The sequence below is a fragment of the Schistocerca cancellata genome, chromosome 4, assembly GCF_023864275.1.
Source record: "Schistocerca cancellata isolate TAMUIC-IGC-003103 chromosome 4, iqSchCanc2.1, whole genome shotgun sequence".
NCBI lineage: Eukaryota > Metazoa > Arthropoda > Insecta > Orthoptera > Acrididae > Schistocerca > Schistocerca cancellata.
The window spans coordinates 344,556,900-345,133,615 of NC_064629.1; the positions used below are offsets into that span (position 1 = coordinate 344,556,900).

At 41.3% G+C, this 576,716-nt stretch overlaps 1 protein-coding gene and 1 long non-coding RNA gene across 2 annotated transcripts; one reads left to right on the top strand and one right to left on the bottom strand.

Moving 5' to 3' along the window:
* The first annotated feature begins 102,690 nt into the window (after positions 1 to 102,690).
* Positions 102,691 to 357,827, top strand: LOC126184643 (synaptic vesicle glycoprotein 2B-like). Its single transcript, XM_049927121.1, has 12 exons — positions 102,691 to 102,884; positions 188,766 to 188,985; positions 214,574 to 214,721; positions 241,415 to 241,595; positions 256,660 to 256,811; positions 264,240 to 264,409; positions 264,619 to 264,780; positions 287,979 to 288,067; positions 307,247 to 307,531; positions 327,647 to 327,864; positions 330,229 to 330,388; positions 352,704 to 357,827. The coding sequence occupies exons 2-12, from the start codon at positions 188,776 to 188,778 to the stop codon at positions 352,882 to 352,884; spliced, it is 1,956 nt and encodes a 651-aa protein (XP_049783078.1). The 5' UTR covers positions 102,691 to 102,884; positions 188,766 to 188,775; the 3' UTR covers positions 352,885 to 357,827.
* Positions 357,828 to 532,595: 174,768 nt separating this feature from the next.
* On the bottom strand, positions 532,596 to 557,894 carry LOC126184820 (uncharacterized). Its single transcript, XR_007536888.1, has 2 exons — positions 557,726 to 557,894; positions 532,596 to 533,018 (listed from the first exon to the last, which is right to left on the bottom strand). It is a non-coding gene; the product is annotated as an uncharacterized LOC126184820 (long non-coding RNA).
* Positions 557,895 to 576,716: the final 18,822 nt, after the last annotated feature.

Below are 576,716 nucleotides of genomic sequence, written 5' to 3' on the forward strand. Positions count from 1 at the left end.
CTCACCAGAGGCCCCCAAAACCAGATACATAGCGAGGCCGAGGCAGCGAAGAATGCGCCCTTCGAGCCAACGCCGTGAACGTCGATAGTTGCGATAGTATACAACGTCACCTGGGACAAAAGCAGGTATCTGCCGCTGCACAGGAACCTGATGCGGCGGATGTAGCAAAGACATCAAGGTGCATTGTGGGCGACCATGAAGCAACTCAGCCGGCGAGCGACCATCTCGGGGATGAGAGCGATACGAGGACAAAAAGAGCAATAACGCGTCTTCCCGAGAATGCGACTCTTTCAACTTCAACATCTGTGACTTGAAAGTCCGGACCATACGTTCAGCGGCACCGTTTGACTGAGGCGAAAACGGCGCGGTCAGATGTTGAATACCATTGGCCGTGCAGAATGACTGAAATTCTGCAGACATGAATTGTGGGCCATTGTCGGAAACAAAAGTCTGTGGTAGACCTTCAATGCAAAAGATAGCAGATAACGCTTGGATGGTGGCAGAAGACGTCGTGGAAGACTTCCTGACAACAAAAGGAAAATTACTGAAGGAATCGACCAGTATCGAGCATTCCAGAATGGACCAGCAAAATCGATGTGTAAGCGTTGCCAAGGGGAAGTGGCTTTTGGCCATGCAAAGAATTTCCGCGGTGGTGCGGATTGTTGTTCGGCACACACCATGCAAGAAGAGCACATATTCGTAATCGCAGCATCGATTCCGGAACAAGTACAGTGCTGACGAGCAAGTTCTTTCGTTCTCACTATACCCCAATGTCCTTGGTGGAGAAGCTGTAAGACAGATGACTGTAACGAACGTGGGACCACGACCCTGGACTGATCATTATCAGAACGCAACAGCAAAACACCACGTCGTACAAAAAGTCTCTCCTTGTGAGCAAAAAATCGGCGAACCAACGGATCCTCGATCCGTGACTTTGACAAGGGCCATTGCGTAGCAACAAAGCGCAAAACGTTAGCAAGGACAGGGTCAGCAGCTGTGGCTGTAGCTACACGACGAAAAGCAATCGGAAACGATTCGACCACTTCATCGGTTTCCGAATCAATGAACATGCAAGCAAGTTCGGAGGAATTAAATGCTCTATCCTCAGCAACAGGCAAACGGGACAACGCATCGGCGTTTCCGTGCTTAGCAGTGGACCGATACAAGATATCGTAGCGGTACTGCGAGAGGAAAATAGACCAGCGAATGAATTTCTGCGCTGTACGTGGAGGTACAGGATTGTTTGGATGAAAAAGCGATGTCAAAGGTTTGTGGTCTGTGATGATGGTAAAGTGACGACCATACAAGAAATCATGAAACTTTGTAACACCAAATACGAGAGCCAAAGCTTCTTTCTCGATCTGTGAATAATTTCTTTGCGCAGACGAGAGCAATTTGGACGCAAAGGCAATAGGGCGATCGTGCGAACCATCTTTGTGCGCAAGCACAGCACCGATCCCGAAATCTGATGCATCCACCATCAACAAAAGGTGTTTCTGGGGATCGAATGGCGTAAGGCAAGTATTGGAAAGCAATGCCGATTTCAACTGGCGAAAGGCGCGTTCGCATTCCGTCGTTCAGATGAATGGAACACCTTTACGGCGTAAGCGATGAAGCGGAGCTGAAATGGAAGAGGCATGTGGAACATATCAGTGATAATAGTTAATTTTTCCCAGCACACTCTGTAGCTGCTTCAAATTCTGCGGCGAAGGCAAGTCTTGTATGGCACGGAGGTGCTCGGGACTGGGATGTATGCCTTGGGCATTGAGTACATGTCCCAGATATGGCAATTCACGAGCAAAAAACACACATTTGTCCTTCCGCAAGCGAAGACCATTTTGTCGCAAGACCTGAAATAATGTTCTGAGATTGGCTAAATGTTCTTCTTCCGTCTTTCCGGATATCACAATATCGTCCAGATAGTTTGCTGCAGTAGGGACCGAAGCACAAACAGTTTGTAGATATTGCTGAAACAATGCAGGGGCAGATGCACACCCGAATGGCAGTCGTTTGAATCGGTACAAACCAAGATGCGTGTGAACCACCAAGACGCGCTGGGATTCTTCGTCCACCGGTATTTGCAAGTACGCATCTGCTAGGTCCAACTTCGAAAAATATTTACCCGGGCACAGTTTGTCAAAAAGATCTTCCGGGCGGGGTAAAGGAAAAGTTGCAATCACTAGTTGTGGATTCACCGTAGCTTTGAAGTCCATACAAAGTCTCAATTTTCCGGAAGGTTTTTGCAAAATTACTAAGGGTGATGCCCAGAGAGAAGCCTGCACACGTTCAATTACACCTTGTGATTCAAAATCGTGTATTGTTCTTGCGACCTCATCACGCAATGCGTGGGGAACATTGCATGCTTTGAAAAATTTCGGTTGCGCGTTGACTTTCAGTTCCAAATGTGCTTTATAGTTCTTAGCGCAACCAAGGCCCGGTGCAAAAATGTCTGCAAACTCTTCACATAGACGAGAAACACTGGCTGAAGGCACAGTCTGGTTCACTGATAGGACCTGGTTTACTATAGACAAGTGAAACAACTGAAATAAATCCAAACCAAACAAGTTCACTGCAGAAGAAGAACGAAGGACGTAAAATGACACAACTTGTGTTTGTCCCTTGTATATTGCAAGAAGGCTGCACTGTCCTAACACAAGGATAGCTTGGTCTGAATAACTATTTACCTTAACATTTGCGGCACGCAACGGAGGTGTGCCCAGTCGTTTGTATGTGTCTTTATTGATCAATGAAACTGCAGCTCCGGTATCAAGCTGGAATGGGATCACTTTGCCGTGAATGTCCAAATCAACAAAAAGTTTATTGTCCTGCTGACGACAAGAGCGACCGTCTCGTGCAACGTGAACAGACACCGGTACAGAATCACTTGCGACTTGACGGGATTTCCGTCGACGTCGACGCACACTATTTGTGGGACGAACACAGTCACTGTTAGAGAGAGGGGCACTGGGCGGAGTGGAATTTACTACATGAATTTCCATAGGCGAAGGTTCACGAGCCTGAGTATTCTTGGTTCGATTCCGATTCCGGCGTGGAGCAAAGGGCCTGGAATGGTTGTGAGTGTCCGTTCTGAACTGTTTCGGGTAAACACTTTGAACATGGCCTTTTTTATTACAGAAAAAGCAAATAGCCTGGCGTGACGGGCAATTCTCACGCGAATGTTTAGTAGCACACCGCGGGCATGATTTCACTGCATTTGCATGCTGGCGCGGGACACGTGGATGAGAGCTAGGCGGCAGCTGCGTGGACGAGCGCGAGGGCTGTTTACTGTTCCGTGCAGTTCGCCCTGCGGGCCGGTTAATGTGACACATGGCCGGCAAAGTTTCAAATGATTCCTGAGCAAAGTCAAGTGTGTCCTGCCGATCCAATATGTCCAGCACTTGTTGAAGGGAGGGATTGACTAGTTTCAAAATCTGTTCCCTTATACGAATATCAGAAACGTTCTGTGCAATTGCATCACATACCATAGTATCTGAATAAGGGAGTGAGCCGGCCGGAGTGGCCGTGTGGTTCTGGGCGCTACAGTCTGGAACCGAGCGACCGCTACAGTCACAGGTTCGAATCCTGCCTCGGGGATGGATGTGTGTGAAGTCCTTAGGTTAGTTAGGTTTAATTAGTTCTAAGTTCTAGGCGACTGATGACCTCAGAAGTTAAGTCGCATAGTGCTCAGAACCATTTGAATAAGGGAGTCCACATTCACACTCAAAAGCACAATCCCTAGTAAATCCTTGCAAAGTTGCAGGGAGTCCACATTCACACTCAAAAGCACAATCCCTAGTAAGGCCTTGCAAAGTTGCAACCTACTCCCTATTAGTCTGACCGGCTGTACGTTTTGTACGAAAGAATGTATACCTTTTTGCAAACACATTGACTGATTCTTTGAAATATGCATCTAATGCAGACAAAATTTCTTCGTAGGACAGAGTTGCTACGTCGCGTCGGGGAAATAATTTCACTATCACACGGTACGTCTGCACCCCTACACAAGAAAGCAAAAAAGGCTGCCGCTCAATACCTTGAATTCTGTAGGCGGCGAGATGGAATCCAAATTGGCGTGACAACTCCGTCCAGCTTTCCAGTGCAGCATCAAAAGGACGAAAAGGTGGTGCAACTGCGTGTTGTGGCTGCGGTAGCGGTGAAGCGGCGGCGGCCGCATCGTTTTGCATCGCACGTTGACCCTGGACGAGCTGTCCAAGGGCATCCAATAAGGCCTGCGTCTGCTGATTCTGCAAGCGATAAAATTCGGACAGTACATCTGGAGATTGTGGCGAAGCCATGACACAAGTAATTTAAGCAAGTATAAAGAAGAAGACCGTTTGTACACTCGTCGCCAACTGTAGTGGACCGACCCGACAGCCAATCCACTATGACTTGTAGCCGAATAACACGCGTTTAAGCTCACGCAGACTGGCGTGAGGTCTGGAACAGGTTAAAGGAGTTGAGTCTAATAAATAAAGTACGGAGTTGATGTAATACTTAACTTTAATCCATAATTGGAGAACATCGCTCTTGTTGATACATTATATAATCTCAATATAAACTGGTCATGGCGCCTTGCTAGGACGTAGCAAATGACGTAGCTGAAGGCTATGCTAACTATCGTCTCGGCAAATGAGAGCGTATTTGTCAGTGTGGCTTCGCTAGCAAAGTCGTCTGTACAACTGGGGCGAGTGCTAGGACGTCTCTCTAGACCTGCCGTGTGGCGGCGCTCGGTCTGCAATCAGTGACTGTGGCGACACGCGGGTCCGACGTATACTAGCGGACCGCGGCCGATTTAAAGGCTACTACCTAGCAAGTGTGGTGTCTGGCGGTGACACCACAATTTAGGTTCAGGTAATTGATACTTTTGTCTTGTTCATGTTCCACTGTGTATGTAATTTTCTCATGTAGATTACTGAAGCAGTTTAGAATGTATTTTATGTCTTTGGCAGCCTCTTTCACTAACAGCATGTGTCATATACGTATGCCCTATAACATTTATTTCCTTTAGGCAGAGTTCTTGGCTGCTAAATAACTTTTGTTCCAAGTGATTTATGTATATGTCAGCTATTTACCTAATACTCATGATTCCATTGCTAGGCCATCTGGTTGCTTATAAATGTTACCATTAAAGGTAAAGTAGTTGTAACATAAAATTAGCTGAAATAGTTCCACAAATTCAATAATCACTGTGTATGCAAGTTCCTAATGTTTCGTAAGGTTCTTTTGTATTACTTTTATAGCTTCATGTATGGGCATATTTGAGCAAAGGTTGTTAATGTCAAGTGATAAGAACTGATCATCTTGTGGGGAGTTTTTTGCCTTTCATTTCTACCGTTAGTATAATGGTGTCGTGTCATTTGAATAATTTTTTATCCGTATGTCACACAAACTGAATAACATACTGATAAAAAATTGTACATATGAAACAACATATTCTATAAAAAAAAGCATGATACTAACTGAAGAACTTTTTCGGAATAGTTGCGCCAGTCTCTGAGAAGCAGGTCTGATGACAAGTTGAAGTGCATGCTTCCTGCATCACATATTCCTCTCCTCTGCCAAAATCTGACGAGAATTTTTAGGCACAGTTGGATTATGGTGTGAAATTGAAAATGATGTCTCATTTGTATCGCTGTTAAGTAATGGTTAGAGATTATATAAATATTTTTCTTTTAGAATTTTACTCACGGATCCTCTTGGGAAGTTTAAATACTAGCATCTTCTTCTTCTCTGACAAAACCTGATGAGATTTTTTGTATTGGACAGGAAGCACAGCTGGATTAGGCCTGGAATTGAGAGTAATAGTAGAGAGTGCTTTACCAATCTTGAACACTATGTTCTTTTGAAGTGTATGATAGGTGCAAGTGTATTTACTACATAAAACTGTTTCTGTTCCCATATAAGAAGCAGGTTGATCACAACGTTAAAGATATATGATTCATTTCGCCCGCTCAATGCTATTCAGTGCTGTTTCAATTTCATTAATGCAGATACAGCACTGAAATCTTGGCTGTGTGATGTAGTTGTTTCATATTATTACAAGAAACTATTGTTTCCAAGAGACAACACCGTAAAAAAATTGTGGAGTTGATGTAGAATGTGCATTAAATTCGTACACATATTTCCACACTATATACTGTAATAGTTGCTTGTGAAAATTTTTATGTAGTTAAGTTATGATAGTAAATATATTATTTGTTTTTTCTTTTATTCGTCAAGAATATATAAATCCAATAACGTAATTTTTATTCAGCTCTGTGTGTGAGACAAGGAATGATTACTAGGTACCACAGTCTGCACAGTATTTTTTAGTATAAGAAGTAAGGGAGATACATCTGCGCGTATATGATGCATAACTTTGATCGTTGAGTCATTTTTTAATATTATGCCAGCGATATGATTATATACACAATCATCTTTGACTTTCACGAAATAATCAATTTTCGTACGTATCTGTAATTATATTTGTATATTGCAATAGCATTAAGCGTTTGCCGTTTACCATTTAGGGTTTAGTATTTCTGTTTACCATTTCCCATTTAACATTTACTGTTCCGCATTTAACGTTTACCGTTTAGCGTTTATCGTTATGCGTTTGGTGTTTACCATTTAGAATTTACCGTTACGCATTTAGTGTTTATTGTTTAGCCTTTACCATTTAGCATTTATCATTTAGCATTTACTGTATAGCATTTACCATTCAGGATTTAGCATTTGCTGTTTAGCATTTAGTGTTTACCACTTAGTGTTTACCGTTTAACTTTTACTAGAGGCAGTGCGGGGTGTACAATGCACAATTGGTCTATTTACATCACCTTGTACTTTTAATACAGCGCTGGAAAGAGGAGAAAGTAGGATTATAAAGCACACAATTAGTCTGAACGTAAATAATGTAACCTAAAACCATTCTTACACTTCAATCTGATCGGTTGGCGGTAGAATGGAGGGACACGGGGTATAGCACACACAATTGGTCTACCTCCACCATATTTAATTTTTAATATTGTGCTATGTGATTGGTTGGAAAAAAGAGGAGGGGCCTATAAAGCACTCATTAAGCCTTTACATAAGTAATGTAACTTGACACTATTTTTACACTACGTTCTAATTGGTTGGAAACAGAGAGGAGGGGAAGTGCAGTAAGACTTGGACTTTAAATACTGAACTATGTTTGACTGGAGATGAGGAAGGACTGGAGGGGCAGAGGGACTTAAATTTTCAACTTTTAGAATTGGGTTGTTTCCGCAACGTTGGATTTTTAATACTGTGCTATCACTGGCTGGAGATAAGGAGGGAGCACAGTTTCCCAGTGACAAGGATGATGACATCACAGATAAGGATGATTATATGATGAGTTCAAAGTCATTGATGACACCATACATGACCTCCATGGTCACGTGACAGTCATGTGAGCTCGCATCTCGTGGTCGTGCGGTAGCGTTCTCGCTTCCCACGCCCGGGTTCCCGGGTTCGATTCCCGGCGGGGTCAGGGATTTTCTCTGCCTCGTGATGGCTGGGTGTTGTGTGCTGTCGTTAGGTTAGTTAGGTTTAAGTAGTTCTAAGTTCTAGGGGACTGATGACCGTAGCAGTTAAGTCCCATAGTGCTCAGAGCCATTTGAACAGTCGTGTGATGTCAGTTAACGTCAAGACCAAAGGTCAAAGGTCACTAACATCTGCCCCTAAATGTAGGCAACCCAAAGGTGAAAGGTCTACTTCTGCCCAGATTGCCCATAGTAATGCTAATGGCAGAGATTATTTTATTTTTCTATTTTTTGTGTTAGACTTGGAGAGGTTCTGGAGACTGTGGCGGATACCTTAACTTTTTGATTACAAAGTAATGTACAACCCATTAATTAAATATGCATTTAGCCAACCGCAAAAACACTTTTCCTAAAAGCTTGCAACTAACCAACTGACCGCAGGAGTGGGGTTAATTGGCATAATCCTAGGAGTGAGTTTGCATGAGATAATATTTACGGATATGTGTAGGCAGAAGACAGCAGTTTTCGAGGAAAACATTTTATCTTTTTAAAACTTAAGCTGATTTCCTTTTCAATGAATAAATTCTTCAAAAAATAAACTCCTTGTGACGAAATAGTAATTGAAGCAAATAAAATTTGCTTCAATGTATAAACAGCAGTAAGAAATTAAATGTATGAACAAACAATGAATTCTTAAAGAAGAAACAAGCTCAGCTTATTCTTATAGCTACCTGAAGTTATTAAAATATAATTAATTCTACGTTTTAAATCAACCACGAATGTAGGGGATTGGTGCTCGTTTATTTGGACAGGTAAGGTCAGTTCTGCCTTGGTCGAACCAGATTGAATCATCATCGTTTGGCCATCTCCAAAGTTTCCCTTTTTTGACCGTGGTGGACACGAGAACCTTGTTGCCATCGGTTTCAGTAATCTTCCCAGGGTAATGACGGGCATGATACTTTACCAAAAAAAGTCATTTAAGTATATTCAGTGTGATCTGTAGGGTCATCCCTTGCTGGTCTTGTTCGATGTTACCTGATGGTATAGCTACGCCAGTTGACCCCATATATAACTATGCCTGTTGGCTCCAAAGTGATATAAGAAAATTAAATGTACAAAAGAAAATCCCATACATCAGAAATAAAAAAACATAATACATGTATGCATTCACAGTTAACCACTATTTCGAAAATCGCCATCAGCAGCGCCCCAATTCGATCTACAGGTTCACGAGAAGAAAAAAAATAACGACCAAAAGATACACTCATCAATCAGATAAACGATGAAACAGGTGTCGTTACTTCGTGACGTTGCCAAGCATACTGAAGTTTGGGTGGATGGTGCTCATTCACCTAGACTCGCCTCTAGCACGACGGCAGTTCTCTAGCCCCACAGTGGTACGAAATGATGCTGTGTGTCTACTAGCCAGCCCCTTATGCCAACTAACCACGGTCTCTACTAACGTTTTTTTCTGAAGGATTCCGTCTAACTTAGGCCACACGTTGGTTACGTATGGAAGGAACGCCCTGGCCTTGAAGAAGTCCTTATCTTCTTTACATTGCGACTAGTCAAGTTCCTCGGTAAAACTGTGCTGATCTGATGTAAGGAATATCCATTTTGCTTGAGCACAGATTGTAAATCTTCAACCTCTTTGACATGGCTGTGGCTGTCAGGCACAACACGTGCCCGTTGCACCATCATTCGAACGACGCCCATAGTTTGTGAACAGAGGTAACAACTCGAAGCAGATATTCTTGTACCTTGACTTTAAATATTCTAAAACTCGTGACAGCTCTTTTCCAGCAGGGGGCTCCACCGCAAAAGTATCACTTACAAATCGCCAGAAGATTTTTAGTTTAAGTTCCTATAGCTCGAATACACTCTCCAGAAAATCTTCTGTACAAAAAATTTACTACGAGAAGGGACATGAGATTATCCATGACAACAATGACGATGCGTTCAAAGTGTTCACTATTGAACAGAAAATAAGTTGAGGGTAGGGCATGGCGGACAAGCTCTGTATTACCGGTTTTAATATTACTATCGATGAGTGAGAACTAATCCATCAGAAGAATCCTTTTGAAGAGTTAGACGACAACAAAACTTACTAATACGTCTGACTGATTCAGTTTTAAAATTTAATGAAGTCAGCAGAATTATGTAAGTGTAGGAAGGTAATGAGGATTCTGGGATAAATTTGACATTTGACGTTTTGATTGCCTACATTCAGGTACAGGAGTCAGTGACCTTTAACTTTGATATTGACCTTGATCTTGAACTTTAAGACATTATGTAAATTTTCCTGACCCCAATCCCTCCCCTCCACTTCCCATTCCCTCCGCCTTATCTCCAACCAACCATGGTGAAGTATTGAAAATGAAACCGCCGATCCAAAACTACTACAAGACAGCGGACCTAACTCAATTGTGTTAATGTGAAATTAAAAACCCTCGCCCCTTCCCTCCCCAGAACTATCTAAAAAATCGAGGATGGGTGAACTAGGTCATTTGTGCTTTATGCTCCACCTTTCTCCACCTTTTCCCAACCAATCACCGCAAGGTATTAAAAATGAGCGAACTAGTTCTGTAGTTCTTTATACCTCGCCCCACTCCCTATCTCCAATGAATCACATCGAAGTATTAAAAATGAAGCAGCCAGTAAGAAATAGAAGACAGGGTGAGCTAGCTAAAATGTGCTTTATAACCACACACACACAGTGCAGTATTAAAATGGTACACAAAAATGGCACTAAGTTGCATTATATCCAGGATATTTGCCTAAAAGTGCATCAACACAAACTGCATAATGTACCACCTCCCTCCTCTCTCGACCAATTGAAACCTAGTATGGTGGCTGTAATTAAAATAAAAGAGCCAATTCAGTGTAGCCCAATCTTGGCTGTTATCAAAACTATCCGAACGACCTGAATTATTCGTCTAAAACAAAAATACGTCACATTCTTTAAAAAAGTACCTAGATTGCGTAAGAGGACGAAAATGTTTTGAACCATGTTTTCGTTACTCACTCCTAAAAGCCATTTATGGACTGGCCCTCCAGTCACACAGGTAAATTTCGTCAGAAAATTTATATCATTCGGTGTGGAATATTGACGCCAGTATATAACACTCTCTCTGTGAATAATTAAAAACCAACATTAGTTTATACAGTTCAACTAAATTAGCAAGACATAGTTGCTGAAGATGAGTTTTACTTTAAATATTATTCCGCGAACACCAAAAACGCGAAATAAAATCATCTGCTTATTTATGCGCAGTTGCTACTCTCACCAACAGATGTCTGAACTGGTAAAAGCATTCAGAGTTTGATTTGTGGACTGCACTTGATGTAAGACAACAGATCATTAAATTAATTGGTTCAAATGGCTCTGAGCACTATGGGACTTAACTTCTAAGGTCATCAGTCCCCTAGAACTTAGAACTACTTAAACCTAACTAACCTAAGGACATCACACACATCCATACCCGAGGCAGCATTCCAACCTGCGACCGCACCGGTCGCGCGGCTCCAGACTGCAGCGCCTAGAACCGCTCGGCCACCCCAACCGGCTTAAATTAACTGGTTTTCGTACCAATGATGCTTCTCGAATGTCACAAGAGTTTAAAATGTCTGGAAAATACATCAGTAATGCAAAAAGTGCAATTTCTATGTGATGTATCACAATGTTCCTGTAAAGTATCCTAATGTTATTTTCCACACATACATGTCAAACACGTGTTTATAAAATCTCATTGTGATTCCTGAAGTATGTATGTGCCAGGGGAGGCTCTGCAAATGCCACATTACAAAGTGTCCACAAAAATGTGTCAGCGATGCAGAGAAGTATAGCGTAGACATTTCAACAGTATCTAAATACACAAAATGTGTTCGGTCTAATGATTTGTACTGTCAGAACCTAATGCTTTTATCAAAACTTTAGGGGGGGAATGAAGACATTGCAACACTAGAAAAATAACAGTAATGTTAAGTATTACAAATGACTGGACCAACTGCTGCTACCGGAACTATCTCAGTTTCGTACCCTAATCCAGCTGTGCCTAATGCTGAATATGAATATGTCACCAGGTTTTGTCAGAGGAGAAGAAGAAGATGCTATTCAGCAAGCATGCACTTCAACTTTCCATCTGACCTGTTCCTGTGAGTGGAATGACAAAGACGTTAAAAACAACGTGTTTATGAAAGCAAAGGACGGAGAAGATGAAGAAGAAGAAGAAGAAGAAGAAGAAGGAGAAGGAGAAGGAGAAGGAGAAGGAGTGGGTGATTATGATAAATAAGATGATATTTATTATTAAGATTTTATTAAATACAATTTGTACAAGACATTGATTAGTTAAAGAAGGTTACCACTATGGAATGCATGACATGCAAAATAATTTGGAAAAATATTATCTGTATTTCGGATTACAGACAATGGCACAAAGTCGTTCGTTCGCGTAAGTCCAAAAATCGAGAATACTCTTCTCGCACGAGGCAAAAAAAATTGAATTGCGAGGCCACAGAACCAATTAAAATAGTGAGTCTTCGTCTGCGGGTTGTACACGTCATCTGGGAGTAACATCATGCGCATTGTTATGCGGTCAGGAGTGGCACAGGGAAGGCCAGAATTCGCTGGACCAAGCACCAGACGTATACTGCCGCGCTACAAACGAAACTATGATCGTCCGTATCTGGCACCTCACACGCGACGCGAAGTGGAGAGTCGGTGAGATAAACTTGGTGGAGATCAGAATGATTTAACAGTTTCATGTTTACAGCGACATACCACGCGGAGCATGCAGCAGTGCGAAGAAAAGGGGTGCTCACCGCCCGCCATATATTGCGTCACCTGTAGTGCATGTACTTCTGTTCTGTCACATGGGGGCATGGACCAGTTATATCTAAGTGTAGATTACCTTTGGCGACAACAAGCGCACAAGTGGCAAAAAGGCAGAAGGATAGCTGTGCTTCAGAAAAAAAGAGTCCAATGTGGTAAAGGGCGCTGGGATGTCCGACAACGTCACCAGAGTGGCCAACAAGACCGGGACATATGCATCAAGCAGTAAGCTGGTAAGGCACGTCGAGCAACACTGCCACATCATCGACTGTGAGATGGCAAAGGAGCCCGAGTTCTATCCAGAACATGGTAAAGACCAACACCCCTCGAGCCTGGAGAAGGGTAAGAGACTCATAGTGGACTTTGAAGATCATCCCCTGTCTAACAAAGGAACACATCGAAGCTAACAAGCATTGACCCAGGGTATGCGGGACCAGAAGAGTTTGCACCATGTGAGGGATCCATGAACGCTACGTGGGTGTCGACAGATGGTGTACGTGGCAGGATGTAAAAGGAACAATGGCGACGTTAAACGAGTGCAAACCTGATGTGCTGCAGCAGTCGTCTGCAGTTGAGGGCCACAGAGGTCCGCCATAAAATTGAAGCCAAGGCAGCTTAAGGTATCACTCGCACTGAGCGGGTCAACTCTCGCCTAAGATGGGCCTACATAGCTCATGATTTATGTACATTAATCGAGCTGCCCGGGTATCATTAGCACTTTGAAGGCAAAGGACCAAATCGTCCACATCGGTGGTGCAACAAAATCGGTGTCCACCTTGTGAGATACTCATCAGTTTTTATCGTAGACCATACGACAATGGTTACTGGGTGAAGGTGTACTCTAGCGCACTTCTGTTGGACGAAGCGCCTGATTGGATCTGTTATGTGAGCCTACTACCATTATACAGCACCTGGGTTATCAGATCATACAAGAGAAATATGAGCATTTCGACAAAAGTTCCTGGGTATCCCATATCGTGGAGCACAGTAATAAGAAAATAATGCTCAACCTAATGAAACGCCTGGCTGAAGGCTAAGAACGACTAAGCTGCAGGCAAATGTTGAGCTTGAGCGAGGGCAATCATATTCCTATAGCGGCAGAGCGCTGTCTGGATGTTGTACTCTCTACCTAGCGATGCCTGATCATAGGACACAATATGATGGGCCATCCTCTTAAGTCATGTTTTGTTACTGGTGGCTCCAATTCCAATGAAGCATCCTCTTGTATCATGCCGAACGTGAACTAAGAGACTTCTTCAATGACAGCCAGTGAATAAAGGTGGTCAGTACACAACCTAGCATAATGGGAGTGAAGGACGCATCAAAAATTGCATTGGGTGTCATGTTGCCCACGTTTGTCATCACTGATAGTGCGAATCAGGGCCCGACGACATTGTCACCTGTCTGCTAGAAGGTGGTACATTGATAGAGCTTCCAAAGCCATATGGTCACAAGTTCGTGGTCGCAGCACCATCTCTTGAAGGTAGTGGTGCGTGAGGGCTGTGATCATTTCACTATTGTACATTGTTCAGGCAAAAACAGCATCATAGAGCAGTTCCTCAATATTTGGTAATAAAAGTCCAGGGATTGCCTCCTCCAGACTCCTGTGTCTCTGTCATATGCTATGACGACGACAGGTTTTGTGTAGGACAGCCACCACGACAATGCAGATGTGGAAGCACCATGGTGGCGGCGACATAAATCCCAAGTCATCCCAGTACGCTGCTGACAGTCGGAAGACGCTGCTAAGACGACTTTCAGCTTCCAAACACTTTTTTAGTGCCACACGCTCTGGCGGTTGAGGATGACGGTGCAGATATATGCCGCATGGTAAGAAAAAGCGACAGGTCAAATCTTAGCCAGTCAGGTTCCTTCCACCAGCGAGCACGATTTATAAAAACAATCAAGGTGACTGGAAGATTGTGTGATGTAATGCATGAAACCAGGGGAGTCACCATGAATGTGTTCCCATGCGTCCACAAGATGGAGATGGTGAACAATTGTCGCAAGCTCTATGCACGGTGAATGATGTGATAGGCGATCTTTGGGATGGAGGGTGGAATTAAAATCACCTCCCAGTATCCGTGCATCCTGCTGTCCCACGAATAGAGGAAAGGCCACCTCTGTAAAGAAGGCAGAGTGTTCCCTTCGCCTCTCCAGTCCTGAAGGACTTAGATGTTAATAATTCAGACACTGAAGAAAGTGAGAGCCATGCCTATCGCATTTGGAAGATATTGGACGTCGTTGACGGGTAACCCTTCACTGATGAGGATCGCCAAACCACTACCGGTGTCTGACACGTGGGAGACGAAAGAAATATACCAAATCAGGTCAGGCATTTCCTGTATGAGGGCCACGTCTAAGTACGCCACACGAAGTGTATCATGAAGCATCGTCAGTTTATGTGGGGCACGGATAGCGTTAACATTGTTATTAGTTAGGCAATATGTCTGTTCCCGCACTCCTGCTGTCGAGACATGGGATCTACCACTGGCATCCGGCTGAGGCAGATCGCACAAGACAGTCGAAGCTGTGGTGTTGACTATGATGAGGTATCAGGGGCATAACTGGTGGAACGTGCCCGCCCACAGTATTAACAGGCCACTCTGATTGATCATCTATGTCGTCCGCACAAGAAACAGAAAGAGCACCAGTGAATTGTCTAAGTGTGAAATCATCAGACCGCTACCGAATGTCAGCGACCTCCAGAGACGGCTTGCCAACAGTGGGCGAAGGCGACAGAATGGAAGGCGTCACAGGCTGTGGAGGAAAAACCGCTGAGGTAGGTGAGGAAGGAGTGACGTTCAACAGCAGGCCTTCCGAGACCGATGCGTCGTCCGACGTCGGTTCGCCTTCTGGTGGGGCCAGCCTGGCGAAACAATCGCTAGATGGCGTATGACTACGTGTCTTGCACTTCCTCAGTGACCTGTGCTTCCGAACGTGTTGTTCCGTATCGGATTGGGGTCGACCGCCATCCAACACTGCCGCAACTGAAAGGAAAGTGGAGGCTGATACAGAGCCCGAGTCATCATATGTCGCTATTGTAACGTCGCTTTTCAGGTTCCGACGGGCTTCCGAGGGCGTCGGTTCCATCGGAGATGACAGAGAGGGACTCTGAAGGCTCGCCATCAGTGTTCAACAGCGATGACAGATCAGTGGGAATCGTGGCCAGTGCACCTTCGCAACAGCTGTGTTGGTGACAGAGAGCACTATAGGTATCATGCATGGTGCGACATCTCCTACCAGCATCTGAATTTGGCTTCTCGGTGCCACAGCCTCCTAACCACAGCCTGCACAAGTTCGCGGCTGACCATCATACATCATGGTCACCAATAATCAAATAAGAGGGCACATGTTCATCAGTTAAAATTGGATCCGACACACGCCATTTAGGGCGTGATAGATCTCAAAGGTCTGCCATTTTTCTGCTATACGGCTGATGAAGTTTCCGTAAGGTCTAAAGGGAGATACGACCACGTCTTGCGGTACTTTAAAAAAAATTTGAAAACACACAGGGCGTGTTGGCAAACATCTTCATGATCCACCGAAACAGCTCCAACGTGGGCACCAGGGTACACTCCTGGAAATGGAAAAAAGAACACATTGACACCGGTGTGTCAGACCCACCATACTTGCTCCGGACACTGCGAGAGGGCTGTACAAGCAATGATCACACGCACGGCACAGCGGACACACCAGGAACCGCGGTGTTGGCCGTCGAATGGCGCTAGCTGCGCAGCATTTGTGCACCGCCGCCGTCAGTGTCAGCCAGTTTGCCGTGGCATACGGAGCTCCATCGCAGTCTTTAACACTGGTAGCAAGCCGCGACAGCGTGGACGTGAACCGTATGTGCAGTTGACGGACTTTGAGCGAGGGCGTATAGTGGGCATGCGGGAGGCCGGGTGGACGTACCGCCGAATTGCTCAACACGTGGGGCGTGAGGTCTCCACAGTACATCGATGTTGTCGCCAGTGGTCGGCGGAAGGTGCACGTGCCCGTCGACCTGGGACCGGACCGCAGCGACGCACGGATGCACGCCAAGACCGTAGGATCCTACGCAGTGCCGTAGGGGACCGCACCGCCACTTCCCAGCAAATTAAGGACATTGTTGCTCCTGGGGTATCGGCGAGGACCATTCGCAACCGTCTCCATGAAGCTGGGCTACGGTCCCGCACACCGTTAGGCCGTCTTCCGCTCACGCCCCAACATAGTGCAGCCCGCCTCCAGTGGTGTCGCGACAGGCGTGAATGGAGGGTCGAATGGAGACGTGTCGTCTTCAGCGATGAGAGTCGCTTCTGCCTTGGTGCCAATGATGGTCGTATGCGTGTTTGGCGCCGTGCAGGTGAGCGCCACAATCAGGACTGCATACGACCGAGGCACACAGGGCCAACACCCGGCATCATGGTGTGGGGAGCGATCTCCTACACTGGCCGTACACCACTGGTGATCGTCGAGGGGACACTGAATAGTGCACGGTACATCCAAACCGTCATCGAACCCATCGTTCTACCATTCCTAGACCGGCAAGGGAACTTGCTGTTCCAACAGGACAATGCACGTCCGCATGTATCCCGTGCCACCCAACGTGCTCTAGAAGGTGTAAGTCAACTACCCTGGCCAGCAAGATCTCCGGATCTGTCCCCCATTGAGCATGTTTGGGACTGGATGAAGCGTCGTCTCACGCGGTCTGCACGTCCAGCACGAACGCTGGTCCAACTGAGGCGCCAGGTGGAAATGGCATGGCAAGCCGTTCCACAGGACTACATCCAGCATCTCTACGATAGTCTCCATGGGAGAATAGCAGCCTGCATTGCTGCGAAAGGTGGATATACACTGTAATAGTGCCGACATTGTGCATGCTCTGTTGCCTTTGTCTATGTGCCTGTGGTTCTGTCAGTGTGATCATGTGATGTATCTGACCCCAGGAATGTGTCAATAAAGTTTCCCCTTCCTGGGACAATGAATTCACGGTGTTCTTATTTCAATTTCCAGGAGTGTATTTGAATTTCAGTCCCTGGGTGAAGCGTCGCACAACATCAACACAAATTTCTTCAGTCGGCAGTATGAGGTACACGACGTTGCTCGTGAAGGGGAAGTGAATACCTGCAACATCTTGAAGTGCAAGATGAAGTTCGTCATGTATGAAAATTTGGAAATTTGTGGTAAGTTGCTATGGGACAAAACTGCTGAGGTCATCGCTCCCTAGGCTCACACACTACTTAATCTAACTTAAACTAACTTACGCTAAGGACAACACACACGTCCATGCCCGAGAGAGGACTTGAACCTTCGATGGGGCAAGCCGCGCGATCCGTGGCAAGGTGCCAGAGACCGCGCGGCGTCCACTTCATGCGCTCGAGGTCGTGCATGTTCCGCTGAAAAGTGATCTCCATAGCCGCACGGTGGTAAGTTAACGCCTCGTGGCACGGCTATGAACCGGCAGCTTTTGGCTATCCATACATGATTCACAGTCAGATCCAATCTTCCATATATCGTCGTTCCTGTGTGACAACCTGTACTCGTACACACATTAAGTATTTGCCATATAAGGAATGACAGTTTTAATTGAAAGTCACTTCCTGGTATCGGAGATTAAATACGATATTGCAATGCCTACGTTGTTAAAAATGGTTCAAATGGCTCTGAGCACTATGGGACTTAACATCTGAGGTCATCAGCCCCCTAGACTTAGAAGTACTTAAACCTAACTAATCTAAGGACACCAGACCCATCCATGCCCGAGGCAGGATTCGAACCTGCGACTGTAGCAGCAGCGTTGTGCCGGACTGAAGCGCCTAGAACCGCTCGGTCACAACGGCCGGCTGCGTTGTTAAAAAGTATGATGCAGTTTTCCTTGTGACATGTATGCTTGCTTATCCGAAGGAACATTGTATCATTCTTTTTAACAACGCAGGCTCTGCAGTATCGTATTAAAGTTACCGACATTTACCTAGTGAGAGAGAGGAGGCCGAGGTGGCTGAGCGGTTCTAGCCGCTACAGTCTGGAACCGCGCGACCGCTACGGTCTCAGTTTCGAATCCTGCCTCGGGCGTGGATGTGTGTGATGTCCTTAGGTTAGTTAGGGTTAAGTAGTTCTAAGTTCTAGGGACTGATGACCTCAGAAGTTACGTCCCATAGTGCTCAGAGCCATTTGAACCAACCTAGTGAGAGAGTGACAAAGTTCTTTCTTTACACTCAGTGATATGATATGTATGACAAGGTCATCCACATACGTCGCACTGGCAGCTGTCTGTGGAGTTGTTACATCCGTTGGTTGAGCACATTCGGTGATGTAGTCCGCGCGTTGCCACCCTCGTGTGCAGGTGGCACAGATGGAAGTTGACTTCCTTCCATTCATTGCTTGTCATCACTGGGGAGATGAAGTGTCCGTGATCTACACGGTCCAGTCACTTAATGTGACCGCCGCCTATATTCGATGTCAACGTGCATTAATCCTTTACAGACGGTAGGTGGCAGCAATAGCAGTGGAGGGCATACAAAGCGTGTCGGGGAGACGTGGAAGAACAGTGCAGTCGTTATCGTAATGCGGAAACGGAACTATTTGTCTAACATCCGAAAGGTCATGATCATTGGCTTTTGGGCCAAGAGTGGAAGTATTTTCGAAATGGCTAAGATTGTAAACTGTTCGAGTGCTGCCACGGTTAAAGTATACCGTGCATTGCAAAATGGAGCAATCCGAAACTGGCGCCGAGGCAGTTGTGGTGCACCACAGGCCATCAACGACAGGGATGAATAATGGCTGAGGAGATGTGTGTGGGCGAATGAACGTGCAACAGTTGGGCAGATGACCGCCCTGAGAAACCAAGGGGCTATCAACAGTGTCTCCTCAAAGGCCTTTCAACGAATGTTCCAGCAATGGACCTCTGCAGCAGGCGTCTGGTTCATGCACCCATGCTGACTGCTGCTAACCGGAGACAAAGGCTGGAATTTACATGCCAGTACCGCAACTGGACGTCCACTGAGTGGCGACAGGTGGCGATGAATATATGCTCCATCGCATAGATGACAGTTGGCGTATACGGCGCGAAACGTCTGAAAGCAAACATCCTGCATCATGGTCTGGGAAATGTTTTCGTGGCATTCCCTGGGTGGTTTCCTCACTATGAGAGGCAGAATGGATCGACACATATATGCATCCATACTTGGTGACCCTGTCCACTCCTGCATGCAGTTTATTTTTCCTCAGCACGATGGCATCTACCAACAGGACAACGCAACATGTCTCACAGCTCGCAGTGTACGTGCGTTGTTCGAAGAGCACAAGGATGAGCTTTATGTACTCCCCTTTCCACAAAAATCTCCGAGTTTAAACCCAATCGAGAATCTGTGAGACCACCTCCATCGGGCTGTTGGCACCATGGATCCTCAAGCAGCCGGCCGCGGTGGTCTAGCGGTTCTGGCGCTGCAGTCCGGAACCGCGGGGCTGCTACGGTCGCAGGTTCGAATCCTGCCTCGGGCATGGGTGTGTGTGATATCCTTAGGTTAGTTAGGTTTAAGTAGTTCTAAGTTCTAGGGGACTTATGACCTAAGATGTTGAGTCCCATAGTGCTCAGAGCCATTTGAACCATTTGATCCTCAAGCGAGAAAGCTAGCGCAGCTGGCCACAGTAATGGAGTCGTCATGGCTCCATATCCCTGTTAGTATCTTCCTGAACCTCACTGACTCTCTTCTTGCAGGTATAGCGCTACAAAACATGGTTTTTCAGGCTTTTGACAGGTGGTCACATTAATATTTGATTGGACAGTGCATATATCTTACTTTTTGTTGACTGTCTTCCAGGAGTCTGGTGCTTTGTAGAGTTGATATCAGGTTATGAATTGCCATCAAGTCTTGAATGAAGTAGGTTGTGTCCGTCAATATGTAGACTATATTTTGAATGTATTTTGAGATCCACATAATTCTTTTCACATATGCTGACTTCATTCTCTGTAGTCTTTTGAGAACTGAATATGTGAGGCACAACCTTTATGTTGAATAGCTTCAGAGCTGTTCTTACAGACAGTAGAATGTTTCTTTACCTCATCACGCTTACTAACTTGTCTTCAAAGTGCTTGAAAAGGTGTAATGTCAAGACAATTGTAGTTTTTTACAGTTCTTGTTCCCCACAAGAGAAATCTCTCATTGTTTGCCAGTGTTCTCCTTTCCTGGATTTGATTGCTTTTATTTTATCCTTATTTATGATGTGGTCGTTTTCCAGTCTTTGTTGACAATAAACAAGCTTTCGACGGGGTAAATAGGAGTAGAATATGGAAAAAACCATACCCAATACTAGGAGCAGAATGTCAGATCCTCAAGTTCACAGCAAGAACCGTCCGAAAAACCACAATAAGAATTCACGATGGTTTAACACAGTCCGAAGGAATCCTGCAAACGAATGCAGTACTACAGGGAGACCCTGTAGGTCCTACTATATTCAGATTACTTACACACGGCATGATCTAAAGGATACAAGCATAAGACGTGATAATGTAGCTGCATGTCGATGATAGAGTCCATCCATCAAAAAGAATAGAGCTCGTGCAAGATGGCATTAAGAAATTGGAAAAATGGTCCCCGGAAGTTGATGAATATTATGAGGATGAAAAACAGGATTGTTATGATGACGTTGACGATGGAAGACGTTCTCTAATAAATCGCCAGCGGAAATCGACCACAATAAATTGGTAGAGCAATTAGTTTCCTAGCTGGCTATTAAAGCAATAGTCAGTAATTCTTATGATAATGAAGTATCATCTACTGAGGAAGAACTTCGAGAAGTGTGAATTAGTGTTAGAAGTTGCAGAAAATAAAGTGAATTGCTGGTATGTTGCACATTGCAGACCTCTGTTGGTGACAGTAAGCAGCTGGGGCATAAGTCAGCAGTTGGGTTTATTTCGCGTTTTTTAGGGCTTGTGGAATAATATATAAATTAAAACCCTTCTTCAGAAAATATGTATTACTAATTAGTTAATTGCGTTGTATAAGCAGACTTTGGTTTTTAAATTTTTATAAAGTGTATGTTATATACTGGTTCCAGTATTTCATAGCAAATGATGTATAGCTTCTGATGAAATGTACTTATGGGACTGGAAAATAGCTTTATGAATGAAGTAATGAAAACATTCTCAACATTTTCGTCATCTTACACAACACAGGCACATTCTTAAGAATGTGACATATTTTTCTTTTAGGCAAATAATTTCGGCCTTGCGGATACTTTTGAGCATAGGCAAGACGGGGCTGCACCGCAAGTGGCTCTTTTATTTTAATGGCACCTAAAATATTAATCTCTGATTGGAGGAGAGGGGGAGGAAGGTGGTACATTATGTAGTATGTATTTACACAATTTTACATAAATTACATATCATGGAACTAATGCAGCCTGGTGACATTTTTGTGCACCATTTTAATACTGCACTCTGATTACCTGCAGAGAAGAGGAAGGACGTGTGTTGTTATAAAGCACAATTGAACTAGGTCCCCATCTTCGATTTCCGATTAGCTGTTTCATTTCTAATACTTCACCCTGTTTAATTGAAGTCAGGGAGAGCAGGGAGGAATAAAATACAATTGAACTAGTTCCCCCATCTTGAATTTTTGATTGGGTGTCTCATTTTTAATACTTTGCTGTAATTTCTTGGAAAGAGAAGGAGGAGGCAGGGTTTAAAGCACAACTGATCTGGTCCACTTATCTAGGATTTTCTGATTAGGTGGAGATAGCAGTAGGGGAAGGGAAAGGAGGGGAGGGGCTTTTTAATTTCCCACAACCAATATAGGGTTAGATCCGCTATCTTGGATTTTTGATTGGCTGTTTTACTTTTAATACTTCACTGTGAGCCGTTGGAGATAAGGAGGGGAGGGAAAGGAGATGGCAGAGGCTTGATTACATGGAGCGTTCAAGACCAAGGTCAAGATTAAGATCGAAATTCATTGACCGCTGCCACTGAATGTAGGCAGCCCATCAGCCCATATGTCAAAGCTCAAATTTGTCCCAGAATCACCATTACCTTCATACTAATATATGATGAGAGCATTTCCTCGAGAAGGTCTCAGTAACAAAGGAAAATGTTAGCTAAGTCTTGTGTCAGTGGGCCAGTTTTGTTCACAATTGGCAGTGTGATAAAGCTCCCAGTTGGGTTTTTGGAAGACCATATAACCTGGATGGAATAGAGCTGTGTTGGCTTAATCTTTACACAGCGTCGGGAAGAAGAATTTAATAATTCAGATGTTTTTGTTTAACTCTGCCTGCGGGGTATTTATCATTCATACACTACTTGGGTTCACCTATTAGTCTATAAGTATTCTGCCAGTAGAGCTGATGTGGCAACAACATAGTGGCATCTGCTGGAAGGACGACCGTGTGAATATCTCCTCGTAGCTTGCATAGTGCTTCCCTTTCTATCGAGGAAATCCCCTCACCAACCTTCTCCCTCCAACGACGAAAGCCTGCACCCCCCCCCCCTCCCCCATCGCCGTTCTGCACTGCACAGGGCAGCATTATGAATTAGTGACCTATCACGAGCTCCAGCCACAACCTCTACCTCCTCCGTGATGTGACCTTTTGTTTACATGTATGCCGTGTGTCTGACAGCCTTAGCTGTGTGCTATTCTTGCACCCTGCCGCGCTGCATATCAGCAACAGGGAACCACGGTCAATATCTCAGTTCCGGTTACCATCTTTGCAATACTAGCTGCACTTCCACTGCAAGTCGATATGATGTGTAACTGATAAATGTCTTTGAATTAAAGAACACATTTTCATAGTTATCCTATTACAAGTATTTCGCCCATGCAGACTTCATTCCTTATTCTTTAGTGTTGAAGATAATTAAAGGTGATTGTTAGTCACACTTGTTCAGTTTTATGTTTTCGAATGTTCTTATAACTGCTGACCTACATTATACGTTTTGCATTACGTTTCTTACTACTGTTTCATAGGTACCGCTTTTTTCTGTAATAGTAAAGAGAGTTCACCCCTTTGTGCTGCTCATCATCATTCAGTTGTTTTTACGTATTTAGCTTTATGCTTTGTGTTACTTTCAACTTTCATTAATTATATTTACTTTAATTTAACGAAATGGTTTCTATCTTGTAACAATTCCGACTGCAAAGAATAATTAACTGCCATCGGTCAAGGATGAGTCACAATACTCTGAGTGCATGTATTCAGAACAAAAGCGTCATAATGACATTACCAATGGAGTGCTCCTGTTCTTGTATAAACGTTTTGCTGTTTCACGGTTACTGTTTATGCTGTCTATGGGTTTTGCGTTTTACCATTAAGCGACCAAAGAGCACATTGTATCACAGTGTCTTAGGATTTGCCGAATTCTGTTAGGCATATTTTGCAGCATTGATTTCATGAAGAATGAGGAAGAAGTTACATGTTTCACGATTTTATCACGTAAGCTAGGTTTTGCTTGTAACAAATTTATTTGTTTAATTGATAATCATTTGGTTTCCAAATTCATGTTCAAATTTTATTATAAAAAATTCTAGGATCTCATAATAATTATATCCATGTTGTCGAAAGACCACGCTTAAACCCTTTGCAAGACTGCAGCTACTCATAGTACTGCTGTGGATAATTAGCTTCATTACCGTCACATCTCATTTCCACCATCTACAGCCAATGTTAAGGAGACTGAAAAGTAAATCAATATTTGAAAGTCACAATTAAGACACATTCTGGAAGATTTTACCCGTAGCAATAAGCCTACAGTCTACTCCTACTCAATGCGTAAACTTTATTGAAGGGCTATGGATGTACAAGTCCCTAGCCAGTCGAAGTATACTGTTATATTTATATGATCACAGTAAATCGATTGTCGCCTATGTTTTATGGCAGCAGAGGTTGTTTGTTGCCCTAAATTGCTGGAAATAAATATCCCCTAAGCAGTTCCTGTGTACAGCCAATAGGGAATTTATGAGAGGAATCATTTTAGAAATTTGAAATTTGTGGTAAGTTCTATGGGACCAAACTCCTGATGTCATCGATCCCTAGGCTTACACACTACTTAATATAACTTATACTAATTTACGCTAAGGACAACACACACACCCATGCCCGAGGGAGGACTCGAACCTCCGAAGGGGGTAACCGCGCGAACCGTGGCAAGACGCAGTAGACCGCACGGATACCCCGCGCGGCAGGTATCGTTTTATATCTACTGGTCACCACCGAAGAGTGAAAGCCCAAGTCGCGAATTTTCTTGTACCTGACGCCCAGCTGGATAGGATGACTTTCCTTCCTGACTCCTGTTTGATCCTAGGTACTACACTGCCGGAGCTACATTCCTTCACTGCTGCCCTCCATGAGACTGGTTGGCTGCCTGGCAGGCCACCTGATGGAGACTGATGACAGTCCTCAAGGGAATAAACGTGCGTTTTAGCAAAAGCGTATTTTACCTGCCGTCCTCAAGGGAATAAACGTGCGTTTTCGCAAAAGCGTATTTTACCTGCCTCTGTAACGCTCCATAATTATGTCCATAATGTATCTATACACTTGTAAACTTCTATTCATTCCCAGTCAGTGTAGTTCTAGTGTTTCAATGGTGGTAAGTGTTTTCACAGGGTTGATTTATCAGACTCATATATACCGCTCTCTTTAGATGCCCTATCACAAGAATATTTCATTTGGAAGACCCCATTCGGACTATACCAATTCCTTGATTTTCCTTTTGGTAGTTCTAGTAACTCTTCCATACTTCAAATGCACGTAGAGCAACGAATTTCCAGAATCTCCGCTTGTTAAAACTACACTGTGAATTAAACGAGGAAGTACCCAAAAGGCCGGGCGGAGTGGCCGAGCGGTTCTAGGCGCTACAGTCTGGAACCGCGCGACCGTTACGGTCGCAGGTTCGAATCCTGCCTTAAGCATGGATGTGTGTGATGTCCTTAGGTTAGTTAGGTTTAAGTAGTTCTAAGTTCTAGGGGACTGATGATCTGAGAAGTTAAGTCCCATAGTGCTCAGAGCCATTTGAACCAAGTACCCAAAAGGGGGGAACGGAATCTAAATGAATCGTCAGAGAATATATTACGTTATTTCAGTGCTTAATCAATCGAGCCAAAGTTACATAGAACTTGGCAGTATGAGCCTACTCATCAGCATAAGTTGCACCCCCTCTAGCCTGGATGCATGTACTGATTCGGTTGGTAATGGTTTCATAAAGCCGTTGTATTCTCTCCTGAGGCATGCTAGCCCACAACTGTTGTGACTTCTCCGTTATATCCTGGGTACTGACAGTGGGTCGGCGTTGACGTCCGAGCTAGTCCCACATATGTTGTATCGGGGATAGATCTGAAGATACTACTGACGACGGGAATACCTCAAAAGCACACAGACAGTTCAGAGAGATACTTGCCATGAGTGGAAGAGCATTGTTCTGCTGAAAACTGGCATCATAATACTGTTACATGAGAGGTAAAACTGGAGATGCAAGACGTCCCTGACGTACCTATGCGTCGTCAGCGTTTCTTCAAACACAATTAGACGTGATCTGAAGCCATACGTGATGGTTCCCAACACCATGACTCCAGGACTAACACCGTTGTGATCTCTAGAACACACGGAAAATGATACCTCTCGACGTATTCGCCGCGATTCATCGCTGAACACAATAAGACGCCTTTCATCAGCAACCCGTTCCTTCCGGTCATGGCACCACTCCAGACGCATCCATTTGTGTTGTAGTGTTTACAGTAGCCTACGTATGGCACCGTTGTTCCTATTCTGGCTGCTGCTAGTCTCCGTCCAATAGCGCGGAATGACAAAGATATGGCAGGGTTCCTTTACTTCTACATGATGGCTGGTGCCGATTTGAAGACGACGACCATCCCTTGTTGTGGTCAGACGTGACAGGTCGGGACCTCGACGACGAGTATGCTTACCCTCATGTTCCCATTCTGTCCAACATCGGGCCGCTGTCACATCTGAATGCTCCACAAATCTGGATATTGCTTGATTCAGACACCAAGCCAAAAAGAGACCAATAAAACAGTCACTTTCAAACACTGTAGTCGCTGATAACGCTGTCTCACACGATTACACACCATTTCCGTGTCCTTCACAATTATCAGTTGCATCTTCCGCTGTTCACGCCCCTTATATACCACACCAGAGCTAGTAACAACGCCAAACATGAACAACACTAAGGCACTCTGGTGACCATCCTACCTGCCACAAAGAACTGCGACCCTAATCATTTACATACTCGCCGGTGGTGTTTACATACAAAATTACATTGATATCATACGAAGTCTTCTGGGTGCTTCAGCTTTTTGGCAGGCAGTGTATATAGATGATATTATTGTTACTGGTGCTAACATCGAAGAGTTAACAGAAAAATCATAAAATTGGCTTGAAAGCTTGAAATCTACAGGACTTATGTGCAATTTAATGTCATGATAACTTTTTCAGTGATTGGTAAATGGCATAAAAAGTGACATACTACATACTGAGCTTCATTTGCCGTCCGCTTCGGTAGCTACGTGGTTAGCACGGCAGATTGCTAACAACAGGGTCGTGGGTTTGATTCCCGGCCGTGTCGGAGGTTTTCTCCGCTTGGGGACTGCATGTTGTGTTGTCCTTATGTTCGTATCGTCATAACTGACATTCCACTGTTGAGGTGGCTGTATAGACACCTACCGAAAGCCAATAAATTTAAAAAAACTTCATTTGCGGTCTATCAATGACATTCCACGACTACACAACTTGAAAGAGCCACAAGCAGTTATAGGCGAAAAAAATTGCTATGGTTGTTTTCTATTCAGTGCGTTGCTAGTCTCCAATCTCCTATACTTTTTTTACTGCATAAAAAAGATGACGTGCCTTTCAAATAGAGGCCTGAATGTGAAGAAACATTTCAATTTCCTAAATAGAAACTACGAAGAGCTCCATATCTTGTAAAATGCTCACACAGAAAACTGTTAGTTCTTGGTACAGATAGATCAGACTGTGGTACTGGTACAGTGACATCCCATCAGGATCAAAACCTGAATGATTGCGTTTCTACAATTTTGAATTTTGTTCAAGTCCATTGCTAGCAAACTGAGAAGATGGCACTCGCTATCATATATGCACTTTGCAAATTTCATACTCAACTTCACATAGCAAAATTACATTTAGTACCCGAATACAAACTTCTTTTGGTACTGTTTGGTCCTAGGCTGTCGTTGCCGTACCGCACCACGTGTAGCCTATAGAGATGGGCTTTATTTTTAAGTGAATAATCTTGTACTATTTACGATGGCGGGGTCATCAACAAGTATTAACACATTACACTGAAAGCTCGTTACATAAGTAGACGCGTACGTATACATTTAGTTGAACTGCCTACTGCAGCAGAGAGTGCTCCTATTTATGCATATACAGAATACTCTAGGATGCAAGATTTTTCAAAAAAAGGGGATTCCCTGAGATTTTTCTTGGTTTGATATCCAGCAGACTGCGCCACTGCACGTGGGTAGTCACATCAGTCGCGATCGGGTGCTGGATCCCCGCAACACTAAAAAATTAGTACAACGTAGTTGAATACTTATTCACTGCAACACACATTTAAACAGATTAGACACATATGAAGCTGTCCAGGCTGAGGCAGTCCGAAGTGGCCGTGCGGTTCTAGGCGCTGCAGTCTGGAACCGCGAGACCGCTACGGTCGCAGGATCGAATCCTGCCTCGGGCATGGATGTGTGTGATGTCCTTAGGTTAGTTAGGTTTAACTAGTTCTAAGTTCTAGGGGACTAATGACCTGGGAAGTTGAGTCCCATAGTGCTCAGAGCCATTTTTTTGTCCAGACTGAGAACTCAGTCCCAATACAAAATAGTAAATTTCAGAAGTAAACACCCGTTAAGAGTCTAAATCCGTTACCAAATGATAATCAGAGGCTGTCCGAGGCAGTGGTTCCTTTCCTCATTGGCTGTTTACTGTAGGCGGCTGATTCAAGACTGGCGTCTACTGTCTTCAGACTGCTGCTAAGTTTTCAGACTTTTTGGCGGATATACTCTCATTGAACTCTGTTACTGCCAAGCGAAGAACTGAAGAACTGCTCAGGAGGAGCTCTTGGCTCCGCTGGATGTTGAATTCTGCCTCTGACTCGTTGGGCAACGAGTTATCAATAGCGCGCGTCCTGTTCTATGTCTGCCCAAGCAGGGTGGTATCGTCGTCTTGCCCGATTGGTGCACGTGATGAGGCGTGCCAAAATTGAGCGGCTGCCGCTGGCAACCTCTATGGGTAATCGCCATAGTGCTATATGCTTTTGGCCTCTTCTAGATGGAGGCGTGCTGACATCCAGCGGTGATGAAATGGTGGACTACCAGTAGGAGTAGCGACTTGGAACACAATAATTGCAAGAGATGTGAGTTGAAACACTGACCTGTACATCACCAGCCAGTAACTATAACCACTACACCACGATGGGCGTCAAACAGGATGTGGTAATGCGGTATAAGCCATCACCTCACGATCTAAATGTTGTGTTATTGTCATATTTACTGGCTCATCCTGAATCAGAATTCAGAGTACAGGAAGTGGTCTGTTTCCAACTCTCTGAGGCAGTCTGGCATGCGATGGACAGACTCCTCATAATATCACCACATGCGACCGTAAAGCCTTCTAAAGATACAGTTTTAAGGAAGGTAAATGGTTGAATACAGAGAGGCTGGTCATACTATTTCCCTTCCTACACAGTGAATATTTATCGAAGTTATTTTTCAGAACGGCATTGATTGTCAGTGGTCCAGGACGTTCCACTGCTAGCTACAGAACTCCATTCCCAGCGGATGATCCACCTAATCGCAACAAATGCTTTGGCCTCATCACCATACAGGTCACTTACCCATTACACAAATGAGAGCCTTAGCACACTACCACATCTATTGGATGGCCATTGATTAAGAAATTGAAGTCGTTGTGAAATCATGTCCAGAATATGTTTCAAGCAGTCGGCTTCATCAAACATTTATTCTGTTCGATCACAAGTCTTAGAGGTATTGAACAGCTGCATGTACATCATGCAGTGCCATTATTTAAGTCAAAATGTTAAGTCGTGGTTGACTGATTTTCGAATATTCCATACGTTACCAGATTCTAGTTCGAATCAATGAACTCTGGCATTCTCGAATTTTCCAGTATTTTTGTCATTGAGGTCTGCACTATTTTCTTAGAGCCTCCACGATGATCAATGGCAATCAGTAGTCACCACTGTTGTGTGCACACAAAGGCATTCAGAAACTATTCACGTAACAAAAATGGTTCAAATGGCTCTGAGCACTATGGGACTTAACATCTGAGGTCATCAGTCCCATAGAACTTAGAACTAATTAAACCTAACTAACCTAAGGACATCACACACATCCATGCCCGAGGCAGGATTCGAACATGCGACCGTAGCGGTCGCGTGGTTCCAGACTGAAGCGCCTAGAACCGTATGGCCACTGCGGCCGGCTATTCACGTAACAGTTACACCCTCAGTCGAAATGGGAGGTGGAATTAATGGCACATACATTTTAAACACAGAATAAGAAAACAGTGCAGACCACCTCAACGCGGGAAGGTCTCACAGTTTTTCTGAACAGTTTTTGGTCAGCCTCCATTGTCAGAAAGAACCCAGCTGAAATGCTCCATGGACGATAGCCATAGACCCTGCTTCACCTTCTGACCCCTTGGCCACACCTGAAGGCTTCCTTCCAACAATATTACCCTCTGAGAGCAGTGGCATGGGCGTATCTCTTCAGCAGACACTTACACTGGCCGTCTGCAACTATCAGCAGATCCCTAGAGGCGTCACCTTTACAAAGTGGTATCTGATAGTTCCTGTTTCTCAACGGATATCATAACAATCTTTGTATCTCTCAACAGCAAGTGGATGCACCCACATATAATCTCCGCCACGGGCTGCAATCGCAGAAGTTCCTGGCCTATCGGTATATGTAACGGCAGTCGCCACAACATGCTTCGAGGTAGACCAAGTCGATGTAACCACATACGATCTCAGCCCTAGGCCACAACAACAGGGCCACATGCTCTCGGCGCCACAGAAACCACCTCCACAACACCTTCGGTCCCCTTCATTTCCCGTGGCTTGGCACGCAGCATATTAAAAGACACCAACTCTAGAAACGTCGCAGTATCTACTTTTTTCGGCCATGTCAGACCGAAAGACGGCGCTGCCTCCCGAAAAGAAGTCAGCCGCAACTTCCAGCAGCCCTCCGCCCTGTCGACAAAGTCAAAAGCCAGATTGTTACCTATGCTATTTGCCTATTTTAGGTTCAGTATGCTGTAATACCATTAGCGACACGTAGGTGAAGACTTTAGCTGTAGTAGTATCGGCGCCTTCAGATCTCGTTCACGCTAGGTATTAGTGGTGGGGACTCTAAGCACGCTCTCTGGCGATCCGGCAAAGGGAATTTACAAACATTAACTTTGTTTACATCCTCTAAAGCACAAGCTATCCGTTACCTGCGGCAACGTTTGTCTAGTTCCGTAATTAGCATAAATGGAAAACATAAACTGCTAGCAACCCGCTCCGGCTTCGGAAGGGTAGCAACAAGAATCTACGTCCAAAATTAACTAAATGAGTACAATCACCTTCGTATAACATACGCGATGTAAGCACTGCACGCTAGTAAAATTGTCTGGAGGCATGATTTTATTCCATATTGGATTGGCGTTTGGAGTCACATATCGTGGCATTGAAGGGAGCACATCATTATGTAATTACTTTGTTTACAATCAACGTAAATATTGTATGCGAATCATGGGTGTATGTGAGTGTGAGTAATTCAATATGAATAGGTGTAGGATCGTTGCTTGGTGTTTTACGCCCTAGGCGAGAAACGAAAAACAACGCCCCCTCTTTTTTACTACCATCGGTTCCCTCCCTCCCCCCTCCACAACTGCCAACATCCAACGACACGACCATGCAAGTCTCCTATTATGCTTATTATCTTTAGACTAAGGCGACCAGACGTCCTCATTTTCTGGGGACAGTACTCATGTTTCATTGTCTTTCCTCAATTCCGTTAAAACTGATTGAGGACAACAAATTTCCTCAGTTTCTTGTGTTTTGTCCTCAATTTTTGAAATTCCCCAAAGTAATTGAAGTAAGAAGAACGTGCTGAACGTTTTTAACTACAGCTCTATTGAATATACCAGCGCAACCAGATCTGGCATCAATTACTCATTTCCTTTAATTGTAAGAAAATGGACTAATAAACGTGTGGGATTATTTTCAGGTGTGAATGAATTTTTCCTTGAATTTCGAAATCAGAAGTAGTAGTAGGGTGATGGGGTTTGTATGACACTTTTGATATCAAATTGATATGCAAATTAGTTAAATTGATCAATTCTTCACCCTCACCCACGACCACGTCCTATCCCGCCCCCAGATGATATCACGTGTTTTCTCAACTGCACGTGTGCCCCTGCACCCTCCTCCCCCTCACCCAACCTACCCTATTGGCGGAAGTTTCGAATTTTGGCGGAAATTTCGTATTTTGGCGGGAATTTCGAACTTTCGTGGGAATTTCTTTGTCCCGTGGCTGTGCTGACTCCCACTCCACCACCACCAATCAGGAATCGGCGGGAAATTGAAACTAGCAGTACTCTTTCTGGGACTCGTACCCTAGTCTTCCAGCGCAGAAAGCCCAATTGCACCCCCCCCCCCCCCCAACACAATTAAACCACCACAATCACTTGGAATTGACAGGAAATTAAAATTTGTAGTACCATTTCCTGGAGTCGAACCTTGGTGCGCCTTGACGGAAAGCCCAAGTGTACCCCCCTAACACAATTAAACCACCAGAGGCACATGGAAAAGACGGGAAATTAAAAATGGTGGTGCCCTTTCTGATACTCGAAACCTGATTCCACTGGATGGAAAGCCTAAGCGCTCCCTCTAACACATGGAAACTGTCCATATGCGGGAGAGGAAGGTTACGCTAGTGTACTTTATTTAGTTTGGTCGGGAGAGTGACACAAAGATCGATCCTAATAACATAATTAATCACCGAGATTGGGCCTAATTACACAACTATATACATAGCGCTACACGAGAACGGCACAAAAGCACAATACCACTCAAAAATTGGCGACACCATACAATTGGTGTTATCCTGCTGGGAAAAATTTCACAATACCACTCGAAACTAGTGACAGACACACTCAGACTCGACCGTTCACCTATAAGGTGGCAGGGAAAAGGCAGGCGTGTAAGGTACTGTCTTTACTCTATTTTCAACTGACGAGATGCTGGTGTTGGACAGCGAGGAGTTTAAAAAGTGTATTACCTGAAAGCATACAGTATCTATCATTGTTTGACGTCAGAGTTTGCTACAAATGCCTGCTGAAAAACCATCCTGTAGTCCAGGTAATCGAAGCCAATACATGCTACCACAACTGATGGAAAAAAAAATTGTCACAGTTCTAATTACACTTCGAATTTGTCATGGAAAAACCAGCACTCATAATGAATGGGTCATAATGCAGCATTTCTACTGGGGAATATCGTCGTCCTAAAAAACTGCAGAGGGGGCGTCCACAAAGTGGCCTCTTCCTCCCTCTCTCCCTCCAACCATCCTCCCCCACACACCTGTATGGGCGGACAGGCTTCTTGAAATGGCCAGATCCTCCGCCGAGCGTCTCGCGCCCTCACTACCACCCTCTAAGGCTGCCCACACTTGGCCTTCCAACATCTGGCAGCCACCTTTGGGCGACAATACTATGCCACCACAATAGCGTGTATAGTCAACTAAACTACAGGGCTATTACAAATGATTGAAGCGATTTCATAAATTCACTGTAGCTCCATTCATTGATATATGGTCACGACACACTACAGATACGTAGAAAAACTCACAAAGTTTTGTTCGGCTGAAGCCGCACTTCAGGTTCCTGCCGCCAGAGCGCTCGAGAGCGCAGTGAGACAAAATGGCGACAGGAGCCGAGAAAGCGTATGTCGTGCTTGAAATGCACTCACATCAGTCAGTCATAACAGTGCAACGACACTTCAGGACGAAGTTCAACAAAGATCCACCAACTGCTAACTCCATTCGGCGATGGTATGCGCAGTTTAAAGCTTCTGGATGCCTCTGTAAGGGGAAATCAACGGGTCGGCCTGCAATGAGCGAAGAAACGGTTGAACGCGTGCGGGCAAGTTTCACACGTAGCCCGCGGAAGTCGACGAATAAAGCAAGCAGGGAGCTAAACGTACCACAGCCGACGGTTTGGAAAATCTTACGGAAAAGGCTAAAGCAGAAGCCTTACCGTTTACAATTGCTACAAGCCCTGACACCCGATGACAAAGTCAAACGCTTTGAATTTTCGGCGCGGTTGCAACAGCTCATGGAAGAGGATGCGTTCAGTGCGAAACTTGTTTTCAGTGATGAAGCAACATTTTTTCTTAATGGTGAAGTGAACAGACACAATGTGCGAATCTGGGCGGTTGAGAATCCTCACGCATTCGTGCAGCAAATTCACAATTCACCAAAAGTTAACGTGTTTTGTGCAATCTCACGGTTTAAAGTTTACGGCCCCTTTTTCTTCTGCGAAAAAAACGTTACAGGACACGTGTATCCGGACATGCTGGAAAATTGGCTCATGCCACAACTGGAGACCGACAGCGCCGACTTCATCTTTCAACAGAATGGTGCTCCACCACACTTCCATCATGATGTTCGGCATTTCTTAAACAGGAGATTGGAAAACCGATGGATCGGTCGTGGTGGAGATCATGATCAGCAATTCATGTCATGGCCTCCACGCTCTCCCGACTTAACCCCATGCGATTTCTTTCTGTGGGGTTATGTGAAAGATTCAGTGTTTAAACCTCCTCTACCAAGAAACGTGCCAGAACTGTGAGCTCGCACCAACGATCCTTTCGAACTCATTGATGGGGACATGCTGCGCCGTGGGAGGAACTTGATTATCGGCTTGATGTCTGCCGAATCACTAAAGGGGCACATATCGAACATTTGTGAATGCCTAAAAAAACTTTTTGAGTTTTTGTATGTGTGTGCAAAGCATTGTGAAAATATCTCAAATAATAATGTTATTGTAGAGCTGTGAAATCGCTTCAGTCATTTGTAATAACCCTGTATAAGAGATAAAAAGGACGACCGCCTCAAGTGCAGCCTGTTCGACTATAGTGACACAGCCGCCCCTAATGGTTATGGAGCGCACCTGTGGTGGCGACCTGACACAGAATAGGCAGGCCCCCAAAGGCTCCAATAGGCCTCTCGTTCTGCGATGCAAAACACTTTAACTTCGACTATTTTGCTGCGAAAATTACCGGTCACAGCAGAATGATTTCGTTATCTCGAAAACGTCATCGGAGTATAGAAAAAGGGAGAATACAAACTGTAAAGAAAAATCATCCGTATTAGGCAATTTCTTCTAGCTTGTTGAACAAATTATACGACCTGAGGCATGCACATGAAGTAACCTTAGTGAATACAATCTTTCATGCCATTGGCTCACGTGTCGGAAGAAACAATATCATTTTACATTCGACAACAAAAAGCTATAATTCAAGAGAACGTAGCCGTTTTGTACACTGTGACGGTCCCCTTTTACCAATGTGATGCTATATCATACTAGCGTTTACGAAACAAATCGTGAGAGCCTGTCTCGCCCTGGGTAGGTGGGAGATATAAATTTCGTTAAAAGATATTGCCACAACGAAAAAGAAAAAAGAAACGCTTGCCAAGAGTCATTCCATGGTGCCCTTGCCACGTCTTCCACCCGCCAGGCGGCATGTCATTGATGTCAATTTGAGAGGCTAATTAATTAAATTGGTCGTGAGAGTCACTTTGCATGGCAAATAATTTTTTTTTCAGAAGTCGGATTACACTCGGCAAGTAGGACAACTGGGAATCCATGGAGTGAACACAATGTTCTTTTCGAGGAACACTATTAAGAAATGACATCTGAAGCTGACCACAGAGGCATTCTACAGCCCACAACACACATTTCGCGTAAGAACTGCGCTATTAAAATATGTTACCATCACCCAGCATAAAAATGGGTCTAGAGTCTATAGAGGCACACATGGGACGCTGGTAGTGTTACGCTTTCAGGCAGAACTGCTGTCCGCAATTTGGAATCAAGTCTATCCACTCGACCACATATTTGCCTTGAAGACTGTAGAGACGTCTTTTAATGATTACAGCCACTGGTGAATCATATTCGTGCCACTCTCGTATCTTGAAACGAGTCACCTTTTTTTCTCGAACCTCTCTGCTAAGAATCCCGTACACCAAGAACTCCAGGGCTGTTTTCTAGACAGTCCCTCTCATCTTGTAACTGCTCCTAAGTCTGTGCCCCGCTCTCCCTGCAGCTTAGTCCATGTGATGGTTCCACTTCAAGTCTGACCTGTTCGGAAGTCAGAGAGCACTATATCTAAGACCTTCTGCATCCTGTGGGGAAACAGGATGAGCTGAGTTAATGCGATAGCAGCGCGTTTTGACCACTCGGTGGAAATGGGAACATGGTGTCATAGCTCAGCCAACATTCATGTTTATCACTGAAACATATGTGGCAATCCTATTAAATATACAGGTTTTGGTTCATTGCAGCAGGTGGTTCGTGATCGAAGTAGCTTGCACAGACCAGTGTAAAGTTTCATCACATGTACTGTAGGTTGACCATATCCAACAGACTATCAATCACACCGAGGGTTCCTGTATTGCTCATTCATAAGCAGTTTAATACATTTTTTTCGGTTGTAACACACCCAATCAGTGTACACCGCCATACACTTTGTTTTTTCTACCATGACTTAGAGATCTGTGTGAGCTGCTGCTAAACCGACATTTACACGTTTCGATCCTCTGGCTCCCACAGAAAACTGAACATCACATGGCATAAGCTATACAGCTACCGCAGCACAGGCTGGTAGAAATAAAACAAATACGCCATGTTTCTCATAGACAAAAATGTGGAAGACATCGCAACAAAACTGGAAGAGTTTGCGATATTGTAGAGCGTTTCCAACAGCTATTCGAAGGTGATTACCTGTACAGTTAATCTCATCCTCCCATCGAATGGGCAGCGGATGTACTTTTGCTCTGTTTCGAAAATCATTGTGCCTTCATTTTACAGTCATGTACATGATTACTGTTCCAGTGTGGACCATCACCGGAAGGTGCTGTTCACAATACATGTGAGGTAGCACAAATAAAAAGAGGTATTGTTATCTTTTTGGCGAAAAAAGAATATAAAAATAAAAATAAAAACATGTGTAGGCATCGCAGCATATGAAGATATGACGCGTCTGGAGCAATGAGGAACACTTCCAAACAACTGTATTAAGGTGATGACCTCTACATTTAATCCCATGTTACAAAAATGGTTCAAATGGCTCTGAGCACTATGGGACTTAACATCTATGGTCATCAGTTCCCTAGAACTTAGAACTACTTAAACCTAAGTAACCTAAGGACATCACACAACACCCAGTCATCACGAGGCAGAGAAAATCCCTGACCCCACCGGGAATCGAACCCGGGAGCGGGAAGCGAGAACGCTACCGCACGACCACGAGCTGCGGACCCCATGTTAAACAGCGAGAAGTAGCATGTATCCAGTGTTCCGACAAGGCTGCCTCCATCTCCCGGAGTGGTGTCAGTTAATCATTATGTGGTAATCAACTGTGTATCCAGTGGACAGTCAGGACGGGAAAGACACCATTGATATGGAATGATATGGAGCGATGTAATACAGACCACAGTTGATAGCGAGATCAATTTTATCCAGAAGTCAGAGAGAGCGATATCTACCACATTCTGCAACCTGTGTAGAGATAGAGTGAGCTAAGTTAATGCTATAAGAACATGTTTTGACCACTTGGTGGAAATGGGAACATACTGTCATTGCTCCTCCACCCGCGAACGATGTGTAAGGTCAGTGCCAAATGAAGCCTGCTCCTGCAACACGACGTAGTATAAACGACAGTCTGAACAGTTACGGCGGTGTTTCCTGTTGTGAAGATTAGGAAGAGTACACATCATACATGACATGGAGGAAGCACGAAGATTTTGCTACTACATTGCGACACATCTCAAAACCTCACACAGGTAATGTGAAGGAGATCTGTGTCTCTCAGGGTGCATTCACGTCTTTCACTCAAACATTCTATCATCGTTATTCTGTACGACACAACAGAGAAAAATTACGAACAATAAAAGCTCCGCTAACTTCATCCAATATATTTTTACCACAGCTCTCTCTTCTGATAGATCGAAAACGAATACTGTCTACGTGCCGGCTTCGAGCATATGCAGCTATCCTATTAAATATACATGTATTTGTCCATTGGAGCAGGTGGCCAGTGATCGATGTTGCTTACACAGACTGGTGTAAAGTTTCATCGCCTGTACTATACGAATACCTTCTCCCACAGGTTATCAGTTGGAGGACAGGGTCCCTCTTTCATTGTTTGATACACGGCCTTTTCTGTTGTAACATGCTTTTTACACTGTCACACATTTTGTTTTTTTCCTCCTCGATTTCGACGTCTGTGTCAGATTCTAAACTGACTTTGATACGTTTGGTCCATTGACTCGACCAGGAAACTCGGTGTAAATCACATTATGTGGTTCAAAAATGGTTCAAATGGCTCTGAGCACTATGGGACTTAACTTCTGAGGTCATCAGTCCCCTAGAACATAGAACTACTTAAACCTAACTAACCTAAGGACATCACACACATCCATGCCAGAGGCAGGATTCGAACCTGCGACCGTAGCGGTCGCGCGGTTCCAGACTGTAGCGCCTAGAACCGCTCGGCCACTCCGGCCGGCATATTATGTGGTAATCAATAGCATACCAGTAGACTGTTGCGATGGAAAAGACACCGTCGATGTACTGTAATAATAAGAATAATAGTTGATAGTGCGATCAATTTTAGCAATTTTATCGTATATTTCAACACTGACCAATGACGCAGCAGCATGCTTACCAATTTCTGTATCATCGCTAAATAGCCCCTCCCCTACTTTGCGAGTACTATCACGAATGTAAGCAGATGACTGTGCAGTACGTTCATTCATTGTTAATTCTCGAACATACACACAAAGTGTACCAGACAGTGACATACATATATCTAGCACTTAGATCATAGTGCGTAACTTACGATCTGTCTCTATGGGGATGGGATTCACAGGGCATTCTCGCATTCTTAGGATAAAGTTAGAGACCAAAATATCTCTTCGAATTGTCTTTGACCAACGCTCACTGCAGAAGCAGACCGCTACATTCCACGTCTTGTGTAGGAACAGTGCGAACCGAGGCTGTAACTGGTGTCCCGCACCCATCCAAGACCTCAAGCTTTCTCCAGATGCGCGAATGTCGAGGAGGTTAGCACCGCTTATCGGCGTACGGTAGAAATGATACTGTTATGATGATATAACAGACGGTTAAGAACAAGAAACGGGTTTTTTATGCAATATGGATCTCCAGGCGGACGGAGTTTGTTGAATTTTACCTAAATCAACTGCACTATCAATTCTAAAGTATTGTTCTAGTGTCTGAGGTCATTATCAAGAAGGCACTGGTAAGAGAGAACATAAACACGTGCACTTCTAAGGCTACAATGTTCTGCACTTAAAACACGCTATAATATTAGAACGTTGCGTTTTCCGACCTATTAGTCGTATGGAATGCAACACTTTTACTATCCCAATGTATGAAATATATTTCCAGCGCATGACATACTTTCTACTGGCAGCTTTGTCTACGGTAAACTATGGTGATGAACTGAAATATGAAAAACTACTTCCTTAAAACATCGATTTCTTGTGATACACGTACAAATAGCTTTCCAGAGGTGTATAGCTCCCCACTATTCACATTCGATGACAGTTCAGAAATTATACTATGCTCGCATCATTCCTACGTAAAATGATCTTTATTAAAGGAGAATGCCTCTTACAGGGAAAGAGACAAACCATAGCAGCGGTGTTTGACATGTGAAATTACACGTCGTGCCACCACTAACTCCATAAACAGGACATCAGTCAAGCAGATGTATATGCGGGGATTGTAGTACCTCACAAACACCTGTCGCTAATTTAGAATCACCGTAGTTATAAAACTGAAGACTCGATTTTATGCCCAAGATGGAGGGCGTCGCATACATCTTCGTTCGTCTAGAGGAATGTGTCGAAACACGATGGAAGTCCTCTAATGACCGAGAGGTTTGCTATTAACGTTCGCAAGTAGACAGCGCTCTAAATCACACACAGAACACGCAGTTGAATGCGAGTCGAATGCAGGTTATGACACACAACTGATGTATACTTACAGAACAACGGGAAAAATGGTCAAATGACCTACAGCGACATGCCCCTCTCTCTTGGGATGCATCATTAGTCTACCATTAAATCCTACCTCGTTACAACTCCATCTCACCCTATCACTCCAACCACTCTCTGTCATCCTTTAACGCATATGCAAGGAAGTTTAGTGGCAGATGATTTTCTTTTTTCCATCAAAGCATCAAAGACAGCAGTCAACTCGCCCCTGTCACTACTACCTCAATAGACATACAGTAGAATGTTGCCTCGCTGAAAAATGAAAGATTGTATTCCCCCTTTATGCTCAATGCGTGTTCCAAAATTGCTTGTAAATGTAGTACAGCTGCCAACACCTAGCGAAAATGCACTATTTTTCTGGTCGGGCGGCAAAGCTTTGTTCATTCTGAGACAGATGGGTAGTCTGACATGCCCAATGCCAGCTGCATCCCTCGAAATATATGTTGCTGTTTTCCTTAGGACAGAGCTGCGGAGGAGGACGCTACCTTTGCGTTCTTTTTCTTGTTGGTGCAGGCAGTTGCTGTGGGAGACAAAAAAAACTCTCTGAAACATGTACAGGTCCCTTCCCGAAAACATCCTGTGTTTGCTGGCAAGTGGATGGAAAAATTGGATGCAGCTACTAGCTTTAGAAAAACACTCTTTGCTTTCGATAAATCGGAAGAGAGAGATGTGGTAAAAATCTATCAGACGATGTTAGCGGAGCTTTTATAGTTCTTAGTTTCTCTATGTTGGATGCCACAGAATAACGATGATAAAATATTTGGGTGATGAATGTGAATGGACCCTGAGAGACACAGATCTCCCACCTGTATGTAGTTAGGAGATGTGTCGCAATGCAGTAGCCAAATCTTCATCCTTCCTCCATGCCATGTATGCTGTATAGTCTTCCTAATTTTCCCAACAAGAAACACCACCGTAACTGCTCTTCTGCTAGCTCGTGTTGCAGAGGAAAGCTTCGTTTGGCGCTGGCCTTACACACTGTACCCGCTTGGCTGAGCTATGTCCCCTCTACAGTTGTGTGGAGGGAGGATGGTTGGAGGGAGGGAGGGAGGAAGAGGGCCTCAATTTTCGCCGGTTTGTGCACACCTGTCGACGTGAACGCATGTTCAACTACCACCCACTATGCAGTCTTTTACGACGTTGATTTTCCCCAGTAGAAGTGCTGCATTATGACCCGTTCACTAGGAGTGCTGGTGTTTTCGCTACAATTTCGAAGTGTAATTATAACTGTGACGAATTTTTTTGCCATCAGTTGTGGTAGTGTGTATTGGCTTCGATTACCTGGGCTGCAGGAATTTTTTTGAGCAGGCTTCTGTAGAGAACTCGAACGTCAAATAATGATAGATAGTGAATGCTTTCAGGTAATACACTTTTTAAACTCCTCTCTGTATCACACCAGCATCTCGTCAGTTGAACTTATTTGCCGCCAAAAAGAATACAGTTAGTACCTTACACCCCAGCCTTTTTCCCACCAGCTTGTAGGTGAAGGGTCGAGTTTGAGTGTGTCTGTCACTAGTTTCGAGTGGTTCTGCGAATTTTTTTCCCAGCAGAATAACACCTGTTGTATGGTGTCGCCAATTTTTGAGTTGTGTTGCGCTTTTATGCTGCCCTTCTGTTGCACTATGCTTATAGTTATCTAATAAGGCACAATCCTTGTAATTAATTGCGTAATTAGGATCGATCTTTGCATCAGTTTCCTGACCAAAATAAATAAAGTACACTAACATAACCTTCCTTTCCCGCATCTGGACAGTTTCTGTGTGTAAGAGTGGGCACTTTGGCTTTCCATCCAGTAGAATCATTGCTCGGGTCCTGGAAATGGCACTGCCATTTTTAATTCCCCGTCATTTCCAAGCGCCTCTGCTGGTTTAACTATGTTCGGGGGTACACTTGGGCTTTCCATCCAGGAGTACCAGGGTTCCAGTCGCGGAAATGGTACTACCAATTTTAATTTCCTGTCAATTCCAAGTGCCTCTTTGGTTTAATTGTGTTAGCGGGATGCAATTGGGCTTTCTGCCCTAGAGGACCAGGGTTCGAGTCCCAGAAATGGTACAGCCATTTTTAATTTCCCGCCAATTCATGGGTGGGGGGGGGATGGGACGTCAGCACAGTCATGCGACAAAGAATTTTCCACGAATATCGAAATTCCCGCCAAAATTCGAAATTTCCGCCAAAATTGGAAACTTCTGCCAATAGGACAGTTTGGTGTAGGGAGGGGGTGGGGGAGGGGAGTGAGAGAGGGAGAAGGGGGCTGGGGCACACGTGCAGCTAAGAAAACAACTGACGACATCCGGGGTGGCGATGGGCGTGGCCGGGGGCGGGGTTGGGCTGGGGTGAGCGGGGGTGGCCTGGAGTGATTAATTGATCAATTTAATTAACTTGTATATCAACTTGATATCAAAAGTATCCTACAAACCCCATCTCCCTACTTCTAAAAGGATTTAGAAATTAGGCTATGTTGATGGGAAACATACCGAAGCATCAAGCTAGGTCATCTGGATAATCGTGGTGCTATTTCGTTTCTGTTGTAATTGAAATATTGTTAGAATGAGGAATAAATCTCATCTTTTACAGCATCGAACTTCTTGCGGTTAAATAAATAAACGACGCTTTGTTTGCATTTTCTATTGACAGACTTTTATAGCCATGGCTTCTGATCTTCCATTCGAGGCGGGTCCAGGCTCGAATCCCGGTGAGGCGTGATGCTGTGTTTGTCTAAATGCACTGGCTCTTTCGCTTCCCTAGAGTCAGTGGCCCGAAATTAACGACGGGCGACAGCTCATAGCCCCTTGAGTTGCTCACGGTGGTAGTTAAATCCTAAGTCAAAAGTCTCAGTAGCGCTTTCTTTGGTTTTGTGGTAGGTGGGGCAATGTGTTCTCTTTCGTCAAAGAAAGTAAAGACTTACTAAGAAACTGTTCCGTTTCTTTTGAAAATAATTCGGTGTTTTAATTTTTCCTCTTTTTTATTTTTTCTCCCAATTTCCTCAAATTAATTTTTTCCGCCATTTGCCGCTTCAAAAATTTTGCCGCCTTAGGCAGCCGCCTAGTCTTACCTAATGATAGAAACGCCCCTGCATCGGAGGCTAGCTGAGGTGACACAAATAAAAGAAAAATAAGAAAAAACACGCATGATCTACATGTTTAGTTCGTGTTGCTGTAATTTTTTGTCGTGCATGCTTTGTGGCGGACTTTTTTGTCGTAACACACAAATAAGCGTGTCCACATCTAGGTATGATTCAAGAAAAGAAGAAAACTAAAAGTGAAGTTGTCAGTTGCGCCGCTGAAAGAACGTACTGTATGCAACCGAAAAAAAAGTTGCTGAAGTCGTTTTTCGGAAAACGTTTTATATGTAACATAAAAAATAAAACACCACATACTCGTATTTTAGATCATGTTTTTTCGCTATGCAGTTGCTCTCAAACGACTGCAAGGAAACTACTGGTTAAAATTTCTGACTCACTGTCAGTTGTTTGAAGTACTTGCAACGAATTATGAGTGTGAATTTCGATTGCTAATCTGAAGGAATCAGAAACTAACGGTCTGAAGTTGTCATAATATTTCGAAATGCGTCACTTAACCATCTGTAGATTTCTAAATATTTTGTATTTAACCACAAGAAGTTTCTGAATCCCATTAAAGAAGATCGTGCCCATGTCTTTATGATCTTCAAAATGCCTAGATCTCTTTCTCGCCAGTGGGGATTCGTTTATCAGTGTTATGTACATGGGCGTACCCAGCGACGGGCAGGGGGGGGGGGTAGCTGCCCCCCCTAGAAGATATTCGCAGTTTTTCACTAGCTTACTGTTTTATTTAATAGGAAATGCTGCATGTTTTCTCGGATTGTACAAGTGCATTCTTGTATTTAAAATGTTTATTAAAAGCAGTTTTTCACTGGTTTACTGTTTTATTTAATGAGAAGTGCTGTATGTTGTCTCAAGTCCTTGTTTCCTGAGACTAGTATGACCTGCCCCCCCCCCCCCCCCCCAGTTCAGATCCTGGGTACGCCCTTGGTTATGTATAATTTGGAAGAGTACAAACAAATACTATCAGAATACGTTAATGCTCGCGTATTCTGCGCGCCTGAGCTAAATGAAGAGTCGTACCCCGCAGAGCTGTGGCTCCAAGGAGTTGCGCCAGTCACTGCTAGATGGCAGTGGCATCATTTTCACAGCGGCGGTTAACTATTACCCGGCAAGGCGAAGTGGTAATGCGGCCGTAGCAGTAACTAATTTAGTCATGTACAAGGATGTCAGGTTCCGATTAAAGTAGTCGCTTTGTTACGTCGCAGTGCAAGCATGGAAAAAGCCTTCGCAGGCAGGCGCGACGGCTAGCGGTTAACGTAATTAAATTTGTTGACGATGAGAAAGAGAGGAGACTTATCGTACTGGCAGAGAAGGCGGCGGAACGTGCAGCAGAAATGTCAAAATTGTGCAACAGGATAGTTTGCAAATTGCGGTAGGAAGAACACGAAGCTGAGCAGAGATGAATATTCAAGTTAATAATCCAAAGAAGGAAAAGCGAGGCGCTCACAGTAAGTATTCTACTGACGATATAGAGAAATGTATCATCAGGTAGCAATTTCTAGGCTATTACAAACATCAGAAAGAAATCCAACGATGCGCAAACTGCACAGCTTTTGTCGCACAAGGCTAGCAATGAAACTTAGAAAAATTATTCTTCCTGTGGGATTCAGTCTTAACAGGTGCCAAAATAAACGTGTTGTCGTGTTTGAACAAGAGGACATAGTTGCAAAAACGATACACTACGCTAGGTTTATACGCAAGAGTGAGGCATCAGAATCAAAGCAGCTAGTGGTTTATTTGGATGAAACATGGATTCACACACATTACATCGTGAATGGATGTTGACAAAGTGACAATGTCGGTCAGGTATTAATTTTTGTGCATGCTGGCCGTGACATGACTTTCATTCCGGTTGTACTTCTCCTATACGACTCAAAAACCAAAACACTGGACTTTCACTCAGAAATGGACAGCAAAAATTTTCAAAATTACGTACAGTCCCAGCCTATACCAGGCTTACCTCCAAGAAGTATTGTCGTTTATGACAAAGCCCTACCAGATTACAATTACCAGGAGAATAAACCACCGTCCACAAGTTCTCTTAATAGTGAAATACATTTCTGGCTGGCCAATAATAACATACGTATATTATAAGCTAGCTCTATGGAAAACTGAGCTGTTGTCATTAGTTAAGAAGCACCGACCTTCTCCGGTTTGTTCCATAACCAAACTTTTAGAAGAAAATAGATTTGTTTCCTCCGCTCCCACCATACCATCCAGACCTAAATTTCATCGCACTGATTTTGAATATTGCAAAAAATGAAATGCGCAGTCGCAATATCTCAAGTGTCTTGCTCTAGGAGTTGAAAAAGAAAGTAAATAAAAGTTGGTGCTTTTGCCGCTGTGACATTAGAACAGTGGAGAAAGGCGGATGTCACGTAAAAAAGTGAGTGATAAATATGCTTTGATGGACGAAGAAACAAAAAATATAATTATATCAATTGGCATTGATTCAAGTGAAGAATTATTATCGTTAGCTACCGTATCGGCAGACGACGAATGGACAGAGACTAGGAAGACGACGAGAGCAGCGTGGAAGGTAGTTCTACTGATACTGCCAGCGAAGTTCCGTGAGCCGCTAAGATAAGATGAAGATATTTTTCGTTCACCTTCTGTTCTTAACATGCACTTGAACAGCGCGTGCAGCAGGGTCATACATTGTGCTGGCCTATTGCGATGTTGACTGTGCGATATGTAGTATTTATACCTTGGCTCAGGCTACTGGGAGTACAAATTTTACTGCTAAAAAAATAGATGGTGATAGGCAGTGTGGAGTAGACAAATGTGCTTACAATCACCTGCAAGACGAGCGGCTGCCATCCCCTGGTACGCAAATTCACTTGGGCGCAGGTGCCCGCCGACTGTTCGCAAATGTATAGCAGACATTTACGGGGCTTCTACTTTGATTTTAAACTGTTGATTACTTGAACGAAGTGGTTTTGTGTGGAGTAAAGGAAAAGAACTGTATTCTGCTGACTACGAAGTCTCTGTTTATTTGAGGAGACCCACGTATTATCTTCCTTTGACGAAGCAAGGTACACAAATGCTGAAATATTTTCTGAATTAACAAAAACAAAATGAATTAACGACGACCGTCTTATCGTATCGTAGCAGGCTAGCTTGTAATTTAATACTTCCACTTTTCTTACTGGCAAACCGCACCCGTCCGCAACCATTTGATTGTGACAAAACATTCGGAAAGTCACAAGGGGATGGGGGGGAGGGATCGATTTTTTGAAACCATATATAAGGTGGTACGGCAAATAAAATTTAATACCATGTTTAAAACGACACAGCAAAAGATTAGAAATACAACAAACGTAATTAATTTAATAACGATAATGAACGAAGTCAGTTTTATAAAGATTTAAAAGTAAAAGTTTCAGATCACCCAGAGTGATTCAAACCCATAACCTTCTACTTGTCCCGTACATATTTTAACCCGTATGCTAACCCTCTGTTCCAGGTACGTACATAAATAGTCTCTAGAGCATCACCCGGGATACTTCTTGTCAATTACTCGCTACCCAATTATAATACACTATATGATCAAAAGTATCCGGACATCTGACTGTAAAATAACTTACAATTCGTGGCGCCCTCCATTGGTAATGCTGAACTTCGATATGGTGTTTGTCTACCCTTAGCCTTGATGTCAGCTTCCACTCTCGCAGGCATACGTTCAATCAGATGCTGAAAGGTTTCTTGGGGAATGGCAGACCATTCTTCACGGAGTGCTGCACTGAGGAGAGGTATCGATGTCGATCGGTGAGGCCTGGCACCAAGTCGCAGTTTCAATACATCCCAAACGTGTTGTATAGGATTCAGGTCAGGGCTCTGTGCAGGCCAGTCCATTACAGTGATGTTATTGTCGTGTAACCACTCCGCCACAGGCCGTGCATTATGAACGGGTGCTCGATCGTGTTAAAAGATGTAGTCGCCATTCCCGAATTGCTCTTCGACAGCGGGAAGCAAGAAGCTGGTTAAAATATCAAGGTAAACCTGTGCTGTGATAGTGCCACGCAAAACAACAAGGGATGCAAGCCCCCTCAATGAAAAGCACGATCACACCATGACACCACCATCTCCGAATATTACTGTCGGCATTACACACGCTGGCAGATGATGTTCACCGGGCATTCGCCATACCCACATCCTGCCATTGGATCGCCACATTGTGTACCGTGATTCGTCAACCCCACACAACGTTTTTCGACTGTTCAATCGTCCTATGTTTACGCTCCTTACACTAAGCGAGGAGTCGTTTGGCATTTACCGGCATGATGAGTGGCTAATGAGCAGCAACTCGACCATGAAATCCAAGTTTTCTCACCTCTCGCCTAACTGTCATAGTACTTACAGTGGATCCTGATGCCGTTTGGAATCCCTGTGTGGTGGTCTGTATAGATGTCTGCCTATTACACATTACGACCTTCTTCAACTGTCGGCGGTCCCTGTCAGTCAACAGACGAAGTCGGCGTGTACGCTTTTGTGCTGTACGTGTCTCTTCACGTTTTCACTTCACTATCACATCGGAAACAGTGGACCTAGGGGTGTTTAGGAGTGTGGAAATCTCGCGTACAGACGTATGATACAAGTGAATACAAGTGACACCCAATCACATGACCACGTTCGAAGTCCGTGAGTTTCGCGGCGTGTCCCGTGCTGCCCTCTCACGATGTCTAATGACTGCTGAGGTCGCTGATATGGAGTACGGGGCAGTAGGTGGCAAAAAAATGCAAATAATATGAAAAAAGTATGTTTTTGGGGATGTCCGGATACTTTTGATCACATAGTGTATTTCTAGCCTTATAAGTGTGCGAAATGTCTGATTATAATAGTGGTCAACCAGTGATCATTTCGCAATTAATTTCCAAACAGCGTGTGATATGTTCTACGGAGACGCTGACTATCCCACTTCACAGAGTTGACTAAATCGGAACAGCAGATTTACACAATCATTTCGTGTTAGAGAAGTGACACTCGGAAAGCAGTATTTGATCGCGTTAGCGAAATAGATTCAGTCCTGACAAGTAAAAGCGACAGCGAACACCGCATTTAGATTTTCGTATTACAAATTGTTGTGACACAGCTCCACTTATAGGAATTATGGCGTGTACACCAGTCTGCTCTACTTCCTCTCCCTCTTTCTCAGGCATAAACACGACGGTGCTGCCACCGTGACGATACTACCACTTCTTCCTCGTAAGTTTAATAAAAACCGTATCAAATCTCTACAGCTGTTCCTGAGATTAGCCGGAATGTACAGAAAGAAGTTAGTAGAAAGCTTCAGTGTATATATATATAGAAAATATTTGTAGCATATCATGTATCAGATGCTGGCTCAGTGGATGATGTCCGAAGGCCTCAAAGAAAATAAAAAGAAAAAGTAAAGAAAAAACACGCTTGATGACGTGTCACCCATGATAGCATTCCTGTTCTAAAGCGTAGTACGAACAGCTTCATTGAAAAGACTCATTGCCGCAATTTTGTGTCGCAGACCTTGTGTGCAGAATTTTTCGCCCCACTACGCAATAAATCGTGTTCACATCTACGTTTGACTCAAGGAAAGCAGAAAGCAGAAAGCTGAAAGCTGAGTCAACTGTTGCATTGCTGCAAAACTTTTGTCATATAAACGAACCAAAGCTGCAACCCATACTGAAGTAGATTTTATGAATAACTTTTATTTTATACATGAGAAACTGAAAACCACAGGGTTTGGATTGTCATGTTTTTCGCTATAGAGTTGTTCTGAATCAACTGGATGTCACTTTGCCGACTTGCATGTCCGTACCTAGTTATCCACTGGCTAAGGGGCAGCAACGGTGTTACATAGAATCCGAACCATGTTTCGTTTCTGATGATTCTCCACATCATTGAGAGGTGACTGTCAGGTTCAAAGTCAGAATGAAAATTCGTGACCCATCCAAGATTGTTCTCGTCATTCGGTGTCGGCGGTCGTTACATGACACCCCTCTGGGTTCATGGTTGAATAACTCACTCAGTTATTTTCATTACAGAGAGCAGACAGCCACCTGAGTGAACACGCTAACCTACCGTGCCGGCTGCTGCTATACCACTACCCTCGGATAGGAATTTGTTCACCCTTACTGCTCTCTCAAGTCAGTTCTATTCTCGAGTTACGACCGATATTGGTACCGTTGGTACCGTTTTCACAGTGGCGACGGACATTAATTCATCATAATTCAGGCAATTTCTTCGAAATATTTGTAAACTACATACACAAACTTCCTCGTGAATCATTGTATCTATTAGTCAAAAAGCAGATCAAACTCCCTACAGCAGTTCCTAAAATTAGTCTGCGTAAACAGGCAGAAGAGAGCAGGCTACTTAGTTTAAATGTATATAGAGATGTTTTCCGAAAGTATTTGTGCACCAGTATTAATCCAATTGATGGATATAACTTCACACAACAACCCCTACAATGCTACAAAGAGACAATAAGAAATGTACACTATCTGATGTTGAATTCCTAGGCGACTTGAAACCGGCAGCGGTAAAATAAAAATAAAAAAAATGTTTACCATACCAAAGGCAGCTGGTTGCAGTACTTTCGAAAACTTAAAATAACACATTCTTTTCTAGTAGCACTTTAAACTCTTTAAAACGTGGTCCTCTCAACATGTTACAGTTATGAGCTGTGGATAAGCTCTAACATCCAGTTTTTCCTCAAACCAAATAAATTCCATAGTGACACCTCTTCCATTAGCCCCTTAGCCTCACCTCAGTGTTTAGGAACGTTTTAGAAGCCATATTTGCCTAAGATATCCTGAAACAACTGGATGAGCACCTATCCCTTCTCGTTAACTGATATGGGTTTCGTTCTAACTTATGTGCTGAAAAGTTCCTGCACCTTACCCATCTCCTATCTCATCAACTTATAACAGAAAATACAAACTTTTTGTCCCCTTGAACTCCAGAAAGACCATGACCATGTATGGTAATCCGATCTCCACTCCAAGAACCAGACATACGCACTTTCAGGAACTAGATTTTAAATTGTAAGACATTTCTAACCACAATTTATTGGTTATGAACTGTAGGTAAAAAACTTAAGAAATTGCAAAAAGGTAGGAAATTAAGGAGACGGGACCTGGATAAACTCAAAGAAACAGAGGTTGTTGAGAGTTTCAAATAGAGCGTTAGGGAACTATTGACAAGAACAGACCAAAGAAATACCTTAGAAGAAGAATGAGTAGTTTTGAGAGATGAAATAGTAAAGGCAACAGAGGATCAAATAAGTAAAAATGAGGAGGTCTAGCAGAAATCCTTGGGTAATACAAGAGATACTGAATTTAACTGACGAGAGGAGAAAATATTTAAAAAAAATATACAGCAAATGAAGCAGGCGAAAGTGAATACAAGCGCTAAAGGTGAGACTGGCAGAAAGTGCAAAATATCTAAATAGGAATGGCCAGAGGACAAATGTAAGGATTTAGAAGCATATTTCACTAGGGAAAGTATAGATACTGCCTACAGGAAAATTAAACAGGCCTTCGCAGAAAAGAGAAGCAGCTTTATAAATATCAAGAGCTCAGATGGAAAACCAGTCTTAAGCAAAGAAGGGAAAGTTGAAAAATGGGAGGAGTATTTACAAGGTCTATAAAAGGGAGATGTACTTGAGTGAAATATTACAGAAATGTCTGAGGACGTAGATGAAGATGAGGTTGGAGACACGATACCGTAAGAAGAATTTGACGGAGCGCTTAAAAACCTAAGTCGCAGAGTAGACAACACTTCGTTAAAACTACTGATAGCCTAGGGAGAGATGGCCATGACAAAACTCTTCCGTCTGGTGAGTAAGAGATGTATGAGACAAGCGAAATATCCTCCGACTTCAAGAAGAATATAATAACTCCTATTCCAAAGAAAGCAGGTGCCGACAGGTACGAATATTATCGAACTATCAGTTTAATAACTCAAGGTTGCAAAATGTTAACATGAATTCTGTACAGAAGAGTGGAGAAAGTGGTAGGAGTAGACTTCGGGGAAGACCAGTTTGGGTTCCGGAGAAACGTAGGAACACGCGAGGAAATACTGACCCTACAACTTCTCTTAAAAGATAGTTTAAGGAAAGACAAACCTAGGTTTATAGCATTTGTAGACTTAGAGAAAGGTTTGACAACGCCGACTGGAATACTCTTCTTAAAATTCTGAGGGTACCAGGGATAAAGTACAGGGAGCAAAAGGCTACTTACAACTTGTACAGAAACAAGACGGCAGTTATGAGTCGAAGGGCATGAAATGGATGCAGTGGCTGAGAAGGGAGTGAGACCGGGTAGTAGCCTACCACCTATGTTATTCAATCAGGACACTGAGCAAGCAGAGAAGGTAACAAACGAAAAATTTAGAGTAGGAATTAAAGTTCAGGGAAAGAAAAAGAAACTTTGAGGTTTGCGATGATATTGCAATTCTGTCAGAGACAGCAAAGAAAGAACTTGGAAGAGCAGCTGAACGGAATGGACAGTGTCTTGAAAGGAGGATAGAAGATGATCATCAAAAAAGTAAAACGAGGATAATGGAATGTAGCCGAATGAAATCAAGTGGTGCTGATGCAATTAGATTAGGAAACTAGACACTTAAAGTAGTTGATGAGTTTTGCTATTTTGGCAGCAAAATAACTGATGATGGCCGAAGTAAAAATGGCTCTGAGCACTATGGGACTTAACAGCAATGGTCATCAGTCCCCTAGAACTTAGAACTACTTAAACCTAACTAACCTAAGGACATCACACAACACCCAGTCATCACGAGGCAGAGAAAATCCCTGACCCCGCCGGGAATCGAACCCGGGAACCCGCGCGTGGGAAGCGAGAACGCTACCGCACGACCACGAGCTGCGGACTGGCCGAAGTAGAGACTATATAAAATGTAGGCTGGCAATGGAAAGAAACGCGTTTCTAAAGAAGAGATATCTGTTAACGTCGAGTATAGATTTAAGTGCTAGGAAGTCTTTTTTGAAAGCATTTGTATGGAGTGTAGCCATGAATGGAAATGAAACAAAGTCGATAAACAGTTTAGACAAGAAGAGAACAGAAACTTTCGAGATGTGGTGCTACCGAAAATGCCGAAGATTAGATGGGAAGATCATGTAACTAATAAGGAGGCAATGAATACGATTGAAGAGCAAAGAAATTTGTGGCACAATCTGACTAGAAGAAGGGATTTGTTGGTAGGACACATTCTGAGACATTAAGGAATCACCAGTTAAGTACTGGATGGAAGTGTGGAGGATAACACTGTAGAGGGGGACGAAGAGATGAATGCAGTTACCAGGTTCAAATGGATGCTGGTTGCAATAGTTATTCAGAGATGAAAAGGCTTGCACAGAGGAGAGTAGCATGGAGAGCTGCATCAAACCAGTCTTATGACTGAAGACCACAACAACAACAACAACAACAACGACAATAACAATGAACTTGTTCGATGATAGATTATCATTCTCCATTGACGACCACTATACACTGCCCTCATAAATAACACGATCCCATACAATTACTCATATTGTGACTATTTTGCATCTGTGTTAAGAATGTGGATATTATTAACTTGATATTCTCACATGTATCAATGTAAAATGAGCACTTAAATGATGTTTACACACAAGAGAAATTCGTTCAAAACTTTCCATGCATATTTAATGTTTATTTATAAAACTAGTTGCATTGGCGAATATTACTATAGTTATTATTAGTGGTAGTATTAAAACTGATTATTGAAAAGTTTGGAAATAATTGGGAAATAATAAATTAAACATGTATTGTAAGTGAGATTATTTTCCATTGAAATGTTGACGTTGAAACCACTGGAGTAACTTTAAATGTAACATCTTTGAGGTCATATAGTTGGCGTGAAAAAGTGTTAGTACGTCAGATATCTGCTTGTAAATGTCGTAAGCCTGACCTCGTGACAATTGGTTGATCAATGAGAAATATTGTAGGACTGAATAAAGCATTTAAAATGAGAGAAATTAAAGAACAAAGCCTGTAGCGTTTGGTTTAAATGATGTACGTAAACAGTCCTATAACCGGAAATTATTTTGTTAATAGGAACAACATTCCATTAAATTGGAACTATGCCAACAATCACATAAGGATTAAATGACCAACGAACGTAAATTAAGTACAGAAATACGTTATTCATAACGTCAGTTCTAAAAAATACATTGATATTTTTACCAGTTTTCTTATATGTTAAGGCTTGATCAAATATGCTGCAAACAGATTCGCGGAAGGTGCTTTTGGGGTTTGTTTTAAAAAATAATTTCACTGTATCGTGATTTTTGTCTCAGTAAAAGAGTAATTTGGGTAGAACTTCCAATTACCTGTATCTGCATTACAGCATCATGTGTATGTAATCTCATATTATTTGTCGCTACAAACGTTAATAATTTCCGCATCTTCCATCCTGCTGCGGGTGTTACCCAAAGCTCTATCCTCTCTCTTGTCCTTTATATCGACTATACTACAGATATCTAAGCTACACCTACGTCTAAATCTACATTTACATACATACACTGCAAGCCACCGTACGGGGAGTGGCAGACAGTACCCTGTATCACTACTAATCGTTTCCTTTCCTGTTCCACTCGCTAACAGAGCGAGTGAAAAACAATTGTCTACATGCCTCCGTAAGATCCCTAGTTTGTCTTGCATGATGTTCGAATCTACCCGCCGAATCACGTCGATGTCTTCCTTTAATCCGGTCTGGTGCGGATCCCAAACACTCGAGCAGAACTCAAGAGTGGGTCGCACTAGTGTGCTATATACGGTCTCCTTTACAGATGAACCACACTTCCCTAAAATTCTCCCAATCAAACAGAGTCGAGCAGTTGTCTGCCATACTACTATCCATACATGCCCCCTCAATTTCATATCGCTTTGCAACGTTACGTCTAGATATTTAAGGACTTGACTGTGCCAAGCGGCACTCTGCTAATGCTCTATTCGAACATTACTGGCTTGTTTCTCCTATTCATCTGCATAAACTTATATTTTTTTCTACGATTAGAGCTACTTACCATTCATCACATCAAGCAGAAATTTTATCTAAGTTACATTGTATCTTCTTACAGTCACTCAACGATGACAACTTCCCGTACACCACAGCATCATCAGCAAACTGCTGGAGATTGCTGTTCATCCTCCCCACCAGATCATTTATGTATATAAAAAATAACAGTGGTCCTATAGCAATTCTCTGGAGCACACCTCACGATACCCTTGTCTCTGATAAGCACTCGCCGTCAAGGACAACGTACTGGGTTCTGTTACTTAGAATTCTTCAAGCCACGCAGATATCTGGGAATGCTTTTCGGAAGCCTAGGAATGTGTGATCTGCCTGTTGCCCTTCATCCATGGTTCGCAGGATACCATATGAGAAAATGGCAAACTGAGTTTCGCACAAACGATGCTTTCTAAAACCGTGCTGATTGGTGGACAGAATCAGAGAAATTTATTATATTCGAAATGATAATATGTTCAAAAAATATGCAGCAAATCTATGTTACGGATATTGGTCTGTAATTTTGTGGGTACGTTCTTTTATCCTTCTTATATAAAGGAGTCCCCCGCGCTTTTTTCCAGTCGCTTGAGACTTCACGCTTGGCGAGAGATTCACGAAAAATGAAAGCTAAATGAGGTACCAGTCCCGTAGCGCAAACTTCGTAAAATCGAGTTATGATTTCATCAGAACCTAGTGACTCATGTGTTTTCAACTCTTTCAGCTGTTTCTCTACGCCGGGGATGCTTATTACTACGTTCTCCATACGGAAGTCTGCGCGATGGTCAAACGCCAGTATGTTTGTACATTCTCCTGCGCGAACAATTTCCTAAATGCGAAATTTAAAACTTCGGCTTTTCTTTTGCTGTCTTTTACTGCCATACGAGACTGTACAAAGAGTGATTGGATAGATGACTTAGACCCGCTTATCGATTTTACGTAGGGTCAGATTTTTTTCCAGTTCTCGGCAAGATCTTTTGCTAATGTGTGACGGTCTTAGCTGTATGCTTTGCAATTCGATCTTTTTTAAGGCGCTCGGATTTATACAAACTTTTGTCTGTCGTCATTTGCGCGTTCTCTTTTGAACCGGGAGTGCAACAGCCTTTGCTTCCTCAGTATTTTACGAATTTCTTTGTTAAGCCACCGTGAGTCTTTCCCGCCCTTAATCATCTTACTCAGCATATATATCTCCAGAGCACAATTTACAGTCCGCATAAACTGTGCCCGTAAACCGTCTGCGTCCATCATACCGGAACCAAATGCTATCAATTCATTGTCCAAGTGGAATGTTAACAGCTGATTATCTAACCTTCTTGAATGATTTATTAACTTTGTTAACGATAGTCGCTATTATGACGCCATGGTCACTAATCCCTGTCTCTGTACTGACACCGTCGATAAGGTCCGGCCTGTCTTTAGCCACAAGGTCCAAAATATTACCATCGCCTGTGGGCTGTCTATCTGCTCAAGACAGTTTTCGGGAAACGTGTTCTGAAGTACTTCGCGAGAGTGTCTGTCAGTACCCTCTGCAATGAATCCATAGACCTCCCAGTCTATATGCGGGAGGTTAAAGTCGCCTCTAACTAATATTGCATGATCTGGTTATTTCCACGTTAGTGACCGTAGACTTTCTTTGAATGACTCCAGAATTGTCACAGCCGAACCGGGTGGGCAGCGATTTTACGTCGACCTGTTATACGCGACCAGATAACATCACTGTCACACTCAGTAGACACAAAACTTTTTTCAGCTACAATGAACTCTTCCCCTCTAATGGCGTCTAATCTATCTTTTTCATATACGTTCCATGAATCGCGAAATATCTCAGAGCTTTCTGCTTCGGGTTTAAGCCAGTTTTCGTTCCCGAGAATAATTTGAGCGCTAGAAAGTTCCAGTTGGGCAGTAAATTCGGGAACTTTGCTATAAATACTTCGACAATTTACTGATAAGATTTTGATTGGCGAAGTGACATTACTCTGATTTCGTTGTCTGCGTGTGGTCTGGCGAGTGTTCACCAGAGTACTTAGCCTAAAAAAATCCATGTGCTCTCCACAACTACTTGTAACGGAACTGAAATGATGGTGGACTGACAGTAATTTGGAGCCCGCGCATCGGAAATGAGCGCGCTTGTGTGAGACTGCCAGGGAGTGCACCCTGATGCCATCTATTGGCGAAACTGGGAATTAGCGCTACCTGTCAGACAACGCACTAAGCTCTCGGAGTCAAATGTATTCTTTTTCTTGGTAATTATAAGTAATTACTGTTTAATTCAATGTTGTAAAGCGCTAGTAGTAAATCATTATGACTGGTATAAACTCCAGGGTAATAAATATAAATATTCTTAAATACTAAATGATTTCGGTAAAAAGGTGGTAGGGGAACGCCCCCACCCTTGGTGATACGAGCGTAGCTAGGAGTAGCTGGAGACACAGGAACTGAACAATGGAATGGCCTGGGGAGTGTTGACGTGATCGGACGTGCGTAACTATGCTCACGCAAAAGTGATTGTGCAACAGAGAAGAGGCGACTATCGTCGCCGTTTTTGGAGTAAAACGCGACGAATGGTTGTTGAAGCCGCCTCTATGCCACTGGGGCTGATTGTAAGAGTTCCTGCGCCCAGATTTTATGGCGGACGTGCAGTAGCTTATACGAGTGCTACGGCTCATAGTTCCAGCCGCCATTAAGGGCATGAGGCGTGAAGAGCTGCGTTAGCCACATGCATCTCACCACCAGCACCGACACGTCTACCCAAGGCAAGACTGCTTGCAATTGTTAAGTCGAACTTTGTATACATGTAAAAGGAGAATACCAGTTTTCTTTTATGCAAGTGCAGAGGACAGCATATAGTATTGAGTAAAATTACGACGCATGTTGTTCATTGTAAAGTGTAGTAACCTCAAACATAGTATAGTGAAATCAGACTGAGGCCACCATCGCCTCTTTCATTTACAATTCTTTTGGTTGTAGAATACTTTAGCGTATAAGAATGTTGAAAAGAGCAATGGTCACACCAGAATGAGTCGCCTATTTATAGTTACTTAAATTTTTCTGAGTAACCTTTCAAGTAAAGTCACTTAACTAATTCTATATCAATTGTCCAAAGAGTAATATCCAAAATCATTAAATAAGTTGAAGGATAGAATTTTGTTAACCTAAGTTGCACAAATTGTCTTGGTAGTAATTACCAAGCCAACTCACAGAAATTGAGAGAGTATTTGCTTTGTAGAATCACCTAGAATGACCAGAAATAGTAATATTCAGAATTAAGTTTAAATTCAAGTCAAGCCATATCACTTTGAAACGAGCCAAAAATTGATTTATTCTTTTGCTACTTCAGAGCTGGCGACCGTAGTTATAAGTATTTTCAGGAGGATTCGACGGTAAGTCTGCTGCTCTCGTCGTGCTGATAGGATTATCCACTGCTGCTAGCAGTGGTGATTGGATACATAAGCTCACTACCAAGTTAAGTGGGTCAGGTAGGCAGTGTTACCGTGTGAACTGTAGGCCACTGTAGGCCGTGGATCGAACCTGTTCAATCATCACAGCTCTTAGGGAAATAGTCCGGTTAGGAGTGTACTAATCATTAGGTAAATACTGGCGAGTAACGGTCAAAAATGTATACGCAAGTGAATTTAGCAAGGTCCACGTAGCACCTAGTTAATGTGGTGCAATGGCGAGGGTAGGAGTGGAGTAAAAGTGAGCTGAGCTTGTGGCAGCTGTGCTGTATTCTAATATTAACAACGTGAATTCACTACTACCTCTTACCATTAGGACTGAGCTATTTACAGTTAAAATACGTAGCAGTAAGCGCAAAGGCGTGACAGCTACAAGTCCGTATTGGTTTTATACATACGGAATTAGGAAGCGGATCATTCCGTCAGTGGAGGGGGTTAAAACAACCGAGTCAGTTGAGAACATACCCCATTTACTGATGGAAAGATTCGGCGATTCGGTCGCATGTGGCGACCGTGACAGGACTTACCAAGTTTGTAGAATAATGGCTGCAATAAAAGTGTTTTATATAAACTTGTAGTTTCAAGAAAATTTTTAATTTAAAATTCTATTGTAGACAAATATACCACAATTGGTAAGTTCAAGACGACAACCTGCAAAGCAGCAAAAGAAAGTACAATAGTAGGAGTTAAAAAAGTAATACTTGGTTTAATAAACATTTCTATTAGGCACGAAATACAGCAGCATAAAATGGAGTCGAATAGTAACAAGCAAGACGAAAACATTACAAGGTCAGACCAAGAATTAGGGACCATAGATACTGTTATAGGGTTGGAAAATCTTATAGATGAATCCACACCCATAAGACAGGAGGAACGGGAAGTGAAACCAAAGGTAGTGAAAAGTGAACCCAATGTATCTGTGGATGCAAGTCACAATGGAGTGGATATGGAATTAACAAGTTTGTTAAATAGGATGATGGCGCAAATTCGAGAAGGGAATGCTAGTTTGAAAGCAGAAATGGCTAGTCATATATCCCAATTGGATGAAAACCTATCTGGTAAAATAAAAGCCAATTTAGATATTTTGAATACGCAAAGCCAACGTATCACAGAGGTAAACAAATCAGTAAATAGCATTAGGGCTGAAATAACAAATTTTCAGAGAAAAGTCACAGAAATAGAGAAAAGATTTGATACCGAAATTCAGAGAATAGAGAAATCAGTGGAACCTTTGGTTAGTGAAAAATTAGAACCGATAATTGAAAGTAAATTACAGGTGATAGTGCCAGTTGTAAAGAAAGAGATTGTTAAAGAAATGGCAGCTGATATTGAAACACTGCGCAATACCATGTTGAGTTTTGATGCATGTGTGCAGGAGCAGGAAAATACACTGCATAATGAGATAAAATTGTTAAGTCAGCAAGTTCAGAATCAGACGTTTCTTAACTGTAGTGGTATCCCATTGGTAATGCAAAAATAGGAAATACTGAGTAGGGAGGAAAAATACGATCCTCAAAAGAAACAAGGTGGATGGCATCCAATGGATTTTATAAAAAATTGTGAACGTGTCTTACCAACAGACATGTCGGATAAAGAAAAAATTAATTTAGTAATAGACGCTTTAGCAAGGTCCACGTAGCACCTAGTTAATGTGGTGCAATGGCGAGGGTAGGACTGGAGTAAAAGTGAGCTGAGCTTGTGGCAGCTGTGCTGTATTCAAATATTAACAACGTGAATTCACTACTACCTCTTACCATTAGGACTGAGCTATTTACAGTTAAAATACGTAGCAGTAAGCGCAAAGGCGTGAAGTGAATATGGAATTAACAAGTTTGTTAAATAGGATGATGGCGCAAATTCGAGAAGGGAATGCTAGTTTGAAAGCACCTAGTTAATGTGGTGCAATGGCGAGGGTAGGAGTGGAGTAAAAGTGAGCTGAGCTTGTTGCAGCTGTGCTGTATTCAAATATTAACAACGTGGATTCACTACTACCTCTTACCATTAGGACTGAGCAGAATCGGAGATAGTGTGGGAGTTGTGGGAAAAGCTACCTGACGATTCAAAGCGTTATGTAGGAGGCACTCATCAAACATTCGATGAATTTTTAGAAAAAATCGAGAATGAAGATAGGTGGCGTGAAACTAGAGAGTTTCGAGGTTTCAGAAATCAGAATGGAATAGTAAAAGGTGGTAGGAATGAACCGCAAATTAACATGATGAGAGGAAGAGGTCAAGGAGGTAACTCTCAGCGAGGGAGAGGACACTATCAGGGAAACAGGATGCATTATCAAAATCAGGAAAACTAAATACCGCGCAGGTCAAGGGCCTAACGCGCGCGGAAAGAAAGAAATGGCCCAAATATAGGGAAGATCGGAGTAGTCAGTACTATAGTAGGATAGTGCGTCGTTCGCCTGAAGAGCAGTTACATAAACGAAACTTTGCGAAGTATAATGCAGGGATACAAACAGAGGAGAGAGAGCAGGGAGGAATTATTCAGGGAAATGAAGTAGGAAAAGAATATCGGTCGGATGTGAAGGCTCACGTGAATGAAATAAGTACAATTCGAGGTCAGAGTGACGAATTGATGAAGGAAGCGTCAGAGAAGGCGTTGTTTGTCGGTAGGGATGGCAACTGTGCAGAGAGGCAGGGGCAAGGGAGGAGTGATGTGACTTATGGTTCAAGGTTCGTACGAATAGTCGACGAATCGCATCGAGAAGTAATTAAAGAGGAAAGGGTGGATAAGAAAAAGGGGCATAGTGCAGAGACGCATGCCGATTCAGAAATTACCTCGTATGCAGAATATGTACATCAGCTCAAAAGCCAGCCAGCACAATTAGAAAGATCTTCCACTCAAGTGATTAATTTGGACCCGAATATAACAGTGTTAGAGAGCCATACCGATTATGATGTGTACCTAGTGATAGCAAGAGTACATGACTGTGATGAAGATTCTTTTAAAGAAATTAGGGAAAGTGTATCTAACCAAGAGAAAGAGTGTTGTGATCCCTGTAGTACTGAAGCAAATGAGTTGAGTGAGACTGGAATTCCATTAGTAGGGGAAAATGATGAAAGTAAGAGTGGCGAATGCACTACCCAACAAAGGGAAAGTAGAGAAATGGATTATAATTTGCGAGAATTATTTGAACCCGAAGAAGGTCATATTTCTAAGGAGGAGGAATCATCGTCAGAATCATCAGAAAGCATCCAGGGAGAAAAAGAAGTAGAGGAAGTTTCCGATTCCGCAACCGAGAGTTCAGGCATGACAGATTCGAATGAGAACGAGATGGCATTAAAGAGCCTAGACGAAGGACTATTGGAAAAAGTGGTGAAAGAATTTCGGATGAAAAGGAGAAAGAAACCTCCAAATGGAATGGTCAGTATAAAAACCGGAAAAATAATATGGCATTTGGCGGTGGAAAAGGATTTATTATGGGAAGATAAAGAAAGTATGAAAGAGGACAATAGGATGCAAACAATCCTACCCATTAACGTATGTGGGTACGATTTATATGTATTGTTGGATACGGGTGCTCAAATAAGTGCTATTTCGCAGGCATTTTTTGAGATGATCAAAGAGCAACGAGGAGTAGTCATGATGCCAGTAACAGGTGTTAAAGTGATAGGGGCGACAGGGAAATGTAGTAAACCTATTAAACATCAAGTGATGATGGAATTTAAGATAAAAAACAAGCTATTTTCGAATGCATTTTTAGTAGTTCCAGAGCTCAGTGCCGAGATAATTTTAGGCATTGACTGGTTAATAAAACAGAAAGTAATTATAGATTGTGACAAAGGGATAATAGTGTGTAAAGTTGATAGTGCGGTATTAGAAATACCATTTGAATCATCTAGAGTAATGGAAGAGAACCAGCTGAGATGGGTAGAATTTAGAGATGATCATGATTCAGGAATAGGTCAAAAATTCGATTGGTTTCTGGTGAGGCAGATAGTTGAAGATGGAAATAAGGAGACACTCCTTCGAAATGTAGTGGATAAAACGGAAGGACTATCTGATGCCCAAAGGGAGGATCTATGGCAAATTCTGAAAGAAAATCAGGAGGTATTTTCGGACAAACCGGGACGAGTGATAAATTATGAGTACTGCATGGAGGTAGAGGAGCATGGACCTTTCTTTAAACCACCATATAATGTACCCTTGTCTAAGAAAGAAGCAGTTCAAAAAGAAATAGATGAAATGGTTTCATTTGGGGACATTGAACGGAGTTCTAGCCCATATAATAACCCATTGGTGATAGTAGGTAAGAAGGATGGAAGTGTACGAATAGTGATAGATGCTCGTACTCTGAATAAAGTAGTGAAGAGGGAGTTGGATCGTCCAGAGAACATAGATAATTTATTGCAGAAGTTTAATGGTGTAAAGTACATGACTAGTTTAGACCTAACTGCAGGATACTGGCAAATCCCATTAAGTGAGGAGTCTAGGAAGTACACGGCATTTTTATTCAATGGCAAATGCTACCATTACACAGTGGTACCATTTGGCCTAAATACTTCCGTTTCAGTGTTCATTCGGGCTTTAGACAAAATTTTAGGGAGTGAACTTAGTTCGCTAATCACGGTTTATGTAGATGATCTGTTAATTGCTACAAGGACATGGGAAGAACACATGGAGTTATGCGACAGGTTGTTCAAAGCTTTAATTAAAGGAGGAATGACCCTGAACCTGAAAAAATGCGAGTTTGTGAAGAAAGAAATAAAGTTTTTAGGTCACATAGTAACACCAGAGGGAATTGAAAAGGATCCCAATAAAGTCAAAGCGATAAGAAATTGTCCGGCTCCCAAGAATAAAAAACAACTAAAGTCGTTTATAGGACTTTGTTCCTTTTATCGTAAGTATGTGGATGATCAGGTGTTCAATAGCCCACATCTGAACAACCTAATTAAGAAGAACAGTGTGTATATATGGACTGAGGAATGTGAAACAGCATTCAACCGGCTAAAAGACAATTTGGCTAAAAACATAAAGTTATGGCACCCTGACCTGTGTGAACCATTCCACATGGCAACAGATAGTTCAGATTATGGATTGGGAGTATCCATATTTCAGGAGGTAATGATAGATGGGGAAAAAACTCATAGACAAATAGCATTTGCGAGTAGAACCATGTCTAAGTATGAAAGAAACTATACAGTTTCAGAGAAGGAGGCTTTAGCTATAATATGGGGTTTTAGGAAATTTCAACTTTTCTTATGGGGACATAAGACTGTGGTCCATACAGACCACAAAGCTTTAATATTTTTGAAGGACTGCAGATTGTTACATAACAGGTTGACCAGATGGGTGCTGTTTTTACAACAATTTGATATAGAGATCAAGTATGTTAAAGGGAAAGAACATGCAGTACCGGATGCTTTGTCAAGATTACCGGAAGGATGTGAGACACTAGAAAGTGTAAAGAATAGGGAAGATGTTTTTGAGGTGAATTACTTCAAAAAAGCGGAAGGAAGAGAAAAAATTAGGGAAATATGTCGGAATATGCGAAGATATCAAAGTGATGATGATGCACTCAAGTCGGTAAAGGTCAAGTTTGACAATCCGGACGCAACTAACATAAGGGCTTCATATAAAATACATAAAGGTGTACTGTATCTTCAAAGATTAAATAATCCAGGGAAGTGGAGAGTATGTTGGCCGGAACAACACACTGAAGTGCTGATAGATTATGTACACTTGGCATATGGCCATTGTGGTGCACGGAAGTGTACCAGTAAGTTAGATGAATGCATTACCTTTAACAACATGGCACGAAGGGTAGCACAGAGGATAAGATCTTGTGATCTATGCCAAAAGGCGAAAGTAACAAATGCAACTAATCAAGGGCCCATGCAATCAATAAAACCTGATGAAGTATTAGAAATAGTAGCAGTAGATATCTTTGGACCATTACCGAAAACCATGGGGGGTTTTGTGTACATATTTGTAGCAGTTGAACTTTTCTCAATGTACAATCCTGGAAATGGAAAAAAGAACACATTGACACCGGTGTGTCAGACCCACCATACTTGCTCCGGACACTGCGAGAGGGCTGTACAAGCAATGATCACACGCACGGCACAGCGGACACACCAGGAACCGCGGTGTTGGCCGTCGAATGGCGCTAGCTGCGCAGCATTTGTGCACCGCCGCCGTCAGTGTCAGCCAGTTTGCCGTGGCATACGGAGCTCCATCGCAGTCTTTAACACTGGTAGCATGCCGCGACAGCGTGGACGTGAACCGTATGTGCAGTTGACGGACTTTGAGCGAGGGCGTATAGTGGGCATGCGGGAGGCCGGGTGGATGTACCACCGAATTGCTCAACACGTGGGGCGTGAGGTCTCCACAGTACATCGATGTTGTCGCCAGTGGTCGGCGGAAGGTGCACGTGCCCGTCGACCTGGGACCGGACCGCAGCGACGCACGGATGCACGCCAAGACCGTAGGATCCTACGCAGTGCCGTAGGGGACCGCACCGCCACTTCCCAGCAAATTAGGGACACTGTTGCTCCTGGGGTATCGGCGAGGACCATTCGCAACCGTCTCCATGAAGCTGGGCTACGGTCCCGCACACCGTTAGGCCGTCTTCCGCTCACGCCCCAACATCGTGCAGCCCGCCTCCAGTGGTGTCGCGACAGGCGTGAATGGAGGGACGAATGGAGACGTGTCGTCTTCAGCGATGAGAGTCGCTTCTGCCTTGGTGCCACTGATGGTCGTATGCGTGTTTGGCGCCGTGCAGGTGAGCGCCACAATTAGGACTGCATACGACCGAGGCACACAGGGCCAACACCCGGCATCATGGTGTGGGGAGCGATCTCCTACACTGGCCGTACACCACTGGTGATCGTCGAGGGGACACTGAATAGTGCACGGTACATCCAAACCGTCATCGAACCCATCGTTCTACCATTCCTAGACCGGCAAGGGAACTTGCTGTTCCAACAGGACAATGCACGTCCGCATGTATCCCGTGCCACCCAACGTGCTCTAGAAGGTGTAAGTCAACTACCCTGGCCAGCAAGATCTCCGGATCTGTCCCCCATTGAGCATGTTTGGGACTGGATGAAGCGTCGTCTCACGCGGTCTGCACGTCCAGTACGAACGCTGGTCCAACTGAGGCGCCAGGTGGAAATGGCATGGCAAGCCGTTCCACAGGACTACATCCAGCATCTCTACGATCGTCTCCATGGGAGAATAGCAGCCTGCATTGCTGCGAAAGGTGGATATACACTGTACTAGTGCCGACATTGTGCATGCTCTGTTGCCTGTGTCTATGTGCCTGTCGTTCTGTCAGTGTGATCATGTGATGTATCGGACCCCAGGAATGTGTCAATAAAGTTTCCCCTTCCTGGGACAATGAATTCACGGTGTTCTTATTTCAATTTCCAGGAGTGTATATAAAGCTATATCCCTTGAGAAAAGCTACTGCCAGAGCTGTGTATGATAAAATGGTGTGTGATTATTTTGTGAAAGTAGGGAAGCCAAAGAGAATACTATCAGATAATGGTGTTCAGTTTTGCTAAAAAATGTGGAAGGATGGGATAACTGAGAAACAGGTAGAAGTGGTACATATCTCAGCTTATCACCCATCAAGCAATCCGGCAGAAAGATATATGCGTGAGATAGGTCGGTTATTTAGGACGTACTGCCATAGTAACCACAAGAAGTGGGGCATGTATGTGAGTGAATTCGAAGAAATCATGAATTCATTAACAAACGAGAGCACTGGATTTACTCCAGAAGAAATCCTGAAAAAGACAAGAAGTAAAAGTCTAGTAGAAGACCTACTAGAATTTCCAGATAGAGTTGAATTAGAACTTAGTAAAAGACAAGATGAGAAACCAAGCAGATGCGAGAGTTCGTCGTCACGACGAAAAAGTACGGAATCCTAAATTCAAAACAGGTGTTCTCGTTCTTGTAAAAACACATGAAAAGTCAAGTGAAATTAATAACGAGATCAGCAAATTTAAATATATATATAATGGACCATTTAAAATAGTGTCCATACCCAATGTGAATGCTTATTATTTAGAGTACCCATTAACAGGCAAACGCCTGGGTGTAAGAAACATAGTGGATCTCAAAAGGTATGAACCACGAATTCTACCAGATTGAAAATAAATATATAAATAAATATTAAAGTAAACCAATATGTAAATAGTTTTGTTTCTTTTGTTCTATGTGAAAGGTAAATGCTCACTAAAATATATTGCAGTATTCTAATGAAACTTCTAGTTTAAGTAGAGACTAAACAGACTGGGAAAGACTGAGCTTCTAAGAAAGCCTTAATCGATGTGTAAATAAGTGTTGTGGAAGAGGTAGAAAAGTGAGGAGGTAAAGTGAAAAGGATGGGCTACAAAGTAATAGGCGCATAACGTGGGTTTTACTTGCCTGAGATAAAAGAAGTGTATTTAAAACTTTGTAAAAAGGATGTTTAAAGTGTACTGTGTTTAGAAGTAAGAAAATTGGAAACAATAAATGTAAATCATTTATGTAATGTTTAGCAGGAAAGAGAGAAAGAATTGGTGTTTAATTTTAAATATGTAATATAAGTATTGAGGTGTATCAGTAAGCAAGGGAAAACCCTTGGTAAAAAGCTTAACGAACATTTCAGATTCATTATAGGAGAGACTTCTTATTGAATTATCACTGTAAGATACTTAAATAAGAAGTGGGGCATGTGTAACGGAACTGAAATGATGGTGGGCTGACAGTAATTTGGAGCCCGCGCGTCGGAAACGGGCGCGCTTGTGTGAGACTGCCAGGGATTGCACCCTGATGCCATCTATTGGCGAAACTGGGAATTAGCGCTACCTGTCAGACAACGCACTAAGCTCTCGGAGTCAAATGTATTCTTTTTCTTGGTAATTATAAGTTATTACTGTTTAATTTAATGTTGTAAAGCGCTAGTAGTAAATCATTATGACTGGTATGAACTCCAGGGTAATAAATATAAATATTCTTAAATACTAAATGATTTCGGTAAAAAGGTGGTAGGGGAACGCCCCACTCTTGGTGATATGAGCGTAGCTAGGGGTAGCTGGAGACACAGGGACTGATCAATGGAATGGCCTGGGGAGTGTTGACGTGATCGGACGTGCATAACTGTGCTCACGCAAAAGTGATTGTGCAACAGAGAAGAGGCGAATATCGTCGCCGGTTTTTGAGTAAAACGCGACGAATGGTTGTTGAAGCCGCCTCTATGCCACTGGGGCTGATTGTAAGAGTTCCTGCGCCCAGATTTTATGGCGGACGTGCAGTAGCTTATACGAGTGCTACGGCTCATAGTTCCAGCCGCCATTAAGGGCATGAGGCGTGAAGAGCTGCGTTAGCCACATGCATCTCACCACCAGCACCGACACGTCTACCCAAGGCAAGACTGCTTGCAATTGTTAAGTCGAACTTTGTATACATGTAAAAGGAGAATACCAGTTTTCTTTTATGCAAGTGCAGAGGACAGCATATAGTATTGAGTAAAATTACGACGCATGTTGTTCATTGTAAAGTGTAGTAACCTCAAACATAGTATAGTGAAATCAGACTGAGGCCACCATCGCCTCTTTCATTTACAATTCTTTTGGTTGTAGAATACTTTAGCGTATAAGAATGTTGAAAAGAGCAATGGTCACACCAGAATGAGTCGCCTATTTATAGTTACTTAAATTTTTCTGAGTAACCTTTCAAGTAAAGTCACTTAACTAATTCTATATCAATTGTCCAAAGAGTAATATCCAAAATCATTAAATAAGTTGAAGGATAGAATTTTGTTAACCTAAGTTGCACAAATTGTCTTGGTAGTAATTACCAAGCCAACTCACAGAAATTGAGAGAGTATTTGCTTTGTAGAATCACCTAGAATGACCAGAAATAGTAATATTCAGAATTAAGTTTAAATTCAAGTCAAGCCATATCACTTTGAAACGAGCCAAAAATTGATTTATTCTTTTGCTACTTCAGAGCTGGCGACCGTAGTTATAAGTATTTTCAGGAGGATTCGACGGTAAGTCTGCTGCTCTCGTCGTGCTGATAGGATTATCCACTGCTGCTAGCAGTGGTGATTGGATACATAAGCTCACTACCAAGTTAAGTGGGTCAGGTAGGCAGTGTTACCGTGTGAACTGTAGGCCACTGTAGGCCGTGGATCGAACCTGTTCAATCATCACAGCTCTTAGGGAAATAGTCCGGTTAGGAGTGTACTAATCATTAGGTAAATACTGGCGAGTAACGGTCAAAAATGTATACGCAAGTGAATTTAGCAAGGTCCACGTAGCACCTAGTTAATGTGGTGCAATGGCGAGGGTAGGAGTGGAGTAAAAGTGAGCTGAGCTTGTGGCAGCTGTGCTGTATTCTAATATTAACAACGTGAATTCACTACTACCTCTTACCATTAGGACTGAGCTATTTACAGTTAAAATACGTAGCAGTAAGCGCAAAGGCGTGACAGCTACAAGTCCGTATTGGTTTTATACATACGGAATTAGGAAGCGGATCATTCCGTCAGTGGAGGGGGTTAAAACAACCGAGTCAGTTGAGAACATACCCCATTTACTGATGGAAAGATTCGGCGGTTCGGTCGCATACTCTGCTACCGAAGTAACAGCTTCCTTTGGGTAGAGCACCCCAGACTTATCAGTGGGGGTCCTACAATTCCCCCCCCCTTCCCCCCCCCCCGCCCCCCGATAATACAGGTCCAGAGATCTGCCGCCAACACCGTCAAAGAGTTGACGAAGCCTTAATCACCTCCATCAGTTCCTAGTCTTCTACCCTATACTCCAGATATCCGAAGGACCCCTCAAACTCAATATTAACAAGTTTTCTTCCTCGTTTAAAAAAATGCTCCACTAGATGAACCCTTATAAAGCCTAGGCAATAATTTTTCGTCGAGCCAGTTGTAATTTCCCTGTCCATGTCCGTTACTTAATCATTAACGACCATCCTCTCCAATTAATGAACATTGTAAAACACCCAAGACCTTTGTTCTACCAGCAGATAATTTGGAATCCACACCTACTAATCGTCCAATAGAAACCCCGCAACAGATTAAGGTTACTAGTATTCTCAACCAGTCAAGCATGAACTCATACAATGTCCTCAACGCCTATAAAATGTTGATCTGATGTCTCCTCTCCTACTCCAATGTTGCCTGTATTGTATTACTCACTCCAACTCCTGGAACGTCATGCACACCGCGTTGGTTTGCACATCAATCCAACTCATCAAGACTTTCATCCCTTCTCGTCCACACTGAAAATCTGCAGAGATATGCTGCAGCATCCCAAAACTCGATTCCTAGAAACATTATGTTACCCCTCTGGTTTTCAATCGTACTATGTTGCCGCTCCTATACCAATAAATATAACCAAGCCTACGCCCATGCAGACTCCATAATTTCCTCCAAAGAAACCTCAAAGGTATCCCTCACCCGGCCAATGAAATCCTACCTCATATTTATCCATACCATCAGCTCTAATTTTCCGCTCCTTTTACTACCCCTCATCAGGGTCTCTTTCTTCCTCTCTATCTTTCCCTATTCCTTTCCTCTTCACACCACACTCTGGATTAAACCTCAGTCCCCATACTTTTCTGTCTGCTACCACCCAACCTTCTAGACACCTCGCCTCCAGATTAGTGGCCATTTGATATCTTTGTTTATACCGTCACCCTGCCTTGCAGTTCCTTTAAGTTTCCATCTCCTGACACAACTTCTAACCTGTTCTATCTATATATCTTCCTATACCAGGGAATGTTTAGTGCATCCATTTCTGGTCTTACACATCAATATTTCATCATTTTTATTGCACTGTATTGATTCAATATATTTCAAAACCACTAGGCTCAAGAGCGGAATGTTTGTACCGCTGACAGCCCACCCTACATCCATATGGGGCGATGGGTCATGAAACAACGACACTGGAAATAAAATTCTTGAGATGAACCCTCGTACATCCAATGCATTTATCCTCAAACGAGGTACAATGCAGTGCTATTACATCCACGTCCCAACTTTCATACACCTTGTAACATGGGTGGTACTAACCGCATCACGATTCTGTATAGGTTCGATTGCATGTATTTCTTAAATTAAAGTGGACCATGCAGATTGTTTGGGTGCTGGCTGAAAGGTTCTCTCGTAAAGTAACGGTTTCTGGAAATACCAGTGGTTGCAGAGGTGTATGATAGAAAAGTTTTGCTGAAGAACTGGGTGGCGCCCTAGAGTGGTTGCTACGGCCTGCTCGCGTATTTTGAAGTTGAGGTTTCCGGGATCAAACACTGACGCGCGGCTGCAGTGGTGCCTTAGAAACCCAAGTGCCCACTTGAGATGGTTCAAATGGCTCTGAGCACTAGGGGACTTAACTTCTGAGGTCATCAGTCCCCTAGAACTTAGAACTACTTAAACCTAACTAACCTAAGGACATCATACACTTCCATGCCCGAGGCAGGATTCGAATCTGCGACCGCAGCGGTCGCAAGGTTCCAGGCTGTAGCGCCTAGAAACGCTTGGCCACCCCGGCCGGCGCTTAAGATGTAACGAGTATCTATTCAACACGGATGTCAGCAAGAAATCTACCTTTCCGTTCCCAGGAAACGTGAGAAATTTCGCATCATGTCAATGATACTTCTGTTCATCCAATCCTTGGAATTGCCTTCTCTTCTATACAATGCGTATGCTTCGTCGGCCAGTAGTAAAAGACCATTAAAACCCAGTACCAACTTCGGAAATAGTTTATGCGTATTTGTAAGCCATATCAGTGAAAGTTTTCATCGTTACCCTCTATTTTAATGTTTCGAGACAATTTCGTTCGGTCACATTGGCTACAAGCACTGCCGTCGTGTCTCCGAAGAGAGTTCAGGTGAGAACCGAGAACATGGTCTTCTTATCATTAGCTTCCTGGCGTTCTGATGATTTGCTTCCTGGCCTTCATTCCGTGTTGACTGTGCAGTTTGAAGACGTAAGTGTAGCTTTTTACTACAGCATGAGGTGTCAGTTACATGTCTCAGAGTCCATACTCTGAGCAGATCGCATTTATTTAGTTGTCTGTGCATCTTGAATTAAGAGATCACTGGACTATTTCTCAAGTTATTTTCAAAATGTGAGTAGCATAGATGAAGAACTCTGATTCTTCCTTTCTGTCTTCCTAAGGATGTCAATTAGAGGTTCACATAATTAAATTAACCGTTTCGTACTAGTTTTCTATGTTTTTGTTTTTCAAGAGCCACATTGCAATAAAGTTCCATGTTGGTTTTTGTTTTCACGGCATTTTCCGAATTTTGTATTAAAGCAGGGTTGGTCTTTTCCACACTTAATCCATTTACTCGGCCCACACTTCTCCAGAGTGCGATTAGAACCTGTTTAAACTTTGTCCATAATTCCTCTACGTCCGTCCATCATATGGAACTAAATGATGTCAATTCATTATTTAAATAGGATGCTAACAACTCCTTATTTATTCTTTCCAGAATAAAAACTCTCTTAGCTATGCGAATTTACACACTGCAGCACAATTAAAGGATCACTACTTTGAAATCCCGTATTGGTCTCCCTTTCCGACGTAGAAGTTTGAAATTGGACTCAAAGGTGCCTACAATCTTCCTCTGTAATGGTGCACAGTAGGACGGGAAACAGGAGGGATGAAAATCGTGAAAACTCTTTGCTACTTCGGATCACATTTAAATCTAGTCGAATGGTTTTTAACGACCCGTAGTGGTTCCACCCTGTACACCATAGTAAAAACTGTAGTCGTGGTTCACTCCAAAGAGTGTGATCGAATTCAGTGGGATTGCAGGTCTACGATGTCTTTAGAAAAGGGTTGAATCGTCCAGGGAGTGTCAGCAGTCTCAAAGGTTGCCTACAACGTTATCTTTTTTCCCATCGCACTGCGAACTGCGGTTTTCGGCTGCAAAATGTGTGGGAATGACTGTCCCAAATGAAGGGGTGGTTTCATTGACGCTTTTTATGCCATCTTCTGAGGCTTTTCTGTGTCGATTATGTACGGCGGTGTGCCTGAAATGTTTTCTTCGGCCAACCCAGAAGAAAACCGCGTGATTTGAACTCTGTGCTTCGCAGTTCTGACCTCGATCGCACAGGCGTCAAGTAAAGGGGTGAAATGTGAGTAAGAAGGGGTGTGGCGACCTTCCTATCGTGTGAAACGTCCCCGGTGGCACTGAGCAAAATTGTGGTGAAATTTGGTGCCAATGTAATATCATTAACCACCTCACATCTCACATGAACTTCTACATCTACTACATCTACATCTACATCCATACTCCGCAAGCCACCTGAGGGTGTGTGGCGGAGGGTACCTTCAGTACCCTCTATCGGTTCTCCCTTCTATTCCAGTCTCGTATTGCTCGTGGAAAGAAAGATTGTCGGTACGCCTCCGTGTGGGCTCTAATCTCTCTGATTTTATCGTCATGGTCTCTTCGCGAGATATACGTAGCAGAGAGTAATATACTGCTTGACTCCTCGGTGAAGGTATGTTCTCGAAACTTCAACAAAAGCTCGTACCGAGCTACTAAGCGTCTCTACTGCAGAGTCTTCCACTGGAGTTTATCTATCATCTCCGTAAGTTAAGGTGCTAAATTTTTCACGTTCCATGGGAATGAAAAGGAAGGATTCCTGTTGATATCCATGCTGAAAAGCTTACTATATCACGAATGGGCATTTGACGTTAAGGCACCGTTGTGGCAATGCGTCAGGGATTAACTCCCGGAATCCGTTTTCTTGCGTGAGTACTTCTCAGCCACGGCCCAACAATCTGCACTGCACTCTTAAATCCGACAAATAAATGTAACTGGAATGATAAAGAACAATGAAACGATTTGTACCAGTCATGTTACAAATTCTAAAACCATTTTTCAAGAACTGTCTTGAGCAGGTAGTTCGACAACTCAGATGAAATGGAGATATTTTGACCTTGTAGCTACATACAGGTACCATCATATCGATAGTGTCAGAGTAGAGATAAGGATCAGTGATGATGATGTCATAGCGACGATGGCTACTAAAGTTAATAAACTTTGCAACACAATTAAAGGGTCACATTTTCGAAATGTCACATTTGTTTCCCATTGCGACGAAGAAGTTTGAAATTTGACTCAAAGGGCCTAAGAACCTTCCTTCGTAATGGCGCAAAACTATGGCACCCCGCGACGTAATCCTTGGGTTCGGCCATGCTTCACACAGCAGATTGTCGACACACGGGAAAATAGCCAAAGGTCTTATGTCAAAGCGGTAGGTGGATCAAATCAAAATGTCCAGACACTCTGTGACCAAAATGGTACTGAAACAGACGATGACAGACTAAAGGCCGAAATACTAACTGCCTTTTTACAAAGCTGTTTCACAGAGGAAGACCGCGCTGTAGTTCCTTCTCCAGATTGTCGCACAGATGACAAAATAGTAGATATCGAAATAGATGACAGAGGGATAGAAAAACAATTAAAATCGCTCAGAAGAGGAAAGGCCGCTGGACCTGATGAGATACCAGTTCGATTTTACACAGAGGACGCGAAGGAACTTGCCCCCTTCTTGCAGCGGTGTGCCGCAGGTCTCTAGAAGAGCGCAGCGTTCCAAAGGATTGGAAAAGGGCACAGGTCATCCCCGTTTTCAAGAAGGGACGTCGAACAGATCTGCAGAACTATACACATATATCTCTAACGTCGACCAGTTGTAGAATTTTGGAACACGTATTACGTTCGAATATAATGACTTTTCTGGAGACTAGAAATCTACTCTGTAGGAATCAGCATGGGTTTCGAAAAAGACGATCGTGTGAAACCCAGCTCGCGCTATTCGTCCACCAGACTAAGAGGGCCATAGACACGGGTTCCCAGGTAGATGCCGTGTTTCTTGACTTCCGCAAGACGTTTGATACAGTTCCCCACAGTCGTTTAATGAACAGAGTAAGAGCATATGGACTATCAGTCCAATTGTATGATTGGATTGAAGAATTCCAAGATAACAGAACGCAGCATGTTATTCTCAATGGAGAGAAAAATGGCTCTGAGCACTATGGGACTTAACTTCTAAGATCATCAGTCCCCTAGAACTTAGAACTACTTAAACCTAACTAACCTAAGGACGTCACACACATCCATGCCCGAGGCAGGATTCGAACCTGCGACCGTAGCGGTCGCGCGGTTCCAAACTGTAGCGCCTAGAACCGCTCGGCCACCACGGCCGGCTCAATGGAGAGAAGTCTTCCGAAGTAAGAGTAATTTCAGGTGTGCCGCAGGGGAGTGTCGTAGGACCGTTGCTATTCACAATATACATAAATGACCTTGTGGATAACATCGGAAGTTCACTGAGGATTTTTGTGGATGATGTTGTGGTGTATCGAGAGGTTGTAGCAATGTAAAATTGTACTGAAATGCAGGAGGATCTGCAGCGAATTTACGCATGGTGCAGGGAGTGGCAATTGAATCTCAATGTAGAGAAGTGTAATATGCTGCGAATAGATAGAAAGAAAGATCCTTTATCATTTAGCAACAATATAGCAGGTCAGCAACTGGAAGCAGTTAATTCCAAAAATTTTCTGGGAGTAGGCATTAGGAGTGACTTAAAATGGAATGACCATATAAAATTAATCGTCGGTAAAGCAGATGCCAGACTGAGATTCATTGGAAGAATCCTAAGGAAATGCAATCCGAAAACAAGGGAAGTAGGTTACAGTGCACTTGTTCACCCACTGCTTGAATACTGCTCACTGGTGTGGGATCCATACCAGATAGGTTTGATAGAAGAGATAGAGTAGATCCAACGGAGAGCAGCGCGCTTCGCTACAGGAATCCTTCCTTTTCATTCCCATGGAACGTGAAAAATTTAGCACCTTCTCAACAGTATTTTTTGTTCAGCCAATCGTATGTGTTGCTTATCGTTCTACACAATGTATGTGCCTCGTCAACCACTATCATACTTGGTACGACCTCGTAAATTGTATATGCACGTTTGTCAAGGAAACTTTACCAGCGTTTCCCTTTATTTTCACGCTTCGAGTCACTTTCTCATTCGCTCACTGGCTAAAAGCTTGGTACCCCCACTCCAAAAAGAGTTGGAGCTGACAGGTAACTTTGAATTCCTGTCATTCGTTTCCTGGGGGTCGTCCCGTGTCGACTATGAATCGCATCCTGGCTGTCGTCCCATGATGACTGTGCAGTTTGAAGATGTAAATGTCGCTTTTTGTTATAGCATGAGGTGTTAGTTACATATCGCAGAGTCTGTATTCTGAACAGCTCGCATGTTTGTGTGTCTTAAAAGTGGAATTCATGGGATTATTTCTCTCGTTATCTGAAAATGTGTGTAGCACAGATGAGGAACTCTGATTGTGTTCTTTTTTCAGTCTTCCTACCGATGTCAATTAAAGTAGTACATGAATAATTTCAGTACTTCATGTTAGTGTTCTGTGTTTTTGTTTTTCACTTTGCAATAACGTTCCATGTTAGTTTTAATTTTTAATGAATGTTTAATATTGGCATATCGGCGTCCATTTATGAACCACACTTCCTACAACTTCTCCCACTATTACGCAGCCTCGATATATTGACATCTTACTCTATTACTTTCAGTAAATGGAAAAAAAAGAAGGTCTTATTAACATGTTGTAACTAAGTTCTGCAAAACTTGTACTTGCACATAGTGAATTTTGTCTAGATATAAGTGTATGCTTCCATCCTTTTTAATCTGATGCATGTTAACATATACGTGATAGGTAAATCTGCTTTCCCAGTATTTGTATGTAACTTAAAGACCTTTGGACTAGCACAGATAATTTGTTGGATCTTAAGCCATTTGTTAATTTCCTTGTTATACCAAACCTCAACTCTCAAAGCAGGTACGACAATAACTTACTTTTATTCGAGCTTTATGGGGGACTGAGTTCTTAATTCATCTTACAGTTACTTTGTTTCTCTCATTTACATAAATACAAGATATGGCTTACTGAAATTTTCTTTCTTTATTTCCTTGTAAAAATCACCTTACTTATAACATGTCTTCCCAGTATCACTTCTCAGCAGGAAGACTGTAAGGTTTCTTTTTCTCTTATAATTGTAGAATCTTCAACTCCAAATCCCAGGTATGAACAAATGTGGCAAAAAAAGAGGTTAGCATCAATTTTTTTAGAAGGGGTGAGGAGGTGATGTAATAATTCTGGTACAGATCACTTCACAATCCTGTATCAGTTCCATTACATTTATTTCTTGTATTAAAGTGGGCTGTGGAGACTGTTTGGTGGTGGCTGAAAGTTCTTACACAAGGAAGTGGATTCCGGAAGTTAATCCCTGTAACAAGGCTGCAGCCTTCCGTTCCCATAAAATGGGAGAAATTTAGCACTTTCTGAACAGTACATATGTTCAGTCAATCCATAATATGCCTAATGAACTAATAGTTAAAGATCGTTCAAACTCGGTATCAACTTAGTAAATTGTTTATGCATATTTGTACATCATGTCAGGAAAATGTTTGCTACGTTCCCCCCTATTGTCATACTTAGAGACACTTTCTCGATCGTCATATTGGCTACAAAGTTGCTGCTGTCCCTCCAGAGAGACTCTGGACTGAGAACAAAGAACTTTGAATTCTTGTCATTACTTTCCCGAGAGTCATCCCGTGCAGACTGTGCAGTTTCAAGCTGTAAGCGTGCTACAGAATGAGGTGTTAGTTTCATATTTCAGAGTTTGCATCGCATTTATCTGGCTGTTTGTGTGCGTTGGATGTGGAGTTCATGGGGTTATTTCTCATGGTTGTTTGAAAATGTGAGTTGCACGCATGAGGAAATTTGATTTGTTCTTTTTCCAGTGTTCTTAACAATGACAATCAACGTCCTACATCATTAGCTTCACTTTTTCGTATTATTTTGCTATCTTTTATTTTCCGAAGAATGATATTAGAGTATGGTCTCGTGTGATTTTTAGAAAATCTGAATAAAAGTTAAGTAACTTGTGAAATCGACTTCCGTTTCTGAAAAATAATTGCTGCAGCTATTGCCATGACTAGGCGACCCTTTTTTTGACAGATATAATAAAGAATACATTAAGGTGTTGTTTCATTGTGATGGTGGTCTATCGTGCGCAGTCGAAAAATAATTAATGGAATGTTGCATGAAATGCAACGTATTTTATTGTAGTAACTAGTGCATAGCGCTCACAGGTTTTTATTTCGGAGCTGAAACATTTACTAATGCAGACTAGTGTAAAGCTACTTCACAAGACTGTCTCTACCACCTGCAACGAATCAAATGGTTCTGAGCACTATGGGACTCAACTGCTGTGGTCATAAGTCCCCTAGAACTTAGAACTACTTAAACCTAACTAACCTAAGGACAGCACACAACACCCGGCCATCACGAGGCAGAGAAAATCCCTGACCCCGCCGGGAATCGAACCCGGGAACCCGGGCGTGGGAAGCGAGAACGCTACCGCACGACCACGAGATGCGGGCTGCAACGAATCCATGGACGTCATACTCTATACTAGGTAGGTTAAAGTAGCCTCCAACTAGTAGTGCATGATCGGAGCTTCCACGCTGCTGGGCATAAACATTCTTTGAATGGCTCTACAACTGTTACATCAGAACTGGTGGTGTGGTGTCACCGCCAGACACCACACTTGCTAGGTGGTAGCTTTTAAATAGGCCGCGGTCCGCTAGTATACGACGGACCCGCGTGTCGCCACTGTCAGTAATTGCAGACCGAGCGCCACCACACGGCAGGTCTAGAGAGACGTACTAGCACTCGCCCCAGTTGTACAGCCGACGTTGCTAGCCATGGTTCACTGAGAATTACGCTCTCATTTGCCGAGACGATAGTTAGCATAGCCTTCAGCTACATTTGCTACGACCTAGCAAGGCGCCGTATTCAATTGCTATAATACTTCTGTATCATCAAGAGCAATGTTCTACAAATGTGGATTAAAGTTAAGTATTCCAGAAGCTACGTACTTTTCTTTATAGCATTCATTACGTATCCTGTTTCAGACCTCACGCCAGCCTGCGTGAGCTTATAGCGTGCATTTCGGTCTCCTCCAACAAAACAGTGTTGGCACGTCTGCCGACACTTCAGGTGGCCGATAAAAACATCCCATGATTTATCTGAGTTCACCTAGACTTGTTACTGGAGTCCAAACAGCTTCACAGTCAGACTCAACTGCGACCTAGACAGACACAATATTTTTGTCGATTGGAATGAACACTTCCCTTCCTAGGACGTCTAACCTGTCTTTTCAAGATAGGTTCCAGCCCTCGTTAATTGTTTCGGAGCTTTCTACTTCAGATTGCATCCAGCTCTGGGTTCCGAGTATAATTTGAGCGCGACAGCTTTTCTGGAGGACAGAAAATTCGGTAAATTTGTTACGAATGCTTCGGAAATTTACCGTTACAATTTAGGCCGTCCTAGTGCCTCTGTACACGATCTGATGAAGAACTCTGCTATACGAGTATCTGTTTCCTCTGTGAAGTGCATTCTTGAAAGGGGGTCCTATAATGCTCCACGCCATAATGCAGGTCGAGAAATCTGCAGCCACTACCATCACAGAATTGATAGAGCCTTTGGTTGAGACCCTCCACTTGACTCCAGACCGTAGGACGCCAATCTGTTGTGGATACTATACTACAAATTACGAACTCTGTTTGCACCCCACAAGCGACGCTAGCAGCCTTCACCACTTCCGCCAGCTGACCATTGGGCGCGTTGTTAGTACCGACATGAGCCACAGCTTGAAGATGCTGTGACGATACCTAACGGTTGCTGCTAGTATAGTCACTCTTCTACACAGCAATCCTACGAGCATATCAGTTGCGTCTTGCCTGTGATTACTCGTACTTTAGGTACTACGGCTATGCACGAATCTGTTTAAAAGGACTCGATCTATGTAGTATTAGGGTCGAGCTGCGCACATCTGCGTTCATGCCCTGCAGCTAATTCGCTGCAAATCATAGCCTGTAGCTGTGATCATGCAGGCAAATAGTCTATGCATTGGCTAGAATTGCGAGTTAATAAAATACACAGACATTCTAAATAAAAGTTAAATGTATAAGCTAATAAAAATGGTTCTATTCTACGTCTGTAACTGCGTAGACGACAAATAATTGTGTTGAAAAAAAATTTGTTTTTTCAAGAAAGGACATTTCAGAGAAACTTGAAGTTGTCCTGTGATATTCAATTAAAATACAGACGGATATTACCCTTATCAAACACAGTTAAGTTGAGAGAATTACGAGAATGGTAGAAATATAAAAAAAATGGTTCAAATGGCTCTGAGCGCTATGGGACTTAACTTCTGAGGTCATCAGAACTACTTAAACCTAACTAACCTAAGGACATCACACACATCCATGCCCGAGGCAGGATTCGAACCTGCGACCACAGCGATCGCGCGGTTCCAGACTGTAGCGCCTAGAACCGCTTGGCCAACCGGGCCGGCGTAGAAATATCGCCAGACAATTTGTCATCAAGATACATTCAGACGATGTCCATTTCGTAATCACAACACGAGGAACTATTCACCAGCTCAAAACAGTTCAGTGATCAACATGATGATTTACAAATTAACACACGAGATACAAGGAACAGTAGCTTATACTCTGTCTATCCCCACTACCGTAACACAAGCAAAAGAAACTTAGAGTCCTACTCGAACACATTCAGACCTTTCGAAATATAAAGTCTCTTCAAAAGGTTTGCAACGGCTGTTCACTGGCCATAATCAATTACCTATATGACTGAATCACGTACGTTACCATAGGCAGGTCTGTCTTCTTCCAGCTCTCGACATAAAATCTCCAGAACTGCTCCCCTGAGCTCTTCACGCAAAAAGACCAAGTCTTTACTTGGCTTCCATAGTGTTCTGCTACTGTCTGCTTTTCCATTGGTTGAAAGCCGTCTCCACCAAAAATGCATCGTTGTTAAGCTCTACAGACATCATTTGACTCCACATTACCACTTTCTGGACTACCTTAATATATTACAACAATATTTAAATAAAAAAGTTATAAGTATTCGGTCACACTCAGATCACTCATAATAATTATAAATAAAGGTTCATAAATAAAGAAGCTACTATTATTGCGCTTATGTTAAATGGCAAAGATCTGTGGCTAAATTTTGTTTACACAGTTATTATGCCTTCTTGCTAGATGCGACTTTTCATTCTTATTTCAATTGTAGTGTCCGCTAGTACATGCGGCTGACCACTTTTAAATTAGTCCAGTTTTTTATCAGCATTTTCAGTCAACATTTAAATAAAGTTACTGGCAAAATGTAAGCTCTTCATTAACACATGTATGACAAAATGAGAGGTATTCATGCTGCATTCATTTGCATTGTGTTATTGTGGAGAATTAAATGTTCTGACAAACATTTGCATAACGAAAAGGATATAAAATAGTCTTAAATCAATAAATAAAATAGATAGGTATACGTAGCTTCCAGGGATAGTGCAATGCTATCATCTGAGACACCGTTTGTTGAAATCGCATGAAGCGTTTAAAAGTTGTTAATTCAGAGGTTCATTATGAAAATGTTTAGTCACTGTGGAATATTAACGTCTGTAGTTTTGAAGACACTGAAATATTGTTGTGTCATAGCATGCACCTCATTTATCTGAGATAACAGATGTATTCAATTTTGTCTCGATACTTGACTGTAAATTGCAGATTCTCAAAGGACTGGAAGAAGCCGTCTTTCAGATTGTGTCAAAGTCCGCCAATGCTGGCCATTCCGCATTCTGCTGAGCGAGCGACCATTGTCCGGCTACCCTCTTTTGGTGTTTGCCCACATCCGGCTAAAGCTGCTCGTCTTCTGTCCTGTAGCGGCCGCTGCGGCCCGTCCTGAGCCCCGAACCCGCTAACGTTCAGCCATACATTAAATTCACCTTCCCTCGTAGCAATTCTGGGCGGCTGACTAGCTCGCCTCCATATGCGTTACAACGCCCTGCATCCTCAACAGCCGCACTCAGGGTCTCCTCCACTTCTCAGATGAGGCTCCCTAGTAGGGATGATGGTTGTCGCCGAAACAATCGGTTTTCGGTTATATCGTTTGTTTTTTCCACGCCAGTTCAAGTTGACTGTTAAAACTGATCAAAATAACCGGTTTCTGAAGTAACAGATTTCCTCTCTTTTCCTACTATTTGCCGTAATAATCGAAGAAATTAAATAAAGATTGAAAGATGTTGACTCTCTCAGTTTCAAGGTAATCAAAATATTACGTTAAACAGACAAGTATAAGAAAACTTAGTCAGTCCACTATTTGCTGCTTTTCTCAGAAAGTGACAAGTGGTTGAACACTACAAAAAATCACTTCTATTCTTCTACATATTCTAATTTCTTTACACTCTGCTCAAAACTCGTATTGTAATCGAGGATCATACAACTATTTGGGCATTAGGAATGGTTAGTGCTAAAGGGTGAAAACTGAGGTGGAAGAATATTGTTTTTCGTGTTAATTTGTCCGTTTTCAAGGGTTATAAGCATATAAAGGCATATTATGTAGACAGAAGCAGCAGGTCAGCTGCTTTCTATTTTTATAGCATACTACAAACGAATAAGTTTTTAATTTATACTGTTACCATATTTTCCTTCCTCTTTTATTACTTCATGTAAACAGCAGACAAATCTTTAATCTTATAAAGCAATTGAAGCTTTGCAGTTCATTGCTACGTCACTTCGTAAAAATATTTCCAGAGTAGGGTTGGTGCCGTTTTACAATACAACGGATATCGGGCGACGACAACGAGGAACTACCTGGTGGGAGCAGGTCTTGCACACTGCTCGTACATGCGTGCCATAAGCAACGACACACGGCAATAGGGATATTATTGTCTCAGCAGAGCTGTACCAGTTGTTATGCCACGTGTTTGTTCTCGTTTCTGTTGGCATTGTTTTTCTTCCGATATCTAGCAAACCCCTCCGCCTTGTACCTGCTCGGGTCCTGCTGAAGGAGTGGCACTTGTTCATTCGTAACGCAAATGGGCGAGGTCGGACAGCCAGCCCCCACATTGATCCTCTGCCTCGAGAGGCGTGAACGTGTTACTACCTGCTGCTTATTCTGCGGTGGGCGCGGCTCTCCGCGTCGAATACGTCGGAATGTATCCCAGTAGCAGAGCCCGTGGGCGAAACAAACGATACCTTAAGGAAGTGTGACGTGCCACTTTCTTCGCCACCTCAACACCCCGACGCAGCAGTCTGCAGATGGCTGATCAAGTGATCAACAGCGTCTTCAGCTGTTCGAGAACAGCGGCCAGCTCCTCCCTGCGTTCTCATACAGCAAGCCTACTTGCTATCCGTCCAACTACTAAAATTCGGATATAAACAACAGGTAAAAAATATTGGTGAAAACGAGCCCGTTTGTCTTTTAGACAAGGATTTACAATGCAAAACTTGTTAAAAACACAACGCAGGGTACTAGAAAACATTGCCGGCCGGTGTGGCCGTGCGGTTCTAGGCGCTTCAGTCTGGAACCGCATGACCGCTACTGTCGCAGGCTCGAATCCTGTCTCGGGCATGGTTGTGTATGATGTCCTTAGGTTAGTTAGGTTTAAGTAGTTCTAAGTTCTAGGGGACTGATGACCTCAGATGTTCCGTCTCATAGTGCTCAGAGCTATTTGAACTAGAAAACATTACAGACACTTTTAAAACGCAACCCTAGAATACGTTGAACAGTTTCAACAGCTCCGTGCTATCATAATTTGTGCTATGTCCTTTGGAGATACAGTGCTCTGTGACTTCGTTGATTATTCCTTGTGGTGTACCCTCGTGCTTCACGCATCTCTCCCGTACTGTATAGGAGGACTAATCTACGTAAATATTCTCACACTTGCACAGGATGTGATATACTCCTGGTTTCCAGAGTTATGGTCGTCCTTAACAGACCCCCAACAAGGTTTTCATACTGGACGGCGTGAAAATACACATTTGAAGTTATGTTAACAGAGTAGTCTTCCATTTTTCGTGCATGTGTTCAAGACGTAAGGGCTAAACGTCCTCACACCAGGTTCGTCTTCTTTCGCTACAAGCTGTGCTCTAGGCACTTTCGATATTATGACACGCTTCACCTGGCAATTGCTGTAACCGTTTTTCGGGATTCTGAGGACACCTTCTCTTTGTGAATGGGCACGGCAGCTGGAAGCATGAAAGTATAAAGCTGCATGCGTTGGTTTACGGTAAACTCAGGGTCTTCGAGTGCGATCTTGTCTTCGCTTGACGAGCACGTCCAGGAGAGGGAGCCGATTGTTCTCTTATATCTCCACTACTATCCAACACATCACAAATCCATTAAATGCAAAGAAACGCCGGCATTGGCACATTACGTGTATCAACCTAAACATCACACCATCCTTAAACTCATCTAAGTGTTGGGAAACTTTCCATTGTCTCACTGGCAAAATTCTTGTTCCTCACTCCCCACTCCTGCACAGTAATCGCCCTGTATATGATAAACTAAGGAAAACAAACCACTCTGCATCCTACTTAACAGGTATTTTTTGTATTCCTGATGACACTCCAACTTTATAACTCCGTATTCCAATAGTCCGCGAAGGCAACCACACGTCCGTCGTACCGTTTGCTCCCAGATTCCTGTACCTAATCAAATAACGGACATAATATTTCATAAAAAGTAAACACTGCTCCTTGTCAAGCCTGCATTATCTATACGTGCCTGAACGAAATCCTTCCCTTACTTCTTAGAAAACTTTCTCTCCCTTCACAACGTCATCTATCAAACAAGCAACTATCCGGAGCTCTGAAATATCTCTGAGTCCTGTTTTACTTAAACACATTATACCACAAAGTGGCACCTCCTCTTACCGACCCATCAGCCCCATCTCGGTGTTCAGTTAGGCGTTAGAGTCCCTCAGCTCTCGCTAAAGGTCAATACGTCGCCAGCAACGAGTTCCTTCCGGAGAAATATCTTTAAAAGCAGAATAGGGTAGCACCTACATAGGTCAAAAGTCATACCAGAATCAAACAACATCGAGATTCCACAGAAATAATGGCAATTTATTAATTTTAATTAAGCTTCGCCAACTGTGATATGTGTGGTATGCTATGTCACGAACTTACTCCTCTCATGCAGTTAACAAGAATAACGAAGCATTTCACTAGACTGGAATCTGAATACATTTCCACGATATATGGTTTGTATATGCTTCTGTTTTACAGGACGAAATCCTGGCATTCATCATCAGTCGCATTCTGTCCCCCTCTTACATTGAAGCGCTAAAGAAACTGGTATAGTTATGCGTATTCAAATACAGAGGTATGTAAACTGGCAGAAGACGGCGCTGCAGACGGCAACACGTATAAGAGACAATAAGTGTCTGATGCAGTTGTTAAATCGGTTATTGCTCCTACAATTGCAGGTTATCAAGATTTAAGTGAATTTGAATGTTTTGTTATAGTCGGCGCACGAGTGATCGGACACGGCATCACCGAGGTAGCAATGATCGGGGATTTTCTCATACGACCATTTCACGAGGGCACAGTGAATATCAGGAATCCGATAAAAAATCAAATCTCCGACATCACTGCGACCGGAAAAAGATCCTACAAGAACGGGACCAACGACGACTGAAGAGAATCGTTCAACATGACAGAAGTGCAATCCTTCCACAAAGTGCTACAGATTTCAATGCTGGGCCATCAACAAGTGTTATCGTGCGAATCGTTCAACGATATACCTTCGAACCATCGATATGGGCTTTCGGAGCAGAGGGCCCACTCGAGTACCCTTTATGACTGCACGACAGAAAGTTTTACGCCTCGTCTGGGCCCGTCAACACCGACATTGGGCTGTTGATGACTGGAAACATTATGCCTGACCCGACGAGTCTCTTTTCAAATTGTTTCGAGTGGATGGACGTTTACGGTTATGGAGACAACCTCATGAATCCATGGACCCTGCATGTCAGCAGTGGACTATTCAAGCTGGTGGAAGCCCTGTAATGGTGTGGGGCGTGTGCAGTTGGAGTGATATGGTACTCCTGATACGTCTAGATACGACTCTGACAGATGACACGTACGTAAGCATCCTGTCTGATCACCTGCATCCATTCATGTCCATTGTGCATTCAGACGGACTTGCTCAGTTCCAACAGCACAATGAGACACCCCACATGTCTAGGATTGCTACATGGTGGCTCCAGGCACACTCTTCTGAGTTAAAATACTTCCGCTGACCACCAAACTCCCCAGACATGAACATTATTGAGCACATTTGGGATGTCTTGCGACGTGCTTTTCAGAAGAGATCTCCGCCCCCTCGTACTCTTACGGATTTATGAACAGCCCTGCAGGATTCATCGTGTCATTTCCCTCCAGCACTACTTCAGACATTAGTCGAGTCCACGTCACGTCGTGCTGCTGCATTTCTGCGTGTTCGCGGGGGCCCTGCACGATATTAGGCAGGTGTACCAGTTTCTTTGGCTCTTCATTGTATTTTCACCACTAAAAAGGCCCACCAGTATTCCTCTAAGCAAGTCTCCAACTGATAGAACGGTGAGACATCCAGAATACGTGAACAGCATCGAGCGTAGCCAACGGCACAAGACAACACAGAACAAGACGTAGAGAGTAGACGAAATATCAAAATCCGACTAATATCCCGGCGAGGGTCTTCTCGTATCCAAACTCCTCCCACGTGACCTGGACGAAGTAAAGAATGTGAATTCATTAGAAAAAGCCGGTGAATTTCTCTGACACCAAAAGTACTTTCGGGAGTGTGCCCAGAACAGTATTGTTCAAATGTGCAAATGTGTGTGAAATCTTATGGGACTTAAGTGCTAAGGTCGTCAGTCCCTAAGCTTACACACTACTTAACCTAAATTATCCTAAGGACAAACACACACACATGCATGCCCGAGGGAGGACTCTAACCTCCACCGGGATCAGCCGCACAGTCCATGATTGCAGCGCCTGAGACCGCTCGGCTAGTCCCGCGCGGAATGGAATTTGAAATTTTTTGTTAATTTGTGGTAAGGTCTTATGAGACCAAACTGATAAGGTCATCGGTCCCTAAGCTTACACACTACTTACTCTAACTTAGACTAACTTACGCTAAGGACGACACACACACCCGTGCCCGAGGGAGACTCGAACATGCGAAGGGGGGAGCCGTGCGGGCCATGACAAGACGTCTGAGACCGCGCAGCTACCCCGTATGGCGTGTAATCTGACATAGCATTAGAAAATTCCTCTGCGCGAATAGCTGGAAATTTATGTTGTATACCTCCTCAACCCATTGAAATTCCTACTGCGTGATAGTTAACCGTTTATTAACGCCAGAGTTATAGTTATTTGTTATAACGTACGGAGAGCTGGTGGGAAATATGCTAAAGACAGACGGAACAAGTTTTCGAAAGTATGCCATGCTGCAGTGGCTGACAACCAGGTATGCTGTAAATATACATTTATTCATTACAGAGAAAGTACACAACAAGAAGCTATTGCACTCTCCTTCAGTTTTTCAGCATCAACTGAAATTGCTTAACCGTGTAGACGCTGAAGTCGGATCTGTTGCCCATTCAGCCATCCATAAAGACAATTATCATAGTCATACTGTTCGTCTAGACAGTCTTGTGAAGAACTATTGAAAATGTTTTCTGAAAACTGTCTTGGTAATTAGACAGCCCACACGGTATGGAAATATTTCAGACCTTGTAGTTAGAAACAGGCCCAACCTTATCGACGGTGTCAGTATAGAGACATGGGTTAGTGACCATGATGTCACCATAGCGACTATGGTAACTAAAGTTAATAAATCTATCAAGAAGGCTTGGAGAGTATTTCTGCTAGAAAGAGCAGATAAGCAGTTGTTAGCATCCCACTTAGATAATGAACTGACATCATGCAGTTTCAGTCTGATGGACGGAGAGGAATTATATGCAAAGTTTAAACGGTCTTTAAATTGAGCTCTGAAGAAATATGTGCGGAGTAAGTGTATTAAATACGGAAAAGAACGTTGGTTTAACAACGAAATTCAGAAAATGCTGAGGAAGCAAAGGCTGTTGCACTCGTGGTTCAGAAAGCAACGCACAGACGACGACAGGCAAAAGTTCGTATAAATTCGTGCGGCATTAAAAACATCGGTGCGCGAAGGGTACAACAACCAGCACCGTCATACCTTAGGAAAAGATCTTTCCGAGAACCAGAGAAAATTCTGGTCCTACGTAAAATCTCTAAGTTGGTTTAAGGCTGGCGGGGCCACGATTTCGGCTGGAGGTTCATGAACGAGCCGTAGTGCCTAAAAGCTCAGCCTCGCTTCCCACACCGCCACGCCACGCTGCCCGAGCGCGAGGAGGAGGAAGAGGGGAAAACTGCGAACACCCTGCATTTAACTGGCAGTACAGTCGCACTGCATACTACTCGTTTTTATATTTCACATTTCTCAACAATACAGGCCACGAAAAAAATAAATTTTCAATATTATTTAATTATTTTTAGTTCGCTGAAGACATAATATGATTTTTATCTGGTACAAACCTGTCAGCATACAGACAGATGCAGGCAATTTCACAGAGTTTTGCACTGAAGTTGCCACTTGATCGTGACTTATTTAGTTTCATAATCAAAAAAGGTCTTTCACACAAATATTTCGATTGAAATATTGCAACACTTTTGCAATCTCGTTATGGACTTGGAAACTCTATGCGCGGAAAGCAATATAGACATCCTGGACAGTTTTAACATAAAAATAGTTGTCATTAAAATTGGAACTACCCTGTAGGTCACTCACGTACATCTGCACACGCACAGCACCGCTTTCAACTGAAAGGGCAAGTTGTATCGAAAACAGCTCGGAAACAGATGTCAGATTAACAGCGTCCTCAAAATCTTTATAAAACTATCCTTTTAGTTCTTCCAAGTCCACAATGAATTCTTCAGTCCGTATGTTTTTTCTAACGCCAGTGAGCTTATGGGATTGGACTATCTTTGCAGAATGTGTCCATTCTACAACGCAATTTTCTTGTTAAATACATCCCCGTCACATCAGAAAGAAGTTTGCGATGTCTTACTATGAACAGTGTGCAGTCAAGTCTACGTTCCATTCCGGATGTTCTAATTTCCATTCTTGCATCCCTTTACAAACGAACACCGCCCGACAGGCCTTGAAGGCCCAAAGGTTGTCATCCTCAGCCCTTAGGCGTCACCGAGTGCGGATACGGAGGGGCATGTGGTCAGAATTCCGTTCTCCCGGCCGTTGTCCGTTTTCGTGGCCAGTACCGCTACTTCTCAATCAAGTAGCTCTTCAATTCGCCTCACAAGTCCTGAGTGCACCCCGCTTGCCAAAAGTGTTCGGTAGATCTGGACGGTGACACATCCAAGAGCTAGCCAAGCCCGACGGTACTTAACTTTGGTGATCCGTCGGGAACCGGTATTGCCACGACAGCAATGCCGTTGGCTCTAGCACCTTTCGTCCTTTATAAATTCCACAATAGTGAGTTTTAAATCGATCTGTATGGTGACCCATCCAAGTGCTAGCCAAGCCCGACGGTCCTTAACTTCGGTGATCTGACGAGAACCGGCATTACCACTGCAGCAAGGCCGTTGGCTCTTGCACCCTCTGTCCTTTATAAACTCCACAACAGTGGGTTTTAAATCGAAAAATCGATCCAGGCGTGCCCCATGAATTAACCAACATGCTCTGCAGTAATATATGAAGTACCCATCGCTTCGTTGGCCCGCCCGGTTAGCCGTGCGGTCTAACGCACTGCTTTCCGGGCGGGAAGGCACGCCGTTCCCCGGCACGAATCCGCCCCGCCGGATTAGTGTCAAGGTCCCGTGTGCAGGCCAATCTGTGGATGGTTTTTAGGCGGTTTTCCATCTGCCTCAGCTAATGCGGGCTGGCTCCCCATTCTTCCACCTCAGTTGCACTATGTCGGCGACTGCCGAGCAAACACTTCCTCCACGTACACTCACACACGCCATTACCCTACCACGTAAACATTGGGGTTACACTCGTCTGGTGTGAGACTTTCCCGGAGGGGAGAGGGGTGGGGGTGGGGGTGGGGCGGTCCACTGGGGCCGAACCGCACAATAAAACTAAATTCGATGTGGGGCGGCGGAGGGGTGAGTGGACTGCTGTAGCCTGTTGTGGACTTGTGTACCACTGAGGCTACGGCGGCTACGAAGCCTCTCCGTCTTTTCTAGCCCCCAATTCAATACAATACAATATAATACTCTTCGTTCAGTTCCATTGAAAGCTGTTGCAACTGACAATGTAATTATGCGTGCGATTTCAGAAATTTTACTGTTAGTGACGCCAATTTCATAACGTACTCCAGGCCTGCATATTTAACACAAAGTGCTTTTTGATGTGCAGAACAATGAATATTGTCTGTCAATTATTGTAATTTTTTGCTCTTCCATTGTCAACTATGTGGTGTCACCGCCAGACACCACACTTGCTAGGTGATAGCCTTTCAATCGGCCGCGGTCTGTTAGTATACAACGGACCCGCATGTCGCCACTATCAGTGATTACAGACCGAGCGCCGCCACACGGCAGGTCTAGAGAGACTTCCTAGCACTCGCCCCAGTTGTACAACCGACTTTGCTAGCGATGGTTCACTGACAAAATACGCTCTCATTTGCCGAGACGATAGTTAGCATAGCCTTCAGCTACGTCATTTGCTACGACCTAGCAAGGCGCCATTACCAGTTAATATTGATACTGAATCATGTACAGTCAAGAGCGACGCTCATCATTTATGGATTAAAGTTAAGTATTCCACCAGCTACGTCCGTTTTTCTGGTCTAATTTCCTTGTCCTGTTCCAGACCTCACGCTACCCTGCGTGAGCTAAAACGCGTGCCTTTCGGCTTCCTCTAATAATACGGTGTTGGCTCTCCTGCCAACCCACAACAAACTACATCTTTAAATTCATTCTGCATGGTATTGTACTGCCGTTTCATTGCAAATATGTAGTACCTGTCGTTTATGCGAATTGAGAATTTTCATCCCCTTCTTGCGTCACACCCATTCATTTAAAAGGATTGCGAAGACAGATCGCTAGACTGCCTCTTTTTGTGCATACAGCCGCTGGACCTGTTAACGTCCTTTCCATCACGAACAAACAGGGAAGGCTAAACAGAGCTGATTTACGATTCTGCCGAACTCGAGATAGTTGTACCGACCAAAAAATGCCGCACCGCAATGCTTAAATGAGACGTCGCGCTGTTCCGGGTACTTCGGAGAAGGACTGAGCAAAGCCGAGTGATAGTCCGGGCCTGGGCCCGCCCGCGGATCGCTCACGCTACACGCGTGAAGTCTGGCACATCGTCGTGACTAGTGACCGCACGTACTAGGAAACCTGTGGAGCTTGGGATACTGTCTCAACTATCTCGGATGTGAACTGGAGTGCCCTGGACTTGAGTAATCGCTATGGATTGTGAAGTGCTATTGTGAACCAGTACCGTTGTGAGTGAATCATTTAAGTATTTTGGATTGTTCCTGTGTTATTCTCATATAACAGTTTCTATCCATTCACTCTTTGACTAGTCTGGTCTGGCAGTAAAAAATAACAAACAGAAAACCAATGTTTTAAACTTCGCATTTAAGAAATCGTTCATACAGTAGGCTCGTACAAACTTACCATCGCTTGACCATCGCACAGACTCCCGTACGGAGGACATAGTAATAAGTACTCCTAGCGTAGAGAAACATTTAAAGGAGTTGAAAGCAAGTAAGTCGCCATGTCCTGGTGGAATCCCAGTTCGGTTTTACAAAGTGTACTCTATGGCATTAGCCGCTTACTTAGCGTGCATGTGTTCCGAATCTCTCGCCCATCGCAAAGACCCAAGCGACTAGAAAAAACCGTAAATGACTCCTGTATGTAAGAAAGGTAAAGCAACGGACCCGCAGAATTACAGACGAATATCATTACCATCGGTTTGCTGCAGATTTCTTGAACATGTTCTCAATTCGAATACAATAAATTTCATTGAGACGGAAAGTCTTCTGTCCACGAATCAGCACCAATTACAGCGTTTGGTGTGAAACTCAGCTTGCCCTCTTCTCGTATGATACCCTGTGAACCATGTATGGAGAGCAACAGGCAGACTCCATATTCTTAGATTTCCAAAAAGCGTTTGACATGGTGTCCCACTGCAGACTGTTAACGGAGGTACGAGCATTCAAAACAGTTTCCTATGTATGTGAGTGGCTTGAAGACATATTAAGTAACAGAACCCAGTACGTTCTCCTCGACGGCAAGTGTTCATCAGAGACAAGAATAACGCGGGAGTGCTCCAGAGAAGTGTCATAGGACCGCTGTTTGTTCTATTCGCATAAATGGTCATCGAACAGGGTGATCAGCGTTCTGCGACGGTTAGCTGATGATGCTCTGGTGCACGGGAAGTTGTCGTTGAGTGACTGCAGGTAGATACAAGATGACTTAGCCAAAATTTCTAGTTGGTGTAGTGAATGGTAGATAGCTCTAAATCTAGAAAAATGTATGTCGATGGAAATGAGTAGGAAGAACAAATTCATGATGTTCGGATTGGATTGATTTGGGGAAAGAGACCAAACAGCGAGATCATCGGTGTCCGTGGATTAGGGAAGGATGGGGAAGGAAGTCGGCCGTGTCCTGTCAAAGGAACTATCCCGGCATTTGCCTGAAGCAATTTAGGGAAATCACGGAAAACCTAAATCAGGATGGCCGGACGTGGGATTGAATCGTCATCCTCCCGAATGCGAGTCCAGTGTGCTAACCACTGCGCCACCTCGCTCGGTATATGATGTTCGAATATAGCATTAGTAGCGTGCTGTTTGACACAGTCAAGTCGATTAAATGTCTAGGCGTAATATTTCAAAGGGACATGAAAGAGAACGAACATGTGAGGACTGTAACAGGAAGCCGAATGGTCAATTTCCGTTCATTGAGAGAATTTTAGGAAGGTGTGGTTCATCTGCAAAGAATACCGCAAATAGAACACTAGTGCGACCCATTCTTGAATCTTGCTCGACTGGCTGGGATCCGCACCAGGTCGGATTAAAGAAAGACGTGGAAGCAATCCAGAGGCGGGCTGCTGGATTTGTTACCCTAAGGTTTCAACAACACGCTAGTATTAAGGAGATGCGTCGCGAACGCAAATGGGAATCCCTGGAGGGAAGGCGACGTTTTTTTCGAGCAGAACTCTCTAGTAAATTCAGAGAACCGTCATCTGAAGCTGACTGCAGAGCAATTCTACCGCCATCAACATACATTTCGCGTAAGGTCCACGAAGAAACGATATGAAACGTTAGAACTCGTACGGAGGCATATAGATAGCCGTTTTCCCCCCTCTCTGTTTGCCAGTGGAACAGGAAAGGAAATAACTAGCACTGGTAGAGGGTACGCACCGTACGGATTTTATTTTGAGGTATCTTATTCCGTTCTTCAGTGACAGCCAGTGAAGTGTCTTGAAGAATCTTTCTTGGAACTGGGCGATCAGGACCACGTCCTGTGTGGGCGCGTGTTCGAAATGTTCTACACGATTCTTGCTCCATCACATTAAAGTCCAATCTCTGAAAAACATCCCTGGTGATGGGTACTACACGTAACCAGCCATGAAGCGGATTTGAGCGTGCAGCGGGCGCCATACGTTTTAATAGAATATGCTCGATGTATACACGAGAGGTAGAGTAACTACTGAGAACGGCGTGACGTTTAGCCGACAGTGTTGATGCCACCTCGCGCGACCGCAGAACCTTTCCCGTTTCTACTGACCTGTTAGACAGCGTCTAGCACGTATCGCTCACATCGGAACGTCTATTCCTGTATACGCCTATCAACCTGCACCAAAAGAAATCTTTACTGGGCTGATTTATTGTGGTGCAGTATCCAGTTAATATGGATACGGCTGAACACAACGACAGACAGCTGTGTTACGGAGAAGGAGCGTTTGGTTGCTCAACGGCAAGGTTATCAGAGAGCTGCGTTACGTTGCCGCCTTAATCATGGCCTTCTAAAAGGACATATGGGTCGTAAGTTCGTTTCTCGAAACTTCTTCATTGCGTGTAGTAACACATTGTAGCTTCAGTGGCACTTACGAGATTTTGTTACAGTTCTTTGACAGTTTCAATTCGAGGGTGCAACGCAGAAATGGCCAAATACTTGCCATAGCATTGGGCTGTCAGAGAATCGATGGCCTTTTCCGTTTCGTCGTATGGTCACAGAGTATAGACTACAACGATCGGGCGTACCCGGGGCAACGTTAGGCCTGTGCCTAACGGCCAATCCTTTCAACACCAAGACACCACAAAAAAGCTTTTAGCAAAGCCAGCGCTAAATATAATGACTGCTTCTCTCGCGTTGTAATATAATTTTTTTTTGTAAAATGGTGATGTCTTGGATACGATAAATAAATAAATAAAGAGTATAGATGCGCTACATGCGTATGGCATGTCCTCTGCGACATAACGAAATGCCCAGCTCCCAGATCAAAATGAATGAACTTGCGATTTATTCGCCCTTAAAATTTTTTGAATTCTTCAAACATGCCAACGCACTGCAAAACCATGACACACCGATGTTTACTTTGTCTAATACATTTGTTTATGGAATTATTTAACCTCGTAACTTGCACCTAAAACGGATTGTCCATGTTTTACCAGTGAGTTCGTCATATTTGAGACTGAATGACAACAATAAAACAAAATGATGATATAACAATAATTGTTGAAAATATTTATATGTATGGAGAAAAAGTACAAAATTTAGAAGTCGCGTAGAGAGTTATAAAAAAGCTAAGCTGATAGAATTTTATAGAGGCTTTGGAAAAGATCTGGTGACAAACGTTGGTTGTCCGTAGCGATGAGATGCACGTCTCGTTCAAAAAAAATGGTTCAAATGGCTCTGAGCACTATGGGACGTAACATCTGAGGTCATCAGTCCCCTAGAACTTAGAACTACTTAAACCTAACTAACCTAAAGACATCACACACATCCATGCCCGAGGCAGGATTCGAACCTGCGACCGTAGCAGTCGCGCGGTTCCGGACTGTAGCGCCTATAACCGCTCGGCCACTGCGGCCGGCCGTCTCGTTCAACATCAAGGAGAGATATTAGTGTTCGTTTAGCAGGTAGGCCCTTACATGGCTTTTGAAGGTAGAGTTGCAAGTCAGTTCTCTGATGTTGCAAGAGAAATCATTGCAGACTTGGGTTCCTGCCTCGGAAAATAATTTAGGGAAGGTACTTCTGTGATATGAAAAAAAAAAAAAGAAAGGAAGGAAGGTTCTGTTTAATATCCCGTCGACATCGCGGTCATTAGAGAAAGAGCACATGCTCGGATGGTGTCGAAGATGGGGATGGAAGTCGGCCGTGCCCTTTCAAAGGAACGATCGTTGCATTTTCCTGGAGTGATTTTCGGAAATCACGGAAGATCTAAACCTGGATGGCCGGACGCGTTTGAACCGTCGTCCCGCCAAATACGAGTCCTGTGTGCTAATCTGAGCGCCACATGGCTCGGTCCAATTGATATTAATAGACGGGAAAGGTTCTGTTCCATGGGAGCGTATGTTTCTGATGTGTGGTTATTGTTAATTGTGTTAAGAGTGAAGAGAGAGAAAAAGAGCTGTGAACGTTGGTAACACGATAAAGCGTGGAGAGTGTATAGGCATCTCTAAACTTGTCGGCACGCAGCCAGCGCAAATGCGAATGTTGTTCTTCCGTCGTATGTTGCATGGCTCACCAGAGTTAGATCCGTCATGAATACTCGTAAACACGTTCGGATTCTACTTGCGTATGCGAACATGTTTATGGCCTTATGATGTTCCGACATTTATCCAGAGCCACTTTTGCGCTACACAATCGGTACTCGCGAGTTGTTCATCTGATTTCAATATACTGAGCTATCGTATTGTCCCGAACATGTGCCGCTCCCTTAATTTTAAACGGAAGAACGAGTGAAACCCAGTGAACAAACATTTGTCACATTACCCATTCAGAGAAACTGATCGAAATATAGTCACTATGGACCACATGTTTTGTATTTTAACATAGATAAATTGCTCCGAAGTACAATCCTTCTAATCCCAGTCTTCTCTGATGTCACTTTTTAATTTAACTTCTGGTATTCCTTTCATCACTGTAAGCATTTTCCTCAGTCTCCTCCCCAAGTAAGTTGTTCCCGCTACCATCCACGGCACTGGACATGCAGCACCTCTTGAAAAAATGGTTCAAAAGGCTCTGAGCACTATGCGACTTAAAATCTATGGTCATCAGTCCCCTAGAACTTAGAACTACTTAAACCTAACTAACCTAAGGACATCACACAACACACAGTCATCAAGAGGCAGAGAAAATTCCTGACCCCGGCGGGAATCGAACCCGGGAACCCGGGTGTGGGAAGCAAAAACGCTACCGCACGACCACGAGCTGCGGACCACCTCGTGAACCCTTTCATGACAGAATCTGGTGATACTATGCACCATGACGAGAGAGTACCCTCTATATTTGGCTGACTGAAGGATTTTTAAATTTTCCACTTTGGGTGAACTCATGATCCCATTCTCAAACCCAATCAGAATAATATTTTCTGAGAGGTTATTGAAGCGTCTTGTTTAGGACGGCATCAAGACATGCAATTTTGAAATTATATTTCAAGATGTAACGACTAAGTCTGTCTTCAGTGCATCACCTTTATTCTTTACTTCAGATATTTGGTGACATTTAAAGGCATTCAAAACTAGCGTAACTCTCTTAGTGAGCAGCACACTGGGTTCGCAATTAATAACAGTAGTTAGCCACTGCATCATTAATTCTGTTATTGTCCAGCCTTTTTCTTTGCAGTGAATCACAATTCTTTTAGAAAGGTCTTATATGGGCCAAGGTTTATGCTTCAGAATCACAAGAGGCAACTTCCCTCCCTCTGCGTGAAAACGTCTGTTTGCCCGTCATTCTTCCTTGTGTGACAAAATATTGTCAGATTGGAATCATTAGTAAGTACGAGACTAATTATGCTTAAGGAATTGCTGGGCTCACAACGGATAGATCTTGTCTGTACGTGTTTGTCGGGCAGTATTTGCTTTTAATGTGACATCATCGTGCCGGTGTAGGCGCATACACGTGGTTGTTAATAATTAGCTTAGAGTGAAGTTGTAAATTGGTGTAGTATGGAAACGCGTTTAGGTAGGATATTGCTTCGAGTGTCATTGTGAAAAGCTCTCGGGGCACTACTAGAGTCCAAAGTGAGTCAAAAAATATTCGCCGGAATATAAGTTAAAATCGATAATAAACTAAAAATTACAAAATAATGGATGATACTGTCTCATATGACTCGCAAATATGCTCAGAATTATAGAAAACGCAAGTCAGGCGAAATCTCGCGTCGATAGGAATCCAAAAAATCAAACTTTCTTGTGCCGAGCGAATTCGAGGGACACGGAAGCGTCGATAAGGAAATGGGCCAGTGACAGTCCAAACGACTACAGGCCATGTGCAGGCGTCGGTAGAAGGCAATACAGACATTCATGTTAATGCCGATAGCGATAGAACAGTACTGAATTACTGACCAGTGGCGATTCCTGCCGCTACAACACTCGACAATACCAGCGCGGACATGACTTTCACTGGGAACTTGAATTCGATGCAGTGTGATGTGTGCGTGTGTTACTTGCGATAAACTTGTGATTTATCTATTCTGTGATCATCATACTTCTATATACAACCGTTGCGTTAAAGCGATTGATAGTTAAATTACATACTAAAACTAAACTCTTGTTACGATTTTATCCTGACGTTTTCACGTATCTAAGGCACAGAACCGAACTGCGCTCTCAGAATTATTAATTAGGTACTTTTCGCCCCACTACAGTCCACTGTCGTATTGCTCGGCATATGCCGACTTGGTGTGAAAGGTGGAAGAGCCGCTGTAGCATTTGGATTACGTGCTTGTTATCTCGTATAAAGAAATGAATTCTAGCTTCAATTTCGGGATATTACTCAGCTCTTGGATCTCTGTGGAATTTTCTTCATGAAACGGCGTTTTGCATCTTACTCTAGAATGTGATCTGACGACGCACATTACAGTCGTCCAAGCCATAATATTTTCCATCTTTTCTGTCTGATACATGTTTTTGCGTAAATAATAGCTACGAAGTTGAAGTTTTCAACACAAATGCGCCTAATTCCGGAGTTTGCGGATTTTTCCATTGGACGTTACCACTCATTAGCGGAGATTAGAGTTTACTCTTTACTTAGAGAAAAAATATTGCCTGACGTGCTATGTAAAATAACGGAGCTGTAAGTAGGATAAGCCACAACCTAAGTGAAACGTCAATAATACTAGCGATATTGTTGTTCCATTTACCACTAAGGAACGACCACTACTGCTAAAGTTTCTAAGATGCAAAAATATCCCGATATTTGTACGGACACGCAGATACGTCGCATCCATTTCTTCAGTTTTGAAGGAAGAGTGTGGCTTATATTTGGGATAATGCGGTATATTGCAAAACCGTGGTTTAATCTGATAGTAGAAAGAGCACTGAGAAAATGATAATAAACTGTCATGGAAAGCCCATGTTCAGGATCTTGTTCGAAGACTTGATGGTGTCATTTTTACTATTAGAACAGTATCTGAAGTTAGTAACACTTCGACACGAAATGTACTCTACTTAGATTATTTTCATTTAGTTATGACTTATGGTATTATATTTTGGGGAAACTCTTCTCATTCTCAAAGAATTTTTGGCTCAGAAACGCGCTGTTCGTGCAATAAGTAGTGAAAGTTCGCGAACCTCTTGTCGAGCCCTGTTCATTAGTCTGGGTATTCTGACATTAGCCCCTCAATATATATGTTCTTTAATGTCGTTTCTTCTTAACAGTTTCAGCTTATTACCAAGAGTTAGCAGCTTTCACTTAATACTAGACAGAATCAAGCGACCCTTGTGCAGAACGGCGTGCATTATTCTGCTGCAACCATTTTCAATCAGCTCCCACAGGAATTTAAAAATCTTAGCAGTAATCCTCCCACTATCAAATCTAAACTGAAGAGTTTCCTCATGGCTCACTCCTTGTACTCCGTCGAGGAGTTTCTTGAAAAATTAAGCTAATTCCAGAGTTACATTGTTGATTGCATTTATATAAACTTATAGCTTGTCGTCTGTTTACGATTCATAACCGTCTTACTTTATCTATTATTACTTTTATGTTGCAAGTTCATGTACTGCCATGTTCCATAAGTATGGAGATTTGGTCCTCAATTTGGTCCTACAACTATACTTATACAAAAAAACAAAAAAGAAATCTAAGCCTAGAGACAGGGATTCAGCTGGCTTATGGGGATTCTGTAATGATGTAGTCTTAACAGCACGGGCAAGATATGGTTCAGATGGCAAGTGTGATAATGGAATAGGCAGGCTTAAAAATGAATACGGATAAGACTAAATACCTTGTAGTGAGTAGAGAAAACAACAACAAATCTGTATATGTGGATAGCAACGTCTTTGAGAGGGTAAAAGAGTGCAAGTATCTTGGGACAGTATTCATTGAAAGAAAGGAGGCTGACCAGGAAATAATAACAAGAATTCAAGCAGGTTACAGGTCAAGGTTTGCACTCGGAAAGCTGCTCAAGTTCCGGCTTCTCTAGGTCCATGGAGATCAATATCCACAAGACTATAGAAAAACCTCTGAAAGTTCCATCGAAAATGGTAATCGGATGCTTTTATAAACCGCATGTGTCAGGCGATGTAATGGTAGAGCACTTCAGAGAGAACTTGCAAAATATCGCTAGTAATTTTCATGATTATGCTATGGTAATTGGGGGGGGGGTGACTTCAACTTACTAGGCATAGATTGAGAGAGTCATTCTATCAAATATGATGCCAGAGACAGGCATTCGTGTGACATTATTCTGAATACCTTGTCCAAAAATTACTTCGAAGAGATAAAGAACCAACTCGTGAAGATAAAGTCTTAGATCTCCTTGCAACAAAGAGACCTTAAATTATCGAATTACTTAACGTAGACGAAGTTATCAATGATCGTAAAGCTGTGATAGTATCTCCGACTAAGGGCTTTATAAGACAAGGAATGTTAAGAAATATAGGAAGATATTTTTGTTTAGCAAGAGTGACAGGATACAAACTGCTGAGTATCTGAGTAGTCAATATCAAATATTCAGTGCTGAGGATGAAGGTGTGGAACTCAAATGAAAAAAAAATTCAAAACTATCGTTCGATTTGCCTTAAACAAGTATGTTTCGAGAAAGGCCTTAAGGAATGGGAAAGACGCACCGTGTTCGATAGCGGAGTTAGAAAACTGCTACGCAAACGAAGAGAGCTTCATCAGACTCCAGAGAAGCTGACAAACAGAAGCTGAACGAAGCGAAAATATGTGTACGGAGAGCAATGAGGGAAGCGTACAATAACTTTGAAAGTAAACTTTTATCAACCGATATGAGTAAAACCACTAAGAGATCAAGGTCTTATGTAAAATCAGTAAGCGATTCGAAATCCTCTGTTCCTTCTCTCAGTGACCATACTGGCACCTAAACGGAAGATGACAGAGAATTCCGAAGTACTGAATTCTGCCTCCCGAAATTGTTTCACCGCGGAAGATCGTAGCACGATCCCTCCTTCCAATCATCATACAAATATCGTAATGGAAGATATTGAGATAACCGACCGTGGAATAGAAAAGCAACTGCAATCGTTTAGTTGTGGAACGGCATCAGGACCATATGAGATACCTATAAGATTCTACAAACATTATGCGAAAGAACTTGCTTTTCTTCTAGCAGCAGTTTATTATTAATCGCTGGGTCAACGGAGGGTACATAGCGACTGGCAAAAAGCATAGGTCATTCCCGTTTTCAAGAACGGCCATAGGACAGATGTACATAATTATAGGCCTATATCGTTGACGCCAATGTATTGTAAAATTATGGAATGTATTTTACACTCAAGAATTAAGAAGTTTCTGGAGAAGGAAAATCTCCTCTACAAACATCAACATGGATTTCGCAAAAAGAGATCTTGAGAAACTCAGCTCGCTATATTCCTCCTTCAGGTCCATAGCGCTGTAAACAACGGCGCTCTAGTTCATGCCGTGTTCCTTAATTTCAGTCAGGGCTTTGACACTGCCCCGAACTGCTAATTAGTGAAAAAAATTCGAGCTTCTCAAGTGTCAGATAAGATTTGCGACTAGATTCAAAACTTCCACGTCGCCCTTAACGGAAAAAAATCAAAAGGTGTAAAGGAATTTCCAGAGTACAACAGTAAAATGTGATAGGACCGTTACTGTTTACAATGTACATGGATGATCTAGTAGAAAACGCCGGATACTCTTTAAGACAATTTGTAGACGATGCGGTTGTCTATAAGGAAGTAGCGACGCCAGGAGACAATATCGATTTGCAAAAAATGGTTCAAATGGCTCTGAGCACTATGGGACTTAAATTCTGAGGTCATCAGTCCCCTAGAACTTAGAACTACTTAAACCTAACTCACCTAAGGACAGCACACACATCCATGCCCGAGGCAGGATTCGAACCTGCGACCGTAGCGGTCGCGCGGTTCGAGACTGTAGCGGCGGCCACCCCGGCCGCCATCGATTTGCAGAATGACCGGCAGAGGATTAATGAATGGTATAGGCTCTGGCAGTTTACCCTGAACGTGATTAAATGTAATATATTGCGCATACATAGAAAAAGATATCCACTACCGTACAATTACTCTATTGATGACAAACTGCTCGAAAGAGGAGCCACCGTAAAATATCTAGGAGTAAAAATTTAGAGCGACCTTAAGTGGAATTACCACATAAAAGAAACTGTAGGAAAAGCAGGTGCCAGACTAAGATTCATAGGAAGAATTTTAAGGAAATGTAAGGCACTTTTTCGACCGATTCCTGAGTACTATTCAGCAACATGGGATCCACACCAGGTAGGACTGACTGAATAGATAGAGAATATCCAACGAAGAGCAGCGCGTTTCTTCACGGGATCGTTTAGTTGGTGGGAGAGCGTTACAGAGATGCTCAATAAACTCTAGTAGCAGGCGTTACAAGAGAGGCGTTGTCCATCACGGAGAAGTTTCTATTGAAATTTCGAAAGAACTCTTTCCAAGAAGAGTTGGAAAACATCTCGTGAAATGACCACGAAGAAATTCGAGAAATTAGAGCTAATACAGAGGCTTACCGATAATCATTTTTCTCACGCGTCATTCGCGAGTGGAACAGGAAAAGGGACATCAGTTAGTGCTACCGGAAGTACCCTCCACCACACACCATTATGTGGCTTGTGGAATAACATTTAGATGTACACAGACGGGATCGAGACCTGGACTCGGAGGTAAAAGATGAAAAAAAAAGTCCTTACATTTAGAATACTGTTTTGAGACATATTTGGACCAGTGACAGATGGAGACGACTGGTGCAAACGAAAAAGTCGCGATCTGCAGGTGTTGTACAAATTTCTGGACATTGTGGCGATTTTTAAAGAGAGACGGGAGTGGTATGGGCATGTAAAATACGATGGGACCTGCTGGAGAAGAATGTATCTTCATCTACACGATTACTCTGCAATGTACAATCAAGTGCCTGGCAGATGGTTCATCGAACCACCTTCAAGCTGTTTCTCTACAGTTCCACTCTCGAACAGTGAGAGGCGAAAACGAACACTTAAATCTTTCCGTGCGAGCTCTGATTTCTCTTATTTTATTATAACTATCATTTCCTCCTGTGTAGGTGGGCACGAACAACATAATTACACAGTCTGAGAAGGAATTTGGGGATTGAAATTTCATGAGATGATGCAGCCGCAGCGAAGAAGCCTTCAGTTGTGCGACTGGATTCGTGATTTCCTATAAGGATGGTCGCAGTTCGTAGTAATAGACGGCAAGTCATCGAATAAAACTGAAGTGATATTAGGTGTTCCCCAGGGAAGCGTCCTGGGACCTCTGCTGTTCCTGATCTATATAAATGACCTGGCTGACAATCTGAGCAGTTCTCTTAGGTTGTAATTTACCGTCTAGTAAGGTCATCCGAAGACCAGTATCAGTTGCAAAGCGATTTAGAAAAGATTGCTGTATGGTGTGGCAGGTGGCAGTTAACGCTAAATAACGAAAAGTGTGAGGTGATCCACATGAGCTCCAAAAGAAATCAGTTGGAATTCGATTACTCGATAAATAGTACAATTCTCAAGGCTGTCAATTCAACTAAGTACCTGGGTGTTAAAATTACGAACAACTTCATTTGGAAAGACCACATAGATAATATTGTGGGGAAGGCGAGCCAAAGGTTGCGTTTCATCGGCAGGGCACTTAGAAGATGCAACAAGTCCACTAAAGAGACAGCTTACACTACACTCGTTCGTCCTCTGTTAGAATACTGCTGCGCGGTGTGGGATCCTTACCAGGTGGGATTGACGGAGGATATCGAAAGGGTGCAAAAAAGGGCAGCTCGTTTTGTATCATCACGTAGTAGGGGAGAGCGTGTGGCAGATATGATACGCGAGTTGGAATGGAAGTCATTAAAGCGAAGACGTTTTTCGTCATGGCGAGATCTATTTACGAAATTTCAGTCACCTACTTTCTCTTCCGAATGCGAAAATATTTTGTTGAGCCCAACCTACATAGGCAGGAATGATCATCAAAATAAAATAAGAGAAATCAGAGCCCGAACAGAAAGGTTTAGGTGTTCGTTTTTCCCGCGCGCTGTTCGGGAGTGGAATGGTAGAGAGATAGTATGATCGTGGTTCGATGAACTCTCTGCCAAGTACTTAAACGTGAATTGCAGAGTAATCATGTAGATGTAGATATTTTAATAATAGCCGCCTCAATTCGCGTATCATATCCGTGGCACCCTCTCCCCTGTTCCGCGATAATACAAAACGAGCTGCCCTTCTTTGAACTTTTTCGATGGCTTCCGTCTGTCCTGTCTGACGCGGATCCCCACCACACAGGGCGGACAAGCGTAGTGTAAGGGGTCTTTTTAGTAGACCTGTTGCATTCTGTACGTGTTCTGCCAATAAATAGCAGTCTTTGGTTCGCTTTCCCCACAACGTTATCTACGTGATCGTTCCAAAGCCAAAGACCGACTACGGTTTGTGTGGCCAACCTAGTAAATAAGTATAATATTTTTTGGTGTCTTTCAGATGTCTTTAATAATACATTTCACTGATACTGTACGCGTAGCTCGTTACCGCGTGGACAGTGTAGCGTCGAAAATCTGTTGACTTTGCTAACGACGATTTTCGGGTGGGGAGTGAAGCTGAGAGGATCCCGCGAACGAGCATAATTCGCGGCCGCCGCTCGATGCGAGCGATCGCCAGGGGCGGCTGCCGCTGGCGGAACACCTGGTTGGCCGGCCGAGGTAATCCTCGGGGGCCCCGGGTGCGGCGCGGGGCTGGGGCGTGGGTGGTGGCGGCGGCGGCGGCGGCAGCGGCGCTGCTTCCGGCAGCCGCTATCTGCTCGGCCGGCGGCTCGCCCGCGCAGGCGCCGACGCGTCCCCTGGCGTAGCAGCCGGTGCGATGCCGGCCGCGCATGCGTGCCGCGCCTCTCGCCTAGGGCTCGGGCGTCCGATCAATGTTCGCTGTTCCACGCCACCGCTCGCCGCATCCACCGACACACACACAGACACACCCACACACCGCCGCAGACTCACACACCTGCACCGCCGACGCGCACACACACACCGGTGTCCGACGCACGCCGAACGCTGCATGCATGAAGTGGCAACTGTTACTGCCGTGTAGACGCGGTCAGCGACGGTCCACTCCTGCGAGGAACTGTCATTGCCAGGTAAGACGTGCGGCGCTCTCGTTCTGCCTTTGCGACGCGCTCTTCGCAGTCGCGACGCGGCGACATAATGTCGCAGATAGAGCTTTCGTTCGTTTCTTTTCCGGTCGTGTCTCCTTGCAGGTTAGAAGGAATGACTCGCTATGCAGCCAGCGCGCTACGTGCTGCGCGTCCTAATAACGCGAGTAGAGAGCAGCAAATCTTTTTGAAAATTGTGCGAGTCGGGTCCGTGTTGAATACGTAATGGGAACTGTCGTGTGCATTGTGTCCGGAAGTTTATCGATAGCCGGCCGAGACGGCGTCGCTGCGTGGCGGCGGCCGCAGACAGCTTGGCTCTGGCGCGTCCTCGCTCTCAGCGCCCCCACCACACACGATCCCGCCCTCACACCAGACCCATTTCTACCCAACATTTGCCAGTAGAATTTTAGTCCACTTCTCACTCTTTCTGTATATGCCTAAGATTGTTGTCACAGATGACGAGATGAGAATGTGGAGAACATCATTCCTCTACGGAATAGTACTCTTAACGTTTCCGCATTTTACACCCAAAAAAATATACATACGATACGCGCTGGTCTTGGTGTAGTATGAATTTTTATTTCCAACTCTTGAGCTGCCTGTTGGGCTGTTCTGTGTCCAAATCAGTGTCTCTTACATACCACAAACATATAGAATTGTGATATAAGAACCTTAAGAATTCGCTATTTATAGCAATAATTTCCATCGTGACAGTTGCCCAGCTTCGAAACCCACAAGTAGGTAAGACACTAAAAATTAAATTTCGCTCATCTGGCGACACTCCGTGCAGGCCCTGCGGTGAATGTCAGCACGGAAAAGGTTACCGCAAAATAAACAACACGAAAGGTCTTCGCAGTTGAGGCAACCTATCTTCCGTTCCACTGCACTCTTCCACTGAAGAGGTCTGCGTCTTTCATTTACAGCTTTTTCCACGAACTGTCTGTGATAACTGGTGTGGATCGCGTGTGGGGCACCAAAAAATAAAAAGATGCATCGTATAAGAATTTTCTGCGCTTCCGGCAATTGGTGTGCTGATGTGAATCGAAAGCATACGCTTGAAGCCACTCATCTTCCATTAGCCTATGTATTCTATTAAAACCTATGAAAATATACTTACAAAGCTACTGAAATTTCTCTTAAAATTGTTGTGTAATTGGTTGAAGTCAGTAACTGTATTATAAATTTATCAAATAATTTTTACCACTTCAATCACTTCTTACTAATATCTACTAGTACGACGCGTTTGAGCAGGATGCTGATATCATCAGATACATCACGGATGCACATACATTTAACTGTAATACACCTGACGAGAGCAGCATGCTGCCGAAACGGGACGTGCTAACAAATATTAATAAAAAGTAACTGAAGCAATAAAACTTATTCCATAAAAATTAAATTACAGTACTCCGTGCACAACGTATCTGGTAATGAAACTGATGTTCCCTCATATCCACAATTCGGTGTGCGTCAAAGTTCCGATGACCACACCCAATTTGCATAGTGATAATTATTGTACCTACATAATTATCCTACTTAACCAAACTTGTAATTAGGTTCTAGCAGTATGAGTTGTGTAAGTACAAATGATTTTGTGTATAACAGATTCGAAGTTAATATTTCCTTCAGTAGGCTGTTAAGTCCACACAGTCTGCACAGAACCAAGTGCGGGTAATTCTTTAGGGAACCTAAGTATTGCGTGATCGCTTTGACCGTTGTAACAACAGTTCCCTGAAAAGGTTAAACTTTTTCTTCTACGAGAAACAGATCAACACAAATAGCCTGTCAGCTGGTATTACTGAAAAGATTCCCAGGTTTCTGCAGATATCGAGCGCTTGCATAATTAACATTTCCCAGTGAAGGCGGCTTTTGTGCAGCGACGAGAAAGAACATTGATTATGAGTGTCTGAGCCTGAACGAGGATGTTTATTCCTCCACATTTAATTTTCCACAGAAACAATTTTTTCACCCTATCTCTTTCACTTTTGCAGTATTTTCCGGTAATATCGATGAAACTTCACGTTATTTTTATTGTAGAAATTCTTTCTATCAGAAAAAAGAGAATATTTTTAACTGTAACACTTTATGATTTTGACATGATGCCGGCCGCGGTGGCCGAGCGGTTCTAGGCGCTTCAGTCCGGAACCGTGCTACCGCTACGGTCGCAGGTTCGAATCCTGCCTCGGGCATGGATGTGTGTGATGTCCTTAGGTTAGTTAGGTTTAACCGGTTCTAAGATCTAGGGGACTGATGACCTCAGATGTTAAGTCCCATAGCGCTCCGAGCCAATTGAACCTTTTTTTTTTTAATCAACTAAACAATTTTCTTGACCAGTAACTAAAAATTATTCAAAAATGGTTCAAATGACTCTGAGCACTATGGGACTTAACTTCTAAAGTCATCAGTCCCCTAGAACTTAGAACTACTTAAACCTAACTAACCTAAGGACATCACACACATCCATGCCCGAGGCAGGATTCGAACCTGCGACCGTATCGGTCTCGCGGTTCCAGACTGTAGCGCCCAGAACCGCACGGCCACCCCGGCCGGTCCTAAAAATTGTAAAATACTTTCTGTTTACATACCCTCTAAGGAAAAAAAGGAAAGAAACGACACATTAGGAAGGAATTATTCGAATGGGACGGAAATCGGTAGATATGACGTACATGTACACATAGACAAATGATTACGATTTCAGAAAAATTATACGATTTATTCAAGAGAAGAGCTTCACAAGTTGAATAAGTCAATAACGTGTTGAATCACTTCTGGTCCTTATGAAAGCAGTTATTCGGCTGAGCATTGATAAACAGAGTTTTTGGATCTCCCCCTAAGGAACACCGTGCTAAATTCTGTACCACTGCTGCGTTAGATCGTCAAAATTCCGAAATGGTTGGAGAGCTATGCCCATAATGCTGCAATTGGGGAGAGATACTGCGACCTTGCTGGCCAAGGTACAGTTTGGTAAGCACGAAGACGAGCAGTAGAAACTCTCCTCGTGTGCGGGCGGGCATTACCTTGCTGAAAGGTAAGCCCAGGAGTGCTTCCCGTGAAGGGCAACAAAACGGGGCGTAGACTATATTCGACGTACCGTTGTGCTGTAAGGAAGCTGCGGATGACAACCAGCAGGGTCCTGGTGTGAAAAGAAACGGCACCCGAGACCATCACTCCCGCCAGCTGGGCCGAATTGCGAGCGAAAGACAGGTTGGTATCCCACCACTGTCCGTGGCGTCTCCAGACACGTCTTCGGTCTGAAATATCATTGACTGCAGCAGACTTGTCTTCAGTGATGAGTCCCTATTCGAACTGATCTCCGATGACCAATGAAGACGTGTGTGGAGATGCGCCGAACACCAGTGAGATACCAACCTGACTGTCGCCTGTCATACCTCCCGACAACATCTTTGGTTGTTCATCTGCGGCACTCTTACACTATGCCGGTACGTCGACTATATTCTACGCCCCATTTTGCTGCCCGTCGTGGTAAGCCATCCTGGGTTTACATTTGAGTAAGATAATGACCACCCGCTCACGACGAGAGTTTCTACTGCGTGTCTTCATGCTTGCCAAGCCGTACCTTGGCCAACATGTTTGCCGGATTTCTACCAAACTGAGAACGTTTGGAGCGTTATTGGCGGGGCCCTCGCACTAGCTTAGGATTTTGACGATCTACGTGCCAGTTGGATAGAATTTCGCACGATCTACCTCAGGAGGACATCGACAACTCTATCGATCAATGCCAAGCCGAATAACTGCTTGCATGAGGGCCAGAGGTGGACCAACACATCATTAACTTGTTCAATTTGGGAAGCTCTTTCTTTTGAATAAACCATCCAATTTTTAAAAAATTACAATCAATTGTATGTCTGTACACGTACTATCATGCTCAAAAGTATCCGAACGACCAGAATACCTTTCCTCCTGGCTTGCATGCAGCCCACATAACGTAGCTGTCTTGCAGGTACCCTAAACTCTTTGCGTTATAGTCGTTTGAGTACAGAGTATGGATACTGCGAGAGACCACTAGAGAACACAGTTCCTTATGGCAATCGGTCCAACTACAAAATAACTCCACAATATTGCAACTACCAGGAAACATGTCATTAGAGATGTGACAGTCCTTAAGGGGGGTAGGACGTCAAACGGGATGACTTGGAGCAGGAGAGACACCACAGGACATTTTAATTTCCATTGTCTATACTTTTAAAAATAAATTCATAAAACTTTGTCAGAATGACCAGAAAGGATTCAGGATTTACACTTATAGTGGTGGGAGTTCAAAAATATACGAAAATAATTTATTTTTTTACATTTGTGTTCCACCTTCTTTCACTTACCATTGGTTGCATTTGTTGCTATAGGTACACTTTTCTTCATAAGTAATGGACATTCTTCGATGAATTTTGCACAGCATACAAACCATACTTATAGGTGTATGAAGGTCTAGAATTTTCCAAATCTATTAAAAACTGTGGTAAAAATTGAGACAATTAACTATAAAATTTGAGGTTTTTCTAAATATGAAGTTTAAAATATAACAGCACATTAATTTTTTCATAAATTAAATAATTTCTAGAGTTTCATACACCTGTAAGTATGGTTTGTATGCTGTACAAAATTCATCGAAGAATCTCTCTTACTTATGAAGATATGTGTACCTATAGCAACAAACGCAGCCAATAGGAGTGAAAAAATTATGAACTTTCACACGTAGAAAAATTATTTTATTATGATTTTGAACTTCTACTGCTATGATTGTGAAACCTGAATCCTTCCTGGTCATGCTGACAAAGTTTTATGAATTTATTCGTAAAAGTATAGACAGTGGAAATTAAAATGTCCTGTGGTGTCTCCCCTGCTCCAAGACGGCCCGTTTGATGTCCTACCCCCCTTAACGCTTGTAAGCATAACTTTATGACAATATGTGACATTTCAAAAGGGTTACCACACTCATTGGAATCTGAAACAACTGACTCCGTCACATAAATCATACGGTAATCATTAGGCAAAATTTAATATTTTTATGAACAGGAGAATTTGGGATAATCTCTGGCCTTTCTACAACAATTTGAAGTATTTTCTCTCTCTAAACCTTGTTCCTACGGCGAGTGGTTTCGCGTAAGCTGGTTGTTCAACTACCAATTAATAAAAAAATAAAATGAAGGCGAGCGCTACAGACAGCCGCTGTTTTATACATTCATCAGTATTGGCGTCCTGCCTGCATTATAAATAAAGAGAACACAAATTAATATTAAGCCTTCTTCTTGGCCTAAAACACTAAACGGTGTCTCTTTTACGCTTCCATCAGGAAGAAAAACTTTTCATGTCGGTCTTGGTCTTCTTGATCGATGGTGGATGGTGATAAAATAATTTAAAATCAAGAATCTATCGAGCGAATGAGGAATGTGAAATGGAGTGACTGATTTATATGTATATCCTGCTCCTCTTTTTTAAATTAAATATCTTAGCCTTTGTTGCACAAACATTTGTGATATAGTTATATGACACCATTATTAAAAAATATTACCACAAACAAAACGTTCATTTTTCATAAACAAAATTTTCTCCCTAATAACACTACAGATTCAGTACTGTGTCCAATTTCCATCCTCCTCTACAACAGCATATAGCTGATGAGGAACAGATACAACAAGTATTCGCATGAAGCTGTTATTCTGAGAGATTTATTCCTACTCATCATCAACTGCATCGGACAGTGCTGCCTTGGTTGTTGGTGCAGGTCTACTAAACCTAATAATTTTTTCCATTTCTGTCCATACATTTGTATATATAGCTTCCAGTGCTCGCTGGAGGAAGGCAAGGACAAGCAATCTCCACTAGCTTCCGTATTATAAAGACGCATGAGGTTGAGGATTAATTCATCTGGCTGGTTGGTTGATTTGGGGGAGGGGACCAAACAGCGAGGTCTTTGGTCTCATCGGACTAGGGAAGGATGGGGAAGGAAGTTGGCTGTGCCGTTTCAAATGAACCATCCAGCCATTTCCCTGAAGCGATTTAGAGCAATCATGGAAAACCTAAATCAGGATGGCCGAACGCGGATTGGACCGTCGTCCTCCAGAATGCGAGTCCGATATACTAACCACTGCGCCACCTCGCTGGGTGTGAATTCAGTCTTCGGTTGATAATCGTATTTTTAGCAGTACCATACCCTCATGTGGCAACTAATGATTTCCACAGCTACAGGACCACAACTTGTGATATCTCTTAAGCAAAATACTTACGCATACGAAAAGATGGCCTGGCCCAGACTGTGCGGACTTCGTTTTTTAACTTCTTCCTAGGTGACAATGACCAATGTTGTTGCTTAAGTCGTTTTAAGTGGAAACTATATTGCTTCAATTATGACAAAGTTTAAAGAAATCTTCTTAACAATACTAAAAGGAAAGGAGGAACGAAATAAAACCTCTCGGGTAATTGGCGACTGAATGGCAGGTCGCTGAGTCGGATGTGAGTTTTGCAGCTGCGCAATATTTTTCCTCATTGTTGAAATGGATGTTAGATTTATACTAAATTAAACTAAATTCCGTCCAAACGGGCCTCGGAAGCTCCAACAGTACCGACCGACCCCGTGTTGTCCTCAGCCGATAGGTGTCACTGGATGCGGATAGGGAGGGGCATGTGCTCAGCATATCTTCCGGCCGTTGACGATTTTCGTGACCAGAGCCGCTACTTTTCATACAAGTAGCTCCTCAATTGGCCTCATAACGGCTGACTGTACCCTGCTTGCCAACAGCTCTCGGCAGACCTCTAGGGTCACCCGTCCAAGCGCTAGCCAAGCTTGACTGCGCTTAACTTCAGTGATCTGACGGGAACCGATGTTACCAATGTGGCAAGGCCTTTGGCACTAAATTTACACTAATTCTGCGAACATATGGACCACTTCAAATGCTCAAATATGAGTTCATTGCAACAGCTGATCTGCAATATTTTTCCCCTTAACACTACTTGAAACAGGTGACGTCAACCACGTCATCTGGAAAGAATGACCGTGGCATTTAACGGACTACATGAACAGCCTCTGGCCTCTGCATTGGAATTTCCCGCCAGTTTTAGCATTTAAAAGCGTCATTTCTAAGAGCATGTAAATGATTTAATGCAACGCGATTTATGTTATCAAGTAACATCTTAATTTATTTGTAATGAAATCATCGAATAATTGGAAATGTCCGATATAACTTGAAAAGTATTCCGTAGATGTCAAAGAAGAACTAAAGAATTACCTATTTCTGAGCAATAGCTTTAAAAAATTACCAAAAAGTACTAAACGCTTCCTTCAAGCACACGTGTAGCAGCAGTGGAATGAAGAATATAATAGCAATAATGACAGCAATAATCAAAATTTCTGGTAACTTCATACTCTGCGGTGGTATTTCTCGAACTAAGAAACTTGTTGAAATAATGAACATTTTAAAATGGCCTCGAATCGGGGCTGTGATGGTTAGAAGCATCTTTACATTCCACTGGCGTGAGACCAGTATAATTCCAGTGTCAGAAGCTTGCTAATAATTAACCAGTTAATAAAGAGATCTACTTCACCTCTGGTAACGCGAAGTGAAGAACGTCAGGTTGCACCGTATTTCATAATCTTGTGTCATACCCCTTCCCTGGCAACTGGTGCAGAGCCGGGTTTGGCTGGGCCGTTACAGAGGCGGAAGCGCCGCAAACAAATAGTCACCGCTAGGCTTGCTTAAACTAGATATTTTATTTTATTTAATGAATCAATGGTCCTTTAAATTTGTAAATTTAGGATTAGGGTCAAAAAAGTTTAAGCCAAAAAATCACATATGTCATCATTACTTAAATAATGGCTACGTCTCACATGTAGAACATGTCATGAATTCCAGAATACCACACAGGACTTTTAAAGGCAAACATACTAATGACATGCGAAACAAAGCAGTACTTACGCTAATGTAAATTAAGTCATCTGTTTTTCAGAACATCATTATTCCATAAGTTTATAGTCGTTTGTTGTAAAGGTAAAGGTACATCTATTCATCCTTAGTGAACCTGTGGAGAAGATCTCTGAGGTCTAATCTTATCAAAAGAATACATAAATAAAGTCTTTGTAAGACTTGGCATTTGGGCATTTTTACTAATGATTTCAGTCTAAATCATAAATATTTGATTTCTTAAACTTCACACGTTACTGGTTTCGGCGTTTGCCTCCATCAGATCATTACGACGTCAAACAAATTATAAAATGTTTCTCGTCACAGAACTGTGACTTCTTGAAGTACTGTATTCAAGCTAAAATATTATATGTACTTAAGGATTATACACGACTGGCTTCGACACAGACAGGCTTTTGTTTCCTCTGCGTTGATTAAGAGGTAGTTAATTCAATAAATCATTATCAAACCATTTCTTTTTTGTTCATGAAAACCAATAAGAAACCTTTAACTGGATTCACTCTCAAATAAAAGTATGTATATTCTTTACTATCTATTCATCTGGATTGCCGTCAGATGGTTGTCTGATACTACTAAAAGGCCATGTTTTACAGCTACGTGTTCTTTTCAAAGCGATGTTACGACATTTCTTTCCTTAAAATTTCAGCAAAACCAATGTAAGACATGCTCTGCTCTGTTTCCACCGAGTAAAAGAAATACTGACGGTGTCAGCAGGAATGAAAGAAGTCGCCGAATTCATGGGGCATGTGTGAGTTTGCGGCACCTCACTGTCCCACTTCAGCTAGCTTTGGAGGACACTAAAATTAATAAAGATAAAACAGTTTAGTTATTAAATCACAGATTTTATTTGTGAGTGTGGTTATCTTACAAAGGAGACATGTGGACAACTTTTGAGTACTTCTTTGCGCTTGTTTTATCTCAGAAACATTTTCGGAAATACAGATGTACAAGTTCCAATTTCTCAGCTAACAAGCAGGCCGAATAACGACAGATTATAGAGAAAATTACTAGCAGCGCACGGGGCGCGCCCTGCCGGGGCCGTATTGACGCATGCAAGCCCTTTCTGTGAGGGCCTTTGAGAGATGCTACGGCATCTTCCCCCTAGCCCACCCTTACTGGCTCAGACGTCACTACTTCTGAGCTTCAGACACCAAAGCCTAGCGTTACGGCTGGGTAGGAACAAGAGGAAAAAGAAATGCACGCAAAAGAGCCTTAACGAGAGGATTATTGTTATTTTGCTCTTTAAGAAAGGACTATTAGAGTGAAGATCTCGTCGAATGTAGATGTATTGTTAAAATAACAGGATAATGAATCTGTCTTCGCTATGCTTATTGATCGAGGAACCCTCCTAGAAGTCACATGGTGTATTTTAGAGAGACTACAGAAAACCTAAATCAAGATAATTGAACAGGGATTTGGCGCCTGTTACTCTAGAAAACATATCCTGTGTCTTAACAACTATGCCATCTCCACTGCTATATTTCATTCTCTTTCACTGTCACGAGCTACATCAGTTTCGTATTCGCTATCATAGACATTTATTTATTTGTTAATAGGGAAGTGAGGTGGACATCTCATGCATTCTTTTAATCAGAAATTGGCATTAAAAACGAACAGTTATAGTTGAATTTCATATCACTCTTCGTGAAGTACATCGCTCAGTTGGTCCAGAGAAAGGAAGGGAGAAATTTGCTTCATAAAAAAAAAAAAATAAAAAAAAAAATTGTTGAAATGAGTGTGAAATCTTATGGGACGTAACTGCTAAGGACATCAGTCCCTAAGTTTACACACTACTTAACCTAAATTATCCTAAGGACAAACACACACACTCATGCCCGAGGGAGTACTCGAACCTCCGCCGGGACCAGCCGCACAGTCCATGACTGCAGCGCCTGAGACCGCTCGGCTAATCCCGCGCGGCTGCTTCATACACATCCGAAGAGTGGATACTAGTCATTCACTGACGTTAAGGTCGGGCAAGAGAAGGCAAGTGTTCAGTGTCACTGTCACGTTTATCAAAACATGACAACTCTGGATCACAGTAATCTTGAAACACAATGCTGTAATTCTAGGCAGAAACAAATTTAGACGGTGCATCCACTACCATTCTACATTCACCTAATGACTGAAAGTAATTTACTGTGCACTTAACAGATTTTATAGAAGATGGAAAATTAAAGTCTAATGTACTGTCGACAACTAAGTCGTTAGAAAATGTACATAAGCTTGCATTCTGGGAGGATGGGGAAATCGCCCATGTCGTTTTCAAAGTACCAATTCCAGGAGCTGCCTTAGGTGGGGAAATCGACCGTGTCCTTTTCAAAGCAACAATTCCAGGAGCTGCATTAATCGGTTTTGAGGAATCATGGAACAGCTAACTCGGAACTGCCGTTCTCCAGAATGCCAGCCGTGCTTCTTAGCACTGCGCCACCTCGCTCCCTTTCGACAGAAGCTTACCACTGCATTTCATTCCAAGGCTTCATAGATTTCGCTTCCAAGTTTCATGCGAAGACTCAGGCAGTCCTCCTTTGAGAATCATTTATAATGAAATTCGACCTGTTGCCGAAAGTAATGAAAAACAGAGTGGTCGAACCATACAATAAATTTCAAGATATGAGCGGTTCAAATTTTACCCTTTATTCTCCCTCTTTTCCGCAGCTGGCTGACTTCGGTATCTGTTGATTTAAAAGTCGCACTTTTAAATTTGTGTGCTTTTCCTGGGACTGTTTTTGTGGTTCAAATGGCTCTGAGCACTATGGGACTTAACATCTGAGGTCATCAGTCCCCTAGAAATTAGAACTACTTAAACGTAACTAACCTAAGGACATCACACACATCCATGCCCGAGGCAGGATTCGAACCTGCGACCGTAGCGGTAGCGCGGTTCCAGACTGAAGCGCCTAGAACCGGTCGGGCACACCGGCCGGCACTGTCTCTGTGGTTATGAGTTCTTTGTGACGTAAATGGACTATTGTGGAATGTTATGTCGCTATTGATAGACAATTATATCATTCAGGACTTCCTTGTCTGCTAGAAATGACGCTCTTTCAGGATCATCACAACTTTAGGCACTATTCCCATGTGCGTACATAATAACTTATCAGTCTTGTAATACATGCTTCAGAAGTACAACGTAGCTAGGTTATCAGATGTCGGCAAAAGTAATGTACTAATGAAATACTGTTAAAGAGTGCCCTTTTTTCTCACAATCACTGTGTTTGCATTTATTTACTTTCAGTTTAGTCGGGACTCGGGGTAGTATTTTGATCCTGTGGAATATACTTGGAAGTAGATAGTTTTTTTCCATTTCTGTATGGATGTTCGGTCTTATTTTCAGGTTCCACCACAAAACCGATTACCGGAAACAAAGAAAACATGTACCTCTCACACTGTCAAGTTGCATAGAAGGGAAAACATACAAACACACAGTGAAGATCCACAAATATTACTGGCGCGATTTGCAAAGATCTATCTTATCTTCGATGTTTTGCAGGGACTCGGTGGACGATCGTGTGGAATATTAACGCAAAGGATACCAGAAAATAAGAACGATATGCGAGAGGAATGTCTCATTACGTGGGAGTAAAAGTTGAGGCTGAAAAATGCAAGCGGAAAAGTACTTTATATCTTCAGCATACGAAGAACTATGCTCAGGACATTTAAGATATTTTCTTTGTGTATTGTGTATTGGGGACGGGATAGGTGAGTAGTGCTGGCAGCGATCGTCACGTTTGTAACATTCCTTAAGGCACACGTGTATCTTGGGTGTTGCTGAATGGCGAACACCTCAAGGAGCTCAGTCTTCGGTGAAGGAGTTCGCTTAGGTAATCCAGAGGCTCCCGAACTAAAATCTTGTCAGCGCTGCAAATCACTGTTAGCTGGACATACATCAATGACCACCGTGGGTTGGTATGGTGGAAAATAGTGTGTTGCATGGAGCAGGGATATTAGGTTAAATACGGTGATTGCGAGGACTGTACTGACCTCATTTAAAAATTAAAACTCAAGAAACCCAGTCTCATGTATTCTGCCTTATGATGATGTGAATGACTCTGGGACGAAACAGTCGTTATCAAGTAACCTCCAGGGCACCTGCCGCAACCCATTTGTTTCAGGCCATGCCTACGTCAACCTAGCGTTTTATGTGTCAATCACCCCGAAGTGCCAACAACCACGAACTTAAAAGGACCTGAGTCTCAAGTTCTCAAAAATGGTTCAAATGGCTCTGAGCACTATGGGACTTAACATCTGAGGTCATTAGTCCCCTAGACTTAGAACTGCTTAAACATAAGGACATCACACACATCCATGCCCAAGGCAGGATTCGAACCTGCGACCGTAGCGGCAGTGTGGTTCCGGATTGAAGCGCCTAGAACCGCTCGGCCACAACGGCCGGCCTCAAGTTCTCCCGTTGGATCGTTATCACCAGTATTACAGAAGAAAAGTAAAAGAACACGATTATTTCAGATCGCGTTTATTGTAATGAAAATGGTGGTAGATATCTCTGATGAACTCTCCAATTTCACATTTCAAACTGCGCTTTCACATAAGCTACATAATTTAAAACCTGTTCAAAAGGTTCTCAGTGGTACTCTGTTGACTGAAACAGAGTGACTGTGCTGTTCAATGTGGCACGTAGAACTCGCGGAATTAAAGAAGGGATGTTTCCCTTGACGTAATGACAGTTGAAATTAAAGGACTGAGAGAATAATGTGAAAATATAAGATTAATGGATGTTATGAATGTAATGAAGAAAGTGAAATGAGTACTTGGAAGAGTAGCCTCCTTCGTACTCGTATTCAGTTCTCCTTTGTTGCTGGAATATTTCAAGGTCGCATCCTCTCGCGTGAAAGTACACTACCAGCCATTAAAACTGTAACACCACGAAGGAAAGCCCTAAACGTCAAATTAACATGAAATTTACTACATTCTGGGATATGCAGATGATAAGCATACGCCAATGTCTTCTGGCCAAGGTAATGGTATTTATAGCCACGTAGCGGGTTAGGAACGTAGGTATACACTGATGCGATAAAAGTAACGGGATAGCGACGTGCACATACACAGGTGGCGGTAGTATCGCGTACACAAGGTATAAAAGGGCAGAGCATTGGCGGAGCTGTCATTTGTAGTCAGGTGATTCATGTGAAAAGGTTTACGACGTGATTATGGCGGCACGACGCGAATTAACAGACACTGAACGCGGAATAGTAGCTGGAGCTAGACGCATGGGGCATTCCATTTCGAAAATCGTTAAGGAATGCAATGTTACGAGATCCACAGTGTCAAGAAATTACCTAGAATACAAAATTGCAGGCATTAGCTTTCACCACGGACAACGCAGTGGCCGACGACCTTCACTTAACGACCGAGAGCAGTGGAGTTTGCATACAGTTGTCAGTGCTAACAGACAAGCAACACTGCGTGAAATAGCCACAGAAATCAATGTGGGACATACGACGAATGTGTCCGTTAGGACAATGTGGTGGAGTTTGGCGTTAATGGACTACGGTAGCAGACAACCGACGCGACTGCCTTTACTAACAGCACGACATCGCTTGTAGAGCCTCTCTTGAGCTCGTGACATCGGCTGCACGCTAGACGACTGGAAAACCGTGGGCTCGTCAGGTGCGCCCTGATTTTAGTTGGCAAGAACTGATGGTAGGGTACGAGTGAGGCGCAGACCCCGCGAAAACGTGGACCCAAGTTGTCAACAAGGCACAACGCAAACTGCTGGTGGCTCCATAACGGTGTGGACTGTTTTTACATGGAATGAACTGGGCCCTCTGGTCCAGTTGAACCATTCGTTGAATGTAAATGGTAATTTTCGGCTACTTGGAGACCATTTGCAGCAATTCATGGACTTCATGTTCCCAAACAACGGTGGAATTTTCATGGATGACGATGCACCATGTCACCAAGCCACAGTTCTCTGCTGTTGGTTTGAACACTCTGGATAATTCGAACGAATTATTTGGCCACCCATCGAACATTTGAGGGACATAATCGAGTGGTCAGTTCGTGCACAAAATCCTGCAGCGGCAACACTTTTGCAACATTCTAGACGTTCTGGATCTCGTAATACTGTACTCCTTAACGATTTTCGAAATGCAATGCCCCATGCGTCTCGATCCAAGTACTATTCCGCATTCAAAGTTTGTTAATTCCCATCGTGCGGCCATAATCACGTCGTAAACCTTTTCACATGAATGACCTGACTACAAATGGCAGCTCTGCCAATGCTCTGCCCTTTTATACCTTGTGTCGGCGATACTACCGCCACATGTGTATATGCACGTCGCTGTCCCGCTACTTTTGTCGCATCAGTGTATACCTACATTCCTAACCCGCTACGTGGCTATAAATACCATTACTTTGGCCAGAAGACATTGGCATATACTGGCAAGGAAATTTGTGTGAAGTATGGTAAATTTGCACGTGAACTTTTAACGGAAGGTAGCTCACCTGTGTAATGTATCAAATGCTGACATGATCATCCAGAATAACATACTCTACCTGTCGCCCTCAACAAAGACTTACAAACAGTTGCAGTCACAAAATATACCCAGAGGAAATTGACAGCATGTTCCTTGTATCTTTGTACATTCAACGTACTGAGTCTATAGAGAGTGAAACTCTGGAGACTCTCACTGATTAGTTCTGAGAACTATTATCTGTTCTGGAAGATTTTAATGCTTATATTACGCTGTGGGCCTCTTCTCTGATACTGGGTGGGAATAATTGACAGTTTTGTGAAACTTGAGGACTTACGTACGAATCTTCAGTGTCTGGTACATGACTCACTTCTGAATTGCATCATGATCATTCTCCACTAATGAATTGTCTGCACCATCCACCTTAGATGACGTTCAGATGGAAATAGATGACAATTTTCATTCAAGAATATTTCCCTGTCTGTATTCAGTTCCAGAAGAGAGTAGTCCATAGAAGAAAGCTGCCGAAATGGTGGCTCAGCGGGCCAAATTGGACTCTGTAGAGCCAGCTCGCTTTGTTTCAAAACTGTAATGGGGACTTCGATTAGTGGATCATATCACAAATACCGTCTATCGGGCAGCTTACTCAGCCTTACCGAAGTCTGCAGGCCGATCCAGAAGGCAATATGTCCCTTGGAGGAACTATCGTTGCTGCCCTGTGCTCGGGGACAGGCTGGTTGTACTGTGGAAGTTCTTAAATACAGATCAACAGCAAAGAACATTGCAGCACCTTCCGTTGTGAAGGTAAAACGAGGAAGAATAACTAAGGAGAGCAGGAAAATGTCATAATAGGAATTCCTGGACTCAATCAACCCAACAACGAGACCCACTGTGAGAGTGGCCAGGAAGATATCCAGCACACATTTCAGGTCGCTAGTACTAGCTTACTCTACCAAAGAAGCCTGTGCACAAGCCCTACAGACCACGCCCGAACATTTTCAGGAAATTTGGCTTAACTCCAGCCACCGGATACAGCTTGACCAGCGTTCAACAGCGAAGATCGAAAAGCTGCCGTCAGCGCTGATTGAAAGCCATAGACGCCTCGAGTTTCAGAAACGCTGAGGCGTTGCCATATGAACATAGAGAAAATCGCATTACGTATTTGATATTTACAGAGGCGCGAGGAAGCTGAGTTAAGCCCACTTCAACTGTAACGCTACTACCATGGCTATCATGGATCCATTGTTTCGTGACCAAAATGAAATCGTGGAGAGTGGCAGCCTAATTTTCACTCCTCAACAATAAAGAAGCGTACAACTGGCCTTTCTCCATGTGGGACCAGGTGTTGACATTGCTCCTGGTAGTGGTCAGATTCAATATAGCGTTACAGCTTAATACCCAAAGAATCTTTGAATATTCAACTGCGTTTGCCAGAAAGAAAAGTTTCTACATTCTTTGATGTAGGCAATACTATACCTCATCCTGAAACAAGGGAAACACTAGACTTGTTCCACTGGTTATGGTAGTGTCGCCCTTACTGGCCACAAACCGCAATTGGTAGTTCATCGTCAAGGACTTGGAGAAGTAGGTATATAGCAATGGTTTCAAGTTCTCGTGATAGAAAATATTTTGAGTTGATTTACAACGTTCTTTTCAAGTTTTTAATCAAACTCAACTCTAAATAACGAGCACTACCCTTATTTTTGAAAATTCGATTATGTATGTGGAGCTCACTTCAAATTTTACACTTACGTGGTTGCCGCATCTGAGGGACCTAAATGCAATAGGCCCAAGAGCGATGGCCAGTCTTAATTGCGTTGGCCAGAGGTCACTGGGAGCAGACAGAGTTTTGAGTTCTACAAGGCTTTTGTTTCGTCCCAGCACGATTATGGTTGTACATTTTATACATTGATAAGTTTGTCATACCTTAAAGCCATTAAAATTGTTAGGCTGGCAAGGCTATTTAACACCAGTCCTTCCTGTCATCTGCACCGAAGTTGTAGAGACGCCAATTGCCTCCCGGAAGTAATTCTCTACGGTGGATCTGCCATACGAGCTACAGGCCACCTTATCATCACTGTAATTTCATACTGTTTCTCGTCCTAAAATTGTGCATCCCTTCACAAATCGACCACTAGCAATGAGACCATTTAGGATATGTGAAGTATCAGGACATTTTGAGAGACCTAGATTTCTGTTTTAAGCCTATTGTGGAGTAAGTCACTGTCCTAGCTATTGAAGAGGCCCCGATTAATTTTAAAATTATTGAGCTGTTGAAAGAACTCTTCCCCTCACTACTTTTAAAATCAGTGTTTACTAAATATTTTAGCTGATCATCACACCTGTGTTGTAGTAAATAACGATGGTTTTAAATAATTTTATTCCATCGACTTCTCTGTGGTGGTCCCTGAATGTGTTCCCAAGATTTGAATATCAAATAAATTTATAGTTTATGTACCCAGCAGACATTTGACTACAGAATATTTCACCTACAGAGGCAAGGGAAGCATGTATCTCTCTGATGGGTAAGCAGGCCACGTGGGAACTCAAGGAAACAACTAGCAGTTGTGAAGCCAGTCAAGCCAACAACTTAGCCTAGGCTTTCCTCTTTCAACTGTTCATTAGAGAAGAAGTAACGTTAATGCGCTTCCGGGTAGGCCTCTGTCCTACGACGCATGGATTTCTGCTCTGGCGAGAGAACTCACCAGAGTGCAGTGCTTGTGATGCATGTATTTCTGTACGCTGCATTTTATTTCAGTGTGTTCCATATCATAATAAGATGACATCAGTCCGTTTACCAGCACAACTGCCTTCTACTTCAGGCGACGATAAGACGAATGTGGTACGTTTTTCAAGAGTGTGTATTTTTTCTGATCTGCTGCTTAAATAGTGTGTATTCGGGGTACCTCCTTTATTCATTATTTTTGTAGTTATTAGCAACAATATTTTGACCTGATTTTTAACATTATTCTCTGTGTGTATTTGTATTTCAACAGGATGTCGCTGCGCCTTCTGATTTGCACGGACAGGCCGGTCGACACTTACCTCACTATGATTGGGAAACAGAGGCGGGGTTGTGAATCTCTGAGTGGAAAGCGGGAGGCGACCGCACGGCGGTCTGCTTACGCCTCTATAACAGGTTTTCAGGTATTGCCCACTGCTGAAAATACATACGGGATGCCTCACTTCCTGTGAGATCCGAGACAGAGCAGAGAGTGAGATTGCTTGTCATTGAGAGCTCCAGTGTCAAGCGGGTGATGGAGCCCCTCATGGAAATAGAGGGTACAACGGCAAAAGACGAAAGGTGAAGACGGCTCACCCAGCAGCGACTGAGAGCTCTGGGTGCATCCGGCTGCAAATTGTGGCTCATGTTGGCACGAATGATGCGTGCCGGCGTGGTTCAGCGGCCATCCTCTGTTCTTACAGGCGTCTGGCTGATCTAGTGTGGAGAGCAAGCCTCACTCGCATGATGGAAACAGAACGATAATTTTTTAGCTTCTTTCCCAAAACTGACAGCGATCCTCTGCTTTGAAGCCGAGTAGAGGGCTTAAATCATAGACTCAGACGATTCTATGAGGATTTAGAATGCAGGTTTCTCGACCTCCACTGTCGGGCGGAGAAACGTAGCACCCCTCTTCATACCTAAGGCGTGCACTACACGCAGGAAGTGGCTACTAGGGCAATGGCGTACGTGTGGAGTGCACATGTTGGTTTTTTAAAGTAGAGGTCACAACAGATCGGAGACAGACAATGTTAATATAGCATTAGTTAACTGCAGGAGCATCTATGGAAATATCCCAGTACTAGTCTTGCTTATAAATGGGAACAAAAACCACAGGGTACTAGGGGCAGAAAACTGGTTGGAACCAGATGTTAACAGGACTGAAATTCTAAACCCCAACTGGAATGTAAATATATCACAAAGATAGATTGAACACATGCAGGCGTGTTTGTGGCAATAGAAAATGTGATAATATCTACTGAGATTAGGACAGATTCAGAATGCGAAATAATTTGGGTGAAGATAAGTGTTAAAGCTGGAGCAAACATGGCAATCGGATGCTTTTATAGACCCCCTCGCCTCAGCCCTGTCTCAACAGCAGTAGCGGCGGAAAATTTGACGCGTAAGTTGGAGAATGTTTCATGTAAATTTCCGGTTCATGTTATAGTTTTAGGTGGAGATTTCAACTTTAATGGCTATAGACTGGTAGACGCATGTGATTATGATGGGTAGTAGGGACGGGAATCTTGTAAAGTTTTCTAAGTGCCTTATCCGAAAATTACCTTCAGCAGTCAACTAGGGAACCGACTCGCGAAGGTAGCATCTTAGACACGTTAGTGACAGGTGAGTAAGCGTAGAACAGGGAGTAAGTGATCATAAGGACCTTACAGCATCGTCGAATAGGAACACAAGTATGAATACAGAGAATGGTAGGAAGACGTTCCTTTTTTGTAAAAGCGACGAGAAGCAGATTTCTGATTACCTGACAGGTCTTCACAAAAAAGAGTGACATGAAACCGATTTCAGATGACCTGCTAGGTCAACAAGAAAACTTCATGTCCAGCACTGACAACGTTGAGCGCCAATGGACGAAACTTCAGAGCAATGCACAATACGCTTTAGGCAGATATGTGGTGAGCAATGTTGCGAGGGACGGAAAAGACCAACGATGGCTCGGCTACCAAGTTAGAAAGCTGCTACGAAAGTGAAGAGTGCTTCACTGCAAATTTAAACGTAGGCAAAGCCTAACAGACAAATAAAAACCAAACGGAGCCAGAAGTAGCGTAAGGAGGGCCATGCATGAAGCGTTCACCGAATTCGAAAGCAAAATTCTATCTACCAGCTTGGCAGAAAATGTTAGGAACGTTTGGTCTGATGTTAAATTAATAAACGGATAGAAGCCATCTGCCTAGACGCCCCGTGACCATAATAGCGTTAAACGGAGGATGACACAGAAAATATCGAAATACTAAACGTCTTTATCCAAAACTGTTTCACTGAGAAATATTGTAAAATAGTTCCTCCATTAAACCGTTGCACGAACGACAAAAGTCACATACTGAAATAAGGTAGAAAAGCAACTAAAATCGTTCGGCAGAAGAAAGGCCACTGGATATAACGGGACACCAATTCGATTCAAAATAGACTATGCGAAAGTACTCGCCCCTCTTCTATCAGTAGCGTACCGTAGGTCCTTGGAGCAGCGAAGCGTTCCAAATAATTGTAAAAAATCACAAGTCATTCCCGTTCGCAAGAAGAATGTGGGAACAGACGCATAAAGCTATAGGCTTATATCTCTAACATTGGTCTGTTGCAGAATTTTGGAACACGTTTCATGCTCGCGTATAGTGATATTTCTGGAGACAGAAAATCTTATCTGTAGGAATCTGCATGCGTTCCGAAAACAACAATCGTGTGAAACCGAGCTTGCTCTGTTCGCGTCCCCGAGACCCAGAAAGCAGCAGAAAAGAGGCGCCAAGATACATGCCGTGTTCGTAGACTTCCGGAAGGCGTTCCGCACTATCGCCTAGTGAACAAAATACGAGTGTGCGGAATATCGGATCAGCTGTATGACTAGATTGAAGAGCATGTCATTCTGAACGGAGAGAAGTCTTCGGACGTAGTAACTTCGAGCGTGCCTCAAGGAGTGTATAGGACCATTGCTTTTCACACTATATATAAATGACTTAATACATCATGTTGGAAGTTCCATGAGGCTTTTTGCCGATTATGCTGTCGTTAATTCATATGTTCTATATGTTTTCGTAAATTGCACTGTAAAAAATACTGCAACCAGCCACAAGTTTGTTTCGGACTTGAGCCCATCGTCAAAGGGCAGTGTTCATATCTTGGCTAGTTTTACATTTGTGTCCTAAAATACAACAAATTTTTGTGATTACATAGTTTAAAAAGCGTTTTACGTTGTGTATAAGCTCTATATATTGACCTTACTTCATGAAAAGATCTTCTTTACATATAATAAGAGAGAGGTTTGATTCTTTTCCGATCCATGCTGATCCATGAGCTAAACTAAATACAAGATAGCGGATGCTGTTCTGATGTGCCAAAGACTATGATATGTGTACAGATATGGCATAATTCTGGAACTACTGCAAAGATAATTATCCATAGTCCACATCATTTTAAAGCTATACATTTAATTATTTATGTCTGAAATCTGCTAGCAATGGCTAATGATTAACATACTCTCTGCCAATTAATTGTTATTTTTATTATGTTAAGATCCTTACAGTTGCATGAAATTTTGGAGGTACATTTGGTTTCTTAGTTGTCGTTGATCATTCAGGATGCGGTCACGTTTTCTGTGAATGTGCTTGTATATTTCTAATATTTCTTATTCATTTGTACTCCTTTTTCCCTAAATGTTACATTTCTAAGTTTTCTTCGATGCTTATCTCTGTGTTTCCGTGTTGGGCCAAGTGAGCAGCGAAATTTAGTTTTTTTTGGGTTGTGAGCCTGAGAGCATCAGTATGTTCTCGGTATCTTACGTTGAAACTCCTTCCACTTCGGCCAATGTAAAATTTGAGACACACAGAACAATTTAGTTTAATGCTGCCAGACTTGTGGTGTACTTAAGTCTTTATATTTAATTTACGAACAATTTCGTCTTTCATAATACTGTTTGTGGAAAAACTGATATTGATATTTTTAGCACGGAATGAGTTTGCAGTCTGATATGACACCTTACCAGTAAATGATAGGAAGGAATACTTCACAGAATTTTGAGGAAATGTTTGTGCTAAAGGTCTGTTTGATGGGGACGTTGATCGCTCTTTGTTCCAGCATTTGTTTTTAATTCTATTGTTTAATTTATTGATGGTTTAAGAACTGTAACAATTATGGAGGCCATCAGTTTGATTGTTTTTAGTTCTTGTAGTTTATCTTTAGTATACAACGTGATTTTTTTTTCCATTCTATTGAGCAGTCTCCTAGAAAAGTTGGAAGGTTAGAAAATTGTAGCGAAACGCAAAAAACAAGCAGAAGATCGACGCTTGGTGCAGGGATTGGCAATATAAACAATTGTAACGTATTGCGAATACAAAGACAGGAAGACCTTTTATTGTATGATTACATGATTGCACAACAATCACTGGAAACAATTACTTCATAAAGTATTTGGGAGTATGCGTACAGAGTGATATGGAGTGGAACAACTACATAAACTTAATCGCAGGTAAGACGAATGCCAGGCTGAAACTCATTAAAAGAATCCTCAGGAAATGAGGCCCATCAACAAACGAAGCACCTTAAAAAAATCTCGTTTGACCAATACTTGAACACTGCTGGCAGTTTGGGATCCATACTAGATGGGACTAATAAAGGAAATAGAAAAGATCCAAAGAAAAGCAGCACGGTTTCTTAGAGGGTCATTTAGTACGTGCAAAGGCGCCATGCGGATGCTCATCCAACTCCAGTGCCAGACTCTGCAAGAGACCCGTTATTCGTCATGGCAGTAGTGGGTGAAGGCGGGTTCTGGTCTAATGGAGGACATAGTTCTCTAAAGTAAACAAACCAGCCACTTGCGCTAGCCTAATTTTACGGCCCTTATGAAAATAAACTGTTCAACTGGGTACATATTTTGTTTATTTAGGTCATAATTAATGGTCAATAACTGTCATGATAATGGCAATTAATGGTCAATGACTGTCATGAGAATTACCCTAATTTATGGGAAAGTTGGCAGCATGTTACTCAGGTGTTCAATTCTTTTATCTTAAAGAGATAATTGTCATTTTTAATTATGGTAATTTGTGACCCAAAACAATGATGCCCCCACCACTATCACCACCCCCACTCCTCCTTAATGTCCTTCCAGCATCCTGAGACAGTCATTTTTATCTGAACTTCGTTGGAGCAGCAACAGCAGCAGCAGCAACAACATATGATATTGGAATCTTCCAGCATAGCATAGTACCGACCGGTTTTGGCCAATTTTTTGCAAACGTTTGGCAGCCACGCTATTTACGATTACGTATCTAACTTTTACCGTTTTTTTTTTTTTTTTTTTTTTTTTTTTTTTTTTTTTTTTTTTTTTTTGAGAAGACGCCCATTTCATTGCTGTTTTACTGATTTCCCCAACTGTTTTAAGAAAAAGATACACGTAAATTTGCGTTTCGCTGTTATTTTCCCCCACTCTTTAGGATGTTACACAAAATACTTGTTTCGTGACTATTTTTTTTTTTTTTTTTTGAGACGACACACATAGATAAGAATTTCGCTTTTATTTTATCTGTTTTTGGGAAACACATATAAAATCCTAGGCTTTAAATGATTAATAACTATTATCATATGAGGCTATTTGTAATTTTTTGTGATATGTCAAAATTTTATCATTTTCCCATCAGTATTCTCCAAATACCTGCTTTTTCAAAGAGCACCACTTAAATGCGGAGATTTAAATGAATAACCACTAACAACACAGCGTATCCCTGCAAGGTCACAACACATATAACACTATTTACAGATATTAAAATTTTATCAATTTTCTCCTCAAATAACTACTTTTTTCAGGAAGTCATACCACAATGAGGAAAACGCAACAGGCCCACGTTTCGCTTAAAACGAACCTACTCCATGCGCATTTAGTGTGTGACGTAATTGTTAGCTCCTATAACGCTACATGACTATATCGGACTTGTAAGAAGTAAGAGCTGGAACACTTCTAAAGAGAAAGGTATGTCTTCCATTCGCAAAGCCCGCACTTGGTTTCTGTACTCTGCACAGTGATTCCCACCGCACCATGGGAGACTTCGTCTTCGCTGCACCATAGCGTATCTGAGTATGAGAGATTCATCGTCGGCCAAGGGCTGCCCCCTGCATGAAATAACTCCCCCCCCCCCCTCCTCCGCCGGCACGGTACGGCGTACAGACCTGTCGCCGTGGCTACTGCTACCGGAAAGATCGTGGACGTTAATACACAGTGTTCACCCCACACATCCACGTGATGCAAACACTGTTGTAATCACATTATTTAATCTCATTTTTTGTGTCTTTAGAAGACGACAGATGTTGAGCAATGTCGAGGAGGAGGGAGGGGAGTGGTGTTTAGCGTTTAGTCGGCAACGAGGTCATTAGAGAAGGAACCATACCGGCATTTGCCTTAAGCGATGTATGGAAACGAAGTGTCAAACTTGACAATCGTGATTCTTACTTATCTTTTTTTTAAAATATGGCGTGCGATTTTACCAGTAGACGGATCTCGCATTGATGTCTGTATAGTTTTGATTAGATAGCACATAGTTCAAATGAGTGTAAAGTCTCGAGGACATTTTGGTAAGCTGAGTATTAACGTCCACGATCTCTCCAGAAGGCCGGCCTCGGTGGCCGAGCGGTTCTAGGCACTTCAGTCCGGAACCGCGCGACTGCTACGGTCGCAGGTTCGAATCCTGCCTTGGGCATGGATGTGTATGATGTCCTTAGGTTAGTTAGGACTGATGACCTCATATGTGATGTCCCATAGTGTTCAGAGCCATTTGAACCATTTGAATTTGATCTCACCAGTAGCAGTAGCCGGCGGCGACAGGTCCTGGTGGGTTTTATACAATGATCTTCTGTCCGTACGCCGTGCCGAGAGGAGAGGGGTTGGGGGCTATTTCATACAGGAACAGCCCTTGGCCGAGGACGCATCTCTCATACTGAGATACGCTATGGCGCAGCGAAGACTGAGTCTTCCTCGTTGCGTTGGAAACCATTGTGCAGGGTACGGAAACCTAGTACGGGATTTGCGAGTAGAAGACTTACCTTTTTCTCTGTAGAAGCGTTCCAGCCGTTCTTTCTTACTAGTCCTGTATAGTCATATAGCATTATGGGAGCTAACAGTTACGTCATACACTAAATGCGCATGGAGTAAGTTCATTTTAAGCGTAACATGGCCTGCTGCGTGTTTCTCAGTGTAGTGTGACTTCCTGAAAAAAAAGTAGCGATTTGTGGAGTAAGTCGATAAAATTTTTAAGATCTGTAAATACTGTTATACACTCCTGGAAATGGAAAAAAGAACACATTGACACCGGTGTGTCAGACCCACCATACTTGCTCCGGACACTGCGAGAGGGCTGTACAAGCAATGATCACACGCACGGCACAGCGGACACACCAGGAACCGCGGTGTTGGCCGTCGAATGGCGCTAGCTGCGCACCATTTGTGCACCGCCGCCGTCAGTGTCAGCAAGTTTGCCGTGGCATACGGAGCTCCATCGCAGTCTTTAACACTGGTAGCATGCCGCGACAGCTTGGACGTGAACCGTATGTGCAGTTGACGGACTTTGAGCGAGGGCGTATAGTGGGCATGCGGGAGGCCGGGTGGACGTACCGCCGAATTGCTCAACACGTGGGGCGTGAGGTCTCCACAGTACATCGATGTTGTCGCCAGTGGTCGGCGGAAGGTGCACGTGCCCGTCGACCTGGGACCGGACCGTAGCGACGCACGGATGCACGCCAAGACCGTAGGATCCTACGCAGTGCCGTAGGGGACCGCACCGCCACTTCCCAGCAAATTAGGGACACTGTTGCTCCTGGGGTATCAGCGAGGACCATTCGCAACCGTCTCCATGAAGCTGGGCTACGGTCCCGCACACCGTTAGGCCGTCTTCCGCTCACGCCCCAACATCGTGCAGCCCGCCTCCAGTGGTGTCGCGACAGGCGTGAATGGAGGGACGAATGGAGACGTGTCGTCTTCAGCGATGAGAGTCGCTTCTGCCTTGGTGCCAATGATGGTCGTATGCGTGTTTGGCGCCGTGCAGGTGAGCGCCACAATCAGGACTGCATACGACCGAGGCACACAGGGCCAACACCCGGCATCATGGTGTGGGGAGCGATCTCCTACACTGGCCGTACACCACTGGTGATCGTCGAGGGGACACTGAATAGTGCACGGTACATCCAAACCGTCATCGAACCCATCGTTCTACCATTCCTAGACCGGCAACGGAACTTGCTGTTCCAACAGGACAATGCACGTCCGCATGTATCCCGTGCCACCCAACGTGATCTAGAAGGTGTAAGTCAACTACCCTGGCCAGCAAGATCTCCGGATCTGTCCCCCATTGAGCATGTTTGGGACTGGATGAAGCGTCGTCTCACGCGGTCTGCACGTCCAGCACGAACGCTGGTCCAACTGAGGCGCCAGGTGGAAATGGCATGGCAAGCCGTTCCACAGGACTACATCCAGCATCTCTACGATCGTCTCCATGGGAGAATAGCAGCCTGCATTGCTGCGAAAGGTGGATATACACTGTACTAGTGCCGACATTGTGCATGCTCTGTTGCCTGTGTCTATGTGCCTGTGGTTCTGTCAGTGTGGTCATGTGATGTATCTGACCCCAGGAATGTGTCAATAAAGTTTCCCCTTCCTGGGACAATGAATTCACGGTGTTCTTATTTCAATTTCCAGGAGTGTATGTCGTGAGCTTGCAGGGTATGCGCTGTGGTGTTAGTGGTTACCCATTTAAATCTCCGCTTTTAAGTGCTGCTCTTTGAAAAAGTAGGTATTTGGAGAATACTGACGGGAAAATCGATAAAATTTTAACAAATTGCCAAAAATTACTAATAGGGCCATATGAAGTAGGTAGTTATTAATCATTTAAAGCCACGTATTTTACGTGTGTTTCCCAGAAATAGATAAAATAGCAACGAAAATCCATATGCATATATCGTCTTACAAAAATCGGTAAAATTGGTCAAGAAACCGTTACTTACGCGTATCACCCTACAAAGTGGAGGGAAAGTAACAGCGAAACCCAAATTTACGTGGATCTTCTTCTTATAAAAGTGAGGGCAAGCAGTAAGGCGGCAATGAAATGTGTATTTTCTTCACAAAAAAAAATCGGTAAAAGTTAACCACGAAACCGTAAATAGCGTCGTATGTTGCAGAAAGCAGTGTTGATGCCGAACATTCGCAAAAAGTTGGCCAAAACTGCTCGCTACTGTGCTATGCTGGAAATTTACAATATCAGCTGCTGCTGCTACTGCTCCAACGAAGTTCAGATTAAAAATGACCGTCTTGGGATGCTGGGAGGACAGTATGGAGGAGGGAAGGAAGAATGACCAATAGCATCACGTTGGGGACTTCATTTTTTGGGTCACAATTACTGTAATAAAAAATGACATTTATCACTTAAAGCTAAAGAAATTGAACACCTGAGTAAACATGTCACCATATTTCCCACAAATTAGGGTAATTCTCATGACAGTTATTGACCATTAACTACCATTATCATGACAGTTAGTACCCATTAATTTTGACCTAAATAAACAAAACGTGCACCCTAGTGAATAGTTTGTTTGCAAAAGGGCCGCTAAATTAGGCTAGCGCAAATGGCTGGCTCGTTTACTTAAGAGAACATTGCTCCCCATTGGCCCTGAACCCACCTTCCGCCTCTACCACTGTGATGCAGAACGCCTCTCTTACAGCGTCTGGCATTGGAGCTGGGTGAGTAACTCCATGACGCTTTTGCGCTTATTGAATGAACGTGTGACAAAACGTGCTGCTCTTCTTTGGATCTTCTCTATTTCCTCTATTAGTCCTTTCTGGTATTGATCCCAGACTGACGCGCAATATTCAAGTATTTGTCGGACGAGTGTTTTTTAAGCTGCTTCTTATGCTGATGGACTACATTTCCATTTTTCTTTCACTGAGTCTCAGTCTGGCATTCACCTTACCCAGGATTAATTTTAGGTGGTTTTTCCTCTCCAGATTGCTCCGTTTGCATACTCCCAGATATTTTATGGAAGTGACTGTTATCACTGTTTGTTTTGCAATCGTGTAATCATGCAGTACCGGTTACGAAATTTGGCAACGGCCGGGAGAGCGGTGTGCTGACCACATGCCCCTCTGTATTCGCATCCGGTGACGCCTAAGGGCTGACGATGACATGGCGGCCGGGCGGTACCTTTGGGCCTTCAAGACCGGTTTGAAGAGTATTTGTTTGTTTTTAATCATGCAGTAATGGGTCTTTCTGTCTTTGTGTTTGCAATATGCTATGTTTGTTTATGTTGACGGTCAATTCCCACTCCCTGGACCAAGAGTCGATCCGCTGTATCTCTTCTTGCGTTTCGCTACAATTTGCAATTGTTGCGACTTTTCTGTGTACAACACCATCATTCGCGAAAAGTCTCATGAAACCTACGACGTTATCTGCTATATCTTTTGTACATATTATGAAAAGTAATTGTCTTATAATAGTCCATGAGGCAAACCCGAAGTTACAACGTCAGTAGACATGTCTTCGTTCAGAATGACATGCTCTTCATTCCAGTCACACAGCTGATCCAGTATTCTGTACATTCGTATTTTGACCATTAGGCGGCAGTGTGGAACTGTACTGAACGCCGTCCAGATGTCAAGGAACACGACATCCATCTCGGCGTCTGTATCCACTGCGTTCTGGGTCTCGTGAACGCGAACAGAACTAGCTAGGTTTCACGTGATTGTTGTTTTGGGAACCCATGTTGATTCCTACAGATGAGATTTTTGGTCTCCAGAAATGTTACAATATGCGAGCATAAAACATGTTCCAAAATTCTGCAACAGACCAACGTCTGAGGCATAAGCCTATAGTTTTGTGAGTCTTTTCCACAACCCTTCTTGAAAACAGTAATGAATTGAGGCTATTCCCAGTCATTACGGTCGCTTCGCTCCTCTGGACACCTACGGTGCATTGCTGCTAGAAGAGGGGCAAGTACTTTCGCATACTGTGAGAAGAATCGAACTGCTATTCTCCAGGTCCACTGTTCTGTCCTCTGTTGAGTGATTTCAGTTCCTTTTCTATTCCTTGTTCACTTATTTTGATCTCTGTCATTTTGTTATTCGTACGATGATCTAATTACTCGTAGGAGCTAGAGTGCGATCTTCCTCTGTGAAACAGTTTTGGAAAAAAACGTTTAGTATATCACCCTTTTCTGTGTCGTACTCTGTTTCTCTGACAATGTGGTCACGGAGTTTCTGGACAGATGGTTTCTATCCGTTTCCTGATTCAACATAGTACCAAAACTTCTTAGGATTTTCTGTCAGGTCGGTAGACAGTATCTTACTTTCGAATTCGTTGAATATTTCACTCATAGTCCTCCTTACCATACTTGTGACTTCGTTTGCTTTTGTCTGTCTGTGAGGATCTGGCTACGTTTAAATTTAAAGTGAAGCTCTTTTTACTTTCGTAGCACCTTTCTAACATGGATGTCAAACCACAGTGGCTCGTTTCCATCCCTCACAATTTTGCTCAGCACGTACCTGGCTGAAGCGTATTTTGCGATTATCTTGAATGCTCATCATTGTCAGCGGTGGAGATGAAATCTTCTTGTTGAACTGTCAGGTAATCTGAAATCGATCTATTGTCGCTCTTGCTGATTACAGCCGTTTTCAGCAATGTTGTAACGCTCTTACTATCACTGATACCCTATCCTACGCTAACTGGTTTTCCAACCACCTATAACATTCGTTGGTTTCACGAATTGCTTTGTATAAACTGATTAATGAATCAGTTAGCTGTAGAAACCACTGTTAGCGTCAACCGCTCTATGCCAACGTCCCTACCAACAACCTATCACCGCTAACTTTGATGGTACACGAATCTATGTCCTGTTCGAAAGTTCGTTGTCACCCATGTTATCTAACACAAATTGACGTTAAATATCTAAGCTATTCATGAGCAGCTACTTATGCATATTCGTGAACTTCAAATGGAGTGACAAACTAATTTGTTGCGGATATGAATTCAAACCCATCATCTGCAACCAATGCTAGGCAGGTAAAGCTGTCCTCCCTGACCGCGACTCGAGCACAGCAATTATCGAACTGCTGACAAGGCATAAAGAGACGTGAAATATCTCATTTTTAGCCAGTATCCGGTAGCAAATCTGAACATGAAATTGCATGACGATAATTTTAGTACTGACCGGGATTGGTATTCAGATAACGATTGCCCCTGATAACTAAACACGAAATATCTTAAATATGGTTTCATACAAAAGTAACAAACTTGAAAGGATGGGACTTAAGTTTCTGAGTTGTATGGGCATTCGAACCCAGCACCTAATCGGATTCGTAACTAAATACAATCGATGCTTAGTTATCGAATTTTTTCAGCAACACCAGCGAGATGTTTGAACCTGAAATGATGAGACGGAGGAATAGTTATTTCCTTCTCAGTATTGTAACCTGGCACCTGTCACCATTGTTTCCTAGCAACGAACGGACGTTTTATATAGATCTGATTTCCCTGCAGTGAAATGTGCGCATGTTTGTACTACAGCTAATGTGACAAAGGGTTGGGTGCTGAATGGCAGTCGAAAGCTGCACATACTGTCGTTGACTACACACGACCCGACGTTAACTATTGAATTATTTTTCACTAGCTGACACCTTTTAACTTGGAGTATGTGACGAAAAGTACTGTGTCTGCCTGAGAGTCTCACCAATCACCTCTTGTTAATGTTGACAATGCAAGAAGAGACGTTAAAACTGAAAATGATTTTGTACCAGCATTTAGGTGTGCACGTGTTAGAGATTTAAAAGATATGATGAACATTTTTCAGCCTACCAGAATTCGAATCGAGACACGCGCTTTATGTGGCGATTTTGAAGAGTTTAGAATCTTGAGTGAACAACGACTTGATTGAACGCTATCATCACGAAGGAATCAACTTCGCGAAAGGGATAAATACGAATCCGAAACCTATTCCATCACCAATAATTTCAACATCTCAAGTTGAAATAAAAGAGAGAATAGTCGCGCAGTTACCTTATATGCCGATTTGTTCATTAACTAAAATCGAAATTGCTAGTGTAATAGAGCTTACGAGGAGAACACGGCAAGTGCCATAACTTGATTTTCCAGACACTTCGCCAAGTGGAAGAGGGTACAGATTAAGCGAAGACTTGTTTCGGCTTATACATGGATATTCTATCGTTTCCTAGAAAACAATTGTCAAAGTTTTCGTGGTTATTTGTGGGCCTTTTGGGGAGCAACTACACTGAAGAGCCAAAGAAACTGGTACCCCTGCCTAATATTGTGTAGGGCCCCACGACCATGCAGAAGTGCGGCAACATGACGTGGCATGGACTCGACTAATGTCTGAAGTAGTGCTGGACGAAACTGACATGAATCCTGCAGGGCTGTCCATAAATCCATAGGAGTACGAGGGGGTGGGAGATCTCGTCTGAACATCAGGTTGCAATGCATCCCAGATATGTTCAATAATGTTCATGTCTGGGGAGTTTGGTGGCCAACGGAAGTGATTAAACTGAGAAGAGTGTTCCTGGAATCTTTCTGTAGCAATTCTGGACGTGTGGAGTGTCGTATTCTCCTGCCGGAAGTGCCCAAGTCCGTCGGAATGGACAATGGACATGAATGGAAGCAGGTGGTGAGACAGAAAGCTTACGTACGAGTCACCTGTCAGAGTCGTATCTAGACATATCAGGGGTCCCACATCACTCCAACTGCACACGCCCCACACCATTACAGTGCCTCTACCAGCCTGAACAGTCCCCTGCTGACATGCACGCCCATGGATTCATGAGGTTGTCTCCATACCCGTACACGTCCCTCCAGTCGATACAATTTGAAACAACACTCGTCAGACCAGGCAATTTGTTTCCAGTCATCAACAGTCCAAAGCTGGTGTTGAGGGGCCCAGACGAGACGCAAAGCCTTGTGTCGCGCAGTCGTCAAGGGTACACGAGGGGCGCTTCAGCTCCGAAAGCCCATATCGATTATGTATCCTTGAATGGTTTGTACGCTGACACTTGTTGATGGCTCAGCATTGAAATCTGCAGCAATCTGCGGTAGGGTTGCACTTTTGCCACGTAGTCGTCAGTCATCGTTGGTCCCGTTCTTGCAGAATCTTTTTCCGGCTGCAACGATGTCTGAGATTTGATGTTTTACCGGTTTCCTGATATTCACGGTACACTCGTGTAATGGTCGTACGGGAAAATCCCCACTTCATTGCTACCTCGGAGATGTTGTGTCTTATCGCTAGCGCGCCGACTATAAAACCACGTTCAAAATCACTTAAATCTCGATAACCTGCCATTGTAGCAGCAGTATACGATCTAATAACTGCGCCAGACACTTGTTATCTTACATAGGAGTTTCCGGCAGCAGCGCCGTATTCTGCCTGTTTACATATCCCTCTATCTAAATGTGCATGCCATACCAGTTTCTTTGGCGCTTCAATGTGGTTCAACCGAAGCAGTGGGACTGTCTAGCGTCGGGCTTCACATTTCTGCGCCCCGTGTTCGAAACCCGATTATAATCTTTGTTTTTCATTTTTCTACCCTTGTCCGTAGAAGATTACTACATGAGCGTTTTCCAATGTATATTAAAATAATTTTGTTCTTATTCTTGAACTAATTGCACGTATGGATGAATAGAAAAAACAGTTACTGATGAGAAATTTATTTTAAATTGTCTTCGGTGAAATTCCTTTAAGGTATCTCGATATATAATCAATTTCAAGTTCCAGTATTGGTAAAGTGATCCATTATGTGTGGTTTGCTGGGAAAATATTGCCAACGCGTGAAATCTCAAGCAGAGTTATGGACGTTTCTTTCCCCTCAAGAGATTCATACGAAGAAATGTCACTGGAAAAGTTGCCTCACTGAATGTTTCTACGATCAGAATCACCCAAGTGAATCCATCAAAGGTTCCTGAAAAATAAACGTGAGAATAAAATATAAGAACTATTATAATAATTGATATAAATGTGAAATATAGGAATATGAGAATTCAAAATGATTGGAACCCCTAAAAATACCATACACAAATATATTAGATAATAAATGTATGGCACCTATTGTAACACGAAGTTGTAATTTTACAACTGACATAATGCCCTTGTATCCCCTAACTCTCTAAGAAACATTCGTGTGGGGTAACCATCTACGGCCGTGAGTAGATAAATGAAAAAAAAATAAAAACAAAATAAATAAAAACAACAATCGAGCCTGGAACACGGCGCAGAAAAGTGAGGCGCCGCGACGTTAGCCACTGTGGCACCATTACCGCTCGCTAAAGATAATCTAAATTACGTTGGAAACATCGACCGTCCTTTCCTCATAAGCGGCTGACTATCAACTAAGCCGAGACACGTGTTCATTTATTTGACTCCCCATCCATTGAACGAGGCTTCTGGGAAATCGTGTTACGGCACTTGCTGTGTTCTCCTAGTTAGTGGTGATAGCTGCTAGACGCGTCGACTTGGTATCGTTAGTAACTGATACCTGTATTCCATGCATCATTTACGCACATTATGGACAATAAACACGTCTCAAGCATGTTTGCGCACTACGTCGCTAATGACATAGAGGTATAAGGCAGGCTGGCGAGAGTCGGTATAAGTTTATGAAACACCCTGTAAGTGCTTGTTGGGATGTAGTGGCGTAGATAAGAGGGGGAATCGCCTGCTCGCTCCTCGGCTTAAAGACCTATAAAGAAGGCAATTGCATGACTGCAATTCGGGACCTACCTTGCCTCACACTTCTACCTTCCCCACCCTCCCCCCCTCCCTACCGCGTAGACGTTGTACACACATATAATATTTGTTCTTAACTTACTCCATTCAACAATATACATTAATTTGATACCATTGAAACACAATTTTTAATAATCTGCGATTTTTCGATCCCCTGCAACGCAGCATCTATAAGTCGAATAGAAAAAAATGGATACCATCTTTTTTGTTGGAAATTTAATTTAGTTCAGTTTTGTACTGAGAAACATTTTCGTCAGAAGCTGCGGTTTTTGAGTTACTCAAGAAAAACATAAAATAGTGATCACTCCCGCCACCCTCACCCCTACGGTCACACCCCACAATTGAGGATTTTTAGTATGTTGTTCATGTAACTCCCTCCTACCACTGCACAAAAATTAACAACTACACATTTTTTCCTCTAATTTTTGTTCGTTGACCGGATTACAAATGATCCACTCACTTGTGGACGTAAGAGGACGAAGGGTGCGTCTGGTGAGGTTAGGTTTACCATGAGTTTAGTGATATTTTGCAAAAAAGTGTCACCAACTGATTGAAAATGAAAGTTGAAGACCTTGGGGGTCAAATCAGCACATTGGCTCGCAAGGGTCTTACTCCGTCTGAAATAGGTGTATTTCTCAGGAATACACATGGTTTTGTGGAAGTGCGATTTGTGTCGCAAAATAAAATCATGCGCATTATGAAAGTCATGTCCTTGGCTTCAAATTTGTGGGAGAACATGTATTACCTTATTAAGAAAGCTTTAACAATCAGGAGGCATTTGGAAGGAAACAGGAAGGACAAGAATTCAAAATTCTCCTAATTTTAGTGGAATCGAGACATCGGCTTGCTCCTACGAGACGAAGACTACTCTTCCACCTAACTGGAATTAGGAATCGAGAATAGTATCTGATGTTATGTCATAAGAAAATATGAACACAGAACTGACACGTGATTCCAAATAATCACCAGTACTGAAAATTTTTAGTTTAGGATATTTTTCACTTTCCTATCTAAGCAATTAAAAATGATTAATGTGAAAATAAAATTTAGTTGTACGCTATATGAACTGACAGAAGTAAATTTGACTTAATTGTCATTGAAAGAAAAGGTGATGTGGTGGACTGATGATACGTTAGTATGTCTCAGGTATGGGCTACAACCCTACTTCAAGCGACTGTTTTAATAGGTACTAAAACACCTTACTCACCTCTGACGATGCAAGCGAAGAATGTAGGATTGCACAGTGGGTCCAGATTCACATTAAACGGAATGTCCGTTTGATACCGACTAGCGGTTAGGTTGGGCCATGACTGACACGAAAATTACAACGTGTCGAAAGTCACCAGTCGGCTTTATTACATAAGAAATTTTATTTCAGTTAATAAGGAAATCCACATAATTGGTCACTGGACACTTATTCCATCTTTCATTCGAATCTGAAATGTTGAAAATATTTGCTCTTGTCTGACTTTCGGACTCTGATATTCCCTTTCGTGGGATTTGGTCCCTTCGGGATGGTATCATTCGATCAATTCGTTGTTTGCCCAAGATTGCAAACTCTTCAAGATCCCCACCTAAGCCGTGTTTCTAGATTCGATTTCTGGTTGGGTCAAAAATGTTCATAATCTCTTTTCTTTCATGTGAACAACTCACTATTGATGCAAAATAATTTTCAGTTTTAACGTCTCTTCGTACGTTGTCAACAATAAAAATAGGGGATGGTTGTGACTCCCAGGCAGACACAAAACTTTTTCATATCATTCCAAGTTCAAAGGTGTCACTCTTAGCTGCTAGTGAAAAATAATTCAATAGTTAACGTCTCGTCGTGTGCAGTTAACGACATTATGTGCAGCTTTCGACTGCCATTCAGCACCGAACCCTTTGTCACATTATCTTTAGTACAAACATGCGCACATTTCGCTACTGGGAAATGAAATCTATATTTGACGTCCGTTCGTTGCTAGGAAACAATGGCGATAGGTGCCGGGTTCCAATACCGAGAAGGAAATAACTATTCCTCTGTCTCATCATTTCAGGTTCAAACATCTCGCTGGTGTTCTGAAAAAATTCGATAACTAAGCATCGATTGTGTTTAGTTACGAATCCGATTAGGTGCTGGGTTCGAATGCGCATCCAACTCGAAAACTTAAGTCCCATCCTTTCAAGTTTGTTACTTTTGTATGAAACCATATTTAAGATGTTTCGTGTTTAGTTATCAGGGGCAATAGTTTGCTGAATACCAGTCCCGGCCAGTACTAAAATTTTCGTCGTGTAATTTCATGTTCAGATTTGCTACCGGATACTGGCTAAAAATGAGATATTTCACGTTTCTTTATGCCTAGTCAGCAATCACGATCTGTGCTGTGCTCGAGTCTCAGTCTGGCAGGACAGCTTTATTTGCTTAGTATTGATCACTTTCAATCCATAGCCAAAGCAAATTAGTTCGTCATGCCATTTATAGCTCAAAAATATGCAAAACTAACTGCTCATGAAGCACTTAGATTCTTAGCACCACGCTGTGTTATATCACACCGGTGATGGTGACTTTCGAAGTGCAGATAGCAGCATGTTCCATTGTAAGTACAGAAAGTTGCTAGTGACACGCTGTTGATGAGGAAGTTCCCACAGAGCGCTTGACGATGGTAATCACCGTTTTTCAAACTGGTTAGTTCCTCGACCAGTTTATTCATAACCATTCGTCAGGTGAAAGGCGGTTAATAGATGGTTGAGAAACCTTTTACAGAGGAAAAATACTTTGAGCTACAAACGAAATTTGGGAGTACAGATATTCTTGCTGAATACTCTATCCGGAGAAACATTAGTTTTGAGTAAGGATTACGGTATGATTTATTTGGTAGAGTCACGGGTATTAGTTGTCTCATATAGTAATCAGACTGGTAACACTTCAGAAATGTAATTTATTGTAATAAATTTGATTTTACAAGCGTTAAGATCTGTCTCATCTCCAATAACGTGTTTCGTGATATTTACAGTGTCGTGGTATTAAGTTACATCTGTTCTTATTGAGATACACACAGTGTTTTCTGGTTATCATTAATTGGTGTAACCATTTTGAATAGTCAAACGACTGTACAGAAGTGAAGTTATATAACGTGCAATGTCAACTGCTTACAAATCTCTAGTCACGCGCGCCATCGTCTGAACTGAGGCGAAAATGTAGTGTTTCACCTTTCAGATGTTGGGACACGGCACTGCAAATGGCTGTGAGCACTATGGGACTCAACATCGTAGGTCATCAGTCCCCTAGACGTAGAACTACTTAAACCTAAGGACATCACCCACATCCATGCCCGAGGCAGGATTCGAACCTGCGACCGTAGCAGCAGCGCGGTTCCCGACTGCAGCGCCTAGAACCGCTTAGCCACCGCGGCGACACGGCACTGCAATCACGTCGTCGACGTAAGAAAGAGGAAGCAAGCCTGAGAGAGAGAGAGGAATATTTACAGACAAGAACAGAGACAGACGTGGCCCGGCCATATGAAACACGAGGTGCATTCAAGTTCTAAGGCCTCCGATTTTTTTCTCCGGACTGGAGACAGATAGAAACATGCGCATTGTTTTAAAATGAGGCCGCGTTCATTGTCAATACGTCCCAGAGATGGCAGCACCGTACGGCAGATGGAATTTTACCGCCAGCGACGAGAATGAGAACTGTTTTAAATACTTAAAATGGTGACGTTTTCCTTACTTGAACAGCATGCAATCATTCGTTTTCTGAATTTGCGTGGTGTGAAACCAATTGAAATTTATCGACAGTTGAAGGAGACATGTGGTGATGGAGTTATGGATGTGTCGAAAGTGCGTTCGTGGGTGCGACAGTTTAATGAAGGCAGAACATCGTGTGACAACAAACCGAAACAACCTTGGGCTCGCACAAGCCGATCTGACGACATGATCGAGAAAGTGGAGAGAATTGTTTAGGGGGATCGCCAAATGACTGTTGGCTCTGAGCACTATGGGACTCAACTGCTGAGGTCATTAGTCCCCTAGAACTTAGAACTAGTTAAACCTAACTAACCTAAGGACATCACAAACATCCAAGCCCGAGGCAGGATTCGAACCTGCGACAGTAGCGGTCTTGCGGTTCCAGACTGCAGCGCTTTTAACCACACGGCCACTTCGGCCGGCCGAATGACTGTTGAACAGATCGCCTCCAGAGTTGGCATTTCTGTGGTTTCTGTGCACACAATCCTGTATGACGACCTGAAAATGCGAAAAGTGTCATCCAGGTGGGTGCCACGAATGCTTACAGACGACCACACGGCTGCCTGTGTGCCATGTTGCCAAGCAATGTTGACACGCAACGACAGCATGAATGGGACTTTCTTTTCGTCGGTTGTGACAATGGATGAGACGTGGATGCCATTTTTCAATCCAGAAACAAATCGCCACTCAGCTCAATGGAAGCACACAGATTTACCGCCACCAAAAAAAATTCGGGTAACCGCCAGTGCTGAAAAAATTATGGTGTCCATGTTCTGGGACAGCGAGTGCGTAATCCTTAGCCACTGCGCTCCAAAGGGCACTACGGTAACAGGTGCATCCTACTGCAACAAAAACGTCTGGGAAGGGCTGCGTGTGTGCTGTTTCACCAAGACAACGCACCCGCACATCGAGCTAACGTTACGCAACAGTTTCTTCGCGATAACAACTTTGAAGTGATTCCTCATGCTCCCTACTCACCTGACCTGGCTCCTAGTGACGTTTGGCTTTTTCCAACAATGAAAGACACTCTCCGTGGCCGCACATTCACCAGCCGTGCTGCTATTGCCTCAGCGATTTTCCAGTGGTCAAAACAGACTCTTAAAGAAGCCTTCGCCGCTGCCATGGAATCATGGCGTCAGCGTTGTGAAAAATGTGTACGGCTGCAGGGCGATTAGTTCGAGAAGTAACGCCAGTTTCATCGATTTCGGGTGAGTAGTTAATTAGAAAAAAAATCGAAGGCCTTAGAACTTGAATGCACCTCGTATTCTCCGCGCCTGGTAGACACATCGACAATACTCCGACCGATAAGTATCTACAACAGCTAGCTCCATCTTAAATAATGCCGGCCTATACCTCAACAGTACCGGGTAATGCAGCAATATTGACGGCAATACTATTGCTGCCACACACTGCCGTAAATTACGGCTCGTGTAAACGCAGCTTTTAGAAGTAGCCTTGTGACTGCGCAGATGAGGTGTGGAGAGGGGACCAGGTGGCTGGTTCCCACGCCATGCAGTGCGTCATCTACCGCGCTACAGCGCGTGAGCACATGGCAAGGCACAAACTCATTGCCAACCTGTGATTCCACCTTCATACGTTTCAACGAAGCTATATTAATGAAACTTACTACAGTTATGTTACATATAAATATTAGTTCCCCATACAAATTAGAAGACAATATCTTTCATTATTTTTGTGAGTAGAAATTATCTAAAAACATAAAAATTTTAGTAGTTAAAAACAAATTACATTTCGCATTTTACTAGGATGTGTGTGGAGTGAACGGTAGTGCCACACTGAAGAATGTCTGAGGAGGTGACGTAATGTTGTTCATTAGTTGAATGGGTGATGTACACTGAGTGAAAGGGAAAGTGTGAAAGCAGTCGGTAATTGTAACGGACAAGTAACACCTTTACGAGTTAAGATTTCTCGATTTGGGATTCTTCGGGCATTTTGGAACAAAAATATTCGGGTAATTAACATAAATTCCATTAATGGGTTATGGTTGACGTATTACGGAATTGTTTTGTTTATATGACAATATGTTCTCCTCTCATTGCCCATCTCTGGAATAAGCCAGTCAGTGAAGAGGAGAGGTACTACTCAGGCTACAGTAGCTTGGTTCAAATGGCTCTGAACACTATGGGACTTAACTTCTGAGGTCATCAGTCCCCTAGAACTTAGGACCCAATTAAAACACACATCCATGCCCGAGGCAGGATTCGAACCTGCGACCGTAGCGATCGCGCGGTTCCAGACTGTAGCGCCTAGAACCGCTCGGCCATTTCGGCCGGCCGCTACAGTAGCAATCTGGACAAAAGTACGTCAGTATGTCTCTGTAGTGGCTGCGATGACTTTGTTAAAATGTTGCAAAAATGTGTTTTGATGAGAACAAAAGTATTTTTGATAGTCAAAAGTGAACATGTACGGTACTATCCGATATTAATGACAGATTTGATAAGTTATTTTGAGGAAGTGAAGTATGTCTTTCTCACTACATATCTTGACTCCACGTGGCATATGACGCAGAAATCTGCTTTCCTTGGCGAGAATAACGAGATATTGAACATTGGTTAACAAATAGACTACATCGAAATTTAATACTCAAAGGTCGCGAGTTTTATATAACTACTGACTGTTGTCATGAATGTCTCATGTACATTTATTAATTATGCAAGAAACGGCCGAACCTTCGTCAAATTCTTGTCTAATCAGAGCAAGCACTCTGATCTTGATGATGCCTCCAGTTACATTCTGACAAAATTCACTGACGGTTTTCTGATGAAAGCTGATTCTGTCTCAGTGTCAGTGATTCGCGTGTTGGTTAGAAGGAGGCCAGTGGAGGGCCTGCAGTCAACCTGTCTGCGTGATAGACACAATGAACCTGCACTTAGCGTTATGGTCTGGAGTGCGATTTCGTGTTACAGCAGGAGCGCTCTCGTGGTTATCCTAGCACCCTGACTGCGAGTTTGTACGTCAGTCTGGTGATTCGACCATTTGTGCTACCATTCATAAACAGCATTCCATGGGCTAATTTTCAACAGCATAACTCTCGCCCATATGCCGTTATTGTAACCCAAAATGCTCTACGGAGTGTCGACATGTTGCCTTGGCCTGCTTGATTACCAGATCTGTCTCCAATGAAGCACATGTGGGACATCATTGGGCGACATCTCGCAGCGTCCTGCACGAACAGCATTAACCGTCCCTGTATAGACCGACCAGTTGCAATAGGCATGGAACTCCTCCACACAAACTGACATCCGACACACATACAACACAAAGCATGCACGGCTGCATGCTTGCATTCAAAATTCTGGTACCGGTTATTAATGTGCTCGAACTTCATATTTTCAATGGCTTATCTCGCGCTTACATTAACCTCTGATCCTACCACGTGAATCACTTAAATATCTTACCCACACATTAATTATTTTCTGGTGTTGCTATTTTTTTCGTCAGTGTACATTATTTTACTTTGCAATTTACTCATTTCTTTCCCAGGCTATATTTGAGATTTAGTCTGAGTAAAGACCCAGTCTTCGTACAGCAATTCCATCAGCACCTGGCACTCGCCGAACGGAGTGATGGCGAAATTCATTAACTGAAAGGGTTGGGGAGAGCATCAAAGAGGAATCTGCTGCCGGCTTTCTTCTGCCGTATGTGACGTGGAAGGCACTAAACCGACTGAGGACAAGAGTGTCGCTCTGCAAGGTGCATTCGGGACTGAAGATGAGTCCTGTGAGAGTGGCGGTCTGCACGACCCACAACATCTCCTGGTCTGCAGATATGTGTCGGATCATTGCGCCGCGGAAGATCTATGTGCAGCAAGTGATATGGCCACCAAGGCAGCGAAATTCTGGAGCTTACGGTCCATCTAATAGAAAATCAGCAGTGCCTGGCAGTATTTTGTTAATATTTTTGTTTTTTTAAATTATTAAAGATGTGAACACTTAAAATAAATGAATAAATAAATAATAAAATTCCCTTCGTCACTTCAGAGAAAGATCATACACTTATGGAATAAAGAAAATGATGTATCATGCGAACCTTCTGGCAACTGGTGTTTCAGAGTTGTACGGCTTGGAGGTTAGTGTGACGTCGGTCAAGAGAAGCCATATTGAAAGTATGAGACTTGTCATGTACAATAGTATCACAAACCCCTCAACATCGTGATGTGGAACGTGTGTTCATGCCAGGGGAAAAGCCGAGAAACGCCTTAAGAACGAATGACGACCGCTTGGAAGGTAATGATCAGTGCAGTACAGAGGTAGTAATAAATAAACTATTCGGACAGACCTGAACACGATCAGAACCTCAAACACAGCATTGCCATCCGTATGCCACATTGATGAAGTATGTCACAAACTGCTCACATTCTGATTTTCACATGCTTCTTAAATCAAACGGACGTCGTAAGAACATACACTGTCGAAAAAAAGTTGGTGCACTTAGAAATATGTCGTCGATTTTGATACGATGACTAATACCTGGGAATATTAGATGTACTGATAATGGTTTCAACAGCCTTCGCCAGCAGATACCAGCTACCAGAGCGTCATCTGAGTCTACCCTTTAATAGGGAGCGCTCACAGCCAGAAGGCTCAGTGTGGTGCAAACGTGTAAGCAAGCAGGCAACCTTACCACGGAGAGGCACTCCTACTTCACAAGGCCAACTGAGTAAGCTTGGAAGGAGTGAAATTGTGGCCTTCCGAGTGGCGGGATGGTCCTTTCGGAGAAGTGCCACACGAGTAGGAGATCCGGCGTTAGTTGTGCAACGGTGCTTGTATCTGTGGTCACGTGGACATTTTCACAACTGTAGACAAGGTTCTGGTCGTCCACGCAGCACAGACGTCCACGAGGATCGTCGTACTGTAAGGGTAGCAGTAGCAGATCGTACAGCTACCACAACAGGGATAAGTGGGCTTGTGATCCCAGACGTATCAACACTAACTGTTGCGATCCAGTTATTAGTAGTGTAGCTATGGGCAAGCACACGTGTGGCCCGTCTTCCACTCACACCACATCATCGACATGCATTGCTCGACTGGTACCATCAGAGCATCACTTGAAACATCGAACGGCGTGTCGTGGTCTTCAGCGATGAAATCAGATTCTGCCTGTACGCAAGTGATGATCGTTTGCGCGTAAGACGTAGATCTGGTCAGCCCTGATCGTAGAGTGCATTCGTCGAAGACGCCCTGGCTCCAACCGGGCCTTAAGATCTAAGGCGCGGTAATCGACAACTCTTGTTCACCTTTAGAGTGTCTGGAGGGGACGCTGGCCAGTCCTCGGTATGTGCAGAATGTTGTTAGAAACATCTTATGCCGTTTTTGCAACAGGAAGGTGGTATATTGTTCCATCAGACTAATGCTCACCCAAAAACCGCCTGTGAAACTCAATGTGCTCTGCAAGACAGTGCAGAAACTTTCCTGGTAGGCACAATCTCCGGACTTGTCTCTAGTCAGACATGTGTGGAATGTGATCGGACGAGAAATCATTCGTGTGACTCGTAGCCCAACAACTCTTACAGAACTAATTGAACGGGTCGAGCAGGCGTGTAATAACGTATTCCAGGACAGTATTCGCCATCTGTACGATCGATACCAGAGTCAGCGCCTGCATTGCTGCCCATGCAGGCTACACCATGTAGTATGGGTGTCTCAGCATGAGTCGACACCTTGTACCTCAGAAGCGCTTGTACTATTGATCTGTAAATGTATTCATTTCATGAACTCCATATGCACTGTTGCAACAATAAATCTTGAGTGAATTGGAAACCTTTCAAAGGGTCAACTATTTTTTTTTTCAGCAGTGTAATATTGTTTCAGGAATATACAACAGCCTCTGGTATGTGTCCAGGAACACGTGGAGGTGTTTTTCGGAAAAAGACAAGATCTGACGTAGAAGCTGAAATATCGTGATATTAACGTTGTTATGGGAGATAGCAATACAAAAATCTGCAAAAGAATGGTTATTAAATTATGACTTGGTCAGAGAAGTGATAGCTCAACCAGGAAAATGAGTTATTTGTTCTTAAAATATATTTCAAACTACCATGGTGTAACGTTACACGTACGTAGTCGAGTGATTTAGCCGCCTGGATATGGTATGACGGCAGGTGAAATTGTTGTAAAGGTCAACGTTAGTGGGCCCAGGGCTCAGCATACACCACGGCAGTTCCGGCTAGGCGATCGGTATGCGATCCGGTACAAAGACGAGAAGCGTCGTCAGAAATTGGTAAATCCCAAAGCTTGGAATTTGGATGGCTATTGATCGCATGGCCTTTGTGCAAGAGACGCACTATAAATGGCGGGGTGTCAGACAAGCTGAAGGAAGGCCTCTTATAGCTCTTTGAGAATCTGTAATAATTTACAGTCAAATATTAAAGCAAATCTGAATACCTTTCTGCGCTAAGAAAAATGAGACGCATCCAATTTCACAACAATATTTTCGATGTCTTTAAAACTAAAGAAGTTAATTTTTCACATTGAATAAATATCTTAACAATGAATCTTTGAATTAACGACTTATAAACGCTTTATTGCAATTTCAACAAATGACACCTCATATGATACCATTGTACGACAGCTATCATCCCTGAAAGTCACTCATCTGTATCTATTTTATTCATCGATTTATGACATCTTTTATATCTTTTTTATTACGGAAATATTTGTAAGAACATTGTATTCTCCGCAGTTACTCAGCAAATAAATACAGCATGAATACCTCACATTTTGTCATACTTGTGAAGTTATTTAATGAACAGTTTACTATTTTGCCAATAACTTTATTTAAATTTTGACTGCAAATGCTATTAGAAATCTCTACACTTTTAAAAGTATTCAGTCGCCTGTGTTAGCGGACACCACATTGAAAAGGAAACCAAAAGACGCTTCTGTCAAGGAAGCATACATAGTTATTTTAAACAATATTTAACCTAATTGGCTGTTATTTAACGTGAGCGCACTTGTGCAAGAATACTATCATATTATTTATGAACAAACCTTTATTTGTAATTATTGTGAATGATCTGAGTGTCAACAAATGCTTTTAACACTTCTCTATTTAAATGTTGTTGTAATATATTGATTTAGTCTGGGAAATGGTCAATATGAGTCAAATCATGTCTGTAGAGCTTAAGAACGATGTGTTTTTGCTAGGGACGGCTTTCAGTCAATGGAAAAGTAGACAGTAGCGGAACACTACGGGAATCAAATGGAGACTGGGAGTTTCCGAATAACGAGCTCAAGGGAGTGATTCGAGACACTTTATGTAGAGATCCAGTGGAAGGCAGACCTGTCTGTGGTAATGTGCGATACTGGGTCATGTCTGGGCTGTGAAGGTCATCTGCCGCATTTTAATTTCTGAAGGGACTTTATATTTCGAGAAGTCTGAATAAGCTCCAGTGTAGGACGCTAACTTTTGCTTCTTGATTTACGGAACTAAGACTAGACGGAATATGAGTTACTGTTCTTTGTAGCAAGTGTGTTAATTTGTGAATTATCATGTTAAACTCTGTTGAGCTGGTGAATCTTTCCTTTATTACGATCACGAAATGGACTTGGCTTTCGCTATTCTTTGATGGCTATTTACTTTGGGGATTTTGATAACGTTCTTGTAATGCTCTCATCGTAACTTCACTGCATTGGACAAGGTTAGCTTCTGTCTGTATTTTAACTGAATATGGGTGGACCACTTTCCATTTATTTGATGTGTCCTTTCTTGAATAAACATTATTCAGCATAATTCTCTGTCTTCTACATCAGTTACAGACGTTATAATAGAATCCTAGCCAATACGTGGACTATTTGACTGCAATATCACAGCTACAGGTTACTATTTGAAGTGAATTGGCTGCGGGGCAAAGCAGTCACGCACAACTCGACCCTTTAACTACATCGAGCTATTGTTCTTGAACAGTGCCGTGCACAGCCCAAGTACCAAAAGTACGAGTAACTGCAGGTGAAGACGCAGCTGGTTTACTCATATTGAATGCTGTTTGGAAGAGCAACTACACTAGCAGTAACCGGTAGGTAACATCGCAGTTGCGGTTATCTCGTCCGGGATATGAATTTTCTAACACCTTACCACAGTCTATGATCCAGGTCCCAAATCTTTTGCGTGATTGGCAGTTTGCGTGGTGGTTGCGAGCATAAGATTTTGCAACAAAAGTTAGGTGTGGAGAAGTTAGGCGTAGAAATTGTAGAAAGAAGAAGAAGGCTACGCAAACGCCTCTGAGCTCCAGACTGCAGCGGCTAGCAGCGCCGGCAACGACAGCTTGGGCCACCGGCAACGACTCCGTTGAAACCAGAGTCGATACAGCGGAAAAAGATTTGAGGGACAAGTTGGAAAAGATTCAGGGCGTCCTTGGTGGCGACGTTAAGAATTGTATACTGAGTTAAACACACTTGAAGAAATGATCACTAAACCTGTTAATTTGTCAGGTGAGTAGTAGAATGTGAAAAGGGGGTGCTAAAAATAGAGAACATAGTGAATCGGGATTAAATGAAGAAGCTGTGCAGAGTGAATAGAAGATTAAAAATGTACGTGTAGAATTAAATTGTTTAGGAGCGAATAAGGCTACTACAGTGATAGGTGTTCCAAGAGTTAATTCATGGACGATAAATTATTTTGCAAATGATGGAAAATACCATACAATTGATTTTCTTGCTGCATATAGAGATGGTTCTCAGCGAGGAATCTAGGAAGATGTAAAATTTAAGTTCGCTAAAAGACATCTTGAGGGCAATGCCCAATCAAGGGCAAATTTAATGAGTGCTTCATTTAGTGTCTATGAGGTGTCTGAGAATTGTTTCCTGGGCTAATTCTGGAGTGAATCGAAACATACGCAACTTCAGAATAAGTTCCTAAAAGGACCAAGTTTCAAAAAACGGTAGTCAATCATTTCAGGATTTTTGTATGCATGAATTGGCTAAGCTGACTCACATAAATCGTCCACTGGGAGTGTTGACGGAGATTATGATGGTCTTAAGACGAGTACCAGAATTTTCACAATGGGATATTTTCCACGGTCCGACATATTCCATTGACGAGTTTTTAGATTTTCTTGAGAAACTTGAGCAGGTGTTGAACTTCAAAACATAACTGAAACAGTAGACAGGGAAATGGGTACCAGAATGGGAACAATAATAAGATTCACAATAATCACCAAAATAATTATTACCGCAGTTGTAACAATAATTTTCAAAGGTGAAATGGACATGGGAATTCACACAACGGAAATCAAAACCGGGATCGAAGATTTGGGAAGAAGTATCCTCTCGAAATGCAACGCCAGAATACTATGTCGGGCAATTACAAATCGCCCCATCTCAGGTCCGGAGATGGCGAAATAAACAGGCGTTGAAAAGGACCCGTTATTTTAAAAATTGTCTGAATGTCTAAAATTCCGCAAAGAAACTATAAATGTTGGAGATGTGTGTTACAAAAAATAAAAATAAAATTGGGAATAATTTTAAGGAGTGCAACCATAAAGATGGTGCAAGAAATATGGTAAAGTGTGTTGAAAGATTCGATAATGATGATATGGGGCTGGAGAATTTATTCTGTGAAAGGGAAGCGAATGATGGAATGAATGTATGTTTGCTGAAGGATTCTGTGATCAAAAGAGAAACGGAGGTGGATCTGAATTTGATGGAGATGGAACGTACGACGAATTCTGATGAAGCACTAGTCAGCTTCAGCATTTATAGTAATGTAGATGAAACTAATGAAAGTGGTTTGTATCGGAGAAATTAGGTGAAGCTACTTGTGAAATCGGCGAAGCTGCAGTCTCGTAAACTGGAGATGAATTTTGTGGTGTATCGACGGAAGTATGTGACGGTAGTTTTGAAGGTGGTGCAATGGTCTCGTCAGCTGGAGATGAATTTGGTTATGTATCGGTAGAAGTGTGTAATTTATTGTTAAAAGGAAGTAAAGTTGATATTTGAGGTGCTGAAGTTGTGAAGGTTGACGCTTCTGGTTCAGATATCTCGAAGGAAGAAATTGTGCATTTATTTCTATTGACGGAAGTGAATCGCTGGCTCTTTATGAAAGCATGAATTATCAGTGGATGTTGAAGCATGAATATTAAACTGTGTTAGATGGTATTTTACAGCATAAACTGTCGGAGGCGTCTGAGTGTAGAGAAAATGTAATGGAGACAGAGGTAGTTCGAAAGTAATGTGAATTCGATTGTGGCAATTTATGTGGTGGATCGGCGGAGGTTATCTTAGTTATTGGTGGAGATTACCATTAAGTATCGTCGTCGAATGTAATGGATGTTTTAAGTAAAGAAGTTTTATAAGTTATCGGTGGATATTCATGGAGTTAATTGTGATGAAGTTTTTAGTGGTATGTCGCAAAGAAGTGTGGATCTGTTTAAGAGAGACGAAGTTTTAAGTTGTGTGGTTAATGGTGAGAATGCTGCAGCTACTGATATCGTCAGTTCAGAGGACGGGAATAGTATATTTGATGCTAACGAGGACGAATAAACGATACATTTAGCAGATGATTTAAATGCTGCCGATGATATGGAGATTTATTCGGAGAATATAGGTATGTGTAATGGAAAAATATTTGTTTAAGGGATGAGGTTAGTACAGAATGGTACGGTAAGGAGGCCGGCCGATGTGGCCGAGCGGTTCTAGGCGCTTCAGTCTGGAACCGCGCGACCGCTACGGTCGCAAGTTCGAATCCATCCTCGGGCATGGACGTGTGTGATATCCTTAGGTTAGTTAGGTTTAAGTAGTTCTAGGGGACTGACGACCTCAGAAGTTAAGTCACATAGTGCTGAGAGCCATTTGAATCATTTTTTGGTACGGTAAGGAAGAAAGTAAATATTGTAGTAATGATTGGAAATTGTGTGGAAAAATATTGAAGTCATTACTGTCTCACTACGGGTACAGGAGAAATATAAAGTCGCAAGAGGTCTTGAACGGAAGAAAGACGAAACCAGGGCAAAGGAAGTGTTTAATTAATTGCTTGATCGTGATAATGAGATTGAGGGTCGGTCCGAAGTTGTAATGTGTACCATAAATATGGAAGAAAAACGAAGTGACGTAGCAAATGACCTTTTGAGGGAGCAGTGTATAGAGAGGGATGAAAATAAAAATGTGCAGCTTATAAGCGAAATGTTAAATGCTGATGAAGAAAGAAAGTGTGCGTTCCTCGTATCTAAAATTGCTGATTCAGCGGTAGTCAAAAATTTTGTCTGTAAACGTACTCACACAGGCGAAAACAATTTTATAAGGGGCAACTGTGGCAGAGTTTCACCTTGTGAATGAAGAATGGGGTGTGTATAAATATAAGTACGTACATAATTGTATTTTCATGTGCAGATAATAAGAATTTTGGAGGCTGCCTTTGTTTGGTGCGAAGGGTAAACTTGGTGAATTTAAGATGCATGTAAGATATATTGAGGTACAATTTAGTGCAAGGGGAGTATCGACTTTGGCCGCACGACTCTTGGTACGCGGAGGTCGACAGCACGTAATTTCGTTATTTACGAAAGAGAGGAATGACGTGTACTGTACGTAAGATTTGAGCGGAAATTCCAAGCGGTTATTTCAATCTATTACTCGTAGTATAATCGATGAGTTTCTCGAGTAATATGTGTAGTTTATTTGCAATTGTTGTTTGCACAAAATTATGTGTATAGAGGTCATCAGACCTCATCAAAATTTTAATTTCTTGTGGGAGTAGAGCATGGGGTTACGTGCAAGGTATAAGCTAAATTTTGGGAGGGTATATTACATAGATTAGTTACATAATGTTTGTTATTTTGGAAGGGCTTTGCATATATCTATGTATGTAAAATTATGGGGATAAGTTCTTAATATATTTATGAGAATAAAGTCTAGGGACAAACAGTTTTTTAGTGCAAATACGAGTGAAAATTTGCTGAATTTATGATCACGCTATCCTCTGAGCTATAAATGAAAGTTAATTAATTATTTTTTCAGAAGGTAGTATTAGTTTTAAAGGTTCTAACTAGACGCGTTAAAACTGTGGAGAAATGAGAAAATGTTAGTTGATTTATGGTGTCGAAGAAATTTCATAGCACGAAAGACGTGTCCTCTGACAGGAACATGGACATGAGCACTGTTTAGAATATGTCCAGCGTATGTAAACAGTTGTGCTATTGTGTACAGTGTTTGTATGATGCAACAAGCAACACTTATAATGTTTTTTTTTTTCTACTTGACATCTTGCGCGTGAGGTCAACGTAAAATTAACATGTTTTACAGCAAAAGGTTTTAAGACATGAAGATAACAGCACAGTCTGTTGAAACCGATGGTTTAAGTAAAAAAAAATTATGCGATGTTGGTTGTTGAATGGTTTTTAACGATTATTGGTAACTACATCACAATCGTATTTCGACAGCTATCGCTCTTCAGCACTGATGGTGAGAATGCGGATTGACGCATTTTCGACACAGTACATGGCCAGGGGGGGGGGGGGGCATGAAATTCTAGAGAGGTGGCTGAACAGCGAACGATCTGATTTCGATGCCAGAACACCAATCATGTACTGTGTTTGTGTTGGCGAAGTGCTATGAGGAAATTCTCAAAGTAAAATATGATTTCAGATGAACAATAGTCGAGTTGTCTGGAACTTTTCCATAACTTGATGTGATTTATATTTACTTGAACATTTAATTAACATGTCATAACTTTTATAATTTTTGTCAAATTTAGTAAATTAATGCTAGGAGGTACATGCACTATGATATTTGCTCTATCGGTCTGACATGAAAGTAGGGTATTCTATTTATTATGTTTTGTAATTAAATAAAATTTGGTGCGACTTAATGGCTCAAGTCAGCGAGCTAATGTGTCACATCAGGTGGAGGTGTGTAACGTTACGTATATTTAGGCGAGTGGTTTGGCCGCCAGGAGGTGGTGGTCCATGGCTCAGGCCGCGCCGCAGCAGGTCCGGCTAGGAGATCGTTACGGGCGTGTCCAGGTGCAGAGACGAGTAACGTCACCGGAAAGCTGGGAATTCGGACGGCTATTGATAGCATGGCCTTTGTTCAAGAAATGCACCAAAAATGATGGAGTGTCAGACAAGATGAACGGCGGCTCCTTACAGCTCTTTGAGAATCTATAATAATTTACAGTTAAGTATTAAAGCTATCCTGAATACATTTATTATCTCAGAAAAATGAGACGCATCCAATTACACAACTGTGTTTTCGATATCTTTAAAACTATAGATGTTAATACTTCTCAGTGTATAAACATTTTCATAATGAACCTCTAGATTAACAACTTTTAAACGCTTCATTGACGTCTCAACAAACGATATTTCAGATAACAGCATTACATGACAGTTATCATCGCTGAAAGCTGCTCATCTGTATCTATTTTATCTGTTGATTTATGATGTCTTTTTCACCCTTTTTGTCCAAACGTCGTATTCTCCACACCTACACAGCAAATGAATACAGCATGAATACCTTATTATTATATTTAACGACAATTCGTTGTCATTTAACGTGAGTGCACTTGTGCATGGCCGGCCGCGGTGGTCTAGCGGTTCTAGGCGCGCAGTCCGGAACCGCGCGACTGCTACGGTCGCAGGTCCGAATCCTGCCTCGGGCATGGATGTGTGTGCTGTCCTTAGGTTAGTTAGGTTTAAGTAGTTCTAAGTTCTAGGGGACTGATGACCACAGTAGTTAAGTCCCATAGTGCTCAGAGCCATTTGAACCAACTTGTGCATGAATACTAGCTTCTTTATTTACGGAGAAACCTTTATTTGAAATTACTGTGAATGATCCGAGTGTGATCGAATATTTATAACACTTCTCTGTTTAAACCTTGTTGTAATATAATGATTTAGTCCGGGAAGTGGTCAAGATAAGTCGAATAATGTGTGTAGAACTTAAGAACAATGTGTTTTTGGTGGGGACGGCCTGCAGCTAATGGAAAAGCAGGTAGTAGTGGAACACTAAGGAAATGAAGTGGAGACTGGGACTTTTCGAATGACGAGCTCAAGGGAGCGATTTGGGACACTTTATGCTGGCCTGCCCGTGGTAACTTGTGATGTTCGGTCATGTCGGTGATTGGTTATGTGCTGTGAAGGAGCGCTATCATACTTTAACTTCTGAAGGACTTTATACTTCGAAATGTCTGAATGTGATCCAGTGTAGGACTCTAACTTTTGCCACTTGATTTACGAACTAAGAACATACAGAGCATTAGTTACTATTTGTTAATCATCATGTTGAACTATGAACTATTTTGAGCTAGTGAATATTTCGTGTATTGTGATCACGAAATGGACTTAGTTTTCGCAAGTCTTAGATGACTGTTCAGTTTGGGGATTCTTATAACATTCTCGTAACGCTCTCAACGTAACTCTACTGCATTTGATAAGGTTATTTTCTGTCTGTATTGTAACTGAATATTGTAGGACCACTTCCTGTTCATTTGAGATGTCCTTTCTTGAATGAACATTATTCAACATAGTTCTCTGTCTTCTAAATCAATTATAAAGGTTAGAATAGAACCCTTGTTATTAAATTATTCATTTAACTTTTAGTTTGTATTTCTGTGTATTTTATTAACTCGCAATTCTAGCCAACGTGTGGACCATTTGACAGCAGGATAAAAGCTACAGCTTATTCTTTGCAGCGAATTAACTGCATGCTGTGATAGTATACGTGTGCGGCTGAACTCTGTGGCTACATCGAGCTATTCTTTTTAAGCCGAGCTGTGCATAGTACAACTACCTGAAGTATGAGTAACCGCTGGTAAAAACGTAACTAGATTCCTCATATGGGATGCTGTCTGGAAGAGCAAGTAAACTACCAGCAACCGTTAGATGTCATCGCATTCTATCCATTTATACACATGGCTATTATCAATGAAACATATGTAATCTATCGTTCGAATCAGCACGATTTCATTCATCATCACCATCATCATCATCATCATCATCATTTAAGACTGATTATGCCTTTCAGCGTTCAGTCTGGAGCATAGCCCCCCTTATACAGTTCCTCCATGATCCCCTATTCAGTGCTAACATTGGTGCCTCTTCTGATGTTAAACCTATTACTTCAAAATCATTCTTAACCGAATCCAGGTACCTTCTCCTCGGTCTGCCCCGACTCCTCCTACCCTCTACTGCTGAATCCATGAGTCTCTTGGGTAACTTTGCTTCTCCCATGCGTGTAACATGACCCCACCATCTAAGCCTGTTCGCCCTGACTGCTACATCTATAGAGTTCATTCCCAGTTTTTCTTTGATTTCCTCATTGTGGACACCCTCCTGCCATTGTTCCCATCTACTAGTACCTGCAATCATCCTAGCTACTTTCATATCCGTAACCTCAACCTTGTTGATAAGGTAACCTGAATCCACCCAGCTTTCGCTCCCATACAACAAAGTTGGTCGAAAGATTGAACGGTGCACAAATAACTTAGTCTTGGTACTGACTTCCTTCTTGCAGAAGAGAGTAGATCGTAGCTGAGCGCTCACTGCATTAGCTTTGCTACACCTCGCTTCCAGTTCTTTCACTATGTTGCCATCCTGTGAGAATATGCATCCTAAGTACTTGAAACCGTCCACCTGTTCTAACTTTGTTCCTCCTATTTGGCACTCAATCCGTTTATATTTCTTTCCCACTGACATTACTTTCGTTTTGGAGATGCTAATCTTCATACCATAGTCCTTACATTTCTGATCTAGCTCTGAAATATTACTTTGCAAACTTTCAATCGAATCTGCCATCACAACTAAGTCATCCGCATATGCAAGACTGCTTATTTTGTGTTCACATATCTTTATCTCACCCAGCCAGTCTATTGTTTTCAACATATGATCCATAAATAATATGAACAACAGTGGAGACAGGTTGCAGCCTTGTCTTACCCCTGAAACTACTCTGAACCATGAACTCAAATTACCGTCAACTCTAACTGCTGCCTGACTATCCATGTAAAGACCTTTAATTGCTTGCAAAAGTTTGCCTCCTATTCCATAATCTTGTAGAACAGACAATAACTTCCTCCTAGGAACCCGGTCATATGCCTTTTCTAGATCTATAAAGCATAGATACAATTCCCTGTTCCACTCATAACACTTCTCCATTATTTGCCGTAAGCTAAAGATCTGGTCCTGACAACCTCTAAGAGGCCTAAACCCACACTGATTTTCATCCAACTGGTTCTCAACTAATACTCGCACTTTCCTTTCAACAATACCTGAGAAGATTTTACTCACAACGCTGATTAAAGAGATACCTCTGTAGTTGTTACAATCTTTTCTGTTTCCATGTTTAAAGATTGGTGTGATTACTGCTTTTGTCCAGTCTGATGGAACCTGTCCCGACTCCCAGGCCATTTCAATTATCCTGTGTAGCCATTTAAGACCTGACATTCCACTGTATTTGATGAGTTCCGACTTAATTTCATCCACCCCAGCCGCTTTATTGCACTGCAATCTATTGACCATTTTTTCCAGTTCCTCAAATGTGATCCTATTTCCATCATCATTCCTATCCCATTCTACCTCGAAATCTGAAACATTACTGATCGCATTTTCACCTACATTGAGCAACTCTTCAAAATATTCCCTCCATCTGCCCAAGGCATCCACAGGATTCACCAGCAGTGTTCCTGACCTGTCCAAAATACTTGTCATTTCCTTCTTACCTCCCTTTCGAAGACTGCTAATTACACTCCAGAATGGTTTTCCAGCAGCTTGACCCATAGTCTCCAACCTGTTTCCAAAGTCTTCCCACGATTTCTTCTTGGATGCTGCAATAATTTGTTTGGCTTTGTTTCTTTCTTCAACATAACTTTCTCTGTCTACCTGGATTCTGGTATGTAGCCATTTTTGATACGCCTTCTTTTTCCTTTTACAGGCTGCCTTGACTGTATCATTCCACCAAGCTGTTTGCTTCATCCTACTTTTACACACTACTGTTCCAAGACATTCTTTAGCCACTTCTAGTACTGTGTCCCTGTACCTTGTCCATTCCTTTTCCAATGACTGTAATTGACTACATTCAACTAACTGGTACCTTTCTGAGATCGCTGTTATGTACTTGTGCCTGATTTCCTTATCCTGAAGTTTCTCCACTCTTATCCTCCTACATATGGACCTGACCTCCTGCACTTTCGGCCTCACAATCCCAATTTCACTGCAGATTAAATAATGATCAGTGTCATCAAAGAATCCCCTGAATACACGTGTGTCCCTCACAGCCTTCCTGAATTCCTGATCTGTTATTATATAGTCAATGACAGACCTGGTTCCCCTGCCTTCCCAAGTATACCGGTGAATGTTCTTATGTTAAAAAAGGAGTTTGTGATTACTAAGCTCATACTGGCACAGAAATCCAAGAGTTGTTTCCCGTTCCTGTTGGCCTCCATATCCTCTCCAAATTTACCCATAACCTTTTCATACCCTTCTGTTCGATTCCCAATCCTGGCGTTAAAATCACCCATGAGCAGAACACTGTCCTTGTCCTTTACTCTAACAACTACATCACTGAGTGCCTCATAGAAACTATCCATCTTATCTTGATCTGTCCCTTCACAATGCGAATATACTGACACAATCCTAATTTTCTTGCTAGACACTGTCAAATCTATCCACATCAGTCGTTCGTTTACATACCTTATTGCAACTACGCTGGGTTCCATTTCTTTCCTGATGTAAAGCCCTACACCCCATTGTGCTATTCCTGCTTTGACTCCTGACAGGTAGACCTTGTATTCTCCCACTTCCTCATCTTTCTCACCCCTTACCCGAATGTCACTAACAGCTAAAACGTCCAGCCCCATCTTACTTGCAGCCTCGGCCAGCTCTACCTTCTTCCCATAGTAGCCCCCATTGATATTAATAGCTCCCCATCTCATTACCATTTGTTTGCCAAGTCGTATCTTAGGAGTCCCTGGTTTGTCAGTTAGAGGTGGGACTCCGTCACCTCCAAAGTTCCGAGGCATTTTGCTCTGATTGTTGCCAGCATCATATTTAACGCACCAGGGAAGCAGGTTGCTAGCCTTACTTGCCCCGAGTCCCATTGGGTTTTACCCCTAACGGCTGAGGGACTAACCGGTGGATTTGGTAGTCTTTGCCGTATGAGCACAAAGGTGACCACGACTCTGAATATGTCCGAGATGCCCAGCCTTATTCCAAAGTTACTGGTATCCCGACTGTCGGGACCACTTACTTGGCCACTCATACGTTGTCCGTGGTTCATGAACTAGGACATGACTACAGGAACCCACACCATGAACCACCACGATTTCATTGTGATGAATATTTGCGTTCGAAATTGTGTAAATGCGATTCATTTTTTGATATTAATTTGGACGACAATCTAGATGCTATGCAGAAACAATTGAATATATAGACTTTTCTAAACAGGCAGTAGAATAAGCGAACTAGAATACTGAAACTGGAGAATGTTGATTTCAAAAACACCTTCTTAGCTGGTCTCAGCAACAGGACTGAAAGTATAAACATAGGACCTTTCCAGGTATAGACTAAACTTGAAAACAGAAAATCATAAAACTAGGGAAAAATCAACTAGTTTACCAAATTTCTGAAAGAAAAAGAACGGATGCCCAGTGATGTTCTAGATGTGATAGAAGACAGAACACTTAATAAAAATCGACATGTCACAGCGTTCAAAGAATCATCAAGCAAAAAGTAATGTAGGCGAAGAATACGTCGATAAATGAAAAGTTATAAGCCTATAAGAGCTTCAGGTTGAAAATAACAGCTCTAGTCTACACTAGATGATTATCGTAGCCATGATCGGCGATCAGCGTGGACTTCTGCCGCCAATTGGGAGCCATAAATTTTCCGTCCCCATTTTTTCACAGTTGAGCAAACAATAGTTGAGAGCTTTGACAATACATAGCAATATTTGGTTAATACTCATAAGCAGAAGACAGGAACGTCAGAATTTATTTTCCGTGCATATATTTTGTGTCTTCTATTCTTTCCATTATGCTGAACAGTTCGTTTTCGAAGATTATTTATATGACTTGAGAGAGTTGTCTGTAACAGCAAAGAAAAACATATGTTTAAGACAGTTTTACCTGAGAAAATATATACATTTATGCAATGTGAAGAAAATAATTTACTACGTCTGAACCTTCAGGAAATGGGCTTTCACAGTAACAAATAAATCTGTTCTGATTTAATTTTGGGGAGTACTTTTTGGAATATAAAGTCTATATTAATTCTTTGTCTTTAGGACCTTAGTATTCATTTACACCGCCCATTGCACTAGAGGCATCCAGTCTGTGTATAGAAGGAACTTCGTTACACTTTGGATTCGTTAGCCTCTAATGTCCTAGGTGTCTTGTCCAACAGGGAACAATGAAATGAAATAAAGTTGTACTATTGACATAAAAATCATGAACTTTGTATGTGTAAGTACCTAATGCCCTTGTTTTATTATTCGGAACATCCTTCTTCTGCTGTGACCACACACACACTCCAGTATTATTTCCTGCAATCGATCGCTTTCCTTGATCCTATCACACACGGGCCATTCAACAAGCACTTTCAGCCATTATTTCCAACGTCCTTATGTCTTTAAGTACTGCCTTGGAAAGTAAATTGCCGTGTTTAGAAGCAGTGGCATTGATCTTCGTATGGTAATTAATACCCGAAAGAAGTAATAATAAACGGAATGACATTTTTAAACCCGTTTCGGGACGCTTTCACAGGGAACTGTAGGCTATCTTACAAAATACAGTACATTTTTCATTGACAGCAAGTGTGATGTATACATTTCTCTAGTCTGTGTTTCACAAATACATTTTAACGTCTGAAAGACTTCGAGTCCTTTTTGAACTGAACTGAGTTCATAACTGATATGATCTCAGTCAAAATGCCCTGAAAATGTTTCCCTTTTTATACCAAATTTTGACCCAAGGATTACCTGATCTGACTTCGATCTGACTGATATATTCAAAAGTAGGAAGTGTTTTCATAGAGCATCCAAAATTATAAGGGAAGCTTGAACATATATTTAACAGAATGGGACGTTGTAATCACAAATTTTTAATTTCCTTGCAAATTTATAAGTGTCTTTGTGGTCTCCCTTATAGAAAGGACACGTTACACGAGCATGTAAGAGATGAACCTGAAATGTAAGAGTCACAGCAAACTTATTCAGTATCAGCAAGAAGTCTCATAGTTCACGGAAGTACTAACTTACATTATATTGACTGTAAAACGCATCCTAAGAACTGGAAATAAAAATAAAAACCTGTGATACTCAGTCACTATTTCAAAGGGGTTCTAAATACAACGTTTTTCTTAAATTAAAATTTTGTTCTGTGCCTTTTTTACAATGCAAACTCTCTAATACAGTACATTCATCGGTGTCGATTTGTACTTCTAGTGCGAATGCCAAAATAGCTATATTTGTTAACCTTAACGTGGACATTGTAGATCTTAAATAATTTTTAATCAGTTTCAATTTACAAAATCTTTTTTCATAACTAGCATTACTTACAGCAGCTGTGAGGAATATTCTCAGCGTTGTAACTACACTCCTGGAAATGGAAAAAAGAACACATTGACACCGGTGTGTCAGACCCACCATACTTGCTCCGGATACTGCGAGAGGGCTGTACAAGCAATGATCACACGCACGGCACAGCGGACACACCAGGAACCGCGGTGTTGGCCGTCGAATGGCGCTAGCTGCGCAGCATTTGTGCACCGCCGCCGTCAGTGTCAGCCAGTTTGCCGTGGCATACGGAGCTCCATCGCAGTCTTTAACACTGGTAGCATGCCGCGACAGCGTGGACGTGAACCCTATGTGCAGTTGACGGACTTTGAGCGAGGGCGTATAGTGGGCATGCGGGAGGCCGGGTGGACGTACCGCCGAATTGCTCAACACGTGGGGCGTGAGGTCTCCACAGTACATCGATGTTGTCGCCAGTGGTCGGCGGAAGGTGCACGTGCCCGTCGACCTGGGACCGGACCGCAGCGACGCACGGATGCACGCCAAGACCGTAGGATCCTACGCAGTGCCGTAGGGGACCGCACTGCCACTTCCCAGCAAATTAGGGACACTGTTGCTCCTGGGGTATCGGCGAAGACCATTCGCAACCGTCTCCATGAAGCTGGGCTACGGTCCCGCACACCGTTAGGCCGTCTTCCGCTCACGCCCCAACATCGTGCAGCCCGCCTCCAGTGGTGTCGCGACAGGCGTGAATGGAGGGACGAATGGAGACGTGTCGTCTTCAGCGATGAGAGTCGCTTCTGCCTTGGTACCAGTGATGGTCGTATGCGTGTTTGGCGCCGTGCAGGTGAGCGCCACAATCAGGACTGCATACGACCGAGGCACACAGGGCCAACACCCGGCATCATGGTGTGGGGAGCGATCTCCTACACTGGCCGTACACCACTGGTGATCGTCGAGGGGACACTGAATAGTGCACGGTACATCCAAACCGTCATCGAAACCATCGTTCTACCATTCCTAGACCGGCAAGGGAACTTGCTGTTCCAACAGGACAATGCACGCCCGCATGTATCCCGTGCCACCCAACGTGCTCTAGAAGGTGTAGGTCAACTACCCTGGCCAGCAAGATCTCCGGATCTTTCCCCCATTGAGCATGTTTGGGACTGGATGAAGCGTCGTCTCACGCGGTCTGCACGTCCAGCGCGAACGCTGGTCCAACTGAGGCGCCAGGTGGAAATGGCATGGCAAGCCGTTCCACAGGACTACATCCAGTATCTCTACGATCGTCTCCATGGGAGAATAGCAGCCTGCATTGCTGCGAAAGGTGGATATACACTGTACTAGTGCCGACATTGTGCATGCTCTGTTGCCTGTGTCTATGTGCCTGTGGTTCTGTCAGTGTGATCATGTGATGTATCTGACCCCTGGAATGTGTCAATAAAGTTTCCCCTTCCTGGGACAATGAATTCACGGTGTTCTTATTTCAATTTCGAGGAGTGTATATTACCTGCACCTTCTTCAAAATTAGACTCACACTAAACTTTAAGAAATCCAGTGGGCCGGAATCAATAAGTTCTTCCTGACAGTCTGTTGTAGCTACGAAAGCTAGTAGACGCACGCATTCAGGCTTAAGCTCTTCGCTGTCCATATCATGAGAAACTTGGTAGAGGTTGAATTCCTCATCATCAGTATTCAGTATTATTGCAGGCCTTAAGGAAGACATATTTTTCCGCCAAATTCTGGAGCTGCTGGAACCTTTCTTGAATGTGAGCAGTTTCACTATCTAATGAAGAAAACATTTTTCGTTTTAAATGGTCTTCATGCGACAAGCCATCACCTTTACTTCCGTCGCCAGAAATGGAGCACCTCCTAATTCGTCTTGGAAATTCAACAGAAATGACAAGTTTTTCACTCAAGCTTTTAGTATAACGTAAAGCCTTTTCAGCGAATTCCAATCACTGCTCTTCCAGCACCATCTGTAAGGTGCTTCTTATCTGAGCACACTGATCTAGCCGAAGTCCCAGTGTTCGCAAATAATTTTGGGCGTCAGAATGAAATTTTCACTTTGCAGCGGAGTGTGGGCTCATAGGAAACTTCCTTTCTTCGAGGTGTGCTAGTATTGCAAATTTCGCAGGAGAGCTTCTGTGAAGTTTGGAAGATAGGAGAGGAGGTACTGGCGGAAGAAAAGCTGTGAGTATGGCTTGCGAGTCGTGCATGGAAAGTCGCCCATCGAGCAGATACCAGGCGGTTTTCCAGACAGTCTCCTCTTTCCTATTTACAAGCCTGAGGGTACATCACGGATATGCGATTATCGACCCTTCCCGTTACCAGCGACACGAAGATCTTTATCCAGCTGTTGCCCTCACGGCTTAAATAGACGGCCCAGTACATGGTTTCCCGTCATCAAACCTCTTTGGGAGGTACCAATAACATCTGCACTGCCCTCTGTCGCTACTGAGACATAAGCGCTCTTGCTCACGCTCTTTGTGTGCCTGGACTTTCGGGCACGGTTGACTTCAGCTAGGCGACCAAGACTGCCTGGAAGGGGTGCTCTGCAGTATGGGATACCCTGATACTACAGTCGACGTCGTAATGCGTCTTCTTCGCGCAGCGTCGTCCCGTGTACAGTGAGCGTCTCACTGCTCGCATCTTGATCCGTCGTTCGGTGCATCAGGCTGCCCGCTCTCTGCACTGTTGTGTTTTTGCCATGGAACCGTTGCCCTGCAGCCTCTGTCAACGCCTGTCTGGGATGTCTCTCGGTGGCCATGCATTTTGCTGCCCTGCTTATGCAGATGATCTCATCCTCGTTCTTCGGATCGGTGCTGAGGTCAGGGAGTCGTTGGCAAGGGTTACCACCTACGGTGAAGCTTCTGGTAGCTGCCTTAACGTCCACAAGTCGAGCGGTATGGCTATAGGTGCAGGGCTTCCTGAGGACGGTGCTGCTCCATTGTGTGTAGCTCCGATAATTAGGACTCTATTTTGCGAGTGATCTGCGGCGCACAATTGACCTAAACTGCCGGCGCCTACCGTTCTGATTACTAACTGGACTCCTAGATCATCATTTACGAGTTCTTGATCTTCTGCAACGGATACAATATTTAAATATATTTGGGGACACATATCCCCCTCAAGGCACGGACACTCTACATTCCGTCATCCATGACCCGACGTATGCTAGCGGCATTGGGTTCATACGTTTGCTACGGCTTGCTGTTCGAGGTAAGATATGAAATTCTCACCCTCCCGCGGTGCAGGGGCGGTTTAGGCCTGTAACAGGTCGAGCAGTAGCCCTTTTCGCCAGTCCTCGAATGGTGCTGTGGCACTGCTGTCCCACGTCCCCTACCAGACTGTCGCTGGAGGCGCTTTCACCACGCTCTCTCTCAGCCCATATCAAACTTTTGGACGTCCCGCCACCCTTCTTTTACTTCCACCATTTTTTCCTCGAACTCGCACTTTATGTCGACAAAGGCGATCTATGGCTTTCTTCAACAGAACAGGTCTCTGAATGTGATTGAAGAGAGGCATCCTCACGTCGACTGGAGTGCGTTCTGGCGATCGGTGTGCGCTCCTTATCTTGTCACTGAAATGAGTCTGCATGGATCCTTATGGTCAATGGGAAGCAAGTATGGCAGTCACACCTTCACGGGATTCACCTTGCAGACACCCGTCGTGTGTCACCTGTGATGTTCTGCACACGGATGAGCCTCGCTTGGCGTGCGGATCAGTGATAGGTTTCTGGTCCTTGGTGCGACAGATGCTGGTCTTAATTATCCGCATGACTCCTCATTAGACACCTCCTCACTTGCCCCTCTTCCCTGACTCGTGATACTTCCGACAAACGAAGTCGAACTCCGTGAAGTGGATTTGTGGACGCGTAGTTCACTAGCTGTTTTCTGAGGGCGAGAAATATATTTTCTTTTACTTTGGAACTTCCTTAATTAACGCCATTGTGCAGTTGTCCGTAATCCCAAATACAGACAATTATTTTCTAATTTCTTTATTGATGTCTTTCTTAACCCTCCCCGGAGTTCGGGTGTTACTGCGATGAGTAGTTGATGCACGCATTTTCCACTCTTATTCTCCGGTCATTGTAATGTTCTTCTCCGATAACCTATTCGTCGATAGTACCACCGAGTGTGGCAAATTGCCGCTGCCTTCTCCTCGCTACGTCGGCTTCCTGCTCCGCACTGTGATGTAATTAAAAAATAATAATAAATAAAAACAGAAAAAATCTTTTCTGTTGTGCCTTGTACGTCTACTCCACGTTCGCTACGCTTTCCTTGGTTCCTGGTGGAAAGAACGAAACATGATGACCAGGCCTCGGGTTGCGGCATCTACTCACCTTGCCCTCATTCGTCCATTTGGACGCTAGAAGGGTTCCACTGAAAAAAAGGCGGTCAAAGAAAAAGAAGTTGATAGAACACTTGCAGCGAAAGGCAAAGGTCCCGAGTTCGAGTCTCGGCCCGGCACACAGTTTCAATGTGCCAGGAAGTATGAATTTTGGGCATCATTCACTTCATGCAGCACCGGTTGCCAGGGACCCAGGATATATAGAAACGAAAATGATTGCATTCCGACTAGCAACTTTTCTACGTCCTTTCGTGTTTAAGCTTCCATCTGTTTCTGTTATTTCTCCAACGCTGTCGAAATTTCTTTTAAAATCATTTTACATGCACAGATGTTGTAGGGTTGCTATATTCCTCTGTATAACTGATTATTGTTATTGTTATTTTGCACGGTAATTATTGACTTATTATTTTACTATTTATTACAATAGAGAATATATCGTATAACTTAAAGCCAAGTGTACAAAGTATGTTTTGAAAATGGGTACATATTTTTATATAAATCTTGCATCTAAAATCGTTAAAAAAATCACCTGAGAGCATTACCACTTAATGAAAAGTTTTCCTTCTTCCAGAAAAAAATTCATATCTGAAAGGGTTAAAACATGTGGGGTAAAGTTTTGAAAGGCATGAAATTTGAAAAAAGAATCACTTTCCAATAATGCGTATCCCTTGATGGTGCCTGCAGAAGCGAAAGTTTTATTTCATTTATTTAATCCGATCTGACTAGGGCACTCATGATTTCTCTTAGGTTGGACCACAGTTTCACACATACAGTTCAATTTTTACATCATAGTTTCCCAAAAAAAATAACAATTTTAATATGAAAAATAGTATTAAACTGATTTTAGTGTCTGAAGTGGGAATGTGAGTAAATAATTATGACTATGAGCTAATAAAGTTAATACTGGTATTACTTGTAGCACAGTAGCTGCTGGTGTTAATAGTGTTAAAAGTAATAATAATAATGATAATGACAATAACAGTGACAGTAATAACAGTGATGATAGTGACAGGTATAAAAAGAATTTGTCACTGTACAAGGCAGATGTATTTTGATATAGCGAGTTCTGGGGAAAGAAAATTTAAGGAGACTGCACCAGCTAAGAATAGTGGGAAAAATGGAAAATCTGGTTGGATAAAAGGACGTATAAAGGAGAAGGATGTACAAAGGTAACGAGTGCGTACAGAGATAATGGTAATCCTTGTTGTTGCTTTAGTAGATATGTCATTAAGTGTCTTCTGAAACCTGAGAAGTTACTCAGTTCATTAATATAATGCGGGAAGTTATTCTAGAGTCTAGTTCCTGCTATTGAGAAGGACTTCAAGAATGTGGCTGAATGACGTGGTGGGGCAGGAAGGATTTTGCTGTGATGAGAAAGAGTGTTCATGACATGTTGTTCAGATAAGAGAATTAAGGTCTAGAAGAGATACGAGGGACAGTGTCCGTAGATTAGACAGTGGAGTAGACAGATGGTATTGAAATATCTGCACTTGTCTGTACGCAGCCAGCGTAGTTGTGCGTATGATGGTGAAATATGATCAAAGAGTCGGGCGTCACAGACGTAACGAACACAGGCATGCATAACCAGATCCAGGTGGCGTGAGATTTCCTGAGAAAGACCTTGTTGGAGAACATCGCTATAATCAGTAATTGGAGGTATAAGTGTTGCGGAGTGAACGAAACAATTTTTCACTGTGACAAAGGACCTAGACCGAAGCCTCAGGTGGTCAGTATATGAACTAACAAATCTATCCGTACGAAAGACACTACTGCTACCTGTAGGAAAATCATAGTTCCAGCACTCCTATCACTATTGAAAGATACTGATACATATTTCCTCTTTGAGTTGAAGATAACATTGAGGCACCAAGTAACCTTTGTTTATTATTGTTTACGTTAAATCTTACAGCTCAATTTTGAACTAATTTTATTTGTCCAATTACCTTCAGATTATGCGTAAATAGCTATTTAGTCCCGATGGAAATGTATTAACTGATGTAATGAGCATGCAGACTGGATTATCGAGATTGGCCGCCAAGTGCTACCCACGCATTTATGCGACCCTGAGCCATGCGTCCCCTCCCCCCCCCCCCCTCCCCCTAAATCACAAGCTACGCCATTGGCTATGACAGACACAAGCACATGACCACATGACCCACCACTGTAGTAAAAGTATATAAACGCCTATAAGCTCCGCAAATGATGAAGAGGTTTATGTACATATATGATGAAATAAAAGAAATGGTTCAGTATGTTAACTACGACGGAAATTGAATTACGATGAGGAACTGTAATTTGATAGTTGGAAAAGAAAGAAGTAAAATAGTAGTAGAACGCGGATTGCGGGACTCGAATGAAAGCGAAAGCCGCCTGGTAGTATCATGAAATAACATTGTATTCGTGTAAGAACTCTAAATAAAATTCAGAAGACAGATTCATAAATCATATTTAAAACTGAAAAACATTTTCAAGAGCAGCTGTCGGCTCTTACCCATCATGTAATAGTTATGAAAGGCAGATTTAAGATGATGACATTCCAGAAAGCTGGGAAAAAAGCAGATAGGAGCTAAAGAAGTTGAAACAAAGAGAGGTTGCTGAGTATTTTGGAGTGGACTGGTAAAATAGGTGACAGAAAAACAACAGAAGCTGAATGGGCACTTTTGAAAGATGTAATAGTGAAGGAAGCAGTGAAACAACTGCGGAAAAGGCAAGGCCCCTAAGGAAACCTTCGATAACGCGATAGACACGAAGTTCAATTACTGAAATGATAAAAATAGAAAAAGGCATCAAATCATGCAGCGGAAAAGGAATACAGATATCTGGAAAATAAGACTGACAGATGATGCGATATGACAAACAATAAATTGCTAGAGCAGAAATTGAAAGCTGTAGAAGAATACATGAATATAGAAAATTTAGATATATTTACGGAAATAAGGGAAAGCCTTGACCAAACACAAATTCGTCACCTTTAACAGATGCCGCTTATAGGAAAACTATAGGAACCTTTTGAGAAAGCAGAAACAGCTCTATGACTATCAAAAGCTCAGATGGAAACTCAGTGGGAAGGTGGAAGGAATACATAGCAGGGATATAATGGGGAAAAGAAACCTGAAGACAATATCCAGGAAACGACAGAGGAACTGGATGAAGGCGAGGTGAGGGATGCATTACTCAGAAAACAATTGGACACTGCACTGAAAGACCAAAGTCTAAACAAAACATAGGGAGTAGAAGACAATACGTCATAATTATAAAGAACCTTAAGAGAACCAGCCGTGATAAAACTGTTTCACATGCTATGCGAGATATATACACTGAAGCGCCAAAGAAGCTGTTATAGACATGCGTATTCTAATACAGAGATATGTAAACAGGCAGAATACGGCGATGCGGTCGGCAACGCCTACGTAAGACAAGTGTCTGGCGCAGTTGTCAGATCGGTTACTGCTGCTACAATGGCAGGTTATCAACATTTAAGTGAGTTTGAACGTGGTGTTATAGTCGGTGCATGAGTGATGGGACATTGCATCTCCGAGGTAGCGATGAAGTGGGGATTTTCAGGGACAACCATTTCACGAGTGTACCGTGAATATCAGGAATCCGGTAAAACATCAGTCTCCGACGTCGTTGCGACCGGAAAAAGATTCTGCAAAAACGGGACCAACGACGACTGAAGAGAATCGTTCAAAGTGACAGAAGTGCAACCCTTCGACAAAACGCTGCAGATTTTAATGCTGGGCCATCAGCAAGTGTTAGCGTGTGTATCATTTAAGGGATATAAGAATTATTCTTCAGGCTATGCGCTTACTCTGTACAAATCCGTAACCTTACCGAAAGTAAAAAACGTAAGTTCACATAAATGTTACAGACAGTTAAGCAATAGTGTACTCCTATCTGAAACATTTTAAGGATAACAGTAAGTTGTACAGAGCTCGTCAGACTGTACTTAGCTCACAGAGAAACAGTTAAAATGGCTTGTTATAGCATCCAGTAATGAACACAGAGTAGCAGTAATATTTGAAACGATTTCTTTCGTTTTTGTGTTAACTTCTAATGTTGTAGACGCTGCACCGTTACGTGCAGTATTTGTGTCATCAACCATCGATTTCCTTCATATGATAAATAGAATTCTACAACAGGCCAGTGTTAGAAACAATCGCCACAAAGTTTCACTGGCGCATGCGCCCTGCAGGAGCGTGTTATGAACTGAGATATAAGCATGCATAAACTGTACACGTGTTAATTAAATATCTATAATACAACACAGAGAAGGCGGATACCACTTAACGGTTTAAATCAGGTAAATGCGTCTGTATGAAAATGTGTACATGAAAGTGTTGAGTCCCTACAGCTCACTAGCACATGAAATATATACGAACAGTTTTGTGAGCAAGTAACAGTACAACATAAGAATAGTAAATGATGAAATGACGACATAACCATCAGCACCCAGTACTTGAGGGAAGTCACTGTGATGACACAGAATTGCTACGCGTCCTACATATTCACATTTCATAACTGCACAGTGCGGTCGTGTCACACATACACAATGACAGTCCTCACTGCGACAGACCACGGTCTCTTCCGCTTAGGCACAGCCAAGTAGACACACCGTCTATCCGTATCGGGCGTTCCTTCGCAGTCAGCGGAAACTTCCTGCTTATTCGCAGCAGTGAATCCAACACCCCGATGCTGTGACCACCTCTTTCAGCGCTGCGCTCGCCTAGATAAACCCTTCTCTCTGTCAGAGAGGTGACCAGTAGTGTCTAAAGGGTGTGTGGCCAACCCAGAATAACAGTCTGCGTGTTGCCAACTTAGGCCACAGTGCTGAACACGACACAGCACGAAGGCAGTAACCGAGAAGAGGGTGAAACAGGATTGCATCCTATACTCGCTACTCAGTTTCTACATAGAACAAGCAGGAAAGGAAAACAAAGAGGAATTTGAAAAATGAATTAAAGTTAAAGGAAATGAAATAAAAACTTTGTTTTTTGTCAATGACATTGTAATTTGTCAGAGGCGTCAAAGAGATGGAAGAGACTGAAAGATGAACACCAACAAATATAAAGCAAGAGTCGTCGAATAAACTAAGGTCATGCAGGGAAAGTTGGACCAGAAAATGTGACACCAAAAGTACTTTCGGGAGTGTGCCCAGAACAGTATTGTTCAAATGTTCAAATGTGTATGAAATCTTATGGGACTTAACTGCTAAGGTCATCAGTCCCTAAGTTTACACACAACTTAACCTAAATTATCCTAAGGACAAACACACACACCCATGCCCGAGGGAGGACTCGAACCTCCGCCGGGACCAGCCGCACAGCCAGAACATTATTACTTCCGCAGTTTCATACTATCAAAACCTGCACTATCAACTGTATTGTCTAAAATACAAAAGCCTCCGTATTAGGGCAGTGCTGAAGCAATATGAAAGAAATGCAGGAAAAAAGCGTCATCACTTTACGTTTGACGTTAAATACATAAAGACTACTCTTCGGATCTGTCATATATGTATCTGACTTCAGTGATTTTATAAGACATTCTGAGGAAAGCAAATAAGTTGAATCCATTGTGTGATACCCTCTTTACTTTATTTTCTTTGCCCAAATTTCTGAAATAAATAAAAGAAGGACTTGGTTGTAGTAAATATCACTATATCGAGTTATACAGGTAGTTTCAATATAATTACGCGGTGTCCACACTATAGAACAAAATAATAAACTAATGCACTGCACTATATTATGATACAAATTGGAACTTCATACTTTGTTGGAGCGTACGGATAGTTTTTTCGCTACTTCACTACGATGGAAAGGAAAAAAAGGAGTACTTTATGCGTAGTATATGTGTGTTGAGAGCTACTAGACATACTTTCGTAATGCACGTTAAAAATCACGCAAACGTTAAAGGAATGTAATGGCGTATCTCAGAAACGTGACGGGCATATTATTTTCCAATTAATTAGTTTTGTCAACCTAATACTGTTAACCTCCTGTAAGTGTGTTACTTTCTAACGATCGTAGTAGGTAGCATACTATTACTAGTTTGACTCTGCTCCTTTCAGGTCTTTTTTTTTTAGTTTACATGTGATTTTTTTCTATGTGCAAGTTGGTACAGCAAGTTTGTTTCCTATTCCATTTGAGTAATGGTTGATGGCAAAATAAATGTATGTATTTCTGTATGTGCCATAATAGTTGTTATTGTATTTTCATCACCCCTACACGATATACACAATGGAAGCATCATAAATCCAGCACAGTACTTGTCGAACTCCAGCTTTCTAAATTTATCCAGCGCAGTTTCTCGAGGACAACGTAATCTTTCTTCCGTAGATTCCCATTTACTTTTCCTGTGAAATTCCGTTACACTTCCATATATGCTGTACTGTAATTATCCTGGCAACAAAACTTTGAATTCATTTGATATATGGTATGATAGATGCCTACTTGCTAATCAGTTCAAATGCTGGAACATTGCTCTAGAATTTGTCACAATAACGTGTTGTATGCCATTTTCTTTACAGAAGCACAGAACGTTCTGAGGCTTTGTCAACATATCTAAATTTTTGATTCGCCTTGCATGACACTGAGTTAAGAAGTTCTTCACATTTTATATCACTGTCAGATATTTAAACGACCTAAGAGGCTCTAAGATTGTACTATTAATCTTTTAAACTTATAATATCGAACTCCTTTCTTTGTTATCCATATCTCGCATTAACCCACATCTAACGATTAGTGTCATCAGCAATCAATATGAGTAAACTGCTCACATTATCTCATAAATCGTTTACGATTATTGAGAACATTATTTTGGTTATAGCTGCACAAGCTTTATAGCAGTGTTCTACATATACGTAAACTATGTGTTTACAGAGTGACCTCATGATGAACACAAATGGAAAATTTTAGATTCATCTCTCTACATTCGTAAAAATATGGAACATGAGAGGAAGCAAGACCGTCTACATTTTTTGGTGTGCTTGAGCGACGTACGTCTGATGAGTCTTCTATCATCTATCGCAGACACTTAGTGTCCCTAAAAAATCACCACCTACGATGAAGGGGACAAGAAAATAAAGTCAATGGCGTTGTCAGATTTGCAGTTTTCCTTCTGTATATGACATGTGCTTCTTTTAAAGGGCGCGAATCATGGGAAAAGGATCTAGTGGAAACGATTTTTCTCTCTCCGACCAAGACGGTACCTCCCCTAGCAAGCATTTAACACAATATGCTGCTTCGAAGTGCAGAATTTATAAAATTCCGTGTCACTGCGGCAAATTGTACGCAAGACAAACCACATTTGTGCTGTTGTACTTTTCACTCAGTAGAATGGTTTGACGCAGCCCTCCAAATTATCTAGTATCTTTCATCTTTGATTCACCATACATCTATCAGAACGAGCATACTTTAGTCATCAGGCCTTGCTTTCCCTGTACAGTTATCCCCCACCCCCCGCCCCCTCCATTACCAAACTGTCTATACTTTGACGCTTTAGAATGTGTCATATCAATCGATCCCCTCTTTTAGTCGAGTTGTGCCATAAATTGCTTTTCTCCTCAATTAGATTCAGGATCCGTTCATTAGTTGTCCTCTCCACCCATCCAATCTTTAGCATTCTTCTGCAGCATATCATTTCAGAAGATTCAATTCTCTTCATAACTCGACTGTTTATCACCCACGTTTCATTTCGGTAGAAGTTTACATTCCATGTAAAAACTTTCAGAAAAGTTTACCTAACACTTAAATTTATATTAGGTGTTAACGAACTCCTCTTTTTCGCTAATTATTTTCTTGCTCTTGCCAGTCCCCATTTTATGTCGCTCCATAAGGCGATCGCCAGTTATTTTGCTGCCCAAATCACAAAACCGATCTGCTACTCTTTGAGTCTAATTTCCTAATTTTATTTCCTTTGGATATTATTCTATTTACATTGACGGAAAAGCATCGAAGCACCTAGAAGGAGTTGTACGACATAAAAGAAAGTCGACAGGCGTGTTTATACGCCTGAAAGATGATGTCTATTCAAATTTCGCTCCAGTCTCATAAGAGTGGCGCAAGTAGTGCCACTGTGAGGAAGCAAATCAGGTTTGGTTGAAATTCACGCTGTTAAGGTCGTGAGCGATAGTTACCTTTGAAAATGAACTTGGTGCGTTGATGTTAGTCAGGAATACTTTTAAGGTGACAAAGACGCCATTATCATCACCTCACTGAGTGTGAATGAGGTTGTTCAAAAATGGCTCTTAGCACTATGGGACTTAACTTCTGAGGTCATCAGTCCCCTAGAACTTAGAACTACTTAAACCTAACTAACCTAAAGACATCACACACACCCATGCCCGAGGCAGGATTCGAACCTGCGACCGTAGCAGTCCCGCGGTTCCGGACTGCAGCGCCAGAACCGCTAGACCACCGCGGCCGGCAATGAGGTTGTGTATTAGGACTACAAGAAGCTGTATGTTCCTTCTGCGATACTGCAGAGAGACATGACACGAATGCAGCCACTGTACATGGTTGTAGGCAGCGGTGGTCACGAGAATGTACTGTCGCAACGTGACCGGGCTCAGGACAGCCACGTGGCACTACCGAGAGGGAATACGTCGTGTTCGGCGTATGGCTCTGGCGCACCGTACTGCATCTACGGCAGCAAATGGTTCAAATGGTTCTAAGCACTATGGGACTTAACATCTGAGGTCATCAGTCCCCTAAACTTAGGACTACGTAAAACTAACTAACCCAAGGACATTCCACATATCCATACCCGAGGCAGGATTCGAGCATGCGACCATAGCAGCCGTGTGGTTCCGGACTGAAGCGCCTAGAACCGCTCGACCACAGCGGCCGGCTCTACAGCAGCAATTTGTGAAGCAGTTAGCGCCACAGTGACACAACGAACCATTACAAAACGGGTCTGGCTCCGAGCCAGACGCCCGTTAGCGTATATTTTACTGTCCCCAAACCACTGCTATTTGCTATTCAATGGTGTCAGGCGAGAGCTCATTGGAGGGCAGGGTGCAGGGTGGAGTTCTTCTGTGTTTTCTGATGAAAGCTGGTTCTGCCTCAGTGCCAGTGGTGGCCGTGTGTTGGTCAGAAGGAGACCAGTTGAGTACCTGTACCCAACCTGTCTGCGTACTAGACACACTGGACGTGCATCTGGAGTTACGGCCTGGGGTGCGATTTCGTGTGATAGCAGGAGCACTCTCCTCGTTGTCGCACGCACCGTGACTGCAAATTTGTGCGCATTTCTGGTGATTCAACCTGTTGTGCTGCAGTTCACGAACAGCATTCAAATGTGTATTTTCCTACAGGATAACGCTCGTCACATAACGCTGTTGCAACCCAACATGTTCTACCGAATGTCTACACGTTGCCTTGGCCTGCTTGCTCACAAGATGCATCTGCAATCGAGCGCATATCGGACATTATCCGACGACAAATCCAGCGACATCCACAAACAGCAATAACCGTCCCTGTTCTGAACGACCAGGTGCAACAAGTATGGAACTCCATCCTACAAACTGACATCCGGCACCAGTACAACGCAGTGAATGCACGTCTGCATTCTTGTATTCAACATTCTGGCTGTTACACCTGTCATTATTGTACCAGCATTTCACATTAGCAGTGACTTATCTCACACTTACATTAAAATTTAATCCCTTAATTATGTTACCTACACAGATGTATTCCCAAAATTTCATTACTTTTCATTAATTATTTTTTGGTGTTGGAATGTTTTTCTGTCAGTGTATTTATTTGTTGATCAAGTTCCGTGGGAATATGCAAACCAAAGCTACTTACTTAGTCATGGAACGAATAAGTACATAGTCTATAGAATGCTGATTAGAAAATTTATAAACAAATAATTAAGTAATAAAATACAAAAAAGAGGATATGGGGATAAATAACACGTTACAGAGAAACGTTGTCAACTATCGTGAGTCACTCCTGTACAGAATAGATGGAGTGTCCTACAAGTAAACTTTTCAACTTGGATTTGAATACTTGAGGTTTACCACTCGATTTTTCCAGTTCTGCTGGATACCAGTTGACAATGAAATCTGATGAATAGTGCATATGTTTATGTACAATACTACTGCGGCACGAATAAGTACAGGCGTGGATTTGGGCAATTCTTGTAAATTTCGTGTAGCTATAGCTGGAAGGCAGTAGTTACGCGAGCGATTGGCACATCGGATGGCAGACGCGGGCGATGTTTATCTTTTGCAAAAGATTCTGTAGGTCAGGTTTACGATGCCGCTCGCAGGCTAGAAGGCACGACCCGGCGGGCACTGTATACAAATGTGAAGTAATCAGGACAGCACAGGGCACGGACGTGCTATAGAGAACCCATACACTGCAGTCAAAACAGCGCCTAGTGACCTGTGTGTAGGGGCCAAAGTGTTCTGAGGAAAGCTGACGTTGTAATTATAAAAGAGCACTCCACTTATCCCCTCCAAAGGAACTACGTCTTAGGCGTAAGAAAAAGACGTATAAACAAGCAAGCCCGGAGACTCAGAGCGGGCACTCGTGTCGCCAGTTTGTCCACGTCTAGAACTGGAGAGAAACGCTATTGCTCAAGCTGCCGGCCAACCATGACAACCTTTTGATGATGGATATCGGCACACTGAAGCTACCTCCAGCCTCCGCTGCACGGACGCGTCATTGCTATGGCGGGACGCGCTGTCAGTCGTCTGCTGCTATAGCCTATGAAAGCCAAATTTCGCTGCACTGTCCTAACGGATAAATTCGTCGTACGTCACATAATGATTTCTGCGGTTATTTTAAACAGTGTTGCTTCTCTGTTAGCACTGACAACTCTACACAAACGCCGTTGCTTTCGGTCGTTAAGTGGAGGCCGTCAGTCACTGCATTGTCCGTGGTGAGAGGTAATGCTTGATCCTTTAATTCTCGTCGTACGGCCATAATCATGTCGCAAACCTTTTCACACCTTGGTGGCCAAGCGGTTCTAGGCACTTCCGTCTGGAACCGCGCGATCGCTACGGTCGCAGGTTCGAATCCTGCCTCGAGCATGGATGTGTGTGATGTCCTTAGGTTAGTTAGGTTTAAATGGTTCTAAGTTCTATGGGACTGATGACCTCAGCTGTTAAGACCCATAGTGCCCACCTCTTCACATGAATCACATGAGTACAAGTGACAGCTCCACCAATACACTGCCCTCTTATACCTTGTGTACGCGATACTACCGCCATCTGCATATGCGCATATCGCTACCCCATGACTTTCGTCAGCTCCTTGTATGAGTTATAACAACGGTCAAATACCTGCCCAAGCCACATCTCTTTGGGACTTTCCTGTTTACAGAAAAGGGAAGAATTGCCAGCCTAGTCAGTTGGAGATTTTTAATTTAGACAATGTATCGATTCCGTTCATGTCCTTTATAAGCACTCATAACTATTTCATTCTTAGTCTCCACAGTCTGAAATTTGAATGATGAACCACCGGTCGCAAAATCATTATGTGATTGCATATTCCACCTTACGATTCTATGTTTTAAAAGAAGTTTATAGCACAGTATCTGAGGCTTCTAAGTCTGATCACGTTAATGTCTCACGGAAACAACAGGCACAATAACGCGATCGGAAATCAGAAATGTACACTGCTTGACAAAAGGCTTTTGTATTTTCGATAGCTACAGAAGATTTTAGCGATATGTTCAAAAGAGTTTCAAGTCTAAAATATGTTAGGCTCAGGTCCGGCAGCTGTGAGAGAATAAATGTGAAAATTAGTTCCAGTTTATTCCATCCTCGAATTTGAAGCTACGAACTACAGCACAAGCTAGCTACCTTTGATCTTTCGTAATTAGCTGCGGTGGGACGCTAAATGTCAGGCACGAGTGGAACAGCCGCATAGGGAAATATTTTTCAGCGCAGTCATTTTTAGGCGTCGTTTGACCACAAATCATTAATTTTATGGCGTTATTAACATATTCCTCATACAAAGGAATGACAGGTTAAATGAAGATACGTTTCCAGTCTTATCCCGTTGAAACAATCACTTCTTACACAACACATTTTTTTGAATACTATACTTAACCGAACAGTTGGCTTTCAGAACACCGTCCACCAAGAAATAAGAATGAGAGGTAAGTCAGTCGTAGGACGTTACTACGGGTTATCCAAATGTGTGCTCGACACAGCTTTTACAATTTTAATGATAAATGTAATAAAAGCGTCATCTAGATAGATTATTTCGGTTTTCGTATCAAACTGAATGGCTGAGTACACAATATAAAGTTTTATGGATCATCCCTAACTACGTTCTTAATAGAGCCACTCCACACTAGCTGCACTGCACAATACGAGTAAACACATGTCAACTACAAACTATGATCAAAAGCATACGGACACCCATATGTGATGGGGAATTGATACTAGACGTGACGAGTGGCGCACACATCAGTTTAAAAGGAGGCGGGCAGTCGTGTCAGTAGAGAAGTCAGCAGAGAAGTCAGTAGAGAAATCAGTAGAGGAGGAGTAACAACAGAATGTGTCAGTCAGGAGAACTCAGTGACTTCGAACGTGGACTAGTGAGGTATGTCACTTCAGTAACAAATCCACCAGGGACATTAAACCATTTTACAGTTGCAAGTCGAGTATCAGTGATGCATCTGTGAAGTGTAAACGCGAAGGAACAACCACAGCTAAACCAGGCCAGTCAGACCTCGTGTACTGCCGGGGGGGGGGGGGGGGGGGGGGGGGGGGGAGTCGAGCATTGCGGACGGTTGTTGTAAGAAGTTGCGTGATATCAGCGGAAGAGATCACTCATGAATTCCAAAGTGCTACTAACAGTCCAGCCAGCGCAATTACTGTGCGTTGGACGCTAATAAGATTTGGTACAGCGGTCGAGCGGCTCCTCAAAAACCACACATTTCTGTAGTCAGTGCTAGGCGACAGTTGAGGTGTTGTAAAGGAACAATGAATGACTGGAAACGAGTGATTTGTAGAGATGAACCGTGGTAATCAGATTGAAGCGTTTTGATTTGACGAATGCGTAGAAATCGTTACCTGCCATTATGTGTAGTTTCAACAGAGAATTACAGAGGAGGTGATGTTGCGGTATGGGGGGGGAGGGTTCCTTGGATAGGATCCACCCCTTTCTGCGCATAAGAAAACGTTAAATACGGAAGGATATGAACTCAGTTTACAGCAATGTTCATTGCGTACAGTAGAGTAACAGTTCAGAGACGATAATAATAATAATTTGTACCAGCATGACAAAGCGCCCTGACGTAAACCAGTATCTGTCGGGCAATGTTTCGTGGACGATAACAATCCTGAAACGGACTGGCCAGCCCAGAGACCCTACCTGAACCCAATGGAACACGTTTGGGGTGGGTTAGAACGTCGATTTCGCTAATAATCCAAGCGCCCCACATCACTACCTTCTCTGGTTTCAGTTTATGAGGAAGTAAGGGCTGTCATTCCTTCAGAGATATTCAGAAACCTCAGTGAAATTTTTCCCAGCAGAGTTGAAACCGTCATAATGGCGAAGGGTGGACACATCCAATAGTAATGTCTGCTAAAGGGTGTCAGGATACTTTTGCTCAGATAGTGTACATTTCAGAACGATAGAATGAAACTTGAGAACAATTACATTCATATAACCTCCACATTCAACAGCTTCCAACATACACTTACTACCGTCCTCTGGCATTATCAGTAAGTCTAAGAAGATGGGTTGTCATAAATGAAGTAAAACCACAATCATTCTGTCCAGCGTTATAAAACTTAAGCAAGCAAGCACTCCGTCTTCAGGCCACAAGTGGCCCATCGGGACCATCCGACCGCCGTGTCATCCTCAGTTGAGGGTGTAAATAGAAGAAGCGTGTGGTCAGTACATTGCTCTCCCGGTCGTTAGGATGGTTTTCTTTGACTGGAGCCGCTACTATTCGGTCGAGTAGCTCCTCAATGGCGTCACGAGGCTGAGTGCACCCCGAAAAATGGCAACAGCGCATGGCGGCTGGATTATCACCCATCCAAGTGCCAGCCACGCCCGACAGCGCTTAACTTCGGTGATCTTACGGGAACCGGTGTATCCACTGCGGCAAGGCCGTTGCCGTTATATAACTTAGCTTAGGTAAAAATATAACATACAGCTTTTTTTAAACTCGTATAAACTGTTCAGAAACAAAAACGATGTACATAGAAAAAGCTTATAATTTACAGAATAGATATGGCAGTTTTGTAGAAAAGTAACATCAGTCCAGTGTATAATTAGCTGTGACAGCAAAACTGTGTGTATAGAGGTTTATGACACTGTCGAAAATGGTGCCTATAAGCTCCAGGAGAAATAATACCGTTCTTCGACCACAGCTGGTTTCAGCACAGCAAGGCTCTGCGAAGGAGGACTACGAACATCAACAAGGCTACTGAGAGCTTTCCATACATGCTCTATGCAGTTTACTTCGGGGAATGAAGCCGAACCACTACATCCACAACTTGTTTGCTGATGAAAATATTAATTCACAGACAAACTGTGTGTGGTCAAAAGTTTTATTGCGAGATGAAATAATCACTTGCTAGTGACGGCAAGGATGCCATCTCTGCAAAGCCGCTAAGTCATTGTTCGTCATAGAAATACTTGATTATACTACCAAAAATTACACCACAAGACACACAGAGACTGCCTGGTGTGAAGGCAAATCATTTTTGAATATATTATGAATAATGACGGATTACCGCTTTTCATTAAATCATGATCCGTCTGCTGACAGTTTGAAATCTAAACCATGGCCCACCGGTAACTACACTAGGTACCCTTGATCTGTAATCCAGTGTACATGTTGACCTCCCCATAGCATTCGCTCCCTCCAGTGACCTATATAAACGTGACTCGATGTCCTGGTTACATTTTACCCGTATGAAACATTCAGCCCATAGTAGTCTACTTGAAGATGTTATCCCTTCTCTGCCTGCCAGATGGCACACCATAGTTGGCGCTGAGTGGAGTTTCTACTCCTACGAATGCATCTCAGCACATATCGATCACCGTGCTCCTCACAGACATTACTCGTTTGGCTGAACCAACAGCATACCGACTCTTCGGCTAGAAATGGTGTGGTATCGACAACAGGAGCTTGTATATATAGCTACCACACCACCTTTGTGTGCTCTTGACCATTCATCAATCGACTAATGACTATTCATAGAGCATCGTCTGAGAATGGCTTATGGATAATATTGATTATCGTAGCTTTCACCAAGCTTCCTCACAGCACCAGTCGCCGTCCTCTTCTCAGATATGAAATTACCTGTCATTTACAGGCATTGCGTTACGGCTGTGTCGAAATACTATGCCACATTACTGTCGCAATAACACATTCAAACCTCATGTGAAATATTTTATGGTTTTCGAGCTGTTACTATTTGTGTGGCAACTCTCTCATTCATGTAAGCTATTTTATTATTTCCGGTATCGACAATTACCCAGTAAGGCCAAAAAGCTTCGAACTGGACTAACAAAAAAAATTGAGAAAAGTTAAGATGATGGTTTTAATGCTACATGTGTTCTACATAGTCTCTTCGCACTTGTACACAACGCACAGGAAGTTCATACAACCACGTGAAACTTCCAGAAAAGTCTTTCTTTGATATTTTATTCAATTCGCGCGTCACATTGTCTTGAATGTCGATTATGTCGTCAAAGCGTTGATCCTTCATGTAAATTCCTGCACTCTGTCGTTTTGGGGTAGGTTCTTATTGATAACACAAACTGTCGTCACATGTGATGATTTTTCCCAGATAAAAGTCTGTCCGTGTTTTGCATTTCAATTAAGTCGTGGCAGACGTCCACGTGTCGTCGTTTTTGTTCAGGAGTCAAGAAGTGCAGGACAAACTTTATATGCATTACCTCTTCTTTCTAGTTTTATCGAGAATGTCTTGAATACTTGATTCAGAGATGTTGCTCCATATCGATTTGTGATACAACAACGTTGACTCATTACTACCGCACGCCCATTACTTAACACTGCCATGCGCATCTGTTGTTTACAGTTGTTAGTTCAAACTGCTACCGTAGTTGCTGCGATGACGCTCTTCTACAGGAAGAAAACGTCAGGCTCGGAACTTTTTGGCTGGGCGGTGTAGCTTAAGTATTCTGTGAGGTCCCTCGACCTTACTTCAATAAAAGTTTTACTTGGCTGTAACATTAAAAACAGCGAAAGGAAGGACGAACGAAAGATTCTAAATGGCGGAACTGTGAATTTGCGGAAGAAAATGCTTGCTACAACTTTATAGAGGACTTCTTACTGAAGACATAATGTTCGAGTGTGGAACATCACAAGTATAACATTTGATCGTAGAGAAGTGTTTCGGTCAAGACTGGTGTTCAGATACAATTTCACAATGGAACTTTTCGAAAGGACTTTGTATATATTTTAAACGACTTGCAATAAGGTAGAGCATTTACTTTGTGTTGCTATAATCATGATATTATCTTGCTTATCCTACCTGCATTTCAGGCTAGAATCCAATACTTCCCAAGAATATATTGTAAATATCCAGCATTGCCCTCGAAAACACTCGCAATGAGATAATTGCGTGACTGATACTGATATAAAATTTTACATAAAGCTCTGACGAACTTTATCAGTCCCCGTTTAGTAGTTTATATTTGCATAAAAGGAGTTTATTTTTCCCGATGATAATACGCAAGACACGTACCGCGTGGATTCCTGTTAATGCCCGCAGGGTGTGCCCTGTAGCCATCGATATCAGCTCCAGTAACGGAGTAGAATTCACTGACTCTAGTATAATGTGTAAGCTTTTAAGATACTGATTTACGTTTACTACTAAGCAGTATATGATTCTTCAGGATAACTTGTATTACTAACAAAACACACTGGCCTCTATGAGAGTAAATAAATACTTCATTTGTGTGTCTTGTGCATACTTGGTGTACAAAGGTATCCGTTTCCCCGATATGTTTTTCTTTTGTTCATCCTTAAAATAAAAAAAAACTTTAAACTTTTTTAACCGTTTTGACAGGGCATTGCTTACATTCATGCTAGGTGTAATAATAAACGGAAAACTGATGAGCGGATGTGGCAACATGCTGATTTCATTACTTTGTACTACGAGTCGCGTTCTAACACAATATATGTGCGATAAACGGGGTTGTGTGTCTTTCATGACTCGAATCATACACTGTTAGCAGTGAGGTTAAGAGTGGAATCAGTTCTTTGCTCAGTGTCCGGCGAATAGCAATAGGCATGTATTGTAAATGTCTTTATTAATTACAACGTACAGAATAACTCGCTTCATCAGAAGTTAAACATCTCTAGGAGGCGCCATTACAATGTACTCACACGTGCATCAGTTCTACCGGTGCAGGTTTTTATTCGAGAAATATATCCGTTACTGTTTCTTCAGCAAATTATCTAAATTTTAATGTAACAATCAGTGTTTTCTTTCATAATAAGACTTTCTAGGTTCTCCTCATCTAGCTTTTTCTAAATCCATTTAAGGCACAGAATCACAGACTGCGCATCACTGTTAAAACACGGAGTTCATTGATCCTTTGATTTTTATCACCATTGATTATACGGTGTCCCCTTTCGTCTCCTGCTCTTTCGGGCCATATTTGAGATAGGACAAGACATTTAACATCCAGTCGACGTCGAGTTTATTCAACATCAAGCACTGGCTCGGTGGGGAAGGGTGGCAGAACAAAACCGGTTACACGGTCGTTGAAGGAACCATTCTTGTGTACATCTAAATTTACTTCTGGGAGGACCAAGGAATATGTTTCGTAGAGAGGTATTTGAACGGCACATCACATGAACATGTGTCCAGTAAGGTGCTGTTTGGCGAAGTGACCGCGAGCGAGAGATTGTAAACTGAGAAGTTAAAGTTTATTGTTTTGTTATGAGCAATGTACGTACCCTTTTAACGTCTTGGGCTATTGTTTGCCGTTTCTAAGTGGAACAGCTATTCATTTTACGCCTGCTGACCTATGAACAGTATTCCTTCAAGGATAAAGTCGCACGATCGGTTTCTCAGCAATCACTTACTCGTTGATAACACCTATCATTCCTATAATTATCTGTTGTTCCTTGCTCAGCACAGCTCCACAGAAAGTAAAGCAGCAAGTTATTGGGCATAATTACGTCTTTCAGTATTAATTACTGATGTGATATTATTGTATTCTGTTGCATCTACTACAAGGATACGTTACATAAACGTGGGAATGTGATAATACATTTGCCAAACCAGTATCTTTGCGCGTTTGTTGAGGTAACGTATATAATAAGCTAAGTAGTGAAATTTGTCATCACTGATAAAGAATTCCACAATTTACTTCTATATTAATGTACACAGGCGTTCGGAGGGCAGTTAACATACAGGGTAACCCAAAAGTCCGTTGGAATAATGTAGCCAGAGAGGTTGTACTTGACACACAGGCTTCAAATGTCATGAGGTTTTATTGGAACCAAAAACGAGTGCAAAAACCGGCCCACAGACGGCGTTGGACAGCAACATGTCATTGACACCGCATGGGAATCGTATATTAAAAGAGCTGTAGTGAGAGAGGAAGTTATCCAACCCGTCCTCTGCTACGTAAATTTTACGTGGATCCTCCCCCAAAGTCCTGTAAGTCCGTCCAAATCGTTTACCTTCCCCATAAGGATTCCCTACCATCTCATCAAATTCCCACTCCTCCTCACCCACATCGAACACCTCCTCATCTCTTACACTATCCGCAAACTAGATTCCAATAACCCTGTTGTCTCCACTCTGATCACCAACCTTGGCATGCTCCCGCGCCTTCACAAACACATCTCTTCGTCCCTATACCTACACATACACCATATCCCATCTCAACTTGAACCAACTCTCTCTCCCAGACACTGAGAATCGACCAGACATTTATCCCTCTTACTAACTTTAACTCTTCCCCATCTGTCCCACTCCAGATCAGCGCTTCTCTCTCCTTTTCCCTCTCCATCTATCCCTAGTGTAACCACTACCATACCCACACACAACACTTTTCCTCACCCTTTGTCTTTCCAACGTCTCTATGTCCACTATCTGCCTCAGCTCCTACCTATCATCTCCATGCTTTCCCTACCAAACAGATGCCTATTTTTTTACCCAGACTCCTCAACTCTATGGAACATTTTCTCTGCTCCCACAGTACTTCTCAACCAGTGAAGGTCCTTCAGATTTTAAGTGAAAGTGCAGCGCTCCAGTGCTATTCCATAGAAGACTATCACTACATTGCAACTGCGTTTTTTAATTGTATATATTTTTCGTCCTTTTAGTATCCATCATTGACCTTTATCATTTAAAACGAAAACATTCCTCATATTCCTTTTTCTCTAATCTTTGTTATATTTTTTAGAATGCTCTTTGCTGAAGAGCGGAGTATTGTACCGCTGACGGCCCACAACCCGCCCATATGAGGCGAGGGGTATGAAATAATAATTAAAGAGAGTGGAGAGAGGGAGAGAGAGAGAGTCAGAATCAGATGCTCCAGCAATCGCAGCATGTTGACTTTACCATAAAAGGCAATGTTAGTGAAGCTTTATTATCAAAATGGAGAAACTCTTTCACTCACAATATCGTGCTGAGCCGCCACTTACGTCATGCTTGGTCTCCCAGGTCCATAGACCGCAATCCGTGTGATTATTGGTTGTGGGGTTACGTGAAGCCGCAAGTCTACCGCGATCGTCCGATCCCATTAGGGATGCTAAAAGACAACATCCGACGGCAATTTCTAACCATACCTACTGGTATGTTGTACAGTGATGTTTGCAGCATTATCCCTCGACTATGGGTCTTGTTGACTAATGACAGCCGACATATTGAGTATGTGTTATAAAGAACATCATCTTTGCTATAAAATCAAGTGTTATGCTAATTATTGCTTTTGTAACGCACGAAGCCACATCGCTTGGTCATTTTGTGCACTTTTTTGGTTTCAATATAAGCCCACGTCTTTTCAAGCATGTGTGTCAATTTTTACCTCTGTGCCTACGTTATTCCGTGAAGTATTGCATTTTCAAATGTTAACGGACTTGCGGGTCACACTACATTTTGGTAGTAACAGCACTGACAGTCTGAGCAAAAGAAGCCATACAATACCTGAACAGAGTTCTGTTCGTAATAACTGTCAATATTCTGGTTACAGATTACAGCGTGCACTTCTCTTCAACAGAAATAATAAAACATAAACGCAGATATTTAAACAACTTGTCAATATATTGTTGTGGAACTTTTAGTCGTTCTGCTAATAATTTACTATCTCAGGCGCTAACTGGCTTCCGTTTAGAAAGGGTCTGGGCAAGAGCCGTACTAGAACCGTCTTAGTCGCTGACGTTTGGTTGTTTATTTTTAATTATTGTGTGTGTGGTATTACGAGGATGGGGAATCAAGATGTACTGACCATGTAATTAAATGAGGTACGAGTATGTTGATTAATTACTGGTAGTATTATGCCGATGCTCTGGCAGAATAAGTGTGCGTATTCCTGCTAGCAATTGCAGAACAGACAACCCCCTGTGTCGTCTTAATACTAGATGAAGGATGCAATGACCGCACAAAACGCAAAGATTACTCATCACGTAGATATCGATACTCTTAGAAGACTGATTTTCATCGGGAAGAAACTGTCCCTAAGATTGTCTTCGTCGGGCAAAGATTCAGCACGACTGCTCAGCTAAAATCCTACTGTCTCATGACTGCCATGATTCGCGACACCTCAAATAATTCGCGGCTCCATAGCCCAACAGCCTTTATTCTCTGTCAGTTCTGAATGCTATCGCTTAACTGCCGTCAGTACCCGTCTGAGAGTAGCCATTAGGCTGACGGCAGTTGTTCACATTTCCAAATCCTTTACATCAATAGAAGTAAAGGGACGCCAACACACTGAAGATGAGTGGCTTAACAGTCCAGTCTAGTCTGTCTTTTTGTTTGACGACGAGCAAATCAATTCGGTTTCGTACGTACTGTAGGGGTACAACAAAATAAAATATGTAAGTGTTTACGGTGTCGCCGTAGCATCCATACAGGGAGTGTAGAACAGGGGTGACGTAAATATTAACTCCGTTCACGTGCCCCTGGCGGCCCATCGGTACCGATCGACCGCTGTGTCATCCTCTGCCAATGGCGTCATTGGATGCGGACTGGGGCCCACGAGAAAGACATGCCGTAGCGCTCCGTCGCAGCACGTGACACTGCAGGCGTTACGCGTGCCAGCAGCCGTCTCCGGCTGGGAGCCAGCAGCTAATTCAGATGAGATTAATAGTTTTTGACTGCGTGTTTAAATGCATGTAAGCTCTCGACAGCACATGAGAAAGTTAACACCTTTAGTGGGTACCTTTTCCATTACAATTACATCAGGTGACGCTAAGGGAATCAAATTAGGAAACGAGTAGTAGTAGGTGAGATTTGCTATTTGGGCAACAAAATAACTGATGATGGCCGAAGTAGAGAGGATATAAAATGTAGACTGACAATGCCAAGAAAAGCGTTTCTGAGGGAGAGTATAGAGTATGGATTTAAGTGTCAGAAAGTCTTTTCTCAGAGTATATGTATGGAGTGTAGCCATGCATGGAAATCAAACACGGACGATAAACAGTCTACATAAGAAGAGAATAGAAGCTTTTTAAATGCGGTGCTACAGAAGAATGCTGAAGATCAGATGGGTAGATCACGTAACTAATGAGGAGGTACTGAACAGATTCGGAGAGAAAAGAAATTTGTGGCAAAACCCGACTAGAAGAAGGGATCGGGAGGTAGGACATATCCTGAAACGTCAAAGGATCACCAATTTAATACTGAAAGGAAGTGTGGAGAGTAAAAATCGTATAGGGAGACCAAGAGATGGATCCGGTTAGCAGATTCAGAAGGATGTAGGTTGCAGTAGTTACCTGGAGATGAAGAGGACTGTACAGGATAGAGTAGCATGGAAAACTGCATTAAATCAGTCCTTAGACTGAAGACCGCAACAAAAACAACACTGGTATTCCGTGGACCCTGTACGAGGCCGAGCGTACGCGAAGTTTGGCGGACAAGCCGGGTAGTGCGAAGTCATAGGTTCGTCGCTGGGCCCGTATTTCTCGCGGACTCCGATGCAGTATGGAAGAGCATGGGTTCAGCACGCCACTCTCCCAGCCGTTGTCATGTTTCGTGAGCCGGAGCCGTTCCTCAAATGGCATCATGAAGCTGAGCGTAACCCGTTCCAGTCCTCCCATCATGGAAACAGACCTGGCAGTCCCAGAAATCTAAACCAGTTCCTCCCCATGGCATTTAGCCGGCTGACCTCTCAGCTACGGAGGCGGACGTAAAATAAGGGTACAGCAATATAACACACGTAACTGTTTAAAGTGACAAATTTCGCTAAGATAGCGCCGAAATATCCTAATAAGGAAGCCCGAAGCTGCCACCATAGTACAGTCTCACCGAATTTTCCACGTAATCTACACTCTACTGACAGCCTTTTCCGTCACTTCTGAAGTTTTTTCTTCTCGTTCTTGGGAAGAGCAGCACTGAAAACAATGTCAAACCCTATAACTGTGTAATACTCTTCCAGAAGTTCTTGAATACCGTTAAGAAAGTGTATTGGCCTGTTTGAAGGAAAGCATAGTTGCTTCAGAGTCCCAGTAGACACAGAAAGACTGGAGCTTTACCCTGACTCAAAACTATTCGGTCTCTTACGTTATATGATATGTCTGCCACCTACTTTTAGTGATGTGAACTGCTACGAATATGTCCGGAGGACATCAGACATGCTTGGAAATTACTATAGACTAGACTAGAGTCTAGTCTATCCCACCCCATCTACCCACCATCTCTTCCGCTTTTACCCCTAATAAGAGTCAACTTCCATTGAAAAACAATATTTAAAACTAAAAAAAACAGCCACCGTCTCCAAACTGTGATTTCTGAATACTTCTGTACGATCTCAGAAGCGTTCATAACTACACACATCAAAAAAAGTTTTGCATCACCTCGGTTCCAAGAGTTCCGAAACCTGTACAGAAAATTGGAACAGAGATCAACATAAATATCATTTCTGCCCTTTTTATTGCTCATGAAAACCACACATTGCATGTTGTACTACCATGCAGCGAAACTTTCAGAGGTGGTGATCCAGATTGCTGTACAGACCGGTGCCTCTAATACCCAGTAGCACGTCGTCTTGCATTGATGCATGCCTGTATTCGTCGTGGCATACTATCCACAATTGCATCAAGGCACTATTGGTCCAGATTGTCCCACTCGTCAACGGCGATTCGGCGTAGATCCCTCAGAGTGGTTGGTGGGTCACGTCATCCACAAACAGCCCTTTTAAATCTATCTCAGGCATGTTCGACAGGGTTCATGTCTGGAGAACATGCTCGCCATTCTAGTCGAGCAATGTCGTTATCCTGAAGGAAGTCATTCACAAGATGTGCACGATGGGGGCGCTAATTGTCGTCCGTGAAGGCGGATGCCTCGCCAATATGATGCCGATATGATTGCACTATCGGTTGGAGGATGGCATTCACGTATCGTACAGCCGTTATGGCGCCTTCCATGACCACCAGCGGCGTACGTCGGCCTCATATAATGCCACCCCAAAACATGAAGGAACCTCCACCTTGCTGCACTCGCTGGACAGTGTGTCTAAGGCGTTCAGCCTGACCAGGTTGCCTCCAAACACGTCTCCGACGATTGTCTGGCTGAAGGCATATGTGACACTCATCGATGAAGAGAACGTGATACCAGTTCTGAGCGGTCCATTCGGCATCTTGTTGGGCATGGTGTCGTGGTTGCAAAAATGGACCTCGCCATGGACGTCGGGAGTGAAGCAGGGCATCATGCAGCCCATTGCGCACAGTTTGAGTCATAACACGACGTCTTGCGGCTGTGCAAAAAGCGTTATTCAACATTGTGGCGTTGCTGTCAGGGTTCCTCCGAGCCATAATCCGTAGGTAGCGGTTATCCATTGAAGTAGTAGCCCTTGAGCGGCCTGAACGAGTCATGTCATCCACAGTTCCTGTCTCTCTGCATTCTCTCTGTATGTACTCCATGTCCGAACAACATCACTGTGGTTCACTCCGAGACGCATGGACACTTTCCTTGTTGAGAGCCCTTCCTGGCGCAAAGTAACAAAGCGGACGCGATCAAACCGCGGTATTGACCGTCTAGGCATGGTTGAACTACAGACAACACGAGCCGTGTACCTCCTTCCTGGTGGAATGACTGGAACTGATCGGCTGTCGGACCTCCTTCGTCTAATAGGCGCTGCTCATGCATGGTTGTTTACATCTTTGGGCGCTTTTAGTGTCATCTCTCAACAGTCAAAGGTACTGTGTCTGTGATACAGTATCCACAGTCAACGTCTACCTTCAGAGTTCGGCAACTGGGGTGACGCAAAATTTTTTTTATGTGTGCATTTGCGTGTAGCTTCTCGACGGAATGTTTGCGCCTTAGCTGACTTGCTCTTTTGTTAATGTACTTGCAGATGACCCAGGATGCCAGGCCGGAGATCGACCGGTGTGCTGTCTGAGTCTGCGGCGCTGGTGCGCAGTACAGAAGGCATGTCGTACACCGAGGAGGGCGGCTCGATGCTCGCCACCGCGCCGCACGACGAGGCCGCGCTCGACGTCGAAGAGGAGCTCATGGATTACGTCGATTCCGATATCTCTGTGCTTGCCCAGTTCCACGAAGATGCCATTCGCCAGGTATGTGAGCTGCCGTACCTTCCCCGTACGTCTTCATCACGCAAGCCACCTTACAGCGTGCGCCGGGTGATACTTCAGGTACCACTATTATTTCCTCCTCTCCAGTTTCGTTCGCGAATATTTCGCGGGGAGAAATACTGCCGGTAAGCTTCCGAATGAGTTCGAATTTCATCAACTAGATATAACACTTGATCACTTACAAGCGATGGACAGAAATATTGAAACACGAAAAACACAACACATTACCATGCCTAATACGGCGTAGTAAACCAGTTGGCATTCAAAAACAGCTCCCAGTCATCTCGGAAAGAATAAATATGGGTCATGTATCGCTTTTAAGAGGATCGTATACCGTTCTTCCTGCAAAGTAGTGACAAGTTCAGGTAACGGTGATGGAGGTGGGTAGCGATCACAAAGACTAAATAACACTGAGATCTTGTGACCTTGATGGCGAGGGAAGGTGCAGGAAGTCATCCTCGTGCTCACAAAGCCAGTCCTGGACGACGTGAACTGTGTGAGCAGTGGCCCTGTCATCGTAGAACACAGCATCATTATTGGGGAACAAACATTGTGCCATGGGATGGACCTGATCAGCCAAAATGGTACATAATCGTAGACCGTAATGCGACCTCGAAGAGTAACGGTGGGTTCCATGGAATACCACGATATGGCTGCCCAAATAATCACTGACCCCCCTCCCTCCCCCTCCCCCTCCCCCTCTCCCTCCCCTTCCCCCTCCCCCTCCCCCTCCACCTTCCCCCTCCTATGTTTCATTGTTGGGATGTAAACTCGGTCAGGAGCTGAAAACAGTGTGCAGCAAGACTCCACTAACCAAATGACTCTCTTCCATTGCTCCACAGTCCAGGTTTCATGGTTTCGTCATCAAGTTTAACTGTTACGGCTATCAGCCCGCCCTCCAATTCCCTTCTTATGGAAAGCCCTACGTGTTGTTTTTGTGCTGACGAGTTTCGCGAGTGCGACATTCATTTCTGCAGTGAATTTTGCAGCTGTTGTTCTCTTATTTTTCATCACAATCCTCTTCAATCACCGTCTATCGCCATCACTCAATAGACACTTTCGTCCGCGTTGTGACTGAGCGGATGATGTTTTCCCGCTTTCCCCCGTGCGCGGTACAAGCCTTTGATACGGTGCCTCTTGAAATACCGAAAACTACGGCTACCATACGAACATCAACAATTTGCCCACGTTCGAATTTATTTAGCTCCGACATAATACACTCACAACTACACAGAAAACTGTTGTGACCACGATTGCCGCTTGAAACTTATTGAGGACATTGCACCTGTGCCGTTCATTGTCAAACAGCTCAACCTGTCGGCTCAGCTAGCATCTGTATTTGTGTTCAGATATGCGTTTCTCGATATGTTTCATATCTTTGTGCAACCCCTGCGCTTCAGGTACAGCTATTATTTTCCCTTCCATTCGGGAATATTGCATAGGGAGGACAACTGTCAGTAAGCTTCCGTATGAGCCGAATTCCATTAACCGTGTAACCCCCGCCCCTCCAGACATATGTCATTTCAGTCTTTTATAGCGTTCATCCTGTCGTTACGAGTCCGCTATTTTTACATGATTCGGCAAACTTACTTTTGGTATTAGTTTCATGGCTGGATGCCCGTTCTTTAGGTAGAGGGAAGACGTGTGCGTCATTTTTCTGCGAATGATATAAATTTTATTCTGTTTGTTATTGTATTTTAACTGTTTATATATCGCATTTTCTGAAACTTACATTGGGGACCAGTCCATTATTAGCCTAAATGAGCGTGTAAAACCGAATAAAATCCACACTCACGCTCTACACTGTACTAGACCTTCTTTTATTCTCAATCCATGAACTGGTCGGCAGCGCTTCTCGTTCTCCATTTTCTCTGTGTTCTGCAAGTGTCTTCAGTACCGAGTATGTTGACAGTTTAAGATCATATTTTATCTGTCTGGTGTACTGAAGTTTTGGTCTTTTTCGTGCATTCTTCGAAGGAATTTTTCCTGCTTTTAATTTCAGAGTGAATGGACAATATCTGTGTATGTGTCCAACCCATCGGTCTCTCTCTTCTTTGATAGTCGCCCACAACGATCTTTTCTCTCCTACGTTATTTAAGGGTTTTTCTTCTAAAATCCTCAGATCTCTTCTTCAACACCACGCCTCAAAAGCTTGCAATCTTTTCCGTTCTGGCTCCCCTACTGACTCCGAGCCATATAGGGCAACGTTCGAGACAAAAGGTTTATGTACTGTCCCTGGTATGTATACTACGATTTTTCGATGTTACTAACTTCTCCTTCTTGTTAAATTCCGTTTTAGCTTTTAAATTTCTATAGCTATATCTTGGCATGATCTACAGCATGTTATTCAACTGCCCAAGTACTTAAAGCTCGTGACGTGCTTTAGATTCTCTTCATCTTGACTTAGGTTTGTTTACACTTAAGCTTTGCTATATAGACGTATTTCGGCTTTTTCTGATTTGTTTTGACATTTTATCTTCCTGAAAATACCTTTTTTATACCTTATATGCTCTTTTGGAAACTACTGGCAGATCCGGCTCAGATAGCTATATCATTTGCAAATCTTACCATTTTCATAGTTTCTCCATGTACAGGTCTTCCCTCAACATATGTATCTATCTGTTCATTTATTGCATACTCATTGTATATGTTGAAGAGTAATGAGGAAACGCTGCATACCCGCTGAACACCTATATTTACTTTTGCATATTTATCATCACTGTCTTTCATTTTTATTCCTGCTGGCTGATTCCTCTAAAGCTGCTGGATTATTTCCTTATCTCTGTGGATTCAGTTTAATGCGCATTAAAATTTTCATCAATCTGGACCATTCTACCGTGCTGAAAGTCTTATCGGAATCAATAACGTCTACAAACAGTAATTTATTAATTATGAGTATTTTTCACACAGTATTCTTAAGATAATTACTGCTTCTCTAGTTCCTCTATCTCTCCTAAATCCAAATTGATCTTCGGCTATCTTTTGATTATTTTTGTTTGATATTCTGTTGCGTACCATCTTTGTCAGTATCTTGGAGGCATGGGTTGTCTGATGTGATTTCCTTATCTTGGGATTTTTAGGGATTTTTCTTTTTTCATGCATTTCATTGATGAGCTCATATAGAAAACTTTTTGTTTTGTTATCAAATGTTGCTATATTTTGCAGTTATTTTTGGATTTAGTTCCTTATTTGCTTTCTCGAATCCTTATCTGAGTATTTTTGGTCCAAGTTCATTTTGCAAAACATCTGTTGCATTTTCACTTAACTTATCCTTTTCATCTCGGGTCCGTGATATGATTACTCTATATATTCGTCACAGTGTTCTGATGAATCAGTATTATCTATGGCACACTCCGTTTTTATTATTGATTGCGGCTCTTTGTGCCTTGTAGGTGTAGCTGATTAAGGGTGTCCTAGATGTTCTTTTGGGTGCAAGTACAGCATGGACTGCACTGAGCTTAGGTAATCGAAGCAGATGGGAATTTTATTTCTCTGGGCAATCTCATTTACTCTAGTGCCGTCTGAATTTCACGAACGAAGGAATGATCGCACAGCGAGCGCTATTCCTGTGTTATAAAGTCATAGACCCCTTTTAAAATCTCGTAAAGTTGGAGTATAAAAATATAATTTGTGGTACGATTTTTACCGTACTCTATCAAATTTGAAATGTCCTTTGACTTTCTAATAACCAGAGCGGATACTTACTCCAGATATTTGTTTCATTATTGGACCACCAGGCAGGACACAATCTGAAAATAATAGAAACATAACGGTGCTTGGAGGAGGGTACCTTGTACCACTAAAAGTCATTTCCTTTCTCGTTCCACTCGCTAAAGAGGCGAGCGAAAAGCGACTGTCCATATGCCTCCGTACGAGCCCATATTTCTGTTATCTTGATTTCACAGTCCTTACAGTCAGTTGCAAATGCCAGTTCTCTAAATTTTTTCAGTATGGTTTTGTGAAAATAACGTCATCGTCAGTCCAGGGATTCCCATTTGATGTTACTGAAGAATCTCCGTCATACTGGCTGTTGATCGAACCTACTGATAATCAACCTAGCAAGACGCCTTGGGATTGCTTCTATGTCTTCCTTTAAACTGACCTGGTGGGGATCCAAAACACTCGAGCAGTATTCAAGATTGGATCGCACTAGTGGTCTAAACGCAGTCTCCTTTATAGATGAGTTACACTTCCCTAAAATTCTCCCAGTAAACTCTAGTCGGCCGTTCGCCTTCCCTCCTACCGTCGTTACATGCTCGTAAACCATATCATATGGTTTTGCAACGCTAAACTCGTACCTTGACTCTGTCAAACAGCGGACCACTGATGCTGTATTTGAATGTTACAGGATTGTTTCCCCTACTCATCTGCTTTAACTAACTTTTTTTTTACATTTAGCGCATGTTGCCATTCGTCACACCAAATAGAAATTCATTCTAAGACATCCATTATCCGTGTCTAGTTGAACCTTCTTCATATAATGTTTTTTTTTACTTAAACTGAAATAAATAAGAAGGTGAAACTTCTACGTTATTACTTAAATTGCTTAATGCAACTGAACCTTCTAAAACTGCTGATTGAAACTGACGTACTGTCACTTTGCTTGTCTTTATCGTTTGAACACAGATCTACAGAATTTTCGCTGATAAATGCAGCTCAAACTTATTCTATTCTTTTATGACACACAATATACCAGGATAACGCAATCGGACTATTAATTAACACAAAAGAATGGCCCTGAATTAGAAGAAATCCTAACAATAATCCAAACATTTCATATGTCACTTACCTCACAGAAAATCTTCATGACACGAACTACAGCAAGTATACAGCCAGCTAAATAAAAAGATTCTAAATACTGCAGGCTCTAACTACTAATAGGCATGTGGTTAGCAAAGGAAAGATTTTGTTGCAGTGAAAACAATGTATTTATCAGATTTTACCTTAATCATGTGACATCTGGTTCGAAAAATTATTTAATCGTTAGTGACGCCTAGTTCCAAATATTATATAAGCGTCAATAATTCCATTACCCACATTTTACAATCCATGTCCAATCAATCTTAAATCTCCTGCTTCTAACCTCCATCACTGCTAACGATTAACTTCAAACTGCGAGTCCGACCAGCCAGCGAGTCTCTTACAGAGGGCGCACAGCGCTGCTAGTGATATTAATGCAGTCTACAGCGCTACCAACATATAAACAGGCTAATTACATAGCACTCATCGATGAAATGATGGTACCTTCCCGTATACTAAAGCGTCATCAGCAAACACCTGAAGACTGCTGATCACCCTATCAGTCAGATTATTTATGTCTACAGAGAACAAGACAGGTCCTGGCATACTTCGCTGGGGCGCTGCTGACGATACTCATGTCTCTGACGAACACTCATCCTCGAGAACAACGTACTGGGGTCTACACCGTTCAGCCACATCAATGTGACCACCATCTACGTCCGACGTCAGTTTGCAATAACTACTGACAGACGGCAGGTGGCAGTACTAGCAGTGGAGGGTATATAAAGCGTGGTGGGGAGACGCGGAAAACGATGTAGTCGTCGTCGTATTGCTGGAAGGGAGCGATTTATCTGACGTCCTAAAGGACATGATTGTTGACTTCTGGAACAAGGGCGGAAGCACTTCCGAAACGGCTAAATTCGCAAACTGTTAGCGTGCCGCCGTGGTTAAGGTATACCATGGATGGCAAAATGGCGTTATCCAAAACCGGCCCCGAGGTAGTTATGGTGTACCACAAAGCATAGATGACAGGGGTGAACGACGATTGCAGAGATGTGTGCGAGCGAATAGATTTGCAACTGTCGAGCAACTGACCGGCCAGATGAACCAAAGTGCTACCTACCAACAGTGTCTCCTCAACGACCTTTCGGCGAACATTGCTGCCCATGGGCCTGTTTCGTGCTAACTGCTGTTCATCGGCGACGAAGGTTGGAATTTGCACGCCAATACCACAACTGGACGTCCACTGAATTCCGACAGGTGACCTTTACAGATGAATCGCTTTTTATGCACCATTGGACAGACGGCTGTTGGCGCGTACGGCGTGAAACGTCTGAAAGCAAACTCCGTGCAATCAATGTCGGAATGGTCCAGGCCGGAGGACGGTGAGTTATGGTCTGGAGAATCTTTTCGTGCAATTACTTGGGTGATCTCGTCGTTCTCGAAGGCACAATGGGTCGACACAAGTACGCTTCTATCCATGGGGACATTGTCCACACCTACATACAGTTTGTGTCTTCTCGGCTCAATGGCATCTTCCAGCAGGACAATGCAACGTGTTACACAGCTCACAATGTCGTGTTGTTTCGGAGAGCACCAGAATGAGTGTACCGTGCACCGCTAGCCACCAGTCTCCCCGGATTTAAACCCACTCGAAGATACGTGGAAGCAGCCCGACCAGGCTATTCGCGCCATGGATCTTCAGCGGAGGAACCTAGCGCAGCTGGCCACGACACTAGAGTCGGCGTGGCTCCAAACTTCTGCCGGTACCTTCTAGAGCCTCATTGGCTCCCTTCCTGCACGTCTCGCAGCGGTTCGCTCTGCAAAATGTAGATGTTCAGGGTTTTGACAGGTGGTCACATTAATGTGACTGCACAGTGTATAAGAAGCCTTACATACGGATGAAGGGAGCATGTTCTTCTTCGCCCTCCCAGTGTTGCAATGTAGGCGTTTCAGCGCATCTTTCGCTTGGGTTTTTTTAATCTGACATCCAAGGAAGACTTATATCGAGCGTAAGGCCCAGGAACCTCACAGAATATTTAGAAAAATGTGTGTGAAATCCCTAAGCTTACACACTACTTAACCTAAATTATCCTAAGGACAAGCACACACACCCATGCCCGGGGGAGGACTCGAACCTCCGCCGGGACCAGCCGCACAGTCCATGACTGCAGCGCCTTAGACCGCAGGCTAATCCCGCACCGCAGAATATTTAGAAGTTACGCCATCCGTCCAGAAAGACCAGAGACTGATTTTATTCCTAGCATATTTCCGATGTCAGCGCAGTAATTACGGCGACAGCATGAAATAAGAACTATAAACAACAGATACGCATTTTTCAAGTCAATTTTGAGCAGGCAGTATTAGGTAGAGGAAGTGCGATCGTCGTGTGTCAATGTTGTTCTGTCACAAATCGCAATGGAGCAACATATCAAAATCTAGTGCTCAAGAAATTGTGCAGAATGTTTTGAAAAAGAGAAAAGTGTATGCAAAGTTTGTCCCGCACATCTTGACTTCTGAACAGAAACAACGAGGCGTAGACGCCTGCTGCGACTTGATTGAAACGCATAGCGCGAACAGTTATTTGCTGGAAAAAATCTCGACAGGCGACAGGACTTCGTGTCATCAGTACGAACCCACCACAAAACAACAAAGTGCAGAAATTCATTTGAAGTGTCAACACTTCGACAGTATACCGATATTCAAGCCAATGTGACGCGCAAGTCGACTAACATCCCAAAGGAGAACTTTCCTGACAGTTTCACGTGGATGTATGAACGTTCTGACCGTTGTATTCATGTGTGGAGAGACTATGTAGAACTCCTGAAGCATTAAAACTGCCATCTTAACTTTTCGCAAGACTTTATTGATCTTGTCTGGAGACTGACGAGGCTGATGGTTGCCCCTCATATGCATCTTACCTATGAGACACAAAATTTTGTCTGCGTTTTCGCCGTCGATTTCTGTGTGCTCAGGAGCGACTGCTGATGCTGATTAAATGTGGCTGCAAGACTAGAGGACGAACAGAAATTAGAAAATTCATTAACTTACAAAGAATAGTTAGAAGGACTCTGTTGTGAACGAAATACAATTCTGAGAAAAAACACAAATTGTAACACTTAAAATGCTTCCCTAATAGACAATGCTGTCAATATTATAAAACGATATGAAAATGTACTTGAAAGCCAATATCTAAAATATCGATCATTGATGATGGATTGCAATAAATTGGGTGACGTGCACGGAATTCCCAGTAATAGAGTAGACGAAGGTTATTGTATCTGCAAGTGGTATAATTTCCTTCTTTAAAGCAAAGAGTATTCTTATGAGGCGTTTCTTTCGAAGGAAAACTCATATGTAGTCTCATAAATTTGAATAAGATTTTCCGGGAGTATAATGACACCTTCAGAAGACAAGCTAGACGATGTAACACAATATGTTACGAATCCTCCCAAGAACTGAACGTGGAGTGATGAAAGCGCGGGCGGTGGCTCAAGACCAGAAACAAAGGATGAATCGAGAGGTAACTAATGAATATGAAATAAAGTGACAGGTTCGGGACCTTTTGACGAGAAACAAACCGCTACTCTATCCATAATTTACATATAAATTTTATTTCGAAGTATATAAAGATTCAACAGTGAACTGAAGCAGCTAAATAATTACAGAGACGGGGGATACCTTGTAACAATAATTCACTACATACAGAGGAATGGAAATCTGTAAACAGATCTCGACTGCCGTCATTTAGAGAGGAATTAATAAATTGTTCAGAACGGCGGCGGTGTTAAAAAGATTCAAGTTAAAACGAAGCGTCTTCTTTGTCTTGAGGCGCGCACGAACACAGAACATCCCGCCGTCTCAACGGCAGAGACTGCGCCTTGTTAGGAAACGTCTGGGGCAAAAAGGAAGCGTCCAGATCTATGGACCAGCAGGTGACAGCTAACCTCTTGACCACCTAGCAAACTGGCACCGGAACTACTTTCTTCAACTGTAGATGAATTTGTATGAGATGCAGACCAGCTAACAAAAGCCCTAAGCAACGCCGCTCCCGCCCATTCTGGAACGTCTTCTTGAAAAGTCCACTGGCTGCCGTCTCGCCCGTGACAGCCTGTTGTCCATGGGTATGCTCCGCCGTGCGACGATAAACCTTAACGATTCGTGACTTCGGCCACTGTCTAAAAATGAAGCTCGGATTCGGTCGTTTGGCGATCGAGAATATTTCGCAATACAACGAGAGAGCAGCAGCGGCAGCCATGCGGTGAGGTCGACCGAATTCTGCCACCATCTTCTCCGCACGGCCCCCCTTTCGCTGCCGAAATCTAGTTCTCATGATTCCGTATTCTCTCTCAAAAAGTGCTCTCAGTTAAACTGTGTAGCTATAGATGAATGGTATCTCGGTATGTCAATCTGTGAATGTATCTATGCCAGTGGAGGTTGCCCTCGGTTAAGAGTACGTTGTTCTCTGCTCATTTCAGAATACTCCTCTTAGTACTACTTTCGAAATCTTTTATATTGTGTTGCGATTTCTACCACATCCCCTCCCTCCCACCTGCTTATTCAAATCAGTGGCTCTCTGCAAGTAGAATCGCAGTCCATGCCTTCCCACGGTCTAATACTGGGTAGAATAATAACATGAGATCCCGATGGCCTATCAGTATTTATTTCGCCCACTAACAGAAGCAAGCTCTTTTCATTCAGTCCACCTGGGATGCGAAAACTGTGGTAGTCAGTTTAGATATGGCAGCGCAGGGAGACGTAAAATTTTTATTCAATGCACACGAGACGGCAGCTGATCGCCTGCACAAGTGTCTCTCTCATGCTGGTGATAAGAGCCATATTGTGATAGCTATTTGGAGAAGTGTGATTTCGTAAGAAGAAAGGAAGAAAGATTAAGGTTTAACGACCTTTCGATCACGAGGTCATTAAAATAACTGAGCACAATCTTAGATATGACTAGGATGGCTAAGGAAAAATTAACGTGTTATTTTGAAGGAAACCAACTATGAAAATCTTCATAGACCTATGGAACCTTCCGAAAAACCTAAATATTGATATCTGCACGGATACTTGATACACACTTATCTGACACGATGATCTAGGGATTTAACCAAATCACCACCTAGCTTGGTTGTTTCAAGACAGGTAAGGCCTGTGTCAAAAGTGTACCCCCAGCGAGGATATGGCCTCATCGGATTGTCTGTACTCTCGTGACAGAAATGTGTGTATGTGCTGGTAAACGGAGGAATGAAGTGATTCGAAATGCAGATGTTTCAGTTTCTGGGTGATATGGTTCCAGCCACTGGTGTAGGGACTGTGTACGATTCCGTCCATAACATCAGGTCGTGTGGAAGCAATACGTACCTCTACGGCAAGAGGAAGTCTTCCTGCCGGCCGGTGTGGCCAAGCGGTTAAAGGCGCTACAGTCTGGAACCGCGTGACCGCTACGGTCGCAGGTTCGAATCCTGCCTCGGGCATGGATGTGTGTGATGTCCTTAGGTTCGTTAGATTTAAGTAGTTCTAAGTTCTAGGGGACTGATGACCTTAGAAGTTAAGTCCCATAGTGCTCAGAGCCATTTGAACCATTTTTTGAAGTCTTCCTGGAAACGGCCCATTAGCTGTTTGCTTCACTAGCCTCCACTGCTTTGAGATGGTAGCCTTGCCAATGTCTGCCACTTCTGCCTCGTCCACAGCAAGGGTCTTCCATCGCGAAGACTCGGGATGGATCGCACCGACCTGAAGGCCCGAGGCACACAGACGGTCCTGGTCACCGCTTCTGAGTCGCAGGTGCACCTAGAATCCGCCGCTACCTGCCTCTGTACGGCGTGCTTCGAGCCGACGCAGGAATACGAAACTTCTGACTTTGCGTAAGCCTTATCCTCCTGCAAAACAGAACCTGCAATCCGTATAACATGGATCTCTGTTGTTACCCACGCAACAGGCTCCGAGAGAATTTTGCTCTCTGAACAGCCAATCAAGACTGGTTTCTTCTCGATCAGTCTCTCAAGTAAATTTTTGTCTTACTATTTGAGCTTATTTTAAGTACTTCAGTTCATTTACATTTTAATGTATCACTCCCTGATACCCCACCTCTTTCAAGTCTGCGCAATATAGCATGTTGTAACTGGCTTTCAGTAACCAGCCGGACGCCCAGATCATTAAATTGACTGAAACCCTTAAGCATAAACTAAGTCCAGATGAACCGATTACCCTAGAAATTTAATCATCAATCTTTATTTTATTAAGACGTAATATATTCGTCTGTATAGAAGACGCCTGAGCAGTTACCAGATCCCCATCTCAGAAATTTTAGGCATAACGAAATTTATTGAAAAATTCCAGGAAACTTCTACATCTACATCTACGTACATACTCTAAAAGCCACCGTATCGTGCATGGCGGAGGGTACCTTTCCTTTCTTGCGCCACTCTCAAATAGAGCGAGGGAAAAGCGACTGTCTATACGCCTTCGTACGAGCACTGATTTCTCTTATCTTATCTTCGTGGTCTTTATGCGAAATGTATGTTGGCGGCAACAGTATCGTTCTGTGGTCAGCTTCAAATGCCTGTTCTCTAAATTTTCTCAATAGTGTTCCGCGAAAAGAGCATTGTCTTCCCTTCAGGGATTACCATTTGAGTTCACGAAGCATCTCTGTAACGCTCGCGTGATGCTCGATGAACTGGTAATAAATCTAGCAGCACGTTTCTTAATTGAAGATTTCTTTTGGACCAGGAATTAGTTGCAGCAGACAAGGAAAATTCTAACTCACATATGAAAAGCAGATATCTATGCGTGTATACTGGATTCGAAGTCCAGTATTTTCATTCCCATGGCTTCTTGATGTTGAATGGGATCTCTTGTCCCACACTATAAGTAATGGCGTAAAAACATTCCGGAATTTTTTGTGCTATCACGTGGGCAGATGAGGTAAGAACACATCATCATCAACAGAAAAATACTGGAGCTGTACCGAACCTTTCCGAAATACTTGTAATTACTGACACTAGTGTTCCGTGAAACTCCGTAAATCTTGGTTGTATGCCTGTTACTCTTGCTAGCTGAATGACTTCCAGATTCACTCATGACAGTCTGGTTTTGAACTTTCTCAGGGCTCTGATTTTAGAGTTAAATTCGCCATTCCACTGGGGAAAAAACTACCTCTTCTATTTTCATGAGGTCTTTAGGACGGATGCGTCAACTATGTGGTGGTTAACGTTTGTTATGCGGTTCATTCTCTTGTATTTGGCCACTAGCTGGCTACTTTGGCTACCGGCACGACATCCACGGTCAGCCGGTATTCTTGCTCCGCTGCCGTAGGTGCTTCTCCACTGGACACAGTACATGCGCCGAGCACGAGCAATGCAAGAACACCGCGTGTTAGGTAACCTAAAAAAAAAAAAAAAAAAAAAAAAAAAAAAAAAAAACTCTGAGCACTATGGGACTTAACTTCTGTGGTCATCAGTCCCCTAGAACTTAGAATTACTTAAACCTAACTAACCTAAGGACATCACACACATCCATGTCCGAGGCAGGATTCGAACCTGCGACCGCAGCGATCACGCGGTTCCAGACTGTAGCGCCTAGAACCGCTCGGCCACTCCGGCCGGCAGCGGTGCTACAGTCGCGGAATTATGTTACATCCATGGGTCATGTGCTCACCAAGTGCCGCGCGTATATTCTTCCACTTTCTGCCTGTTTAAGACGATACTCGACCACTAGCAGGTAGCGCCAGTCATTTTAGTAGACACGATTCCAATTCGAGCACGAAGTGTTGAGCGTGATGGATGCTTCTATTGCAATCACGGACTCGTCCTCGGCCGAGAACGCTCGGAGGTCGGCCGGTTGGCAACCTTCGTACTCTAGCCAATCGGAAACCGCAACCAATCACTTCACTAAACGACCCAAGCTAAGGACGAGGCCTCCAAGAGTATTATGGGCATTGATACGTCATCGGGTGCCGCAGTGGATAATGATTTGGATCTCTCCCAGCAAGTGCTTGCTTCTCCGCTCGTCCTTATCAGTCACGTCGACCACACTAATGTCAGCTATGCTACCGCCGCGGATGCATCCTCATGCAAGCACCATCGCGAGAACCCACCTCCAATAATGAGACGCCCACCGATGCACAACACTTCCAAACGAACCGTTAAAGCACGTCACCTGCAGGCCGCTGAGGCGCTACAAGCGAATAAGTCTTTCGAAACGGTGGTTGAAGAGGACGCAACAGCAGGTCATGAAACAGTAGAACAGCAAAACACTGTCGTCGAACCGAAAATTAAAAAAAAAAAAATCGGTTGCTTGTGATGTAGTACTCTGACGAGTACCTCGCCCTGTACCTTAAGCTGAAGGACGTCATCGGCGGTCATGTCTTCGAAGTCAACCTGCTGGAAAAGATCTTTTCAAGATTCGCTCACGAAAGACTGAAGTTCACCGGAATGTCACCGAATTTTGTTCACAGAACAAATTTCCATTCTACACCTAAGCTACTGTACCAACCAAACCGTTGAAACTCGTTCTCCGGAATCTGCCTTTCAAACTGGATCAGAAGAACATCCAGAACATCCTCGTTGAGACGGTAATTCTCCTCAAATCTCCGAAAACTCGCCCTGTTACCCCGCTGTTCCTGGTGGTGGTCCCAGACACCGTGTTCAATAGGAGCGCTGACTGCAGACTGAAGAAATTCGTCGCTCAGCCGAAATGTGTCAGCTGTGAAGACCCGCTTGTCGCCTGTTACAGGGACTGTAACGCCTTCAAGAGAGCCGCCCTTCGGCAAAAATGTATCACCTCTACCTCCTGCAAAAAGGGTTCCGCTACACTGGTGTGTACAGGGGCATGCTTCGCATCAGTCCTCTCAGGACGCACGACTGCCCCACTGCAGCCACAACCGCGGCCTGTACAGTAACCATCCACCTCTTCATCTTCAGAAGCCTCTCTGGGCCAGGGCTCTTCCATTTCACCATGCCCTCCAGACAACCAGTAAGTGCCGCCAAGATGCCAACGCCGTGCGTCCAACAATAGAACTGCAACCAACATCGGCAGTCTTCGCACTGCCAGCAATGACACTTCAGTTCCTTCAGCACCACCTGGTCCTGTGGTCATGGGCACCTCATCATCCAACGCCCTCACCAGCTTGCTCATGACAGTTAACACAATAATGACCACTCCCCTGGACCGAGTCCGAGAGGTGATGCAACTACTGCAGCAAGTTACTGCAGCACTAGAGCAAGCCATAGAGTCAGCCATCAGGACTTCTCAGACGCCTGCCTATGGCCCTTAAATGCCGAGGACCTGTCGCCTGCATGTGGAATGCCAATGACGTATGCACACAACGAGATGAATTACGTTGGTTTCTCCATATCAGTTTGATAACAGAAAACCACCTCACACAGAGAGTCAACTTCCACATCGCCAATTTCTCCTGCACTCGCAGAGATTGCCTAATGTCAGCCGGTGGTATGGTAGTTTACGTGCGATCAACCATTCGTCGTCACCTGCTGGAACTACCATCCCCTTCAGTCGCGGGAGGCTACTGGGGTCGCCGATGTTTGGCTGATGGTCGCATGAACTTTATTGCTGCCTACTGCGTTTAAATCTAGACCCACCTGATTTCATCATACTACTCTCGCTCCATGGCAGGATTTTCCTCAGGGGAGATTTTAATGCCAAACACACAGTACGGTAAGCTCGAACCACGAATACCAGCGACAGGTGCTTGCTATACGTAGTTGAGCGGGATCAAGCAACTATCGGTCTATATACACCAACCATTTTTCCTCCAGAATCAGGATGACAAACGAACATTCTTGATTTCGCCATCAGTGAGGGTCTTCCATACATGGTGTCCACTAACACGAGAGACATGCTGGCTTAGGATCACGTTCCTGTTGTGTTTGAACTTTCCACCAACGTTGCCCCCTTATGCCAGCAAGGTATTAGCACCCGCAGTAACAAATGAGGTGACTATTACACACGACTAGATACCATTATGCAACGGACGCTGCATACTGCAGTGCAGGGTGCAGATGTGACACTTCTCCATGTCACGTCCTATGTCCTCCAGCATGTCATCGATTTTACAATCAGCGGAGGTGATGATCAGTCACAGGACAAACTGTGGACGCTGCTGCATGCAACTTCTCCATGCCATTGCAGAGAAAAAGCGTGTCTTCCGTTTCTGGTGGTGCACACGGAACCCTGAGACGAAATGCTTACTCAAGGTTGCTATGGCGCTTCATCGAAACCAAACGGGGCTCACCGAGTTGTCCCACTTTGCGTCGAATATGGCAGTGGGTGGAGGGAATTCGGCACTCCTCCTCAACAAACAGGGCAGCCAACCGCTGCAGGTAGGCGACGTCGTCATCAGCGAGCTCAATGCTAAGGCTGACGCTCTGGCTGATGTCTCCGCTACCAATTTAACTGCAGTGGAGCATCCCGTTATTCTCACTATTGTTACTCAACGGCTTCCATTGTTCCTGGAAGGCGTGACGCGAACAACCACATCCCACCCATAACATCAGACGAGGTCCAAGGCCTGTTGAGGAGGCTCAATGTGAGGAAGCCTGAAGGGTCCGATCTCCTCACCAATCAAATGCTTTGGCAGTTGTCACCATTGACTCTGTTAAGAAAACTGTCATCTTTAATGCTATTCTGCTGAAGGGTATATACTCTGAAGCACGGAAAAATGCGCAGATCGTGCCTATCCCAAGCAGGACAAGGATCCTCGATCTCTTGCTAGTTACAGCTCGATTAATCTTCTTCCTTCGCCCTTTGAGGTTTTCGAGCAATTATATCTGAAGAGGCTGCAACCTCACACTCAAGACAAACGACTCTTCCTTGATAAACAATTTTGACTTTGGTGCAGCCATTCAATAACCGCCATTTGATATGGATGGTGAAAAAAGTAATGGTAGTTGTGGAATGCCAGGAATACTTCCGGGTATTGTTCCGTGACGTTTCCCATGCTTTCGATCCTGGGTGGTACGAGGGCTTGCTCTTCATATTATTGGTGCTTGGGGTCCCTGTGTGCCACGTCAGGCTTCTTCCCTCCTACTTACAAGCGGACATTCCACATACGTGCCATTTCAGGAGAATTGTCTCGCTGCCACATCCGTGCTGGAGTACCAAAAGATTCCATACTGGGGCTGTACTGTACTTAATATTCGCTAGTGACATGCCAACGATGAGGAACGTCCTACTGGCGTTATATGTGGATGGTACCGCGCTCCTCAGGAAAAGCAGAGGCCCATATATGTTGCAGTACCAGTTTCAACACGGCCTCGAAGTTGTTGCCAGGATCGTCATTAGTCGTCTTGGCTGCAATTCGCAAAAGACGCAAACCACCATCCTCACTTGGTGAGCTGTACGTAACTCTCTCCCACATCTCGAGGTCAAAGAGTCCTGTGGTTGAAACACATAAATTATTTAAGCATCACTATCGTCATGAGACTCACATAGTGCTTCCACAATGAGGATGTAAGCTGCTGGGCTATGGGCGTCCGTGCCAGCTTTACCTGGTCCTCAAATCGCGTCATACGTCAGGCTGACCATCTACAGGTAGCATGTGTGGCCACCCAGCGAGTATCTGGCGGTCTTCTGGGAGAATGCAGCTGAACAACATACAAAGCGTCTTCAACATATCCAGGACCGAGCTCTAGAGCTGGCTCTCCTTCTTCTCCCATACTATCCAACGGAACTGGTCCATCAGTTGGCAGACATCCTGTATACTTTCGGAAGAGGTCACAGGCAGGAGGTTCGCTCAACAGGCACATTCAGGCGCTTGTAGACAAGCAGCACAGGCACACCAGCACTCGCTTGCCTAACTTAATACGCATCTAAAGTGATAGCAGATCAGTACTGCCTCCAAGATATTTCCTAGAAGAGCGCAGCACTGAGAGTCATCTACATTTGTACTACATTCTCACGGGTTGACTGGAGGAACAACCTTCCACAATAACCTAAACCACTTCTGCAAGATATTTCCTAGAAGAGCACAGCACTGAGAGTCATCTACATTTGTACTACATTCTCACGGGTTGACTGGAGGAACAATCTTCCACAATAACCTAAACCACATTCTGGCCAATTGTTTCCAGCATGTCATCTCAGCAGCTACAGGCATCTTACGCTCACGTTCCACGTTTACGCCGGGCACACCCAACAGCCAACCTGACGGAGCATTCGCCAGCCGCACCAGCGGTTCGCTTCTCTGGTGTTCACGCCGGTCGCGCCCAGCGGCTCCATTTCTCTGAGCTCCTCAGTTCCATCCAGCCGAGTCCTGCATCTCGATCCGCACTTCAATGACACGCCTCTCCAGCTGCTACAGGGGAGGATACTCCACAGTAACCTCGCCGAGGTTACTGTGGAGTAACCACTCTCAGAGCCTTCGCCTCTTCCGACACTGGTCTTTCTCTTACTCAGTGTTCCAGGACTTGTATTCTTCTGCAGAACTTGGACTGTGAACCTGTACTTTGTAGTTACCATCACGACCTACGTCACGGCAGAGTCTGAACTCGTCATATTTCTATCAGATCAGGAGAATCTTCCAGTTCTAGTCCATCAGAATATACATTATGTTAAACAGTTATCTTTGTGTTGTGATAGTGAAGCACACTTATATACTACATGGAAATCATCAGTTATGAAGTGGTCGCTCGAACTGAGATCGGTACCGACATCTCTGCTCATTAAAATTTGCTACTGCTATTTAAATGCTTTCTGGGAGAAAAAAAATCAGATTATAAATTAGTTGCTCGGTCTGAGATGGTACCAACACCGATAACCCACTGGCTAATATCTTTGAGGGCGGTAGAGCAAGCGAAAATGTCTATCGAAGGAAAAGACGTTGCTGTTTGTTCTCTGTTTTGAATATAAATGACCCACAAAAGAATGAGCTTCTCGAATTCTTGAGGTCTGGGTGGTGGGGTATTTGTGGAGCCCCATAGAGAATTTTTTAAATCTTCGTGGAGAAAAAGACAACTGAGGAACTTCCTTACTTAACTTTCTGAGAGCGTCTCTGTCAAAAGGCTCTTTCGTGTACGATGTAATGAACATGAAACGATATTAATGACTTATCATGAATGATCACAACATTTGTTTGTAACTCGTGATGTTTCAGACGCACTCTCACCACCAAGACATTCCCCCTTCACCAACAATGCCTTTCTCTTCTGTACACGACAAAGCCTATAAACGTCAACGTTAAACGCAAAAGTTTTAAGCACTCTATGACTAATAGTCTGATCCGTGTTAAGAACTTTATGTGAGTTTTGTATTGTACGATGGGAAGCCTATTATCGGTGAGAACTTGTCTTAACTTTCCTCTCTGCCTCGATGAAGTGTACTGGATTCTTAAACGCCGTTGTGGGGGGCTTTTCGGTTCGTCCACACAAGCATACAGGACTTCACAGTTCTTTTTACTGTCGAACAACTGCGGTCCGAACGATTTAAAAGTAACTGTCTTTTCCCACTATTAGCCTTTCCTGTTGCTTCCCCTTGCACTCGACTAAATAGACAGTGATACTTTTACGATATAATTTTACAAAGCTAAAGCAATATTCGCTGACTTCCTGGTTCACCAACTACCAGTTTCGGATTAGTTTTTGGTAGTGTATCATTTATTCCCCTGCAAATGCAGGTATCTGTGCCGACTTCAGCAGCCTCCGTCTCCGTAACGGTATTTGTTGTGGATTGGCAAGACAGCCAACCCACTATGACAGGAAGCCGAAAGGCATGCGTTTTAGCTCACGCAGGCTGGCATGAGGTCTGTAACAGTTAAAGGAATTGAGACTAGTAACAAATGTACGTAGCTGCTGGAATACTTAACTTTAATCCATAATTGGTGAACATCGCTCTTGACGGTACATGTCTTACAGCATCAATAGTAACTGGTAATGGCGCCTTGCTAGGTCGTAGCAAATGACATAGCTGAAGGCTATGCTAACTATCGTCTCGGCAAATGAGAGCGTAATTTGTCAGTGAACCATCGCTAGCAAAGTCGGCTGTACAACTGGGCTAGTGCTAGAAAGTCTCTAGACCTGCCGTGTGGCGGCGCTCGGTCTGCAATCACTGATAGTGGCGACACGCGGGTCCGACGTATACTAACGGACCGCGGCCGATTTAAAGGCTACCACCTAGCAAGTGTGGTGTCTGGCGGTGACACCACATTCCTCCCCCGCAAATCGGCGGACGGTTGTGGCATAAGGCTTCCGCCCGCCGTGGAGAGGACCCCATGTTGGCGTATGCGACGAGGTGGGGAGCCTAACAACAGGCGAGGCTGTGCCACCCGCACACTTCCATTCGGACCGAGGGGAGCTAGGAAACGCCTGAAAACCTGCTTCAGGGTGCACGCCAACATGCGGTGTATTCACCCGTAGAGAGACAGGAGGGGCCGAAGGGTCGACCTCCATCGGGCCGGGGCACCCGACGGGCGAAGACGACATATGGTCCGGAGCGGGCAAGAGTTCCATGGCGGAGGACAACTGGTCACGGGAAGCGATCGGTGGCGCGTGACCCAGGGAGGCGCCCGGCGGTTGCAGCGACGCGTCCACTGCGGGCGTCGCCGGTGGGTGAACAGGCGGCGGCGGCGGTGGCGGCGCGTCGCCATGGGGCAAAATGGAAGGCAGCGTCGGTAACACCTGGGGCTGAGGCGAGCCAGTACATGGGTCCCCAGGGCGCTGACCGGCTGGCACCGTCGCTGAAAGCAGACGGGGAGCGGCAGATCCCGTGCGACGACAGAGGCGCAGCTGATTGAGATGCCGACGCACCTCACCAGAGGCCCCCAAAACCAGATACATAGCGCGGCCGAGGCAGCGAAGTATGCGCCCTGCGAGCCAACGCCGTGAACCTCGATAGGTGCGGTAGTAGACAACGTCACCTGGGGCAAAAGCAGGTGTCGGCCGCTGCACAGGTACTTGATGCGGCGGATGTAGCAAAGTCATCAAGGTGCGATGAGGGCGACCGTGGAGCAACTCAGCCGGCGAGCGACCATCTCGGGGCTGAGAGCGATACGAGGACAAAAAGAGCAATAACGCGTCCTCCCGAGAATGCGACTCTCAACTTCAACATCTGTGACTTGAAAGTCCTGACCAATCGTTCAGCGGCACCGTTTGACTGTGGCGAAAACGGCGCGGACGTCAGATGTTGAATACCATTGGCCTCGCAGAATGACTGAAATTCTGCGGACATGAATTGTGGGCCATTGTTGGTAACAATAGTCTGTGGAAGACCTTCAATGCAAAAGATAGCGGATAACGCTTGGATGGTGGCAGATGACGTCGTGGAAGACATCCGGACAACAAAAGGAAAATTACTGAATGAATCTACCACAACCAACCATCGAGCATTCCAGAATAGACCAGCAAAACCGATGTGTAAGCGTTGCCAATGGGAAGTGGCTTTTGGCCATGCAAAGAATTTCTGCGGTGGTGCTGATTGTTGTTCGGCACACACTATGCAAGAAGAGCACATATTCGTAATCGCGGCATCGATTCCGAACCAAGTACAGTGCTGACGAGCAAGTTGTTTCGTTCTCACTATACCCCAATGTCCTTGGTGGAGAAGCTGTAAGACAGAGGACTGTAACGAACGTGGGACCACGACCCTGGACTGATCATTATCAGAATGCAACAGCAAAACACCACGTCATACAAAAAGTCTCTCCTTGTGAGCAAAAAATCGGCGAACCAACGGATCCCCGATCCGTGACTTTGACAAGGGCCATTGAGTAGCAACGAAACGCAGAACGGTAGCCAGGACAGGGTCGGCACCTGTGGCTGTAGCTACACGACGAAAATCAATCGGAAACGATTCGACCACGTCATCGGTTTCCGAATCAATGAACATGCAAGCAAGTTCGGAGGAATCGAATGCTCTATCCTCAGCAACGGGCAAACTGGACAACGCATCGGCGTTTCCGTGCTTAGCAGTGGACCGATACAAGATATCGTAGCGGTACTGCGAGAGGAAAATAGACCAGCGAATGAATTTCTGCCCTGTACGTGGAGGTACAGGCTTGGTCGGATGAAAAAGCGATGTCAAAGGTTTGTGGTCTGTGATGATGGTAAAGTGACGACCATACAAGAAATCATGAAACTTTGTAACACCAAATACGAGAGCCAAAGCTTCTTTCTCGATCTGTGAATAATTTCGTTGCGCAGGCGAGAGCAATTTGGACGCAAAGGCAATAGGGCGATCGTGCGAACCATCTTTGTGCGCAAGCACAGCACCGATCCCGAAATCCGATGCATCCACCATCAACAAAAGGGGCTTCCGGGGATCGAATGGCGTAAGGCAAGTATTGGAAACCAACGCCGATTTCAACTGGCGAAAGGCGCGTTCGCATTCCGTCGTCCAGACGAACGGAACACCTTTACGGCGTAAGCGATGAAGCGGAGCTGAAATGGAAGAGGCGTGGCGCACATAGCGATGATAATAATTAATTTTTCCCAGGACACTCTGTAGCTGCTTCAAATTCTGCGGCGAAGGCAAGTCTTGTATGGCACGGAGGTGCTCTGGACTGGGATGTATGCCTTGAGCATTGAGTACATGTCCCAGATAGGGTAAGTCACGAGCAAAAAACACACATTTGTCCTTCCGCAAGCGAAAACCATTTTGTCGCAAGACCTGAAATAATGTTCTAAGATTGGCTAAATGTTCTTCTTCCGTCTTTCCGGAGATCACAATATCGTCCAGATAGTTTGCTGCAGTAGGGACCGACGCACAAACAGTTGGTAGATATTGCTGAAACAATGCAGGGGCGGATGCACACCCGAATGGCAGTCGTTTGAATCGATACAAACCAAGATGCGTGTTAACCCGCTCTGGGATTCTTCGTCCACCGGTATTTGCAAGTACGCATCTGCTAGGTCCAACTTCGAAAAATATTTACCCGGGCACAGTTTGTCAAAAAGATCTTCCGGGCGGGGTAAAGGAAAAGTTGCAGTCACTAGTTGTGGATTCACTGGTGCCTTGAAGTCCACACAAAGTCTCAATTTTCCGGAAGGTTTTTGCAAAATTACTAAGGGTGATGCCCAGAGAGAAGCCTGCACACGTTCAATTACACCTTGTGATGCCAAATCGTGTAATGTTTTTGAGACCTCATCACGCAATGCATGGGGAACATTGCGCGCTCTGAAAAACTTCGGTTACGCGTTTACTTTCAGTTCCAAATGTGCTTTATAGTTCTTAGCGCAACCGAGGCCCGGTGCAAAAATGTCTGCAAATTCTTCACATAGACGAGAAACACTGTCTGAAGGCACAGTCTGGTTCACTGACAGGACCTGATTTACTATAGACAAGTTAAACAACTGAAATAAATCGAAACCAAACAAGTTCACTGCATAAGAAGAACGAAGGACGGAAAATGACACAAGTTTTGTTTGTCCCTTGTATGTTGCAAGAAGGCTGCACTGTCCTAACACAGGGATCGCTTGTCCTGAATAACTACTTAACTTAACATTTGCAGCACGCAACGGAGGTGTGCCCAGCTGTTTGTATGTGTCGTGATCACTGAAACTGCAGCTCCGGTATCGAGCTGGAATGGTATCACTTTGCCATTAATGGCCAAATCTACAAAAAGTTTATTGTCCTGCTGACGACAAGAGCGACTGTCTCGTGCAACGTGAACGGACACTGGTACAGAATCACTTGCGACTTGACGGGATTTCCGGCGATGTCGACGCACACTATTTGTGGGATGAACACAGTCACTGTTAGAGAGAGTGGCACTGGGAGGAGTGGCATGAACTATATGAATTTCCATAGGCGAAGTTTCACGAGCCTGAGTATCCTTGGTTCGATTCCGATTCCTGCGCGAAGCAAAGGGCCTGGAATGGTTTTGAGCTTCCGATCGGAGCTTTTTCTGGCAAACACTTTGAACATGTCCTTTTTTATTACAGAAAAAGCAAATAGCCTGGCGTGACGGGCAATTCTCACGCAAATGTCTAGTAGTACACCGCGGGCATGATTTCACTGCATTTTCTTGCTGGCGTGGCACACATGGCTGAGAGCCAGGCAGCTTTGGTGTGGCCGGGCGCGAGGACTGTTTACTGTTCCGTGCAGCTCGCCCGGCGGGCCGGTAAACCTGACACACGGGTGGTGAAGTTTCAAATGATTCCTGAGCAAAGTCAAGTGTGTCCTGCCGATCCAACATGTCCATCACTTGTTGAAGGGAGGGATTGACTAGTTTCAAAATCTGTTCCGAACATCAGAAACGTTCTGTGCAATTGCATCACGTACCATAGTATCTGAATAAGGGAGTCCACATTCACACTCAAAAGCACAATCCCTAGTAAGGCCTTGCAAGGTTACAACCCACTCCCGATTAGTCTGACCGGCCGTACGTTTTGTACGAAAGAAGGTATACCTTTTCGCAACGACATTGACTGATTCTTTGAAATATGCATCTAATGCAGACAAAATTTCGTCGTAGGACAGAGTTGCTACGTCGCGTCGGGAAAATAATTTGACTATTTGGACAGCGACGGATGCTAACAAAAAAGGCTGCCGCTCGTTACCTTGAATTCTGTAGGCGGCGAGATGGAATCCAAATTGGCGGGACCACTCCGTCCAGCTTTCCAGTACAGCATCAAAAGGACGAAAAGTTGGTGGAACTGCGTGTTGTAGCTGCGTGAGCGGTGGAGCGGCGGCTGCCGCATCGTTTTGCATTGCACGTTGACCCTGGACGAGCTGTCCAAGGGCATCCAGTAAGACCTGCGTCTGCTGATTCTGTAAGCGATAAAATTCGGACAGTACATCTGGAGATTGTGGCGAAGCCATTACACAAGTAAATCAGGGCAGTATAGTTACGAACGCGAATTGGCCTCGTCGCCAACTGTTGTAGATTGGCAAGACAGCCAACCCACTATGACAGGAAGCCGAAAGGCACGCGTTTTAGCTCACGCAGGCTGGCGTGAGGTCTGGTACAGTTAAAGGAATTGAGACTAGTAGCGAAAGTACGTAGCTGCTGGAATACTTAGCTTTAATCCATAATTGGTGAACATCGCTCTTGACAGTACATGTTTTACAGCATCAATAGTAACTGGTAATGGCGCCTTGTTAGGCCGTAGCAAATGACGTAGCTGAAGGCTATGCTAACTATCGTCTCGGCAAATGAGAGCGCAATTTGTCAGTGAACCATCGCTAGCAAAGTCGGCTGTACAACTGGGCGAGTGCTAGGAAGTCTCTAGGCCTGCCGTGTGGCGGCGCTCGGTCTGCAATCACTGATAGTGGCGACACGCGGGTCCGACGTATACTAACGGACCGCGGCCGATTTAAAGGCTACCACCTAGCAAGTGTGGTGTCTGGCGGTGACACCACAGTATTAGTTTTGCGTCCTAATACCTTCAGGAACGTGGCAAAGGATGATTTAGAACGGAGAGATATCATATATTCCACAAGAGGATATTTTCCTGGTTACTTTCAGTTCCTGGATTTTCCGTCCATCGTCACAAACAAAGCAGACTCTGTTACACACTCTATGATTGCCGCAATGCCCTTTGCGGCTAGAAGTCATTATTTCCTCCCTATCTCTTTCCCATCCAGTTTCCATTCATTTCGCCCCATAATTTTCATGTATGCCCTAGCTGCTTCATCTCGAGTGGTGTCTGTTCTGTCGGACATGTCCGACGTAAAGGACACCAATCATATTTATAATCACTTGAGACAAAGACCAGGATGGATCCTTTGGAGAGGACACTACCTGTTTCCTTCTCTATGATTTCCCAATCGAAGGCTGTGTCCCGTCGTAAGTGATGTCATGGTCGACGTGTCGTTAAACCCAAATCTTTTTTTTTTTCATTTCAAGCTGAATCCATATGCCAAAAGTTACAGAGCCTTATTTGCTCTTTGACACACTTGAACTCTGTAGTCAGCATCTACCAATATTGTCACGTAGAATCCTAAATCAAGTATGAATTACAAGAGTAGGGTCGTCAGCAAGAACTAACACTTCGCACCAGCAGTACGCTTTTAAGCACATACAAAAGTACACACGGAGCTGAAACGCTTGTCGCACCAGAGAATGTTACGTGTTCATGGAATGTTTTAGTAAATTCCAATATTTCATAAACAAGTAAGTCCCAATACCATCCAGAAAATACAAATCTGAAATGGAAGACGCCACAACACAGGTGTTGCACATCGTGAACAGTCTTCCTCTCAAAATTCCAAAAGACCACATTCTATTACAGGTAAACAAGCATGATACTTTCCCTATTCTGCTCAAAAGCCACAGAGATAATGTAAATGGCTACCAGTTCTAATTCTTCCCATGTAGCATATTTGAATTGGATACGAAACTGCAAAAAGTGGTTGTGGTATAGTATGTAATCTCTGTCATGAACCGTAAGCTGGCTTGTTTAGTACACATGAAGATGTAAGTGTAACTGATTACAACAGTACCTGTTTTTTCTGCGCAAACAGAATATTATCATGTGGATATTCATCTAACAGTGACTTATTCATAACTATCTTAATTAATAAAAAATGTAGTAGCCTTTCATAACCATCTTAATTAATAAAAAATGTAGTAGGCTGTAACTAAAATGTGAATCACTTATTTCTCTATCTCAGTTTTATTCCCTGTGTAGAAATTAATAACCGACAAACTTATACAGCAGCCGCAGATTCTTAAATGTATTTTTCCTACTGCCTCTAAGAGTGTCGGTAAGATCAGCTCATTGAGATGCATAAAATGTACTAATAACTATAAAGTTATAATTTATATCACTGACCTGATTTTCGTGTATGCACCCAGTACTCCAGTCTGTAGTTCTGTACTGTAAGCAAAACTGAACACCCGCTACACTCGATCAGTATAAAAATTATATTTCAGGCTGGTTCTGGATACTTCCAATGGATGCTGCTCTTTGTTGTTGGTCTTGGCATGGCTGCTGATACGGTGGAATTGTTTGTTGTACCATACATCTTGCCCAGTGCTGAAGTGGAGATGTGTCTTGGCAGCAGGGAGAAAATCTGGTTAAGTATGTACTTACTACTATTTGACTATACTTTAAATTTTTAATTTATAATTATTGCAATGTTAATTATAATTAGATTTGTAAGTTTTAAGACACGTTTTACTGGAAACACCAACAGTAAAATAATATGTAGATTACAGTTATGATTTGATATAGAGACTTTATAAACACAATTCTTCTTGAATGAGACCAACTTACTATCAACTCACATGTGTCTCAAGTTAACCATGCAGGAAAGACAGTAATATGACAACCGGACCAAAGTTTGGAGTTAACAAATAATGAATGTTAAGCAAAAGCAGTTTAACAGAAAAGTTCACTTTCTTCTATCATAAAACATGGAAGGAAATATTCATCTATACGTATCACAGCCAGTAATAGCAACTTTCTGTGCCAACCGTTTTTTTTTTTTTTTTTTTTTTTTAAAGACTTGATGTGGAGCTCGTAAACATACTTTCAAGTGTTTTGCGGTTTTAATTTTCCCACTGCATTTTAAGCTCTTTACAGTTGACTCATTCTCTCATTCTTTTCTACATCTCTGTCGTCGTAGATTCAGTGAATGAAGCCAAAACTAAGACTTTGAGATGATGCAGTTCAGACACATTAAACAGATATACTGCAGACATGAGCAAAACTCATCACTGTCATGGGTTGTCTTCTCTTCTTGGCAACCTGTTTCTCACTGCAGTTCCTTTCATTATTGCAGACTGAATGGCAGGTTTTTGCTTACGGAAAACAATTCTAGACAGTACTCTCAGTTGTTCCTTTTTACATGTTCTAATGACAACTTCATGTTAGCAGAGGCTGGAATCGAATCTGCACAGGACACACTGATAGATTTTATATTTTCACAGGCATCTGGAGCAACGTTCAATGGTCATTATACCTGGTTTCTCCACAAAGTACCCTTATTAATTTGAGACACTACGTTATTCATAGATTTTGGGATGTCACAATGAGAGCATTCTTAAGGAAAACTGTTTCTCAGTTTATAATAACTAAAAGAACAAAAAGTGTTTTCTATTCATAATGTCTACAGTATAACGACTGGAAACAATGGAAAATACAAGAAGAAATCGAATCGTCTGTGTCGAATGAGCTTGTCAGTTTGCAGTGTGCTTAAGACAGAAAATCGGAAACAATTACGACAGCTACTGACGAGAAGGGCTGCTCCCGGCTGTTAATTTATAGTGTTCAGGCTGCAGTCGCATTACCAACTGCTTATCTGAGCATTAGCTACGATGCCTAGTGACGGGAATGGGAATAAAGCTCACTGACTTTTTTTTTTGTATTTTGCCCAATAGTGAAGCAAATGTTCATTGGACAGAAATTCGTATACTGGTCGAATGTTTTCTTGAACTAACTCACCGAGAGCCTACACCTGCCTTTACTTCATTCAGCGCACGGTTCCATTCAATACGCTACAACTTCTAAAGTACTTTCACAATTGAAATATGCTTTTGCAGACAGAACTTACATACTTTAGAAATGCAGATGATGTAAAAAAACATTTTTTCATCAGTCTCGACCACCCTACCCTTAACCGACTGTACGGAACTTCCACAAGTAAAGCAACGCGGCATCAACCTGAGCGCAGATATCTACTGCTCCCTGGGTCTCTTGGACGAACAGAGCGAGCTGCTTCACGTGATCTTTTTTTTTTTTTTTAAAAAAAAAGGAACTAAAGTTAATCCATGTTACATAATTCTACAACAGACCGACATCAGCTTTGTGCGTGTGTTCAACGATCCTCCAAGAAAACGGTAGTAAAGTGTGCATTTTTCCAGTCGCTTTGAACATTTCACTCCTCCAGCGATCTACGTTAAGTTGCTAATGGTAAAGGAGGAAATTATTTCGCATGCTATATGTAGAATCGTACTGGTAATCACGTCTGGTGCGTCTTTCCTCTGTTGAGCGATTTCAGTGGTTTTTATATCCCGTGTTCATTTATTTCGTTATCCGTCATACTGACGTTCGTTCGATGATTTAAACGAGGAACCACAGTGCGATCTTCCTCAGTGAAACAGTTTTGAAGGAGACGTTTAGTTTTCTGGCCTTCTTTCTGTCGTGCTCTTTTTCGATGCCATTATGGCCACAGAATTTCTGGACAGATGTTTACTGGTTGAACACAAGAGTAAAACTTTTAGGAACTTCTGGTAAGTCTGCAGATAGAATTTTACTTTCTATTTCGTTGAATGCTGCGCGTGTGCCTCGCTTTTCTTTCGTAGCAACTTTCTAATGCGGCTATGGAACTATGTCGGGTCTTTCCTATTCCTCACAGCTTTGCTCGGCGCATGCCGGTCTAAGGCGTATTGTACAGTACTTCTGCACTTTGTCACAGATGCTCAACATTTTCGGTACGGGAGATGAATTTTTCATGTTGACAGCTAAGTAAGCCGATTTTTTAATTTTTTTTTTTTTGCTGCTCTTTCTAAATAGAAATATTTTCCTAACTTTCTCTATATTCATGTTTACAGCCGTTTTCAGTGTTGCTGTAACGGCTTTATTATCACTGACTACCTAGTCTATTATAACTGATTCGAAGAGTTTGGGTCTGTTGGTGACGAGGAGATGTACGTTGTTACCTTCACGATATGGTTCTCCGGCTAACTGTTCAAGGCAGTTTTCGCATAAGCCATACATAACAATTTCACACAAATTCATGTACCTAATACCCATCCTAATCATTTGAGTCTACCAGTCTATACCTTGTGTGTTGAAATCTATCTCTAATACTACGAGGGTCAAATCAGATCGCTCTAAGCACTACGGGATTTAACATCTGAGGTCATCAGTCCCCTAGACTTAGAGCTACATAAACCTAACTAACCTAAAGACATCACACACATCCATGCCCGAGGCGGGATTCGAAACTGCGACCGTAGCAGCTGCGCGGTTCCGGACTGAAGCGCCTAGAATCGCTCGGACACACCGGTCGGCCGAAGAGGAGAGCTTCTGCAAAGTTTGGAAGGTAGGAGACGAGGTACTGGCAGAAGTAAAGCTGTGAGGATGGGGCGTGAGTCGTGCTTGGGTAGCTCATATGGTAGAGCACTTGCCCGCGAAAGGCAAAGGTCTCGAGTTCGAGTCTCGGTCCGGCACACAGTTTTAATCTGCCAGGAAGTTTTGACCCCGACGAAGATTGCTCGGGCCGGCCCTCAGTGGTGACTGACGTACTCAAAGCAAGGACTGAAACAAACATCCAAAAAGACAGGCGTTTCAAAATTAATGGACTGCAGCGGCCAACTGTCAGGCCCTTCAACGACTTCGCCGCGCCATTAAAAACAAGCGCCTCGGAATGCTAACCAGTGAAGGAAACCTCCTTCACGATAATGCACGTCCGCATGAAATGGGAGTGACACAGAACTTGCTTCAGCGGTTTCAGTCAGAAACGTTTTAACATCCGCCAACGAGTACGAACTTAGCCCCAAGCTATTACCACTTATTCCACAAACTGAAAGATGTTTTGAATGGAAAACGCTACGAAGGTCACGATTAGCTTAAAGAAGCTGTTAATCAGTGGTTCAATGACTTTGCAACAAGTGAGTATGCAGAAGGCATAGAAATGTGGTAAAACGGTATGACAAGTACATAAATTTGAGCGGTGACTACGACGAAAAGTAGCTAGGGTGTCACATTGTATGTAAAATACAGTTTAGTTTAATTATATCAAATAAAAATTTCTGTAGGAATACCTTCTCCATGTTTTCGCTGAAATTTTCCATCAAATACTACAGAATGATCGGGAATTCACTCAAAATTTTCAAACTTTGTCTCAAAATTTTTGCTGCTGCAGGGGTCTACAAAAGAATATAATTCCCGTGTTTGATCCACCTTTAAGACTTTTATTCACATAAATTATCTCACATCCAGAATCTGGACTAACCTCCACAGATACAGTTGTATTATTTACGGCTATAAACGTGCCTCCTCCACCGGCGTTTAATCTATCTTTGAGATACCCAAATCAGAATTCAAAATTTCATTGCTGTTAAAATTTCACTTCAGCCAGCTTACTGTCCCTAGTACTGCATGGGCATTATTACCATTTATAACTGAGACCCGTGCTGGTACCTTTCGAGCTATGCTCCTGCAGTTAACTATTGCTGCATTAACGTTTTCTTTCTCTAATCTGTCATAACAAATACTACTGCCTTTGGTTAATGAAGATAGTATTCTTCCCTGTCTGAAATCAAAACTTATCTTATTTCTCCTGTGGATTTATCTCTTTATCTTAAAAAACCCACATGTGCACTCCACACGTACTCCGCTACCCCATTACCCGCTTCCTGCATATAGTGTACGCCTGGGGGTCCCACAATTCTCCACCCAGTAGCAGGGTTCGAGAAATTCCCATTCTAGATCTTCACAGAATCGTGTAAGCCTTTGATTTAAGCCTTCCACTCGGCTGCAAACAATAGGTGTGTGATTAGTTCTGAGAACGGTGTTGCAAAACGTTCTGCTTCCACCCTACAAGCGAGGCTAGCTGTCTTCACTAAAGCACCAACATACCTATAGGAACTGATGACGGCCTCTGATTCCAACCTGCAAGCGTCATTCATGCTGACAGGAGCCACGATAGGCAGCCGGGAGCACCCAGTGCTCTTAGCCGCTGACGGCAAACCCTCCTCCAACATGTCGGACGTGACCTCCCGGCAAGCAAACAGAGCGGACACTCACGTTCTTCCCCGACATGCCCGCAATTTTCCCAAGGGGTTCTATCACTCACCTACTAACGTTGGAGCTCCCAGTAACAAATTATCCCACCCTTTTCACTTGTCCGGACCTTTCAAGAAGATTGACTCCGTCCCAACAGATGAGGTGTTCTGTACTGCCTTGCGTATGCTTTCAGTAGTGGGCAACATCTAAAATCCATTTCTGAGACGTAGGGGCACAGCTGTTTGCCCATTACCCACTTTTGCCTTCTGTCCAGAGATCTGCGACCCCGCCACTGTTTGCTATTCACAATCAGGTAAATGTCGACCGACCAGGACAAGCGAATCGCAAGGTGCAGCGATATCAGGCATTTCAAGCGATGTTATAGGCACCAGAGGTGCCAAGGCATTCAGGTCAGGTGCCCCAACGCCAGTGCAGTCCAGGGCAACAGACTGCGGCCAACACAGCTTCCAACTTTTTACCAAGGTTGGCCAACTATCGAATTACAAATGCTGGATCCGTGTAAACAGAAATTTAATGTGGATGATTTGGTACGTATCTTAAAACACAAGACAGCATTTGAGATGTCATAGGTCCTAAACTGGCCGAGTGAGATGTTCACAGTTACCAAAGTGCAGAGAACAAATCCCACAACTTACATCTTGGAGGATAGCAGTGACACTACAATTTCAAGCTTTAACACGGAGGAAATGCAGAAGAGCTCAGAACCACACATGTTTCGCACAGTGTGTCGTAACACGTAGAGGGAATAGACCACTAGTTAAATGGCTTGATTTTTCTGCAACACAAAACATCTGAATTGACGCTGACGATTTGCTATACAACGGGATGCACAGAGCGCAAGTGGCACAGTAGCATAAAATGCGTGATAGGAGATGCATTAAAGGAGGCGGTGATGTTATCGACAATCTCTCCGTCGAATTATACATTCCGGTGTCTAATACCTGTGGACCTGGTACAAAGCTTCAAAGACGTTTGCCTCGTGATGGTAAGTGGTTTAACCTGCTTGACGAGGCTTGCATACGAAACGTAAATATCTCCTAGGACGTCACGCTGCAGATCGAATTTTAGCTGATAAAGCCAAGGCAATACGTACGAGAAAGGATATTGGCATAGGACAGCGCATTGCAAAATTTCTGGTTGATAAAACCATGCGTGGTAAAATTAAGTTGGGCTTGGGTGTGAATTTCACGCAAGTTGTGAACGCGGCACGTCGTGCACTCAAGAAGAAGAAGGCAACGATGAAGGGGTGTTTAAAAAACTGTATCCTGACAGCGATGCATGCAGCTAAAAAATCCCTAAAGCATAAAGGACCTGTTAAAACACCCAGGGATCTGCCGATACCCAAGTCATCAGGTGGATGTTATCGACAATCCCAACAGATTCCCCATTCGTGCCCTCGCAGGTCTCTCAGCGATGGGTTCACCAGCTGGTGGTGCTGCGGCTATTCCCAGAACAGTGAAAAACGCACAGAAGTCACAGGAGCAGATAGAGGTAGCAAGAAGACATACCCGTGTGATGAAAGTAGCAGCCATCAGAAAAGGACTATACCGGTACCTGAAAGGGTTAAGTCTCTTCATAAATAAAAAAAAAGGCCTTGGCTATCCTAAATGGTAGACTGCTTATAAATACAGATTTCCTCAAGTTTGTCACGAAAATATTCAGCATTCCAAGATTCCGTGGTGTGTTTATGCGGGATACTTTACCGAAGACTATGTGGAAATCCGGAGACTGTGGAATTGTGGATTCAGATGTTGCTGGGGGACCAGGAACCCATTGGGTGTAGTACGTTAAGAAAAATACAAATGACGTCTACTATTTCGACTCATCTGGAGACTTGCTACCGCCAGAAGAGTTACAAAGATACTTCACTGACAGAAGACGGGTGTTCTACAATTTTCATTGCTAGCATGACTTTAATGCCTACTTATGCGGGCATCTGTGCATCATGTTCCTTCTAAAGTTTACGAAGAAACATACATTTAAGGAAATACATTAAGCATCCACCCGTCGGTCGAGGTTCATATGCAGTGTCATATACTCTAACTTCAAAAGAACGATCGTCGCCATTACTGGCGAACTACTTCCCACCAGGTGATTTTAACAACGGGAAGTGGAGTATTGCGCTGATTGGACTGCAGACGTACAACAGCATTCTGAATATCACTGAGGCTAACAATAAGCTTCATCTTTAAATTAAAGGTTGAAAAGAAAATGCGGAAATAGAATCTGGTGCATACGATATTGACGATTTAAACGAAGTTTTAAAACGGTCTGGAAAAGAGATTGCACTATGTGCAAACATCAAAACGCTTAAATCTGAAATAAAGACAACTCAAGAAGAAGACAACTCAAGAAGAAGATGTGAGAAAATAGTGCTGTTGTATCTGCTAATGAAAATGTAAAATTACTTTTAAATTGGATGAGAAATAAATGAATTTTTACCTCATAATGTCTGTACATTTTTTTTTCTGATTTCACCCTGTTCCCCCTTTGATAGTATATAGTTTTGCCCAGTTACTATGTCTGTAGTTTTCTTCAAGTATAGAAGACATAATTTTAGACGTGTTTGCTGTGTCTTTGGAAGCAGGCGCTCCCATAATCCAATACAAGCAGCACAATACTTGAAATCTCATGCAACCATTCCATACATTTTGCTATCTTCCATATTAAACTTCACCTTAATGTTTAAAACTAATGTCATTCGAATCCCGCACGCCTTTTACATACTCATTGCAATAAGGGATAGGGTTCTTGAGATAGAATTCAGTTCTTAAGATACAATTTGACTGATATTTCAATGCAGAGATACTTTTGACTTACACACTATTACTAATAATTAGGGGAAAAAAACAACCTTCCAACAGTAACACTGTTTGAGAATATCTTTACAATTTTTTACAGTAGCACTGGATGAGAATATTTATAATTTTTTTTGTAAATGTATGCTAAGAACTAATGTGGAGACACTTATTTTTTACTACAACTAAATTCCACAGTCCCAATAGCGTAGGTTTTACAATAATTCTAATGGACTCTGAACTACATACACATAAAAATTAATCAGTCTTGGACAGATAGCGGCAGGTGAAACTTAAAAGCTATTCTATTTACGTGACGCACATGGTATATAGATATATTCACTTGTGTAGACACAGTACACATACACCATGTATGAATAAATAAATATTTCGATGACATCATTTGTTTATGCTTTTTTACATTAATATAACTTTTTTTCACAGTACTCTCTCCCTCCCTCTCTCTCTCTCTATCTCACACACACACACACACACACACACACACACACACATACACAATCCCTCCCTCTCACTCAATCAGAGTGCCCCAGTCCTTCTCTCTCTACAAGTGAATAGTGTGGGTATGGTAGAGTTTCAATCCTGTCATCGCAAAAGACCCTTTTATCGTCATGAGGCGACAGGTCGATCTTAGACTGCAGCACAGCTTTTGTACACCCCATGTCCTCTTGATCGAATATTGGTTTGCTGTACCTTATGTGGCGACTGTAGTGCAGTACTGCGAAAAATGGTTAAAATGGCTCTGAGCACTATGCGACTTAACTTCTAAGGTCATCAGTCGCCTAGAACTTAGAACTAATTGAACCTAACTAACCTAAGGACATCACACACATCCATGCCCGAGGCAGGATTCGAACCTGCGACCGTAGCGGTCGCTCGGTTCCAGACTGTAGCGCCTAGAACCGCAGAGCCACTCCGGCCGGCGCAGCACTGCGAAAACCGCTGTATAGGCACTGCAGATAGTCTTCGATAGAGAGGGCTCTCGATGGCACGTGACACACACCCTTAGCCAGCTTCTAGGTGGCACCTTCCAATGTGTGATACACATACATTATTGGTCCACAATCAGCAATCCATTCGCCTCGTCTTTCATATGGCCGATAACCTTCTTGTTCTGTGGAACACTATTATAAGGATTATCAGCCGTGTATGAAGACGTGTCGAATTCATTACCATGGTATCTCATTACTTCATATGGATCGCAGTTCTTCACCCAATAGATGAAGCTATCTGTGTCCATTTAAAGTAATTTAGGATCTGCAAAATGAATTTTCTCAAAATCATAGTGAAAGTGGTAGATACGGAGTTTTGATACGTCTAATGTGCACATCCCCATATAAATAGGCTTCCTAAACTCCACTGCAGTCTTTGCTGTCGCCACAGCAACAAAGTTCTCGTTCAATATTGTGATTAATTTAAAATTTGGTCTGGTGATGCATTTCCTTGCGGCATAACGCCCATATCATTCGGTTCTAATCAAAATTTCACGCCGTTCTCTCAAATTTTCATTGTTTTGCCGAAAACTGAATTGTTCATTAATTTATAGAAATCTTTCTCAAAGTCACACATCGTGGAAACTCTGTCTCATATTCAAATCAATATACTCCATCAACCAGAGGGACTACTTGAAGGACATAGAACGGCTGATTCTAACCAGCTCGATCCCCAAGCTGAGACACTGCTGGAGATTACGATAATGAATAAGTTATCTCCACTTACTCTCCAGCGTTGTCATCAGTTTTGGGGTTGAGCCTCCTCGTAGAACTAGTTGCTCCAGACACAGCGGAAAATCGTCGTGCACATCATGCAAACTAATAGGGTATGTGAGTTCTGCCTCTACCATATACCCCACATCATAATCATCCGCTATAGGCCCCTTAATTTTTCCACCTAATTCCTTGCTTCATTTTCGGGCATCCATCAAAACTCATCAATCGGCAGTGATTGTTTCATGGCATGCCCGTGTAAGTTATTTACATTCAGGAATACGGTGTAACTCGAATCAATGGATGCACTGAACCTGCCACCCATCTGTGGGTTATTTTGCCTTGGTGTGATTATGGACACATTCGCGAAGTCCATCACAGACGTCTCGCTCAAAGAAAAGAAGCATGTCAACATTGTTCAATAGTTCGATGCTGCGCTTCGTTTTCTTGAGCATAGCGTCCCAAGACAACCCAGGTACTGTGTACTAAAAGGCGGGATCCAGAGAATATATGCTTTTGCATAGACTTTGGGATCTCTCGAAAGTGCCGCAAACAAGAACACGTCTGTCTCCATGTAAAGCCGTGTGTAATCCCCTAAAGTGGAGATGATGAATTCCCGCCAGACATTCACAGCATGCTCATACTCTGCATCCGTTATGGCATCGCCTGTAAGGTTACTGGAAAATGCAGTTTTGCCGGCTAGTCAGGTTTTGGTATACCATCCAGATACTAGTATGAGAAGACTCCCTTCCTCTTCACAAGCTGGAACTTTTCCTCGTCAGGAAATGCAGCTCGAGGGATGTGCATATCCTCCCGAGGTAGAGTTTGAAAGAGTTTCTGGAGTGGTGCCTGCATAAAACGTAGCGAGTCAAGGAAGCAGAGCGTAATTCTCGGTGCCATTCATGTGGAGAATGAAATATATTTCTCGACGCTCTCAGGTAGGACACAGCCAACTGTTCAACAAGAAAGTGAGCATCTTACCCTCTTAAATTATTGAAGAAAACGGGTTTGTGGCTAGGTAACTGGTGCTTCAAATTGCATGTATTTTGAGCTGCGCCACGGAACTTCGCGTAAGATAACAGTGGTCCCTACAAGGAGTTTCCACTTTTCTGTCTAAAGGCAGCCCACAAATATGACATTCAACCGCTTTATTGTACAAATCTTCACTCTCCTTCGATTTGGTCATGGGGACGTTGTCGCTGAAAAGCTTATCAACCTCCCATGAAAGTTTTTCGAACTCAGTGTGAAGCCAAACCGCAGGATTATCCCTGACATAAGATTTTTACAGTTAAGACATGAATCATAGGACGATGTAATTTGATACACTGCCACATATGGTACGTGTTTTTCTGTGATGGTAGTATGTGACATTGTGGGGTCACCTTCACAGTAGGTCACAGGAGCGAGGAGGCATTCAATGTTGGCGTACACAACAAACGGGCATCGCTCCTGATGGTGAGTATTTTTAAAATTTATGAATTCGTTTTCCTCAGTAGGCATAATAACATGTACTGGGTCCTGGGAAACGCAGTCTACTAGACGCTTTTCTAATAACTTGTATGAGGAGAAATAATTCAGACATCTTAAGCAAATTGACAGTTGGGAGGAATGGAGTTGAGACATGTCTTTGATCCAAACATAATGATAATTGCCTTTCTTCTTTTTTTCTCATCTGAGAATAAGGGCATGTTTACATACAACTTATGCTTACCAGCAAATTTTGAGAAATGAAGGGGGTCGACTATATGCTTGTTCTGCTCGTCTGACTGGCGATTCTCCAGGCCATAAACATGAACTGATATTCTGTTATTATGAACCCCAAATTTAAGTATGTGCTGGATCTTGTCGGGGAACTTAATATCATCAAAGTTATAACACTTACAAACGTCAGTACCTATGCCGTATCGAGCTGTGGACTGAAGATTATCAAAATAATTGTAATTTCTTTCGCAAGCAAGGACTGACCGTGCAAAACAAGCCTGGGCGGTTTTAGTTTGGACATTAATGCACGCATTCTTATTTTTTATATCCTTAGGTTGCTTGATATAGCTGCACCCTCCATTTAATGAATCATAGACTTGTATATGGCTGTCCAGGTGTAGTATTCAGCTGAGTGTTTTAGCTGATCCCCTAACTTTCATCCCGGAAAACCAGGCCAGTATAGCTCTCAAGGTGGATCCACGAAACCGTGCGGTGACTGATGTGCTCCGCGTTATCACGCCATTTTCCCTCCAAAGATAATTAAAACTTATCTTTTCAATGCCAGAGGCAACTTTGGGGGGATGTGACAGTTCAATGCACAGCACTGCACTGCATTTAATGACAGCATACAATAGATCATTAACAACCTTGAGAAGCTGAGTTTCCACGACAGGAAGGCACGCTCTTAGAAATCCAACAGAGTTACGATACCCTCCTGCCACATTATCGATCCTAGTGAACGAGATTCGCTCCTCAGTGGCGTCCGCAATCACCGAGTATTCTAACGGTGGTATGGTGCCACTGACATGGTGTCCTTCACTAAAAGGACGGGAGAGGGAACGGCCACTAGACACAGGATCATCGCTATTACTAATACTATAACTATAACCAGCTGACGACGATGACAAACCTGCTTACAGTGAGATGTTGAGAGGTATGTGCCGTACCTTGAGCGATCGGCGAGGACGAGAAGGAGGGGGAGGAGGCAGAAACAAAAAATAAAAATAAAAAAAAACACTCCGTCTTCAGGCCACAAGTGGCCCATCGGGACCATCAGACCGCCGCGTCATCCTCAGCTGAGGATGCGGATAGGAGGGGCATGTGGTCAGCACACCGCTCTCCTGGTCGTTATGGTGGTTTTCTTTGACCGGAGCCGCTATTGTTCGGTCGAGCAGCTCCTTAATTGGCATCACGAGGCTTAGTGCACTCCGAAAAATGGCAACAGCGCATGGCGGCTTGGATGGTCACGCAACCAAGTGCCGGCCACGCCCGACAGTGCTTCACTTGGGTGATCTGATGAGAACCAGTGTATCCACTGCATTGCCCGGAGGAGGAGGAGTAGCTGCGATATCGGGCCAGTGAGAGCATCCTGGTTGCGGCTCCTACTGCAGCCCTGACCCGCTTGCCAGAGCGAGGATGTCCCATGGACGCCAGAGCAGTGCTGGGGCGGCAACAGTGGGGACGGCTTCCCGCGCAGAGACTAGTGGCGCCCTTGCCAGCCAGGCATACCTCACCATACTCCACTTTGGCAAAGTACGGTTCACCTCCAGCATGGCAGTTTGCATGGACAGTGGTGCTGTAGAGAAAGAATAACGAGAAGTATGTACTTCATTCCAGACATTGCCATCTGCTGCAGATGCAAGGAAAGAAAGAACACTGATTGTTATTATTATTTGTAAGTAGAATGATTACATGAATTTAAATTACCTATTTCACTGTAGCTCCTTGGTATCTCCCTCAGGGCATCCAGAATCTCCTTACACTGATGAATGTCTCTCTCCGTCTCTTCCACCCACTGTGGCATTTCGTCCTCACTTGAGTTGGGGAAGAGCCATCTGTTCATCTCGATGATATCACCTAAAACCACGTATTAATTTTTTAATAACGAAAACATATAACACGCAAGTAAGTACGAGAAAAAAAATATATTTTAGAACGTGCACTTACAGGAGAGCTGTGATGACTCCTGCTTACCCTCTCCACTCCCTGTTCCTCTTCTTCTGCCAGGAAATCGTCTACAACAACAACAACGAATATGCATCATATTACATATACGGTGAAACTTGTGTCAGACAGCAATCTATTACGACGATATATAAGAACAACTCTGCTGCAAAAATGAATTTAATAGACGTACAAAACAATTAATAAAAGGATCTTGGGGTTGGGAGGGGGCAATTTTACGGACCTTAGTTTGCAGGCAATTGATTTCTTCTGCTAGAACAGAAGTACCGTCCTAGGTTTGGGCCACTAGTTTGTTCTCCATATCATATTTCCGAAACACGCTACTTAGAACAGCGAATAAAGCAGCAGAAGTTCTAGCTTGGTTAACGCTCTTGGAGTCCACTAGCCTAACAACCTACAGCATTTTGACTTGTCTGAAATGTCTGTTGCTTCGTCCACAAATCAGGCATAAAATGAGGTTCTATCCAGATTTGAATGTATCTATTCACAAATGTTTACAATCAGTGCATTATGTATAGTTTTTGAAAATCCCTGGAAATAGCTCATTTTCTTCCAGTTTGCTTACAAATCTACGTTACTGTGTAGCACAGGTTTAAAAATGGCTGTGAAATTTCCGGTTCAAATGGTTCAAATGGCTCTGAGCACTATGGGACTTAACATCTGTGGTCATCAGTCCCCTAGAACTTAGAACTACTTAAACCTAACTAACCTAAGGACATCACACACATCCATGCCCGAGGCAGGATTCGAACCTGCGACCGTAGCAGTCCCGCGTTTCCGGACTGAGCGACTAGAACCGCTAGACCACCGCGGCCGGCGAAATTTCCGGGATTCAGGGAATTTTGTGTCTCGTCATGACCTCTGAAAGCTAGCTCCTGCTTACGCAAAAGTCTTTTGACGTCAGTTAGAATTTTCACAATATCTCTCTTAACCTTCACTTCATGATTACGTCTGATTTTAGTCAGTTTTTGATGTTCATTAAGTATCTCAGAAATACTAAACATGTGTTTGCATAGTTCTTTTTATGAAATAAAACTACTCGGAAGATCGTTAGAAGAAGCATGCCGTGTTAGATCTCTTGACAGATTCTTCAGATAGTCGAAACCTTGAACGGATCAAACAGTGTTTCTTGAGCTTAAGAGCAGACATGAGGAGCAGAATAATTTTCGTTTTGTAGGGCTAGCACATAACTACTTGTGCTGCTCATACTATGAGCTTTGGACTGCACATGTTTTGAACTTCTCTTTCTGAAGAAGGTGTAGCGCCGACGTTAGACGTCCTTTCTTCCATATTTCAAGTTGTTCAGTTTCCCGTCTCCTTAAAAACGGAAGCTCCTGCAAGGAAGTAATCGTGTTCTCACTCGAAAGCCTGACTTAAGTCCTTGTACAAGGTTGGCCTTCATCCATATTCATTGCACACAGGACAAATAACATAAGAGAAACCCAGAGAGGCGGCAACACGGATGCTGGTCTCCCGTGCCACTGAAGTGCACGGCCACACGGATAAGACAGCCAGTACCCCCTCATCTATTCCTAGTAGCGACGTCAGGTTACCACGGCAACCGAACGTATGCAAGAGGCCTGGCATGTGTCTGATCTCATCGCTATATGCTTCGCGCCTCCGTTTGCCTTAGGTTAGGGTAAGTTTTCGCACTCTCGCTGACAAAAGTGCACAAAGATTTATTGTAAAAACAATCATTGCTACTACTACTATTACTAGTACTACTTCCTTCACTGCTGCCACAGAAAATTGAGGAGGTCCGGCCTCTTTTGTCTCCTCTGATCAGCCACCACTGACCAAAACACAGGGCAGACCGCTGTGCGAGCAGGAGAGGCAAGACCCACTGTCTCTGTCTCATTATCATCAGGAGACAGTAAGTTTAAACCTATTCGTTAGAGGTATGGTGCTACCCTTTCGATCATCAGACACCGTCAGGCGTCCTCGTGAAATAGCTCCAGACTGAGCACGAGCCTCTAGTCACCTTCAGGTCATCTCTTGGTGCCAGACGGGGCACTCTTCCCACTACGTCGTCGTAAATCTAGTTGGCAAGCTCTGCGGTGCCTTCATACCGGGGCACCGCCCTGCCACTCCCTCTTCGACGCAATTTGCAGCGCTCATATGAGGCCGGTAAATAGCGGCTAAAGCAGCAGCCAGCAAAATATAACTCCTTCATCACGAACTCGCTACGGGACGGTCCCTCGTCATCTCAGTACGTCAATGTAGCTGATTCAAAGGTAAAAAGAAGTAGAGATATTTAGTGCAAGACTATATCATGCTTATGCAAAAACGAACCCAGAACCCATGCACATACTTAACGCCCCGGCTATTGCAAGAGTCATTTTACCTAGTGCCGATACCACAGCATCTGAGGCACCACTGAACGATATTAAAGATTTCTGTCCCAAACTGATCCAGACGACTGTGGTGCTAATAGCTGCGTTCGAATACTCTGCTATGTCAAATAGGCGAGAGCGTAGCTCTGGTAAATATAAAAGCAAACACAGAAATTAAACACACACACACAATTATTTGCAGCTTCATTCCAAAAAGAAGCGCGTAAGGATAGCTAAACAAAGCACAGTCCACAAACTTAAGAGTCGTTGTTGCTATTGCTGATACCATATGATCAGAAGCACTATTAATGTTATTTAACGACCGGACTATACCGGTGAGGTTTTATCTGAGTAAGTTGCTTTAGTTTTTATTGTGTGTATTATGTTGCTCCACATATATTGTCGCGCAGTACTTACCACGAATAAGTGCACAGTGAACGAGGTAGCCTACATTCACATTGCTTGCCGAGCAGCGGGATGCAGGGCTCTCGGAATGAGAAGATTTTATGCTGAATATTTCCCAAATAGCAGGCCATCAGCAGTCAACGTCTTCGTTGCTGTCCACAAATGTCTACGTTTACACCCCAAATGGCCGATACAGGTCGGCGAAGAACAGTCAGAGCTACAGAGTTTGTGAGGAAATACTGCAGTGTTTCAAAACAACGCAGTCAATCTAACTGGAACAATAGCTTATAACCTCTAAATCATTCATCGATTTGTTTGATGGTCTGAAATGAATACGAGGAAATGATTAATTCTTTTCATTTAGTATATTATCCAAATGGGACAAAATTGTATCTCTGGGAGTGAAGGCAGAACCAACCTCAGAATAATGTGGATTTCTCTAAATCATTCTGCTTTTGGACCAGGCTCGTTTCATTAGCATTTAACGTTCACAACTGTCGTCAGTGGGCGTATGAAAATACCTGTTACATTCAAAAACCTTTGTCACGTGGAAAGCGTTTTAGTAATTTTCTGGGCAGGAATGTCGTAACACTTTCATATTTCGTCCTCCTTCCTCGATTAAAGGGACCGAAATAAATTAAATAACAAAAAAGTAAACAACTCAGAAGGGGAAGAGGAGACTAAACGAAATTTCGCCAGTTTAGAGGGTTCGTAATTTTATTTCAGTTATTACAACATTGACTCAAATTTATAAAGAACTTGTCAGTATGGCCCCACTTATCAGTGTGACGTTGTACATGTTGTGGCCAGGATGCATGCAGTGATTCGGTTGATAAGGGTTGCATAAAGCCATTGTATCCTTTCCTGAGGCAATAGAGCCCACTTATCTTTGATATTCTGGATACTTTGCTCTGGGACAGAGTTGCTGCCTTAGCTGATCCCACACATGTTCTGCCAGGGACAGATCTAGGGATCTCGGTGGCGATGGGGAAACCTCGGCATCATGCAAACAGTTGATGGATACACGTGCGATGCGTGGACGACCAATGTCCTGTTGAATGGAACCACGATACTGTCACTCGAGAGGAATCACATGAGGACGCTGATGTCCGTGAGATGCCTTCACACCTTTAGAGTAGAGTTCACTCAGTCACTACCGGTCGCGCCCTGAAGTCATACTGGATGCCCCTCGCCCCCCCCCCCTTCCCAACCAATACGCCAGGAGTAACATCGCCATATCTTTCCTAAATATTAGAAGAATGGCACGTCTTCCCAGATCGTCACCATAATCACAGACGATGGTCAACGCGATACTGCAGAACCGCAATTTATCGCTGAACGAAAAGTGACGCCATTCAACAGGAATCCATGCTTCCCAGTCACGGCATCACTGTGAACGCAGCCTTGATTTTTGTGGTGTTAATAGCAAAACATGCACGGAACGGAAATTCCGTAGTCCCGCTGCTGCTCGTCTCCGCCCAGTGGTGCGGGATGTCACAGAAAGATCTGGGGAGTCCATTACTCGTTCTCGGGTGGCAGGAGCAGATATGAAGGGGTTACGGTGTACTTGATACTCAATACGGTGTCCACCCTTGCGGCTGACCTTCACGACAAGTATGCCCGTCCTCACATTCCCATACCGCCCAACACTAAGACTCTACTACATCCGAATACCCTATCAGGCCTGCTAACAACACTAAACACGAGCAACACTAGTGCAGTCTACCTGTCACAGAGAATTGCAACTACAATCAACTACATACCCAACCCTGGTGCTTGTTGGTACTTCACCTGTTTTGTCAGGCAGGGTATTTACTGTTTCTGCAAGTGAACTCCTATATACGTCGAAATATATATTAAAAGGGTAGTGGTTTGGCGGATTGCCACTATCAGTTTCTGGTTTTAGCCAGAGCTTCCCTGCTTTTTAAGAGTGCTTCGAACTTTGGGAGATTTCGCTAATTATTTGGCAGTCGATCTCTAGGGTTTTAATACGAGAGCTGTCCAGAAAGTAAGTTACGATCGGTCGCGAAATGGAAACTACTATGAAAATCCGATAAAGCTTTGCAAAGATGTGTTGGGCAGTGTCTCTAGTATGACTCTAGGTAGAATTATGTCGCTCTTTTCATTCCTGAGCTCTTAGTGAGAGCGTAAAGATGTTATAGAAAATAGTGTCTCCCGCCAAGTACGAGGGCCTGGTGAGAATTTTCCCCTGAAGCTATGCAACCAACATTACATAACTGTCGTGCGGTTTCTTCTTCAAGACAATTCTCAGCCTCATTCTGCAGGGGCAATGAAGATCTTCCTTCATCGTTCCAATTGGAAATGTTTGGTTAACCACAATACAGCCCGTAATTGTCTCCCACTGAGTTTCATCTCTGCTCAAACGAACCGCTGGCTATGAAGACAACATTTTGGCACAGACAACGAGCTTTAGACCAGCGTAGAGAAATGGCGGAAAGCACTGGCGGCTGCCTTCTATGATGAGGGTATTGGAAAGTTGGTACAACGCTACGACGAATGTCTGAGTCAGAACGGCGACTACGTAGAGAAGTAGCTGAAAGGTGTAGCTAACTGTTACAAATGAAACGTTTCAGATTTTCACTGTGATTTTCATTTCGCTATCAATCGTAACTTACTTTCTGGACAGCCCTCGTAGTTCCATCTGTGGAAGGCATTTCTTTGATCTTGCACTAATAATTTGGGATCTCGTAGAGTGATCTATATATAGACTGGACAGAGATTTGAGTCAGTTACGTGGATAGAAGCCTCTTATGTGTAATGCAATTGTGATTCATTAAAAGGGAACCTTCAGTTCTCAACCATGTGATGAATGTGTAGGAAGTAACAGCCCCTCTTGTCACAGAACTTTCGAAGCTTTTAAGCCCTTCACCCGATGTAGAACCAGGGAACCAAGGTCAGTTCTAAGGCCAATGCTGCAGATTGTGAATTTCATTGAAATTACACGAACAACTCCGATGTTTCAAGTTCGTCTTCTAAGCTTTGGAATGACCCGATCAGAACATTGGTACACCGTACTCTTACATCGCTGTGTCGGCAACCTTGACCAGAAGGATTACTACAGGTACCTCCGGTTAAATTAATGTTTTGTCCCCAGTAACAACTCAGCTGAAAGCTGATTATTCGTGTAATGTCTCTGTAACTTCTACCTGAGGCACTACCGGCCTTAAAAGCTTTGAGTGTACAAAGCCACCTAGTTTCATCCATACACCCCAATGTGTCGACGACACTGCATCCCATCCCTCGCCCATCACATAACTCTCCAGACTTCAGAAGGTCTCCTCATATCCATCTCAATAGCTCCATGTCCTGCTGTAAGCTGTGGTACCTTAAGGTCTGTACCATCGGACCTCATAAATAATAATAGGGCCCACTATCCGTCACTTCTATCTTTCTGATTCCCACATTACCATCCACTGTTATCTCACCCATCTTACCAATTCTATAACGTATATAGGCCTAACTTTCGAACACAAATTATCGTGACGACCCCCTCAAACAACCATCAAACAGATAACCTTGAATTGAGAAAACTTCAAACCTTATTGACAGGTTGCACAAGGTGATTGTATCTTTCCATCATCAGCCCAAATTATTCTTGCAACTGACAAGTGGCTGAAACTCGGAGTAGAAAGTTCCGTTATCTAAATAGAAGTTTTATTTTTAGTCAGACCGAAATTCCGTGAAACTGGTAACGTACCTAGACGCAAGTAACCGACCTAGACGCACTCAGGTTAGTCGTCGCATGCTTGTGGCAGCCACTCTAACTGCACACGCCCCACACTATTACAGAGCCTCCACCAGTTTCAACAGTCCCCGGCTGACATGCAGGGTCCATGGATTCATGAGGTTGTCTCCATTCCCGTACACGTCCATCCGCTTGATACAATTTGAAACGAGACTCGTCCGACTAGGCATCAAGTTTTCAGTCATCAACAGTCCACTGTCGGTGTTGACGGGCCCAGGTGAGGCGTGAAGCTTTGTGTCGCGCAGTCATCAAGGGTACACGAGTGGGCCTTCGACTTCGAAAGCCCAAATCGATGATGTTATGTTGAATGGTTCGCACGCTGACATTTGTTGATGGCTCAGCATTGATATCTGCAGCAATTTGCGGAAGGGTTGAACTTCTGTCGCGTTGAACGAGTCTCTTCAGTCGTCGTTGGTCCCGTTCTTGCAGGATCTTTTTCCGGTCGCAACGATGTCGGAGATTTGATGTTTTACCGGATTCCTGATATTCACGGTACACTCGTGAAATGGTCGTACGGGAAAATCTGCACTTCATCCCTACCTAGGAGATGCAGTGTCCCATCGCTCGTACGCCGACTATAACACTACGTTCAAGCTTACTTAAATCTTGATAACATGCCATTGTAGCAGCAGTAACCTATCTAACAACTGCGCCAGACACTTGTCTTGTATAGGTGTTGCCGACCTCAGCGCCGTATTCTGCCTGTCTACACATTTCTGTATTTGCATACGCATGCCTATAACAGTTTCTTTGACGCTTCAGTGTAGATTACTCTATAGTCGTGCATCCTTTTTAAATGATGAGTAGCTCCATTAGCGCCGTGACATGAAAAATCCCCCTCAAGCTGTTACTGAAGTTAGGAAAACACTATCTGCTCCTGCTGATTGAAAATCTGCCTGTAATTCTGTTGTTTGGTTATAGAAAGCAAGATCCCGTAAGCAGATTTTCAAAACCTCAACTGCCATGGATAAACCGTACCAGTACTTCTCTTGTGGTCAATCGTTTGTGCAAGGTTGTCGGTCTATGGCTTCATTTTGTGTCTGAGGTGATTTTAAATTTATAAATAACACGAAATTTGTAGGCGTAAGGTATCTTTTTCATTCCATCCAGTACAAAACAAAGGCATGTTACTCTACTTACACCTCCGGTAGTCAGTTTTCTCACCGTACCGTAATGGAATTGAACCATCAAAGCGACTTCGGTAGTAACTAACCTAACTACTGTACTGAAGGCTCGCCAGAACTATCGACTAATTGCTCACGTTCAGTTGAGGCATTTCTTTTATTATGGCGAGCTGTGACGTCATTCCTATGGTGTCAAACAAGCCTTGCATCAAAAATGCTGTCGTAAGTTGCCTAATGAGTATTACCAAAATTCTAACGGCGTTGATGACAAATTTGTCGTAAGATGTAGTTGATCAAGACAGTATTCACTCACCCTCACAGACTGCCGATTCTGTTTGCACACAAATCATGTTTGTAATACATTGACTGAACTGGGGATAGAAGGGCTAAAGGATACAAAAAAGAAAATCACTATAAAAATATCAAAACCAAAATTTCCGGTGCACAGAATGCTGTTCATTTACTGGCCTACATCAAAAGATTACATTTTAATTATAGATTACAAATCTGGACTCGGATTTTTCCAAGTGCATAATCAATGCATTTGAGCTATTGTTTTAATTAATAAATGTTAATTAGAATATTGCTGTTCGGATATTACTTATCCATGCAAACCAAGTTGACACTCTGGTTCAGTGGCTGTTGGAAGCGAACTTAAATGGGAAATGCCTTTACAATTACTCTTATGAGCCACTGCACCAAATGTCATTTCGGTTTGCACAGATGATAAAACAAATTACCTGTATCGAGGTATTTCGACCTTGTACATAGACTGTGGCACTTCAGAGTTCAAAATTGTCGAGACTAGGTTGAACAGTATTAGGTTAATCCCCACAAAACCTATTATATCACTCAGAATAAGAGATGGTTTTGACTCCCAACACATGTCAGTAATGCTGAGGATATTTGCTAGAACAGAAAGCAAATACGAATACTTGAATAGCAGGGAAAAAACTGATAAGGTAAGTACAAGTAAAAAGATCGATATGGAAAGAGATGGGTAATTTCAGGCGCTAAGCAAAAATTTAGGTTTTGATTAAGGAACAGTATTCCTCCTGAATCTATTAGGGACAGACAGAGCAGTCACATTGGTCTTTCATCTCTGAGTAACGAAAAAGGTGGCGAAAATAAAATGACACTATAAGTTGTTGCAGATATGCTGAGAGAGATGAAGAGTATCCACAAATTAATAAGCATGCAATGGGCGACTTACTAAAAACTCTACAGGATGATTAGACTTGATCTTCACTCATGGTAGAGTAAAATACACTGATAAGCGAAAACGATATGACCACTGCCCACCGCGACGTTGGATGCCGCCTGGTGGCGTTGCGGGCACGTGACGCAGTAGCTAAAGTACACTACTGGCCATTAAAATTGCTGCACCAAGAAGAAATGCAGATGATAAACGGGTATTCATTGGACAAATATATTATACTACAACTGACATGTGATTACATTTTCACGCAATTTGGGTGCATAGATCCTAAGAAATCATTACCCAGAACAACCACCTCTGGCCGTAATAACGGCCTTGATACGCCTGGGCATTGAGTCAAACAGAGTTTGGATGCCGTGTACAGGTACAGCTGCCCATGCTGCTTTAACACGATACCACAGTTCATCAAGAGTAGTGACTGGCGTATTGTGACGAGCCAGTTGCTCGGCCACCACTGACCAGACGTTTTCAATTGGTGAGAGATCTGGAAAATGTGCTGGCCAGGGCAGCAGTCGAACATTTTCTGTATCCAGAAAGGCCCGTATAGGACCTGCAACATGCGGTCGTGTATTATCCTGCTGAAATGTAGGATTTTGCAGGGATCGAATGAAGGGTAGAGCCACGGGTCGTAACACATCTGAAATGTAACGTACACTGTTCAAATTGCCGTCAGTGCGAACAAGAGGTGACCGAGACGTGTAACCAATGGCACCCCATACCATCACGCCGGGTGGTACGCCAGTATGGCGTTGACGGATACACGCTTCCAATGTGCGTTCACCGCGATGTCGCCAAACACGGATGCGACCATCATGATGCTATAAACAGAACCTGGATTCATCCGAAAAAATGACGTTTTGCCATTCGTACACCCAGGTTCGTCGTTGAGTACACCATCGCAGGCGCTCCTGCCTGTGATGCAGCGTCAAGGGTAACCGCAGCCATGGTCTCCGAGCTGATAGTCCATGCTGCTCCAAACGTCGTCGAACTGTTCGTGCTGATGGTTGTTTTCTTGCAAACGTCCCCATCTGTTCACTCAGGGATCGAGACGTGGCTGCACGATCCGTTACAGCCATGCGGATAAGATGCCTGTCATCTCGACTGCTAGTGATACGAGGCCGTTGGGATCCAGCACGGCGTTCCATATTACACTCCTGAACCCACCGATTCCGTATTCTGCTAACAGTCATTGGATGTCGACCAACGCGAGCAGCAATGTCGCGATACGATAAACCGCAATCGCGATAGGCTACAATCCGACCTTTATCAAAGTCGGAAACATGATGGTACGCATTCCTTCTCCTTACACGAGGCATCACAACGACGTTTCACCAGGCAACGCCGGTCAGCTGCTGTTTGTGTATGAGAAATCGGTAGGAAACTTTCCTCATGTCAACACGTTGTAGGTGTCGCCACCGGCGCCAACCATGTGTGAATGCTCTGAAAAGCTAACCATTTGCATATCACAGCATCTTCTTCCTGTCGGTTAAATTTCGCGTCTGTAGCACGTCATCTTCGTGGTGTAGCAATTTAGCAATTTTAATGGCCAGTAGTGTATGTAAGCACAGCAGACACGGAAGGGAAACACTCTAGCGAAGAAGGGGAAATCCATGTAGATAAGTGGCTTTGACAAAGGGCGGATTATTATTACGCGGAGCCTGTGAACGAGTACCTCGAAAACGGCGAAGCTGGTGGAATATTCACGTGCTACCGTCGTGAGTATCTACGGAGAAAGGTAGAAGGACAGTGAAACTAGACTATGTGTTCAGAAGTATCCGGACACCTGGCCGAAAATGACTTACAAGTTTGTGGCGCCCTCCATCGGAAATGCTGGAATTCAATATGGTGTTGTCCCACCCTTAACCTTGATGACAGCTTCCGCTCTCGCAGGCATACATTCAAGCAGGTGCTGAAACGTTTCTTGGGGAATGGCACACCATTCTTCACGGAGTGCCGCACGGATGAGAGGTATCGATATCGGTCGGTGAGGCCTGCCACGGAGTCGGCGTTCCAAAACATTCCAACGGTGTTCTACAGGAGTCAGGTCAGGACTCTGTGCAGGCCACTCCATTAAAGGGATGTTTTTGTCGCGTAACCAATTCGCCACAGGCTGTCCATTATGAACAGGTGCTCGATCGTGTTGAAAGGTGCAATCGCCATCCCCGAATTGCTCTTCAACAGTGTGAAGCAAGAAGGTGCTTAAAACATCAATGTGGGCCTGTGATCTGATAGTGCCACGCAAAACAACAAGGTGTGCAAGCCCCCTCTATGAAAAACACGACCACACCGTAACACCACCGCCCCCGAATTTTACTGTTGGCACTACACACGCTGGCAGATGACGTTCGCTGGGCATTCGCCTTACACACACCCTGCCATCGGATCGCCACATTGTGTGCTGTGATTTGTCACTCCACACAACGTTTTTCCTGTGTTCAATCGTCCAATGTTTACGCTCCTTACACCAAGCGAGGCGCCGTTTGGCTCTTACCGGCGTGATGTGAGGCTTATGAGCAGCCGCTCGACCATGAAATCAAAATTTTCTTACCTCCCGCCTAACTATCGTAGTACTTGAAGTGGATCCTAATGCAGTTTGGAATTCCTATGTGATGGTCTGGATAGATGTCTGCCTATTACTCATTACGACCCTCTTCAAATGTCGGCGGTCTCTGTAAGTCAACAGACGAGGTCGGCCTGTATGCTTTTGTGCTGAACGTGTCCCTTCACGTTTCCACTTCACTATCACATCGGAAAAAGTGGATGTTTAGCAGTGTGGAAATCTCGAGTACAGACGTATGACACAGGTGACATCCAATCACCTGACCATGTTCGAAGTCCAAGAGTTCCGCGGAGCGCCCCATTCTGCTGTCTCACGATGTCTAATGACTACTGACTGATATGGAGTACCTGGCAGGAGGGGGCAGCACAATGCACCTAATATTGAAAACGAATGTTTTTGATGGTGTCCGGATACCTTTGATCCCATAGTATATTTCCATAAGGAATATATTAGTGGAAAACATTGTATTTTGCAGAAAGCGATGTACTGAACATCCGAATTTTATTCTCAAAGAAGGAAATGTGCCAACAGGTGCTATTATGGATGTTGCAGCTGGCATTCTGCCAGCTCACCAATCATTAGCTGTTGTGTTTCACCAAGCCCATTCACATATTTGGTTGCAGCAAACTTCCTCCCATTTTCAAATTCCAAAATCAGATTGAAAATGTATATTGCTCTAAAGAATAGGCAACATGAAATAAAATGCAATAGAATTTGATTCAGAAATTGATATAATGTTACAAATCATGAGTTCCCATACAAAGAGACTAGTCTGAAGGAGGTTGTCCAGGATGTCCAGCGATAGTGTTCCTAATTTCAAACTGAAATATATCGAAAGCTACGATCGATAGATGAGTTGTAAATACTGATGATTTTGCGTTTAAAAATTGGTTCAAATGGCTCAAAGCACTATGGGACTTAACATCTGAGGTCATCAGTCCCCTAGACTTAGAACTACGTAGACCTAACTAACCTAAGGAAATCACACACATCCATGCCCGAGGCAGGATTCGAACCTGCGACCGTAGCAGCAGCGCGTTTCCGGACTGAAGCGCCTAGAACCGCTCGGTCACAGCGGCCGGCGATCATTTTGGGGTTCCGAGAAATTCCCATTTGTGTGAAGTAAAATTACGGTATTCTCCCAAAGATAGGTCTACCATTCGCGCTGCGGCATTGAGAAGAGGCATTATTGACTAATGAACGTTACGTTGTAATTTTGGAACAATTTGTAGCCACACATCTAGTGTTCGAGGATCGCCAGACACCGAATGGTTTAAGCAACATGGGGCCAGGCCACATCGTACCGAACAGGTGTTTCACTCTCTTGATGAGTACTTCGGGAATCGTGTCATTGCGTTGAACTGTTGCAAATTTACTCCCGCAGGGGTGGATTGGCCCACACATTCGCACGATCTGACTTATCGTGAGTACTTTCTGTGGGGCACATTGAAAGGCACTATCTGCCGGAACCATTCCATCACGCTGGACGAGCTTGAACCGGCGATCTATATGGCGTCTGAGTCCACTTCCTTTCAGACACTACAGAATGTGACGGCAAACTTCATTGTTCGTTTGCGCCACCTTCGTATTGCGAGTGACGGACATTTCGAAAAGATTGTAATGTGATTGCGGAGACCGCTCGCAGAGGACGAGTTTAATTATTACGCAAGCTGATACTGCAGAAGCTGCACAGCGTACAGCGCCATCTGCTAGCAGGTTTCCGAACTGTTTCGCAACTTACGTATAAAATTGTTACAGCTTTCACGATAAACGTACGTTTTGTTGTTCTCGTCTGTCGATCTTAGTTTTAGAGATATTGACCTTTGAAATTGGGGACTCCTTCACTGGACACCCTGTATTGACAATTCTGTAAGCTAAATAGATATTTAGGACCTAGAGCACAAGCTTAGCATTTTTGAACACCCCTTGTATGTTGTCTGACATTTTGTACATTTAGGACACGTATGTGCTCTGAAGTGTTACACTGAAACACTTTAATAAAGTTACTTTACGAGAACCTAATTATAGAAAATAAAAACCTTTGTCAAATATCTATTTGGATGACAATAAATTCAAAGATTAAGTCACAAGATATATGGGACACCCTTAATTAGTATGTATGTCTTATGCTACAAATACTTAGGATAAACTATAAGCAGATATTTACCACTGTGTACTGTATAGTTTAATAAGAGGTACCAGTTTCTGTTTCTGATCTAGTGACTGCTACTGTGCTGTGTGTGTTACAAAAATTAGTGTCAGCAAAATTACAGTTGTGTAAGTGAGCTTCTCGTCGTTAGTTTCCAACTATATTTCTGATCAGAACATGAAATGTATGCAGGTCTCATAAAAAGTGTGTTAAAAATAATGCTGTTGAAATTTATTTGTTCAAACTGATTCTGCAGTGTCACTTTTGTGTTTCAGGTTTCATTACACTGATCGGTATGATGGTAGGAGGTGTTGTCTGGGGTAATTTAGCTGACCGAATGGGACGTCGAAGAACTCTGCTTTCAGCACTAAGTGTTAACGCAGTATTCAGTGTTATTGCTGCATTCATGCCAACATATGGAACTTTTATGACTGCACGCTTCTGTAGTGGTGTGGGGTAAGACATTTTCTTTTACTCTAATTTTGATTGACATTAAACAGGACAAATGTAAAAAGCTGCGGCTATTGTTTATTTCATGACTAAGAAATTATGAACAAAATACCGATATCTAAAACTATCTGTAATATGCAAAGTTCACTGAGATGATTTATAAAATAAATCAGGGAAGCAATCTAAACATATAAGTTTCATCATTCTAGCAGTAAAATGTATATTTATGAGTGGTCACTACGGAAACACTAATAATATGCAAGTATAAGCTACAGATACTTCTTTTAAGTGATTTAGAACAGCAACCAAAAATATCAATAGTGGAAGCTAGATCAATAATTGAAACTATCTCTTGTGATATGAATCCAGTCTTTAATAACTGTGCCCTGATTCTGGGTGTTTACCATATTTTACAAGAACGATGCAGTATGAACTCCTTTTATTGTTGCTTAAATACAGTGTTTCAAATTAGTATTGACCGTTTTGGTCATGTCATTCTTCAGTTTCTCCCGGCGTATATATAGACTGAACAGTGCTTGGGTGTACTGCCAGTTCATAGTGTCCAATGGACATAATATTTCGGCGATCAGACATGTCGCCTTCGTCAGGTATGCTGACGAACGGGAATCCTGCTGTTGCATTATGTGTATTATCATAGAAGCACCACAGCACTTTGCCCATCTGACATCCACCGTGGATGAATGACTGATTGAAGACGGTTTTGGTATCTAAATGATTGCATGCATGATTGTTTGCTTGTGTCTGTATTCCCTAAATTGTTTGGTTAGTGTGGAGATTGGTCTTTTATCTGAAGCGTCGAGGTATTGTGCACCTAACAGAATGGGTAAGATGGTTGGTCGAAGCTGCAGTCCTCTTGTAAAGAGTTTCTGACTTCTTTTTGATGTATGTGAGGGTCGATGTTTCGCCTAAAAAGTATTTAATGATCGTAATTGGGGTGTATCGCTCTGATGCAAGATCCTGTTTTGCAGTGTCTGAAGTTTGGGCAGATGGCTGTCTGCCTCCGTTGACCAAATTTCAGACCCTTATACACTGTATGCCAAGGAAACATGTACAGGCATGCGCATTCAAATACAAGAGATATCTAGAGAGGCAGAATACGGCGCTGCGGTCCGCAGCGCCTATAAAAGACAATTGTCTGGCGCACTTGTTAGATCGGTTACTGCTGCTACAATGTCAGGTTATCAACATTTAAGTGAGTTTGAACGTGGTGTTTTAGTTGGCGAACGAGCGATGGGACACAGCATCTCCGAGATAGCCATGAAGTGGAGATTTTCCCGTACGAGCATTCACGAGTGTACCGTGAATATCAGGAATGCGGTAAAACATCAAATCTCCGACATCGCTGCGACCGGAAAAAGATCCTGCAAGAACAGGACCAACGACGACTGGAGAAAATCGTTCAACTTGACAGAAGTACAATCCTTTCACAAATTGCTGCAAATTTCAATGCTGGGCCATCAACAAGTGTCAGAGTACGAACCATTTAACGAAACATCATCGATATGGGCTTTCGGAGCCAAAGGCCCACTCGTGTACCCTTGATGATTACACGACATACAGCTTTACGCATCGCCTGGGCCCGCCAACATCGACATTGGACTGTTGATTACCGCAAACATGTTGCCTGGTCGGACGAGTCTCGTTTCAAATTGTATCGAGTGGATGGACGTGTACGGGTATGGAAATAGCCTCATGAACCCGTGGACCCTGCATTTTGGCTGGTGGATGGCTCATTAATTGTGTGGGGAGTGTGCAGTTGGAGTGATATGGGTGCCTGATACTTCTAGATACGACTCTGACAGGTGACACGTACTAAAGCATCCTGCCTAATCACCTGTATCCATTCATGTCCATTGTGCATTGCGACTGACTTGGGCAATTCCAGTAGGACAATGCGAAACCCCACACGTCCAGAGTTGCTACAGATTGGCTCTAGGAACACTCTTCTGAGTTTAAACACTTCCGCTGGCCACTAAACTCCCCAGACATGAACATTTTTGAACATATCAGGGATGCCTTGCAACGTGCAGTTCAGAACAGATCTCCACCCCCTCGTACTCTTACGGATTCATGGACATCCCTGCAGGATTCATGTTGTCAGTTCCCTCCAGCACTACTTCAGACATTAGTCGAGTCCATGTCACGTCATGCTGCGGCACTTCTGCGTGCTCGCGGGGGCCCTACACGATACTAGGCAGGCGTACCAGTGTTTTTTTTTTTTTCAGTGTAATAACGAAGGGAGGATGACAGCACTGTCTGGTTTTAGTTTTGTTTCACTTCTCAGCTCCAAATGCTTGAGGGGTGGAGATATTGATTGTACGCAGCGCAGCCTCCACTATGGGCCCACTTTATCTGTTTGTCGAAAGTCAGTCGTTTTTCTAGCTGAAGGCCTAGGTAGACTACTGAGTCGCTCCACTCGCCGTTTCTGCCAGCTAAGGGAATCTGCCTTCTTGGATGAATTAGTTTTTTAGTGAACATTCATCCTACTTTTTTGTCTGCATTTATTTTAAGTTCCCAGATTTTGCACCAGTTACCGATTTCTTCTAAGTGCTGTTGCAGGTTCCTGACGATGAAGTTGACGCAGCTACTACTTTTAAATCGCTGTGCCGTCAGCATACAACGCTCGTCCGTATCCTGTTAGTTACGGCACATCATTTGAGTCATGTTGAGCTGGTACCCGACTTTCGAGAAATATAGACTTTTTCAGTGTTCTTCATATGTATGCCAAAGTGTTGCAGTTCTCTGTAAAAAAAATTTGAATAGCTCTGCAGAATTTGCGAATAAAACACTATTAATAGGGAACATTTTAATCTTCAAAAATTCAAATGGCTCTGAGCACTATGGGACTCAACTGCTGTGGTCATAAGCCCCCTAGGACTTAGAACTACTTAAACCTAACTAACCTAAGGACATCACACACATCCATGCCCGAGGCAGGATTCGAACCTGCGACCGTAGCGGTCGTGCGGTTCCAGACTGTAGCGCCTTTAACCGCTCGGTCACTACGGCCGGCGGCATTTTAATCTTGTACAAAAAGTTAATTGCAAATTTGAGAAACAAAATAATATTCACAATTTTGAATAGCTCCCCAAAAGTTCTACAGAAGACCCTAATGACATTTTTTGTGCAGATGGTAGTGTATGAGACAACTGCAATAATGAGGAACTCATTTTCAAAGTCATGTAAAGCTGGCACCCTATTTTCGAGAAATAAACATTTTTTCAGAGTACTTGGTAGATATGCTATAGTTCCAGTTTCTCTGTAAAAAATTTCAGTAGTTCTGTAGAACTTTACGAAAAAATATAATGACCACGATTGTGAATAGCTGAACAGCTGTGAAGGTGGCAACCGATTTTCGAGAAATGTACCTTTTTTTTTCAAAGTTCGTTACAGATATGCTACAGTTCTAGAGTCCTCTGTTCAAATTTTGAATAGTTCTGTAGAACTTCGCGAAAAAAATTATGATCACATTTCTGAATAGCTGACTACCTGTGAAGTTGGCACCGGACTCTCGAGAAACACACTATTTTTTTTTCAGAGTTCTTGGTGGATATTCTATAGTTCAAGAGTTCTCTGTACAGAATTTGAGTAGTTCTGCACGACTTCTCGAAGCAAACACTAGTAATCGGGGAAATTTTAATGTTGTAAAAGATTATTTGCCGATTTGTGAAAATTAAATTGTGTTCACAATTCTGAATAGCTCCCCAAGAGTTATACAGGAAACCTTAAAGAAATTTTTTGTGCAGGTAATAGTTTATGAGAACATTACAATAATGAGAGACCTATTTTCACTACAGAAAATATACGAAATCGCACTAGAGTTCTGATGACAGTTCCGATCACTGTTCTGAAGAGCACCCCCAAGTGTTTTATCGAAAAACTTAACGTAATTTCTTGCGAAGACAATCGTTTATAATTACAGTAATGTACGACCTCCTTTACGAACATATAGCTTTTCAATCGGAAGCTGAGCTGAGCTGCCCTAGTTCCCATCGGTGCATGTAGGTACAAGATGACACACATCGTGTCGACTGTCGTTATGTATCCGACTGCTGACAACATCAGAAATCTAGGTAGCTGTCTTATTTTCGTTTAGTTGTTGCGTTGTATCACAACAATTTTAATTTAATTTGATATTCTTTGCTATAATTACGTACTAGATTTAAAACAACTGTCTCTATAACGTTCTTTCACGAATTCCAGTTACTTCAGTGTTCGATACATACAGGTATTTTCCAACATTAAAAAGACATACGTCATTTTTTTCGCAGAGGAGTTCAGATGCGTCTTAGAACTCAAGCAACTTTGGTGCGTTCATACTTTTAGTGTCGGGTTTGGAAAACAGGGATAGGGGTAGGATCTCGTTCGCTTAGACTCACGCAGCTACATCAGTTAATTTACGTCAGTTCAAAACGAACACCCTGACTGGAACACCATACAACAGTAGTTGGTAATCGTCAATTCGATGAGAGGGTGAGTGCTGTAGCGGATCGCATTTATAATGCTACAGCTGCCAGACAGAGTCGTTTGGTGAAGATAGCTCTGGGCCAGATATTTGGAAGTGAAGAGTGAGAGAAAGAGATAGAGACAGAAATAGACAGACAGATAGAGAGAAAGAGCGAGAGAGGGAGGGGAGTGGGGGGGGGGGGGGGGGGGAGAGAGAGAGAGAGAGAGAGTTCGGAGCGAGATGGAGCACTGAGATCTTGGAACTTGGAGTTCTCTGTTCTTGAAGGAGCTTAATAGCCTAAAATATAAGCGTGTTTGTAGACTTAATTAACATTTTAAATTATTTCCTTAATGTATTTAAACAATATCTGTTATAGCATAGGATTCTTTTATCAGTGACGTTGTTTTACCTTGAGTTTATAAAACGTGTCATCACTCAGTTACAAAATGAGAATTTGACTAAATTTCAGGTATATAAATTGACTTAAATGTCAGTTTTAATATGATTTTAAATGTACAGATGCTTTTACGTTCTAGTTGTAAATTTAGGCTTTGAAATGAAAACAAATATCAACTAAAAATTCCAAATCAGTGACAACCAGAAATTTGATTCGGCATTTTTGTTGAAGTTAGTTACCATCTCGAAGGCTAAATTTAAAACTAAAAGGCAAAGTATCTGTCCATTTAAAATTATAAAATGAGAATATGAGTTAATTTCCAGACCTAAAAGAACAGAGTGAATGTGCTGCGGATAGCAACGATGTGACCAAATATAATGAAAAATGTAAATATTGCGAGAATCATTTGAAACTCGTTTTCATACGTTACAAACCTATTTTTAGTTAGAGAAAAATATAGAATGCAGGTTCCTAGTAACACAGAAATAGAGCTGATTAGTTTAAAAATCATTTCATTGTTGAAAATGAAATGTGATAAGCTTTATTCTTATCTAAATAACTCTGCCTTACGTAATTTCTGGCACTCAGTATACAGTGAACATTTCCAAGAACTAGTTACCGAGGACTAAGTCTCTCTCAATGCTTTTCATCCATAACATCTATTAAAGGCAAAGCAACGTCACGGATAAAATAATCAGATTAATGGTATGTATGGTTCCTGTGCTATAGCAGATATTGTGTAAATATATTAAAGAAATCATTTAAAAATGCTAATTAAGTCTACAATCATATTTTAGGCTATTTCTATCTCTATCTGTATGTCTCACTCTTCGCATCCAAAAATCTGGGCCAGAGCTATCTTCACCAAACGACACTCTGGCAGGTATAGGACCATAAGCGCGGTCAACAACAGAACTTACCCTCGCATCGAAGAGATGATTTCTGACTGTTGTTGAATGGCGCTCCAAGTGTGTTTAGAACTGACGTAAATTAATTGATTTCATTGCATTAGTCTAAGGGAACGAGATCCTGCCCCTATCCCTGTTTTCAAACCCCGACACTGAACGTATAAAAGTACAAAGGGTGCTTGAATTGTATGACACATCTGAACTCCTCTGCGAAAAAAATTACGTATGTCTTTTTAGTGTTGGAAAATACCAGTACGTATCGAACACTAAAGTACCCGGAATTCGTGAAAACACGTTGTAGAGACAGCCATCTTCAAATCCGGTATATAGTAGTACAAAAGAATATAAAGTTAAATTAAAGTTGTTGTAATACAACGCAATAACTAGACGAAAAACTGACACCTACCTAGTCTGCTAACGTTGACAGCAGTCGGATACATAACGGTAGTCCACACGATGTGAGTCGACTTATATCTATATACAACGATCACAACTAGGGCAGCTCAGCTAAAAAAAAAAATTAAAAAAATTGTTCAAATGGCTCTGAGCACTATGGGACTTAACTTCTAAGGTCATCAGTCCCCTAGAACTTAGAACTACTTAAACCTAACTAACCTAAGGACATCACACACATCCATGCCCGAGGCAGGATTCGAACCTGCCACCGTAGCGGTCGCGCGGTTCCAGACTGTAGCGCTTAGAACCGCTCGGCCAACCCGGCCGGCAGCTCAGCTCAGTTTCCGATTGAAAAGCTACATGTTCGTAATGTGGGTCCCACATTATTGCAGTTATAAACATCGTCTTCACTAGAAATTATATTAAGTTTTTCGATAAAACTCTTGGGATGCTTTTCAGAACAGTAATCGGAACTGTCATCAGAACTCCAGTGCGATTTCGTATATTTTCTGTAGCGAAAATAGGTCTCTCATTATTGTAATGTTCTCATTAACTATTACCTGCACAAAAAAGTTTCGTTAAGGTTTCCTGTAGAACTCTTGGGGAGCTATTCAGAATTGTGAACACAATTTAATTTTCGCAAATCGGCACATAATCTTTTACAACATTAAAATTTCCCCGATTACGAGTGTTTTCTTCGCGAAGTCGTGCAGAAGTATTCAAATTCTGTAGATTGAACTCTTGAACTATAGAATATCCACCAAGAACCCTGAAAAAATGTGTGTTTCTCGGAAGCCCGGTGCTAACTTCATAGGTAGTCAGATATTCAGAAATGTGATCATAATTTTTTTCGCGAAGTTCTACAGAAGTATTCAAAACTAGTACAGAGGACTCTAGAACTGTAGCATATGTGTAAAGAAATTGAAATATATATATATTTCCAAAATCAGTTGCCACCCTGCTCAGTTATTCAGAATTGTGATCTTCTTTTTTTTTTCGAAAAATTCTACAGAACTATTCAATTTTTTTTTACAGATAACTGTAGGACTATGGACTATGGAGTACCTATCAGGAACTCTGAAAAATGTACATTTCTCGAAATTCAGGTGCCAACTTCACCATGATTTGTATACAGCGAGTATAGTATGGGGCCCAGAACCGGAATGGGCGGGATCCCGGCCACGGAATGTGTGACCGTACTAACATGTTTGCCGCACCTCCCCGCCAGGAACGAGTCAGTGATGCGTATCATGTGTCCTGTAATATCTAACTAGGAAAACTTATAAATTAAGCCATCACGACGGACTTCATCGAATACTTTCTCGATGTCGAGAAATACCGCTCGCATGCTGCTTTTCCTATCCCTCTCCCTGCATACGTGTTCCACCAGACGCAGGGATTGATGGATGGTACTGTGTTCAGCACGGAAGCCAAACTGTTCAGGGCTGATAATGTTCTGGTCACTCAGGAATTTGGTAAGGTGTCTGTGGATAAGATACCCCAGTACTTATCCTAGGAAGCATAGGAGAGAAACTGGTCTGTAGCTTTGGGGAAGGATGGGGTTTTTATTGAGTTTGGGTAGGGTTACAAACTGAGCAGTTTTTCAGGCAGTTGGGAAGCACGTTAGGGAGAGGCATTAGTTGTGTATAGATGTGAGGTATGTGACTGCGGTAGGGGAAGGTGTTTTAGGTAAGGGACACGGACCCTGTCAGGGCTGGGAGATTTGTTGTTCCCCTGTCGTATGATGTAGGCGCACGTAAGGCGATCGGAAACTGATGTAAATTCTGTCTCTAGCCTCTCTTGCCTCAAATGAGTCACTTGTCTGACTCTTATTTCTTCCTGCCTATCACTCTCGCCATCTTCAATGACATGAGTTCGGAATTGCGGCTGTAGCGATGTCGCCAACACTTCTGCCTTCTCCTCATCTTCGTTTACTAATCCGTTTTCTCCTCGGAGTGGCCTGTCTACCCTGGGAGCAGCCTTCAGCGCTTTCGTGATCTTCCACACTTGGTTCATATCCTGCTCAGCCTCTCTGAGCTTTCCTTCCCAGCTGAGTCGTCTGTGCTCTTGTAACATTCTCTTTACCTGAGCTTCTAGCTGCCTTAGCGGACGACGATCGATGGGATAGTGAAATGTCGGCCAATCCCTCCTCACTTACCGCTTTACGAATATCAGCCTCCATGTTTGGAGTTCAGGTCCCCCTGCTGCTATAACTCGCTCGCTATTTCCGAAGAAAGCCTGAAGGTCCATTACGTTAATGTTAAATCGCGAGGGTTTATAAGCAGTAATTATTTTCGTTACCTGGTTTCCTGTTTTTAGTTGTATCCCGACCACCTCGACGGTGACCAAATTTGGTATATCGATTTTTCAGTGGCAGATTCTTGGCCTCAGAAAGACAGCAACTCCTCCGTCAGGGGGCTTTTGTCTTTCGATCCTGTGGGCAGAGTAATTACGCACCTTAAATCGATTGGTCGGCAACAGATGCGTCTCTGTGATGCAGGCGACATCTGTGGTATGTCGGTCTACAAAGGAGTGTAATTGAAGGGTTTTATCGACAATGCCGTTGGCATTCCAGTTTAAAATACAGAAGGTCCGCGTTGTATTAGGTCCATCGACAAATAGTGACGTCGTAGCTTTCACAATTATCATGACTTTTAAAAATCGATCTGTTTCTGCGCGGACTGCAGCTAGCGTCTCTCCAAATTTTTGCACTATTGTGCTCAGGTTTATCCCAATTAACAGCGGCTTAATCTCTCTTACTGCTGAAGTCACCGCCAGTGTTTGGCGCCGCCTCAGGTGCCTCTGATGCGGCTTCAGTCGCCGCGTGATGTGTGGTAAACGTCTCTTCAATTTTTTTCACTATTGCGCTCAGGTTTAACCCAATGAACAGCGATAACCTGACCTGATTGCTGAAGTCATCGCCAGTGTTTGGCGTCGCCTGAGGTGCAATAAGTGGTGTAAGTTCACGAACCTCTTGTCGACCCCTGTTCACGAGTCTGCATATTTTGACATTGGCCTCTCAATACATATGTATTCCATACTGTCATTTCTTGTTATCATTATTAGCTTATTCCCAAGAATAAGCAGCTTCCACTCAGTTAATACTCGGCAGAAATCAAACCTGCATTTTAATCGTACTTCCTTAATTCCTGTGCAGAAATGTGTGCAGTATACTGCTGCATCCATTTTCAATAAGCTACCACTCGAATTCAAAAATCTTGGCAGTAATCCACGTGCTTTCAAATCAAAACTGAAGAGTTTCCTCATGAGTCACTCCTTCTATTCTAATGAGTTCCTTGAAAAATTAGGCTGATTCTTGTTGTATTGTTGATTTGTTTACTTAAACTTGTGGTTTGACTGTTTTTGGCTTCATTAACATTCTATTTGTATCTGTTATTACTTTTATGTTGTAATTTCATGTACTTACATGTACCATTACCTTGGAGATTTGCTCCTCAATTTGGTCCTACGGAACTACACGTGTCAATAAAAATTAATAATAAACCTCTGAAACCAACGACATGACTGTGGCGTTCCTCCTTCCGGCCTCTGCGACAGGTGTAAGTACTTTTAGCACACTTCCGGATAGGACACTCTCCTCTGACACATGGATTCTTCCTTTGCCAGAAGACTCACTGGTATGCAGCGCTTGTATTGTACAGGTTACTTTATGCCACATTTTAACTGAATGCATTGTATACGAAGTCATGAGGGCCGCAACCCATTTACCTGTTGACATGGCATCTATTTTAGCGGATGATGAATCAAATGTGGTTCTTGTGTTAGGATGCTGTGTGATGTCTTGTCTTCTCAGTAGTGTGTTAGGTAAAAGTTTTTAATGTGTTTCTAGGTTGGCTGCTTCATCTTTCATTTTCCAATTGACTGTGCAGGCACAGTTCCTTATTCCACTATTTTAGATCTCGTGTGGTTGTAGTCTATGTATTTTACTTACACACTGCCCTGAGGCATCCATATTTTGCTATTTTGTGTGACAGTGTGAGTGTGAGAGTTCCAGAATGGCTGTGATTCCCATTTTTTAATTTACATTTTATTGCTGCCTTCTCACAACTGATAACCACATTTGTACTGTTTTAGTTCAGTATGGGCACTGATAACTTCGCTACTGAGCACCCTGTACGTACCACCACCACCATTACGGCGTACTGGCAGAAGTAAATATGTGGTGACGAGTCATGAGTCATGCTTTGATAGCCTGATTGAGCACTTGCCCACGAAAGATGAAGGTCCCGAGTTCAAGTCTTGGTCTGGCACACAGTTTTAATCTGCCAGGAAGTTTCATATCAGTGCACGCTCCACTACAGACTAAAAATTTCATTCTGGAAACTTCCCCTAGGCTGTGGCTAAGCCACGTCTTGGCAATATCCTTTCTTCCAGGAGTGCTTGTCTCCCAAGTTTTGCGGGAGAACTTCTATGAAGTTTGGAAGGTAGGAGACAAGGTACTGGTGGAAATCAAGCTGTGAGGATGGGCCATGAGTTGTGCTTAGGTAGCTCACTTGGTAGAGCACTTGCCTGTAAAATGCCAAGGTCTTGAGTTCAGGTGAACCTGGCACGAAATTTTAAGCTGTCAGAAGTTTCATGTCAGTGCACACTCCACTACAGAATGAAAATTTCATTCTGGAACCTCCACCATCTTTGTCAGGGACAAACAAATGTTGCCATGCTACCAGAAATAGTGACATTGTCTCTGATACTAGTGGTGCTGCTGAAATGTAAATAACTAGGGAATTGTTTTGTAGTCTGGAAGCATCAAGAGTCCTCTTGCTTATAGTTACCATCCTAGTTAGAGTTGTTGCTAGACATTCCGATCTCTAGATGAGATGGGTAAAGGAGAGCCAAATTTAGAGCATATTTCCCAAAATACTCATAAAGCTATGTTTGATGAAACAAAACTTGTTCACAGTAGAAACCTGCTTGGACCTTCTCGTCTAAACCCCTATGAAAATCAGAATATGATTCTTGCTGTACTCAATACACAGTTCTATGTAATTACAGCTCATAGCTTTTTGAACCCACATTTATTCTTAAGTAAACTGGTTAACATAACACAGAATCAGAGATACAGATTTCTCTGTTTAAAAAAGTCAAAGAGGACTGTCTACAAAATAGTCTCAGAACTAATGCCAGTTTTGTGCTTATACATAATAAATTGGAACTGTCACTACTGTAATAGTGTGGTTAGGAAATGGGCTCTTGATGTTGAGAGACTACAGAGAAATAGGCCACACTGTTTTAAGTCAAATGGGAACAACTAGCATTGGATATATTGACAAAATTTCTGGCAGAATGATGAAGTTAGTTGTTCATTGAACTGTTTGCAGTTATGTTGTTGTTGTTGTTGTTGTTGTTGTGGTCTTCAGTCCTGAGACTGGTTTGATGCAGCTCTCCATGCTACTCTATCCTGTGCAAGCTTCTTCATCTCCCAGTACCTACTGCAACCTACATCCTTCTGAATCTGCTTAGTGTATTCATCTCTTGGTCTCCCCCTACGATTTTTTCCCTCCACGCTGCCCTCCAATACTAAATTGATGATCCCTTGATGCCTCAGAACATGTCCTACCAACCGATCCCTTCTTCTGGTCAAGTTGTGCCACAAACTTCTCTTCTCCCCAATCCTATTCAATACTTCCTCATTAGTTACGTGATCTACCCATCTAATCTTCAGCATTCTTCTGTAGCACCACATTTCGAAAGCATCTATTCTCTTCTTGTCCAAACTATTTACCGTCCATGTTTCGCTTCCATACATGGCTACACTCCATACAAATACTTTCAGAAATGACTTCCAGACACTTAAATCTATACTCGATGTTAACAAATTTCTCTTCTTCAGAAACGCTTTCCTTGCCATTGCCAGTCTAAATTTTATATCCTCTCTACTTCGACCATCATCAGTTATTTTGCTCCCCAAATAGCAAAACTCCTTTACTACTTTAAGTGTCTGATTTCCTAATCTAATACCCTCAACATCACCCGACTTAATTCGACTACATTCCATTATCCTCGTTTTGCTTTTGTTGATGTTCATCTTATAACCTCCTTTCAAGACACTGTCCATTCCGTTCAACTGCTCTTCCAAGTCCTTTGCTGTCTCTGACAGAATTACAATGTCATCGGCGAACCTCAAAGTTTTTATTTCTTCTCCATGGATTTTAATACCTACTCCGAATTTTTCTTTTGTTTCCTTTACTGCTTGCTCAATATACAGATTGAATAACATCGGGGAGAGGCTACAACCCTGTCTTACTCCCTTCCCAACCACTGCTTCCCTTTCATGTCCCTCGACTCTTATAACTGCCATCTGGTTTCTGTACAAATTGTAAATAGCCTTTAGTTCCCTGTATTTTACCCCTGCCACCTTTAGAATTTGAAAGAGAATATTCCAGTCAACATTGTCAAAAGCTTTCTCTAAGTCTACAAATGCTAGAAACGTAGGTTTGCCTTTCCTTAATCTTTCTCCTAAGATAAGTCGTAAGGTCAGTATTGCCTCACGTGTTCCAGTATTTCTACGGAATCCAAACTGATCTTCCCCGAGGTCGGCTTCTACTAGTTTTTCCATTCGTCTGTAAAGAATTCGTGTTAGTATTTTGCAGCTGTGGCTTATTAAACTGATTGTTCGGTAATTTTCACATCTGTCAACACTTGCTTTCTTTGGGATTGGAATTATTATATTCTTCTTGAAGTCTGAGGGTATTTCGCCTGTTTCATACATCTTGCTCACCAGATGGTAGAGTTTTGTCAGGACTGGCTCTCCCAAGGCCGTCAGTAGTTCCAATGGAATGTTGTCTACTCCGGGGGCCTTGTTTCGACTCAGGTCTTTCAGTGCTCTGTCAAACTCTTCACGCAGTATCGTATCTCCCATTTCATCTTCATCTACATCCTCTTCCATTTCCATAATATTGTCCTCAAGTACATCGCCCTTGTATAGACCCTCTATATACTCCTTCCACCTTTCTGCCTTCCCTTCTTTGCTTAGAACTGGGTTTCCATCTGAGCTCTTGATGTTCATACAAGTGGTTCTCTTATCTCCAAAGGTCTCTTTAATTTTCCTGTAGGCAGTATCTATCTTACCCCTATTGAGATAAGCCTCTACATCCTTACATTTGTCCTCTAGCCATCCCTGCTTAGCCATTTTGCACTTCCTGTCGATCTCATTTTTGAGACGTTTGTATTCCTTTTTGCCTGCTTCATTTACTGCATTTTTATATTTTCTCCTTTCATCAATTAAATTCAATATTTCTTCTGTTACCCAAGGATTTCTACTAGCCCTCGTCTTTTTACCTACTTGATCCTCTGCTGCCTTCACTACTTCATCCCTCAAAGCTACCCATTCTTCTTCTACTGTATTTCTTTCCCCCATTCCTGTCAATTGTTCCCTTATGCTCTTCCTGAAACTCTGTACAACCTCTGGTTCTTTCAGTTTATCCAGGTCCCATCTCCTTAAATTCCCACCTTTTTGCAGTTTCTTCAGTTTTAATCTACAGGTCATAACCAATAGATTGTGGTCGGAGTCCACATCTGCCCCTGGAAATGTCTTACAATTTAAAACCTGGTTCCTAAATCTCTGTCTTACCATTATATAACCTATCTGATACCTTTTAGTATCTCCAGGGTCCTTCCATGTATAAAACCTTCTATCATGATTCTTAAACCAAGTGTTAGCTATGATTAAGTTGTGCTCTGTGCAAAATTCTACCACGTTTCCTTCTCTCCCTTTTCCTACACTTGAATTCCAGTCACCCATGACTATTAAATTTTCGTCTCCCATCACTATCTGAATAATTTCTTTTATTTCATCATACATTTCTTCAATTTCTTCGTCATCTGCAGAGCTAGTTGGCATATAAACTTGTACTACTGTAGTAGGTGTGGGCTTCGTATCTATCTTGGCCACAATAATGCGTTCACTATGCTGTTTGTAGTAGCTTACCCGCATTCCTATTTTCCTATTCATTATTAAACCTACTCCTGCATTACCCCTATTTGATTTTGTATTTATAACCCTGTATTCATCAGACCAAAAGTCTTGTTCCTTCTGCCACCGAACTTCACTAATTCCCACTATATCCAACTTTAACCTATTCATTTCCCTTTTTAAATTTTCTAACCTACCTGCCCGATTAAGGGATCTGACATTCCACGCTACGATCCGTAGAACGCCATTTTTCTTTCTCCTAATAACGATTCCTCTTGAGTAGTCCCCGCCCGGAGATCCGAATGGGGGACTATTTTACCTCCGGAATATTTTACCCAAGAGGACGCCATCATCATTCTATCATACAGTAAAGCTGCATGCCCTCGGGAAAAATTACGGCCGTAGTTTCCCCTTGCTTTCAGCCGTTCGCAGTACCAGCACAGCAAGGCCGTTTTGGTTATTGTTACAAGGCCAGATCAGTCAATCATCCAGACTGTTGCCCTTGCAACTACTGAAAAGGCTGCTGCCCCTGTTCAGGAACCACACGTTTGTCTGGCCTCTCAACAGATACCCCTCCGTTGTGGTTGTACCTACGGTACGGCTATCTGTATCGCTGAGGCACGCAAGCCTCCCCACCAACGGCAAGGTCCGTGGTTCATGGGGGGAAGGCAGTTATGTTAAAAGGCTTTTATGTTATGTTAAAAGGATTTTAGCAGTTATGTTAAAAGGCTAAAATCTTTATTCTAACCTGATATAACAACACTAACCAAAATGTTTTACATAAGAATCTCGACATAAGAAATCTTGTTGCCATACTTCCACACACTATCAGAGAAGCATATACATCACATAATGTAAGAAAATGCAGTCACACATGCTAATTCCTTATTTTTTACTTTTCATAATTAGTACATTATATTATCTTCTCAAGATACATTTCTAGCATGTTCATAACTTCTGTTTTTCAGGATTGGTGGTGCCATGCCCATAGTTTTTGCTTACTACAGTGAATTTTTACCAAAATCTGATCGAGGGAAGTGTCTCAGTTGGCTGTTAATTTTCTGGGCACTTGGAGGAATTTTTGTAGCTCTCATTGCCTGGATGAAGATGCCAAGAACAGGTATGAAATTAATTATGTTTCTCATAACTGCAATTCACTTAGTATTATATTACAAATACGGGAAAGGACATCCAGCTTACTCGTAACATCCTTGCTCTGCTGGAGCATATGGCTCCACTGACTGCAATGACTTCTGTGGCGTATTGACTAATAATAGTCTTTTGGGTCTGCAGAGAGATCATGTGATGACATGATACAGACAGTTGCCCATGCATCTCGCTGTTGGAACTGTTCTTAAAGGTATCAGTCAAAGTTTGGCTGGTAGACAGCATTAAAAGTAGAGATAATGGGCTAACCTTTAAGTAAAATATTTTAGATAAGAATCTTGTCATAAGAAATCTTGTTCCCATACTGCCACACACTATCAGAGAAGCATTTACATCACATAACGTAAGAAAATGCAGTCAAACATGCTAGTTCCTTATATTTTACTTTGTACAGTTGGCACATTATATTATCTTCACAAGTTACATTTGTAGCATGTTCATTATTGCAGAAACTTCAAGAGAGAACTAAAGGGCACAACATAAAGCACACGCATGATGTAGTTGCTATAACAAGACACATGTATTTTATTTTATGACACCAACCAAAGACATAGATGTAGTACACAGCATAGAGATTAATATAAACATTTCACTTCAACACTTCCCCTAAATGTTTATCTTGCTAAATGCAGTATTTAACACATTCCAATTAATGATCTTAAATATTTAAGCTGGACATGTGGCAATGGTTTGGTGAGAATATCTGCAGCTTGCTGATTGCCTGGTACGTGCTCAATGGCTAACTGGCCTTCATGAATCTTCTCACAGATGTAGTGCATGCGAACATCAATATGTTTTGACCTCTTGTGAAATTCTGGATTTTTGACCAGTTTAATAGCACTTGCGTTATCAACAAGAAGAACAGGAACACTCTCCAGTGGTGAAATTTCTTCATAGAGCTTAGATAGCCATATTCCTTCTCTTGCCCCTTCACTGGCAGCCATATACTCTGACTCTGTCGTTGACAGTGATATGCAATGTCGCCACCTACTAGCCCAGGTAACTGCTCCTCCACAAAATCTTGCAACCACTCCACTAACTGAGTGTCGGGTTGCTGGATCACTGGCATAATCCACATCAGTATATATCTCCAGTCTTCTGTTTGCATGGCTAGCATCATATTTTATACCCAATGACACTGAACCTTTTACATACTTCAGGAATTTTTTTGCCACAGACCAGTGATTTTCTTGAGGATTATCTAAAAGTTTTGACACATAGCTCACTTCAAATGCTATATCGGGCCTTGTACCAACTGCCAAATACATAAGACAGCCAACTGCTTCTCAATACGGAACATTATCACTGGTTAACTCATTTGGCTGCAGATACTGCTCAATTGGAGTTGACACAGGATTTGCCTCTGTCATGTAAAACCATCAACATCTATCTACATGATTTCTCTGCAATTCACATTTAAGTGTTTGAATATCTTTAGCATAACTTCCTTTGTAAATCTCTATTGATCCATTATCACGACATACAATATTAATATTTAAGAAATATCCTACTGGCTCAACAGTAATTTTAAACTCATCTTGAATTTCCTTTAGGAAAACTACAATATCCTTCTTCTTACTTGCAGATATTAATCCATCATCAACATACAGAACTGCAATCAACTTCTTTTAAGAAGCCATTCAAAAAAGCAGATTTTACATCGAATTGTGCTAACTGAAGTTGCTCACTAGCAGAAACACTCAAAATTGCTCTAATTGCATCGTATCTAGCAACAGGACTGAACGTTTGGTTATAGTCAATACCTTTTTTGTTGACAAAATCCACGAACCACTAGTCTTGCTTTATAGCGATCAGTTTTACCATCAGCCTTACGCTTAATTCTATAAACCCAACGGTTTGTAATGAACTTACGGTCTGGTGGCAGAGGTTCCAAAGTACACGTAGCATTTTCTTTCAATGAAGTCATTTCTTCCTCCATTCCTCTTCTCCAGTGTTCCTGGTCTACAGAATTAATAGCCTCTGTATAATTCTTTGGGTCATTTATTTCAGCCAGCATAGTGTCAATAAGGCGCTCTGGTTTCTTCAGTTGTTGCCTGTTTCTCAATTATCTTTCACTAGAACTTTCTTTTGTAGGTTCCTTAAACACACTTGCATCTTAATGATTCTTCAATTCTTAATTGCCTGTTTCACTTGGGAGTAACACCATTGTCCCAGCAGTTTTCTCAGGTTCAAAAACTACACCGTTACTCCAAATAATCCGTTTTTCTGATTCAATCCACACTCGAAAGCCACCAAAGCCATCAGGATAACCGACAAAGTCCTTTTGGATCCCACTTCTTTCGCTTTTCCTTCGGAATATGAACAAAACACTTCACCCCAAAAACATGAAGTTTATTTAGCTGTATCGTCTTTCCAGTGAACACCTCATAAGGTGTTTTGCCATCCACACGACTTGTACCAGTTCTGTTTAATACATAAACAGCTGCTTTTACTGCTTCTGCCCACAAAAACTTAGGCAGGCCCTAAGCTAGCAACATGGTTCGAGCTAGTTCCACAACTGTTCTGTTAGTGCGCTCAGCACATCCATTCTGGTCTGGAGTATAAGGATTTGTAATGACGAGTTGTATGCCATGTTCACCATTTATGCAATCTTCTCTGCAGTTTCAGACTTCTGCTTGAGAAAATATGTCTTGCATAATCTTGAAAAGTCACAAGTGAAGCAAAGAAAATATTCTGCTACTCCCAGCGATTTACACTCCATAGGTCCACACAGATCAGCACGAATCACTTCCCCAGGTTTTGTGACACGCTGTTGTCGTAACTGAAAACTGCTGCGAAGTTGCTTCCCCTTAACACATCCCTCACAAAGTTCATCGCCAAAGTCTTAAACTTCAACACCACGCTGCTTCAAGAATTGTTGGACATGACGTTTGTTTTGATAACCCAAGCATTCATGCCAAATTTGTAGAGACTCCTTTGACGCAAGATTTACTTCAGGATCACAAGGCTGAATTTGTTTTGTCACTGGAATCAACATCTTCAATAAGTTGCCACTAAGTGCGCCACACGCTTTTACAACGCCATTGTTTCGGAACTCACAGTTGTATTTCGATGAATAAAAGTCTGAGTCCTTGTCCATAGCAGATGGTACAAAAAGCAGATTTCTTCGACCTTCTGAAGTATACAAAACATTATCCGTATGGCATAAGTTCCATTTTCCATCTACAAAAGCTTCAAAATAAATAGTCCCTTTCCCTAGTGAGTTCATAGTCGAATCGTTGCCCATGCATATCTCAGTGGTGTTGCAAACTTAGTAAATGATGTATACCACTCAGTTTTCTTAGCTATGTAAATTATCGCTCTACAATCAGCAATCCACGAGTCCTCGTCCAATTCTGTACTTATCTCTTCACCAGTAAAAGCCTGGTGAGGAAAATCAGTTTTATTTTGGTTGTGGATGGTTTTTTGTTTGTGTTTCACGTTTGGACATATTTTTTTAATATGTAAGTAACATTCCTCATAGTGGTGCCATCTGCATTTTTAATGTTTGCTTTGGTAGCGAAAAGTGCAACTACGTCTTCTCGTTTCTACCTCCGACAAGCACAACGACTGTCATCAGAAGTTAACACGTCCATTAAATGTTTTAGTGTTTGTTGATCATCAGATCTCGCCCACGATTGTCGCAGACTTTCATAAACGTCAGGCAGTGTGTCAAGTAGTCGCACCATTAACGATGATTCATCAGGTTTCACATTTAGTTGCTGCTTTCCAAGAACCAAGTTTTCAAAATGAGCGAGATGTGTCACCATGTCATCGCCTGAACTCATGTAAAAATTGAAGAATTCTGACTGAACAGAATGTGCAGCTTGGTTTGTATTCTGTTCAAACACGGCATGTAGCTTGTCCCACATATCTCGTGCACTCTCACGTGCAACCAACAACGCCATGACTTTTGCTTCTACAGTTCTAACAATAATCTGACTCGCTGCACGATCAGCTTCGACCCATGTTTTTAGCACAGCATTAAACATATATATTTGTGCCGATGCTGCATCCGCTGGCATAGCTGCCGGTTTTTCTACGTCACCAATACACACTTCGTATGCGCCGCCTGCCGGCCGCGGTGGACGTGTGGTTCTAGGCGCTCCAGTCCGGAGCCGCGCTGCTGCTACGGTCGCAGGTTCGAATCCTGCCTCGGGCATGGGTGTATGTGATGTCCTTAGGTTAGTCAGGTTTAAGTAGTTCTAAGTTCTAGGGGACTGATGACCACAGTAGTTGAGTCCCATAGTGCTCAGAGCCATTTGAACCATTTTTTATGCGCCGTCTGACGCACGCAATAAATTTCGTACTGCGAACTTCCAAATAGTCCAATTTTCAGCCCCACACAGCTTCTCTATACCATGAAAATCCATTGCAGGCCCGTAAAACAGTTCAGATTTACAACCGCAAAAATTCCACAAGAGAAACGTGAAGCAATTGTTCATGTATATACAATATGAACCGCGCGTAGCACACAGCACACGCTAACGCGTTTCTGGCGTCACGAAATGTAAAACTGCGATACCCAATTCCTTTCTTGAATCGTGTACTGGGCCCATAACCTATTGCAGAAACTTCAATAAAGAACTAAAGGGCACAACATAAAGCATATGCACGACACAGTTGCTATAACAAGACACATGTATTTTATTTTATGACACCAACCAGAGACGTAGATATACCGTAAAATGGGCTAAAGCGGATCAAAAATCGATCTTTTTTTTTTTCTTAAGAAAAGGATGATAATCTGACAAAAAATGTCAGGTATTTTACATTTATCATCTTTCAGATTCCACTAACATTATATTTTTACAGAACATGGTTACCAAGAGAAAAATTATGAAAATCTGATCCGCTTTAGCCCACTTCTTGGGCTTTTCATAGTTAAACCACTTTACCACATTCAAGGTGAAAAGTGGATCACTGTATGTCTTTTTACATGAAACAATGGTGTACAGTAGTATATGTTTTTAAAAAGACATTTAATACCAAAATTATGACTGAAAATATAGTTAAATGAGTAATACTAAGAACTTGAACACAAAACCAACATCATAAAAATGTTTTCATATCACATATGGCAATTATATCTACTCCACACTGTTCACGTTAATGTCTGAGACTGCATACCGACCCCTCCTTAGATCTTTCACCTTTACCTTACAAATAATGTTTGATAAGGAAACTGTTTGAATGTCAGCAACATCAGGATACACAAAATGTGTCTGTTTTTTGCCACCTCTTTTCCTAAAAAGAAAACTGACCATAGCAGTGTCTTTATCTGCTTCCGTAATTTTTCCTACATAACATCCAGCTCCTTTTTCAGTATTGAAGGAAACGAAGACATGATCTCCTTTGTCGTAATGCATTTCAGAAAATCTGCTCCCTTGTGCTTCCATGACATCCCCCATATCAGCATCATTAACTGCTCTGTCTGCCTCATCTGTAACAATCAAATCTTTGCATTGGACACTTTTTCCTGGCAAAATGTTGAGTCATTTCCCAACTTTACAACAGCTTGCTGGTATTTCACTTTCACGAGTTTTCTTCGAGTGCTCAATAAGTGAGTCTGTCAAGACTTTTTCACACCTGCAATGTGTGTTCTACATGATTGAGGCAGTTTGCTCAGAACTTTCTGTGGATCTAGAGGGACTATGCCACAAGCTTTAAAACCCGATTTCACATTCTCTGCTGAAGTAGAATTTATGGCTTCAAATGCAGTTTTCAGCAATGTAGGAAATTCTGTTTTGGAAACTGGTCTCTGTTTTTCATCTTCCACACGCCAAGAACTTTTCGCCATGCTCTCTTTAAAGGACGAAAATATGCCATATCCAGAGGCTGGCATAGGTCAGTTGAGTTAGGTGGAAGTAAGACAAAATGAATGTTGTTTGCTTCACAATCTTGGAAAATTTGTAATGTTAAATGACTGGAGAGATTGTCAACAATAAGCACTTTTGGACGATCAAGCCTCCTGCAATATGGTATAATTATTGTGGACAACCACTGACAGAAAATAGATGCATAAAACCATCCACTGGAGTTTCAGTTGTATGCAGCACCATTAATAATCTGCCACAGGTTTCATTCAATTCTTTCCAGAATTCATAGATGTTATTTCCTACAGATTGGTGTTTGTAACTGAATTGGGTACAGCAGTCTTCCAGAAGTGCTATAGTGATAAAAATTTTGTACTGTTTGCAGAATGTGGACTTTTCAAGTTATATTTAAAACTGCATCACTTTCTGTTGTTGAAGGCATGTTTGTGTAGATGCTAATGTTGGGAATGTTGATGCGGCTTCTACTGATGAAGTTTCTGGCACTTTCTCTGCAGGTGCTGATGTTCCTCCTAATTCCACTCATATAACTGCAGTTGTTGTACCACTTCTGCTAGAAATATAGGAACTGGTAGAAAAATTAACTGTAAGGAAAACTAATTTTCACTAAATCATCTAAATGGAATATTTTGTGAGAAAAAGAGGATATTTGTACCACACTTGTATCGGTTTCTTTCTACGTGAATTAAGTTAGCTTTCAGATCTTCCTTGATATAGATAGTATAATGTGTAATGTGTTCTATGTGAAGAACAGCTACTACCATTAGTATTTTATTTTGATTAAGGTGAATTGCAAATCATGAGATACTTTTTTAAACTCATACCTGTATAGACCACTGCCTTAAAAGTTCAAAATTATTGTAGTTTCAATCCTGTAAAGTTTCCTGCAGGTAAAAATTTTGGTTCATGAACCAAGAGGTTCCAGGCTTTGCTGATGACATATAGGTTGTACACTTCCTCTTCCATGACTGTAAGCTTAGATGCTAACTTCATTTTATACACAAATTCAACACCTTAACCATTCAGTATTGAGTTTCATTCTAATGTTCACAATGCATTTTGGTGAGTACTCTTCTTCTTCAGGTGGCATATTCTTCACTATCCCATTTCTGATGTTTTCTGATACATCAATAGAATATAAATTCAAAACCAACTAAACAGATTTTCTATTACATCACTTTTATACAAAAATATTAACAAAATATTTACAAAGGTAAGTTTTATAAGCAACTGGCTTCACTTACTACATTCATTGGTACAGTGTCTATAGAATAACAGATAAGAAACTTATGTATTTATTTTGCAGTTGAATGTAAGTGTTAAAATATTTTTTTTCTTTGATCATATGTATCATGATTTCCTCAGATTTCTTTCTCAATGTGTACCTATTCAGCTTTGTGTTTTGGTTTTATTTTTCCTTTCTCAGCTTTTTACATAAAGGTTAGCATTTTACCTCTCTTCAAATCCTCCAAATTATGTTCACTCTCATATAGCAGTTTCTGTTATTAATCAACAAACAACATTTTTAATTTGTATTAATGTTTCAGGTGTTGATGTAGTCATGGAAAATAAGGAACATTTCAGTGCTTGGCACCAGTTTTTGTTGATTTGTGCCCTACCATCTCTAGCTGCTATAATAGGCCTGAGTTTTGTCCCAGAATCACCACGTTATCTTTTGGAAGCTGGGAGAGAAGTTGAAGCTATGATGGTGTATCAGGTACTTATTACAGTCTTAAAGAATTATACTGGCTCTGAGACTTATTCTAAGCAAAAAACAGAACAGTATGTAATCTGTACTGACATTTTGTTTCTAAAACTTCATTTGTATTCAGTCACATCACAAAATTTGGTTTCTTTTTCTCCTTAATATGATAGCAATGCTTGTTAAACTAGCTTGAATGCAGTTCTCATACTTTCTTGTTTCAGCGTATCTACAAAACAAACAATATGCACAACCCAGCAGCTCATGCTCAGTATCAGCTGTCAGAACTAGAACTCCCCAGCAAAAGGCCATCAGGACGAGGCCTGTCATCTCCTCCTTCACCTGGGAAATCTGTGTTAGCTGATATGACATACAGCATTGAAACAGTGAGTTCACTGAAAAAATTGAAAATACATATTTTTTTAATTTAAATAGTGTAATGTGTGATGATAACTATTGTGGAGTGATATTAGGCAGTAGATAGTTTGTAGATAGCTGCATCTATTCTCCAAAATCTATGTTATGGCGTGTGGTGGTAACTACTTTCTGGGCCACTGTTTTCCCTCCCACCCAGTTCTATTTACAAATGCTTGCATTTCCAAGAGAATTTAGCATTGTAATCAGAATAGCACAGGCACTGCAATGTTATATTTATCTACTGATGCCAAGTAAGTGACTGTGAAGAACAGTATCTGACCTGTAAGGGAATATACATAATGGATGTTGGAGTACAGGTCATAAATGTATGGTTGACGTCATATAGAACTTTGGGTCTGGCCATGCGTCATGCACGGATAGCCAAATGGTAAAGTGACCACTCGTGATATGCGGGAAATCCAGATTCGAATCCTGGTCCAGCATAAATTTTCATTGTTGTCGCTCCTTTCTACAGCTGACGGTAGTCCTTATTCGCAATTACGAATTAATTTATGTGTTTCATAATGGCTGTGGTTGCCACAGTGCCTGTTCCTGTGGACATGCTTGCATGTGCAAAGGAACTTTGCATCATTATTTGAATAACACAAGCACTGCAGTATTGTATGTCAGTAATGACCTCACACTGACTAATTAATCCCATAATGAAAGGCTCTACTCTTTGTTGGCTCTCCTCTGTTTCTTCTGTTAATCCAGTGAAGGGTTCCAGACTCAAAACTTGGCTAAGGCTGGAGGAAGTGGATGTGGATCAGGGACTAGTGGAAACTGATACAAGTGTGATTGAAGATTTAAAGTAAGTGCTGTAAAGACAGCTGGGCTGTTATCATCTAAAAAATTCAAAGGAAGTGGAATCAGTGGGATGATGGGGGGAAGAGAAGAAGGCTCAGTTGACATGGATTGCTACATGGTCATTGAAGGCAAACAACTTATGGTTATCAGCATACTCTGCATCTGGGTTATCAACTTTTTCTTGAGCAAAATTTTGTGTGCTTATATATTTGGGTACTGAGCTGGCTAGTGGTCATTCCCACATAAAAGTCTGTGTAGAAGTTTCAATGGAGCTCGTGTATGACATTACCACTTTCACAGGTGGGGCAGGATATGTTTTTCACAGGGATATGATCAATGTAGTTAGGAATAGTAGGACATGTATAAAGATGATTGGTGGTATTTTGTATATTGGGTGGGTGGTGTATTGCCACTCTGAAAGAGGTGGGAATGCTTCTGGAAAGAATGTTCCTCATTTTACAGTTCATTGGAATATAGTTGAAGCTTTGGGTAAGGATGTTGTTAAGCTATTCAACTTGAGTTACTACAAAATAATGTAGGGAAGATGAAGGTGTTCCTTTGTATTTGGTTAGAGGAGATGCTTGAAGAATTAGAAGAGTGTCTATGTGTGTGTGGCTGAGTGGGTGTGTGAGTGAGTGAGTGAGTGAGTGAGAGAGAGAGAGAGAGAGAGAGAGAGAGAGAGAGAGAGAGAGAGAGAGAGAGAGAGAGAGAGAATGCTGCTTGGAAAATACATTTGGGAGCTGTCTGTAAAGTGTGAAGAGCTTCAGTATACTGCACAAGCATTGCACTACTGCCGAACCACCCAAGCTTGAATACACTATACAGACGAGGCCCTTTAGTGTTTAAGGAACTAAAACTGTTGAAGCACAGTTATAGCTACCAGAGGAAGTAGATACTCAGGTACGTGAGTACATTTGGAGTGAAAGCTCATAGATTTTATTTTATTTTTTAGTCTAGGTAGTAGCCTGAGGTCCTCTAATAAATGCTCACTCGTGAACACACAGATAGAAATATGATTGTGTATAAAGTAAAGGCACTTTGAGTGTCATCATTACCAGAGCATTCATAACAAAATCCCTGCATTTACCGTCATATGCTGCATTTACCACCGAAGAAAGCTGTCTCATTTAAATTGTACTTGGAATCAAAAGCAGGGTTGAACCCTTAGAAAAAAGCTTCAAAATATTTAAAAAGACATGGAATGTACATCAAAAAGTGAGATAAGACATCATAGGAGAGAGAGTGTTTATTGCAGTCAACAAAAATATTATTTCTATTGAGGTTGAAATTGAGTCTGACTGTGAAGTTGTCTGGACACAAGTAAATGTTACAGTTGAACTCAAATTAAACATTGGAAGTTTCGTACCTGGTTCTACTGTAACAGTTGTAGAATCATTCAGATAACGCATGTTCTCTGCAGTGCAAAAGAACACTGATCATCTTGTATTAATTGGAGGCAGTTTTAACCTACCAGCTGTACACTGGTATGTCAATGGATCTATGTAGTCAGTGCAGCACAGAAGTTCTGAACACTTTCTCCAAAAACTGTCTTGAGCAACAATTTTAACAACCCACTCACAATGGAAATATTTTAGACCTTGTATCTACAAACAAGCCTGATCTTATTGACAATGTCAGTATAAAGGCAGAGATTACTGATCACAATTTCCTCATAGTCATGATGGTTACAAAATTTAATATATCAGTGAATAAGACTAGAAAAGTTTTTATGCTATAAAGCACAGATAAGCAGTTGTTAGCATCCTACTTAGACAATGAATGAACATCATTTAGTTCCAATATGATGGATGTAGGGGAGTTATGGGCAAAGTTTAAAGTAATTGTGAATTACACGCTTGAGAAGTACATTCATTATGGATGAAAAAACCTACTGTGATTTAATAATAATACTGTTAACTATTCTCAGTTTTAAAAAAAATGAAAAAAAGGGAGGTATGTCAACAGGCAAAAGTTAGAAGAAACTTGAGATCAATGTGAAAAGCATACAAAAACTTCCACTTTTATACCAAAATCTATGTAATAGTGTCCAGAAAATTAAAATTAGGCTGTTTCATCATAACATTAAGGGGCCAAAAACAAGATAGAAGAGTATGTTGCATGGATAGAAGATGTGGAAATTCTGAAATGATAGAGTTCTAGACTTGCAATGAAAAGGGGTGGAGAAGTTAAATATTAAGGACTATAGACTACCATCATTCTTCTGTAGATTTGACATGGGAAAAGTAGTTGCAACACTTATAAGAGTTACACACATAGTCAGAAATACTGAAACAAACAGTTTTTGTTGTTGAAGGCATTTGCTTGGGACTTGTCCCCTCTAGGTGAGCTACCTATAAGAAATCTAGATACGATACTGAGCTACTTCTCAGGCAAGAAGAAACAGATAATTTTAAAACAAGGGGAGTCACAGCTAAAATAGTTATACATAGTTGATTGACCAATTCATACAGCATATCAGGTGTATAGATACAGCTGTTAAAATTATTAAAATATAAAACTCAATGAAAAGTCAAGAGTACATAGTAGCTGTTTTCATTGAAGTCAATTAGAGACTCTCACAACCAGTTTCACAACTTTTAAGTTGCATCTTGTGATGTGTATAATGGTATGTCATATGGTATAGGGAGATGTTACAGAATGCTGTAAAGTAGCACTTGGCATGGCTAGGCAAATTTCTTGACCTTCAATTGCTGCAACCGTTATCAATGATGAATTTACAATCTGTGTTAAAATCATTAAATGTCTTTACATTACCAAATAAATATATCCCATGGGCTTATGTCAAGCAATGGATGATGCTGTTTGTAAATGTTACCCAAGAAATCCACAGTGCGTTGCCGGAGCATTTAGTTTTATATTTTAATAATTTTAACACCTGTGTATATAAACCCAGTATGCTGTATGAATTGGTCAATCAATGATGTATAAGAAGAAACAGTTAATAATTTGTGGAGATTTCAGTCAAGGTTTCTTCAAAGGTACAGACAGTAAACATGAACTGGAATCATTCTTTGAGTGTTTCAATCTAATTTCAATAGCTAATTTTCCAAATCACCTGCAGCGAGATAGCAGGACCCAGACTGATAACATGTTTATAGATATCACTCAAGCTGAAACAATTAATGTGTATGCAACTGTGAATGGACTATCTGATCATGGTGCACAATTAATGGAAATAATACCTTACAGCTCGGAGGCAGGCTCACACAAAGCAGTGAGGCTTATTAACAAGAACAGGATACAGTATTTTAAGAGTAAATTAAAAGAACAAGGGGAGGGAGGAGGACTAATTTCTTCCTTGCCACTGTGGCAGCACCGTCGTGTCTACACCAGAGGGACAGAGAGTGGGAAGCAATCTGGCGTACACACCAGTATTCTTATGAGTGGAGCGCTGTCAGCCTGTTACACGCCGTGCGTTTACTCACAACTAATTTAGCAGAAGATAATATAATTTGGAAATTCGAATGCAATGTTCGATACTGCGGTGGAAAAATAGATCCTGAAAGTACAGAAACTAGTGGAGCTACTGCAGCTAAATCTTTATCTTCAGGACATGACCAGAAAGTTGACAAACACAGTACTGCAACCACCGCATACAGTAGTAATGCTGATGGTGGGCCATCCACAACATGTTCAACAGACCTCGTCTGAACTCAAGACCTGCTTTGTGATGAAAGCTCCAAGATTGAAACATCAGGCAGAACTGAAATTAGGCAACTTGATTCGGAAAACACTGGCAGAACATCAGCCGAGGTACTCACCACCAGAGAAGGGACTGAAGGCGAGCCTAAACTGGAAGACATTGTTGACTCAGATTCCGGAAGATGGCTGGAAATTATTACCGACTGCATTTGAACAACTTTGGTCATGCAAGGTTCTCCCAAACGCATTAAGGAAGCTGAAGAATGTCCTAAAAATGCTGACACCCAGCGTTTCAGCCCTGTGCATTATTCTTTGAAGAATTAAGAAGAAGCAGATAGACATTGGTTGGTGTACTCAAAGAGCAAGGATGCTGTGTTCTGCTTTTGTTGCAAACTTTTTTCGTCATCTACAGAAAAAATTGCAAAGAATGGTATAAGCAACTGGCGGCGCCTTGCTTCATACCTCGAAAATCACGGGAAGGCTACCAAGCATTTGAATTCACATAAAAAGTGGATAGTGTTTTCTGAGGGACTGAAAAAGTCATGAACTATCGACACCCATCATCAAAGGCTTCTGAATACTAAAAGCGAATATTGGAAAAATGTTCTTGAGTGCTTAATAGCAATAATTTATTTCCTGGGTCAGCAATGTCTGCCTTTGAGAGGAAGTACAGATACACTCTTTCAGCCTGACAATGGAAACTTCTTGAAACTTGTTGAATTATTTGAAAAGTTCAACACTGGGATGATGGAGCACCTGCACAGAACAAAGCAAGGTGAGAACAAGGGTCATCATTATCTTGGAAAAGAAACACAGAATGAAATATGAAATAATTCATCTTATTGGATCATCTATAACCAACAACATTCTATTAATGATGAAATCTGCAAAGTATTACAGTATAATTCTGGACTGCACACCAGATATTTCAAAAGTTGAGCAGATGACAGTTGTGGTACATTTCAGCCAGGAGACAAGACCTGATGGGGTATACGATGTCCGAATTCGGGAGCATTTCTTCGGATTTCTTCCAGTGCCCGATTCTTCAAGCTCCACTTTGATGCAGGTGGTACTCAAGTTTTTGGAAGATAAAAAAGTCCTATTGTGTAATATGAGAGGGCAAGGATACGACAATGGAACAAACATGAAAGGAAAGAAGTCTGGTCTCCAGAAAAGAATTTCAGACATGAACACGCGAGCATTTTATGTACCAAGTAGGAGTCACTCATTGAATTTTGTTGTAAATGATGCCGTTATATCTTCTAAATATTCTGTTTCCATGTTTTCGACAGTGAAGATCTTGTATGACTTCTTCTTATCCTCTGTTCGATGTTGGGGTGTCTTGAAGAAGTAACTGCCTAACCTGTCGCTGAAGCCACTGAGCGATACTAGGTGGGAGTGTTGCATCGATGCACCTACTCCCCTGAGGTTTCAAATTGGAGGTGTTTATGACACACTGGTTCAGATATCAGAAGAATTCGATGGGATGACCACTCATGAAGCAATGTCACTTGCGAATCAAATAAAAAATTACACCTTTCTCACTTCTCTGGTAATCTGGTATGACATTCTGCTTCACATAAGTGTAGTCAGTAAGATGCTCCAGACCATTGACATAAATGTTTCTGAGGCCGTGGAAATGCTTGAAAAAATGAAAGCATATTTTTAGACCTGCAGCACAGAAGAAAAGTTTGTATATTTCTTGATGGATTCCAAAGAATTGGCTACAAAATTAGAGCTAGAAGATCTGATAAGTGTTTCCTGGTGACGAAGTAAGAAGCCATACACTTTACCTATGAAGGAAGGGATAAGACAATAGATGACCCAACAAAACGTTACAAGATTGAATTCTGCTATTATCTATTAGATATAGTAACCACATCTTTGAATGAGAGAGTCAATCAACAGAAAACTCATTGTGATTATTTTGATTTTCTCTATGACGTCGGCGAGCTGAAGAATGCACCTCCTGACAAAAAATGGTTCAAATGGCTCGGAGCACTATGGGACTTAACTTCTGAGGTCATCAGTCCCCTACAACTTAGAACTACTTAAACCTAACTAACCTAAGGACATCACACACATATATGCCGGAGGCAGGATTCGAACCTGGGACCGTAGCGGTCGCGCGGTTCCAGACTGTAGCGCCTAGAACCGCTCGGTCACTCCAGCCGGTGCACCTGGACACAAAGTGTAGAAACCTTGTAGCGACTTTGCAAGATCATGAGTCAAGCGACATTGAAGCACTGGTGTTGAGGGAAGAACTAAAAGTGCTTTCAACATTGTTGAAACCTGATATAGGTCCAAAAGAGACTCTGAAGTTTATAGATAGACATAATTTTTGCCCTAATGTTAACACTGCTCTGAGAATTCTCCTAACACTCCCAGTGACAGTTGCGAGTGGAGAAAGGAGTTTCCCAAAACTGAAATTGATAAAGACATACCTCCAATCAACTATGAGCCAAACTTGTTTGGATGAACTTACAACAATATCGATTGAGCATGAGCTTCCAGAGGACTTAAATTACGCAGATCATGTGAAAGAGTTTGCACTAGCAAAAGCCAGAAAGGTTTGATTTGTCTAGTATTTTTTTTTATTTTTTATATTATGATCAGTGTCTTGGTTAATTACAATGTTGTTTCTTATTTTGTTCAGCATTAAATAGTTATTGTAAATATTATTGTTCAAACTAAATTATCATTAAATTGTAAATATATTTTGTTTTCCATTGAATGCATTATCTGTTCACAACCATTGAAAAATGTTTATTTAAGTTAACTGTAAGTTCATGCCGCACGGGATTGGCCAAGTGGTCTAGGGCGCTGCAGTCATGGACTGTGCGGCTGGTCCCGGCAAAGGTTTGAGTCTTCCCTTAGGCGTGTGTGTGTGTGTGTGTGTGTGTGTGTGTGTGTGTGTGTGTGTGTGTGTGTGTGTGTGTGTGTCTGTTTTTGTCCTTAGGATAATTTAGGTTAAGTAGTGTGTATGCTTAGGGACTGATGACCTTAGCAGTTAAGTACCATTAGATTTCACACACATTTGTTCAAATGTGTGTAAATTCACAAGGCTTATTAAAATTAGCTAGATTTCTTCAGTCAAGTTTGACTCCATTTTTGAGCTGGTGCCCAGCGACTGTTTTGTACAAATCTGTAGAGAATGGCCGGTAGCGGTGGCCGAGTGGTTCTAGGCGCTACAGTCTGGAACCCGCGACAGCTACGGTAGCAGGTTCAAATCCTGCCTCAGGCATGGATGTGTGTGATGTCCTTACATTAGTTAGGTTTAAGTAGTTCTAAGTTCTAGGGGACTGATGACCTCAGAAGTTAAGTCCCATAGTGCTCAGAGCAATTTGAACCATTGTAGAGAATGTCACCAATCAGTCGCAATTTTTGTTTCTATTTTCCAGATCTACATACATTTCGAGCACAGTGTGGCTATTCTCAATGCTTTGAGTTATGTTTACATCTATATCGTCATGCTGAACATAACTGTCAACATGACGGTTTAGATGTAAGCACATATTAAAAGCTTAGAGACTGGCCAAACATAGGTAGATCTGAAAAGTAAAAACAAAAATTGCAATTGATTCCTGACATTTCCTACAGATTTGTTTAAATAAAATTTCACAAACATTTTGTAAAAAAAAAAAAAAAACAAAAAAAAAAACAAAAGAAACGGGGGTCGGCAATTTAGCAGCTCGCATGGGGTGGCACTTTGGCTTGCACCGGGCCTGATTGGATAGATAAAAAATCTACTCACCAAGCAGCAGCAAAAGATTCACATAAAAGATGGTTATAATTATGCAAGCTTTCAAAGCCAGTGACTCCTTCTTCTGGCAGAAGGGTTGAAGGAGAAGGGAGAGGGGTGAAGAAAAAGGATTGGAAAGGCCTAGAAAAAGGGGAAGATTTCAGAAAAGTCACCCAGAACTGCAGGTCAGGGGAGACTTACCAAACGGGATGAGAAGAAAAGAATTTGTTATCAATCAGGGGCCTGCTATCTTGCTGCAGGTAAGTTGGAAAATTAACTACAGAAATTAGATTGAAACATCCAAAGAATGTTTCCAGTTCATTTTTCCTTTATCTACCTTTTAAGAAATCAAGATCAAAATCTCCACTAACTATTAACTGTTTCTTCTTAAACATTATTGATTGACCAATTCATACAGTATACTGGGTGTATATATACAGGCATTAAAACTATTAAAATATGAAACTTCTCATCCCATCTGGCATGTCTTTTCTGACTCACAGTTCTGGGTGACTTTTCCAAAATCTACCCCTTTTCCTAGACCTCTCCAGTCATTTCCCTTCACCCCTCTTCCTTCCCCTTCAATCCTTCTGCCAGAAGAAGGAGCCACTGGCTTCTAAAGCTTGCAGTATTATGACGTTCTTTTATGTGTGTGTTCTGCCACTGCTTGGTGAATAGATTTTTTATCCATCCAATTACATTAGATGATAAGATTAAAACTATATGGGGTATTGTCTAATAAGAAAATGATAGCCAGTCATTGTACAAGATACTATAACAATTAAACTAAATAACAATGTTGGGACTGATAACTCACAAGTCATGAATGCTTTTAACAAACAGTATCTAAATGTAGCAGCAAAACTAAGATTTAATGGTTCACTTGAACAAGAAGGAGAATATATGAAAGTGTCTTTGCACAAAACTTTAAGCAACTAGAAGTTGCACCAACAGCTGTTACTGAAATTAATAGAATTACAAAAATTATAAAAAAGAAAGCTCATGCAATACTAATGGAGTTTCAAACTATTTTCTGAAAAGTTGTTCCAATTTAATAACTTAATAAGTAATGTCCAATGATTTATGTAATGCATCACTGGCACAGGGAATTTTTTTCAGACAGATTCAGATATGCAATTGGTAAACCACTTTATAAGAAAAGTGACCAGGAAGACTTAAATAGTTATCATCCAATTTCCTTACTGGTATCTTTTTTCCAAAATATTGAAAAAAAAAGTATTCAAGAGCAGTCTCAATTTAAGTAAAACCAATTTTGTAGCATATCACACTTTTGATTCCAGAAGTGTTGCTCGACTGAGAATGCTAGTTATACATGTACCCACCAAATATTACAAGCCTTTAATTTAAAATATCATCAGTTGGTATTTTTCCTGATCTTTCCAAGGCATTTGATTGTATGGATTATGTTACACTTTTAGAAAAACTTAAGTTTATGGAACTGATAGCTTTACACACAACTGGTTTGAATTATGCTTAACAAACAGGATGCAAAAATTTGTGCTGATTAACTAAAACAATTTTGAAAAATAGAAAATTTTAGTGACTTGGCGCGAAAAGCACAAAGGGGATCCCAAAGGTTTCAGTTTTGGGTTCACTTCTACTCCTTAAATATGTAAATGGCCTTCTGCTTAACTCCCAACATTCAGAACTTGTACTTTTTGCAGACGTTACTAGTGTTATAATGAATCCCATTAGAGACGAAACAACAAATAGATTGTTTATTACATTTTTCAGAGAATTATTAGTTGGTTATCTGAGAATGGACTCTCCCTTAATTTTGAGAAAATGCACCATATTCGCTTCTGTACAACAAATAGAGTTATACCAACAGTTGGTGTAGGACATGAACAAGAGTCAGTAAATAGGGTAGAATGGTCCCAATTTTTGGATGTAGATATTGATGAAAATTCAGACTGGAAGAAACACATCACTGATCATCTCAAACAGTTAAGTTCAGCTACTTTTGCTCTTGGTATAATTGCTATGCTTGGAAATAAATGAATCAACAAGCTGACATATTTTGCATATTTCCACATAATAAATGTCTTACAGAATAATGTCATGGAATAAAATGAGCACATAAGGTCAACTGTCAGGAAGACCAATTTTTACTATTATTTATTGGTAGAATTCTAGGAAAGTGTAGCTCATCTATAAATGAGACTGTATAGAGAACTCTTGTGTAAGCCATTCTTGAGTACTGCTCAAGTTTTCGTGTCCCCACCAGGTCATATTAAAGGTAGACATTGGAGCAAAACTTAGATGTGTGCTGCTACATTTATTACCAGTAGGTTTGATCCACTCATGAGTATTACAGAAACGTTCCATGAACTTAAATGGGAATCCCTACAATGAAGAAGACATTCCTTTTGTGAAACACTACTGAAAAAGTTTTGGGAACCAACATTTTTGACAGACTGTCACCAACCTATATCTTTAGTAAGGACCTTGAAGACAAAATAAGAGAAATCAGGGCTCATATAGAAGCATATAGACATTCTTCCCTCTGCCTATGAGTGAATCAGGAAAGGGAGTGACTAACAGTGGTACAAGGCATCTTGTGTTATGCATTGTAGGTTGGCTTGTGGAGTATGTATGAAGACCCCTTCAACACTAAAATGTTTCTCCTCCAAGTAATGGAGTGGAGGTATACCTGTTATCTATTTAGTGCAAGAAAGATAATTATATAAAGTACTTACTGTTATTAATTACTTTTTTCTTGGCAGGACCTTAGCTTTCTAGTTTCATGCAATGTGACATTGGTATTTGCAAGTATGGGTACAGAAAGTAAACTTTTTAAATGAATCATTCAGTAATTCAGAAAAACTGTAATTCTGGCCATACTGAATGAACAAACAACAAATTTTTAAGATCTTGCTATACTGTGAATTGTGTATGGCATGCTACATCCAGAATCATGGATGCAGGACTGGTTCAATAGTGTGTGGTGATAAATCTTCAATGTAGTTTATGTGTAGTTTGACATATAATTCATGGCATAGTGAAAACATATGAACATATATAACCAGTACAACAGGAATCCAGACAGTAATTTAATAGGTAAGAGTAAGCACAGTTACGTAATCTCAGGAAAACTGAAATGTAAGAGAGAGAAAGAAACAAGGAGAAAGAGAAACAGACAAGTATTGAAGAATATGTAATTGGACTGAAGATAGAAAAAGACAAAAAGAGTAATAATGAGCAAAAAATAATCACATACAAAGTTCAGAAAAAAGAGAGAAAGTGGAAAAGGGTTTAAAATTAATATGTGTGAACTTTTTGATAGATATACATTTATGAAAGGTGAGTGGTTGGAGAATGGTGGAGCTTTATGGTATTCAGCAGCATTCAGATGCCACACATTTCTTATTTCTGATGATCAACAGCTCAAATGTGAATGCCACCAAAAGTAAACACCCACAACATCATCCACAGCACTACACTGAGGTGCCCTAGAATCTTTGGATTGAGCATAGTGAAGAGCACTAACAGTGTCCATAATCACTTTCTAAATCTGTATTTGAAATATGTGTACAAAGATTTCTAATTCCAATTTATATCACAAAAATGATTTGTTAAAATTTGTTCAGTACATTAAAACACAAAATAAATGGCCCATGGTTCACAACCATTACTGATCTTGTGAACTGCCCATTGCTACAAATTAAAACAGTCTGTATTTGCACAGTATGCATGATGGTGGTGGAAACCACTCATACATGAGGTGGTATTTAATCATTTAGCTGGCTGATATTGCAATCTGACAAAGTAGAAGTTTCTAGTGGTAGGCAGATATCATTATAATCAAATCTCAAGCAAGCCAAGTCACACCATGAAACAGCCCATAGAATAACCAATGCATAGTAGAATCACCTTCGTTACTTCAGCTGGCCATAGACTGGGTCAGTGACTGCTTCGCCTTAAATTGGCTTGCTGGCAGGCTTAGGTGATTACAGGTAGAAGAAGTGTTGTTCCCCACTTGAAGCAACCCCATCAGACATAGGTGCAGTGTGGCATACAAAAATTAAGGCATCACCCATCAATCCTTGTGATGGGGTTACGAGGGCCCTGTTTCCTTGAATCAGTACTTAAAACAGCCTGGGCAGTGTGGCAGAGGACAGTATGGCAACAGCACACTAATGCTGGATGTGTTCCTGGTTGTCACCTTTGGAACATAGGTGCTCTGGTCCTTAAGAGGAGGTGTTGAGGCTGGAGCTCACTGCTTTCAATGGGGGGATGGGGTTGAAGTCGATGGGAACCTCTACCAGCAGGCACAAAGAAGATGGAAGAAGTAAACACCCATTGTTCCTGGTGACATGTTGGAGATTTTGGCTGGTTGACATGTGTGGTTTGGATGCTCTAACTAAAGCTCAATCTGATGCTCATGGAGCAACAACTATGCAGTGGTCACCAGAGCCACCTGAGAGGCTCATTACCAAAACCAACACTGTTTGTTTTTCAACTTGAGTAGACAGTGGTAATACTCAGTCAAGCAGTATTCAGGGGGGATACCCATACTGCAACTCTGCCAGACTGTGGGTGTTGATGGGCATCACTCTATAAGAAACTAGATTTGTATGCAGCTTTTCTCATAGCCTTTGAAAGTTGGGTCTTAAAGTAGTGGACAAAAATTTTCACCAGGCCATGAGAGATGGAATAAAAAGGAGAGTGATGATATGTTTAATGCCATTGCAGCTGGAGATTTGGTGAAAGACATCCACTGTAAAGTGCAGCCCTTTATAACTTACCTTTGTTTCCTCTAGTATGGAGTACCTTGGCTTTATCACACTATTTGTCATGATTCACCATACACACTGCTCTGGGGAAATTTTGTTCATAGTGAGGAATATATTTGACCTGTGCTAACAGATAACTGTACAGGAGTGCTGGCTGTGACTATTAATCCTATTCCAAAGGAGGAAGTCATGATGTATGGTATTTGTTTATTTATTACAGGGTTGCAATATTGTGTAATTATTTAAGAGGTATGAACATATGCTAAATGAGATACAGGCACTTGGAGTTAAGTTTCATTGATTAAATATTTATTTCAACACATTAATGAACAAATTAGATGAGGTGTATCCTTTTTTGCAACAAGTATTCTACAATAGTAACAGTTTTTCAGTATATTGCCTCAAAGGCAAGTAAATGATCATCACATTTAAAGTCACACACATGCTAATTATTTCTTCATAAGCAAGGCAGTTTAGGTCTATTTTGCAAACAAATATCTTCAGTTGAGTGAAAGCTGCAGGTTCATATTTAAATTGAACTGCACCATGAAAAGATGAATGTGCTTAACATTTATGATTTCAAGCTATTCATTCCTGAAACACTATATGTTTACTGCCAAAGGGAAACTAGGAAAACCACCATATTGCCTTACTTCTATGAGGACTGGAGTCAAGACTTGCTGATGGTCTCTCATCCACTCTCCTCAATGAACATTTACTGTTCTTGCACACTAACCTACAGAAATTGCTACTTTTTGAAGAACATTTACTCATGATTCCCCTCCAAACTTCTTTTGCAATGAAGACGTTAGCTTTTTCATTGGTCCCACTGCTCCCAACATCTGTGCAGTGTATGCCAGTACTTGTGTAGTGGGCACGTCTTCCTGGAATTGCATCCCCATGGCCCTGTTAATGATTGGGCAACCTTGTGTCAGTCACTAAAAAAGAAATAGTTCTCCTGTCTGCCAATAGAATACCAGACTCTATCTCCCATCATTTGACTGTTGCAAATATGAAATACGAAAATCTACCTACCCAATCCCTAAATCCACTTATCTGACAGACTAACCTAATATGCACTACTGGCCATTAAAATTGCTACACCAAGAAGAAATGCAGATGATAAACGGGTATTCATTGGACAAATATATTATACTACAACTAACATGTGATTACATTTACACGTAATTTGGGTGCATAGATCCTGAGAAATCAGTACCCAGAACAACCACCTCTGTCCGTAATAACGGTCTTGATACGCCTGGGCATTGAGTCAAACAGAGTTTAGATGCTATGTACAGGTACACCTGCCCATGCAGCTTCAGCACGATACCACAGTTCATCAAAAGTAGTGACTGGCATATTGTGATCAGCCAGTTGCTCGGCCACCATTGACCAGACGTTTTCAGTTGGTGAGACATCTGGAGAATGTGCTGGCCAGGGCAGCAGTCAAACATTTTCTGTATCCAGAAAGGCCCATACAGGACCTGCAACATGTGGTCGTGCATTATCCTGCTGGAATGTAGGGTTTCACATGGATCGAATGAAGGGTAGAGCCACAGGTCGTAACACATCTGAAATGTAACATCCACTGTTCAAAGTGCCGTCAATGCGAACAAGAGGTGACAGAGACATGTAACCAATGGCACCCCATACCATCACGCCAGGTGGTATGCCAGTATGGCGATGATGAATACATGCTTCCAATGTGCGTTCACCGCAATGTCGCCAAAAATGGATGCGACCATCATGGTACTGTAAACAGAACCTGGATTCATCCGAAAAAATGACGTTTTGCCATTCGTGCACCCAGGTTTATCGTTGAGTACACCATCACAGGCGCTCCTGTCTGTGATGCAGCATCAAGGGTAACTGCAGCCATGGTCTCCAAGCTGATAGTCCATGCTGCTGCAAACGTCATCAGACTGTTCATGCAGATGATTGTTGTCTTGCAAACGTCGAGACGTGGCTGCACGATCCGTTACAGCCATGCAGATAAAATGCCTGTCATCTCAACTGCTAGTGATATGAGGAAGTTGGGATCCAGCACGGCATTCCATATTACCCTCCCGAACCCACCGATTCCATATTCTACTAACAGTCATTGGATCTTGACCAACGTTAGCAGCAATGTCGCGATACGATAAACCATAATCGCGATAGGCTACAATCCGACCTTTATCAAAGTCGGAAATGTGATGGTATGCATTTCTCCTCCTTACACGAAGCATCACAACGTTTCTCCAGGCAACGCCGGTCAACTGCTGTTTGTGTATGAGAAATCGGTTGGAAACTTTCCTCATGTCAGCACGTTGTAGGTGTCGCCACCGGCGCCAACCTTGTGTAAATGCTCTGAAAAGCTAATCATTTGCATATCACAGCATCTTCTTCCTGTCGGTTAAATTTCACATCTGTAGCATGTGATCTTCATAGTGTAGCAATTTTAATGGCCAGTAGTGTAGTTGTGGCTGATCTAATACTAGATTAATTTAAAGCAGCAAGTCATCATTACTCCATTGCCCAAAAATTGAAAAAAGGGGGAGGCTGATGATTTGCATTTCAGAGTATTAGTTAGACCCAGTTTTATGTTATATGAACTGAAATGAGAAAATGCTTCAAAGTTGAAACGTATCATTCAAGTTATGGATATGCAAATTTGTTTGTGTTGATACATACCATGGATCACACATGTGGTATATAAGTATAATGTGTAAATTTTATGAGTAGAGACTGCATAGTAAAAACCACATATGAAACTAAAAGCTAGTACCAAACATGTGAAGCCTGCAAGGGTGGCCTTGCCTGTTGCGGCAATGGCTGGTCTTCCTGAGAGGTCCGGACAAGTACAGAGTGTGGGATTGCTTGTCATTGGGAGCTCCAGTGTTAGGCAGATGATGGAGCCCCTTAGGGATATGGTAGCTAAGGACAGGAAGAAAGCCAATGTGCACTCCATGTGTGTATCAGTGGGAGTCATCCAAGATGTGGAAAGGGTCCTTCCAGGTGCCATGGAGGGTACAGTGTGCAGCCAACTGCAGGTGGTTGCTCATGTCGGCACTAATGACATGTGTCGCTATGGATCGGAAGAGATTCTGTCTGGTTTCCGGCGGCTATCAGAGTTGGTGAAGACAGACAGTCTTGCTAGCAAGATGAAGGCAGAGCTCATGATGTGCAGCATCATCGATAGGACTGATTGCGGATCTTTGGTACAGACCCAAGTGGAGAGTCTGAATCAGAGGCTCAGATGGTTCTGCGACTGTGTAGGCTGCAGATTCCTTGACTTGTGCCATGGAGTGGTGGGATTTCGGGTTCTGCTAAATAGGTCTGGTGTCCACTACACACTGTAGGTGGCTACACGGGTAGCAGGGGCTGCTTGGTGTGGACTGGGCGGTTTTTTAGGTTAGACAGTCTCGAGAAAAATCAAAAAGGGCTCCAGTTTCAAAGGGTACAGGGCAAAGAAATGACAAGAATTGACCAAGCAACAGTTGGTATTGTAGTTGTAAATTGTTGTAGCTGTGTTAGAAAAGTACCAGAGCTTCAAGTGCTGATAGAAAGCACTGAAGCTGAAATTATTATAGGAACAGAAAGCTGGCTAAAGATATAGATAAATTCTGCCAAAATTTTTATAGAGGTGCAAACCGTGTTCAGAAAGGATAGATTAAATAATGTAGGTGGTGGTGTGTTTGTGTCTGTTGGTAGGAGTTTATCTTGTAGTGAAGTTGAAACACATAGTTCCTGCGAATTACTCTGGTATAGGTTATACTCAACAGCTGTACCAAAATAATAATTGGCTCCTTCTACTGACCCCCTGACTCAGATGATATAATAGCTGAACAGTTCAAAGAAAACTTGAATCTCATTACATATAAGTACTCCACTCATACAGTTATAATTGGTGGAGACTTCAATCTATCCTCGTTTTGTTGGCGAAAATGCATGTTCAAAGCCGGTGGTAGACAGAAAACATCTTTCGAAATTGTACTAATTGCTTTCTCTGAGAATTACTTTGAACAGTTAGTTCATGAGCCCACATGTATTGTAAATGGTTCCAAAAACACACTTGACCTCTTAGCCACAAATAATCCTGATCTAATAGAGAGCGTCATGATGGATACAGGGATTAGTGAACACAAGGTCATTGTAGCGAGGCTCAAAACCATATCAACCAAAACCACTAAAAATAAACACAAAATATATCTGTTTAAAACAGCAGATAAAAATTTGCTTGATGCGTTCCTAAGAGAGAGTCTCCATTCCTTCCAAGCTAATTATGTAAGTGTAGACCAGATATGGCTCAAATTCAAAGATACAGTATCGACAGCAATAGATAGATTAATACCACATAAGTTAATAGGAGATGGGACTGATCCACCATGGCACACTAAACATGTCAGAACATTGTTGCAGAAGCAACGAAAAAAGTATGCCAAATTCAGAAGAATGCAATTCCCAAGATTGGCTAAGTTTTTCCGGAAGCTCGAAATTTAATGTGGACATCAATACGAGATGCTTTTAATAGTTTCCACAATGAAACATTGTCTCAAAATATGGTAGGAAACCCAAAGAGATTCTGGTCATATGTAAAGTACACCAGTGGCAAAAAACAGTCAATACCATCACTGCACGATAGCAATGGAAATGTTACCAACGATGGCACCACTAAAGCGGAGTTACTAAATACAGTTTTCCGTAATTCCTTCACAAAAGAAGATGAAGTAAATATTCCAGAATTTGAAACCAGAACATCTGTTAGAATGAGTGACATAGAAGTAGATATCTTAGGTGTTGCGAAACAACTCAAATCACTTAAGAAAGGAAAGTCTTCTGGTCCAGATGGTATACCAATCAGGTTCCTTTCAGAGTATGCAGAAACAATAGCGCCCTTCTTAGCAATCATACACAACCGCTCTCTTGATGAAAGGTCTGTTCCTAAAGACTGGAAAGTAGCACAGGTCACACCAATATTCAAGAAAGGAAATAGGAGTAACCCATTGAATTACAGACGCATATCAGTGACCTCAATTTGCAGTAGGATTTTGGAGCATATACTGTACTTGAACATTATGAATCACCTTGAAGAAAATGACCTATTGATACATAACCAATATGGATTCAGAAAATATCATTCTTGTGCAACACAGCACAGCACAGCACATGAAGTAATAAGTGCTGTCGACAAGGGATCTCAGATCAATTCCATATTCCTAGATTTCCAGAAGGCTTTTGATACCATTCCTCACAAGTGACTATTAATCAAATTGCATGCATATGGAGTATCGTCTCAGTTGTGTGACTGGATCTGTGAGTTCCTCTCAGAGAGATCACAGTTCATAGTGATGGACGGTAAATCATCGAGTAGAAAAGAAGTGATATCTGGCATTCCACAAGGTAGTGTCATAGGCCCTCTGCTGTTCCTGATTTACATAAATGATCTAGGTGTTAATCTGAGCAGCCCCCTTAGATTGTTTGCAGATGACGCTGTAATTTACCGTCTAGTAAAATCATCAGACGATCAATTCCAATTACAAAATGATGTAGAGAGAATTTCTGTATGGTGCAAAAAGTGGCAATTGGCACTAAACAAAGAAAAGTGCGAGGTCATCCACATGGGTACTAAAAGAAATCTGATAAATTTTGGGTATACGATACATCACACAAATCTAAGGGCTGTCAATTCGACTAAATACCTAGGAATTACAATTACGAGCAACTTAAATTGGAAAGACCACATAGATAATATTGTGGGGGAGGTAAAACAAAGACTGCTCTTTGTTGGCATAAGACTTAGAAGATGTGACAAACCCACTAAGAGACAGCCTACATTACACTTGTCTGTCCTCTGCTGGAATATTGCTGCACAGTGTGGGATCCTTACCAGGTGTGGTTGACGGAGGACATCGAAAAAGTGCAAATAAGGGCGGCTCATTTTATGTTATCACGCAATAGGGGTGAGAGTGTCAATGACATGATACATGAGTTGGGGTGGCAGTCATTGAAACAAAGGCAGTTTTCTTTGTGGCTAGATCTATTTACGAAATTTCAGTCACCAACTTTCTTTTCCAAATGCGAAAATATTTTGTTGACATGCAGCCACATAGAGAGAAATGATCTTAATAATAAAATAAAAGAAATCAGAGCTCGAACAGAAAGATTTAGGTATTCCTTTTTCCTATGTGCCATTTGAGAGTGTCATGGTAGAGAAGTAGTATGAAAATGGTTCGATGAACCATCTGCCAGGCACTTAAGTGTGAACTGCAGAGTAACCATGTAGATGTAGATGTAGATGTAGATGAAGTTTCATTGTCTGGCACATGAATACAACTTATTTAAAATAAAAATGTCATTGACCTAATGCTAATGCTATTTCCTTTAGCAAAAATAATATAAATTGTTGCCATCTGTATATCAAGAGCTCATGATCCATCAAACATGATATATATAAACTCAAAATACTGGTATACCAACAAAAACCTACTACTAATTTTGTTGCAGTAAATGGGTTTAAAGCATAAATTTGTTTCCCTTATTTAGGGTAAGACGAATAGGGAATGTATATGTTCAAGTTTTTTTTTTTTCATTTTTTGCTGCAATACATGAAGCAAAATACAGAAAAATATAAGGTAAACATAATGCTTCAGTCTGTTGTCATTACTAATAAATGCATAAAATGCAGAAAAGAGAAAAAAATATAACATACTAGTGACATGTCAACAATTTCATGAGAGTGCGCATACACAAGGCTCTTACACTATTAGATTCTTAAGAATTACAGTGGATAATGAGCTACTATGGAAACAGCAACTTAACTCCATATGTAAGAAACTCTCCATCCAACCAGGCCTTGGAAGGTCCAACTGTATCAACTGTCCAACATATCATCCTCATCTGATAGGAGTCACTGATATGGAGGGGCATGTGGCCAGCACACTGATCTACTGGCCCTCGCCAGTTTTCATGATGACAGCCACTGCTTCTCAATCAAGTAGCTCCTCAGTTGTCCTCACAAGGGCTGAGTGCACCCGCTTGCCAACAGCGCTCAGCAGATCCTGACGGTCACTCATCCAAGAGCTAGCCAAGCCTGACAGAGTAAAACTTTAGTGATCTGAGAGAAACCAGTGTTACCACTGTGGCAGTGCTGTTGGCTGTAAGAAACTCAGCTCCATAATATTCATAATGAAGCAGCTACACAATATGCAGACAAATAGATTCTATGCACAGTATATCATGGACTCTTTGAAACAAACCAGCATTATGGGGTGACAGTTTCGGGAAACTCTAATAGTCAAGCAAGGAAGAGAGTGTTCACATTACAAAAGAAAGCAATTAGGATTATTTTAAGAAGAAAGGCTTCTGAAATATGTAGAAAGTGCCTCAAAAATCTAGGCGTTGTAACCTTTACATCTTTTTACATACATATTACAATAATATGCATGACAAAAGATTGACAATAATATACATGACAAAACATAGTTCAGAGTGGATTACAAATGCTAATGTACAGACCCACGACACACAGAGGAAGAACAGTATGCAATGCATATTCTTAAAATGCTTGAAAAAGGACCTCAGTACTTGGATCAAGCTACTAAGAAGACTGTTAAAAACCTACATTATAGTATATATGATCCTAACTTTCTAAAGAAGCTCAAAGACTATCTGATGAAAAATGAATTTTACATTGTTAAAGAGTATCTACTAAAATAAAGTTGTGTAGATTATATAAAGTTTGAGAGTTTAACCAGAATGCTTGCTCTTTAGAAATAAATGGTATTGAATGTTGTCTGTTTTTGATGTGACTTACATTACATGTACTTTTATTTACACATTTTAATCCTAAATGATCAAATAAAATTCATTTCATCAATACATTAACACCCTCCCTACACAAAATACAACTGCACCCTGGGTAAATATGAAACTGAATGTTGAATTTGTGTCATATCCACATTGATTGAAAATTTTGTTATAATATATCAGAGTTCAGTCATTGTAACTAGTACACTACAGCATGTTTGCTACAAGGGCTTGTATTTTTACAAAAATGTATATGACTCAGAATACATTGTGAGCCATATTGTTTTTAAAAAAATGTTCAAATGGGTGTGAAATCTTATGTGACTTAACTGCTAAGGTCATTAGTCCCTAAGCTTACACACTACATAACCTAAATTATCCTAAGGACAAACACACACACCCATGCCCGAGGGAGGACTCGAACCTCCACTGGAACCAGCCGCACAGTCCATGACTGCAGCGCCTTAGACCGCTCGGCTAATCTGCATGGCATATTGTTTCAAAACCATGCTCTTTAAAAATGTGTTCTTACCTGTAAATTCTGCAGAATTTCTACAGAAACAATTTTCAATACTCTACTACTTCTTAAAACTTTTCACCCTTTTCTGATATAGAATTAACATAGAAGTCCCATGTTCAGAAAAATTACAGGAATGCAGCCAGATGACATCTTTGACAACCATTGGTGGTTTGACAGATGCACATTCTGTCATTTTCAAGGCACAAAAACTGAAAGAAAATACTGTGCAACGGAGCTTAAAACATTGGTATGCAGAGCATTTATGGAAAGATGAAAAACACACACACACACACACACACACACACACACACACACACACACACACACTCTATGTAAACACTACTGCCAACACACAATGAAAGATGACTGACATCAGAAGTTATCAACAGTGAATATTAACAATCAATGGATGAGATAGCATTAAGTCTGTCACTCTGTATTTTGACAAGAGAGAAAGCAGAATTTCTCACAGAACTTAAGCAAAGGCTTCCATCTCTATTCATAAGGTTACTGGCTAATTTAATTTCAGCTGCTTTCTTAATAATAATATCCCTATACTTGAAGTGCTTGCCATAATCTCCATGTTGTATAGCATAGGATGACTAGTGCCAAGGCAATTTTCTGCAAAAGCATATTTGCTTACTTTTTGTAAGTGTATGTGATGCTTATGCTCAGTAATCAGTCCTCCATAGCACTGATGGTCTGACTAACATATAATATGCCACAACTGAAAGGATTATGAGAGATACCCACTTTACGCAAACCAAGATCATCCTTTATTGATCCTAACAGAACCCTAAATGGTGGTCAAAAAACACATCTGAGATTAGGCCCCTTTTAGAATCTATGAAGGGTAAAGAATGAAGGATGATTTTGGTTTGTGTAAGGCAAGTGTCTGTTTTATTCCTTGCAGTTGTGGCATGTCAGATATTGGTCAGACCATCAGGACTGTGGAGGACCAATGTACTGAGCATAAAGGTCACACATGTTTACAGCAGCTAAGAAAATCTGCTATTGCTCAACACTACCTTGGCACTGGTCATACTTCTGATGTCAGTTGTTTTTGGTAGTGTAGTGGTGCTTAGAGAGAGAGAGAGAGAGAGAGAGAGTTAGAGAGAGGGAGGGGGGAGTGTGTGTGTGTGTGTGTGTGTGTGTGTGTGTGTGTGTGTGTGTGTGTGTGTTACTTCTTGGAAGTGCTCTGCAATCCAAGGTTTTAAAGTCCTTTGCACAGTGTTTCCTTTCTGCTTTTGTGCATTGAAAATGACAGAGTGTGTACTTGTCCAAACTTCAGCAATTGTTGAAGACATCACCCAACTGCATTCCTCTAAGTTATCTTGACATAGTATATGCCAGGAGAAACTCAGGTTTCATAAAAGTGCCATATTTATTGCATAGCTACTACATCTGGGTTACATATACACTGAATAAAAAGAAATTCTGAGTAGCATAGTTATTTCCTGCACAGTGTGTTTTCAGTTCTGTAAGGTTATATAATTGTACTATTTTAAGGAAAATTGCTGCTCACCATATAGCAGAGGCTGAGTTGCAGATAGGCACAACAAAAAGAGTCTCACAAGTAAAGCTTTCAGCTGTTAAGGCCTTCGTCAACAATATGCAGACTGCGGTCTCAGCCTGAGACTGCAGTCATGTGTGTGTGTGTGTGTGTGTGTGTGTGTGTGTGTGTGTGTGTGTGTGTGTGTGTGCGTTAATATGTCTGTCTATTGTTGATGAAGGCCATAACCAGCAAAAACTATAATTGTGAGAGTCTTTTTGTTGTGCCTATCTGCGACTGAGCATCTATGGTGAGTAGCAACTTTCATTCTCATAATATTGTTACATTGCATCCTGTATTTTCCATTGTTTGATTGTACTATTTCTTTCTTTCAGTTTTGGAATTCCTTCCTTCAGTTGTTTGTGTACCCTCATCGTAGATTGACAGCAGTGCTTGTCATTTTGTGGTTTACTGTTTCATTTGGGTGAGTTCATAGTGTAACAGGAGTCTAAATTCTTATCATATTTTCTATGGATGAATTTCATATATATTTACTATATGATGTCCAAGAATTATACATTTTTCAGTTTGATGAACATATAAATCTGACTCAATGTTTTTGTACATTGTTGCTCATAACTTTGCTCTGCAGTGTTTCAAAAATATTAACATACACCTGGGTTACAACCTAAACAAACAAAAACTTGACATGGTAACTACCACAAATGGCAGTCAAAAAGATTAAAATACCTTGCTGTTATATTGATTTCCTTTGTTTTGATGGTTATCAGCGAAAAAGCTATGCCTTGTAAATGTTACTGTAAAAGTAAGATAATTGGTAAATCCTAGAATTAACCAATGAAACCTAAGATTTACCATTGCAGTGTGGTAAAAGTCCAAAATTTCTCATTATATTCATAGATTTCAAACTTTTACCAAGAGACATTGTTAAACCTATGGATTTACCAGTGCTAACTGGTACAAGCTGGGTCGAAGACTTCCACCTCTGTTGTGCAGGTTCAGACAAGTTTCATTGTTGCCAATTTTTCATTCAGATAAGTTTCTTTGTTGGCAATTATGAGGTCTCAGTCCACTCACTGCTATGTAGTTTCAGTCAGTGTTGAGCATCGTGTGTACGGTCATCTTTGCGACTCATTTTAGTGGTCTTTCTCCTGCAGCCTTGCATCAGAATGAGTTATGTTATGCGTAACAGATTTTATGAACTTTTATGTGAATCAGTGAATAAGAAGGACAACTATTTTTATGTAACTGCTGAGCAGTATAATATTCTGTTAAGTAAAGTGAAAAATGCAGAAATCATTTCTGATGAAAAATCTGTTCACTACAGATATGTGAATTGGAAGTGAAGAGAAACTCATAGCACTGGTGTCTACTGAAAAATAAGAAATTTGTTATTATGTTCATTTTGATGAACTGTTTAATGTACTATATGAAACCCACATTGCTATAGTCGACGGATGATTGTGGAACTGAGTCGTAAATACAAGAATGTGACTATTGAATGAATCATTTCTTATTTGAGATTATGTGAACCATGTCAGAAAAATGCTTATGTAAATCGTCTTCTATATTATGTAATTTGAAATGCCACAATAGTCAGCCTTGTTGTCACAAAAATTAATGTTCACAAGGTAACAGTTTTTACAAAATCTTTCACTAATATGGAATATTGCTTATTATAATCACATTGGAATGTAATAATGTTTAAAACACATAAATTTACAATAAATACAAACTGTTTCAATAAATTGCTGAGCTGATTTTTTTTAATGAATATGGTTTTACTAGTTGGTATGGGTATGTCCTAAGATTCACCAACGTCTCTTGGTAAAAGATTGAAATCTAGGCATATAATAAGAAACTTCAGACTTGTACCATATTGTGATTCTATGTCTTGGGTTTCACCAGTTAACTTTAAGATTTACCAATCATCTTACTTTTACAATGACATTAACACAAATAAAATGTATGTTGAATGACTTATTACATGATATGTTCTATTATCAGAAATTGTATATAGAAGTAATATATACAACCTGCACCAATTTCTGCAATTATTTGTTTCCATACAATGGTGACTACACCATTAGACATTAACTGTGGGGTTTTTACAATGTACAACTGATGACTAATTATGTCTCTTTATCCAGTAAGCATCTTCTTTTTGTGATGTATCCCCAGATAGTGCCTCACTCTTTACTAATATGTTATTTTCTGTCTAATTGCAAGGTTTTGCAATGACTGAATCTTTCCTAGATGTGTCACTGCTTTTGTTATAGCAAGAACAAATGTGATTTATGGAACATAGTGCTTTATGGAGAAACATGTAAGATATGCGAAGTATAGAATGTTCATAGTGCGCAAGACATTGACTGCACAACAGTAATACAATTTACAGAATAGTCCAAACACCCATTTGTGACTGCTTAAATAATACCGTTAGGCTCACCAGAGCACCCCAGGTGACCAACCCAGGTGGCCTCTATAAGCGAATCTGTGAACTGCATGGATGCACAGTCTCTCAAATGGCACACATCATGATTGAAGGCACACCACTCCTCCCTTCTACAGGGTGGGAAAACCACATACATATATAAACACACTATGCATAGAAAAATACATGGTACAGAAAAAAATACAGGTTACAGAAAAAAAGCACTTGGTACCATGAAAATAAGCACAGATTGCTTAAGACACTGAGATTTCATCCATTTCATTGCCTGCCTATGGTGGTTGCTGCAACATGTGTCGGGCAGGCTCTCGCAAGTAGGTGCGGAAGTGATCAGGGAGCAGTTGGACATGCTATCCCCCTTATTGTGAGGCAGTAGGACAGATCGGGGATGGTGTCTCCATAACAACATCCTTGTTGAGGTCAGCAGTTGGCACTGGAGATGTCAGCTGGGGCATCAGAGATAATGGCTGCATAGGGCCCAGCAATGGAGGCAGTGGTGGCTGTGGCATCAATTGCAGTGGGGACAGCACCAGCAATGACAATAGAGGAGTGGGGATGGAAGTAGGAACTGCAGAAAGTGATTACCAAGCAGTAACTGCAGCTGCCGTGTGAACCGGCCTTCTGTGACACAGGAACAGGTGTCAGGGATGGAGTAGGTAGTAGCTCCTCCAGAACAGGCTCTGTTGTGCATGGCCACAGTCGGTCAAAGTGACACGACATCTGCCTGACAGGAGTGCGGATGACTCACAGGCATTGGCCCCAGTGACACTTAATGAATCCAGGAACTCAGTTTGGCCAATGGCTCAAACCATGAGCCAAGACAGGTGCATTTGACCAGAGTTGATGTGGAGCCAATGATGCCAGTGGATGCAGCAGGTGAAGGAGGATCTGTGACTGGCATCCATGAAGCAGCTCTGCCACACTTGTCCCCCACCAGAGTGAAACGATATGAACACAAAAAAACTCTATAAAGTAGCTTCAGAGGACCTGGCAGATACATACTCCCACATTTGAGTCTCAAATGTCCAAACCAAGCATTTGGCCTCATCATTAGATTGAGGATGAAATAGGGTGGCTGTGGTAAACACTACTAGTCTGACAAAAAGATGAAAATTGGGGTCCGTAATCAGTAACCATGTTATATGGATGTTCCTCAATTGCAGCAATCTTAGACAGGGCCAAAATAGTGGCTGCCATGGATGTGGATGGACAATGTGCCTCATAGGGAACCATGGAATAGCCATCCACTACAATGAGTGAATACTGATTTAAGAAGGGCCAGCAATATTGACATGCAGACACTGCCATGGGGACTACAGCGTTAGGCAGGGGATAAAGACACCCACGGGGCCACCTGTTGCTGAATACAGTGAGTGGAACCGGCAGTAAGCCATGTAAATGTCCCAGTCTATGCCGGACCAATACACATGCCAACAGGCCATAGCTTTGATGCAATGACCAACATGTAGAAGTCACAGTACATTATGACATAAGTAAGCTGGAGTCACGATCTGGAGAACAACATCCACCGTAGCTAAGAAAAGAGCCTTGTTAAACACAGAAATGCAGTGCTGGAGGAAGAAGTAATTACACAAGAGATGCAAGGCACAGCCTGAGGGTTTTTCCAGCCAACTGTGCTGCACCAAAGAGAGGACGTGACAAAGCGCAGGGTCTGCAGTGACAGCCAATGCTATCATGGCACTAATGAAGGGGAAACCATTTACCACATTCTGGTCCTCAGTACATAAATAGAAACAAAGCAATTCATCCTTTTTAAAGGCTGGGTCTGTCCTGACTTGGAGGCAAGATAAGACCTCAGCTTTGGTGGGTTGTGCCATCGGCTGGTAATGGAGCTGATAATGATAACGGGAGTGGAAGAGAGCCCACCGCTGCAAACGATGCACTGCCTTACCTAGCACAGAAGCCAAAGGGTTGAAAAGAGCAACCAATAGCCTGTGATCCATGATTAAATGGAACTTAGAACCTTAGAACAAGACATGAAATTTCTTGATGGCTAAAGCTTCCTTTTCAATATGAAAATTCTGCTGCTGATTGCGAGTTAAAGTCTCAGAAGCATAAGCAACGTTTTGTTCAGACCCATTGACATATCTGTGCACCAAGACTGCACCATGACTGTACTGAGAGGCATCTGTAGCCAACACAAGATGCTGACTCCACTCAAAAGTGGTTGGAAATGGTGCAGATTGAAGCCTATATTTAAAGAAAGGGAACACTCGATCACAAGCTGGGGACCAGAAAAAAGGCATGTTTTTAGCCAAAAGTGCATACAGGAGTTGAGGAAGAGTGGATGCATCCAGCAAAAACTTATGGTGGTATGCCTCTTTACCTATAAAAGTTTGCTGGCCTTAACAGAGGTCATCTGTGGCAAAGCCGCAATCGAATCAACATGGTGATGCAACAGGTTGACTTCTGCATGAGAAATGTCAAAACCTAGGTATTCAATTGACAGCTGAAAAAATTGAGATTTGGCAAGATTTCTCTTGAGAACAACAGACTGCAAAACAGAAAACAATGCTAGGAGACTGCTAAGGTGGTCTTCAGTGGAAGAACGCTAAACAGTGCTATTGTCGAGGTAACTGATGCAGCTGGGCACAGAGGCTGTCAACTGTTCTAAAAGATGCTGAAAATTCTGGGCATTCTAGTGATGCCAAAAGGCAAGCATTGATACTGATATAGGTTGAAAGGTGTATTGACAATGGGAAGGTGCCTAGTGGCCTCATCCTAGGGGAGCTGGAGGTACACTTCTGACAAATCAGTCTCGGAAAAGTAATAGCCACTTGGTAATTTTGTGAGCAGCTTGTCAGAACAGAGCAAAGGATCTATCCTGGACTGTGAATTAATCATGACACTGAAGTCACCACAGAGGCATAGCTTACTTGTTGGCTTCTTAACGATGACCAGTGGTGTAGCTCTTCACAGGAAGAAATAGACGAAATGACATTGAGCGATGTCAAGTTGTGTAATTGAACCTTGACAGAGTCACTCAATATGACAGGTGACTGCCATGCCCAGACTCTTTCATGCCTGAAAACCAGCAGTAAAACCAAGCCAAGGGGAAAACAGAGATGAAAACTCAGAGCAGACGGACTCCAGTTGCTGATACAGAACTTGATCCGACAATAACATTGCCTCAGTGGTAATGGAGAAACCAAAAGCATTAAACACATCTAACCCAAAAAGGTCTGCAATATGGGAATGATCCACAACAAGGAAGGTGAGAGGGAGAACAGCACATTTTTAAAGACAGGAGTGGAGAACTTATGTAGGATCAAGATCTGCTGTTTATTGTAGCTAACCAACTTCTGTGGAACCTGCGTGAATGAAGGAGAGCCCAAGTCCACATATCTTTGTGCATTTACCAAAATCAGTTCAGGTGATTCAATGATAAGCTGGCTGGATCTTAAAAAGGAGCAAGTTGGCACAACAACTGATAAATGCACAGCAAAAGCCAGCAAAGAAAGAAAGCCCTATACAGGTTGGCATCACCTACACTAAAAATCTGGAAATGCTGGAGTAACCATGTCTTGTAGAAGTCCCAATCTTCAGCTGATTCATCATAAGCCACTTGCATTTTTAGCAGTTTATTAAACACACATAAGTCAATAACCAATTTGTTCAGGGAGACGGTCATTGTAGAGACTCTGTTTCTGTCCATCAGTACTGTTGTGTCTGCCACATTGAAGAGGGGCTACACACCAATGTGATGTGGCCTTTCATTCAACACTTGTTGCAAACTGGCCAATCTTAGGGCATAGAGCATGCTTATGTTGGACAAAGCAGTAGGGGTAAGATGGAAGGGGGGGGGGCACATGGCTGCTATTGTACCATGGCCTGTTGATGCTGTGGTGGTAACCAACTCTGTCCCATGCAACGAAGGCCATACTGCTGCAACAGCTACCCCATCATCCCAAACACTTGCAGTGTTCCTAACAAGGGTTGACTGAGCAACATCCGATATCCGATACCTCCCCTCCCCCCTCCCCCTCCCACCTGCCATGCAGCAAACTAGCAATCTGATTGCTTGCAGCCTGTGACACTTCAAAGGACTGTGCTATACTGAGCACATTCGTAAGTGTCAGATTCTCACACTGAAGTGCTTTTTTGTGGACTTCCCTATCCACGACCAGACGAATAAATAATAACATTACACACCATGTGATTGGTGTAGGGTTTGTGATGGGTACTAGCGATAAATTTACAACAATGGCTCAACCTGTTTAGTTCTACAGCCCACGCTGTGTAATATTGGACTGGATATTTCTGACAATGATAAAATTCTACACACATCACATTAATATGCATTCTGTCACAGTAATATGTTGAGAGAAGCTAGCACATTTCATCAGATGATAGGCTGTCTGGATCTTAAAAAGGAGAAAGTTCTCACAATAACTGATAAATGCACAGTAAAAGCCAGGAAAGAAAGAAAGCCCTATTCGGGTTGGCATTGCCCATGCCAAAAATCTGGAAATGCTGGAGTAACCATGTATTGTAGAAGTTCCAGTCTTCAGCTGATTCATCATATGCCAGAAAGGGCAATGTTGTACTGACAGGAGAATAACCTGTCACAAACGTGCTAAGGCCACCTGACTGAGAGTAGTGGTGAGAGACTGCCGTTGTTCTGCAAAAGCTTGCTGCTGGGAAATGATACATTTGAGTATTTCTTCCATAAAGATGTTTGTTGGGTCACTTAGCACTGATACTAACACATGGAGAAAATGTAAACCTCATTTATCACCAAGTTTATTACAGCAAGAACACATGCAATTTATGGAACATAGTACATTATAGAGAAACACATAAGATACAATGAAGTACAGGTGTGCATAGCACTGAATATGTTGACTTTACAACAGTAATACAAGTTCCAGAATAGGCTGAGCACTCATTTGTGATCACTTAAATAATACTATTTCCCTGCTAACTTACCAAAGCTTGCCAGGGGCCGATCCAGGTGGCCTCTAAAAGGCAGCCTGTGAACTGTATGGATAAGCAATCTCTAAAATCATGCACATCATGAGTGAAGGTGCATCAGTTTTTTAATCCTTTATTATTATTTCCTGTTTCTGTTTTTTATCTTGTAATATTGGAATGATATATTTGATTTCTGTGGGCCACATAGTATTATGTATGGTGTTTTACATTTGAGTACTGGTAATTCCTTGAAACACTTACCCATATACTTATATCTTGACTGATTGTTCCTTTCATACTTTCATTTGCTTTTTTTTTCTTTTTTTACCAAGAATTCTTTGAAATATTTGTTTTTTGGATCATAAATTCTGTTTTTATAATAAATTCAAATGCCATAATAGACATGTGGCCAGGCAAATTCTTTACCTTACATTTTCTATGTGAAAACCTCATCCTTGGTACAATGGCATGAAACACAACCTGTGTAGAAAATTTGTCATAATAAAAGTTTGGCGTTGTGTGTGCACTGCTACTGAGTAGATACACAGAATTATTTTGTATTTTTATTGCAATTTAATGCTCTAAACATACATTATACAACCAGATTTTAACTGACTTACTTTTAAAATTAAAAACCTTCAAAGTCAAAATATTACTCATTGCTGCATGGCCAGTATTCCTAAATGAGGGGAACACACTGGCTGACAAAAAAGTGTAGCACCCAGAAGACATGGATGAATTTCAATTAAATTTCATACACATACATGCCATTGGTGGGTATGTAAATGATTAGAGTTGCAATTCTCTGTGACAGGTAGAATGGCCACCAGAGTGCATTATTTTTTCATGTTTAGTGTTGTTACCAGGAATAGTAGGGTATATAAGGGGCATGGACAACAACAGATGCTGAGTGATCACTGTAAAGGAATGATTATATCACATACTCATGTGAGACTGCATTATCAGCAAGTGACAGAGGTTTTAAAGGGGACCCATTGAGGGTCTCCATGTGTCTGTCTCAACTAATCATGCAATTTCCAGATTTATGGGTCATTCAGATGTGAAAGTGCCATGATGTTGGACTGCATGGGAAGATATTGACAGGCATACTTTTCCTCAATGTCCCAGTCAAACTCATCTGATTGCCACAAGGTAGGTTTGTCTTACTGCATAGCAAATGTACTGTGACCCCTTCACATCTGCATCTACCATCCAAGAATAAGTAATGTAGTCCCTAAAACATTCCATGTCATCCTGCACCATTGCTTGGAGACAAGCAGCACCTGAACTATGGAATTACCATCCCATGCATAGGCTACCATTAACACCACAACACAAATGGCTGTGTTTGCAGTGGTTCCATGACTGGGAAGCATGGACTGCTGAAGAATAGCATTGCACTGTGTTGGGTGATAGCCACAGCTCTGCACTAACCTCAATGACCGCAGTTGGTGAGTATGATTTTGACTGTGGGGGAGAGCCCATTCTTCCAGTGTTTCAGAGAGTCACAGTGGCTTTACTCCTGATGTCATGGTGTTGACAGCCACTGGGCATGACTTCAAGTCATGGGTGGTACTGATTGAGGGAACTCTCACAGCACAATGATATGTTGTGGACATCCTGCATCCTTGTGTGTTACTTCTCATGTGACAATATCATGATGCCATTTTTCAAGAGGACAATACTAATCCACACATTGAATGTACCTCTGTGAATGCTATGCATGATGTTGAGATGCTTCCACAGCTATAAAGTTCCCCAAACTGTCCTGACAGAACATGGATGTGACCACCTCGGACATCAACGCTGTTCCATCACCAAGTATCGAGGATATCAATGGCCAGTTACAACAATAATGAGCCAGCTTGCCCCAGGAGAGGGTAGAATGGCTTTATGACAGCTTTCCCAACCAAATCCGTGCAGACATCCATCCACGTCAGAGGGGATGGCAATGTTATACTGATAAATGAGCTGATATTGCCAGTTGTTAGCAGCGTCCTACTTAGACAGTGAATGGACAATTCCACCATGGTTTGATATCAAAATTCAAAAAATGCTGGGGAAGCAGAAATTCTTTTACTCTCTGTTATAAAAGGTCTGTGGAAATCTCAACAGCCAAAACAGCAGAAATTCATGTGTCTATAAAAAGATCAGTGCAAGAAGCATACAACTTCCACCTTCATACCACAACAAATGGTCTCATCAAGAAACCATGAAAATTTTGGTCCTACACTATGTGGTTCAAAGGCTTCTATCCAGTCACTCATCAACCAGTTAGGTGCAGCAATAGAAGACAGCAAAGGGAAGATAAAGTTTTAAATTTCATGTTTAGAAAAATCATTCATGCAGTAGGACTAGACAGACATACCGTTGTTTGACCATCATACAGACTACCATATGGAGGATGTAGAAATAGGCATCCTTGGCACTGAGAAGCAACTGAAAGAGTTGAAAGGAAATATGTCATCAGATCTACATGGAATCCCAGTTTTACAGAGAGTGCTTAGTGTTGCTCCCTAACTTAGCCTGCATTCATCATGAATTTCTTGCCTAGTGCATAAGTCCCAAGTGACTAGAAAGAAACATAGATGCCTCCTGTACATAAGAAGCATAAAAGAACGGGCCCATTAAATTAGATACCAATATTGATAACATCAGTTTTCAATAGAATTTTTGGACATATTCTGTGTTCAGATATAATAAATTTTCTTGAGACAGAAAAGCAACTGTTCATAAATCAGCACATATTTATAAAGCATTCTGCTTGTCAAACTCAGCTTGCTCATCTCTCACACAGTATCTTGCAAGCAATAGATAAAAGGCGACAGGCACATTCCATATTCCTAGTTTTCCAGAAAGCATTTCACACAGTACCCAGCTACATATCGTTAATAGATGTCCAAACCTACAGAATAGTTTCCCTGGTATGTATGTTTCTCAAAGGTTTCTTAAGTAATAGAACCCAGTATCTCTTTCTGGATGATGAGAACTTATCAGAAATAAGAGTAACATCAGGAGTTACCTAGGGAAGTGTAATAGGACTGACCTTGTTGTCTATAAGGCCTTATGGATAAGCTGAGTAGCAATCAGCAACTGTTTGCTGGTTATGTCATTGTGAATGGGAAATCCACTGTAGGAGATCACAGGATGATTTAGAAAGAATTTCTATTTGGTGTGATGAATGGCTGCTTGCTTTAAATGTAGAAAACTGCAAGTTAATGGAGATGAGTAGGATAAATATTCCTGTACAGTATTTAGGATGCTGCTTGCCATAGTTACATCGATTATATATCTAAGTGTAACATTACAAAGCAGTAGTAGAATGAGCATATAAGTTTGGTAGTAGGGAAGGTGAATGGTTTACTTTGCTTTCTAGGGAGAATTCAAGAAATGTCTGTCTCATCAGAAAGATGACCATGTATAGTACTCTAGTGTGCCCGATCTTGAGTACTGCTCACATCTTTTGGATACCCACCACTTCAGATGAAAGGAAGACAATGAAGGAATTCAGAGGCCTGCTGCTAGATTTGTGACCATGGAGGAAAGACAACATTGTTCTGAGAAACACTGTTGAGAAAATTTACAGAACTGCTATTTGTGGCTAGGTGGAGAATGTTTCTACTACCAATGATGTACATTTTGCATAAGGACCATAAAGACAAGATAAGAGAAATTAGGGCTCACACAGTGGCACATATACAGTTTTTTTCCCCACATTCCACTTGCAATTGGACAGGAAAGGCAATAGTAGTGGTACAAGGTACCCTCTGCCATGCACCATATGGTGACTTGCAGAGTATGTATGTGGATGCAGAAGTTCTTTGTAAATTTGACTCAGTTTTATAATCACTGACATAACATCATACACCTCTCAGCACATGAAGTTTCATTTTGTTTCTTCCTCCCCTTCTGGGTGCTTCACTTTTCTTGTCAGCCACTGAAATTACATTAGCTACTGAATTTGTAACTAGCCAACATGGTTTTGTTTTACAGCTGTAAATGAAAACTAAAACCATATCTAATCAAAAGATAGGGCCTTAAGAACAATAATAAATTTATTTTTGCAGGTAATATGAGTTATTCAAAGCTTGAAAATTGTTAATACCTGTTACACTTCAATAAAAATGTAAAATTATGACTTTCAGAATATTGTACTAAGTAATTTGTAAATATCATTCATGGAGGTTTCCTAAACACATTTATCACTGAATTTATTATTTATCACACATTTTTGCTTCCTAGTTCTGGACTATACAACAATTTTACATTTGGCTTAACAAATCTGCCCTCATTCTTAATATTGGAATTTAAGTCACATAGTAGAAGGTACACTTGATTGATTAATTTTACATCGGAGACTCTGAAATCACCAGTGAAAGATTTTATTGGAATATACAAACACTCCATCTTTGATAGTGTATTGTACTGTGGGTTACAAACAACAGTACATCCACAATGCACCAAAGTCCATTCTTCATCCACATACAAGTCAACAATGGTTAAGAACATAAACATAAAAAAATGTTCAAATGTGTGCAAATCCCTAAGGGATCAAACTGCTGAGGTCATCGGTCCCTAAAGTTAAACACTACTTACGCTAAGAATAACACACACGCACACACCCACACACCCACACACACACACACACACACACACACACACACACACACACACACACACACACACAAACACAAACACACCCCCATGCCCGAGCGAGGACTCGAACCTCCAGCAGGAGGGACTGCACAATCTGTGACATGGCACCTCAAACCGCATGGCCACTCCACACAGCAAACATAAACATAGAAACAACTTGGGTGCTGATACAAGGAGTTGCTGACAATAAGTATGAACACAACATGAAAACAATTACCTGCTGCACTGTGCATATAAAGAGTAGGGCTCTGGTATATAGTATGATGGATGCTATGCCATTTGCACCAGTCATGTGACCCACCACAAGCAGCATCTGGTGGCTAGCCCACACAGATGCTGTTGGTGAAATATTCAAAATGCAGTGGGCCGGTGGCCTAGTATCACAGACATTTCCAAGTATTCGAACAGGCTTATAGTATCCCTCCCCACTTAGGGGAAGGATGTTCCACTGATGCAGGCATCGGGGTGAATTTTGAAACATGTGTCGTCTGCTTCAGATGCCATAGGCAATTGCAGCAGTGGCAGGAGTAGATAGTGAGCCTGAACAGTGAGTAGGAGAATAAGGAAGCTTGGAAAGTTGCTGACGGAGGAGGTGAGAGCAGTGGTGGTGGGCCGTTTGGGGGCCAAGAATCTGCATTTCATGATTGAGAAGTCTCTTCATCCTCAACAGGTCACTGTGTGTTGTGCAATGTCCAGTCACGGAATAATCAGTGTGATATTCCATGATGGCACAGTGACTAGTGAATGGTGTGTGAAAGTTTCAGAAGATGATTTCATCCCCAATTATCCAAAGTGCCCCCCCCCCCCCTCCCATGAACCATAGACCTTGCCACTGGCGGGGAGGCTTGCGTGCCTCAGCAATACAGATAGTCATACCATAGGTGCAACCATAACGGAGGGGTATCTGTTCAGAGGCCAGACAAACATGTGGTTCCTGAAGAGGGGCAGCAGCCTTTTCAGTAGTTGCAGGGGCTACAGTCTGGATGATTGACTGATCCAGCCTTGTAATACTAACCAAAACGGCCTTGCTGTGCTGGTACTGCGAACGGCTGAAAGCAAGGGGAAACTACGGCCGTAATTTTTCCCGAGGGCATGCAGCTTTACTGTATGGATAAATGATGATGGCGTCCTCTTGGGTAAAATATTCCGGAGGTAAAATAGTCCCCCCATTCGGATCTCCAGACAGGAACTACTCAGGATGACGTCGTTATCAGGAGAAAGAAAAATGGCGTTCTATGGATCGTAGCGTGGAATGTCAGATCCCTTAATCGGGCAGGTAGGTTAGAAAATTTAAAAGGGAAATGAATAGGTTAAAGTTGGATATAGTGGGAATTAGTGAAGTTCGGTGGCAGGAGGAACAAGACTTTTGGTCTGATGAATACAGGGTTATAAATACAAAATCAAATAGGGGTAACTGCAGGAGTAGGTTTAATAATGAATAAAACAATAGCAATGCAGGTAAGCTGCTACCAACAGCACAGCGAACGCATTGTTGTGGCCAAGATAGACACGAAGCCCACGCCTACTACAGTAGTACAAGTCTATATGCCTACTAGCTCTGCAGATGACGAAGAAATTGAAGAAATGTATGATGAAATAAAAGAAATTATTCAGATAGTGAAGGGAGACGAAAATTTAATAGTCATGGGTGACTGGAATTCTGTAGTAGGAAAAGGAAGAGAAGGAAATGTAGTAGAGTGGGGGTAAGAAATGAAAGAGGAAGCTACCTAGTGGAATTTTGCACAGACCACAACTTAATCATAAAAGAAGGTTGTATACATGGAAGAAGCCTGGAGATACTGACAGGTTTCAGATAGATTATATAATTGTAAGACAGAGATTTAGGAACCAGGTTTTAAATTGTAAGACATTTCCAGGGGCAGATGTGGACTCTGACCACAGTCTATTGGTTATGAACCATAGATTAAAACTGAAGAAACTGCAAAAAGGTGGGAATTTAAGGAGATGGGACCTGGATAAACTGACTAAACCAGAGGTTGTACAGAGTTTCAGGGAGAGCGTAAGGGAACAATTGACAAGAATGGGGGAAAGAAATTCAGTAGAAGACGAATGGGTATCTTTGAGGGATGAAGTAGTGAAGGCAGCAGAGGATCAAGTAGGTAAAAAGACGAGGGCTAGTAGAAATCATTGGGTGACAGAAAAAGTATTGAATTTAATTGACAAAAGGAGAAAATATAAAAATGCAGTAAATGAAGGAGGCAAAAAGGAATACAAACGTCTAAAAAATGAGATCAACAGGAAGTGCAAAATGGCTAAGCAGGCATGGCAGTGCGGCACTATGCTTTGTTAATTTTTTCAGATTGTTGCATCCTTGAGCCCCCGATTACCAGATGTACGACTAGCGGTTCTCGGCTAACGCCCGGTTACAGGATTCAAGGATAACAATTTATTAATAATTATAATACAAAGTAATATCACCATTTACAGTTACATCTTCAGCAAGTCCTATCATCCATATATGTATTTTCTCATCATTGGATACTTTTCTACATGAGCGGGTATACAAAGTAAAAGGCGTATTACTATAAACAAAACTAGGTCTAGATTGAGTCTCTGCATCAATCCCACAGTGCCAGGTCTAGTAAGCTATGACATCTTGGTCAGGAAATGATTCTAGTCCAGGTGGCGATGCGTTCTCACAGCGGACAATTGCGAGTGTAAACCACCCACTGCCAGCTGCTCCAGTTGCGACATTGAGGGAAAAATTATTTTTGATGCTGATTATGTGTTTATAAACTGGCATGCAGTGGCGACGATGACGATACACACGTCAACGAGGCATAGTGCTTCAATGCTGCTGCAGATAGAGCTCACAGCAGAATGGTTCCGCTGGTGTGCACTGCCCGCTTGTATAGGAAACGCGTGACCTTGGTTGCATAACATGCTGATAATGGACTTAGACTCTGCAGGCACCAGCAGGCGAGGGTTATCCCATATGCACGCTCTAGTCATACTCGGAGCGCGCGTACCCGCTGGTGCAGTGGCCTGGTGCCGAGCCAAGTGGTTTGCGTAAGCACCCAGCTAGGCACCCTGCTGGCAGTGCGGCACTATGCTTTGTTAATTTTTTCAAATTGTTGAACCTGCACAATCTGTTATTCTGAATGGACCTATTTTTTTCCGTGGATGTTGAGTTAATTTTTCACTCAATGTCACAACTGGAGCAGCTGGCAGTGGGTGGTTTACACTCGCAATTGTCCACTGTGAGAACGCATTGCTACCTGGACTAGAATCATTTGCCGACCGAGATGTCATAGCTTATAAGACCTGGCACTGTGGGATTGATGCAGAGACTCAATCTAGACCTAGTTTTGTTTGTAGAAATACGCCTTTTACTTTGTATACCTGCTCATGTAGAAAAGTATCCAATGATGAGAAAATACATATATAGATGAAAGGACCTGGTGTACTTACTGAAAATGTAACTGTAACTGGTGATATTACTTTGTATTATAATTATTAATGAAGTGTTATCCTTGACTCCTGTAACCGGGGGCGTCAGCCGAGAACCGCTAGTCGTACATCTGGTAATTGGGGGCTCAAGGATGCAACAATTTGAAAAAATTAACAAAGCATAGTGCCGCACTGCCCACTGGGTGCCTAGCTGGGTGGTTACGCAACCCGCTTGGCTCGACACCAGGCTGGCGCACCAGCGGGTACGTGCGCTACAAGTACGACTGTGAGAACGCATCGCTACCTAGACTAGAATCATTTGCCGACTGAGATGTCATAGCTTACAAGACCTGGCACTGTGGGATTGACCTGAAGACTCAATCGACCTAGTTTTGTTTATAGTAATATGCCTTTTACTTTGTATACCCGCTCATGTAGAAAAGTATCCAATGATGAGAAAAGAGATGTATGGATGAAAGGACTTGGTGTACTTGCTGAGCTTATCTCACTAGGGGTAAGATAGATACTGCCTACAGGAAAATTAAAGAGACCTTTGGAGAAAAGAGAACCACTTGTATCAATGTCAAGAGCTCAGATGGAAACCCAGTTTTAAGCAAAGAAGGGAAAGCAGAAAGGTGGAAGGAGTATATAGAGGGTCTATACAAGGGCGATGTACTTGAGGACAATGTTATAGAAATGGAAGAGGATGTAGATGAAGATGAAATGGGAGATATGATACTGCGTGAAGAGTTTGATAGAGAACTGAAAGACCTAAGTTGAAACAAGGCCCCGGGAGTAGGCAACATTCCATTAGAACTACTGATAGCCATGGGAGAGCCAGTCCTGACAAAACTATACCATCTGATGAGCAAAATGTGCGAGACAGGCGAAATTCCCTCAGACTTCAAGAAGAATATAATAATTCCAATCCCAAGGAAAGCAGGTGTTGACAGATGTGAAAATTACCGAACTATCAGTTTAATAAGTCACAGCTGCAAAATACTAACGCAAATTCTTTACAGACGAATGGAAAAACTGGTAGAAGCCAACCTCGGGGAAGATCAGTTCGGATTCCGTAGAAACGTTGGAACACGTGAGGAAATACTGACCCTACGACTTATCTTAGAAGAAAGATTAAGAAAAGGCAAACTTACGTTTCTAGCATCTGTAGACTTAGAGAAAGCTTTTGACAATGTTGACTGGAATACTCGCTTTCAAATTCTGAAGGTGGCAGGGGTAAAATACAGGGAGCGAAAAGCTATTTACAATTTGTACAGAAACCACATGGCAGTTACAAGAGTTGAGGGGCATGAAAGGGAAGCAGTGGTTGGGAAGGGAGTGAGACAGGGTTGTAGCCTCTCCCTGATGCTGTTCAATCTGTATATTGAGCAAGCACATAAGGAAACAAAAGAAAAATTCAGAGTAGGTATTAAAATCCATGGAGAAGAAATAAAAACTTTAAGGTTTGCTGATGACATTGTAATTCTGTCAGAGACAGCAAAGGACTTGGAAGAACAGTTGAACAGAATGGATAGTGTCTTCAAAGGAGGATATAAGATGAACATCAACAAAAGCAAAACGAGGATAATGGAATGTAGTCGAATTATGTCGGGTGATGCTGAGGGAATTAGATTAGGAAATGAGACACTTAAAGGATTTTTGTTATTTGGGGAGGAAAATAACTGATGATAGTTGAAGTAGAGAAATTTGTTAACATCGAGTATAGATTTAAGTGTCAGGAAGTCGTTTCTGAAAGTATTTGTATGAAGTGTAACCATGTATGGAAGTGAAACATGGACGATAAATAGTCTGGACAAGAAGAGAATAGATGCTTTTGAAATGCGGTGCTAAAGAAGAATGCTGAAGATTAGATGGGTAGATCACATAACTAATGAGGAGGTATTGAATAGGATTGGGGAGAAGAGGAATTTGTGGCACATCTTGCCTAGAAGAAGGGATCGGTTGATAGGACATGTTCTGAGGCATCAAGGGATCACCAATTTAGTATTGGACGGCAGCGTGGAGGGTAAAAATCATAGAGGGAGACCAAGAAATGAATATACTAAGCAGATTCAGAAGAATGTAGGCTGCAGTATGTACTGGGAGATGAAGAAGCTTGCACAGGATAGAGTAGCATGGAGAGCTGCATCAAACCAGTCTCAGGACTGAAGACCACAACAACAACAATATCCAAAGTGACCCTGATTTAAACAAGATGTGGTTCATGCAAGGCAGAGCTCAATGCCATCAAAACAGGAGAGTGTTTTATGTCTTGGAGGAGCAGTTTGGAGACAACATTCTGACTCTGGGATACCCAGAGATCACTGGTGTGGGCCTCTATTGGCCACCATATTCTCTGGATCTGAACACATGTGACTCCTTTTTGTGGGGCTATATTAAAGACAAGGTGTAGATCAATAACTCCAAAACCATTGCTGATCTGAAAACAGCCATTCAGAAGGTCATCGACAGCATCGATGTTCCGACACTTCAGCAGGTCATGCAGAATTTGGCTATTTGTCTGTGGCACATCATTGACAAGGATGGCAAGCATATCAAACATGTCATAACCTAAATCTGAATATCTGTAGTGACATTTACATGTTGAATAAAGTATTTGCACACTTTAGTTTGTAACTAATTTAGATTTTTTTCATATAGTTCAATAATTGTCACCCTGTATGTTTGCATCAGTGACACCAGAAGTGTGGAAGTGTTACTGAAGCCACTTCTTGTAAGTCTTCAGCCACATTATCATAAGGGGGAAAGGGTGGCTGGTACACCAACAGTGTGGAAACCTGCATAGTCAATGTGGTTGACAAGTTTTTGATAGAAACCATAAGAGGCCGCTGTCACTGGAGAAGAGATTGGAACACTGCCTCTATGGACAGAAGAACTGAAGGAACAGCCAGACAGACTGAGCACACAGAAGTGAACACCACAAGTGATGGCAATTGTATCTTCCTGTAAGACAGAAACAACAGCATGACCACAATGAACCAATGGCATGGAAGCCTGCATAGTCAATGTGGCTGACAAAGTCACAATAGCAACCATAAGAGCCTGCTACTGCTCAGTGAGAGGTTGGAGCACTTCCTCCATGCCTTCTTCAAACTCTGAAATTGACATTCATGAATTCTTCAATACAGTTATGGCACTTTCTTGCTAGAGGAGTAAAAAGATATATTTTCACTGAACCACTCTCCACACTGAATATATACCTGCCTTTATGTTTATTGTAAGCTTTTAACTAAATATACTCTGGTGTTTGAAACTGTGTGTAGGAAGATTAAAATTTTCTCTGTGACAAGTGCTGGAAAGGGAAAGTTTAATGCATATGCTTAAGAAAATCAAGAGCTCATAAATGTACAAGGAAGTATTTTAAATTTCTTAGGCCAGCATGACACCCTCTGTCTGGCAGTTCACATGCTCCTTACCATTTTTTTCATTCTAGTAGTTTCATGACATTTATTGAGTTCTGCCAGAAGATCGTGCCAAAACAAACAAGTGAATCAAAGTGACAGTGATAAATTATCTTTCTAGAAGCCATGTTTGTGGCACCTGACAAAATAAACATTTCTAATGCTAAGTTATTTAATTTATTTGCTAAGTAGTTTTTTCAAGATTTAGTCTTTACATGATCTACTTCTGTGACTTCCAGTCATCATCTTAGTTTTGGTGACATACAGCTGCTGCTCATTTTGATGGAAACATGATTAACATTTTTCTAAAGTATTTTCAACATTTTCTGGAAAATTTTCAGGCATCTCATTTTCAGTTAGAATATTAATGTATAATCTGCAACTAAAACTGAATGATTATCAACAGTAGGGTTAGGTCATTTACATGGGATGGAGAGAAATACTATGGAATTCAATGGAAAATTATTTTTCAGTCAGAGGAGTAATTACTTGAATTTAATGTCATAATTACTCTTTGCTTCCTATCTTCCAAGTATGAGGTTAACCACTCTAAACCACTATCCCTGATCTCATATATGTGTAATGTCGTAAAAGTCAGGAGACATTTACTGAACTGAATCCTTATGTCAGATAACAGCATCCTGTGATCATTTACCATTATTTAATGCAAAGGCCATCTTTTATGTTATTTCACTGATGACCCACACTTTCTATAAACATGTTTTTGCATTGATACATGATTGTACATACATTTTTCCTCTTCCAGGTATTACGGCTTGACTGCCTGGTTTCCAGAATACATAAAGTTAATGAAAAATGAGGAATATTCAAATAAAGCTCAATATACAACTGGTAAAAACTTTACAAATTATACTTTTAACAGCAGTATTGAAAATCAGGTGTTCCATGACTGCATTTTCAATAATGTTCAGTTTAGCCACTTGACTCTAAGTCATGTGATATTTGAAAACTGCACATTGGACAATGTTGAATTTACCAATATCAAATCAAGCAGGACATACTTCAAAAACTCCATAGTCAAATATTCCAGGTATATGTATGTTCCTATTGTATTTAATTTATATGGGTTTTGTGTGTGAGTGTGTGTGTGTGTGGGGGGGGGGGGGGGGGGGGGGGGAGATAGAGAGAGAGAGATCTCAGTAAAATTAATTTCTATAATTAGTGTACTTAGACGTTATTTATTATTGTAACTTCATTAGATTATAACACATGCCTTCCTCAGCTATGTCCAGTTGTTTTCATTCTCAGGTTCTAATGGCTTCATTGTTGACTCTTAGTCTAACCTACATTACTTCATGATACCAACATACAGTTTGCTTAGTTATTCCAATACCAAGATCAGTCACATCTTAACAGTAATGTACTATTCATAAAGCACAGATGATACTCCAAATAACTGACATAGCATGCTACACTGGTATCTATTGAGATTATAGGCATAACAGACTCTATTTACCACTAGTTTCATATAGGCAGGACTGCCAATGGGAGATTGGAGATATTTTGTGAGAGTTTAGGGGTTCCACAAGAATGAATTTGGAATTATACTGTAGGCAGTTTCAAGTAAGGATGCCACATGCTGAAGATGAGCTAATACTGACAAGTTTTGTTCCATACTGCATCAAAATGTCTAGCAAAACAGAGAATGTAATGCAGAGATGTGGATCAAGAATGGTACTTCAGCTCACTCTGAAGGTATTATTTATTTAGTCAATGTGATCTGATATTATACAGTGTGCTACAGATACTGAACAACACCAAAAAACAGTGACACAGCAAATAAGACTTCAAGGCTTTACACAGTTGTGTATTTTCTTCCATATATTTTAGACTTGAGATGAGGTTATTGAATAGCTGAAAGCCCTTGTGGAATGTTTCCTTTTGATACAATTGTGTGTTAGAATGTAACACATGCAGGTTGAAATTTGTTGTAGTGTTATACTTGTGAATTTCACTGTTTTTCTTAAGTCTGCACTTAGTTGACACTATGTGGTTTTCTAAGAATTTTACTATCTCAAGAATATTTAGGCAAGGCATTGTCAGCATCTGTAGGTTCTTAAAACTATATTTTCAAGAGTCTCTAGTTTTGCTTACATTATCATGGCAAGTGTGTTGTCTCATTAACATACACTCCTGGAAATGGAAAAAAGAACACATTGACACCGGTGTGTCAGACCCACCATACTTGCTCCGGACACTGCGAGAGGGCTGTACAAGCAATGATCACATGCACGGCACAGCGGACACACCAGGAACCGCGGTGTTGGCCATCGAATGGCGCTAGCTGCACAGCATCTGTGCACCGCCGCCGTCAGTGTCAGCCAGTTTGCCGTGGCATACGGAGCTCCATCGCAGTCTTTAACACTGGTAGCATGCCGCGACAGCGTGGACGTGAACCGTATGTGCAGTTGACGGACTATGAGCGAGGGCGTATAGTGGGCATGCGGGAGGCCGGGTGGACGTACCGCCGAATTGCTCAACACGTGGGGCGTGAGGTCTCCACAGTACATCGATGTTGTCGCCAGTGGTCGGCGGAAGGTGCACGTGCCCGTCGACCTGGGACCGGACCGCAGCGACGCACGGATGCACGCCAAGACCGTAGGATCCTACGCAGTGCCGTAGGGGACCGCACCGCCACTTGCCAGCAAATTAGGGACACTGTTGCTCCTGGGGTATCGGCGAGGACCATTCGCAACCGTCTCCATGAAGCTGGGCTACGGTCCCGCACACCGTTAGGCCGTCTTCCGCTCACGCCCCAACATCATGCAGCCCGCCTCCAGTGGTGTCGCGACAGGCGTGAATGGAGGGACGAATGGAGACGTGTCGTCTTCAGCGATGAGAGTCACTTCTGCCTTGGTGCCAATGATGGTCGTATGCGTGTTTGGCGCCGTGCAGGTGAGCGCCACAATCAGGACTGCATACGACCGAGGCACACAGGGCCAACACCCGGCATCATGGTGTGGGGAGTGATCTCCTACACTGGCCGTACACCACTGGTGATCATCGAGGGGACACTGAATAGTGCACGGTACATCCAAACCGTCATCGAACCCATCGTTCTACCATTCCTAGACCAGCAAAGGAACTTGCTGTTCCAACAGGACAATGCACGTCCGCATGTATCCCGTGCCACCCAACGTGCTCTAGAAGGTGTAAGTCAACTACCCTGGCCAGCAAGATCTCCGGATCTGTCCCCCATTGAGCATGTTTGGGACTGGATGAAGTGTCGTCTCACGCGGTCTGCACGTCCAGCACGAACGCTGGTCCAACTGAGGCGCCAGGTGGAAATGGCATGGCAAGCCGTTCCACAGGACTACATCCAGCATCTCTACGATCATCTCCATGGGAGAATAGCAGCCTGCATTGCTGCGAAAGGTGGATATACACTGTACTAGTGCCGACATTGTGCATGCTCTGTTGCCTGTGTCTATGTGCCTGTGGTTCTGTCAGTGTGATCATGTGATGTATCTGACCCCAGGAATGTGTCAATAAAGTTTCCCCTTCCTGGGACAATGAATTCACGGTGTTCTTATTTCAATTTCCAGGAGTGTATAATAGTTTCTACAGCTACTACTTCTATTAGTGTCATTACTTTAATTATAGATCTTTGGCTTCTAAATATCACATTTTTCTACATACACTGTGTTGCCAAACATTTCTCCACAGTCCATTGAATGTGCTCTGTAAGTCATCATGTCAGTCATCAAAAATTATGAGTGGAGGAACATCATCACAAGTATATTTTCTGTTGGAATGAGATGAGTCAATCGTAAGATGTTGTAGCAGGATCTAATAAAAATGTAATCAAATTATAAAAAAGAGTAATAAAGAGACATTATGTAACTATGTAAACGAAAGAGACATCTATATTTAAATGTATTGAATTACAAGTTGTAATACATGTGGATACAGTCCTACAATACCATCATTTAGTTCCCAATCACAGCATAATCAAACCAGCATCCTACAGAGCATTTTTTTCCAAAACTGTTCTCTATTGTTATAAGTTTTGCTAATCAGTTATGACAGTACCTTGTATCTCTTATTTTGCCTAAGAGGTGATGAGGTATGAACTTTTCATCAGATCCTGTGTAGAAGTTCAGTCGCCATGCACTTACATAGATTTCATTTCCATGTTGCAGAGTTCTTTTTCTGTAAGGCTCTTTGGAACACAACTTGAAATCATTTCTGATATGCATTTTTCTCTTCTGTAAGTCATATATTATTCACTTCATGGAAGTACATACTTTTAACATTAACTTCAAAATGGAATGTACAATTGCAATTATAGATAGTATGAGGCAACATTGCCTCCCAGCTCCATAGTGCCCTGGTAACTGACAACTCATGGCTGGCAGTCCGTGATATCTGCCTGGGCTCAAAAACCACAACAAGAAGAACTCAGCTCAGAGATGTACCTATCTTATTCAAAGACTACTCATGACTCATTCTTAATCTGAGACACTACAGTTTTCTCTGGCATCCTCACGCTCAAGTTGAATATATCTGTACACTATTTTAGATTATTTAATTTAATCACATTTCATTGAGAAAATAAGAGTAATGAGAGAAAGAATTGTGTATATAATTTGTCCTTCAGAACCAGATAATTATTTCTTGTCAATGCAACCTAAAGTCTCACTTCAATGTGGGTGAATCTGCATAGGGCACGATTGTAGAAATTTACAAGTATAGACATTTTACAGGATTATTTTACAGGAGTTTTACATACTCAAGTCCATTGTTCTTAATATTAATCCCAGTTATCACTTTGGTAAGCTTAGGAAATTAAATGAGTAGTGAATTTCATTGTTTTCATCAGCTATCAGAGATCCATATCAACTGCTACAGTGAATTTCAGTGTTACATCTGCTATAGATGTCAGTGGTAGAATTGTCTATTAAGAGGCAATAATACTCGCGTTTCATAGCCATGCTACCAGACAGGAGAAAATGATCATAAAATGTGCCAAATTGCTCAGAGTGGTGTAAATGCAGTTATAACTCTGTGGAGCATGGAAATAAGATATTATGAAGGGATAGGTTGAGCTACCTGATGTGTTACTTTGATGTGCTGTGTGTGTATGTATCTGGTGAATACATGCCAAATTGTGTTTATTAGTAAGTCCTGTCACAATTCAGTGTAGTTGGTGTGATGACTTTTTTGTACTGAATGTTTGTTTGGCGATGTGTGGAAGTACGTTTTTTCGAATACTTTATTTACAGTTAATACGGTCTTGAAAAATAACGTAGAGATTTTTCCAGATCTTCTTATTTTTTCCCTTCCATCAGCACTGTATGCTGAAGTCAGCTTACTTTGATTCTGTATTTGTAACACATAATTTGAGTCTTCTGTAAGTGTAACAAAAGGAAAGATAGCCTAGTGGTAGTATTGAGATATGTACTTATGAAAGAACTGCTTGGTGCTTCTTTTCGTTCCTTGTGTTTTATCTCTCTTATTGAAAGGGACTTCTAAGCAGACTTCAGTACACTCATTTGACAGATCTATCCCATCATAAAGCTCAGGCTGTCTTAGGTGAAATATATGATCCATGCTGTCAGAAATACTCATCATATCTGTGATTATTTTAAGAGCTCAATTTGAATGTAAATAACGTTTATTGTGCATATGAAACTTTTTGGAAAGTTTGCATGTTAATAAAAAAGAGGGAGGGATGCTTGTCATGTCCATGGCATATAATAAAGTTCACATACCTACTGAGTCATGCCATACAGTGAGCACATAAGCGAGATTAGCCTTTCTTGGTTGAGTTCAGTTTTGTTGAACCTTGAGTTAACTGAACTAAAGCTGCTAAGTACCATCTGTCCTCTGTAACCCAAGGCTCTGCTTCAGCAATAGCAAGGCAGTACATTGGTGAAATTTTGTGTGCCACAAGCAGTAGGAATCATGGCTTAACCAACTATACTACCACAATGTGGCAAACCTGTATGAAAAATACACCAGTTTCAGTGTATGCTATGTTCTAGTGGGTTGGGAAGAGCCTCTGGGTCATCTACCAAACCCCAGTGATATAAGACTTACCTAGGTAAATGGGACTCTGCTTTGATCGACCCTTATTTCCCTTGATGTGTGCAGAATGCATAATGGACTTTCAAATGAAAATTGAGACAGATGCAAAAAAGCAAGCTACTGTTTATTATTTAAAAAGTAATCATCATAATCATTAATACATTTATTCCATTGCGAGACAAGATGGCTAATGCCTTCATCAAAAAATGTCTGTGGCTGCCTATGGAACCATGATTGCACCCAGGTGAGCACCTCATTGTCCAATTCAAATTGATAACTGCAAATGTCTTTCCTCAGAGCTACAAAAATATGGAAAGTGAATGGTGATAGATGGGGACTCTATGGAGGATGTACAAGGGCTTCCCAACAAAACTTTCCACCCACATGTTTCTAAGGTGATTTTGAGTATGCTGCAAATGATTTACTGGAAGCCCTTACACATCCTCCATACAGTCCCACTCTTTTTCCATGTGATTCCAATATTTTTAGAGCCCTGAAGAAAGACATTTGTGGCTGCTGATTTGCTTCAGATGATGAAGTGCATGTCTGGATACAATCATGGTTCTGTAGGCAACTGCAAACATTTTTAAAAGACTGGCATTGACATTTCTAGTCCAACAGGGTAATAAATGCATTGTGATTCATTTGAAATAATGAACAGTTTACTTACTTTTTTCTGTCTGTCTTCTTTTCTTTGCCTGCCCTTTGTAAGTGGTTCCTGTATGTGTTATATACACTGTCACTTGTTTGGTTGGTCCTCTGGGCAGTATTAAGAGCCAAACAACAAAGGGACCTCATGTGGCTTGTCCACTGAAGAAGGCTATCAATACTAGAGAAAGCACTGCCAGTAACATACCACATCTTGGGGAAATAATGTTTTCACTGTTATCAAACACGTGGAAGCAACAAATGCATTGCAGCAGTACAACCTTCGACTCAGTGTCACACAGGGCAGCATTGGTTATGACCACAGCAGCAACAGGATGCATCACACCAGGATCCTTGTGCCACCATCCATCTTGCATGTACTGCTTTGTCCAATGTGAGCGTGCCGCATGCCCTAAGTGTTGGACAGCTTGCAACAAGTTTTGAAAGAAAGCCATCCCATGTTTGCATTACCCACATGAAAAACTTGCAAATGTTGGTATAACTATGTCTTGTAGGAGTCCCAATCTTGAGCTGATTCGTCATATACTGGAAAGGGTGATGGCCACACTGTCAGGAGAGAAACCTGCCATGAACATGCAGATGCCACTTGATTGAGAGCAGTGGTGAGAGCTTGCTGTTGTTCTGTGAAAGCTTGCTGCTGGGCAGTGAGACATTGGAGTATTTCTCCCATCAAGATGCTTGTCAGGTGACTTAGCCCTGACAAAGAATCAGCATTTGAGGCCATCTGCAGAACAATTCTACTACCATCAATGTGAATTTTGCACAGGGACCATGTAGATAAGATGCAAGAAATTAAGGCTCATACAGAGGCTTTTAGCCACTCATTTTTCCCTCACTGTATTCACAAGTGGAACAGGAGATGAAATGACTAATAGTGGTACAAGATACCCTCTGCTGTCCACCATATGGTGGTTTGCAGAGTATTTACATAGCTTTAGATGTAGATGTAGGTGTAAATGAACAATATTTTCTGAATCTGTGCTGACTGTGTGGCAATAGATCATTTTCTTCAAGGTAACTCATAATGTTTGAACATAGTATATGTTCCAAAATCCTACTGCAAACCAATGTCAGTAATATGGGTCTATAACTCAGTGAATTACTCCTATTTCCTTTCTTGAGTATTGTTGGGACCTGTGCAACTTTCCAGTCTTTAGGTATGCATCTTTTGTTGAAAAAGCAGTTGTACATTTTGCTAATTATGGAGCTACTATATCAGCATACTCTAAAAGGAACCTAATTTGTATACAATCTGGACCAGAAGACTTGCCTTGATTTAAGCTGCTTCACAACACAGGGTATCCACTTCTAAGTTTCTCATGTTTGCAGCTGTTCTTGATCTGAATTCTAGAATATTCACATCATCTTCTTCAGTGATGGAACATTGGAAGACCTTTTTTAGTAACTCTGCTTTCACAGTAATTGGTGACATTGCTGTTGCTGTTGTGCTGCAAAGGTACTGATTGTGTCTTACTACTGATGTACTTTACATATGACCAGAATCTCTTTGGCCTTTCTACAAGATTTTGAGACAAAGTTTTGCTGTGGAAACAATTAAAGGCATCTTGCATTAAAGTCTTTGTTAAATTTTGTGCTTCTGCAAAACATCCCCAATCTCAGAGATTATTTGTTCCTTTTTCGCTGTTTCTGCAACAGTGTTCTGACCTATTTTGTGTCCCATGTGGAATCATCTTAACTTTACATTCCAGTTCCACACAACCATCTTCAAAACAACCTCTTTGTGACTGTTTGCAATGATTGTAGTGTGCAGTCCATACAAACCTGAACTACTTTAATGAGTCATAATGTTTGAAACAATAATGGGACATATTTGCATATTTGGGAGATGTTAATACACATTAGGAGATTACATACCTACAAACACACAAAGTTCTCAGGGTATATGATGGAAGAATACACAACTGTATGCATTTCATCATATTCCACAACTTTCTGTGAAAACTATCCTCACCAGTGTTGTTTATTTCATGTGTCATGGCGTCATGGAGCTCTGCAGTTGTCCATAGTCTATTCTTGTACACTCAGCTTTTAAGATAACTGCCATGAAAAAATGTGAGGGGCCTATGTCACATGATTGAGAAGGGGGGGGGGCACAATTTTTCTGTGATTATTCTATCATCAAAGAAACTGGTTACAAGTTGTATGAAAGCATTAGACATGTGACACATTGCTCCATCTTTTTGGAAATAACAGTCTGTAAGTTTGACATCATCCAGGTGCTCAACAAATGTACTGAAGATGCCCAGATAAACTGTAGTGTCTCTGGTCATATCAAAGGAAATGGGGCCAACAATCCTGAAAGCTCACACTGCACGACACACTTCAACCTCCTCATCATGCAGTAATGTTTTGTGAATGATATGGGGGTTCACAGCAGCCCAGTATCTACTGTTTTATGTGGTGATGTAACCTGATAGATAAAACCATGCCTCATTTGTAAACCAAGTAAAGAAAATAATGCCTGGACATTGAATAAGAAACTCCTGATACTATTGACAGTAATGTATTCTTTTCTCATGATCTGTTTTTCTTGCAATGCTTGCACTCTGAAAGGTCACAGTGCCGATTTCTTCACAGCTATCTGACATGTGATGTGAAATGCCTGTCTTGTGGCTCAGTCAATACAGTTATTTCCTTGGAGAGTTCTCTAAGTGTCTTTGAACATTATTGGTAACCTCTGCACTCAATGATTTTCTATGTTTACCACCGTAACTTTTTAGTGCACCAGTTGCCTCCAGCTTCCTTACAATGAATAGAACTGCTCCTTTCTTAGAACATCATGCACATTGAATTCTCTCTAGAACACCCATTGCATTGCAACCAATGAGTCTGTTTTCTAGCATGTTTTCACAATAAAAACCCACACTCAAACTGTGTACTGCGTGTGTTTGCTAGCTAAAGACTGCAAGCAAAACACTATTTTGCTCATTATTGTAATGTGGCTGAACTGCACACTCATGAACTCCACAAACTGTGATCAATGAGGCTGTGAATGAACTAACATGAGCCAAGCAAACATGGCATTATACCAAACAAAGGACCTCATGTGCAGAAACAACAACTAGCTTGCCTATAACAGTTGGTACTTATAATTCTCTCAGCACTACTGAGTTCATTAAAACAACTTTCCCATTTCTACAAGCTTTTGGAGGGAAATTATGACCCACTGAAGTAGTTGAGGTTTGTATGGATTGCTCTGCAGTAATTTTCCAATTGCTGAAAATGCTGCTATGAGGAGTCTGGTTATAACATGCTCAATAAGTGTCAAAAATCTACATAGATCTCTTCAGTTAAGGTGAAATGCTATACTTCCAGTGGAAATTTCTTTATTAGAAATAGAGATAAATTATGAGGGGCTGAGAAAGTATGTATGTTGGGACAGTAGTTACATTGTTCTTTGATGAGAAGTGTGCTATAACAGATAAGGTTTGTGACAGAACATTGTCATGGTGGGGAAACCAAGATTTATCCTTATGTAATTTTTAACTCACATTTTCCCTTCATCTTTCCAAAATGTTAAGGTAAATCATTCCAGTGGCAGTCTCGTTGTACAGAAGAATGTTCCTTATGGATAGTTCCATGCTTATTAAAAAGCTATCAACACTACCTCAATGTTGGTTGAATTTTGAAAACTTCGTTTCATAGTGATGGAAATTGTATTTTTCTCTGAAAAGGCTGCTCCTTCATTTAATGATATAACCATACACCTGCAATTCATCAAAAATTATAAATCCACACAGTCAGTTTGGACCATACAGAATTACTCATTGTAGCTCAATGCACTGTCAAACTAAATTGTACAAATGATCATCTTTCAGAATTTAAGTTACAGACTTTACTGTCATGAGAGTGTTCTTATTTGGTCCAGTAAAATGTAATGCAAAGTTTTGTATGGCAGTCCAACAATATTAAAAATGTCATGAATTGTCTCCTTCTTGTCATCATCAGTCATTTCATGTTCTCATGTGGTTATTTTTGGAGAGTAGTTTTGGTCTTTAAAGAGCTCAGTGCAATTTTTTTGTTCAAGCCAGATATTTGAAACTTCAATGCTCTAGTCAAAAACAGTGTAATGAAATCAGTACAAAGTAAGGACTTGTTGCCCTCAGGGTATCAAATAACAAAGTGCTAGTTAAAATCTTTTTGTCTGTTCACTATATTTTAAACATAAATGAAGAATGTTTTTTTAAATTATGACAGCTGCTATGTTAATGATACCTTTTTTTCCTTACTAGTTTAGTTTTTGATGCCAGCATCTTTCAAAGTAGTTTAGGTGTTTGCATGTTCCATGGATCATGATTGCAATAATGCTTTGTTTTGTGGAGAGTGTCAGTAAGCTTCAAAATGTTGTACATTTTATTAGTGAAAGAAAGACTATAGGCTAATCATTTGCCTTACTAGATTTTAACTTGTGTTTTACTCTACAATTAAATTTAATAAATGTATTCCCACCAAACACAGTTACTATCTATTCAAAAATTAATTTATGGGATGGGAGTGGCCTTTGATTGATTGCTAAATTCATCTACTGTGTACCCTAAATCCTGTAATGAACAACAGCATTTAGTAATGTAGAATGAAAAAAACCTGCTCTTTTGCAAGCAGGAGCAGCAACTGCATGCTATTTGTGTAAAAATTTACTGGCAACCAATTAGAACTAGTGGTAATCTATTCTCATTATTATCTAGATAATTATTTCTTGATTACATTCTTCATCTGAGTTGTTGTGATGAAATGACTTAAGTAATAATATTTCTAGATTAAATATGATAATGTAAAGTCTTGAAGTGAAGGTAACATCTCACCAAACAATAGAAATGTGGAGTCATCAACAGGCACATAAACAAGACAAAAAACATTGGTAGCTTTCAGATGAATCATTTTTTTAGCTCTAAAACAAACACATGCACACACACATACCCACCCACCCACTCTCTCTCTCTCACACACACACACACACACAGACACACACACACAGACACACACACACACACACACACACACACACACACACACACACACACATACATACACACAAGTAACTGGAGGAAGGATTGGGAAAGGGGCTGACAGATGGGAAGGGGCAGCAGGTGCACAGGATGGGAATGTGGGAGGGAGATGTAACAGGTGCAATGCAGAATGTGGGATATGAATGCTACATGGGCATTGGCAACAGTGCATTTGTACAGCAAGTGATGACGATGAAAGGGAGGAGGGCATTGGGAGGGGGACCAGAACAGAGAAAGGAAACTGCAGGAAACAGGCATGGATCAAGGGGCATAGTGGTCATAGGGTCATAATTCCACAAAAGATATTTCATTAGAAATGTTTATATGTTTACAAATATAAATTTCTAAATTTTTCAACTAACTTTCAGGTAATTCAGTAACATGAAAACTAAGAGTCATCAAAATGACCAGAAGTTCTAGAAATCATATTCTTTGTTTACCATAGGACACTTTTCATTTTCTTGCCCATGTTGATGGTCTTGCATACTGAATGTCTGTGGAGAATATTCCAGCCGGTAAAGGCACAAGTTCATAGGCTGACCATATGTAGTGCCAGCAACAAATCCAGCGTAGTACAACAGTCCACAGGTAGAACTAGGCCACCAAACCTCAGGAAAATGAGAAAGCCAAGAGGGAAAGGCACACTTCCTGAAATTCAGAAGTGACTGAAAGAGACAGCATTCCCACCATTTGTGTGATCACATACTGTTGGTTTACAGACATGGGTTTACAGTCATAGTACCAAGTTAAATGTAATAGTGAATAAACACTTCACTCTTATACTCTATCACTTTTGGTATTGTGAAAGCTGTGAGAGTTTGTCATTATCATAGTTCTTAAATCAATTACATGACCCACATACTTTTCAAAGTTTTGGATGAATGCTTGAAAATGCTGTAGTTCCCTGAATTATAGTTTCTTAGGATTTATGTTAGAGATATGTACTAAGTACTGGTATCAACAAACTCTAATTATATTTATTATTATAAGCATATTTTCCTCATAAATTATGATATTTGTAACATACAAACTACTTCTTGTTTCATTCATGCAATATTTTCTAAATGTAACTCTTTTACAAATGTCAACCACTGACATAAAATGTGACAGTGTCCAGTTATATTGGTGTCGGATAATGGTGTTAAAATAATGTTGTATACTGTTTATTTTTTAGTTGCAGAGAATTAATTGAAATCAATTTTGATATTGATATCTTGTGTGAGACACTATGATGTTAGTGTATAAAATGAATATTCAGTCAAATGTTCCGTATAAATGCACTAGCATAGGAAATCTGTAAATATTTTGGTTAAGGTGCTAGGTACTGGTATCCACACTTATATAGGCTACCTTCATGGAATCTTTGTTCTTTCCTGTAATGTTTAGACTGAATTCACTTGCACATATATAAATGTAGAGGAGATATCACAGGAGTCTAATGGGGTACTTTAATGTAAGCTTCCCAAAACATATTGATGACAAGACTGCCTAAGATGTATGAATAACAACCTGTAGTTAATTTTCTTACAATTCTAACTCCAGTTTCAAGTATCCTAAAGGACAGTATTTTTGTAGAACAACACAAAATATGCAGTCTTTGCATGTGTTAAGTTCTGAGGCATCTCAGTGGCCATTAAATTACTATTAGCTTACCGTGAGCAAGATGAATATTTGCACATATACAACTGAACCATGTTGGAAATAAATTGATCGATAAATCTGAAAAAAACAATCAGGTCTTTAAATCCTGTCTCCAAAATGTAGACTGATGGCAAACTTAATGTGCAACAGATTTCAGCCCCAAATATGATTTATTTCAAAACCATATTACAAGAATATTCAGAAATACCTTTCCAAAAAGTGTTTTTTAATAACTAAACAAACAAATTAGAAAACAAATGAATAGTGGTGGGAGAAAAGATATCTTTCCAACAAAAGTGAGAACTGTAGTTTACATAAATAATTTCAATTATCCTGGTCAGCCAATAGAAAGTAGTACTATACAATATTAAGTAAAGTGATCAAGAAATTTAAAAGCTTTTGTCTTAGTTTCAAAAACAAATAAATATTGAAATAAATCAGAAAAGTGAAGAATATAAAGTAGTTGGCTGTGATTGACAATTGCACAAGCAAATGTTGTTTTAAACATTAGTTAAAAACAAATAAGCAACTAAGCAATGACAACAGAACTCTTCACTGACCACATATCGAGCATTGTTAGCAAATAAGTTGCAGTGTCTCCTTAAAATAAGCCATGGCAGTAGTGAAACACTATTTTCCAAATCCTCATAAGAAGAGAAGCATACCTCCCACAACCATAAATAAAATGAAAACAGTTAAGGTCTGCACCTATACTCCTCAGGCCACCTTATGGCATATTGTGTGCTATTATTGTTTTTCTCCTTTCCAGTTCTGTTCATCAATGATGCAAAGAAAAAATAACTCCCAGTGAATGTCAAAATTAGCTCAAATTTCTTTGGTTTTTACCATCATAGTTACCTCTTTAAAGAGAAATGAACACAGATGTAGATAACAATTCCAGTAAACTTCTAAAAGCTATACTAAAAAAAGCTTAGGACACATATTTAATGCTTCTGTAAATCAAGATGCTGTTCCTAACATGAAATTTTCCATGGTGAAGTCTCTCCACAAGAGAGGAGTTAAAACAGAAAACAGAAATGATACAATATATTATTTGACTACAGTTACTAAAGTCGTTGAGAAATAGTATGTGCAAGAATTGTGAAACATCTTGGTAACTTTGACATTATCGCAAAACACATATGGCATCTCATAAAGTAGTGTACGTGACTGAAGCCATATTCTTATTATCCAATGATTAGCTAAAAAGAAACTACCAATTAATAATTTTTTTTATTTTTGTAAGCCTTTAGACTGCATGACTCATAACTATACCATTGTTGCATCAGAGGGAAGGTAGGAAACTGGCTGAAGTCCTAACTCCAAAACAGAAAGCAGGACAAGGGTTTCTGCTGTTGGTTTAAATGTAGGTATTAGTTAAATGTCTTATCTGTGCTTTAAAATGTGTCCACATTTCACTATGTTTGTTGACGGTTCTAGTATTTTGTTAGATAGCAAATCTTCCACCAATTTATAGGCTGATTCATGAACATTGTTTTCAAAACTTCTGTGTTCAGGGTAAAGCCAATATCAATAAAGCTTTCCTCACAAAATTCCACAGAAGACTCATATTGCACATGACAGTGAGCAGGTAGAAAAGATATGCTGCATAAATTCATTTGCATCCATATGGTTAGAAGGCTTATCTGGGAACACTACATACTCTAAAATTTCAAAAGGTTATCATCAGTAGCATTTATCACTGTGAAAATTTCAAATATTTGAATCATCGTGGTCACAAAGGCTTGTTATCTTAAGTATTTGAACTCTGTATTGTGTTATGATATTATTATGTGTGGAAATGTACTTGATCAATAAAGTCTGTCATCTGTTCTATTATACGGTAGTTTTTTATCATAATAATTTAATGATCAAGATGAACATTTGTATGAATAAATTGCATGTTTTTCATGTTTTTGTCAATAAAATAAAAATTCTCATTTAATAAATATGTTTTTACATATTTCCTGATGACATGAAATTCATTTTTTTCTTTGACCTCTTGTGAAAGTCTAATGTATGATTTTATAACATTTTATGGGAAACTGTTTTGAGTGTCAGCTCTGTTTTTCTGATTCAGACATGAATGTTGACTGGATAAGATCGAATGTTTATGTACTGGTATGTTGGTTGGGTACTGATAACTGTTTTTCTTTATATATATTACTGCTACCTTTTATTATGATTTTATAGCCATTTTCTGTCATTTGAAGATCAATTGGATATTCTGCAAATTTGTTCTCCTGAAGCAGCTCATGCTGTAGGGCAACATATCTTGTGTATGATCTGATAGAGAAATGGGCATACCCAAGTTATGCTGCTCTTCGGCATGAGCTGCTACACATGTGAACAGCATCCTGCCAAGATTTGCTTTTGCAGTATTGCAATATGCTCAGCCTTTTTGTGTAATTTGAAGACCAATTGGATATTCTGCACATATCATCTCCTCAAGCACCTCACGCTGTAGGGCAACATACTTTGTGTATGTAACTGGTTGGGAAATGGACATACCCAATGTATGTTACTCTGCAGTATGAGCTGTCGCATATGAAAGCCATTGTTTGGAGTAAATATCATCCAGCTGAGATTTGCTTTTCCAGTACTGCCAAACGCTCAGTCCGCATTAGTTGTGAGTCAGCATGCTTTTCTAGAATTTTTTGTTTGATGTGTATTTATAAGCTTGTCTTTCACTTTTAGATTGTTATTATTGAGCATTCTGTTCATGTGGAACCTAATACTATTTTTGTATTATTTAGGCTTAATGTGTTGTTTCTGTTCACCTGGATACATACCTAACTATTTCTTAAGTTTTGTCCTATAGTATATCTGATGACATGTTTGTTCCTGTATTCTGGGTTCACAGTGTTGATGTATCTTGTTTGCAAAATCAGTCGAATATAAGCATATATACATAAATAATAAAATGTAGTATATAATTTTGATCTGTTGTGAATGGCAGACATCTCCTCACAATTTCCAAGTCTTAATAGATGCTACATTTATTAATTTTGTTTGTCTCCTCAAAATGATGTGCTGGCTTTTGTCTATAAAGGTAACTTTAATTTAATATTTCAGAATGTAACCTATAATCACTTCATTTTCTTATCACAAGACAGTTTGTAACTATCACAGAGGCTTCTGGAGACAAAGAAATATAATATTCACCAGAAAATTGCTCAGGTCTTCCGTGTGTTAAAATGGGAAAAAATCATCTGAATTTCTCTCAGGGACTGTTTATAACACCTACAATCACTTCTATAAAGATGTAGATCAGTCTTAACAAGAGTTTCTTCACTAGACTGAAAAATATGGCCAAGAATTGTGCACTTAATTGATGTGATATAGGTCTGTTGTTCAGATAATTCACTTTGCAGAACATCAGGTCAATAATAGATTATATTCTTAGTAATAAAAAAGTGGATAATGTGGTATTGGATGCAAGAGTGTTTGAAGTCCTGAAACTGAATCCAGGTGAGCCCCATATGGATAACACCAAGATGGCATACAAAGAACTACAAGTAACTGACAATGAATAAAGAATTTGCCTTTCATGTCACCCTTTTGAGAGATTCCAGTACACTTTGGTTATACCAAAATTGACGTGATGTGCTAGTGAAAGTATCATGTATAAAAAATAATGTTCAAAGGAAAATAGAAGGCTCCACCACACATTCTAAGAGAAGCTGCTGATCATAGCCTTGCCAGAAAATCAAAATAGTGTAGGAAGGAAGGACTGAGAAAATGTGACAATGATGCCAAAATGGTTGTAAAAGACATACAAGGAGCAATTGTGAAATATCTGTCAACAGCTGGAAGGTGGAATAGAATATCATAGGACGAGAACATTCATGAAAAGAGAAACACATAGAAAACTCAGAGAAATTTGCAAAGACTTCGTGGCCTCAATTTAGAACATAATACTTACAGATCCCAGCCACAAATGTTCAATATTGTTAAAAATCTGAACATTGAGATAAAAGAGGCTATAAAAGTAAATCCCATATCCTTACTTAAATGGTTGCAGTACTTTCGAAGTCTGTGGTCTAAGGCACCAGAGCCTCTTTACAATCCAACTCTGAGGGAACTGTTCAAAAGAAACCATCTCTAAGTGTAATTTTAAAGAAGTATTAAACAAACTAAAAAGTAATAAAGGCCCAGGAGAAGATTCAGTCAATCCTGAGCTGTTGAAATATGGAAGAAAATCATTTATAGACAAATTCCTTAACTTCTTACATATGATTTGATCAGGAGATGATATACCTGAGAGCTGGACTAAATCAACTGTAATTATTATCTTCAAAAAAGGAGAGCTGAAAACTGAGATAATTACAGAGGAATAAGCTTATTGAACTCTGCATATAAAATGTTTGCCAAGAATATCTAAAATAAATTATACAGACACTACAAACCTATCATGGTTTCCATTGAGCTGCAAACAGAAAAACATAGAGGACTCAATATAGAAACAAATATTCCCTTGACTGACTTTGAAAAAGCTTTTGATAAAGACAACAGAAACAAATTATTACAGATTCTACCAGATGTTCATGTTCCCCAGCAACTTATCTATACCATAATATACATAAAATTTTCAGAACAAATTAAATCTCTGTCAAGAAGGAGAACAAATTATAAGACTTGGCAGAATATATGCAGAAGTATGACAGGGATGCAGCCTTTCACCATGCTCATTTGTTATATACATGAATAAAGTTATCCAAGAGTGGAGATAAATGCCACATGGCTTCATTCAAATCAACAGAAACACAAAACCAGATGCTTTACTTTTTATAGATGAGTTAGTTCTTTTTGTGGCTTCAGAGTATGACCTACTGTGTTCTCTACATGATTTGCAGATTATATCCAAGAAATACAGTATGGATGTCAACACAAAAAAGTCTATAGCATTTTGTGGAAAATATCCAGTTCAAAGCAAAATATGTTTGAGAAATAAAGCTCTAGAAAGAGTGAATAAATTCACACTTTTGGACTTTAAGCTATTCTTTCTGTCATAAACAGACCTATCTGAAAAAGCCACCAGGTATTCAAAAACAATGGGAGTCATCAATATTGTAACGAAACCTTCCCTAGCCAAGAAGCATACCAGAATATGCCTTTACAAGACCTTAGCCAGACCTGACTGTGCTATGGCAGCAAATTGTGAACAGCAAAGGCAAGTGATGTGAAAAGACTAACATCCTGCGAAAGATTTTTAGACAGACATCTGGTTACACCAAATGGTGTCATAAAATGAATGAACATGTGTTGATGGTACTTCAAATGGAACTCATTACACATTATATTCGAAATCATCAAAACAACTGGAGGAAACATCCACAATCTACAAGGAGGAGCCAAAAATCAATTCTATACTCCCATCCCAATGGCATAAGGTTGCTGGGTCAGCCAATGAAAAGCTGGCGGAGAAGCTTCTCGCTGAGACTAGAACAGGTCAAGATGACTAACATTTTAATGTAAGACAATGACGACCTTAAGCAACTGGTTTTGTTGTCCCTCAGTACTTTTACATGATTGATTTCTGTGTTATTTGAACAGTTTACATGAATCTTTCAAAAGGTCTTTCAGTTGACAGAATTTTAGGAAACAGAATTTGGAATTTCATCAAGAAAATGGGTGAGCATAAGACATTAAGACATTTGTTGACCTTACATCTCATTATGATTGTATGTTTATTCTGTAGCTATATTTAAAATCATTAATATTTTATCTTTTATGCATGAAATCATTATACATCTTATTAGAAATGTTAAATATGCATATATCTTTTTGCTATAATTGTTACTATGTTCACATGTACTGTGAAAGACAATATACATATCATTGTGAGAATTAATTGTAAGTTAATTACCATTACATCAAGTATCATAGCACTATAAGCAAAATTAAAGTTGTCTTTGGCATAAACTGATCTCCATAAATTTAGTAACCAAATTAAAACAATTTTGGAGCAGTATACTTGTGGCTTTCCTAATGAGTTCTTATTATTTTTGACTGAGGAAGACAATTTATTGTAAAATATACTGCCTTTGTGCCTCTCTCTATTGTGTAATTTATAGTCTCATGTTTGTCAGATTAACATTACCACTAGCATGGTTGTAGTGATTGTGCATAGGATTGTTTCCTGGAAACACATGAAGATTGTTATTTGCAAATGAAGCAGTCTCTAAGGTCTATATGTATGACACAGGCATTATTCCCAGTTCTTTGAAAATTAGCTTGGTAGTTCTATGTAATGACGACCATATAATGATCTTCACAACTCATTTATGTGTGATAAAATTTTTTTGTGCATTGATCTCCAGAGAGAATTGCTGTACAAAACAGTAGTGTTCGCCAGAGCCATGGTTCTTTCAGTAGTCAACTCATACCTTTGACTAAGTACTCTTGAGACATAAAGGAGGCTTCTCACTTCAGTCAGCAGTTTACCTGTGTCCATATTCCATTATAGTCTGCTATCTGCCCACATCACAAGGAATTCAGTATCACTGACCTTTTCAGTATCTTTATTTCCAATTATTATTTGTTCTGTGTGCATTTCATGGTTATTTTATGGGTAGAACATCATATGAGCTGTTTTAGCCATAGTAAACAAAAGATTATTGTTGCAGAGTCAGCATAAAGAGCCTTCAGTGTTATGAGAGAGGATTGTTTAATTGACAAATAATACAGTTACTGTTTATGTTAGATTTTGAAGGCACATCGTTTTTAAGGAAAAGTAAGAAAAATGGGAAGGGTTGAGCCTTGCAGTACTACTGAGATGATTGATAGTATGTGTCAGTGAGTTGTTTCTCCCATATATGTTATTGTATATATTGGTTATCTTCAGTTTGATATATTTGATTAAAATGTTCTAATTAGGTCTTCATGAAATTACTTGATTTACATTAAATTTTTGTGGCCTGTTCGATGGAAAACACATTACATCTCTAGCTTGTTATTTAGGTTTGTTTCTGTATTCCCAATGAACTGCAGTCTATTGCTGGTACTCATCATGCCACTGTACACTCCACTGAAAATTAAAAAGACCCTAGTCTGAAGCAAACATTGGGTTGTGACTGAACTTTTCTTCGACGTGTCCTCTTTCTTGGCATCAAGTGACAGTGCTCTTATGGGCTTTTTCTGGGCCTATGGAACAAAAACTGAATCTCTAAAATAATCTCAGGTTTCTGTTGACTTGAGAAGTGTCCTTGAGTAGCTCATTTGTTGAACTACAATCAGAAAAGCTTACAATCTGAATTCATTTGTGCTTCAATTAGCACTAATTTTTAAAATCATAGGTCCAATGTTTTGTCTCATATATCACCCGGACTTTGAATGTCTAATCTAGAATTACTAACAAATCCTTATATATACCATGTTCCCATACCTTTGTCTTTCCATGTCTCCAGATAACTATCAAAGTATCTGTTTTTCTTTAAAAGTTTGTGCTACATATTCCTTACTTTGTGTTGTTATGAGACCTAGCACAGTGTTACTTTTCTGACAGTTGAGTTCTCCCATTGTTTTTATATATTTTAATGTGTTAGCCTCAGTGTAATACAATTTTAGGGGATATATTATTCCCACTGCAGATTACTAATATATTTTATAAGTATATTTTAGAATATGTAACTGAAGTACTAGATTTATTTGTATAGATGTATAGATAAATGCAGGTACAGGTATTCCAGTAAGTGGTAACTAAAAGCTTTGTATTTCTGGTACGTAAAATAATTTATTTTGTTCCACTCTTTTCAGTAGCTATGTGATCATTTCAGGTTTGTCGACACCAATCTTTCTGATCAGCACTTCAAAAACTGTCTTCTCCAAAATAATACCAAACTTAGTTTGATACCTGGTTGCCAAAAGGATTTTGATTACAACATTTATTTAAAGGAAGTGTTTCAAGAGAATCTTGTTGGTCAACTAGCTATTCTGCCAGGGGCATTTATCTCAGGATTTATTATAGACAAGACAGGAAGAGTAAAAGTCATAGGTCTGTGCAAAATATCTGTAACTGTAATATTATTGTGACAAAATTTATCATTATTTATGTTACTGAAGTAGTTAGTTCCTCAGTTTAGTTAGCCTTAAGTTTATTCTTTATGCTGGTTAGTCTACACATAGTCAGTCTGTAAATAACAATGCTTCTCCCTGAGCTTAAGCAATGAAAGCACTACCTATTTTAAGAAGATGCCTTCTATAAGTCTGAGTAAGTACTGCACATGTGTGCATAATCACTAATAAGCATTTCAGAATACCTTGGGAATTAGACATTAGATTACTACTTGAAAAATGAGTTAATTTGTATACTAATTACTTTCATTGTTACTGAAATAAACTTGCAATATGGACATATCTAATTATGTTTCACCTTCAGTTGTCAGATTCCTTCCTTAGAAGAATTTCTGGTCATGATGGTTCATTCAGGGATTTAACTGAATGTGAAAGAAAAGTATGATTATTTCATTCCTTTCATAGATTTTTTTACAGTTTTCTGAGTTTAATAATAGTTTTTTTCCTGCTATTAGTCAGCTGTTACTAAAGAGATCTCATCATTCATTGCACGTTTTTGTAATTCTGTTCTGTATATTAATTTTGTAGTGTTAACAGACTCAATTAAAAAAAGGTAGGGTAATCACTGATTTTATATTTCTGACTGATTGCAAAGAGTTTTAAACAGTTTTCTAGTGTCTGATATTTTAGTGACATATTTTTCGAAAAAGTTTGTGTCCTGTTTGTTTCATAATAGAGACCTGATATACTATTTTTTGGTGTTTTGTAACGCTAATAATTTCTTTTAGAGTTGACATATCCATTTTTTTTTTCTTTTTCACAAAAATGAATAACTGTGATACCTGGAATGTACAGGAAATCACAATATTTGTACAAATGATATCTTCGTTTCCAACAATATTTTCAGTACTGAGCTATGGCTGCTTTTATGTGATCATCACAAATTCTGTGATAACTTGTTGTTATATAGTTGTGATAGTGTTACTTATTGTGATACAGACTTTGTAGTCTCATCATTCAGCCGCAGTATATACTATGTGACCAAAAGTATCCGGACACGTTTGGCATTTACCGGTGTGATGTGTAGCTTATAAGCAGCCGCTCAACCATGAAATCCACATTTTCTTACCTCCTACCTAACTGTCACAGTACTTACAGTGGGTCGTGACGCAGTTTGGAATTCCTGTGTGATGGTCTGGATAGATATTTGCCTATTACACATTACAACCCTCTTCAACTGTCAGCAATCTCTGTCACTCTGTCAGTCAACAGACGAGGTCAGCCTGTACGCTTTTGTGCTGTACATGCCCCTTCACATTTCCACTTCACTAAGACATCAGAAACGGTGGAGGTAGGGAAGTAAAGGAGTGTGGAAATCTCACGTACAGATTATTAGACAAGCGACACCCTATCACCTAACCACATTTGAAATCTGTGGGTTCCGCAGAGCACTCCATTCTGGTCTCTCACAGTGTCTAATGACTACTGAGGTTGCTTATATGGAGTGCCTGGCAGTAGGTGGCAGCACAAACCACCTAATACAGAAAACATAGGTTTTTGCGAGTGTCCGGATACTTTTGATCACTTAGTGTATATTGTTTATGTACGTAAAAGATTCCAGTATAAATGAAAATGATCTGGAATCAAGAATGTTTTCGTGTTTCTAACTAGTGCATTCAAACCGTAAAATCACAGAAACATTTTTTTATCAAGATCTGCTCTATTCTGCCTCATATTTCATTTCTCATCTAACTATTCACACTCACAGATTCTATCTGTTCTACTTGAGCCATTTTCTTAGAATCCAAACAGTCAACCAATGTTCTACTTTACTAAAGAAATATAGTAGGCTTGAGGTAGAGATCAGAATATCTAAGTTCCTTTTTTTTCTTCTTTGTTGGCAAAGTTAATTTGCTTCTGATGAAAGTGTGAATGTTCGCAGTTAATTGCTAATTTGTAGTGTCACTGTTCATATGTGCCACAGGTTTGTGTTTCATCATATTCATTTTGCAATGAGTCTACTTTAATTATTATATGGTTTTTTTCTTTAATGCCCACAAATTGACTGTGATATATAATTATTATTTTGTCTGTTTCATCTGCATCTCTTAATATTATTTGATCATGCATTTACCTCACCAGTAATTGGTTGTAAAGAAAAGTATAATGCAATATCAAAAGTTTCATATTTATAAACAACTCTCCAAGTAGCAGTAGTATGTTTGCAGTAGGATGTTTTCTATCTTAGAAAAAAGCTTCCAGTTAATTGTTCATTTGTGTGAATATATGTTCTTATCATGTTATCAGAAATATTTGTTAATGTGTATATCATAAACTTTTTCAGGCATATCAATGTTCCTATCCAGCATAGCTGCTTTTTTTATTTGGTTCCTAGATACAGATGCAGCTGTCATGATATTTGAAGCAATATTCAATTTCATGTTTATAGCTGGATGGAATGTTATTGATGTAATTACTATTGAGTCCTATCCCACACACTTAAGGTAATTCTTTGTTCCCTTTGATATATTTTGCTCAAAATTAATCAAAGTCACATAATGTGTATTCTAAATAATGATTATTTCTGTAGCTATGAGAGTGGCTGAAAAAATAGTGCCTTCACGTTCAAGATTTTTCTGCACATATTTTGATGATGTAAACATTACATGTCGTACAGAAGTAATATGTTCTAGCAGTAAGTCTGAATATAAAAATAAAGTAGTTATTTCTTCTGTTGTTTCATTACATGAAGTGATGTATAACATCACACAAAAAAGACTTTCATAGCTGGTATTTATATGCCATTAAATAGTATTTATTTTCTCCTGTTATATGTGTGAAGTAACTTAGTCTGTGTAGGACAATACAGTGAAATAAGTAAATGATAATTAATTTAATACCACTCTGAAGATTTTAATGGGTGTGCCTTAGAAGAATTCAGGGGTTTGGACATAAAAACCAGAAAATGGTCAGTACTGTACATAAATTTATTGTTCAGCATGCGGAACTTGGTGGTGTAGAGTTTGCAACTGTAGTAATTATTTGGAATCAGTCTGTCTGTGTACCCCCATGATGCTAGACACACAACCTCTTAAAAATGGCTTTGTTGGGAAAAAATACACAGAAGGAAAAGTAAAAAGGCACTATGAATTGCCTTCTAAAGATTGTATGACAAGTTTTTGTATCTAAACTTTCTCAGCCAAGCAAATATTGATGTTTAGAAATGTTTGGATTACACTTTTCATATTGTTTTATTTCTTATTGATGTGGGAATTCAGCCATATGACCTCCATCAATATCATCCATTCAGAATTTTTCTTTGGTGGTTAAACTCTATTATCACTGCAAGTCCCTTCATTCTGATACTATCTTCTAACTTTTTGTGTTGTGGATGATGTCTCACAAGCTCACTTTGGCCATTTCATACTGAGCTAAGTGAAATGATGTCATGTTAATGTTCCATCTTGTGGGAACATATCTATATTTGACAGTGACATTCCATTCCGTTTTTTTCATCTCATAAACATTCAGTGTGAATTAACCTTAAATTTGTCACAAGGTATCAAAGTAGTGTACACTCAACTGCAGAGTGATAGATTCATAATAGAAAGAATCCCCTATGTTGCACATATGACATTTCTCCAGAACACCCTTTCTTCCAGTAGTGATAGTCCAGTATGATATAGAAAATTAGATTAGATGTACTTTTTGTTTCAATTAGTCCATAGTGAGAAGATCCCAAACACATAACAGAATAACAATATACAATACATATTTGAAGAGAGAAAATAATTTGCTAAGGTATTGTCTATAGATTCCAAGTGAAATGGTTCTCATGGATGTGGGAAGAGTCAAAAAATCACAAATGTATATTAATTTAAAAGGTGATAACAAACTTGTCACAAAGTGTGTAAATCTAAAGTACAGTGATATGCTTATGATAATTCTTCAGCTGTTGTAGCCACACATTATCAATGTGAAAAATCAGTTTATCTCATTTATGATCAGTGAAGATGTACAGAAGTCAGATTTCACATCAGACTCAGATTATTTGATATTGTTAATAACATATACACACATCAGACAGCTCTACTAAGAAATTCATCACTAGAATAGAAGGAGTTGGCCACCAATAAATCATTCAGGTTCCTCTTAAACTGAACTTTATTGGTAATTAAACTTTTCTGGTTTCTGAAAAGATACTGAAAATGAGCGTTTCTGAATAATGGACACGTTTCTGCACCAAAGTAACTGGCTTTAAATCTTTGTGAAGGTTATGCTTATTTCTAGTACTGATTCTGTGACATGAGCTATTGTTTTCAAAAAGAGGTATCTTATTTATGACAAATTTCATTAAGGAATCATTATAATCCGAAGCAGTAGTTAGTATTCCTAGTTCCTTGGACAGGCCTCAGCAGGATGTTCTAGAGTTCACACCACAAATAATTCACATTGAAAGTATTTGGAGTCATATCACTTAACAGTTGTCTGTATCACTTGACAGCACCTATAATTTCATCTTTTGACTGCTGGTGCTAAACACACAATTTCTTCTTCTAAATAGTCAGAACATGATCACTGGAAATAGTCACTAATAAATTTTAAACATACTTTGGTGCACTTCCATGCAAACAAAAGTTTCATTTATTGCACAGTTGTCTTTTAACTACACTTTTGTCCTCTTATTACACAATACACTATTTACTTTATCCTTTTTGCAGCAGTGTGATTCTGCACTCTACACCTGGCACCATCTTCCTTTAGACAATAGTTGTTTTTTGAGAAACTGTAGCACTGTTGTGACAACAGCAGAGAAGCAGCAAAAATTTATGATATGATGAACCTTAGTCTCAAAGAAGTACAAAAAAGTGTCTGAGTTCACAACAGAGCAACAGAAATAAAATTCATTTATTTATTTTCGTGTTCCATAAATCATTGATGTGCGTGCATCACTAGGATGTCAAACATGTCAGATTATTACAGTAATAACCACATCTAAATGGTCATGGGCTTACAGACTAAATCATATACAAACAGATACATGACATTCAAGTGTTTGAATGACAACACAGATTAATAATAATAATAATAACAATAATAATAATAACTACACAATCAAATTATGAGTCTTACATTCTAATACATATGAAAAGCATTCTGTCATCAGTTGATATGCCATTGCTACATAGTCAGTTATTATGAGACTTCTTAAGATTAGATTAGATTAGATTTACTTTCATTCCAATTGATCAGTAGTGAGGAGGTCTTCCAGGATGTGTAACATGTCAGAAAAACAACAATACATGACAAATATTTACAACTAAAACAAATAAGCTAATGTACCATTCCACAGGTCCCAAGCAAAATGACCGTCATTTTTTAATGAACACTATATGAAAGAGTCATTTTACAAATACTAATGCACTGAATTTAAAATAAAAAAGTTCTTTATTTATTTATAAGGTAATAAACATGTAATACAACTACTACAATACTTATTTACAATGAACACATACTGCACTGAAATGGTGCAGAAGTTAGATTGTACTTACACACACACACACACACACACAAATTTTCAATGAACTCATTAATGCACTGAAATTGTGCAGAAGTTATATTGTACTTATATACAAATTAGTTGGTTTTACTGAGGAATTCATCAATGGAGTAGAAGGAGTTGGCCACCAATAAATCATTTAGGCTTCTCTTAAACTGAATTCATTGGTTGTTAAGCTTTTTATGGCTGCTGGCAAGTTACTGAAAATGTGTGTTCCTGAATAATGCACACCTTTTTGTATAAGACTAAGTGACTTTAAATCCTTGTGAAGATTATTCTCATTTCTGGTATTGATTCCATGAATTGAGCTGTTGGTTTGAAAATGTGATATATTTTAATGACAAATTTCATTAAGGAATAAATATATTGGGAAGCAGTAGTTAGTATCCCTAGTTCCCTAAACAGGCTTCTGCAGGATGTCCTTGAGTTCACACCACATATAATTCTTACTGCACATTTTTGTGCCCGGAAAACTTTAGCTTGGCTTGATGAATTGCCCCAAAAAATAATCCTATATGACATTATGGAATGAAAGTAAGCCTAGTATGCCAGCTTTTTCATTTTTATATCCCCTATGTCTGACAAAATTCGCATTGCAGACAGAGATTTGTTAAGACGCTTCAGCAGTTCTGTGGTGTGCTCCTCCCGGTTGAATTTATTATCAAGCTGTAATCCAAAGAATTTAACACTGTCCACTTCTTCTATCTTCTTGTCATTGTATGTTATACATATACTCGTGGGACACCCCTTACAAGTTCTAAACTGCATGTAGTGTGTTTTTTTCAAAGTTTAGTGACAAAGAATTGACTAGGAACCAGTGATTAATGTCCACAAATATTTTATTGGCTGATCTTTCTAAGACTACACTTGATTTGCTATTTATGACAATGTTTGTATCATCGGCAAACAAAAAGAACTTGGCGTCTGGTAATGTTACTGATGAAAGGTCATTGATATACACAAGAAAAAGTAAGGGCCCCAAAATGGAACCTTGTGGGACCCCACATGTAATTAGTTCCCAGTTGGATGATGCCTGATAGCTTGATACATGTCTCTTTCCTAATAACACCCTTTTGTTTCCTGCCAGAGATATAAGATTTGAACCATTTTGTAGCATTTCCTGTTACACTATAATATTCTAATTTACTTAAAAGGATATTGTGATTTACACAGTCAAATGCCTTTGACAGATCACAAAATATACCAGTTGCCTGCAATTTTTTGTCTAATGAATTAAGCACATTTTCACTGCAAGTGTAGATAGCCTTCTCAATATCAGAACCTTTTAGAAATCCAAACTGTGACTTTGACAGTATGTTATTTGAGATAAGATGGTTATAAAGCCGACTGTACATTACTTTTTCGAAAATTTTTGAGAATGCTGGCAACAGTGAAATTGGACGGAAATTTGATACTATTTCTTTATCTCCCTTCTTAAACAGTGGCTTAACTTCAGCATATTTCAGCCATTCAGGAAATATTCCACTGATAAACGACTGGTTACACAGATAGCTTAATATGTTACTTAGCTCAGTATCACATTCTTCAATTAACTTTGTTGATATTTCATCATACCCACTAGATGTTTTTGATTTTAAAGATTTTATGATGGACATTATTTCTGTTGTGGTAGTGAGGGTCAAATTCATATTATGGAAATTACTTGAAATGTGTCGTCTGAGGTATTCCATAGGAGCATCTACCGAACCTGACAACCCCATCTTTTCAGTAACAGTTATAAAATGTTTGTTAAAAAGTTCTGCAACACTATACACATCTGTCACCAATGTATCATTTACTCTTAATGCTATTTGTTCCTCTTCATGTCTGGTTCTACCGGTCTCCTCCTTCACTATATCCCATATTGTCTTTATTTTGTTATCTGATATGACTATCTTTTCCTTGTAATATATTTGCTTTGACATCCATATTACAGTCTTTAATATTTTGCAGTATTTCTTATAATGTGCTATAGCATCAACATTGGAAATGTTTCGGATTGACAGATACACACATTACTGTAATTGTTATACACAGTCAAAAAATTACTCTAAAGAATAGAAAAGGAGTATTCAAAACATAAAATTTCAGCTGTTTTTTGAATTTAGTCATATCCTCAATGATTGATTTAACATGAGGTGAAGGTTTATCATTTACTTTTATGCTTTAATAATGCACTCCTTTCTGTACAATGCTGAGATTTTTTATATATTTGTGAAGATCATGTTTGCCTCTTCTATCATGTATGTAAAAGGATGCAAGGGAGTATCAGAAATTAATCCACAAACAGTACATTGGAAGTCAAAGTAACTTGTTCAAATTAATTGTGGGCAAGAGCACCCATACCTGGGGGTGTAGTCAGATTTTTCTTTCAAGAAAATGATTTAAAAGAAATATTACACTAGTTTCTAACAGGGTCAGAGCTGGAACTTTCTTATGGCTATTTACAAGTCACCATTCATCTTCAGAAATATTAAAAATATGCCATCCCTCATGTCTACCCTTCCCCTCTCCCCCTATGTATCATCACATGAGTGCCCTTGGGAGGGAGGACTCATTCAATTTCCATCATCCTTCATGATGTAGGTCAAAAACTTCCTTCAGATAAGAGGATAGCACCCATCAGTAGGACTGCACTCTAAAGAAGGGCTAGGGAATTGCTGCACTCTAAAGAAGGGCTAGGGAATTGATACATTCAAACAGACTTACAATTTCTTGATACATGGGAGTGCTGGATGTAGTGTAGAACCTGCTTGAACAGTTCCATGACATTTGACTCACCCAGCATAAATGCTACAGATACATGAGAAACTATGAACTAACCACAACAACAAGCTATAGTTCTGCTTTAATTTTAACAATTTCATGAACTACTGGGAAATAACAGTAAATCAAACTGCAACACAAACTCCTGTCGCCTTTGATCAAATCTGCTCTAACAGCTCTAATTACTGTTTCCAGATATTGTAAAATAAAAAAAGTAGTCATAACTTGTTAATTGTATACAACAATATTTTCAAAACTAAAATACACATATGTATTATCCCTTCCATACATTTAATATGGTGCACAAATTATTAATAGTACAGAAGTACACATCTAAAGAAACAAAATTTTTCAAGGGTTTTTCAGTCAAATTCATATTGATCTAATTGTATTTCACTGAACTTCTGTCACTTTTTAATAATTTAGTAATTAGTTTATGTTGCACTGCATGATACACTAAACCAAGATCACATGTGGTGCTTTCGTCATGCTCTTCTCTTAAGTTAACAAAATAGCTTGATAGTTTATTTGTTCTTTCAGAATTACACTTTTCCTTAATTTTATGTCCCCCCTATTGTGCATGTTGCTTCAAGTCAGTTTGTCCACTGTACAAAATAAGAAAATGCTGCCTACACAAAGTGCAAAATACTTGACTATCGTGTGGCCCTGGCCTAACCTACGGAAACATGTCTTCCCATTTTTTGAGATATATTTGATGACATGTACATTGAGAGTGAAACTTTTTTCGCAGAAGAGTCTTTGATGGATCTTCTTCATCCTCAAACATTTTTAATGTGAAAGTAATTTTCTATTGAAAACAAACAGAAAAACACACTCTGAATCATACTTGAATCACAGACATTGCTGAAGAAATTGATGTAAATTAATATGGCTGGTTGTAGCTTTTGTTTTGAAGCAGAAGCACTGCCAATATCCATGAAATTCAACATAACCAAAGAAACTGTTACAAAGTCATTTTTAAAGAAGATAAGTTTTAAGATTGCATTTATTCCATAAAATGTAACTTGTAATAGACTCAAATACAAAACTAGAGAATTATTCACTCTGGGTAAAAAAAATAAACTAAGGAATTAAATTTGGATGAAAAAATTGAAGAATCCATTACCTACAGAGTGTCTGATAACCCTAGTTCTTGTAAGTATGTGCTGATATATAAACATTAATACTATTTGTAAGTAAAGCTAACAGTCAAAGGTGAAGATGTTTGTCTTCAAGCAATATTGATTGATTCTGAACCCACAGCAACAACTGATTATTTGAGAATATAATGATTTACAAAATGGATTACTATTAAGAATGCCAATGGTTTTCCTGCAGTGATAACACTGGTTGTTGTCAGTTCACTGAAGTTCAGTGCTGTAGGGCTGTGCTTTTGGATGAGTAACCATCTAGGTCTGCTAAGCACTATTGGAAAATGGGCTGCACTCAGCCCTTGTGAGGCCAACTCAGGAGCTATTTGAATGAGAAATAGTGGCTCTGATAATGAAACCCGTAATGGCTGGTAGAGTGGTGTGTGCTGACCAGATGCCTCTTCACATCCACATCCAGTGATGCCCATTGAATATGGATGATACTGCAGTCTGTCAGTATTGTTGGGTCTTCTGGGACCTGTTCAGACAGAGTTTACTGTTAAGAATATTGATTAACAAAAAGTTAAATACAATTTACATCTTTCTTTACATAGTGAACACACACAGCATGGAACTGACTGACTGTAGTACAAACATATACATTCTCTGCTGAGAGCCCCATCGACACTGATGGTACTAACAGTGTAAATATATCACATTCCAACACACCTCCTTACGTTTATGTCAGAGTTCCTTGCTCAAGGGATTTTGGTCACAAGAGCAACTCCAATTTAACCACTTTAAATAGTGCAACCAGAATTTGCAGCAAGGCCAACATCATATGTTTCATGACATTTATCTACTTTGGTAGAAATGTCACATGGAAGTGACAAGGGTTCGTGAAAGCACTTTGTAGAGCAACTTACTTTCAGATGTGGTACTTATTTGTAGTAATGAATATGAATTTAATTCAAACCTGTTGAATGTTTCAAATACTCAGAGAGAAGTAACACGATGTCTGTTGAAGACTTATGACATCTGAAGAATGGAACTAGGGCAGCGTGGGTCACTAAAAGTCATGTACAGACTGTATTCATGAGTTCCTCTGAGAGGTTTTCTAGGAGAGGGGAAGGATCACATTAACTTCCAGATGTAAATGGTGCTGCAGGGGCAACAGCTTGTGCAGTACTGAGGACTTGATTTTCATGCCAATCATTAGCTGTGGTAGAAATATCACACACAACTAGAACAATTCATGAAATCACATTTAAAAGATGCTCACATTAAAATGTGATACAAAATGGCTGAAACAACACACACACACACAGCTCACGTGCAAGTCTTTGCACCATGATTAGTAGAATGCATTTTACTAACTATGCTTTGAACCAAAACATTTATAGCTAGGATTGGCAGCAGCAAGAGAAGATATGAGTTGATCTAGTATGCTTGAGCTCACCTCAGATTGTAATTGACGTATTGTTTGTCAATGTAATTTCCATTTTCATAGCTCTGTGGCTTGATCAGAATTCCCACAAAATCATCATTGGTTGTCATATTGTTCATTTCTCATTGCTTTTCTGCTGTTAATTGTGATTGCTGTGAAGTGAATCATTGTTATTTTGATAGTGCAATATAAAAAGAGTTAGAAAACATCTTCTAAAACAATAGTACAATAATATATAATAAAATTAAGGAAACATTCCCATAATTCATTAAAAATAAATGTTGACTTCTTTTAAAACTGGATGAAATTAAATGAAACACCCAGCACACTGCATGTCTGAACACTACGGATACCATAATACAGGGCTTCACAACATACGTGCTCGCAGAGCAAGCTGTGAGCAGCAAGGCGCGAGCACGGAGCAGCGCGAGCACGTTACCCCCACTACCGGACCAGAGCGGAGAGTGCGGAGAGTCACAAGGGGCACACAACAGCTGCCGCCAGTCAATGTAAATCCGCAGCCACCTGCAGGGATATCACTCACGAATTATTACTGCGACAAATGAAACAAATAAAGGAGAATGTACATGTGCCACATAATTTTATTAGCTTAGTGTATGCCTCTACATTCGTATTAATTTGTGAACTGTTACACAATAAAAGGTGTCACTGAAGTGTGGGGTTCTCGGTTATCTTGTACTTTTTGCCCTTTACAATTGCGTCTATGTTCAGAGTAATTGTTCTTGTGCATTGTAGGCGCAGCGTGCAGTTTCAATTTCGATCAGACAATGCATTTCTCAGGCGCGTCTTGTTACATTTCATTGCAGAGAACAGTTGTTCACAAACTTACGTGGAACCGATCATTGATATTATTGTAGCTGCCAGTTTGTGCAAACGAGGAAATCTATCCTGAGGGAAGCTTCTGTAGAATTCCAAAATGTTTTTCTTGTTCTGAAATTTGTCTCTGTATTCTCTGTCACACTGCAGGTCAATAATTTCTAGTTGCAGCTCAGGACGAATCTCTTCAATATTCACTGAATAGGGAGAGGAGAACAGACCAAAATCACTGTCTAATGCTGTCAGATCTTGAAAAGTGTTAATCAAATTCTTCCTTAAGGGCATGTGAATAACGTTCACAGTCTTTGTGAACATCTTGCATGGATGATAATGTAGGAAAATGAGCTAGATTTCCTGTTTCCAGCTGACTCACCCTAAGTGTCAATTTCATTTTAAAAGCTCGTATTCGATCTATGAAATGAGTAATTAGCAGATCTTTACCTTGTAGTGAAATGTCCAAAGCATTCAGATGGCTAATTAAATCTGCTAAGAATGCGAGATCACATTTCCATGAAGGCTCTTTCAATTCAGGAACACGCATATTATTTATTTCCATGAACATATTTATCTCATCTAATAGGCAAAAAAATCGATTTAATAATTCGCCACGACTAAGCCAGCGGACCTCGCTGTAATAAGGCAGGCTACCATACTGGCTTTCTACATACTCAAGAAAGCTTTTAAATTGCCTGTGTTCTAACCCATGCTTCCTCATATAATTGGTTGTATGAAAAACAACACTCATCACATTTTTTAGAGTGATACTCTTTGCACATAAGTTTTCCTGGTGGATCAGCCAGGCACGGTCAGTTTTTGCATTTTCTCCTTCAACAGCACGACGAAACCTGATTTTTTCCCTGTCATCGCTGGTGCACCGTCTGTAGACACTGAAACTAAAGAATTCCATGACAGTCCTATATTTTCAACACTTTCTTCAACACTACTTAAAATATCACCTCCGGTTGTAGTGTTCTTCATGGCTACTACATCGAGGAGCTCCTCCCTCACCTGAAGATCTCTATTAACACCTCTAATAAATATGGTAAGCTGCGCTGTTCCTGTGATATCAACACTTTCGTCCAGAGATAGAGAATACGCCATAAAATCTTTAAGGATATTTGCAAGCTGGCTCTGGACATCGTCTGCCATGCCCTGTATGCGACGCATAATGGTCATGTTAGATAATGGCACAATTCAAAACTGTTCAACTTGAGATGGACACAAATGTTCCGCGGCAACTACCAAACATTCTTTTATTAAATCGCCATCAGTGATGGGGAGCAGGGATTTTGCTAAAAGCAAAGCAATTTTGTAACTCACTCTGAGAGCTGCCTCAGTTGATTTTTCTTCGTCGTCCAGATCTTCTTCAGATAGCTTCCTTTTAAGTTTAATAACTTCCTGTGCATGATCTGGTCCATCACATTTTCCACTTCCGTAGTCTTTCGCATGGTATGACATATTATGTCGCTGCAAATTAAATTTCCTAAAAGAATTCAGCATTTTGTGACATACCAAACATTTTGCAACACCATCTTTTTCTGTAAACAGATACAATTCCTCCCAATGGAAGTTGAACTGCGAAAGCATGGTTGGGGTTACACAACGGCAACTTGACATGATTCTTAACCAGCGAGGTGACTGTTAGAGCTGATCGTAGTACTTTAAACGTTACACAGTCGGTGCGAATTCAATAGGCACGCTGCGGCCCTATCCAAACGTGCGCGCGCATTTCCCCTCCCTCCCCTCCCTCCCTACTCCGCGACCTTGCACCCACTCACCAGCACGTGCCTGAGCAGACGCAAGTACTCGCGCTCAAAACCGGCCAGTTGTTAAGCCCTGCCATAATAGCAAAAGTCTGTCCAATTTGGACCACATAAAGTTCGTCATTGACCGATCCTTACTGTGTGAACCCTAGCCTAGAAATATATTTTCTTGGGTAATATTCAGTAAGATACATCACTTGATGAATATAAATTTTATTGCTTTATGAAACTACTCTATAGACAATAGCAAACTGTTGAAATTCAGTATTGTGTAATTTGGACCTCATCCATGTAATCTGGTCCATATAGTCATGTAAAGTGGACTACATGATACTAACATAACAAATACAGAGAAGTCAACTGGAAATCATAACAACCCAATATCAGATGATTACTGTGAACATTGATCACAAAGGCAGAAACTGTCATTTGTTAATTCAGCACAGTTTTCGCGTGACCATCCTCTGCATTTATTGCACTGAATCCAGTCCTCCTGAAATGATTCTCCATATACAAGACAGAAAGTCTCATTGCCATCTGAAGGCCATGTAACTTCAATCATCGTTTTTGTTTCTCATAACAGCCATTGCATATTTGCCCTATGTTTTGTCAATTGTGTCATTACCAGCATCATCTTATGAGTAGTTCTAATTAGAGTTATTCCAGATATTGTACCATGCTTATGATGTTTCCTTCTTGATGGAAGGGGACTAATTTTGTTTGCTGAAAAACAGTCATGAAATGCATTCAGTGTGTCGGGAGTCTGACGATATATACAGTGGGTGTGTGATTGAATGAGAAGGTCTGGACACTTCATTCTCACTACTCACTGGCCGTAACCCACTTACTTGGAAAGCATTGATCACTGTTTCCACAGTTGCTATTCCCTGATGGCCATCTGGAAATCTGTAAGAGTTGATACACTCATGTGTAATTTAGACCAGCAGACCAAATTACACACTTCAATGTGGTCCTAATTACATGAGCAAGAACAGCACAAAGAATGTGGAAATAGCACTACACCACCACAGCATGTTTTAAATATAATGTTGTTTGAGCTAATAAAGTGGACAATATACTACCCTATTACTAGCCACATTTCTTAAGTAACACATGCCGTGAGAACACGCCAGCCTTTCAGTCCAGCTGTTAATATATGAGTGACGGCAGATGGCAGTGCCATATGTTTTGCATGGCCAATCACAGAGGTGTCTGAGAGGTGGTGCCATCTATTGTGCTTACACTGTAGTAAGGAATGGTCCAAATTACACGTTGGTCCAAATTACATGGACTTCCTATAAAAAACATGGGCCTAGGAAAAGTGAAATTGCTTTTTATTAAAATTTCATAATTCCTTGTTTAACATTAATTCTGAATTCAACAGGATGCTGATTATTTTAAAGGTATAAAAATAGTGATATAATATATAATACTGTACATCCTTTTGTACAAGAAATTGTTTAAAGACATTTGTTTTTGCCTGCTTTTCAAAATAAGTGCTAAACACAAAAGATGGCTAGCTGAATGAAACGTCTCTCTACATATTGGCAAACGGCCAGCCTTACTGAATTGGTGTTGGTTAATGATGGCAAATCTGAAATGGAATTCATAAATAGGTATTCTGAGGCCATGAAAAATTAACATGAGTCTTCAAAGATAGGAGAGTTTGCAATATCATCTCAGAGAATTTGCAACATCATCAATGAGAACACTACGGAGGTGCTGCACACAACAAATGCAGTCTAGAAGTCTGAGTAGTGTTACTAACAGTATGGCTGAATACTGCATTCTTGGCAGCGTTTTCATTTGTTGGAGCTTGTAAAAAAGTGGATGGTCATGGAACAACAAGTGACTTATTGTCCAACTGTAGCAGCTGAAGAGGTTTATTGAAGTCAAAAGAAGGTTTTTGAAATGGTTGCCAATGACTGAAGAAAAAAAAAATGCACTGAACAGACTCCTTGTGTGAAAAGTTGCTTGTTAAGTGATTCAACCTTTTTCTGGATTATGTTTCGTATTGCTCATAATGCACATCACTCTTCATTGAAAGTGCTCATGAAGTGAAGTTTCACTGTACTTTGTTCATTGTAATAATAATACTGATGTAAACATTATGCTATTTTTCCTTCCATGTTTTCTGTTAACTTGTCATTTCTTTCCTGCAGATCATAAGCCATACCATCAGGAGTAAACTCAGTAACAATAATGGTACAATTCAGTGATTATACGCAAATGCACAGCACTTTATTGCCACAACTTCATTTTGATGATTAATGTGTCTCAAGTGTATCACTTGAAATTGACAGATTTTATTGTGTTTAGCAGTTTTTACTCATAAGGTGACAGTAGCAATATCTGTCATGGGTGCCACTTAGCCACATAAAAGTAAGCAGGGGTTGTAGGTCATACCACAATAAAAATACAAAAATTTCAATAAGAGGGCTGCGTCTGTTTACTTAGTAGTACTTTGATTGTGGTCCTACTTTTGAGACACAAATAACAAAACCATTCTCTAATTGAAACCTATTTCACTTCTTAGTTTTTATATTCACCATCGAAGAGAACACTAATCCTCATAGGTATGAAATGGCAAATGACACTGATAATTTCAAAGGCTTAACTTGCCAGCTGTGGGTATTCTTCTTTTTTTATTTATTAATTTTTTTTACATTACACATCTAGTAAAGTAGGAACAAATTGAGAAGCAAATCTCCAAGGTCATGGAACATGTCAATAAATGATATTACAACATAAAAGTAATAGCAGATAAAATAAAATTTTTATGAACCCAAAAAAAGGCGAGTCATAAATTAACATACACGCAATCAACAATATAACACAGGAATTGAATTTTTCAGGGCACTCCTTGACAGAATAGAAGGAGTGGTCCATGAGGAAATTTTCAGTTTCAATTTGAAAGCATGTGGATTACTGCTAAGATTTTTGAATTCTTGTGGTAGCTTATTGAAAATGGATGCAGCAATATACTGCACACCTTTCTGCATAAGAGTCAAAGAAATGCTTCCAAATGCAGACTGGATTTCTGTCTAGTATTAACTGAGTGAAAATTGCTAATTCTGGATAATAAGCTGATATTGATAACAAGAAACAATGGCAAAGAATATACACTCCTGGAAACTGAAATAAGAACACCGTGAATTCATTGTCCCAGGAAGGGGAAACTTTATTGACACATTCCTGGGGTCAGATACATCACATGATCACACTGACAGAACCACAGGCACATAGACACAGGCAACAGAGCATGCACAATGTCGGCACTAGTACAGTGTATATCCACCTTTCGCAGCAATGCAGGCTGCTTTTCTCCCATGGAGACGATCGTAGAGATGCTGGATGTAGTCCTGTGGAACGGCTTGCCATGCCATTTCCACCTGGCGCCTCAGTTGGACCAGCGTTCGTGCTGGACGTGCAGACCGTGTGAGACGACGCTTCATCCAGTCCCAAACATGCTCAATGGGGAACAGATCCGGAGATCTTGGTGGCCAGGGTAGTTGACTTACACCTTCTAGAGCACGTTGGGTGGCACAGGATACATGCGGACGTGCATTGTCCTGTTGGAACAGCAAGTTCCCTTGCCGGTCTAGGAATGGTAGAATGATGGGTTCGATGACGGTTTGGATGTACCGTGCACTATTCAGTGTCCCCTCGACGATGACCAGTGGTGTACGGCCAGTGTAGGAGATCGCTCCCCACACCATGATGCCGGGTGTTCGCCCTGTGTGCCTCGGTCGTATGCAGTCTTGATTGTGGCGCTCACCTGCACGGCGCCAAACACGCATACGACCATCATTGGCACCAAGGCAGAAGCGACTCTCATCGCTGAAGACGACACGTCTCCATTCGTCCCTCCATTCACGCCTGTCGCGACACCACTGGAGGCGGGCTGCACAATGTTGGGGCGTGAGCGGAAGATGGCCTAACGGTGTGCGGGACCGTAGCCCAGTTTCATGGAGACGGTTGCGAATGGTCCTCGCCGATACCCCAGGAGCAACAGTGTCCCTAATTTGCTGGGAAGTGGCGGTGCGGTCCCCTACGGCACTGCGTAGGATCCTACGGTCTTGGCGTGCATCCGTGCGTCGCTGCGGTTCCACGCTGTCGCGGCATGCTACCAGTGTTAAAGACTGTGATGGAGCTCCGTATGCCACGGCAAACTGGCTGACACTGACGGCGGCGGTGCACAAATGCTGCGCAGCTAGCGCCATTCGACGGCCAACACCGCGGTTCCTGGTGTGTCCGCTGTGCCGTGCGTGTGATCATTGCTTGTACAGCCCTCTCGCAGTGTCCGGAGCAAGTATGGTGGGTCTGACACACTGGTGTCAATGTGTTCTTTTTTCCATTTCCAGGAGTGTATATGTTAAGAGGCATGGTAAAGAATATATATGTTGAGATGCCAATGTCAGAATACCCAGACTAATGAACACGGGTCAACATAAAGTTTGTGAACTACCACTTACTGCCTGAACCACCAATTTATGAGCCAAAAATATCCTTTGAAAATGGTAACAGTTACCCCAAAGTATAATGACTTGTGACATAAGCAAATATATACTACTTTTCATATCAAACTGTCACTTACTTCAGATACCATTCGAATAGTAAAAATGGCAGCAGTAAGTCTTTGAAAAAGATCCTGAATGTGGGCTTTTCACAACAGTTTTCTATCTATCTGAACACCTAGGAGTTAGAACAGTTCCATTTCACTAGTCATACACCCATTCTGTGAAATTAAAACGTCAGGATTTTTGAATTGTGGGTTCAGAAACTTTAAAAACTGAGTCTTATTGTGATTTAGCATTAGGTCAATTTTTGGCAAGCCATAAAGTTACATAATGAGCTGCAATATTTGGAACAGTGCCAGTGTTGCATATAATCTTTACTATGGAGATAGAGTCATCAGCAAACAGAAATATTTTAGAATTGCCTGTAGTACTAGACAGCACATCATTTATAAAAATAAGGAACAGAAGTGGTCCCAGCACTGATCCCTGGGGCACCCCCCCCCCCCTTTAACTTTGTCCCACTCAGATCCCACATCATAGCCATTCTCAGCACTGTGGATAATGACCTTCTGCTGTCTGTTGTTAAAGTAAGAGGCGAACCAATTTTGAGCTACTCCCTGTTTCCATAATGGTCCAACTTCTGGAGCAATATTTTGTTTTCAACACAATCGAATGCCTTAGTTAAATAAATAAGGTGCCAAATGTTCAAACCCTTTCTTCTGACACACTCTTTCAAGAGAAACCATGCTTTACATGTGTTTCCTTACCATCTAAACCTTCATTTCTAGTTAATCGGTCCACTAAGAAAATATCTCCTCTTAAGAAATCTTTCTTCGTCTCTAACTATATGATTTTTCCTGTAATACCCAATATTTCCTTGGCTTTGTTTAACTTTACTGCTATGGTATGTGCTTTAATCAATTGTCAGAACTTGGTAATTTGTTCTGAGCTCCTTTGTATACATATAGTGGGAACATTGCCAAAAGGGTGGACATTTCCCCATATTTGTCTTCCTGTGTATGTCTTGAGAATGGCCAGTAAATTACTTCCAAACATGGCACTGAAACTGTGATCAGACTTCCACACCATTGGTAGTTCCATCTATCAGTTTCCAGGTCTACATTTTACCAATCTAATGGATACATTATATTTTAGGAGTATATTCAGTCTACAATGTAGGAGTTTAGTTCTCTACCATGATTAATTTTCACCAACAAAACAATTATTTGTGAGCCTGTATTAGTGATAAAAGTAGACTGCCTACCATTAGTTTCACCTTGTACAGTTATGTTTGCCACCTGAGCAAGTCATCTCTCTTACTGGATTTGCTCCACAGAAGGGGAGTAAGGAGCAGTGGCACAACTGCTCTCTTAAGGTTTCTCATATTTGCACTCCTATACACATTCCCTCAAGCATCCTGGTAACCTATTTGGTTAGCTGAGTGATACCATTAAGTCAGGCAATTCATTCACTCATATCTGATCTTTCTACAGTTTGCATATGCCAGTTCCAAACAGTCCGGTGCCTTGAGGATTGTGTGTTTGTGACAAGTGCAGTGCATTTCAAAAATGAATGCCCATCTAAGGGGTTCACCATGATGGGGGGTTGCACAAGTTGATTGGCCTCCTTGCTTAGAAACATGAGTCATATGGTCTCCTGCAGTGTGCTTTATGAATTACACCTCACCTCAGCACCTACATGTGAGTCAATCGCATGAGCGAAAACATCCACACTGTGAGCTCTGATCTCACAGAGTAGTATCTCATTTTTTTGTTATGTTCCACCAATATATATGTGCAGCATGGCACAGTTCTCAATTTTTCAGCAAAGTGCTCTAAATGATCTCCTTACTTTTGGCATAGGCTGGAAACCTTGCCTCTATAGTATCTAATGCTATGCTTATTTACATATCTATCCACAAGTCTTTTGCAAGGGTGTCAAATGCTATGGTATTTCTTAGCCCTTCCACAGAGTTTACATAAGTGCGTGATGTCAAATGTCATGGTATTTCTCAACCCCTTGACAGAGTTTACATAAGTGCAAGACTCTCCTTGTAACTTAAAGATGGTGACTCCTAATAACACTTCATCGCCTGATGTGGACATTTTCCCAACATTCATTTAATTTCATAAGAAGATGTGGGTATTTTCATCTGGTTTGCCTGTGAATGTATAACCCAATGCAAAATCAATTATAGGCTGGGACAGAATTATCTGTGGGAACCCCAGAAATGGGGAAACAAGGGTAATTATATCCACAGTACTGCTTTGCAGTGCCACATTCAATAATTCCTCATTAAGACACCTTTGCAGGTCTCATTCTCCACCCAGAGTTGCCCATCCTTGCTTACAATTCCGTATCCATCTCCAGCTGTCCCTGTGACCTGATTGTGGGCATCCCTTTAAACTGTGCATGTGAACAAAACCAAAAGTCTTTGACAGAAGCTCTCAGTGGTGTCTTTGGTGACAGAAACCCCACGACACCTTTTCCTTAATAGCGGAGGTTGCCACTTACATCTGCTGATCGACGATCAGTATGGCAGCAACAGGGCGCAGTGGCACCTGATGATGTCAGGGCAGTGCTGGGTTGTTGTACTCATTACATGGCCTTGTGTGAACGTGGAAGAGTCAGAGGGTGAGGTTGGATGGACTTGCACAGCAACAGTAGCAGTGACAGTACTGGAGAGACTGCAGCAGGCACCTCATACTGACAAAGAGCTCCTCCACTAAACATTTGCACAGAGCCAGATGACCCCACATGATAGTTTGGTGCATCCACTCTTGACTTAATAAATAGTATATGGCACCTCAAAACCAAACCCATGGTGAATCTAACATCTTACTTCTAACACCAGTTTGTACACTCACTTTATGGGCAGGGTGTAAAGTTTGGGCTTGCAAATAACATACTCGTGTTAAGAAAAGGAAACTGTATTGGTTTACTTTCTGACTGAATTACTAGAAGGCAAGAGAAGGTGTCTCCAGTAGCCCAAATCCCATGCTGGAGGAGAAGGAAAGTGAAAAGGTAAAGAAGAATAAGCGATTCAGCATCTACTCTAGATAGTGACACAGGAGAGATGAGAGCTCTGTTTTGTGGTCGTGGCTCCCATAGCCTTCTGTCCCACAAGTCAGGTGACCCTGTGGCATGATCTAATTTTCAAGGTTACTTGCTGTAATGATTTAGCCTATTCTGATGCAAACCAGTAGAGTTTGTCACTTCAGCAGAAAGCAATGAATGGGGATGGTAGTCTTTATTTAAGGTTTTAACAGTGAAACCTTGTCATGTCTCTGGCCTGGTACAAGTGGATTCCTAGATTCTCTGCTGGAAACATTGGAAGAAAAAGAGTGATGAAGAAAGCCTTTACAACAGTGTAAAGAAATGTCTCTGAATGATGTCATTTGATATTGTTACAATAGATTTTGAACTTTTGGTCTGTATCTATGTCAGAGGGATAGGGAGTGGGACAGGGAAAGGGAGGGAGGGAGAGAGAGAGAGAGAGAGAGAGAGAGAGAGAGAGAGAGAGAGGAGGGGGGGGGGGGGGGCTCAGACTGCATTTTGCTAGTAAAGGAGTAAAAGCTATATAGATATTTTGGTTTGTCAAGTGTACCTGTGATCCACACATTATTTGCAGGAGAGTGATTGCCTTTCCTTAATTTTTATTTATTGTTTCCTATTAGTTGAATGTTTGTTGTATTAAATGTCCATGAAAAATTAGAGCAATGTTCCCTTGTACTGAGACATAATTCAGTATTCCTGTCATTTTATGAGCTGTGCTCATACACATAGACTGTACAGCACACTTCAACTCAAAGTATCAACCTGAAACATTGGCTCATTAGGAACCTTAAAAAATGTACAATGCTGGCTAATAAGTAATAACCAACAAATTCCTGAAATGAGAATTTATCAGTAGTAAATTTTTGAAGCCCTTCACCCTTCCTCCCTCCACCTATCTCTCTCTCTCTCTCTCTCTCTCTCTCTCTCTCTCTCTCTCTCTCACACACACACACACACACACACACACACACACACACACACACACACACAAGGCACTGTAACTTGTGATCAGCTTATGTTAAATGAGCAGACTGCTGAGATGGGTGTGAAATTCTACATTAATTGTTTTAGAGCATATTGTGCTACCCACACTCTTAATGCAAGACATAACCACAACTTTGAGTAAGCAGAATTGATAATCTTGCAGTGTAGCTATCCATCCACCAGTGGGCTTGTGCATAACTTCAGGAAACTCTTACATGACCTCTCTACACATGAGGTTGGTTGCACACTGTTGCATCATGCCCACACAATAAGTATCTAAATGTTTATCAAGTGGCTTTAGGAAGCAGCCATTGAATAATACATGTAGACAACATGAGTAATTCTGATGAATTAAATAACAGTTAATCAAGGTAACAATCACTCAGGATAATAATGTAGGTATACCACACATTTGAACTTTTTATTGATGTTTTATTCACAGAAGATATATTTCTAGCAGATCAGTCACAGGAAATTGCTGCCAAAAGCCGAAAAGTGCCGTGCAGCACACTCAAATTTAATCAAATCTCCTTTCAATAAATAGTTCACCAAGAAAGTTCAGTCACATAACTTTTCTAATACTCACAGATTTTACACCTCAAAATCACCAACCAACAGGCAGATAATAACTAATTTCCATACAACTGTATACAGAAATGTGCATAAATCAGTCACACTGGAACACATGATCAACCCTACCCCACAAACTTCCAGAAAAAGACACCAATGCCCCTCTTGTATTCTCTCTCCATAGCTATATTATCCACATTGCTCAAATGAATATCTGTAAGCCTGTCCACCATTCCTATACACAAACATTTCACAAGATTTAAATGTCTCAAGTACATGCATTAAATAGTATTTATTATCCACACACATTTTAAAGTAGTTTCATTTCATTTAGACATCATCCTATAGTTCATGTTCTCATTTCATTTTCAACATTGCACAAATCGGAATATCTAATGCTAGTCAAACCTGCTGCTTTATTCAGTGTTGATGTTTTCACACTACATTACTCAAATGTTTTCCTATAAATATTAATAGGCAAATTTATCATTAAATAAGCATGGATGAATAAATATTAGTGTCAGCTATCAAATCAGAGGCTAACTTCTTCATGCATTTGTGGAGAATTTTGTTTTGGGCACACAGCAATTGTAGTCATAGAATTCTGTTTACAAACAATCTGTAGTTTTGTTTATCCTTACGTCAGTCATTCATTTGTTAGATTATTTCATGCACAAACGGTTGCTACATTGTGTGCACAGGCAGCATGTTGATATCTGTCATTAGAGTTGTTAGAAGATTTTATATGAACCATTGTTAATAACAATAAAAATGGTACAAACATGGTGATATTTCTCTACGGACTCATTATTTGTGACTTTTAATATTTTTATTTTTATTTGTTTATTCCTTTATTTTTTGTGAGTTGATATTTTAGCTTCAAATCCAGCCAGAATCGAGTAATTTTAGCATGCTGTAACAAGGCTGTTCTCCAATTCACCAACTATCAGAAATTCCCAGCAACATCCAATCAGTCTCATCTTGCCATCTATATTTATTACTCAACAATAGACAACACAGCGCCATTGCTGTCAAAGCTGGCATAGTACACAGGCCATGCAACTTTTATTGAATGCTGCCTTACACTTCAAAGTGCCACAGATACTTGATGCTATTTTTCAAAATAGCCAAACAGTGTCTGTAAACAACATTCAGAATGTTTTACCAATCATTTATTTCCTTGATAACAGAAATCCATTCCATTCGAGAACCTCTGTCTGAATGTCCACATTGTCAGGAAATCTCTTTCCCTCAGATGTCATTTCATCTTGCCAAAAATATTGTTGGGACATTGTGGTATGTAATCAATGTGGCTGACTTTCCTTCCTGATTAGCGTCATCCATTTCTGTGTATCATTGCTAAAATTGTTGACACCATGTCACAGTGGCTGGACACAACATTGCATTTGGTCCATGCACTCCCAGAAATGCATGGTGAATCTGTGTGCAATTTAGACATTTTGCCCACAAGTACCATGCCCCATACCTCAAATTTGGAGTATGTTTCCAGTTGCTGTGCCACTTCAGTCAAACTCTGTGATAGACTAATAATATTTACCTCAGCAGAACTGTGTTTGCAGGAAACCTGGAACATGTACTCCCTTCTGACAATGTGGTACTCTCATGACAAGCGTAACTTACTTTCTGAAGGCTCTATATAGAACATGTACACATACGTGTCATAACATCCATGTAAGTAAAAGAAGTTCTCAGCATATAGCAACATGCTCTCTTAGTAAAGGGCCTCAGTACATAGCACTAAGGATTCTTATACAAATGATACTGATGATTTCTCTAATAGCAAGCTATTCTGTCAAATGGGAAGTGTAAGATGTAGCCCTAAGCACACATTCTGTCTCCTATTTACAAATATTACACTTTTTCAGTGGCATTCTAGAAAAGGAGAGCATCAGCTTATTTTTCTTTTCCTTTTTAATTATAAATGATCAGCTCATTTGTTTCATTATGCTGTCCACTAATGCACGATATTATGTAGCTTTGAACAGGAACATTACCATCACTTTTTCTAACACCTGGAAGGGTTCTTCTTTCTGATGGAATTCACATAATACAGTATGTGTGTTTATCACTGTATGAAGTCACATGCTTCCATGTCATAAGATGGTCTTTGTACAAATTTCATACTATCCAAAAACAAGTAACTGAAATGGAATTTGGTGAGTTTTCATAAACTCATGTAATTTATACTCTTTTCTTTCCACAGGACTACTGGATTTGGATTCATGTGTGCAACATCCCGTTTAAGTGGAGTTATTGGTATGAACACCTTTTTAAGTTCCATCGGTTCAAGTAGAGCAATTCCTATGCTCATTACAGCTGCTGTCCTCCTCATTGGAGGAGTAGTATCAATCAAACTGCCAGAAACTGGCAGTTCATTGCTGTAAAAGATTTTAAGAATGCATATTTGAATTTTCACGTTTAGAGATGCAACAACTACATTATGTATAATCTACTGGTCCAGTTATGTCCAGGAACACTGAAAGTCAGAAAGAGAAGTGTTTTCTCTGACAGTTGTAAAAACTCATTGTGCATATATATTTTATATGGCAGTTTATTTTCAACAGCAGAAAGCATACATATAATTATGTGTATCTTGTTACATATGTACACTACAGGCAACTCTAAAAGTATCCTAAATAAAATAAATATCCTAGTATCAGACTATTATTTTGACATACATTTTGGAAAGAAGTTCAACACAACCAGCTGCATTTAGTTTCGAATGCTGCCTCATCTGTCCAGAGCACTTGTTAGTTTCAATGATATCAGTGGATGAACATAAAAAGTAAGTTGTTAACTAATGGACCTGTGTGAACATTAGTAAGAGCAAGAATAACAATGAAACAAGTGTCTGTGTATATAAATTTGAAGGCCATATCTCCAAAGCTTTAGTAAGAATATTTTTTTAATGACTAGACTGCTATGAACTAAATTTTTCACCACCTATTTTGCTTAAGATTGTTGAGTAGATCATGTATTTATCTTACTGAAATAGGATGATCTTTAAAATACAGACATCAGCAGATATAATCCAATAATAATTGTGTTTAGAGTCTGGAAGACAATAAAACATTTCATTTCCTCTATGACACTAATGTTTGGAATTAAATTTTCCATCAAACGATTGACATATCAACCAATTACCATGGAATGTATTTATAGTTGAATAACTGTGTACTGAACTAGAAATAAAAATATGATTAAAATTGTTTTCTGGCTTTCAAGCCTGTCTAGTTCCACACTGGTACCTTGTTTTGACCTGGGGAAAATATTCAACTGACTTAATTCATCCCATTTATGAAAGCCAATTTGGTGTATAATGTCACTTAACAAAAAACTGCCTTTCACACAATGACATTCTTGCATCAGACAATGCTTTTCTAATGAAATTTACATTTCTCCTACATCTGCCTTTGATATCTTAGAAACGGTGGCATATGTACTTTATTTCCATTATGTAACTTGGTCTATGTTGCTCCCACTTTCAGAACTTGAATAAAAGTAATTGTTCATGTGCCCATATGCTGTTTTATGAGAAAAGTGGTGCTATATTGAGATAGATTAATACACTTCATTTCATTTTTTATTAGATTATCGATGTGGCTGTTGCTAAGATGGTCAAAATAACATTAACATATCTCACAAGGCAACGACAGGGTATGCATCGTATTATTTTATAATAGTTTACACTTCATACATAAATTTTATTACTTACAATTAAATTCACAATTATCCCAATATTCATATTCTTGGGCATTTTAACATCTGTGAGTCAGGCACTTAAATCTTATGATACTCTTTGGTAAAAGGGTCTGAGAATCTCTACTGGTACATTGTTGCACTCCTTCTCCTCTATCGTCTTATGAGAATTTAGAGCTAGTGTTGTTCAATGATCTGAAATGTCCATAATAATGATGGCCTTTCCTTGTATATCCTATACTTGATCAGTTTATGTTCTGTGTCTTCCCACGCATCCTTACTCACAATATACTTGGTGAATACCCCTACATCTGGCACTTTCCCCTCTTTGTGCAAAGCTTTTCCAGTTCATTCTCCTCATTTTTATGACATTACTTTTCCTCCTGTAGATTTCATCTACATACCTGATTGCCATTGCACTCATTTTGTGTGCTTTGACAGATAGGCCCTATATTTGCATAGAGTTCCAAATTCCTGAAACATATTCAACTGGTGTCTTACAAGGGACAAATAGGCTTTATTCTTTGGCCCTTTTTTGCACCCTTCGGTATCCTCACTAACACACACAGTGGCTATACACCCTGTTTATTATCTCACCTATCTGCAGTCCACTGCAGTTTCCCAGCACACAAATTTACACCCAGATATCTGCATTGCCCTGCAGTGCCATCTTTATGTCCCCATATGTACTCAAATTTTTTGCTACTCCTGCTATTTGTGAATGTTACCAGTTGATACTCCTCTGCCCGTGCGAGCACTCCATTTCTTACAGTCAAGTTTCTGATGGCTCTGACATCCATCTCCAGTATCTCAAACCATTCTCAGCTTTTTATCTCTTGATGCATATCTATTTCATTAAAAAACAGTCTTACTTCTGATTGTAGTACATCACTAGTACCATTGACATAAGTCAAAAACAACAATGACAGTTATTGCCTTTGTACATATATCTTTAAGGTAGGTATCATCACTTTTAAGTTCCACACCCTCCCCCTCTGCTGTCTTTGATATAAATAATCTTTGATCCAGGAACCTGTTCTTTCATCAAATCCCAGCCCTTGCAGTTTAGTTATCAGCATCACATGGTTTACCATAAACAAAACTTTGGAGAAATCTGTGGCTATATAGTAAAGTTATACTCTGATGTCAGTTACTTCTGATATATCCTGGTGGAAACCATATAGTTCTTCCTCACACAAAAACACCGCTCGAAGTCTGTGTTGATTCTCACACTACCCTGTGTTCTAAAAAGAGTTTCTAATATATCTATCTACAATTGCTTCAAATATTTTGCTTGTGTTGCAGGTAAAGAAAACTGGCCTGCAGTTTTTGCTATTCTCCTCATCCTCTTTCCCCGATAAACACCAATTACTTCAGCTTCTTTCCCTTCATTTGAGACACATTGTTGTTAAGCAGAAGACATTCAGGAATCTTAAGTGAAGCACAAAACTCCAGCTCAAGGCCTTAATAATTTCTCCATTTATTCTGCCCACTCTTGATACCTTTTTTATGCCCATTCTCTTTTAGCATTGCATATTTCCTTGCTGATGTATTTCAATTCACCAACCATATCTCTCTCTCATTCCTTTACTTCTCTCCGGGCTCTTCCCCTTTTATACCCACTGTTTTGTTACACTGTTCGTAACCAGTTCTAATTTACCTGCATCATTTGACAATATTTTATTTCTGGTGTGTCATTGGTGTTGTCCTTTGAGCTAGTTTCTAATTACTTACACACCCAAAAATGCTTCTTCACCTCTCTCCCCTCTACTACCAATTGTTCCAAAATATGTATTTTTTGCTTTCATTCTTTTCTATACTTTATTTGACTTCTTCAGCAAGGCCTTTAGGCAATTTTTACTATGATGGCCTTTCTTGACCTTATTTCTCTGCATTATATTTTTTCCTTCCTATTATTCTCACTGTTCTAGTATAGCCCACTGAATATGAGTATTTCTTGGTATCTTGTAGTGGTACATAGCTAACATCTTTTCTTGTATTTTTCTAGTGATTCCACATAGTTAGATATTCCTCTATTTCCTTCATGTTTGCTTTTTGACAAACAGCACCTGTTCCTGCTTTGGTCTTCTAAAAATATTTCTACAACTACTACTTACTGTCACATCTTCCTTCAAAATGTTTTCAAGTATGTGTTAACAGGCTTTATCTAAAACACTTCACTTAAATTATCACTCTTTTATTTTCTGATACAAACTATCCCCCTTTCCCTCCTCCCTGATTAGCCTCTATGCTATGAGATGATTTTGTTCCTGTGAGCCCACTTTTTCATCCTACATACTTCTAGATTGTTGAAGACTCACCCAGGATTCTAATCCTGTCACAACATCTGAATAATTTACCCCAACTAACATACTGAATAATTCCTGCAGTTTACTAGAGAACACCTCAGGGGCTTTGTAGATTCACATTTTGGTTTAGTTCTGCATCCTTTTTATTGTTTATTTTTTTAATTTGATTCAGAAAATAAAGTCAGTAGTTCCTTATCATTCCAATTGCCTTATTTACACTGACTCAAGAATCAAATTCATAAAATATGACATATGACTCTTGTTCCTTTCCTTTCTTTTTTTTAAAAGCCTGTCTATAGGGCAAAACATATCAGCAGAACATATATATGAGAAGGACTAAATGTGAAGAAATGTGAAAGCAGTGATGTGTAAGCATAAGGTTCCGTTTTTGAAATTTTGCACTTTATCAATAAAAATACATTGCAGTAATATTGTCAGCTCAATCACTTTGATAGCTTTTTTCTTATCTGAAAACTGTACAGTATTGACAATGAAATTAAAATTGTATGGTTTTGAAATCAGTTTTTTGATGTATGTTGTGATTATATACTGAAATTATTTAATGATAATTAGTAAATCAAATGTCCAAGACTTTTAGTTTGTAAAGAAAAAGTATTAGAGCTAAACAAATACACATAAAAATGTTATTCCACCACAAATGAAAACTACAACAATCTAATTAGATGCTAAATCTAAAGCCTCTGAAATCTATGAGAATATTGTAATATTCTAAATTTTTGATGTTGGGAGTGGCACGATATAAAACAAATGTACATTTAAAAGTAAAATATTTTTATAAACATATGTACATTTTTGAGAAATTGTCAATGTGTGTACTAATGAAGAAACGATATTACAAGTCAATAATTCCCACTATCGTTGCATTCTTTGTTACAGTACTCAAACACCCATTCAGTTACTCCAGTGTTTTATCTTTATGTATTTCGATAGAAGCATATGAACAAGTTTTGACAAAATTAGATAAACATAGAATAATTTTTCACTGTAAATTATGTCATTTTGGCAACTAATCTCATCCACAAAATTCTTGTCTTTTTTACTTGCATTTTGGTACTGAATTGTGTATGATACACTTAGAGCCTGAGGACTTACTCAGTGTAGGGAAAGGGGTAGGAAATAAAAAATAAATCCTAACTTTTGCATAACTGATTTATAAAAGTAACTACAAACAGTAATTAGATTTTCTTAATCAAGATATGAATATGACTTCTTATAGTTACAAGATCCACATGGTATTGTTGATGCCTTTTGACAGAATAGAGAAAAATTTATAATTATGAAAGACATACATAATTTTGTTAAGATGAGTTTTCTCAACAAGATGATTGTATAACTCATTAAGGAATGAAAATATTCAAAATAAACTAATTTATTCATTTTTTATATCACCCGCAACTGCAATGAAGTATATTGCAGGTGCAAATGAACCAAGACACTTCATTACTTATAGAATGTGATGTTTCTAATTCAGGTTATGACTCTTCCATAGACCTAGAACCAGACCACTACCTAGTTCTTGAATTTCATTATCTGAATAGACTATTTGTATAGTTTTCAGAACTGTATGAGATCTACTGAATTCTACATACTGAGTTTTGTCATAATTCCATGCCAAACCATTTACCTTTAACCATGTTTATGTTTCCTAATATTTTGTTAGATAATTTTTTTTAGTAAGAGGTCTGACATATTTCTGTACTTGTGTCACCTGAAAATACCATGGGAAGAAGGTATTAATATAAGAAACAACAAAGGAATGCAAGTAGAATTCTGTGGGGCAACAAACCAGATTGATTTTAAATTCAGAGTACCTATTACTACACAACTGATAAGGAATTGGTACACACTGCTTTCTGTCATGGATACAATACAAAGCTCATGAATTTGCTTTGTCTACTATTCCATAATATTTCAACATTTGCATAAGGTAGTATAGTTTGCTAAATCAACACTTACAACCAATTCACAAAATATATCTAATGGCAGTAATTCATGTTTTATTGATTGTGATCTATCATCTGTCAAGGTAAAGATAGCCAGTTCAGTCTTTTTTGAAAACTAAACTAACTTCATTCTAACCACCTGAACATTTATTTTTAAGATAGTTAATAACACTGAACACATCTGTTACAGATGTTGGATGTACTTGAATTTTGCCCAATTTTTCTTGAAAGACTTTGACAAGAAACTGTTGCATATCTATTATGAAACTGTTCAAACCTAAATTATCTGTTACTGACTACTGACAGAAAAACATTATTAAAAGTGTCTGCAACTGTGAGTCTGTTTTGAGTCAGCATCTTTACCTCTGCAAATTTCCTCATTTTTTATCTCTCTCTTTTAGTGTTTTTCAAACAGTTCTTATCTCATTGGTTAGAGAAGATTATTATTTCTTGATACTACATATAATTTGATGCTCTGGTAACTTTTTTTGGAATTTTACAGTACCAGTTTTGTCCAACATATTAAGTAGAGTCTCCTCCATGTTTTGCATGACAATATGATGGTGTTCGTAACCTAATGGTTAAAAAATTTAAGCTTCTTCCACAGGTACATTCTTTATGACAAGACATTTCATAACAACCTATGCCTGTATTATAGAATACAGTATGTTGTTCAATTACAACAAATGTTTTGTGAACACCTATCCAGTCTGTATTTTGCTAAAATTCCATGAATTCGTCAGTTTGTTTCTCATTCATTAACCTTAGGTCTTCCACTTTTTATTATGTCATGCACCATAATTTGAAATGTCAGCACTTGAGCATCATTATCTAAAGAATCATTGACTATAGTGTTTCTTTTTAGTCATGATGTGCCTGGAAAACTGCTGACTTTGCCACTGCTAATTATTCAGTTAACTCTTGCAAATTGCAAGAGGGAAATGGATTGTACAAAATCACAAGGGATTCTGCGATAGCTCTGAATACATGAGCTCTGAATATTTTAAATTAAAATCTCATCATTCAGTTTTCAAGCTAATAAATTTAAAAGACCTCAATGTAATTTATAAATTACGAGTTGCAACCCTGTGTCTTGTGTTTGTTACTGCTAAGTTTCGATGAAATGCTGCTTCTGCAGTGCAAGCTTGAAAGTGCAGGTCATTCCTTCTTAATGGAAGTGCCAACTCCTTTATCCACACCTGACCATCAGTAATTGAATATTAAGCTATTTCCAGTTAAGCAAAATCAGTCTTTCTTGGTGTTGTTGACAAGTTTCTTCCTTGTCATCTTCTGACAAAATGTATGGGTCCTGTCAAATATGGCTATTTATCCATTTTGGGTAATATCTCCCATTTGCTGGAATCACTTGAGATGGACCAACTGCATACATTCAGAAGCAGAAATCCCAAATGCTGGAAACAGAGTTGGTGGTGGAGCAGCTACAGGTCAAATGCCATGCCTGCTAGCTATCCTGTCTGTTGCTGGTACTCTAATTACAGAACAAATTTTTGATAAAACCTCATTCCAAGCACAGCTGCAAAGGAATCCACAGTCTCTGGTCACTAGAGTTCATGCTCTCTTATTTCTATCACTTTCATGTTTACAGCATCATATGTGAAAGTGGCTGCCAATACATTGGCCAAACACAATGCCACCTCTCACAGCAGAGAGTAGAATATGTAAGGAACATCCACGTCCATTACACAGGCAAGTTAGCAGTAGTGGAGCAGAGTATCTAAAACGGACACCCATTCAACTTCAAAGACATATAGGTTTTATGTCATACCAGGGGTTTCTAGGATTCTATAATCAAGGAAGTGATAGAAATAAGGGTGCATGAAAATCTAGTGAATAGGGACAGAGGCTTCTACATTAGCTCCACTTGGAAATATATACTATCACAATTTTGCCAGAGCATTCCTTGATTCTAGTTACAACAATGGATAGGATGGACTGGCAAGTCAACACTTGATGCATCATGGTCTGCTTGGTGTTATTATGAGAAGTGAAAGATACATGCCAAAATTGAAAAATGTCAGCATCTGGCAGGATCCAGACAGTTCACCAAAAGATGACAAGTAAAAGCATGTGAAAACATTGCTTTGAAATAAAGATATTACTCAGCTGATTTCCTGAGAGGAATTCATCATACTCAGGTTTCTTATTTGATGATCTGTAGGTAGAGAAAGATTGTATACCAACATTTGACATAGTTACAATACTTCAGGAATAAAATGAAATTATGTGTTTCATGAGTGCAAATTTCTAATTAAAATTTATTGAAGGTTTCTTTTATCATGGTCAGACTAAATGTGCAGGGTGTACATAAAGTCCAGGAACACTTTCAATTGTTTATTGCACAAGAACCAAACATTGTACAGATATCATACATATGTCATTTTGAAGAGAAACCCTGAAAGTTTTTCTTCACATATACCACCAGAGCGTAGTTTGGTAATTTGCCAATAGACATCGCTAGTCACAAACATGGCAAGTTCAGGTATACAGAGTGAGCTTTCTGTGTGTTGGAGTTCAACAAAAACAATTGTGCTACAGCTGTTCAATGGATGTTTAGAACCAAGGACAATAAGAAGCCACCAAAAATGAAGGCCATTTACCATTGGCACAACAAATTCTTTACGATGAGTTGCTTAAGCCCGACAAAGAGAAGCAGATGTCCCAGTGTGAGTGAAGTGAATGTGGAGCATGTACAAGACACATTCATAAGGAGTGCAAAGAAATCAGAGTTGTGCATCCCATGAACTCAAAATGGCTCCAGTGAGAGTGTGGAAAGTCCTGCAACAGAAGCTGTCTATGAAACCATTCAAATTGGAGCTAGCGCAGAAGCTCAATGATGATGACAAAGATAAGAGTTTTTAGGTTTGTTCGCAGTTGTAACAATTGAATGAGGATGGGGACAGCAGTACTGATCAGTCCGTGTGACTTTCTTCTGTGGGGAGACATTAAAGATCTGCTGTATGCACTGCCTCTACCAACTGATGTAGCAGAGCTCCGGGAGGGAATACGGGAAGCAACTGCCGCAGTCGACGATGCCATGCCAACACAGGAATAGCAAGAATTTGATTACTGTATTGACACCTGCCAGGTCACTCATGGTTTGCACATTGAATGTTTTTAAAAAACTTTCAGAGTTTCTCTTCAAAATGCAATATGTATGACATCTGTACAATGTTTAGTTCTTGTGCAATAAATAATTGAAAGTGTTCCCGTACTTAATGTACACCCTGTATTTTGTTAAAAGCCTCATCAGAACTGTCAGAACAAAATTAGGGCAATTAGAGCAAATAGGCTATTCAGAAGAGATAAAGTTGAGCAGAAAACATTTATATTTTTGTAATCTAACATAATTAAAGTTTGAAAACTTACTGTCAGGAAAGAATTCTCTTTTCCCTTGCCTATCTGCTGCATAATTACTGCTTACTTCTACCTCTGTGAGCATCATACCTCTCTCCTTTTCACTTAGAATATTTAATTTGTGAGAGATAACAATTATCTCTCTAGTTGAGTCATATCTGGAGTGCAATCTTATGATACTGTACATTAAAATTTATCATAATTTCTAACAAAAATTGTTAAATTCTTTAATAGAATCCTTATTGACATCTATTATATTTCACAAAGTCAGATATAAGGAACTGAAAACTACAAATGTATATAAAGAAACATAAAAAGTTTCCACACTGCAATGAATCAGAGGTAACTTAAATATTGATAAAAGCACTCAAAAACAGCCAATGAACTCTAAGCTAGCAATCTTACAAGTCACTTCTTCCAATACAGCAGAAAAAAAGTCAGTGAAATGTGCACAGAATTGGTAACAATTAGGGTAAGGTCACCACAGTCAAAGAATCAGGTAATTTACTAGATGTTGCTGTAGTGCAAAAAGAAGATATTCAGCGTATATGAATCATAAATGAGGGAGTCAAATGTCTGATCATCACCAAAATGTTAGAAATTGGAAGAGTGAGAGGAAAATTTTATTTATTTATTTATTTATTTATTGTTCCGTGGGACCAAATTAAGGAGAAGTCTCCATGGTCATGGAACGAGTCAATACATGAAATTATAACATGATATTAGAAACAGATAAAATGAAATATGAAAAAACATATTCAGGTGACAAGTTGTAAGTTTAAATTAAGAAAATCAACAATGTAACACTGGAATTTGCTTAATTTTTTAGCTCTTCCAGGAGCTCCTCGACAGAATAGAAGGAGTGAGCCATGAGGAAACTCTTCAATTTAGACTTAAAAGAGTTTGGGCTATTGCTAAGATTTTTGAGTTCTTGTGGTAGCTTATTGAAAATGGATGCAGCAGAATACTGCACTCCTTTCTGCACAAGAGTCAAGGAAGTGCATTCCACATGCAGATTGGATTTCTGCCTAGTATTAACTGAGTGAAAGCTGCTAACTCTTGGGAATAGGCTAATATTGCTAACAACAAACGACATTAAAGAAAATATATACTGTGAGGGCAATGTCAGAATTCCCAGACTATTGAACAGGGGTCGACAAGAGGTTCTCGAACTTACACCACATATAGCTCGAACAGCCCGTTTTTGAGCCAAAAATACCCTTTTTGAATCAGAAGAATTACCCCAAAAAATAATACCATACGACATAAGCGTATGAAAATATGTGAAGTAGACTACTTTTCGTGTTGAAGTGTCACTTATTTCAGATACTGTTCTAATGGTAAATAAAGCAGCATTTAGTTTCTGAACAAGATCCTGGACATGGGCTCTCCACAACAGCTTACTATCTATCCAAATGCCTAGGAACTTGAACTGTTCCATCTCGCTTATAATATGGCCATTCCGTCTGATCAAAATATCGGTTCTTGTTGAATTCTGAGTTAGAAACTATAAAAACTGAGTCTTACTGTGATTTAGCATCAAATTATTTTCCACAAGCCACGAACTTATTTCATGAACTACATTATTTGATACTGTTTCAATATTACACACAAGATCCTTCACTATCAAGCTGGTGTCATCAGCAAACAGAAATATTTTTGAATCACCTGTAATACTAGAAGGCATATAATTTATATAAATAAGAAACAGCAGTGGCCCCAGCACCGACCCTTGGGGAACGCCCCACTTAACAGTGCCCCATTGGGACTGAACATCACTACCACTCTCAATATTGTGGAGAATTACCTTCTGCTTTCTGTTCTTAAAGTAAGAGGCGAACCAATTGTAAGCTACTCCCCTTACTTCATAATGGTCCAACTTCTGCAGTAATATTTTGTGGTCAACACAGTCAAAAGCCTTCGTTAAATCAAAGAAAACACCTAGCGTTTGCAACCTTTTATTTTATCTGTCCAAACCCTCACAGAGAAAAGAGAATATAGCATTTTCAGTTGTTACATCATTTCTAAAACCAAACTGAACATTTGACAGCAAATTATGTGAATTTAAATGCTCCAGTAACCTTGTATATACAACCTTCTCAATAACTTTAGCAAACACCGATGGCATAGAAACAGGTCTAAAATTGTCAACATTATCTATGTCTGCCATTTTATAAGTGGCTTCACTACCGAGTACTTTAATCGGTCAGGAAACCGACCACTCCTAAAGGAAAAGTTACAGATATGGCTAAGTACTGGGCTAACATACATAGAACAATACTTCAGTATTCTGCTAGATACCCCGTCATATCCATGAGAGTTCTTGGTCTTTAGTGATTTAATTATTAGCTCAATCTCCCTCTTGTCAGTATCATGGAGGAGCATTTCAGGTAACAGTCTCGGAACACTTTTTTCTAGGAGCGCTATATGATTCCCTGTTGGGACTAGGTTTCTATATTCAGAAAGTGATTATTAAATACTGTACACATATGCGACTTATCAGTAACATGGCCATTCCCACTACGCACTGATTCTATATCCTCGACCTGTCTCTGCAGACCAGCCACTTGCTTTACGACTGACCATATGGTTTTCATTTTATCCTGAGACTTAGCTGTTCTATCTGCAAACCACATACTTTTTGCCTTCCTAATAACATTTTAAGCACCTTCAATACTGTTTGTAATGGGCTGCTGCATTTAGATTTTGACTGTTTCTAATGTTTTGATATAATTGCCACTTTGTTCTACAAGATATTCTTATCCCTCTAGTCAGCCACCCAGGCTGCCTGTTTGTGCTAGTACCCTGTTTTGAACGTTCTAACGGAAAGCAACTTTCAAAGAGCATGAGAAAAGTCTTGAGAAAAGCATTATATTTATCGTCTACTGTATCAGTGCTATAAACATCTTGCCACTCTTGTTCCTTGATGAGGTTTACAAAGGTCTCTACAGCAACTGGATCAGCTTTCCTAAACAGCTGATGACTGCATTTAACACGTGATGCAGCACAAAAATCTTTTAGAGTTAAAATTTGTGCATCATGATCTGAAAGGCCATTCACCTTTTTGCTAACAGAATGCCCTTCTAGTAATGAGGAATGAACAAAAATGTTGTCTATGGTTGTTCTACTGTTCCCTTGCACTCTCGTTGGAAAGAATACGGTTTGCATAAGATTATATGAATTAAGTTGGTCTACCAGCATCCTCTTCCTTGCACAATCACTTGTACAATTAATATTGAAGTCACCACATATAACTAACTTTTTGTATTTCCTATAAAGTGAACCAAGAACCTCCTCTTGCTTTAGCAAAAATGTTGTGAAATCGGAGTCTGGGGATCTATAAATAACAACAGTTAGAAGTTAAATTTAACCACACCTGCACAACATTCAAACACCTTTTCAGTGCAGTACTTTGAAACATCAATTTACTCAAGTGGGATGCCATTTTTCACACACATGGCTACTCCCCCACACCGCAAAGAGCTCCTCGAAAAGCTGCCAGCCAACCTGTATCCTGGTAAAGGAAGCCTCTGAATTATCTCCTTATTTAAGAAGTGTTCAGATATACCAATAATTTCAGAGTCAACATCTATAAGCAATTCACTAACTTTATCTCTAATACCTTGTATATTTTGATGAAATATACTAGTTCCCTCTTTACTCGGATACCTAAGCTTTGTCAAAAGTGGTTCCTTTGTTAGAGAGACTTCCCTTAAGCAGGAATACCTATCAGCTGAATTCAATCTAAAAAAGGTGCAGCTCTAACACCCACTACTGCAGGAATTTTCCCATGAGTGATCCCACCAACCCCACCTATACTGTCACCTATAAGCCTTAGTAACTCTGACTGTGAAAATAATTTTTGGATTACTTAAATGTTTAACAACTTGGTAAAGTTTATGCAGTTGAATATACTTGGCACCGTTTCTGACAAGCAGGGAATGAAGATACGGTCCAATAGCAGATCAGAGGAGATGAGCGGGATGTATGTATATGTTGTTGTTGTGGTCTTCAGTCCTGAGACTGGTTTGATGCAGCTCTCCATGCTACTCTATCCTGTGCAAGCTTCTTCATCTCCCAGTACCTACTGCAACCTACATCCTTCAGAATCTGCTTAGTGTATTCATCTCTTGGTCTCCCCCTACGATTTTTACCCTCCATGCTGCCCTCCAATACTAAATTGGTGATCCCTTGATGCCTCAGAACATGTCCTACCAACCGATCCCTTCTTCTGGTCAAGTTGTGCCACAAACTTCTCTTCTCCCCAATCCTATTCAATACTTCCTCATTAGTTATGTGATCTACCCATCTAATCTTCAGCATTCTTCTGTAGCACCACATTTCGAAAGCTTCTATTCTCTTCTTGTCCAAACTATTTACCGTCCATGTTTCACTTCCATACATGGCTACATTCCATACAAATACTTTCAGAAATGACTTCCTGACACTTAAATCTATACTCGATGATAACAAATTTCTCTTCTTCAGAAACGCTTTCCTTGCCATTGCCAGTCTACATTTTATATCCTCTCTACTTCAACCATCATCAGTTATTTTGCTCCCCAAATAGCAAAACTCCTTTACTACTTTAAGTGTCTCATTTCCTAATCTAATTCCCTCAGCATCACCCGACTTAATTCCACTACATTCCATTATCCTCGTTTTGCTCTTGTTGATGTTCATCTTATATCCTCCCTTCAAGATACCATCCATTCCATTCAACTGCTCTTCCAAGTCCTTTGCTGTCTCTGACAGAATTACAATGTCATCGGCAAACCTCAAAGTTTTTATTTCTTCTCCATGGATTTTAATACCTACTCCAAAATTTTCTTTTGTTTCCTTTACTGCTTGCTCAATATACAGATTGAATAACATCGGGGAGAGGCTACAACCCTGTCTCACTCCCTTCCCAACCACTGCTTCCCTTTCATGTCCCTCGACTCTTATAACTGCCATCTGGTTTCTGTACAAATTGTAAATAGCCTTGGGCTCCCTGTATTTTACCCCTGCCACCTTTAGAATTTGAAAGAGAGTATTCCAGTCAACATTGTCAAAAGCTTTCTCTAAGTCTACAAATGCTAGAAACGTAGGTTTGCCTTTCCTTAATCTTTCTTCTAAGATAAGTCGTAAGGTCAGTATTGCCTCACGTGTTCCAGTATTTCTACGGAATCCAAACTGATCTTCCCCGAGGTTGGCTTCTACTAGTTTTTCCATTCGTCTGTAAAGAATTCGTGTTAGTATTTTGCAGCTGTGGCTTATTAAACTGATTGTTCGGTAATTTTCACATCTGTCAACACCTGCTTTCTTTGGGATTGGAATTATTATATTCTTCTTGAAGTCTGAGGGTATTTCACCTGTCTCATACATCTTGCTGACCAGATGGTAGAGTTTTGTCAGGACTGGCTCTCCCAAGGCCGTCAGTAGTTCCAATGGAATGTTGTCTACTCCGGGGGCCTTGTTTTGACTCAGGTCTTTCAGTGCTCTGTCAAACTCTTCACGCAGTATCGTATCTCCCATTTCATCTTCATCTACATCCTCTTCCATTTCCATAATATTGTCCTCAAGTACATCGCCCTTGTATAGACCCTCTATATACTCCTTCCACCTTTCTGCTTTCCCTTCTTTGCTTAGAACTGGGTTTCCATCTGAGCTCTTGATGTTCATACAAGTGGTTCTCTTATCTCCAAAGGTCTCTTTAATTTTCCTGTAGGCAGTATCTATCTTACCCCTAGTGAGATAAGCCTCTACATCCTTACATTTGTCCTCTAGCCATCCCTGCTTAGCCATTTTGCACTTCCTGCCGATCTTATTTTTGAGACGTTTGTATTCCTTTTTGCCTGCTTCATTTACTGCATTTTTATATTTTCTCCTTTCATCAATTAAATTCAATATTTCTTCTGTTACCCAAGGATTTCTACTAGCCCTCGTCTTTTTACCTACTTGATCCTCTGCTGCCTTCACTACTTCATCCCTCAAAGCTACCCATTCCTCTTCTACTGTATTTCTTTCTCCCATTCCTGTCAATTGTTCCCTTATGCTCTCCCTAAAACTCTGTACAACCTCTGGTTCTTTCAGCTTATCCAGGTCCCATCTCCTTAAATGCCCACCTTTTTGCAGTTTCTTCAGTTTTAATCTACAGGTCATAACCAATAGATTGTGGTCAGAGTCCACATCTGCCCCTGGAAATGTCTTACAATTTAAAACCTGGTTCCTAAATCTCTGTCTTACCATTATATATTCTATCTGATACCTTTTAGTATCTCCAGGCTTCTTCCATGTATACAACCTTCTTTTATGATTCTTAAACCAAGTGTTAGCTATGATTAAGTTGTGCTCTGTGCAGAATTCTACCAGGCGGCTTCCTCTTTCATTTCTTAGCCCCAATCCATATTCACCTACTACGTTTCCTTCTCTCCCTTTTCCTACACTCGCATTCCAGTCACCCATGACTATTAAATTTTCATCTCCCTTCACAATCTGAATAATTTCTTTTATTTCATCGTACATTTCTTCAATTTCTTCGTCATCTGCAGAGCTAGTTGGCATATAAACTTGTACTACTGTAGTAGGTGTGGGCTTCGTATCTATCTTGGCCACAATAATGCGTTCACTATGCTGTTTGTAGTAGCTTACCCGCATTCCTATTTTCCTATTCATTATTAAACCTACTCCTGCATTACCCCTATTTGACTTTGTGTTTATAACCCTGTAGTCACCTGACCAGAAGTCTTGTTCCTCCTGCCACCGAACTTCACTAATTCCCACTATATCTAACTTCAACCTATCCATTTCCCTTTTTAAATTTTCTAACCTACTTGCCCGATTAAGGGATCTGACATTCCACGCTCCGATCCGTAGAACGCCAGTTTTCTTTCTCCTGATAACGACATCCTCTTGAGTAGTCCCCGCCCGGAGATCCGAATGGGGGACTATTTTACCCAAGAGGACGCCATCATCATTTAATCATACAGTAAAGCTGCATGCCCTCGGGAAAAATTACGGCCGTAGTTTCCCCTTGCTTTCAGCCGTTCACAGTACCAGCACAGCAAGGCCGTTTTGGCTATTGTTACAAGGCCAGATCAGTCAATCATCCAGACTGTTGCCCTTGCAACTACTGAAAAGGCTGCTGCCCCTCTTCAGGAACCACACGTTTGTCTGGCCTCTCAACAGATACCCCTCCGTTGTGGTTGTACCTACGGTACGGCTATCTGTATCGCTGAGGCACGCAAGCCTCCCCACCAGCGGCAAGGTCCATGGTTCATGGGGGGGAGTATGTATATAGAATGCTGTATTTTGTTTGTGCTGTGGTTGATTGTGGAAATGAGGAAAAGGACAATGTGAATCAAATGCTGGCATATGGCTTACTTTTTTCACATAACTACATGGCGTGAGGCATTATGTTCAACATTTCTTTTATGACAGGTGAACCATAACCTTTAGTAAATTAAACTCTCCTTTTATTTGATAAAGCAATGGGTTTCAATATTTCATCCATTGTGTTGGTACACACTTATGCGACTACAAGCAGTATTTTGTCAACTATTCACCAACTGCAAGCCAGGACCTTAACACCACAAAAATCCAAACTGTATATCATTACTCCACTCTAGTCACACTTGTAATGTAAATAAGCGCACTAGACACGGATTCTACACTGATGTGGTGCTGTTATCACTGGAATATAACATGATGTGTACCTTTGTGAAGTCTCACTCAGTACCGACAGTGATAAGCAAAAACTATAATTTCAGATGAAACACTTTGGGAGGGAGGGCCTTATATATTAATCTGATTTGATAAAGTAAAGGGTATTATGCAGTAGGTCACTATTTTATTTCAGAGGGTAAAAACATCGTAGCACAGAAGTGGTGTACATACCATGTTCTGGTAGCTATATGTCAATGCTGGCCAAAGCTGTGATGGCTATTGATGGAGATTTGACCCTCTACAAGAACAGAAAATGTTATAGAGCAGCCCCATTATATGCTTGGAGTACAACTGAAAGTGTTTCTCCTGGCCTTTTTAAATAGTTCATAGTACGTCTCCAGAAAAGAAGAGATTTGAAGGGTTTGAGATGAGGTTCTATAGAAGGATATAGAAAATTAGGTGGACTGATAAGATTAAAAATGAAAAGGTTCTCCAAAGAATCATTGAGAAGAGGAACACATGGAAAACAATGACACAAGGAGGGTGCAGGGTGACAGGACATGTGTTAAGATGTCAAGAAATAACTTTCATGGTAATTGAGAGAACAATAGAGAGTAAAAATTTTAGGAGAACACAGAGATTGGAGTATATCCAACAAATTATTGAGGACCTTGGGTGACAGTGCTAGTCTAAGATGGCTGTCACAGGAGACAAGTTCACGGTGAGCTGCATCAGTCAGAAGACTGATGACCCAAAAAAGTATGTCTCTTTCATTTAATTAAATAGAAATAGTTGGAAGTATCAAACACATGGATAGATGCACATTAGCCATCTCATATTAAGTTGGCACTGCATCTATTCAGAAAATTGTATTTATTTATTACTTTGACATTGCTACATAGCACCAAGATATGTTTTCAGTTATGATCAAATAATAATTATCAAAAATTAAGCAACTAATTTTAAATATTCTTTTGTTGCAGACAATCACAATTAAAATACACTTACATACTTTCAGCCACAGCCTTCATCAAAAAAAGAGAGAAACACACCATTCATACACAAAAGCAAGTACACCTCATGCACACGTGGCCAGCAACTCCATCTTCTTGGGCTGGAATGCAATTATTATGAGAAATTGAGAAATGCAAGTAGCAATGTGAAGGAGGGGGAGGGAGGGGGGGAGGGGGTTGCATGGGGGGGGGGGGAGAAGGGGAAAGGATAGTAGTGTATGGGTGGGGAGAGATACTGTCTAGTGGAGTGTGCTGGGACTCCAACACCAACAGGCACAGTGTCAGGAGGTTGTGGGGCAGCAAGGTGGGGAAAAAGGAGCAAAAAAGTGAAGTAGTGGGGAAAGATGGAGAGATGCATTGGCAGAGGGCAGCAAATTAACAGGGTGGAAAATATTCCTATCTTGAGTTTCCATCTTCTGAAACGTTCTTTTGTATTATATCTGGAACAAATGCTGTATAGGCTACTCTTCACAACATATTAAATTTGCCCATGTTTGCTAGTAAAAGTGAAGAAGAATTTAGTGGGTCACTAGCACATTTCACACCTTAATTGGAATCTACTGCTCATTCATTGCTGGTATATTTTCAGTGGCAGCTTAAAATCTGCAGTAACTCATTAATTTCTTTTACCAAGTTAAATTTCTCAGACATTTTATTAACTAGTCTCATGCTACTTTTATTGACATTGTGTCACACATCACTTATAGAAAACATTAAACCTGTCAAGGAACATACACATTGCTGAATGGCAACACCTATGAGGGTGTGCTGAAAAGTAATGCCTCCAGTTTTTTATGTGAAAACTCTAACGCTTTTTAAATAAAACATATGTTATTAACACTCTACTCTTTATGTCTACATACTTATTTCACAACATAGTCTCCCCAGTAATGAAAATGTTTCTCCCAGTGAGAGACGCAGTTTGTTGAACCCTCGCCATAGGATGTTTGACTTTGTTGACAGAGCCACAACCTATCCTCTGCTTGCACTGGTTCATCACTATCAAAGTAAAGTCATTGATTGTGTACTTTAAGTTTTGTACACAGATGGAAACAAGATGAGACCAAGTCGAGACTGTATAGAGGATGAGCAATGGATTGTTGCAGATGTCGCAGTGATCATGTGTGGTCTGAGATTGTCATGCTGAAGCAGGGGTGTGGATGAACTCTTTCAATTTAGAAACTTGATTACAGCATGCTATTTTGCATGATCCTACTTAGCTATGTCACACACCACCATGTTACGTGCTACAGTTTGGTGCACTCTAGCTGCAAAAGGCTCCAAATATGTAAACATGAAGAATGAAGATGTAAAATGTTAATAATGTTTGTATTATTCGAAAAGCTTTCATAGTTTGCACATGAAAAACTTGTAGACATTACATTTCAGTATGCCCTCACATATTTTCTTACTTTTTGTCTATCCAGTCACACATACTACCCATTACTGATTAGTTCATATTTTATTTTTTAACATTAGATATGTCTATATAATTTGATATGATTTTTTTACAAATATAGCCATCACTCTCAGCAGTATTTCAAATCTCAGAACTATCCAGTAGCTTTGTTTAGGTGTTACAGGATATATTGAGCTCTGCCAAATCTGGGTTCTTTCCAGACTAAAACTAATGACAGATTTATTATAATAGACTTATACAATTTTGGATAGAATTGCGAAAAATGATGGAAAATATATATTGTCACGTGGAAGAAGGTGTAATTAGATGAATGACGAACACTAACTTCACTTTATGAAGATTTATTCGGCACTTGCACATACAAGAGCGGGGAGCAAACTGCCTCTGGCCAGAAAACATACGGTATATACAGAGTGGTCCATTGATCGTGACCGGGCCAAATATCTCACGAAATGAGCGTCAAACGAAGAAACTACAAAGAACGAAAATTGTCTAGCTTGAAGGGGGAAACCAGATGGTGTTATGGTTAGCCCGCTAGATGTCGCTGCCATAGGTCAAAGGGATACAAACTGCGTTTTTTTTAATAGGAACCCCTATTTTTTATTACATATTCGTGCAGTACGTAAAGAAATATGAATGTTTTAGTTGGACCACTTTTTTCGCTTTGTGATAGTTGGCGCTATAATAGTCACTAACATATGGCTCACAATTTTAGACGAACAGTTGGTAACAGGTAGGTTTTTTAAATTAGAATATAGAACGTAGGTACGTTTGAACATTTTATTTCGGTTGTTCCAATGTGATACATTTACCTTAGTGAACTTTTCATTTTTGAGAATGCATGCTGTTACAGCGTGATTTCCTGTAAATACCACATTAATGCAATAAATGCTCAAAATGATGTCCGTCAACCTCAATGCATTTGCAACACGTGTAACGACATTCCTCTCAACAGCGAGTAGTTCGCCTTCCGTAATGTTCCCACATGCACTGACAATGCACTGACGAATGTTGTCAGGCGTTGTCGGTGGATCACGATAGCAAATATCCTTCAACTTTCCCCACAGAAAGAAATCTGGGGACGTCAGATCCGGTGAACGTGCGGGCCATGGTATGGTGCTTCGACGACCAATCCACCAGTCATGAAATATGCTATTCAATACAGCTTCAACCGCACGCGAGCTATGTGCCGGACATCCATCATGTTGAAAGTACATCGCCATTCTGTCATGCAGTGAAACATCTCGTAGTAACATCGGTTGAATCAGCATACATTGCACCATTTAGATTGACATCGATAAAATGACCAATTATCCTTCCTCCCATAATGCCGCACCATGCATTAACCCGCCAAGGTCGCTGATGTTCCACTTGTCGCAGCCATCGTGGATTTTCCGTTGCCCGATAGTGCATATTATGCCAGTTTACGTTACCGCTGTCGGTGAATGACGCTTCGTCGCTAAATAAAACGCGTGCAAAAAATCTGTCATCGTCCCGTAATTTCTCTTGTGCCCAGTGGCAGAACCGTACACGACGTTCAAAGTCGTCGCCATGCAGTTCCTGGTGCATAGAAATGTGGCACGGGTGCAATCGATGTTGATGTAGCATTCTCAACACCGACGTTTTTGAGATTCCCGATTCTCGCGCAGTTTGTCTGCTACTGATGTGCGGATTACCCGCGACAGCAGCTAAAACACCTACTTAGGCATCAGCATTTGTTGCAGGTCGTGGTTGTCGTTTCACATGTGGCTGAACACGTCCTGTTTCCTTAAATAACATAACTATCTGGCGAACGGTCCGAACACTTGGATGATGTCGTCCAGGATACCGAGCAGCATACATAGCACACGCCCGTTGGACATTTTGATCACCATAGCCGTACATTAACACGATATCGACCTTTTCGCAATTGGCAAACGGTCCATTTTAACACGGTTAATGTATCACGTAGCAAATACCGTCCGCACTGGCGGAATGTCACGTGATACCACGTACTTATACGTTTGTGACTATTACAGCGCCATCTATCACATAGCGAAAAAAGTGGTCCAACTAAAACATTCATATTTTTTTTACGTAGTACACGAGTATGTAATAAAAAATGGGGGTTCCTATTTAAAAAAAAAAACGCAGTTGATATCCGTTTGACCTATGGCAGCGCCATCTAGCGGGCCAACCATAGCGCCATCTGGTTTCCCCCTTCAAGCTAGACGAGTTTCGTGTTTGTAGTTTTTTCGTTTGATGCTTATTTCGTGAGATATTTGGCCCCGTCACTATCAGTGGACCACCCTGTATACAGTTACAGAACATTCCAGTACAATGATTCATGCCCATTGTGAATACTTCTAGAATATACTCAAACCGAATATAGAAATTTCAGGTGAATTTTGAACACCCTGCAACAGTTTAGTATCATAATCACTACACCACGGTGACTGGGCTACTCAGCTTCTTCTGCGAGATTGCTCCCTCCTTAAGAGAACAGCATCTCGGTGTTACGTCCTCCTAGTCATCGGTCCTGCGTACTCCGACTCCCGATGACTAATGTTCGCCCTGGCGGGGGTCTTCTTAGTACTTCTCTTGCCACTACGTTCTTCGTCACCTTTCCGCTTGTTGCCTGTCGCTGGAGCTTCGAATTTACCCTGGGTTGCAGGATCCTTATAGGGCTTCATTTGAAGGACGTGGGCCGTATCTCTGATTTTCCGTCCTCTTTTGTCGGGGCAGAAATCTTCAACTTCATAAGTAACATCGGGCAACTGTTTTACAACCTTATAAGGTCCAAAGTAGCGCCTGAGGAGCTTCTCAGAGAGGCCAGCCTTCCGAACAAGAGTGAAGATCCATATGAGATTACCAGGCTGGTAAACAACAGGGCGGTGCCTCGAGTCATACCTTCGGCGATCGTTTTCTTCCGCCTGCAGCGTGCGGAGTCGAGCTAACTGCCGAGTTCCCTCAGCTCTGGTTAACACCTGGCTGATGTAGTCATCGTCCACGTCATCAGGATGTAACGGAAACACGGTGTCCATTATCGTAGTCGCCTCACGCCCATGCGCCAGGAAAAACGGCGTAAATCCTGTGGTGTCTTGTTTGGTGATGTTGTAGGCAAACGTCACGAAAGGTAGCACTCATCCTAGTTGCTCTGCTCAACACTGACGAACATTTGTTGCATGTCGGCCATTGTTTTATTAAGGCGTTCAGTAAGCCCGTTAGTTTGCGGATGGTAGGCAGTCGTCATGTGACGAGTAATGCTGCACCGACGGTTTATCTCTGTCACAAGATTCGATTGACAAACTTTCCCTCGATCCGTAATTAACGACCTTGGGGCACCGTGTTTTAATGTAATGTCTTCCGTGATGAATTTGGCTACCTCGAATGCTTTGGCTGCTTTCACGGCTTTTGCAATGGCGTAGCGTGTCAGGTAATCAATATAAACAATAATCCATTTATTGCCATTAGCAGACATTGGATATCGTCCGAGGAGGTCAATCCCAACCCTATAAAGCTTAACATTTTATTTTTATATAGTTTTTTGTTGGTCTTTCTATATTTAATAATAGTGTTTTGTTGGGATGACATGAAGAATAAATAAACCCTTCATTATTACATTATTGATTTATGTTTGTTGTTTTGATCCATAATTTATGATCATAAGATTAAGTTACCGCATTGTTTTCGAGAGCTCATATCGATAAAGCAGACTGCGACCTCGGTGTTGGATTAAGAAAAATTTTGTCATGGAATTTCTGTGGAACATCTAAGCGCATGTGTTTAGTAATCACTGGTAGCCACCTCTTTCCAAATGGATCAAAGTTTTTCTTGCAAATTAATCCATTAACTACCTTAAATTGTCCTTTCACATCCTCTGACCGATTTAAGGCAAGAATAATTTGAGATATCTTGGCGACCTTGTTCTGCCCAGCAGAAAGATCCTGGAGTGCAGCGAGACAGTCGCTATCTTCATCAAAGTCTTGATGGTCTTGCACAGGGTTTCTTGAGAGGCAGTCGTCATCTTGGTGTCTTCTTTCACTTTTGTACACTATGGTAATGTCATACTCTTGAAGACGTAGTGCCCACCTGGCGAGTCGTCCTGTTGGATCCTTAAGACCTGTCAACCAACAAAGCGAATGATGGTCTGTAACAACTGTGAATGGCCTTCCATAGAGATAATGTCGAAATCTGCACATGGCCCAGATCACAGCAAGACATTCTTTTTCTGCAGTTGAGTAGTTTCTCATGGCTTTTGTAAGTGTACTAGAAGCATAGGCTATAACCTTCTCGTTTCCATCCGAAATTTGCACCAGAACAACACCGATCCCATACCCACTGGCATCTGTGTGTAGTTCTGTAGGTGTTCCACCATCATACAGACCAAGCACAGGGCCAGTCGTCAGAGTTTTCGCAGCACATCTAAAGAATCTTGTTGAGCACCACCCCAGATAAATTTAGCATCGGCTTTTAACAACTCTTGGAGTGGCCTGGCTTTGGTACAAACGTCTTTGATAAAGCGACAGTAATAAGAACATAATCCGAGGAAGCTTCTCACATCTCTAATACTTTAAGGAATAGGAAGTTCCGTTATAGATCTCACCTTTTCTGGGTCTGGCCGCACACCTTCGCGTGACACAACGTGTCCGAGTATTTTGATTTATTTTGCTCCAAAGCGACACTTTCTTGGATTAAGTTATTGAAACTTGTTGGAGACACTTAAGAACGGCCCTCAGTCTTTTACATGTCCATCAAATGTCTCTGAGAACACTATAATGTCATCTAAATAACAAAGACACATCGTCCACATCAGGTGACGTAGAAGATTATCCATCATCCGTTCAAAAGTTGCTGGTGCATTACACAAACCAAACGGTATTACCTTAACTCATATAGGCCCTCAGGGGTGATGAATACAGTTTTCTCACGATCAGTCTCATCTACTTCGATTTGCCAGTATCCCGAGTACATGTCCATGGTTGGGAAGAACTTAGCCCCCTTCAGACAATCTAGTTTATCGTCAATTCGTGGAAGGGGGTAAACGTCCCTCTCAGTTGTCTGAATAAGCTTCCTGTAATTAACACAAAAGCGCCAACTGCCATCCTTCTTCCTGATGAGAACTACTGGTGACGACCATGGGCCCTGTGAAGGCTGAGTGATGTCATTCTTCATCATTTTCTCTACCTCCTCGCGAATTATTCAATGTTCCGTTGCTGACACACGGTATGCTCTCTGGCTTATTGGCTGATGGTCTCTAGTGCTAATCCGGTGCTTCATCGTCGATTTGTATAATGTGCTCTTCACCTGTCGATTGAAGCATTCAGAGAACTCTTGAAGAATGGCAAGTAGCTTCTTCTGTTGATCCTTAGTGAGATCTGGTGATAGTGGTAGCGCTAATTCCGCCCACAGAATCGGCATGGGAGGTTTTTATGATGCTCAGCTGTTCGGCAATTAACGGCTCAGCGTTTGCTATGCACATGCATCTCGGAAGGATCTGCAGTTCCCGTCGACAGTTAACTGTCCACAATTCACCGAATCCGTTCTTAAGCGAGACGACAGAGGCTGGAAGGACCAAGTTGTTCTTCAGTGGTATGCTTCTCTTTCATTCCACTATAAGATCCATGGGTTCATGCATGGCATGATACATGACAGTTACCTTTCTAGCGCTGACTGCAAGAATGGTCACATCATCCAGCACACATAGTCTCCACACACTCGGATGCGTATCTTCCTGTCCACAGTATCTCAGCTCGTCTAGCATTATCTTCGAGCGACCACAATCTATAATTGCCCGAGAAGCATTAAAAAAGTCCCATCCAAGAATGACGCTATGGCTACACTCTTGTAAGACGATGAATTCTAAGGGCTGTGTATGGTCACTATACCCACACGAATGACACGTCTTCCTGTAGGTTTTACATATTTCCCATTAGCCACCTTCAGCAGAGATGTTTTGCTGTCGGCAAATACGGTTGTCTGCAACTGGCGATGGTACTTCTCCGAAATGACTGAATATGATGTTCCAGAGTCCATAACAGCTCGAGCTGGTCGGCCATCCATGAGGATATCGAAGTAGTTTCCTATCATTATTGTACTGATCGACGGCGGAGGATTTTTCTCTTCGGTGGCCTCACCTCCAAGGAAGGTTGCACCCTTTAGTTTTCCAGGTTGCGGCGGCTAGGTGATCGGCTGGAGCTTCTAAACGGAGATGGAGACCGTGATCGGCGTGTTGGGGAGCGTCCTCTCCAGCGGCTAGCTTGCGGCGATGGTGACCTACGTGGTCCTGCACCCACATCTCCTTGTTCATCTTCGTGGTCCCGGAGTTGGCGTCGGCTAAGGTCGGTCTGCTGTCTTCTGGCGCTGGCGTCGTCAAATATCCGCCACCTTTCTCTACAATAGCGCTCCACATGTCCCGATCGTCCGCAGTGTAAACATACTGGTTGGTTATCCTGGGTCCTCCATACATCAGTCTTCCTTGGTGCCCAAACAGGTTCCTCATGTGGCATTGTAGGAATGTAACATCGCCTGGGTCTCGACTTTTTCACCGTTTTAAAGGGAAATGAAAGACGAGAGATTGGGTTCAATGTCTGTTCCATTTCCTACCTTATGACCTCTTGAAGCGTCTCGGTTTTTTGCTCGCCGTGCAATCCAAGTGCTTTCTGAACTTCCTCTCTCACTATCTGACGAAGAACACTTGTGAAATCAGTTTCTTCCTACATCACAGACATCGATACGACGTTTGGAAGCCTTTCAAACTTCTTACTTGTAATTCTTTTTCGGTGCATTGTCTCGATATACTGGCACCACTTTATGAAGTCGTCTGCTGTCGAAACCTCCTTCAGGAGTAGGGCTTGATACATGTCCTCAGCAACACCCTTCATGAGATGTGCAACCTTATCTTCCTCCTTCATTCTAGGATCCACTATTTTACACAGTTCCAAGACGTATTGAATGTTGGATGCTGTAGTTACTCCTGCACGCTCTGCCCTGCACTTTAAATTATCTTCAGTCGTTGTGTGTCGCCGAAATACTTGCGCAGTTCCGCCTGGAATACTTCTCAGCTTGTGAACCTCTCCTCTTTGTTCTCATACCATTGCTTGGCAGTGCCCTCCAAGTAGAAAAAATACGTTAGCCAAACACACAGTGTCATCCCATTTGTTGTCCGGAACCGCGCTGCTGCTACAGTCGCAAGTTCGAAACCTGCCTCAGGCATGGATGTGTGTGATGTCCTTAGGTTAGTTAGATTTAAGTAGTTCTAAGTCTAGGGGACTGATGACCTCAGATGTTAAGTCCCATAGTGCCATTCGAACCATTTTTCATCCCATTTATTAAATTTGGCTATACGCTCATATACCTTCAGCCACTTGTTTGGATCTTGCCCATAATCACCAGAGAACCTGGAAGGATGTTTCGTGTGGTGGCACACAGTTGCTGTCATCGTAACGTCCTCTTCTTCTACTGTCTCCGATAAATTGCGATCTGTTGAATATGGCTGGAACTCGGGTTTCTCGCCACGTAAACGGCGGCTCTGTCGTGGCCTGATGGGAGCCACTGTGTCGTCTATAATGTGAGCTATCACAAGTTCCAATACCCAGCGCCTCCACCAGAATAATGTAACGTAGAAGAAGGTGTAATTAGATGAATCACGAACACTAACTTCATTTAACGAAGGTTTATTCAGCACTTGCACATACAAGAGCGCGGAGCGAACTGACTCCATTCAGAACACATACGGTATATATACAGTAACAGAACATTCCAGTACACTGATTCTTGACATACTTCTAGAATGTAATCGAACCGAATATAGAAATTAAAATTTTACAGTTGAGGTGAGTTCTGAATTTACGACCGTCCACGCAACAGTCTAATATTATAACCACTACACCAACGTGACTGTGCTACAGAACTTCTTCTGCGAAAATATAAATTGAGGGAAAATACGCTGAAATGCAGGGAAATTGAGGAAGTAATTGCGTGTCTTCTGGTTGGCGCAGAACAATTCTTGTACATGGGGACAAGTATGCGACAGCGAGAGGAATCCGAGAAAACGTCGGCAGGGAAGCGAAGGGATCCAGAGAAAAAGTTACTTTTTTTCTGCCAAGGCAGCATTCTACTGTATGTCTATTAAGGTAACAGTGATACACGTGAGTTGACTACTGTATTTGACGCTTTTAAGGAAAACAGAGAACCATCTGTGAGACCCGAGTTTCTCCTGGTGTACACAATTTTCAAACAATTTACGGGAATTCAGCCAGGTACTATTAACAGCGACCGCCGATATTTCGGCAGCAGCACACCCCGCCATTTCAAGGCAAACTGTAGCGGACAGGCAATGTACAGGCAAATTGAAAACCTCGGTTCTCGAACTAATGCAGCAAAGATAACACACACGCACGCACACACACACCGAACACTAGTGCCACACGAGATGACCAATGTCAGAGAAATCGGTAGTGAGACTATTAACTAGCAGGTGAGGCAACATTGACTCTGTCCCTCCGTTTTTTGAGCAAGAAGAGAGCAGGATTCCAAACAGAGTTTAAACAAAATCCTCCATCGCTGATTACAAGGTTGCTCGCTAATTCAATCTCAACTGCTTCCTTAATACCACTGTCCCAATGGCTTGACGTGCATCCCAATATCTCGGTGTTGTTGTATAACATAGGGTGTCCAGTATCCAAGCAATGTTCGACAGTCGCAGATCTACTTGGCTGCTGTAATCGTGTGTGCCGTTTATGCTCAGTACATCGGTCCTCCACGGTCCTGATAGTTTGACCAATATATGCCGTGCCACAGCTACAAGGAATGCGATATACAAACCAAGGTCATCCTTTATGGAACCCAAAACACTCTAATTTTAGATGGAGGTCGGAAAACACATTTCTGATCGCATTTCCGTAAAATACGACCGATCTTGTTGGAAGTGCTTCCTACGTAAGGCAAAAAGGCAGTAGACGTAGGTGTCGACTCAATATTATCATCAGTCACCCGATACGCAGTTGGTCGATAGCGCAACGCACGTTCAATCTGTCTTTCACTATAACCGTTTTGATGAAACGTAGCTTCAAGATGGGACAGCTCAGCTGACAAAGTCTTAGTGTCGGAAATGACATGTGCCCTGTGTACCAAGGTATGAAGTACGCCTTCATGCTAAGGCGGATGGTGAATACAAGTCGGTGTCACTACATTTGCTGTAAACTGCATGTCCCAATGATCCATCATCCTTTCGTCTAACCAAAACGTCAAGAAAGGGAAGGAAACCACCCTCTTCCACCACCATCATAAAACGAATGTTCGGGTGGATTGAGTTCAGATGTTCTAGAAAGGCATTCACCCCACCATGAGGCCAAACAACAAAGGTATCATCAATATATCTGCAGAAACAGGTGGGTTTTAAAGGCCAGCTTCCAATGCACGTTCCTCGAAGTCTTCCACAAAGAAGGCTGTAGGGATGGTAGCGCAGAGTCTGAGAGGCAGTTGCAAGATACATAGTGACTACCTAAAATCACCTTGGAATTTTACTGTAGCAGATACGTTCGAAAAAGGTGACTCGTTTCGAGATATGAGAGTGCCAGAAATATGATTCACTAGTGGCTTTAGTGAAAGTACTTCTCCATAAGATCCAATGCAGGTATGTGGTCGATTGGAAGGCTTGATTCCAAATCCCAGACAGAATTTCTACCGAAAGCGTAGCATTAGAGACCTGAAAAGCTAGTGTACATTTCTTACGACCTCAATTAGCACACCATCTACTACTGTTTGTGACGCTTCTCAATCAACCATCGCCAATAACCCAGTCGATATATCACTGAACCTCTGACATGGCACCGAGACAGAATGTGTTACAAATACTGGAGAAATATCTAGCGGCGGCGGTGTGAGGGAGTTGCAAATACCGGCCTCATACCACGCTCCTTAGCCGAATCACATTCAAAATTCGGTAATTTTATTACCAGGTTGCACCGTCGGCGATGTGTAACTGCACTATTGGTCTGATACTACACACAGCGGCGATCACCGTCTATATTCAGTCTCATCGTATTTTTCTGGAAAAAGCCACTTCATTCAGAAGTAATGTCATACATAGATTTATAAACCGAGAATAGCTTTTAACATGGATACTTGTATGCACCTGTAGATCCAAGACCGCTTGTGATTGTAATATGGTTGAGGTTTTTAGCATCTGGCGGTCTGTAAGATGATTACGTCCCTCTTTCTATGACACAGTGGTATCACTCGCAAGAAAACTTGTGAGACACGTACACCCATCGTTGATTTTCGGTCAGTATTATTTCGTATCGCCAGCAATCAGTTATTGATCAAGTATTATGCCTAGTAGTAGGGGATGAGTGATAGGTTCACCTTGAGCATCAGGCTTATAAAGTATGTGTTTGGGTTCCAACTGTGCCCAGTCGTAAAGAAGGTATGGATTTGATGTGGAATACTGTGATTGCAAAGGGAAGAGTATGTCAAGTCATAAGAATGGTACAGATATTTCTATTTCCAGAGCCACAGCCATCAGCAGGGTGTATTTCGGATACTTCGCACATTCTCGAATATCGTGCAATTGAGACAGCGATCATAATATTTTATTGTAAGTATAGGGATAAAATATATATGAGGACAGTCTTTTTTCTGGGACGATTCTGTCAATGCATGCTTGGCGTGCAGCGCTGGTGAGCTGTGGCTGGAATGATTCACGTTTTCGGCTAACGGTAGGAGCTGTCCGAATGCAGATGCCTGTTGGGGTGAAGGTATGTAGCTGACTTAACCGTGTCGTCCTCTAGACGCCCGAATAGCGAACTAATACTTAGTATGTGTTGGATAGCTTTCGTGATCGCGCGGAAAATTGAGAAGATTCAATATGGACCTGTGTTTGTACTGGACTGTTATTCCCTCCTCCTTGAACTTTAATATATTTCATTAATACTCCTTCAATCTTGCACCATTTATTCACTCTCTCATTTGCGTTGATTCTCCTTCTGTTCCTAGTATGAATAAAGAATGGCTTGTCTGTAGTAACAATACATGTTCCATAATTCCTGTCTGCAACAACTCCGAGAGCAAAAGTCCTGTAGGCGATAATAATATTAAAGAGTGCCACAGAGAGCATCCCAGAGTGCCACAGAGAACTAAAACTCGGCTTTTGGCAAGATCAATGTGTAGTATTGTTTAATAAATAATAATATTAGATAACCCACCCACATCCCCAGGGGTCGGAACCCCTGCAACCCATACTTAAATATACAATAGTAATAAAAATAAAATTGATTCTTGAGTTTCTCCCGGCGTATTTGATAATCAAAATATCCACGGGTATGCTGCCGGTCTATAGTGTCCAACGGGCACAATATTTCGGCGATCAAACATGTCGCCATCATCAGGTGAACTGACGGACTGAGCTCCTGTGAACGTACCGGCACGGAGATCCGTACGCTATGGCTGCTCAGAGGGAACTGGGTTCGGTCGCGGCGGCGGCCGATTTAAATACCCTCCGCCCGCGGCGCGCTCCCTCCGCCGTCCGCGCCCAGCGCCACGGTCGCGCGGTGGAACAGATTGCGACGGCGTCTGAGATGGCGTCGGTGTGATGGCTCTGTCCGCCGTGGTCGTCACAACTATACGTCTGCTCGATTTACTCTTGATTAACCCGATCGCTGGTTCCCAAGCCTTGCTAAGATTATAGCCACAGTCCCGGTTTATGAGGTCGTCATTGGTGCGAATTTCGATGGCCTCTCTAACAACGCTGTCCCAGTATCTCGACGTCTGTACCAGAATCCTCGTGCGGTCATACTCCATGGCGTGATTTTCCGACAAACAATGTTCAGCGACCGCCGACTTGCTCGGATACATCAGTCGAGTGTGCCTCTGGTGTTCACGGCATCGATCCTCGACGGTACGCATCGTCTGACCAATATACGACTTGCCACATTGACACGGAATCTGGTACACGCCGGCCTTCCTCAAACCGAGGTCATCTTTGGCGCTCCCCACCAGTGCACGAGTTTTATTTGGAGGACAAAACACAGTTCCGACCCGGTGTTTCTTCAGAATGCGGGCGATTTTCCCCGAGAGTGCCCCTGTGTATGGAATAAATGCAGTGCCTACCTCCTCCCTCGTGACTTCATCCATCTCAACAGGTTGTGCTGCAGTGGTTGGGCGGAGAGCACGTTGAATCTGCCACTCTGAGTACCCATTTTTTCGAAATTCCGTGGATTTTGTTAAACGCCTTGATAGCTTTAGGTTGGATGAGTCAGATATCATGGTGAGTTTTGATGTCGTTTCCTTGTTTACGAGGGTACCCCTGCGAGAGTCACTAGAATTGATTAGTCAGAAGTTTGATGGGAAGACCACTGAACTTTTTAGGCATGTCTTGACTTCCACGTATTTTCTTTTTAATGGAGAATACTACGAACAAACGGAGGGAGTCGCCATGGGTAGCCCACTCTCACCGGTGGTAGCGAATTTGTACATGGAGAACTTCGAGGAGGAAGCCCTGTCGTCATCCGTATGGAAACCTACTTGCTTTTTCCGTTACGTGGACGACACGTTCGTCATCTGGCCACATGGTATGGATAAACTCCTTGACTTCCTTACACATCTAAACTCCATACACCCCAACATCAAATTCACTATGGAGACTGAAACGGAGGGTAAATTACCTTTCCTTGACGTCTTGGTCAAGAGAAGGGCTGACGGCACCCTAGGTCATGGGGTGTATCGGAAGGCTACGCACACTGATCTGTATTTGCATGCAGACAGCTGCCACCACCCTTCACAGAGGAATGGGGTACTTAAAACTCTAGTACATAGGGCGCGCACTATATCTGACGCAGAGAGTCTACCCCAGGAATTGGAACATCTGAGAACTGTATTTCGAAAAAATGGGTACTCAGAGTGGCAGATTCAACGTGCTCTCCGCCCAACCACTGCAGCACAACCTGTTGAGATGGATGAAGTCACGAGGGAGGAGGTAGGCACTGCATTTATTCCATACACAGGCGCACTCTCGGGGAAAATCGCCCGCATTCTGAAGTAACACCGGGTCGGAACTGTGTTTTGTCCTCCAAATAAAACTCGTGCACTGGTGGGGAGCGCCAAAGATGACCTCGGTTTGAGGAAGGCCGGCGTGTACCAGATTCCGTGTCAATGTGGCAAGTCGTATATTGGTCAGACGATGCGTACCGTCGAGGATCGATGCCGTGAACACCAGAGGCACACTCGACTGATGTATCCGAGCAAGTCGGCGGTCGCTGAACATTGTTTGTCGGAAAATCACGCCATGGAGTATGACCGCACGAGGATTCTGGTACAGACGTCGAGATACTGGGACAGCGTTGTTAGAGAGGCCATCGAAATTCGCACCAATGACGACCTCATAAACCGGGACTGTGGCTATAATCTTAGCAAGGCTTGGGAACCAGCGATCGGGTTAATCAAGAGTAAATCGAGCAGACGTATAGTTGTGACGACCACGGCGGACAGAGCCATCACACCGACGCCATCTCAGACGCCGTCGCAATCTGTTCCACCGCGCGACCGTGGCGCTGGGCGCGGACGGCGGAGGGAGCGCGCCGCGGGCGGAGGGTATTTAAATCGGCCGCCGCCGCGACCGAACCCAGTTCCCTCTGAGCAGCCATAGCGTACGGATCTCCGTGCCGGTACGTTCACAGGAGCTCAGTCCGTCAGTTCACCTGATGATGGCGACATGTTTGATCGCCGAAATATTGTGCCCGTTGGACACTATAGACCGGCAGCATACCCGTGGATATTTTGATTAAAAATAAAATTAATTAGAAATAAAGATGCAGTTGCTTATAGAAAATAAAAATGCTGTAGAGACATTATATACATGCACTAGAAGTGCTCCAAACATGCTACAAAGGCCTGCAAGTACTGATAAGGAAAGTGCATTACGTAATACTTCCTGCTATAAATAGCTGGCAGCCGGGCCGTGGCAGGAAGTTGCGCGCTGATAAAGCGCAATGGCGGCACCGGAAGAGACTCTTTCCAGCAGATCGCGCTTAGTTAAAACTAAAGCGCGATCCTCCGCTGCTCAGCGACAGCCGAGCGAGGCTCGTTCAAGGTCAGCCACCAAGATGGCGACGTATGCTGAAAATTGAAGATCCTACCCTCCTCCCCAGGGGTCAGAACCCCTGTAACCCATACATTCATTATTAAATAATAGAATATAATAATAAGATATAATAGATAAGGTTTTAATTGTCTCGGTCATAATAAGATTCCAATCCAGCAAGAGGTTCCTCATTTCCTCGTACTATGGCCAAAGTCATCCAAGAATTACCAGTCACAACCTCGTTAGTTGTACAGGAAAAATTAATCTTACAACCAACAAATGCAAGTGGTCCAGTAAGAAGTCCATTATAATTATCCGGGCTGTTATGCCGTGGTCGGTTGATGAATTCTATGGTGATTCCCAACGTTTCGTCTCCGACTGCGGGAGACATCTTCAAGGGGGTCCGTAGCTTGATGGAAGGTACAACACACACACTGGCTCGCTACTGACTGCCGCTAAATTCCGTGTCCGCGCGCCCCCGCGCCGCGGCGTGACGTCACGTGTTTTGGAAACGTCAGTGCAATTGGCCGCTGTCCGTCGCCGTCGATCGCCGTTACCATCACCCAGTAGTGGACGAGTGGTACACATCTTCTTTAACACCGGCATCCATATACCGTTTAATTTGACGCCCTCCTCCTTTCGGTTGAAATTATTTGGGTGTTTAGCGATTTCGATTGCCTCCCTGTAGAGCCTTTCGTAGTATCCGCTCGTGGCCGCTAGTACTTGCGTCTCCTCGAAACGAATATTGTGGTTCCCTGGCTGGAAAGCATGCTCCGCAACAGCTGATCGTTCCGTTTCTCCTCTTCTACAACTTCCCTTGTGCTCTTCCAAACGTATAGAAACAGTTCTTTTGGTGGTACCGACATAAACATCACCACAGCTGCATGGGATCCTATACACTCCAGATTTTTCCAATGGTTTGCGAGCGTCCTTGGCAGGCCTAAGGTATTCCTGTATCTTCCTGGTGGGCTTGTAAATGACGGTAATATTCCGCTTCGTCAAGATCCTCCCTATTCTTTCCGTTACATTTTTAACAAACGGCAGGAAAACCTTAGATTCTGCAGTAGCCTGTACGTCAGTATGATTTCTGCGTGGCTGCCTCAACGCACGTTTTATTTCGGCGGACGAATATCCGTTCTTCGTTAGTGCATTGTGGAGATGTTCCATCTCAGCGTCGAGCAAGTCAGGTTCACAAATATTTCTAGCTCTGTCCGCTAACGTCTTGATAACACCCCGCTTCTGTTGTGGGTGGTGGTTCGAATCCCGGTGCAAATAACGGTCCGTGTGCGTGGGTTTGCGGTACACTGAGTGGCCCAAACTACCATTTTCGTTTCTAAACACAAGCACATCGAGGAAATGTAGTTTGCCGTCTACCTCCTCCTCCATTGTGAACTGAATTCTTGAGTTTATAGTGTTCAGATGTTCGTGGAACCGGCTTAGTTCCTCCCTACCATGTCTCCACAACACAAACGTGTCATCCACGTATCGGAACCATACATTTGGTTTCTTGCTGGCAGTACCTAAGGCCAGTTCTTCGAATTTCTCCATAAAGAAGTTTGCAATTACGGGACTTAGGGGGCTTCCCATAGCCACGCCATCCGTTTGCTCATAAAACTGTTCATTCCACTTGAAGTATGTGGTCGTCAAACAACACTTAAACAGCTCTAAAATATCGGCAGGAAAAATTCGATCCAGCTGTTCCAATACATCATTAAGTGGAACCATGGTAAACAGCGATACCACATCGAAGCTGACCAATATGTCCTCCGGCTGGACCACTATGCCATTCAATCTGCTGATGAAATGTGTCGAATTCTTTATATATGAGTCCGAACGGCCCACATGTGGTTTTAACAGCGTAGTCAAAAACTTGGCTAACGAGTAGGTGGGCGAACCAATGGCACTTAGTATCGGTCTTAACGGAACATTTTCTTTATGAATTTTAGGCAATCCATAAAGCCTCGGTGGTAGCGCAACCGAACTGCAGAGACCTTTCCGTACACTCTCTTCAATGGAGGACTTTTTTATTAACCGCGACACAGTTCTGAGAACGTTGTTAGTGGGGTCCTTATTCAGCTTCCTATATGCTTGCGGATCCAGTAGATCCGTAATTTTTCTCTGATAGTCGGCCACATCCATAACCACCGTTGCGCTTCCTTTGTCAGCTGGGAGAACCAAAATACTATCGTCGTCATTCAGGAGTTTTAAAGCTCTTCTCTCACCCACAGTTATATTACTTTTCGGCGGTTTTGCATTGGCTAATATTCTCACTGTTTCTATACGGATTTCTTCAGCTGTTACAGAATCTACACTGCGAATTCCTGCTTCTACATTGGCTATAATTTCTTCCGTGGGCACAAAACGCGGACTAACAGCAAAATTTCCTCCCTTGGCAAGCACAGATGTCTCATCGTCAGATAACGAACGTTTGGACAAATTGATAACGGTCCGGGAAACGTCTAAATGCCGAACAGTCTGATTAGGTAGCAAATTATCAAACTTCTTCTTCTGTCTACTAGACGTCGTCAACATACGCTTCCCCATGGTATCATGCAGTAGTCTATCAATTTTATCCCAGTCACCGCTGCACAGTTTATTACTGATCGTAATATGGAGAGACATTAACTTACAGTTTGTGCTTGCCAAGTCCCGTCGGGTCTGCTGAATGCGCTCTCGTAGTAAGGCCTCCTCAGTCCGTTTGAAAATGCGTTGTGCCTTTCCCGAATAGAACAGTCGCTTTATCTTCAGAAACTTCGGTATAACGCCGACGGCTCTGCAACGAGACAGGAATGTGAGGGAACACAAAAGCTGCACTCTCTTCTTCTGGAGTCCTTCCAGGCGTCGCACTTCTCTTGACATATCCTCCCCGTAGAGGCGTCTGATACTAAAATGTAAACTTTCACGGCCGGAAATATCATGTCCATTATAATTATCCGGGCTGTTATGCCGTGGTCGGTTGATGAATTCTATGGTGATTCCCAACGTTTCGTCTCCGACTGCGGGAGACATCTTCAAGGGGGTCCGTAGCTTGATGGAAGGTCCAACACACACACTGGCTCGCTACTGACTGCCGCTAGCGGCCACGAGCGGATACTACGAAAGGCTCTACAGGGAGGCAATCGAAATCGCTAAACACCCAAATAATTTCAACCGAAAGGAGGAGGGCGTCAAATTAAACGGTATATGGATGCCGGTGTTAAAGAAGACGTGTACCACTCGTCCACTACTGGGTGATGGTAACGGCGATCGACGGCGACGGACAGCGGCCAATTGCACTGACGTTTCCAAAACACGTGACGTCACGCCGCGGCGCGGGGGCGCGCGGACACGGAATTTAGCGGCAGTCAGTAGCGAGCCAGTGTGTGTGTTGGACCTTCCATCAAGCTACGGACCCCCTTGAAGATGTCTCCCGCAGTCGGAGACGAAACGTTGGGAATCACCATAGAATTCATCAACCGACCATGGCATAACAGCCCGGATAATTATAATGGACATGATATTTCCGGCCGTGAAAGTTTACATTTTAGTACCAGTAAGAAGTGCCTGTTGAGCAACCAGATTTGGTGTAAAGCCGAAGCTATCAACGGTCTTGCACACAGGCATTCGTGAACGACGATATACTCTTCTCCTCCTGTAAGGCATTGCTGTGTGCTGCGTGCGGCTGCTTCAACGGGAATGAGCATGCAGTTGCCTCTGGAGCGAGATATACTGTCGCCTGACGTCATAGCGATAAGCTTATCTGGGCTTGGCAGCGGAAGTAGCACTGCGCCAGAGCGAAATGGTGGCACCGGAAACCGGTCTTTCCAGCAGATCGCGCTCTGTTAAAACTAGAGCACGATCCTCCGCGGCCTAGCGGCGGCCGAGCGAAGCTCGTTCAAGGTCACCCGCTAAGATGGCGGTGCACACAGCAATCGTCGCCAAGATGGCGACGTATGCTGAAAATTATAGATCCCACCCTCCTCCCCAGGGGTCAGAACCCCTGCAACCCATACATTCATTATTAAATAATAGAATATAATAATAAGATATAATAGATAAGGTTTTAATGGTTTTAGAAGTATACTTTTTTTTAAAAAAATCTCACAAGATAGAAAAGGATGTTTCGAAACTGTAAGTATTAAGTAAAACTTAAAAGGAATTTATAAAATAAGATAAATTAAGAACTAAGAAAAATAATGAAACTAAACAAATTAAAAAAATGACCAAAACATGAAGACACAAGGACCCAGAGAGCATCCCAGAGTGCCCCAGAGAGCATCCCAGAGTGCCACAGAGAGCATCCCAGAGTGCCACAGAGAACTAAAACACTAAGAAGAATCGCTTCTCGGCTTTTGGCAAGATCAATGTGTAGTATTGTTTCCGGTGCCGCCATTTCGCTCTGGCGCGGCGCTACTTCTGCTGCCACGCCCAGATAAGCTTATCGCTTATGATTATGATTATGGGTTATTTAATATTATTATTTATTAAACAATACTACACATTGATCTTGCCAAAAGCCGAGAAGCGATTCTTCTTAGTGTTTTAGTTCTCTGTGGCACTCTGGGATGCTCTCTGTGGCACTCTGGGATGCTCTCTGGGTCCTAGTGTCTTCATGTTTTGGTCATTTTTTTAATTTGTTTAGTTTCATTATTTTTCTTAGTTCTTAGCTCTGGCGCGGCGCTACTTCCGCTGCCACGCCCAGATAAGCTTATCGCTATGACGTCAGGCGACAGTATATCTCGCTCCAGAGGCAACTGCATGCTCATTCCCGTTGAAGCAGCCGCACGCAGCACACAGCAATGCCTTACAGGAGGAGAAGAGTATATCGTCGTTCACGAATGCCTGTTCGGTTGACTGCTTCTACACAATTCGCGCCTTTATTTAGTTGAGAGCACATCGATTGTGGTGTGCGCATCTGGCAGGTGAAAGACAGGTGGGAGACACGTTTTCTGGTTCTCTAACCATGAGAAACACCTTAGTTGACCTCCTAAATTATAGGGATTATTTAGAATCTGTTATATCACCGACATCAGTGTTCGCGAGTGGAAGCATCAGTTTCCTCAATTTTTTTTCGGTGTCTCACGAAAAGGCCTTCGCATACAGGATAAGTTTTTAGTTACTCAGTGCAGCATGATCCACCTCGCTACAGTTTCGTGTCTGTAGAGAAATAATTTCCAGTCTATATCTTCGGAATTATGTTGCACGAGCAATCAGTAGGTTACTGCTTTGTAACGCATAAATGGTATAATATTATGGCAAACCATGTGAAAATACATTTGTTCTTGTAATCCCAGAGTCTGGAGATCTTTTTAGATAAGCAAGCAAGCAGGTCAGAACCAGAAACAGTAATGCATTTGTGCCTTAGGGAGCCGATCCCGAATTTATAGAACAGTTCTGAAAGTGACTTTGGTGCACTGAGGGCGCTCTCATCATGCGTCAGGAGTGGATGACTTATGACCATCAGCTGTGGGAAAATATCTAGTGCAGCGAGGAGTATACCTACGCCGCATGTCTGTCTTCGCAGCATATGTAGGAGTGTCTGGCGGTCGATAGCTATACAAAAGACGTAAAATGGGCGATATTGTAGGGCGCAGGATACGAATTGTATGTTTACTACATTTATACATTACGCGGTGATATATTGCCGGGTTGGAGATTTGGTTTGACGCTCTAATAGTTCAAATGGCACTGAGCGCTATGGGACTTAACGTCTCAGGTCATCATGTCTCCTAGAACTTAGAATTAATTAAACCTAAATAACCTGAGGACATCACACACATCCATGCCCGAGGCAGGATTCGAACCTGCGACTGTAGCGGTCACGTGGTTCCAGACTGAAGCGCCTAGAACCGCTCGTCCATTCCGGCCGGCCCATGCTCTAATATTCAAGCTCCCATTCTCAGGGGCAAATCAGTCTGATTGAGTAAGAGTCTTTCCGTATTTGATGATCTGTAGGCCACTTAGGTGGGTTTAATTGTCAGTACAAAATGGTGATCTGTACAAAACAGTTTCTGCCGCTGAAAGTCTTGTCTGCAGAAAGAAAAAAAAGGTCGGCAGTGCTTCCACACCTGCAGCATCACCAATTCGGCGGGTAAATTTAATAAGAGCCAATCATCATTCTCCATTCATTCACAAGGCACGCTTCGTGCCAGAACATAGGAGTCTCTACAAACTGATTCAAACAAGTTGGAGGCAAGGTATCTATGGAGAGTTCTGAGAAAGCAAGTGTTCAAAGACAAGCTGAAGCAGACCATCCATCTCTGGATGAGATACTGTCACTCATCCACCACTGTGGCATTAGGACATCTGCAGACCAATAGCAATAGAATACCGAAAATCGTTCGAATTCTGTTTGCATAATTGTTCTTATTTCTCCTCGTCTGTGCTTATACAGTGCTCTCTTTCCAAACAACAAGACTGCTTTTATGATTAACGGTGTTCCCGCGAGCGCGCACTTACATACTGAAGGCCTTTAGGGGTGAGAAGGTTTAACGTTTCTGTGACATATGTTGACAACAAGACAGCACGATTTCCAGGAAGAGAACATGTGATGTCTCGTTACGGCCATTGGGAAGAATGTAATCCGTGTTATTCTGGGCTATTTTCGTAAACAGGTCCTGGTGGCTGCGCGAACATTTCGTGGTGAAGTGTCAGCCACTCTGGGCAGGTAAGCATGCATGCACGGCTAGACACAGCTCACATGTCCTGTTAGGATCACTAGGAACGATTTAGGCTGTTATTCTGGGAGACATTGCAACAGATTTCTATAGCGTGTCCAGAGCAGGGACTTGGCTGTTATTTACATAGTTATGTGACGTCAGTATAACACTGAGAACCTTTCAGCTGCTATGCAACCATCTCTCGGTGCTGGACCCACACCTCAGCTATGCATCATCATGACAGCAACGGTGCCTAGGTGAACACATACTTCGACAGGAATTTCTCAGGTGTCAAGTATGAAAGGGATGCTGCCGCCTCATACTTGTGAGACCCGAACGGACACCTGTGAGTGATTAAGCAGCTGACAGCTGCGTCGTCACTTTGCGGGGCCATTGTTGCACCCCAACTCCTGGAGGCGGGTGCGGAGTCATCAGCGTTGGCGTCAAGTGCAGGGTGGCGGAATGTGTTTTTTATTAGCGATCTTTTGATTAAACTATATTCCACCGATTTCACCGACCAATAGGATGCTGTGAAATTAAAAAAATACCCCATATAAAGAATATCGATTTAACTAATTTGCATAAATTTTTTATGAGCGTGGTGTTGGCAGTGCAGTAGTTAAGGGGAGGGTGCACCTGAGTGGGTAACATTGAGCATAACAGCAAGTTAAGTGCCAAACACTAGGTAAATTTGCATAATTTTTATGTAAAACGCAGTACAATAGTTTAAGGGCGTGGATCATAAATCAGAATGCGCCAAAAATGGCGGTCAAAAGCAAGCAAAATTCGAAAAGTGTACCAGAAGATGGTGGTAGTAAATAACTAATTACTTAATTTGGTATCAAAGGTGGTACAATAGTTTAAGGTGAAACGTCCCCTTAGATCAATTTATACACGACTGTGCTTAACCTGACACACAATGTTTTTTAGCGCAACGCAATCTGACTTTCAATAATCCCTACAAAACAATGGCCCTGACTAACTTTAACCTATACCTTTCACAAATCACTTACCTCACAAAAATCTTCGTTACTGGAACTACTGCAATACAGCGAGCGCCACTACTGCCAGCTAAATAAAAGATTCAAACTACTGAAGGCACTAACTACTGATAGGGATAGTTAGCAAATGAAAGATATTAATAGAGAACAAACACTGTATTTACCTCAATATTCATAATATATACAGCAGTTCATGACATTTTTCAAAACTCCGCCATCTCTCTCCCCACATCCACCACTGCTGGCGGCTCACCTCCAACTGCGCAACGCTACGCGCTGTTCACATCCAGCTGCCCCTCTACAATGGCAGACAACAATGCAAACTAGCCACAGACTGCACACAGCACAACCAGTGATTTTCATATAGAGCGCTACGTAACTTTGCCAATAAGAAAATATAAACAGCCTACTTACATAGCCCCCATGCTCCCCACAAAAAATTTTACAAATTTTTTTGGCCAGTGGCCAATACAGATTTGAAAATTTTTTTCATAATTACAGTAAGAAAGATATCAAATACACACACTGATTAATACAATGTTGGTCAAAAGCTAAAATTTTCTCACAGTCCATAAAGACAGTCCTGATCATTCACCACAGTAAAACTGCCGTTTCTTTTAACAAAGTCTGAGCAGTAAAAGACAATGCACACGGAAGTAGTGGATGTCCATGCAGTCTTGAAGAAGTAGTGCTGTCCTTCCAACAGAAAGACAGTGCTGACTCTTGACATGGTGACAGGTAATGGGCCACAACAGAGCAAACCCACAGCAGAGTCAGTCGAAGTTGATGAATATTGGTAGGTAGGTCATCACAGAGTAGACCCACTGTAGTCCTGGTAGAGATTGTGGTATTGGTGGGCCACCAGAGGTGCAGACCCACTGCAGTCCTTGTAGAAATAATGGTATTGGTGAGTCAGCAAAGGTGTAGACCCACTGTAGTCCTTGTAGAAATAATGGTATTGGTGGGTCATCAAAGATGCAGACCCACTGTAGTCCTGGTAGAGATGGCCAGCAGCCATCTGCTGCGACTGTGCAGGTGCACAATCACCATCGAAGAGTCTTGCGGATAATATAGCAAGTCCATAACCACCACTTGTCCACTCACAAAGTTTTCTTTTTTTTCTAATTGTCCTTAGAACCAGCAATGCTGTTATCCAGTCCCTTGCTGAATTATTAACACACGTGCAAACACTATCAGTCCCTACTTCTCACATATTGTCCATATACTATGACCAACAGAAATGTGTGCAGTGAAATGTAACATACAAGTTACTTAATGTGATAAACTGGTGTCAATTACAATTATATAACATAAGAATACAATTACAAAGATACAAAATACATCATTAAAAAGATAACAATACAGATAATATTTGTAGTACAGGCTTTACAACAGAATAGAAATAAACATATACATCAGTATTACAGGAATGATGACATGAGTACAAAAATAAAAGATCAGAATCACTTTTGAAACGTCAACTTCACACATGAGCATTAAAACAACACAGAATAAATAATGTCTAAGCATCTTTACAAAGAAAATAACAGAGTATTAGAAAAATTCTACAACATAGCTCTCATCAGCACATAAACACATCAACACATAAAGACAGGAAAAACACAAATACACAAGGGTACACAAACATATAGTGGGATAACACAAAAGGAAAGGACAGGGTTTGTTTTACTGCAGTATTTTGCATGGAGATCTCCCTTCGTTCATCATTGTTCCCAAAAGTCCTATCTAAGCCTGCTTTCTGTATTCTGTTCACATCCTCTGTCAAAAATAGTTTTTCTCCACTGTACAGTACCTTTTTTTTTGCCAGACCTTTTTCGTATAGCTTCTCAATGCATTTCTTCCAATTCATCATAACTCATTGTCTTATAGGCTACCCCCTCTTAAGCTAACTTAAATCTACTGAGCTCAGATGCTAAACTAAGGGACGAGGCAATGCAGCATCACATAATAAATCAACACAAACAACAATGACAAAAAAAATGGAAAATCGCAAAGCAAGCTACAGTAAATCTAAATTACCAAGCAATGCAACATTACAACTAATATGAGCCAATGTGCAGCAACAATAAATATAAGTCAGTAGTAAAACTAGCTTAACAGAGTAACACAATTTAAAATTCAGTAGCACTATGCCTGGCAAACAGCAGCAACTTATACCTAAACATGACATAGCTCAAGCAGAAAAAATATTACAGTAAAAACAACAATGCAGACAAGGGAAATGTCTATTCACATCTTAATGTCTATGTAATTAAAGTGGTGCACCATAACAACTTATTGTAAAAAAATATTACCATGTACTTGAAAAGAAAATTATGTGTTACTGTTACTAGTTCCTTCTTATTGTTCTTTCCTTTCCAAGTGCTCCTTTTTTAAAGAATGTGGATCATAAAATAATTATTTAATAGATCTGTTGACAGAAAGAGTTCACATTAGCAAATGCATCTAAGTTTATTTTATAAAACTAATGCTGCAACACAGCTGGAAACCAGATATTAAATGAAATAAGCAACTATGAAAAGCAAAGCATAAAAATATCATTCAATAGTCATGTGGCATTTCGTAAGTCAGTAGCACTCAACTCTCGGAGAAAGACACTTGTCATAATCAGGTGTACAGATGTACGAATATTTCCCATCAATTCATAACCATTTCAATAATTAGCACAAAGTGCGAGTAATCATATGTTTTTAAGTAACGAGGGTGTCGCATTAGCGATGAAAGGCACACCCTAATGGCTTGTTCTCCAGGTGTTTGACACAGCTGTGTGCCCACAACGCATTACAAAAATCATATGTTTTCAAGTAACGAGGGTGTCGCATTAGCGATGAAAGGCACACCCTAATGGCTTGTTCTCCAGGTGTTTGACACAGCTGTGTCCCGACGACGCACGTGCAGGTGGTCAATTAACTTTCTTATGGAAATATTTACGACAGCAGTTTCCGCTACAGTGACAGTCTTCACAGGTCAAGAATTTGCGTTACAAATCTGTAGAAACAAAATCTTATGAATATAACAGTGTCCAAAAAATTTTCGCCGGCATTGTGATACATTCACGCATTTACACACATTTCATAACTCTTAAAGTACGATTCTCGGTTTCCAACATCCTTTTTCACAAGTCAAGAGTCCCTAACTTCTATTCATTATTCCTTACCTTATTCATCAACACTTCTTCAATATTTCATCATAACATACGTAGCATAATCAAATAACTCATATAGCATTAGCTTATTGATCATAAACATACCTCAGCAGCATAATACACATCGTCGTCGTAATAGTAACATCATAACACCTCAGTCAAATCTCAAAAACGTCGTAGCTTTCTGCAATAATTTCAGAATCTAAAAAAATTCTCTGCTCATGTCAAAAATGTCATCTACCTCAAACGTTCTTTAAAAATCATGATCCCATACCAAATACATCATTCAAAGCTCTCATAGTATCACAATGGTTCCAAAAAATATGAACAGTGCAAAAAGTACAGACAAAATACAATTTCTTAAGTGTGAAGTAATCCAACTCTGTAACTGCATAAACATGTGTCACTGACGTAGTAAAAAAGATGTTTGTTTCTCTGTTAAATGATCAGATAGCTGTGTAATTTATGTGTTAGAGAAATATGGTACCGATGTGTTAAATTGTATAAGCAAATACCATATTAGCTAGGGCTCTTTGTGCTTGCCAGACACATGGTACACAAAGTAAATGTGTACCCCCTGAGGATTATTGTAATTATACCCTCAGGTGTTACAGATTACAGCAATGGAATGAAATGTATCACGAAAAACTTTCTTTGTAATTCAAAAATCTTTAAAAATAAATGTTTTAAGTACAAAATTAATCACTCAAATACGTGTCCTGTAGCGCTAAATATGCGTCTTGCTGTAAGATAATCTCTGGGAAGTGTCGTAGTTATTGTCCTCCGAAAGCTAAGTTCTGCAGAAGTCAATGTACTTACCTCATGATAAACAAAGGGAAATGCTTTGCGTATAGATATCATACTTATTACGCTTATTGCCGTGATGAAGAAAGTACTGTGCTGTAACGTATTGTTGTGCTACAGAAAAGGCTGTTTCCTTGTAGCTATACCACAAAAGTCACCAATAAAACATGTCTCACTTTATAGAAGAATTCAGAAAAAACTGTGCAGATATAAAACAGATACACCGCAAAAGCAACATTGTAAATTGTCACGCATTAGTAACGTCGTGATATGATCATGTAGCTGTCACACAAACTAACCACTGTGTCATCTGGTATCTCCCAGAAAGTACTTTAATTCAGAATGTATTTTCAAGTACACCAAAATGTTGCATTAAAATCTCATTAGCAGTGCCAGATATGTTATTTTTCTCGGAGCCAGCTGGCGCACGTGTATGCCTGCGGTGCGAGTCATTGTCTGTCTCTTTGTTGCTGCGCGCCGTTATTGGGATTTGGAGGCCTAACTTCCACAAATTCGCCTTGCCGAGAGGGCCCAGCTCTGTTAGAAACCCGCCAGTTCTGATGAAATTCACGTCTGTCGTTTTGTCGGTAGTTTACATAGTTTCTTTCTTGTCTGTCACGTGGTGGAGAATTACTCCCTGAGTCGTAACTGCGTGCTGGACCGTTGCGTCTGAAATTATTCTGTCTCCCTTGATAATAATAGTTCTGATTACCATATTGTCTGTTTCTATGGTTATCTCTGTCATATTCATTACTACGAAAATGCGATCTTTCTCCGTAACTATTACTCTGCCAGTGGTTGTCATATGGGTGGTGTCTGTTTTGGTCACGATTTGTGTGGTGAGAATAGCCTTGTCGCGTCCAGTTATCGTTTCTGTCGTCACGGAATTGTGACGGATATGACCTGTAGTGATTGTTTTCCTGTTTTCGCATCCCACAACTGTCTGTGTCAATTTCTAATTCTTGTAACAGTCCCTGAAATGCTTCAATGTCGTCTTTGCAACGTCCTGCTAAAATAATATGTCGTAAATGTTCAGGCAGTTTGATTAAGCAAATGCGGATGAGTTCTGAGGGGCTGTATGGGTTTGACAGGTATTGATTCTTGTGCAACATGTCTTCAAAATATTTCACAAGACTGGAAAATTCAGATTGTTCGAAGTGTTTCATCATTATGATGCTATGTTTCACGCGGTCTTGTGTGGCTTGAGACCAATATGCTGAGAGGAAGGCATGGTAAAATTCTCCTTCACTGTGGCAATCGTGAATGACCGATTGCATTCTTACAGCTGGTTCATTCTCCAAGTAGCCACACATAAATTCTAATCTGTGTTCTAATGACCAGTTGGGAGGAAAACAATGAGAGAATTTATGGAGCCACGCTTGTGGATGAATGTCGTTGGCAGAATTCTTAAACGTTTTGAATTTACGTGTAGTAATGAACAGCTTATAGTCAAAATCATCGTGTCGGCGAGTAGCATATCGGTCATTGTTACGTCGTGTCGGCGGTTCCATCTCAAAATTCGGTGTACCTTGCCAATTTCTTTCATAATTACCGAAATGCCCTGTGTTATTATTTTGTGGCTGTTCCGTATTTCTATGTCCCTCTTCCCTTATTGGGGCGCGAGTGTCCTCTGAAATACGTAATTCTTGTATTACCTGTGTCAGCTGATCTTGTACTTCCCGCATTTCTCTTTTGTATTGCGTATTAATTTGATTCTGATTTTGTTTGAATTTTCTTATTTGTTCATACTCTTCTGTGTCAGTGAAGCCTACGGGTCTTGTGTCATTCAGATCATCATCTACCTTTGTAGATAAGTTAGTGACCTGATCCGAAAGTTCGGCTACTTTCTCTGATAATGAACTAATTTCCTCCATGTGTCTTTCTACTGTGTCCTTTAAGTTTTCCTGAGTTTTTGCAAGTTGCGTAACCGAATCGGTAGATGCAACTGAGTCCATTTTGGCTTGCAAGGTCTCATGATTTTCATGAACAATAGTTTGCAGTTCTTTTATGGCTGCTTCGTGATTCTGTAATGCATTTTCATGCCGCAAAAAAATAGGTTGAAAATGTTCACAAATTTGTGTTTTTACGTCATTACAGACTTTTTGACATTTCGATTCAATGTTATGTAACTCAGTAGTTAAATCTTCACGTGTTTGTTCAAGTGTGGTGTCTAACTTTTGAAGCTATTGCTGTGTTTGTCTCTGATTTTGTTCCATTGTGTCTAACTTTTGAAGCTTTTGCTGTGTTTGTCTCTGATTTTGTTCCATTGTGTCTAACTTTTGCAGCTTTTGCTGTGTTTGTCTCTGATTTTGTTCCATTGTGTCTAACTTTTGCAGCTTTTGCTGTTTGTCTCTGATTTTGTTCCATTTGTTGCATTAGTTGTAATAACAATGCATTAGTGTCTGGAATCTGTTCCTCTACTCTTTTCGGCAGTGCATTTGCACCGGCAACATTCACATTTTGACAAGCTGAAAATGTGTCTTGACTTATTTGAGAAAACGGTGAGGACGCAAAACCTGAATCTACAGTATTTGCAAAATTGTGTCCTATCATTTCGGATTCATTAGGCGAGCTGTTGCCGACCGATCGATCGATAATGCTTCCCTGTTCACTACCTGTTTGACTGTCTACGCCATTGTTTGACGCCCGCTCCATTTCCCTATGCACAGTTACCAAATTACTACTTTGAACATTAGTTAACTCATTACATGATGGGGCCAACACACTGCTTTCGTCTTCACTGTCATTTCTTAGTTTACTTTGGAGCCGAGTGTTACGTTTTTCACACGCCATTATTGTCACAATATTTCACACGATAACACAGAAAAGCACAATTTGAGTAGCAAAAATAAGAGAACACATTAATATAGCACTGAAAATAATATCTAGTTAATTGCAGCTGCGAAATACTTGGTGCAAATCTACATGCATGCCACAACTGTTTTACAGTACAACAATGAAAGACTGCAACTACAAAGGAGATTCTCTCTACAATTACGCGCTAGCAATAAACAAAAGCTACACTAAATACACAAACTACAAGAAAAAATCAGAAGATTCCAGTGAGGTATCCTAGGCTAAGGGTCGACATATGAAACGTCCCCTTAGAACAAATTATACACGACTGTGCTTAACCTGACACACAATGTTTTTTAGCGCAACGCAATCTGACTTTCAATAATCCCTACAAAACAATGGCCCTGACTAACTTTAACCTATACCTTTCACAAATCACTTACCTCACAAAAATCTTCGTTACTGGAACTACTGCAATACAGCGAGCGCCACTACTGCCAGCTAAATAAAAGATTCAAACTACTGAAGGCACTAACTACTGATAGGGATAGTTAGCAAATGAAAGATATTAATAGAGAACAAACACTGTATTTACCTCAATATTCATAATATATACAGCAGTTCATGACATTTTTCAAAACTCCGCCATCTCTCTCCCCACATCCACCACTGCTGGCGGCTCACCTCCAACTGCGCAACGCTACGCGCTGTTCACATCCAGCTGCCCCTCTACAATGGCAGACAACAATGCAAACTAGCCACAGACTGCACACAGCACAGCCAGTGATTTTCATATAGAGCGCTACGTAACTTTGCCAATAAGAAAATATAAACAGCCTACTTACAAAGGGGACCCGGAACATCCTATACCTCCAATATTAAATGTAAGGAGCATTTTCTTATGAACTATTAACACCAGAATGATGAAACTTTTACAGTATAATATTACATATATTTAATATCATGTACCATATGGATTTTAATTTATTGGTGTTTTTTGGGAAGATATTAATTATTTTGTTACGGAAATTAATTGACACATTTTTTGGCATAGTATTTTTGAAATAAAATCTGTTACCAATTATGTATCATAAAAAGGCTATGATAGAAGGTGTATATTGGCACTGTTTACATTCCTTGAAAATATTAAGTCCTTATCTCTAATGGTTTAGCGGGAAATGTTCCTTATATGGCAAAAAAGTGAACTTGTGGAAAACGAGTTCAAAGTTTCACTAACATTTTAGTGGAGTCCAGCACCATAAGAGGGGTTTTCACTGTCACTAGACATCTCCCCATCTAGCCTTCTTTTCACACCTTTCATTCTTTGTCTGGCTTGCTTCTCACACTCCTTTTCTTTCCTCTCAGCATCCCTTTTCCTCTCATTGTCTATCGACATGATTGCACTCACCATGTACTTTCCGGGCATCACATCCAACTTCTGCAGCACATTGCACTTTATAATGTTACCTTTGTTCTACGTAGCAATGGCATCATATACTCCAAAATGAAGAGTATGAATTTCCACAAACACATTTTTGGGATTCTGGTCCAAATTACATTATTCTCACTCTCATTTTGATTTTGTGTACGTCCATGGAGACATTTCTTCAAAAGTTCAATTGCAAGAAGATCTCTGAAGATTGGTTTTATAGCCTTCATGACAGTTTCTGGTAGACTGTGATGATGCTTGTATACACGTTCAGATCCCTGATATTTTTTGTACTTGCACCAGGAATTGGGTCCCTGTGGGCACAGTCCATGTAGTGGTTCCTCGTCAGTCGATAAGGTGTGGTAGTAAAGTGCCATTACAGCCTTTTCCATTGCATCAACACTGTGAGTATTTTGTCTTATTGCCAGTCCATAGTCTCTCTGCAATCTGTTGATTACCTCGTCTGTCAATCTTTTAGCTCCACCCAAAGGTTTTCCATCACTGAGTACCTGGCCTTTCATTGTGGTCTTCAGTCGACGCAGCCTTGTTCCCATACGTTTCTGAACGTGACCTATGCACTCCTGTTTAGTAATGGTAACATCATTTCCATAAGGTTTCAGCTCAGATACAGCAGCAAAAGACTTCGAATCACCATCACACAGGAACTGTAGGTACCTGACCTTGTACCACAGAAGAGAGCGACTGAAAATGTCTTTCATACCAGAAACTTCGATGGCCCCACTAGACCCACTGTAATTCCTTCGACAGTTTTCTGCATGCTCATCCTTCACTCTTTTAGGACACCTACAGTGCTTGGATTTAATTACAGCATCTATAAAGTTTGTAGTATCAGCACTTGTTGCCGTTATTACCCCAGTATGTGAAGTGTGCCCGCACTTCTGCCATGTACCATCTAGTGCGACAGCCAGGTCCCGAGGATTCTGAACATCTGGAATTTCTTCATTCACCGCCACAGCCTCCTCCACTGGTCCTTTCATGGATTCTTGGGAAATATCTTCAACCCAGGATCCAACAACCGAGTTATATTTTGAGAATTTCGTTGATGATGGTGGTAGATTCATTACACCACAAAACATTTGACCAGCAGAGTATCCCTTACCAATTGACCTTAGAGCATAAACACATCTAATATTTACACCATAGTACTTGCTTTTCTCACTATCAGTTTCACCTTGGCCTATTTCGACATATTCTGATTTCCAAAATGAAACACTGTAATGACAACTAGTACAATGGAGACAGATTTCTGCTGCAAGTCCTATGTGTCGCTTGACATTTACTGACATACTCAATTTGCAACATTCCTTACACAGTACTGAACTCTCAGTCACCTTTGAGAGCAATCAAATGTTAATTATTTCGTTCACATTATCCTCACTACACTTCTCCAATAAACTGCAGTATTTTTCAGTTGATCCATTCAACTTCTTGCTTGTACTAGAGACAGGAGTAGATTTCACTTCATGAATAACCTCACTATTTTCAGAATCATTTCCCAAGGTCAGAGAAATTGTCACAGTTCCACTAGTGTACCTTGGAGGAGGCTTCTTCCTCTTGTAAACTCTGTTCCTAAATCGAGGTATATTTGATAAGTTCCAGTTACGCAATAGAAATACAGCACAAATCGTGCAATAACCACCAAATGCTCAATGTGAACAACAGTATCTAAAGACTACAATACGCAGACAAAACAATTGCCTATCAAATCATGTTGCCAACATAATATAAAGTCTTTGGAAAGACCGGAAGTTTTGAAAAACGATGTTTTCAATGAACATGTATCCATGGAAATTCAATGTCGCGACATGCCCTCTACAGCACATTATTGAAAATAATATTTTCAATACTTGGAATTGAGCTACAGGTAAGATTAATATGTCATTTTAAAGAGGAAGATCTGTAGTATTTTATTTCACAATAAACTAAAACCCAAAAGTTAATCATTTTTAGTTTCCGGGTTCCCTTAAGGAAATAGAGGTGACATGGAAAACCACTTAACAGAACAATAGGTTAAGTGCCGACAAAGGGCTGAACATTACGTTAAGACACCTAGAGTACAGTGCTGATTATAAGGTTATGCAACATGTTTACCCCATGTAATTACTTCTTACAAGACCAACATCTTTCCAAACAGCAGAGAATGATGAGCAAGAGAAATCCAGCCCCCGACAAACTGGATCTTTTATAAATAAACGATATACTCTTGAATTTGCTGTTATGAGATCCTTCCTCTCCACCAAAGATCCACCAATTGTCATATACTCCATACACTGCCTTGAACCCCATATATTGTTTAAATAAACAATATTCCACATGTTTTCTAAATTGTTAACAACATATTCCATACACAGCAATCGATTTCCAGAGAAATTCTTTAACTAAATAAATAAACTATATTCCACAGACTGCCACAAATAACTAAATAATATTCTATACATTGTCTAAACTGTTAAAACAATATTCCACACTGCAAACAGATTCCCACCAAATGACCGATCAACTGAGTCTTTTCCCTGCCAATTTCCAGGAGGAAGGGTGGGAGGAGAGGAGGTTTACCAGAGGGGGAGTGGTTAGTTAATTGATAATTGATCAATTTAGTTAAGTAGTCAATCAAATTAATAAGAGTGAGAGGGGCTATTCCAGTAATTCAGACCTGAAAGTGTACCTGTAGCAGCGAGGGGTGAAGTTTCCTGAGAGGTAGGAGGGGTGGGGGAAGGGGAAGGAGGAACAATAGCTTAAGTGCCTGTCAATCAAACTGAAGGATCCTTTAGCAGGACCTGTCAAGCAAAGGAGAACAATAAGTTAAGTACCTGTCCATCAAAGGAGAATAATAGGTTATCCCCCGAGTGGATACCAGCCCCGGATGTAGGCAACCAGCACTAACAAAATGGACCACAAATGGCTATGTTCCGATACTCACAGGATCTTCTCTATTACTATTAATGCTATTCTGCATCGCCCGCATCTCGTGGTCGTGCGGTAGCGTTCTCGCTTCCTACGCCCGGGTTCCCGGGTTCGATTCTCGGCGGGGTCAGGGATTTTCTCTGCCTCGTGATGGCTGAGTGTTGTGTGCTGTCCTTAGGTTAGTTAGGTTTAAGTAGTTCTAAGTTCTAGGGGACTGATGACCATAGATGTTAAGTCCCATAGTGCTCAGAGCCATTTGAACCATTTTTGAACCTATTCCGCATCCTCCTCGTTGATGATGGTGTTGGGAAGGGGCAAGTCAGTATGTGCTGAGGCATCCATACCTTGCTTTTACGCCGATTCTAACAAGACTGATATGATAATGATGATGACAGAGGAAGATACTGCGGTGCTACTGGGTCAGACCGATGGGAACATCTGGGCGGCGATGATGGTTCCCGATGCTGCTGTTGCTGCTGCTGCAGACCCGACCCAGTAACTTGAGTGGTGGTGGTTTGTTGCTCGGCCCATGAACGCCAGAGCGGCGGTTAGGGTCGGCGGCAGTCGTGGCGGCGGTTGGGGCGGCTTCTTATGCGGCACTAGCAGCGCCCTAATAGGTAATGCGTGTCTTACCGGACGCTGCTTTGGCGAGGGCAAAGGTTTAGCCACCATTGCTATGTGCGCCACATTGTGTTGCGGCTGCGGAGACCCAACCGCTGTAGAAGAATAGGTAAAAAAAATAATAGTTAAGTACATAGCTTACTGCTGCTGGTGCAGTAAAAGATCACAAGGTTATAAGCAGAGTGAGTAATTTCCTGTTTTGTTCTGGCTCCAAGGCATTAACACTTAATCGGGCGACTCCACCACACCCTCAAAGAAGTCATCATCGTTCAGTAGCCCTTTGTCTGACCCATTCAGGCATGGCATCGTTCCCATCACAATCAGCATCTTTCAATTGATCCAGCTTGCCTACACCAGCAACGAACAATAAGATACATGACCCGAAAAAACAAGTATGAAATAAGAAAATTTTGAATTGATACTATATAAAAACAAATAACAATGAATTTTTTACTCACATGGCGCTTCTGGCTGTGAACCCAACCTCAGAAGGCTGGACTTCGAGAGTCTGCCACAGTGCAGTCACCTCCTGTTTCTCCTCACACTCCAAGATAAAATCCTGGAGTTGTACTATAACAAGGAGATGGAATTAATTAGGCAAATTTAACATACACACGAAAATTTCATTCAAAATACAAATTATTTACTCACTTGGTAATCCTGTCTCCAGAACTCTACGCCTCTTGCCGCTACACTGTGAATCGTTGCTGCTGCTACCTCTCTTCATCTTGGCGAGACAAAAACACGTAAAACAAAAATGACTCTGAGCACTATGGGACTTAACATCTGAGGTCAGCAGTCCCCTAGAACTTAGAACTACTTAAACCTAACTTACCTAAGGACATCACACACATCCATGCCTGAGGCAGGATTCGAACCTGCAATTGTAGTGGTTGCGGGGTTCCAGACTGAAGCGCCTAGAACCATTCGGCCACCCTGGCCGGACACACGTACACACAGAGAAGACGGTATGCACAACAAGGCAGACAGCAGCAGACTGAGGACAAATGGAGGTTGATTGTCGTTTTATACACTACTGGCCATTAAAATTGCTACACCGAGAAGAAATGCAGATGATAAACGGATATTCATTGGTCAAATATATTATACTGCAACCAACATGTGATTACATTTTCACGCAATTTGGGTGCATAGATCCTGAGAAATCAGTACCCAGAACAACCACCTCTGGCCTTAATAACAGCCTTCATACGCCTGGGCATTGAGTCAAACAGAGCTTGGATGGCGTGTATGGGTACAGCTGCCCATGCAGCTTCAACACGATACCACAGTTCATCAAGCGTAGTGACTGGCGTATTGTGACAAGCCAGTTGCTCAGCCACCATTGACCAGACATTTTCAGTTGGTGAGAGATCTGGAGAATGTGCTAGCCGGGGCAGCAGTCAAACATTTTCTGTATCCAAAAAGGCCCGTACATGACCTGCAACATGTAGTCGCGCATTATTCAGCTGCAATGTAGGGTTTTGCAGGGATCGAATGAAGGGTAGAACCATGGGTCGTAACACATCTGAAACGTAACGTCCACTTTTCAAAGTGACGTCAATGCGAACAAAAGGTGACCGAGATGTGTAATCAATGGCACCCCTATACCATCCGCCAGGTGATATGCCAGTATGGCAATGATGAATACACGCTTCCAATGTGCGTTCACCACGATGCCGCCAAACATGGATGCGACCATCATGGTGCTGTAAACAGAACCTGGATTCATCCGAAAAAATGATGTTTTGCCATTCGTGCACCCAGTTTCGTCACTGAGTACACCATCGCAGGCACTCCTGTCTGTGATGCAGCGTCAAGGGTAACTGCAGCCATGGTCTCTGAGCTGATAGTTCATGCTGCTGCAAACGTCGTCGAACTGTTAGTGCAGATGGTTGTTGTCTTGCAAACGTCCCCATCTGTTGACTCAGGGATCGAGACGTGGCTGCCATCCGTTACAGCCATGTGGATAAGATGCCTGTCATCTCAACTGCTAGTGATACGAGGCCATTGGGATCCAGCACGGCGTTCCATATTACCCTCCTGAACCCACCGATTCCATTTTCTGCTAACAGTCATTGGAACTCGACCAACGCGAGCAACAATGTCGCGATACGATAAACTGCAATCGCGATAGGCTATAATCCGACCTTTATCAAAGTCGGAAACGTGATAGTACTCATTTCTCCTCCTTACACGAGGCATCACAAGAACGTTTCACCAGCCAACGCCGGTCAACTGCTGTTTGTGTATGAGAAATCGGTTGGAAGCTTTCCTAATGTCAGAACGTTGTAGGTGTCGCCACCGGCGCCAACCTTGTGTGAATGCTCTGAATAGCTACTCATTTGCACATCACAGCATCTTCTTCCTGTCTGTTAAATTTCGTGTCTGTAGCATGTCATCTTCGTGGTGTAGCAATTTTAATGGCCAGTAGTGTATATAGACCGAGGAGATGAATGAGAGAGCTTAATTTGAATGTGCAGTCAATGAGAAGCTTTTATGGAATGTCAGTATTTCCTGGAAGGACTTGATGTGACCATCGTCTCTCCCTCCAAACAACAGGAATGCTAGACCTGAGTTCCTCCTGGTGTATACAACTTTCAAATAAATTCCGGGAATTCAGCCAGGTAACACTTTCAGCGACCGCTGATATTTCGGCGGGAGAACACCCCGCCATTTTCAAGGCAAACTGCAACAGACAGGCGGCGTACATGCAATTTAAAACCTCGGTTCTCGGACTGAAGCAGGAAAGATAACACACACACTGAACACTAGTGCCACCAAAGATGACCAAAGTCAGAGCTATCGATAGTGAGACTATGAATTCGCAGGTGAGGTAGCATTGACTCTGTCCCTCTGTTTTTTGACAAGGGAGAGAGCCGGATTCCAAACAGACCATGGCCCTTACCCAACCCACTTGCTCCACTTTGTATATGTTAACATGTGGTTCATGCGAAAGTGGGGAACATGAATCGCCTGAACAAAAAACACTAAAATGCGACACACTCACTCACATAAGTCTTATGACGGAAATCGAAGACATAAGGCAAGCTTTAAGATACCCAGATAAATGGAGAATGCTTAAGCAGATCACTGATGAAATATCAAGAGTGCTGCGTAAGACTTATAAGTAACAACTACCATATATGAGATCACAACCAGACACAAACCCTACACTGCAACATGATTCATGGGACAACAGAGATTCAAACACTGATGTGGAAACAGATGATGACATGAACATACCAGTATCAGCAGATACAGATACATATATAGCATAGTAGCAGATCACACAACTGCAACAGTATGAAAGTAATAAACATTGAATTTAGAAACGAGTTAGTAATAAGAAATAAGACAACGAATTTTCTTATTTGTACAAAGTAAAACAAGTAATTCTTTAGTTTTTTAGGATTATTATTTTCAGACATATAATTTGTGTAATATTCAAACTGTATAAGTTGCAACTGTAAAACATATGTATTTTATAATATTGTACAGAAACATACATATATAGTATCATAAGACCAAACTACGCAAACATGAACGCACTGCATAGATAAGAAGTGCTTTTCAGGGAGATGAGGCTCAAGGTCAACTTTCCAAGGCCCCTCTCTTGCTTATGGCACAGGCTAATGGAGAAAATAATTTTAGTAACAAATAGTACTGTTAAACCTCATACAAAAACCATGTGGAGTTAATCTAGAGATAGGTATACTTACAGCAGTAACCACAGTAAAATACAATATGCTAATTCAAGTGAGACAGGCTCAAAGTCTTTACCAAAGGCTTCCCACTCAAAATAACCAGGTAAAGGGACCTCGTTTACTATCTAACTCGTTTCTTTCCTCCATTATTTCTTCTTAACAATACAGTAAAAAATTTTCCTTTTTCTCAATGCACTTTACCTATCACATTTTTTAAATTAACAATATATTTTTGTGAAAGACAAGAAAAATAAGAGCACTGAGAAAAGCTGTAGAAAAAGACTAAGAGTCTGTCTCTGTAGCTTTTTAGTTACTAATGTTTAGTAGTAAACGACCCACTATAATTACGTAAGTGGAGGGAAAGTCTGTAAATGTGTTAGAACTCATAATTGAACTTGGTAATTATTTAATGTCATCCATCACTCCTACGATCTGCATTTTAACGTAAGAATTAGCATAGTAAATCTGTCAGTTGAAAAAGCCTTCTTACTAGCGTGTTGAGTCATCTTTTCTCGCACCCGATTCGTCATGCACTCAGTTTGTCACGATACAGTGTTACATGGGTTGGAAAACCCACTGCATCAGTAGAAGGAGACGGAAATGTGCAATTTTTAAACCGGTAGTACATTTGTAACCCATCTTGAGTGAAATACATTCAAATGAAAGCGCTTGTTACTGAATTTGACTTATGCACAGAAGGTGAAAGTGCAGAATACACAATGCAAACGTGCTGGTGATGATTTAACACCATCCAACTGTCCTAGGATATCAATAGAGCATACTGCATTGACCTGCAGGACACACAGAACTCCTACTATCTCTCCTACATAGGAATTATGTACAGCTTCTCATAGTAGAACATTCCCTGCAAGTCACAAAACACAGCCTGTTATGCAGGACTGAGTATGTCCCACTTCTCATTATACATGAACGACAGACATAGACATCAAACGTTTCTTAGGGATTTCTAAATAATTTCTGGCAAACACCAGCTAAGATTATAGTTTTGTAGCTTATCAAAAGAAGCACAAAGGACTCATACACACACACACAAGAACTGCAAATAGCATTAGATTATTTGTTGATGTATCTTCCAGATCACTGTAAGTGTCAAGGATGTAACTTCATCTCAACTACATAGGTTTTTCCGCAGTTTGTTATCATACAGTATATACTTATTAAAAAACCCAATTATTATCAATGTGCATGATGAGAGTGAGCTCCTTGGCGAAATCAGACAAGACAAATGCAAAGCAAGAGCGTTTGATATCCTATCTTAAACAATATACCACACTGATGCTGTGAAGAAGAACAGAACAGTACTGTAGGTCACCAGAATCTCTCTCTCTCTCTCTGTCTCTCTCTCTCTCTCTCTCTCTCTCTCTCTCTCTCTCACACACACACACACACACACACACACACACACACACACACACACACACACACACACACACAAAATTGTCAAGCAAACGGCTAGACAGAAATTGTTGTCACTGATTTAGAATCTCTACAACTATAAAACTGAGCGACTAGACTTATGTCGACTATATGATAGAGAAATGGTGTACTTCAGATCAACGCACAAGCATCTTCGTTTGATGTACTCTAGCATCTAGAAGGGATGCAACTTGATTATTCAGGTTTGCGTCACAAATACAGACCACTACTTTGGAAAAGGACTTCCAGCACTGTGTATCTAACGTAAGATAATCGCAGTCCACATAATCACTTTTCTAAAGTTGCAGTTTGTAGTTTCGCAGAAGCAGCGTGTAAATCTTGTACCTGCAAATGTTGAAAGTAGTTCTAGATATGTCAGAGAAGTCGTTTTCATTTAGACTGTGAATGTATTATATTTCAATACACATAAACAACATATGAATCCAACGTTTCCAACTGATTTCTGAATCATTTCTGACAAATTATAATAGTACTTGTAGCCAAGGTGTGTTATAATAGTCCATACAAATGGTGTAGGTGGATGTGGCTCAGTTGGTAGAGTACTAGTGGTTGCAGTAGTTTCAGTATATATTCAAGTAGTAGTTCCCATGGCAAATTCAGGAAGGTGGCCGTGATATATTCATGCTGCAAACTACTGTGGTCTCGAACCAAGCCGTAGTAGCAGCTTCACAACCATGGATTCAAAGCCAGCTGTATCACTGCGACCACAGTTTCTTTTAACAGAACCAGTATTATTTTTTAAGTGACACTGATTTTAGCTGTAGGTATGCATTTATGTAATGGAAATTTTGGTATTGGTGTGTATGAAACTTTAAACTCATTGGTTCTTCTTATAAGCACACTAGCACTGCATTTTTAAGTGATTTTTCACGCAAATTATAAGTGCTTTAGGTTATATGTAAGACATCTAACATTTCCAGTGGTGGACGTGATGACTTGATGATATGTGAAACATGCTCTTGATTGAGCAGGAGATAGTGAGATTTTTATTAGCTTGCATGTGTGCCCCCATACGATTTCTAAATAATTTTTTGATGAATGCCTGCATGATTCATCCAACAAAGGTGCTTGTCAGCACATCTTTCTGCTGCTCACAATAGTGGGTGTTAGGAGATATAGTGCGAAACGGATGTGTGTGTGGACTTTGAGAAATCCTAGAAACCTGCTAGGTTGTAAGACATTGAAATATGTTCAACTATAGTAAAATAGTTCTAAGAAACGTCGAACTTAGAACTAACCAAGGTTATGAGGAGTTGGTTATATGAAGGCTACTATGCAATATTTCAGTTGAAGTTTGGACTTCGAGTATACCATATGAAGTGGGAATACGGTGGGAAAGTGAAATATTTGTGCACTTCACAGTATAAACTAGATAATACTTCATTCCACATGTTAATACGTTTTACTAAAAGTTGTAACAAAATGCCCTCCACAACTGTGAAGAAGATCACTGTTTTGAATGCAGTCCATATAGTGAAAAATCCGAGAAAGCAGTCCTGAGGCAACTGGTGCAGTCTGCATGTTAATAAGATTACAACTGAAATGGGGATGCAAGATGCCAAAACATCATGTCATCAGTGATGCTAGAGAACAAATTGGTGAGCTAAGATGGCGAGCTTTGCGATAAGAACATACTATCCAATGTTACCAATTCAAACTTTTTCTTACACTTTCTGTGTGAATACAGTTGTCTACCTTCACCACTCATCATCAGCATCCAAGCTGACTAGTCATCAAATGGATCCAATACTAGTGCTCTGCAGTCCATAAGTAGTATATTATTGCCGATTCTGTCATAAAGAGCAATTCCGAGTAAAATTCCAGGTTTCAAACCAAGAATCTAATTTTGCAATAATTCCCAGCCAAAAAATCTCATTCGACTATGATGAAACAACCAAATTATCATTTTTTCCATTTAAATGTTTTCAAATCTAATAAATATTATTCTTTATAACTAAGAATCATTATAAATCATTTGCCTAAACTGAAAAAAGCAAATCTTATTTTCTGATTTAAAAATTATCAAATCTTATCAACTTTATTCTTTTTAAATAAGAACCACCAAACCTAAAATCTCAGAGGTAGATTTTAAGTTAAAACATTTTACTAAAAGAAGTCAAATTTCATTCTATGTAAATACCAAACAAAAATGCCCACAACGTTTGGTTATTTAAAAACTTAGAAAATTAAACTAAAGGAAAGTACAGATTCAGTTATAAAGATTTAGAAGAGTATGGTAAAGAGAATCGTTATTCAAATGTAACTACAGAAAAACTGATGCAATTTATTGATTATTTTACTAAGAAAGAATTGAGGATAAAAACTAAGAAAAAGTTGAACTATTTAAAAACGAGAGAATTATAGTAAAGAAAAGTATGAATTGAGTTTTAAAGATTTACAAAAATATTCTAAAGAAACTAGTGATTCAAATGTAACTAAGCAAGATCTGATGAAATTTATTGATTATTTAAAAAAAGAAGTGAATAAAAAAATAAAAAGAGGGAACTAGATTACAAAATTTTCAAGCAATTTCGATCAATTGCTAAACAAAAAATATTGAAAATTATACCAGAATTAATAAAGAAAAATTAATGAGTTCAACTGTAATCCCTGTTGACAATGTCAATTACAATTATAATGGTAATGAGTTAAATAGAATGTATTTAGAAGAAGTTCATAAAATTTGTAAAATGAAAAGAATAAAGAAATTCTAACTTAAGAAAAAACACAATTAACTGATTTATCAAAACATCTGAATGTAAAATTACTAACACTAACAATCTGAGTAACAAATCGTTAGTAAAATTCGTAAAGCGAAAAATTAAAAAAAATTCTAAACTTAATAAACAACAATTAATCAATCTTATCAATATATGTGAAAAATAGTAACAACATATTAAGAAAAATATTAATAACGACAATGAGAAAAATATTACTGATGATAATGAGAATTATTTTCAAAAATTACTTGTAGTTAAATGTCAAGAAAGTACCCAGAAATTATCAGAAAAAATTACCAGGATTCAATTTTTTAGATGATACAGATATTTTCAAGTCAAGTAACGAAATTTATAGAAAAGTATCTGTTTTCAAATCAAAAATAATTACTGTTGGAATTTATAATAACGGTAAATTGTTGTACCACAAGAGTTTTTTTATCAATAGAAAAAAGAGCTATTAAAATAAACATTATAGTTTATTGTAATGTTAAAAATCAAGAAAAAATACAAGGATTTAATTTTAAAACAATCAATCAAGTTCTACAAAGAATACCTGATTTAGAAGATTATTACCAAACATTAAAGAATAAATTATTAACTGAAATGGAAGAAATGGAAAAAAAATCTGATTGCATTTCATATCATATTGATAGTTTAGAATTATATATCAATAAATACAACCCAATTTTACGTTCTTCTTATACTGATTTAACAAAGGTAATTAAAAACGAAAAAGCTGTAATTAATGTAAAAAATGAATATTAAAAAGGTTAACATTATTCAATAAAATCAGCAATGTATCCTGTAGATTGTACTGCAGAAAGACTTCCTAAATATAAATATATTGAATCAGATTTGAAAAAATTTTTTGGAGAAGATGAGATTAATTTTAAAATTCAGTTAACAGGCATTCCAAAATTGGAAAATAGATCAAATATTTCGGTTAACGTTTATGCATGCAAAAACAATGAAAACGTTAAGAAAGTATTGTTTAATCACATTATCACACATAAAATAAAAAATAAAAACATGTTTAATCTAATTTTAATTTGGTAAGAAAATAATTCACATTAATGTTGGGTAATAAATATCTTTATATTAATTAGTTCACAATCAATTAAAAATGTAAATTAAATTTATCATTGTGATCGATGCTTAAGGGATTTTCATTAAGAAGATAAATTAGACATTCATGAAAAATATTGTAAAGAACATATAGAATTAAAAATAGATTTGCGTGGGAAAGGTCAAAAAATTGAATTAAAAAATTATAATGATTCATTATTACAGGTACTTTTTTAAATATATGTAGATTTCGAATATTTATTAAAAGATATTCAGAGTTGTGAACCAAATCCTGAAAAATCTTATATCTACAGATATCAAAAACATTCACCAATTTCATTCAGTTTTCATGTTAACTAATCCCATGGTGATTACAAGAATCCTGTTATTATAGTGGTACAGATTCAGCAAAATAATTCGTTGAAATGTTAAAAGAAGAATCTAAAAAAATTGCTAGAATACTTGCATTAAACATACTAATGTAAATGACTAAACAAGATGTAATAAATTTAAAAAAATCAATAACATCTCATATTTGTGAAAAAGGAAATTACTTCTGGTGAAAAAACAGTAAAGAAACAATGCCATTAAACGGAAAAATGTAGTAAGGTGTCACATTAGGATTGTAGCCTTAATTACCAAAATTCTAAATTTATTGCTGTTTATATTTTATTATTATTTATTTTATTATTATATTTTGTATATATATATATATATATATATATATATATATATATATATATATATGTGTGTGTGTGTGTGTGTGTGTGTGTGTGTGTGTGTGTGTGTGTTTTAGTCAACATGTGGAAGGTCAATTAACTTTAACATTATTAGATAAATTTAAATTTATGGCTTTAAGTAATGATAAATTATCTTCTAATCTTGCAAATAAACAATTTAGGGAAACAGCAAATTATTTTGAAGGTGAATAATTAGATTTAATAATTAAAAAAGGAGTTTCCCCTTACCAATATGTATATTCTGAATACAAGTAACTAAATTACCCAAAAAACAAAGATTTTATTCAAGACTGCATAGAGATAAAACATCATAAAAGAGCAAAAACAGTTTGGAAAAATTCAATATTACAAATTTAGAAGAATATACAAAATTTCATAACATAAGTGGTGTTTTAATTTTAGCAGATATTTTCCAAAATTGTAGAGATACATGTACAAATTCTTTTAAACCTTTTCCATCTTGGTATTTTACAGTTCCAGGATTATTTTGGAATTCTATGTTAAATATGAAAACATTTAGTTAGATTTATTACATGATTGATAATGATATGATTTTATTTCTTGAAAAAGAAATTCAAAGTGAAATATCTCAAAGTATTATAAAATATGCTAAATTAAATAACAAATCTATGAAAAATTTTGAACAAAACCAACAATCAAATTATATTGCATATTTAGATGATAATAACTTATATGGTTGCAAATTTCTCAATTTTTAGCATTTAAAAGTTTCTGATGGGTTGAAACAGAAATTTTTTTTTGTGAAAAAGTACTTAAAACAGCAGATGATTATATTATGGTTATGTTTTAGAAGGTGATTCAGCATACCCAAAAAATGAAATTATTTATATGAAGATTTATCTTTATCAGCTGAAGGAGGAAATAACTTACTAGCAACTTTAAATAATAATGAAAAATATATTTTACATTATCGAAACTTTAAACAAAGTTTAGATCTTGGATTAAAATTAAATATAATTCATAGAGTCTTATCATTTGAACAAACAGATTAGTTGAAGAAATATATTGATTTTAATATAGATATGAGAAAAAAGGAGTTATACAAGGTAATCAAACATTCAGCATTAGGAAAAACAATGAAAGTACTAGAAATAGATAAAATATGAAAATCATCGCAGATTCAAGAAAATATACGAATTATATGTCAAAATCAAATTATAAACATTCTGCTATATTTTCAGAAAGTTTAATAGTAGTTCATATGTAGAAAAAAAATAGTGCTGAAGAAATCAACTTATGTTCTGATGAGAATTCTAGATATTTCAAAATTAAAAACGTACAATTTTCACTACAATGTTCTAAACCAAAATATAGCGAATATATTGATTTATGTAATACAGATACTGGCTCCTTTTTTTATGATTAAAGAACTGAAGACTTTTGTTTAACTATGAAATAACTCATTAACGAATTTGATACAAGCGATTATCCAAAAGATATTATTTGTGAACTTGTGAAGATGAATAAGAAAGTACTAGAAAAAATGAAACATCAAAATTGTGGGAAAATTATTTTAGACACAGCAGTTTAAGATCGAAAATGTATGCATATTAAGTTGTGGATACAGGAGATAAAAAATCTAACAGAGTTAAAAAATCTTTTGTGGAAAATGAAATTACTATCGATGATTATGATATCATTAATTGATAAAAAAGAAAATATGGAAAAGAAAATTTTATTAGAAAATTTAAATATGAATTGTATACATTTGAATGTTATAAATTAAATCCAAATAAAGAAAATATGAAAATATTTCTTATGAGAATTAAACAGTTGCACAGAGGATCATATAAAATAATAATAGATTATTTAGTTTTTAATATTCTTTCATAACAGTGTAAGTTTCGATGGCTTGGTAAATAAAATTTACAAAAAAAATTTCACAAAGCCATTTAACTTTCTGATAAACTCTTTCTTCATTTCCTGATATTTTAAGGCTTATTTGTCTTCTTTTGTGTGATAACAGTTATGAATATATTTAGAAGAATATTTAAGCAACTTTCAATAATTATCAGAAATAGATTTTTTAACAAGCCACTTATGAAGAAGTTCTTTTTGTTTCTTCTACAATTATTAGAACATGTTATTGATGGCAAAATATGTTTTGATATTACAATTTCTTTACGAAATTCGATTCCTGATTGCACAATTGACAAATAATTTTATTTTCATTTTTCATATATTAAATTTTTTACTTATACATGAAGTTATTTGTTGATTTAAGAAATTATAAACCTATCACAATAAAAAATGTTTTAAAAATTATTGAAAAAAAACAATGTTGGGCGGAGTGGCCTAGCGGTTCTAGACACTACAGTCTGGAATCACGCGACCGCTACGTTTGCAGGTTCGAATCCTACCTCAGGCATGGATGTGTGTTATGTCCTTAGGTTAGCTAGGTTTAAGTAGTTCTAAGTTCTAGGAGACTGATGACCTCAGCAGTTAAGTCCCATAGTGCTCAGAGCCATTTGAACCATAAAAAACTACGCTTTAATTTAAAAAATATTGGTGATTTTTGGAACATTCAAGTGATAATGTTAGATGTAAATATATGAACTATGTAAAGAACTCAATTGTAACTAAAAGTTACAGCTACATTTAGAAACAAGGAATTGTTAATCAACCAGATTTATATGCTTTAGTTACAAAATCAAAATGACTTTTGCAGAAAACTTTCTTGCTCGGGTTTAAGAACATGTTTTGATTTCCATTAGAAAAGATGAACGAAATGGAAGAAATTAATATATTATTACCACATGCTGTTCATCAATTAAGTGATCAAAATTTAAGACGAACCTTTGTTTATGTGATTTGAATTATGAATTTTATGAAATTCGGACACCATTTTAAAATTCATGAAACCAAATAAATATCATATACAGACATCTAATTTGTGAAAAATTTCTGAGAATGAATTATGTACCACATTCAGTAAATAATGAAAGTAAATTTAAGAAATATTTGTCCCCAAAATTATTTCAATAATTTTTGATTAATCACATGAACAATTGTGTGAAGATATAAATAAACAAACAATCGTTTCTTCGAATATAAAACTAAATTTCCAAGTACTATTTCATACTCAAATTTAAAATAACCTTCATAAATACTTTTATGTACATCTAATAAACAAAATTCATTAAAACCATATGATTGCATCACCTCACTTTAAAATCTATAAATAATTTTGAGAATAAATTGTTCCTATTCACCTTTATTTGGAAATCGAAATAGGCTCTATCTTATTTAATGAAACAATAATTACAGCAAAAATAATGTTCAATAGCAAGCATGTTTAATTTCACTAACTTATATGGAAGATTTTCATTAACAAAAAAATTTAAACCTCTCCAATTTGGAGTTAATGGGAAACCTATAAAATTACATTCTCCTTATTTACACAACTATTGGGTGAATTATCAGAACCAACCAGTTAACAGAAACCTTATTACCTTTCTCATTTGAAACTTTTTCATCAAAGTAAACATCTGGAAAATTAGTTTTCAGTAGTTCTTGTTTCTAAAAATTTCGTTTCCTTTCAATTTATATATTATTGGATTGGAATGATTAAGATCATCAACTTCGAAAACTTCTGTTGACGAATTTGCTGGACATCCTTTTCCAAAGTTTCCTTTAATTTTACATATTCTAACTATATTTGTTACATAAACTGTTTTCAGTAAAATTTAGCAGTTTTTTTGTTTACATCTTTCTGTCACATTTTTGTGTAATTATACTCATCAATTAATCTAGAATCTAAGTCAACACATGTATAATTTCCTCCACATTTTTTCTTTCAATGTTCTATTAAGTCATTCAATAATAGTTTCTTTTAATTCACTAAAAGCTGAATAATGATTAATGTTAACTTTTTTAATTAATTCTTGAAATTCCTTATTATCAAATAATTTACCATTATCTGTTAAAAAATTTTTGATTTTCTGGAGTCTGATTTTTGTGGAAAGAATCAACTAAATGTTTACCTGTTTTAAAATTAACTAGAATTGCCCAAACAAAATCTGAATAAACATCTATAAGAGTTAATAAATATTCATATGCATAATTTATATTTGAAATACATTTCAGATTACCAGAAACCATTTTGACTAAATTAAATTGCCATGAATCATTAATTACAAAAGAAATTATATTTCTTCATTTAAAATTTTGTCTATTCAGTGAGTGTAATTCATTAATAATTTGTTCACGAATATTTATACCTTCAGCAACAAAACTTTTTAATTAATTTACTCTTTTTAGTTTTACAGATTATATAAAATTCTTAGTTTTCCAATTTTCTAATGATGATTATCAGTTTCAGTAACATTTTTGCACTCCAAACAGTAAATGTGTATATCGTTGCTCATTATTAAGAATTAAAAGTAATAAAATTATTTCATCATAAAACACAAGTAACCTTAGTTTTAACAGAATCTTTTAATGTTACAGTTTGAATATTTGAGTCGCACCATATTTTGTTTCCCAGAATTTCAGTATTATTTCGTGAACTTTGTCTTCAATACTAATCCAACTGCAAAATTGTTAAATCTTAAGCCTCTGTTAAGAATTAAATCATATTCATTGAAACTGTACATTATTGTTCACCTCCAGTCATAAGAGTAAATTCAATAATCTGTTTATTACATACTTTATAATTAAGTTTATTAGTTTACACTGGGGTGGCGCAGTGGTTAGACACTGGACTCGCATTTGGGAGGACGACGGTTCAATCCTGCATCCGGCCATCCTGATTTAGGTTTTCCGTGATCTCCCTAAATCACTCCAGGCAAATGCCAGGATGGTTCCTCTGAAAGGGCACGACGGCTTCCTTCCCGATCCTTCCCTAATCTGATGAGACCGATGACCACGCTGTCTGGTCTCCTTCCCCAAACCAACCAACCGACCTATTAATTTACTTAAATCTAGAATTAAAACTACTCCTGAAAATCTTTCATTTACGTTTTTGTAAAGCAATTATTTAGTTATTTCTTATTAATATACTTTATTTAGTTGAGTTAAAATACTGGTATACTCTGGTTTTGTAAGAAGAGTTGTTAACCCATTTTGTGAATAATATTTGTTAATTACATCTTTTGCGTCAATTGGACCATTCACATTCGCAATACTTCGATCTTTAAAACCAATGTAATCTCTAGTTTCTTTAGAAACGTCTTTAAGTTATGTCTGAAATTGTTTAATTACATTATTTATTTTTGGATCTATTGTTGATTGAAAGTCTTTGATTTTTTGATGCTAACAACTCTAGTGGCGGTTTCACTTTCATTAATTTTTGGATGTACTGATGATTCAAAATCTTTGGTTTTTGAATGAAAATTTCAAATTTGGAAATTAATTCATTATCAACTTTTGGTTCTAATGATTGAAATCGTTATTGAGTTTGTTTCAAAAAATGTCCATTTAACAAATTTAAAACACAGAGTCTACCAGAAAAATGTATACACACAGTAAGGAATGTAAAGTATTACTTACATGCTTATTTTATGTACAATAATTGATCTCGCAAGTTGCACAACCTTCAGTTCAGCAAATGGTTACTTTAAATATTCAAAATGTACATCGTTGGTGGCTGTATACATAACAGAACGATGAACAGTCACCGCAACTATGTCAGACAGTTTTACAATAGTGATTGCTACACATATCACTGTAATCTCCTGGAGAAATTCCTCCAGGATACATGGCTTATGTCGATAGATGTTATCTTACACAGTTCCCCACAGTTAAAAGTTCATAGGTGTTAGACCTGGAGACTACAGAGGGAACTCAATGGGCCCTCTTAGTCCAATCCAATGACCCGGAAAATTGTCAACCAGGAAACCTCATGCACCTAGGTGATAGTGGGGTGGTGGCCAATCCTGTTGGTAGAAGATCTCTTCATCAGCTCCATAAAGCACACATATACCTGGAAAAATTTATGTGTCTAACATTTCCAGGTACACATTTCCAGTAACAGTAGCTTCAAGCAAAAAGGTCCTGCTAAGACCCTAGATGATAGTCCTCACCACATGAACCCCTGGTAGATTTACCATTTTACCCACATAACCGTGCGGGTTTTCCAGTGCCCAGTACACACTTTATGCTGATTCATGGTTCCATTAAGTTTAAATTGTCCCTCATCACTTCACACTACCTTTGCTACAAATTGTTTATCATCAGTTACCATTTGCTGATACCAATCGCAAAATTGCATTGAGCAATAAGGATCGTCATCATATATTGTGTGCAGTAAACATGGAATGTAAACTGTACACATTGCAGGTTTCAGAATTCTTTGTACACTTCTCCTGCTAACCCCTACTTCACATGCACATTGCATAGCAGACTTCTGTAGAGAATTAACAAACGTTTCCACCACGAGACCCAACAATGCAGAACTTGTAGCTGTACGCTGTCTACCTGATCTACCTTTGCGAATATCGTATATATTTCCATGAAATTCAGACTTGTCAATGATGCGTTTAATTGTTAGGCACTTCAACAGCATTATCAAATTTGAAAAGCCACTTCACAATACATTTTCATTGCTGGAATTTCAAGTGTGCTCCAGCTATCTTGTTTTCTAAATACTGAAACGATAGTACTAACATTTGTTGAGCCAAAGACCATTCTACAACACAAACAACTCAAATCTAACGACAATATCGATATTTTGATAGAGACTGAAAAAGAGTGTATATATTTTTCTGGCAGACTCTATATTAGTAAACATAACTCATGCACAATACACACATCAAAAAAGTTTTGAATCACCTTGGGTCAAAATGGCTCTGAGCACTATGGGACTTAACGTCTAACGTCATCAGTCCCCCAGAAATTAGAACTACTTAAACCTAACTAACCTAAGGACATCACACACATCCGAGCCCGAGGCACGATTCGAACCTGCGACCGTAGCGGTCGAGAGTTTCCAGACTGTAGCGCCTAGAACCGCTTGACCAACCCAGCCGGCAGAATCACCTTGGTTCCGAGAGTTCAGGAAGCTGGACAGAAAATTGGGATAGAGATCAACAAAACATCAATTCCGCCCTTTTTCTTGCTCATGAAAACCACACATGTTACACCAAGATCTCCAGAGGGGATGCTCCAGATTGCTGTACTCACAGGTACCTCTAGTAGCCAGTAGCATATCCTCTTGCATTGATGCATGCCTGTATTCGTCATGGCGTACCATCAACAAGTACATCAAGGCACTGTTGGTCCAGACTGTCCCACTCCTCAACGGGGATTCGGCGTAAATCTCTCAGAGTGTTTGGTAGGTCACCTCATCCATAAACAGCCCTTTTAAATCTATATCTCAAATGGCTCTAAGCACTATGGAACTTAACATCTGAAGTAATCAGTCCCCTATCCAATCTATCACATGCATGTTGTATAGGGTTCATGTCTGGAGAACATGCTGGTTACTGTAGTCGACTAATGTCATTATCCGGAAGCAAGTCATTCACAAGATGTGCGTGAATTGTCGTCCATGAAGACGAATGCCTCGCTAATACACTTCCAATATCGTTGCACTATTTGTCAGAGGATGGCATTCACATATCGTACAGCCATTATGGCGCCTTCCACGACCACCAGTGGCGTACGTCGACAGCAGGGAATGTCTATGTTGCTGCACTCCCTGGACAGTGTGTCTAAGACGTTCAGCCTGACCGGGTTGCCTCGAAACACGTCTTTGATGATTGTCTGGTTGAGGCATATGCGACCACTCATCGGTGAAGAACGTGATGCCAATCCTCAGCAGTCCATTGGGCATGTTGTTGGGCCCATCTGTACTTCACTGCATGGTGTCGTGATTGCAAATATGGACCTCGCCACGGACGTCAGTAGGAAGTTGCGCATCATGCAATCTATTGCGCTCAGTTTGAGTCGTAACACGATGTCCTGTGGCTGCACGGGAAGCATTATTCAACATGGTGGCGTTGCTGTCAGGGTTCCTCCGAGCCATAATCCGTAGGTAGCGGTCATCCACTGTAGTAGGAGCCCTTGGGCGACCTTAGCGAGGCACGTCAGCGACATTTCTGTCCCTCTGTATGCTCTCCACGTCCAAACAACGTCATATTGGTTCACTCTGAGACGCCTGGACACTTAGCTTGTTGAGAGCCCTTCCTGGCACAAATTAACAATGCGGACGCGATCGAACCGCGGTATTGACCGTCTAGGCATGATTGAATTGCAGAGAACATGAGCCGTGTACCTCCTTTCTGGTGGAATAATTGAAACTGATGGCCTGTCGGACCCGCTGCTCATGCATGGTTGTTAACATCTTTTGGCAGGTTTAGTGACATCTCTGAACAGTCAAAGATATGTGTGATACAATAACCACAGTCAGGAGTTCTGGAAACCGGTCTGATGCAAAGTTTTTTCATGTGTGTATTAAAAAAAAGCAACAAAAATGACCATCAATTACTTCATCAACATTTTGTATTCTGTCGATTATTTTTCCCAGACAGTTAACTAATTGTGGAATATTTCCTCCGTGTGAATCAAAAGCAAACTTTATATCTTTATTTTTATAATAACAAATTCAGTGAGTTCCAACATATCTGCAAGTTTTTAATTTTACTATTCCACATTTTAAATTTTTTAGTAATTAGTTAATTCATCAGTCACGAAAATGACCCATTTTTAGTTGTTTAAGCTATTCTTCTGTGTCGAAATGACCTAAAGTTTATTAAATTTTTTGATTATTTCTTTGAACTTTTTTACTCTTTTTCCTTTTTTCCTTTTCCAGATGATGTATTTTTTGTTCTTCTAAATCTGTATCACCCTTTTTTCGTATTTATAACTGTATTTGCAACTGCAGAGTTCCAGTATCAAGTGAGCCAATTATTTCTGAATAAAGTAATGCAGCTAATTTTAAGGGTAAAAATTCACTTCGATATTATGTTTTTTTTTTGTTTGTTACATATTCATCAGTATTTTTCACAACCGGAATAGTTAATGAAACAGTTTATTTTCTCTTTCTTACTTTTTTGTAAATCATTTAAAAATGGCAATATTGAGTTTAAGTTTAGTTGATTTTGGTTTATTTTTACGACTTGGTAGCAAATCCAAAGGTTGTTCATTTATATGGATTAAAAAATAATAAAGAATATTTATAAACCCCATAGATGTTCCGAATTTTCGTTTTCCATACGTAATTCTTCTCACAGCAGTTACAGCAATTTTTTCTCCTAGTGAAGAATCATTTGCAAACATTATTTCTTTTCCAAATAACTGTAATTTTTTATTTGCTTCATGTATTTTTCCTCAATCTTTACTATATCTACAAAAAGTATCATGTTCTTTAGATCTAATGGATCAATTCCTTTATCATTTCTAGCTAATCTTTCTTCTAGTTTTGTTGCTGGATTTCAATAATTGTAATCAGGCAATATATATTAACTGATAGTTTGTTAATTACAGTACTAACTAAACTTTTCCATATTTTTCATTTTCCTAAAATGAATGTGGTAAATAATTCAAATATCTAATTAAATAACGAACTCCTATTAGATCTTTAATAATGAAATCACTAAATTTGTTTGTTAGCATTTGAGTTATTCCAACTGTTACAGTATGATAATTTTTATTTTCTGCTAATTCTTCATCATGAATTACTTTGTATCTATGAATTAATTCATAAACATCCTGCAGCCAAGTATATTCGAGTGGTATTTTTGGATATTGTCAAAAACTACAACTAAATTCTCTTCACATTCATCTAATGCAATAATTTCACAATTTGTTTCAGTATGTCTACCAACTTTTCATTAATTTAATCTTCAATTCTATTCATATCTTTTCATAGACTCTTAATATTTTTGTTGATCTAAACTTTTTGAGTAAACATACAAATGATTATTTTTTCCAGTTAACCATCCTGCTGCTAAAATACAATTCTCAATCATTAATGTTGTTTTTCCAAAATGGCTAAGTCCTATAATTTCCCACTGAATAGAATTTGCTAAAAGCTTACCATGTTTCATATTTTATTTCTTTTCTGGAATTCTTACTTCTGGTTCCCAATCCATTCTTTATTTACATAATTTTCACAAGTATAAATCAGTAGATTACTTCAACTGAGTGATAATTCTTGTGTTCTGGAAAAACGGTTCACTGTTCCAATAGCAGAAACTTATAAAGGTGTTTGTCTAGTTGGTTTTTATTCAACTTTTTCAACACAAAATATTACATCAAAAAATAGTTAGCTTTACTTTGATGGAGAAACTTAGAAATTCCTGTTGGTCAATATAGCTTGAAAAATTTATTCATTTCAGAGGTCCAAATATTCATATTAAAGCAGATAAAATTTTAAACAGAATTGATATCGAAAGTGACAAAAGATTATAAATGGATAAAAAAGATTGTGTTGTACAAGTTTTAGGATTTAATAACCACATTACTGAAGCAAATAAAAAACTGTTACTAAACATGTTCCAAAAATCATTCTGTTTGAATCAATTAATGTAAATTTTGATTTGGTTGATGGACTGTTTGTTAAGCATAATGATCATTTTCATAGAGAAATTACTGTTATTGCTTCATTTAAAACTACTTCTGAACTTGGTGGACTAGTAATTTATGAACCAAATTACCCTATTAATATTCCAATTTCTTATAATATTCAGAATGTAGAAATAGCTATAACTGATGTAAATGATAATATAACTGACTTTAGTGGTTCATATGTAACAGTTGTTTTAGAATTGAATTAATAAATTATCCCCTTAATAAATCATGAACCAAATCGAAAGTTATCTATTTTACTCATTTGCTGTTAATGAAAAAAAAATCTATATCTTTCTATTGAGGAGACTGAAATCAATATTAATATTGGTATTGCTTGGATTCATCCTAATTTTTTAAAACTTGATATCACTTTAGATGTTATACACACAGATGAAACTGATTTTTCCTCATATGGTGGAAAATCAAATATTAAAATAATTGATAATTATGTTTTAAAATTGTTTGATGTTATGATCATTAAAAAAGGAAACAATATTTTATCTAGAATGGAACATCCATTTATTTCTTCTTTAATTCTCATTCGATTTGCTTCTTCGCTTTCAAATGAGTTGAATATGGAAGGACATATTCTTTTCAATGGAAAAATTAAAACTAAACAAAATTAAGTTATTTATCCATTAGAATTATTTGACGAATTTTTTAAAGATTATAAGGAATTTATGTTTGAAGGTGATTTACCCGTTATTTTTTCTTGGAGTTCGAAAGAAGATGAAAAAGATGCAATTTGACTACAGAAAATGATAATTCTACACTTCCAGAAGCAGGTAAAATTGTTGTAAAAGGTATGAAAATTCGAGTTCCTGTTGTTAAATATGAATTAGAATATCACTTGAATTAGAACAAGAAAGACTCAAAAATCCAAAAATTCAGGTTTCTTTCTTTGTAGTTCAAACAGTTGAATTTGCTTTCTTATAGGGTAAAAGAAATTTGGAATTAGATATTACTAATAATTATAATTCTAGAGAATTTGATATGCCTTCCTTTATTGTTGTTGTTTTCCAAATTAATAGAAAAAAATGTTCAATTACTTGATTCTTCTTTACTTAATCATGTTAAATTACGAAATAGCTATGTTAAAAACTACAGTTTTTCCTCAAGAATTATGAAATTTTGAATCTCCAAATAATTTCAAAAAACTTGTAATTCTTTTAGAAATTTTAAAAGAATATATGAATTAAATAATGATGTAAATGTAACTCCACTCAATTTTATTTAAAATTATCCTATTTGCATAATTAATATGTCTAGAAAAATGGATCTTTTAACTACTCAAAAAACGACAATTAAATAATATGCATTCTTCAATGAAAATATTCAAAATGATACAATTGTGTATGTTATTAAGTGTGGTAAAAATAGTTTAACCTTTCATTCACAACACTGAATGCTAACTGAAAATATCTGATTAAATAAATAAATGAAAAAATTAGAAAAAAAAGAATTTTAAAATTTTGTTTTGATTTTCTTTCAAACTATTTTCAGAAAACTGGAGAAGTTAAGAACAGGAAACTTTAGATTTTTTAAAATTAAAATGTTCACAAAACGTTTAGAAAACGTTTTAATTCTTTATTCCTTCAAATTTGTTCTATATAAATTAAAATGAAGATGAATGGTAGCACTGAAAATCTATTATTTGAATTTAAGAATTACAGTAATGCTTGTTCAGAAGTGATCAGTAAATTATCAGAACTTAAAAAACATAGTTCTTATATTATATCAAGCACTGAAATCTTACCAACTAAATTTGTGGATAAAGCTTTATTATTTGGAGTATAAATAGTAATTACTCTTCCAGTTCGATATGCTAATATTTCTTGACAAATAATGATGATAAATCATATAAAATTGTAGGATTACAATTAATTTATCATGGTATAGTCGACTGTAATTATTTAGGATTCTTCTCTACAAGTTTTTATTATTCGGTATGTGTGAACAAGCATGTATCTCCGTGTGCTGACAATTTACAAAACTGTCCGCCGCGTGTGGTCTCGCGGTAGCGTTCTCGCTTCCCGAGCACGGGGTCCCGGGTTCGATTCCTGGTGGGGTCAGGGATTTTCACCTGCCTCGAGATGACTGGGTGTTTGTGTTGTCCTCATCATTTCATCATCATCCAGGAAAGTGGCGAAATTGGACTGCGCAAAGGTTGGGTAATTGTACGGGCGCTGATAACCGCGCTGTTGAGCGCCCCACAAACCAAACATCATCATCTCCAATTTACAAAACTAGTACGATGTTGGTTTGATTCGCCAGTCAGTATGAACAAATCGCAAGTGCTGTGACACCTGTACATCCCACCAGTTGCGAGGTACGTGGTGTGATTAAATTTTTGCTGGCAAAAGGATCTTCAGCTCCTGAAATCAATCATAGGTTATTCCTAGTGTGTGGGACTGAAATAATGAGTAACAAACAAGTTCGAAAATGGTGTCAATAATTTCAAAATGGCCTGTGTGTGATGAACAGTAGAGTGGCAGGCCCAGTAATCGGATGGACGACATTGTTGATCAAGCTAACCAAGATTTTCGAAGTAATCAGTGTTTGACGATTAGTGATCCGGCTAATGAAATCCAAAATGGTGCTCAAATCTCAATTTATAGGGCTGTCACTGAACAGCTTACATATCACAAACAGTGTGCGAGGTGGCTTCCAGACCTGTTCACAGATCAGCACAAAAGCAAAGAATATTAGCGCACCTCATTTTTAGAGCGCCATGGACAAGATGGAGACGGTTTTTTCCCCGCATTGTTATGGGCAACGACACATGGATATCGTATACCAACACAGAATCGAAACAACACTTAGTGCAGTGGCCTCATTGAAGTTCACCAAAAACCAAACAATGTTTAAGCAATCTTCGTTCTCAAATCAAAAAATGGTGGCTTCCGTTTTTTGGGTAGAAAAGTGTAGCCTTTTGATTGATTTCATGGTCTGCGAGTCAATAATTACATGTGACATGTACTGTGGAACACTAACAAAACAGAGGTGTGTGATCAAAAATCGAAGTCGCGGAAACTGTCATCTGGCATAATCCTCCTTCACGACCACACACGCCCAGACACCGCCGTCAAAACGAAGAAGACTCAAGATTTTGTTTGGGAACTTTCTGGCCACCCTTCGTACAGCCACAATCTTGCACCATACGACTATTTCCTATTTCTCAATTCGAAAAAGTGTCTGAGTAGACAACGATTTGAAAATCACAATGAATTCAAGACTGGCATTAAGAACTGTTTCATTTCTCAGGTGGCTGACTTCTATGCAGAGGCTTTAAAGAAGCTCGCCCAACTTTACCCTATGTGTGTAGATGTGAACAGCGATTTAGTGGAAAAGTAAAGTAGATTTGTAGTAAAATATTACTACCAAGATAATCCTTTTGTCATGAGCTTATTTTTTTTGACCAATCAGACCGTAGTTTTGGAATCGCCTTGTGCATGTAAATGTGTGATTTTCATGGTTCTCTTTTATTTCTTCTCTCAGCACTACAGCTCACTGACATATCCATGGCAGTACTTAATACATCTGATCAGCAGAAGTAATCAATCATTGCAGCACACAGACCGACTACTTGGCGCAGCACCTGATATATCAGAGCAGGTATTATGCAACCGTTCCCTTCCAAACATGTCCTGTACTAATACAAAATCAGAACTGAATTAATTAATCATCACTGTGATACGAAACTTATATTATTAGCAGGAATGTTTATTTACGTTCTTATTCGGATTTGCATGGTGTATATAAATATGAAGCCATTTGGAAACACACTGGGACAAGCTGCCTGTACTTGGGCCAGCAGTGAGGTTCCGCAGGTGAATAGAGGGACCATCACCAGGGGAAATCTCAGAAAGATGTGCCAAACAGGATGCAGATCAATGCTGTTTCCGTCACCAGACGTTCTTTTTGAGCTTCCTCACTTTGATGCCAGCCACTCCACAGGCAGCATATACTGTCTCAAAAAAAGAAAAAAATGGCTCTGAGCACTATGGGACTTAACATCTGAGGTCATCAGTCCCCTGGTACTTAGAACTACTTAAACCTAACTAACCTAAGGACATCACCCAAATCCATGCCAGAGCCATGCGACCGTAGCGGTTGGGCGGTTCGAGACTGAAGGGCCTAGAACCGCTCGGCCACATGGCCGGCTATATACTGTCTGCCTTGCTGTAAGGGCTCCAGCAGCGACTGTCTTTACGACTTGAGGTAGAAAGAGGAGAAATGCTGTTTTTAGCAAGGTCCAGGACAGGTACTGTTGTGAACAAACTGTACAAAGCTGTGATTCTTTGGAACACACAGGACGAGAGCCTGCAGTTTGGGATCTATGTAAGCGTGAAATGCCACTAAAAGTTCAGTCAACAAAAATTAAATGTTTACGCATTAGAATGGCCAGGATTAGCTAATGTAAATAAACTGGCAGCTGATGAGAGAAACTCAGTTGTGCTGTTGATTTCCGATGGACACAGAAAGAGAGTAAGATACCTGTATTCAACACCAAATAGTAGGAAGCACATTACTAGTTAATCACCTGAAGAAAAACTCAGAGAAGGATACTGCCATATTTTAAGGAATAAAGAGTTTACTACAAATTTGTCACATTTGCAATACATGTGATCTCTTCTCGAAATAAAAGTGTTGCTGGTCCCACATCAACAAAATGTTGAAATTGCATAATTTTAAGGAATCTTTTTACTGGTTGGCACATGGAATATAAGTAGCTGAGCAACACAAACAAAATAATGGATGCAAAATATGAAATACGTGTTTTCCTTTTTAAGTATCAGTCGGTACAGATTTCATTAAACATTTAGCAGTCGACTGTTTGACTTCTTCTTTGCTTGATCAGCGGGAACCATCTCCTCCACTAGCCTTCATTACCGTCAGAGTCTATTTGCGAGCAGGATTTGTTGATGTAAAATCTCCTGATGCCAAAATAAGATTCACAGAATTTAAATTTGACAGAAGGACTTAAGCTGATATCCAAGAAATAACCAAAATAACCAAATTCACAAAAACCTAAAATTATTGTTGCTGGCACACAACCATTTGTGTATTGTTTCCAGTGAGGTGTCATTGCTACAATGCTTGTATATGTCCATCATTGTGCAGATGAAGAACATCGTTTAAATTCTGGAGAGGATTTTATTTATTTTGTGTAGCTGGAAGCTTTGCTGGCCACAGTCAACAAGCTCCAGAGTGCCACCTTGAGATGAGGTGGGGATTTGGTGCCTGGGGCAGCCTCTGCTGTACTAGATGTGCAGGCGAGGTTGTCACAGCTTTCTGTCACTGAGCCGACCTCAGGTGCGACCGAGCCGTCTGGCCCACTCTCACCTCAGTGTGGGTGGCAGACTGTGTCGAGGTCTCGAGCCTCAAGGCAAAGTCTGCATGGGGGACGCAGGCTCCTGGCGAATCCCATTCACTTTGCAAGTAGATTCAGTGTGCTACCTGATGCTGGGGGGGAGGGGAGGTATGAGCCGGATCACAATGCACTTTATGCTAGGATAGTGGCCGCTCCTTCAGCAAGGTCTGGACAGGTACGTGGGGGTAGGGGTTTGTTAGTTATTGGGAGCTCCAAGGTTAGGCGGGTCATGGAGCCCCTCAGGAACATAGTGGCTAGGCAGGGAAGAAGTCCAACATTCACTTGGTGTGCTTGCCAGGGGGCCTTGTCCGGGATGTGGAAGAGGCTCTTCTGGCAGATATTGAGTGTGCGGTGTGCAGCCAGCTGCAGATTGTTGCGCATGTTGGCACCAACGATGCCTGTCGTCAGGGTTCTGAGGGAATCATTGGATCCTTTTGACGGCTGGCTAAATTGATGAAGGCGGCCTCCAACTCTCGAGGAGTGGAAGCCAAGCTGACGATCTACAGCATCGTACCCAGCGTGGACTGGGGTTCTCTGGTTTGGAGTCAAATGAAGAATCTAGACCAGAGGCTATGTCGACTCAGTGACGAAAATGATTGTAGATTCCTCGACCTACGCTATGGGGTGGAAGGTTGTAGGACTCCCCTCGATAGATCAACGGTGCATTACACACAGGAAGCAGCTACATGGGTAGCACAGTACTTGGGGCATGCACATGGGAGTCCTTTAGATTAGGTTCCTCCCCACGGGAAACAAACCGCTGGCCTGAAAAATTACAAGTTCATGTCACTGATGTGGGTGTCCCAACTGTAAAAATTGTTAGTTCGCCTAAACAGGTCATTCCAAAGGATTTAAATATGCTTAATCTCATGTTAGTAAATTGTTGGAGATTCTGTAGCAAGATCCCCGAGCTAATCTCAGAAATAAACAGTAGCAATGCCAATATTCTATTATGTACCAAAAGCTGGTTGAAATAAGACATAAAAAGCAGTGAAATTTTGAACTCGGATTGGACAATGTTTAGAAAGGATAGGACTGATGCTATGGGAGGTGGCGTGTTCATTGCAGTTAAAAGCTGTTTAAACGTGGTTGAGATCAATACTGGGTCAGACTGTGAAATAGTCTGGATAAAGCTGTCAATCAGACAAGGACTGACCGTTGTATTAGGATGTTTTTATAGACCACCAGCAAGCGCAACAAATGTCGAAGAACGTTTCAGGGAAAGTCTTGAGTACAAAAGAAGTAAATATCTAAAATATCCATTAGTTATAGGTGGAGACTTTAATCTAGCATCCATTGACTGGGAAAATTACACGTTTATCACAGGGGGCAGAAGCAAAGATTCGTGTGAAGTTATACTATGAGCGCTCTCAACATACAACCTTCAGCAGTTGGTTAGAAAACCAACTCGAGATGGGAACATATTAGATATCTTGACGACAAACAGACCTAATCTTTTTGAGGAAGTTAGTCTAGAAGAAGGTATTAGCGACCATAATGTAGTTGAGACTTCTATGTCAGTGGAAGCTGCAAAAAAACCAAAGAAGCAGCGTCGAGTTTTCTTGTTTGGGAAAGCAAATAAAAGTGTCATTCATGAATATCTTCATAGTCAGCTCCAAGCATTCACCATGGGACACGAAGATATTGAGCATCTTTGGTCGGAATTTAAAGGTATTGTCCACCATGTGCTAGAGAAGTATGTGTCTAGCAAAAGTATAGGGGAGGGAAAGGATCCACCTTGGTACAACAAACATATTAGGAAGTTGCTGAGAAATCAGAGAATTTTGCACAGTCGTTTTAAACTTAGTCACTGTCCCACTGACAAACAGAAATTATGCTAAATGAAAGCAGCTGTCAGAAGGACAATAAGAGACTCTTTTAACGAATTTGAAAGCAATATTTTATCTGCAGATTCTAAAAATAACTCCAAATAAATTTGGTCGTACGTAAAATCTATGAACGCTACAAATAATTCAGTACCTTCTCCTGCTGACAGTACAGGTAATGTAACTGATGATGATAAACAGAAGGCCGAAATTCTAAGCCTAGCCTTCAAAAACTCGTTTACGGTAGAGGACTGCAGCACCATTCCCCCTTTCAGTTATCGAGCAAACGAAAGGATGGCTGACATAGTGTTTAGTGTATCTGGGACTGGAAAACAGTTATGATCCTTAGACGCCAGGAAGGCATCTTGCCCATACGGTATCCCCGTAAGATTTTATGTTGACTATGCTACAAATATAGCACAATTCTTACCCATCATCTATCAGAGATCAACGGAACGGTGGAAAGTTCCATGGGACTGGAAGAAGGCGCAGTTCATAGCAATTTATAAAAAGGGTAGAAAATCGGATGCACATAATTACCAGCCAATTTCACTGATATCGATTTGTTGTAGAATCATGGAACATATTTTGTATTCAGACATAATGACCTTTCTAGACTCTGAGAAACTCATCTGCAGAAACCAGCACAGTTTTAGGAAACAGCGGTCATGCAAGACACAGCTGGCCCTCTTTGTGCATGATATACAACAAGCTCTAGATACTGGCTCCCAGGTTGATGCCATTTCTCGACTTTCGAAAGGCTTTCGACTTAGTTCCGCACTGTCGCTTGCTACAAAAAGTGCGCGCTTACTGTCTATCCAATGACATATGCGGTTGGATAGAAAGTTTTCTAACAGACAGGAAGCAGTATGTCGTACTGAACGGGGTGACTTCAACAGAAACAAGAGTAACTTCAGGTGTGCCCCAGGGCAGCGCAATAGGTCCTCTACTTTTTACGATTTACAGAAACGAGCTGGTTGATGGTATTGACAGCGGCCTTAGACTGTTTGCCGATGCTGCTGTAGTCTACAGGAAAGTAGTATCACACGAAAGTTGTGAACAAATCAATGAGGATTTGCAGAAAATAAATGCGTGGTGTAACGACTGGCAGTTTTCTTTCAATATTAGTAACTGTGACCTATTGCGTATCACAAGGCGAAAATCCCCATTAATGTACGAGTACAAAATAAATGCGCAGTCTTTGGAAGCGGTACCGTCCGTCAAGTATCGTGGTGTGACTATTCGAAATTATCTCCAATGGAATGATCGGATTACACAAGTAACGGGTAAGGCGAACTCTAGATTGCGGTTTATTGGTAGAATCCTGAAGCGATGCAGTCCTTCAACAAAGGAAATAGCTTACAATACATTAGTTCGTCCAGTCTTGGAGTATCGTTCATCTGTGTGGCACCCTTACCAGTTCGGTCTGATTCAAGAGACTGAGAAGGTCCAAAGAAGAGCGGCAAGATTCGTGACTGGTACATTTAGCAATCGCGAGAGCATTACAAATCTCATAGAAAGTTTGAAGTGGGACACTCTTGCAGGTAGACGTATTTAGTCCTAAACAGAAGGGGCCGATCACTAAATTCCGAAATCCGATTTTCACCGAGGATCTTGAGCATATATTATTACCACCAACCTTCAAATCGCACCATGATCATCATTCAAAGATAAGGGAAATAAGAGCTCGTACTGAAGCGTTCAGACAGTCGTTTTTCCCTCACGCAATCTGCGAGTGGAACAGAGAGGGGGAATATAACTTTGGCGCGAATTGTGCCCTCCGCCATACACTGCTTGGTGGCTAGCGGAGTGTACATGTAGAGGTAGACGTAGATGTAGGTTACGTTTTGTATGTTAGGAGGGAAACAAATTTGAAGTTTAGAAATCGTGTTAGGGGATGCTGCAGTTTGACAGACCGAGAGTGAGGAGTTTACCACAGATGAAGAAGGCAGAGAAGGAAGTTTCCAAAAATTTAGAAACATTAGACAGTAGTTTAGACTTGGAGGCACCGCAATAAAATATGCAGGAAGTAAGCAGTGTGAAGTAGCATCTTGCAACGAAACTAATATGAATAACGAGCAGGGTCTGGAGCAAATTAATGATGAAGCATCTGAAACAGGGCTTACGAGAACAAATGGGAATGAAAACTTACATACAGCAGAAAATTTAGGAAGCGCAGCACAGAGTGGTGCCAATCGTGTAATAACACCGCTGACATCGGCACTTTTCGACTTGTACAGCTTTCTAATTGAACAGTTTAACCAAAGCGAAGTTTTACTTAAGAGGACTACTCTGTGAATACCACGGGAAACCTTGAAAAAAATGTTAGGTTTCTAAACAGTGTAACTCGAAGAATAAGATTCCAAACCAATGTAACACTTACCAACTTTTAAGACATCTTTTGGGAACATTTTTATATATGAAACACAGCTTTAGCTCTCACACTTCTTTTTTTTTTTTGTTGCAAGTGAAATAAACCATACTAGTTATTTATGTACTTATTCAAAATACAAACAAAGTAGAAGTTTATTTTTTCTTGTAAGTTCTTGTCACTATTATCTTTAAAGCAGACTATTGAAAATATGGTGTTGTCATAAATTGTGATACAAAAGAATTTTAAGTACGAGTATCAAAAATTTTGGAAATGAATTCGGAGTTTTTCTTCAAAAAAGTATTTTATTTTCAAAGTTAGTCACAGGAGTAGTCTACTTTATAGTTAAGCATGCTTTAAGACAGTATACAAAATTTCAGCTCCCTATCTTTAACAGATATTAGCAAATGTGTAACAGAACATAAAATAATTTAACTTTCAGGAAATTCAAATTAAAGTTAAAACTTGTTTTCTCTATTAAAATTGCATGGCATAATGCATCCCAGGTCCATATTATTGTTTTTACATTTGTTGTTCTTCCTCTCGTCTCTTTTTCACGCTTCTTCTTATTCTTGCTTCTTTGGTGGCTTCCAACACTGATTTTTCTGCTTCAAAGAGGCTCCTTCAGTCAATGGCTATTAGAGCTCCATGCATATTTAGTCCGCTGGGCACTCCCATCAGTTCCATAACATTAAGCCTTGACACTGTACCATCATTGAAACACAGAACAGCATCTAAATCACACATATTTTCAAAGTATTTAGTCCTACTAGAAAAGTTTTTGGTACCCATTTGGACTTTGAGACCTACCATGTAATCATGTCTCTAATAATCTTGTGTCACTAAGATACCCATATATCGGTTTTACAACTATCATTACAGCAAATGGCAAAGAATAATGTTTATGTTTGTAGGTCTCACCTTGAGCAACCACTCTCTGGTAGCCACACCATGAATCACTGCCAGGTGGGCAGAGTGCATGACATGGGCTGTCGTCTGTGGAGGATTTATAAAAGAAGGTAGCCCATAATGCCTTTTTATTTCCATCAAGATCATATTTATTTTGTCTTATGGCTTGTCTGTAATAATACTGCAACATGTCTATTTCTTCGTCTGTATGCCAACAACTACCACTAAAGCACCAACCATCAGCTAACTTCTTTCCCTTCAAGTTCCTCAATTTTGTACCTAACCTTTCCTGGACATGTCCAACACATTATATTTTTTTAATTTTTGTGTCAGCAGAAGGTTTGGATTCACGAACGTTTTGGTACCATTTCGAGTCTCCATCTCCTACGTAATTACATTCCTCCACTATAAACACTAACATTAATCAAACATTTATTATTTTCAGTTCACTAGTACAGCCACGATAGTACTTGGTACTTCCACATCAATGACTTTACCATTGTCCAAGAAGGTAGCTGTCACTACACCATTTAGAGAACTATGGCCCATTTGTTGCCAGGATGCATCTAGGGCTGTAGACATATGTGTGCTGCTGTCATTCATGTCTACACTTTCCTGAACACGATTTTCCATACTATCATTTGCTACTTCTTCCAAAGTCTGTAGAATAACTTTATTGCACCTGTCAAACCTTGTAGAGGGAGGTAAGTCTACAAAATCACAGAAAATTTGTGCAGTTCTGTACCCTTTGCCTATACACCTCATAGCATAAGCAATTTTATATTTGTGTTATACACTCTCTGTTTAGTTACGCCACAGGTATAACCACATTCGCTCAAATCACAGAAATTACAAACAATTTTTAATTTTGATGCACAACCCCTCCTAGCCTGTATCTCCTCAACTACCTTCACACCACTATTACCACATTCTTACATTGCAAAGATTTATTTATTAGTTTAGATGGAGCAGAGAGTTCAGCAATTACACAACCTGAATCAATAGTTGGCGTCTCTATACTATTAGCATTAATACTGTCAAACCTATTGTTCAAATATTTCAGCTTTAGCTTCGAAGCACTTTGAGTAGTTGAAGCTGATTCAAGTGTTGTATCACGTTGTATTTTAATATTAGCAGAGTTTATCCGTTTGGTGAACCGATTTTCATAAAACTGACGATGTTTAACACCGAACTCTTTAATTCTTCCCATTGCTTTCAAGTGGAATACGAAATTCACACATACCATAAAAAACTCACGCACACAATTACTTCACTGTAATCAAAATATTATCGCCAAAACAACAGCAAACAATTATTAAACACTCTGTATAAACAAAAGATAAGCAAATGTAAAAGCTTTTGCAGGTTAGCCACCTTAAAAGACTAAAAAGTCATAAAAACGAAAGAAATGAGAGCAAAACTTTATTTTTAACAGAGCTGACTGTGTGCCATGAGGATGTCAAGGTGTGTGCAACTACTTTTAAATTCCTCTAATTTTGGTATTTTCTGTGCTCCATTTTCCTGGAAGTAATATTTTTCTCGTTCAGAAAACTACAGAGAATTTTTTTAAACAAAAATTAAAAATCGATTTTTTGACAGTTAGTCACAACTCCCTTTAAACAAAGTGACGAAAAAAATAATGGGGAATTTTAAAAAACGAATAGAAGAATGACGCTGAATTTCGAAAAAGGGAAGAAAAATGGGACACCCAATTTCAAGAACAAAAACAGCAATTAAAGAAGTTAAACGAAAAGGTATATGGGAAATAGCAGCCTTGAAGTAGCAGCTAGCATATCATATAATGAAAAAATGTGAAGATCAGAGTAAGGCTTTAGACAAAAAGATAGATGATAAGACATAAGAATTTGGTTTTAGAATAGATACAATAGCGCAGAACAATCAAGGGACGACAGACGAATTGAGGAAGGATGTGAACATTAATACAGCGAATGTTAGAGGAGGAATACGTACGTTCACAGAGGAATAGAATGGGGAGGTAGTAGAGCAAGTCAATTTGCAAACCACCACCACTGAGCAGCTAGCGAATCATAATTAAGCAACATCAGACAGAACAGTTACAATAAACATAAGCAAACATGCTGAGATAAGAGATTAAGCCGAATTTAAGGAAGCATACGATACCAATAACTGTAGGAACAGGGAGATGTTAAATGTTCTCATGAGAGAAAGGGACAGTAGCAGATTTGCTATGAGTAATAATAGACGTGGAAACTTAACGATTCAAAGTGAGGAAGAAGGAAACGAGGGAAAACAGTATATCTAAGACCTTACCAAAAAATTATACGTCCTTAGAGGAATGACATTACATTCAACTTCACCAGTAAATGCCACAGCTACTGCAGAAACTTTATCACGCGACATGGACGAGGAAAAAGTCTGGAAGAAATTCATGCCAGTACAAAAATTTTCATGAACCATCTTCACCTGAAACTACAGACTGAAGAATTCTGAAAAACTTTACCCAAATCCTGGCCACACGTTTTAAAAATTAAGTTCGTATACTCACTTCAGAGAGGAGGCAGCGACGAAAATGCGAGTAATTGATGGAGTAATGCAAGACGTATGATGAACTTAAGCGTGTCTTCTCTGAAGAGTATTGGTCAAAATAAATGCGAGAATAGACAAAGATGGGGAAATGATAATAGCACAATGTGTAGAGTTGAGATGGTCGGATCTTTTTAAAAGACATGGTAGAGAGGAACCAATTCTTACACAGGGCTTATGGACTAACAGAACTCATACGCCCTTACTTGAAGAAGCTCCCACGTCAGATTCAGAGAGACAATTAGGTTCGGTAGCTGAAACATGCACAACTTTTGCAGATTCCAGCATCTGTTGGACGAACTGGGGTGTAACGGAGTGGAGAAGTAATACAACTATAATCAGTTCATCATAAGAATAAACCTGATGTAAACAAACAAGAACGCGATGATAGGTCAGAAGCTGTAGCACACGTACACTAGTGTTGCTACACTCTTGGAAGTAGGTCCTCCTTGTGTATTAAAAATCTTATTACTAAGTTACATTAAATGAAACTTTATGATATTCAAATTTATTAACAGCGATCAACGTTTTTCTTAATCACGCGTTAGCTACGTAGTTTTATTTCAAAAATCGTGTACAGTCACAGCCCCTGAAGCGTTGTGCTCTGATTGTCGCGCTGTTAATTCGCTGTATGAAAATGGCTGAGGTGGCTTTCTGTTCCATAGTGAAATACGCACGTAGAAAATGGTTAAAAAGTGCCGGAAAACAGGCTGTTCTTAATGTTTTTTCATAAATTTACGGAGGCAATCGGCTTTGAAGTTTTCCCTGCACTGTATCTACTGCTGTTTATTATCAAATTTAAACTGAACGTGTAGCGCAGTAGGTCACGTAATGGAAGGTGAAGCTGATTGGTTAATTCGTGGGTAGGTTCAAATTTCCCCACTATCATTTTTTTCTCGTTCAATTTGAAATACCTACATCTCGTAATTATAAAACTCATCATCATTTTTTATGAATAATGCACGTCTTCTTGTTTCTAATTACATATTGGACGCAAAACTCCTGTTTCCACTTCAAATATAAATTCTTAATTGAGGCGTTCGGTCGTAAAACATGGTAACCAACAAAATGAAAACTTACGGGCAATCGGCTGTTAATTTTTGAGGAAAATATCAAATAGTTTGCTCTAACAAAACTCACATAATTATGTTTCGCAGATATTCTATATGTACTGAAAAGTAAAATTCGTCTTAGCTGCTCCTCATAACATTTTGTTTGCGAATATAAAAACTGAAGTCAGAGGAAAGATGGCCGTAGATACCATATTTTTCATTCACGTATGAGACATTGCTACCTTGTTATCTTCCAGATACCATATTTCACAACAACTGACGTTAAATGTTGCTTCTGATACGTGGCAGTTACCACATAGATGGAACCTTACCGGGATGCTTACAGTGCAGTGGTGTAACATGATAATCACATTGGAAATAAAATAAAGTAGCCAAAAGTTGCATTACCAATTGTTTTATTAGTAGTTTTTACGTACAATAATTTTACGTTTAATGCTCAGGAACTAAGCTCGTGTAATATCCGTGATATGCCTTTGGAATATACTTGAACAGGTTGAGGACATCGCACAATTTTTCCTTATTGATGCTATTGGTGTATTATACAGCAGTGGAAGAGGTGCGTTAAATTTCCCCAGAAGATCTTCTGTAAGAGGACGACCTTTCAGCTTCAATGATATTTCTTCACCAGATCCGAAATATGATTTATAAACAGTCAGACAATCTGGTTCTTCGCCGACCAACACAAGTTTGATAGACGCAGCAATTACATTCTTGGGTGCTCTAAACAATGCCTTCAGTGAAGAAACTTTAAAGAAATCTCCCTGCTGCATTCTGTACACGTTAAAGGGAGGTGAGCGTTGGGCGTTTCTCAAGATCTGTCACCATTCCTCCGGGCAGTAGACATACTGAATGTGATGCCTCACATACTGCTCTACTCGGCCGAAATCTCTATCTGATGGCAACATAGTATGTCCAACTACTGGAAAAACATGTTCAACACGTTTTACACGTCCACTTGGCAATAATTTAAGCCGGGGAGCGACTATTGTCCAGTTTTTATTTTGATCACAGCAGTTATCTGATATTACTATCAGTTTCTTGCACTGTGCCGGCCGGAGTGGCCGTGCGGTTCTGGGCGCTACAGTCTGGAGCCGAGCGACCGCTACAGTCGCAGGTTCGAATCCTGCCTCGGGCATGGATGTGTGTGATGTCCTTAGGTTAGTTAGATTTAATTAGTTCTAAGTTCTAGGCGACTGATGACCTCAGAAGTTAAGTCGCATAGTGCTCAGAGCCATTTGAACCATTTTCTTGCACTGTATGTCATTCAAGGTGAAGTGTTTCAATATGCAACTTGCAATTTCATCACTTCCTCTCTTAGCAGTAGCTTCGTCCCAGTAATAAAAGTACCCTACGTTACTGGAGCAATCATGAATGCCGAGGTTGTAGCAAAACAATTTTCTTTTGTAAAATGCAGGTCCAGTGGATAATTTTGGAATGGGCAACGCCTGTTGGAGATCAAATGTTAGAACAAGGGCTTCTTTGTCCTCTGGGGAGACTTGCAAAAATCTTTGGCCGACAGCAGCATGTAGGTGGTGTCTCTCGATTTTGTGTCCAATTTCTTGGACTTTAGCGTCATTTCTATCGTTTTCGGCTTGTTGCAGTTCAATTCACATCGAGTTGCAGTCCTTACATGTGTCTGTCTTAGGAGACGTGAATCCTATATTAAATTCTTCCGTAAATATTCTTCTGAACTTGTCTGAAGATACAGGACTGCTACCACTTTCTGAACAGAACTGAGTATATTCTTAAAAACAAAGTTTAACTGTGTATACCATAGACATAAACATCTTATAAGGATTTTTGCGCCTGGTGTAGTGACTTTCGTATTTGGGAAGTTTTGATATAAAAGTATGCACATTTTTTACATCGTCTTCTGAATACTTTTTCTTGTGGAGCCCATGTGCACCTCTTTTATCTGATGGTGGAGTATGAGCGCCATTGGTTTTTTTTAAACCAAAATTTTGACTCTCCCCCTACTTTTTTGCAGTCCGTGGATGTTGAGGAAAGCAGTTTTACGTACTTCTACTTTTTGCCCTTCAACCAAGATATTGTAAGTAATGGTAAATTTTCTTCGAGAGGGACTTCCACTCTTTTTCGCAGTTCTGGCAGTTTTTTAACATCTATTAGACCAAATAGATAAGCGTTTTGGATGTTGTAGTTTCCCATTCTATTGAACTCTTCAAACACCGTGTGTCATTCGTCAGCAACAATCTTTGAAAAACATTTTTTCTTACAAAGGCAATCTGGGCCTGCTTCCCGAGGTGCTTGTGGATTTCCTTTTCCTCAGTAAGACAAATAGCGTTTACCTAAATTTCTTAATTTTTTATTTTTTTCCTGTTGGTTTACCTCACGTTTCCTTTTTCTACCTTTTTGTTTGATTTTTCCTGATCATCTACAGTATCCTTTTGTTCCAGAGGTACTGACGATCCTGCATAACGGACTCTACTAGGCGGATTAGATTTTCCAGAAGCGGTAGGTGACCTTACATCCGCATTGTTTTCATCATGACTGTTGGTTGTAGACCTACTGGTACATGGTTCCGATTCACAATCCTGGTTGATATTGAGCGCGGTCGATTTCTGAAACAAAACAAGGAATACTTGTATCGAAAAGCTCATTATCCTTCTTTCTGTTGCTAGTCTATCAACTTGAAGCCATTTGGGAGGTTCCCGTATCCCCAACCTGCAAGAGAAGGGATCTACAGTACATCGCGGAAGCCGAACCGTGGCCGTATCTGGCGTAATTCGTATCTTATTGAAAACGATCGGTCCGAAGATTAACTGAAAACGCTTCGTGATCCGACCAGGATTCAATCTCGTGACCTTTGGCTTGGCAGTCAAGCGCTTAAGTCGCTACAGTACAGGACGTAAGGTAAAAGTGTTTTGTTTACATTTCAGGTAGACATTTCTTCTGAAGAGCTGAGTTACACCATGATAATAGAAAAACTCCTGAGTGATTTAACCTAGTGGTTGTAAAACATGGTAACTCTAGTAGATACCCTGGTCACCTTCGCACATATTTATAATTTGCGAGTCAAAATGAAATCTGATTTGGTTATTTCTATATAATGCATTGTGTTTATGTTTTACGAAGTTTGGTTACCATGTACTTAGTTCATATTTGATGAAAGGAACGTTCAGAATTTCCGTTTTTGAAAAGTTTCAATACGGAACAGGCAGTAAAACTTGGTAAGTGCAGTACATACCTTCTTTTACTTCAAACAGATTAAGAAATAAAGGCATCTGTTCTTAACTTTTTAAAGAGTAATTTGCATCCGATTTGTTTGCACTCATAAACAGGATAATACTCTGGGCTTTCATGTTCGTCATTACAGGAAGAACTGTAGTCAGAATTATTGTTAGCGCTCGAAACTTTCGATTCAAGTTCCTCCTCACTACGGAACAGACTGTGTCGGGCCGCCATGTTTGTTACTTGCAATGTTTTACCTGCAGTCAGCTGTAACTTACCATAACATAATACCAACATAATTTCTTAAAGCGTACACATCTCCCACAGATTCCTTCACCAACCTATGAAATCAGCTGTAACGAGTCCGACGTTGCCAAAAACGCTAATTGTCAAAAATTGTTAGATACCATGTTTTACGACCGAGTGCCTCAATTATCGATGTTTTATGAAAGACTATTCATAAAATTTGATGAAATTAAGGAAACATAACAATTTAATTTTTAAGGCAAAAATGAAAAACCAAACCCTCTTTATTTGAACTATGTCCACCGTTTTATACCACAGAGGTTGATAAGTATCGTAGAAACATGAAAAACAACCATTTTGACAACATTGAGTGCACCATATAAAAGCTGCATTTTTACATTTGCTACTGTACCATCACAATATGAACACAACAGCACTGATCTGGAGACAAAGCTGTGGGGTTTGGCCTGAGAAGTAACAAGACTCTTAAGCTGTCAGACGTATTGGAACTAAACACGCAGCTTTTTCACACGTCACTGCCGAACGCTGGCGGGATACAGAACGGCTCGTCATAAAAGAAGAACAGAAAATGTTGCGCCAGGTTGACTTCGTGGATTCTGTTGTTGAGAGGCTCGTTATCAGCGTAGCAGGTGACACTTCCAGAACTGAAACGTATTTCTCGAATTCGGATAAGGAAGGAGCTAAGAGATTACCAGACGACAGACTGTAATACATTCAGTGGCTTCAATATGTAACTATAAAGTGAAATCCTTCAATACTCTCTTACGATACACACAGCTTATGCAGAAAAATTACCGTGTGGTTAAGTCAGGAATTTCCATCATTCTTCTTTTTAATTACAATAGTACGCTAGCCAGAAACGATAACGTGTTGCGGTTTTCATCTAGTCGTCTAAGGAGTGTATTGTGGGAGATTTGTAGTGTATTATTTCATTCCAGTTAAAAATTAAATGACATTCGAAGCTTTATTGCTCCTCTGCTCGTCTCTTTTTACGTGTGAACTGCAGCTGCCCACGTCCCTGCAGGCTAGCTGTACAAGCTGACCGGCCAGTGCTGTCCAAGTTAAATGCGCCGGGAAAGCTGTTGTCCCGTGTTGTCGCTAAGTCGATGTGCACGTAACTCCCAGCACAAAACGTACCTTTATTACCGTACTTATAGTACTCGAGACAGCTTGGCTACTGTCCCACGTGAAACGGGAATCCAATTAGGTTCCAGCAAACGTGGAAGAATAGGTAGTGCAACGTTTACATTCGGGTTTATCCTTATGATGAACGGATTATAGTACACTTCATTTAGACGAACTTTCCGTCTGAAAATCAAGAAATCAATAATCAAAAATGGATGGCTAGGAACCCACCATAATGGCATAGAAATGGATGTGATACGAGAAATGATGGTTGTCGCTGGATACTTTACAATCAGCCACATAACATAACGAACAACTGGAGTCGTGACGATCGAACAAACAATGAAAGATGAGATGATAGACGAGAAGGGAGAGTAAAGATTGTTGAAGTACTCAAACCTGACCCAAGAAATAACCGATGAAGTGAGAAACGAGAAAACACACCAAGAAGGTGACTAGCAGTGGACGCTCCCCCCCAGTTAGTAACGGCCGGTGTATCGACAGCGCTATTCACTGATTGTTGGGAGTTAAAGATAACTTTAGCTGACGGATTAAACTATTTAATAAAAAACTATTTAATAAAAAAACGCCTACCCGAATTTAAGCATTACAAGTGGGGGAAAAGAGGTCTAAGGAACTATCGAATTAGGCTGGCAAGTCTCGTTAGTGCATAAAGAAATATACGAATTGTGGGACAAGGAGCAGCAGTGGCCATTATTTGAAATGCAAGGCATGAAGATACGAGGTGCGCTGTACGGTAAATGCGCGGAAAATATGGAACGGCTACGGGTGGATGGCGAATGTCAATAATACATTTGATACTGAAAAAGTTGACAGCGAAGACTATACTTGGACTTGATTTTTTAAAACACTAACCCATTGTGCTGCATTTGAAAGAGAGATTTGTGCTAGTAAAATTAAATGATGCGAATGTCAAGTTGAAATTCGTAGACAATACAGAACCCACAGAAGAAGGAAGTTATTTATTAGGTTTGTTTCCCGTGAAAGGAGAAGGGGAAATGAGAGAGAGAATGAAAAGGAGCGGGCGGAAGTATCTGCAGATGAAGTTAGCCACAGATCAACGAGAACATGTGAGGAGTCAGAGAACTTGTCAGATATTTTTTAACTCCATCTTTAGCCGCAGAAACCATTCATATAACCGAAGGCATAGTTCCAGTTTTGATAACAGAAAGTGGGAACTCAACGAAAGACGTGACTGCAGCTTCGGTTGCAGCACTCCTGAAGAGAATAAATGAGTTAGAAGAAGGTGAAAAAGATGACGACGAATGTGAAGATATATGGACTAATATTAAGGAGCAGGGTATGTAGGCTGTAACTTAGAGGAAAGGGATTTCCCGGTGTTTGTCTGAAGAGGCTTTGTCTACACTCTGAAAGGTAGAGAACGTAGGCACAGATGAAGAGACATCAGATGGTAGGGAACATTCGGATATGCTCATGGTCAGAACAGAGAAGAGTTCTTATGAAAAGAATAATGGAGTGGTGTCTGACAATGACTGCGGAGACAATCTTTGGTGTGACCTATTCGAAACTAGTTATAAAACATCACTGGGGACGTTAGGAAGGCGAAAAGCATAGTGTCGTCACGCCAAACAAAATTTCATGTAATGAGTGTGCAAATAAATTTTTGTCATAAAGGAGAGAAACAAACATTGTAGGAGACAAAGTTATACTAAGGTGAAGGAAAAGGTCAAAGAAGAATCAGTTTTTGAAAAGTAAATTTTTCTATATATTTTGTGAGCTTTACAAAGTACGAAGAATTGTCCATCATAATATTGTGAAACCGAAAATTCTATGAAGTTGTAATTCGTTCTGATACAACCACATTTCGCGCATCAAAGCATTTAGGGAATGAGAAGAATTGAAAAAATTAATAGAGACGCAATTTCTAGTCTTCAGCCTATTGTGAAAAAACGCAGTAATAATAACATAAGGTGAGCCTATCAAATATAAGAGCTATGTAGCTGAAGAAGGGTGTTCCTCGTGGAACGAGTGCAATGACGACAAGAAGGAGTCAGAAAGATGGTACAGGAGACACTGAGAAGATGAACATTAAAAACATCATTGGCTGCAGTTGCCCTGATGAAGAGATGCGTATTAAATGAGGTTCAATTTTTGTAGTAACGCCAGATGCGGTCACATTGAGCAAGAAGACATGGAGCTTAAAGTTTTATTAGCAGACATGAAGGAACACAGAACACTTAAGGTTTACCAGAAGTGAAGGGATGCTGCACAGTTAGCGTTCAACAGACATCAAGGGTTGCTGCCATATATGAGTGATAAATCAGCATTTTGATACACTTATTTGGATGAGTATTTTGCAAGTTGATGAGGATGTGAAGTAATGATTTTATGTACCTCCATCAATTGTTGACAGGACGGAGAGCTGAAATACAGAGAGTAATCAAGTCGAAGATAAATGCATAAGAGAGAATAAAAAGCAATATTACTCTGCTGAATGGTTCAAAGATCCACTTCGCATCTCAAACTCTCAAAATCCTATTTGGTTAGCAATGACTCAACTATAGCTATATACTCTTGCATAGTTAGCCTGATACTTGTTTGTTCAGTTAGTAGTGTCTCCTGCTGCTTAACGAGACCATCTTGTTTAGCAAAAGCACTTGCCTCTTCTACTGCTACAGTATGAACTATAGTAGAAATTTTGTCATGTTCTACTGCCGTAGATTCTTGTGCAGAAGCTATCCTAGACTATTCAGTTGCTATAGATTGCACTTTAGGAGACACTGATTGTTAATTTGCAGTTAATATCTGCACTGCTTGGCATATACTGATTAACAGATCTTTAATGTTAAACTCCTCAGTCCTAGCTGTGGTCATTTCAGGTACTGAACTATCAGTGGAAGAGACTTCCTCAATTGATTGAATATTGTCTGTTGTATTCTGGTCCATTCCATTCTCGACTGGGCATGTGCCCTAATCATAAATCACTAAACAAAAAATCTTTACAAGACCCATGTAGTTTCAAAATACACGCATGAAATCAGTACAAATGTACACATGAAATTTTTTTAATATACATCCGTAACTAATAGATGTAGGAAAACTCTCCAGAAAAGGACAGTATTAGATTCCAGATGGGTGAACTTGTTGTTGTTTGCCTACAGCTTGGACAATCAGATGATCTGTAGAGATGAACCATACAGCATCAGTCTGTTATCCTCTCCGTCCCCTATGTGGTCTTGAACAAGTACAGGGTATGCAACAGAGAAACACACTTTATAGTACACTTCTTATCAGTACCATACATACATGAAAACAATACAAAATCCTACTAAGTTCCGTAACTTTGAAGCAGTCCTGTCAATTGGTTGTCACTCTGGAATGAAACTGATATGCAAAAAAAAAACCTTATTAATTAATTACTAACTTGCTGTTGCTCTTTGACTTTTGTTTCTGACAGAGGTCATACAGAGACTACTTTAAAAAACTCTTGAATTTCTTGCCTAGATGCATACATTATAAAATTTTTATTTGTCTAATGCAAACAATCTGTGAAAAAATTTGACTGTAGATAAATGAGTTTCCTTTGTGGCTGATGTAAAGACAGAATGGGTTAGGTACAGGATGAGTTGGCGGTCGGAGGTTTCTGCTTCTCCCGTTCTTAGAGAACGCCAGGCAAAGTCGAAGAAAACTGCTACAACTCACAATGAAGACACCATCTCCCTTAGCAGCTACAATATTTACAATAGCCATAAGATTTCCTTTTCTGCAAACACTTTCAGAATGATAAGGTTGAACAACAGTGGCAGTATGATATCTTCTGACTAACAAACTGGTCGCTTTGGGAAAGTCTTGAACATACAATTTCTCATAATTCTCTAACAAAACATTAATTTTTGGTTCACTTAAAGTACTTTCAAACTGTATACTTTCATAGTATTTAATTGTCAGAATATCATTAAATTCTTTTAAACAATGTTGATTATAAGGTCACATTTGCTTTTCAATTTCTGTATTTTCTTAAATTGCTCTAAAACCATTTTCTGCTAATACTTCAATTCTTTGGTTAAATTGTATTGGTTAGATAACTGGTAGATCCTCTTTTGTAATTTTTTCATACTCTGTTCTTGGTTATTTTTTCGATTTCATAAACTATTCTTTTAATTGTTCTGTTACGTTTTTTATTTCGTTTGGCTGTTTTAACTACTTCTGGATCATATTTTGTTAACATTTATTAAGAATAAAAAATATGTTACAATTTTGTGTTGAACATTTACATTCAAAATTATGTTTAAGTTTAATGTTTATATTAAATGATTATGTTAAAAGTTTAAAAAATTCTTAACCTTTCCTCTATATTTGTCATCATTAACTTTTCTTGTCATATCTATTAATATAAAACGAAATTCATCTTTATTCCAACGTTTCCTAGATTTGTTTTTTAAATTCAGAAAAAATAATCATCACCTACATATTTTTGATAAATATGATTTAAATTTGTATCATCTTGTCTAAAAATATTTAAAAATTTAATATTACTTCTAAATTATTATTTGGTATTTTTGGATATGTTTGACTAAAAAAAAAGTCAATTCCTTTGTATCTTCCTGTAGTAATATATTCTCAAACTATATCTTGTTCTTCAAGAATGAACTCATCAATAAATACAACTGAATTACTTTCACATTCATCTAACAGAATAATGTATTCATTATTTTCAACAAAACTGAAAATTGTTTCATTAATTTTATCTTCAAGCTTTTCACATTGATAAAATATTATTGACATATTGGTTGATCTAAACTTTTTGAATAAATATAAAAATGATTCACTTTTTTCCAATTTAACCATCCTGCTGCTAAAATACATGTATCCATTATTTAAGTTGGGTTTCCACAACAACTTGGTCCTATAACTGCACATCGAAAGGAATTCAGTAAAAGCTCACCATGTTTGTTGATAATTTCTTTTCTAGAATTATTTTTGGCTCCCAATCCGTCATTTATTTACATAATTTTTAGTAACATAAATGAGTAGATTATTTCAACTGAGTGATAATTCATCTGTTATGGAAAAAACGGTTAAATGTTCTAATAACAGAAACTCACAAAGTGTTTCACTAGTTGGTTCTTATTCAAGTTTAACTCCAAATATGTATCGAAAAGGTTGGTTTAATGATTAAAGCGACCAAACTGCAAAGGCCATCAGTCCCTTGTTTCATAAAAACACAGAGCACATTGAAACTATCCGCCAGTCAGGCGGACCACTAAAATAAAAATTCCGGGGGAAGAAAAGCCACAAGGTCAATGGTAAGACAACACGGAAAACGGAGCACAGCAACAAAAACACAGAGAAGGAAGGCAGAAAGTTGGTTGATTGGTTGGTTTAAGGATTAAAGGGACCAAACTGCAGAGGTCATCGGTCCCTTTTTCCAAAATACTAAAAATACCACAGAGAATAAAAAAAATGTTCAACAGAATAGGAGACAGACGACACAGAACAAAAGAAACATAGACAAGGACCGGACAAAACGAAATAGAATCACACGGAGTGTGACGGTGGTTGGCCGACCATAGGAATAAAAAAAGGAAAAGCCAACCACCGAAAACACATTAAAAACTTAGTTTAAAACCGTAGGCCAAAGGCCAGAATCAACACAGAACAATAAAATAAAACAGAAACACTCAGATTAAATAATAAAAAACCCCTGCCCGAATAAAACGTAAAACTAAGTCAGCCATAGCAGAGTCATCGGTTAAAAGGGCAGGGAGCGAGTCAGGCAGTGCGAACGACTGCCTGAGCACAGCTAAAAGTGGACAGTCCAATAAAATGTGGACCATTGTCAAAACGGAGCCACAGCGACATAAAGGTGGGTCCTCACGTTGCAATAGGTGGCCATGCGTCATCCATGTGTGCCCAATGCGCAGCCGGCACAGGACAACAGAATCCTTGCGAGAGACCTGCAAGGAGGACCGGCACAAATCGGTCGTCTCCTTAACAGCCCACAGTTTATTCGGAGATGTCATGCCATGCCACTCGTCAGTCCACATCCCAAGCACCTTACGGCGCAACACCAACTGCTGATCTCGAGCTGGGAGGCCGATCAAAGCTGGGGCGTCGACCGCCCCTTTGGCCAGCCTGTTGACACGTTCGTTTCCCCGGAAACAGACTCCCGAATAGATGATACCAGAGGAGAAGAGGGATAGCAGCGGTCGATGGCCTGGAGGCTGCTCAGGGAGTCACTGCAGATGACAATGGACGTACCTGATCAGGAACGCATATGCTCAAGAGCGCGCAATATGGCCACCAGCTCTGCAGTAAAAACACTGCAGCCAGCCGGCAAGGAGCGCTGTTCAACATGGGCAGCGTGAGCAAAAGCGTAGGCAGTGCGACCATCAACCAGGGAACCATCAGTGTAGACAGTCTCACAACCCGAAAATGAGGCGAGGAGCACAAGAAAATGGCGACGGAGGGCCACAGGCGGAACCGAGTCCTTAGGTCCCTGTGCCAAGTCCAGATGGATGGACGGCCAGGGCAAACACCAGGGAGGCGTAGGTGCAAGGACCCGGAAGGGAGGCAGAAGAGGGAATGACCCCAGTTCCGACAGCAGGGACTGGACGTGGGCAGCTATTAAAAGCCCAGACCGAGGTCGCTGTTCAGGCAGATGGAGGACCATGGCAGGGAAAAGCAGGCGATGGTTGGGATGGCCCAGCGAGCAATGCACGTGGACAGCATAGTTGGCGAGCAGTCAATGGCGGCGAATCCGCAGCGGGGGAACCCCGGCCTCCACCAGTAGACTATCCACGGGGCTTGTACGGAAAGTGCCAGTTGCAAGCCGAACCCCACAGTGGTGTATGGGGTCTAACATCGTCAACACTGAGGGTGATGCAGACCCATAGGCCAGGCTCCCATAATCAAGCCGGGACTGCACAAGGGCTCTGTACAATCGCAACAGCGTGCAGCTCAGGCAGTGGAGGGCGTTGAGGTGCCACCAGCATTTTTGCTTCAGCTGAGTAATATGAGGAACCTATGTGAGCCGTGCATCAAAGACGAGTCCTAAGAAGCAGCAAGTGTCCACCACTTCAAGCAGGTGGCCGTCCAGGTAAAGTTCAGGATGAGGGTGGACCGTCCGACGCCTGCAGAAGTGCATAACTCGAGTCTTGGCTACAGAGAACTGAAAACCGTGAGTCAGAGCCCATGATGCTGCCTTGTGAACGGCTACTTGCAGCCTGCGTTCGGTGACTCCTGTAGTCGTGGAGCTAAAGGAGATGCAGAAGTCGTCGGCATACAAAGAAGGAGACACAGACGACCCCACGGCTGCAGCCAGACCATTAATGGCCACTAGAAATAAGGAGACACTCAACACCGAGCCCTGCGAGACCCCATTCTCCTGTGTATAAGATGAACTAGAGGTGGCACCGACTTGCACCCGGAAAGAGCGGCGCAATAAAAAGGTTTGAAGAAAAGCCAGGAGCCGACCACGAAGACCCCACTCATGCAACGTAGCAAGGATGTGATGCCTCCATGTGGTGTCATACGCCTTCCGCAGATCAAAAAAATACAGCAACGAGATGCTGACTGCTGGCAAAGGCCGTACGGATAGCAGATTCCAACCGCACCAAATTGTCCGCAGCAGACTGGCCCCGACGGAAGCCACCCTGGGATGGAGCGAGGAGACCGCGCAACTCGAGGACCCAACACAAACGTCGCCCCATCATATGTTCGAGCAATTTGCACAAAATGTTGGTGAGGGTAATGGGACGATAGCTGTCCACCGCCAGTGGGTCCGCACCGGGCTTCATGATGGGGACAATAACACCCTCTCGCCATTGCAACGGGAACACGCCCTCGCTCCAAATGCGGTTAAAGATGGTGAGGATGTGTCTCTGGCAGTCCCTGGAGAGATGCTTCAGCATCTGCGCGTGGATGCAGTCCGGTCCTGGTGCTGTATCAGGGCAATCTGCGAGGGCAGCGCGGAATTCCCTCTTGCTGAAAGGAGCATTGTATTTTTCAGAACGACGTTTGTGGAATGATAACTGCGTCTGCTCGGCTCGCTCCTTGAGAGAGCGAAAGGCGGGGGGGTAAGTGGCATCCGCAGAGCTCTTAGCAAAGTGCACGGCAAGGTGTTCAGCAATGGCGGCAGCGTCCGTGCAGACAGCGCCGTCCAAGGAGATCCCAGGGACACCCATAGGGGTCTGGTATCCATAAATCCGCCGGACTCGGGACCACACGAGCGAGGGGGAGACACGAGAGCCCAAGGATGAGACATACCTCTCCCAGCACTCCTGCTTACGCCGTGCAATAAGACGATGGGCCAAGGCACGGGCCAAGGCGATGAGGGTCTCTAGAGACGGGTGCCGCCTATGACGCTGGAGAGCCCACCTACGGTCGTGAATAGCCTCAGCAATCTCCGGCGACCACCAGGGTACAGCCTTCCACCAAGGGATTCCAGAAGAGTGGGGGATGGCAGCCTCGGCCGCCGAAATGATTGACGTGGTTAAGACACGGACCACCTTGTCAATGTCACCGTGTGGGGGAGACTCAATGGTTGCAGCAGAAGTAAAAGCCGGCCAGTCAGCCCTGTTGAGAGCCCAGCGGGGCAGGCGCCCAGAAGAATGACACTGGGGCAGTGACAAATAGATGGGAAAATGGTCACTACCACACAGGTCAGGATGCACTCTCCAGTGGAGGGATGGGACAAGTCCAGGGCTGCAAAGAAAGAGATCGATGGCCGAGAACGAGCCACGGGCCACACTGATATGCGTGGGAGCACCGGTATTCAAGAGGCTAAGGTCGAGCTGAGCCAACACATGCTCATCGGAGACAGTCCCACCCCATAGAGGGTTGTGGGCATTGAAATCGCCCAGAAGCAGCAATGGTGGCGGGAGTTGAGCCAGCAGCGCAGCCAAGACATGTCGGGGGAGCTCCCCATCAGGAGGAATGTAAACAGAGCAAACAGTAATAGCCGGCGAGAGCTCAACCCTGGCAGCGACTGCCTCTAAAGGCGTCAGAATGGGTACTGGCGAGCTAGAGACAGAGTGGTGAACAAAGAAGCAAACGGCACCTGATGCTCGTTGAAAGGCAGCACGGTTCTTATAGTATCCCCGATAACCGCGAAGGGCGGGAGTCCGCATTGCCGGAAACCAAGTTTCCTGCAGGGCAATGCAGAGAACAGGGGAAACACTCAGAAGCATCCGGAGCTCAGGCAGGTGGCGGAAATAACCGCCGCAGTACCACTGGAGAATGGAAGCAGGAAGGGACTGGGAGGGCGTGAATGCGACTAAGAGGCAGATGGCGCCTCAGAGCCAACTGCCGCCACCAGGGGAGAGTCAGCTGTGTCCATAGGAAAGGCCCCCAAGGGTTCTGTGGGGGCGAGATCCACAGCAGAGGCGAGGATCTCCACCTCATCCCCGGAGCCAGGACTATGTACAGCAGGCGGACTGAAACCGCCGGAACGTCCTTCTTCTTGGACACATTCCTTTCCTCTGTCTCGCGTCGGCCCTTAGGGTGAGAGGGCTGGGAGAGCTTCTCTGAAGGAGCGTCGGAGGCTGACGACGACACAGAAGCCCTATGACCAGCAGGTGGCGGAACCTTCAGCCACTGGCTGACATCCGGCTGGGTAGGAGAAGAAATGGAGGAAGGGAGAGCCCCGAGGGACCCCTTCCGTGAGACAGGAACCGGCAGAGGCAACGCCGGCGGAGAAGGAGGGGGAGGGATCGAGCCCCCCGGTTGTGGAGCACATGTCACTCCCGAAGTAAGCGTGGGGGGAGCGACAGAAGAGGGTTTGCCCCCAACTGCTAAGGGGGCAACAGAGGAAGGCTTGCCCCCAGACACGAGGGGGGCAGACGGAGATGCACAGCCCTGAGGGCCCACTGAAGGCGGCACAGAGGAGGCGACAACCGCCGCTCGTGAGGGCGACGATAACGTGGCTGCAACATAAGATGTTCGAAGGGAAGCAGGATACAACCTTTCAAATTTCAGTTTTGCCTCTCGATAAGTAAGCTGGTCCAGGGTCTTAAATTCCATTATCTTCCGCTCCTTATGAAGAACGGGGCAATCCGGCGAGCATGGAGAGTGGTGCTCCCCACAGTTGACACATACAGGCGGAGGCGCACATGGAGAATCGGGATGAGAGGGGCGTCCACAATCTCGACATGTGGCGCCGGATGGGCAACGAAAGGACATGTGCCCAAACTTCCAGCACTGGAAGTACCGCATCGGGGCAGGGACGTAGGGCTTGACATCACAACAGTAAACCATTACCTTGACCTTCTCGGGCAAGACATCACCCTCGAAGGCCAAGATAAAGGCACCGGTGGCCACCCTGTTAGTCTTGGGTCCTCTATGTACACGACGGACAAAATGGACACCATGTCGTTCCAAGTCGGCTCTCAGCTCGTCATCGGATTGTAACAAGAGGTCACGATGGTAAATAATCCCCTGGACCATATTTAAGCTACTGTGGGGAGTGACGGTAACAGGGACGTCGCCAAGCTTATCACACAAGAGCAACGCTCGTGACTGGGCTGGGGAGGACGTCTTGAAGAGGATGGACCCATTCCTCATTTTAGACAACCCCGCCACTTCCCCAAACTTATCCTCCAGGTGTTCCACAAAAAACAGAGGCTACGTCGTAAGAAAGGAGTCACCATCAGTCCTGCTGCAGACAAGGTATTGTGGTACGTAAGGCTCCTGCTTGGCACTAGATCTACATCCCCCCATGGCGCAGCCAATGAGGGGAACAACTGAGGGTCATATTGCGCAGCATCAAAGTCTACTCTGCCTCGCTTAGAGACGCTGGTGGCCGTGCGACCACCAGCTTGGTGTGATTTATTGCGCTTCATTGCGCCACATCCGCCCAGATGCCACCTACTCCAAACGAGGGCTCTCCCCAAGGGCGCCACCCAGCCAAAGCAACAGGTACCTGGCCAATATCCCGTTGTCCGGAGTCCCCGTGCCCCAGACAAGACTGGCACATACTCCTTGGCACGCATGTGGAGTAAACAGCTCTGGCATCTGTAGTGCGATCCCTGCGTGGTCAGGGGGCTACCACCAAGAGGGTACATGACGACCCCACCACAACTGACTGGCTACCGTGCTGAATTTAGGTGTTGAAAGGGTCCACAGTTGTCGTGGGCGCTGAGAAGTGGATTGCGCACAAGACGAGAAGGAGGCAACCCAGAAGACGTTGGGTGTAAATCCCGCCACACGACAATAGGTAACATGCAAGATGGTGGTGCATGATGCACCAATAGAAAAACACCACGTAAGGCGTCCTTCCCCAAATGGCACGCACTAACAACGGAAATTTGGAAAAAAAGGAGGTCAAACCCAAGAGGGGACCATTACAGAAGGCCAAAACGTTTGAGACTCCTTTTAGTCGACTCTTACGACAGGCAGGAATACCGCGGGCCTATTCTTACCCCCGAACCCGCAGGGGGGTATATCGAAAAATATTAATCCTTAATGTGGTGGAGAAAACAATTTAAATTCTTATTGGTCAATATAGTTTAAAAATTTAGAAAATTTTATTCATTTGAAAAATCCAAAGATTCATTTTAAAACAAATTTTTTAAACATAACTGAAGTTGATAAAAAATTATACATGGATATAGAAGATTGTATTAGTCAAGATTTAGGATTTAATAATGAAATTGCTTAAGTAAATAAAAATCTATTGCTAAAGATGTTCATAAAATCATTTGGTTTGAAGTATTTCATGTAAATTTTAATTTGGTTGATGGATTGTTTGTTAAACATAATTATCATTTTCATAGGGTAACTAATATTACTGCTTTATTTAAAACTGTTTCTGAATTTGGTGGAGCAATAATTTATGAACAAAATTGTCCTATAAATATTCCAATTTTTTATACTATTCAGAATTTAGAAATAACTATGTCTGAGGAAAATGGTAATATAATAGACTTTAGTGGTTCTTATGTAACAGTTGTTTCAAAAATGAGTTAATAAATTTTTCCCTTAATAAATTATGAACCAAATGGGTAGTTATTTATTTTACTCATTTCCTGTTAATGAGAAAAATTATTTTATATATTTCTAACAAGGAAACTCAGTATTAATATTGGTTATGCTTGGATTCATTCTATTCTTCACCACTTTATATGACTTTTGATGTTATTCCCATAGACAGAACTGATTTTTCTGCATAAAATGGAAAACCAAATATTAAACTAATTGATAATTATGTTTTAAAATTGTTCAGTGTTACCATTAAAAAAGGAAGCAATTATTTTATCTAGAATCAATCATCCATTTACTACTTCTTCAGCTTTTATTCGACTCATTTCGAATGAATTAAATGTGAAATGACATTTTTTAACAATACAAACATTAATACTAAACAAAATTATGTTCCTCATCCATTAGAATTACTTGGTGGATTTTTAAAGGTTATGAAGAAATTATTTTTGAAGGTGATTTAACTGTTGTTTTTACTTGGAGTGCGAAAGAAGTTCAACAACATACAGTTCTTCATTGGACTACAGAAAATGATTCTACACTAGCAAAAGAAGGCAAAATATTTGTAAAAAGTGAGAAAACTCGTGTCCCCTGTGGTTAAATATGTACCTGAATATTCACTTGAAATATAACAAGGAAGGCTTAAAAATCCATTAATTCCAGTTTCTTTTCGAAATTCAAACAATTCAATTTTCTGGTTTACAGAGAAAAAGAAATTTTAAATTTATAACAATTATAATTTTACAGAATTTTATGTGCCTTACTTTATTTTCGTTGTTTTCCCAACTAATTCGAAAAATAATCAATTACTTGATTATTCCTTATTCAGTCATGTTAAATTACACAATATGAATGTTAAATATCGAATAAATGAAGTTTTTCCATCAAGAATTATGGCGTCTTGAACCACCAAATAGTTTCTTAAAAACTTATGATTCCCTTAGAGATTTTGAAAGAATAACTCAATTAAATAATGATTTTAAATGTAAGTGCTTACAGTTTTATTCAAAATTCTCCTATTGGGGAGTTAATGTCTAGAAAAATGAATCTTTTAACTACTCTAATTACAACAAATTATGTGCATTTTTCAATGAAAATATTCAAAATCATACAATTGTTTATGTTCCTACACATGCTAAAAAGAGTAATCTATTATTCACAACACACTATGCTAACTGAAAATTTCTAATTGAATAAATGAATGAAAAATTAGAAAAAATTCAAGAACGTTTACCTTCTTGTTTTCATTTCCTTTTGAAATATTTTCAAAGAACTGGAGAAGATAAAAACTGATAACTTTAGATTTTTAAAAATAACATACTTCAAACGTTTTCCAATCGTTTGGAAAATGATTCAATTTATCTTTTAAAATTCTTTCTATATAAATAAATATTAACATTAATGGTAGCATTGAAAATCTATTGACTGAACTTAACAATTATAGTTCAGATGTGTCCACTAAATTACCATAACTTAAAAAACATAAATCTACTATTGCAAATTTAACCAACTAAATGCAGGGGAAAGGTTTATTACATTTAGATAATATAAATATACTCTTCCAGTTTGATATGCTAATATATTTTTAAAGGGTGATAAATTAGATAAAATTGTTGGATTATAATCTATCACGATAGAAAACCAAATAAAAATCGATCTATTAATGTCAATGACTCTGAATAAATTTTAAAAACTTAGTATTTTTTCTGTAATTACATTAAAATTTCCTTTAGCACAATTTTGTAAGTTTTTAAGTGACTCAATTTTGTTGGCCATTTTGTTTTCATTATATTTTTGTAGAATTTGGTTGGGAAATATTGCGAAATTAGATTCTTTGTTTGCGCTAGTTTTGGCAAAATTATACTTCTATTTAGTGTTAAAATTTGCATTCCGTTTCTGCTTCAGGCATGTTCCACTTTATACAACAAAGAAAAACCACGGTATAAAAGTGTGTTGAATGTGTCCGAATTACACACTTTCCAATTTGATCATGTGTTACTGTATTAATTTGCAAGTGATTCTCTTGCAACATCAGGTAGTGCTTATGTGGAGGCATAGCCTATGCTGTGTTCTGAAGCACACCATGCATCGAAATTCATAGCAATGGTTTGTTCTGGCGTGCTATGACGTGTAGGCTGTTTAAGTGCATGCCAGACATTTCCAAAAACTTCGTATACCTTTGGGAACTGTTCACCACGTTCATACAGTGCACAGTAGATGGCTGAACTAACTCGCATCAAGTTTCAGAACGCAGATTCCTGAAAGTTTATGTATTGTTTGGTATTTTTGTCGTTACATATTTTCACTGTTCCTTGACAGTCCGCAACGCATAATAAATGACAATCCAATATGAGTGTTGAACCTACCCATTATTTGCGTTTCTAACATACCTGATACCACTCACAGTCTGAGAGAACTACTTTCATGTCACTAAATCAAGGTTTTTCTAAAATTACCATTGCGTTTAACTCATTATCTGAGAAGATACTTACATGTAATTGTCACTTGCATTCAACTTGTACGTTGCAGTGGAATAACACCACTTTGACAGGTGCATTAAAATTTAATAGTGACTTTACAAGTGATTCAGACGATGGTGACAATGGAAACTCTAAGCCTGGAAACAATTTTGCAAGCTGATCTGATTTCTGCTCCAGTGTATGAGGTACACTATGCAACGCTGCTGGCAAAGTCATAGGTGTACACATCAGCTATATTGGTAAGTCAGTCCATTTCAGTCAACACAACAATACAATTATGGAGCCACCATTAGCATGCACAGTGCCTTGCTGACAACTAGGATCAGTAGTTTGTGGGGTCTGCACCATACTCAAACCTTACAGTCAGATCTTACCAATTGAAACTGGTTCGCATCTGACCAGTTCACAGTTTTCGAGTCGTCTAGTGACCAACCGATATGGCCACAAGCCCAGGAGAGGCACTACAGGTGATGTTCTGTTAGTAAAGGCACTCACATTGGTTATCTGCTGCAATAGTCCACTAAAGCCAAATTTTGCCGCTCTGTCCTAATGGATAAGTTCGTCGTACATCCCACATTGATGTCTGTCGTTATTTCACACAGTTTGTCAGCAGTAACAACTCTACACAAACGCCCTACACTTAGTCGCTAAGTGAAGGCAGTCAGGTACTGCGTATCTGTGGTGGGACGTAATACTAGAAATTTGGTTCTCAGAACATTCTTGACACTGTGGATCTCAGAATATCTAATTCCCTAAGGATATCCGAAATGGATTCTCACATGCAACCAGCACTAACTATTATTTCACATTCAAAGTCTGTCAATTCCTGTCGGGCTGGAACTACATTGTAAACCTTTTCACATTAATCATCTGCGTACAAATTAAAGCGCTGCCAATGCACTGCCCTTTTATACCTTGTTTACACGATACTACCGCCATCTGTACGTGTGTATCGCTGTACCATGACTTCTCGCCTTAGTTTATTTCCTCTGCTTATACCTTGGATTATAGCACTTTCACATTAAGTGAAGTAGCTGCCCCATAACTGTGTAATAGTCTCAGCTTCTTGAAAGGCTATCAGTAGTAAGCTTGGTACATGGATGCCAACCTGGGACTTAAAATTACTAGACATCAGTGTAATTACTAGCCTGATTGTACTGCCAAGTCTTTTTCTGTGATAATAGTGTTCCTGTGTGTGTGTGTGTGTGTGTGTGTGTGTGTGTGTGTGTGTGTGTGTGTGTGTGTGTGTGTGTGTGTAGCACTTGTCACACAGTGAGGTGGAAACCTTTAAAAAGACACTCATCACTCACATCCACACCACTCACATAGACCCATCTCACAGGTCTTAATACACTGGAAAAGGGTAAAAGGTGCTACACATGGGTTTAAAACATATGTAAAACCACGAAAGACCTAAAAGAAAACCGTATGGGAATGTGACTGACTGACCTCTTACTAAAAGAGATTGGTGAGCCAGTCATGCTGTTAACACATTAAGAACATCTCCCTAAAATTTTAGGCAACAAGTTGGACACACAACAAGACTGTAGAACTCTAATCAAATTCGTTTTGACAAGTGTGTTCCATTGAAATAATTAGCATAAGCTGTAACCGCTGTAACTATTTAATTTTTTTTTTAAGTCCACTAGCATACCATGTTGAAAGGTCTCTGTTGGATTCCTTTCATGTTAATTTCTTATATCTGTTATTTACGGCATAAAGTCCTCTTCTAAATTTACTGTGGCGTTTCTGACTATCTGGGAAGAGACTGAGTAGTGGAACGTGTTACTTTTACACACAAACAAGAACGATCTGTCACACTACTACACTTTAAAACACAGATTATATGTAATTCATGTCACACAGTCTCATACTAAACCTACATCCGCTTTCTTTTATATACTGTATATGATAAGATACTGTCATCCCCCTTCCCTTCTGTGTGAGAGGATGAATGAGCAAATGTATTTCTAGTTGCATGCTTGAGGGTAGCAGACAAGCCTGTCTGCTAGAGAACATTAGGACCAACGTCAGAATAGGTAGCTATGCTTTCTAAAAGCAAAGAGGTTTCTATCCTTAGTATGGTCCTGTCCGTCGCTTGTCATGTTGGTATAGGAAGCTGCCCCTCTGGCCACTTCCATTTGTATTTGTGAGCCACCCTCAGAAAGGAACCAGGGCGGTCTGTCCGTGGCGAGCGTCTGAAGTTTTAAGATCTCCTGCTAAGCGCGTCTCTGCTAAGTCTGTAGGTCAATGGATTTCTTAAGTTCAGCCTAACTGAAAAATTAATCACCTTTATTTCAGGTTTAGCTCTAAAATATCTAATGTTATCTTAAATTGCAACGCAGTGTATTTCGAGTGTGAAGTTCAGAATATTTTCCAGTAGTTGCTTTGTCACTACTTTGTGAGTAAAGTGGAACCACGTGTTGATCAGTAACTCTAAGATCATCAATCTTAAATGCGAGTGTGCGTGAGATTATAACATCTCGTCTTGACAATATTTTTCAATATAGCAACTTTTCTTTATGTTCAACCCACGTGGGGTGTACTTTGTGAGACCACTACCACGTGCTTATATAATTGTTTGACCCATCAGGTTAATAGTAAGACGTTAGTAACCAGTTCGAGGTTTTTCTCTTGTAAATTGCTTTTCGACCTAATTTATTTTAATTATCAAAATTGTGGAGTTACACACTTTGTGTAAACCAAGTTGACCACGTGAATCATGTGGTGTAATCATCAAAGTAGCCCTCAGCTATTCTTTTTGGGGAGATTTCACAGAGAGTTAGTATGAATTTAGTATACCAGTGTGTGGTAATTACATGACGGACAGGATTGTGCTATGAACGTAACTTCTTTGGGTGAAAATTGAATCGGTTGGTTGTGGTTAATTTCCTCTTGCATATGTTTCAACATTCTTCGTGTGTTATTTTATGAATGCAGTGTTGTATGCAGTCTCCCAATCTTGGCTCCATATTTGATGTGTTCCGTAAGATTACAAACTCACATTTACCACAATCCTAAATAAGGCACCAGTTTATTTATAAATCAAATTTAATATGCTGAAATTTCAATGATCAATGTTAAAATAAATTTCCAAATATAACCTGATTTGTTTCTTTTTATTTAAATTCTCTTTTTTATATATATATATCACCGGTTGTTGTATGACTATTAAAAGATTATAATTAATGTTAGTCTGGTTGGGAATTTGGTAAGCTAGACTGGATACCTGGTGAAACAGTTGCGCAGTAATGCAAGGTTAACTTCCCCAGACAGCTCACAGCTTTTAACCCGCTTTTAATGTCTATCAGTTCCGCTTACACCACAAAATAAAGCAACAACATTACAATGTATTTTTCGCCACATTTTGCCTGTGTTGTGACATGTTTGCAGGACAGTTTTTTGTCTTGTGTGGAAAGGTAGTCGAATTTGATTTTGATGGTGTGGAAGAAAGCTCTAAATGCATCAGACGTTGCTATTTCCTGGAATCCAAGCTGTTACTCCACTGTGTTGTGTGAAAAGCACTTAATGTTATTATTAACCTCCTAAAGAATACAAAATTAGAATGCCAGGAAACAGTTGGATGATGACTATTAGTTCCTTTGTATCAATTTCCATGAACAGTGCTCTGTGACCAGAGATCATTGGGTCAACTACAGTCATATCCTAGTCCCTACTACTCAGATTTGCGTTCACAGTGTCAAGGCAGGCATCACATCATTGGCAAATGGCTTGCTACAAATAGTCCATAACTGGCTACTAGGTCCATAAAGTCTTTCTCCTTAGTGGTCTTGTAACAAAAATGTACACTGAAATCTCTACACAGTTGAATATTTTATTTTAAGTGCTCTTTAAGTGACACAGGTAAGATCCCACCTCAACAAAAAAATTTTCGAAGTTACCATCTGCACAATGGTATGCTGAAACAAAAATTATATTGAGATCTAATTATTCCAAAACAGCCAGTTCTAAAACTAGGTCCTCACAGAAGCTTTTTAAGTCAATTTCTGTAATATTGAACTTTCTGTAGGTTTATATAGGTACAGTAACAAAGGAAGCAGCTATTTCGTACTATGCACTTACCACATTTAAGTGTTCCACACAGTACTCAGTTTCCCATGCTGACAACCGAGGTTCACAAAGAGACAGTACGTCTGGTTTCACATCATCTTTAAAGGATGTAACTCATCACGTTTAGTTCTGAGACATTGTACATTGGCACTATTTGTAATTATGGGAGTTACTGTCTGAGCATTGAGAGATTGCTTTAAACTTAGTTGCACACGAACAGCATCTTTAAGAGCAGAGCCTGTTTTGCAGGAATACTGGCCATTCTCTGGAATAAAAAACGCTTTATCCTAACACTTTTGGGCTGTATAGTGTTATCCATTACTTTATCTCTAACCTCATAGTCAAGACTAACTTCGAAACTGTTATAAAGTCCCTTTGTTTCAAGCTTTTCAGCTGTTAAGTTGTTATGGTTAGAAAGGACTTTCACACGAAATTAATGAAATTTTCTGGAGTTGTGCCACTTCTGACTGCTCAGGTGTAGCCATGCCCTCTTTTCCCATACTGCATTCCTTGTTGATCTGCTGTACTAACTGTTGTTTTGATCCCGTGTTTAGATTTGACATTTCCAGGTGCAACAGAAGTCTGAGGCTGTGAGCCTACAATAAGTCTGAAACTTAGTAGTGCACTTTGTACGGATGCTTATGATCTTGAGCCACAGTCTCAACATATTTTTTCCCCTAAATGTTTTTTTATTCCAGTTTTTGATCACAATATAAATTCCTTTGGTGACGACCAGTTTCAGTCAGTAATCACCATCTTCAGATCTACAATATAAAAATATATACACAACTAGTGGCCAGTCTATCTTTCAACACAATACAGCATTTCATACCACAATGTACTATCATACAAATAGGGAAATATACAGATAAAGTAAGGTACAGTGTACCTGTTTTACACCATGTCCTAATGTGATAAAGCCGTAATGGCATCGTTAAAACATATAAATACACTCAGCATCGTGACACAGATCTAAAATATGGTGTAAAATAGGCCACATCGTCCACACAGTCAGTGGCCTATTTTACACCATATTTTAGATCTATGTGACAATACTATGCTGAATGTATTTATATGTTTTGACGTCAAATGTACCACTTGGGCTCCCACATGCATACTGTTACAGGCCTGCTGGTTTTGCCAGTTTTTTTTTGTTTTTTTTTTTTGTGGTTTTAGGGCGCACAACTTCAATGGTCATTAGCGCCCTGACTACTCTAAGAATGCACCGCGAGGCACAAGTTGACAACAACAACTAAAAGGGAAAACACGATAAAAGACAGACTGACAGGCATAGGATTAAAAAACAGCATCATCAAATGTCCTTACAAAGGTTTGTCAAATTGATAAAACGAAGAACACGAGCAGCTGCTCGTGGGTCATCCGCTAAAATGGCATCGAAAGTACTTGGCAGGTTAAGATCTAGGCGCAGTGTGTTAAAATCTGGACAGGACACATGGGCAGAACGGCGCCGGCGCAGCCGTCAGCAGATGGCTGAACCGGCAGTGTCCAATTATTAACCGGGCCAAAACTACCTCCTCCCGCCGAGAAGGGCGTGAGGAGGACGTCCAAGCCACGGGAAGAGGTTTTAAAGCCCGAAGCTTGTTGTCTGTAAGTGCAGCCCAATCGGCATGCCACAGCGATAAAATGCGCCGACAAATGACCCTGCTAAAATCGGACGAAGGGACACAAGAAGCTGTCCGAGGCTGGAGGACCGCAGCCTTGGCCGCGGCATCTGCAGCTTCGTTCCCAGGGATACCGACATGGCCAGGAACCCACATAAAGCTAACCGGAGAACCGACGTCCACCAGCTGCTGAAGAGAGCGTTGGATCCGGTGTACGAAAGGGTGAACCGGGTACGGATCACTGAGGCTCTGGATGGCGCTCAGGGAATCGGAGCAGATGACATAAGCAGAATGTCGGTGGCGGCAGATGTAAAGAACAGCCTGGTAGAGGGCAAAGAGCTCAGCTGTGAAGACCGAACAATGGCCATGGAGCCGGTATTTGAAACTTTGTGCCCCAACAATAAAGGAACACCCGACCCCGTCATTGGTCTTAGAGCCATCTGTATAAATGAAAGTCATGTTGATGAACTTCGTTCGAAGTTCCAAAAAACGGGAGTGGTAGACCGAACCGGGGGTAACCTCTTTTGGGAGCGAGCTGAGGTCAAGGTGAACGCGGACCTGAGCCTGGAGCCAAGGTGGCGTGTGGCTCTCGCCCACTCGAAAGGTTGCAGGGAGTGAAAAATTAAGGTGTTGAAGGAGGCGACGAAAGCAAACTCCAGGGGGTAGCAGGGCAGAGACATACAACCCGTATTGACGGTCAAGAGAGTCGTCAAAAAAGGAACGATAAGACAGATGGTCGGGCATTGACAGTAGCCGACAGGCATACCGACAAAGCAGTATATCGCGCCGGTAGGTGAGTGGCAATTCGCCAGCGTCAGCATGAAGACTCTCTACGGGACTAGTATAAAATGCTCCGATCGCAAGTCGTAAACCCCGATGTTGTATGGAGTTGAGGCGGCGTAAGATGGATGGCCGTGCAGAGGAGTATACGAAGCTCCCATAATCCAGCTTGGAGCGGACGATCGACCGATATAGACGAAGTAGGACGGTTCGATCCGCTCCCCACGACATACCACTGAGAACACGGAGGACATTTAGAGAACGGGTACAACGGGCGGCCAAATATGACACATGTGGAGACCAGCTAAGTTTCCTGTCAAATGTAAGGCCTAAAAATTTGGTTGTCTCCACGATTGGGAGAGCAACGGGACCGAGTCGTAAGGACGGTGGGAGAAACTCTTTGTAGCACCAGAAGTTAATACAGACCGTCTTCTCGGCAGAAAAACGGAAGCCATTGGCGACACTCCAGGAGTAAAGACGGTCAAGAGAACGCTGAAGACAGTGCTCCAGGACACGTGTACACTGCGCGCTGCAATAGATGGTACAATCGTCCACGAAAAGGGAGCCTGATACATCAGCTGGGAGGCAATCCATTATTGGATTGATCGCGATGGGGAAGAGAGCGACGCTCAAAACTGAGCCCTGTGGCACCCCATTCTCCTGGCGAAAGGTGTCGGACAGGACAGAACCCACACGTACCCTGAACTGTCGATCCATTAAAAAGGAACGAATAAAAAGAGGGAGGCGACCGCGAAGGCCCCATGTATGCATGGTGCGGAGAATGCCCGCCCTCCAACAGGTGTCGTAAGCCTTCTCCAAATCAAAGAACACAGCCGCGGTCGGGCGCTTCCGCAAGAAGTTATTCATAATGAAGGTCGACAAGGTAACCAGATGGTCAACAGCAGAGCAGCGCCTACGAAATCCACATTGTACATTGGTAAGTAGGCGTCGAGACTCGAGCAGCCAAACCAATCGAGAGTTAACCATTCGCTCCATCACTTTACAGACACAGCTGGTAAGCGAGATAGGTCGATAACTGGAAGGCAAGTGCTTGTCCTTCCCCGGCTTAGGAATCGGGACAACAATAGACTCGCGCCAGCATGCGGGAACATGTCCCTCAATCCAGATGCGATTGTATGTACGAAGAAGAAAACCTTTACCCGCAGGAGAAAGGTTCTTCAGCATCTGAATATGAATAGAATCAGGCCCTGGAGCGGAGGACCGTGATCGGCCAAGTGCGTTTTCGAGTTCCCGCATGGTGAATGGGGCATTATAACTTTCACAATTCGAGGAGCGGAAGTTAGGTGGCCTAGCCTCCTCTGCCTGTTTGCGGGGGAGGAAGGCAGGGTGGTAATGAGCGGAGCTCGAAACCTCTGCGAAAAAGCGGCCGAAGGCATTGGAGACAGCCTCAGGGGCCACAAGGACGTCATTCGCGACCTTCAAGCCAGAAACTGGTGAGTGGACCTTAGTGCCAGATAGCCGGCGCAGGCTACCCCAGACAACAGAAGAAGGAGTAAAACTGTTGAAGGTTCTTGTGAAAGCAGCCCAGCTGGCTTTCTTGCTTTCTTTGATAATACGACGATACTGAGCACGTAATCGTTTATAATTGATACAATTCGCCACTGTAGGGTGGCGTTTAAATGTGCGTAAAGCACGTCGACGAGCACGTAAAGCGTCTCTACATGCTGCGGTCCACCAGGGGACCGGTACGCGACGTGGAGAAGAAGTAGGGTGAGGGATGGAATATTCAGCAGCAGCGAGAATGACTTCCGTGAGGTGTGCGACCTGACGATCGCAGCTTGTGAAGGTTTGATCCTGAAAGGTCGCCCTGGAAGAGAAGAGCCCCCAGTCTGCCTTGGAGATGGTCCAACTAGAGGAGCACGGAGAGGGGGTATGCTGCAGGAGATGGATAACACACGGGAAGTGGTCGCTCGAATACGTATCAGAAAGTGCATACCACTCAAACCGGCGTGCAAGCTGGGGAGTACATATAGAGAGGTCTAAATGGGAATAGGTGTGAGATGTGTCCGAAAGAAAAGTAGGGGCGCCAGTATTGAGGCAGACAAGATTGAGCTGGTTGAAAAGGTCTGCTAACAGGGAGCCCCTCGGGCAGGATGCTGGAGAGCCCCAAAGGGGATGGTGGGCATTGAAGTCTCTAGTTAACAAAAATGGTGCAGGTAGCTGAGCAATAAGTTGCATCATGTCTGCCCTGGTAACGGCAGATGACGATGGAGTGTAAACGGTACAAAAGGAAAACGTAAAAGTGGGGAGAGTAATGCGGATGGCAACTGCCTGCAGGCCGGTGTGCAACGTGATGGGAGCGTAGTAAACATCATCCCGGACCAGCAACATAACCCCTCCATGAGCCGGGATACCTACCACAGGGGGTAGGTCAAAACGCACAGAGGTGTAGTGTGCCAAGGCAATTTGATCGCATGGGCGTAGCTTCGTTTCCTGGAGGGCTACGACGAGCGGACGGTGCAAGCGGAGCAGCAACTTCAAGTCCTCTCGGTTGGAGCGAATGCTGCGAATATTCCAGTGAATAAGTGCCATCGTAAGAAAAGGAAGATGAAAGAAGGGGTCACCTCGAAGGCCACTGAGGGCCTGGCTTCGAGCGAGCACTGCCGCCGCTATCAGTAGGCGGACAGTCATCGTCCATTGGGTTTATAGGTTCATCGGCCATCTCGGGAGGATGGCCGGGAGGGGGAGCTTCCTCCGCCGGTGAACGGCCAGATGTTCGGCTACCAGCGGTGCGGCCAGGCGAAACGGATGACGGCCTGGGGCGGCAACCGCTGGGTGGCGCAGGAGAAGAAATGTGCCGTGGCGGAGAAGGAGAACTGTGCTTCCTATGAGCCTTTTTGGAAGGACGTTTGGTGGAAGTACTGGTCGAAGGCTGGGAGGTCGAGGTACGTAGGAAGTCTGCACGGGATGGTTCCTTCTTGAAGGCCCGTGCATCTGACTTCGGGGTCTTCGTCTTAGCAGAAGCTGATGAAGGGGCCGGTGTCTGTGGGGTGATGGGAGGAAGAGGAGACGTCGACCGCGCGATCTTAGCACTGGCCGAACGGACGACCGTGGTGCTGAAGGTCAGATCGCATGTCTGGGTTGCTACCTCCCAGGTAGTCCGAGGAGAGGCGAGGACAGTACTGTATTTCCCCGCTGGGAGCAGTGCGGGCTTCCTACTAGCCAATAGCTTGCGAGCAGCCGAGGTGGACACTTTCTCTTTGACCCGAATTTCTTGGATACAGCGTTCTTCCTTATAGACAGGACAGTCGCGGGAGGATGCGGCATGGTCACCCTGACAGTTCACACAACGAGGAGACGGAGGTGGACAATCACCCTCATGGGCATCCCTGCCACAAGTGACACATTTAGCCGCATCGGAACAAGACTGTCGAGTGTGATTGAAACGCTGACACTGGTAGCAGCGCGTAGGTGTCGGGACATAGGGGCGAACAGAAATAACCTCGTAGCCCGCCTTGATGCGCGATGGCAGCTTAACACTATCGAAGGTCAAAAAAAGTGTCCGGGTCGGTACAAGGTCATTGTTGACCTTTTTTATGACCCGATGGACAGCTGTCACGCCCTGCTCAGCGAGGAAAGATTGAATCTCCTCGTCAGTCAATCCGTCGAGGGAGCTAGTATAGACTACACCACGAGACGAATTCAAAGTTCGGTGGGCCTCCACCCGGACAGGGAACGTGTACCGGAGTGTGGCCCGAAGCAGTTTTTGTGCCTGAAAGGCGCTCTCAGTTTCTAGTAATAAGGTACCGTTACGCAACCTGGTACAAGATTTGACAGATCCGGCTATGGCATCCACGCCCTTCTGGATAACGAAAGGGTTGACAGAGGAAAAATCCTTTCCCTCCTCAGATCGAGAAACGACGAGGAACTGTGGGCCAGGCGGTAGTACTTTTGTCACTGGTGGCTGGTCACGTTTCCGTTTTTGGGCAGAAGTCGAAAGCGATGGAGTAGAATCCATTGCGGAGGAATCCCCCATGATTGCCAGCGTCTCCGATGGTGCGCTCCTTCCTTGTGGGGACCCTCTCAGAGGGCACTCCCGCCTTAGGTGAATGTTTACACCTCAGGTCACACCTCCCGAGAAACAGACGGAGGGACCAATCGGCATGGGCAGAAGGCATCAGCTCAGGCAATCACCCCTCCCCGGGCCTGGCCTTTACCAGGGGGTACGCGCGTGCTTACATGTCTACCCGGGGCGGGGAGTTACGCGTTACCCCGTCACCGGCTACGCGTGCGAACGCGTGGGTCGGCCTTCAGACACGCACAGGGAGGAAGGAAGAAGAGGAAAAAGAAGAGAGAGAGAGGGAGAAAGAGGACAGACTGTCTCAAACGCCGAGGCGGAGACCAGAGAAGGCAAGTAGAAGAAGGCAATGAGAAGGCAAGGAAAAGAAAGCAATGAGAAGGCAAGGAAAAGAAGGCAATGAGAAGGCAAGGAAAAGAAGGCAAGGAGAAGGCAAGGAAAAGAAGGCAAGGAGAAGGCAAGGAAAAGAAGGCAAGGAGAAGGCAAGGAAAAGAAGGCAATGAGAAGGCAAGGAAAAGAAGGCAAGGAGAAGGCAAGGAAAAGAAGGCAAGGAGAAGGCAAGGAAAAGAAGGCAATGAGAAGGCAAGGAGAAAAAGGCAATGAGAAGGCAAGGAGAAAAAGGCAATGAGAAGGCAAGGAGAAAAAGGCAATGAGAAGGCAAGGAGAAAAAGGCAATGAGAAGGCAAGGAGAAAAAGGCAATGAGAAGGCAAGGAGAAAAAGGCAATGAGAAGGCAAGGAGAAAAAGGCAATGAGAAGGCAAGGAGAAAAAGGCAATGAGAAGGCAAGGAGAAAAAGGCAATGAGAAGGCAAGGAGAAAAAGGCAATGGGAAGGCAAGGAGAAAAAGGCAATGGGAAGGCAAGGAGAAAAAGGCAATGGGAAGGCAAGGAGAAAAAGGCAATGGGAAGGCAAGGAGAAAAAGGCAATGGGAAGGCAAGGAGAAAAAGGCAATGGGAAGGCAAGGAGAAAAAGGCAATGGGAAGGCAAGGAGAAAAAGGCAATGGGAAGGCAAGGAGAAAAAGGCAATGGGAAGGCAAGGAGAAAAAGGCAATGGGAAGGCAAGGAGAAAAAGGCAATGGGAAGGCAAGGAGAAAAAGGCAATGGGAAGGCAAGGAGAAAAAGGCAATGGGAAGGCAAGGAGAAAAAGGCAATGAGAAGGCAAGGAGAAAAAGGCAATGAGAAGGCAAGGAGAAAAAGGCAATGAGAAGGCAAGGAGAAAAAGGCAATGAGAAGGCAAGGAGAAGTCAAGGGAAAGAGTAAGGAAGACAGTGAGGTGGAGAAGAGCAAGGAAAGGAACCAACAAAAGGAAGGAAGAAACGAGAAGTGAAAAACCAGAAAGACCACAATTATAGGTCGTGGAACCGTCCGTCTCCGGACGCAGGCGCCAACTACCCCCGTGAGGGGGATGGACTCCTTTTAGTCGCCTCTTACGACAGGCAGGAATACCTCGGGCCTATTCTAATCCCCGGACCCGCAGGGGGGGGTTTTGCCAGTGTGAACTACTCCACATTCACAGTTTGTAAACACCTGTGCTGGGTTGGTGTCCAGTCTATCTTCTACAGCACCTACAAGATGCAGGATGTGCTAGGTTCCACCAAGGATAAGACAGGTGCTCTACATACTGAAGACATGTAGAAGATGGACAGTGGGAGCAGAAGTTTAGATCAGCAAAACCGGCAGACCTGTAGCAGCTTGCATATGGGAGCACAAGCAGTACATTTGTTTTGGGTAGGATAATTAGTACAGCCAAATACCAAAAACACTGCAGCAAGAAGATAAAATGCAACAAAACCTGTGAGTTTGCCCAACAGCCAGTAATGGTGAAACCCAATATCATAAGAAGCCACTGAGATATTGAAACACACCAACAACATGAATACAGAAGACTAAGGCAGGAGCCATCCTGTGTGCCAGCCACCAGAGCCCAACAAGTCACACTAACAGGAGACAAGCATTACCAAACAGTAGTCCATGCACCCCTTGTTGGTGACTACCAGGAGGAGATTAGTGTAACATCTCGTTGACAACGAGGTCATTAGAAACAGAGCACAAGCTTGGATTAGGGAAAGACAGAGAAGGAAAGTGACCACGCACTTTCGAAGGAACCATCCTGGCATTTGCCTTAAGTGATTTATGGAAATTGCAGAGAACCTAAATCAGGATGGCCGGACACAGGTTTTAACCATCATCCTCCTGAAAGTGAGTCTAGTGTGCTAACCACTGCACTACCTCTACTCGGTCTTGATGACTACCAGTCATAGCACGCACTGTAAGAAGCAATAGAAAACAGCAGATCCCCATTCCTCCCATCAAAGTATCCTGTTGTAATGAAGTTTCCCATTCCTCACTAGTGATGCAGATCATAGGTTTTTTTAAAACTGTGACGTAATGTCATACTCAGCAGAACAGTCTTGACAAAATACAGTATAAGCGACTGTACAACAAGAATTAGACCTACAGGCCCAAAAGAAAGACACTGTAACTTTGCCCAAAACTATGGTGATAGTTACTTACAATATGTCGCAGTGCAATATGCAGAAGACTTTTATATTAATGTAACGATTTTTTTCAAACTGTGATCATTGATAATTAACCCCATCAGTGAGTAAGCAAAATGTGAGATGGTTTTATTTCTGTCAAATTGTTTCAAGAATTGTCTGAAACAGGTTCCACAGTGAACACTGAATAATATCCTTGTAATATGCTTCTGTGCATTACACCTTTTTTTCCTTAATAATAAGTTACCTCAAATTATAGGATGTATCAAAAGGAATCTTCTGATTTAAAGAAATAATAACTATTATGTTACTTGAGATATGTACATAAACAACATACTCTTGGAAAGAGCAAACTCTTGAGTTTTATGTGGTTCCCACTAGGTAGCCATAGTGGCAGGGTAATGCAGGAATTTTTAAATCGAAGGATTACTGAATTATGGATCGGTCACACTGGACTAAATGATTCCAACTTACATTACTGGCCTCCAAGATTGCTGGACCTGACAGTATGTGATTATTTCTTGTGGGGGTTTATAAAAGATTCTGTTTATGTTTCCCTGTTTCCAACAACAATGTATTAACTGAGGCATCACATAACAGCAGCTGTGGAAGCTGTAACTCGAGACATGCTTGTTGCTGCGTGGGAACAATTTGAATACCACATTGACATGTGCCATACGTCTCAAGGGGGCATATTTAACACCTATGAAAAGGTATAAAGAAACATTGAGTTTCCTGTTCATCAAAAACCAATATTCATTGTATATGTTTATTAGTTCCAGAAATATAGATGTGCCAGAATCAGATGGTTCTTTTTGATACACCCTGTGTTATGACATTATCTACATTTTCAAACAATGACTACTCCAGTACACCTTATTAGCAAATAAAACTATTTCTGATTTCAAATATGTATTTGGATCTGATCATTATATGTCCATCTAAAGCTACTCAATAAAGTAAACAGATACCTAAAAAGAACAAATGTGGACTCAATATTGACCCCCTTGTGGTGATTATTCCTGTTTCTGAATACACTGTTTCATTTGTACACTTCTTGCATTTTCTTCTGCAAAACAGTGCATCCTTTTAGTTAAACTAGATGAAAACCAGTTACCACTAAATTTGTTATACTATAATATCTGAGCTTCTCTAGTGGAATACTGTCAATTACACAATCAAATGTATCTGGAATGTCCATAAATAGCAGTAGGCAATATTTACTATTTAAATATTGTATAAGCTGATTGGTGAACTGAAAAATTTCATGTTTTGCCAACAGACCCTCCTGAAATCCAGATTGGGATTAAATTGTTATTTTGAGACGTGTTGTGGGTTTTGCATACATATTATTTCCCATTACCTTCAAGGAGGTACTGCTTGGTGATGATCATCTGCTTACTGCTTTTCTTATAAAGGGGCCTGACAGTCGCATATTTCGGCTTATCTGGAAATATCCTCCGAAAGAACGATGTTGAATACATTGCATGTATGTGAATAACAGGATTTCAATACTATACCTGAATAATTGTCAACCCCACCAGTTTTTCATTTTGAGGGTACCAATTAGATTCTTAATTTTCTAGGTAGAGAATGGATTAATTGCGATTTGCCTGTACATATGTAGGACTGCTTCTTGCACACATTCTATTGCTTTATCACTTCTCCTGCCAATCTTCTGAGCTACTCATTGTATGTGTTTACTATCTGACAGCCATATTTGGCTGTTTTCTTACCTATAACAAAGCCATCGCACTGCATAACTGTCTTCCTGGTTTCTCTTAATTGCTCCTCACACACATTTAGTGTCATTATCTGTGTTATTAATTTCACTTTCCTCAGTACAGTGCAGTGTTTGTTCCACTTCTCTGCTTGTCATAACCATGTACACTATTTCCTTCTCCTAGGACATTGTATTATTATTCCTTTTGTGATTCAAAAAAGTTTTGATGTATTGTGTCATACTTTACAGTTGTCTTGGGGAAAACAGCTGTTAAAGATAAATGCAAACTTATCTATAAATACACTGAATTTCGAACTGAAATGTTTCACATTATACACATTTCTCCAGTCAGCTTCCTGTCAGGATACTGTGAAACTTTCTGTTGGCTGTGCGTTAATTACTCTTTCATTATATCACTTTAACTGTAATCAGGTAAGCTATTTAGTACAGCTACTTTTGCATCCTGCTCAGATGGGTTATTCATTACTGGATAAACATACACTCATGTTCAGAAAAAAATAGCACATTTTGAACAATTAGAGATAGGACATTCATATTCACAGGAGATGTAGATTAGTATGTTCTGCATAATGATTAGCATTTCAGTCACCTTGGTTCAGCAAGTGTCCTGTTGCCTACTAGGCATAGGGTCTGCCATGGACCCCAATAACTTGTTCCATGTGGTATGGCATCGATACATTTCAGGCGCGAATGGCATCCTGTCATACAGCCATCCACTCTGCATTCACCTGGTTCCAAAGCTCATTTGTGGTGGTGCAGCACTCATCGTTTCACCGTATCCCACACATTTTCGATTGGCAACAGGTCTGGTCATCTGACAGACCAGGACAGAAGGCTGACATCCTGTGACACCAAGAAGGCATGTGTTCTTGCAGCAACATGTGGTCATGCATGGACTTGTTGAAAAATGATGTCTCAGGTGTTGTGCATAAAGGGTATGGCTATGGGTCACAGGATGTGGGTCACATAGGTCACAATGATCACAGTGCCATGGACATGCACCAACTGTGATTTGTGGTTGTACCCTATACCACACCACATCATGAAGCCTTGAGCTGCAGTATGTTTTGTGCAAATACAGTCACTGTGATGCCACTCCCCCTGTCTGCTGTGAACCAAAATGCAGCCATCATTTTCAAACAAACAGAACCTGGATTCATCTCAAGACACTATCTCACGCCATTCCTGTCCCAAGTGACGTTTCATACACCACTGCTGTCTACCATGTTTCTGCACATTCATTCAAAGGTACGTGGAAAAGTGGACGCTGTGCACATAACTCATGCTGTAATAATTGGAGACGTACTGTCACCCCTGATAGTGTACAATGTATTACAATGTTCCACTGTTGCACCAGAGCTGAGGAAGACATCTGTCCTGCAATGCCATTCGGATGGGGGTGGCAATCTTCTCAGCAGATGGTCTGGGTGGTGTGACCCGACCTCTCTCTCACTGTTCTACAGCCTTCCATGAACCATTCTGTACATACCGGTTGCACTGCCAAAACACTTTGTCCCACATGAGCAGCAATTTCCTGGCTGAACCCATCACACACTCTCATGCCAACAATGCACCCTCTTTCAGACTCACCGACTCGATGGTAAAGTTTGTGCATATGACTGTGAGGCATACTGGACGGTTGCTCAAGTCACACTGATCCATTATCTTGGATTCATAGCGATAATCAGAGCTGTACGCACCTTTTACCTGTAAATGCTGGTGCTTTGTGGTATCGATGTTGAACTTTAACCCACAGGCACACACAGGTCAAATTTTAATCATTTCTGCAGAACATACTAATGTACATCTCCTGGGAATATGAACGTCCTATCTCTAGTCTAGGTTTGCTCTGTTTTTTTCCGAGCACGAGTGCATATAGGGTCATTCCATGTCAGTTCAACCAGGGGCTCCAGCTCAGCCTCAGATTTGACTGAAATTCAGTACACTAATTCTACGATGTGGAACAATCGTATACAAAGTTTTAGTTTCCCCTGCCAATTATTTCTTGAATTATGACTTGTGAAAGAAGGTGGCGTGACCCGAAATTGCAACCCGCATGTGGCAATCTATCTTCAAACCCAACTTCAGGTCTTAATAACTCTGGAACTATTCCGCACAGTCCAGTGAAATTTTTACAACCCACTAACATCCAATTAGAGAACACACTATGAATCAAAACACCAACAACGTATTTCTGACCGAAAATAAAAAAATTCCAAAATGTGATTTAAAAAATGTAATACGTTAAAAGATGCATATTGTAGGTGCCCTCTATGCGATATATAATTCACTCAAAAAGGGTATAAATTTTTTGTGGTAAGTTTAATGTAGCCTAAACACACACAGAACTCATCATGCCCATATCAGTCACACAGAGTTACATGTATACGAAAATACAAAAAATTTGAAAAATTACCTGAAAAACATGGATTTTCGAAGTGTGGTAGCACAAAAGGGACAAGTGGTATCCGAGTAAAATTTAACACACTGCGTAAGGAGACCATAATGATATATATCTCAAAATTTCAGCGTGTTATTGCAATACATTTGTGTACAATGGAAGTTGACAGATGTATTTGGTGATGTGGCCATAGTTCCACAACACAATTTTGTAAAAACATATCAAACTGTTCGGCCTCTTCTTATCCTCTCCCACAACTGTTTAATCACTAAGCAACAACATATAGACATATTAACACAACCTATCGTTAATGTTTACTGCATCTGAACTGCTGAAAACCAGTCAATTGTGCTTCGAGCAGAAGTTCTCCCACACTTTAGCTACTGTACTCTGTACATTGAGTGGCAAATTGCACTGTCTTCCTGACACTGTGGTAGGAACTGGAACTGTCATAAGAGTATGTTCAAAAGGAATCCAACACCTATCTGCCAAATGTGGCCAATGAAATGATCTTGCTGGTCCTGCTGGTGCCATGAAGTTCACAAATACATAACCTTCTGCTTCACAGCACTCTGCAACACATTGTAAGTACCATTTGTCATCATAAGCAGGAATAACATAGCAACCTGGTTGATTGTTGCTGCTTTTGCTTCTGAATCCTGAGTCAGATACATTGTGAAGACATGTTGTGCATGACCCTATAGTTATAACCGGACCGTCTGCTCATCTGCACATTGTCAGAGTCCACTGGAGAGAAGTGATGATGGCTCCTTGTGCCTGCAACAGTTTTAACGTGTTCTAGTCCACTTTTTAGCAACTGACTGATTTCACCTCATATTTCGAAACATAGAATGATTGTATGCTAGAGATATTTTTCTGTACCCAGGTAAATAACTGAAGAGGTGTTAGAATGTGACCTCCTGTAGGGTGCTGCGGACTAGCTCGTGATGCCATGCGCTTAATGGTAGCACCATTACCATCACATACATTTTTACCATGACTTTTTGCCAAAAAAATTCCATTCTACATTAATCTGAAAATCATGGTAATGCATGCATAAATTTGAGGTTTTTACAGTTTTTGTACTGACTAGCTGCCCCATCACTGAAGTATTTTGCAAAATGTATGTGAGGCAGCTTGTTTTTCACATATGCCATGACAGTATGAATATGGGCATGAACTGCAATGGCAGTCACTAAAAACGCACAGGTTCATGACAGACGCATCACCTGATTCATCTCTATAGTAAATCGTAAATGGCTGGAGAGTTCCTTGACTTGTCCGAATGATATCCTTGGATGGCATCTAGAACTATAAATGCTTAATTTTCAGAAAAGTCTAGTATTACTATAATTCCATCTTGTTTCAAATTATACTTACAAAACTGAAGATAAGCACCCCCCCCCCATCCTCACCCCCCTCCATCCTCACCACCACCGCCCCCCCCCCCTCCGTCCTCACCACCACCACCACCACCACCACCACCACCACCACCACCACCACCACCACCACCACCACCACCACCACCACCACCTGTATACATACATTTCCCATTTTCACTATTACATAGTCTTTTATCCAGGCATTATTTGGCTGTAGTCATTATTTTCATAAAACTCTGACACTAGCACCTTTATTTCTGAACTCAATTGCTTACCCTGAGCCTGCTGAAGTTGTGGAAGCACTCCTTGAGTTGCTTTTATTTTCCTAGCTTGCTTTACTGTATATGTAGAAACATTGAATTCCTTTGCAGTGTAGTCAATAGACCAGCTGGAAGGTGCAAGGGTAAGAATAGCTACTTTTTCTGGCATGTAGATATGGCACAATTTTCTTTCGAATCGTGCACAATTTTGTCCACATCAGGTAATTTCTGGCATGATTTCTGTTCCTTTGGAGCAGACAGTTCTTCCTCTTCCACCATTAGTGTGTCAGCTATTTAGTGTTTTAATTCCATTTGAGCTTCTTGTAGTTTTCTTCTACCATAGCTGGGCCTGTCTCTTTTCCCATCTTTGTGTGTCTTCATGGGAGACAAACTAAGAGCAGTCACTGAAGTATTTAATTGCTCAACCGCTGTGGTTGTAGGTGGCTGATACTCTTCATCGCTGTCATGTAAATTATCAGAATATTCTTCATTTTTTAGCAGTGTGACACACCTCGAACATAACTTTTGTCCTGGTTTCATGTTAAGTCCCATGCACTGATTCACTTTCAATACTGATTTTATATCAATTTCTCTGAGGCTACACTTCACTGTCTTGTTACGAATCCAAAATGGATCAAAACAACTTCTTTGTAGGAAAGAATACATATCCAGAAACATTTTCATATGATAAACACTTAAGTTTCCTGGAACTGTACTTCTTGTGCCCACAAGGTGTATCCCAGATCTCCATAGCAACACCGCTTCATCTGGATCATACAGTACAAAGCGAATGCCACATTTTGTTCCATTTTTTGTTTTATGACATTCAGATGCTTGTGCTCTACCAATACTGCAACTTGTTTGAACCACTAGGACACTCTTCTGCCTCCATACTGACTTTCCACAAGAGCACTGACCAGTCTGAACTAGAATTTTAAACACATGAGTAGCCTGTTATTGTTGCTTGTTTCCTTTGTTGTTCCTGCCTAACAATGACTGTCCCTGAAAACTACCATTGTTTAACTTTCTGTTGCCTAATGGCTCCCAAGAATTGCTGCAACTTTATCTGAAACCAGCTGTATGCATCATCACTATTACTTGCTAAATCGTGTTAAAAGAAACTTAACTTTTATTGTACACAAATGCCTTGCAAAAACAAGTTAAAATTTTGCCACATATTATATTATGGTCTACTTATGCAGTATTTGAAATTTGGCTTGGTATCACTTGTCCCTTTTGTGCTACGACACTTCGAAAATCCTTGTTTTCAGGTAATTCTTCAAATTTTTGTATTTTCGTGTACATGTAACTGTTTGTGTGACTGATATGGGCAAGATAAGTTCTGTGTGTTTAGGCCACATTAAGCTTACCACAAAAAAATTTATACCCTTTGTGAGTGAACTATATTTGACACAGAGGGCACCTGCAGTATGTACCTTTTAACGTATTACATTTTTTAAATCACATTTTGGAATTTTTTATTTTCGGTCAGAAATATGTTGTTGGTGTTTTGATTCATAGAGTGTGTTCTCTAAGTGGATGTTATTGGGTTGTAAAAATTTCACTGCACTGTGCGGAATAGTTCCAAAGTTATTAAGACCTGAAGTTTGGTCTGAAGATAGATTGCTAGATGCAGGTTGCAATTTCTAGGTCATGCCACCTTCTTTCACAAGCCATAATTCTGCAACCAATTAGCAAGGGAACTTAAAATTTTGTACACGAGTGTTCCACACTTGGTAGCATTGGTGTGCTAAATTTCAGCCAAATCTGAGACTATCAGCTGGAACATTTTCTCAAATTGTTTGAATTGACATGAAATGACCCAAGTAGGGTGTGGGATCTAAGACAAGTCACCCCAAATATATCCGGAGTGAATAAACATAGCTAAGTACGGTTTTTGTCAAGTTATAGCACACAATATGGCATATTATCTGATGTTTGCAATCGATTTTTATTGTTTATACTTTACAACACCCACTTTTATTTTCTCTAACTGATCTATGTATTTTTTCTGTGACATTTGAAAGAAGCGTCTAAGAGAACTCTAGTAACAAAACATGAATAGGACTTTAACAAACGGTAACAAGATAATTGCTGCAAAGCACTTTTCCACCATCACAAGAAGAGACTCCACAAGCATCTGTCCTATTATACCAAATTTAAGCTAACACCTAACTCTGATACTGTTTTTGTATTTAATTGTGCAATTGAGGCCCACCAGTTTGTCTTTCGGTGTTGTAGCAGACAGATAACTTGCTCGTAAAGCATTCGAGAAAGTGAATATCGTTTATGGCGATTGTCGCCAAACTATTAGGGCAGTAGTGCAGTTGTATCCTGAAGAGTTTCTAGATTGTGCCAAGCACTCACGATCTTGTCTTTGGACAGATTCCAAAAGAAGGTCTAGAAACTTTAAGTGCGGAGAACAAAATACGCCAAGGAAAAAATGGGCAAATTATCAAAAGAAATGAAAATAAAATTTTAGCAGCAGTAACACACAACATATGTGTCATCACATAGGGATCAAACAAACGAATATTCTACAAGCACTACATTCCATTACATTACACACTCTTCACATTTCGCTGCTTCTGCAGCTTCATGGCAATAACTTCCGAAATACATAGCTTACAGTTTTATAAAAGTTATCTATGAAAATTGCAAAGTGGTGTGGCATATCTAGGCAAACTTTTGCTTAATGGAGAAGCATCATTTACAAACCACAGACAAGTCAATCTACGAAATATACACTAATCGTCAGTTGAAAATTCACGCTAATTCAAAGATGTGGATGAAAACCAAGGCTCTTGGGCTATCCACTATCTAACATAAAAGTCATGACACTCACTGCTGTAAAAGTTGTTACTCTTTAACAGCTGGATCTACACTAGAGCTCCATGCAGCGAGAAAAATAGAATGTCAGCTGCATCGTAAGTATAATGTTTGTTTTGCATCCCTTGCCTATGTGAGTCTTCCCCCCATGAACCATGGACCTTGCCGTTGGTGGGGAGGCTTGTGTGCCTCAGCGATACAGATAGCCGTACCGTAGGTACAACCACAACGGAGGGGTATCTGTTGAGAGGCCAGACAAACGTGTGGTTCCTGAAGAGAGGCAGCAGCCTTTTCAGTAGTTGCAAGGGCAACAGTCTGGATAATTGACTGATCTGGCCTTGTAACAATAACCAAAACGGCCTTGCTGTGCTGGTACTGCGAACGGCTGAAAGCAAGGGGAAACTACGGCCGTAATTTTTCCTGAGGGCATGCAGCTGTACTGTATGATTAAATGATGATGGCGTCCTCTTGGGTAAAATAGTCCGGAGGTAAAATAGTCCCCCATTCGGATCTCCAGGTGGGGACTACTCAAGAGGATGTCGTTATCAGGAGGAAGAAAACTTGCGTTCTATGGATCGGAGCGTGGAATGTCAGATCCCTTAATTGGGCAGGTAGGTTAGAAAATTTAAAAAGGGAAATGGATAGGTTAAAGTTAGATATAGTAGGAATTAGTGAAGTTCGGTGGCAGGAGGAACAAGACTTCTGGTCAGGTGACTACAGGGTTATAAACACAAAATCAAATAGGGGTAATGCAGGAGTAGGTTTAATAATGAATAAAAAAATAGGAGTGCGGGTTAGCTACTACAAACAGCATAGTGAACGCATTATTGTGGCCAAGCTAGACACAAAGCCCATGCCTACTACAGTAGTACAAGTTTATATGCCAACTACCTCTGCAGATGATGAAGAAATAGATGAAATGTATGACGAGATAAAAGAAATTATTCAGGTAGTGAAGGGAGACGAAAATTTAATAGTCATGGGTGACTGGAATTCGAGTGTAGGAAAAGGGAGAGAAGGAAACGTAGTAGGTGAATATGGATTGGGGCTAAGAAATCAAAGAGGGAGCCGCCTGGTAGAATTTTGCACAGAGCACAACTTAATCATAGCCACCACTTGGTTTAAGAATCATGATAGAAGGTTGTATACATGGAAGAACCCTGGAGATACTAAAAGGCATCAGATAGATTACATAATGGTAAGACAGAGATTTAGGAACTAGGTTTTAAATTGTAAGACATTTCCAGGGGCAGATGTGGACTCTGACCACAATCTATTGGTTATGACCTGTAGATTAAAACTGAAGAAACTGCAAAAATGTGAGAATTTAAGGAGATGGGGCCTGGATAAACTGAAAGAACCAGAGGTTGTACAGAGTTTCAGGGAGAGCATAAGGGAACAATTGACAGGAATGGGGGAAAGAAATACAGTAGAAGAAGAATGGGTAGCTTTGAGGGATGAAGTAGTGAAGGCAGCAGAGGATCAGGTAGGTAAAAAGACGAGGGCTAGTAGAAATCCTTGGGTAACAGAAGAAATATTGAATTTAATTGATGAAAGGAGAAAATATAAAAATGCAGTAAGTGAAGCAGGCAAAAAGGAATACAAACGTCTCAAAAATGAGATCGACAGGAAGTGCAAAATGGCTAAGCAGGGATGGCTAGAGGACAAATGTAAGGATGTAGAGGCTTATCTCAATAGGGGTAAGATAGATACTGCTTACAGGAAAATTAAAGAGACCTTTGGAGATAAGAGAACCACTTGTATGAACATCAAGAGCTCAGATGGAAACCCAGTACTAAGCAAAGAAGGGAAAGCAGAAAGGTGGAAGGAGTATATAGAGGGTCTATACAAGGGCGATGAACTTGAGGACAATATTATGGAAATGAAAGAGGATGTAGATGAAGACGAAATGGGAGATACGATACTGCGTGAAGAGTTTGACAGAGCACTGAAAGACCTGAGTAGAAACAAGGCCCCCAGAGTAGACAACATTCCATTGGAACTACTGACGGCCTTGGGAGAGCCAGTCATGACAAAACTCTACCATCTGGTGAGCAAGATGTATGAAACAGGCGAAATACCCTCAGACTTCAAGAAGAATATAATAATTCCAATCCCAAAGAAAGCAGTTGTTGACAGATGTGAAAATTACCGAACAATCAGTTTAATAAGCCACAGCTGCAAAATACTAACAAGAATTCTTTACAGACGAATGGAAAAACTGGTAGAAGCCGACCTCGGGGAAGATCAGTTTGAATTCTGTAGGAATGTTGGAACACATGAGGCAATACTGACCTTACGACTTATCTTAGGAGAAAGATTAAGGAAAGGCAAACCTACGTTTCTAGCATTTGTAGACTTAGAGAAATGCTTTTGACAATGTTGACTGGAATACTCTCTTTCAAATTCTAAAGGTGGCAGGGGTAAAATACAGGGAGCGAAAGGCTATTTACAATTTGTACAGAAACCAGATGGCAGTTATAAGAGTTGAGGGACATGAAAGGGAAGCAGTGGTTAAGAAGGGAGTAAGACAGGGTTGTAGCCTCTCCCCGATGTTATTCAATCTGTATATTGAGCAAGCAGTAAAGGAAACAAAAGAAAATTTCGGAGTAGGTATTAAAATCCATGGAGAAGAAATAAAAATGTTGAGGTTCGCCGATGACATTGTAATTCTGTCAGAGACAGCAAAGGACTTGGAAGAGCAGTTGAACAGAATGGACAGTGTCTTGAAAGGAGGATATAAGATGAACATCAACAAAAGCAAAACGAGGATAATGGAATGTAGTCAAATTAAGTCGGGTGATGCGGAGGGAATTAGATTAGGAAATGAGACACTTAAAGTAGTAAAGGAGTTTTGCTATTTAGGGAGTAAAGTAACCGATGATGGTCGAAGTAGAGAGGATATAAAATGTAGACTGGCAATGGCAAGGAAAGCGTTTCTGAAGAAGAGAAATTTGTTAACATCGAGTATAGATTTAAGTGTCAGGAAGTCATTTCTGAAAGTATTTGTATGGAGTGTAGCCATGTATGGAAGTGAAACATGGACGGTAAATAGTTTGGACAAGAAGAGAATAGAAGCTTTTGAAATGTGGTGCTACAGAAGAATGCTGAAGATTAGATGGGTAGATCATGTAACTAATGAGGAGGTATTGAATAGGATTGGGGAGAAGAGAAGTTTGTGGCACAACTTGACCAGAAGAAGGGATCGGTTGGTAGGACATGTTCCGAGGCATCAAGGGATCACCAATTTAGTATTGGAGGCAGCGTGGAGGGTAAAAATCGTAGGGGGAGACCAAGAGATGAATACACTAAGCAGATTCAGAAGGATGTAGGTTGCAGTAGGTACTGGGAGATGAAGAATCTTGCACAGGATAGAGTAGCATGGAGAGCTGCATCAAACCAGTCTCAGGACTGAAGACCATAACAACAACAACCTACGTGAGTTACGAAATATTTGAATTAGTTTTTTGTCTCCAAGAGCTTGTGTAATATCAGAGGACACATGTTTCTAAAAATGATTCTAAAGTTCGCATACAAATCATGAATCCAGTGACAAGTCAACACATTCGTGAAGGAACACTTGTGATGTTTATAGACCTGTAGCTTACCGCGTTGATACCAAAGGAATATAAAACACACAGATTCACATGTAAGAAGCACAGACATGTATGTACCTCTGCGCGAGAAAGAGATGAACGCCCTATTTGTCGTTCCGTAGGCCTACTGTGTTTTAGTCATTGTCACCTGTTGCCAGTAGTATGACCTCCATCTTTATATTATTCTAAGTGGGACAAGCAACGCCAAATAGTGAGAGAAAACTGTGTGCCCGACCGAGACTAACTTGGGACCTTTGCCTTTCGCGGGCAAGTGCACCAGACGTGAGTCGTGCTTCGGTAGCTCAGATGGTAGAGCACTTGCCCGCGAATCGCAAAGGTCCCGAGTTCGAGTCTCGGTCGGGCACACAGTTTTAATCTGCCAGGAAGTTTCATATCAGTGCACACTCCACTGCAGAGTGAACATCTCATTCTGGAGTGAGAGAAAAGTTTAACGGTATTTGAGAAATGCTGTACCTTCTGCTTTAAAAGGTGTTATATACTGTCACTTACCCCACATTTTATTTCCACATCTACATGGATACGCTGCAAAGCACATTTAAGTGCCTGGAAGAGGGTTCATCGAACCACCTTCACAATTGTCAATTATTCCAATCTCGTACAGCGCACGGAAAGAATGAACACCTATATCTTTCCGTCCAAGCTCTGATTTCCCTTATTTTATCGTGGTGATCGTTCCGCCCTATGTAGGTCGGTGTCAACAAAATATTTTCGCATTCAGAGGAGAAAGTTGGTGCTTGGAATTTCGCGAGAAGATTCCGTCGCAACGAAAAATGCCTTTCTTTTAATGACTTCCAGCCCAAATTCTGTATCATTTCTATGACACACTCTCCCATATTTCGCGATAATACAAAACGTCCTGCCTTTCTTTGAACTTTTTCGATGTACTCCGTCAGTCCTATCTGGTAAGGATCTCTCACTGCGCAGCAGTATTCTAAAAGAGGGCGGACAAGCGTAGTGTAGGCAGCCTCCTTAGTAGGTCTGTTACATTGTCTAAGTGTCCTGCCAATAAAATGCAGCCTTTGTTTAGCCTTCCCACTTTGTGTGTTCTTTCCAATTTAAGTTGCTCGTAATTGTAATATCTAGGTATTTAGTTGAATTTACGGCTTTTAGATTAGACTGATTTATCGTGTAACTGAAGTTTAACGAGTTCCTTTTCGCACTTTCCACACTTCATTTTTTAGGGTCATTTTTCGCATCATTCAGATATTTTTTCTAAATCGTTTTTCAGTTTGTTTTGATCTTCTGATGACTTTATTAATCGATAAACGACAGAGTCATCTGCAAACAACCGAAGACAGCTGCTTAGATTGTCTCCTAAATCGTTTATATACACTCCTGGAAATTGAAATAAGAACACCGTGAATTCATTGTCCCAGGAAGGGGAAACATTGACACATTCCTGGGGTCAGATATATCACATGATCACACTGACAGAACCACAGGCACATAGACACAGGCAACAGAGCATGCACAATGTCGGCACTAGTACAGTGTATATCCACCTTTCGCAGCAATGCAGGCTGCTATTCTCCCATGGAGACGATCGTAGAGATGCTGGATGTAGTCCTGTGGAACGGCTTGCCATGCCATTTCCACCTGGCGCCTCGGTTGGACCAGCGTTCGTGCTGGACGTGCAGACCGCGTGAGACGACACTTCATCCAGTCCCAAACATGCTCAATGGGGGACAGATCCGGAGATCTTGCTGGCCAGGGTAGTTGACTTACACCTTCTAGAGCACGTTGGGTGGCACGGGATACATGCGGACGTGCATTGTCCTGTTGGAACAGCAAGTTCCCTTGCCGGTCTAGGAATGGTAGAACGATGGGTTCGATGACGGTTTGGATGTACCGTGCACTATTCAGTGTCCCCTCGACGATCACCAGTGGTGTACGGCCAGTGTAGGAGATCGCTCCCCACACCATGATGCCGGGTGTTGGCCCTGTGTGCCTCAGTCGTATGCAGTCCTAATTGTGGCGCTCACCTGCACGGCGCCAAACACGCATACGACCATCATTGGCACCAAGGCAGAAGCGACTCTCATCGCTGAAGACGACACGTCTCCATTCGTCCCTCCATTCACGCCTGTCGCGACACCACTGGAGGCGGGCTGCACGATGTTGGGGCGTGAGCGGAAGACGGCCTAACGGTGTGCGGGACCGTAGCCCAGCTTCATGGAGACGGTTGCGAATGGTCCTCGCCGATACCCCAGGAGCAACAGTGTCCCTAATTTGCTGGGAAGTGGCGGTGCGGTCCCCTACAGCACTGCGTAGGATCCTACGGTCTTGGCGTGCATCCGTGCGTCGCAGCGGTCCGGTCCCATGTCGACGGGCACGTGCACCTTCCGCCGACCACTGGCGACAACATCGATGTACTGTGGAGACCTCACGCCCCACGTGTGGAGCAATTCGGCGGTACGTCCACCCGGCCTCCCGCATGCCCACTATACGCCCTCGCTCAAAGTCCGTCAACTGCACATACGGTTCACGTCCACGCTGTTGTGGCATGCTACCAGTGTTAAAGACTGCGATGGAGCTCCGTATGCCACGGCAAACTGGCTGACACTGACGGCGACGGTGCACAAATGCTGCGCAGCTAGCGCCATTCGACGGCCAACACCGCGGTTCTTGGTGTGTCCGCTGTGCCGTGCGTGTGATCATTGCTTGTACATCCCTCTCGCAGTGTCCAGAGCAAGTATGGTGGGTCTGACACACCGGTGTCAATGTGTTCTTTTTTCCATTTCCAGGAGTGTAGATAAGGAACAGCAAAGGACCTATAACACTACCTTGGGGAACGCCTGAAATCAATTCTGCTTTACTCGATGTCTTTCCGTCAATTACTATGAACTGTGACCTCTCTGACAGGAAATCACAAATCCAGTCACATAACTGAGACGATATTCCATAAGCACGCTATTTTACTACAAGCTGCTTGTGTGGTACAGTCTCAAAAGCCTTCAGGAAATCAAGGAATACGGAATCGATCTGAAATCCCTTGTCAATAGTACTCAGCACTTCATGTGAATGAAGAGCTAGCTGTGTTTCGCAGGAACGATGTTTTCTAAACCTATTTTGACTGTGTGTCAATAGACAGTTTTCTTCGAGGTAATTCATAATGTTCGAACACAATGTGTTCTAAAATCTTGCTGCATATCGACGTTCACGATATGGGCCTGTAATTTAGTGGATTCCTCCTACTACCTTTCTTGAATATTGTTGTGACCTGTACAATTTTCCAGTCTTTGCGTACTGATCTTTCGTCGAGCGAACGGTTGTATATGATTGTTAAGTATGGAGCTAATACATCAGCATACTCCGAAAAGAACCTAATTGGTATATAGTCTGGCCCAGCAGACTTGCTTTTATTAGGTGTTTTGAGTTGCTTCACTACTCCAAGAATATTTGCTTCTACGTTACTCATGTTGGCAGCTGTTCTCGATTCGAATTCTCAAATATTTATTCGTCTTCTTTTGTGAAGGCATTTCGGAAGGCTGTGTTTAGTAACTCTGCTTTGGCAGTACTCTCTTCGATAATATCTCCATTGCTATTGCGCAGAAAAGGCATTCATTGTTTCTTGCCACTAACATACTTCACATACGGCCTGAATTTCTTCGGATTTTCTCCCAGGTTTCGAGACAAAGTTTCGTTGTGGACACTGTTACAGGCATCTCGCATTGAACTCTGCACTAAGTTTCGAGCTTCTGTAAAAGATTGCCAATCTTGAGGATTTTGCGTCTGTTTAAATTTGGCATGTTTGTTTCGTTGTTTCTGCAACAGTGTTCTAACCCGTTTTGTGTACCAAGGAGGATCAGCTCCGTCGTTTAATTATTTGCTATAAATCTCTCAATTGCAGCAGATACTATTTCTTTGAATTCAAGCCACATCTGGTCTACACTTATATTATTAATTTGGAATGAGTGGAGATTGTCTCTCAGGAAGACATCAAGTGAATTTTTATCTGCTTTTTTGAGTAGGTATATTTTCGCTTCGTTTTGGAGCATTTGGAGATTACAATATTCAGTCTCGCTACGACAACCCTGTCTTCACTAATCCCTGAATCGGTTTTGATGCTCGTTATTAACTCAGGATTATTTGTTGCTAAGAGGTCAAGTGCGTTTTCACAACCGTTTACTATTCGCGTGGGCTCATGAACTAACTGCTCGAGACAATGTTCAGAGAATGCGTTTAGCACTATTTCGGATTATATTTTATGCGTACCTCTGGAATTAAATATGTATTTTCGCCAACATATCGAGGGTAAACTGAAGTCACCACCAACTATTATCGTATGAGATGGGTACATGTTTGAAATCAAACTGAAGTTTTGTTTGAACCTTTCAGCAACTGCATCATCTGAACTGGGAGTTCTGTGAAATGATCCAATTATTTTATTCTGGTCGCCAACAATGACCTCTGTCGATACTAACTCACAGGAAGTATCTACTTCAATTTCCCGACAAGTTAAACTACTTCCGACAGCAAAAAAACACGCCTTCACCAACCGTGTTTAGCCTATCCTTTCAGAACACAGTTAGGTTCTTCGCAAAAATTTCGGCTGAGCTTATATCCGTCTTTAGCCAGCTTTCAGTGCCTATAACGATTTGAGCATCAGTGCTTGGAGCTCTGGTACTTTGCCAACACAGCTACGACAATTTACAACTGTTATACCTATGGTTCTTGTATCTATGTTCTTCCTGTGTTCAGCCTGTGTCCTTTGTGACTGACACCCATCTTGGGATTTCCCGAGACCCTCTAACCTAAAAAACCGCCCAGTCCACGCCACACAGCCCCTGCTACCCATGTAGCCGCCTCCTATGTATCGTGGACACCTGACCTAGTCAGCAGAACCCGATACCCAACCACCCTTTGGCACAAGTCGTGGAATCTGCAGCCTACATGGTCGCAGAACCGTCTGATCCTCTGATTCAGACCATCCACTCAGCTCTGTACCAGAGGTCCGCAATCGGTCCTATGGACTATGCTGTAAATGGTCAGCTCTGCTTTCATTTTCCAAGCAAGACTGGCAGCCTTTACCCCTTCTGTTAGCCATTCGAAACCAGAGAGACTCTCTTCTGATCCAAAGCGACACTCATCATTGGTACCAACGTGAGCAACCACCTGCAGTTGGCTGCACCCTGTGCTCCTCATGGCATCTGGGAGGACCCTTTCCACATCTGGAATGACTCCACCTGGTATGCACACGGAGTGCACATTGATTTTTTTACCCTCCTTGTCAGCCAAGTCCTTAATGGGCCCCATAACGCGCCTTATGTTGGAGCTCCCAACTGCCAATAGTCCCACCCTCTGCGATTGCCTGGATCTTGCAGGCTGAGTGGTTTCCTCTGAAACAGGACAGATGACAGCATCCGGCTCAGTGACAGTGTCAGCCACAGACAGCACCTGGAACCATTTTGTCAGACAAACCAGGGAGGCCTTACGTGTGGCCACCTGGGAAGTCTTCCGCTGCCTGCTTTGCTCCGGGGCGACCTGCCACTCAACCACACGTGAGGAGTCAGCATCAGTGCGAGCAGTAACAGGGTTGGCCTCGGGTGAGGACCGATCGGAGGACTGGATGTCTGTTAGATCTCCACGGCCGGCCCACTGTAGTGGTGCTCATCCACTGCAGCCTCAAACTGTGTAACCAAAGCCATCACAGCCTGAAGCTGAGAGCAAAGTGTCACCAACTCGGCTCACATCCACACACAACAATCGCAGTCCCTGTCCATATCAAAGACCGTGGAAAACTAAACTATGCAGATAAATGGACGATCAACACGTGCTGCGCAACTCTAATGTAGACCGTGACGAAAACGCAACTGTGTCTAGTAATATGCAGATATTCAAGAAATTAACTACAGAAGCACTCAGGTGAAACTAAAAAATTTGCCCAGATAAGCAACTTTTAATGTGTCACGAAATTGGTTTACTTTCTGACGCAAACGAAAACGCGAGAACTGTCGCTATTAGATTTTAAATTTACACGCAGAAATTCAAGAAAACTAAACTATTAGAGCACACAGATGATATAATAAAATTCGCTCCTGGTTAGGAACTCTTAGAAGTCACAAAAGCAGATTACTTATCTGTTGCTGCGTCTGTCGCGGTCGGCTACTACTGCTTGCCTCTAATGTACGCACTGATCTAAACATAAAACATTCTGACAAAACCTGTATGTCAGAGCGCTGTAATATTATAAATTTAGAGCAAACAGCTTATTTTCGTTTTTCCATCTTGCAGCACATTTCTCCTTCAGTTGCATGCCAATATGGCTTAACAACTCAAGGGCATCTGTTTTTAAATATTATGCATCTTATGGTCTTCAAAATTTCCTTTTCCTACTTCACTGGATCCTTCTGGTACAGTTTCTGTTGTCTGCACTTCAAATGATAGTGCAAAACTATTATGGGACAAGGAAAGTGCCTAAGTCTAGCAATCTGCACATCCTCTCACACACTTTTGCGAGGCACAAATAACTGCACTTAACCTAACCACTTCATTGTCAAAGCAGGTCTATGTTTACGATTCAGATGGCTCTGGCACTGATATATGGAGAGTTGAACAGGCAGCTTCTGTACCACAGGACTGTTTTACAGCTTTAGATGGATTGTCGAATCTTTGTGGCAGTTTCCTCTTAGTCATCAGTTGAGGTGGCTTATTTAGGATGTCAAACAGTGTGGGTTACTGCATTCCACAGAAGTTTATTATTGTCTGCATTCATGAACTGGTTTTGTACAAAGTGTAGCGAACAAAACTCAACATTACCTTTTTATATAAACAGGGCATTTTTTATTAAGATCTCGTCTGCTATTCACTAGCCACTTTCTGCTCCTAAAACTAAACAATCATTAATACACACTTAGTTTGCAGCGAATCTTGACGATACAGTTTAGTAACATGATGGTACATACCTCTCAGGGTCCTTAGGAAATCTACAAAAAGCCAGATGAGGTGTCTTCTTTTTGCTGTTGCTGCAATTTATTGAGCTACAGACGCTCCCATTTGCAAAAACAACTGTACAGACCAAAATAAACAACTACTACTCGCTTTCGCCATAGCGCCGAACTCGACAGTTTTACTTACTGGCCGCTTGGCGCACTGCTGGCGCAGTAGAAAACTAAATTGAGGCAAAGTGTTGCGACTGTTACGTTACACTTTGGTCTATCAGTGTTTGGTGCTTGTTTTTGAAGATCCACATCATTGGTCTCTGTTTTACTGATGGAACTCTAAATACACTCGACTATCTCGAGTTCCTAAGTTATGCTGCTGCTGCTGCAGTTACTGGTGAGTGTCTCGCGTCAGTAAAACACCTGGTTGCACTGTCAGTTCGGACTGGATATTGGTATCAAGTGACCATACCCATCCAACTTCAGAGAACACCTGGCTGTGTTTGTTCTATCATCCTGAAAGTACGTACCTGCTAAGACACGTGCAGTGCTTGCCTACTCCCATATCACTTGCTTATTCTCATTTTTCTTTCTTATTTTTGCTTTTATTTCTGTTTTATATCTGATACTAGAATTTACACATTTTATATACACTCCTGGAAATTGAAATAAGAACACCGTGAATTCATTGTCCCAGGAAGGGGAAGCTTTATTGACACATTCCTGGGGTCAGATACATCACATGATCACATTGACAGAACCACAGGCACATAGACACAGGCAACAGAGCATGCACAATGTCAGCACTAGTACAGTGTATATCCACCTTTCGCAGCAATGCAGGCTGCTATTCTCCCATGGAGACGATCGTAGAGATGCTGGATGTAGTCCTGTAGAACGGCTTGCCATGCCATTTCCACCTGGCGCCTCAGTTGGACCAGTGTTCGTGCTGGACGTGCAGACCGCGTGAGACGACGCTTCATCCAGTCCCAAACATGCTCAATGGGGGACAGATCCGGAGATCTTGCTGGCCAGGGTAGTTGACTTACACCTTCTAGAGCACGTTGGGTGGCACGGGATACATGCGGACGTGCATTGTCCTGTTGGAACAGCAAGTTCCCTTGCCGGTCTAGGAATGGTAGAACGATGGGTTCGATGACGGTTTGGATGTACCGTGCACTATTCAGTGTCCCCTCGACGATCACCAGTGGTGTACGGCCAGTGTAGGAGATCGCTCCCCACACCATGATGCCGGGTGTTGGCCCTGTGTGCCTCGGTCGTATGCAGTCCTGATTGTGGCGCTCACCTGCACGGCGCCAAACACGCATACGACCATCATTGGCACCAAGGCAGAAGCGACTCTCATCGCTGAAGACGACACGTCTCCATTCGTCCCTCCATTCACGCCTGTCGCGACACCACTGGAGGTGGGCTGGACGATGTTGGGGCGTGAGCGTAAGTCTGCCTAACAGTGTGCGGGACCGTAGCCCAGCTTCATGGAGACGGTTGCGAATGGTCCTCGCCGATAGCCCAGGAGCAACAGTGTCCCTAATTTGCTGGGAAGTGGCGGTGCGGTCCCCTACGGCACTGCGTAGGATCCTACGGTCTTGGCGTGCATCCGTGCGTCGCAGCGGTCTGGTCCCAGGTCGACGGGCACGTGCACCTTCCGCTGACCACTGGCGACAACATCGATGTACTATGGAGACCTCACGCCCCACATGTTGAGCAATTCGGCGGTACGTCCACCCGGCCTCCCGCATGCCCACTATATGCCCTCGCTCAAAGTCCGTCAACTGCACATACGGTTCACGTCCACGCTGTCGCGGCATGCTACCAGTGTTAAAGACTGCGATGGAGCTCCGTATGCCACGGCAAACTGGCTGAGACTGACGGCGGCGGTGCACAAATGCTGCGCAGCTAGCGCCATTCGACGGCCAACACCGTGGTTCCTGGTGTGTCCGCTGTGCCGTGCGTGTGATCATTGCTTGTACAGCCCTCTCGCAGTGTCCGGAGCAAGTATGGTGGGTCTGACACACCGGTGTCAATGTGTTCTTTTTTCCATTTCCAGGAGTGTAGTTTATGCTATTAAAGGGATGAATAAAGTAAGCAGGTTCAAAATAATTTAGGGGGCAGTAGTTATTTGGAGATGAAGCTTACATAGGATAGAGTATTGTGGACAGCAGGTTCAATCCAGTCTACTGGCTGAATACAACGGCGACAACAACGACAACAAAAACAACATTGTTTGGTGATGATTGTCACTTAAGTAGTCTGTATTTTTTGTTTTAGGTCTTGGGAACAAATGTCACACACTCCAATGTCAGAACCTTAGAACACTAATATGAAAAAGGAGTTGAAAACGACCAGACATTAAGCCTAATCGATGGAAGGAAAGAGCTAAGAGCAAGGACTTCCTCTTGGCGAAAGGCCCATAAAATACGCTTTAGAGACAACGGATGTTCTGAACTAAAGATTAAATCACCTTCGCCATACTGCTTCGACGGATAAAACGTAAAACACAGGCGTGTTGTTTGTTAATGGCCGAAAACTCAGATGGACACTTGAATGAAGTGGTGTAAACAGGACATTCATTCAGGAAATGGCGAACTGTCAAATGTGGATGACAATGAGCACAAAGAGGAGGGGGATCATCACTTAATGGCGATGGCTAAAAACGACTGTGCTCAATACACAACGTAGCTAAAATGATCTCCTCGCGGCGATAGCGTCGAGAGAAGGATGGCCAAGCCACTGGGATATGTTTAATTCCCTGGAGATTGCTCCCAAATGAAGGGAAGACCAGTGGTGATGCCAAAGTGACACCACCTACTCACAGACGGCAACATGGAGATCAGAAGGAATGAAAGAACTAGCAGGCCAAGATAGGATTACAGCCTCGGCAGCAGTGTCAGCAGCCTTGTTTCCCATCTGATCGACATGACCAGGAACCCACATAAACAACACATTGGGTCTCTCAAGAGTGAGCAAGTGGAAGTGTTCTTGGACGTGTTGCACTAAGGGATGGACTATGTACAGCACACACAGGCTCTGAAGGGCACAGAGAGTTGGAGCAGATGACAGAACTGAAAAACCTTTATCGCCGGATGTACTGCGTGGTGTGTTACACAGTGAAGAGTTCTGCTTTAAATACTGAGCAGCATTCTGAAAGCTGATACCGAAATTCGTTCGTGAAAATTAAGCAACACAGGACACTACAGCCAGTCAGAGCCATCAGCATACTCAAATGTACTATTGTTAAGTTCTACGTGAAGATAAAGAAACTTACAGCGATAGATCAAACCTAGAGTCATTTTCTTAGGAAGCGAATTAAGTCAAAGGTGAACATGGGCCACTGCAGGAAGCCAAGGTAGTGAAGGGTTCACACCCATCGGGAAAGTGGCTGGTAAAATGAAGTTGAACTGCTGGAGTAACAGCTGAAAGCAAACTCCAGGAGGTAACAGAAAAGAGGGACTTGACCCATACTGGCAGTCAAAGGAGTCATCGAAGGAGGAGGCATAAGATGGGTGTCCAGGCATGGCAAACAAATGGCATGTGTATCTGCTGAGTAGAGCATGACACCAGTATGACAATGGCAGTCCAGCAGCTTCTGCATAGAAACTCTCAATTGGGCTAGTGTGAAAAGCCACAGTGACCAACAGATTCCACAATAGAGGATTGTATTTAGATGGCATAAGATGGTCAGAGATGCAGATGCATAAACGAAACATCCATAGTCTAGTTTCGAACAGAAAAGGGTCTGGCACCAACAGAGGAGGGTGGTCCAATCCCCCACACAGGAAGTACTACTTAAGGCACACAGGACATTGAAGGACCGTGTGCAGCAGGTGGCCAGGTAAGACATGGGGGAGGACAAGAAAGTTTTCTATCAAGCATGAGCCCAAGATGATGATGTGATGATGATGTTTGGTTTGTGGGGCGCTCAACTGCGTGGTTATCAGCGCCCGTACAATTACCCAGTCTTTGCTCAGTCCAATTTCGCCACTTTCCTGGATGATGATGAAATGATGAGGACAACACAAACACCCAGTCATCTCGAGGCAGGTGAAAATCCCTGACCCCGCCGGGAATCGAACCCGGGACCCCGTGCTCGGGAAGCGAGAACGCTACCGCGAGACCACGAGCGGCGGACATGAGCCCAAGAAATTTGGTAGACTTAGCGAACAGAAGAGCAGCACGCCCAAGATATAAAGACAGTGGAAGAAACCCACTGAGCCACCAGAAATGAATATTAACAGTTTTGTCAGTGGAAAAGTGAAAGCCATTGTCGATGCTCCACTAGTAAAGATGATCACGACATTGCTGAAGATGATGCTCAAGGAGACAAATCCATGGAGACCTGCAATAGATCACAAAATCATCAACGAAAAGGGAGCCAGAGATGTCCTGTGGGAGACAGGTTATAATAGGGTTAATGGCTATAGCGAAGAGAGCTATGCTCAGGACAGCCCTGAGGCACCACGTTTTCCTGGATAAAGGTGCCGACAAGGTAGAACCCACACGGCCATAGAAAACTTGTTGCTTAAGAATTCCTGAAGGAAACAGGGAAGGTGGCCTTGGAAGCCACACAGGTAGAGAGTGTGCCAGATGCCAGTCCTCCAGTAGCTGTCACAGGCTTTCTCCAAATCAAAAAAGGCAGCCAAAGTCTGGTATTTCTGCCTAAAACCGTTGATGACAGGGGTTGACAAAGTAACAAGATGGTCAACTGCAGATCGACACACACTGAATCCACATTGTGCAGTGGTTAGTAACTTGTGAGACTACGATTATGATGATTATGTGAGGTGAGGGGTGGTCGACATCACAGTCATCAGCGCCCCGATAATAAGTCAGCATGCTAATCTCATGGATTGGGATGAAGGCTGTCCCCACATGTGAAGCAGTTTATGAAGTATTGAAGTCTGCCTCCCTTCCCCACTAGTTTAGGGATGAGGCCTGACAGTTCACAAAATTTCACCACCCTTGTAACACTGGAAGCAGTATCTGCGAGGATGGTGCACATGTCTCCATAAAGACTGGGGGCTGCCTTAATATCAGTATATACAGCACATGTTGCCAAAATATGCTGAACTCAAAGTGGTACACCACAAACTTCACAGAGTTGTGGATCCTCCCACCGAAGGAGGAAGCCATGTGTTAATGCGCTATGTCTGATGCACAGTCTAGTAAGCAGAACCTCATTCCAATGAGGAGGCTGACAAAGTCAGCCATCCTTTGTGGTCGATTTGAGGGATTGCAGTTCGTTTTCTGTGACCTTAACCATTCAGTCTCCCACAGATGCATGATGCGTCTGTCAGAAAATGAAATAATGGCATGCAATGGGATGGTATTTTGATGGGCAGCGCCATCCCAACATGCTTCCTTGGCGGCTTTGTTGACCATGTCATTTTCCTGTATCCTGATGTGGCCAGGTACCTAGCAGAAGATCAGCTCCTAGCCAAAGTGTTGGAGCCACTGTAAGGAGTCATGGGCCAGCTGAATCAGTAGGTCTACTGCATACATTTGATGAAGTGCTTGCCGTCTGAACAGGCAAGAAATCTTGTATGGTGATGTCTGTGAACACTCTCCTGTGCCATCAGAATGCCATATAATTCCACACCATAATTTGTAAATTGTTCCAGAAGATGCACTTTAAAACACTATCAGGGAAAAACAGCAGAACAACTGAGGCCATTTCTCGCTGGGATCCATCTGTATAAACAACGAAAAAACTGTGGTACATACTTAAAATAGAAGAAAACGAAGTTGTAAAAACATTACCTGGCGTACCAGTTTTCTTGTACTGTGTCAAGCTTAAAATTACTTTGGGCCTCTGAAGATGCCAAGGCAGCAATGTGTCCCATTCCTGGTTGTGTATTTTGATGCCTGAGAGATCCAAATTCTTGAGAGTGTCTGCAGCATGTATCCCAAATGGCTTGGTTGCATGGGCCCGATTCCTGAACAGCCATTCATTCAAAGGTGGGTTTGACAACTGAACTAAATGTCAATGACTGAGGTGACACTGAGCTTTCCATCGCCTGTGGAGCCAAAAGGATACGTTGCTGAATCCAGAGTGGTGGTTCACCAGCCTCTGCACACAGACTCTGAACTGGATAGGTCCAAAAGGCTCCAGATGATATCCGAATACCCTCATGCTGAACAGCATCTAACATCTTGAGATATGAAGTATAGGCTGCTCTGTAGACCACGCTGCCCTAATCTAAAAGTGGTCGAAAAATTGTCCTATAAAACTGCAGGAGGTGGGACCTGTCAGCTCCCCGTTTTTACGATAAGGCATTTCAAACTATTCAATGATTGGAAGCGTTTTGTTCCTAGGTCTTTCAGGTGTGGGAGCCAAGTTAATTTCAGACAAATAATAAACTCAAGTGCACAGTTTCTTGAAAACTTAAAATATTGTCCCCCCATTGTGAGCACGGATAAAATTGACGCATGTAGTCTTCTCGGGTGAGAACCGAAAACGAGTTGTCACGGCCCTGGTTTCCAATCCCCTTATGGTCAGCTGTAGCTGCCTCATCATCGTCATAAGATCAGAAGAAGAGTAGAAGATTGCAAAGTCATCCACAAACTAAGAGCATTTGACAGGACTCCTGACCGTAGAGGATGTCATTGATAGTGATGGCAAACAATGTGACACTGAGGACACTGTCTTGGGGGACACCGTTCTCTTGAACATAACCAATGCTATATCGAAACTGCTGGTCCTCAAGAAAGGATTGAATAACAAGTGGCAGGCATCCATGTAGTCCCCATTCATGATGATGTACCTCCAAGTACTGTCACATGCTTTCTCGAATTTAAAAACACACAAACCAATTGGTTTTGGCGTAAGGACTCCTGTATCGCTGGCTCCAGTAGAATGAAGTTGTCAAGGTTGGAATGTTAGTGCCTGATACCACACTGGGAATGACTCAGGTGACCTCGGGATTTAAGCAGCCAGACTAGGTGGCAGTTTACCATCTGTTCAAGAGTCTTACCCCTACAACTGGTAAGGGCTACACTCCAGCAACTCTTAGGGGCGCTACAGTCCTTCCCTGGTTTCCAGACGAATTAATATTGCCTCCTTCCAAGTCGTGGGGTACTGTTCATCAAACCAGATCTGATTAAAACAAGAGAGGAGCTGTCCTTTCGTTTCAGGGCACAGACAACAAAGCATGACATAATGGAGGTCATCAGGTCCTAGAGTAGTGTGTCTGGCTGCAGACAGAGCTAATACCAGTTCCCACACAGAACGGAAGGTTCTAGACTTCCTCATTATGCAAGAAGAAATTTAGCTTCCTCACCTCTGCAGTCCTCAAGAACACCTGAAAAGTAGGAGCTTGTCTGGATGAAATGGTTACAGTAAAGAAGTGTTCAGTTAAAATCTGGGCCACATCTTCTGGCAGTTCCACCAAGAACCCATTACTTGACAATGCCATAAGGGGATGTGTACTGCCCTTGCTTGAAATCCGTCTTATTGAGTCCCAAACTTGTGTAGTGGAAATGGACCGATAAATGGAAGTCATGAATTCCCTCCAGGAAGCCCTCTTCCATTCTTACATTCTTACATCACTCCCCTCGCATTTGCTCTCGCAGATCTGAAGACCCAAAGGTTTTCTGTAGTTGGACAGTGTTTGAAGTCCTCCAGAGCAGTTTATCTGCCCGATTGCCAATAGGCAATCGTCATTCCATCAAGGTACGGCCATCATCATCTTCGATGGTTACTAGACTGGGGGATGGACTCTGCAGCAGCCCTATGGATCTCTCAAGCGATGTGGGCCACCGTCTCCTATGAACAATCCTTTTGTTCAAATATAGCCTGTCAGCTGTACTGCAACCAGTTTGCCCTTTGCATCATGCATCTTCGTGGTCTTCTGTTAGCCACTGTCTGAGTCAGCAGATGGATCCACATAGGGAAGTGGTCACTAAAATGTAAATCTGTAGCCACTTCCCACTGAACTGAGTCTGCAATAGCTGGGCAACAAAAAGAAACGCCAATAGATGCAAAAGACCCTGCAGCTGTGGAAAAGCGTGTCATCTGACCTGCATTCAGAAGGCAGATGTTCTCAGAATGGACGAATCACCATCATCCAACCCCTAGAGCAAATGGCAGCTGATCCCCACAGAACATTATGTACACTGAAGTCCCGTGCAAGGAGGAATGGGCATGGGAGTGCCCCAGAAAGTCCTGCCAGTGTGTGTGCAGCCAAGGCATCATTAGGTGGAAGGTACAAAAAAAACACTGATGTTAAAAGATGCAAGAACTTTCATGGCAATTGCTTGCATGGTCATAGTAAGGACAAGAGAGGAGTGGCATTTTTCATCAATGAAAACAGCTCCACATTTAGACCTGTCTCCAGTAGTATTGTCTTGCCTGTTTTTTTTTTTGTGGTTTTAGGGCGCACAACTTCAATGGTCATTAGCGCCCTGTGTCTTGCCTGTATGGGTGGTAACCCCGTAATGCAGGTGTGTCAGTGACTAAGATGCATTTACTGTAAGCAGGTGCAGAACGGTTTCTCCTGGACCAGGGGCTGCAATTCTTCCAAATATGAGCGATATCTGTTGAAATGGCACTGCAACACAGAAGTCACTGTGGAAGCCATTGTTTAATGGAGGTGGTTGTTGTCTTTCTCCATCAGAGGTGGTGACTTACCAGGGAGGCCAGGGGGGAATGTTAGCCGGCTCCTGGCTCTCTGGTGCCTCCAATTGACAGTCAATATCCTCAAAAGCAGAGTTCCCATCAGAGAAGGCGAGAGCTCACCGATCCAAAGGTTTAACTATCGCTTTCTTGGACTTTGAACTACTTTTCGAAGGACGTTGTTCTTTACTGATGGAAGGAGGTGGTTGCTTGGGTTGCGACGACAGCTTACTTGTCTTCTGATGGTGGGCAATGGTATGTGGCTTAGGTGGTAAGCCCATTGCTGATGGTTTCCAAACAACTTCAGTTTCAAGTGGAGTGTTTCCCCCCACAGGTGCACTGACAAGTGCATGTGCTCGTACTTAAATCTGTGGTCTGAGTTTGTGTGGGGCATCACAATTCGTGATTGGCATCTTAAGGGCAGATGCAAAATAAGTGGCAAAAACTGGAAGTTGCATAGCTTTGAAACCTTTTTTTAGCTTCACCACAGGACGTGCATCTCGACTTTCACCTCCTGAATTTTCCTTTCCTCATTGTAAACTTCATAATTTCTGCTCCACACTGGGTGATCCCCAGTGCTGTTTACATATTTCAGAGGAAGTGTACAAGAATTTCCTGATTCATGAGTTTAGCATCTACAATTGCCAGATTTAGCCACCCCATTACATCTCTTAGTGTTATGGCCAAATCTTTGACATTTGTAGAATCGCACTGGGTTAGGAACAAACGGGTAAACCTTAAGATGGATATACCCTGCAACAATATGTTCAGGTAGTTTTGGAGCACTAAACGTTAGAATAAATGTTGCCAATTTTTTCCAATTTGCCACCGACTCTCCTCATATAGTTTTGCACTTCTTTAACGCCCATATTTTTGCATTCTTCACATAGCACCATGAGGTCCACCTCCATTGTATCAGAGCAGGAAACCACACCCTTACTAAAGTTAAGAGTGTTTAAATCAGCCCTGACTGGGTAGTCACCTAACGCCTGACATCCAAAGAGCTTACATATTTGGGTTGAATTAGCAACTTCAACTATAAGTGTTCCATTCCAAAGTCGTTTGACATTTTTAGAGACCCAGCAATACCTTCCAATGCCTTGTGAATATAGGAAAGGGATACCTCCTCAAAGGTTCCCGCCATTTGCTTGATTGCAATGAAAGTGTTATGGCACACTAATGCACTGTTATGATTCTGAGACTTCATTTTGGGAGCACTCAGCAACCAAGCTCTCTTTGATGAGTGGATGTAGGTACTACCTGACAGTGCACCCATTCCAACAGTAGTGGTGGTGGTGTAGTAGTAGTAGTAGTAGTAGTTTGATGAGGCCTTTCCATAGGGATCCCACTAGACAACTGTCGACCCAGGCATGCCTGAGAAACCCTTATACAACTGGGTGAGGGGGGCAGCACAAGATCCAGAGACTACCTGCTAGAGACCATTTTATCTCAACAGCCATGTGCCTCATCAGCATGTAGCAAACCTTGAGGCTGAGGGCTTTTTTATGGAGGTGTGTACCTTCCACATGGTCCAGCTAGTGAAGCCAAGACCCCCTTCTCCAAAGTGCCACATGGTGGTCACTGAAGCATGCCCAGAGCTTACAGTGAAAAAGGCCTGGTGGCGCTTACCAGTCCCAAGGTCACGAATCCTGGGGTTGTCAATCCCACACTCATCAAACAAATGCTAAGCCCCTGAGGGGGTGAAACTGAAGCCACCATACCAGCTGGGCAAGAATCAAACGTTCCATAACCTTGCAAATACAGCTGGTGAGAGATGTGGGGTGGTAGCTAGAAGGAAGGTGTTCGTAATTACCAGGCTTAGGTGTGGGTACAACAGTGGCTTAATGCCAGCATCTGGGAAATGTACAATCTGCTCAGATGCAATTGTATGTATGAAGAAATTGCTTGCCCCCAAGAGAAAGGTTCTACAGCATCTGTATATTAACATCATCTGGCACCAGGGTGGAAAATCAGGATGGAGTAAGAGCATGATCTGGCTCCCTCATAGTAAGGGCAGCACTGTAGCATTCACAATTTCCAGAGGACAAGGTATCACCCAAGCTGTCTCCACTTGTTTCCAATGGAAGAAGGCAGGGTGATAGCGCACAGAGCTCTACAAAATAGCAGCCCAAGGTGTTGGAGATAGCAATGGGGTCCACAGCATCATCCATTAGGGTCTGCCTGGAACTTGGGGAATGGAACTTTATCCCAGAGAGCCATCAGAGATTGGCCCACACAACGAAAGAGGGAGTGGAACTGCTAAGAGAGTTAGTAAATGAGATCCAGCTAGCTTTTCTGCTGTCCAAAAGAATGCAACGACACTGCAAAACTCTTTATAAGGAATACAGTTCATCATTGCAGGATAATGGTTAAAAACGCAGAAAGCACGTCTACACATGCAAATGGCGTTGCTGCATACTTCAGTTCACCAAGGGACCGGGACATGGCGTGGTAAAGATGAAGTGCGAGGAGTGGAAGATCCTGTGGCAGGAAGTATAACGTTTGCAAGGTATGCTACCTGATCATTACAATTGGGGAAATGTTGTTTGGCGAAAATCGCCAGGGAGAAGTAAAGCCTCCTGCCAGCCTTAGAAAGCTGCCACATGGGTTTACACATAGGTGGGATAGGAGTCAGCATACTCATAGCACACAGGAAATGGTCACTCGAGTGTGTGTCAGGATGGACCACTTGAGATGATGGGCAGGCTGAGCAGTACCGAACAAGAGATCCAAATGGGAGCAGGTGTGTGTGGAGTATGAACCTTGGTGCTCCAGTGTTAAAGCAAATGAGGTTGAGTTGACTAAGAAGATCAGCCAACAGAGCACCTCTCACACACTTTCTGGAAGAGCCACAGAGGGAATGGTGTGCATTAAAGGCACTGAGCAGCAGAAAGGGGTGACAGAGTTGACCATTAAGTGGGAGGAAGTCTGCCCTGGTGACACCAAATGACAGAGGGATGTAGACATTTCAAACAGAAAGGGTGAAGTGAGGAAGGAAAATGTGGACTGCAACAGCTTGCAGCCAGGTATTTAGTGAGACAATACAAGAATGAACATCATCCTGAATGAGCAGCATGACTACCCAAAGAGATGGAACACCATCTTCAGTGGGAAGATCGAAGTGAACTGGAAACAAATGTGAGTTCAAGCAGTCACATGGGCACAGTTTTGTTTCCTGGAGGCAGAAAACAAATGGATGCCGATATTCCAAGAGGAGCTGTAATTCCTCCTTGCTGGATCTAATAATGTAAACGTTCCATTAGAGGAGATTCATGACAGGGAATGGACAGTAGGGAAAAAAATGAAGGGTTATCACCTCAGTAGCTGCGAAGTGCCAGCCTTCAACGATTACTGCTACAGGATGTAGAGGCTTGAGGATCCTGTTCCACGACATCTACATAGGCATCGACACTCAAGGGGTCAGCCTGCAGATTCCAGAGCAGAAAAATTGTTGGCAGTATGCACCAACGAAATGGAGGTTGGCCAGGTGAGTGTATCACACGACACGATTTAAAGGATATTGAGTCGGCAAAGGAGAAGACTGTTTGCCTTTGTTTGATTTTTTGGAGCCTTTCCAGTTGGCAGAGGAAGACTTAGATGTTTGTTGCCTGGAGGGATATAGGAAGTCTTTGCGGGAGTATTTCTTCTGTTCATTCTGGCCTGCCAGTTGTGTAACAGGTGATTTCGCTGCCTAGGGCAAAGATGTGGTGACTTGTTGCACAGCTGGAGGAGACGAGGATGCTGCCTTGATACTGGGCAATTTGGTGCTGAATTTCTGGGCAATTTGGTGCTGAATTTTAGGTCACAACTCTGCATGGCTGTGTCCTTCAGGAAGTGAGGTGTAGCAGAAAGAGTATTGTAAGTGCCTCATGGTAAAATGCAGGGCTTTCCACTACCCAACAACTTGCAAGTGACAGGGTAGGACAGTTTTTCCTTCATCTGGATCTCCTAGATGGCAAGCTCATTCAGATACATGGGACATTCTCAGGATGAGGTTGGATAGTCACCATTGAAATTGATACAGTGGGGAGGAGGCGGCGCGCAACCACGCTCGTGGGTGTCCCTACCACAAGCAACACATTTGGCCATGTTTCGACAGGACATTCAAGTGGTGGTGTAATTTAGACACTGGTAGCAACCCATCAGGTTCAGAATGTATGGTCAGACTGTGATGACTTCATAGCATGTTTTGATCTTTGATGGAAGCACTACTCTATCAAATGTGAGAAAAAGTGTGTGTGTGTGTGTGTGTGTGTGTGTGTGTGTGTGTGTGTGTGTGTGTGTGTGTGTGTGTGTGTGTGAAGTTTGGATTTCTCCCTCAGTCAGACCATCGAGTAGCCTGGTGTAAATAATGCCATGGGAAGAATTTATCATTCAATGGACCTCAACATGAACAGGATAGCTGTCAAGGAGCTAAACTGCAAGCAGCTGTTTGCCTTGAGAATCATAATTTGTCCCCAAAAGCAAAATGCCATTACATAAATGAGGAGGAGGGGTTCACAGGGCTGGCAATTGCATTAACACCTTTCTGAATTATGAATGGATTAACCATACCAAAGGTCTGACTTTTCAGTACATGATATCAGATCTTCAACCTCATTTTGTTTACTTTTAGTAGATTGGTATACTGCATGGAAATCGCCCATGACTGCCTGCGTATGCGATGGTTTTCATGTGTGTGAACCCTACCTGTTAATACGGGGCTAGGAATTACATGTTACCCAGTCACCTCTTATGCAGCACATTTGTGGGCCACCATTCAGAAGCATACTGGGAGGAAGAAGAAGCAGCAGCAGCAGCAGCAGCAGCAGCAGCAAAGAGGAACCTCAAATGCTGAAGGGGGAGGAAGGATAGGAGACAGAACAAAGAAAGAATGAAAGAAAAACTGAGGACTGTTCTGATATCACACTACTGAAAATACGAAACACATTTCCCGAAATATCCCAGATGTGATCCCCAAGGAGGCGAAAAGAATGGCAGGAGCATAGACATCCAGCACAGAAGGGAACAGATGCTGCAAAGGCAGGGGCTACATGGTAGCCAAGCACGAACTCACCAGAGTGGCAAACCTGCTGGTGAGGTGGGGGGGGGGGGGGGGTTTGGTATTCCATGCCAATTACATCAGCTTTAAAAAATTTATCTCCAAAATGTAAATACTTTGTAATGTGTGAACACTTAAACAGGGGCTTACAGTAGTTTCTAGGTTTACATCCCTAATTATTTATAATGGCATTTTCTTGCATTGTGAAAACTCTGAGCTGTTGCCAAATTATCCCAGAATATGACCCACATTGACAGTGATCTAGGTATCATTTTTAGACAGAATAAACCTTAACAGTTAACTTCACTGGGATGAAGATGTTTAACTACCTTTACCAGTGATACAGATACCTAGAAAAGTATGATACACACTACAAGAGAAGTGTTTGTGAAACAAAGGTATTTTTAGTTGGCTTAGACAAACTGCTTTACAACATTTAAAATATCTGTATAAATGTATTTAAATTGATTCCCAATGTGCCAGTGACATATATGATCTTGCTGTATTTAAGAGAAAAGCTCTAACACCATACTCAATTTCTCAATCATTAATGCACTATGATACTCAACTTGACTACACACATTGCAATAAATGTTAACTACTGTTTCATCTTGCGCTTACTTCTACTATGGGATAACATGTTACAAAAATTGCATTCATATGCTTTCTTTCTGTCAGATGAATGTTCCTGCACACAACTGAAATGTAATTAGCACCTTATTTGTCTCTTTATTGCGGTCAGCCATTTTACTGTACTTGCCAATTTTTTTAGTGAATATACACTGAAGTGACAAAAGTCATGGGATACCTCCTAATATTGTGCTGGACTTCCTTATGCCTGACGTAGTGAAGCAACTGTGTGTCATGGGCTCAACGAGTCGTTGGAAGTCCCTGTAGAAACGTTGAGCCATACTGCCTGTACAGCCATACATAATTGCGAAAGCATTGCCGACGCAGGATTTTGTATATGAAGTGACCTCTCGATTACGTCCCATAAATGTTCAATGTGATTCTAGTCAGGTGATTTGCGTGGCCAAATGATTCACTCCCACTCCAATTTTCCAGAATGTTCTTGGAAACCAGTCGCAAGCAAGTGTGGCCAGGTGTCATGGCACATTGTCATCCATAGAAACTCCATCATTGTTTGGAAAAATGTCCATGAATGGCTGCAAATGGTCTCCAAGTAGCCGAACATAACCATTTTCAGTCAATCAGTTCAGTTGGACCGAAGGACCCACGCCATTCCATGTAAACAACCCAAACCATTATGGAGCCACCACCAGCTTGCAGTGCCTTGACAGCTTGGGTTCACAGCTTCGTGGGGTCTGTGCCACACCCTAAACTTCTCATCAGCTCTTACCAAGTGAAATTCAGATGCATCTGACCAGGCCATGGTTGTCTAGTCCCCTAGGGTCCAATCAATATGTTCACAGGCCCAGGAGAGGCACTGCAGATGATATGTTGACAGCAAAGGTGCTTGCTCAGTTCTTTGCTGCCATAGTCCGCTAACACCAAATTTCACCACACTGTCCTAACGTGTAAGTTTGTCAAACATCCCACATTGATTTGTGCAGTTACTTCACGCAGTGCTGCTTCTCTGTTAGCACTGACAACTCTATGCAAAGGCCACTGCTCTGTCATTAACTGTAGGCCGTGAGCCACTGCATTTTCCTTGGTGAGAGAATGCCTGTTTGGTATTCTTGGCACACTACTGACACTGCATATCTCAGAATATTGGATTTTCTTATGATTTCCGAAATGAAATGTCTTATGTCTCTTCAACTACTATTCTGCATTCAAATTCTGTCAAACATGTCAGAAACATTTTCATGTTAATCACCCGAGTACAAATGATAGCTTTGCCAATTCAGTGCCCTTTTGTACCTTGCGTACGCAATACTACTGCCATCTGTATATATGCATATTGCTATCACATGACTTGTCATCTCAGTGTAGATAACAGAGGGGTCAAAATGAGGCGAAGTACATGAATTTTATAGCTACGAAGATCATTTCCACTCTAGCAGAGTTCCGCACCTGTTCTGTCATTGCAGCCCCATGTGTATGGCAGCTGGTCATGTGATTCCAGTTTCCAGCCTGAGACATCAATGCAGCCAGGTGTTTTACTGGCACAACACACTCCCACAGTTACTGGAAGACATGCCAATGCACATAAAGCAAAAGTGTGGTATTAACATGACATATCCCTCCTATTAAGCACTTGCAATGAGAGACCCTATTTACAGAACATCCAAACAGCATTGGAATGGCTGTTCAGGAAATGCAAACTGGTCCTCGGCTTCACCAAACTGTAACTTCTATCTGTTGCAAAAATTAAAACTAGATGTCTGTTACGAAACACTGAAGACCTCCCGAAGGCATGAAATGCCTAACAGATGTCTGTGCTGCTGTCAACTACATGAAATTCAATGTGCAGTATTGTGTCTCCAGAATCACTTTGTGTGCAGCAATGCTCAAGGTTTTGAGCACCTGGTGTGATAGCCCTGATAATAAAAAGATGATCTGTACATGAGTTCCTGGCTTTCTCACATTTGATACAGTAGGGCAAACGTTTGTGGACCCTCTTCTCCTGAAGGCAGGACAGTGATTTGTGATACTGTTATCTAGATCAAGTACCATACATGTTATGTAATTTAAGTTCCCTTGGAAGCTTCCTTCGAAGGTCAAAGAAAATTGTATGCCTTCATAGTCCCATTAGAAAAAACAGTCTGTGTTGGAACTAACTATAAACGACAAAAATTACTTGTGAATGTCAGGAAGTTTCCCATATAGTTTGCAAAAACTTGGCAGAAACTACACCTCAATGATTTGTTTATTCTGTATATACTTCAGATGGCCCACCTTACCTTCCTCAACCTGTATATTCGTGAGAATTACGAATGTGTAATTACGAGTCACCACTGAATAGTCAGTACAAATGTATTTGAAATGTAAACTTTTTGATTAAGTTCCCATGTAACTGGGCTCACATTTCATGCAAGCACTACTTTAACAAGAAATACAATCTATTCAGCATGTTACATATTAATGTTCAATCTTATCTGTTACAGGAGTTTTTCTACATTGCATCCTCAGATTTCGATGCAGTACTACACCCACCCCTGCAGTAAATCATGAATTCTTTCAAACACTCCCCGACTCATAAATCTTGATAAGACTGCAAAATCTGCTGCTCTGATTCTTTAACTTTAATAACAGGAGCACTATACACTTAACTGCTGAGATTTCCCCCAGACAGAAAAGTCAGAGGATTGAAGTCAGTTGATCTTGCAGGCCAAGACACAGTGTGTTCGAATTATCTGTCTTGTACCATATTGGTGCATTTGATGTTGTGCTATATAAAAAAATTAAAAATAATAATAAAAAATTAACATTTCAAATACATGTGTACTGTTATGGTAATATTTCATACTGAAGCCAGTGGCAGTTTGTAACCCACCCACACTCCCACACACGAGGGAAACATTCCACGTGGGAAAAATATATCTAAAAACCAAGATGATGTGACTTACCAAACGAAAGCGCTGGCAGGTTGATAAACACAAACACACACAAAATTTAAGCTTTCGCAAGGAACGGTTGCTTCATCAGAAAGAGGGAAGGAGAGGGCAAGCCGAAAGGATGTGGGTTTTAAGGGAGAGGGTAAGGAGTAATTCTAATCCCGGGAGCGGAAAGACTTACCTTAGGGGGGAAAAAGGACAGGTAACGTGCGCGCGTGCGCGTTCACACGCACGTGTGCACACATCCATCTGCATGTGCACGAGCGCGCGTGCTAGTGTATACCTGTCCTTTTTCCCCCCTAAGGTAACTCTTTCCGCTCCCGGGATTGGAATGACTCCTTACCCTTTCCCTTGAAACCCACATCCTTTCGGCTTTCCCTCTCCTTCCCTCTTTCCTGATGAAGCAACCGTTGCTTGCTAAAGCTTGAATTTTGTGTGTATGTTTGTGTTTCTATCAACCTGCCAGCGCTTTCATTTGGTAAGTCTTATCTTTGTTTTTATATTATATATACACAAAATTCTCTCAAACAGCTTTTTTGCAAATTGATGTTTTTGGGAAGGCTTTTGCATCCATCATCACATACTTTCACAGTATCAGTTTTTGATATTACAAGTGATATTTAGTGTATTCACTAGTGATATACCATGTATATACAACAACCTTTTTTTTTTTCAAAAAAAGCTTCTTAAAGAGGAATGTCTGAGTAATACTTATTTTAATAGAAAAATAAACACTTCCATTACCGCTACATTTAGACTTCTTTTTATAGGTTTTTTCCACTATCAGTTACAAGCACATGTTTCCAAATGGACCCAAGCAGAAAATACTGGTTTAAACAGCTCTGAACTCTTCTTTTCTTAAATACATGGGAACTCCTTTTTTCTTCATACTTTCTAAACAAAAATGGGCCACTGGTTTACATAGTTTTCTGACATACACAAAACACCAGTTTCCTTCAACATTGCAGTTCATGTAGAGAGATAAAAAGTTCATTGCTGCCTCCTATGCAACTATCAACATTGGTTCTTTCCACTCAAAGCCCTGCACAGTGCATCAATATCCTCTATTACTTAACAAAGGCTAGCACAAGGTTTTCCAATATGTATGACCCAGTACCCTGAATCTGTGTGTTCCTGGAGGTACTGACCTATACTCCTTCCCGTAACTTATCTAGCTGCAAGACCCACCTTTTTCTACTTTCTTAGCTGTCTCTGAAGTGCTTATTAATTGTATCCTGCTGCCCTACTTTCTTCCTCTTTCGCACCTCTCAGTTACCCCAAATCAACAGCTCCAATCCAGTTTCTTCAGCCTTAAGATCTGCTTGAAGGTCACAAATCTTCACTTCTTGGTATGCGATATTCCTGTCTTAACACACAACCTACACATCCATGGGAGGAGGGCCTCACTAGGAATCCCTTCTTCTGTGCCACTGCATTCGTCCCAGTGAAACTGCAATCCCCACATCAGACCCAAACTATTAACTAACCTGTAGCAGAATGCACATTGTCATCCATGGTCATACTAACAAATGATCACACAGGTAGGTGTGTGTGTTTTTAATTATCTATTACAGTTGTGTTTATATTCACTGATACATGCAAAGAAATTAGGTCCACTGGCCACAATTTCTAACACTTACTAACCTTGTATAAACTTAGCTGGTATGAAACCATGCTCCAAGCTGCAGGTATCAAACCCTTGAGTCTTCAAGGGTTTTTTTTTTTTTTTTTTTTTTTTTTTTTTTTTTTGTGGTTTTAGGGCGCAAAACTTCTATGGTCATTAGCGCCCAGCCCGTGACTTAAGACAGTAAAAAACCGAAATTTAAAACCAGCAGCAATGGGAACAAAGTCAGAAAATTGGAGAAACTAAAAATAGAAGACTGCTTAAAAATCCACTACAGAAAGGGGGTGATTGTCCCCAAAAAAGGCTTCAAATGACTGACGTCATTTCACTGTCACTAATAAACTGTAGAACGCGGTCGGCGGAGCGCGTGTCATCTGCTAAAATCGACGATAGATCAGGCGATAGCTGTAGACGGGAGCGTAACGGATTAAAATAGGGGCATTCAATTAAAAGGTGTCTTACCGTCCACAGCTGAGAGCAGTGGGGACAGAGTGGGGGAGGATCGCCACTTAAAAGATGTCGATGGCTAAAACGACAATGCCCTATCCGGAGTCTAGCTAAAATTACCTCCTCCCGACGACGCGTTCGGGAGGAAGAGGTCCAAGCGCAAGGAAGGGCTTTCACTTCCCGCAATTTATTACAGGGAAGTGCCGACCAATGGGCATGCCATAATTGAGCAACATGGCGACATAAATCGTTCCGAAGATCGGTGAAGGGAAGCGACTGAATAGCTGGCCGAGAAAGAGAGACTGCGGCCTTGGCCGCTATATCGGCCGCCTCATTCCCACAGATACCAGCGTGTCCCGGGAGCCAGAGGAACGCCACCGAGACGCCCCTCAGGTGAAGCAAGCGCAGACAGTCCTGAATCCGGTGGACTAGAGGGTGCACAGGGTAAAGAGCTTGGAGACTGAGGAGAGAGCTGAGAGAATCTGAGCAGATAACGTACTGTATCCGCTGATGGCGGCGGATGTAGTGGACAGCCTGGAGAACAGCGTAAAGCTCCGCAGTATAAACCGAACACTGGTCGGGAAGCCGAAAGCGATTTGGGGTGTCGCCAACAATATAGGCACTCCCTACGCCTAACGATGTTTTCGAGCCGTCGGTGTAAATAAATGTGGCGTCCGTCATTTCTGCACATAGAGCAGCAAATGCCCGACGATAAACAAGTGTAGGGGTACCATCTTTGGGAAATTGACAAAGGTCACGGAGCAGGCAGATCCGGGGACGGAGCCAAGGCGGTGCTGTACCCCAAGTTGTCAGGAAGGTTTTAGGAAAGCGGAAGGAAAGAGAATGGAGCAGTTGACGGAAGCGGACTCCCGGGGGTAGTAGGGAGGAGGGGCGGCCTGCATACCCTACATCAAAGGAGGCGTCGAAAAAAAGGTCGTGGGCTGGATTAGCAGGCATGGAAGACAGACGGCTAGCATAACGACTCAGGAGGACTGCTCGCCGATTGGACAGCGGAGGTTCAGCAGTCTCAGCATAAAGGCTTTCCACAGGGCTAGTGTAAAAAGCTCCAGACACTAAACGTAATCCACGGTGGTGGATAGAGTCGAGACGCCGAAGAATAGACGGCCGAGCAGAGGAGTAGACGATGCTTCCATAATCCAATTTCGAGCGCACTAAGGCGCGATAGAGGCGGAGAAGGACCACTCGGTCCGCTCCCCAGGAGGTACCATTCAGGACACGGAGGGTGTTAAGTGATCGCAGACAGCGAGCCGAAAGATAGGAAACGTGGGAGGACCAGCATAGTTTTCTGTCAAACATAAGACCCAAGAATTTAGCGACGTCTGAAAACGGAAGGTCGACAGGACCTAGATGTAAGGAGGGCGGAAGAAACTCCGTACGTCGCCAAAAATTGACACAAACGGTCTTACTGGGTGAAAAACGGAAGCCAGTTTCGATGCTCCACGAGTGGAGGCGATCGAGACATCCTTGAAGACGTCGTTCAAGAAGGCTGGTCCGTTGAGAGCTGTAGTAGATCGCAAAATCGTCCACAAAGAGGGAGCCCGAGACATCAGGAGGGAGACAATCCATAATTGGATTTATGGCGATGGCAAACAGTACAACACTCAGCACGGATCCCTGGGGTACCCCGTTTTCTTGGGAGAAAGTACGGGAGAGAGTAGTGTTCACCCGCACCCGAAAAGTGCGCTCTGCCATAAATTCGCGAAGAAAAAGGGGCAGCCGGCCTCGAAAGCCCCAAGAGAACAGTGTGCGGAGGATGCCTGTCCTCCAACAGGTATCGTATGCTCTCTCCAGATCAAAAAATATTGCTACCGTTTGGCGTTGCCGGAGAAAATTGTTCATGATATAAGTGGAGAGAGCGACAAGATGGTCAACTGCAGAACGATGCTTCCGAAATCCGCTTTGGGCAGGTGTTAAAAGTCTGCGGGATTCCAGCCACCAAGCTAAACGGTAATTCACCATACGCTCCAAAACCTTACAGACACTACTCGTGAGAGAAATGGGGCGATAGCTAGAGGGGAGATGTTTGTCCTTTCCAGGTTTCGGAATGGGAACGACAATAGCTTCCCGCCACCGTCTGGGAAAGGTGCTGCCGGTCCAAATTCGATTATAAAGGCGAAGGAGGTAACGCAGACTATGGATGGATAAATGCAGCAACATTTGGACATGGATACCATCCGGTCCTGGGGCGGAGGAGCGAGAAGATGAGAGGGCATGTTGGAGTTCCCGCATGGAGAAAACAGTATTGTAGCTTTCGTGATTTTGGGAGGAGAAAGCAAGAGGTCGCACTTCCGCTGCACGTTTCTTCGGGAGAAACGCTGGCGGGTAATTTGAAGAGCTCGAAATCGCAGCAAAGTGCTGACCCAACGAGTTAGAAATTGCGACGGGGTCCACTAAGGTATCATGCGCGACAGTGAGCCCAGAAACCGGGGAGAAACTAGGCGCGCCTGAGAACCGTCGAAGCCGACTCCAAACTTCCGAGGAGGGAGTGAAGGTGTTAAATGAGCTAATAAAGAATTTCCAGCTTGCCTTCTTGCTATCGCGGATGACGCGACGACATCGCGCACGGAGCTGCTTATAGCGGATACAGTTGGCCAAAGTAGGATGGTGACGGAAAATGCGAAGAGCACGTCGCCGCTCATGTATTGCGTCACGGCATGCCTCGTTCCACCAAGGAACTGGGGGGCGCCGGGGCAATTCGGAGGTGCGTGGTATTGAACGTTCCGCAGCTGTAAGGATAACGTCGGTAATGTGTGTGACCTCATCGTCGATGCTGGGAAAGCGACGGTCATCGAATGTCGCGAGAGACGAAAAAAGTGTCCAATCGGCTTGGGCAAACTTCCAGCGTCGCAGGCGCATATATGGCAGTTGAGGCTGCAGTCTGAGGACACATGGAAAGTGGTCACTCGAGTGTGTATCATCAAGGGCGAACCATTCGAAGCGCCGAGCTAGCGGAACAGTACCGACCGCAAGGTCCAAATGAGATAAGGTTGTCGTGGAGGCAGACAAAAATGTGGGGACCCCAGTGTTGAGGCAAACTAGATCCGCTTGGTGGAAGACGTCTAGCAATACGGAGCCACGTGGACAAGGGTGTGGAGATCCCCAAAGCGGGTGGTGGGCATTGAAGTCCCCAACCAGCAAATAGGGGGGTGGAAGCTGACCAAGAAGATGAAGGAGATCAGCTCGTGCCATTGGTGTGGACGATGGAATGTATACAGTACAAAGAGAGAACGTGTATCCGGAAAGTGAAAGACGGACGGCGACAGCTTGGAAGGAAGTGTTTAAGGGGATTGGGTGATAATGGAGAGTATCACGGAGAAGAATCATGAGTCCTCCATGGGCTGGAGAGCCTTCAACAGAGGGGAGATCATATCGGACAGACTGAAAATGAGGGAGAACAAAGCGGTCATGGGGACGCAGCTTTGTTTCCTGAAGACAGAAGATGACCGGCGAGTAGGAGCGTAAGAGGACCGACAATTCATCCCGATTGGCTCGAATGCCGCGGATATTCCAGTGGATAATGGACATGGGGTGAAAAGAGAATGGAGGAATGGGACCAAAGTTGCTGTCAACTCAAAGACTGCTCGGAGCTAGCAACCGACAGCATGGAATGGCATTCAGCCGAAGGCAGAAGATCCTGATCCATAAGTTGGTCAGGAGCAGTCCCTGCCACCAGCGATCGGCCGGTTGACCGGCCACCAGCAGTGCGCCTCGGCGACACAGAAGATGGCCGAGGGCGATTTCCGCCAGGTGGTGCTGTAGAGGGGGCACGCCTTGGCGGAGAAGGAGAGGAACTGGGTTTCTTTGTAGCCTTCTTGGAAGAATGTTGTTTAGAGGAAGGAGGAACCGATGGTTGTGAAGCTGCGGTCCGTAAAAACTCTTCACGAGTATGCTCTTTTTTCGAAGACTTGGCGTCCGACTTTTGGGCTCGAGATGTAGCAGAACCCGACGAAGGGTGAGCCATAGAGTGGGCAGGCGAAAGTGGTGAGGTTGAACGAGCGATCTTTGCGCTGGCCGATCTGACGACCGTGGTACTAAAGGTGAGGTCGCAAGTCTGCGTGGCCGCCTCCTTTGTTGGCCAAGGAGAAGCAAGGACAGTGCTGTATTTTCCTGTCTGAGGCACGGTGGGCTTGCGACTGGCGAATAATTTTCGAGCAGCAAAGGTCGACACCTTTTCCTTCACCCTTATTTCCTGGATGAGCTTCTCATCCTTAAAAACGGGGCAATCTCGAGAGGAAGCAGCGTGGTCACCCATACAGTTGATGCAGCGAGGGGATGGAGGTGGACAAGCACCCTCATGGGCATCCGTGCCACACGTAACACATTTGGCTGGATTGGAACAGGACTGGCTGGTGTGATTGAACCGCTGACATCGATAGCAACGCGTAGGGTTTGGGACGTAAGGGCGAACGGAAATTATCTCATAGCCTGCTTTGATTTTCGATGGGAGTTGAACTGTGTCAAATGTCAAGAAGACAGTGCGGGTTGGAATGATGTTCGTGTCAACCCGTTTCATTACTCTATGAACTGCCGTTACGCCCTGGTCAGACAGATAGTGCTGAATTTCTTCGTCAGACAATCCATCGAGGGAGCGTGTATAAACGACTCCACGCGAGGAATTCAAGGTATGGTGCGGTTCCACCCGGACAGGGAAGGTGTGGAGCAGAGAAGTACGCAGCAATTTTTGTGACTGGAGGGCACTGTGTGTTTCTAACAACAGGGTGCCATTCCGTAATCTGGAACAAGACTTTACAGGACCTGCTATTGCGTCGACTCCTTTCTGAATAATGAAAGGGTTGACCGTGGAGAAGTCGTGACCTTCATCAGACCGAGAAACAACAAGGAACTGTGGCAACGATGGAAGAATCGTCTGTGGCTGAGACTCAGTATGCTTACGTTTGTGACTAGACTTAGTGGAAGGTGAGGAAACCATTGCGGAAGAATCCCCCATGATTACCGGCGTCTCCGATGGCGCGCTCCTCCCTTGTGGGGGCCCTCTCGGAGGGCACTCCCGCCTTAGGTGATTGTTCACACCTCAGGTCACACCTCCCGACAAACGGACGGAGGGACCAATCGGCATTTTCGGAAGGTATCAGCTCGGGTAATCACCCCTCCCTGGGCCTGGCCGTTACCAGGGGGTACGTACGTGTCCTACCTGTCTACCCGGGGCGGGGAATTACGCGTTACCCCGTCACCGGCTACGCACGAAGGGCGTGGGTCGGCCTTCAGACACGCACAGGGAGGAAGAAAGAGAAAGGGAAGGGAAGGAAGAGAGGTCTCAAACGCCGCAGCGGAGAAAAGAGAAAGAGAAGAGGTAAGGAAAAGAGAAGGACAAAGGAAGGAAAAAGACAGAAGGACAAAGGAAGGAAGAAGACAGAAGGACAAAGGAAGGAAGAAGACATAAAACCAAGGAAGGCAAGAAATGCAGTACATTTACGAGCGTCCGTCTCCGGACGTAGGCACAAACCATACTCCCAGATGGGGAGAAATAGAAGGAAAGAGCCAGAGGTGAGGGGAGGAGGGGCGAAGATAGGGATGGGGAAGGATGCGGAATGGGAAGGTATGCAGCCCGGAAAGGAAGGAAGGCCACATTAGCTCGGGGTCCCGTGCTCGCTACGCACGTATCCACAAAAGAGTTGTGGACCCCCTGGGGGGATCTTCAAGGGTTGATAACTGGCCAATGTTCAGACAACAGATTACAAATAACCTGCTTGAAGTTCTACATTACCCTCATAACTATAAAACTTTTTTAAAATTTTATTTAAATTGGAAAGCTTTTTGTTAATAATCTTTTGAACACGAAAATGTCTATGAATCGTCAACTGTTTAAAGGAAGTAAAAGTAAACTTGTACGACAAGTGCAGTTCAGTTGCGAACACTGTGTCTAATTGTGAATGTAACACTGCAGCTTATATTCACCGTTCAATCTGTCAACATGCCTTTAAAAGTCATTTGCAGCTTAGGCCACATGTGCACTATCATTTAACAGACTGTAGGGTTTTTAGTACAGAAAGTTACATACAGAATTTACAGACACCACAGTGACATCTTTTGAATAATTGAACCACTATTTTGAGAAGTAAAATACTGAATATCTACATCGCAGAGGAATTATGTCTTATGCGCACCCCTACGAGAAGCCAACCTAGACAGTATGCAACCATATCTACACAGTATATTTCGCCACAACAGGCCTATTATGAGAAACAGTACAAATCCCCACCACAATGGTGCATCAAGAAGGTAGACAATGGGGCCTCTAGAATTAACCAATGGCATCAGGTTCTTTCCACTGGCAAATGCTAGAATTGTCTGATCACTACAGAAGAATGGGGAGACAAACAGGTACCAATCAACAATATTTGCATATAGTCCAATGGTTTTAATAAGGACACTGGCCAGTCACATTTTGGGCTCACATCGTGGACAGATGTCAAACACCTCCTGTCACTACTGAGGGTAATCTGACAGTTTCACAGTACTGGGACAGGACCATCCATCTTATGGTCAGGACTTTGCCAACATTTCGGCGAATGGTTTATCTTTCAATGGGATAATGCACAATCGTCTCATCAATACCTTCCTCCATGAGAAAGGAATCAATTTAATTAATATCTGCTAAGATAAACTCAATTGACTATGCTTAGGACCATTTTAAACTTCCAGTGTGTGACTGCAGATTTAATGGCCTAAGAAGGGCTTCCATTACAGTGTGGGACAGGCTTTAGGAGCAATGTCTCAATCTTGTTGGGGATGGCAAGCCCAGAAAGATGCAAACTATTGCAATGAGTTAAGTAGAACAGCACTGTATTGTTACCCTTTCAGACAGATTGCTTTTATTTTAGTTATTCTGTTTCCCCATCAGTACATTTATTTTTTAAACTTCACAAGACCTATTCTTTCATTTTTTGCTCCTTTCAAATATAAGCTCACACATCTCTAGATATGCTGATGGCGTAAAACTTTTCTTGAACAATTTAGTGTACAGAAGTGAAGACTGTAGAGTCTTGCTATACTCAGAGATATACAGTTAGCTTGAAAAATTGTTCCTAACACAATCCAGTGTTGGAAGGCAAATGTTGAGAAAACAGAAGTGGAATGAAGTGTGCCACCAAGGAAGCGCAGTTTATTAATATGCATGGACATTTTATTAAATACAGTTATTAGCACACTCAGAAGTTATCTGAAAATGATTTCTACAAATAAGTATTACAGCTGGATTACTATGGAATTAAAGTGCCGAAACATGATTTCTACTTGATATATTGAATGACACTTCTTTTCAAATCTGAATAATGTCAAGATAAGGATCACAAGAAAAGGAAATGATACATCAGTGCCTGATTTAAAAAGCAGTAGTAACCTTCTGGAAGGTGCCATATTGTTTCAGATATTTTGTGGTAATACTATGAATTGATATGAACTATGTTGAATATGAGAAATGAATAGCAGATAGGGCAAACACAAGACAGATTTGTTACAAGGCATGGGAAATTGTGCTATATGAAAAATCTAAACTCCATACAACACTTAGTGACACACATACTACAGTTTTGCTCCAGAATTTGGGGTCCTCATCAGGTAACCCTAGTAGTAGACATTGGAGGACTTCAGCAATACACTGCTGGAATTGAAAAAGTAAATTACAGCTATTGTAAAAATTGACCAGCACTGTACAGGAATTAAAATTGGTATCATTAGAAGGGAGATGCCTCCTCGCAAAACCCTGTTGGGTAAAGAAAAGACTATTCAACACAGAATATGCAACAATTCTACTTATTCTGTTGTAGATCATGCTTAGAGATTACGACAATAAGATGAGAGAAATTAGTGACTGTATTATGACACAGAGCCATTCCCCCCCCCCCCCCCCCCAAGCCACACACAAGGCAAACAGAACAGACAGTAACTGATATTTGTAGAAAGTAACCTCCTATCATACACTGTCTAATGCATGATAATGCTTACACAAGATGAATCCTACGATACCTTTAAATACCGTACCATACAAGAGGTTGAATCGCACCCACTCACCAACCCAACAGCACCTCTACTCACACTGGGCATACCCAGCAAAGGGCAGCATCCCACCCCCTCCCCTCCCCCACCCAGGGGAAAAAGAAAAGAGAAATTCTTCGTAAACTGAATTCACATCCTGCCCCACCAGATGGACATTATCAGTTCACAATCAATTTGAAGGAAACCAGAACACAATGGATTCCAACTAGAGGCAAATGTACCAAATTATTTGTTGTGAAAAATCAGTTATTTTGTCATTCACTGTAAAATTAATGAGTAGCATCCTCCACTCCTCCCAGATTAGCTCCTGGGCCCACTTGAGCCTATTTGCTTCAATGTAGGGAGCAATACACCACAACATAGACTGAAGAAAATAAGTGCTGAGAGGACTTCTCAGCTATGACCATCCAAATACTGCCCACAAATAAAGGAAACTGTTTGGGCATGGTTCAAAGATATACACATCTCATTCAATGTCATCTCAGAAATTCCCAGTAGTCTGAGGTTGAGTGAAACTAGATTTTTTTTTTTGGGGGGGGGGGGGGGGGGGGGAATGGGTAGTAACGACACATGCCAAGCAGCTTCGTGTGTAGAATGGCCTTCAAAACAGTTCCAATAGGATCCATGAGCACCTTGTTGAGGGTGCAAGTTACACATGATTGGACAGCAGGTTCTCTCTTAGCCAGTGAGACGACTTATGTACTGAGAGTTCCATTTGATCACGTATAAACAAAAATGAAACTACATCCTCAGCCAGCAGGAGCAGCAAACTGCTGAACAGACAATTTATCTCATGTTTTTGTCAACATCCCAATCTTTTCCATATGTATTGAGATTCATCAAAACTTTACTATACTCCTCTGTCTGTGTCAATCTCTGTGCCTTGCTACATGTGATGAGCAGAGGTGCACATGTGGGATGGTTAGATACTGCACACCAATTTGAAGAAGTGGTTATGAATTGTACTGCTGCTTACCTGTTGTCCAGTACTTAACTGGTGAATGATCTGCCACACAAGTTCACTTACTCCTGTTACAATAAGTGATGGTTGATGACAGCCGTCACCAAAATGCTGCCCTCAGATTTACTTGTGGTGGTTTTTCCTGAATGGAGCTAACTCACATTACCCTTTTGACAAAGCAGTATGTGAAATGTTCAGTCCCAGTACATTCTTTGAGATGGCAACTCACATGCATTGGACATCTGCTGTCTGGTGTTGACAGTTATGCCTACAGCCACTCCAAGGTCCCACAATATCGCAGTCACAAGACATGCTGATCTAGTCCATACACTGGAGTGACTGTAGTACTTTATTTCCAAAACAAAAGACATATTACTGTCATTCAGCAACAGCAGCACCTGTGCACTGTTTCTAGCATTAAAAAGATCAGATAATTTAACAAGATAGATTTTCACATAATTTCTCTTCTCGCAATACATGTTACAAATGTGAGTTCTCTACCCACTTAAGTTACAGTTTGTGTCCAATACACTGTTAACATGATATATACTTGGCTATTATTGTGTCACTGACTGATGGGTAGGTGGAAAAATAATTTTATGTTCTCTGTTTTAAGCTTCCCGGAAAAGCTGTGTTTTTCAAAAGCAGTTTTCGTGTTAACAAGTAAAAATTCTCCACTTCGTGTTATTAATCTTAACCTACCATGCATTCAACCCACTTTAATCAACAACCATAACACACAAAAACTACTGCAATATTGAGGTCATTGTGATTTTCATAGGTCTAAGGTGTGATACTGGTATGGCTACATTTCAGAATCTAAGAAAAATTAGTTCTCATATTGAAACAATGCTAATGTAGCATAAACTGCTTTGCTGATCATTAAAACTGCAACACCATGAAGATGACATGCAATAAATCTCAAATGTATATGGAAAGTATCAGAAGCTTGGATATGAAGATGATTAGTACTTTAATACAATCATGTAGATGTAATGCCATTTACATTTCGTATATAAGGAAAGATTACACAGCTTATTTCTTACTCCTGTAATGCACTTGGATGTTGTTTGTTTGTTATAAGATTGGATTGTGCCTTGTGTAAGAAGAAATGTTTACAAGCACATTGTAACATTCAACAGCAGCAGGATCATTGCCTACAGTTAATTGTTGGCAATGTGTGCAACTTTAGTCGGGATCACACGACGGTCATGTCATTATGACATTACTGGGTTGTGGAGGGCCATAATAGTACCACACAGCCATGTCAACTATGTCAATCAGTCTTATCTGCAGCAAGACATGGTGAATATGACAACAAATGGAGCACGATGGACTATCAGCAGGGCAACCATTCCTGCAACTTCACTTGACATGGCAGCAGGCACACACACACACACACACACACACACACACACACACACACACACACACACACCCCCCAAGATTTGTGCACCCAACGACAACAGTGGACCCGGGAAAAGCACTGTGCCCTCTTTTCAGATGAATCACAGTTCTGCTACTACATCACAATGGGTGTATCTGTGTGTGGAAGTTCTGGGGAGAACCTACCCAGCCAGATTTCATTTTCCATCATCCTGGGGACAGAACTGTTGTGTGATGGTCTGTGGTGCCACTGGGTACACACAATCACTTCTGGTACACATATGTGGTAACTTGGGCAGCAGCCGTAATATTACTGAGATGTTAAGGCTGGTGTATGTGCCAGATGTTCAAAGTCTCTCTGAAATTATGTTTCAACAAGATAATAGGTACATTGCTGACTATGCTGTGGTGACCTACTTAAATACAGAGGCAACAGTTGCCCCACTCAGCATGTTCTCCCATTTCTAATCCATTTACAGCACCTGGTCTTTGATTGCTCAGAAACTGGCATGCTACCACTTGCCAGTCACTGACTGACTAACTCTGGCATAGAGTTAAAGCACTTTGCAGTGATACACTTGAATCTATCATCCAAGCCCTGCCTGACTTGATGCGATGCCAGGTTGAGAGTCAACATTGCTGCCAGAGGTGGCAGCTCTGTGTATTAAATTTTGCATACTATATGTACCATCAAATCATCTACATGTTTAATTATGTATTCTGTATATATGTATACACAGAAGAGAAAAATTGTAATTTTCTATCCTACCTGATGCTGCAATTTTAATGGACAGCAATGTACTTTTAATGAATTTTGTTACATTCTTCACAATATAGAGCTTCCAAAGCAGAAACTGTCCATTTCTGAAAATTTATTTGTCCAGCATGAATCATAAACTACATAATTAGATGGTTGTATCAGATACCATTTCCTCTTTGCAACAATTTTAAAATTAGATAGATTACATTAAATCCTCTGCATTTTATCCCTAGAATAATGACTAACTACATGTACCAATTCAGAGTATGTAGGAAAAACTATTGGCAATATAATACATCATAACCAATCTTTTATATCTACCTTTCTAACATTACAATAACATCTACGAGGATAAATAACTACTCCCCAAATAGAAAAGGGAACACACAGCTCACATACATACAGTAAGAACAACTTCACGAGTTCCTGAACAAACAAGAGCCTCATTCGTGACCCGTACACCTTGTCATCCTTCAAAAGTGGCTGTGTACTGCTCTCTTGCTTTTACTGAGAGAATCAGCATTTATCCTCAGATGGGTAATTATATTCCACTATGGACTCCCCATAAAGTAATTTTCTTACGTTACTTTTATGACTGCTTAAAATATTCACAAAGAGTGCCTAACCACAAAGAATATGTTTTCATCACTGTGTGAAGTATAATTTCTATTTCAATTTATAAAGAAATATTGTTACACCAGTAATGAAAATACAAGCTTCAGCTTTAGTGCACACAGCTTTGGTCTAAGCACTTTTTCCAATAGTGCCGTATGCATTATTTTATGGTATTTAAGATATTAGCACTGGGCCAGTGGCAGTGGTACTTTTCACACTACTATCAAAAATCGAATCCAGGGCTATTAAAAAGCTGAACAGTGCTCATATCTTTACTTGTTATCAGTACCCATTTTTAAATACTTTTTACTACTGAACCATAAATGTTTCACCAGCACATATAGCTCGTGTCAGACAGCATTGTTAAGACATATGTTTCAATAGGCTTACATTCCAAAGGTTATATATGCAACCAGCAAAATCACAAACAGCAAAGTCACAAAAATGAATTAAAAAAAGCAGAGGGGAAAGGGTGGATATGAGGAAGAAACAGTGGTTCACATACAGAAATACCACTTCACAAAAGTGTATTAAGTGCATAGACATTTATGGCACTTTGCAAGGCCCAATAGAGTACTACTTGTTATAGTAAAACACTTAGAGAGTTAGAATATATTACTGATTTGACAACCCTAATATAAACCTGACATCTTGTAATATAGGGGTGAAGTACATTTTTCTGCTATTTCCAATAAGCTATAGATATACCTTTGTTTGACAATCATTGCTTCTTTTCAAAGTACAGAAATGCATGGTAATACTTGTCATTCTCATAAAGTCAGTTCTCAAGACATTCCTGTACCAAAAAATGTTTCACCCAGGAAAAATTTTATGGATTTCCATTAGAAAGCAGTTTTGAATATTATGAGTAACTTGTTACAGGTAGAACTGAAGGGTTTTAATCTTTAGTATTTCATAGGTCATATAAGATGATACTTAAAAAGTTAATCAATGCGAGTCAAAACATACGCATTTATCTCCGAAGCTGCGCACACACACACACACACACACACACACACACACACACACACACACACACACACACACACACACACCTGCAGATCCAACACACAGCCCACACCAAGTCAAAGTCAATTGATGAAATAGTTTCATACATTTCACACACAGTAAAAATTATAATGAAACTTTTTATGTTCTTCATGTTTCTTTATTAACCAAAATACATTCACATTAACTTTTATCTCATGTGAACACTTCCTTCACATTGTCACCAAGAAGGAGAAAAAAAATTACTTGTGATATACTACTCTGAATTAAATACAGTTAGATTTCACAGTTTTAAGGTATTACCTTGCATAGCAGTAGCAAGAAAACCATCAATCCTTAAAAAGCTAATAAGCTTCCTTGACTAAGATGAACAGAATATACCTCTTCTTGTTATTGTTCAAAATTCAAAATACAGTAACTTCCATTTGTTGTAATATGGAACTTTTATGTTTACATTTCCAATATACAATCCAGTTATATATACATCAGTCATTAAATGACTTCAACTACTTTTTACCAAAGACTGGTGCAGTGACTGCACAATGTAATACAGTTTTGCCATTCTACAAAAACAAAATACTGGACCAGAGCAATTTACATGTAACACAATGACTGATTCAACATCTTATAAATGACACCTCTGTAAAAATAGAACCCATCAAAATTCTGTCCTTGGGATACAAAACCATGGGTGATATTTCCCAACATCAGAAGTGCAAACAACTTTGTACAAATCTAGTTTTTATCACATGTAACTTTTTGAAAATAGAGAACTTCATTAATGGTATGAAGTTTTACCTGCTGTACAGATGGATATGTTTTGGCTGCATCTAATTCCTAATATTTCTTATCCTGTAATAATGACATTCAGAAAGCCTCAGTTTGAATCAGCAATTTCAATGAGTTTTGTCAATGCCACTGTAGTCTCATTTAACAAAACAAAATTCTTAAGTTGTCTAATAATAAATACTTTTGACAATTAACTCTTCAGCTATCATTTACCTCATTATGGTATAGTTACAGAAAATCGGTGGTGATCGATTTAAGGTTTCATGTGCACTGCTTCCCAAATATATCCTAGCTGTGTTATAATCTTTGAATGGCTTTTTGGACACATTTTAATCTACATGACTATCCTGATATTCACACCTTAGTGCCTGGCAAAGGTCTGATTTCTTATTTTATTACAGCAGTCATTTTTCCTTATGTAGGTAGGGGGCCAACAAAAATATTTTCACATTCAGAGAAAAACACTGGGAGACTGAAATTACATAAAAAGATCTCGATGCAATGAAAGACTTTTTTTATAATGTTTGCTACCCTACCTCATGTCCTCATTTGGACTTTTTCCAATGTCCTCCATCAATCCAATCTAGAAAAGGTAACATACTGTACAGCAATATTCTAGCAGAGAACAGGTAAGTTTAGTGCAGAGCATCTCTTGAGTAGACTTATTGCATCTTTTAAGTGTGCTGACAATAACATACAATCTCTGGTTTGCTTTCAGCACAAAATTTTCTACAAGATCATGCCAATTTAAGTTGTTCACAATTGTAATTCCTAAGTATTTAATTGAATTGACAGCCTTTAGATTTGTGTGAGTTATCGAACCCTAAATGTAATGGATTCCTTTTAGTATTCACACTTTTCATTATTTAGTGTGAATTTCCAATTTTCACATCCAACTATTATCTTTTCTAAATCATTTTACGGTTGTTCTTTATCTTCTAACAACTTACTGGACAGTAAATGACAGTATCATCTGCAAACAATCTGAGAGGGATGTTCAGATTGTCTCCTGAATTGTTTGGATTAGGAACAGCAGAGGGAGTATAGCACTTTTTTAAGAAATGCCAGATATCACTTGTTTTACTCTATGACTTTCTGACTTAACTGTGATCTGTCTGAAAGTAACTCAGAAATCCAGTCTGACAACTGAGACAGTACTCCATAGGCACACAATTTGCCTAGAAGCTGTTCATGAGATATGGTATCAAAAGCCTTTCAGAAACCTAAAAATATGGAATTAATTTTAAATCCCCTGCCAATACCACCCATTACTTCACGAAAATAAAGAGCTAGTTGTGTTTCAGAAGAACAATATTTTCTGACTCCATGCTGTGTATCAACAGGTAATTTTCCTTGAAAATAATTCATAATACTGCAACACAGTGTAAGTTCCAATAGTCCTACTGCAAATCAGCATCAGTGATATGGGTCTGTAATTCATCTGATTACTCCTACTGCCTTAAGTATTGTTGTGACCTGTACAACTTTCCAGTCTTTAGCTATGAATTTCTCGTCAAGAGCGGCTGTATATGATTTGTAAGCAGGGAGCAATTTTATCAGCACACACTGAAAGGAACCTAACAGGTATCCAATCTGGACCAGTTGCCTTGCTTTTTATGCTTTTATGATTTTGTTTTCCTTCTATTTTCGGCGAAGATCTTGTTGGCCAAAAGCTCACTTTCCGACATCTTTTTGTTGTGCCTATTTGCAACTCGGCATCTCCACTACATGGTTAGTAGTAATTATCCTTTTCACAATATTGTTTCTTCTAAGATACTCATGTTGGCAATAGTTCTTGACTAATTCTAAAATACATACTTCATCATCCTTGATGAACAAATTCTGGAAAACCATGTTTAGTAGCTTTGCTTCAGTGGTACTGTCATCAATAACTTCACCACTGTCAGCCAGTGAAAGTATTGATGTGCGAGCCTTGCTGCTGAAGTAATTCACATATGGCCAGAATCTCTATGGATTTCCTGCTAGACTTCCGAACAGTTTCTTTGCGTAAACTATTAAAAGCACCGTGCATTAAGTTAATGCTAAATTTTGAGCTTCTGTAAAACTTCACCACTCTTGGGGATTTTGCATTCTTTTAAATTTTGCATTTTCTTCGTAGCTTCTGCAACAGTGTTCTGATCCGCTTTGTGTACCATGGAGAGGGTGGGGGACAGTTCTGTCTCTCAAATTTATACCAATCTCTCCATTGTTGTCTATACTATTTATATGAATTGAAGCCACATCTGGTCTACACTTTCATAGTCATTTTGGAAGGAACAGACAAGTCTCTTAGGAAAGCAAGAAGCGAATTTACAATTATTAATTTATTACAGTTGTCAAGTGTACCCTCTACCCAAACAAATGCACAGGAATTACCTACTTCAATTTCTCTACAAGATAGACTACTTCTAACAGCAACAAACATACCACCACCAACTGTATTTTAACTATTCTTTCTGAACACTTAAGTTCTTTGTACACATTTTGGCTGAACTTATCTCCAGCTTTAGCCAGCAGTACCTATAATTATTTGTGCTTCAGTGATTTCTATGAGCACCTGGAACTCTGGTTCTGTCCCAAAACAGTTGCCACAGTTTACTACTATAATACCTGTAGTTCATAGGTTAACTGTCGTCCTGCTTTTGACCTGCAGCCTGTGCTCCTCATGGCATCCAGAAGGACTTGCTCCACAGTTTGGACGATGACTCATGGTACACACACTGGATTTCTTTCCCTCCTTGGGTGCCATGTCCCTGCTGAGAGGCTTTCTCTAGAACAGGACAAGCAACTGCATCTGGCTCAGTATCTTTATCTAATGAATATCATCTTTGATTAGATCACACAGCATTCATAATGTGTTTCATTGAGAATGAAGTGTCTGACATCTTTTCCAACTTTGAATACAAAACTTAATCACAGTATCATGATACAGCCCAACACCTTGTTCTGCAACATTATCCATGAAGTTATAATATAAGAACACTCTGCAGAGAGACATTGCAAGCAGATAGTACCAGGATGTACTCACAGGTGGTACCACTAGCATGTTCATTTCTTAGCACACTTTGAAAGGAGAGAATATGGAAAATTGGGCTTTAATGTCCTCAAAAAGAGCATAACCTATTACACAATAAACAATCCATGACAGTGAAGTGGCAGCAAATAACTTAGGGATAGCCAGTCAGAATCTCTAAAGTAAACAAAAATTTTTCTTATCAGAAAATAGTGCACCAGGAGGGGGGAAAATACATTGTGAAGTAATGTTTATCAAATCACTGGCTTATTCAGCAATGTTCTTGATTATAGTCCAAAAGACTATATATGATTCCATAGTTCAACCAATCTTCCATCTTGCTGGGCAGTAAACCAAATATGCACTCAGAACAGTAACAAACAAGTAAAATATTTACAAGCAGGTCAGAAGGCCATAATGTTAAGCAAACATTATTCCATAATGTAGCATAGATGACAAGGATAGATAATTTTAATGTGCCCAGTAATAATTATGATATTGCACTCTAATACAAGCCACCACACAATTCTAATCTGCAATACAATGTTACTTTAAGTACTGTTACATAACAGCTATTGATACATAACAATTGAGTACCACCATCAAAATTTATTACCAAGGGGACCAACATAGCAGATGAGCAGTGAATGCTGTATGTGCCCTCAACATCACAGGGTGCCATTCATGGCATCATAATTCATGGCATCATAATTCATGATCTCTCACTGCTTCCTTTATTACTGGCACCACTGAAATAATTTGCAATGACAGTGAAGTTTCAAAGCAGTAACTGCTGACAATCTATTCAGCACAACCATTGGTAATCTGTAGCAAGCTAACACTCCCACAGTGCATATGCTAATCAACGAACAGGTTCTCTATCAGAATCATCTGTTCAGCTACAAAGACATCTAGCAAGGTTATGTGATCAGATGTGATGGAACTGAATTTTGTAACTCTGCAAGCTCTTCATGTAATTTACTACAGAAAATGTTGTAATGGATGGCTATATTTCCCACAGGGTGGCCCACAGAAATCAGCACATTTTTGTTCAGTAATAGCAAATATTTACACCAGTATAACTTATGGATAACTATTTTAAACACACTGTCATTACTGAAAACACAAACCCAAGTTAAAGTACATCACACAAATGGCTTTCATCACTGGCAGTGCATTGCTGAAGCTATTCACTGAAACTGCTCATTATATTCTCATTCATTTCTTGAGGAATGGCCCTCTATCTGTTCCTAGATTGTGGCTTTCAACTCGTCAGTATTGTGGAGTTACTGTGAGAAAGTTTTGTCCTTGAGATGATCCCACAGAAAAAAGAAATCATGCTGAAAGATCAGGTGATTTCACTGGCCATGGCATATCATCAAATGTGAGAGTAATTCATGTGGAAATTAGTGTCTCAGTGTCATCACTGAACATTGAATTGCAGGCTATAATGGCTGTAACCCAATTTGCTGAAACCATATTGCATTTAGACGGCAATGTTCATGCAGCTGTGGATTGAAGATATTGTTAATCATGATCATATACTGCTTGATATTAACACAATGGCCAGCTGTCCCAGTGGACTGTTGAATAGCACATCTCTGGGCTACCTTGGGGCCTTTTCATGAATGAGCTGCAGGTTTGTGTCCGAGCAATATCTGAAATTTCGTCTACTGACATACTTATCTGGATGAAAGTTCACTTCATCATATATCAAATTTGTCAGAAATGTGTCATTCTGGTCAATTAGTCAAGTACTGAACTCACTATTAAATGCATGTATTAGACCAAAGAGAGGCAGTCTCAACCACAAGTTAAAAGGAGCAGTGTTAAACCTATATTTTCTACACTGGTGATCACATTTTAGTCTGCAGAGCACTAAGCTGACAGAGGTACCATTAATCCTGTCATCTGCTGTACCATCCACGTCAACACACAAATGGCATGAGGGAAAGTATTGCCTGACAGTGTATGTACTGATGTACCAGTTTCACTGTTAGAATCTAAATATAAGAAGTCTTCCACAAAATAACCCTAATTGTGAGCCACTTTTACATCAGGTAGTTGCAGGGCGGCTTGGGTCCATGGCTTTGTGGGGTCTGCACCACACTCACCCTACCATCAGTTCTTAACGAACTGAAATCAGGACTCATCTGACCATACCACAACTTTCATCATCCAGGGTTCAACTGATATAGCCACGAGAGGCACTGCAGGTGATGTCATGCTGTTAGCACAGAACTCTCATACATTGTCTGCTGTCTAAGGCCACTGATGCCAAATTTCACTGCATTGTCCTAAAGGGTACATTTGTCATAGGTCCCACATTGATTTCTGTGGTTATTTCACACAGTGTTTGTCTGTCAGCACTGAAAACTACACAAACACCATTGCCCCCGATTGGTAAGTGAAGGCTGTCAGTCACTATCTTGCCTGTAGTGGGAGGTACTGCTTCAAATTTGGTATTTTTGACACCCTCTTGACTCTGTGGATCTTGTAATATTGAATTCTCTAACGATTTCTGAATTTGAATGTCCCAGGCCTCTACCTTCAACTACCACTCCATGTTCAAAGTCTTAATTCCCATGTGTGGACATAATCACATCGGAAACCACCTCAGTGACTCACCTAAGTGCAAATGACAGCTTCAGCAATCCAGTGCCCTTTTATATGTCGTGCACGTAATGTATTTGTTTGAAATGTCAAATTATTTTGTTCATAGTCCGAGGATATATTGCTATCTGTTGTTAGCTCTACTTATGGCTTTTAGTTCAATGGTAATTTTTTTCCCTTTACTGAAAGAAATGAATCATTTAAATACTCTGAATTAAAATAATTACTGTATATAGTAAATGTAAATTCTCGGCCTCAAGATTAAAAATATAAACTCTAGACATATGTTTTGTAAGGTTATATGTTCACCAATCCATCCAACTGAAGGATTTAAACGAAGTATTGAATTGTTTACAACCTGTTTTTTCTTTTACCTAAATCTTACTGGGCTGTTTCAAAAAACAGGTACATATGTAAGCAGTCCCTCCAACTTGGGCATAGTAATCGGTACTGATTGGGCAGGCACAATTGGAGCTTTCCCTGCACAAGCAAAGTACCACAGGTTTATTGTAACTGGTCGCTGATATTATGAAGATGGACACTGAGAAAGAGCTAACATCTGAGCTGCTTCTTTGTATATTTTATTTCTCTCCTACTAGTTCTAGGTTTGTTCGCAGCTTGTGGTAGCGTTCTCACTTCCGAAGCATGGGATCCGTCGTCGTCGTCGTCCATCCCAATTACTGTCAGGCCAAGGCAACGGCAAACCACCTCCATTAGGACCTTGCCTAGTACGGTGGTGCGGGTCTCTTGCATCATTCCCCTATGGTCTGTCACGAAGCATGGGACTTCATTATTAGTTCTAGGATTGTGCAGAGCACAGTATGCCCCAACAGGTGTGTACCACATATTTATGAGCATTATACTGCTGAAATACTACCAGAGAGAAAACCTGTAACAAAATTTAAGGATGCTGAAAGTATACTGGTAACAGATGTTTATTTTGAATCTGCTATACCACTGCACTACCATATATTCTTTTCACCAGTACTATACAGGATGATTATTATTTGAACTGACAAACTTTGGGAAGTTAAACAGGGCACCAAAACAAATGTGTGTCTCTAATGCCTTTATTTTCCTGTGAGCATCATTTAAAATCTGGTAGATGGTGTATTCACTCTTCAGCTGTAATGACTGATTTGTTGCAATGGCTCCTCTTTTACTGGTCAAGGGTATACATCACTCTAGCTATAATAGCCATTTCACATTCACAGATCAGAGTACCTGTTTCCTAATGGAGCAGTACACATGGATAATTACATTGATATGGTTGGTGCTTACTACATAGCGAACCACAACAGACTAGCAGCACAGCAGGTTTATCAACAGTAATACCCCAATTGCCCCATTTCATTCGACATTTACTGCCTTATATCAACATCTGTGTGGGACCACGTCATTGAGAAGATCAACTGGAGAGAGATGAAGTCTCACAGTACAAATTCTGAACTTTGAGGAATCTGTCCTGCATCATGGCTCTGAGCACTATGGGACTTAACATCTATGGTCATCAGTCCCCTAGAACTTAGAACTACTTAAACCTAACTAACCTAAGGACAGCACACAACACCCAGCCATCACGAGGCAGAGAAAATCCCTGAGCCTACCGGGAATCGAACCTTCGAACCCGGGTGTGGGAAGCGAGAACGCTACTGCACGACCACGAGATGCGGGCTCCTGCAGCATGCAGAACAAGATCCTTCCATCAGCTCTCGTCCGATTGCAAGTAACAGGGAGGGAATGAGATGAATGAAAGAAGTGTTCATGAGCAATGGTTACATCCATTTCACATTCAGTGTGTGCACTACCTGAAAACACGATTATCGACTTAGAGCACAGTTTATGCAATGTCTGGATCAGTATCAAACGCAACCTATGTTTCCATCCTGTGTGCTGTTTGCAGTTCAAGCGACGTTTGAACGAGAGATTTTTAACATCCACAATTTGCATTTTAATCCACATGCCACATTTACTGATTCTCATCAGCGAGGTTCTACGTGAATGTGTGGGCAAGGTGGTGTTGGTTAGTGGTTAATTGGTCTTCATCTCCCACCTAGCCATTAAATGGCATGCGTTATTACTGTCTCCTCACTAGAGCACTATCACAGTTGGTTGACGACATGCCACTCACTATATAACAGTGCATGTGGTTCCAGCATGATGGGGCGCCAGCACATTTCAGTCATCCTGTGCATCAAGTCTTGAAGTGACAGTTTCCAGGTAAGTGGATTGGAAGATTTAGTCCTGTACCACAGCCTACTCGATCTACTGATCTGAACCCTCTGAACATTTCTCCCCACACAAAAGTGCAATCTCATTTTCAAAACACCTGATGAATCAAGCAGAGGAGCTGGTTGTCAAGATACTAGCAGTAACAGGAGAAATGAAGGGCACTTCTTTGGAGTGTGTTATACAGAACATAACCTGCTGCCATTACCTTTGTTTACAAGTCAACTGAAATAATTATCTTATGTTAATGTTGTCTCTTGGCAATGAAGAATTAAAAATTGTTTGTGTTACTTTTCTGTAGGTAAGATTTGTGTTCTTATAATGGTGCCTCTCAGGGTTTGTAGTTTAATTTTCGTCCAGAGAAAATTCTCTGTACTAGTTTTTAAAAATCTTTAAGGAAAAGTATCTACTGCACAATTATTGTCAGCAGAAATTCTAGCAAAGTAGTTTACAAACATGAAATGAAAAAACATATGTTTAAGAGTGAAAATATCTGTTGTTAACAACCTTATTTTTCCTTTCATGTATTAGATCACTCAGTTACTAAACTTAATAGTATGAAAAGATACATAAATACCAAGCAACTGGCATGACCAAAATGTTGCATGATTAAGAGAATTGTATCCCGTTTGTGGGTTTTAAATATTAGAAAAATAAAAATACACCACAGCATTACTAGATTTTATTACTTTGACTAATTGTGACATGAAAATGTGCATTTTGTATCTTTAGTATATACAATCTGACCTGTTCATCTGGGAACTATGGCTACAAACTATGCTGAAACATGTACTCACTTACTTTATACTGGTAAATATGTGCAAACAAATATGGATCTTAGAAATACTAAGTATAATGAAGTATAACAATTTTTGAAAACAAAGTGGTCTATAACATTTCTAATTTATTTCCTTCCTTTGATTTTTGTCTTTTTTAACTTTATGTTGTCCCCATCTATAACAAACATAGCTAAATTAAAAAACCACTGTCAATTTTAACAACAACAAAATTAAAAATGTTAATTCATTAACTTCCTCTGTGCTTTCCTCACAACAATATAATTTTGCTGTGTGTGTGTGTGTGTGTGTGTGTGTGTGTGTGTGTGTGTGTGTGTGTGTGTAATCAGTTTAAGGAGACTTACAGTTAAGGACAATTTTAAGAAAGGTCACTTATACAACTACCACATAGTACACTCATAACAAAGATGACAACCCGACTACTCAGTTACTACACTACTGCTATCTTGAATCTGTCTAACTTCCATGTTCTAAATAATGGTCCTGCTTATGGAAAATAAAAAATGCTACTTGCTGCAGTATCTTCATTTATGGACTGCACCAGATGAGTCAACCTGATTGTGGCATACTAGATGTACCTTGCAGTATAAACTTGTAAATTCGTCCTTTGGGCAGTAGATAGTATTCACTACTGCTCAGAAAGACGAGCTTACAACTTTACACTTCCACCAGGAGTGTCTTCTATATCCATCCCTGAAACAAACCAGATCAAACTTTTTCCATTACTTGACAAAAGTTGATAATTTACTAGAAATATGTTACAGTATGTTCTCTAATACTAAGTACAATTCATTACACACAAATTTATTACATTTTTAATTATTTGTTCATGCCATATTCATTTCATCAAATAATGGCAAAAGGGAGAGAGAGAGAGAGAGAGAGAGAGAGAGAGAGAGAGAGAGAGAGAGAACACTATCTTCCCTTGAATTGGCATATTTTTTTATACAACATTATGTTGCTATACCCAAATATCTTTCTGATTAAATGGAAGATATTCCATTTGCAAATGAATTGGCAAATGTCCTATGCTTACCTAATTAACAGGATGACTACTTTTTTACATGATTAATCATTTACCTACAATCTGAGAACATCTTCAATATGTATATTAACAAAATCACTATCTCCAATCAACATAGTAACTTTTCTTACTGTGCTCTTTTACTTTCCCATAAGCTACTACAGCTACAACTGTTTAACAACATTGTTCTAACAATGTGATGAAATAGAACTACCACACAGGTTAAATACCACTACAGTTAATATACAGATACTCATTTCATGTCAATAAAAGTTTGTAAGATATATTTATTATGAAGTGACAAAAGTAACTATTAAAAGCAAATTATAAACAACTGACTACCTGTATATGAGCTTAGGCTGTTCTACACTTGAGGGGTTTATTCCATTGTCTATTTTAAAGTTGCTGCACCCAAAAATGGAGAAATTGCTTCTACATCAAACAATCTCTCTACAACAGATATACATACAAGCAGTTTTACTTTTATACTGCAGCCTTGTTCCAATCTATCAATTTGACAATCACATACTCACATTCCTCAATGTGGAAGGATTTCAATGTTAATTATCTATACGTGTCTACTACATTTCTCCTTTCTTAGAGGGATCTAAATATTCCACTGCTTATTCCATACTCCTGAATGTTTTGAAAATCTTTGTTTTGCCACTTTGTGATAACATAGGCCACAACCAAATCACAATTAATACACAATGAACCACTTTTTAATGAGCATTTCTGAATGTTTTGCTTAAAAAGTCAGTAATTAAAAAATTCTTAACTGTAATATCTACAGTCATCACACTAATGAGGGGAACCACACAAAAATATGGACAGCACATTTTTAGAATACTAGTGCAAATTTTACCACCACAGATTAACTTGGCTATAGTAACCACTAGCACATATCTACAACCACTGAGCCCACTGATATGGAAGTTTTTCCTATGGTTACTGTAATTTGAAATGTCTTTAAATTACATTGCCATTAATACTACCAAAAATCCTGGAAACTCCTTAAGAGATTTCTAACAACAGTTTTTAAAATATTGTTGTTCATGAAATGTGTGACATTTACTTTATGTAGTACAAATTATGTTTGGTCAAAGACAAAAAGTGACAGATACTCAACCACATTAGATGCCACACACAATTATTTTAATGCCCATGGTAGCAAGGTATTCAAAAAACTGACTGACGAAAGTCTCTCATGCCCATGAATAAAAACTTAAATTCATTTGTCTGGACATGGTCTCTATAGTAATAGTTCAACAAATTTAAGTATTTTGGATCAATCTATGCAACTATTAAATAGGCACATACATTTGCTTTACCAAATGCATTTTGTTTTACTGGACAAACATCATCTGCAGTGTGAAATCAAGTTTTTTACAATTTTGGTTTTGTTGATTATTTAAAAACAGCCCCTTGCACAAGCTATCTAAGTGTGGTTCTTTGACTTGCTACATTTTCATCTGGAAGTGTCATCTGCATGCAAATTTGGCATGCTATTCCTGTCTTTGGCACTGGCATTTTTGGCCTATTTTCATTTTCCCTTGCTTTGCTTCCTATTTCCTGATGGAACGAAACTAAACAATGTGCCACTATTGCACATATATGTTTTTACACTTCCCTGAAGAAACATGTATCTATTTAACTTCATGTGTTTAGTGTTGCCAACATTGTTACATTTAATGTTCATTTCATCTTAAAATGTTCATTACTTACGGCAATACAGCTTTAATTACATGTATGTGAGGAAGAGAGAGCTTGGAAATTACTGATCTACACAGAGGAGGAAGAGTGTTGAAAGATGAGTACAAGATGGGAGGAGGAGAATGATTTGTATTGTGTTTGATTCCAATTTTTATATGGCTATTAGGTACACATTAACACTGTGTTTGTGTAATGTGTGTATGGCAGACACATGAGAAGTTTGTTCTAATGATTTCAATTATGCATATATTCTTCTCATTTGCTTGGCCTATGATATTTTAGTTAAATGTGATCTGCAAATATTAGATGGCATGTAATGTATTTTCAAATCTTGGTGTTTTCTTTACATCTTATGTCAAAGTTTCTACCAGGCATTACAATGTAAATTTTGCCAAAAATCCTTGCAACAAATTGTAGATACAGGGCTGTTGGTATCTGTCTGGTGGATAATTTGTGTTGCATTGAATGCTTGTACCCTGCTCATTGAATATACCACCTATTTTGTATGTGGGTTTATTCTGATAAGCCATTGTTGACCATTTAATTGGAATTGTGCTGCTGGTATTATTTTTGTCATATTTTAAACATCTTTATTCCTTTTCCCTGTTCTAATCAACCATTGCTTAATTCTCCCTCTGAAGCTCTCAACAACATCTGGTTCTTTCAATATACTCAGGGCCCATTTCCTTAATTGCCTACCTTTTTGCAGTTTCTCCAGTTTTAATCAGCATTCAAAGATGAATGGGTAGCTTTGAGAGCTGATACAGTGAAGGCAGCAGATGGTGAAACAGGTGAAAAGACTGGTACAACTCTTTGGATGTCACTCAACAAACTTATTTTAATTGATGAAAGGAGAAAATATAAAAATGCAGAAAATTAAGCAGGAAAAAAGGGAATACAACTGTCTAAAAAATGAGACTGACAGGAAGAGCAAAATGGCTTTATAAGCATATTTCACTAGGGGAAAGAGACATACTGCCTACAGGAAAAATGAAAGAAGCCTTTGGCAAGAAGAGAAGTGGTTGTATGAATATCAAGAGCTCAGATGGAAAACCAGTACTAAGCAAAGAAGGAAAAGCAGAAAGGTGGAAGGAGTATAGAGGATCTGTACAAGGAAGACAAATTTGAAGGCAATATTATAGAAACGTAATAGGAAGATGATGATGATATGGGAGATACAATACAATGAGAAGAATTCAACAGAGCACTGAAATAACAGTCTAAACAAGGCCCCTGCAGTAGACAACATTCCATCAGAACTACTGGTAGCCTTGTGAGAGCCAGCCACGATAGGCAAAATAGCCTCAGACTTCAAGAAGAATGTAATAACTCCAATCCGAAGAAAGCTGGTGCTGACAGGCATGAATATTACCAACTATTAGTTTAGTAAGTAATAAGAAAACATATCAGAAAATTCCATTAAAGAGCTTACAGTTACCTGTCCAATTCAGAATATACACTGCACTCTACCATCAGTGTGGTGCCAAATGCTGGTGGACAGTGTCCATCCGTGTGGCCACACTACATCCCACCTTGTACCAATGATCTACAAGCACATGTTGCTGCACTGCTTTGGCAAGCATAATATTACTTATTTATTGTAGTGCAAGTTTCTGTGAAAATATCTGTAATAAACCTATTACACAAAGTACAGTACAAGCTGTGTAACTACTGTTCACACAGCATGTGACAAAGAGCACTGGAGTACATTATCATCACACTTAAAATTTACATATAAAGAAAGAATGCCACTTAAGCCTGCAGTACTTTTTTGGTATGTTAGCATGCAGGCTGCCCTCATTGCACATATCACACAGAGGTTCAGGGTTTCAGGTGTATGATGCTATCTTGCAACCACATTTCAGCTGACAAATTGGCAGTCACCTTCAAGTGAACTGTACCCTGTAGATTACTTGTGCACACTACTACATTTACACATAAAAATGGTGTGGTGCTAAACACACACACACACACACACACACACACACACACACACACACACACACACACACACACACACACACACTTTTTGCTGCATGAACCCACTCCTGTCAAATTCAGTGCCCTCTGTTGAATACTGCTCCTGCAGATGCACAGGAATATACTGCATACATGCCCCTCTGTCAAATTGTAGGTTGAAAGAGTTAAAAATCTACTGGTTGAACTAATAAACTCTGTCACTAGAGGTCACTTTAGGTGTAAAATTTTGTCTTTGTGAAGAAACTGTCACTAGACATGGTATTAGGAGTAAAATTTTGTCTTTCTGGACAAGTTAAAGAACTCACACACTTTATCCAGCTGACAGTTGCCATCATGATTAATAAAATCTCCAGCCAAACTTATTTCCACAGACTTAAGTAACCAAATTCTGAAAGGGTATCATCTTCATGATTTTAGTGGTAGAATACTCCAAAGAATGTCCCATTGATATACAATGCTCAGCTATGGCTGACTTACAGGTTTGGTAAAGGCAAGTGTGGCAATCATGTTCCAACACATTTCATTTTATCCTTGTGTGTGGTCTGACCAATACTGACATTGCCATACTGACAATCCTTTAATGAGACTAGAAGAATACATGTCTTTGCAGGTGGCTGCAACATTACTGTAATGGCTTTTCAGGATTACACCTAGCTTACAGAAATACGAGGTGCATTTAAGTTCTAAGGCCTCCGAGTTTTTTTCTCCGGACTGGAAAGAGAGAGAAACATGCGCATTGTTTTAAAATGAGGCCACGTCCATTGTCAATACGTCCCAGAGATGGCAGCACCATACGGCAGATAGAATTTTACCGCCAGCGGCGAGAATGAGAACTGTTTTAAATACTTAAAATGGCGACATTTTCCTTACTTGAACAGCGTGTAATCATTCGTTTTCTGAATTTGCGTGGTGTGAAACCAATTGAAATTCATCGACAGTTGAAGGAGACATGGATGTGTCGAAAGTGCGTTCGTGGGTGCGACAGTTTAATGAAGGCAGAACATCTTGTGACAACAAACCAAAACAACCTCGAGCTCGCACAAGCCGGTCTGACGACATGATCGTGAAAGTAGAGAGAATTGTTTTGGGGGATTGCCGAATGACTGTTGAACAGATCGCCTCCAGAGTTGGCATTTCTGTGGGTTCTGTGCACAATCCTGCATGACGACCTGAAAAAGCGAAAAGTGTCATCCAGGTGGGTGCCACAAATGCTGACGGACGACCACATGGCTGCCCGTGTGGCATGTTGCCAAGCAATGTTGACGTGCAACGACAGCATGAATGGGACTTTCTTTTCGTCGGTTGTGACAATGGATGAGACGTGGATGCCATTTTTCAATCCAGAAACAAAGCGCCAGTCAGCTCAATGGAAGCACACAGATTCACCGCCACCAAAAACATTTCGGTTAACTGCTAGTGCTGAAAAAATGATGGTGTCCATGTTCTGGGACAGCGAGGGCGCAATCCTTACTCATTGCGTTCCGAAGGGCATTATGGTAACAGGTGCATCCCACGAAAATGTTTTGAAGAACAAATTCATTCCTGCACTGCAACAAAAACGTCCAGGAAGGGCTGCACGTGTGCTGTTTCACTAAGACAACGCACCCGCACATCGAGCTAACGTTACGCAACAGTTTCTTCGTGGTAACTTTGAAGTGATTCCTCATGCTCCCTACTCACCTGACCTGGCTCCTAGTGACTTGGCTTTTTCCAACAATGAAAGAGACTCTCCGTGGCCGCACATTCACCAGCCGTGCTGCTATTGCCTCAGCGATTTTCTAGTGGTCAAAACAGACTCCTAAAGAAGCCTTCGCCGCTGCCATGGAATCGTGGTGTCAGTGTTGTGAAAAATGTGTATGTCTGCAGGGTGATTACATCAAGAAGTAACGCCAGTTTCATCGATTTCGGGTGAGTAGTTAATTAGAAAAAAATCGGAGGCCTTAGAACTTTAATGCACCTCGTATTGACCATATATGGGAGGAACACCCTGAACTTTAAAGTTATTCTCTTTATCTTGCAACTGGTCATGTTTAATCTTTGTTAAAACTATACTAACGTAATGAGAAGAGCATTAATTTTCTTTGAACATTGATTGTAGGTGTTCAAATTCTTTGTAACCCTGTCTTCATTAGATTCAAGATGTGTCTAGTGCATCAGTGCGAGAACGATGCCCACAGTCTGTGAGAGGTGTCGACAGATCTCTGTAACTAAAAATCTGTGTGTGGTCTGAAGTAAATTGAATGGCTAAATGACCCATTCACTTTCCAACTAAAACATCTAAAAACAATAGACACCCACCTATTTCCATTTTCATCATAATGAATTTAATATTCGTATAGTTTAAATTCAGAAGTCCTAAAAATCATGCTATTCTTCTTCTCCATGGGGTTCCACTAACAGTGCTATTCTCGTATCACGAGAAGACTTTTAGCTTAAGTCCTGATGACTCTTTCACATCAGATTCAACAGTTCTTGAACTTGCATCCACCAAGACAATATTATGCATTTGTGTTATGAAGAGGGTGAATGTATATGAATTGCTCCCCAGCAGTACATCCATTGCAGCTGGCATTTATAGCCAAAAACTGAGACATCTTGCACCTGCAATCTGAGGAAATCAAAAGAGTGCTATGAGTGCTGATATTGCAAGATAATGCACAGTCAGCCTCTGCTGATTGGACAGAAGCAATTTTCCAAGATCTTGGTTCACAGATCATTTTTCATTGGATTTATTCCCCTCCAATGTTAACCTTTATCTTTATTGAATGACTATCAAGCACACTCATTTCTGGATGCTAAAGCACTTCAAACTGGGCTTGACAATATCACTAACTCCAAACCAGTATATTTCTACAGGTATGGAATCAAAACAATACCTGGGTGTTGTCAGACTGTTGTGGATAATATGATACAGTATAGTTGACTAACTTCTGTTATTTTTATCTGTTGTGTAAAATTAGCTAATGAACATCACTACAAAAATATGCTCTGTACTAATACAAGTTACAACTTATAACAATACCCCTATTCTGAATAAATTCTATTTTAATAAAACAGAAAGTATCAGCAATATGAGCCTGACCAAAATTTCATGACTGAATAGTGGTAAGATGTTATACATATATTCTTAACTCTAAACATTCTGTCTACATGCAAACCTAGATAATATTCAAATATTTCAGTGCTAATACTGAAGTATATAAATCCCCTACAGGGACTACAAGTCTACAAAACCCTGATAAGTTATTCAATGCAAAGCACTGATTGATAAAATATGTATTAATGGGAAAAAGATGAGTGGAAGCAGAAAAATGCATTCATTACAAGTGTGCAATTCTGTTAAGTTCTTCACTTTCAAAGTTACACGGTACTGAAATCAAAGACACAAGAAGACTAGTGATCAGTGTTCTTACAATATCTTATTACATTTCTATTTGGCTGCATGAAGCTCAGTCACAGAAGTGGTATAAAACTAACCAAGTGGAACGGATACCTAAGGCAGCCTCAAAAGACGATGTTACCACTGAGATAGTGAACCCCTGCTTCAGAGAAGCACTCTACTGCCATAGGAACATCTAAGACAATTCACACTTTAAAATGTTAGATTAGTTGTAGATTCTTAATGTAATGACCTTTTTGGATGGAAAAACAAAAAATTACATAGTAAATGTCACATTAGGTAAGAATCATTCAGTATATTTAATCGAAATTATTCGCGAAGTCCTCATTTTCGGTAGCTGCCATATTTTTTTATCTTTCCTGTCTCTAAGATAGTGCAAACTGCAAAGTATACTTTACCTGATGCAATTCATATTTTTGAAAGCTGCACCAGTAGTTATATTGTAAACATTATGAACAAACAACACCTTTTATTCTTTAACAATATAGGGAAAGACATACTGCTACTTATCATGAAGGAGAAATGTCAAGTTGCAGGCAGACAAGATTAAGACACTTACATAAAGTTTTCAGCCACAGCCTTCATCAGTAAAAGACATTCATACCATTCACATACACAAGCAAGCACATTTCATGCACACAAGACTGTCAGCTCCAGCACCATGTCAGAATGCAACTATCACATGGGATGCAAGCAGCAATCTGGACAGAGTGGGGAAGAGAAGGGGAAAGGGAAAGTAGTGTACAGGTGGGGAAGAGAGACAAATGCTGTCTGGTGGAGTTGGCAGGGACTAGGCTGCCAACAAGCACAGCATCCAGGTTGTGGGGCAGGGAAGGGAGGAAAAAAAGGATCAAAAAGGGGAGGAGTGGGGAACAACAGGCAGATGCACTGGCAGAGGGCTGCAAATAAACATGGTGGCAGATAAGAATGCAGAGGAAACTATTGGGTTCAGTATGTGGGGACAGTATTTTACCACACATTGAAGCCGGGATAATCACAGGAGTGGAGAATGTGTTTTAAGGGTAACTCCCATCTGTACAGATCAAAAAAGCTGGTGGTGTACAGAAGGATCCAGATGGCCTGCACAGATGGGAATTATCCTTACAAAACATTCTCCACTCCCATAATTATCCCAGCTTCAACATATGGTAAGTTTCCCCACATCCTCTACTCAATAGTTTTGTCACCATACTGATCTCCCACACAATGTTTATTTACAGACCTCTACCAACACATCTGTGTGTGTGTGTGTGTGTGTGTGTGTGTGTTTTTTTTTTTTTTACTGATTAAGGCTGTGGCCGAAAGCTTAGCTTCATGCAAGTGTCTTAGTTGTGACTGACTGCAACTTAACGTGTGTCATAGTAAGTAGCAATTTGTCTTTTTCTTACAATGTTGATAATCCCACCTGAAGTTGCCACTGTTTGACTTTCTATTCTTTGATTATTATACACTTGAAAACAATTTTTACAACTCATTAGCACTACTTCCAAACCAAAAGAACACCAAAAGCAACACAGCACTGATTAAAAAACAAGAATACCTACAGAAAAATTTCAAAATGTACGAATAACGAAGTTTCAAATCACGAACATTAACACAATACTGACAGTAATATTCTAAATATATCATTGAATTGTCATTCAGTTTATAATAATCAAAATATTGAAAAGTCATCTCATTAAGACTACAATTTAACCACTGCTGACGTTTTACCAAGAGCAGCAAAAAAGCTTCTGATGAATGAACTCTCCAATATACAATACACTTAAGAGATATAATCCAAAATGAAATAAGAGGTTCACCAAGCAGAGTACAGGACAGATTTTCTATCCAGCACCACATAGTTGGCATGGTTTGGTCGTAATTTAGTTCTTAATCGTTCAATGCCCTTATCCTATCAAAACACATATGCCAAGTATCAAGGTGTAATTATTACAATAAACTTCTATGGTAAGTAGTACTCTACTTCCAGTTGCGTATCACTGTCACCAACACTAATTTTAAGGTGACGAAAGAAGCAGATCCAAACTACGCTTACTGTTTTATCCATTGCCACATGAATTTTGTCAAGTTTTGGGTCAAATTAATTATAAATGAATGCACACATCTGCAAAGCTCTTCACTGTTTTAGGAGATTATCTCAGTCCTTAACACCAAGTTGCTCATTTAAATTATTACTAGAATAGAAGTAGGACTCATTCTGCTAAAGGGCTTAATGACAACAAGGTCTTAATACAATTTGAGTATTGAATGGCTTTTAAAACATTGTACTTTGATTGTATGTTCTGATATACAGTGCTGAAATGGTCTGAGACTATGCAGATCCTACTAACCCGTGATACAAAACTACCACCAGGTGGTCACTGATAATGGGATTAAACGCCAGACTTAATTCCTTCCAGTGTGTGGAAAGCATTAACACCTATATACCCCACACACAACAGCCCCCTTACATGCTACGTAATTGTCACTGTATGCCCTATGCTTACACCTACCTGTAGACAATTTAATTTCTTCTCCAGCAGATTGTGAGCTCAATAAAATGGAGGTATTAAACAAGAGTTGCAGTCTATCACCATCTGTAGCTACAGTGACTGATTTTGCTGCAATCATGGGACTTGGCACTACAGCCACCTATACTCCTAGTAACACTATGTTATAGTGAGCTCTGGCCAAAGCTCGTAAGTCTAATTCTAACTGCAACAAAAAATTATGGGAGAGCGTTACATCACGTCTAAGATAGGTGACCCCATCGCTAATGGCTGTAAACAAATGGAAACATCCAATCCACTTACCAACCTCATCTCTTGACACTCAAGATTCACTGAACCCCCACCTATTGTTCCACTGTGAAGAGAAATCACATCTCCACTACTAATTTAAAACTGATCAGGACAAACAACTACTCTCAATGAGCTTCAATAGGCTCATAAATACGTTACATTGTATGTCACAAGAACTCAAAGCTGGTAACTGTTTCCGATATCGATTCAGAGGTTTACCGCAAACATAAGGAATAACCCGTTTTTCAACCTTTGCATTCCTCATTACAGAGACATGAGAACACCATTTCCACGTTCAATTAATACACTAGAGCCAGGAGTTTAAACAATATTAAACCAATCCAGACTACTGAAGACAATGAAGTTGTGGCCCTCTGGTATCTGTAGCAAAAATTACTCATTCAATAGCTCAGTAATGTGCTCTGACATGAACTGCTACTTTGTCACTATGATAAATCATCAGGAATGATTAATATTAGAAGCTTCCTGTTATCAGCATTTTCTGATAGTATTATACTACTTCTATTAGGATAAAGTGAATGACTAACAAATACAGATATTCAGTCAAGCAAACATAAAAAGCTATGAGCAAACCACTAAACCACAATAATTCATTAAATTTGTCTCATTACAGTTGTAGGCCGATGATTATCCAAAGTTTGTTTTCCAGTCTACAGAACTGCAGTACGAACTTCGACTTTTCTTAATATTACATTACTGAATTTTGCATAGGTCTTTTGAATGGCATTAGAGAGGAGAAAACAGATTAAATATATCACTTTTCCAACATCATTTGAACCTACTTTTACACTTTCATTCATACCGAGAAACAAGTAATTTAGCTAACAAAGTACTGAGGTGCCAATGACTAAAATTCTCTTATTACTGTGGTGGTAGCAAATGCAGACATAAAAGCTGATCAACACAAAGAAAGAAATGTGAGCAATTTTAATTTATGCCTAAAATCACCTCCTTGGAGTAAAAAAAAATTGTGTTGTCACCTACTACATAAGAATAGTTACAATATTTCATCCAAATTACAAAAACATATCTAATGAATTTAACAGGATAACTGAACATCACTCTCAGTGGTAAGCTGACGATTACAGAGATGCCATACATTTGCTGTGATGCTACCCCCTCACTATTCCACCACAAAGAAATTCTTTAATAGCTCTCCACCCAAGTGCCGCTGCGAAATCAAATGGAGGCAGCTCGGCAAGCCCAATAATTACTGAATTACCACTGTGAGGCAAGGAATGTCAACATGTCTGATAAATGAGGGCAAATACACTCTTACAACCACGGCCATCACATCAAAGGCACAGGCACAAGTGTAAGTGCAGGCACATGTTTGGTCTAACATGTTTCAGTGTAACCACAACAAGCTGATCAATGATGGCCGGCATGCTACCTCTTTGCTGATAACAAGATGCAACCAACCTAATGCCTACCACAGCTGTGGTAGGCCACTGCCACCCATTGGATCACCGTGGATGGAAATACTGGTATACGGCCAGCCCTCCTACATTACAAGTCACTGCAGATTATCTGTAAGCTGCCACGTCCACACTGTGTGGCGCATCCACACAGCCTCCTGCCTGACTAGCTTCTGCTGTGGTCTTTTTCAACCCATGATAGATGACTAGGGCCTAGTCCTTATGACAACCAGCATCTAGGGCCACAGTTAGCAGTCTTCACCTAACCACGTGAAAATCTGCCTTTGAGAGCACTGAGGTGGGAATTGCACTGTACTACGGGATGTTCAGTAGCATTAGAAGTAGATGATACTGCCTGTTCTTTTCATTATTATAGACTGGATAAAACAAAGATGACCTTTCAGTTTAATAGTATCTAAATGTTTGAGTTTTAAACGTTCAAATAATTTTTTTCAAATCCACACCTGTAAAAATCTACAGGTCTGGTATTAGAGACAGGTCAAGCCAAGTTTGAAGTCCATTTTCTCTCAGAAAGGATTTTCTTGATAAGTCATATAATAAGGAGTGAGAAAGGGTCAAATCAGCTATATGCACGTAGGTGTTATCACGCAATAGCAGCACTTATTGCAGTCTTCTTGATCAATTTTCTTAGTGTGTCATCTAAGTGTTTCAGTAGTTGGCAACATCAGCAACAGATAGTTGTAGGGAGCCGTTTGTAGTTCCTGATTGGCCTTTGTTTCAAGACATTTTTGTTTGAGGCAAGTCAATTTCTTTCTATGAAGATAAGATGAAGGCACTATATCTGAATAGTATTATTAATACTGAATATGAATGCATGATTAATCCACTGCTAACATTGAAGCCAAAACAAAGATATTTCCACAAATTTAATTTTACTGCTTTGAATTAAAGCATGTAGTTCCACTACACCTGAATTTTGAACCTTGACCCTTTAATGACTGTCGCACCAAGGTTTAATGTTCGAAGTTCATATTTCGCAAATACCCATATTAAAGTCTGACAGCACACAAATTTCAAATACATTTTAAAAACACTCAAAAGATCATACATTTAGGACAAGTAAAAATACACAGCTTGGAAGAGGGGGTGAGGACTAGATTGATGGGGAGATGGGGATGGTGAGTGAACAATGGTATGTAACTCATGAGCCAAGCTACAATCCAGAATACAATCTCATAAACTGATAGGAAATTTCAGGGCTGTAGCAACATATGTCTACATACAGGGAAACGTGCACACACTGCTTGTCCACCAAAACAAACTTTAAAATTATAGGACAGTAAGAAACACCACTTAGCCAATAAATAACAAACAAATTACAAATATCCCATGTACAGAACACACTGCTTTGTTTTGATGTAGAGAGCACATATGGCAGTATTTCACTAAGACCATAAAACAGACACTCAGCTGTCTCAAGAACACACAAACAACAAAACTATTTAATAGCAGAAAAAAATATTTTAGTACTTTAAGACTATCCCCTTTGCAAACCAAACCGACAAAATCACTATACCAATAAATAACTTCAAAATCCTCTCTTCATCCAGTGACACAGCAGATCTACAACAAGCATTCATTAACAGAATTTTTTTTAGATAAATTGAAAATCAAAGCTAGTAGCAGAGTTGGTAACACTACACACAAAAATGCACAGACACGTTTAGTCAGAGACATATAAACAAAACAATGTGTAACAGTAGTAGAATATTTTGTCACATGTTAGGTCAGAAAATGTGTACCAGTGAAAGTGAAAATAGGACACAAAGACTGACACTAAAGACAGGAATAGCTGACAAATATGCACAGAAATGACACTTCTGGATGTGTGGAGAAAATAGATGAAATTGCAGTAAGTGAGAGCCATACTTTGACAGTTCATTAAAGAACTTCCTTCTAGATTCACAACCAAACCAGAATTGTAAATGTGTTTCATCCTGGCCCCAGATGATGATGATGATTATTAGTGTTATAGGGCGCACAACAGCGAGGTTATCAGCGCTCGTTCCCTAAAGTTCAATTCAGAGCCGAATTGTGAGAGAATTCGTATTGTTCAAATTGCAAGATTGGACACAGCACATCAAAACAGGGAGATAAAACTAAAAATAAAATAGCAGGACAAACAGGTAAAAATAATTAATGGTGGCTGAGTGACCACTTACAAATAATGGGTGACCAAACCACTGGACAGCACATTAAGACTTCAATCACCTGGCCCCAGCTGTTTCAATTGAAGGAAAAACAAATTGTGCATGAAGGAATCAAACAGATTCAAAACACCAAGTGAAATTTAAATATTCTAATATGTTTGTTGCCCTCACTGAAAAATATGGGGTAAAGTTGAGAACTGTTACAAACAGTGGAAAATGAAGAAACTTTAGAGGTTTTCATTTACACAAACCGAGATACAGGATTTTCCCCAACTGCCAATTCAAAGTAACAAAATGTGAGATTTCTGTAAACAGAGATATTTGGGCATTTTTTTTCCAATAAACTTTTGATTAATGAGGAACCATATCATGAGCTTCAGCCAAAGGCACAGAAATGCAGCACACTTTATACTTATCTCTACGGACTGTAGTGCAGTAGAAATTAGTTACCAACGTGATAACATGCTAGCAGACCAATGACACCATTAACATGGTAGAGATATGAGTGAAGGAATGACTAATGGTGATTAATGGCTGAAGTCTCTAACAGGAGTAAATTATCAAAATAAATTCTAATAAACTAGTGGGATTTCTACAGATATCCAAGACATTTTAATACAATCATTTTTGTTAGTAACAGTCACCAAAACACATTGCAACCTCAAAACATCTGATCATATTGGCAATATATGGCATTTAATCATGGGCATAAATATAGCTATGGAATAAGCAACGTATATTAAAAAATGTCTTGACGTATTTGTTGTCTTCAACTCTCAATCAAACTATCTACCTTCTAATCCAATGAGGAACTCTGCCTATGCTCCATATCAGTCAGGCAACACAAACTCTTGCAAAGTCTAGCATACAATACAACACAAAACACTGTTTTCCTTAATGGATGATCATCTCTATCACACCAATATAGATCTAATGAACAACATGATCTAAGCCAGCCTCCATTATAAATTAATGATATGTTTTAAGTAACATCTGATGACATGTAAAACTGGCATACACACACAAAATCATTCCAGAAACTGCCTGCATAACAATACTACACTTGTGGTGTTTACTGGAGCTGAGCAGTACACCCATTAACATTTTATCCATGCCACTGTAAATTTCAGTGAGTAACTTCACAAAAGCTTAAACCTCTTCCGAGTGCACTTATACACAAGGCATAGAATGATTCTTTCAACAACGTAATTAGGACAGGGATACCTAATTCAATATTTGTTCAACATAATTCTCTCTGCACAGGTGACAATCAAGTTACAATTAATAAAGACTGCCAAGGGCCCAAGTATCTCAGCAGTTTGACATGACGAGATCCCAATGTTCAAAACAACATGAGAAATATAAAAAGGTACAACAGATCAAGGAAGTCAAAAAAGGTGTTAAAATCTGGCAAAGAAGATCATATAGTGAACAGTGAGAAAAGATGGAACTGAAGTAAAAAAAAAGAGGAAATGGGCTAAGGCCAAAGAGTTCTATATTCTTATTAAGTTCATTACAACAGTAAGAGATTTTATATACAGAAGGCTCATTTTCTCATAAATATTCAAAATAATTCGATGTAACTTTCACGAAACATATTACTTGCTCTTACACTTTCTAAATTTTTATTTTAAGGTTTTCTGGACAACTGACAATTTTAATATAAAATACTGAATAATGGCGTGAGTAACAATTGAGTAGTTTAAATTGTATTTCACATTATTAATCAACTAGTAAAGACCAACTGGAATGAAAAGAATTGGGAACATATTACCATGTCGAAATCATACTGGAATATGAGTAACTGCGGAGGATGAGTTAATGTTTGGGCAATGGACGAACATCAATGCGTACCTCCACAGTAGCATCAATCACCAGCAATGGTATCCTATATAAATAATGTTGGAATATATTCAACTTGCATACGGTGAGGTGGGTGTGTAGTTCAGTTCAGATGGATGACAATGCCTACCTCTGTTGGTGATATGTAAATTGTGAGAGGAAAATGAATCACAATATCCATACAATCTGTACTTCTGTACATCTACTCACAGTTCATGGCCCACTCAAAAGTCCCTAACCTAACGCAAGTTTTTTTCGACCTGCACTCAAATGTTGAGATACTACTCAATTCATGGATTTGTGTGTTAATCTTTAATAATATTTGTGGAATACTTCATCAGTAGTTGGAGGAACTTAGACATATTAAAAGCCTTAATACATAGTGTTATGTAGTCAAGTTCTTAATCATCTTTAATAGTGTGCACACTGACAATGCAAGTAAGCCAGGTGGAATACTAATAAGCTATAAAAGTAATTTTTTAATGTGACACTTTTGCAAATTGCACTCTTGAATTTCCTGAGGAATCTCGTACATGTTTAGAACAAGTTCCAGATATGCAAGAGGTACCTTTACATCAGTTTGAGAGACTAACAGAGCATAACACTCATGTATGAAACATATGAAAAACTACTTAATGTTCAATATACAAAAACTATAAAACATGGGAATTTTATTATTAGTAACACCTGAGAGTTTCAGCAATTTATGTATCCTCTGGAGATATTATACAGTAACCCCATATTCTGTGCCACATCCCTAGAATATTATTGTCATCTGAAACTGTTTTTATGATGATGAAAATGTAAAATGAGCAAGGTGTGGAGATTATGGAATCATCCCACAGCCATCCATTCCAAAATCTCTAAGTTAACTGTTACAAAAGGGGTTGAGGCACACTTCTGAAGGATATCCCACATCTCCATCAACATACAGCTGTTAACTTGACTGTCAGATCCATCACAGGATCAACACACACAACTCCACAAATAACACATGCATATGAAGCATTTAGTACTGCATCACCAGATTGCAAATTCTAACCCAGACCTTCAGCTGCACTACAAATCAGTATGTCATCGCGATCTACAATGCAAAAACTAATACAGATGAGAAGAAATATTGGCCCTGTTCTGTTTGCACAAATTTGAAGTAATGCACCACACAATTACTATGCAAGAGACAAAGCTGATGTGTACCAATAGATTCAGTTGACCAGGATTTTTATTTTTTCATGTAAGAATATTTTGGATGTTGGTTTATTGTTCCATAATACAGTAGTACATGTATACAGCAACTCTAGGAAGCATATTTGATGAGAAAAGAGCAGCGAAGTATTGTGTGTGAATACATGTAGGAGGAGGAGGAGGAGGAGGAGGAGGAGGAGGAGGAGGTTGGAATATCAGCAATATTAGGAAAAGGATAGATTGCTACTCACTGTGAAGATGGCCCACTGAGTTGCAGACAACCATATCAGAAAGACTGTTACACACAGTAATCCCTTCGGCCAAAACCTTCAGCAAAGGGAGAGTACACACACACACACACACACACACACACACACACACACACACACACACACACACACACACACACACACACACACAATTCCCACAGGCAAACACACCACAAGCACATATGACTGCTACCACTGGCAGCTCCAACCAGAGCTCCAGTCAGAGCTGCTGGTACTAGTGGTCACATGTGCATTAAGTGTGCTTGCTTGTGTGAGCTCCTCTGACCCTTGACAGCAAAATGGCATGCATAAACCACTCATCGAAGTCTAGTGTGTTTACCCAGTGGTAGCAGGGCAACACGCATATAAAAGCACAGAAATGTTTAAGCTTTCTGAACCAGTGGCTTCTTCTGGCAGAAGGGTTGAATGGTAAGTGAAGGACTGGTGTGAATTTGAAGAGTTCAGAAAAATCACTCAGAACCCTGGGCTGGTGGAGACTTTCCAGATGGGATGGCAAGGAAAGACTGCACCCAACAAAATTTGGAAACCTGAGAGCTTAAAGGTGGAAGACAGGGCAATGAACAATACAGAGACTACTGACAGAACCTCATGCATGAGCAAATAAGAGTGGAAAGCTAAGTATATTGTATGTGGTAGAGGTAGGTGGGTGGGGCATAGATACTCCAAAAAAATAAAAGATATAGAAAACAAAGGGAGGGAGGAGGGAATTTCTTTTTAGTTTTTCTAAATCTTATTTTCTGACCTGTCAATCCCCCCCCAACTCAACAATATACAATGAACTCAGCTTTCTATGCTTATTAACTCGTGGCTGTTGTTTTGTCAGTAATCTCTATATTGTGCATTGCCCTATCTTCCACCATTAAGCTAAGAGATTTTCAAATCTCATTTGGTGCAGCCTGTAACAATCCGTCTTTCTTTCCCATTCCATCTTCTAAGCCCAGGGTTCTGGAAAACTTTTGCGATCTCTCCCCACTTCCAAAACCTCACCATTCCTTTTCCTTCACTCTTCTTCCTTCGTCTTCAACCCTTCTGCCAGAAGAAGGAACCACTGGCTCCGATGCCTTGAAAATTTCTGTACTTTTATATGTGTGTTCTCCTGCTGCCACTTGAGTAGATTTTTTTATCTACCCAATTACATTATAAAACAGTAACTACTTATATGCTCATAGCATTATGTTCACTGGATTCACCATCTCTTAACTTTTTCAACCTAATTTCGACCATCTCCCACATTACAGATCAATTTGTCGGCATAATTAATATTCTCTTTCGTTGGCTGTCAATTCACTACCAAACTGTCTCTCTCCATCATAACTTAGACATCACACTATGCTACAGATCAGTCTGTATCCAACTGACTCAAAATTTTGCACCATACAATACTTGTGCTATTTAAGAATTGAACTCTTGCAGATAGACAAGAGTTATAGTTTAGGTGTGTGAGGCACCACCTCATTTCTTATGCTTTGCGTTTCATGAGTGATGATGGTTTTGTCAAGAAAGTTCATTAAAAATGCCTCTATATTAAATTAATTAATGTTCCATAATCATGAATAAGACATTTTGTAAAGGTGTGAAATGTGCCAGTTTAACAAAAGGCTTCTTTGTGTGACAATTTAATAACTGTAAAATTACTAATTTATATCTAAAATTCACCTATTGAGTAGAAGCAGCTGTAACTCAGAAATGCTTTTAATTTGCTTTCAAATTCTGGCTGGCTATCTGTTAGTTTTGATGCTATTTGGTAAGTGACCAAGGACTTCTTTGGTCATGTAAGCCACACCTTTCTGTTCCAAAGTTAGATTTAACCCATAATAGTGAAGATCAGCCTTTCGCCTAGTGTTGTAGCTATGCACATTACCACTGCTTCTGAACTAGAATGGGTTATTACACAGACAAGACTTTTTTTTTAACACACAGGTGTGTACCACACGTGACAAATTCTGCGTGCAGTCAAGTGTGGCCACAAGAGTTAACAGTTCTGTGACTAGGATGCTTGAAGGATGTGAAAAATGGGTAGTAAATTATGAACACTACCTCCAATGTCAAAACAGAAGGCTATCATAAAATAAATTGGTCACATATGAAGGTCTTTGTTCAAGACCAATAACTACAAAAGCTTTGTTTTGGTAACTCATCACATAATCCCAAGTCTTTTAGGCCCATATTATTTCAATGAACAGTAAAGGATAAAACTATAGTTATCACCAATGCAGCTATCTGAATATCAAGCTAACAGTGCTAAATAAACATAGCTATTCAATGTAATGAAGGAAGAAGCATAATGTTTTAAGAAGTACCATTCCTATTAATTTCATTATATTCAAGTTTAGTTCGTCTACACACCAGCAGTATAAACAGCTCAGTGGTTGTTACTAATATACAGCACAGATGAAGTTCATCTTTAATGTATGAATCACTACTGCCACTCTTTTGCAAATGAACATTTTGTTTGCCTAATTGCTACAACCATCTTCACAACCATTCATTTTGAATACTTGCTAGATGTATCCAAGTAAGTTGAGTCCATTGCTTTAAATATCTTTCATGGATTTGAGCTACAGAACACAAGCACAACAGTCAATGGGTTCATCTAGTAGGCCTCGTTAGTACAAATAAACAATGAATATGCCAAAAGCATTTAAGGAAAATGCTAAAAACATACAAATTGGAACCACGTAAGATGAAATTGCTTGGGATTCACAGATGACGTAGCATTACTATCTGACATTCAAGAAGCCAGCAATAAAAAGACTACAAAATGTAGCAACAGACAGAATCAGATATACTACTAGTCAACCACAACAGTAAATAAAGATATCTGTCCATCTTCACTTTGTGGTACACACTGAATACAAAAAAATATTTGGCTGCTATAAGGCACAGACTGCTGGGTCCTAAATAATAACTGAGTTATCTGAGCTCACCTTGTCTGATCAGAAATAGTTTTTATTTTGGAGACAGACCAGTTTAGTGTCAACAATGGAGATCAGTAACCTGCTTCAACAATCAGTCTGAAGCACACTTGTGTCATGAAGAGTGTTCAGATGTGTGTGCCTTTCTAAATGATGTAAGGTGTCTTATTACTGGATAAACATATTTTTCGGTAAGTAAAAATTATTTCAAGGTACGGGATGACTCTTTAGAAATGTTTATCAAGTTATTTAATTTTGTTCTGTTGTATTCTCAAGGAAGTTCCTATTACCTATGATTGTTTAATATTTTTCAGCTGGAAATATACACTACTACTTTTCCTAATACTGAAACAAACGGCAACTGGAAGCATAAATTTAATTGTTGTGTAATCAATATCAACGAGGTTTCAGTACCATGTGTCATTGGCCTTGCAGATAATTCTGCATGTCATCTGAAACACACACACACACACACACACACACACACACACACACACACACACACACACACACACACACACACACACACACACACAAGCCTTCATTCCAATCAAAGAATTTTCAGTAGAGCAACAGGAATTAATAAACCAAAGTGAGAAATGTCTTACTGAAAATGCACAAATATGCTTTCATCACAAAGCAATGCTTGTGGACAAGTATGACTTTCTATGGAGATCTTGTTGTAATCCTTTTGATGCAAAGAACAGCAGAACAATTGCAACCCATGACTAATAGCAATGTGAAACTTGGTCAGAACATCTATCCAACTTGCATAAAACAATTTTTAGCAAAGAAAGCAGAAAAATCAGTCGACTTCAAACCAGTTAGAACATGAAGCATATCCAGAAGTATCAATCGATTAAAGTCTAACTGCTATCAGAAAGTATCAAAAAGGGGTGTGAAAGGTTATGCAAAACGAAAAATAAGCGAAGCTCAAGAGGCAATTGCTAACATTGCTGCTGCTGGAGGATTTGCCCCAAAAGATCTTAAAACACCTAGTACAAGCAAGACATGTCCTGATTGTGAAGATTATAAGCAGCTGATTAAAGAATTTAAAGAAGTTGCAATTGTCGAGGCAGCCTGAAAAATTGCAAATATTGACATTAGTACCACAAAGCTGGACTATAAAAGAGAATGCAAGAATCTGGTGTTTCAGAGAGGATGGTCAAAGCAGCTAGGAAGTTATAGGCAGAAAATGGTGTATTAGCTCTGCCAAAGAACAAGTGTGGCAAGAAGATTCCAGGTACCATAAAAGAAAGAATGGTAACATTTTTTCAGAATGAAGAATTCAGCCGAATTTGTCCAGGTAAAAAAGACAATCAAATAGAATATAAAGGAAGAAAGTTTTGATGCAAAAATACCTTGTGAATAATTTGAAAGAAATGTTTGCTGCATATCAACTTCAACATGGGCCCGAAATTGGATTTTCCAAATTTTGCGAATTGAGACCAAAATGGTGGATCACTGCTGCATGAACCCACTCAGTATGTGTTAGCACTACACCAAAATGTGAAAACTGATGCTTGCAAGCACTCCAATTAGCTAAAAAAGATTGTAAGAGTCCGATTACTAAAATAGTGTATGATTTGGAATCCAAAGACTGCATGCTTCATCACTGTGAAATCTGTCTGGGAAAAGAACTACTGGAACAGTTTTTAGAAAGTAGTTTTGAAGACAGTGATCCAGATGACACCATTGAGTTCAAACAGTGGGTGCACACTGATAGATAAACATTAGAAAACAAGCAGATGACCACCAAGGATTTTATTGAAGATCTGATTTCAAAAATTGACAAACTTTCCACTCGTCATTATGTTGCATAGCACCAGAGCAAGCACCTAAAATGCATAAAAGAAAGCTGTAAGCCAACTGATCATATTAATGGACTTTGCTGAAAATTATTCCTTCATTGTCCAGGATGCAGCTCAAGGTTTTCACTGGAATAACAGCCAAGCAACTTTATACCCATTTGTCATGTACTTCAGAAATAACCTGGGCATCAGCATCAGCTACTGTATAATAAGCAACAGCCTGAAGCACGATACAATCGCTGTACATGATTTTATAGTGAAATTAATAGAAGATCTAAAGTGTCTCCTTGGAAAAATCACACACATTAACTACTTCAGTGATGGGTCAGCAGCACTTAACAAAAACTTCAAAAATTTTCTGAATCTCTGCCACCATCAAAATGACTGGAATCTTAGCTGAATGGAACTTTTTTGCTAAAAGCCATAGAAAATCACCATGTAACAGAATTGGAGGAACTGTAAAGCACCTGGCAGCAAGATCAAGCCTTTAAAGATCAACTGAGGACCAGATTTTGACACCAACTGATTTGTTTAAATGCTGTACAAATAATATCAGAGGAAGCCAATTCATTTTTGTTTCAAAAGAAGAAATTGAAACATTAAAAACTGAGCACACAGCAAGGTCCAAAAATGGCTGCACAATATCAGGAACAAGAGAGAATCCCCATTTTGTGCAATTAAATGAAAAGCAAGTTTGTGTTAGAAGAGTATCCAATGATACAAATTTTTTTGTGGCAAAGTCAAGCAACAGTTTAATTCAGAAATATTACAGCCTTACAACTGGGCCAATACATTGCCTGTATATATGACTGAAAAATGATGGATTGGTAATGTGTCTGAAGTTTCAGAAGAAGAAAATTATGTTTTACTCAGTTTCATGCACCCCAATGGACCTGCACATTCATTCTATTGTTCAGTTAGGCAGGATGTTTGTTGGACTCCAAACAAACACATTTCTGTCATTCCAGCTCCATCAGCAACAAGAATGGAGCAACATTATAGCTTGTTAGAGTCAACTGTAATTGCCATTAGTAACAAATTTGAGCAAATGAATTAATAAGAACTGAAATATTTGGCTTGGGAGCCGTAAAGAGTACGACTGGTACATATATTTTTTAATGTAACAAATGTAGGCCTAAGTTTATTTGGGACAAGATTTATAGGCCACTTTGATAGCACACTATGATGAATTTACCATAGTTTGACCTTTTGTACTGTAACTAAGCTATTGTACCCAAAAAGTTGAACAGGATCACAAAGTTTCAGCACGACAAGTCTCTTAGATCCTGAACAATGGTAAAACAATGTTCATCATTTATTCATTTCAGTCACAATGAGAAAAAAAACAGCCTTTATGAAAAGGTGGCTAGTGGCCCCACCACACTACTTATGAAGCTGTAATTTGGCAGTGCTTAATGTAAGGTATATATGCACATCCTGTAAAAATTTCATCAGAATTGGAGATGGTCAAGTGGGGGCTTGTCTAAATTTAGGCCACTTGCCATGGAATGACCCTACTATAATGGTTATCATACAATTTTGGAGACTTAAGACTTTGAACATATCAAGATAATTACTATTCATGTAAGTTTAAAACTAATATGAAATAAGAATTTCCTTTACTGTCAGCCATCAACGAAATGCCTTTTTCCTATGGATACAATTGCTGTTAAGAATATAGGCTATATTTACTATTGTGTGCATATTGTAGGCATTATACAGGATTAAGACTTTCACAACACTGATTGCTCTTCCAGGAAAGGAGGTAGAAGTTGACTTTGCTGATGCAGTCTGCTGGGCAATTAAACAGCTATTAGGTATGCATCATGCAACAGATTATACAGCTTTGTATATGCCCCCTCACTCTCATTGCAAAGATCACTAAATGATGAGTGCAGCAAACAATCACATATCTTAGTTTACACAACAGCCTTTCATTCCTTTTTAACTAGTAACACAGTAAACTGTTAGTGGACTTTCTCAGAAGCAACACTGACCTCCCACACTATCGTTTCTATCACAAAAAATTGAATGGTTTGCAAGATACTTTTTAAAATACAGAGCTAATACTCACTAATGGATACTAACGAAGTACACTATACATACACAAATTTAATTGATACGATAATAATCTACAGTAACAACACTGGACAGGAGCAAGCACATAAAACAAATATTACGTATTTTTCCATTAAATAAACTTTCAGTTTCTGTCAACCCTCCCAATGTAAATTTCTAGGACACTAACAGCAACAAAGAACATTCCTTTTCAAATGACACAAACAACATTATGTTCTGGTTATTTTGACTGAACATTTATCCGGTCAATATTCGTTACACTGCCTTTGCGACAAATGCTGGAGTACGTAATGTCAACTGCACGAGGAAATAAAATTTCACTAAATTACCAAAAACAGCACGCGCTTTAACAAATACGGATATGAATCATCACTTTTACTCACGATCTTAAGGTAAAAAAAAAAAATCTCAATTTTGTTATTTCTAGGAAGGACTTACACGAATCTTACAATGTACTCGAATTTAACTGTATGCGGCATAAACACGGCGTTCAAGACAACGTTTTTCCATTCACGAATATTACAATTAAGCTTCCAGATACTTTCAAACGCATTAAGAACAGCAGATGAACGAAAGTTTCGATTTAGATGTCTAGTGCGACAAAGAGGCAAAACTTTTTTTTAAATTACCTGTCTAATACCATCACTAACTTCCATTTGTGATAAAAGTGACCAACATAAAACCAATGGGATAACAGGATTCGCTTAATTGACTACCTTCGCCAACAGCTGTCAACGAATCTAAACAAATAACAATACTAGCAATTACCTTATCTGCCTTTTGTGACATTCGCTCACTGATCATTGATTTCTCCAAAGCGTAATCTGTCAAAGATCTTCCACCACATTTTTCATTTGTTTCGTTTTGCGATATGTACGCCAGCGCACACATACCTTTGTGAAAATTGTGCAGTGCTTACAGCTGTAATATAACATATTTTCTAAAATTTCGCACCTGCTATTGTTTTACAGATATCTGAAGCATATGTTGGCACAGATCCAATGATAAATCCATGAATAACATCAAAATGAAAGGTTATTGTCGATCTAGTACAGTTGACATCGACCTTTTTGGTGGATAGACGAACGGCGGTAAATCGAAATGCCCGCAATCGCCACTGAAGTAGATTCCCTTAATTTTAGCTCCTAAATTTTTATGGCTGCTGGCAAGTTATTATTTGTTTCTGAATATATACTATTAACACCTATCTAGAGCAAAGTAAGTGCCTTTAAATCTTTATGTAGATTACCGATACATCCATTTGTATTAGAGATGCAATGAACGGAAGAGTTTTTTGTGCAAGTGACGGCTTATTTGTGGCAAATTTCATTAAGGAATAAATACATTGGAAAACAGTGATTAGTGTACCCAGTTCCCGGAAGTTCTTGAGACACATAATACGCTTTTGGACTCGGTTAATTTTAGCTGTTCTTGTTGCTTACCCTGTGTGATGTTCCGGATTGAAACAAGAATGCACGCTACCTTGTTTACTCTTGCAGGGTATTCAGAGACCTGGAAAACGACGAAAACACAGTGATCTTTTTTGTTCTGAAAACTTGAGGGAAACTGAGGGAATTTTTGCATTTTGCCAAAAAAAATCCTCGTAAAGACATGGTACTTAATTTGATTTCGGACAGAGGCATTTGCTTGCCTTCTGTTTGGTTCGATGCATTGCTACGCTCATCGTTAAGCTGCAGCTGTGCTACCGTAATCTACCGTCCTTTTGTTCCCCCTCTCCTCAAAAGAAAATGAGACAAAGAAGGAAATGAGTAAAGCGAGAGCGCTACTAAGTATGAAAACAAAACTCATTAAGAATGCCGAGAAAGAGGTTTCAAAGATTGAAGAAGTCGTTCTATCGCCAAAAACTACCTGCTTGTGACTTAACTTAATGTTCATACCATTATCGTTTTGTTCAAATTGTATTTGAATTTTATTCTTAGATCTCTTTGTAAAAAGTATATTTTTTACGACTAAAATAGACAATGCTCTTTGTTTTTATGTCTGTGTGCTCCAAACAGTTGGTTGTACCTGATGTAAATGTTTATTACTGATGTTGTATTTCCTTCACAACTTAGTCTCATTCTTTTTTTTTTTTTTTTTGTTCAAAGTACGTTTTGCACTTAATTCTGTTGTCAGATACTGGTATGTTTATTTTTAGGTTAAGATAAGCCATGTTCGTTCTAAGAGTTTTAGTTCAGTGTGTAGCCCCCATTACATTGCTATACTTTGAAAAAATTGTAGAGTTTGTCAAAAATCTAACATAATTGTTTAAGAACTAAGTATAATACTACCCTGGAAAAACCAAAAACTGCCTGGAAAATCTGAAAAATTCGGGTTTTTTGTTTTTGGGAATTTCTGGACACCCTGTTTTACATCACATTTTTCTGAGAACAACTGCAAAACGAATAAAGTTTATCTTAGCGCTTCGGTAGTCGCATGGCATACTCCTCCCAACTGTGTGTTTTATCAAGTATTCAACATTGTCAACCTCTTCTCTGACTGACATTGTACCTTAGACACATGTATGAGGAAACCTCTTACAAGCTCTGAACTGCATTTAATGCATCTCTTCAAAGTTTAGTGAGAAAGAATTTGTTAGGAGCCATTCTATAACTATACTGACTGGTACATGATGTGGGATTTGATTGCAGTTTTTATGTCATCTGCAAACAAAAAATCTTGACTTCTGGTAATGTTGATGATGAAAGGCGAGGGTCCTAAGTTGGATCCTTGTGGGACACTTAACGTAATTATTTTTCAGTTTGAAAGAAGGAAGATTGGGTTTTAACGTCCTGTCGACATCGAGGTCATTAGGCACAGAGCACAAGTTCATATTGTGTCAAGGATGGTAAAGGAAATCAGCTTCACCCTTTCAAAGCATCCAACCTAGCATTTGCCTGGATCGATTTAGGGAAATCACGAAAAACCTAAATCTGGATGTCTGGATGAAGATTTGGACCATTACCCTCAAGAACTGGAGTCCACTACGTTAACAATTGCGCCACTTCCCCCAGTAGGTTCCAGTTGGATGACTGATAGTTTAATGTATGACTCTTTCCCATCGACACCCATACAATTTAATCAATTTTGCGGCTTCTCTTCACACACAGTAACATTCTAATTTACTTAAAAGGATATTATTATTTATGCAGACAGCCACAATTGATAGATCACAGGATATATCAAGAGCCTGAAATTTATTGTTTACTGAATGCCTACAATCTTGTTGTACATGTAAAACGGTCTTCTGAATATTGGAACACTTTGGAAATTTAAACTGTATCTTTGAAAATATATTATTTGTAGTGTGGTCCAAATTGCTGTTATTTTAATCAGGGCAATGTTTTGAATACCTTTGCCATCTGAATTTATTATGGTGCAAATAACGCTCTCCTCATGGCTGTCAGCAAAAGGAACTTTACCAGAGTGCAACACTATACAGTCCCACTGGGGGATGTTATTTGCTCCATGATAAACACAACTGTGTTTTTTTTCGGGTTGTGATGAATATATAAGGAGCAGTCAAAATAAAAGGTCCATTCCCATTTATGGGGTTTATTACTGGAGAGAGCTATATATAATGACCGTGATTGTTGAGGCATTTATCGCACTCTGGCATGGAATGAAGACTGCCCTGGAAGAAGAACTCCTTGGGTTGAGTATGAAATCACTCTGTCACAACTTGTTGCACATCCTCATCCAATCCACAGTGGTGCCCCAAAGGTGTTTCTTGTGTGGCCCAAAAACGTGGAAATCACAGGGGCTCAAGTCAGGACTATACTGGGGGTGGTCTAGCAGTTCCCATTTCCACAAAGCCAAAAGATCCTTTGTTTTTTTGGCAACATGAGACCAGGCATTGCCATGCAATAAGATAACGCTCATTGTGAGATTATTATGGTGTTTATTCTTGATTGTTAGCCTCAGAGAACAGCAAGTATCACAGTATTTGTTGACGTTTATCGTTTCTCCTTTGGGGATTAGCTCTATTTGCAGAGGCCACTGCTCATCGAAGGTCACTATGACCTTAACAGCTGATGTTGTGGAATGGATTTTCTTTGGTTTAGGCGATCCTGCATGTTCTCCCTACATACTCACATGTTTGGATTCCGGATGAAACAGTGAGCATATGGATTCATCTCTAGCAGTCATCCTGGAAAGGAAATCATCGCCCTTCTTCCGACATCGCATCAAATGGTTCAGTGATATTCCCATTCTGTTGTTTCACTGTATCTTGGACAAACATTTGGTGACACTATGAGCACAAACCTTCTGATAACGAAGCCTATTGCTCACAGTCACATGCACACTGTCATGGGACACCTTTACTCGAGCACTAATGACATCCAAGGTGAATCAGTGTGAATTCAATTGTCAATAGCAGGAACTGTCTCATCAGCGGTACAATTCATCACCTGCCTGGGTCGCACATCATCTATCATTTCTCCACTCAGGGACCGGGTGTTGTGTTGTGCTTATCATCATTTCATCCTCATCACTGGTGTGCAAGTCGCCCAATATGGCGTCGAATGAAATAAGACTTCCACCTGCCAGCCTAACTTCCCCGAATAGGGGCCTCCGGGCCAACGATGCCATACGCTCATTTCCATTTTTTCCCTGCCACAACGAAAACGCTGACACCACTTACGCATTGTTCTGTCTGAAACTGGGTGTTGTGTTGTGCTTATCATCATTTCATCTTCATCACTGGTGCGCAAGTCGCCCAATATGGCGTCGAATGAAATAAGACTTGCACCTGCCAGCCTAACTTCCCCGAATAGGGGCCTCCGGGCCAACGATGCCATATGCTCATTTCCAATTTTTCCCTGCCACAACGAAAACGCTGACACCACTTACGCATTGTTTTGTCTGAAACACACTTTACACCATACACACCCTGTGTTCTCCTGTGTATTTCTGCAGGATGGACACCTTTCACACGAAGAAAGCATATCACACTCCACTGTTCTTCCTTGGTAATGTTCGTCACTGGCATCATCCATTGATGTGTCACATGGCGCCACGTCTTACCTGGCGGAGAGAAAGGGGTAGAGATAAGTAACCAACAACTGCTGATGTGTCACAGTACAACCATGCACAACAAATTGTCATATTCGCTATTTTTGACTTCATTAAAACAGCAAATACGAGTAGTTAATACTTTCAGCCAGAAGGCAAATACTTGTTTATAAATAATGATTAATGTATAATGAGGCGTCGCATGGCGACGGTGGAATTTTCTAAATAATGTAATTCGTCGTCTTTGGGCGGCAATATAAACAGAAAAATATGGATAGATATGCGATCCTTCACTATTTTGTTCGCTGGAGAACAAATGAAGCCTTGAGCGCTAAAAAGACTTGTACTGTTTTTCTCGAGTAAGACGGACGCAGATTTGTGGCAGTCTGATCTAATTTTTACCAAATGTATATAAACGTGTTATGTCTAAGTTTGAGTGAAGTGTAAAGAACTGTTATAGCTTACCGTGACGACGCACGAGCGACTCAAAGAAGACAATGGCTATATAAAAGAGCGCTCAATGGACATGATACGGACATAAAAATCTACCGTCATTGTAGTATTAAGCTTAAGGTACGATATATGTTTTAGTTTTAATAAATATTTGTTCTGGGAATACTGAATCATTTAGCAGTGCTCATTTCTATTATCTCCTCAGCATTATTTTCATTTTAATTATGCATTTTGCTAATATTACAGACACCAAGATCAGCAGTCCAATGTGCGTGTTACATTGATAAAAAGAAAACTGTTTTATCGTCTTCTTGCATCAGCTTTAATATTGAATTTCCCTTTTGTGTGATGTTACAGTTGTTTTTGCGCCCTTCAGAACTTTCTGGTCCCTTAGGAAATTGTTTTGTCATAACAATAACTTCACAACCGGGTATGATTGTATCTACGATCATGAAGTAATTAGAAAGATGATAATGCGATTTCTTAATCAATAGCACGCTAGTTGTGACTGCCTCAAGCCATGTGAAACTGCAAGTAAAAACTAATCACATCTCATAATGCAATATTTTATGACAATGGTCAATCCATGATTCTTACGCCAATTGTGATTGATAAAACAGTAAGCTAAATCTCAATTTCCAACTTTCCATTGAATAATAACATCACTTTTATTTTGTAACATCATAAAATGTAACATGTATTATGGCCTACACATAGGTGGATATTAACAGCATACAGGACCAACCTCACCTTCAACCCGTTGTCCAGATATCTGCAATTGGACCTTTTCACTTAACTGAACCTTCTATGTTACTGGATTTAGTGCTGGATGGCTTTGATTCGTTTTTTGCTTATAAATCAGCAAGACATCTCACTTTCAAGGTTGATGAAGGCGTGATAGGAAAAATAGTACAGTTTCAGTTACTAAGGAATTAATTTTTACAAACACTTTAAATTTTTCGCTTATACGCAACTCAGTCCACATGAATGCATAACTTAACACATTTATAAACAAAATAGCTTCGAGGTTAACATACCCTGCAGTAAAGAAAAAGCATAACCTCCATTTTACGCTGAGGTGAATGTTAATGTTTTGAATGTCATGGTTACTTCATGCATAGGCAATATAGGTCTTTTATTATTATTATTATTATTATTATTATTATTATTATTATTATTACTGCGCTAGCATAATACTATGTAACCTCCATTCTTTTAAAAAATTAAAAATATAAGAAGATAACATGTAACCTTCGTCAGACATATTTTGTAGAGATAAAATCATAAATGCGTCTTTAGGTTGTAAGTGCGTTATATTTTCAATTGCAGTACAAGACGCAATTGACAGAAAACCACTTGTTTGTATGAAAACAGATAATTCCGATCTTTAAGTAAGATCGATGGCCTGGTCATAATTCCTTTTAGATTTTTGTACCCTCTTGAGCTAAAAACTTGGCTCTGGCACCGTATGTACTACTGATTTTATCTGCAAGAACTGGAATAGTACAGAGTGCTCGGCAGTGACCAAATTTCGAAAGCGAGTGAACAATTTCGCTCCGCCTTTCTCAAAGCTCTTGCACTCAGAAACATTCTCAAACTGAAAAATACAGTTTTTCTGAAGTATTTGGACTTTATAAACCAGGGCAGTCTTGGTATGAATGGCTGCATACCTGCATAGTTTACATCCCTTGTTTTTTGACTTTCATTCCTTTCTTCCCGCCACAAGAGAATTACTTCTCATTTTACTTCCAGTTGTTAGCCACTGTATAGAAGTTTATTGTCCATAGGCCTTCCCCTGCTAATTTCATCTTTCGTTAATTGATATACTTTGTCATTATATTGCATGCTGGAATGAGATTTAATTCAAACAAATCTTATAAGCCCGCATCTCGTGGTCGTGAGGTAGCATTCTCGCTTCCCACGCCCGGGTTCCCGGGTTCGATTCCCGGCGGGGTCAGAGATTTTCTCTGCCTCGTGATGGCTGGGTGTTGTGTGCTGTCCTTAGGTTAGTTAGGTTTAAGTAGTTCTAAGTTCTAGGGGACTGATGACCATAGCAGTTAAGTCCCATAGGGCTCAGAGCCATTTGAACCAAATCTTATAATGTGAACATTTGTTTTTGCTTGATAGTAATAACCTACTAGGTCAAGGGTGTATCCACAAGTTCTTTTGTTCCAAATTCGGTAGCTAATACATCTAAGAACACTTTGAGTGTCAGTGGTTATTGCTGCCTTGAGGATTTTGAGAGTGCTTGCTTATCGTACCATCTGGTAAAATAATGAATGTTTCAGTGATAAAATGGAATCATCGCCTAGTAGTTGAAACTTCCTTTTTTCCACAGTTCGTGGACAGAAGAAAGCGCATCTCGTAAGTGGTTCTGTATCTATTTTTGAGCCATCTGTATAGATCTGAGCACATCCTGCCCATTTCTCTGCCGTAGTTGAGAACTGCCCACATCCTTTTCTGTTGCTGGAACAAACAACATATGTTACAGGAATAAACTGAGAAGAGCTGTAATAGTCATATAGGAACATTGAAAGGACTTCAAATCATTGAATTTTAGTTTGCAGGTATTTTAAATACACGTGTCATTTGTAGAGAAGAAACTGTGTTTTGCTCAGATTTCTATTATTTCCGATTTGAGAGAATTAGTTAACCAGTTAGTTAGTTACATGTTCCATAGACCATTTGAACGATTCTTTTATCCAAATGATGTGGAAAAAGTCGGTTAGCGGGATATTTATGTTTGTTGAGTGTTAACATTAATGACCCCCACATGAACCATGGACCTTGCCGTTGGTGGGGAGGCTTGCGTGCCTCAGCGATACAGATGGCCGTACCGTAGGTACAACCACAACGGAGGGGTATCTGTTGAGAGGCCAGACAAACGTGTGGTTCCTGAAGAGGGGCAGCAGCCTTTTCAGTAGTTGCAAGGGCAACAGTCTGGATGATTGACTGATCTGACCTTGTAACAATAACAAAAACGGCATTGCTGTGCTGGTACTGCAAACGGCTGAAAGCAAGGGGAAACTACGGCCGTAATTTTTCCCGAGGGCATGCAGCTTTACTGTATGATTAAATGATGATGGCGTCCTCTTGGGTAAAATATTCCGGAGGTAAAATAGTCCCCAATTCGGATCTCCGGGCGGGGACTACTCAAGAGGATGTCGTTATCAGAAGAAAGAAAACTGGCGTCCTACGGATCGGAGCGTGGAATGTCAGATCCCTTAATCGGGCAGGTAGGTTAGAAAATTTAAAAAGGGAAATGGATAGGTTAAAGTTAGATATAGTGGGAATTAGTGAAGTTCGGTGGCAGGAGGAACAAGACTTCTGGTCAGGTGACTACAGGGTTATAAACACAAAGTCAAATAGGGGTAATGCAGGAGTAGGTTTAATAATGAATAGGAAAATAGGAATGCTGGTAAGCTACTAAAAACAGCATAGTGAACGCATTATTGTCGCCAAGATAGACACGAAGCCCACGCCTACTACAGTAGTACAAGTTTATATGCCAACTAGCTCTGCAGATGACGAAGAAATTGAAGAAATGTATGATGATATAAAAGAAATTATTCAGATAGTGAAGGGAGACGAAAATTTAATAGTCATGGGTGACTGGAATTCGAGTGTAGGAAAAGGGAGAGAAGGAAACGTAGTAGGTGAATATGGATTGCGGCTAAGAAATGAAAGAGGAAGCCGCCTGGTAGAATTTTGCACAGAGCACAACTTAATTATAACTAACACTTGGTTTAAGAATCATGATGGAAGGTTGTATACATGGAAGAACCCTGGAGATACTAAAAGGTATCAGATAGATTATATAATGGTAAGACAGAGATTTAGGAACCAGGTTTTAAACTGTAAGACATTTCCAGGGGCATATGTGGACTCTGACCACAATCTATTGGTTATGACCTGTAGATTAAAACTGAAGAAACTGCAAAAAGGTGGGAATTTAAGGAGATGGGACCTGGATAAACTGAAAGAACCAGAGGTTGTACAGAGTTTTAGGGAGAGCATAAGGGAACAATTGACAGGAATGGGGGAAAGAAATACAGTAGAAGAAGAATGGGTAGCTTTGAGGGATGAAGTAGTGAAGGCAGCAGAGGATCAAGTAGGTAAAAAGACCAGGGCTCTTAGAAATCCTTGGGTAACAGAAGAAATATTGAATTTAATTGATGAAAGGAGAAAATATAAAAATGCAGTTAATGAAGCAGGCAAAAAGGAATACAAACGTCTCAAAAATGAGATCGACAGGAAGTGCAAAATGGCTAAGCAGAGATGGCTAGAGGACAAATGTAAGGATGTAGAGGCTTATCTCACTAGGGGTAAGATAGATACTGCCTACAGGAAAATTAAAGAGACCTTTGGAGATAAGAGAACCACTTGTATGAACATCAAGAGCTCAGATGAAAACCCAGTTCTAAGCAAAGAAGGGAAAGCAGAAAGGTGGAAGGAGTATATAGAGGGTCTATACAAGGGCGATGTACTTGAGGACAATATTATGGAAATGGAAGAGGATTTAGATGAAGATGAAATGGGAGATACGATACTGCGTGAAGAGTTTGACAGAACACTGAAAGACCTGAGTCGAAACAAGGCCCCCGGAGTAGACAACATTCCATTGGAACTACTGGCGGCCTTGGGAGAGCCAGTCCTGACAAAACTCTACCATCTGGTGAGCAAGATGTATGAAACAGGCGAAATACCCTCAGACTTCAAGAAGAATATAATAATTCCAATCCCAAAGAAAGCAGGTGTTGACAGATGTGAAAATTACCGAACAATCAGTTTAATAAGCCACAGCTGCAAAATACTAACACGAATTCTTTACAGACGAATGGAAAAACTAGTAGAAGCCGACCTCGGGGAAGATCAGTTTGGATTCCATAGAAATACTGGAACACGTGAGGCAATACTGACCTTACGACTTATCTTAGAAGGAAGATTAAGGAAAGGCAAACCTACGTTTCTAGCATTTGTAGACTTAGAGAAAGCTTTTGACAATGTTGACTGGAATACTCTCTTTCAAATTCTAAAGGTGGCAGGGGTAAAATACAGGGAGCGAAAGGCTATTTACAATTTGTACAGAAACCAGATGGCAGTTATAAGAGTCGAGGTAGAAGAAAAGGAAGCAGTGGTTGGGAAGGGAGTGAGACAGGGTTGTAGCCTCTCCCCGATGTTATTCAATCTGTATATTGAGCAAGCAGTAAAGGAAACAAAAGAAAAATTCGGAGTAGGTATTAAGATCCATGGAGAAGAAATAAAAACTTTGAGGTTTGCCGATGACATTGTAATTCTGTCAGAGACAGCAAAGGACCTGGAAGAGCAGTTGAACGGAATGGACAGTGTCTTGAAAGGAGGATATAAGATGAACATCAACAAAAGCAAAACGAGGATAATGGAATGTAGTCGAATTAAGTCGGGTGATGCTGAGGGAATTAGATTAGGAAATGAGACACTTAAAGTAGTAAAGGAGTTTTGCTATTTGGGGAGCAAAATAACTGATGATGGTCGAAGTAGAGAGGATATAAAATGTAGACTGGCAATGGCAAGGAAAGCGTTTCTGAAGAAGAGAAATTTGTTAACATCGAGTATAGATTTAAGTGTCAGGAAGTCATTTCTGAAAGTATTTTTATGGAGTGTAGCCATGTATGGAAGTGAAACATGGACGGTAAATGGTTTGGACAAGAAGAGAATAGAAGCTTTCGAAATGTGGTGCTACAGAAGAATGCTGAAGATTAGATGGGTAGATCACATAACTAATGAGGAGGTATTGAATAGGATTGGGGAGAAGAGAAGTTTGTGGCACAACTTGACCAGAAGAAGGGATCGGTTGGTAGGACATGTTCTGAGGCATCAAGGGATCACCAATTTAATACTGGAGGGCAGCGTGGAGGGTAAAAATCGTAGGGGGAGACCAAGATATGAATACACTAAGCAGATTCAGAAGGATGTAGGTTGCAGTAGGTACTGGGAGATGAAGAAGCTTGCACAGGATAGTGTAGCGTAGAGAGCTGCATCAAACCAGTCTCAGGACTGAAGACCACAACAACAACAACAACATTAATGAACACATTATTTTAGTCCTTCACATGCAGTTACACTAACAAACTAGTTTTTTTACAGGTTACCAATTTTTAAGTAGAAATTCATCCTTGGAATAGAAGGAGTTGATTATGAGAAACGACTGTAGGTTAGATTTAAGACTTAGTTTGCTACCTGTCAGACATTTTATATTGTTGGGCAAATGATCACAATTTTTTGTTGCAAATGACAGCTTCACTAATGGGTAACAAAGGTCATTTTTTTCCTCTAGTGTTGTATGTGTGAGCGTCACTATTGGTGTCAAATTGAGATGGATTACTTATGACAAATTTCATTAGTGAATTTATAAGTTGTGATAATTCATTGAAAACACTTAACTATTTGATGAGGTACCCACATGTCGACCACAGGTGGACACCTCATATTATTCTTACTCCTTGCTTTTGTGCAGTCACTACTTTCTCTATAAGTAAAGAGTTACCCCAGAAAATTATTCTGTAAGACTCTACTGAGTGGAAATACCCAATACATGTCATAAGGCTGACTTGTTTGTTTCCAAGACTATCAATTACATGAAGGGCAAAAGTAGCTCAACTTAATTTTTTGAGCAGCTCTGTAATTTGCTTTTTCCATTACAAGCTTTCATCAATATGTATACCGAAAAATTTCGACTATTCTATCCTATTTACTGATTTCTGTTCATTTGCTACATCAGTTGTTAGTACAACTCTGTTTGTTGTACAGAACTGAATATAGTGTGTCTTCCCAAAATCAAGGAACAATCCATTTTTACAGAACCACTTAATAATTCTTTGAAAACTTTCACTAACAATCTCTTCTGTTATTCTCCTTCTAATAGGACCTGATGAATATTAAGTGGAAAATCATTTACATACTTAAGAAATGAGAGTGGAGCCAAAACTGAACCTTGTAGGACTTTGCAATTTCTCTCCTTTTAACATTGTTTGAATTATTCAGTACAACCTTTTGCTGTCTGTTTGTGAAGTATGATTCAGACAAATTATGTGGTAAGGGAGTATACAATATTGGACTTCCCATGAGTTTTCTTTAGCCCTTCGCCATGGTGGGTTACAGTGTCAATTTAAAAGACCTGCTGGTTCAATCCGTTGCCTAATTTGTAAGTGGGCAATGAATGCCCTTTAGCATTAGTTAGGGGAGCGCTGGGGGCAGCCCGGGAAGTGGGCAGTGAGTCCAATGGATCCTTTGTTGTGGTGTGTGCAGAGAGCCATTGACACACTGTTGTCCTTGAAAGTTGCTTTGCTTGTTTTTTTTGATCGGTATTTTTTGCAGAATTCTGTAGTTAGGGATCGTTGATTATCTCTATTAGCTTCATGCCATCAGTGTTTGAAAGATCAAAGCTTTTGTGTTTTTCTGCTTTTGTTAGCTGTTGCTAAGAGAATATGAGCAGGGACTAGAATTTATCACTCTTGGTGGTGTGTTGTTGTGCTTGCATACTTTTCCTCGAGAGGAATTCGTTTGATGTTTTTTAAGCTGTGGTTATAGTTGCTCTACTTGTTCTTTAAATATTTATGCAATATTTATGTAGTTTTGACGTGTTGAGCTGGTTAACCTGGCTCCTATTATGACTGGTGTACTGATGACACGTCATTGTCATTTTAAGTGTACAAGTCTGTCGTTGGTAGCAGGGCCTTAGATAATTGCGAATTGTGGTGGAGCTAATGCCCAATATATCATATGTTGGTTAAAGTGGCTCACTTGCTGTATTTAGCTACTTGTCTCCGCATGAGTTTGTATTTCAGCCTATATGAAGTGAGCGTGGTCACTTTTCTAAACACGTTGTGAGACATGTACAACCTTAAGCCTTGCAGAGCGCTAATTAGCGTGTGGCTTATTGCCCTAGCTGGTTGTTGGTTCTGGTCTCTGACATGAGTGTTGTAATTAGTGGTTGCTGAAGAATCGCGAAAGGGATAAACCTCAGCCCCCCCCCCCCACTCAAGTATTGCTCTTGGGATCAAGCAGGGGTTTGAAGTGGTGCACTGCAGGGTGAGGTTATAGCATTTTGAGGGTTATGCCTTGATGCTACAATCGAAATCGACAAAGTTATTGATGTAGTCGATTTGGAGTGTGTAGTTTTTCAAGTTAGTCAAATTTACAAGATGGAACCAAGATGGATCTTTGACTCTAGTTACCTCCAGAAGAAGGAGTTGATGTATCAGATTACAATTAGAGGGGCTAAAACCCAGGAAACCCTCTTGGAGTTGCTGAAGCAGATGAAGGAATAAGAGATCTGCACGTTCTGTTACAGATAAGGCATTGGAAGAGCTTGATATTTGTCAGAATTTTTAGGTTATTGCTGTTCCATCTGCAGGTCAAATTCGTAAGCTAGGTGTGAAGCTGGAACATTAGAGGAACCAAATTAAGGACTTGTTGTTAGTGAGCAACACCACATCTAATAGATCACCGTTAATGGAATCACAAGAGGGGTGTTTTTATGATGTCCTTGTGGTTGGCTAGTTTTAAATCGAAACCGAGATAAGAGGAGATTTCAGTAGGTAAAATAGTAGGGGATACTGGGCTTGGTCACCTTAGTAAACTGTCGAATTCTCTTCAAGCTTTTTACAGCAAACAGATGAGTTTTCAGGAAGTTCGAGTCCAGAGGTTTTTTAAGTTTTTGCACTTTTTGGATGAACTGGAAGAGCAGGGTGGAGCCTTTAGCGTTAGACAAGTAGATTTGCTACAACCAGTTGCCATGAAGGTTATGGGCAGCTAGTTGGGAAAAGTGCAAGATGCCATTATTGAGGGAGAAACCTTGCACGGATTTCATAAGAGGATATGCAAGGAATCCATACCGATCAGGACAGTGCATTAGTTCATTAATTCGCGTTATGGGGGCGAGCAAGGTTTTCAAGAGCAGTTTATTTGCTATGCAGATAGAGTTAAACGGAGTACGAGAGTTTTTTGCCTAGAAATTAGTCAACCGGAAGTCGTACGACATATTCTTGAGGATATGACGCCGGAGGACCGACAGAGAACGGTGTTTCGTGGAAAGCCCTAAGATTTTGTGACCTTGAGGGAGATGGTTAGTCACATGCAGGGGCTTCTTATTTCGATAAGTGAAGGAAAGAGAAAGAAATAACGTAAGCCAAACCATGTGAGAATACTACGTATGAATCTAAAGGTCACTGAACGAGTTTTGCTCCTGGCCACCTAGCCCGGCGCTGTCCTGTAGGTCGAGGCAGGGGAGCAGACAGTGACAGCTGAAAGCTTCATCTTGTGTAGCCACTCTGGGAAAACTGCAGTTTGGGTTAGTTATAACCATAAAATGGAGGCAGTCTAAACTGTTTCCATATGTATGCTATTATGTTATTAATGAGCCACTTTGTGGGTTGATGGATTCTGGCAGCTTCATAACAATGCTGGAGCAGAGTCAGTTAGTAGGAGTAGTAGTTGTTGCCAGCAGGGAAAAACCGAGCAGAAATCAATGCATGTAGTAGCAGCTAACGATAATTAGATGCAGGTCTTAGGGGTGTTGCTTGTCTGTTTGAGAACACAAAGTTTTATGTGGAGAGTTAACTCTATGGTAATCCCTATTTTGTCAACTTCTTTTAATATTAGCTCGGATTTTATGAGGGAGGTTGGGATAGTTGTTTACTGGGCAGGCAGTAGTTACTATTTCAGGTTTGCTCAAAATCTCAAGGATTCGTTGTGTGAGACTTATGGTGGCCAAAACGAGCTAATACAAGGAAATATTCCAGAGTTGGATGGGGAGGCTGTCGTGTCACCGCCAGACACCACACTTGCTAGGTGGTAGCCTTTAAATCGGCCGCGGTCCGTTAGTATACGTCGGACCCGCGTGTCGCCACTATCAGTGATTGCAGACCGAGCGCCGCCACACGGCAGGTCTAGAGAGACTCACTAGCACTCGCCCCAGTTCTACAACCGACTTTGCTAGCGATGGTTCACTGACAAAATACGCTCTCATTTGCCGAGACGATAGTTACCATAGCCTTCAGCTATGTCATTTTCTACGACCTAGCAAGGCGCCATTACCAGTTACTATTGAGATTATGAATAATGTACCGTCAAGAGCAATGCTCACCATTTATGGATTAAAGTTAAGTATTCGACCAGCTACGTCCGTTTTTTTCTAAAGTCTAATTTCCTTGTCCTGTTCCAGACCTCACACCAGCCTGCGTGAGCTAAAACGTGTGCCTTTCTGCTTCCTCTAATATCACGGTGTTGGCTCTCCTGCCAACCCACAACATTGGTGATGAGGCAACACCGCGTTCGTAACTATACTGCCCTGATTTACTTGTGTAATGGCTTCGCCACCATCTCCAGATGTACTGTCCGAATTTTATCGCTTACAGAATCAGCAGACGCAGGCCTTACTGGATGCCCTTGGACAGCTCATCTAGGGTCAACGTGCACTGCAACACAATGCGGCAGCCGCCGCTCCACCGCTAACGCAGCCACAAAACGCAGTTGCACCAACTTTTCGTCCTTTTGATGCTGCACTGGAAAGCTGGACAGAGTGGTCACGCCAATTTGGATTCCATCTCGCCGCCTACAGAATTCAAGGTAACGAGCGGCAGCCCTTTTTATTATCCTCCATAGGGGTGCACACGTACCGTGTGATAGTCAAATTATTTCCCCGACGCGATGTAGCAACTCTGTCCTATGACGAAATTTTGTCTGCATTAGATGCATATTTCAAAGAATCAGTCAATGTAGTTGCCAAACGGTATACCTTCTTTCGTACAAAACGTACGGCAGGTCAGACAAATTGGGAGTGGGTTGCAACCATGCAAGGCCTTACTAGGGATTATGCTTTTGAGTGTCAATGTGGACTCCCTTATTCAGATACTATGGTGCGTGATGCAATTGCACAGAACGTTTCTGATGTTCGTATACGGGAACAGATTTTGAAACTAGTCAATTCCTCCCTTCAACAAGTGATGGACATATTGGATCGGCAGGACAAACTTGATTTTGCTCAGGAATCATTTGCAACTTTGCCACCCGTGTGTCAGGTTAACTGGCCCGCCGGGCGAGCTGCACGGAACAGTAAACAGTCCTCGTGCCCAGCCGCGCCGCTGCCACCAGGCTCTCAGCCACGTGTACTGCGCCGGCAAGCAAATGCAGTGCTAAGATCATGTCCGCGGTGTGCTACTAGACATTCGCGTGAGAATTGCCCGTCACGCCAAGCTATTTGCTTTTACTGTAATAAAAAAGGACATGTTCAAAGTGTTTGCCAGAAAAAGCTTCGATCGGAAGCTAAAAACCATTCCAGGCCCTTTGCTTCGCGCCAGAATCGGAATCGAACCAAGGGTACTCAGGCTCGCGAAACTTCGCCCATGGAAATTCATATAGTCAATTCCACTCCGCCCAGTGCCACTCCCTCTAACAGTGACTGTGTTCGTCCCAAAAATAGTGTGCGTCGACATCACTGGAACTCCCGTCAAGTCGCAAGTGATTTTGTACCAGTGTCAGTCCCCGTTGCACGAGACAGTCGCTCTTGTTGTCAGCAGGACAATAAACTTTTTGTGGACTTGGACATTAACGGCAAAGTGATACCGTTCCAGCTCGATACCGGGGCTGCTGATCAATCAAGGCACTTACAAACTGCTGGGCACACCTTCATTGCGTGTCGCAAATGTTAAGTTAAGTACCTATTTAGGTCAAGAGATCCCTGTGTTAGGACAGTGCAGCCTCCTTGCAACATACAAGGGACAAACAAAACTTGTGTCATTTTATGTCCTTCGTTCTTCTTCTGCAGTGAACTTGTTTGGTTTCGATTTATTTCAGTTGTTTAACTTGTCTATAGTAAATCAGGTCCTATCGGTGAACCAGACTGTGCCTTCCGACAGTGTTTCTCGTCTATGTGAAGAATTTGCAGACATCTTTGCACCGGGCCTCGGTTGCGCTAAGAACTGGAACTGAAAGCAAACACGCACCCGAAATTTTTCAGAGCGCGCAATGTTCCCCACGCATTGCGTGATGAGGTCGCAAAAACATTACACGATTTGGAATCACAAGGTGTAATTGAACGTGTGCAGGCATCTCTCTGGGCATCACCCTTAGTAATTTTGCCAAAACCTTCCGGAAAATTGAGACTTTGTGTGGACTTCAAGGCAACAGTGAATCCACAACTAGTGACTGCAACTTTTCCTTTACCCGCCCTGAAGATCTTTTTGACAAACAGTGCCCGGGTAAATATTTTTCGAAGTTGGACCTCGCAGATGCGTACTTGCAAATACCGATGGACGAAGAATCCCAGCGCGTTTTGGTGGTTATCACGCATCTTGGTTTGTATCGATTCGAACGACTGCCATTCGGGTGTGCATCCGCCCCTGCATTGTTTCAGCAATATCTACAAACTGTTTGTGCGTCGGTCCCTACTGCAGCAAACTATCTGGACGATATTGTGATCTCCGGAAAGACGGAAGAAGAACATTTAGCCAATCTCAGAACATTATTTCAGGTCTTGCGACAAAATGGTCTTCGCTTGCGGAAGGACAAATGTGCGTTTTTTGCTCGTGACTTACACTATCTGGGACATGTACTCAATGCCCAAGGCATACATCCCAGTCCAGAGCACCTCCGTGCCATACAAGACTTGCCTTCGCCGCAGAACTTGAAGCAGCTACAGAGTGTGCTGGGAAAAATAAATTGCCATAACAAATATGTTCCCCATGCCTCTTCCATTTCAGTTCCGCTTCATCGCTTACGCCGTAAAGGTGTTCCCTTCGTCTGGACGACGGAATGCGAACGCGCCTTTCGCCAGTTGAAATCGGCGTTGCTTTCCAATACTTGCCTTATGCCATTCGATCCCCAGAAGCCCCTTTTGTTGATGGTGGATGCATCGGATTTCGGGATCGGTGCTGTGCTTGCGCACAAAGATGGATCGTACGATCGCCCTATTGCCTTTGCGTCCAAATTGCTCTCGTCTGCGCAAAGAAATTATTCACAGATCGAGAAAGAAGCATTGGCTCTCGTATTTGGTGTTACAAAGTTTCATGATTTCTTGTATGGTCGCCACTTTACCATCATCACCGACCACAAACCTTTGACATCGCTTTTGCATCCGACCAAGCCCGTCCCTCCACGTACAGCGCAGAAATTCATTCGCTGGTCTATTTTCCTCTCGCAGTACCGCTACGGTATCTTGTATCGGTCCACTGCTAAGCACGTAAACGCCGATGCGTTGTCCTGTTTTCCTGTTGTTGAGGATAGAGCATTCGATTCCTCCGAACTTGCTTGCATGTTCATTGATTCGGAAACCGATGACGTGGTCGAATCGTTTCCGATTGACTTTCGTCGTGTAGCTACAGCCACAGCTGCCGACCCTGTCCTTGCTACCGTTCTGCGTTTTGTTGCTACGCAATGGCCCTTGTCAAAGTCACAGATCGGGGATCCGTTGGTTCACCGATTTTTTGCTCACAAGGAGAGACTTTTGGTACGACGTGGTGTTTTGCTGTTGCGTTCGGATAATGATCAGTCCAGGATCGTGGTCCCACGTTCGTTACAGTCCTCTGTCTTACAGCTTCTCTACCAAGGACATTGGGGTATAGCGAGAACAAAACAACTTGCTCGTCAGCGCTGTACTTGGTTCGGAATCGATGCCGCGATTACGAATATGTGCTCTTCTTGCATGGTGAGTGCCGAACAACAATCAGCACCACCGCGGAAATTCTTTGCATGGCCAAAAGCCACATCCCCTTGGCAACGCTTACACATCGGTTTTGCTGGTCCATTCTGGAATGCTCGATGGTTGGTTGTGGTAGATTCCTTCAGTAATTTTTCTTTTGTTGTCCAGATGTCTTCCACGACGTCATCTGCCACCATTCAAGCGCTATCCGCTATCTTTTGCATCAAAGTGTGCTCCCTGCCGCCGTTGGATAAGCAGCTGCAGCAGCAAGTCGTATACTCCTAGCTCACTCATTTGTTACATAGTTTAATTCTTAATTTCTTTGCGTGTTTTTGTTACTTGCATTGTTTAATTCATAAATTTCGGGCGTATTATAGTATTTGAGAGTTGTAGCATCGCGTTTTAGTACCTGAATAGTGTAAATTCGCGTAGTCGTCTGTCTTATGTTTTTGTTTTGAACGGCCAGTGTCGGTTGGTCATAGTCAGTGTGCTCCCTGCCGCCGTTGGATAAGCAGCTGCAGCAGCAAGTCGTATACTCCTAGCTCACTCATTTGTTACATAGTTTAATTCTTAATTTCTTTGCGTGTTTTTGTTACTTGCATTGTTTAATTC

What these genes read in the sequence shown, in the direction of transcription:
- LOC126184643 (XM_049927121.1), top strand. Translation starts at nt 188,776, where the DNA reads ATGCCAGGCCGGAGATCGACCGGTGTGCTGTCTGAGTCTGCGGCGCTG. An exon ending in GATGAAGATGCCAAGAACAG is followed by an intron (nt 256,812 to 264,239) that starts GTATGAAATTAA and finishes TTAATGTTTCAG; the next exon opens with GTGTTGATGTAGTCATGGAA. An exon ending in TCCTATCCCACACACTTAAG is followed by an intron (nt 330,389 to 352,703) that starts GTAATTCTTTGT and finishes TTCTTTCCACAG; the next exon opens with GACTACTGGATTTGGATTCA.